The sequence below is a fragment of the Paralichthys olivaceus genome, chromosome 21, assembly GCF_024713975.1.
Source record: "Paralichthys olivaceus isolate ysfri-2021 chromosome 21, ASM2471397v2, whole genome shotgun sequence".
In the NCBI taxonomy this organism is placed as follows: domain Eukaryota; kingdom Metazoa; phylum Chordata; class Actinopteri; order Pleuronectiformes; family Paralichthyidae; genus Paralichthys; species Paralichthys olivaceus.
Genome location: NC_091113.1, coordinates 8608459 through 9101279, shown reverse-complemented (window position 1 = coordinate 9101279; position 492821 = coordinate 8608459). Strand labels below are relative to the sequence as shown.

At 41.5% G+C, this 492821-nt stretch overlaps 27 protein-coding genes, 2 long non-coding RNA genes and 1 other non-coding gene across 75 annotated transcripts; 11 read left to right on the top strand and 19 right to left on the bottom strand.

The window, feature by feature from the left end:
- Positions 1–5382: 5382 nt before the first annotated feature.
- LOC109626719 (GTPase IMAP family member 8-like) lies at positions 5383–9326 on the bottom strand. 2 transcript variants are annotated; one of them, XM_020082851.2, is made up of 5 exons: positions 9183–9326; positions 8405–9091; positions 7228–7965; positions 6747–6968; positions 5383–6659 (listed from the first exon to the last, which is right to left on the bottom strand). In XM_020082851.2, exons 1-5 carry the CDS (start codon positions 9205–9207, stop codon positions 6604–6606), a joined length of 1728 nt encoding a protein of 575 aa, XP_019938410.2. In that variant the 5' UTR covers positions 9208–9326; the 3' UTR covers positions 5383–6603. The 2 variants fall into 2 exon arrangements, with proteins under 2 accessions (XP_019938410.2, XP_069374055.1); XM_069517954.1 differs by lacking the exon at positions 5383–6659 and having other exon boundaries at positions 6951–7091.
- Positions 9327–16151: 6825 nt separating this feature from the next.
- Positions 16152–37325, top strand: LOC109626645 (melanopsin-A-like). Of its 3 annotated transcripts, XM_020082749.2 has the most exons (11): positions 16152–16427; positions 22354–22490; positions 22661–22794; positions 24821–25024; positions 26671–26842; positions 27243–27404; positions 28318–28425; positions 28876–29044; positions 29187–29378; positions 32833–32904; positions 35168–37325. In XM_020082749.2, the coding sequence occupies exons 1-11, from the start codon at positions 16305–16307 to the stop codon at positions 35366–35368; spliced, it is 1674 nt and encodes a 557-aa protein (XP_019938308.2). In that variant the 5' UTR covers positions 16152–16304; the 3' UTR covers positions 35369–37325. The 3 variants fall into 3 exon arrangements, with proteins under 3 accessions (XP_019938308.2, XP_069373979.1, XP_019938309.2); XM_069517878.1 differs by lacking the exon at positions 32833–32904 and having other exon boundaries at positions 29187–29291; XM_020082750.2 differs by lacking the exon at positions 32833–32904 and having other exon boundaries at positions 16157–16427.
- A 4140-nt stretch (positions 37326–41465) lies between these two features.
- Positions 41466–55016, top strand: ldb3b (LIM domain binding 3b). Of its 4 annotated transcripts, none has more exons than XM_069518191.1 (10): positions 41466–41605; positions 41872–42193; positions 45542–45693; positions 46238–46313; positions 49424–49446; positions 50685–50882; positions 51686–51709; positions 53342–53511; positions 53660–53696; positions 54316–55016. In XM_069518191.1, the coding sequence occupies exons 2-10, from the start codon at positions 42098–42100 to the stop codon at positions 54410–54412; spliced, it is 873 nt and encodes a 290-aa protein (XP_069374292.1). In that variant the 5' UTR covers positions 41466–41605; positions 41872–42097; the 3' UTR covers positions 54413–55016. The 4 variants fall into 4 exon arrangements, with proteins under 4 accessions (XP_069374292.1, XP_069374293.1, XP_019939121.1 ...); XM_020083562.2 differs by having other exon boundaries at positions 41470–41625; XM_020083564.2 differs by lacking the exon at positions 51686–51709 and having other exon boundaries at positions 41470–41625.
- Positions 55017–56836: 1820 nt separating this feature from the next.
- sncgb (synuclein, gamma b (breast cancer-specific protein 1)) lies at positions 56837–65832 on the top strand. Of its 2 annotated transcripts, XM_069518193.1 has the most exons (6): positions 56837–57244; positions 60790–60831; positions 61578–61705; positions 62299–62316; positions 63177–63218; positions 63695–65832. In XM_069518193.1, the coding sequence occupies exons 1-6, from the start codon at positions 57124–57126 to the stop codon at positions 63701–63703; spliced, it is 360 nt and encodes a 119-aa protein (XP_069374294.1). In that variant the 5' UTR covers positions 56837–57123; the 3' UTR covers positions 63704–65832. The 2 variants fall into 2 exon arrangements, with proteins under 2 accessions (XP_069374294.1, XP_069374295.1); XM_069518194.1 differs by lacking the exon at positions 62299–62316 and having other exon boundaries at positions 56841–57244.
- Positions 65833–66287: 455 nt separating this feature from the next.
- On the bottom strand, positions 66288–79878 carry glud1b (glutamate dehydrogenase 1b). The gene is made up of 13 exons (XM_020083143.2): positions 79272–79878; positions 75567–75647; positions 75191–75246; positions 74486–74549; positions 73320–73414; positions 71447–71626; positions 69751–69888; positions 69495–69632; positions 69305–69385; positions 68780–68903; positions 68558–68649; positions 67888–67950; positions 66288–67311 (listed from the first exon to the last, which is right to left on the bottom strand). Exons 1-13 carry the CDS (start codon positions 79666–79668, stop codon positions 67192–67194), a joined length of 1629 nt encoding a protein of 542 aa, XP_019938702.1. The 5' UTR covers positions 79669–79878; the 3' UTR covers positions 66288–67191.
- A 6338-nt stretch (positions 79879–86216) lies between these two features.
- Positions 86217–90365, bottom strand: epas1a (endothelial PAS domain protein 1a). The gene is made up of 9 exons (XM_069517524.1): positions 90085–90365; positions 89070–89236; positions 88436–88677; positions 88226–88310; positions 88038–88138; positions 87753–87916; positions 86748–86854; positions 86487–86655; positions 86217–86302 (listed from the first exon to the last, which is right to left on the bottom strand). The coding sequence occupies exons 1-9, from the start codon at positions 90108–90110 to the stop codon at positions 86230–86232; spliced, it is 1134 nt and encodes a 377-aa protein (XP_069373625.1). The 5' UTR covers positions 90111–90365; the 3' UTR covers positions 86217–86229.
- A 1845-nt stretch (positions 90366–92210) lies between these two features.
- On the bottom strand, positions 92211–117713 carry prkcea (protein kinase C, epsilon a). The gene is made up of 15 exons (XM_020083332.2): positions 116627–117713; positions 104209–104272; positions 100309–100474; positions 100174–100208; positions 99479–99567; positions 99115–99244; positions 98048–98190; positions 97586–97685; positions 96745–96944; positions 96113–96286; positions 95836–95990; positions 95409–95547; positions 94502–94690; positions 93280–93426; positions 92211–92470 (listed from the first exon to the last, which is right to left on the bottom strand). The coding sequence occupies exons 1-15, from the start codon at positions 116969–116971 to the stop codon at positions 92321–92323; spliced, it is 2226 nt and encodes a 741-aa protein (XP_019938891.1). The 5' UTR covers positions 116972–117713; the 3' UTR covers positions 92211–92320.
- Positions 117714–120720: 3007 nt separating this feature from the next.
- six3b (SIX homeobox 3b) lies at positions 120721–123066 on the bottom strand. The gene is made up of 2 exons (XM_020082752.2): positions 122247–123066; positions 120721–121480 (listed from the first exon to the last, which is right to left on the bottom strand). The coding sequence occupies exons 1-2, from the start codon at positions 122939–122941 to the stop codon at positions 121345–121347; spliced, it is 831 nt and encodes a 276-aa protein (XP_019938311.1). The 5' UTR covers positions 122942–123066; the 3' UTR covers positions 120721–121344.
- Positions 123067–132877: 9811 nt separating this feature from the next.
- ppm1bb (protein phosphatase, Mg2+/Mn2+ dependent, 1Bb) lies at positions 132878–150520 on the bottom strand. Of its 3 annotated transcripts, none has more exons than XM_020083176.2 (6): positions 150112–150520; positions 141504–142346; positions 140270–140387; positions 139914–140025; positions 139044–139101; positions 132878–134256 (listed from the first exon to the last, which is right to left on the bottom strand). In XM_020083176.2, exons 2-6 carry the CDS (start codon positions 142332–142334, stop codon positions 134227–134229), a joined length of 1149 nt encoding a protein of 382 aa, XP_019938735.1. In that variant the 5' UTR covers positions 142335–142346; positions 150112–150520; the 3' UTR covers positions 132878–134226. The 3 variants fall into 3 exon arrangements, with proteins under 3 accessions (XP_019938735.1, XP_019938734.1, XP_069373445.1); XM_020083175.2 differs by having other exon boundaries at positions 132878–137409; positions 150112–150517; XM_069517344.1 differs by lacking the exon at positions 150112–150520 and adding an exon at positions 149936–150077 and having other exon boundaries at positions 132878–137409.
- A 3358-nt stretch (positions 150521–153878) lies between these two features.
- Positions 153879–155218, bottom strand: LOC138406024 (uncharacterized). Its single transcript, XR_011239687.1, has 2 exons — positions 154917–155218; positions 153879–154021 (listed from the first exon to the last, which is right to left on the bottom strand). It is a non-coding gene; the product is annotated as an uncharacterized lncRNA (long non-coding RNA).
- Positions 154943–155036, bottom strand: trnai-uau (transfer RNA isoleucine (anticodon UAU)). The gene is made up of 2 exons: positions 154999–155036; positions 154943–154978 (listed from the first exon to the last, which is right to left on the bottom strand). It is a non-coding gene; the product is annotated as a tRNA-Ile (tRNA).
- Positions 155219–156646: 1428 nt separating the features above from the next.
- On the bottom strand, positions 156647–182656 carry mta3 (metastasis associated 1 family, member 3). Of its 4 annotated transcripts, XR_011239707.1 has the most exons (21): positions 182354–182656; positions 180314–180381; positions 178484–178577; positions 175728–175854; positions 175345–175408; positions 174865–174982; positions 174053–174155; positions 173385–173484; positions 172941–173129; positions 171190–171264; positions 170301–170359; positions 170043–170161; positions 169371–169528; positions 167296–167518; positions 165503–165595; positions 165173–165334; positions 164755–164862; positions 164565–164596; positions 164356–164474; positions 162411–162491; positions 157949–158087 (listed from the first exon to the last, which is right to left on the bottom strand). XR_011239707.1 is itself a non-coding variant. In XM_069517496.1 (19 exons), exons 1-18 carry the CDS (start codon positions 182379–182381, stop codon positions 164352–164354), a joined length of 1935 nt encoding a protein of 644 aa, XP_069373597.1. In that variant the 5' UTR covers positions 182382–182656; the 3' UTR covers positions 156647–158087; positions 164346–164351. The 4 variants fall into 4 exon arrangements, 3 of the variants coding, with proteins under 3 accessions (XP_069373597.1, XP_019939007.1, XP_069373598.1); XM_069517496.1 differs by lacking the exons at positions 162411–162491; positions 164755–164862 and having other exon boundaries at positions 156647–158087; positions 164346–164474; XM_020083448.2 differs by lacking the exons at positions 162411–162491; positions 164755–164862 and having other exon boundaries at positions 156647–158087.
- A 1540-nt stretch (positions 182657–184196) lies between these two features.
- On the top strand, positions 184197–188722 carry kcng3 (potassium voltage-gated channel, subfamily G, member 3). Its single transcript, XM_020112777.2, has 2 exons — positions 184197–185029; positions 186470–188722. The coding sequence occupies exons 1-2, from the start codon at positions 184404–184406 to the stop codon at positions 187113–187115; spliced, it is 1272 nt and encodes a 423-aa protein (XP_019968336.1). The 5' UTR covers positions 184197–184403; the 3' UTR covers positions 187116–188722.
- Positions 188723–190571: 1849 nt separating this feature from the next.
- Positions 190572–196256, top strand: cox7a2l (cytochrome c oxidase subunit 7A2 like). Its single transcript, XM_020108812.2, has 3 exons — positions 190572–190738; positions 194968–195102; positions 195879–196256. The coding sequence occupies exons 1-3, from the start codon at positions 190667–190669 to the stop codon at positions 196017–196019; spliced, it is 348 nt and encodes a 115-aa protein (XP_019964371.1). The 5' UTR covers positions 190572–190666; the 3' UTR covers positions 196020–196256.
- A 6195-nt stretch (positions 196257–202451) lies between these two features.
- Positions 202452–204742, bottom strand: pigf (phosphatidylinositol glycan anchor biosynthesis, class F). Its single transcript, XM_020108813.2, has 5 exons — positions 204367–204742; positions 203645–203736; positions 203306–203422; positions 203076–203184; positions 202452–202782 (listed from the first exon to the last, which is right to left on the bottom strand). Exons 1-5 carry the CDS (start codon positions 204592–204594, stop codon positions 202669–202671), a joined length of 660 nt encoding a protein of 219 aa, XP_019964372.1. The 5' UTR covers positions 204595–204742; the 3' UTR covers positions 202452–202668.
- A 638-nt stretch (positions 204743–205380) lies between these two features.
- cript (cysteine-rich PDZ-binding protein) lies at positions 205381–208067 on the top strand. Its single transcript, XM_020108811.2, has 5 exons — positions 205381–205540; positions 205740–205805; positions 206566–206620; positions 206709–206812; positions 207596–208067. Exons 1-5 carry the CDS (start codon positions 205525–205527, stop codon positions 207658–207660), a joined length of 306 nt encoding a protein of 101 aa, XP_019964370.1. The 5' UTR covers positions 205381–205524; the 3' UTR covers positions 207661–208067.
- A 1255-nt stretch (positions 208068–209322) lies between these two features.
- On the bottom strand, positions 209323–212347 carry gch2 (GTP cyclohydrolase 2). Its single transcript, XM_020108810.2, has 6 exons — positions 212010–212347; positions 211290–211399; positions 210985–211040; positions 210465–210496; positions 210244–210328; positions 209323–210084 (listed from the first exon to the last, which is right to left on the bottom strand). The coding sequence occupies exons 1-6, from the start codon at positions 212260–212262 to the stop codon at positions 209955–209957; spliced, it is 666 nt and encodes a 221-aa protein (XP_019964369.1). The 5' UTR covers positions 212263–212347; the 3' UTR covers positions 209323–209954.
- Positions 212348–213321: 974 nt separating this feature from the next.
- On the top strand, positions 213322–222451 carry msh2 (mutS homolog 2 (E. coli)). The gene is made up of 16 exons (XM_069517752.1): positions 213322–213575; positions 214503–214651; positions 214762–215046; positions 215736–215882; positions 216058–216207; positions 216492–216625; positions 216999–217198; positions 217747–217856; positions 217987–218110; positions 219288–219438; positions 219539–219636; positions 219919–220164; positions 220316–220520; positions 220597–220844; positions 221662–221837; positions 222194–222451. The coding sequence occupies exons 1-16, from the start codon at positions 213368–213370 to the stop codon at positions 222359–222361; spliced, it is 2799 nt and encodes a 932-aa protein (XP_069373853.1). The 5' UTR covers positions 213322–213367; the 3' UTR covers positions 222362–222451.
- A 1048-nt stretch (positions 222452–223499) lies between these two features.
- On the bottom strand, positions 223500–233744 carry fbxo11b (F-box protein 11b). 4 transcript variants are annotated; one of them, XM_020083190.2, is made up of 22 exons: positions 233399–233744; positions 232011–232174; positions 231719–231800; positions 231373–231517; positions 231152–231281; positions 230351–230434; positions 230085–230217; positions 229833–229939; positions 229341–229452; positions 228234–228340; positions 227986–228123; positions 227674–227891; positions 227276–227456; positions 227059–227181; positions 226647–226732; positions 226471–226547; positions 226248–226391; positions 225962–226072; positions 225741–225848; positions 225524–225632; positions 225168–225266; positions 223500–224958 (listed from the first exon to the last, which is right to left on the bottom strand). In XM_020083190.2, exons 1-22 carry the CDS (start codon positions 233484–233486, stop codon positions 224829–224831), a joined length of 2676 nt encoding a protein of 891 aa, XP_019938749.1. In that variant the 5' UTR covers positions 233487–233744; the 3' UTR covers positions 223500–224828. The 4 variants fall into 4 exon arrangements, with proteins under 4 accessions (XP_019938749.1, XP_019938750.1, XP_019938751.1 ...); XM_020083191.2 differs by having other exon boundaries at positions 231373–231514; XM_020083192.2 differs by having other exon boundaries at positions 231740–231800.
- Positions 233745–237317: 3573 nt separating this feature from the next.
- Positions 237318–250201, bottom strand: fshr (follicle stimulating hormone receptor). Its single transcript, XM_020083600.2, has 14 exons — positions 249804–250201; positions 247652–247723; positions 247059–247133; positions 246721–246795; positions 246571–246645; positions 245420–245494; positions 244667–244747; positions 242818–242886; positions 242635–242709; positions 241429–241611; positions 240602–240822; positions 240124–240305; positions 239843–240034; positions 237318–239047 (listed from the first exon to the last, which is right to left on the bottom strand). Exons 1-14 carry the CDS (start codon positions 249974–249976, stop codon positions 238598–238600), a joined length of 1998 nt encoding a protein of 665 aa, XP_019939159.1. The 5' UTR covers positions 249977–250201; the 3' UTR covers positions 237318–238597.
- A 3703-nt stretch (positions 250202–253904) lies between these two features.
- On the bottom strand, positions 253905–310091 carry nrxn1a (neurexin 1a). Of its 24 annotated transcripts, none has more exons than XM_069517728.1 (26): positions 309450–310089; positions 306988–308391; positions 301880–301897; positions 301077–301106; positions 289364–289665; positions 288237–288260; positions 286005–286166; positions 283704–283775; positions 283159–283383; positions 282879–283056; positions 281833–281963; positions 280386–280638; positions 275274–275477; positions 274040–274066; positions 271156–271278; positions 270386–270767; positions 269884–270074; positions 269113–269286; positions 268780–268806; positions 267765–267884; positions 266782–266963; positions 264709–264880; positions 263700–263789; positions 262317–262627; positions 257256–257334; positions 253905–256604 (listed from the first exon to the last, which is right to left on the bottom strand). In XM_069517728.1, exons 2-26 carry the CDS (start codon positions 307718–307720, stop codon positions 256303–256305), a joined length of 4512 nt encoding a protein of 1503 aa, XP_069373829.1. In that variant the 5' UTR covers positions 307721–308391; positions 309450–310089; the 3' UTR covers positions 253905–256302. The 24 variants fall into 24 exon arrangements, with proteins under 24 accessions (XP_069373829.1, XP_069373835.1, XP_069373830.1 ...); XM_069517734.1 differs by having other exon boundaries at positions 282879–283026; positions 309450–310088; XM_069517729.1 differs by lacking the exon at positions 309450–310089 and adding an exon at positions 308801–308963.
- A 16820-nt stretch (positions 310092–326911) lies between these two features.
- Positions 326912–329088, top strand: chac2 (ChaC, cation transport regulator homolog 2 (E. coli)). Its single transcript, XM_020082943.2, has 3 exons — positions 326912–327349; positions 327776–327811; positions 328187–329088. The coding sequence occupies exons 1-3, from the start codon at positions 327215–327217 to the stop codon at positions 328556–328558; spliced, it is 543 nt and encodes a 180-aa protein (XP_019938502.1). The 5' UTR covers positions 326912–327214; the 3' UTR covers positions 328559–329088.
- Positions 329089–331479: 2391 nt separating this feature from the next.
- On the bottom strand, positions 331480–366820 carry LOC109626950 (proteasome activator complex subunit 4B-like). Its single transcript, XM_020083219.2, has 47 exons — positions 366418–366820; positions 365253–365393; positions 361726–361842; positions 360221–360265; positions 359888–360037; positions 359111–359174; positions 358380–358454; positions 358138–358260; positions 357345–357437; positions 356816–356994; positions 355403–355489; positions 354703–354889; positions 354227–354316; positions 353427–353491; positions 353130–353280; positions 352729–352827; positions 352509–352578; positions 351639–351706; positions 350918–351121; positions 349794–349951; positions 348997–349092; positions 348782–348837; positions 348618–348674; positions 347931–347986; positions 347726–347824; positions 347581–347643; positions 347350–347445; positions 347046–347177; positions 345445–345654; positions 345228–345364; positions 345009–345062; positions 344752–344881; positions 343832–343913; positions 343207–343360; positions 342706–342772; positions 342484–342609; positions 342063–342215; positions 341776–341880; positions 340565–340656; positions 340235–340366; positions 339840–340042; positions 338301–338386; positions 337975–338103; positions 336104–336259; positions 335026–335164; positions 334568–334701; positions 331480–332346 (listed from the first exon to the last, which is right to left on the bottom strand). The coding sequence occupies exons 1-47, from the start codon at positions 366609–366611 to the stop codon at positions 332212–332214; spliced, it is 5439 nt and encodes a 1812-aa protein (XP_019938778.2). The 5' UTR covers positions 366612–366820; the 3' UTR covers positions 331480–332211.
- Positions 366821–368744: 1924 nt separating this feature from the next.
- On the top strand, positions 368745–378548 carry LOC109626951 (thrombospondin-2-like). Its single transcript, XM_069517220.1, has 21 exons — positions 368745–369113; positions 369238–369288; positions 369448–369584; positions 370093–370332; positions 371578–371671; positions 371770–371934; positions 372178–372354; positions 372448–372621; positions 372845–372975; positions 373474–373608; positions 373737–373955; positions 374051–374158; positions 374264–374423; positions 374953–375071; positions 375179–375413; positions 375629–375856; positions 375941–376071; positions 376212–376352; positions 376531–376628; positions 377868–378007; positions 378202–378548. Exons 2-21 carry the CDS (start codon positions 369240–369242, stop codon positions 378207–378209), a joined length of 2889 nt encoding a protein of 962 aa, XP_069373321.1. The 5' UTR covers positions 368745–369113; positions 369238–369239; the 3' UTR covers positions 378210–378548.
- On the bottom strand, positions 373806–385418 carry LOC138406004 (uncharacterized). Its single transcript, XR_011239674.1, has 5 exons — positions 384411–385418; positions 375197–375438; positions 374922–375075; positions 374030–374123; positions 373806–373921 (listed from the first exon to the last, which is right to left on the bottom strand). It is a non-coding gene; the product is annotated as an uncharacterized lncRNA (long non-coding RNA).
- On the top strand, positions 379320–386730 carry LOC109626953 (potassium channel subfamily K member 1-like). Its single transcript, XM_020083224.2, has 3 exons — positions 379320–379951; positions 383165–383569; positions 385426–386730. The coding sequence occupies exons 1-3, from the start codon at positions 379447–379449 to the stop codon at positions 385704–385706; spliced, it is 1191 nt and encodes a 396-aa protein (XP_019938783.1). The 5' UTR covers positions 379320–379446; the 3' UTR covers positions 385707–386730.
- On the bottom strand, positions 386731–403135 carry entpd1 (ectonucleoside triphosphate diphosphohydrolase 1). 3 transcript variants are annotated; one of them, XM_020083222.2, is made up of 10 exons: positions 402826–403135; positions 394066–394193; positions 393343–393460; positions 391586–391736; positions 391129–391288; positions 390770–390973; positions 389642–389899; positions 389105–389218; positions 388863–389000; positions 386731–387351 (listed from the first exon to the last, which is right to left on the bottom strand). In XM_020083222.2, the coding sequence occupies exons 1-10, from the start codon at positions 402839–402841 to the stop codon at positions 387145–387147; spliced, it is 1494 nt and encodes a 497-aa protein (XP_019938781.2). In that variant the 5' UTR covers positions 402842–403135; the 3' UTR covers positions 386731–387144. The 3 variants fall into 3 exon arrangements, with proteins under 3 accessions (XP_019938781.2, XP_019938780.2, XP_019938782.2); XM_020083221.2 differs by lacking the exon at positions 402826–403135 and adding an exon at positions 402706–402787; XM_020083223.2 differs by lacking the exon at positions 402826–403135 and adding an exon at positions 395449–400648.
- A 7235-nt stretch (positions 403136–410370) lies between these two features.
- On the bottom strand, positions 410371–457531 carry ptprea (protein tyrosine phosphatase receptor type Ea). 6 transcript variants are annotated; one of them, XM_020083479.2, is made up of 22 exons: positions 457412–457531; positions 434061–434344; positions 423100–423177; positions 422440–422536; positions 421885–421958; positions 420997–421041; positions 419654–419790; positions 418587–418677; positions 417852–417928; positions 417530–417566; positions 417337–417434; positions 416643–416762; positions 415611–415774; positions 415192–415327; positions 414878–415027; positions 414194–414287; positions 414000–414076; positions 413777–413911; positions 413396–413521; positions 412439–412590; positions 412196–412331; positions 410371–412060 (listed from the first exon to the last, which is right to left on the bottom strand). In XM_020083479.2, the coding sequence occupies exons 3-22, from the start codon at positions 423170–423172 to the stop codon at positions 411986–411988; spliced, it is 2094 nt and encodes a 697-aa protein (XP_019939038.1). In that variant the 5' UTR covers positions 423173–423177; positions 434061–434344; positions 457412–457531; the 3' UTR covers positions 410371–411985. The 6 variants fall into 6 exon arrangements, with proteins under 6 accessions (XP_019939038.1, XP_019939039.1, XP_019939040.1 ...); XM_020083480.2 differs by having other exon boundaries at positions 422440–422533; XM_020083481.2 differs by lacking the exon at positions 420997–421041.
- A 1249-nt stretch (positions 457532–458780) lies between these two features.
- Positions 458781–460574, top strand: LOC138406006 (clarin-3). The gene is made up of 3 exons (XM_069517224.1): positions 458781–459161; positions 459552–459740; positions 459853–460574. The coding sequence occupies exons 1-3, from the start codon at positions 458930–458932 to the stop codon at positions 460128–460130; spliced, it is 699 nt and encodes a 232-aa protein (XP_069373325.1). The 5' UTR covers positions 458781–458929; the 3' UTR covers positions 460131–460574.
- An 18799-nt stretch (positions 460575–479373) lies between these two features.
- foxi1 (forkhead box i1) lies at positions 479374–481523 on the bottom strand. The gene is made up of 2 exons (XM_020082930.2): positions 480646–481523; positions 479374–480419 (listed from the first exon to the last, which is right to left on the bottom strand). Exons 1-2 carry the CDS (start codon positions 481250–481252, stop codon positions 479866–479868), a joined length of 1161 nt encoding a protein of 386 aa, XP_019938489.2. The 5' UTR covers positions 481253–481523; the 3' UTR covers positions 479374–479865.
- Positions 481524–492821: the final 11298 nt, after the last annotated feature.

Genomic DNA, 492821 nt, shown 5'->3' with positions numbered 1-492821 from the left:
TCTGACTTTCTTCTTACACCTTATTTCCCACTCACCTTTCTTGTTCCATTCTGTCCAGCTCTCATATCGGCTCCACCGCGCCATCTGCCTGCATCCTGGCTTTCTATTGACGTCGATATTAATTGAAAACACTGTGGTGTCAGAGGTGACAGTAGTGATTGTGTGGCTATTAATCAATATTTCACCTTTGTGTGCTTTTTGCTTTATTCCAAGAATCCCTCTCTACATTTATTCCTCAGTTGTTTGTACAACACCCTTTGCTCTTAAATCATTCTTTCTCTCATTCCCTCAGACTAGTCCTATTTGTCTCCATCTCTCTCTCTCTGTTCATGCTCCCATACTATTATCCTCCCTGCCTCTTTCCTGCACCGTCTCATATCTCCGGGTTTCATCCCTCCGTATCTGGTGGCTTAACTGTTCCCTGTCAACCCATGTGTAGTCGCTCCATCCAGAGGAAACATTATTAAAAATAAACCTGAAACAATCGATTGAAATGTTACCTGAGGAGGGAAAAATATAAGAATGTCACACAAAATGAGCAAAGTGGTCACATGAGACTCACTTGCTAATCTCAAGTATGTGTTCCTACAATAGCTGTACAGTAAATGACAACAGAGGCAGTTTGCCCTCGTCCATCCTGTCGCCTCTAACCCAGCGTTCACCTGTGGGCACGGTATTATCAAGGTTAGAAGCCTTGAAGCCATTTACCTACAGTGTACATATTTTACATTTCACAAAAATCCATTCCCTGTGTGAACAGTTACCATACAACTTCCCCCAACCCCCCCTTCAAGGTCCCAGTTCATTTATTTGAACTCTGGCCTTCAGGCAGCCCGGTCGGCTTCCTGCTGTGATCCGAGGGAGGAATTTGCTGCTTCTCAGAGAAATCAGAGGGGGGTATTTTTGCTTCTATCTGGATGAACCCCATGTTTTCCACACTTTACACAAAAACCAAAACACTACTCATTACATTTGCAATGAATTCTAATGGTGCTAAATGCAAGTCGTCATCCAAAGTAACTGGAATTCCTTCAGAGGTCCTGGACAGATGTTTTTCCATCATCTGCTTTTTGAAGTTGTGACACACGCTTGAGTTTTGAGGCGTTGCGTTCAGCTTAGTGCTCTGTAAAAACGCTGTCTCTATATCAAGCAACTGACACTCTTTCTGTCCTCATAGCTTGGTTTGCATTTCCTATTCCTTGGGAGAGATTTATCTCTCCTCCTTAGTGCTACCATTCATCACTGCCGACCAGCTCAACCGTCCTCATCCCCCTTTGGCACAGTCATAACTGGATGAGCAGCAGGACACCATCCAGATTGTGTTTGTGTGTATGTGTTCGTCACAGACTGGGCCAATTTAATGTGGATTTTTTGCTTAAGAGCTTAAAAGGCATCTGTTTACATTAGAAAAATCAGTGAAGCATCCTGTGGTCCAGATTGTGAAGGACCAGGGTAGGCATAGCAGGGAGTTTTATTTTATTCACCCAAAGTATTTACAAAATTAAAGCAACAAAAACAAGCCAGCGTGATAGAAACTGTTTATTCATTCACAAAAGAAGAAGTGCACTCCAGCTTTAACCATAATTCAACTAAACAGAGTTTATCATACTTACGGCTCCTCTGACTGATATAGTCTGTACTGGCCACTCCATAGATTATTGCAGGGGAGAAGAGACAATCCTATTCTTAACAACTGTGGCACAGATGAAGGTGGCTCTTGAGAACACCCCTCTGTCTACAGCAGAATGGTGCAGTCCAATCATCCCTCCTCTACTTAAACTGTTGTGTTGCAGCAGTTTACTCTTTTGCAATCTTCTCCTCTCACCGTTGGTGAAATAGAGAATAAAAGTCCTTCCCCAGTGCTGATAAAGATGCTGATAAGCAATGAAGCAAATGTGAGGATTAGCTGCTTTTATCATGTTTTTCTCACAATGAATTGGATTTCTTTGTGTTTTGGACTCATCAATAACAGGTTCTGGGAACTTGTGATGGACTTTTATGTGTTTGCAATCATCTGGTATCACTCATGTTGTGGGGACCTAGTCTCAAGTCTCCATAATACATATCTGTGTGTGTGTGTGTGTGTGTGTGTGTGTGTGTGTGTGTGTGTGTGTGTGTGTGTGTGTGTGTGTGTGTTCGTTCATTAGATCTCATTTACATCATTTGCCTTTTTGTTAGATATTTTTGTGAACACCCTTTTTTTTCTTTGTCTAAAATAATCTTTGGATGTGCGGTCCATCCCCCTCTTGTTCCATCATCATGCTTCCTACCCATAATGCCTTGCCTGTGTTCTCTACCTCAAAAGTCTTCACTTCAGGGGTCAGTCAGGAGCAGGAAGGCTTATCTAGCACGGCCTCTTCTTGTAAAATCGATGTACCCTTTGACATGTTGTCATTATATTCTGTAATCTGCTGTCCTCCCTCCCACAGTCTTTACCCCTTACTCTTCCAAAACCTGATGATTAATTTTAGTTTCTCTCTCTCTCTCATTCAGTCCGTCTCACCTAATCTCTTTTTATACGCAGACACATGCAGGGAAATAGTCCCAAATTGCGATTTGTCAGTTTTCACATGCCCTTGTTCATCTCAGCTGTAGAAAATCACTCCCCCGCTGTGCTGTTTTAATCTATTGGATGCCATTTTAATCTAATCTGTGTGCCTTTTATGTGAAGAGTGCACAGGGCAGGCAGATGCTTTTTTTATGGTGACTGCATCAAATGAAGACATACCAGCCGTCATGTTGTGATTAAGTTGTGTCCGCTGTTTCATTCACTGCCGTCCCTTCTGTCAGCACCGTGTACCACTTACTTAGCATCTCCACAAAAGTGTGAAGACAGCCGTGCTGTAGGTCGTGCAGGCTTCTACTTTCCCCAACTGTTTCCAAAATGACTTGACACACAGGTCATCACCTCCTGCATCAGCAGTGCATCATATGTTTTAGTTTATGACCACGAGAAGGAGATGGACGGACTCACAACTGAGAGGACACACTGTTGACCTGTTATCTGACTGAGCCATAAAAAGAGGCCTTTCATCTTTGTCTTTGCCTCTTTCCTGTTTTGTTTACGCTCTTTCCTGCAGGGGACTGAAAACTTTAGACAAACTTTAGAGAAAATGTTAAAAAATCAGTTTTTTGAACCAGGAATTTACTTGATGTATTGATGGAAACAGGTTTTTTTGAAAAACCTTGTTGTTCTATCAGTCAGTGAATGGGTATTTGCTGTTTAAGGTATGCAGTGTGGGCCTGTGTACCACATTATCCTCCAAAATGTATACTTACACAAATAATGTAAATACTTTTGATACAATGTTTTTGAGAAAAACATTTTGTATCCGTCATAAAATGCTCATGTATATATATCTGTATATAAGAATGTGGCTTATCTTGGTTTCCCTACAATACTCTCTTTAAGAATAATCTATAACTGCCTGAGGCAAGTTAAGAATGAATAAACTTCTTTGAGGTTGTGTTTAAATACTCCTGGTTAAGGTCAGGAAGAGTTCATGGACTGGTTAAAAAGTCAGCAGTGACCTGAGGGATGACCCAGAATCGATCCATCCATCCATTGTCTGTACTGTTGTCCTGTAAGGGTCACATGGGGGTTGGAACCAATTTGAGTCAGGTGCTGGAGTATTGCAGGGTCAACATACATCATTTGAGATGAACTCTGGAAAATGGCTGGCGGGAATGGACTATTCTGCCTTTCACGTATGCGAAATGCAGCAGGAGATTCTTCTGCATCTTTTTTTCCCAGTTTTGCATCTATGTGAAATGTCAACACACACACAATCGCTCGCCGTGAATTATCTGGACATTGATAATGCCATTTTCTCACATGGGCTCACTCGGACATTCAGAGTTTTTAGGGTACTGGCAGGAACAAGTTTTGAGAGAGTCGTGACCGATTGATTTGGACATTTTCATTCTCACATACAAGGCTGGTGTATCATTGCATGTCTGTGTGCATTGACACTCACTATGAATGATTTAGAGACTCTAATTAACCCAATCTGCATGTGTTTGGACTGTCGCAGGAACTGGGATGAAACCCACAGGGATCAGGGAGAACGAACTCCACACAGATAAATAACAGCAAAAGTGTGCTTTTCTTCAAAATGTAGGAGTTTGATTCACAAATCAGTGTCAGTATGATATTCCAGAGAAGACTTCCTGCAAACCTCTTCTTTCTTCCTGTCTCTTTTAAAAACACACCTGTTGGTCTTTAAAGTGTTTGTTTAGGAGACAGATATTTAATTCAATTCAATTCAATTCAATTTTATTTATATAGCGCCAATTCATAATTTACATTATCTCAAGGCACTTTACATTTAAAGGTCAAGACCTTAAAACAATATTAACATAGAGAAACCCAACAGTTCCCACAATGAGCAAGCACAGGCGACTGTGGAGAGGAAAAACTCCCTCATATTTAAGGCCACAATTGAACTGTATATACCAGTAAGAGTATAAACATAAAACAGAGTAAGAGGTGTTAAACTGATGCCACTGTGCTATCTGACACTACATCACTTATGAGTGTGTGCATATTCATGTCACTGTCTGTGTCTCTGTGAATACACAGATGTGGAGGGTTTAGTTCAGGATTAACGTTCATTCTGATAAAACAGAGATCCTCTCGCCTCTCTGCTGGTAATCCCCCCCCCCCCAATCCCCTCTGCTGGTCCGGCTGATGCATTCAGGGGCTGCAGGAGGATTCAAGTACACATTTCCAGATCTTTATCACTCTGCTTCTGATGCTCCTCTGCTGTCAACTGTGATATTTATAACTGATGAATTCTTGAAACACAAACAGGAGCAAATGTGTGTGGATATCTTATCTGTGAAATTGATTCTTGACTGGTTGTCAGTGCTGCACTTTACTAAAGCTTCTAACACTGTCGGTCCAAAGATGTGTGGGATGAATTCTATTTCTTTTATATTTTATTCATATAGAGTATAAATAACAATTTCATTCTATTGCTGAATAGTATGATGCCAGCTGTGCAGAGGGGTGTGGTATTATTCCGCTCAACTGTCACATGTTTAGTGTTGTTAAAATGCTGTTAATTTGTGAGAGAAAATAAATAATTTGAGGTGAATGGTTTTATTCCTAACACATTCTTTGTAAACTTGTGACACAGGAGAAGATAAATGAGCACATAAGAAGCAGAAAGGTGCTTGTGTTTTTCAGGCTGCCTCAATCTGATTGTTTGGTCCACATCAGATTTCAATTAACAGCTTCGTCTTCAGCAGTAAAAAAACAGAGTTAATGGGAAACACAGCAAAGTTTGTTCAAACCAAAGCAGTCAGGAGTCAAATGTAGTTTTACCACACAGCTGAACTGCAGCTTCCAGTTTAAGTGAGAAAATGGGAAACACGGCACCAGAAAATTTGATCCAGCTTTATTCGTCTAATCACAGCAATTCAACATTGGACTTCAACATCCTGCTATACCATTTGTGCAATAAGTTTTATAAGGATTGGAAAAAGTATCTTAATTTCAGTAAATAAAATAAAACAGTACGCACACACGCACGCATTATGATGACAAAAAACCAAGTTGCAGGAAATATGGTCACAATCTCTCCTTCTGTTCCCGAGATATTGTGCTGAACAACTTCCAGAAAAGACATCAAGATATCAGTCAAGTTGGCCTTTGACCTTTTGGATATTAAATGTCATCTTCATTAATAATAATTAGCATATTAAATATTGCATTATGACGGATTACATGTTTATTACATCAGAGTAACCTTGACCTTTGACCAGAGTATCTTGATCGCCCGCTAGCTAGCTAGATAATGATAATACTAATATATTCATTCACACTTCCTTCATTAAACAATTAGATAGAAGTAAAGTAAAAATACTAAGAAATAACATATGAAACCAGGAATAAGATCATGTAAATATGTTTTAAGCTTTGATTTAAAAGAAGCTATAAGCCATAAATCTCACCTCCTCCATGTGAGCGAATGTGCAACTTGGGCCAAACCAAATAAATGTACCGATGCATTTTTTACACTTTCTTTCCCTCAAAGATAGTTTCATTTCATTTCTGGTAGTTCAGGCTGGTGTGTGGGGCGTGGCTCCACTCTGGTGCCAAATGACATCACTTGTTCAAAATGGCAGCTCCTATACACAGGAAACATGTAAATAATTACATTATTTAAGTATAATTAAAAAATAAATATGTTATGAATAACGCAATCCCTCTGCTGTCACTAAATCATTCTGGGACAAAGTGAATCTTGACACTTACCATTTGCGGTGTAATATACATTTTATAAATTATAAAACATTATAATAAAAATATGGTTCTATGATCTAGAACATTGCACTTTGAAGATAAATACTTACAGGTAAAAATAATCTATGTAGAGTAATTGCCACTTGTCTTACCTAGTGGTGTGATTACAGTTACCATGAGGGTGGGTTAATCAATTAATTACATTATACTTTTTAGATAATTTCTTCTTCCTTATTGCCGTCCCTCCAGTTTGTTTCTTGGGCTGAAGAACAGACTGCCTTTTCCCACGTTTGTTCTCTTTCTCTGGCTTATTCCCTGATTTTGTATGTTGGTTTTTCAGCCATGACAGCACTTTATCCTCTGGATTTCTGCAGCTGATCAGGATCCGGTTCAGAGATGTCTCTCTTCTCTATGGCGGTAAATAATATGTTAATGTCGTACACAACTGAACAAGATAGAAGATATATGCTGTTGGGCCGGTTTTTAATTCATTCACCTGCACAGAGATAGTGGTGAAACTCCATCGACGCCTCCCGTCTGCTCCACTCTCTCTCCAGCAGTCCCTTCATGTTCTTCAGAGAGCCAGAACATGCATCATCTTCACTCTCAACATCTAGACTAGCGCCGGATTCTTCTGGCAGATGGTCATCTTCATGTCGGTGCTCTGTCGCTCCTTCTTCTCTTGCTGGAGCCTCAGACGTCTCTGTGTCTTTTTTAACTGGTTAGAAAATCCAACAGTCGGGTTATGAGATAGAAATCATTTAAGATTCTGTTGGAATTTGCTGAATGTTGTTATCGTTTGATGCAGTTATTCCCGGACTGCATCGGACGCTGAAAAAAACTGACAGTACAAAGTTGAATTGAAAAAGTTAACTACCTGCTATTTTGGTATCCTATGCAAGGAGAATTCATTATATCAAATTCTGCAAATATAATAAATCATTTTTAATTACAAATAATGTTCTGTTAATGCTTACAGGTTAGTGGTAAATCCATGCTGTGGTTTCCTTTCAAGATGTGGTATCTTTCCCAGTTCCTGCGATTCCACTCGATGTTAAGATGCTCTGTGATCTCGTCTTTTTTCTCACTTAACCTGTCGCCTCCGTCTTTCTCAGCTTGTGGATCATGTGTCTCACTGAGGTAGAAAGAGCTGTTTCCCGCAACCATCTCCTCCATCTTCTCCAGCAGCTCTATAACCTGATCATCAGCACTGCTCCTGTTGTCCAGCACGTGATACCTCTTTCCACATTTCTCAATGAGCCAGTGGAGAGGCTTTCCTTCACTTTCAATATGTTGCTCGATTGTTTTTCTGCCCAAAACGTCCCCGAAAGTAAACAGCACGATTACGTGTCTCCACGCTCTGAGTCCGAGCATCATCATGTTGTCCTCAGTGACTCGCCTTTGTTCCTCGGTGAACGACGTGTCGAGTGGCACCGCCAGCACAATGACATTCGGTGCAGGCGAGCACAGCGACAGGCCGCTTAAGGTCTCAGACTTCATGGCATCCGGGGTGAAGATTGCTGGGAAGAATTTCCACCATCCGGGAGTGTCTACGATGATGACCTCTCTTCCAGCCACCTTGCCAATTTGCTTTAAGACTTTCATGGTCCTGTCACCAGACTGAAACACTTGAGCGTTCAGAATCCTGTTCCCAGTGGCACTCTTCCCGGAAAACACCCAGCCGACCATCAATATCCTCAGTTTGGGCTTTGGGTCTGTGTAAGAAGATAACTTTTAGAAATCGAGTGAATTGAAAGTACCATCCTTACCTCTGCCAAGGAGGTCATTGGACTGTAAGATCTTGGTGGAGGTATGTGCTCTACTGCAAGCCAAACTATTTTATTTTTTATTTTTTGGAATATAAAAGCTCAAAATATTTGCTTACTAGCAGTGAAATGTTTTTTTAAGCCCTGAAAACTTGACTTATCTGTAAAGCTTGTGCATATTTACATTAAACAGAGTAATAATTTACAGATTTGCTGACCTGAGGGCTTGTTAACGTGTAAGGTCATCTGCCTGTAAATGCTTGTTGCCATTACAAAACTGCTACATTGTTATTATTAACAACAGAGATTGTGGCCAAAACTAGAAAAAAAAAAAGAAGAATGGATTTTATCTTATGACATTTATGAAAGCAAAACAAGTCAAACTGACCTAACAGGAGATTTCTGAGTGTTTGCCTGTGTTGTTGGGACTGCTGACACAACTTCTCTGCTTTTTCGTCCACTTCCTTCCTCCGCTCCTTCACACTTTTCACCAGTGTGCTCTCAACTTCATAACAATGCTTCTCTGACACCATGGCGTCAATCTTCTCAAACAGCTCTTTGACCTCCACGCTGTTGTCTGCACCTTCGCCGCAAAGAACATGGTATCTGTTGCCACAGGTCTTCAGGAGGGACTTCAGCGGCGCCCCTTCTTCTCTGATGTAATGCTCAATATTCTTGTGGCCTAGTTGGTCTCTGTGGATGAACACCACAAAAGTGTGATCCCACACCTTCTCCCCGAAAAAGTGCTCCAAGTGCTGCTTGGTTGCCTTCTTGTGTACACTTCCGAATGGCTGCTCAGCATTAATCACCAGGATAAATCCATGCAACTCAGGTGGACAGAGCGTGACGCTGAGAATCGCCTCCGCCCGGACAATTTCTGGCGTATCACAGAGGTTATATCCTCGCAGCCACCCGGGGGCATTTACCAGCGTCACGCTTTGCCCAAATACCTCTGCCTCTCGCCTCTCAGCATCAAATGTCGCATCTGATGCATCAAACGCACTTGTTCCCAGAATGATGTTTCCAACGAGATATTTGTGGGAGCTTTTTGATCCCAAAATAACAGCGTTCAGCTCTGACACAAAAAGAGAGAGAGAGGGATGGTGTCAAAGATGGAAGTGTGACAAATTATCTCTCATTCATTTACTTTTTTACCTTTGACTCACCTTTGGCTGGTGTAGCTTTCTCCATGTTTTCTGAAGAAGGTAATTAATATGCCTACTGAGGGGTTTGATTTCCTTTGTACGAGCCAAGCCCTGACTGCTCCTCACAGTGTCTTCGACAACGGTTAAAAGCAAAATCATTTCCGTGCAGAAGATATCAGATGACACTATAAACCACGCCCTGTTTTTTTCTCTTTTTTTTCTTTTACCTGTGAGTTCTTTCTTTGCATCCTATAATTTAACTCTTGCTGTCCAAGTGAGAAAGAGTATCAACAGTTTGTGGCATGTAGTAGTTTCAGATCGTATAAATAAAATCCATGTATAATTGTCTGCATATACTCTACTAATAGTATCAATTATCTTTCATCAGATTTAATTAGATTAGATTGTGTTTGGGTTCCATTGTCACACTGCTGCATATTCTGTTGCACCACAACCATGAATAACTCATATTTCCATGTGAGTTTGAAATCGAGAGGGCATGCGTGTAGGAGATGAGATGATAATTTTAATGCCATCTGCTGTTTCCCAGAAACTATGACATTAGTGCTTGTATGTTGTTGGACTGGTTTGTTCTGGAGCCATTCCAGGTTCCAAAGCAGCTTTTGAGTGTCAGGCTCTATCCGCTCCCCCTGCCAAGTCGCTTGCATAACCAAATTAATAGCAACACACAAGCAAGAACACCTGTAGTTTGAATTCACTATTAACACTCTGCTGTTTGCCCTGATCGACAGTGTGTGAGCAGAAGGAGATCATTTTTCAATAGCTGTTGCATCTAATACCAGTGTGCCAGAGATAAAGCGGGCACACACATTAGATCCTTCCAACATGACCAGGAGGCCTTCTAAGTCCATTCCATCTGTCCTAATAATTATTCACATTAAGCCAGCACTGTGGAGTCAAACAACACCTTCTGATATTAGAAATCTAATCCTCCTCAATGGTGGTTGGAATTGAACAGTCACAAGAGGGCATACAGCATTTTTCATGTAATCAGATGGCAGTTGTTGACCTCTCAGAAGGAATGGTGATACTTGATAAGATAACATGTTTCATTTATCTCATGGGGGCTCAATGGTTCATACTTAATACACACACACACACACACACACACACACACACACACACACACACACACACACACACACACACACACACACACACACACAAACAGGTGTACGTGTGGGATGACTTTGCAAATTGTGACCTGCTGGACTAGTTTCTACATCGAAACATTGTTGGTGTTAGCTTGTAGCCTGTTGCTGCCTGTTGGCTCTGCTCATTAACTTTATATGTAACATATTATGGAATATGCAAAGATGCATCTCCACTTCCTCCCACTATCAGAAATGAGTGAGTCTGTGCTGTAGTGGTCGAGGGATGGAGCTGTGGGTGCGAGGTCTCATCAATACATGTGCTCAATAACTCCAGAGTCAGTCAAACCCTCATTCAGCCCAACGTCTATCCCACTACTCAATAAGGACACGTGTTGATTCGGTAAGGTATATCAATAACTTTTGCACTTTGTCCGGCATATTTTACACTTTGTTTTTTTAAGTTTCAATGCCAATTTCAGTTTTTCTTCTTGTTTATCTTGTTAATCCTTTTAGACTTTATAATTTTAAGTGTTTTTTGAGCAGATGCAATATTCAACTCACTTTAATTCTGCTTTATTATTCTTGGTCTTGCGTGATATGTCCTTTTTTGTTGTTGTTGATTGTTGTACATAGTACTCTTTGCAGTCATTTTGTCCATCCTAATATACATAGCTCTGAGCCTGTAGCAGCATTACAGCATAATACTAAATAGTTTTTACCAAGTCTAATTCAAGGATCTATAATATTGTGTAATGTTGTACAGATTTTTAAGCCCCCCCTGAAGCTAATTTCTTATATAAGAACATAATTTTATGTACAGTGGCATCCAAAGTTCTGAGACTACTTTCCCATGTGGTCTTGTGTTTATGAATGGATGATATTGTCTTTCATTAATCACAAATTCTCCTATAAAGTCACATTTTATGTTCTAATAGCTGAATTTAGCTTTTTCTTTTACATTGTACAAACCATTATTAAATGTTTGTACACTGCTTATCAACGCTAAATAGGGGGACTTAGTGTCACCCAGAACAGGGCAAGATTACAAAATATTTAAAATAAGCTTTTACTCTATTTCGATATTATTTTTGAATAAACCAGAGGTGCAAAAAATTAAACCACTTGGTATCTCCAGTGCCGAATAAGTACAACAAAGTTAAGCTCACCCGAGGGTATTATGAGACGCCATATGAGTCACTGACATCTTGATAGGTGTTTTGTTGACTTGTATAGAAGAGACAAAACGTCCACAGCTGAGAACAAATTGCGTTTGCCTGCTCAAAACTAACAAGAAAACCCCCTTTGGGAATTTCCTTTGTACTTCCTGAAGCCTTACAGGGGAAGTTCCTATTGTTTTGTCTTTGAAACAGAATCTGATGTTTTCACTTTGTTCGACTATTGTGGAAACTTTTTGCACACTGATGTTTGTGCACCTTCACATTTACATCACCCCTCATCCTGCCGTTGTTTTACCATGACTCCAGGTAGAGCAGAGATGCAGGGAAACCTCAAATGTCTCCACTTGCATGACTGTCTAAAAGAATGCGTGTCTCCAAAACTGATACTGCACGTCTTTATCTGCAGACGCCTTTCTGCATTGAACACATATTTTCAACATGATATGCACAGTCAGTATTTGTAAATACTGCAGTTCAGAGATTTTAGTGATGTAACACATTTGCCTATGCAGCGGAGGACTGAATTACAGCATCTTTTAAAATGTTCTAATAGTATAAAAGTAGTCTCAGCATGTAGAAGCATGCAAGTGTCCACTAGGGTTGGGTGACATACATTTTGTCATCAGAGCTCATTCTAGCCTTTCAGCTTGGTGGCCATGTCTTAATCCATTATTTGTCGTGACTTAACTGACCTCACGTGGTTTCTGGAAAATCTGTGATGCTATCATACTCCGGCCTGACCTCATGTCCCGCACCCAGACAGATTTTCAAAATGTCAGTTACAGCACTTATCTGATATGACACTAGCCTCAGCTGTCACATAAAATAAAATAAAGACTCAGTCCTGTGTTGGCATATGTGTTTTTCAGGATCTAAAAAAAAATTCTAATTAAAAGATCAAGTCATCTCAAAACTGTCCCCAAGCAGTTGTCCTATCCACAACACAGGATACTTAAAGAAAGAGCGTTCTGTCCTCTTCATCGGAGACCATTGCTCAAGGGATGATTTCAGGGAGAAAGGGTTGTTCTTGTTATTTCTTGGAAATGAATAAATAAATATATATATTCGTGAAGGAATTGCCTATATGTCCCTTTAGTGCACAAACTGAGAGAGCTACCATTACAGCAAGGCAGCTAGTTTACCATAACAGAATTAAACAACAACTGCTTTGGCCTCTGCAGTTTGCTTTTAGTACGTTAGTTTAAATATTTATACTGCGTCTGTTTATGTACAATTCACTGTGTTACAAGATTCCTTCCCTGAATGTTGCTTAATAGACTGATTTTAGTCTAATAGACTGTTTAGGTAAGCGCATTGTTTATTGACGTGTACAACAAACAAACATGTCTGCAATACTCTGGACACATCAGCTTGCCTGAGCTGAAATTGGGTCATTGGATTTTAGGCTAATGATCACAACTCTCAACTCTGAGCTGCAGTGCAGACGCCTTCAGACCCCGGGATGAAGAATAACCTTGTTTAATCTGAGCAGGAATCAGTAAGATGGAGGGAGGAAGTTTGAACAGGATCATACAACACAGAGTCGTATTGTTTTGGTATTTCTTTTAGTTATGCTGTTTTGTATAATGCTGCCATTGTGTAAGTCCAGACCCAGATTCTGAGCCTCTTAATATCACCCAGAATTCCCCATCACGGGACTAGGTATTTGGCGAGTCTTGCAGCTGCCAGACGACTCTGTTGCTTGCAACTGCACACACACACACACGCTGTAAACCAAAACACACAACATCCATGCAGGAAGGATGTGTTTGTTTGTTGGAGAGTTCTATGAGAAGGAAAGAGGATGGAAGTTAAACGTTAAAACATGTTGCAACCCTTAACTCAGAAAAGTGTGTGTCTGTGCTTGCATGTGCGTGTATCCGTGCACTCATTTTCGTTACCTCTTTAGGACCTTTTCCAGCATAAACATAAACATGTCAGGACCAAATAATTCTCCTAATAGGGAAAAATGTAATTCCTGAGGTTCTGGTTAGGGTTAAGTTAACATTTGATTTGTGACTAAGGTAAGGTCAGTGTGAGGCATGAATTGGTCATGGTTAAGGTTAGGGATAAGGTTTTGTTGAGGCTGTACACAATGAATGGAAGTCAATGCAAAGTTCTAATAAGGATGGCTGCAAGCGTGTGTTAAGTGTAAAGATAAGGTCATAACCAAGTTGGGAAGTTGGGAATGCATTCTGTCAACGAGAGTCCTCTCAAAGGTAGAAGTGTGTGTGTGTGTGTGTGTGTGTGTGTGTGTGTGTGTGTGTGTGTGTTGCTAAGGCTGTGGAAGTTTTCACTTTTACAGTTAAAGGGAATTATATAAAAATAATTAAAGCACAGAGCTGTCTTGAGAGTAAGATCTTTATGTTAATGTTAGAGTTAACGTTATAATCTAGGTTATAGTAAGTCTTTAGGGAATGAATGAAAGTCGATGTAATGTCCTCTATTGTGTTTGGAGTAAAGCAAACGATTTAGTACGGTGCTGACATGCAGAAAGCACTGGTAATCTCATGAGCTCTGGGGTCAAGCCTGGAAACAGCCTGGATACTTCTGGCACACAAGATTCTGTGACTCACCTTCCCATAACCAATCACATCCTTTCTCCAGGACAAAAATGTCAAATTCCCACCAGGTTTGCTAGTGTCGAGAGGAATTTCCTCATATCATCGCTTGGAATTCCACAAGTGGTTAAACCTATTTGGGTTTAAAGGAGCTGAGGAGTAGTTTATGCTGCAGCGTGTAGCATTAAACAGCATTAGATAGCATTAGGATCATATTATTGTTGAAAGTTCAGGACTTTAGTGTAGGGAGTTATATAAACAGTAGAATGGGGGCGTGAGTTGGTTTGCATTTGTGTGGAGAAAATAAAGGAGAGAAGTCTCAAGTAAAGAGAAAGAAAGATGTTATAAAAGAGAAAGGCATCACAAGACCTTGCTCCCAACATATAGAAGAAGGTCACGCTTAAATTCTTCAGCATCCGTCTTCTTGTTCTATGACAGTCAGCCATTATTCCTGATCTATCAGCCTCTTATGCCGTTCTGTCTGTCCTCAGAGAAGAGCGCTCTTGGGTAAATGCCATCCTGGATCAGGTGAGATTAAAGGCATGTTTTATTGCTCACCCAGGAGCAGTTAGCCATACATATAAACATGTTCCTGCATTGGGTCCTGGTACTCTCTCTCTTCCTCTGTATAACTCAGCTTACTCATTGAACCTTCTCTACAAAATCGTGAGAGGGCGAAAGAAGTTATGCACAAATGACATCATCTTTGATCGGTGCTGCTCTGTCCTGTGGCGTCACTGTTTTTCATTAAACCTTATTTTCAATTTAAGAAGTGAAACCTATTTATAAGGAATAAAACAAGTTATTATTCAACCTGTTTCTGTTTCTATCTGTCTGTCCTTCATTAGGTTTAATTAAAAACTACCAAATTGATTTCAATGACATTTTGTGGAGGGGTGGGGCCCAACCCAATGAAGAATCCATTACATTTTGGAGTGGATCCAGATAAACAGGCTGATCCTGGATTTTAATTTTTTCACTTTCTTCAAAATGGTGAAACATTAGTCTCGGTGGAGGTATGCACTCTCTGAGCATCCTTCTGTCTGCAGCAGGCAGCTGTTTTCAGTGAAAAATCTCTACCCGCCCACCAGCAGGATTCTTCTCTCAAGAGAGAGTTAGACCAAACAAAGAGGTGAAATGAGTGTGTGTAAGCTGCACTTACATTAAACTGGTGAACGCAAACTGCAGTGTGTAAGTGGAGCACACCTCTGCCAAGGCCAAACAGTCTCCTGATGAAACAATTCCCATTCATTAGATCCAGATTTTTATTTGGATCTGCACCAAAATGCACACACTCATAAATATCCATCTCTTTAACCTGGTTTATGTTTTCATACATTGAAAAGAATACAGAAAGCAATGAAGCTTGCTCCTGAGTCTGACACAGAAATCAGATTTGACTGAATGTAAAGTTTAACAATGTGTCTCCATCTTCTCCAATAATCCTGAAATGAAGCCAAAATATCCAGTATATGAAAGTATGTCACATCGTCCATTTCTATATAGTGAGTCAACGAGAAAAATATTGGCAAACCACTTTATCTGTGGTATAACAAACAATAACAAAGTTACCATCACCTTCAGATACCATGGTCATGACCATGAGAAGACAGGTTGACAAACACCAGAACTTCCCTTCAAGTCTTCATGTTTCTATTAATAGCTCCCTCCATTCTTTTGTCTATATTCTTACTTCCTTTTGCCCCCCCCCCCCATCCATTCCTCCCATTTCTCTTCAGTCTTTGCCGAGCAGAAGATTCTACTGGGACCTCGACCCTTCCCTGCAGATGCACCCAAATCCGAAGCTTCTCTATGCACTGATAAAACACTCCAGTTGTCAGAATCAGATCTCTGCAATACAATAGATATAGATTGTGTCTTTCATTGTGTAAACACAGAGGAAGTTAGCCTCTGACTTTAGGAAGGGAGCCCAGAAGAAGACACGCAGAATGGGCACTGATATGGGCACAAGCATTGCACCGTTGGTTTCCTAAAAGAATAATGGCCATTTTTATCCATGCATATCAGAAAGAGAGACCTACTGACACACTCAGAGGCACCCCCAGAGCAGGGATTGGACAGCAAAAGAGAGAGAGAGAGAGAGAGAGAGAAAGCCCTTCCTTCCCTCCCATCCATAGCTGCTTTACAACCAGTTGTTCCTTTCAGAGTGGGGTGTGAGCGCAGGGAGGTGGTAGCATCTGGGCACTTGGACTCCTCCACCATCTCACATAGACTCAACACCTCTCGCGCACCCGGCCCCCTTTTTTCATCAACCACCGTGGACTGGTGATGGATTCTAGGCTGCTGATTGTACCGGGGATCCCCACATCGGACCCGACCGTCCGGGCACCCTGGAACATCAGCTCCATCAGTCCGCACCGGCTCATGGAGCTGTCACCAGTCGCCACAACTGTGAGTGTATTGTTCACTTTTTTCCTCCCTTTCTTTTGTATTGTTGTTGTTGTTTGGTTTATTGTGGTGGCCGGGAGGAAAACCCATTACCGGAGGGTATCCGTGCGCCGCAGCGATGCGTAATCGCGGGAGGACCCGATCCAGAGGTGCCAACTCGCCACATCTGGCGAAAAGAAGGAGAATGCACCACGGCAATTCTTTTTTTATGTTGGTTGTTGTTTTGTTTTTCATACCCTCGTCACATCATTAATACAAACTGAATAATGCAGTGCGAGGGAGAGTGTGGAGGAGAAGTTAACTCCATGAATGAATGAGTCACAGCAGCATCCCCTGCGCTTCAGCGCTCCGTTCATTCATCACCGAATCGATCCTCTGGTGTTTCCTCAGCGCGTATTCGTGGAGAAAATGCTCCTAAAACACAGATGTGGTGGGTGATAATGCGCAACTGTGCAGGTCGTGGATGCTTGTTGATTTTTTGTTAATGATTATCCTTTTTAATGACTCCAGTCCACGTACCTGTCAGTCTTCCTGCAACATTTCAGATGACTTTCGAGAGTTGCACCAAATGACGTTGATTCCAATGTTATCACAGTTTCTGGCTCCTGGAAAGTCTAAGATCTGTGGTCTAATGCAAAATGTGTGTTTTCATTACCAAGTGTGATGGATGAATCAGACTCTATCTCTCTCCCTCTTTGTCTGAGTGTGGAATTAGTATACGCACAGCCTCCAGGGAAATCCTTTCGTACAGATGTGTGACAATGTATCTCTGCACCGCCAGTAAAAGAAAAAGTAAAAAATAAAATAGGCTGCTTTTTCTTCGCCCTCAGGAGTCCAGGGAGACACAGTGTGCATGAATTGAGAGAGAAACAGCTGTTTAAAGGCATACTGAGAAACACAAGGATGCACCACTATAGCAAATGTAGTTCAACAAGTGTGAATGGTTGAGTTTGGATGCTGACTTTGAAGTGCAGACCTCCAGGCTTCAGTCTCTCAAGGTTTTGTGGTCTGGACTTCTTGGTGGGAGTGCAGAGAAAGCTGATACTGAAGCGGTGCCTGAGGGCAGCTTCTGCTGAGACAGATGGGATCTTCTACTGCAGAACGAGCATGGTTTTCATTTACAAACTTTCCAGGTTCTTTCACTCCAGAGCTCTTGTTTCCCTCCACCACTGTTGTTACTCTGTCTCTCTTAATCCTCCTTCTCATCTACAATCCTGCATCAATTATTAAAAATATGGGTCTAATTAATGAATATATTTGCATATGTGTGAACACACATTTGTGCAGGGAAGCATCTGTGAATAAAAATCCTGTTTCTGTGATTGCTTGTGTCATTTTCTGTGTATTTATGGACATGTCAATAAGTTCTACAATGCATAGTGTAAAACAGAGACATAGTGTTTCTCTGCATGTGCTTGGGTGTGTGTGTGTGGCCCCTGTCCTGCTCAGCAGTTGATTAGATTGGGTTAGCTGATAAACAAAAGAGTTGGCCTCTGAAATTGCTGATAGTCTTTTGCTTGCCGGCTCAGACTGTTAACTACTTGCTCGTGTAGCAGACTCAGTGGGCGGATGTTCAGTTCAGTTGTGCCTGATGGTGCCTGTCTACTGTAGCGGCAACTTACCACAGAGGTGGTTTTGAGTAACTCCTGTGGCAGGTGTTTATCTCTCTGTTTGGGACACGTTTTGTCACCACAGGATAGTGTCGAAATAGACTGTAGACTATAAAGACGGCCGACGTGTCTCCTCTTCCATTTGTCCATCCTTCCATTATCTACACCACTTATCCTTGAGGGGTTGCGGAGGAGCTGGAGCTGATCCCCGCTGACTCTGGGCGAGAAGCCCACTAGCCAGAAATGAAGCCAAAATTTCCTGTAAAAAATACAAACTCTGCCATCTTGCACATTTGGAACCAGAGTCTGTGCAGTAGTGAACTGGGGATGGAGCCACACTATCAAGTTCCCACTGATAGACATGCTCGATCAATCATCTTTGAGGAAAAACGTGACTGTATTAAAGGGCAAAGAGCCATGAAATGACACATAGAACAGAAATACCTTTGTCAGAGGTGTCCAGTCAAACTGCCCGTGTGGTTACTAGAAATTCATGGACACCTGTCAACCTGAATAGATCTCCTGGTGCTCAATTATTACTGCTCAATCACTGAGTCTCATTAAGTCCCATGAAGCAACATGTGTTGTGAGTGGCTACTGATTCAGATAACAGACCTGTTTATAGTGAAAACACAAATCTTTACTGTAAATAAACCATTGCACTGATATTTAATGATGCTGTCACCACGTGTACTTTTCAAGGCTGCTGCAGACTCATGTAGTTTCTGTTTTGTACATGCAGGATAATTTGTCCATGTACACGTAGAGTATGTTGCCTATACACAAAGGCTCTTACAACTAGAAGGGGAACTCAGTGGAGCATGTACCTCCACCAAGGCCCAACCCTGTCCCAGTCCCCTAAAATTCAATACACACTCATTTATGTCACTTCTATAATTAGTCATATTTTTTCATGGAGATCCATAAATTACCCACAGGGACATTGGTGAAAATGACTAAAAATGTAATAACATTACTAGCATTATTAGTAATTACACTACATTACACTACACATAGAGGAGACTTCCACGCTGCTCACAGTTTCTCTTCTTCCACCTTGCCGTGGGATCACCAGTAATCTGGCCCAGGGCTGCTCAAGCTGGGAGACAGAAGAGATGAGAGGAAGCAGGAGGATGGAAAGGAGTCATCGAGAGAAGGAACAGATGTGAAGGAGGGAATAAACAGGGATCAGGGTTGAGTGAATGAAGAAAAGAATCAAACAAAGGAGGGAGGAAGAGTTTGATCCACCACCATCACAGATGACAGCGTCTGACTGGACCTTCATGTGTTTACATTCCACACACATTCCCCTCTTTCAGCAACACATCCCCACGACCTTTTCACTCATTTGCTTACATAACCACTCCATCACTTCTCACTGTACTATTGAAATAACCTCCTCACCGACAGGAGCTTGTGACTCCGCAGGAATAAAGTAGGACTGCTGAGACAGATGTCAGATTTGTACGCAGGGAGACGCAGAGAGACGCAGAGAGACACACATGCACACTTTGGATGTGAACGCCAGGATTAGTGAAAGGATATGTGTGTCATCTAGTTGAGCGCTGGGATGGTGGCTAAGGAAGATTGAGCAAAGAGAAAATAGTTAGTGGGTGTGAGTAGGTTTGTGTGTGCTAGTTTAGTATGCTTTGCATCGTGACGACCAGGTTGAGTTTGAAATCTTTAGAGGACGTTGTGAGAGAGTGACGATATGTTTGTGACACATATTCAAAGAGCTGTGTGAGGATTAAGACTTAGTTATAGGGTTAGAGTAAGGTGTGTGTGTGTGTGTGTGTGTGTGTGTGTGTGTGTGTTTCCTTGACAAAAAAAATATGTTCGTATCGATTCAGAAAGAATAACCTTGTTTTATATTGGATGTACGACTCTTCAATGGTTTTTTGTCCTTAAAGCCACACCAGTAAACTTTCATGACACACTTGCAAACACAATTCCCATTTAAAACCTGCACTGTTGACATCCATGTTAATAAGTCTTTTCTCCACCTCCTTAGTTAGCCCACTGCTCAGTATGAGTAGTGACACCTGGATGATCACACTGGAGCTTACGACAAACAAAATGTGTTCCCACTTATATTAAGCTAAGTCGCACAATTAGTGGTTCAAAATTCTACAATGTACCTTAAAGTACAACTTTGGGGTGCTGCAAAGTATTTTATACCTCTATTCCACATATAGTATATTTTAGATGAAAATATTTTCATTGCAATGGCTTTACAAAATAGTTCACAGCATATCAGTTTGCAGCTCTGATGAATCATTAATCCCTACACTCAGGGTCAAGACCTTACAATATAATAAAGAGAGAGAGAGAGACCGGGAGCTGTTGCATAACTGATGTATTTAAAGCACTGTCAGACCAGTTGTTATAAAGGCAATATAAATAGTGATACCGATATATGCAATACTATTATTAATAATAACAGCACCAATAATCATAGTAGTAAAGATAATAATGTTGATGATAAATTATAGGGTAATGATAACAATAGTTGACAAGTAATGTCAGATCTGGATCCTGCAGCTCTGCAGTTAGAGGAGAGAGAAAACACAAAGTTATTCACAGGTAGTGATATGATATAAATACATGGAGGGGAGAGGGGGGCAGAGATAGAGAGAAGTGCCCAGTGCATGATGGGAGTTCCCCCAGCAGTCTAGCAGTCCTCCTGAACCCAAACTGGGAGCTGGTTCCACAGGAGAGGGGCCTCATAGCTCAACACTCTATTTCTAATCGTACTCTGAGACTGTTCTCAGACATGTTCCTGTAGTGACCTCCTGTTCAGACATGAAAGGCAAAATCCAGAGACAGTCTGAACCAAATTGTCCCGGCGTTTTCTGCAGTTCCTGTCTGAAAACAGCAAGAAACGATAGGTGGCCCTTCACTTTGGGGGCAAATTGATCCATTAGGATAACAAAGAAGGCTACTCTGCACTCTTTAGGATGTACTTGCACTGTGAAATGATGTAGCTTATTCCTAACTTAGTAATTTTCCACTGCAGCATTTTATCAACTCTGTTAGTGAAGAATATAAATGTATCTTCAACCTCTGCTTTATGGTATAACTCTCCTTTTACTGTTCTATTAAATGAGACTTTTCAAGACCTTGTCAGTGCCAGATACTGTGAGGCAGTGAAAGCTGTGTCAGGGACCTTGTAGAACTTCTCAGTTGCTGACAGAGTTCGATAGATGATCTCTTGATGACCTTCAAAAAAGAAAGAGACGGGAGCACAAAGTATGGATAGAGTGTCTATCTTCTCTTAGCTCTTTTAATAGGATGAGCTGTTCAGAGTGAGTGTGAATGATCACCTGAAGTCATCTATAATCTTTAAAATCAAACTTCAAGTCGATTATTGTCACCCTGATTATTAATTAGTCATTAACTAATTAGTAAATCATAAAATTATTAGTTAAATTATTATTATAGTTAATTGTGTATTTGTGGTGTAAAAAGAACATTCAGGGTGGGCTCCAGACAAAGTGGATTTTCTCTCCTTTCAAGGCTTTAATGTTATACTTGCAGACAGTACAAATTTTGCCCACCCAATAATATGTCAACTGCAGCCCAGTTAATGGCAGAAGACATGCAGGGTGAATTATAAAATTTATTTGAAATATCTTTTCTTTTCTCTACATGGTTGCTTCACCCAGAGTTAAAATTAGAAGGTGATATGGGGAATTAAAAAAGGGTGCTGCCACAGAAACTATTATTTTATTATATTGCTTAGGATAATGTGCCCATAATGAAATGTAAAACAAGAAAAGGGAGCATGGAAAATACAAACTGATATCGTCAAACAGCAATTTGAGAGTAAAACGTTTATGTGTAGTTAAAAGTACAGAAATGGGAGAATAGAATAGCTTATATATAAATACTTGAACGCAAAAGCTTAAACTGGAATTGTTTAATTAAAATGGAAAATAGCCTGTATTATATTTTTTTGAAAAGGAAAAAATATTATTAACATATACATTATATGTCTTTTTTACATTTTCCTCCCATCCATTTTCCTTTGGCCTTTTCTATTTGGTGTTCATCATTTTAATTTTCACATTTCATATGTAAATGAGGGGTTGTGGCTTTTTTCAAGATTTCAAAATACAGTTCCTTTTTCTCCCTTTATGTTTTTCAATTTGTCCCTTTTATTTTCATCCAAACCAAAATCAATGACCTTTCCAATATAATTCAGGCTCCAAGTGATCAAATGATTATGGGATCTGTCTTTCTTTCTTTTGGATTAAAATGTTGTCAGTCCCTGACTTTCCTTGCGTCATGATTAATTGATCTTTGTTTTCTTTCACTAGAGCTCCATAGTTCCAAGCCACCCGTTTCCGACGGTCGACGTCCCAAACCATGCTCACTACACCATCGGTGTTGTCATTATGGCTGTGGGCATCACAGGCTTGCTGGGAAACTTCCTGGTCATATATGCTTTCTGCAGGTACTGTGGTTTTTAGGCTTTTGTATACTTTAGTACACTTTTTCTAAAGGTAATATTGAGATTTCAGTTTAAATCATAGTCCAACTTTGTGTGTGTGTGTGTGTGTGTGTGTGTGTGTGTGTGTGTGTGTGTACATCCGTGTGTACATCCGTGTGTACATCCACGCACAGGAGCCGGAGCTTGCGGACGCCATCCAATATCTTTATCATTAACCTGGCAATCACAGACTTCCTCATGTGTTTCACCCAGACGCCCATCTTCTTCCTCACCAGCATGCACAAGCGATGGATCTTTGGGAAGAAAGGTAACACGTGCACCCACTGTGACATTTTAGCTTCATTACATATCATTTTACACTTGTGTTTAATGAGCAAATGCTGCACATCTAATCTAATGCCCCATCCTAAAGAGAGTCGTGATATTAAAACACTCACATGTACCTGCACGCACAAATATCATTAACATTTATGCACATGCACTTTGAATTCTGCTGGTACCTGAATAGTTTCCCTTCCTTTATGAAGGTGACCTACAGTTCAATTAAGATTCTGCACGCATACACACACACACACACACACACGCACACAAACACACACACACACACGTTTGTACTTCTATCTCAATAAGGACACTCATTGGCATAATGCATTCCCTCGCCCCTTACCCAAACCATCCAAACTAACTGTCTTGCCCTAACCTAAACCTAAAACCAAGTTTTAACCATCAAACAACCCATTGTAGAAGTATTATTCACCTACTGGCCTGGTATTCTTGTATGATCATCTATAATTGTAGTGTTCTCGTCTGGATGGAGATCTTTTGTGAATTCTTTCTTTTCTTTTAAAAAAGACAGAGAGGTGTGTACATTATAAAAGAGGTCAAAGATACATGAGATAAATGGAAATCACAAAGCAAAAGCCAACTTAGCCTTTGTTTGTGTTTATCCATCCATTTTTAGAATTCAAAAAGTCATAACTCCCCTGCACTCTTTGATGACTGGGAGTCAGTTGTTCCTAGAGGATCAAGTACATGTACATCTTTTTTTCCAACTTGCATGAAACCAGGTGAACAGAAACACATCTGCACTCCTTACAATTTATTGCAGGACTTTATGAAACAACCTTTCCATGTTTGATATCATTTACATGTACTCACGATCTCGACCTGACTAAAAAAATGCCCCAGGACTTCACAATATTGTTCTTCAGCTCCAGAGAACATCTGCTGTTCCTTGGGAGCCAATCTGGACTTGATTAGTTTCGGTAACTTTAAAAAGGGGCTGCCAAACTCACGCAGCCAGTAAGGACAACACACACAAAGTCATTGTGATGCATATTTCATTGCCTGAGTGGTGTTTGTTTGAGTTTCTTCACACCGGTGACACTCTTAAAATTCTTTCAGTCTTGTGCTTGGATGTGACTTTCCGCTGTGGCTACATGATGTGTGACAGGTCCATGGTAATCATACACTCAGGGACCTGAGGGACACGGCACATAAAGTGAAGATTGAATGTTTGCATTTAGACAGTGTGTAGTGTGTCCGTGTCTGTGTGTATGGACTTGCACATATCTGTAAGCGTGCATGACTGTGTGTATCAGATTCTTTCATACATTATGGATACATTTAGCATAATAATAGACTATCGAGAGCAGCACTCTACATTATGGGTGAAAAGAAACATGTTAGAAGTCAACAAGCCCTCGGAATCAAAACCTTGCACTGCACGTAATAGCTTCATTACTGTATGTTCAACATGTATTAAATATTTATTAGGCATGAATACTGGATGCTGTTTGTGGATTCCATACTTTTCCCATCCTCACTCCTGTTAACACTCATAATTTTTTGCTCTCTACGATTTATCAATCTATCACTTTTTTATTTATTTTACAGAAAGCCCCAACTCATACTTCCCCTTAGTTTCCTTTCCTTCATTAATTACTTCATTTCCATTCCCTCCTATTCATTATTCCACCTTTTCCATTCCCTCTGTCCTTCTGCCTTTTGGCTAAACTCTCCTATTTCTTGCCTTTCCATTCTCCCTACACGTTTAAGCTTCCATTTCTTCTTTCTGTTTTTCCTTACCTACTTCAATTCAAATGGGCTTTTGTTAATGTCAACATACCAATCTAATGTTAGATTTTTAGCATCCAAATACAGCTGATGGCAACAGGAAGACACAAGTGCAAAATCTGACCCGTAAAGTGTCAACAGGATTCTTCTCATAGGATCTCAAATAGAGCAGGTGTAAGTTAAAATTGGATAATCTGTGTTTTTCAGCCCATAAGTAAAATGAAACACTACACTGCTTCTTCCTTCCTCCCCTACAGGTTGTGAGTTGTATGCCTTCTGCGGAGCGCTCTTTGGTATCTGCAGTATGATTACACTGATGGTGATTGCGGTGGACCGGTATGTGGTGATCACCAGGCCTCTGGCCTCTCTTGGGGTGATGTCTCGCAGGAAAGCCCTTAGCATCTTGGCTGTTGCCTGGGTCTACTCAATGGGCTGGAGCCTTCCCCCCTTCTTTGGCTGGAGTAAGTACAATTACACTCAAATATCTGGAGACCAAGTCTTTATTGATTAGTGTGAAACCTCTGAGGGATTTCATTTGTTCTGTCCTCATACTTACTGCACTGTTTTTATTCGTGTCACCATCTCAAATTCCTGCTGAAAGGTGTACTACTATCAATGTCACTTTGCCCTTTCTTAACATGCCAAATACATTTAATATAAAATCAGCTATCAGAACTCAGATCATCTCATGCTTACATGTAGCTGACCTTATAGCAGCCTTGCAGCATTTGAAGAGGCTATTGAGTCTAACTCCCCTACAAGCTTTTCAGGTTCCCTGTGTTGCTTGTGCTCCCAAATGGGAATTACCTGATGGGTTGAAACCCAGTAACAGGAACTCCTGTCTGGACGATTCAAATTACGAAGGGACCAACGAGTGCAGCAAAACACTGTCAGTATTTGAAACTGGGGAGAAAAATTCCATGCACATTAAAGTGTCAACTGCATAAAAGTTCATCACTGACAGCGTGTAGAATAGTAAAGGGCCAAGTATAGAGCCCTGGGGAACTCCAATAGCAATAACTTATTTATGAGTGTATTCCTTGCATATGTTTTGTACCATTATTTTCAGAATGAAATTACTATGATTTCCTTGTTCAGCCATTGGGAAGGCTATGTTTCTGCATTTAATTTAAATAATATAATAACTGTATGATGATATATTATATAAATACAGTCATATCCTTGTGCATAGTACATTTCATCACAGGTTTTCAGTTTTTCCATATTCACAAGTTTAGAAGGTTGAACATATTGTATTCAGTCAGAAACTACATGTGTTCGAAATTCTTCCACCCTGCAACCGCTTTGCTTGAGTGGATGTTTTCCACCAACAATTCCCCCGGGGTTCAGAGCTGTTACCTCCACAACAACTTAACACAACATGCAATAAAAGTGACATATGGTTTCCTTCCGTGTCTAGAAAAAAGAGAAATACTTGTGTTGTTGCTGCTATATGTTATTTCAAAATCATTGTTTGTACGTGTATGGCTAGTTGTGTTGTTTTGTGTTTTCATATGTGTGAGATGGTGGATGAGCTCCCATAAAGAAAAGACTTGTGGTGTGCATACCAAACACTACAAATGATTATTTCCAAAGCAGAAACAACCTGAGAGAGCTCCAGCCACTTCCTCAGATGGATTTTGCCACTTTGGTCCCATTTATTAAAGCCCAAGCTTGAATGGTGGTATTATGTAAGCTACAATACTGCATGAATTTGAATAACATCCTTTTTAGTTAAACAAGCTTTTGTAGGTACTTTAGGGACCTCAACCATCAGTAAAGATATATTTTCAAAATAGTTTTATCAAGACTACAAAATGTGTCATTTATTTTTATTTATATTAATTTACAGGGGATCATGTGTGGGACCACTTAACATTTGTACTGTTTATGAGGTACTATGTGCAATTCAGCTCTGTCAGGTCATTCTAAGGAGCCTCTACTATTGGAGGACAGCTGTTAAGACAGATGGGTCTATTTTACAAATGAAAACATTTCAATGTCTTTCAGATGGTGGGAAAGCAGGACATTGTAAAATAAAGAAACTGACATAAAATAGTAATTGTCAAACTTCACAACGTACTTAAGTACATTTGTTCTCTCACAGGTGCCTATGTCCCGGAGGGTCTGATGACGTCCTGCTCCTGGGACTACATGACGTTCACCCCTTCTGTCCGCTCCTACACCATGCTGCTCTTCACCTTCGTCTTCTTCATCCCTCTCTCCATCATCATCTTCTGTTACTGCTGCATCTTCAGGGCCATCCGACACACAACACGGTCAGCACCTGAACACACACCCGCTGCTTATGTAGGGTCATGCTCCTATACTACTTATGTGTTTACCCTTGCAATACACACACTCCCACATGCTGTGATGAAGACATGAGCGGGTGTGTGTGGATCCTGATGTCTTGTGGATTAACGATGTGTCTGGCCTTTTTTATTGATTTCAACGGATGTCTCTGTCCACCTGAACATGAATACTGCCTGGTGAGGTGATGCTGGCAATGTGAACTAGGCAATGATAAAATATACATTATATATCTAAATCAAATAATTCCATTTTAAAAATGAATAGTAAATGGTAATTAACAGTAAACTACTTTTTAGGTAAAATATATGAATGGCAAAATTAATTTAAACTTACAATTCATCTTGACATGTCTGTGTTTGATAGAGCCATAGCAAAGATCAACTGTGTGGGAAACCGAGACTCAGCAAAGAGGTTCCACAAGATGAAGAGTGAATGGAGGATGGCGAAGATTGCACTCATTGTCATCCTGCTGTTTGTCATCTCCTGGGCCCCTTACTCCTGTGTGGCCCTCACTGCATTCGCTGGGTAGGTGTGTATGTGGGCATATTTAATGAAAGAGACATTTATTAGAATGCAATGCTGTCCAATCCTATCTATACGGACAGAAGACTGGCAATCCACTCTATTGTGGAGGGGGTGTTCTTTTATGATACAGTAGTGCGGATACTCAAGGGTTATAAGCTGCAGGAAGGAATGACATGCGATATCTCTTCTCCAGACACGGATCCCAGTGATAGACTGATCCACCCTAAGTCTCTGAAGGAAAGGTGTCACAGGTTTTTCCTTCCTGCAGCAGAACAACCAGCTCTGCTCCCACTAGACCGCAAGCACCTATTATGGACTGCACTTTAACTCAGGTTTAACTCAATTAACTATGCAATATTCATTTCTGTCTGTGCAAGTCAATGGCTTATGTGCAATCCATTTGACTGTATGTATACCCACACCATATATATTTTTTATGTACTTACATTTATCTGTATTGCAATTTTACTAAATTAATTCACCAATGTCTATTTTGACTTAGTAATGACTGTCTTTTGGAAGCAGAGTGGTGCAGTCAGTAAAATCATTTGTAAACCAGTGAAAAGTCATTTTTAATTGATAGGATCATTGGTACATTTCAAACACTTTTATCGACTTTCTTCACACCCACACATCTTATTGAGCGTCTGACATTTTATACATTCTGCTGCAGCTTAAAGTCATCATTTTAGAATTCTGTTTTCCTGTATGTGCACATATGAAATCTTTAAAGAAAAACACAAACCCAATGTTGAATGTGGGTGTGACTGTGTGACCCACATCCCCTCTGCTAATCTCGCACAAGGCAACACACCGGCTGCCCTTGTCTCATGAATATGTTTCATTTCCTTCTCTCATTTTTCTTCCTCTCAACAACCTATGTCCCTGGCCCTCTCTCCCTTCTGTCTCTCAGGTACGCTGACATGTTGACTCCCTACATGAACTCTGTTCCTGCTGTGATCGCCAAAGCATCTGCCATCCACAACCCCATCATATACGCTATTACACATCCAAAATACAGGTATGATGCTCACACACATACCCGTGTTGAGTTTCATTAGCAGAAGATTAACCTAATGGTGTAAAACATCTCACATACTATTATTGGAGACTCAACCATGCCTCATTGTATTTTAAAATCAATTTCCCTTTATTTGCTAAACCATCATAAAGTAGAATATTATTTCTCTTTATTTATTTTACTTTTTTTACTATGTGATACTGAGTGACATTCTCAGTTAGCAGATGTAGCGTTGCCAGATATACATAAGCAGCCAAAAATGCCCAGTCACGCTTCTCGTGGTTCTTATGAAACGTTTTAGATATTTACCTGGTGGACAGTTTGCATCTGTGCTTCCAGAATTCAATTGCTCTCTTTTGGATTGAAAGTAAAAACTGGGCTAATATAGCTGAACATCACGCTCCACTGGGGTCTAATTGATTCGATCATCAGTGTGAATTCTTCTGTCAGGTCAGCTCTCAGCAGGTACATACCCTACCTCGGGGTGTTGCTGTGCATTACTGGCAGGGATCGTCTAAGCAGCAGCTTCCAGTCCACCCGCCGCTCAACCCTCACCAGCCAATCAGAGGGCAAAGGCCCCAACAAGGCCCGCCACTCCTCCCAGTCCGAGAGCGAATCAGTGAGTGTCCCTCATATCTAATATGGTATGTGTCTGTCATACACTTCCCTTGACATATGATTTGAAATATGAGTTGCTGATTTCAGTCTTGTGTGTGTGTCTGTGTATATATCATTTTTCTTCTGTGTGTGTGTTGTCTCAGGCCCATTTCTCAGACACGGAAGAAGACTGCTCCTCTCGGACGTCTGTCACTCGTCAGTTGTCCACTGATGTCAAACACGTGCGCCATGCGAGCCAGAGGTTAAAGGTGAGAGGTCATAGCGCAGGAGAATTTGAGAGAGCGGCCGCCCACAACCCCACTGACCCAGCCATATGTCACCTCTCACAGATCACTGTGAGTATATATCCACATATATATCTTTGATATAGACTCACATGTATTAAACTGAAGCTTTGTCAGAAAGTCATACATTTCCAACCTAGATGCTCTTTATGTCATCAGACTGAGAATTCAGGCTCGGTGTAAATTTTCTCACCATAGTTTTCCAATGTTTTTGATGGGGGGGTCCCGCTTCTGTTTTGTCATTACGTCAAGGCCAATCTAAATCCCCCCTCCTGAATACGAGAAGTGAGGTCATGTTGTTTTGGTGTCCTGTTAAAGCCAATAGACGTCGTGTTTATATACGGTATCTCATGGCGAGTAACTATGTGAGGTCACGTCGATTGGAGCCCTCGTAAAAATCCAGCCTTCTTAAGGTTATTAACAGGAAACTTCGGAGTGTAATCTGATGAGGTCACGCTGCTGAGGTCCCCTGTAAAAAGTCACTGATTGCACTGAGTTGTTGACTTTGTGATTCCAGTATTTTTGTATCGCTTTCCGTGTTTCCTCTAGAGTCATGACACACTGAACTGCACACATGTATCCTTTGAGCTTCGTTTCAATCGTTTAAATGTAGAAATACAGAAAAATGTACATACTTGCAAGGATCCAGTAGCTCCAGTCAAGCACGGGTTTGACTGAATTTGCTATAAACCAGATTTGCAGCCAACCAGCATTCCCTAGACTAGAATAGTTTCATCTCTCAAAATTTGGCTAAATGCTTTAAGTTATGGCCGCTAGAACTTTAAGTGAACACATCATCTATAAATATTCTGCTGTCATCAAAGTAATCCATAATAACACCCATTGAGACTGGCTTGAATCTAGTGGAGGGTATTAACTGCTCACATGTATGTTTTTGATTCTACAAATAACCAGTGTTGTAATGTTCATATCCCATCCTGCACATATGGGCTTTAATGGAACATTCTGCCTTTAACAACCTGGATTTTTAAGACTTTTTTTGTTACCAATCATCACTGAGATGCAGGGACATGGCATTAAATCAGTTGTAAAAGTTTTACTATGCCCTGTTTGGCTTAAATATAATGAACCACTTATGTGGAGGTGAAGGTGAACGCTCAGTCGGCCAGTTTCTCTCCTCGGCGCAGCCTATGTACGTGACGTGGATGTGAATGTTGCATCGTCACATAGTTTGATTTTCTCTGGGACAAGAGTGAATTTGAGGGACACGAACTTATCAATTTGCGATATTACAGATTACGATTCTATGTCATCTCTGTGTTTCGATTTGTTCTTTAGTAGTAATGGCGCCTGCAGAACTGCTTTGTTAGATGTTTGTCACTGAAGACATGATAACCTGGGTCTTTCTTGAACTTCCTTAATGTCGTCTACACTCTTGACAAATTCATCAGCCTTATGAGTCCCATGTGGTTCCTTTTTTATGGTGTAGCCCTATAATTACATTTTACACATCAACTATTCAGTAGCCGGAAACTGAGAGCCAATGCATCTGTCAGTACAGCACAGTCCCTTAATGGCTTTGAGGACAGTGATGCATGTGCATGTCTATGGACAGATACAAGTGGTTTCAAAGAGGACGGCAGGAAGCCATGTGTGTCATACATCTATGACACTCAATCAATAGCAAAAGTGGTCTGCAACACCACCAGAGTGTGGCTACGAGACCCGAGTGGGGCCAGATTTGGATAAAAATGTTTAATTTATATTTTTAGGTTTGGGTTGGTCGTGTTGGCTTAACATGTCTATGGTCAGGGAAAACAAGGAATAACTGTGAACAGAAACTCAATACAGCTTAGATCGAGTCAATCATCGGGTCAGTTTCCAACACAAAGACACAATTCCTGTCAGGTTTTGGGTTAGTTTTTTTTTGGGGGGGGCTTGACCAGGTTTGGACAGAGAAATGCATCCCGAGCTGCACTCAAGACACCACCTATACGTCACTTAAAATTCCATCTTTATATTCATTTACACCTTGACTCATGAAGTGTTGACCAGAGGAGCTGGTCCTCCTGTTCACGGTTATTTTATATTTCCAGTGCAAAGCTCTTTGCAATCCTTGCAGCATTGTTTGATAACCCTTTTCAAGCAAAAGCCATTCATAACTTAAGGCCTCAGTTATCCTACCTACCTCATAGCAACTTCAAGTGGCTGCTTTTTCAGCACAATAGGCAGCTTCATTACCAGTACACAAGTGGTAGTCTTAAATGCAGCCTCTAAAGGATGTAGGCCCAGAATTGGGACACAGTTACAGAGAGTCTTTTCCTTTTGTGTTCCAGGCAAATCAAATGACCCAAAAACGTTTGACTTGAATGATCACCTTTGTCTTCACTGCCAAATCAATGGTTTGAAATAATAAATTATAGTCTTGTTAAAACAGTGGCTGGTAAACAGGAAAAGGAAACGCTGGAGGCAATTTTCAACATGGTTTGTGTGGACAGCAATTCCTATAAAAAGCATCACGATGTTGAGCCAATGAAAAGTCAGAGGTCACCCCATTTGGAGCATCCAATATATGGAGCATTTCCGTTTCTCTGTAATCATCTTATCTCACATTCCACATGTACGCACATATGCAAACACACATATACAAGCGCATTGCCACGCAGGTCAGGTTCATTGAGGACTCCATTACAGAGGGTCCAAAAACTAATCCAGTAATCTGGGAGTTTCAGACTTAATCCAGAGATTGCATGGATTGAAACAACGTTTAGTGTACTGCACATGTTAGCAGACGAAGACGGCAGATTCTCTCGAAGGCTCTGACCTCCATCTGCTTCCATCTCTGCACAGAGCAGAGGATATATACATAATACACTTCAACTCTTATCTGTAATCATAGTTTACCTCCTTGTATTCGTGCGAACAATGTCACGTTCATCCAGAAATTACACAAAAGGTACTTTTACTTATGTATTTTCCATTTTAAATAGTTTACCTTTTACTTCACTACAAAGTTTCAGTCCATCTGGTATTAAACTCAACTGATTTTCTGCTTTTTTTAAGACAAAAATGATATTTTACTTTTCATATAAGCACTATGTTAGCTCTATTGCTTTGAGCAAAGCTACACATTAGTGAATATGGCACATTGGCTTCTTAAAGCTCAGTTTATTTTAGTTTATGGTTAGTTTTCTTATAGGGGCAAACAGTTGCCTCTGGCCCTGCCTCTGGATCCACCCATTATCCACCATTTTCACGCTTATAGCGTCTCGGCTCAATTTAAATATTTACCAGAGAGACCTTAGAGCAATATTGATCTTCTCTTGTAACTCTCAATAAATCAACTGAAACTAACTGTCTCCAAAACGATGGAAAAACAACATGACATGTATTTTTCAAGTGAGATATTCCTTTGTCCATGGTCACATCTCAATTTGAATCACTCTTTATATAGTGAGTGTGTGACCTAAAGGCCTGAATGCAACAAAAAATCTTTTGAGAACGACCAACACTAAATGGCTGTGTTTATGTGCATACTGTTCAGACTCTGACAGAGCCTGAGGACATCTCCATGTCGGACATCAGTCTGCAGCCAACCAGTCAACTGCCTGCTACTGTAAGGGTTCCCCGAATGTCTGCCTCCTGCTCTGTGCAGTAGATGTTGCATTTTTGTGCATCAAGAAAATGGACAAATCCCATGAAAAAAAAGCAAAAATTCACTACTAACAAAAGTATTACCTTTAAAAAATCTGATTTATTTTATACATCTAAGTCATAGAACTTAATCTTTATCCAAAAACTATTGAAACCTCCTTCTGTTATCACTTTGTATACCTCGCAGGTCATTGTTATTGTATTGGTGTCATAAAATAAATCGATTTTATTGACTAGTCAAAATAAATTATATCAATATTTTTATTTTGAATTCAGTCTTTGCAGTGTAGTGCAGTCATTTAGTGTATCTGCTTCAAGGTCAATCCTGTTGATAATTAACTTTTGTTATTGCAACATACATACAAATGATTTAATGTAAGTGAGAACCTTTTCCTGTAATGACAAATATATAAATATGTATTTGGTTAAGTGGCAAAAAATCATTGTATCTGATATAAAATGATATAACAAAATGAAATGTGTGTATTTAAATAGGAATAATTTGGTATATAACTAATAAAATATCTAATTATAAAATACAAAGGATCTCATTAAAACCAGATTGTGTCTGGTTAGCAAATTTTGTTGTTACAGTGCCAATAGCACTCTTATGTATTAACATTAAATGGATTCTTTGTTTTAGAAAATTGAGAAATGTAATTATCCTGACAAATTAATGAGGCAGCTTCTTTTTTTCATTCAGTCAGAGTCAATTTGAACCATACAGTCGTCTTATATGTGTCATTGGTATAAATTATTTTAGTTTTTTGTCTTTTCAAGGGATTTGTCGGCAATAATGAAGAAGAATTACTGCTGCAGCTTTATTCTTCAACTTATTAGTTTTTACCTTTCTTGCTCAGATGTTGTATTCCCTTGTGTGTTAGAGCAATGTGAAGAGGCTGATGTCACCTATTCAGCTTGGTGATTCCACTACAAAAAACATGAGGTTTGATAGCACTGCTGACAAATCAGTTTTACAGTACGTGTTAAGTACTTTAAAATGGTTGGCATGTCTCTTCAGTACTTCTGTTTCCCCCTGTTCATTCTAGTTGATCCAATCAACGGTGTTTTTCATCTTCTCCTGTTTCATTCTAGTGCTACTGCTCTGACATCAATATTAATCAAACCAGACAATCCAAAGCTTAGCAGCTTCGACCTGACATCCTCCGCTCATACTTTCACATCCAATCCTGTGACCATGTGATTGTGATACCTCCTCTGGAGTCATCTACCATCACTACAAAAGTGTGGTGTGAATGACACGACAACTTCCTTATGATAAAAGCCCCACAGACAGTTTAGAGAAAAGAAAATTGTTCTAATACCAATTTCAAATAAAGAAAAAAGTCTTATTTACACAAACTTCTAGATATCCTTAAAATGTGCATCACCAATTTTGAAAATTATGTTTTATAACTTGAGGCTTTTTACATAGTTCTTTCTATCTTTATGAAAACACTGTATTGATCAAAGTGATTACTGAGTGTGGCTGGCTAACTGTTCAGTCTTTATGCTAAGATGAGCTAATAAGTAGCTAACTTTGGCTTCATATTTAATGGACAGATATGAGGGGGGTATTGATTCTCTCATCATGCTCTCGGCAAGATTGCAAAAAAGTAAGGTGATGAATAAGACAACTATAACTCCATAGATCAAATACCCCTGCCACAGTCCCCTTAAAGTTAATCAAGCTGCACCAAATTCCAGCAACTCATAGATATCTTTTCATTCATCAAGATACATGAATTCTTCTCTGGGAAATTAATTATGTCAAAAATAATGCGCAAACTCGTAGTGTTAAAGAAAGTGATGAATTCACACCCTAATCCAAATCAACCAAAACTGAATGGGTGCTCCCCTGACCCACATCTTTTCACAAAGTTTAGTGGTGAGCCATTTTTGTGTAATTTTGCATAGAAAAAAAAATGGATGGGGATTAAAATAATCTTCTTGGCGTTTAAGGAGGTGGGAGGTGGGTGAGCAGTTCATCTGAGTAATAGAGTCTCGCTCCATCAAGATAACTGTGGAAAGGTTATTCATCAATCCAACCAAGCATTGCCTTTGTTCGGCTGCATCTATATCATGTCTTGCGCTGCACTGATCAAGCTCACAGCAACACTTAATAAAACTTCATTCACCTCCTCATGTCAAACCTCCAACCATCCAGTCATGTGTCAAGTCTCATCAATTTTACCTGAACACCACGCTCTCTCTCTTTCTCACAGCTGGATAACGTGATGGCGGCGCCGGGGCCAAGGAATGTGTGTAAAACAACACCATCTGTCATCGTCACCTCTATATCCAGCCCGTCTATACTGCACAGTCCGCCAGGTTTTCATGGCAACCAGAAATTGACCATAACTTACAGCCCGGCCGTCAAAGATCCCCTTGACGTGGCCCGACTGGAGACGACAGCATTGCAATGAACAGCTGGACAAAAGTGCAATGGGAGTGTGTAATTGTATGTGTGTGTGGGAGTGTTTGTGTAACATTATTTACCCCTCATGGGACTTTTTCTGCACTGGCATGCTGTTTGCTAGTTATGGCATAAAACCAGACCATGTTCTCTTTCATTTTTTTTGCAGAGTGTGCGAGAATGTGAGTGCAAACGCCTCGTAAATTTAAATGTGTGTCCGTATTTGCATAGATTTATACGTTTAGTTTTTTTCCGACATATCATGATGGTTGAAGTTGGTTTATCTCTGAGCTGGAGGCAACAAGTTAGCCTTAATGAACACTACGGGAAAGGTGTTTTTTTATGGATAATTTGAAAAAACAAAAATGTATTTATTCATAAAGGACAACGCACTGTCCAACATTTTCTCTTGAAAATAAAATAAAGGTCATCGTTATTTTCCCGTACATTAACTGAATATTTTTAAGGACAACGGACAACATCAGAAATTCTGAAATCCTTTTTATCCATTGCATTGCAACTAGCGATGCATAATTTTTTTTAAGCAACTGAATATTTGTGGAACAACCCAGTGAAAATAATTGTTAAAAAATTAACAGTTGATAGTGTCGTTACATTTTTTTTTTGTTAAGGCATCCCACTTTCTTTACTATGTGTATTTTTGTAAAATTTGTCTTGAAAATCTGCTGAAACCTCAGATTGATTGATATTTCTTTCAGGGGGGTTATGCACAGACCATAGACAAAATAAAAAATGGCACTCAGAGAACTCATACATCAGCCAAGACTCAACAGTCGACTGATGAAACCTCATTTAAATTCACTAGACTCAGATTATTATTTGGATCTGTAGAAAATTTCACACACATATAAATATCAGTCCACTAAATGTGTCCAGATCCATGAACTTTTCTCTTGGAAATCAACAAAATGTTGAAATGCACCCTACCTCACAATGTTAAAGGAAGTGAAAAAATATCCTGGATTTGCACCTTGGTTTATGTTACGCTCCTTCAAAAATGTTCATGTGAATAGCTTAAGTAGTTTTTATGTGATTGTGCTAACAAACAAATGTATGTGGCTCGGAGAGATGGAGCGCTCAGTCTTTCTGCCCTCTAGTGGTCAAACAACCCACTTAATGCCACTTTAATGTGAGATGTGCCACTTCCTAAATGAACCACATACACTCAACAGGTCACGAGAGGATGATTTTATTTTCCCTGTAGCTCTTTAGCAATGATTTTTCCAGTCCTGCATGGTGACACAAAGTTCTACAGATCAGGTCACAGATGTGTCGCGACACCACAGTCCATCAAGCCAGTACTGTGTGAGCATGCGAGCGTTAGAGTGAGAGTGTGTCCGCACTGGAGAACTGGACTCAATGCTGTAACTACACATTCCTCTTGATGCCATATAACATCTATTATTAGATCCGCAGGAGACAGTATGTGAAATGACTTTTTTGTTATATAGTTAAAAGGTGTGTTTCAGGGCTTTTATCTCATCGTTCACAGTTGTACAGAAACGCTTCACCGTCCTGTTCATTGAACATCGTGTCTGCAAAACTTTTTTTCTGCACTTCTGGGCACTGCACTTCCCTTCGAGGCTTCTTAAATTGCTGCATCATTGACTATGATTGTAACTTTTCACACGTGGAAACAAATCTGACACACACACTCATGTTTGTCAACTGACAATTTCATTAAAGATAGTACAAATCTTGATAGTAAGTGTTGTAACATCCAGTCTCCATCAGTGAATGTAAAAATGTTGGAATTATGACAAAATACAAATGAATATTATATATATGTATACAGTATATACATATATATATATGTATACAGTATATATATATATATATATATATATGAAGTGATGATTTAATGATGTGATGGTTTCCTGATTTTGTTTTTTTGGAACAAAACGTTTTGTGTTGTTTTTATTTATTTTTCTAAATAAAAGGGTTAAAATCTGCACAACTGGTGGTTATTTATCAGTCAAAAGGCTTTTTCTTTAAACTCTGTCTGCAACTAATGATGATTTTCAGTGGAAATAAACTGCTGATTATTTTCTCAATTGATCATTTGGTCTATAAAATGTCAACACAAAAGATAAAGAGTGTGATTGGTCGAGCTGGTACATGGGAGCTTGACAGGTTTTTAGAGGTGTGGTTGAGGTGTGGCCATGCTCCCAGACCCAAGTTAACTTGTCGATTTCTATCAATCAACTACTTGATTACACATCAGAAAATTCTGAAAAAAACTGTTTGTAACCTTTACTTGGCAAAAAACAAAATGTCATCTTGTCACTTATAAAGTATGGCCACATGCAGGCATTGATTGATGAGCGGCAACATAATGATGGTGATTGCAGCTCCTAATGCAGCATCTGTTCACAGATCATTGGCTCAGTTAACTGAATGGATAAGATCGTTCCAGACTCGTGCAGCACAGCAGATAACAGCTGAAACGTCTTGATGTCAGATACATGTCATCTGTCACATGTTATATATGATGGGAATTACCCTGCTCATGCTCTTTAGCTTTGGAAAGGCAGAACAGTGGCGCCCTGTAGAGGTGGGAAGTAGAACTCAATCTGAGAGAGTAGTGGGTGGGAGAGTAATTAAACATGTTGTCACGCACACTGGTGCTGGCAAGGGAGAACCCAAAAGCACGCCAACAGACAGTCTTAGTGTGGGCAACGTGGTTTATTCACCAACAGGCAGAGAAAAGACAGGCAGAGGTCAAAACCAGGATAATTCACCGACAGGCAGAGAAAAGACAGGCAGAGGTCAAAACCAGGATATCAGTCCGTGCAGCAAACAAATCCGAAGGGGCAGGCAAGAAGGGAATCCAAAAATCCAAGCAGGGTAGCAGTCAGGTCAGGAACAGGCAGGCAAGAACACAGAATATAACACAGGATAGCTAGGCAAGAACACACTAGACAATCTGGCAGGGAGCGAGTGAAAATGACTGGTATTTATACTGAGGAACTAATGAGCAAATGAACTGCAGGTGAGGAGGTGGGCGGGGAAAACCACGTGAGGGAAAAGACGTGATAGCAAGGCAGGAAGAAGGGCAGGCCCTGAAATGACAGGAGAGTTAGTGATGAGACATGGAACCAAACAAAAAAAACAAAACAAACTAAGTGTTAGTGTGACTACGTTACACATGTGCAGTTTCTATTTCAAGTTTGCTTTGGTGATAGGATTCAAGGTTATTATTATTTCCCAAAGTCGGTTGTGTTCACATATGTGCACAGTTCAAGTATAGTGATTCCACAATGTATGGTAAAGAATAGAAGTATTATTATTACTAAAAGTAGCAATACTGCAATATAAAAATATTCAACTACCAGCAAAGCCACTTTAAAATTTTAAATATCTTTTAAATTACAGTAAAAGAAACATTTACTGAAAACATCGAAGCCCTAAACTTAAAAAAATATTAATTCTGCAGGAAAATGCCCCCTTATCCTCATGTTGTATTTACATTAATATAATTATATTGTTATTTTTATTGATGTACTGCATTTACTACTACATGTTGTGTGGAAATATACAATATTGCAGAATGGAAATGCTCAAGTAAAGAATAAGTACACCAAATGTGTATTGAAGTACACACCGTGAGGAAAAAGACTTTATACGGTAAGGGAACAAAAAGAAATCATTGAAAAAACCAACACACTATGTGATGAAATGAGCAATAGTATATTTTAAGGGAATGTTGAGAGCCAGAGGGAAACATCGAGAAATCACATAAAAAGAGGGGGCAGGTTTTCTGGTTTTCATTCAATAATAATGTTTTTTTTTGTGTGTGTTTCTGTTTTTCCCTCGAACTAAATATTGAATTTCTTTGTGGTCTGGCAGAATTTTATTATCGCTACAGTGCAGTGTGTCCAATGTCTCTGAGACTTGTATGAGGTAATATTACATTAGTGAGGCTGCTGGCTCTTTGGCCATCCTTCACTGTGTGTGTGTGTGTGTGTGTGTGTGTGTGTGTGTGTGTGTGTGTGTGTGTGTGTGTGTGTGTGTGTGTGTGTGTGTGTGTGTGTGTGACATCTCTGGTGTTTAATCATGCTCGTGTGTCTTTGATGAGAGAAATGACTGTGATTGCGTCGTTCCGATTAATTTTATGTGTCCGTGGGGAATTGTGAGCTTCATTGTGCTGTAGATCAGCTCTTATTATACAGTAATACAGCTCAAGTAAAAACAATAAAAAGGTACATGGGCCAGTGACGTACAACACAACGTAATCTCCTTCAGTCCACTCGTCCTAAACACAAGTACATTCTCTAGCCCCATCGAGGACATATTGTAAAACGGCTGCAGCTCTTGGCTGTTTTATGAATAAATTCATATTGCACAGTTTACACTGAGCAACCCTCTACCTGAGGAAGTTGTGTATCTACATGTTCATAAAGGCAGCTACATCATCAGGCACTTGTTGATTTTGTGTGTGTTGGTATAAAGAATTTTATCTCACAATAAGTGTCTCAGTACTTTATTATTTACACCGCGATCCAAGATACAATCACTGAACAAACTCTGAGCTTTGAAACTGTTCCAGAGGACAAATACTCAGACATTATGGGTAAAAAAAAAAAACTTGATATACCATAGAAATAATCACTGTATCATATTTGCCAGATTATACCAGGTAGCTTGTAGACCAAGTAGCCACATTAAAAAGAAAAAAGTTATAGATTGTCGCTGCAAATAAGATTGTTTTATAACGGTCAATCTTTTTCAATCCTTGATGGTATGATTATTGGGGGGTTATACAGACTGGGTTTGATTTCCCTGTAAATTACGTCCTATTCCAACATTCATAATCTCTCTTGCATTATGTTTAAAATTCTCCACTTGTTAGCACAGTAAATTCAAAGAGCTGCACTATAGTACTCGTTGTTTAAACCTTAGTGTGGGTCGCCTCTTTGAGGGAAAAAACCCTTGAAAGTTTGACATTGCAAACTCAGTTCTATTGTCTTTACATTGTACATGTTGCTTTTGTTGCTGCAGCTCAGTGTTTTCATACTCATCACTTAACATGTCAGTACGTTTTTACATATTACTTTTCATGATGTGGATGATGTGGATGTGATGAATACAAACCTTTTAATCTGATGAATGTAAAAAGGTGCAGAAAAAACAGCTCCAGCACATTTTTAGCTCGTGTTGCCAAGATCTTTTTGTATGGAGTTTGCATGTTCTCCCTGTGTTTGTGTGGGTTTGCTCCATGTAGTTGGAGACTCTAAATTGTCCCCTGGTGTGAATGTGAGAGTGAATGGTTGTTTGTCTCTGCATGTCTGCCCTGGCAACCTGTCCAGAGTTGACTCTCGACCAATGGCTCCACCCACAACAAACCAGACTCTCCTTTATTCTCAGAGCCAGCGAGATACTGAATCTATGAAGCCTCAACAGATATGTAGTGATAAATCTCTGCTGCTCAGGCTGATCGAGACATTGCAGGTGTTGTAACAATAATGGTTGCAACACTAACTACATGCTGGGTTTGTGTGTGTGCAGTGAGTTGACATGGCTGAATGTTGTATTGAAGTGTTGTTAGTGTGCCACCGGGGGTACGCTTCCAGATGCTGCAAGAGAACACACTATTTATTCCAAACACAAAAAATAGGTCGAAGCCATTTCCACCAAATCTTCGTCTCTAACTCGTGACAAGAAAACAAATCCACATCCCAACATTTCAAAACCAGAAACAAAAACTATAACAGTGCCATCAATATGGAGCCATATGTATTAATAAGCATTGTCCAAAGTGATTAATTGATTGATAGATGGCTCAAACATTATCTCATGTGTCTTTTTCACAATTAAGGTTGGCTGCTAATGGAGTTCCCGGAATCACACACACACACACACACACTCACACACACACACACAGACAGACAACTTGAAAAAGTTTCGTGGGGGTGTTTCTCTGGAATCAGAGCTGGGTAATTTGTTGTTTCCTTCCTCGAGCCAAGCGAAGGACTGCAAGACTGAAAAGTGGATGACATCAGGACGCGGCACGGATAATAGGGTGTTGGCAAACGCACAGAGAGAGAGAGAGGGAGAGTGAGGGAGAATGTGTTGCAGTAAGAGGGGTCTATATTGGCGATGTGAATTGGCAGTGAAGCATTCTGGGGCTTCGTGTTACAGGCCTTATAAGGCCCAGGGCCCCTGTGCCTCTGCTCGCTCCAGCTATTCTTAGTCTGTCTGTCCCTCACCCTCAGCAACCCTGCAGGCAAGAAACTCTTCTCCATCGTAAGATTAACTTTTGTGTTGATTTTTGAGAGTTTGCACTTTCCCAGAGTTGAGGTTTGTAGAGAAAGTTATTGATTAGAGGAGACGGAGCTTCAGGAGTTTTTTTGGGGCGTGCCTGAGCTTGGTTCTCTGTACATGTGTGTCTGTCTACACATATGTGTACCCGTGTGTATTTGTGTGCATGAATGCATGCCTATGTGTGTGTCCCTGCGTTTATGTGTGTGTGTGTGTGTGTGTTTGTCACAGAGGTTCCACAGCACCTGACCCACCCACCTACCCACCAACCCCAGAGTGTTAGTCCTGAGAGCTGGGAGCAGACAGGGAGAGACAGTCTTGAAGCAGGGCTGACGGAGGATTTGCCGGTCGGGTCAAAAGGATACCAGGGGAGGACGGAGAGCAAGGGCACGGCAAGCAGGAGTAGAAACCACACGGCCACCGGGAGTCGTTGTCAGGGGGAGTGTTGACACCGAAGATGAGTACTTACACAGTGACTCTGAATGGCCCTGCTCCATGGGGCTTCAGACTACAGGGGGGGAAGGACTTCAACATGCCCCTCACCATCTCCAGGGTAAGGACGGAGTCAGATTTGTTGTGACAAAGCAACTAACAAACAAACAGAAAGCTATAAGCAGTGTGACATTGACAATATAGCTCACAATCAATGGTGCATTAATAATCTGCTGTGACAATGTAACCATTCGTGGGAAGTGTCACAAATGATAAACATGACAGAAATCAGGGATTCCAGCACAGACTATGCCACACTGATATCAGACTGATCCACTCAAAGAAAAGAAAAGAAAAATATGCACAATAATCCAAACCTCATACATAAATGACCCCTTTAACTATGATTTTGTATTATTTAATCATGTTTTTCTTCTAGAATATCAGCGTATAACCAGTTTTGGTGATTTGCAGGTGAAAAGATGTGTAGGTGTATCATAAAAAAAATGTATTATGTTGAAAAGTTCATGTTTTTATTTGACGTCCAGGTGATATCTAACAACTGTATTGGCATTTAAATTATTGAAGGTGCAGCCAGTTAATTAACGGACCCTTACACTGTAAAATATATTCACTCCAAACAATCATATGCAACTTAGATTAAACTTTTAAAAACAAAACTCTTTATCATATTTGCCTGTTTGGGCAACAATATTTTGCATGTTCTAACTTTCCTCAAGCTTGTGTCTGTGCATATGTGTGTAACATGTGTGTGTGTTCGTGTGTGTCTGAGCAGTGGTTGAGCAGAGGTTATGTAATGTTGCTTGACATGACGATGATGACAGGGAGCCTCAGATAATCTCCAGAGAGATATCTAGAATAGAGCAGTTGAAGACACGGGAATACTTTTTTCCTGGATCAGAGTTGCTGCCGCATTAATTAACTTTAGCTGTTGTTAGTTTTCATGAAAATTGTACATGAAAAATTGATCAAATACAACCAACACTTACTCACATATCTCCCCTCCACCCCCCACATTTAAGTTTAAATTGAAGATATGAAAGCTGAACGACTTTTTATTTCAGAGGAGTCAAATTATTCACAGTATTAAGACTGATTTGGTTATTTTAACTATCAAATCTTTTAAAAACTAAATGAAACAAAATTTCAGACTACAACCCAAAGAAACCAGATTTATTGTGACAGAAATGTATTAGTTCTATTTTCTGACCATAAAACATTCTCAAGCATAAGTTTAAATAAAGAATACACTGTTGCTCTACAAACAGAAGATTAGTTTAAGTTCTGCAGCAGAAAGACAGGGCCTCTCTCTCGCTCTCTGGCAGGACTGCTGGTGTATTTACAGCATTTCCTTTAAATAGCATTGCAGGAGAGGTGGATAGATGGAGAGGGGTGGGAATGGGACAGAAAGGCAGTGAGGGGAGTGAGGAAGCTAATGGCGACTTGTGTTACCTTTAGTAAGCTTTACTTTTCGCTTAAAGTCAGTTTCGGTTTCAGCCTCTGGATCCGCTCCTGAGGGGACATCAGGGTGTCACTGTGGCGGAACGGATGGACGGATTTAGGCAGAGGAGATAGATTGATGCTCGGCTGCTGATCAGTCGGTGTTGTATTGATTCACAGCTCCAGATGTATGTTGGTTTGTCATTGGTTCCAGTCTTTAGCCGACCAATGGGGTGGGAGCTTTGATCCATGTCTGGTGTGACACTGTAACGTTGGATTGTGAGGTCATGATCGGTTCCAGCAGGTTAACATAAAACACTGCAGCTTTACATGACAAGTCTGTGTGTCTTTACAGTTTGACGCCGCCACGGTTTGGATTTCAGCCTAGTTTTGCCAAGACCTAAGAAAGGAAAGTGGAATGAAGATCCTCAGATCTTGTTAGTCAAGTGGAGTCGTCAGCCGTTAAATATGTGAGGAGGCAAACTGGTTTGCTGCAGTACAGTCAGTTATAGTTTAAATTCGAAAAACCTGTCAATATACAGTAGTACCCCCAATCCTTACTTCCTTAACATGTGTTACCAATGTCATTCCAGTCCATTTACATTCTCCCATGAGAATAAAAGCAGCTCTCTGCTCTCTGCTCTCTGGTTGGCTTCCGTCCTGAGCGTGGAAAGAGTGAGAAAATAACCAGACTTAGTCTTTTTTTATCGACATAGCTAATGCATTTGATCAATCTAAAATTGCTTATATTATAAAACACGCAAGAAACAATTCACTGAAACTCCAAAACTCTCCAACATCTTCATTCTCTTTGTTCTCTGAAATATTTGTTATGTATGAAACATGCATGACAGAGTGGCTATCATGTGTCCACATATGTAACTAAATGTGTGTTTGATTACACTGAGGCGTGCAGAAATAGGTTTCCCCCACGCCTGCTGTCCACATGCCTTTCTACCATAACACATGGAAACACACACTCATAGACGCATGACGACTGGAATTCACATACGAAGATAGGACTGTACTTAATGTAAACAGAAAACAGAATCAAGGAAGTTGTGTATGAATGTCAGCAGCAAGTGTGTGTGTGTGTGTGTTTGGGGAGTGGGCTGGGGTCAATCATAGTGAAGCCGCAGGCATCAACAGCATTGCTTATTTTAACTCTTTAACAAGTCGACTGTAAGCCTAGACCCATCAGTGTACACCTCAAGGCCCCTGAGCTCAGTTAAACCTTTCTGTGGAGTTTAAACACTAAAGTCTGCTTTTGTAGCACAGCCAGAAAAATATGTATCAGCCTGAAGGTTAATGCGAGGTGAGGGTTCACATAAAATCCAAAATGTTTCTTGAATTTCACCATCACAGTTTGATGCAGTGACCCAGCTGTGCATTTATTTCTCCCCCTCTCCTCAGCCTGCTTTATCCTGCAGCTCTGGATTCCCACATTTTTGCATATGCATCATTGACGTTAGATTTAAGATAATTCTGTCCTGCACCTCTTACGTCTTATTTCATTAGAAATCCTGCTGATTCTCTGCTCGTTCGTGACCGTGATAAAGAGCCTCGTGTGTTGCTGTGGAGACTCGTTCCACTCTCAGATAAAATGCAGCTCCACTCTATCGCTCAGACTAACGAAGAGATTCTTATCCAGCCTCTTCATCTGCAAATCGGATGGATTCGTTTATTTTGCTTCATTAACTTTTCTCTTCTCTCCCTTTAAGCTTTATCTACTGAGCAGTTACATTCACAGCGTAAATGGGGGAAATCACACATTAGCTGAGCTGTAAAGCTGTTTAGATTCGAGGGTGTGAGGCAAAATACACAAAAAAAAAAGATTTTGATTTGCATTTTAATTTTCCCTGATTTACAGCAAAGCTCTTTCAGCATGTTGAAATTATCTGCTCACTCTGTAGCATGTATATTCGTGTAAACTTCACGTGGTTTTCACTTTAGCTTGTGTGGTTCCTGAGGTATCTGTGTCAGTGCTCCCTGTTGACCTCCTCCATAGATAACCCCAGGCAGCAAGGCGGCGGGTGGCAGCCTGGCCCAGGGCGACATCATCTCAGCCATTGATGGTGCGAGCACTGACGGGATGACGCACCTGGAGGCCCAGAACAAGATCAAGTCCGCCACCACCAAACTGGCCCTCACCATGCAGAAGTAAACAACAAGCACACGCTTACATTAAAAAACCTGACACACGCAGAATTAAGTAGATGATGCAGAAAGAACATCCAACATACCGGAATCATTTGTGTGAGCATTTTAAGAGAAAGTCAACGTGTTAAAAATAGACACACATGCTGCTTCAGACAGACATGAAATTACTCTGCATTGAATCATTTGTGCCTGTTTAGTAAAATTAAGTATATAATAGCAGATCTACTCCCTCATCAAGTGAATATGCAAATATATTTTCCTTTAAAAGTCTCACTGCTGGTCACACTTATTTTCGCTGTATGTCCAACGGGAGGCATCAAGTTTCCAGTCCACATACTGGTTCAGAATTGGCTCCCAAACTATTTGTGATGTCACAAAATCTTACTTATGAGGACAGACAAACTGATGAATGTGAAAATCAACATACTGCAACCATCTGAGAAAGACTGAGAATAAAAAGACATATGAGTAGAGGGAAACTTTTGAAATAATAGAAAATTTGAAGATATTTTTAAAGGCATATATTTTGCTGTCGAATCAACAGGTCAAGACGCCCTGCACCGGTTCCCACAGCAACTCCAAGAATGGACTCACCTATGCCAATCATCCCTCACCAGAAGGTATATAAACCCACATATCCTTAAAGATACACATGTATACACGTAAAATTCCAGTTATTCTCTGCACACATGTACATCATTGTACACTTGTCTGTCTGTTTTGTGCTCTTGTCCTTTGTGAGAATCTGTACACGGCTTTAATGAGGCCATCAGGCAGTACGCTGCTGCCCTCTAGTGTAAAGTATTCACAGTGCACCTGCAGGGAGTTCAGAGGTCACCGCTCCCTCGTTTTGATTTAAAGCCTTTTTTCTTGATGTCTAACTGGACGTGTTCCCATCTTTTTTTTAAAGAGTTGTAAAAGATGGAGGAAGAGATCAGGCCTAAACATTTTGGTGAAGTTCAAATTTAAATGTCAGTGTCCGATGGAATTTTCCAGGATAAAAATCCCTCAGAGTGGGATTACCCCAAAAAAGATCCCGACCTCCTCTCAACCCCGGTCAAAGCCCCTGCCTCCTCCACAACAGCTGCCGTGTCTACACCGAGCCAGCGGGGGCAGTACAATTGCCCAATTGGCCTCTACTCTCCGGAGACTGTCAAAGAAATGATGCGGATGCAGGGCAAGTTAGGAGATGGGCCGGCGGCCGCCCTGGGAATTCCATCGGTTGGGTAGGTTACCAAAGAGATGATTAACCTCCAGTCACGTCACACTGAGAGGAGACGATTTAACTCCTGCAGGAATCCCCCTAAAACCAACACACCCACAAACTAATCTGACAAAAGTGTTGTGCTTCACTCTAGAGGATGGCAGGAAGTCACACTTTCCTTGTTTAACCTCACATTAACAGTAACGTGATGACAAGAGCGTACTCAGAACTTTCCGTCGCCATCCCGGCCTTCATTCCTCTCACACATGGAACTATTTCGGGAGCGTACACACAAACATACCTGGCCTACATCCAGGTAATGGAATAGCAGGAGATCAGCCTACAGGGTCATCAGAGGATTTTTATCACAGGCAGATCTGAGACACTGAATTAAAGGTCATGTGTCCTCAGCAACCCCTTGAAATGTCACAGAAACTGTCCAAACCAGAGGTCAAGTGGTCAGTTTTGGTTTTGGTTTCTCCATTTCTTGAAGTTTTTTGCAGTTTCAACTCCCTGATATCCATTTTTGAAACTTTTTCTTCTTCTAGCAAATATATATGATGGGAATAAAAGGCCCAGAACAGAGTGCTTGTTTGCGTTTTGTCTGGAAATGCTTTTTTTGGTGGGTTGAAACTGCTGTTGAGGTCAAAGGAAGGTGATGATTTCTAATTATGACAAAGTCACCGTGAGGTAAAAGTAAACTGGTGGATACCTGGTGACCCGCAGCCAGTAGAACTTTTTTTTCTTTTTCTTTGGTACTTAAAAAAAATACTGGCGTGTGACTGGATGATCTCACCAGCGATCACATTTGGAAAAGAGCAATTTCATCTTTTCCGCTGAGAAAAGTCTGAACTTCTGTATAAACATAGACTGTACATAAAGGTGGACGACACATGTGCTCCCCAAAAGTAAAGATGGTTTCTGTTATTTCATGTAATTGGTCCAAAAACAAGTAGCTTGGAGCCTGAAAAGATGGTTTCTTGCTTACAAGGATTCCAGCTGCTTTGTGATATTAGATTTACTGACAAAATAATGAAATCCTCACCAAACTTCATTTAAGTTTAAATGTTTTGAAACTTTTACATTTTCACTTATTGCAAGACAGATACAGACAGAGCTCTGCCTTGTTTTACTGTATCTTTGCCTGGGCCTAGTGAGCATGACCTTTAACTGAGCTGTATGTTGCATTGTGGGGAGCGCAGAGGGCGTCAGATTGTGGCCACTGTTGAGGCAGTTCTCCTCAGTGCGATGGCGTGAGTTGAATACCTGCAGAGGTTAATTAAGGGTGTAATCTGCTCGGCCTCTGACATATCACATCCAGATATCAGTCTCCACTAATGGGTTTCCCCTCTGGAGCCGAGCTGCTTTACAGTAATGGCCAACGATAAGTCAGGTGTCAGGAAACGTGCTCCAGACTGACTGCAGGCCGATGACGAAAGTACCCTATCAGTAGCTCCACCTCACCGGGTATATAGAGACTTTGATTCCCCGTGGCACACACACACACACACACACACGAGAGAGCAGCTGTTGTATGTGGTCATGGAATGCTCGACTCCGGTTGCACACCATCATCCCGAATCCCCTGAATGCCTTTTTTCCATACTTAAGATACCCTGAGATGTGAGGTGCTGCTCAGCCTGACCCACTTTACCCACTGTACCCTGAACATGTCCCAACACTGTGTAGAGAATCATGCCGTCACATGAAGCTTATAGCCTCTGTTGCACCAGCCTATGTTATTCAATGCTGTAAAGTCTCTTTCAACATTTCTGTCATCGGCCAAGGGGGCGTTTGAATGGGTTCTTCTTGATTCTGGAACAGAACCTCGATGTTCTAATTTCACTTTGGCTGTTCCTGCAGTGACACTGTACATATTTAACTGAGAAAGCAGAGATGTTTTTATTTCATCTTAGTGAACGTTCCACAGTGTAACTGAAAAACTTTAGATAGGATAGGGTCGTCAAACTTTACGATTTCTTGCATTGTAATAAAAAGACATTTGTGATTTAATAGATGAAAACACATGTAAAAGTGTAATTTTTTACTTAAATAAAAACAACCTGAGCAGAAATCTTGACAACATTTGAAAATTGAAATCCGGTGCATACATTACAGTGTTACACGTGCTGCGTTAAAGGCCCCGCTTGTATTTCCACCTCCACCCGTGCTCGTCTGTTTTTAACGGCAGCAGTTCAGGTGGTTTGTGTTGTGTTTGTGCAGTTGTGTATATTCTTGGTCTGTTCTGTGCTAAATGTGTCTCCACGACCGTCATGTGCTTGAGGCACTTCTGCCCTTGTCACTCACTCCAGGGGAAGCTGGGAAATATCCCAGCGATGACAAACGGCTGCTATTCTGACCTGCACATGGGATTTACAGGATAGCGCTGTTGCTCAGACGGCTTCCCACAAACACACATGGTGCCATTGTTATCTCCAAAATGCCACTGGTGATTCATTACATGCTCTCTCTCTCTCTCTCTCTGTCTGTCTCTTTCTGTCTGTCCGTCTCTCCGGTGTGTTTCAGGTTATCGCAAACACAGCTGCAAAGTCAGTACTCTCATGTCTCTCCTGTGCATGAAGTATGCTGTGTTTAGAGAGACATCTGTGACTGTTGACTCTGGTGTGGAGTGAAGTTGTGTCCAACATGGATTCATGTGTGTGAAGCTTCAGTGCAACTTAAACAGCTTATTGAATGCACGGGTCATTTTTTTGTGGCAGGTAATATGATCTCGCAGCCTGAAAAGTGGAGAGTGTTATCAACAGCATCTGGTCCACAGAAGTGGAAAGTTATTTAAAAGTACATATACCCATATCTCATTTACTTTGCCATTACTTTACTTGAGTAAATGTGCGATACTTTATACTCCTTCACAATATTTAACTCATTTATTTGTAGCTGTAAATGGTAATTTACTTTTCCTTTCTTATCAACCAATCAAAGCTCTTTACAGTATAAGTCAGGTTCACACAGTGCTTCTACACGCAGTACTTTTCCATCACAAAGGATCAGGTTTAATATCAGGGATTGAAATCCCAACCTTCTGGTTAAGGGACACCCTGCTTAAGTGAGTCGTACAATTCTCTGTATCAAGTTTTTTAAATGACGCCAAACTATCGAAGATTACAGAGAAACAAACATTAACAGAAGTTTAAAAGAACCAAAAGAACTAGTTTTAGTTTTAATACTCGAGCTTAGTCTTTATTATTTACATTTATTGTCTCCTAAATATTTTAATGCTGAAATCTACTCCACCTCTGCTGGTCCTCAATCTTTCATATTCATTTCCGGGAACATGAACCAATTCACAGTTTATCACTGTGAATAAATGCATGAGATGAAGTGTGTAGCTGTAAAACATCATCTGCAGTGTGTGTGTGTGTGTGTGTGTGCGACAAATTTTAATACGTCTGTGGTCCTTTTCGTTGTTGTGATATATCAGCATGTATTTTCTTGGATTTTGAATTTGAATTCAGCCTTATCGTTACATTTGTACGTTTGTATATCATCATTAGTGACACAAAAAGTTGTTTAGTTGCCAGTTGATGGATTCAATCTTTGTCCCAGATCAGTAGCACTAACTGAACCCCCATAAACCCCCTCTTCAGTTTTTTATTACGACGACGCTCACCCAGTTTCCCGTCCTTACTTTGTTCCTTTCTGTCATTCCTTTCCTCTCAAATTCTCCTCTCCTCCACCCCGACTGTTAACCCCTTCACCCCCGCACCTGAAACCTCCTGTCCAACCCACTGACCTTTAACTCACCCCTCCACTCTGACACCAAAAGTGTGGAGTACACTCCCAGCTTCAACCCCATCGCTCTGAAAGACTCTGCCCTGTCCACCCACAAGCCCATTGAGGTGAGGGGTCCAGGCGGAAAAGCCACCATCGTGCACGCCCAGTACAACACACCTATCAGCATGTACTCACAGGACGCCATCATGGACGCCATCGCAGGGCAGTCGCAGGCCAAGGGACACGACAGGTGAGGTTGCACAACCCAACTAATTCCCTCTTTAATATGCTTACACACCTGACATCACGTCACACTGATCAAAAAAGCTCCAAGAAATTAAAAGATCGGTTCGCCCAAACTACAGATGCAGATAGTGTTTTTAAAAAAAATTTCAGGATTTTATCCTTCTCTGAGATATGCATCTTCTCTATAAATGTAATTATAAAAGAAAAGTATTTTGTGGAGACTCAATGTCATAAAATAGGAAACTGAGATGTATTTCCTGAATCCTAACCCTGATCCATCTATCTCTCTATAGCTAAGATAAGATAAGACCAGGTGAAAGTGTAGTATAAAATAAAAAGAGTATAAACATGAAAATACACAATTTAAATCATTTAACTTTCACGTGTGATAATTTTTTGTAAATTATATAAATCAGTTTTTAAGTTTTTATTTTCCCAAATAAACTGGCTAAACTAAAAAGCTTGTACATCCAAGGGTTTATGGGTATTATAGCCTTTGGAGTCATAGACTGTAAATAAAGATGGACAACGTGAGCACTAAAAGTAAACCCATTTTGCTTGAAAAGCCCAAACAGAAAGCAGTAGCTAAACGTCCACGCACATTTTCAGCCTACACTGCTAGAACCTGGATGTCCGCTGTACTGTACGTATGGCCGGGCTTCTCCTTGTTGTCCGTGTTTGTTCCACATACTCCTCTGTGCCTTTCACCCACTTTCCTCTGCTCATTCCATCCACAAACAAAACAACCACACCTGTGCTGTCGTCCACCCATCCTTCCCCATCTCTCCTCCCTGGTCACAACCTCAGTGAGGAGGCTGGCTCCCCCCTGGCGTAAGTACAGTAGTGTTCCTTCTCCATCCTGCCTCTCCTCATACATGTGTCCTCCTTGTCTCATGATTTCATAACAGCTTGTGCATTGCTCCATGTGGACTAATATCCCTCCGAACAGTCCAACAGCATCTATTTATCGATCCTAATGTGTTTATTCATATCCGTCACTGAGGTATTGTGTGTCAAAGCAAAACGTTTGATGGATGAACTCACTAACCACAGGCCTTCATGGACGCTTTGTGTATGTGCAAGTACTCAGAGGTACCTTGGTCAGAGTGTGAGAGTGTGAGTTCTGTTTGGGGTTATTTTTGAGTCCAGCTCTAAAAAAATAAAGCATCAAAGCCTAAAGATACCTGATGGGATTTTATGGCATGGGAATGTTCTGAGTATCAAATCACAGGTTTATAAACGACTACCGCCCGATCGGAAGTGACTGACTTTTCTAACACTCATTATTAAAGAATGCTGAAAAACACTGTCCATGTTGTTGTGTGAGTTGCTGTGTCAACTCACTCCAATTTTACAGGTGCCTTCAGAGTAAAACTCAGGGATAATACACAATGAAAAGACTGTTTTGTATATGAGTGAAGAAAAATGTAATAATTGTACAAAATGTAAACACTGCCTATGATTGAAATGAATGACATTGTTTTAGTTGATAACAAGATAAAATATTTTTTTATAGGTTTTGCTTTGTTGTGCAGTGTCACACGGTGTTGTTTCATTTTAACAATCTACACATCTTATGTGACAATAAAGCCACTAGAATTTCAAAATAAAGTAGGATTTGAAAATGCTTAATATTGCCACTCCCTTGTGCTTGTGCAAAAAGAGGCACCATGGTTGTCTGATTTAAAAATGCATAATCACACCATGAGATTAAAATGCAATTTAACAGCACCTGAAAGTTCTCCAGTGGTTACATTTCTCATCTTGCTGCAGGGACGTAAGAGTGCACTCCAGGATGTGTCTCAAACTGTAACATCACTGTTGGGTGTGATTATAGACGGTATATGAAGATGGACGACATGACCGCTCCCCAAAAGTGAAGCCAAAATGTCCCAATTGTCACCTGGTGGCTGGCTGCAGTATAGGTCATAAATCCTGCCTCAAAGGACCAACAAAAAAGTTCACATCAGAAGAATTCTTTCTCTGAGATTTCAGGCAGCTTTTATCACACTGAGGTTTGTGCAAGTGTTCAATTGTTCTGGTTTGTTGTCAAGTCATTGATTGACAGCTAAGACTGACTCTCAGCTGGCTCAACACAAGATGGCAGCATTCGTAACTGGAATATTTTGGCTTCATTTATAGATGGTGGGAGGATGTGCATCTATATATACAGTCTCTGGGTGTGATCCTTAATGTTTTGTCAGAGTTGCATCAGACATGAACCTTGACTACTGCTATATAAAGAGTTTGACTTACAATATGAAAAATATGTTTTTTGGTATCTTAGAAAATGTTTCATTTTCTATTATGATAGAGTTAAAGTTTTTAATTTTCACAATTTGAGTGTGAATAGAATATAATCCCTGTTTACACATAATATAGATGTAAAATATAGATTATAGATGATCGTGGGCATTTAATACATCTGTTTTACAAGCTCTAACGGTGCTCTCTGCCGTGCAGTGGGGTTCTGCCCGTCAAGGACCCTGTTGTAGACTGTGCATCTCCAGTGTACCAGGCAGTGATCCGGCCAGGAGAGATCAACCAGGACATGTCTGAATGGGCTCGTCGTGCTGCCAACTTGCAGTCCAAGAGCTTCAGAATGCTGGCCCACATCACTGGCACTGAATACCGTCAGTACTGACTGCCTTCTCTTTTTTTATCTCTCTTTACTTTCTCTAGTGACCTTCTCAATACTCACCTTGGCTATTCCTCAATTCTTCTTCAGACTCAGTTATCGTCTGGTTAGGTAGCACTCACCAACTTTCTCTCTCCATACAGTGCAAGACCCAGATGAGGAGGCCCTGCAGAGGTCGAGGTAAGGAGGAGTTATTATGGACTTTTACAGACAGCAGCACTTCAGCTCAACATGCATTTTGAAGTGGACACATAACCTGCTTCATGAATAGAAGAATTCTACATTTTGAGAAATATGCTTGTTTGCACTTCGTTAGATGAGAAGATTAATACCACTGTCTGTGCAGTAAATTTTAAATTAAAACAATTCCCCCTTATGTTTAAGTGCCATATGACAAGTGAAAAGGAGTCTGGTGACTCTGTTTATTGGTGAAATATTAGACTTAATCTCTGGAGGTTGCTTTTTAGTTACAGAAGACACAGCCAGGCTAGTCTTAATGCTAAACTAAGCTAAGCTATTAAGCTGTTGGCCTTTTTTTTGTACCATAGACTGTATAAAAAGATAGATGGCATGATGGCTCCCCAAAAGTGAAGCCAAAGCGTCTTTTCGATTACTAACTCTGAATAGTGGGAGGAAGTGGAGACACGTTGTCTATGTTTATAAAAATACTATTTTCTGTACGGACATGAGAGTGGTATCGATCTTCTTGTTTAATCGTACTCCATCCTTTAAAAAGTTAAATTTAAAAACAGCCCTGTCACCTCATGTAAGAGTCTTTTCCTGCCTTCCTTATCTTCAGAGAGAAGTTTGAGTCAGAGGTGAAAGGGCCTCGCTTTGCCAAGCTGAAGAACTGGCACAACGGACTATCTGCACAGATCCTCAACGTCCAGGAATAAAGAGGTGCAGGAGAGAAAAGAGAGAGAAAAAGAGAAAGAGAGAGAGACAGAGGGGAGGAGGACATGTAAAGGAGGACATGGACAACAGCACAGGAGTTAACAGGAAGAGGGGATAAATTACAGAGGGAAAAAAGAAGCAGGAGGAGGAGGAGGAGGAGGAGACTCCTCAGCGATGTGATATAGTGTATTGTAGACCAGATTAGTAGAATGTGAGATACTAACTGTTAGTGTGAGAATGCTATGTGTTCATAAGCCCAGTATTACCTGTCAAATGTATCTGTCCGCTGCTAAGACCTGATCTTGCATTTGGGTTTTTATTTTCTTTGTTTGTTTTGGGTTCTGTCTCTCTTACATGACACGGAAATTGTACAAAAAATAACAAGTATTCAAGTGAACACGCAGAACTGATGATGTTTCTTTTACGCCCCCAGTACATGAACTGCTTGTGAGTTTTAACACTTATCAGCATGCTTGTTGAGAAGCCACGAATACAGGATGAACACACACATAGACGTTTATCTATATGCACAAAATACAGTATGTAAAAAACGTGCACTCAAAAAATGTACTGATATCAATGTGAATAAATTTTTTCTTAAAACTATACAGCTGAGTGAACTGTTACAACCCCACAACTGGAATGATGGTGTCACTCTGGAAACATGGTATAATTTTGTGTTTTGACAATGCACCTAATTGCTTTTACCTGGATAATGTCAGTGTACATTGGCTGGTGGCAGTGACACAGTTATGGTGGCAGTACTGAAAAAGACTCAAACGGCATTGGCGTTAAATTCTCAAAGTTTGTTTTCACTTAATGAATGTATGACGATAGATAGAAATTCTTATTCTGGGGGTTTCATTCATTCTCACGACATCAAACCCAAAATCCACAAAACTATTATATTTTGCACTTTCAAACATAAAAACATCACAAATCTTTTAGTTCTGTTTTTGTTCTCCACCAACTCCTGAGAGAAATATCATTTATTTAGCTGTTTGACTTTGGTTAGCTTTAAGTAGGTTAGCCTCTACAGTTGCCTGCTGCAGCCAGGAATGAGGAGAGTATTGGGACCAAATATCAAATCAATGAGCAGAGAGATGCTCTGTAAAAGAGATGGAAACTGCAGAGTCAATGGAAAATTCTGCAAGGGTTTGCCACAACTAGCCCCAGTTTTCACTCTGTACACGCACACCTGGCCCAGTTAATATAAATATATGGATTAGTATTGATTTAAGTCATAAAACGAGGATATGAGACTGAACGAAGATTTCACTTTCATGGTATTTCACATCCTTGACTCCTGCCCCCTTGAAAACTACACTTAAAGCAATGACAGGACAATAATTATAAATGAAGAGCATTCAAATGCAGTCACATTTTGAGGGTTGTTCAAATACTTGCAATTGCAATCTCTTAGACTTGACATCCAAAAAGATTAAAAAGGCTGTTTTTAGATAAACGATCAATCAGATTTATCGTTTGTGTCATAAGGAACCCAGCCGTGCAGCCACAATGCTGCGTCATGATGTCACATTTCTTGTGACCGGGAGAGGGCAGTAGGTTTCTGCACACTTACCCACCCCAAAGACCAGACATCCTCCCTGCAACAGCACGGTTCAGTGTGCTCCAAATAAATCCCTTTACTCTCTGCACTTTGATTTTGTCAGGCACCAAAAACACGAGTTCCAAGACTATTATAACACAGCAGCACATTATATTTTAGAGTTATTTCTCCACATTTTATTTACAGAGCATTGTTTATAAAAAAAAAAAAAGGAGATGTGGGGCCATCAAAGGCATCAACATGATTGCTGTCCCGCTGAGTCGGCATATTTTGCAGGAATGGGACCATGAGGAGGAGGAGGAGGAGGAAGAAGAGGAGGGCGGTTGTGACTCATTCAGGTTGAGATGACAAAGCAATTTCTCTTCTCTTACAACACTAAAAATGGCAGCAGCTTCTTTCTTTGTCTCTCTTAACTCAGTGTGATGCAGTAGAGAGGGAGTTTACTGATATTATATCCAAAAATCTGCATAATGCATACACAAAGTAATGCATTGAATAAATAAATACAATTGATACCTATGCAAAATATACACAAACATATATAAGGTTAGCTGCAGCAATCACATCTTTTGGACAAGCTGTTCGAAGTGCAATCACAGATTTCATGTCAAAACCATATGATTTGAAAAAAAAAAAAAAAAGCTCCAGTGCTTAAGCTCTGACGGTTATGTAACAGTTCTCACAAGCTCAGCATCCAGAAAGGTGTGTCCAGAGCAACGTGCCAATCAAAAAATATGCAAACAGCGTAACTGAGGCTGAGTGAGAATCATCAGGAGAAAGATGGATGAGAGTGGAGGGATGGCTGAGGGGCGGGGCTGCAGCATGACTTGAAAATGCTGCAGCATCCGGCCATCCCTCCTCCTCCTCCTCCACCTCCTCCACCTCCTCTCTCCATCTCGTGCGTACCCGTCGTTTCCTCCACCCTCTCTCTCTCAGTCTGCGTGCTGTTGCCCTCCTGTGCAGTCCTCTCAAACCCTCTGTTGTGCAGCACCAAAGGGAGGAGGAGCCACCGGCACACGCACACGTACTCACTCACGAAGACCAACGCACTCCTGACATCCCCTCCTGCACACCCACTGTAAGCACCAGTCAGCCAGCCAGGCCCGTTTGGAGCAGGGGAGCCCAGCCGTCTCGTCACCCAAGATGGATGTACTGATGAAGGGGTTCTCCATGGCCAAGGAGGGAGTGGTGGCCGCCGCAGAGAAGACCAAAGCCGGCATGGAGGAGGCAGCAGCCAAGACCAAGGAAGGGGTGATGTATGTAGGTATGTAACACGACCTCTCTGTGTAAAGTTTGATCAGGAGATGCACTCATTTCTTTGTGTGTGGTTGCACCGTGTGTTTTTGAGGTGGGGTCCCATGGGTGCCCGTGTCTGGGACACTCGTGAGAGGTGACTGGAGAAGAGGGAGGAGCAGGTGGAACGGAGAAAAAAAGGAGCAAAGGAGTGAGCAGAGGCAGGACTGCTGCAGGACTGGTGCAGGGCAGAGGGTGGGGGTGCAAACGAGTGAGGGATGGACATAGTGATGGAGAGAGGGGTTTAGATGGAGAGAGAGATGATAATAAAAGTTGCAACCGGGCAGCAGGGACGTAACTAGTGGAGGACTAGATTTTCTTGGGATGAGAATAAAAGAGTAAAAGAGAGGGGGAAGGAGGGATGCTGCAGGATTTCAGGATGGCACTGCCTCAGGCTTCTATCACGGTCCTGGTTTATTCACACTCAATGGTTGGTGGATCAGTTTGCAGAGGATGAAGTCCCCAGAGACTCCATTTCTGTGCCTTTTTAAAATTTCAGAGCTGACCTACATGTACATTGCACAGGCTCCAGTACATTTTTGTGGTACATTTTACATTGATCTCAAAATGAATGTCTAAATTCACAATAAAAATGCAAGTATACGAGGACAGGACATTTTAAATCAAAGAATTTGAATTAGTACTTTTTTGACAATGCTTCAGACGCTGTGTGTTTCCGCTGCACGTCCCTGCACGTTTACATTAGCTGTAGCAGCAACTGCGTCACATTTCAAGGTTACCCCGAGAATCTGGCTTTTAGGCCGCCTGAGAGGGGAGGGGGGAGTGTGTGTGGGGGGGTGTAAAAGTAAGAAGGTGGGTGAGGAGTTTGTGGACGTCTACGTCAGTCCAGCTCTCCTGCACTCCCATCACCACTCATGCAGCAAAATCTTAATGGGGATGATGAAAATTGGAAAATGCATCCATGCAAGAGTCAATGTCACAAGCTCAAAGAGTGAAGAAGGAGGAGAGAGGGAGGTGAGGCAGACAGGGCAAGGATCACTTGAGCACTGCAGCATTTGCCCATGCAACCCCCCCCCCCCTCCAAAAGAAATATCCAAAGGATTCGCCTGTGCACGCTGCTCTGATGACTAACCACCTTCCTCCCCCAGAGCTCTTTAAACAAACCCCCATCTCCACCCACCCATCCCAGGGAAAGAGGGGAAGATGGAGAGATGCAGAAGGAAGAGACAGAGAGCGAAGATGGAGAGAGAGAGAGAAGGGAGGGGTGTTATGTCAGACAAGAAGATTTGTGCCTCTGGTCTCATGATGGCCCCCTGGATGAACAGATGGAGGGACAGACAGAGAGGGACAGGTGACGTGCAGTGATGGAGGGATGATGGAGAAGGTGGAATGAAACTGACAACTGGATGTTTCCAGGGAGTGCAGGGTGGTGCCGAGCTCAGGTAAAGGAGAGGATGGGTAGAGGAGACACAAGGGAGGAAAAAGAAAATGGAAATCACAGGAGGTGGGAAAACAGAAAAGAGGGATCGCTGATGTGATCACTGGAGGGAAGATGGTCGATAAGGCAGAGTATCTGCCTGCAGCAGACTGCAGACGTCAGCATGTGAATGTGGGAACACTGTAACGAGGTCGTCACGCTCGCTCTAACACGCAGGCCCACACCTGGACACCCAGCACAATGTACTAGTTTATTGGGTTATTTTATTAATGTTATTTTTAATAATTAATATGTATTTCTTATGATTTATTACTCAGTTGATCAAGATACACAAAAATGTTCATGTTTTATGAAATAATAAATTGCACCTTAAAGAACTGATTTTCCTTCCCAATAATATATAAGAAAAAGGTTCTTTTTTCCCTACGTGTTACCTCTTCCTTTTTATGTGCATATGTAGAAAATGTCGGTGCGTACACATATGAATGTCTCAGTGCATATATTGTATAGTCTATGTTGCTCCAAATACATAACACATATCACCACTGATAAGATTTTACATCAAACACAGGTCACGTTGAGCGTTCACCTCGCCAACACACATTACAAATCCTCCATACAAAAATAACCATATTTTTGTAAATTGAATACATTATTTCATCATAGGAAAAAGCATTCACACACTCTAATCCGTGCAATCTTCCTTTATCGAGGCAGCTTTTCATCTGGATTATAATTTATTTATCAGGATTATTTAAAAATGCTTTCTTGTACATACTCAGCAGGGTCCTGTAGTGGAATTATAGCCTCTCTTTTTTTTTGCACAGAAAAAATTTGTTTCCTTACAAACACTTAAAATCCACTCCCATAGCTCACAGTTTGCTCCGTGTGATGGTGGAAGACGGATCACCACAGGCTCTCATACACAAGTGCAAGTGACACTCACAGGGCTCCCTCTGTTGGCTGAGAGAAAGAAGCTGTGTCATTGCAGAGTGTGTGTGTGTGTGTGTGTGTGTGTGTGTGTGTGTGTGTGTGTGTGTGTGTGTGTGTGTGTGTGTGTGTGTGTGTGTGTGTGTGTGTGTGTGTGTCGGGGCTGTGCTGCAGTGCTGCTCAGTGCTCAGGCACGTGGCTCATGTACCACGGGGAGTGTGCAGAGAGATGGAGGGAAGCAGCAGACACAGGGAGGACAAATGGATGCGGGATACAGTAAATGGCAGCATGTGCATCCGTGTGAAAAGCATAAAGACACAACAGTGTGTGTGCGTTTGACGCTTCAGATTTTTCTTTTCTTTTCGTTCCTTCGTTTCTGCCCTCCAGCCGTTATTCCCTATCCCTCACACAGGCAGATTACATAACCACAATTTAATCTGCTCCAGATCATACTATAATCAGCATAGGATTTCTGAGCACGGAGGGAAACGCAGAGATGCTACTGTTCACACGTTTACAATTAAAATATCTCCATTAAAATATAAACTGATGTAGAATGTAAGACTCCAAGCAGACGAATAGAAAAAGAACAAGCTCACTTTTAACAAGCAGGAAAACACATCAGTAAAAGTAGGTCTTCAAATGTATTTTTAGAAAGAGTAATGGATACTGCTAACACGACACTCTCAGGACGGTTCTGCAGCCAACAGCAGCAGAGAAGTGTTTTTAAAGATACAAAAAATATATGGGTTATCACATGATTTAAAGTTCTGCGCTCATTTCTGATACTTTGTCCCAATCTAAAAATGTTCTTATCAAAATAAAAGAATAATAGATCTGTGAAAACGTTAAATAAAATCTGTTTACGTCATAGATATATCACTTTATTGCACAGACCCGATATCTAATATGGCCATTGTGATGTTCTGCATTCATGTGATGAGTTTTTATCTTATCAATACTACATCAATAATAATTAATTTATTCACAGTTTAATTTTGTAATTAATAAAAATCATGGAAATTTTATGCTTCACTGATTAAAAGATAAAAAATAAATGATCTTACATAAACAGTTGACAAAAACTATAGAATTAAGAAATATAGAATATGTTGTTTCCATCTTACGTGCCTATAATGAAGGTTGTGTACATGAATTTGATTGTAATTTCTCTCTTTCACCCTCAGGGAGTAAGACAAAGGAGGGAGTTGTGTCATCAGTAAATACAGGTAAGAAATGTTGGTGATATCCACCTGAACAGCATGAAAAGATCTTTGCTCAGGGTGAAACCAGTGTTTAGATTCCATGTTTCCTCAACTCCTAGTTAAGAGGGGGAACAGCAGTAGCATGTCATCGAGGCTTTTGCTGAAAAGCCGGAGACAGTCTGTGGAAATACTGGATGTACAGTACAGGAGCATCCACTGTGTTTATTATTTGAGACAGTCCCAGATGTTTCTGTAGAAAAGCTCAGGTAATCATACAGAGGTGGAAGTTAACCAAATATAGGATATGAATTTAAAATATAATTTAAAAATAGACTATAGAGATGAAACAAAAAATCACTATATATTTTTTTATTTTATAAGAGAAAATACTTTTATCCCCACTGTTCTCCTCGTCCTTTTAAGATGTACACTGCATCCACAGGTATAATATTTGAAGTTACTAGATGTTAATGCTGTTAATGCCTGAGATCTTTTGAGCAGATACTAAAAACATATGTCACCAAAATACATAAAGGGCACCAAGGTTACACACCTTAAGACTCACGTATGTGGTCTTTACATACGAAAAGAGACATCGTCCATTTTAAACTATATTAGATCACTGCCCACATACCTCAATGCATTCATTTTGCATTCAATTGCATTCAGTGTGTGTGTGTGTGTGTGTGTGTGTGTGTGTGTGTGGGTGTGTGTGTGTGTGTGTGTGTGTGTTTGTGTCACTACTAACCGTCCTCCGTTCTGCCCACCAGTGGCCAACAGGACCGTGGACCAGGCCAACATAGTGGGAGATGCAGCAGTTGCTGGGACCAATGAGGTGTCACAGGCGTCTGTGGAGGGCGTCGAGAACGTCGCCGCATCAACCGGGTTGATCAACCAGGTCGGTAACCATGGCAACAATGGGTCACACCAATGGCTTCCACAGATTTAAGTCATTAGCCACCAGTAGCGCCTAAAGAGAGCATATACATGAGAAAACAGTTGACTTCTTTTTTCAAATTATGATTATGATTTTGACATAATGATCTATTGTGAATAAATACATTATTGGTTATCTACTAGTATTTTTTTTTACCTTTGATTAATTGATTAATTAAAAGAATAGAGAAAAGTTTTTCAAAGTTCAGAATGGCATCTTTAAACTGCTCTTTTTATTTAAATCCTAAATATATTCTATATACAATGTCATTTATATGTAACTCATTATATATTTCCCCTTTATTCATAATTTTCTTTTGTTTTCAGGCATGATTCAATTTAGGATTGTAAAAATATTGGTCTAATTTAATTTGCATGATTATGATTTAAAGACTGTTGTTAAACATGTTAGATGTATGAACAGCTAACATGTTTGTGTGTGTGTGTTTTATGCACGTCTTTGTGGCAGTGTTTCTGTTTTTCACGTGTCTGTGTCACTGTCGTTCTCACGTTTTCTCGTCTATGCTGTGTGTCTCATCTGTGTTTTCCTGATAGGAGGAGCCTGTATACGAGGTGCCTATTGGACAGAGCAATGTGGGGGTCATAGGTTGTCCCCGGGGTGGGCTGGGGTGAAGGAGAGACAAAGAGGGGATACTCTGCATGCTTCACAAGTTATCAGTTTATTAGGCTCACCTGTACAATGTAATGAATCAGACCTCCAGTGCAGCGTCATCATGGTTTGAGGTGGGATTTGTTGCACTGGATTGCATTAAATTGTGCAGGTGGACTCAGTAAAAACTGGTAATTCAGTGTATATCTGATAATAACAGCCCACAACAGACTGGGTGAGCGTCAAGAGAGGAAAGTAGAAAGAGCTAAAACACAAATTCCTGCAGTGTTTTGGCTTCTGGTTTATAAAAGCATGAATATACAACTTACTTACGTTGCGATCGCTTTCTTCTGACCTCTCAGACGTTTGCTCACTCACGTGGTTTAGCCAACGATAAAAACTAAAATTTCTCATTTCTAACCATGTAGCTCCTTCATGTAGCCACAAGTGCAGTATTCATGTATCTTACTCATTCATTCAGTAGCTTCATGCACCGCTCAGGCTGAACCAGTCCTGTGTACCTATAGATCCTGGCAGGTGGAGGTTTCATTTCACTCTTACATGTTATAAATCTCTAATCAACTAACTGACGCCCCCTGGAAAGTGTTTTAAGCATGACAATAAAGAGTCATTGAGTCAACCGTACAGCATGGTCTGCTTTGTTATATCACAATCTGGTGAAAAACAAAAGGTAGATAGGTGGTCGATAGTGCTTTTGGCCCTCAGTCCTGCCCATCGCTTCATTCTTTTCATCGTCACAGAAAAGCCTCCATCTTTCTTTTGTGTCTAATCTATTATTCTCCAAATTGTTCCTCTCCTACAGGGAGAATATGGAGGGATGGAGCAGGGCGGCGAAGGAGGAGAGGTAAGGAAACAAGTCCGACTGCTGCTGGAACTAAAACAGAGCGGCTTATGAATACGCAGCAGCTCAGTCAGATCAAATTAAATGTGATGTGTGGCTAAGTGCAGCATTAATATTAATGTTTCTCAGAGGTACTAAGTAAATACATTTACTCAAGTACTGCACTTAACTTGTATGTGACTAATATTTCACTTCTACTACATTTCCAGGGAAAATATTTTTTTACATTAACTTCATATTAAATCAATTGCCACAGTTGAAAGTAAGAAAAAAGATAAATATCAGAATTGATGCAGTAGAGTTCTTCTTTGTCTAAACCTACCTGATGCCTACATTACCCATAATGCATCTTGACGTCCAACAGTTTGATTGCCAAGTACTCCAAAATTGTATATATTACTTTTCTTCTCTGCTCATGTCTAGTAAATGATCTTGTAAACTGTCCTAATCTTTTCCTTTCTTTCATTCTTTTCTTTCAGGGGTATTAGTTGTCTTCAGGACCCCCCACCCCCCTCCTGTGTTCTCCAGCAGCCTCCCGGCCCCCATCGCCTCGCAGAGTCCAGATGTTCAACATATTTTTTTGTGACTCTATGGAACCAAAATCAACTAAAACAGACTCTTCCAGATGCCGCACCTCAGCCACTGTATCCACACCCTCTCCCCACCCCCTCTGCCTCCTTACACACCCTTACCTCCCTACCCCTCCTCCACCCTCTGACCTCCTGCAGCCTGTAGCTTCTCCTCCACTGCCCGTCGTATCCCCCCCCAACTCACCTGTGTGTTAGTGTCGTCCTGATATGAGCCCTGATGTCGTTACTGCCCCCACGCCTACCAACCTATAGGGAAACCTCACACACAAACACACACACGTAACAACACATACACACACAAACAAAAAAGAGACACCCCTTCATTAAACACATGCATGAAACACACACACACACATACACAGTGCATACCGTCAGCGCCAGCACAGACGCACACACTGGTCAGTGTGTCAGAAATGAAATTGTGGTTGTGAAAATCCACTCAGGCCTCAGCACTGCAGTCCACAGCAGTAACTGATGACTGAGGCAGGGTGTGAGCTGCTGTTTGTGTGCCTGCGTGTCCAAAGCTTATATTCTATATATATAGTATATATACGTGTGTGTGCATGTGCAGCTGTGGCATATGAAATAAATACAATAAATCTCCAGACGCTTGTGCAGGGAATCGTGCGTTGATGGCGGATCTCGTTCTGTTGTGTGTGCGGTAGTTAGTTAGCCACGGTAGACTGCATGAACAGATTTGTGGAATGACTCGTCACGTGTTGAAACCGTAGAGTAGCAGCTGTTTCCGTGTGGCTTTGTATGGCTTAGTGTGTGTCTCGCCTCAACGTGTAGAAACAGGGTTATTAACAGTGTCGTTAACCTGAAAACAACGCACAGTGCTCATTCTTCTAATGGATAATATTACATTTTCACATAAAAGCTACAATCGATAACTGATGGCTTGATTCGATTTGACTGACGGGGGCATCTCTCTGCAAACAACCATATTTTAATTATAATTGGAAATCCTTAGTATCTTCCTATTTTCTGTCCCAATCCAGCCCAGTGTTTCCCATATTAACCAGTGTTGCTCTAACTTTGGCAAAAAAACTGATGTGCTCATATCTATATGTTGAAGCTGATTAGTGGATATCAAAGTTTCCAAATACACCAAAGTGAATTTGGGGGAAATGTGCAGGAAAATGCTGAAAAACCATTTAGAAGTGAGTCTTAGGTTTAAATGTTTCTCTTGTCGTAAACATCAAATAGAGTTCGGTCAGGATTAACTTGGATTTAGGGGGAAATTAAAAGGGAAATTTGTGGGTTTAAAGGTGTTTTCAGGGGAAAATGAGCAGTTGATTTCTTCTTATCATGTAGTTGCTTTTTGGTGTTTGTGAACCGGCTTGCATGTCATAGAGGAAAAGTGAGCAGCCTGAATATCATTCAGATTTCTGTGATGAAAACAATCACTCAATAAAAGGGAATCGGTCCAATGAGAGAACAGGATGAAGGTTTGTGTTCTCACTGTAGCTCAGCTTTATGTGTAGTTCTGTGTACAGCTTGAATTCTGGGATATGTAGTGGATTTTTAGGGGTAGATTTGATTTCACACTAACTAGTGTTCTGACCCGCTCGACTGTCTCAGCCAATCAGACGATTCCCTCCTCCCGTCACTCAGTGTAATGCCACCTTTCACTGCTCGTCTTTGTGTGCGCGTCAGTATGCACTGTGTGTGTGTGCGTGTATGTGTGTGTTAGCGTAGAACGGTTTCAGCCAGCAATGTGTGTGTATGTGTGCGTGTGTGTGTTTGTTTCTTGAGCAGGTGTGTTTTTACTTTGAGGCCAATGGAAACTGATGACTGCATGTTGCCTTATTAAGCAATCTGACATTCACACACACACAGACCATACACTACAACACACTTACATTAACATGTACACACAAACACACACACACACACACACTCTGTAAACAACACCCCCCTCACACACACACACAACCACACACCATGTTTAAGTTGGCATCAAAGCAGACTCGCTGATTTTATAAACAGTACCAGTGAAATTAAATATGTTTTGTTGAAATCCAGCTACAGTGTGGAGAGTTTATTGAAGAGGTGCCTGACTGAAAACACAAGGTTTTCTCACATTATTATTATCATCAGTCAGGGCCACATGAGCTCACTAAGGGGCCACAGATCAAAACTGAGCTACGAGTCCCAATCACGTTTGCTTTCTTATCAAAACTTAAAAATAGAAATAAGAGAATTATTTTGTCTGTGCTGGGAGTTGGTTAATTTAGCCTAGCATAAAAAACAGAGCTCAGACAACTCAGAGAGCATTTTGCCTGTTGTAATTCATTTGTTTTAAAAAACAAAAAGAGGAAAAATTATGGCGACTGATTTAAGAGCGAGCTACATGCTGGGACTATTTTGACAAAGAACTGTAGCTGCCGAGTAGGCTACTTCTACGCAGTGTCATTGCATGAGCTCCTCTGAAATTACAGCATCGCACACAGTAAAATAAACTCACGACACGCCCGTGTATCTTTTCTCAACATTTTATTGGTTTCCACAAAATGAATAAAAATAAAAATAATTTCCTCTAAAATGGTTTCTATGTTGAGGAACTGGACGGTTAAAATTGAGAAAAAAAAAAAAAAAAAATGAAATCAGGCATCAGGTGGTCACAGTGACACCTCGCCTCCCACTCAGCCCCCTTACTTGGCCACTGGAGGAATCAGGGAGAAGCTGCTTTTAAAGATTAGAGCAAGCTGCGGGGACATAAGGAAGAATAAGGAAGGGACAAGGAGAGGGTGAGAACATCTTTCCGATCTTGAAAGAGAACAATACTAAATCATTGTTGGGAATCCTGAACCTTGGGAACTTTACTTCTAACCTTTACACCTTAAACAGTAAGAAGACAACTCAAGGGTAATAAATTCTATTCTCTTATTCACATGAAGTTAAATCTGAATCCCTTTTTATTAAAGTGAAACTGCTCCTTTTCAGAGCAGACTTCTTTCTGAAATAAGGCATCTGTAGTGATGACAACTGCAACAGGAGGGTCACACGTGCATTCAGCAATCACAAAAAATAGAGGGCGCTTTGAACATGGCTGCCTTACAACAATACCATTAACATTGTATATGGGGTCTGAGGGAGGGATGGTTTTGGAGCTCTATCTGCTTTTTCCTCAACAGAAGCAAAACAGGAATTGACTATATTCAAGCAGAGAAACAGGCTCGGTATATTGGCGGCACAAAGATCACAGGGTAAATACCAGGCTAGCCAATGTGTCGCTGCGTATGTGTGTGAGAGAAAGAGCCAAAGAGCAGCCGTAAACAGCGATATGTTCTGAAGGCGGTGCGATGGATGGAAAATGGCAGGTGAGGCTGATCAATAGCAGGCGAGCAGAGGGAGCGGGTGTGGGGGTCGTGATTGGCCGTTTATGTGAAGGTAAGCCCGGCCTCGTTGTAGACTTTGAAGACCTTCTCGATGGCGTTGACGTAGGCGGCCGTTCGCAGGTCCAGACCCAGGTTGTACTTGCTTGCTGTGCGCATGATTTGCTGAAAAGGCAGGAGGGACATTTTTATTAAAAACAAAACTACAAACAAGAGTCACTGAATATCTCAAAGACAGAATCAATTATAATGACCGGATCACAGATAAGAGGAAACAATTATATAATAATAAAATGTAGTGTTTATTAATTAATTACAGTAAATCATTTAATGCCAAAACTAATCCTTAAACTTCAGATGAGATTTGATAACTTTACTTCATACAGTGAAATACTCAAAACAGTTTCCTCCTTCTATAAAATAATTATTTTGAGCAAAAGAAACACATCTTCAGTGTACATTTGTGTCTAAAAAGGTTTAATAAATTAGGCCAAGTTAAAATCGAGAATTGTATGTGCATAATAAAGAAATCATGTAAATTTGAAAGCAAACATGTATTATCGTGGAAATATCTAAAAACAACACTATTTGACTTTTTTATATTTTAAGTGGTTGATAGAAATGTTACTGTTTTGAGGGAGGATGCAGGTTGTGACAGAAAAAGCTTGAGAACAACAAAAAGAAGTCCAATGTTTCATCTCAGTTAACTAAACTAAATATGGCCCCTGCAGGATCACTTACCCGAGCAGATCTCTCCATGGTGTAGGCCAATCCAGAGTGAACTATGTCCTTCTCAGAGGCACCCTGCAAAGAAGAATGATCAAGCTCAGTTTCTATACAATGTCTATGCAAGGTCATCTTAAAATAAATAACTATTAACCTGGTTGAATGGATTAACATTGTTGTGCTTTTTGTTGTTTCATATAAATAATGTGAATCAAATATTTTCAGATAATTAGACACAACTTGGTTCTGGTAACGTGATGGGCGTTTGTCTTTTTTCATCGATACTTGTGTTGACAACCTTTAAGGGCTGACATCGTTTGACTCCTGTTTATAACTTAGATTTTTTAATCTCTTATGAGCCTTTGCGTAGCTTGAGATCCTCCTCTCAGAGGTCTCCCCACTGTCACTGTATAACTCAATGGGACAGAGCCTTTGCAGTCTGGACCTCGAAGCTCTTGAACAACTTGCGCAAGGATCTTTCAAGTCTCTTCTTAAAATTTGCTTCAATTGGAAAGCACTTGCTGATGCTATCAGAGCCGCTGATTGCTTAAATGATCTAACAGTTCAGTTTATTGATTTGTTATGCTATATAGATTATGTTTATGATTATAATTATTATAATGACAGACTGTGTTAGTGCAATGTCAAAAGCTTGGACATGTACATGTCAGTAGATTTTACTTACAGCTACTCTGGCCTGGAAGTCAGCAGTGGGCACGACGGGAATGGGTCCCCCCTGTTTGCCAAACTTCCTCTCCAAACTCTCCTGCACAGACACTGTGAGAGAGAACATGGGAGAGGTAAACAAGATATCAGAAGATTCTTTTGTTTCTTCGTACTTTTTTCTAAAAGCTTATTTCAGCTGTCGGACTGTGCAGGAATTACAAAGCAGTTGTCCGGTACTCACTGAGCAGGTGGTAGTTTGAGTCTCTCTCATATTTGAAGGTCAGTCTTCCATAGCTGACATGGTTGAGATTCTTCAGCCACTCGAAATAAGACACTGTCACACCACCAGCATTCAGGTACATGTCCTGAAGATTAAAGAAACAGACACTCATATTAATCTGCCTGTTTAAACTGAACTTACACTGAAATTAACACTTAATAGTATTAATTTTACAAGTAAATCAAAACAGATCAAGTTCAAAAACATGAAAAGAACCAAGCCTGGAGGTGGGGGAAGTGTAAAAATGTGTGTAAAAGTATATAAAGTAAATAAGTAAAAAGCTAATTATTATTTACATGACCAGTTAAAAACACTTGTTTTTAGAATAATTTATTCTTTATAAATGGTGTTACAGAAGTGCTGTATGAATGTATGTGAATGCTGTTTGTGCTGTACAGCGCTTGAGGCTTTGAGTAGTCCCCTGGAAAAGCACCATATAAAAATATAGTCCAAAATGTTCTACTTAGTGTGTGCGTGTGCACTTACAGGGATAACCATGACGTTTTTCTCCAGGAAGATCTTGTCGGCATCTGGGGTGGTGGGACCGTTGGCACCCTCAGCAATGATCTACAACAAACAAACAAACAGTACTTAAGATGACTGCGACAAAGTCATTCTGTTCTTACTCATATCAATCCACATAATGGTTTAAGGGTAGATCAAAATTATTATTTGCCTTGGCCTTGATTCTGGGGGCATTATTACGCGTGAGCTGCTTTTCTCCAGCAGCAGGGATCAGGATGTGGCAGTCAGCTTCCAAAATGTTCCCTTCATAGGGTTTGGCTCCTGGGAAGCCAACAATGGTGCCATGTTGCTGCAGAGATACACAGAGAAAAGAAGGATAAAAAAATGTTTATTTCCAGAAGCAGAAATGTCAGAAATACTGTTTCATGAGAATGAATCACAAAAAGACACAAAAACTGTGCTGGTACCAGTTTGTAGTCCTCCAGCTGCTTGGGGTCGATGCCGTCTGGGTTGTAGATGGCTCCATCGATCTCACCGATGCCCACACACTTCGCCCCAAACCTGTGCAGGTACCTCATGGAGTGGAGACCCACATTACCAAAGCCCTATGAAAAGTCACGGCAAGAAGATAATCATTAAATAATATCAATAGTAAAAAATATATATTATTATACCAATTTTATTCAACCATAAAGTATAGATCAGCTCCAAGTAACTATATCCTCTAGTGCCACCATGTGGCCCACTTAAGTTATAACACCCCCATAATCATCATGCTGTAATATGAGCTGAAAGGAGATGCCAGATGTTTTCTGGGTAATATAATTCAGTTAACTGGCTACAATCTAAAATGTGTCATCATTAAAGGTATATCACTGCTGGAGCCTGGTGATTAATTCAGATGGGATTAAGGGTAGGTGATATGGATAATCATATACATGTATATATGGACTCATTGTTATCAAATGTTTTGTACAGTGTCACAGGACAACAGTGAGTCAAAGGACTGACTTCATTGTTGGTTTAAAAAAAAAAAAGAAAATCAAGCGCAATAGTAAAAACAAGATCTGCTATCTCCTCTCTTAAGAATATATCTCTAAGCAAATCTAATCTCAGCACAACGTAATCCACATTAACACACACACACACACGCACGCACACACGGATTAGTTGAACTCTCGTCATGATCCAGCTGTTGTTGCCGCTTCTGCAGCTCCTCAGTGAAACCCTTTCTCCCCCATCATCACCCGAAAACCTCATCTCCTTTCAACATCTCAAATTGTTTTATTAGTGCTGAGAAAATGTGCCTGTTTGAAAATCTGTATAAAATGAAGAAACAATAATTGCCGGTGCAATATTCATCCTGTAAGGAAACAAGTTTAAGCACAATCTCTTAAATGTGAGAAAGTTACACCGGGTGGACCCCTCCTGACAAACACAGACACACAATATACAGAGTTGTTAATCAGGAATGTCAGATTATATTAACAGTAGTTTATAGTATTTGAGGAAAGCAGCGGAGGCCAATGTTGAGAGGTTGCCATGCGTCAGCGTTTCTTTGTGTCCATCACACATGAGGTGCTGCTATGTGACAAGTGGAAGTGAAACTGCTGCTTCTCTTCTTAAAGACTTACTGTTTAAATGATTGGTACACTTAGAGAAAGAAAGCCCTTCCCATGGTTTTTTCTATCTTACTTTTGTTTCTTTCTAACACCTCTAAGAATTTTCAATTTTGTTGCGTTGTGTGAAATTTATTTTCATAAACTGAGAATTCCACTGATTACATTTAATCCTTTACACAAAGACCAAAATAATTGAAAAACAAAACAATTATGCTCAACAAGCAGGAATTAGGGAAGCAGCGCAGGCTCATTTCTCCCATAAGACTATTTATTAGGGCCACTTTCTTCTTCTTCCTTTGAGTCACTTCTCATTAAAAAAAAAGAAGGGAAACTCCATCAATTCCCTGCCGCAGCTTGGTGTGAGGACATCAGGGCCAGACTAGAACAGATGGCACGGCTCTGATTGAGACGCTGCTCTAAGACCCCCTGATTGTAATTTCAAATGAAGTTTTAAATCCTGCAAGTATTGGCAGTGCCTTTCCTCTTGAGCAACATTTTTCCACTGTGATCAAACCAGGCATGCATTTGTTTGTGTGTGTACCTGGATGACGAAGGTCTTGTCCTGGAAGCCAGGGGTCAGACCAACCATGCTCATGTAGGACGCCTCATTAATGAAGTTCTCGATGCCATGGAAAACTCCACGACCAGTGGCTGAAATACGTCCATGGATTCCTCCCTGGCTGATTGGTTTTCCTGTCACACATGCATGGGCGTTGATGTCCTGTAAACACAGGGTAAGGAAGGTCAGAAGACAAACACCATGAAGTAGAAAATTATGTACACAGCATGAGTATCGTCACGTTTTTCTTAGGGCCTCATTTTGTGTTGCAGTCAGCCACAGCAACTTCTAAAGCTTCCACTCATACTTAAAATTGAATATGAATTCTTGAATCTAGTCAGATTTTTTTTAAAACACATGTGGTGGCTGTCAGTGGTAGCCTAGTGTTGGCATGCAGATACTAAGAGGTTTGAAGTGCCACAGTTCCAGGCAGTGCAGTGTCTGACAGAACATCAGCGCACACTACTCATTACCCATAATCCTCTGCACTCTGATACCCAGAGCAGGAATGTGTGACACACTCTTAAGTCCTGGATATCTGGGTATCTGGAACAGAGGTCATGTGACTGTATAAAGTGAAAGGAGGTTAAAGAACAAGAGCGGAAAGGGGAATCAATTGTCACTGAGAAATAAGTGGGATTGAATAATGCTTTAATGACATGGATATGTAGGTTGCTTGATGTATATGAATATAGATCATGAACCCTATATCTGATTGTGAGTTCATACCATTTTATAAAACCTGCTAAAAATATACACAGATTCTGGTAAAACCTTATTTCTTGATCGACTCAATGAAAAAGGCAAAACAAATGAAAGAGTGCAGGGGAAAAAATTGGCTCTTTTTTATTAAATTGACCAATGATATATCTGACTCTACATAAGGGAGGGACTAACTTTAGCTGTGCATGAAGGCTACCTCTGAAAGGCTTCAGCTGACAGAAATGTGTCTCCACACTGTTGTTGCAGCGTTGGGTAACAACAGTCAATAATAATTAGCATTCATTATTGATGACAGGTCAGAAGAATGAAGAGTAGTGGCCAGAAAGTCATCCCGGGATTTTTGTTTACCCTCCTTCAGAGTAAGACAGAGAGATCTGTGGAAAATTACCACCCCCTTTGCTGCAGTGGGATTTCCTGCTATGACTGTACACATATGGCCTCCACTTTCTCCTATAATTAAAATATCTACAACTGAACCTACATTCATTTATCTTTCATTGGTAGTCCCTATTTTTTCATTTTGTAAACTGGTTAACTTTCCTTCCAGATGGACATAGTGGTCAAATGTATAACTAGTCTTGTGCTCGTTAAACACATAAAAATAGAATTAGCCTACAAGTTAACAGTCTGATGGTTTGCATGAGGTTGACCTGGAGTCAAATTCCTCCCCTGAATTATTGTTTCAGTTCAGGCTCTGGTAGAGTCATTTGGATTCTCATAACACTGCAGCTGGCTTTTCCAAAAACTTTTCTTAATAGCCCAGGCCTAAGACCTGAGAATTATAATTTTTGTGAATTGGATGAAACTTTGAACAGTTGCTTTAAGCATAGGAACATTCTCATAATACACACAATCGTGGGTAAATATTTTCTATCTTTGATCAAATAATACCTGTTTGATAGGAAAAGGATTAACTGATAACACAAACACAAAGAATCATCCAGGCCTCGGCCTGTAAATTTCAAGAGAGCAGAAATGTCTCCCTGGTTTAATGGGAAGGGAGAGGCAGGAAACCACTGTTCATGGTTTGCATGTGAGTCATTCCTTGTTTTTCGTTTGGCCCATTTTCCGATGCATACCAAAAGAACCAGCCAAAGGACACAGATTTCTTTTTGTATGTCTGAGAACTCACAGTGTGTGCAATGGTGTTGGCGTATGTGTCGGCAATCCAGGACATTTCCCTCTCTCCTGTGCTCATGTCTGGGGCAGGGACATCGATGCCAGGTCCTGGGAAACAGAGATTGTGTAGGAGAGGAAAAGAGGGTGAAAGTGGGAAGAGTATTGTTAAGTAGGCCACAAACTTCATGTCACTGACAGCACAGTTTCAGATGACAGAAACGTGAAGCCCAAGACATTGTGTCATACTGTATATACATGTGCCCTCGAGGGGCTGGTATCCTGGAATGAGGTCCAAAAACAGAAGCAGGCATGCAGAGAGGTGGGGGAGGGGAGTCCTGAGAGGAAGAAAAGCATGACCCAATCTCTCAGTAGGGGCAGTTTGACCATGTTGCACTCCCAGTGGCAGAATAGAGTAGCGAATGTGCAGTGGGTACTGCTTCACCTCCAGGGTGTTTGTATGAATTTACCAGTGAAGGGCCTTCACTGTATGTTAACATGCATATAAAATATGAATATACACAATTAGACTGTTGTGTCACTCAGTGCTGTGTTTGCACAGAACACATTATAAACACTAACTTGCATCCAGGCAGGGGGGAAGAATGTGCCTGCATGGGGGCTGTTAACCTGCCGATCCGGCTGTGTGTGACCTTCCCCAACATAATTATTACTAATCCTGCAACTTCCTGCAGAAACTAAAATAATTCTATGATAGCATTTTGTTTACCACCAAATCAACAAACCACCAAATCAACAAAAAGCAATCATAATTCCCCATATTTACCAGCCACAACATAAAAGTTATACTCACTGGTAAATGCAAAGTTTTACTAGCACAGTAGTATTGCTACTTTTACTTAAGTAAAAGCTACATTTTCCACCGCTGCATATAGAAATTGCATGTTTTTATTCCTTATTATTATTCCATGATGGTTTCTCTCCTCAGTTAACACAGGCACACCATGAACTTCCCCAACCTGAATAAACAGCACTACACAGGACATGTTTGCTTCCCTCTGGTAATATCCATCACTGCACCTCTTTGAACAAACAGTGACAAGGACATTCATCTTTCAACGTAAAGAAATAAAAAGCAGTACGACAAATAACTCACAGAAAATGATAAAACTGTTTCTAATTTAGTACCAAGTTTTAAGATTATTGATTAAAGAATCTCACCAATGAAACCCTTCTTGGCCAGCTCAATGGTGAATCTCCTTGTAATCTTCTCCAGCTCATTATCCTATAAACAGACATACAGACAGTAGAGGTCAATAAAAACACAGTGGAACTTCCGGATAAAGTAATATGGCTATCAGATGTTTAGAAAGAGATATTATGAGAACAACAGCAAATTAACTTTAAATATGTTATTCACACAGAAGCCATCAATAGATGAACTAAAATCCCTATCTACAATCAAATTAGAAGTCAGTGATCCTAACTGAAAGAATGTGAACATTGAACTCAAACCACAAAATACTAAAGAGTTTATCTTGTCATGTAGTGGCACTGCAGTTCCTCCAGGTTTTAAATTAAAATTGAATTCTGAATGTAAACAACGACTCGTTCTCTCTCTATTTAATTATTATCTCTTCTCACTTCAAATCCCCTGACTGTGAGGATGAGCAAAAACAACATGAGGGGTGAGACTCTGCAGCTCTGGCTTATGCATTGTTGTTTGATTGAATCATCCTCTGGGGGTTTGTTTGGATGTGAGAAAGACACACAGGGAAACTGAAACCCTCATATGACTGCCAGCCTTGAGTTCTCATCTTGGACTGTCACACTTTCCTATAAGCATTACAGCACATGCTCAAAACATGTCTGTGCATCTCCATATGTGCGTGTTAAGTGTGGGGGAGGAGGGATCAGAAGGCTTACAGAGTAATTCTTTGGGTTGATCTTGACTCCAGCTTTGGCTCCCCCAAACGGCACATCTGGAGGAAAAAAAATAATGCATCTTAATAAACCACAGGAACGTACTGTTCGTATGCTTGTACCAACACACAAGACAATAACATACACATGCAGAGCTGCATTTTTAATGTGTAGTTAGATGACAACAAGGCAAAACAAAAGATTGATAACTATTTTCTGATAGCATTACATGACCGATACCCTAACATGCTGTCAAATGGCCCTGATTGCTTTTGAACATTAAACGTAAAAGAGAACGCAGAAAAATATGAAAAAAATTGCAGAGATCAGGGGATAAGAACAAAGAGGCTTTGTGAAAAGCTTAGACTTCAATACCTACCGACAACGGCACACTTATAGGTCATAAGAGAAGCCAGGGCTTTCACCTCATCCACAGACACCTCTGTACTGTAACGGATTCCTGTGGAAACACACACACACACACACAGAGGGAAGTTTAAAAAATGATAACCTTTCAAAGAAAAACTGGAAAAAAAGGAAAACGTACAAAAAGGGCTTAACGTGTAATCACATTCAAGTCATTCAAATAGAGTATTTTTACAGATTAATATTTAAAATAAATGGCCTACACTATAACTGTCTCCTTCACATGTGTATATCAACAACAGAATAATACTATAAAGGAATGGACCAATGATTGCTCGCAGTATGTTCTCCACAATTGCACAAGATCACATAAACAGGTCAGGGATCACTGATTGTGTTTGACAGCCACAGTAACTGAGGTGGGCGGGTGGAGACCGAGTGAGCCAATCCCAGCCCACCATTCTGACCCCAGCCCGCAAGCTGCAGTCATTTCTTCCTGCTGTCTTGAGTTTGCTGCCGTTTACAGCTTAACATGTGTGGGTCTACCCCAGCGCAGCGTAAAAATGAGATCAAATAGCCAGCTGCTGGCCAGGCCATACTGGCACAGTGTGCGTGTGTGTGCGCATGTGTGAGAGACTGACCAGCGATACCAAATATAGCGTGTCCAGCGTTAGCTTACGCAGAGAATTCCAAGGGCAAACACCACAAAGAAGGGACTGCAGAATTTCAATGGTAAAAAAAGCAGTGTGTGTTAACACGGTCAGAGCCTCTCATCTCAAGTCTGTTATTACTGACATTTTGGAATAAACGAGGAAACGATCAAACATCCTGAAAACAAAGATCTATCTTGTAGAGAGCCATTGTGGTTTCCCCTTCATCTTCATTTCCATTCAGGCACAGATCAGCTGAGTTTCCTCAGGCAGGCAGTGGAGGACAATCTCCAACACAGTAACCAAACTGCCAACCCTTCCCCCATCCAACCAAACATCTAACCATGTATCCACCCTACCAACAGCCGATCCCAGCAACAAGAAATCAAACATGTCTGTAAACACATTCCTCTGAATTAGGAGGGCAAGTTTTTTGGGTATAAACTGAGCCCACACGGAAATTCAGAGTTTCCACTGCAGTCAGAGGAGTTGGATTTTTTTCAAACGACCTCACAAAATGGAGCTTTGTGCATCAGAGCCTCATTGCTGCACTCCTTTTAAAACAGGTTTTGGCTAAGATAAAGGTGTGTTTGAGATATTCGTTTCATAAATACCTATTTAATCTTGTTGATTTTTATTTAGCAAGCACAAACACATTGTGTAAATATGTAAGTCTGCGTCAATTCAATGGTTTTTAACTTCTATTACATACCTATGCAACTTTCCCAAACTGCTGAAGTGGTGGTTTTCCATGTGACATGAATTTATGTAAAGAATTTATTCCACTTCTGCAAAGAAAAGAGAAGGATGTCGACTAAACAGAACTTGAGTGGCATGTACTTTAGAGCAAACTCTCCTCTGGAAGTGTGAGAACAACTGTGCATCACAGACACATCACAGACACACCACATTCATATGCACCACAATGGCTCACTATTAAAAAGTGACTAGATGGGCTGACCAAACTGGGGCTGGCAGGTTAGGATACTAACCTCAGGAGAAGGAAAGAAGTAACACAAAGAGACGTTAACAAAGACATTGCTTTCCACTCCTTTTGGTGAGTAATGAAATGAAATTTGATACTAAATTAACAATGCTTTTGTTAAACTGGTAATAGCTGTTATTGCTAAGGTTGGCTATGTGGCACAAGCAACAATCACATATAGCCCCAGACCCTCAGTAGAGAGCAGCTGTTGCTTTATGTGGGCCTCAAAAAGCCTTTGCACTTTGTAGTTTGATCTGACCACAACTGAGGGTCTGTGCACCATATCAATGATTAAACACAATGAATTTCTTTTTACTCCTCTATCACTATTCAACCTCTATTATCTCAGAATTTGGAAGGAACGGGCCTGTCAGACTTGTTTACTGAACCATTTGAATCAATAAGCTCTCAGTTAAATCAAATGTGTGTAAACTGCAAGTTTTTTTAAATGTAGAGCAATTTAAGATAGGAGAGAAAATGTGATTTCACAGTGATTCCTGCATGTGCATGTTTTATTGTGTAGCACTCCAGCAAATTGGGAAAAGATGCCACTAAATCAGTATGAATTAAAAGTTAACACTCAGTGATTTGTGTGGTCAATCTTTGTTGACTGTAAAGCTGTTCCCATGATCTAAGTTAAGCAATGTGAGACAGGAAGTAACACTTTTGAGTAACACTACCATTATAGATTACTGCTATTACCAAAGTGGGTTTGGATATAGCTTTGGACTGTGGCGATACTCTGCAGTTCCCCGGTCTCCATGAGAAGGTTATGCTCAGTTAATGTTGTTTTTACCTGTATTTCACATTGCTAACTGGCTGGAAAGTGTGTGGTACTGCAAATTCATGAATGGGTGCACTGATGCATCACTGATAAGTGGTTTAGGGATTTGTAATGGATACTTTATCTGGCTGACATAAATGAGGCCAATCTGACTCAGCCTGTCAGACTGCGTCCTTTAAAAAAATAAAATAAAATCACTGCGTACATCCCATTCAGGAAAGTGCCTTCAGTCTAAATCTGTCTCCCCCAGAATAGGCCTTCATTCACCACATTACACAGGGGCAGTAGAAGGTTTCGTGGTGTTAATACCAGGCCAATGTCCGCTCCATACCATTCAAACATGCCCTTTGACTGCACTGACTGAAAGGCATGCTTCTTTTCTACTTCCACAGCACCCTCCCCCACCTGTCACACCACTGACAAATAGGAGTGCCTGGAAAGACAACCACCCCCCTCCCCAAGGCTCACACCTCCTGTCTTCCAATACATCATACTGCCCCATTCACAATTTACCCAGAGTGCACTACAGCAGAAACCCATAATGCACTCGCTCTGAACCTTGAACTCTGCACCATTGAGCATATATCATGGAGCATAGAGGATATTATAACATATTCTGCTTGAGCCTGTCACACAGTATTGACAGCTCCTACATTAAGTAGATGGATATTTGACTATACGATGGGGATGATCATAAACAGTGTATCATCTTTTTTTTTTTTTACATTTTTCTCCATCTTTGATTCAAAGGACATGTTTAATAGGTCCAACCTTGTGTTCTGTACGACAGTCTGGGGTCTGCCCTCTCCATCACACCATACATTAGATTACAATAAGCATAGAGGACGTTGCTGATGGCAAGAATTAGATTATAGTGGCGCATCCATCCAGTCTGGAGATCAAACCAATGGATAATGAGAACAAGATGTCAAAACTGTTATATTAGGAAGCTAATACTTAGGACTGATAGATTTAGAAGTAGATAAACAGGGTTATGCTAGCTTGCTGGTGGCCCTGAAGCTAGCAAACAACAGCCACAGGTGAGCAGGAAGGTCAATGTAAACTACTCAGAAAGTCTTAGTTAAAGCAGCCACTATAAACACGGATGTGAGGTCGGTTAGCTTCGGATAAAACCAGAGTTGCTAAGGGCGTGTAACGGTGAGCTCCTGCTGCAGCTGTTGACTTCCTTGTGCTTTGTGCCTTTAAGTGGCTAACGTTGCTGCTAACTCATGCTAAGTAGCTGGCTGTAGCTAACTAGCAGAGGGGCCAGTTGGGGAAGGGGTCTGCCTCAGGTCTTACCTCCTTTGCAAGGGGTCCTGTGCTGGCTGTGCTGGGCGCGGTACGCCTCCACCACCTCCCACTCTCCGTTGTCCCTCTTGATGGGGAACGACACGCTGAGGACGTGATTGCAGGGCTTGATGATGCGCAGGATGCCCCGCACACGGTGCCTCTTCTGCTCGGGGGTCTCCCTGGTCCTCAGGTCCTCCACCAGCTTGTCCTCCACGATAGCGGCGCCGCGGTCGAAGAAGCCCTCGACCATGCGGAAGAAGTTGGGGTCGTCGGGCTTGTCGGCCGCGTCGGCATAGTGGCGGACCCGCATCAGGGACGCGGACACCGGGAGAGCGGAGTCCATGCACCCCGAGGCCAGGGCGCTACCCGCCGAGCGGCTCAGCAGCTCCCCGAAATAACGATACATGACTGGAGGTAGCTAACCGCGAAGAACTAAAGAAAAACAAGGCAGCAAAACAACCAGGACAATGGGGGTGACGACAGGAGAGAGGGGGGAAGAAAGAGCGACTCCTGACCGGGTCCAGTCCTCTGGTCGAGTGGGAGCGACCCGCTGCGCGTGTGTGCCTTAAAATGGTGCACGAGCCCAGCGTGGCAGCGCGAGAGGAGGGCCTTCGCGTGCGCGCGCCTGTGCGAGACAAGGCAACTGACAGCGCGCGCTCCCGAGGTGTCGCCAGTGATATATTGACTGCGCGTGCACGTGGGGGTTTGGGTTAAAAAATATTAAAACATAAACGAAATAGAATGAAAACAATAAAAAGAAGTTGTGATGAAGAGAGAAAGCAAGACAGGAAGTAATAGGAGGATTGGGATAAAAAATACAAATGAGAGAATAAAACCAATCACATTTTAGCTAGCCCCCCCCTCCCCAAGTGCCTCAAGGAATTTTTGACCATCCTCACACATTACATCTGCAAACCATTATAGTGCCTGATTCATTCCACACATACTCCTTTCTCTCCAAGAAATACTCGAGATCAGGTTATAGATAAAGGGCCAACTAGCTACATTGTAGAGTGTACGCTCATGGACTTCTACATTACAGAGAGGCACCAAACTCTTTTGCATATTACACCAGTGGCAAGATGTAAGGACACAACGTGATTTAGGAATGCATACTTTAGGCTTAACAATCCAATAGGATGCGAACACCTACACGTAACATAGAGAGTGACAACAATTCTAGCCTTTCGTGGATGTGCTGTTGGAATGGGTGGTGCAAAGTGAGGGAAATAAATTAGGATGCTGTGTGAGACATCTTCAGACTTGGGGGTCACCCTGGATACGACCCAGGTTTAAGATTACTGCATACTAATACAAGAGTGCAGTAAACAGATTGTACCTTCATGAAGGTAATTATTGAACTGCATTTGTAAACTGCACTTTACAAGTTTTCCTACAGATGTGTTCACCCCATTGAAACAACAAAAACTCCTCTTTGTATAATGAGGGCAGCACAGTTCACTTGTCGTTTTAATTTCAACAAGTAAGAAAATTAAGGTAGAATTACTGAAGCTCACACGGAAATTATATTATGTGCAAACAGACATGATGGGTTAGATGTGGAATTTAAGGGGATTGTTGGACTTTCTACTGTGCCATTCTAGATTATTACGTTTACGGGAACATGAGCAGGTAGAAAGGAAGTGCATCAGCCTGGTCATTCATTAGCCTTTGTACATCAACCACAGTGGTAGAGTTTTGTACTTTGTGGCTTTATGGAACAATTTCAGCAAGTCCTGCTGTCATCAGCACTTCCCTGATCAGTTGAGTGAGTGACACAGAAGTGAAGGAAGAGAGCGAGGGACGTGAGAGATGATGAAAAGGTCTGCTGTGTTTGCGGGATCAACCACCCTCATGAGCAACTATGATTAATGGTTGTAGTTGATCTGGAGATGTTTGTGATTGTTTGTGGCTGAAATCGGAAATAATAATTAACAGCTGCCAGTGAAAAAAACTTTCCAAGGCAACAATCCTATGTTGATAATGTGCAGATACCACATTTACCATTTAGTGTGTCAGCATGATAATATTTAGGTAAGGAACAAAGTTAAAGCTGAGGTTGAATAGAATGTCATACGTTCTGCAGGTATTTGGTCCAAAGTGTTGGACTAATTGAAATGTTAAGATATTTTAAGTGAAAAGTATGACTATGGGAAAAGTCAGAAGATCACCAAAGTTGGTGATACACAACCTCTGAGAACCATGAATGTCTGCACAAAATGTTCCAATGTTTCAGTCACAGATCACAGTGGTGGACTGACTGAAAGTCAGACACATTTCAATCCCTACACCCACCCACTAGCAAACTTTAAGCATGAAAAGCATTTTGACCATAAATACAATTACAATTATTTACATTTAGATAGTGATATTGCCAACATCATGATCTCCAACATCAACTTTAAACTTGAGCCAATTCTTCACATCAGTGGTTGAACTGGATTTCCTCCTTTCTGAGCTTAGTCTTAAATCCACGGCCTTAAGCAGCATAGTGTTCTCAGTGCTTTTTAGTTATTTTTGTGTACTGTCTAAATGTGTGACCAAGTGAGAGAGCATAATCCAGGGCAGCAGGTCACACATGGTGTGCATGTGTATGAATGGGGTGTTGCTGGAGAGCATTTCAGAGACAGCTGGAACAAGGCAGACGTGTGTGTGTAAGAGATTGTGGCGACTGCACTACCAGCTTGTTTGAGATAATATTTATAAGAGGCCTCTTGATTTAGAGTAGGGGCAATGTATCATGGGTACAACCTACTGATCAGCCAATCAGCAGAGCTGTTTTTATACTTTGCACCCATTGCATGCAGTACAGTGTTTTCCACAAGAGCCAAGACACTGTAGCATCAATAAATAAATGATGTAAATCTCTGCTTCCATCCACTTGCCAACATGTGGGAGCAATTTTACAAATCTGATTATACAATTTAACTCTTGATCATGAGCCTGCGAAACACTATTAACAAAAAATGCCCATTTTTGTGCTGGTTACATGTTTGTGTCTGTGCATTTGCTTCCACACTCTGTCCACAGCTGAGGCACTAAAGCAAGAAATTGCTCTTAAGTAAAACTTAATTCATGGCATGCTAACATTACTTCGCACATACAGTTAATGCAAACTTTGTCAACCCTTCTGCATGGCACAGAGAGAGGGGCTATTATTGCTGAGCTCCACTGAATGAAGGCCCTGACCTGGGCTTACACCCATGGACTCTGCACAGGAGATAAGATTAGATCCAGGTACAAATACACATTTATACTCTATGCTTAAACAGTGGTACAAACACTTGATTGCACAATGTGAAAAGTGAGTTATGGCTCATTGAGGTGTGATTTTAACATGCACAGTGTGTAAATGAAATGTAAGTACACCCAGGCCTGGTGCAGGTTAACATGGTCGGATTGTAAAGCTGTGTGTTTTGAACATCCTGTATGGTCTCTCTGATGTCAGGGGATAATAATCAATAGAAACCATGTTACCCATCACAACAGGAACAAAGCAATGTCTCAGTGGTTCTAATGCAATAAGAGAGAAAAGATATAATATCTGTACATTATTGTGCATGCTTGTTCTGTACTTTTTGGGAGATAACGAACAGTGGTAAAGATAATCTGAAGCTTTATATACAACTGAGGCCCCTGTCACACCTCACAAATGTATCCTGAGCACAACAGATACCAGCCATAGTGAAGAAGGTGGCTGCACAAAAACATCATGCAAAAGAAATGCAGAGATTGTCTGTACATAAAAACGGAAATTTGCATTGCAGTGCTTGGCTGTGTCACCAGCTGAGAATAAAAAGTATACAGACATTCAGCCTGAGTTTTGATCCGAGCATGATGCACTGTATGAATGTATGTGTGAATGTGTTAATGGAAGAAACTGTACTGTAAAGCGCTTTGAGTGATACAAAACATTTACCCTTCTCTCCTACTCCTTTATGTGCCTGAGCGGCTGTGGCTCAGGAAGTAGAGAGGGTCATACACTAGGTTAAGGGTTGACGGTGCACCTCCAGTCTGCATTCCACAAGTGTCCTTGGGCAAGATACTGAATCTAAAATTGACGGCTGTACTGACCGTGTGTTATAGAAAAAGCTGGGTAACGAAGCATTCTAGGGATGTGTGTGTGTAAATGTGTGACTGCGACTTGTACTATAAAGCACTTCAAGTGGTCAATAAGCCTGGAAAAGCACTAAATAGATATAAATTCATACTGATGTATAAAACATTCTTACTTACCTCATTTTATTCTATTTCATTTTCCCAAACTTTAATTTCTAATCTCATATATGTATAGAGCCTATATTTGAATTGTCGCAGTGCTATAAATACACTTTCTCTATAGTTATACAAAAATTCCATACAAAGTTCTTAAGGCTGGTTCTTGCATGTGCCTGTTTGTACAAGGACCCAACCTGTTTTCTCTTGTCATGTCAAACATCAGTCAAAGGACTTCGAACTCTGCACCACAGGTCAATTTCCACCAGCTCTGCTTTTTCCACCCACTCTTTATCCAGACACAACCTTCTATTAATTCCACAATAAAACAATGGCTGCATTAATAATTAAATTAAAATACACGGAGCATTTCATTAGACTTTGACTCATTTTATTGCCCACCAGTGTTTTCCTGCACGTTTATCTTTAATTACATCATTTGCACATTCACCACCCCTCTGTGTTTTACTGTCTTTAACGCTGCCACACACACTCAACATTTATCATGTTTGTGTTTCAATGGGTGAGAGCTGACATGTCATTGGCTCGTAGCCTGACAACACCCACCCAACCATAGGGGTGTGACTGGGGGAGGAGAGGAGTGAACAGAAGAGGGAACATGGGAGTCAGCACGGCCCTTATGAGTTAGGTCACATGTTGCTTTCACTGGAAATACTCTTGGAGGAACAGACTGTTGTCCTGTCTGTGTGTGAAGGTTGTGAAATATTTTGGGCAGCTGATAGTTAGAATGAAATTGAAAGAAAAGACAAAACACACCACCATGACCTCCTCCACCCGTCTCATACTGGGTCATACTGGAGTGATTTGGCTTCTGAAACAACTCAGTGACCCCCATTAGTTCAACAACACAACCACGCCAGGGTCACCTTGAAAAAGATTCAGTTTGGAAAAATAATCCAACAGGATGAAAAATCTTTCCTAGAGCTGAGTTAATGAAGAGGAACTTTGATCGCAGGGAAGAACAGTTTCATAAGTGTTTGTTTTATCCTTTTGGCCAAACTTGTGTTACTTTGCTTCACTAAGAACAGACACAAAATCAGCTGTGATGAAACGATTACTGTTAACAAGCATCTTTTATTCCCTTTCAACAGAGCAGCGAGTTCACATTATTAAAAGCAAATGATCAGTAGAGATTCAAGCTTAAAGAATAGACTCAGGGTTATTAAAGATTAAATTGTAAAATCAACCCATAAACCTAACTCAGACCATTGGGCCTATTTAAATCTAGAAAGACTTGACGATTGCTTTTTGATCATATAGAAACAAATATACATCTGCTAATCTGTCTGATTAAGTTAACCTTTAAGATCCAGAACCCTATCGTCCATTCATCTATTATCTAATACTTATCCTTTAAGGGTTGCAGCGGAGGCAAGGCCTAATCCCAACAGGAGGAAGGTTACACCCTGGACAGGTTCTATCGTCTAGTAAGACATATTTAATATCCTGGATTGACATGTTATAACTAGGATCACGTCTCTGATCAGGTTAGATTATTGTAATAATAACCACATGGATGTAAACTTTACTTTAAACTTTACCTATGCAAATGTTTTATTTTACTGCAGATTTTACCAGAAATTTGTTGGATTATATTGATTTTCACTTCTTTAAACCTTTGTTCTACTAATCAGTTCTAATCACTGATTTGCCTCTTAGCAAAACTGACTGGAGGAACATGGCCGCTATGTTTCACTGACAACAGTTCAACACTAGATGGAGCAAGTCCTTTTCTCTGCATGCTGTAAACCTGTCTGCATCAATGCGATGGTGAGATTAATCCAAAAATCCTTACACACAAACTATCATTAAAGCACATTTATGTAAGATAATAGAATTGACTGCATTATTTAATGCACATATATAATTTATGTTCCTATCAATGTAGTTAGATTATTAAACACAGGCACAGTTTAAGTTGGTTTAACTCTGTCGTTGTAAAGTATGTTAGTATATACATATATATAGAGTTGTTATGACTTCTTTTGTCATTCATCATTATCGTTGTAATGCATTTGAAATTTTCAGATTGCTTTTAATTTAGTTTCAAAGTTTGTGTTTGTGCTTACGTATGTGTGTGTGTGTTTGTGTGTGTGTGTGCGCGCGCGTGTGCGTGCGTGTGTGTGCGTGTGTGTGCGTGCATTCAGAGGCCAAAAGGTAAAAAGTTGAAACAGTTCCCACGAGAACTTTCCTCTTTAACGTCTAATCAGGAAGTTGTGGCTTTGACTTGTGTCTGCTTACATCTCACCATCAGCAAAATGCATATCCCTCTATAATACTATATCAGTGTGTGCTTGTCTGTGTCTCACAGTCAGATGTCACCCCAGTGTCAGGTGGCCCAGGAGGAAACCTCAAAGGAAGTATGGTCAGGCCCAGAGCGGTCAGTAAAAAGTCAAACTGCCTGTTTCGGCTCTCACTCCATGCACTTTAATCAAAGGCTGCACTTTTAACTTTAACTTTCTCTTTGTGAAAGACAGAAGCCCTGTCTCTGCAATGCCTATGCAAATCAGTTTGGCAGAAGTAAAAAAAACAGACAGCTTTTGGTAAATGTTATCCACAGCAATACTAAACTACAAACCACCTCGAATAAGTAATTTGTACCTCAGGTTTGGTTTAAGCGTCTTGTGGAAATCAACAGCTCAGATTGTGAAAGTTTTATATTCGATCAAAGTTAGCTTGATTGAAATCATTTCACAAAAGGAAGTAGAGGCGATTGTTGCCAGGATGACTTTTAATACATTTTCAGCTGAGATCTGTGGATAGTCTGGTCCAAAGAGAGCTGCAGGGACGGTTCCTCCACTCCACTGCAAGACACAAGAGAAATCACAATTCACATCTTACCCCTGACCTTAACCAGGACCTCAGAAATTATGTTTTGCCTCATTAGGACCGGACCCTTATCCCTATTAGGACACCAGTCCTGACATTATAAGTATTTACATTGGAGTAGGTCCTAAAGAGGAAACAAACTAGTGTACACACACTTACCTGAGGGTGTAGGTAACACAGAGGATGCAGAGCGGCTGGTGTGAGCTGAGTCTGGACTTGGAGGCTGGGCCACTGGGGATGACAGCGCTGTGACTCTCCACCCACATGTAACCTCCACCTCTCACCAGCATCCTATACTGACCGCTGACTGACTGACTCTTCAAACACACTGCAGAGAGACAGAGATACAAGTCAAATCATATGTGCAATGTGTTTGTGTTTTTTTCAGTTTTTTTTTAGCTTGTGTGCTTCACTCCTCACAGTTCAGATGATTCTTGGTCAAACAGTCTGTGTCCAGTGTGTGACAGATATCGTAAATGGAACGACCGAGCAGCTCGTCAGGACTGTAACCTAAAAGCAAAGTCACTCTGCACAAACACAAAAACACAAAGCTGTAACAAATATAAATCTATTCCACTAAATTTTCATAAACTAGTCTAATGATTCAATCTTAGTCTCTTTTACTTATCTAACAGCAGTCGTAGGTCTAATACTAAAAAATATGAAAGGTGAAAGAGAAACAAAGCAGCAGCCCTAGTTCTGAATGATGTGTGTTTGTTTGAATTACACTTTGTGCCAGGGTTAGGGTTAGGGTTAGTGATGTTTACAGTTTACTGAAATAAAATTCCACCTCAAAACTCATAAACATCAAATGGAAATATAATTTATTACCCAGGATTCAGTCTGACATATGTGATATTTTTCCTCTTTTCTAGACTTGGAATACTCTATACCTCTTTGAAGCTTTTGTGAGTTTTATGAGGTTTTATATGGTTGTAATGTATATAAAACATTTTCTTTCTCTGCAGCATCCTTACAGTAATAAGTTAATACTGTATGTAACTTGTAGTGATCAGTTATTAGTAATTCACAAGAACTGTGGCATATTTTTTCTCAGCTCCGGAGAGTCTGCTAAGGTTTGCATTAGCCTGTAAAACCAACAGAAACAATATCAGTGCAGCACAGATGCAAAATAAAATGTGACGAGCAGATTGTTTCTTCATAATTTCATTATGTGGGACATTGCAAAATGGAAACGCACCTCCTTCTCATTGCATAATATGTAAAACAAGTCATGCAGTGTTCCGATGCAACTTGACTCTCACTCTCACAAGAGCTCCTTCTTACTTTTAACATATTATTACACCAGTGTTCGATGTAATGTATTGTGCAATAATTTAGTGCAAAGACTGCCCATTTAAATAAATACTAACATGCTTGTAAATAGTGTAGACGTGTCCATCTATAAAGATTTGTGTGAATCACCTCTGGTCACAGTACGTGAACCTCATGTCCATGCTGTGCTGGCTGGTGAAGGTGTTTGTGCTGAGGAGTGTGTGTGACAGGGGCAGAGGTTGGCAGGTGAGCAGAAGAGAGGACCCTGTGGAGGGACCTGAACACACCATCACTCGACCCTTACAGTTCAGAACCTATAAGAACCACACAGTTCTATTCAGGGATTAGACGATAAACACCATCAGATACGATTTGTTATAAGTCTCAGGAAGAGGGAAATAAAGCGAGAGCTTTTTGTTGCAGTTTCTCACCAACCTTCCATGTCGCTGATTTGAGGTTGCTGCTTCTTCCTCTGTGGGTCAGAGTGCTTTTTATCCTAAGGACAAAGGCCTCCGTGGAACCACACCAAAGTCCCTCTAAAAAACAGGCAAATTTACAGAGGTATTACAATTTTATCACACACACACACGCACACACACACACACACACACACACACACACACCTGACATCAGCTGTAGATTATCTTGGATTTCTTTGTGGTCAGCGGGGTGAGTAAAGTCAAAAATATTGTGTCCCATCAACTCAGTCTGTCAGAAAACATGAAGTACACGTTAATCTTTAAATCCTGATTCCTAAATGTAAACCAGAAAAACATAAGAAATACATATAAATGTTATTATAGGTGTGTGTGTGTGTGTGTGTGTGTGTATACCTGTGTCAAGCCCATGTATGTGCTGACATTGTCAGACAGGTAGACCATGTCTCCCTCAATGGATAAAACCATCAGAAATCCCTCCAGGGTGCTCAGATACAGATGTGACTCCCCCAAGGCCTCGGCTTCCTCCGTCTCTTTCTCCCCATCGTCTCGTCCTCCATCACACATTTGCCATTTCTCTCCACCTTCCAACATGTCTCCATATTTTACACTGTGACTGGTCTCTGTTGCAGCATTCACTGAGGGTCAGGGTCAGAAGATAAAAGAAATGGAGGGTTTCTAATGATTTTGCAGTGAAAATGTGTTCATTTTATGGGAACCGTGAACAAAGGATGTGGTGGGGGTGGGTGTGTGTGTGTGTGTGTGTGTGTGTGTGTGTGTGGTCCAGGTGTTATGACACATTTTACACATCTACAGACAGTTTACATCAACAACCTAATTTTATTCATTCAGTGGAAAATGTCTGGTTTATCCAAAGCAGAAGTTCTGCATAGAAGCAATGTTACTCAAGAAGATATTCAGAATGTTATTTTGTTTATTTGCTAAACATTTTGTATGTATTATAAAAAGCACAATAGTTTTTGGTTGGTATTGGGATTAAATGTTAAATGTCAGAGATGCCTTGTGTTACCTTTGAGCAGTGCGTGCATGCGTATGTAGCTGAGGGTGAGGCGGATGACAGAGGGCTTGTCCAGGTTGGCTCGGACGGAGGGTTTGAGAGGCAGCAGCCGAGATAAATCTACAAACACTTCAGACTCCACTTGACGTCTCTTTCTGGCTGCCTCACGGCTGATCGCCCTGCACAAGAACAGCAATAATAGTAATAATAATAACAATAATAATAAACTATATCTAAATAGCAACTTTCAAAATACAGTTGCAAGGTGCTTTACATTAAAAATAAAAATTAAGTGAGCTACAATAAAATCACTACATGTTACAGGCTGCTTAATGAATTATTATGATCCCAGTTAGAATTATGAATTAACCTTTAATTGCATAGAGCACAACAAAAAAATACTAAATGTACTTTTATTATATTATATTAATTATAAAATCATTGAATGACCTTCCAGTGAAGAACTGGAGAAATGGCGGTAAACTAAATGTGTTTCCTTGATGACTGAATGAAGGTACTGTTTTTACAACATTTTGTTTCTCAGGTATATCTCCAAAATCTAAATTTTGCAGGAACATGGATGAATCTTATTTCAGTTTAATGACATACTGACCTTTTGAGAATTTCTCAACATAAAGGGAAGCATATTATGCTTCAGTTAGGAAACTTCCTGTTAAAGTTATTGTCATGCTTTAAAAAACTTTACACTGCTGATAGTTTTTACTTAATTCTAAGATTTTTATGTTGAGTTTTACTTTTTTCATTAAGGTGTTTTAATTGTTTAATCTATAAGGATTTGAGAAGTTCTTCCACTAAAGGTGAACTAATTGGGGAGACAAGCACCGCACTGTGGTCAACGTTCAAATCCAATTATATGCAATGTTACACCATCTTTGACCTCACCACATCAGTCACAGACCAAACCAGTAACAGGTCAATTAAACATGTTCATGAACATATTTTCAAAAACACACAAATGCATCGTGAAGATGATTTTAAAAAATATCTGTGCACACGCAGCTTTTACCTTCTCTTCTCCTTGTCGGCCGTCATCGTGTCCAACAACAGGTGCCTCTATCCAGTGTCATCGTGAACGTTGGCTCAGGAGAAAAAAAGATGGTGGCAGCAGGAGTTCACAGCACGGCAGGGAACCTCCCCACTCCAGTTTGCACCATCACAGGCAGTGTAATTAATCAGAGAGGCAATTAGTAGCGCCAAATGTCACAAGGCAAGTGGTCCCCCGCAGCAAAGATGACTTAATCCTACTCAGCAAGTGTCTCCTCTCCCTCCTCTGCATGTGCATCACCCAAAGGCCTCCAGAATCGAGCTCACTGATAGGTCAGCTGGCCAGGAAAAGCATCATCCTCCCCCACCACTTCCTCCACTCCACCCTTTCCTCTCTTCTTCTTTTCTTGCACAAACTTTCAAGCATCCCACAGACGACAGAGGATGGATAAAAATGAAAAAATACAACAAGAAGGCAGGAAGAGAAGACACATAGAGGTGTGAGGGTGATGTAGACAGCTCAGTGTTTTATTGGAATCAGACCAGACAGGACTAGCCCGGCTGTTGCACTACATTTTGGCACAGAGTAAGATAGAAGTGTGACCAGGAACAGCCCTACCCCTGGGTGCACGAAGCTTCACTACACACCGACTCTACTGCACACAGAGCAAATCCGCCTGCCTTTAGCCCAATGTACAGTACATGCCACTACAGTCCTTCTCTGTGTGCGCATGTGTGTGTTTGTGTTTGTAAGAAAGAGAGTGAGAAGAAGAGGGAGGAGGCAAAAGAGGGAGTCTGCATGTGGTGACTTGTGTCTTTGCGTGTTTGAAATGAGAGATAATTCAGCTGCTGGTTCTCCACATTTCTTTTTCACCCGGCTGTAACAGACTTATAATAGTATAGTTATAGTATTATACACAAATGTTTCCTCCAGATACACTTTACAATAATAATAATAATAATAATAATAATAATATAAAAGAGAGAGAGAGAGAGAGAGAGAGCGATGAGAAAGAAAAGCCATTCTTGAAAAAGCAAAAGTCCGAAAAGCATGTGGTTTAGGTTTGAGTGACAGCTGCTAGAGGTGGGAAAGAGGAATTGGTGCTTCTGAGGAGACGTGGAAGGAAAGTGGGGGGGCTGAAAACACTGATTGTAACTATAGAAACAGAAATGCTGAAGACAAAAAGTCATACATCGACAAAGAAAAAAAAAATCCACGCAGTCACCCACAAAAAAATTTACATTCACGAGAAAATAATAATAAAAACTGCCCACAGGCCAGCACATTCTCGCCGGCAGGAGGGGAGGTGGACTCTGAAACTAGCAGATGCATGAAACAGCTGAAAAAAACGAGGCTTTTTCACTGCTACACAGGCCACCTGTAACACTCTGCTCCACATAATTAGTTCAATAGCCTGTAACTCGTAAAGTTCGACATTCACTTTGTACACACAAGAGAGGATGAGAGCGATCGATCATACAACAAATCCGACAACAACAAAAAAAGAACATTTCAAGGAAAATAAAACAAAAAATAACACATGATCAAACAAAACCATAAAATATATAGATAGTCAGGGTATTGCACAAAGGGTATTTGGCCCTAACCGGTCCACATTAAGGACAATAATAACACAGGTAGGGTGCTTGTCCATGCGCCACAACTCTCCTTTACTAGCAGACGATACCAACACGATACAGCCACTCGACACAGGCTATATACAGGCCTCTGCACCCGGCACCTACAGTCCACATTTATACAGGTGCTGGGGAGAGAAGCAGTGTCAGTGTGTGTAGATTAGTGTGTGTGTGTGTGTGTGTGTGTGTGTGTGTGTTTGGTTGTCGAAGCTTATGCAGTGAGTCTGCAGGTATGTGCGAGCGTGTGTAAAAACCTGGGATTGTAGTGTTTATGTGTGATTATGTGCTAAACGTGTGCACGAGGGAATGTGTGTGAGAGCATGTGCAGGTGTGTGTGTGTAGTCATATTCATAATAAACCCAGGCAACAAGGACAACACAATGCAAGTGAAGAATATTCCAAAAGTAACAACAACCAATAGCTTTAAAATGAAGGAGTGGTCGCACGTGTTTGTGTGTTTTGTAAAGGGATCTGTGGATCAGTGTGCGCCTGTTTGCATGCATGTGTGTCTGTGTGTCTGTGTGTGTGTGTGTGTGTGTGTGTGTGTGTGTGTGTGTGTGTGTGTGTGTGTGTGTGTGTGTGTGTGTGTGTGTGTGTGTGTGTGTGTGTGTGTGTGTGTGTTAGGTCTGCGTCTCCTCTGGGGCGCAGTAGGAGAAGTCCTTGAACTCCTCCTGGTTAATCTGTCGGATGATGGCCTCGTCCGTGGGTGTCAACACAGGGTCTTCCTTTGTGAAGTCCTGGTCGAAGTTATTCACATCTCGCTTGGTCTTCTGCAGACACACACACACAAAGACAAAAAGGACGTCAGAGGAAGAAACGTCACTATAATCTAGTGCTATAAGAGTAATATTATAGCGACACCTTCTGGCCATTGAGACTTACTGCTTGTTTGTATGTGATGTGCATACAGTCAGTTCAGTGTGTGGTTAGTGAATACAGATTCTACAGCGGTGGTTCCAAACTAATCTAATATGTCGCAAGAGTTTCCTTTGGGCTCATATGATGATAAAAACTTTTTAATCATTGTATTTTTATACATTAGCTTATTTTGCTAAGCTTAACCATTGCATTTTCTGATTCAATTCTGGATTGTTTGAGCTCTTGGGTTTCAGCTGGGTGTCTTTTGAAACTTTCCAGCATTATACCAGTTATAAGTTTTAAGGCACATATCACGCTTTCTTTTTCTACTAAATTTAATAACACAAGCAAATCTGTTGTACTTTGCATAAACAAAATACAAAGTACGAACACAAACAATTTGATTTATCACTGTTTGTTTCTGAGAACCTTATTTTACAGTGAAGTGCAGAGCGAAATTATCTTTTAGCAGGAAACAACAACTGGAGTTTTCAGCAGGCTGCTCTATTTTTTTTAAAGTAAAACAAAATCTGTTAGAACCAAAAACAAATGCAGGGAACAATCATGCATATGGGAACTAAATTAAGACATTGAGTCACAGCAGATGTTCACAGTTACTATATTCTTTGAATGAATATAAGACGTTTGTCTGTCTGTCCGTCCGTCCGTCCGTCCGTCCGTGCATTCCGTGCGTGCGTGAGTAATAATATGTGTTTCTTACGATTCTGGGTTTGAAGGGCGGTTTGACTTTTCTCTGCTCCAGCAGCAGCCAGTCGATCTCTCTGAAGAAGGGGTGGGTCTTGATGGCCTCCTCGCAGCCCTGGCTCACAACACAGCCCAGACGCTTGGCTGGGTTCTTTGTCATGAACTACACAAAAACACACAACACACACTGTTGACTCTGAGATTTTCTGCCCCTTTAAAAAGGGAGGATTCCAGCTGATGTTTCATGCATAACACGAGGACAGAAACAGAAGGATAACGGTTGAGCAAAAAGCATTTCGGTGCTAATAATAGAGCGGAGGCATTAATGGCTCTGTGAATGCTATAAACAAAGAGGTGTAGTGGCAGAGTGATGAAACAGGTCAGCAGAGGGCTGCTGTTATTTAAAGCCACTGAAAGCTGCGTCGCAGTCGTTCTGCTGTCTGTTTACCGCCGTGAGAGCACTTTGTGATCTGCTGTGGTTTTGTGATAGCATTATAATTTTAACCTCTCTGACTGACTTTTATATTCTTCTCAGTATCACAGAGAAGTGCACGTCTGTGTTACGTGCACTTTGAATGAGTCTGATTTGAGCATGTGTGGGGAGAAACATGAATGACTGTGTGATGACAATGATCTAAAGAATATAATTGTAATCAACAGTTATGATGGAGAAACTTTGCATAGAGATGTTTTGGGTGATGCAAACATCTACTTCATAATGCAGCGTGGTGATATGCAGGTGAAACGCTGTTTAGGTTAAAACCTGGCTGAAAAACATGCTGGTAAAAGATCCAAGTCTACATACAGCTATCATATCATCAGCGTTTAAAATCATAATCTCAATTACACACATTTATCAGTAGCGAACCTTTGCCTCCTGGTTCACTTCCAATCAGCGTAAGCAAGGGGGTGAATAAAACATTTGGTGAACTTTGACCTGTTATATTCGCCTACATTGTGTGACCGTGCCATACCACATGGCAGGCAGATCTATTTGCAACTTAAACAAACTGCCAGTTTGCAATGACACTCAGCCCAGTTCAAACTTTTTCGAAACTCCTAATCACCACATGAATGATCACTGAAAGACCTCCTCACAGCAGATTTTATTTTTGTGTGCTTAGTAATGAGAAGTGTCAACAAACTAATATATGAAACTATACTTCAGTTTATTAGTGACTTTAACATTCCCAATGTTAAAAGAGGTGTGTCTGAGTTGGTGGAGAGATGACGCGTACCGCTCGGAGGATGGAGACGGCCTCTTTGCTGAGCCACACAGGGTACAGGACGTCATCGTGGAGAATCGACTCGAACAAGTCATCTTCATTATCTGCTTCGAACGGAGGCTGTCCGGCCATCATTTCATACATCAGCACGCCCAGGGCCCACCAGTCCACAGACGCTCCGTACTCCAGCTCCTGCAGGATCTGAATTCAATAACATGACACAGTTTAACATGAAGGATGGACGGGATTTGAACACCAACCTCCACCTTAATACAGGCTATAGGACTATCCTTGTCTGTTGCATTTTCACAGGATTCTGTCTGACAAGAGATGACTGGTTCCACGTTCCCTTTGAAAACATCATCTGTGACCCCAAAAATCCATATTGGTCAGGCTCTAATTGTTTCTGATGTCTACAGGGTCAATATTCATCTAGCACCAGCAACCGGAAGGCTTAGCTTAGCATGAAGACTGGAAACAGGGACGAACAGCTAACCTGCCTCTTTCTATAACCCATTTATCTTCCTGTCTCTGCTAGTTGCCTAATGGTGACAAAGACCAGCCAAGAAAAAGTTACTGTAAAACCTGAGACTTGTGTTTTTCACATTTTATTTTCTTATAAAGAGACAAAGGAGCTGCTACGTGTTCAGAAAAGAGTTTCGTAGATGTTGTTTGGCTGATTTAAATCTTTGGAGAGAGCATAGCTGGCTCTAAGAGCTTTTGTCAAGTCGAGGAAAATTACTCAAGGGTAGATGACAGGACTATAACTGCTTAGAGACAAAAGATTTTCATAATAAAACCTGAAGTACTTGAGTTTCTTAAATTAGCAACCATCCCCCATCACAGTACAGTTGAGACCATGATATATAAAACCCGCATCTTGACGACTGTCATGATCTGTGGGCTGACTTCAGCTCACCTCAGGTGCAATGTAGTCAGGCGTGCCACAGAAGGTGGTGGTGGTCACTCCATTCATGATGCCCTCTTTGCACATGCCGAAGTCTGCCAGCTTACAGTGTCCCTCTGCATCCAGCAGGATGTTATCCAGCTTCAGATCCCTACGAGAGAGGCCGACAGAGAGGGAGAGAATTAGCACCATCTGGTTTCCTCAGCAGTCAAAACTTGAGAATCACCCCTAATGCATTTAAAGTGTGAATCATGTTGTCACACACCTTCTGGTATGTTCCTTATAACTGAGCCATTTATGAAATTCCCATATACTCATCGGTTTTCTGGCTTTTTCTGGCTTTTAGACAGAATATGAAAATTCTAAAGAGACTTTTTTATCAGTTTTACAGAGTCTCTGATAGAAAAACATGAAAATAATAGGGGTTGGGGGTTTTTACCTGTAGATGACACCATTACGGTGCAGGAACATGAGGGCTGAGGTGACTTCAGCGGCGTAGAAACGAGAGCGAGGCTCATCAAACTTCCTGGATCGCTGAATCTGGAACATCAGGTCTCCTCCGTTCACGTATTCCATCACAAAGAACAAACGGTCCTGCAGACAGAGGAAGACAAACGGGTGTGAGACTGAGAAAACAGACATTGGCCATCAAATATGTGTGTGTGTGTGTGTGTGTGTGTGTGTGTGTGTGTGTGTTTGCTGCCTGGCCTTCCTACCCGTGTCTGGAAGCAGCAGTAGAGCTGGGTGAGGTAGGGGTGTCGGCGGGCGAGGGCTAGGATGCGCTTCTCGGTCATGGTGCAGTCTACGTCGTCGTCCTGCAGGATCACGTCCTTCTTCAAAACTTTGACAGCGTAGACCTCCTCCGTCCCCTTCAGCTCCGCCAACATCACCTGAGAGGGAGAGACCACAGTGAGGAGGAAGGAAGGAAATAGAAAAAGAGGAAGAAAGCAGATTACAGAAGTTAAATCTTTGTGCAAAGACAAAAACTTTCACCACTTTATTATAAATCTTATATCTCAGCTTTAAACCCTGAATAAACATTGAATGATTTATATATTATCCAAATGTAAATATTTCTATTCAAATCTCATTTAAATGCCAAAATCTCTTGTTTGTTATTATTTTTGTAATGAAAAAGTAGCAAAAAGTCAAAAAAAGGTATTTGTATCAGTGTGTTTGGAGAAACATTAATTTAAATGTAAATGTGAAAACAACCTCTGCCTGATAATATAATGTACATATGAATAATGTGTTGAGGTCCTAAAAGAATAATGGAAACATAATTATAAGGTAAGGAACAGTAGACGTATAAACATCCCCCTAAAACGCCTCCTCTGAGTCGTCGCACCTTGCCAAAACTGCCTTTGCCGAGAACCTTGATGAAGTTGAAGTCCTTGAGGGTCCTCCTCTGACTCTGTCCATTCTCCCTGCCTGCGGAGGACGAGGAGGAAGAGGAGTTGGTGGAGGAGGAGGATGAGGAGGAGGAGTGTTGGGGTCCCTGCTGGTCAAGCGACAGCGCGTCCTGCAGGCGCTCTAACTCTGCCAAGTCTGTGGGTGTCATCGGAAGAGAGGATCAGTGAAAACAGGCTGGCTGCCCTTTTTACTGTCGCTGTTCAGCTCGTTGTACAACAAGAGAGACGTTTCTCATTATGTGTAAACAATTAGTTTTCAATAACCTTTCAAATTAATGATCATATTCTGGGAGGATTCTTGTTTAAGTTTTTCTGACCAGGAGGATTAAATAGCAGCTGTAACCGGTGTCGTCGTAGTTCGGCTCAATAAATGGGAATCCTTCCACATAAAGTTAACTTTATTTCTCAGCTTACAAAGTGTGAGAGCAAGATGACTCAGTAACAAATGGTGGTGGGTGGCGGGGGATCATTCTTACCTAAGGTAAATCATGGGTAGTCTTATATCTAAAGGGACAATAATGCATTCAGGAACTTGTTTTTTGAAAAGAAGCAACAATATTATTACTGAAAATAAAAATGACTGGCTCTCACTGGTAAAATTAACACAGTAAAACCACATGCTGCTCAGAATGTATCTCAGAGGGCTTTGAAATGTCTTCATGTTTGTGTAAAAGTTTTTTTTGATGATGATGATGATGATGATGATGATGATGATGATGTGTGTGTGTGTGTGTGTGTGTGTGTGTGTGTGTGTGTTTGTGTTGTGTTCGGTGTTACCCTGCTGTGAGGGGGAGGTGGGGACAGCTGGCTGGCTGAAGCTGTTCTCGGTCTGAGAGAGCTCAGGAGGAGACTGGGGAGGGTCCTGCCCTGGAGTCAACTGGAGAGAGAAGGAGACAACATGGCCTTTGGTTTGGGGTTGACCTCTTAAAATCTGTATCATCATGCGCCACAGAGTTTAATCTCAGGTTTTCAGTTTAAGCATGGGACTTTGTTGTCACAAAAAGTGTGGGAGCACAACAGTTATACGCGTTGGATTGTTACTAGAAAGCGACTAGTTTTCTGATAAAAACATTTTTTTTAACTTCAAACTTTCAGTATGCTGGTATAGGCCAAAAAAACTTTTAGAGTACGACAAAGCAGAAAAGATGTTGATTTATCCAGTTTTATTTATATTTACTTAAAACAAAGTTTGATAAATGTGTTTGTATTTCTGTTATTTATAATTCAATGACTCATTACCTTCCTCCTGCGCTGAGCAGTATTCGAGATCTTGTCAGGCGTGACTCCCAGGTCAGACAGGACCTTAGCGATTCCTCTGGCGTCCACGCCGCAGTTAGGAGCTACATTTTTCTCACACCGCCTGTGCACGTTCATCTTACACACTGCGAAACAGCAAAAACACATGAAAAGGTTCAGGTGAAACTCAGGGAGTCATTCAGACTCAAACACAGGACTGAGCTGGAAGGTCTCAGGTGTGATCAACAGCAAACAGGTGTCCATCAATACGCAGACTGTAAAACCAACCCTGATTGCTCATGCTATTTTATTTTTACAAAAGGTGCATTTTTAAGAAGAGGAAAATGTATCCATGGTATTAAAGTACATTGTTAATGCAGAAGACATCATCATCGTCGTTATGCTGATGGAGTTACTATCATCCATGGACATATTGATTTTTCAAAGACAGGAATCAGCCTTTTCATCTGCAGTGACTGTATGAACACCTTCAATTTCCTGAGGTGCATCGTCTTGTTCGTATTTTGCTTCTTGTCTGTTTACTCGAGTTAAAAAAAATACAGTCGACCACCACAGAGAAATGACTCATCCTCATAACAGTGGCATAATCCAACATTGTATTTTAGCTTTTAGAATTTCCTCAGAAGACAGTGAATCTGCAGTGAAAGTTGGCCTCCCACATGTAAACAAACCGGTGTGTGTGAATGAATATCAAGCGGGGATTAGGTCAGCCGGCAAGTTGCCCTGGATGTAGATCCCTATAGATTGGCATAATGACTGTGTTGACTGTGAAATGATTCATGAACATTTTTATTCAGTAAGCTGTAGAAGGCTTCCACTATGTATGTATGATATATGTTGTTTTTTGTGAGTCCCTCCCTGAGTTCCTGAAGGATTCTGATAATCGATTTATCCTTTCATTATGCTAAAATGTACACAAACATATCTTCCTCTGCAAAGACATAATGTGTGGGTCATTGAAACAATTGTGTTTTTGAATTATCTGGACACATTAGCTTTGTTATCGTGCCTCCTTGCATTGCACAGTGTATATTCTCAGCTGAACTCACCTTTGCACTGCAGGCCCTGCCTCATGAGGCCCCAGAGCAGGGAGCCACAGTGGTCACAGAAAGTGGGGACTTTGTAGTTGTGGATACTGAACTTATGGGGCATGTTAACACTGAACCGCTGTGAACCCACCTACAGAGGGAGACACACAAATGCACACACACAGCCATAGTCAGAATTATTAAACACAAAAGACCTATATGAGTGTGTGTGTGATGTCTATATGTAGGTACGATATTTAATTATTAACAAATCATGTTCAAGAGAAACCCTTGTAAAACATCTTCATTTCTTTCCACTACTTTGTCTAATTACTCTATGTGTATGTGCATGTAAGTGTGTGTGTGTGTGTGTGTGTTGGTGTACCTCCTCTGGTGTGTCCTCCTGCTTCTTCATCCCAGCACACTTAGTGATGATGAGCTCATGGCAGCGCTTGTGAACGACACACGTGCACACTGGAAGTACAAGGTCAAGATTGTAATCAACACATAAACGCCAATTAGTAAAAATAAGTTTCATGTTTATGACACACCTGATATTTTAATAAAATGTTCACATGACTCTGATGTAATACTGTTACACCTATTGATGCACTGATCCAAAGCTGACCTTATTAAAAGTGTCGGGTATTTGCCAGATGTGACTCTGCTTTAAATGTCAATATGAAAATGTAACAATGGAATTTTTTATCATTTTATACTCCAGAGTTTAATTTCCTCAACTAGATAAGCAGCACAACTTCCTGCATCTGCAGTGAACAGTGAATAATTTGATTGCCCAGCAATACAGCACAGGTAAGTAACACTATGATTTCCTGCATGATTTTTATGATGGAGAAAACTGATGCATGGAAACTGAAGCTGTGCTCCTGAGAATTTTAATACCATTAATACATCATGTGGATGTTGGTGTGATGCAGGTCATAGACTCTATGGTGGGTTCTGACCAAATCACAGCTATCATTCAGCAACACGTAATCCCTCTTGTGTTCTCAGGATTAAATTATAAATGATGTGCAATACGTTCCTTGAGAAATTGGAGCCCGCCACAAAGGTACTCACCCTGACACTGGTATCCTTGCTTCCCCAGGACGCCCCTATCGGATCACACACACAGAGGAGTCAGAGTTTCACCCGAGGTGGTTAAAGAAAACACAACAGCAAGTACGTTTGTGTGAGTGCATGTGTGTTTCCTACCAGATAAAATCTCTGCAATGTGAGCAGTAGGTTGGCTGTCTCAGGTAGGTGGCCATGAACTTGTGTCCATTGACTTGATGGACACGTCTTCGGACGGCGCCCTGTCGTCGGCGAGGACCGATCCTCTCTCGGAAGACTCGCTCCTCATTTTCGTTGGTACCAGAGGCTGTCAAGTTAACAAACAGACATGAATAGATTATCAATAGAAAATTAAAAACATTTGTTGGTTTCAGATGAGACATCCACCTTCTACGGATGTTTTCTTATGGCCACCGTTTTTATTTCCTGAGACAGTTTGTACAAATAAGGTCCATTTGCATCATGTTGCTCAAGATGTTTGATCATTCGACTGCCTCTCATCTTCCTATTCCCCCTCCCTTCTTTTTTCTCACACCTACCAGGGGCCTATGCATACATAGATGTGAGTGCGTGCTATTTATACTTTCGTGTGTGGGCACTAAAACGAAGGACAGCATATTAAAATACTCCTCCTCAGCGAGCACCATCCATCCAGCCGTACCCTTCCCTTGCTCTCCGCATCTCCCCACAAAGATAAATGCTTTCCGAGGGTAACCTTAAGACAAGAGAACCACCTACACTCTCACTCCCACACACACTCCTTCTCTCTGCGCTCCTGTCCTAGTTTGCCGTTTTCTCACTCTCCCTCCATCTCTCTCCAGGGCGCGTTATAGATGTGGTTACCGCTGAGTCTTACCAGAGTTCGATTACAGACAGGCTGTCTAGGGACCCTCTGTGTGTGTGTGTGTGTGTGTGTGTGTGTGTGTGTGTGTGTGTGTGAGTGGGAGTGGATGTGAGTGGAAGTGTGTGTTTTTGTGTATCTGATGTTGGTGTTGGCGAGGGGGATGGGGTGGGGGCTAAACAGGCCATTACTGGGATCACTTTGTTTTACATAATACATCATCCATCTGTCCAGGACACACACGCACACGCACACACACACACACACAGGCATGCTGACAAGAAGGGGTGATGAGGCTTAACAACTGTTGAGAGTGATCGCCGTGGAGACAGACGTACTCTGGACCCACTGAATGACAACCTGGGAGTCCAGCAAACACACACACACACACATGCACACACACCATCAGACCGAGGATTCGATCCGACACAAACGTGTAAAGAACCAGACCAGTGGAGGAAATGCTGAACTACAGATGGTGGCAAAAACTAATGACATGAAAACTGTGGCTTCTAAAATAATTAATATAAATCTATTGAGTTTGAAGATAAACATAACAAATACATTATGAAAAAAAATGTTACTGTGCTCCTTTTATTAAGCTACAATGTGCAATCAGTCGTCCTCAAATTGAAAATATCTCTGTAGAATTCAATCCGGTTGAAACAGAGTAAGAAAGTTGTAGCAGCTGTTAAAGTATGACTGTAGACATATAAAATACATTTTTGAGACTGATCACAAATTACAAACAGAAAAGTGTGCTCACTTCACTTCCACTGAACATGTGCAATTAACACATTTGAAATGTTACCATGCTGTTTGGATCTATGACGTTGAAGCTGTAGTGGTTTCTTTAGTACTAAGTAAGATTATAGGTACATTTGTATTTCGTACAAAAATAATATGCCAATTTATAGACCAAACAATAAATTGAATCATCAATAAAAATAATCAGCAGGTTAATCAAACATGGTTGTTACTAATGGTTGTTTCAACCATTAGTTGCAGCTCTAAACACTACGGTTGCACTTAGTAGAGCGTGTACGTCTGCCAAGCCCCACAGTCCCTTAAATACAATCTAGCTGCACCACATTTCACACACTCAAAGATATCAGTCCCCTCAATGTGTCTGATAATTGTTTTACCAAGATCCATTTATTATTTCAGGGCAAATTGGTAGAAATGTCACAAAATGCCCTGCCTCATAATGTTAAGGAGAAAGCTAAAAACCTGGATCCACCCTTTTGACTAGATACGCGCCAATATTTATTGGGTTATTTCTTGTCCCATGCCCCCGTCCTTCCACCAAGTTTCAGTGCAGTAGTTTCTGCGTAATCCTGTTGACAACCAAAAATACAAACCAACGCACAAATAAACAGAAATGGCAAAAACAAAAACCTCCTTGGCAGAGGCCATAACAAGCCTTTTGTTCCTCCTCTCAAAAAAGCTTTTGCCAAAGATGTTATTCTGGTCATTTTGATGAAATGTGAGAAAAACACACAAGGAAGAGAAAAGGATGAAGAAAGAGTAGAAGAAAACAGAAACACAGGGGGTGAGGCTGCAGATGGTCAGATTAGGTCAGATTATTATTTGCTTCCTGAGAACAACAGATGTAAAAGGACAGAAGCGGAGAAGAAAATAAACGAGTGGAACACGTCCTTCCAATGTCTGAAGCTGCAGAGAACAGATTGCACCAGGGAAAAAAAAATAAATCTGCTAAAAATACCACATCTACTTCTAGTTCTCACCCTGTATCTCTGCATCCCCTACTTCTCTCCATCCGTCCTATCAGCACACACACACACGCATGCACGCACGCAGGCCATTTGTTTTTATCAACATACATTAACATGTCGAGCAGGAGTGGGCGGAGAGTGGGTCCAGAGGTCACAACAGAGAGTCCAATCATCGATGAGGAGGGCAAGACATGGATGCCTGAGTCTGTGTGTTAGTGTGTGTGTGCGCGTGTGTGTGCGTAATCCGTGGCTCACCTACTATTTTAAGAACCTACTCCCTCTCTCTTCACTCTCTATGGCTGCCTTTATCCTCCTTATGCAGAGGAACTCTTAACCTTTATACTGCAGCATCCTCTCCAACACAGTCACCACACACACACACACACACACATATAAATATGTACATAAGTGTAAATGCAAACTTTCACTGGAAAGCAGAGAGTTGCCTCTTTTTATAACCGAGTGTGAACGTACACAGGTGCAGGTGAAAATCACTCTTATCCAGCAGCAGGTGAGTGAGCGTAGGTGAGCGAGCGCATAGACTAATTGAGGAAGAGACTGTGGGCTTTTCAATGTTTAATCACTTGAAACAAATGGAGGAGATGAAAAAAAAGAAAAGAGCGAGAGAGAAGAGGGAGATGAATTCTGTTTAGTGACTTTCTAAGAAAACAGAACGGCCTCAGGCTTCATGTTTGGCCTCTTTTCACAGTAATTGTTCCATCACACCCCGTGACCTCGGGCTTCACTGCAGCAAAGTGGCAACAACAGCAGAGGATTTAAATGTAGGGTCACATTTTATATAAAAAATTCATTCAAACTTTAATGACTTGTTGGAATTTAAAATATACAGGCTAAAGGTACATCAGACCATTTTCAATTGTTCACTCGTGATCCAGCAGAGGGCGCTCACTATTAGCTTGACCTATTGCACGCACTCTTATAGTAACGTATCAGTAAACTTATAATGTAAGTTATATACACATAACTTATCAGTAACGTAAAGCCCCTTTTCCACTGATCAAAAAAAACACCCGCTATAATTTGACTTTTTTCTGCACTGGGAAATGGTTCCATCAGCACTCCCAGGACAAATGCCTCTGCTGCAGACACAGGTTTTTATCTGCTCCAGCTCTGATCGACAGTGATGGAAACGCAACACTCGGGTGAACGCACTAACTTGACAAGACAGCGAGGTGAGACAACGCCTCAGTTGTTGATGCGTTCCTGACGTCGAACATGACGCACCAGGGAAAAAACAGAGGCAGATTCATCTACTAAAGGTGTCATTCACTTCTTTTTAATGTTCACTCGCATTTATCTGCTAATTTTGGTGTAAAAGTCATCCCACCTCTTTACTAAACCACCATGAAACTAGATATTCTTTTCTGTGTGTAATTCCTTTCTTATTCCCTCTGTGTGTGTTTACACCAGGAGAGTAAGCGTAGTGTGTTGTGGTGGTCTCACCCTCTGTGGAGGATCCGGACAGATCTATGACCACATACACCTTCCCCTCGGGTTCCAAGTCAATCTGTGCAGACAGAGAAAGAGAAACACAAAGTGAACCAGTGAAAGATAACACAGCTGAACAGTGAGTGCAGCAGGGGAGGGAGGGGGGACTTTCCTTTCCAAAACAAACACACCCGTGCACATGGAAGAGGTCATCGTCTTCACCAGTATCACACACCTCCCCAACACTTATCAGCATCAAAATGGACGTCTTTATCACCATTTTCATTTCTGACCTCAACATCATCAACATAGTTAACATTTCCTCCAAGTACTAATGTGTTTAACTGTTCCTCCATGCATTATCTGCAGACGTTCTTATAATAGGAGTTAATTTACACCTCATGCCTATAAGCTTTCCAATAATCTTGGCTCTGCCCTTGTGACTCCATCTCAATGTGCAAATCAGGTGGGCGCGGCTGGTAGAAAGTGATGCTGCTGCATTGGCTCAACTTTTTCATAGAAATTTGCTCTCACAAATGGTTGTAACACTAAACATCAGCATTTAATATTGTCTTTATTATCCAGATCAACAAATACTCACTGAATGTTAATATCAGATGTAAATAAGCTCATTGACATCATTTCAACTTTTAAGTCATTTCTCATGCAAAACTGTCAAAAGCTTTTCCTTAAACATTTTCATACATTTTTAACCAGGAATGAATCTATGGATGCTGATGAAAAAAATCAGGCATATTTAGGAGAGGGGTATGAGTGTAGGAGATGTGGTGCAGCTTGATTGGATTAAGGGCCTGTTAGGCCTTGGCAGAGGGATGCCCTTTACTGAGTGCCATTCTAGTTTTAACTGTTTTCTGATGCTTCAAAGACCAAAAGAATCGAATGATTAAACAAGGGAAATAGCTGTAACCCTTAATACATAGGACTGGTCCATTTCAAGCACTGGTACAGAGTGATGGACCTGGTCTATTGGTCAGACGATTGCGCAGGATACATTGGCCTTGTAGTCAGACTTGCCCATTAAACGATGATAACAACAGAGATACCAAAAAAGGATAAATGCAGCTCAGAATTAATTTAGTATTACAATACAAGCACTAATCTTCTACGAATTCTGAATACAATTTTATTTTGATTTAACTGATTTTTTTCATGATTACGAATGAGAAATAATGAATTCATCCACCTATTCATTGCACACTGCAATTACTTAATCACTTAATTTACAAATGGTCCATTTCATTTTCTGGAGAACAAAATACTGACAACAGAGGGTGTTCCAGAGAAGCCAATTTTCATCCATTTAAAAAAGGTAGAACATTATTTTTGCATATTATCATAGTTAATATTATGTTACTTTCAACAGAGGTGACATTAAAGAGGTTCATAGCTGGAAAATATATTTTTAAAATAGTTTTTAAGTGCTGGTGGTAAATCACTCAAATCCCTCCTCAACAGAGTTAAAATCGTTTTCCTAGACAAAATGTACTGATGCTGTGAAGAGCTTGCAGCCAATATTACATGTTGGACATAGTAATGCTTGTGGAGTCTGATCCAAACCTCATATTTTTAGATCTGTGTCAACACACTGCAAAATGCTAAGAATTAATATCTTGTGCCGTACTCAGAGGGACATTCAGAGTTGCCAAAAACACAGACGAGTTGTTAGAGGAGGAAGACTGCATGGGAAGCAAAGCTTCTGAGAGAAGTACTGATGTTACTACAAGATATACACTATGTGTGTTATAATCCATTAATCCTCTACATACAGTAGACTACATAGTATGAATTATATACAAAACAACAGCTGATTAAACCTTTTTATTTATCTTTATTATTCACTATGTCATTCAGTTAGAGGATATTTATTAGCAAACATCTTGAATTACAAGTCAAACTGAGCGTCGCTTCAGTGTGCAGGCAGTTTGTGTGAGCAGGTGTCATCAAAAATTTCATATCAACAGAACAAAAAAGAAATGTTCCTGCTCAAACACTGCAAGACAAGCAAACATGCGACGTGCACACACAAAGTTATTCAACAAATAGTGACCTCACCCACCCCCCCACCCCACCTCCCGACATTATACATGCAATTACGGAGATTAGTGAGAGTGCAACAGAGAGCACCAGAGACGGCCGACAACAGGAAGAGAGAGACGGGAGAGAGCGAGTGCAAGAGAGAGTGAGAAAGAGAGGTTTAAATCCTTAGTTAAGCTCTGGGACAGCAGCAGATCCTCTTATGCAACAGTCAGACTCACACACAGGCAGCAACACACATACACACACTTATACGCTTCCATGCATTGCTGAACGACGAGACACAAAGACTGCACATGAGCAAGTATCTATAACATAGTTGTGTTCCACGAAAAATGAAGGAAAACACAGCACAGTGAAATAAACAATTACTATGTGCATATCATTTATATCTGATTTGTATTTTTCCTGTATGTATAAGTCAAATGTTACTTTATGCTTTTTTTCATTTGTGGTGCATTCAAACTAAACCCTACGGTTGGCAGCCAATGATAGGAAGGAGGAAGGTGTTGATTAAATTGGTTGCTCAGTAAAATCAGAAAGACCAATAATTTCCAACTAGTTTGATGAAGGAATTATTATTCGAATTGGTTCTAAGTCATTGAAAATGGTGAAAACTTCTCAAATGAGAGGTTCTGCTGCCTTATTTTTCACTATAAACTAAATATCTTTATCTTTCAGTCTTTTGACAAGTCGTTTGAACACGTATTTTGTTAGAATAGCAATTTTATTTCCACAGTCCTTTCATCTATCATTCACTGATAATCCAAAGCGCTTAATCAGAGAAACAAACAACCAATAATTGACTAACTCTGACGTCAAGGAATCTATCTCAAGGGAAAAGAGGTAGTGCATATATATTTATCAGTATGCAGAACTATCATCCTTTTGTTGTATGTCTATGACGTAACAACTGCATGGGATTTGTGACCAATAACCGCCATTAAATTCTTGATGTTTACCCTTGAAAATGTTGTGCTAATCCCCAAATGTCACCTCTTGCGTAACGGCGCATCTCAGTGAGGATTTCAGCTGAAAGATGGACTGAGAGTTTTGGAAACAGAGCGGAGCAAATGGACGGCACCGTCATTGATTTAGTGCTCGGCTCCTGAGGTGGCACGGCAGCCCAAAAAACCAGCAGCATTCTCACATCACCAGTCGCTGGCCATTAAGCTGTGAAGTGCCTTTAAGTTGATTTTTTAAAAATCAATACGAATAACTATGACATGGATATGGGTTTTCTGAAGATTAATTAAGACCAGTTAGTTACACCCCAATACCAAAGCTCTCAGAGTCACTCCAAAACGCTACACTACATTAAAGTCTTCACATGGCCAGTGTAGCATTAGCTGCTTTGACACATGGCCTGATGTCCCGACATTGACCTGTTCACAAGTTCTTACAGATTAAGTTAATACCAGAATTTTTAATATTAAAAAAAAACACAGTTTCAACGTCATATTCGTGTCAACCTGATGAATCAATCAATCATTTCAGCGCTACTAAAATGACCTATGTCCCTGTTAAGTGAATTAAAACGTGACTCGGCCTCCACCTGCCGTGTGCAGACACACACACGCACTGAGCACCCCCACCCTGACAACAAACGATGGGAGGAGAGAGAACTAGAGAATCTAGTTCCCCTCATTAATCTTGTTAGTCCAATTAGGACACTGATACAGCAGGGAGACGGATAACTTCACAAACCTTCTCGCACACACAGCCAGTTAGTGTGTGTGTGTAAGTGTGTGTGTATGTGTGAGTGTGTGTGTGTGTGTGTGTGTGTGTGTGTGTGTGTGTGTGTGTGTGTGTGTGTGTGTGTGTAAGCAAGGAGAGAGAGAGAATGTCTGGGGATTTTCGAATCGACTTCAGAGGGAGGTTAACGTTAAACACACATACAAGCTTAACTCTCTTGCATTCCCTCCTTTGCCACACATACAAACAGGCCCCAAACACCCTTAGACAAGTGCTAGAATTAAAAAAAAGACACACAGACACACACACACCATATGCAGCAGCACAGAGAAGCACTCAACCAAGCAGACAGGGCACTCAAAGCTTGCATTATATCAATACTGTGGCGCTAACCCCCTCCCACTCTCTGTCCATCTAGCTCGCTATCTCTGTCCAAGCAGACAGCTCTCTCCGTCTCTCTCAGGAGCGTTTAGTCTCAGTGACAGCCTCCCACATCCATCTGTCAAATAACAAATTTCGGCTTGGAGAGAGCTCGACCGCATTTCGCACAATAACAGGCGCGTGTGTTCTCCTTGCTAGCAGTCAGCAACTCGAGCTTGCCCGCTTGCACACACACACACACACACACACACACAGACGGGAGGCCCATGCTGAGTGAGACGGCGTGAGAGTCATGCATCTTTAATGTAACATCACAGACGGCTAATAATGTAAGAGAAGCTGAGCTGTGTGGGGGTGAAGGAGGAGGACAGTGAGGGGGGGGATTCAGCTAAGCCAGATCCCTACCACGAGTGACGGGTCAGACCGGCCAGTAGCGTCCACAAGACAGGAGGGATAATTTGATTTAGAGGAACGGACATTCCCACTCAGCTCATCCTGACTGCTCCATCATCTTGGAGACGAGTGTGTGACATCCAGATGGACTGACAGACGGCCTGATGAGCAGCCCCTTGTAGATCACGCTGCTGCTGGAGCTGGCTGAATGAAAGCACACTTCATGGTGACTGTAAGCAGGAGGAAGCCCTGCTCTAGGTGCTGAACGATTTCATGAAAATAACCCATCCATCCATTATCTACATCGTGGGCCATCCCTGGACATGTGGCCAACATATCGAAGGGCTGACAATTTAAATTGAATTAACCTAGCCCCAGTCTGCATGTTTTAGGAAGCTGGAGTCCAGTAGAGCATGCAAACTCCACACAGAGAGGCCACAAAGGGACCGAGACAATCACAGTTCTCTTATTTGTATGTTAATTACCAATGTTGGGATGTAAATTGCAGCTATTTTCTATAAATCAACAGTTTCTTTTAAACTGGTGCCAATAAAAACTGGAGATTTAGTGTTGAAAACCACAGCTCTCAAACTGTAAACAAAAAAGTCTGCAAGAATGTTTTCTAAATAAAACCTTGTCGAATGGCAATTTTTTCTCCTCCAAGGTCCAACAATTCATGAAGCTGCTACGAATTTCACGCTCTTATAGAAATCAGCTCACTAATCATGGCTGTTTTTTTTCATAAAGATCCATGAAACATTCCTGAAGTGGATAAACACCAAAATGTAATGGGTTCTTTGTCAGATGAACAAACAAACAGACAAAAACATAACCTCATTGGCAGAGGTAACTGTCACCCTTATCCCTGTGTCCTGTCCCTGGCTAAAGATAAAGGCAGATAGCATTGAAGTGTGTCAGTGAGAAAGTGTGTCTTTCTCGGCAGACACACAAAAATAGACACACTGCTGGGGTCACACAAAGAGAGAGGGGACAAACCGTGTGTATTTCACCTGCTGTCCCAGAGCTCTCAAATATCCTCCCATTTCTTCCCTTTCACTGAGAACATGAATTAAACACACTCCAGCTCACACACACACACACAACAAGCGTGCTGCTCTGCCCACCGATGCCAAATCAGGTCAAGCTTTGGTGTGTGTGTGTGTGTGTGTGTGTGTGTGTGTGTGTGTGTATTGTCACTGTGAAAACACTGCATCTTAAATCTGGTCTGTCCTATTTAACCAGGAGGCCGCCAAGGGGTGGAGCCCATGATGTCATTGTCCGGCAACTTGCTATGTTGAGAGAATGTAGTCTGTGGGTCAAGAATAAAGAAAGGGATGATGACAATATGGCTGTGACCTCCATGATTTCACGTCTTAACAAGCAGAGTGGGAGGCGGGGCTGAGGAGGTTAATGGAGATGTAAAGGTACAAGCTACGTGGTATTGCTGTTGCTCATGTTCTCAGGACTGTTTAGTGTCTGTTCGTAGAGACAATCTGACGTTGGTCCTCGGCACAAATTCATGGATTCAAGTTCAGCTTGATGCAAAAGATCATTTCTGATTCACCTTAACCAACAAATCTACTCGTGATGACTGTGTTGGATAAAATGATGTCAACTTGGGTGACCTTAATGCTCAGTATACTGAGGAAATTGATATCTTACATGATACGTTTGAGCAGACAAAAGCTGGGAAACAAGTGGTAATAGTCCTGCAAACCACTGTCGGCTCTAACGTCAGCCTCACGAAGCTACGTTTTTTGGTTCAAACCCATAAACTAGAATTTCAATTGAAAAGATTGTAACCCTTTAAAAAAAGACTGTCCTCTAAAAGAAGTCCATGACTCATTAATCCTGGCTGCTGTTAAGTTCAAGCATGTGAGTGTGTGAATGTGTGTGTGTTGATGCCAAGTGTCGAACCGAGGCCGGCTGACATCTGACGTGGCCCTGTGTCCCCGTGAGGAAACATTACACTGGTGTGGTCATCGCGTCTCTGACTTGTGCCTTGAAGCTTCTGGCAGCCTCACAGCTCTCAGCCTCCAGACCGATATATTTACATGTACACACGCTCACATCTACACCTCGTCTCCTGCTCCTCACGCTCCTTCATCACTTTATTTCTCTTCTCTACAGCCTCTTTCCTGTTTTTATTTCCTGTAAGTATTTTCATTTCCCTTTCACCTCCCCCCTAAACTCCCTCCTCCTTCTACCTCCTCTGCTCTCTCTCAGGACCTTTTGACGCCTATTAAAGTTACCTGACTCTGTTTATAGACTCATTTTAGTAGCAGAAATAAAAGTTGGTGACTCAAGTCTAAAAGCAGAAGGCAACAACATTAATTTATTATTTTTGTTAGACTGGCAACATGTCCGGAGTGTACCCCACCTCTCAGTCAATATCAGCTGGGACAAAGCTCTAACCAACCATCAAAGTATAAGCAGCATAGATAATTACTGAATGAATAAACACTCATCTTGGAAGTTGTGTCATAAAATCTAGCAAAGGTCCATGTTTTAAACTTTGACAGTCTTGCAAGAATAATTAAAGCATTTTTAATTGTTTTTAACTATAATAGTTGAAATAACTTTAAAGTGTATTCTCTTTTTGGAACCAATTTAAGCTTGGATGCAGTCTAAGGCCTAAATAGCATTTAAGCTGAGAAACAGATTCTAACTTTCTAGCTGACAAATTGAAGATGTAGCAGTAAATATTTCCTCAAGATGAATGCACCATACTTTATGTGACTTGGTCAGAAAGCCAGAATTACGTGTAGAGTGATAATATAGAGCTGATCACTATATATGTGATGGCAGCCAGATGCCATTCTTTATATGTGATTCTATTACAAATCTTTAAGAAAAAAGTTGTATTGTGGAGTTTTATGAATATGTTTAGGATTTATATAGTGATATATACAGACTGTTTAAATATAAACAGCAGATGATATGACTCCTGGAACTAGCCTTGATTCCACCGGCTTCAGTAACTCTGATTTAGCATTTCTTTTATCTGTCTTTATGGAAACATGTGGCGTGTTCTTGTGGATTACTTTGAATAATCTGAGACAAACTGCTACAAACCCAGTGAAGCCACAAAATAAACTGAAATCTTTGTGATATTAAAAGAGTTAAATAACGATTACTTTGTGAAGCACAGGAAAAACTAAGATTTGCAGGAAGACACTAAAAACATGGCAGGTTGGTTGTTTTTTGTCTGCATACATGAAACACACAGACGCTTTCGTTTTAAGTCATCTTACCACTTTTTAATAGTTTCTACTGTGTTCGGTCTTCCATGTCCTGTGTACAGTCATGTCTTAACTAGCTGCAACCCCTTGACTCATCTCTTCTGCTGTTTGTCCCTCAAGCATCTGGGGCTTATGGGAAATGTTTGTTAAAGGAAGTTAAAGAATGAATACTGAATAAAGAACGATAAAGAACGATATATTTAGACTGTTTTTACTTTGACTGTCAATTCCATTCCCTTTAACAAAGGCAGGTTTCATTCTGGCACATACATGACATGCTTAACGAAATATTATGTTCCATAATCATAGCTCCTACTTATTTCACAGGTAGTCATAACTTCAGACTGAATCTTTACATTAACATCGATGACAGCAGCCAAATAATCTCCATTTGGCTAAACAGCTTGTTTCAAATTTGTGACCCTGGACTTCAATCATAATCATCCTTTGCATTGCTGCAGACTAACATACCATAGCTGCCACAGGAATGTACAGACACAGTTCTGTTTACAGTGGCATGTGGCTCACCTCTATACAAAGGCGATGCAAGGCAGTTTTATTTATATAACACATCTCACTGCAAGTAAACTCAATGTGCTTTACATTTAAAAAGGCGTACAACACAATCGTATACATGATCTAAAGTGTGTGGCAGCAGCGTTTAGAGTCATATGATAGCTTACACGGAGGACAAACAGTGCCATGAACTGTTGTGTCGATGTTGATCTCAGATGAAGCTTGACACAGCAATAGACGATTATACTGGACATTTGGGATTGCAGCTTTGACTTTATAACTGACATGAACTGAAATTTGTAAGGAAAATGTGATATGGACGTTTTGCAGTTTGCAGCAGTAAGAGATTGTCCAAGTCAGACACGTCAGTCCACAACAACAGGAAAATGTCCGGAACATTCAGATGAGGGTTGGCGCCTGGGTACATCAGACAGGAGGCAGACATAATGTATGAATTCTGCTGCAGAAATCATGTGGTTATTTTTTTTTTCACTAAAAGCTCTCATATCTTGTTGTCTTTCCAAGTTGACATCTTCATTTGCAACTTCTACGTGTATGGCAACTCGTTTTCATCCTGGGATATTTGTATTCTTTTTGGAAGTTTTTTTAAATTTTGCATCTGTTGTGTGTTAGAAACATCATCAACGTGCTCGCTGTGAATTCTCCTGACATATTACTGCTGTCTCGACAATTCATCTGGTGAGTAAAATAGAATTTCCAGTGAAAAATGGCCTGGCTGTGGAGTGAACGCTCCATGTACGTAGGCTTGAGTCCTCCTGCGAGAGCCACAGGTTTTGGCTCTAACTCCGCCCATTGCTGCATGTCTTCCCCGCTCTCTCCCTTTTCGCACTTAAACTTTGACCTATCAATAAAAAAAAGGCTTAATGCACAAAAAATGGCCATGAAAAAAAGAAACTCTTAGTTTCTCCACCTATAAAGGCCTCAAGTTTAAATCATCCTGACTTCACAAAGAACAACCACTGTTCTACTTTGTTTTTCTCTCTTCTTAACCCCACTTCCTCCTCTAACTCCCCCCAATTCTCACCTACCCATCTCTCTCCCTGGTGTTTCTGTGGGTGAGAGGCTGTCACCAAGGGGACAGGCTGTCACTGTCACCATGGGGATGGGCTCCGCAGAGCATCTCAATTACTGAGTGGGACAATTAATAAGCATCAAAGCCTGGTTAATATTTCACCGGCAGCACGGAGTAGGAACCTGGCCCACAGCGCTTGGGTCCATGGGAGATGGATCGCAGAGAGGCGGAGGAGGACAATAGAGAACAGGAGGCAGAGAAGATGGGAATAACAGTGGAGAGACAGGAAGAGATGAAGAAGGCAGCAGAAGGACGGAGGAAGTGAGAAAGACTGAGCTAAAGTACACAGGCCTCTGTGTTCATCTGAACAGCAGGCAGCTTACCATTTGGTATAACTCGGGTCTGGGTCTCACTATGGGTCCTAGCATTTGTCTATGGCATCATATTAAGGAGACATGTTCCATTACTGATACCAGCATCAGAAATGCCGTCGATAACACTGGGTCAGGAGTCAGCAAGTAAGAAAATCTATGTATTGTTCCCAATCTACTAAGACTTCACCCAGAAAAAAAATAGCTGTTGCGGTGTATTGCCACTGGCAGGTACTGGTTTGAGAGCGGCAAAGAAGTAGTGATTTCCGGTAGAGATAGCCAGAGCTAGCTAAAATGTCAGCAAGTCTCAAGTGAAGTGGTGCAGAGTAACGTATGCAAGATTTCAGTTCTGAGGGGTTTCGATTGTATCATATTGGTTCTCCTATCGGCCGATACACACAGTCCAGGTATCTTAATCAGTATCCGGAAGGGAAAATGATATTGGAACATCATAATATCGATTGGTTTTTTTACCATTATGTTTTTTTTTTCCTGCTTTTCTGTCAAAGCACATTTAAAGTGACATTTTCATAATATGTGTCCTTTGTGGTGCACAAGAGCGGCAGGAAGAGGAAGATGATGTGTAAATGAGGGCGGGGGGATAAGTGTAAGCGCTATGACGAGGGGGGTATCACTGCTGGAGAGGGGGAGGATGAGGGAGGCAGCAGTGGTGAGTAATGGAGTAATGCAGGGAGGAGGACGCAGGGAAAGTGGGTGGGACTGTGTGGCTGTGAGGCTGATGTATTGACGAGCTGGCAGCGTGATCGATGGGATGTGGTCAATCAACAGAGTGATCCATATGCTGACCTTACTCTGGATGGCTGAGGGACGAGATGTGAGTGTGTGTGTGTTTGTGTGTGTGTGTGTGTCTATTTATATGCGAATGTATACCGATATAGTATTATGTTACATAACTATACATCAATTAAACCACCCCTGAGGACCCGCACCATGTGGGTTTGCATGCTTCAGTCTATTAAATCATATACATCGTATAAATATTAACAAAGCTTTCAGTTACCATTTTACTGAACCTCTGTATGAAAATAAGCTTCAGATTTTAGATTAATTCACCACAATGAACATTTTGTTGCCTCTCTTTTTTCTATTACATCATGGTCATATGTTAATCCAGCTGAAGGCAGGGTCTGTATTAAAACTCTTCAAAACAGTGTTACCACGCAACAAAAACGCCATTTTGACAGAGGAAATAGCACTAATACTTTAACTATGCTATGTGGTGGTTTATCATCATATTTCCAACAGGTTTAAAGTCGCTGTCAGTTAATTTTTGATTGTATGAGCATGAACTGAAACAAGTGGCTACGCTGAAAGGCAGGAAATTATTATACCCCAGAATATGCTTTGGAAAATAGCTGGCAGTGATTGAAAATATACGTTAGCCGTAGTTGATGGGCTAATTACAAAACAACACCTGTGGTCATTTAAAATCCTTGTCCTGAGCTCCCACAATGTCCTGACATCCCCTTCATCAGCCTCCTGTCTGACATAAAGACAAGATTAAACACAAGGAGCAGAAGTGGAACAAGATCACATGTCAGAACTGGAGACAAAACTCGCAGACCCAAAACAACTAGCTCTTTATCCCCCTCGAATACAGATCAACATGTGGCGCTCCGGCATCAGAGTCCCAGACGCAAATAAGATTACATAAAGAGAAACCGTAACAAATGAAAGGAACTTATGTCTTTTAATCCAGCTACTGAAGTAACAGTATGATTGTGTATATGACAACTCACAGGAACCAGACTGTGGGGAAGTCTCTGCTTAATAATTGTGATTCTAGAGCTTTCACTCCTAAAGGGCAGGAGGAACTTTAGAAGCTGAAGAGGGACGACTACAGGCTGGAGCTGAGACGTCCAAATCAGATCTAACGCAGCTTCAGCTCCCATGTCACAGGTGAGCTGCAGGATGTCAATACAGAAAGCTCTTCCATAGCTTTACACTGCAAGTCTGCATCACAGGATAAAACCCGCCTGAGGTGGACGACCACCCGAGAGAACATCTCCATTTGAAGGGAGACTTCTAGAACTGAATTTGCTGCTAAACTGCCAAAGAAAGGAAAAGAAGATCATCTTCTAAATGAAAAGAACAGCTCTTTAGGTTCATAAGCGTGTTTGCGATTGAAACACCCAAAGACCTGAGACGTGCTTCTTCTACATGTTGAACTTATTCTGTATTATATTGTCTTGTTTATCTCAATGAGTGAACAGGCTGATGTATTAGTTGATTCACCTTTGTGGCAAAGAGAGCAATGGTGGATCAGTTCAACCCTTCTCATGAGCAAGGCAGTGGGCTCACTGAAGCTCTAAGCCTTTGACGCAATAATGTTGTGAACCTCTGAGGAAGGGATGTGTGCCCATGTGTGTATGTTGTGAAGCAGCATATGAATAAATGAGTCTCCTTCCTGGAAGAATCTGTTATTAAAGAAACTTGGACTTGGCTGAAGGCTCATTAAAACATAATCAGCTGAGGAGCCACTGGGCAAGGTCATAGTATGGAACTGTTCCACTCTACAGTGCAGTTCCAGACTATAATGATCTCCAGTACTCAGGCCACAGTATGTACACAATCAAATGTGTTGTGAGGACAGTGCCACAGTGGACTAGCTGCAGACCCTTAATGTTGAATCTGCAGAAGCTGATTTAAAAGGAATCAGCTTCAGATGTATCAACAAGCAACCCTGTGATTTTCAGGCCCCTGGACCTCACATATCAAACACATACCCAGTCTTCATAGTGCCTGGTTCCGTTCTGCAGCAGGTCCTCCAGCTGGATGGTGCAGTTGGCCACAAAGTCATCATATCCGATGGGCGCGTCGTGGAAAACGGACAGCTCCAGGCTCCGTCCCTCGCGGACCTCGGTGCAGAACTCCTGGTGCCAGGCGGGGCTGTTGGTCTTGGTCCTGGTGGCGGTCTGGCCCAGCCGGGTCTGGTCCAGGTTCAGGGCCAGGTAGGGGTCCAGCAGGAAGGAGCCACTCTTGCCCACAGCGTGACGCAGGGCCCATGGGGTGGGTTTCAGGTCCACTGCCTCACACACTCGCACCTTCAACAGGCCACTGAACACAGGCATGGCTATAGGGATGTGTGTGTGTTGTGTGTGTTGTATGTGTGTGTGTGTGTGTGTGTGTGTGTGTTGGGACTAGTCAGCCTGTTCCTGCTCCTGTACACACAGTGTTTCCTTCCAATGAGAGGGGGTCACTGCACAGTCCTGCTACATCCCATAATGCCGCTGGCTCCTTAGACTCTCAGTCTAGTACAGCCATATCAGAACACTGTGTTATCCTCACACACTCACAGAGACACACACTGATGTGCAGTAACACGCAGCACTCACGCAGACTCACACCCTTCAGAGGTCGCTCTCTTGTTTGTTTATGCTCCAGACGAGATTCCAGAATATCTGCGGAAACAGGCCGGGATAGGGGACGCCTGGGCGGGGTGTGCAGGTTAACGGGCTCCGGTTGGGTTCTCTCGAAGCCCCTGAGCCTCCCCTCCGCGGGTCCGTGCGTGTGTCTGTCCCGGGTCAGGGTGGGAGAGAGCGGGAGCAGCCGCGCCTAGCCATCCGGGATTGGTGCTCGGTGTCCAGCACGTCGCAGGCTCGCTCTCCGCCGGGATAAGCTCCTCGACCTCACGGTGCCGCGGTGTTTCCGCGCGTCCTCTCGCGAAAGCAGCCCCCTTTTTCTGCTCGTCAACCCCGCTGCGGTGCTTTTGTCTTCACGACCACCCCGAGGACATCACGGCGGGGCTCCGCTCCCCAGCTCCGCTCCGCTTTTTTTTCTGCTTTCGTTCCTTGCGCGCGCCCCCCGCTTCCCGTCCCCTCGCTCCTGAATCCGCGAGTGAGCGCGAGCTGCAGGAAATGCGCAAAACGCGTCACACGCGCTGCCGAGCTCTCGCGCCGGATGAGCGAAAACAGAGAGAGAGTGTGTGTGTGGGTGCGTGTGTGTGTGTGTGCGTGTGTGCAGATGGAAGAGGTGTTTTCTGAGGGGTGGGGGGGTGGGGGTGGAATTCACCCGCAGGCATGGAGCGTGCGTGTGCGTGTTTGTCATGGCCCAGACAACCAATAATGCCAGTCAATCATTCAGTCCTTATGCATGGTCACACTCACACACACACACACACACACACACACACACACACACACACACACTCACACACAATCACACATACACACACTCACACTCACACACACACACACTCACACACACACTCACACACACACACACTCACACACACACACACACACTCACACATACACACACACACACCTAAGAAACGGAATAGATAACATACATGTCTATTAGTATCATTTGTCAAATAATGATAAAATCAAGTTTCAAGTTTTCTAGTTACTCTTATAACTAGTTTTGAAATGACATAGTTTTCTAGTTAAATGGTTTTCTAGTTAATCTGTTTTCTAGTTTTTTAGATACTTGGTTTTCTAGTTAATCTGTTTTCTAGTTACTCTGATTTGTAGATCTCTAGTTACTCTGTAATTTCCAGTTAATCCTTTTTGTAGTTACTCTGTTTTCTAGTTTTTTGTTTAGTTTGTAGTCACCTTCTTGACCTTTCGTTCACACACTGTGAGTGTCTGGATATAAAACAGCAGAGGTGTGATGGGGCTCTGAGCAGCAGTGAACATTGGGAGTTTGTCAGTAACTTCCTCAGGAACCTGTGTTTGTGTATATTATATTTACACCATGATATAACTCTCTGTATTAACATGCATCATAGGCCCCTTTAGTCTAACTCTATTATCACATACCTGCTAATTCCAGCACAAACATGTACAGCTACATGTTTGTGTAAATGAGTTTCATTTATAATCCCACATCACAAAGAGTTTAACAATCAGAACAGCATATGATATATTCTGACTGTAGACTCTGTATAGTGAAGTAAATACTTATATTAATCAGTTTATATCTATATATGATACTAATATATATAAATACTATTTACATATACTACACTTGAGGAAGTGATTGTAATGTGCATGCTACAGTAATGCAGAATGTAATGCACACTCATCAGTCTAATGAAATTTAAGACATTATTATTGTGACACCTCATGAATAAACATATTGTTAATTTAATTCCTCACTGACAGTGTCAATCAAAACTGAACATCATTGTCTGTATGAAGGTGGAAGTGTTGCATTAGATTTTACAGGTGTACCTAATAAAATGACCTGTCAGTTATTGTTGTGTTGTCGGCTTTACTTGGATTACAATCTATCTATCTATCTATTCGTCTGTCTGTCTATCTGTCTGTCTATCTATCTATCTATCTATCTATCTATCTATCTATCTATCTATCTATCTATCTATCTATCTATCTATCTATCTATCTGTCTGTGTATCTATCTATCTATCTATCTTTCTATCTATCTATCTATCTATCTATCTATCTGTCTGTCTGTCTGTCTGTCTATCTGTCTGTCTATCTATCTATCTATCTGTCTGTGTATCTATCTATCTATCTATCTATCTACCTATCTATCTATCTGTCTATCTATCTATCTGTCTGTCTATCTATCTGTCTGTCTGTCTGTCTGTCTATCTATCTATCTATCTGTCTGTCTATCTATCTATCTATCTATCTATCTATCTATCTATCTATCTATCTATCTATCTATCTATCAATCCATCTATCTGTCTGTCTGTCTATCTATCTATCTATCTATCTATCTATCTATCTATCTATCTATCTATCTGTCTGTCTGTCTGTCTGTCTGTCTGTCTGTCTATCTGTCTGTCTATCTATCTATCTATCTATCTATCTATCTATCTATCTATCTATCTATCTATCTATCTAGCTACATTACTACGACAAGCCTGGCTCAGCTGCGCCATCTGCTGGCTCTTAAGAGTTATGACAGATTTATGACGCACCCAGGATGTGACGTCGAGGGAGGCTGTGTTCAAGTGCTCCTCGTAAATTCATGTTTCACATCTGGTCAGTTGAAGAAGTATTCAGACCTGAGATTCAGACCCTATACTTGAATGAATATATCAATTCAACATCTTATAAAATACTCCATTGTATGTCAAAGTATTACATTTTTAAATAAAATAGAAGAATACATGTACATCGATATAATCAAGACTAAAAATAGCCTTTTCCTGCAGATTGCCCCCCCTTCCAAAGCTTATATTTTTATAGATAATATTTTACTGCATCGATATTATAGATGTATTAAAGTGATTATAGAATCATTAAATACATATTAATCTAGGATTATCTTGAATTAAGTTCTACACTGTTCCATAGAAATACGATAAATCATATTTTATACCTAACTAGTGACTTTCTATTGTATAAATGTAGTGGAGTAGAACTGTCAATACTAAACTCTACTCAAGGTTTGAGTAATAATCACAAAATCTAATTACTCAAGTAAAAACACATCAGACTCATTCTTAAGAATAGGACGAGTAAATGTACTTCATCCACCGCACTGTCTTTATTTTGCCCACTGGATGGCGCTGTTTTGACTTCTTTCTGAATGTGGGTGTTTCCAGAGATGCGTTTCCTCCACAAAAATCATCACTTACCACAAATCAGCAGAAGACTAACGAGTCTGTGTCCTCATGTGGCAAAAGGGGGGGTGGAGGATCAACGATGGAGGTGAATAGGTTTATTTTATTTGCAGGGACGAAAAAAAAAATACTATAGAAAATAAAACTGCTAAGTTAATTAAATTCCAGTTTCTTTAGTTGGATAATAAGGTGAATTTTCTAACAACAGACTGCATCATTATAAACTCTCACACACGATCATACACACACACACAAACACGCACAAAAGAATAGCCACAATAAGAGTCATAAATTAGATAATTTTATTTATGTACAGTATAAAATACCAAAACATATTCAGCATGAAACTGAACTTGAAGTCTGACATATCATCACACACAGACTGAACAGTGAAGCCTCTGAACTTTAAAATAAGTATAAGCAAAGGTAAAGAAAGAAAATAAAACTCATAAAGGTACAGACAGGCAGGAAGGCTGCAGTGTGAATTGATTGTCCAAAGCAGGGGACATCCAGGGGTCCTTCAGGGGCCTCTAAAGAAACAACTAGTTCCATTAAAAAGAAAAAAAGAGAATGACACATAATTAGTGAAAACAAGCGTGATTAGCTCCTCCTGTGTGGGGGTCCCTGAGTTGAAGTCCAGCAGGAGGTCTGTCATATTAAGTTGATGGTGTCAACAGATGCGCACTGCCCTCATCCAGTGATGTATTTAGAAAAACCTAATGTGGGTCTGATGTGCAGGAAACCAACAGCACGGACAGAAATCTTTTACATCATTCGTTTGATGTTCTGGAATAATAAAGTTTAGTGCAACTCCTCCTCCTCCTCCTCTTCCTCCTCCTCTCTCTGGTTTCCCTCCACAGACCATCACAGGCCTCCGAAGGTCCATTCCACAGATTTAAAGTCTCAGACATCCAAGTCAGAGTCACTGTCTGTTACTGACAGAAGAGTTTGTCCATCCGCGCGCTCTGCGCTCCCGTCCGGACTGCACTCTCCTCCACTGAGTGCACGCGCACCGTCTGGACACATATGGTGCTGCAACCTGAGGATGGAGAGAAGAAGAAGAAGAGGAGACGTTAAATCCAACTGTCAAAATGTATTTGAAAATTAAAAATGAAATAAACTATAGTGGAAATCTGAAACACAAAACTTCTCATATTATTTATATTTTGTTTTGTTGTTGTACAAATAAAACAAAAATACAACTCATAAATAATCATAAAATTATATTAAAATATAGCAATACAAAAGACATATAATTATATAAATACATAAATCTAAAGAAACAAATCAGCTCAGGCAAAACTTCTTGGAGTTCGTTCATGCATGGTGAGCAATTTGCACCCATTCATGCAAATTTTGCCTTAACCAACAGGGTGGTTGACCCAAACACTGACCCTGAAGCAAATTATAGCGAGAGAAAGGAGAAGAAGGATCAACCGGGACACGCTGACAGAGAGAAGACAAAAACCTACAAGCTGAATGGCCGTGCGCTTTTACGCGTGAATGGCCCTTTTACGCACAACCTTGGCTGCCCGCGGAGAGGAAATTGCTTCAACAAGTGAGTGCATGATGATAGAGAAGTGGTCAATTAAAAGAGTAATGAGATATTTTGGACTTGCACAAATTTGGACGGTATTTTTTATATATAGACCAAATATATAAGACCAAAAAGGCCACAATGTGTTTAGTGGTTGTAGAAGTTAATAAATACTTTATACTCTCCGGTGCAATAAGAGTAAGTTCCTCCTGCTCCCTGTAAGATGCCAAATGTCTCAACTGAAAACTTGTTTCAAAAAGTGACTGACCTGTTTTTGGCTGCTGCCGCTCGGTCTCTCTGTCTCCGGTTTTTGAACCAGTTCCCAACCTGAGTCGGTGTCAGTCCGGTGGCGTGCGCCAGCTCCCGCTTCTTCCCCGGGTTGGGGTAGGGGTCCTGCAGGTACCACTCTCTCAGCAGCCCCCTTGTGCGCTCCTTGAAACAGTGCGTCTTCTGCTCACCGTCCCAGATGGTCCTCGGTAACGGGAACTTCTTCCTGACACGGTACTTGTCCACGGGTCCGAGTGGCCGCCCCCGGAGCTTCTCTGCCTCCCGGTAGTGAGCTTCGAGCCACATCGCCTGCAGTTTGCCGTGCGACGCGCGCGTAAAGCGGTGCGTCTCCAGGATGTGGTACAGCTCGCGGAAGCTCCCGGTGTGGTACGCCACAACGGCGCGGGCCCGCTGCACGGACTCGTGCTCTGAGATGGAGTCGCGCCCGTCTGCGGTCACCGGGAGCGACCAGAGGAAGCGGGCCAGCCGCTCGATGTCCCCGGTCTCCTCCAGAGTCTCGCACACGCTGGCGATCTGCGCCGCGGAGAAGCACAGTCCAGGGAGGGCCATGGGAGGGCAGGCGGAGGGAGTATCCTCCGGGGACCGAGAGCGGGCCACGGAAGAGGGCCCATCCGCGAAGTGCGGCAGGAGGAGGCGGGAGGCTGAGAAGAAGTCGAGCGGAGATCTGAAAACCATCTGGTCCACTGAGTGAAGCCCGAGGGGAGACGGAGACAGTCTGACGGAAATGTGCTGAAGTCTGACTCTTTAGTTCACCTGGGAGTCAGGGAGGGACCCCGGACCTCACTCCTGATTGGTCACTGTGGAGCTGATGCGAGGTTGTCATGGCAGCACTGTCAGTCAAACACAGGGGGTTGATCTCCCTCGTTTTACGCACAAGTTGGAAACATGAAGTGTCTCTGATGTTAAAGATGGAACCCAACACGAAGGTAGAAAGTAATAATTAAAAATAAAAATTTGATAAATACAAAAAGAAATCTAAAGGCTACTTTATCACTTTTTTGCAGAGCTCTGGAACAGATGAAATGATTCAGATGAAATGATTCATGGAAGTGAACTGAAGTGATCAAGACATATTATAGAGAAAATTCAACTCAGGTTGCTCCTGCACGTCCTATTTGTTCAAAGAGCCAGAAATAAACTTAAAGAGAGAAAGAAAGTGGCTCATGATAAAAACTTTTTTTTTTGATTCAATTAATATTATTTCATTTAAATAAGTGGTCTGTTAAAACTCATACCTGGTTGTGTGTTTGTAAAACAAATTCAAATTGTCTTTATTGTCGAGGTGTATATTTCTTCATGTATCTAAAACATTTTGTTTCTGCTTTTTAAAACTTTATTGATTTCATCTCATGCCTTTATTTCTGCATCACAAGCACCATGGAAACGGCAACGTAACCCTGTGAACTGGAGCTGGGCAATATTAAAATGATCAATAATTATCATAGTATTTTCTATCTATAGCAATAAAAGAAAAGCCCATTGCTGTACAAGCAGAGTGAGGAGTTATAATACATAATTTACCTTTTTTTGCTTCACTCTAAAATATTCAGATGTGAACAAATATTCAGACCTATTAAAGGGGACAGAGCAGATTCAATTAATAATCAAACACAAGCAACACAAAGGCCATAAGCCTCATAACCAGGACAGATGCTGATTAAGACGATAAAATAAGGGAGAGTATTCAGAGAATGAAGGCCTGTCAAAAACTGGTCTAATAAACGGACACCTCTCTGCTCCTCTCTCTCCGCTAAGCTGCCTGCATCATTAATAGCAGTAATGTGTGTGGTAACCCGGTGTGATCGGAAATCTCATCCAGACCTGAAAGCGTATGTTTCTCTGAGTGTTCTCTCGCCACTCTAATCACTCTCCTGTTCTCTAATATCCATAAGTTCAGAGATACTAAGCCACAGTCCAGCTCCATTCAGTTACCTTGGATTATCAGCGCGCCCATACACCTCCTGCCAACATTAGTCTAATAGAGAAGCATATTCAATCAACATTAGCACACTGTGGTGGCCCCCCCAGGCCATATGCTTCGGAGTGTGGCACCCTTGGTGCAGCAGTAGTGTGTGTACATGTGCACATATTGAATATTATGTGTGAAATATGACTATAAACATGATATTTCAGCTCAAAATAAAATAAATAAACAAAAAATAACACATTTTTACCTTTATTGTGCATCTTTGCGTGATGTTTTGTCCCTCACACATATTAAACTCCTCCAAACACCCAAGTGCAGATGTGTTGGCCGTGAAAAAGGGGGTCACCCAGCTTTAAGGGGTTAATGCCAATTACCCAGAGAGACAGATGTCCCTACATGGTGGTGTGTGAGGAGACGTGTGCCAGTTTTCGCCCTGGATGATGCATATGGTCCGTGCTTGTCGGGGCAAACTGCTACTTGCTTTTTAAAATCAAATCCAATAAGCCTAAATAATAACAATAATAGTAATATTAACAGCAACAAAGATAATGAAAAAATATTAACAAAAATTAAAAATTAAAAAAAGGGATTAATAACAGAAATTTAGATGTGCTGTGCACTCACATATGCACATGCACACATTTGAGTTGATGTTTTTACAATTAGCAACGGGATATAACATTTACACCTATTCCTGGGTATATTCATCTACGTCCCAGATGCACAGAGGGAAGAAGAGCTGGAGTTTCTGCTTAGTTATAAAGAAATATTTGCAAACAACACTGAATGCAGGTGATTGATATCTGCAGCCAAGAAAGCTGTTTCAGTTTCAGTGTCGGTTCTGTTGAGAGGCTCCTCCTGCTCTTCTCAAGATGCCTGAGTCCCCAGAGAACTGCAGCATGTTTCTCTGTGTTGTAACAACCACAACAATGGACAAACACACACTAGAGTCTCTGAGCGACAGTCATGGCCAGGCCTCCTCCAAGTTGAAAAGACATTCTTCTCTAACCGAAGCAGGGAGGACACACCAGACATGGTCGAGGAAGCATACTCGAGGTGTGTGTGTGAGAGTGTGTGTGTTTGTGTGATGAGGGGAGGAGTTTGTTGTAACGGTGACAATTAAGTCAATTCAGCTACATCTCCTTTCAGCCAGAGGACAATTATTAGTGAGGAGGAGGGAGAGCGGAGCACGGCTAATAGAAGGTGGATGACACCACCATGGTGGCTGCAGGAGCACAGTAAAGGAAGTGAATCACTTCAGCGTCTCCTTATCCCATCCCGCAAACAAAAGCCCTGCTCCTAATTAACCCCTCCACAACTTAACACTGACCCCTTAAGCCCTGAAACTTTAACCCCTCACCCTGCCTCACGGAGGAGGCCGCACAGCCCCCTCCTCTGACTCCCCCCAAGGCCTCCCCCTCGTTAAGCCACTAATCACTTCCTGAGTCTTTGTTGTGCTTTTGTGCTCTCGCAGGGCTCCAGGAGAGTGTGGTGCACAATGGTACCCCGAAAAGAAAGGAGAGAGGAGGTGAATTGTAGCAGAGCGAGGAGGAAAATGAAGATGTGGAGAGAAGTGGGAGGACAGTGTTTTTTTAGCCTGATCCCAAACTGTCAGTGTGTTAGATAATCGATCAATTAGTTGGTTGAAAGTGTTTAATCTTGTTTTAATTTGATTGATTTTAATTTAAACAACAACAAGTGGGACATAGTTTGTCTTCCTCATCTACCAAAAGAAGGGAATGTGCATGTGTGTCTGTGAGTGTGTGTGTGTGTGTGTGTGTGTGTGTGTGTGTGTGTGTGTGTGTGTGTGATTGTGGGTGTGTACTCTTTTTTTGTTGCCACTCTCGGACCTTTTCAGGACCAGTGGACCTCATGGGGACCACAGTCCTGTTCTAATGAGGCAAAACAAATCTGTGCAAACCTGTGTGTGTGTGAAATCTGTTTACACATTATGAGGATGTGTCGTCCAAAACATAATTCATTCTAAGGTGAAGATATGTTTTAAGGTTACGTTGAGGTTTAGGTTTAAGGATTAGGGTGAGGCAAGTACAGGAACTATGGCTAAACTTAAAGTCTCCAGGAAATAAATGTAAGTCAAAGTCCTCTGAAGACATTAGACACCACTTTGTATGTGTGTGTGTGTGTGTGTGTGTGTGTGGTCACCATTTGACCCCATCTTGACTTCTGTCCCATAAGAACCAGAGGAGTTATGCAGGTATTGAAGTAACTGTACCTGAGCAACTGATCCTGCACTCTGATAGGTCTGTAAACCAACACGTCAGAGTTAATGCTGCTGTTTTTATTGGTGCCATGTCGCTCCAGCTGTGCGTGAGGGCTGAAACAGCTGGAGAAGAGAAGTTTCATCAGAAGATATGTCAACGTATAACTTGGTCTGTGCCACACAAACACACACAGACGCTGAGGACTAAGCGTCCACACACGACAGATGGGCGACACAAATGTTAAAGCACAAACACCTGAAAGAGACCAGACGAACAAAGTAATCAGATAATTTGACTAATAATTCCTCTGCTGCACGGCTGATTTAAACCTGTAGATTAGAGCAGCAGGGCCAGATGTAAATGCAGTAATTACATCGTTATCCTGTTGTCAGTGTCGTCTCACCACTCAGGGTGTTTTTGATTCATAGCTTTGGAGACAGAGAAAACACTGGCGGCCAAAAATACAAACAGCTGGAGTCTGAACAAACGTCAGACTGTTAGGTAGATGCACATAACCCCCCCACACACACACAGACACACAGACACAGACACACACACACACACACACACACACACACGGCATTCAAACACGCATCCCGTTACAGGTATCCATGCAAACTCACGCGGCAGAGGGCGAAACACTGTGTCTGAGAGAAGCGGCAGATTCAACGTCTTTATTTCCATGATTAAACTGAAGAAATCAAATTGATCTATTAACCTTTTGTAGAATCCAGATAGTTTGTTGAGGTGCTACCACAGCAAAAATAATGTAGTGTAATGTAATGTAATTTACAATCCATAAAATATAAAGAGAGAATAAAATGAGACCCATGAAGAATCAGCAGTTGTAAATATTAATTGTAAGTTTCCCAAACCAATGCTTTCTTTTAAAATGAAAACAAGGATAATAAAGAAAATGAAAAAATCCAAATAACTGAATCACTTATTAAGTGTCTCACAGGCAGTTCATAACAGAACATAACATTACACAAGAGGACTGTATACGTTTAATTGTAGATATATTAATTCAAATGTATTTACTGTTGTATATTGTAAAGTAATAATGTTTTGTTAATTTAATGAAGGTCTTAAAATCTTGGGAAAAATGTTCAAATTGGATGTTTAGATTTATTAATGTCCATATTATATGCAGGGCTGAATCTGAGTATGTTTTTAAAATCATTTCAAAACAACATGCCTGTATCAATCTGTCAGTAATTTATATTTTGTACTTTGAATATTTTTAATAATTTTTACAAGTGAAATGGATTTAAATTGTTTTTCCATATTTAACAAATATCAAGCTTGCATGTGTTTATTAATGTACCTGGTTAGCTCAAACCACATCTGTATATGGGAGTAAGACATATCTTAAATAATATAATAATATTACCTTAAATATATTTTACCAATGTGTTCAATTGATTTTAAACTACTACTACTTTACTCACTAATTTGTATATAGACATTATTGACAAACTAACAAATGCTGAAAAAAATTAAAGTGCACAGAGCTAACACGGGAACAGAAAACTAATAAATCACAATAACAGACAAGCAAAATTATAAGAATAGAAAATAAATCAGGGACTATGATCAAAATTGAAACCTGTTTTTCAAAAATATCCAAGAGGAAATGAAATTAAAATATGTCCATGGAATCTATGTAGCAGAGAGAAAAGATCTGATGAGACAAGACAAAACAAAGTGGGATGAGGGTATGGGAATTAAAAAAAGCCAAGAGAGGATGAAATGAAACAAGTGAAAAGAGGAGGATGGTTGAAATAAAGGGGGAGGGGGGAGGGAGGGAAGGAGGGGAGGCCGGCCCCTGTCCTGTCTGGTGTGGTTGGGGGTAATCTGCTCTAATCTGCTGCATGTTAACCTATCTGAGCAGCAAGAGCCAGATTATCCCTCTAACAATGGCCACCCGCTCATCTGCTAAATTACTCCACTCAAAATCATATGCTCACACACACACACACACACACACACACACACACACACACACACACACACACACACACACACACACACACACACACACACACACACACACAGAAGCATGCCCACACAGATTTCAGGGAGCCATCAGTATTTATATTTCACCGTGTATGAATATTGAACTCCCTCTGAGCTCTTCATTTGGAGCCTGTAAAAATCAAACCCAGAGGTGTGACGTTCGAGTCAATCCGGTCACCGCTCTCAAGGTCACAGCCACAGCCTTGGAGTGAAAAAATAAGAGTGGGCAGAAGAAGAGGACGAAGAACTTGAGTGAAAGCGCAGGAGCAGGGGAAAGAAGAAAGGAGACGAGGTAAACCAACGGCGAGGAGAAAGAGAAACAACTTCCTCCTCCCGGCGAACAAAGCAACCCGGCGGTTTGTTTTTCTTTGGGCGAACGTTCTTCAGCGTGTTGGGGTCACTAGGGTCAGCTGACCTTCAGATGTAGAGAGCACAACGCTGCCACTGAACACCTTCCCCGTCCTTTCAGGGGAGAAATGAATAGACACAAATATAGCACATAAATATTGTAAAACGGAGCAGGATCCGTGTGCCGAGCATAGGCGACCTGTAAATGGAGTTTCTCAGGCAGCTGGTGATTTGCTAACAGCTCCGGGTTGGAGGTTGTGGACCGAGAAGCTCTGAGGTTTTCAAAGAAGCTATCGTGAATTCAAATAAGAGGAGAAAGAGGGAAATGAGAAAGAGGCGTGTTGGAAGAATAGAGTCAACAGCCGTGTCAGCAGCTGTGTGAGGCTGCAAACATCTGGATGTTCATGCGTATAGGCGTATGTTTAGTGTTCATTACTAAAAAAGTGCATAGCTCCACCAAGGCCCAACAGTCCCGTAAATCCACAGCCCTTTAAATGTGCCAGATTTTTTTCATTAATATTATTCAATATTCCAAAACTCTCAAATCTTACAATGGTAAAGAAAGTTTAATAAAAATTCTGGATCCGCCCCCTGATCCGAATGGGTTCTTTTCTGAGGAAACCTTAGTTGAGCCTGCATGCACATAAGTGACAGATGAAAAATGAAGGGATAAACAAAGTTAGTGGATTCATCCTCTGGAGACAACACATGTGTGTAACAAACTTCATGGCAATCCATCCTATAGTTAAGACAGTAGTCGAGTCATCTGACTTAAAACCATGATAATCAATCTCATGCCGGTACTCGAAGTTCTTCCTATGGGGAACAAGAACACCTGAGCCGATCCAGCGTGAAGTTTTCAGTGATGTATTGTAACTAAGTACACATACTCAAGTTCTGTACTTAAACCTCTAGTCAGGAAGTTTTGTCTCCTGAGTGAGTAGATTTACACAAACACTGTTGCTGCATGGACACAGAGTAAGTCTCAGTTTTCGATCCCTTTCCTTTTAAGACTGTAGTCCTTCCTACAGTCACTGTATAGTGTAGTTTTCTTTATACATGTAATACAACGCACTTATGTTTGGAGATGTGGGGAAAGTCCACTGCCTACCATGAATAATTAATGGAGCAACTTGTCCAGCTAAGAAAAAAAGAAGAGAGCCCAAATGTTTTGAAAACTTTTTTAGTCTTGGGCAAAAAAAAATATTTTTACTTTTGATACTCTACATCTATTGTACTGATATTTGTTTACCCAGGTATAATTTAAATTTAGGTATTTTTCCATTGTTTTTATGTACTAAGTTCTTCCACCACAGGTATTTGCAGAGGTATCTCACTAGAAGAGTAAAAAATTGGCTGCATTAGAGGAGAAGTCAAAAAAATCTGTATTCATTAAGTAATGAAAACTTCCTTTCTGAGGATCATTTAAATCTGTAGCAACTTTCATGTAACAGCTGTTGAGGTATTTCACTAAAAATCCCAAAAAATCAACCTTGTGGTAGAACCACAGTAAAAACGTCAGGAGAGACTGAAGTCAGTTAGGATGCATCCTCTGGGGACCATGATCGTCTGTGCAACATTTAATGCTTTTACTTTTGCTGTTGAGATTTGTCAGTCTGGTGGTGGTGGATGAACTGACGTCACCTTACTACAAGCTCGGCTAAAAAGAAAAGTGCATGTCAGACAAGAGGAGGCGGAGGCGGCAGATTTGTTGTTTTACGTCGTGTAGTTCTGTGAAAACAAATTAAAGTGAAAGAGATTAAAGATGCAGCGAGCAGGGGCGCACAAACAGTTTTAACAGGTCACTATCTATTGTTTTGTAATATGAGGCTTAATGTGGATTCAGCGGGTGAATCAGTGAGAGGGCGCGTTCTGTACCCCGCCACTATCATCAAATTAAATTCACACACACACACACAGCCCCTCCTGCACATGCACACACGCCATCATCATACACACCACCACCGTAATAGATTTGGATCGCTCATTCACACTATAACGCACACACACGCTTCGCAATCCCATAATCCCACTCCAGATTGAGAACACCTTTAAGATACGAAGTGATTATGATTAGGGATTATGATCAAATTATGACAGAGTGACAGATTAGACAGGGGTTGTGTGTGTGTGTGTGTGTGTGTGTGTGTGTGTGTGTGTGTGTGTGTGTGTGTGTGTGGTGATGCCACAGCAGCACACACAATCATTTATGAAGACGTCTTTCTCTATACAGCGTTCTGCTTTAATTTGACATTTATACTGTATAGTGAAGTTTATAGTGAAGAGTAAAAAATATTATTTTGTCGCCCAGAGGATGGTTGTCGGACGGTAAGAAGGAGGAATGGATCACTTCCAAATTTGTAAAAATGATCCTTTAGCATAGAACATGTAGGGTTTAGAGAAATCCTTTCAAAAAACATGAGTCTGTCACTTTGTACATGTATGTACTGTGTGTATTTTATCTTGTGTGGTGAGATTAATTTGTCACTGACTGCTGTTTCCAATATGTAGATCATACTGGATCACTTCAGCCATTTACTCTACATCTTTTAAAGTCGTAATAATTTGTCAGTTTTACTACCCATGTTTAAACAATAATATGCAATAAAATAAAGAATTACATTTTTTTATTGTCATTTATTTTTAAGTTGTTCATGTTCATGTGATATTTTTATGGGTTCATATTATGTACACAAGGGTTTAAGTGTATTGTTGTGATTTTTAAACGTGTGTTTGGATTACACTGAAATGAAGGAAATAAACTAAACTCGACTAAAGTTAAACTTAAGTTTAAGCTTCCTGCTGCTACGAACTGGTTTGTATCGTGTGGTTTGTGAAAATGAATTTTGCAGATGTATTCAAACTTTACTGAAGTATCACAGGACCTTGTGCAATAATAAATCAGTGATTATTCATACTAGTTGTGTGTCTTTGTATGTATCTTACACAAGCGTCCTTGGGTCTCTTGAAAGGTGCTATATAAATTCAAGCTGTTATACATATTCTGTATTTTTCATTACATACCGTGTTGAAAACTGTTTTATGCACATTGGTTATCAACTATTGCAGTCTTCATGAGTGAAGAATATATTTTGTGGATTTCTGCAATGAAAAGGATATGAACACTGCAGCAAACAGACATTTAAAAATGAGTCTTCCTTCAAATATCAATGCATGACTTTTACTTTTCATTCCATGAACTTTAAAAAGGTAATATTTAGTCTGAATACTATTTCTTTGTTTCTTTATCTAATTTTCCTCCAACTCCTGCAATTTCAACCATTCAAGTATTTTATTTTTTTTTGGGATATTCAACTTTTTCTTGAAAAGTTCTCTAATTCAAATGAATGAGAAAGTATTCAAACCATTAAAATCCTTCAGCCCTTTTAAATGCATCTGTCATCATACTTTGTGCAAGAAACTTCATTCAAGAGTTTCAGCTTTTCAGGTGTTATTCAACCTTTTGATATCATGTAGCATTTTTGAATAATTGCAGTTTAGGTTTTATTAATGTTAAGATTTTACAGTGGGTGTGTATGTGAGGTTCTTGAGAATGGAGACTTTTATCTGTTCAGTTTTTCCAACACATTTTTGTGTTTCTTCTCGTGTCTCTCATATCAACACAATCTGAGGCTCTTGCACAGTGTGCCTCCACACTGACACCACGAACATCAAGATTTTATGATGTTCTGCTAATTCAACTAATATTCAACCTTTTACAGTTTGAAGATTTGACATTTTTTCTTTTCTTTCTTTCTACGCTGTTGAAGGTTCTCCTGGGGAATTAATAAAATACTTCCTCACCTGCAGGAAAGTCTCTGCTCATTCTCTACTTCAGGTCAAACATCAAGGTCGACTTGAACCGGGTCCCTGCAGCTCATAAGACCTTTGGAGTCTTAACATGGTGCTAATACAAACACACAACCCTCAGTGTAACACAATTCATCCTGTAAAGAAGGAATAACAAACATGTAAAAAAACAGTTAGAACCTTTAAATATGGACATTTTTGAAATGCTAGTTAACTAATATTTCACACACGTTAGCGGCCTCCATGAAGCTGCACAAGCATCCACAAATGACACAACTTGACTGATTGAAATACGCAGCCACCGCTGGGTCCTTGGCAGGTATTTTATTTCATATATAGACGCTTTCTGTAATCAAATGTGAGTGCAATCAAACAACAGCAATACAAACATTACCAATGCAGTCTGAGAACCAGGAACAGGGTTAAAACAGGGAGTTCACTCACTCTACACAGCGAGCAGCTAGTAACCTCATGGCCAACATTAAAAAAGAAAAAAAAAACGTTCCTTTGTCAGGACAGTCCGCCGTTATGTGTACCTCCGACTGCGATGGTGAGGAGGGCGGTGGGTAATCGTGTCCGATCCCCCACCCTCCTACCTTAACCCCTCCTCCTCTACAGGAAGTCCAACCAGTGATACAACAGCCTCCCCACCACCACCATGAGTCCAACTCGCCCTCAGCTCTTCAGTAAACTAAATAACCTCCCATTTCCCCATCATGATTATCATCGTCATCATCCTAATATTATGAGCAAAGAAGAAAAAAAAACAACTAAAAAACAACTCATTTCCACTTCTCACATGGCTGGAGCCAATCAGAGCCCAGAGGTCCTTTGGGTTCAGTCAGTCTCAACCAATGGCTGTCCGATCCGGGGTCGACAAGAAAACCACATAGCTGTACATGTGGAACCAAAGTCCTCATGCAGTGCCCTGCAGTGGCACATAACGTGCACAGGTGGAAGTGGGAGTTGGTGGGGGTGTTTATGGTTTTGGTGTCTGTGTGTTAGAGAGTGTGAGTGTGTGTGTGAGTGTGTGTTATTGTGTGTGTGTGTCTTTAACGAGGGGGAGAAGCGAGGGTGTTAGGCAATTATCAGACCCAGGAGCACGAAAAAATCGTCCAGAAGAAGAATTACAAAGTCTCTCTCCATCTGTCTTCTCTTGGCCCTCCACGAAACACAAACCCATCTCTCGCACATACAAACACACATACGCAGACACCAACACACACACACACACTATAGGTCCTCATGTCCTTGTGAAGTAAGGTGTTCATTGTCAACATTCAAGAAAAGAAAAGAAAAAAAAACACCTCAATGGTAAAAATCATTTCTACCATCACAATGCTTCAGTTCATAAAACCTTGACATGTCTGAAAAAGTGAATTTGTTTTGTTTTTTTAACCTCCAGGTTTAAAGCAGTATGCGTGTGTGTGTACTTGTCGTTTGTCATCTTTGTCCCACTGCTGCAAACACACACACACACATGCACAACCAAGATACGCACTCACGCACTCCAAGACACACCACATGTCCTCTTTTTTTAAGTGGAGAAAGACACGGCGCAATGGAGAGACACCTCCTCCTCTGGGCGGACGAGCCGGTCACCGGGAGGAGACGAAGGGGGATTATTGCCACGGCTACCAGGGGTCCTCCAGCTCACCGGTGCTCTAGGCAGGTAAAAAGCAAAAGGAGATGGAGAGTTGTGTGTTAGCTTTTTTTTGAAGCTGCATCTTCTTATGCACACAATATTTACCATACAGCTCCTGATGCCTTGAATAGAAGTAGATTTTTAACCTTACTGCCCTCTTATGAACTCAAAATGAATGGATAATGGTGAAAGACAGTGAGATCCCCCTGCCCGGCCAGCATGTTGAGACAACCAGAACCCAGACCTCTGATGACTCACCTTGCGGAGAATCACAAGGCCAACTGTCAAGACTGAAAAACATGGGGGAGAAATGGGAGAGAATGTCCCTATAAGACCACGCACCTTCCCGCTCGCTAATCACCACCGGCTCAAGCAGTGCAGTGGCAGGCATTTATTTTCTTTGACATGTTTCAAACCTGAGAGCTGATGTTTATTCTTAAAGGAGACGACAGATTAAAATGTCTTTAAGCAGCCAACGTAAAAATTACAAGTTCAGGGCGAGAGCTGAAAGCTGACAGAAGAGGGCGAGGAAGGTAAGGATTTATTTTCCGCTCAAGCTGCTCATAAAAACTTCACAGCCTAGGCCTGCACAGAAACATACACAACACATTTAATATTGTTAAGGATACAGAAGAAAACCTCTAAAACTTCTGAGGGAATGGTATATTATGCTACCAAATCATTTTCAGCTCCGTTTAGGATTTTTTGTGATTTGTTTGTGACATGCAAATGGTGAAATATGACTTTTTCAGCTTTTTTTAAATCCCTAATCACGACCCTGATTTGCACATCTGCAACGTGACTCACTTGGCATGGGACTAACAGACAGAGAGGAAACAGCTGTACAGCCAGTTTACAGAGAGACACTCACTTGACACAAAGCTGTAGCATGATACCTCAAATCATTTTTATTTGTTCATTTGTCATTTTATTAACGGTGTGGGACTGATTTGGCCCACGAAACCCCATACAAATACAATTCATACATACACACACGCGCAGACAGACACACAGTGTTTAGCAAAACCTTGCCTCCTGATAGCTAAGTGCTTTAGATATTGTAAAGGATAAGGGCAGTGCATGCATTACCAGAGTGACTGGGTACAGTGCATTATAGACTCCCTCTTCCTGCTTTCATAGAGGAAGAATAAACACTGTAGCTTCAGCAGCCTGTTTGAATCAAAACGTCTATAATGAGCTATGAGTTTCAGATTGTTTCTCTCTGAATAAAGTCATAAACTGTGGGGAATGAAATATGCTGGATGTGGGGGAAGGTTTTAATTAAGTCTTAATTAACTCTCTCTCAGAAAGCCACACTTAACAGCATCTGGCAGCATGAGCTGTTGGAAATGTATTAAAACACAGGTATAACAACATGTCAACATTACTGATTATAGATGCACAACTCTCTTGTTAAACACATTTCTTTGTTTACTCCAGGTGTGACTGAGGGTATAAGTGCTGCATCAGGCCTGGATTGGATATGCTCAGCCACGCTACATTAGCAGTGTGACCTTATGGATGTGATAGTGGTTGGCCAGGTCCAACATTTTGGTCAAAAGGTGCAGCATGAGATGTACTAAGAAACAATAGTGGTCTCAGTCACCTATCTAGTGCCATTATCAAGTCAAGTACTCCACTTGCTGTCTTCAGCTCCTTACAGAAAACCTGTCAGATTAATGACATGAATGCCAACATAGCCTGCTAGCATGCTAACATGAGAAATGTTACCATATTAGTAAGACACTACAAACTGAATTTTAGGATGCTAACAAGTGTAATGCTAAATTTTAGCATGCTTAAGTGTATGCCAACATGTCAGCTGTACGTAGGTTTGAGCACTCGTCCCTTAGAACGTACTTAAACCCACACTTCAATCTTTCCCTAAACCAACTGTGTTTTGCCCTCTCCAGTGTCACACCAAGAAGAAGCAGATTTTAACCTCTTTGTGCATGATTGTGAGGCAGCGTGACTTAACTGTGATGGTGAAGAATTAGGGATATGTGGTGAGAGAATGATTTCAATCAACTGTCGCTCAAACTACAAGTAAACAACAACCCCACGCATCCCTCTGTTGTTTAACTGCCCTGTGATTGTGCTGATAAATGGGTTTACACTCACGTATCATCCGTTATCAAAATCACAAAATGCGTGTAGAGGTGATTGGTCTCTCAAACTCTGGCGCACACAAACACACATACATACAAACAAACACACACACACATATACATAAAAGAGTGTGTTCTGAGTCTGTAGATGGAGTAGGCCTGGGGACACAGCAGTTCAGAGTGTCCCCTCTCCTTTTCTTTGTCCATTGTAAGCAGGTGTGAGGAGGGGAGGCTGGGGAGAGGAGGGGTTCAGGTAGGAAATCAGCCAGAAGCCAACACCAGGAATCGTGGAGTGCTATGTTAAATGTTTTTTTTCACAAGCCACGTTTAAACTCAACAATAATTCACCTTGATTCTATTGTAAACATGAGTGTGTGTGGTCAAGTTGTAAAAGTGGCTTGGTAAGTTTTGGGGAATCAAAGCCGAGGTGGTCAGGAGGAAAAGGGGGAAAGAAAATCAGGAAGCGAAAGAGTCTTCATTAGGTTAATGTAATAAATGTGGCTCGCAGACAGAACTTGAACAGACAGAGGGGCCATTTGTGTTTCCAATGAATTGTTAAAATATTGTTATGGGTATATGTATAGCAGCGAAGGCTGAAGGCAAAACCAGAAATGGCCGATGTGTCAATTCAAATTCTGTGCTGCAGGAAAGCAGAGAGATCATAGCTGTTGACTAGAGCACTGGAGTCTGAGGGAGAGATGGTTTGGTGGGTTGGTATGCAGGCGGGGTGCTCAGTCAGAGGAGGGATTAAACTCAGGGGTGGGCGCATCCTGGCTGGCCTCCGGTTCTGCAGTGGCAGGTGAGGGCGGGGGCGAGGGGGGAGAGGGAGGGGAGGCGGTCTGCTCCTGGCCGTCATTATCAACGTTGTCGTCCGAGGTCCTCCTGCTCGCCCCTGTTCCCTCAGCAGCGCTCTCCCCCCGCACATGGTAGGTGGCCAGGGACTCCTCCAGCACCGCACGGTACTGCCCCCGGTGGTGGAGGCGGAACTGCCGAAGAGCCTCCAGCAGATGTGCCGCCGTACTGCCACCTCCCTCCTCACTCTCCTCCTCTCCCCCCGCAAAGGCCTGAGGTGACACGCCAGGGGTCAGACTCTGCAGGCACGCTCCATGGTCAAACACACACACGTACATCTAACAAGCAGTGCCACAATACTCACATCATTTACACAAATATCTACCACACACTAGCATGACAACGTCAGAGACATTCTTGCTCCAGTCGGACAGCCCATGCAAAAGCTACCTCTGACCTTGTGGCCAACAACCCTTTGTGATTTTCGCTGTGTGGTGTAACAGAGAGAAGGGGGTTTGGTCAGGAGCCACACAGCCCAGAGAAAAGAGCCTGCAACTCAAGACTCCACTGACATTAATGTGACAAATAAGCTCATGTGCCCACTGCTGACACACACACACACACACACACACACACACACACACACACACACACACACACACACACACACACACACACACACACACACACACACACACACACACACACACACACACACACACACACACACACACACCTTAACTTTTAAAACCTGACAATCTTTTTTTTCTTCAGAAAAATGACTTTTAAAAAAGTTGGAAGAAGAGATTTCTTTGAGAAGCTGCTTATGAGATTTCATCTGACAAAGAAATGTGAATTTTCAACAATATAAACAGAATGTGTGTACTCAGATGTTTTTTTTTTTTGAAGTGGCCTGAAGTGGATATTTTACTTTGTAGTTTTTAAGCGTTTATAATTACACTAGAAATTGTACTCTTTAAGATTTAAGTTCTTATTTATTCTAATTCAGGCCTTAGCTGAATGATCGTGACACGATAGTGATGCACTCAGACCTGATTTGTCGTTTGTCCCCATTTTTGAGGACCTTATATAGAGGGAAAGGTTTGTACTTTAAATAAGATTAAATTAAATGAATTCAATTGAAAAATGGACTGAAATGTTTTAATGAATAATAGTAAACAACTTATAATGAATGTTGTTTGCTGTGTTGTGAAGTACGATCAATTAATTTACTTAAAGCTCTGAACAGTCTTTCAAAAAAAGTCAGTGTGAAGAGTCTTTTTTTGTTCTTGACAGTGGTGCTTGTATTTATGTACATATTTAGGTAATCAAAGTTTCTGACTTGACATCAGTCAATGACGATGATACCCTATCCTATACCTTAATTTTTCTGACGATACACCTAAGCTACTGCTTCAAGTGTCAACTATATATCCAGTTGTTATTTGTTTAGTTTTTTTAAAGGGGGTGCAAGTTGGTGTATTCAAACCATTTATATGTATCAGACTTCCAGTTATCAAATTCAGATGTATTTAATCCAGGTATGTGAAGCCTTCAATACTATGGGTCAGGTGGTTTAAAGAGTTCATTGCTGAGGAGTTCAGAAGGTTTGCCAAGGTCCTGCTATACATCCTGTTTCAATGATAAACACAAAATTGAAACTGACTGCAGAGGCCTTCGGTGCTTTTCAACATGAATGCAGTGAACTAAGATTACCAAGGCTATTCTGTGTAGTCTATCCTGCACCTTCTTTCACACTCTAACCACATTCATTTTCTCTCACTCTTAACACACACACGCACAAAAGAGTGTCCTTGTCTGGGCTGGTGTGTGTGTTTATGAGGTCATTAAGGGGCCAGGGTGAAAGGTTGAAGATGTGAGGGGGTTTAAAGAGAGATCAACTCACGCCTTCCTCTTCTCTGTGAGGGTTCAGCTTGTTGTACACCGCCTCGATCACACTGCGTCTGCAAACACACAAACAGCACACGCCTCGCTGCTTAGAGAAAAGAACAACTCCTTACATCATGAAAACACTCTCTGCTCATTCTACTCAAATGTATATTGATTGAGATTATAATGGAATCAAGAAAGCAACTGAGTCGATACTTGGGTCTCTGCTATTTGTTCATCAAGACACTCAAGAATATCTTAATTCATGTGCGCATTTAAGTGTTTTGATGAAAGTTAGTGTACGGTTGTTGCTCCTGCAGTGCTGCCAGATTGGTCAGTAAAAAGTGTTACCATCTGAGCAGTTTCCAGCAGTGACATGACAACCATGAGAATATATCTTTGATGGTAACTGTGGCATTGCTGGGAAGGTAAAAATGTACGGGCATTTTTTGACACCGATGAGAAGGGATTCCTCCCACTCCACACCACTCTGGAAAATCTCCTGATATAATATAAGTGAGAAGGCAAATGTCTGAGTGAGAGGCTCCGGACTTTTCGCCGAACCAGCTCCCTAGAAAGATAGTGTCCAAGTGAGCCCATTTGAGAACACAGCTGGAGATCCTCTGGAGGATTCGGCGTGAGCGTGTTGATGGCGTTTCTAACATACATGAAAATAACTGAATGAATATCAGGATGAAAAAGTAGTGCCCTACACATAGGCGACACCAACGCTGTCATCGGCCGTAGCTATGGGACATGGGGATCAAATTTATAGTTTATCCTTCAAACGAGTTACTAAAGCATAAGAAAATATGTATGGCTGCTACTAACCTCTGACTTTATTTAACAGTATGTTTCAAATGCAATAACATAGTTATATATTTACTTGCTGGCCAGGCCGCCACCAGGTGGAAGGTTGGGGATGCTCTCTGTGGCAATGCTCCTAAGGACAGACACCAGGTCAGGGACTCCTGCATCCCCAGAGTTTCCCAGTAGCTCTACACACAAACACAAAGAGGACAAAAGGTTTGTGAGAGGTTGTGTTGTGAACTGAAGTGAGGTTGTAGAGTATAAAAAAGCATGTTTCTCTGCAGAGGCTGAGAAATCACCCGAAGAAAAAAAAAAAAATCACATCCACTGCTCATTGCAATTTGCAGCACTACTGACTGTAGTGTACTGATTTTAAATATTTGTATATTCCAGTCTAAGATGCTGGTGTACACATGTGTCAAGTGTACTGACCCTCAACACGGGACTCCAGGAATTTATCCAATTCCTCTTCTTTCTTCACAGCCTCCTCTGAGATCTTGGGAGCTCCGGGTAAACACACCAACACCACACTCATATTGTCCCTGCTCCCCTGCAGGATGACAGAACAAATACAGAGTTAAATGAAAACAGGGAAAATATTATCCTAACAATTTCATTGTAACACAAATATCGTTTGAGACATCAACTTGATATTGGATTAACTGATCCTAAGTGTATCACACGGTTTTTTTTACCACTATTTTATGCTTGTTGATTATATTTTAAAAAGTCCTGTAGTGGCTCTTTTACAATTGCTGTGTCCATTTTCATCTTTTAGGGCTTCAAATGATGATTATATGTTGTTGCTAAATTGGCAGACAATAACTAAATTTCCTTGAGCCCAGTGTGACTTCCTCAAAAGCCTTAATCAGTATAATGCTACAAAAGGTGATTCATCTATTATGAAAACACTTGACAACTGTTTGTCAATTAAAATATTTAATTATTAACCTCTGACGACTTATTTTTATTTATTCCCTTGCAGTGTATGCATTATAGAAACAGAACAGCTTAACCTTTGGCTGGAAGCAGCTGTCTGAACATTAGATAATATATTAGGTGATATTTATAGGACACAGTCACTTACAGCTAAGGAGCACTGGCCTCAAATCAATGGATAGTCACCATTACCACTCAATAAAGTCACAGCAACTTTCTCTGAGTACAACCTCACATCCATCTTAAAGAGCAGTGGCAGCAGAGGAGATTTATGACGTGATACTTGCGACAATCCCTGAAGTGAAAATAACCAGGCTGTTGTGTGCTTTTCTTCTTAACTTCAGATACAAATATATGAGGGATACACGTAAAGCAAAAGTCTCAGATGAACACTGTTGGGGAGGTAAAAAGTGATATTTTACTTTATCTTGGATCGATAACAGGGAAGGTCAATGGACAGGGACTGATTTAAAAGCAGTAATGTATTATTCAACAACTGATTTATCTTATCTCTCGATATGAGATGTTAAGTTCTGTTAAACATTATGCATTTTTTCTTTCACTGTCTTCTTTCTTACTCAACATTTTTGGACAAATACTGATGTTTGTTTGTTAATGCTGTTAACTGAGCATATGAGAGTCTTCTGTGAAACATTCTTAGCTGGTAACTATGTGTGAACTTTCACCTTCAATGTGTGAGAATGTATGTGGAACAAAAGCAGCTTACCTTATGTAGACAGGTGTCCACCACAGAGTTACAGACCTTCTCCAGGTCGTCACACACCAGCAGTCGTGAGCGGACAAAGTCACACAGCTCCTCGTTGGACATGACGTCCCAGATTCCATCACACGCCAGCACCACAAACTCATCTCCTTCGGCCGCTCGTTCCAACACACACACCTCGGGCTCAGGGCTCACCAGCTGCTCCGTGGGGCCCTTACCATCCACACATTTGTAGTCATAGTCCCCCAGGGCCCGGGACACAGCCAGGGAGCCGTTCACCCTCTGGATCATGACTGAGCCGCCAGCGTTCTGGATGCGCTCCTTTTCCCGGGGGTTGCAGGGCTTGTGGTCCTGGGTGGAGAAGCCCACCTTGCTGTCTCGACTCAGCACAGCCCGCGAATCACCGCAGTTAATGAAGTAGAGGTGGGTCGGGCTGAGCAACACGCACACAGCTGTTGATCCGCTGCGGTCCATGCCCTGCCGCAGGTCAGTGAAGCTGCGCATGTATTCGTCAATGTTCAGGAAGCCTGAGCGGATGCCGTCCTTCACACCCTCCACAGAGCCGGATCCAGAACCAAAGTCGGCCCCTCCTGACAAGATGTGTTCCAGCAGGTGGCCAGAGCAGTAGTTGGCCACCCGGGACCCTGCATGGCCATCATAGACGGCAAAGAAGGACCAGTCGGTGAGTCCATGTGGAAGACCCACCACAGCTGTGTGGGCATCCTCCATCTCCACCCGCCATCCCTGCATGGAGCTCAGGCCATACTGCAGCCCATTGCCATCACCATGGGCACTGTGCTTCTCCGTTTTCGGCTTGTCCAGGAATGCACCCATTGTTGCCTATAGCTGGAGGTGAAAGGAGGAAAGAGAAGCAGGAAACAGGAATTGAACCATCATCAGCCAGAACAAAGAAGACAATCTATGTACTCATACTTTTTTTTTTTTTTTTATAAACGTGATTGTGACAGAAATGTGAAGGAAGCATTGCCTCAGTGCACAGGTAAAGTTTCAGTTCAATTTTTAAACAACTGTTAACATGATAGTCTCCAAACATATCGCCAGTCCAATAACATCCTCTGTAAATCACCCGTTTTTTGTGTCAGTAGTTCAGTAGGCTGCTTCTTACTATTATTACAGGCTGCTTTTAATTACTTAATGGATGGTGAGAGCCAGAGATACTGACAACAAGACAAAGATAGCACTGAAGGAACCACAGAGCCCAGGATTACACTGCAGCTGTTAAGCTTGTTTGAGCACAGAGAACCGCTTTCACACAGTAACTAATGCCATTACTCAACTTAGAAACAGAGTAACATCAGTGAATCAGCACAGGCTGAAATTGTCAACTGCCAAGAGCGGACGAGGAGAGAAATTTGACTCGAAGGGGTTAAGATCAGGTCTTTACTTGAGCTGTCTCCATACACTTGCTTAAATCATGAGCTGATCACAACCAACAGCTTAATTGTTGATGGTGATGTCGTCAGGCAGGTAGACATCTTCTCTGGTCCGTTAGCAGATTGTGTTGGTGGAATCGTGTTTTTTCAGACAACGAGACAAACAAAATTGAAGTCTAGATTAGGGCTGGGCGATGAAACAATAATCACCGCAATATAATTTTCATTAATAGTATTACTTACAATATTATTTATCAATATGTTTATGCACTGTGCAAAAACAGTGAGGATGTACAAGACATAATTGGTTTTAATAGTCTACCTCCAATTTCTAAAAGGTTTTTTGTTCGAAGTGTTTGTCAATCTCTGCTCATGAAGAAGAGTTGGAAATCACAAGATTCACTCAGGAGAAATAATACTGTGAGATTTATCATTATAATTACCAACATCGACTGATTTTGCATGAGAATGTTTTAAAGATTTTTTTTATCTTTAGAACATTGTTGGCCGTATAGCCTAGCCCTGGTCTAGACTGAGTAAGAATCAATGAATCTGGCATGAATTTAAAGGCAGAGTCAACCAAACACAGCACAGTAGTTTATATCAATACTGCTCCGTCATAATGGCAGCAATTACTGTATATTTAATTGCAATGATCACAAGCTGGATGAGCCTGCAGGACCCTGATGTGTCAATTGTGTGGTGTCATTAAAATCATGTTAGGGGCTACACCCCCCCCCACCTCAGGGCTATTGCCCATCTGAACACGGCCTTGGACCCTAACAGGCTCTGGGAATCTGTAACCACGATCTAACAAGCTAATAAAGGTGGTCAGACATTTGGTGAAAAGAATAAAAAACACATAAGAAATGGCTGTTTATGTGTGTACAAAACACTGATCAGCATCTGCATCATATCTCTCCCCCCCACCACACACAACATATTGATTTCTCACGTTGCGTTACCTCCCACATGAGCGCACTCACGGCATGACAGGCATGAGCCCAAAAAAGGCTGGTACATGCAAGAAGTGACTACTGCTGGTTTCACAGGAACGTGTGTGTGTGTGTGTGTGTGTGTGTGTGTGTGTGTGTAGTGTCATGGTCTATGTGCAAGAAAAAGGTGCTCTATAAATACGCCAGGCCGGTTTAGATTTCATGTCCAGGGTGGGGCAGTGGGCCAGTGCCATTGGCATTTCTATTGCTTTCCTGCTATTTGATTATATCAACAGAATTCCCTTCTTTAAGCTCTCACCTTCACCACCAGCTACTGAGATTCAGAGGCAGCCCAAATGTACATGTATGGTAAGAAAGAGGGATCACGTATGTGTGTGCGTGAAAGAAAGACAAATCTGTTATGTTCACCAGCAGTGATTCTCTCTAAAAATAAAACAAACACACTGCCATTGCCTAGCAACCACCCACCCTGCAGTGCAAACATCCAGGCTAAGCTTCATTCAACTACATCCCCCTCTCTGTCTCTCTCTCTCGCTCACTCACTCACACACAGCCGTGTGGTAAAGAGAGGAAAGGAGAGTTGCATCATCCATCCATTAAAGCAGTCGCAGCAGCTAGATCCTGAAAGGAGACTTGCAGACTGCAAGAACACATGCAGATACTATGAGGTTTCCTTTGGCTGACGATGCTTCAACTGACTACTGGCAAAAAAAAGAAACACATTCATCCACACAAGAAAAGCGCCAACAATATCCCTGGCGAGACGTCACATTGAAACACAACACCTCCCCACCAAAAAAAAAAAATAGCTGCCGTCACCCGTGCTGTTACCACAGATCACAACCAAGCACGCCCGATGCTCAGAGGCACGTCCACCATAAACCCCTGGCTACGACGAGGGAAGCGGAAGGTCACGGATTACGTAATGCTGCAGGGAGCCCCATCTTAACAACAAGTTTCACATGGAGGTTCAAGAACTAAACAAGTGTGCACATGAATATGTTGCAAAAACCCTAGGGCTGCAAGTTTATACATGATAGCAGAGTCCAAACACAGCATAGAGCAAACATTTCCACTTATTATTTCAAACTTCTCAAATAAAGCTTAACACCTTACATTAAGGAAACACCTTTCAACATCATTTCAATACATTTCAGGCTTTTTCCATAATCACCCGGATCTGAGAATGTGAGTTTTCACTTCAAATTCTGCAGAGCATCAAGAATTGTTTTGCTATGTCCACACTAACACTGAGAGTTCCAGAAACAATGAAACAACAACTGAAAACCACATGTTCTTTCGGATTTAATCATATCAGCCATGATTCAACTTACAGCAATAAATGTAAAGTGTCATGAACATTTACTGTTAGTAACATTATGCTTTGTCATCAGCCCAAGAAAATTAGTCAAATGTCATTATTTTTATCAATGCTGTTTTTCTGCAACTACGCAGCCAACTGCCAAGTGGAGAATCTGCTTCCTCTTTACATCTGCCTGCACACTCATGACCAGTTCAGCGAATGGTTAAGTGATATGTGTTTTTGGGTGTCTCAGTATGGACAGAGATTATTTCTGATGCAGAGCTATTCAGGTTATAAAAGGTTGTTTTAAATGAAAATGTACTAGAGAGAAGATATCCATAAATAACTTTCCCCGAGATAGATAAACAATGCAGCCAATAATAGGAATAGCTACAGTGGGTAACAATATCAAGCTGCTAGGATATTTTAACAAAAGGTTTCAGAGATACAATTCTTATGCAATATGAGCTAATAGGTTGTTTGCAAACGTTAGCCATGCCAGTGCCTTGCCACCACAATAATGGCCAGATTTATCTACAATGTCAAAGTGATCAACATGTCAGTCACTAGGGAATGAAATTCAAGTCGTTCCTCCACAGAAAGAGTTGACTGAATAATGGAGTGGTGATCAAATTGTTGCTCAGTCTGATTGTGAGTCTTTTACATCAAACCTCTTTCTTGAAGACTAAGTTGGTAGTTGTTGTCAACTTGTGAGCTCCATATTATTCAAATGTATTACATAGAAATGTACAGTTGACACACAATAAAGCAGCATATATTAGCAGAAACATTTCACCTCAACATATGAAAGACACCATCACACAATATACCAAGTTAATTTAAGTAACCATAACATTGAGCTGTCATATCCTGTGATTATTAAATTATCCAGCTTTAAAAAAGAATCCAAGGTCTCGTCTCACAGCATTTACATTCTGCTCTGGCTTTTTCATTGGTCCAGTCCCTCTGATGGATTTAGTGAGTGATGACTGAAGGAGAACACCTGATAAACATGACACGGTCATGTGATATTTCCTCATATTCGCAGAAAGTACCACGTGAATAGCACCATTAAACTAACCAGCCCAGAGTGGATTGTGGGACAGTGAGTGAGGACTGCAGAGGATACACCGGGTCACATTTCACAGCCGCATTTGGAGAAGTCTCTGGAATGGAACAGCCCTGTCGAACTGTTATGACGTATTCAGTCTTGAAATAAGGCCTGAATTGGAACACAGTCTATGTTGTGTAGATGATCCCCAGAGTTACAGTGATTACTTATAGAGCCACACCTTCCTATTAAATCGGCCGTCACATTTTTATATAGTTTTTTATTTATCTTATCCAACGTTTAAAAGATCCTGCTGAAACCATTTTTAACCTTTACTTTACACCAACTCTGACCTTGCCTGTGTTTCTATGTTCCTTTTAATACACACAGAAGAAAGGTGCACAGATCAAACATGCTGCACTTCTACATTCTTAATTGACTCCATTTCTTTCTCTCTCCTTGGTGCTCTGATCTGCAGCAGAGTGCTTCCAATGTCAGCCGTACAACTCCTGAATCACAGCTGTCAATGGAAATCGCCCTAGTAGCACTTCTCATGCAATTTTTTTCTTTGACAGTGTGATAGGCAACACGATTTTCACTTCATGACTGTGAGATGTTGACATAAGCAACAAAGCAGAAGCTTAAGGGATAAAAACGGACACATGACAGGTGTAAAGACTGTTTTTAAAGCTAGGCAGATGGTGACATTACTAAATCTTTGCGATCCTTAAAGAGACAAAAGCACTGACAAACAACAAACACACAAGTTATGACTTAGTGGTAGGCTAAAGTCCAAGCCAATTCAATGGAAAGGGAGAGGTTATTAGGGCTATGATTAATGATTATTCTGATTATCAATACATCTGCTGTTAATTCTTTGATTAACCAACTATTCATTTAGTTTATCATTTAATTAATACGTTTATAAAAAGTCCCCATCAAAAAACATCGGATTCCAATATACTGACACAACAAAGTGTAAATGATGGTAAGCCGACTGGCTATCTTGTAGCAAATCTAAAGATGGCATCCATAAAAGGGAATAACTGAAAGAACTTTGCACACTGATCTGATTGGTTTGTCTTTGTTGGGGAGATATTATCTCTAGCAGTGGCTATGAGTAATGAGACTGTAGGAGTTGACTGAACAGCGTGGGAATCATACTTTATCTAGTCTGTCCCTGTTGGGAAGTGAACACAGTTGTCAACAGATATTGGGCCAAAGTGTTGTTAACACAAGCAGTACAGAATGAACTGGCGAGCAGATTTTCAGTTTCTGTCCTGTCTGTGCTCTAAGTGACAACTAAAGTGGATGTCTGTACTCGGAGGAAGCATCTGTTACTGACAGTGCATGTGTCACCGTATGGGACAGTATTTATTGTATTTTAAAATATCCACAATGATGACATGGTGCAGAATGCAGCACCTTGAGATGCCTACAGATCCATCACTGCTTGGCCAAGGCCTTTTTCAGACCTGTCAAGCACTAAAATAAGCACGATGACTGTCTCAATCTATCACTGACCCTGTGTTTCATCTGCCCCTCAGTCTTTACACAGTGTCTGCTGACTCAGATAAGATTATCAGCTATTTAACTCCTCCTGTATCTGACTTGTCGGGCACCAGGCAAACACCAAGTGATGTCATATACTGGTCAACTGTGTCAACCTTATCGCAATCTGATAATAGGTGAGCAGGGTGGCTGCCTGGCTAATTTTCAACATGGCAAAATACATAATTGATAATAAACCATGAACTAAACACAGGCGTAACGTTGATGACATATGTTATACAGTGGGGCAATTTTAAATTGTTTTATCATCTGAGATCACATTAAATTCCTGGTCATAAAAAGAGACTGCAAAGTTTGGTCAGCTGCCAAACACATAAGAAGTCAAGAGCCTCACTTTAAAAGTATAAAAAAGTTTTTGCCATGGAAAGAGGAGACATGCATCAGAAGTTTCTCCTGTTAGGACAGAGTCAAACTAGCAATACACCGCAGCTGCATGAAAAGATTGAGACATTCCCTTCTTAAAAAAATAATAGGGATGATTGATGATTGAGTCCTTAAAGGAGGTAACATAGAACATGGCGTACAGTGACTCATCACATAATGTAATTTATTTAACTCTGTATCTGAAAGTAAGAAAAGTAATAGTAATCATCTTAAAGGGAGAGTTCACCAAAAAAATGAAAATGTAATCATTATCTACTCATGGACTCTTAAATATGCAATTTATTTTAATTTATGTTGGTTCTTCCCTGACCCATAATGCATCCTTCCATCAAGTTGAGGAAATCCATTGCATCGTTTTTGTGTAATGCAAATTAACAAGTAAACAAACAAATGCCAATGAATACATTCTTCTTAGTGAATGTAATATTGATTTACAATTACAACAAGAGTGCATACAACCCACACTCAATGGCCCTTTTTATTATTGTATCAGCAAAAACTCCAAACTCATACAAAGCTATACTGCAGCATATCTTAAGTACAGTTAGGAGTTCCCAACCAAGCCCATGTTTATGCTCAGGGCAAACCCTGTGCATTTTACATAACAGCGCTGCTGGACGCCTGGAATATATAAAATAAATGTTTCAATTTCATCTGTGTAGTTTATTAGCAGAATTCAACATAACTACTGGATGGTTATCTCCCCCCCCCCCCCCCCCCCCCCCACACACACACACACATTTTCATTGATTTCTCTGAGAACCATTCATGGATCTAGATGGGGGGGAAAACAAGCATGTTTAAAGTGTGTGCAATAAAAATGAATCTGGATCTAATGAACGTAGATGTGGTTTTGTGTGGGGACTGTTGGGCCTCGGCTGAGGTTTGCTGAAGTGCCATTCTTGTTTGTTTCTATGTTTACATCTCAGATACAATGTTTTGTTATAGTACTGACAGATTTCCATCTCTACAATACCAACTGAACCTCAGCAAACAAATGTCCTGCTACATACTGTTGTGGACATATGAATATAAAACCAATCTTACAAATCAAATGAGCAAATGAGAATGGGTGAAGTGTAGGGAGGAGCATTTCTGTTGCCGCAGTGAAACATGACTTCTGAAGAACATCTTTCTTGCTACATTAAACATAATCTGCTTTAACTTCATCTCACGTGTAGCGAACGACTTCCACAAAGATACCAGACGTAAAAATGGGCCCTTGCAGTTATATTTAACCTGTGAGGTCGCCGCATACACAACAGGACAAACAGCAGCCATGCAGCTCAATCAGTTTTAACCATGTCGATGTTATCTCTGGGTATTTATATCGCTGCATGGCTACTTACTGAAAGCAATCGGACCTATAGCTGCGTGAGGTCGTGTGCTGGTTTAAATAAATATATCAAATGCTTTGAAATATCATTAGCTAATCACTGACACTCATATGACAAAGTACGCTAACCTCTCATTAGCTAGATATAGCTATAGTGTAGTCTATACTATGCTAGATTAGCTTGCCTGGGACCCGACTAAGCACTGGAGACCAACGTGTTCACACCAGCGTTACTTTAAATGTGCTTCATTCAGAGGTGGCTCGCTAACGCTGGCGGAGCTACTTTGAAACTTCGGCTAAAGGCTCAGGTTTTATCCCGGCGACGCTCCGTTCCCACGCTAACATTCCCACAAACCACTAGTTTGTGTTGCATTCGTCGACTGGCCGCTGTTAGGAAACATGTTTCTGTGTAAAAACAAATAAATACCAATCCACTGACCACATGCTGAACTCCTCACAACACCGCTCCTCGCCACCGAGGGCCTAGTTCGCTCGTGTGTCGGTGCGAGCTAGCGCTAGCGGGCATGCTAACGTTAACCCAACGATAGGGAGCCAGCGCGAGTGCCCCCGGGTTGTCAAACGCTAGCTAACGACGTTAGCACACATGCTACTTACGTTTTCCTGCCGCTGGGCGAACGCAGATCCAATGTTGATCACCTGCCGGAGCCCGCTTTTGTGTGAAGATGTGTCGCTGCCCTAGCTATCTGCGGAGCTAACGTTAGCCGGCTAGCTACGTTATGTTTCCTTATTTGACAAAAAAAAATAAATAACCGAGATTGGCCTCAGATGAGCGGCGATAATTCCTTTCTCGGCGGTTCCCTGCTTGGACAGCGTTGATTTTTACGCATGTTTGACGCCAGTTCTTGTCGCTCACGTCAGCTGAAGATAATTTCGATCGCTCCAAAACAAATATGGACACTGAGAACTGTAGATATTATACAACACTGGCAAATCTCGCACTTTCTTCTTCCATTGAAAGGCCACACAGCTTTCCTTCCACTTTGGGTGCTGAACAAGAGGAGGTGTTATTTTTGGCACATGCCCGCTGATTGGTTACAACGACCAGGCGACACGTCGGTTAATTGGCCACTTCTCGCGTCAATTAGCTCTGCCCCTGTCCAGAGCGACAATCTCATTGGTCCATCACCAGAGCTCCGTGACGCGCTGGATCCCGAGGATACACTTGTTACCGCTACGAGCGTACGCCGAAGCTACTTTGTGTGGGCGGAGTCAGGCTTGAAATAAAAGCGTGTAGATCATTCGAGTCTGACGTGACGGCAACGGCTCGGAGTATAAGTACAACCAAAAACGAAGTAAGTTACATTGGTAGTACATCGTCCTTCCTCGATATACTCTTGAGTTACCACACAGAGGAGTGCCCCTGAATGGATAACAAGCGCCAACTACTTCAAGCGCAGCAGGAATAAATAAATAAACCTTAAGAGATGAACAGTGTGAACCAGACAGCAGGAAGTCATAATAATAATAATAATAATAATAATAAGACAAATGAAATATAATAATAATAATAGTAGTAATAATAATAATAAAAGTAGTATTAGGTTTCATTGACACCCCTATGTTTCATACTGTCTATACTATGTCAATGCCAACTTTATTTATACAGCACATTTAAAACTTCTTGGTTGACCAAAGTGCTTTACAAAGTAAAAGGTATAACAAGAAAACAGAAACACACAATATATCATAATACAAATGATAAGAGAATAAAATCTGCCGGGATAGTAACGTCCTCAACTGGAAAAGAAGGCCAAAGAGAAGAGATGTGTCTTTAACAATGATTTGAAGCGTGCGAGCGAGGGGGCAGATCTAATGTGGAGTGGCAATCAGCTCCACAAGTTTGCTACTGCAAAGGCTCGATGGCCTCTGGTTATGAGCCCAGTTTACGGCCGATCCAGGGGCAGCTGAGTGGCTGACCTTTGACCTCGGAGTGTGAACATGAAGAAGTTCGGGCCAGTGAGGCGGGGCCAGTCCATTAACCGATTTAAATATCGACAACAAAATTTAAAATCAATCCTGTGATGAACGGGAAGCCAATGGAGGGAAACACATAACCAAGCATGACATAAAGCTCCTGATAGGGATAAAAAAGACTGTGACATTAAAAACCTGAGTCTTCGTTAATGTTGACGCCCAATACTCAGCTGTCGTTTGCATTTTAACGTCCTCACGTGAGTTTAAATCACATTTCGGGATTTCAGTTCAGCTTTAAACTCAGGTTTGATGAAGTTTTCCCTTCACTTTTCCCTCTGGATGACTTCAAACATCTTGTGCTGCTCTCACATGTAGTCTCCATTGTGCTCCACCAAAATGTCTTAATTGTTGTATAATGTTTATTACTCATCTGGTCTATCCGTGTGCAGCTGAGGATAAACACACACTTGAACATTGACTGTTGTGTTATTGTACGAACGCATGTTTTTTATCTGCATACATCAAAATAAATGACCTATAGAATAGTCAAATCCCAAACTGAGTCAACACTCTGCAGAAACTCACGAGGTTCCCCACATGACATGAACAATGAGTAACATGTTCTGCCTGCACTCACAGGAAGACATATGACTCAGATACAATGAGCACAGCAAAAAAGAAATGGCTACAATAAACCTGAGCTAATGCTTGCTCAGACATATTTTCTAATTACTGGATCGTGGACTGTAGTGACTAGTTTTCAGGGAGAGGAGAGAAGTGTGGCGGCCTTTGCTCTGCAGTGTAAGGGCTTATGTGAACAGAGAAAAGGTTAAAACCATTCAAATAGAATAAGAGAACTTCCTATAGGTTGTTTTTTGAGACCCTTGGACCAGTTCTTGCACCAGCAGATTATAAACCAAAGATTTGTAAAACAAAGATGAGAGAAGCGATCAAATGTGGGCTGGGGTGAGTAGAGCAGCGGGATTGGGAGATTGAAGCATAAACTGGAAAATAAGTGCATGTATAAAGATGTTTAGTTAGACAGTGTATATCAGTGAATCAGTGTGTGTGATGGTAGGACAGGGGGGGGGAGCGGGGCTTATCCGTTGTCATTTTGTGTTTCTCCCTCAGGATTAGACTTGAGTCTTATTAATGAAAAACTCATCAGATATCAGAACAGCTCCCCGAGGAACCAAGCAGGGTTATGAGACACAGGTCAGATTAAGACCCTGGCGTGTGTGTGTGAGTGTGTGTTTTTGTGTGTGTGTGTCAGAGAAATACAGAGAGTGTGACTGGGCATGAAGAGAGCCAGAAGAGGGGTATTTAATTTTCCAAGATGAGGGATTATCACTGGCTGAATTTGATCATTCGGCTCTGATCTCAGGATGTTCAATCACAGCTTATCCCAAATATTAAACTCTCCGTCTTTTGTCCCCTCAATCCCTCACACTCTCTCTCTCTCACACACACACACACACACACACACACTCAGACTGCCAGGCTTCTCATTGAAGAAAGTGGCCCGCTGAGCCTACTGTCAGGGTGGTGTGTGCGTGTGCGTGTGATTGTTCCACCACCTGGTCACCTCAGGCGATGGGTGAGGATGGGTGAGATGGTGGACGGGGTCGATGGGGGGGGCATGTCGAGAGGGAGGAGGGGGTCTCGGGTGTGGCGAAGCTCAGCTTTAAGCGTCTTTTGGAGGCAGCTGAGGAGAGTAAATTAAAAAACTGTTACGTCTAATCCGGAGCACCAAGAACAAGTGGCACACGCTCCAAAATCTGATCCCTTGTGTTTACATGGATCTGCATGGGCTTAAACACACACACACACAACACACACACACACACACACACTACAGCATTCTCTCACAAATGATATACACATATTCACTGAACACTTTCAAGTACACACACACACACACACACACACACACACACACATTCCCTGCTGCTAAATACTCTCTGATTGTATCCCAGGGAGGGGTGGTTGGAGGGAGGAGGAGGGTGGTGGTGGTGTGTGTGTGTGTGTGTGTGTGTGTGTGTGTGTGTGTGAGGGGGGGTGACAGGATGTACGGCAGCCCTGATCTGCACTCTCATTTTCAGCCCGGAGATCTGCACCCGGGACATCTGGGTCACATCATTACTGCAATCTTCTGCTTGTTCATTCCCAGCTTTACAGGGCTTAGAGTGACAGACGTCCCGCAAACAAACATTCACGCATAGATCACAGACACACACAGAAATCCAGACGTACGATACAACATTTCAGGCACAAACTGACATGAATCACATCAGAAAAAGAATAAGATGATGGTTAAATCCCACAGATTGAAGAAACTGCACTGTGTTATTTAGAAATGTGTATAAACGGATGTGGACTGAGTCTAAATAGTTGAATTTATAATATAAGACATTGATTAATGATTATAACAGTAACCAGAGGCGGAGTAGAGAGAAACATTAAGAAGTTTAATGCACATTCTCTTAAAGTTACATGTTTCTGTTTGGCGCAGTCCCACCGCCCTCTAGTGGTGAAAATCTGGTTTTACAACAGGGATGTAGTTCCACCTTGTGGCCAGAGGGATGCGCTGCTGAAAAACAAAGCAGCAGGATCTAAGTTGCCAGCAGCACATCTGTCCTCAGAGTTTATGAATTAAATAAGAATATTGTTGCTTTTCTGAGGTTATTTTCTATATTTCTCTTAAGAGAAAAATAATGTGTTGCGATGACACAAAGCTAATGAGTGAAACGTTTAACTAACAGTTATTACCAGGCCAGGAAGAGTACATTTTAATTGTATACCAAAATAGTAGAAAATATCGCTCTTAAATCGAATGAAAGTTAATTTAAGAGCAAATTTACTTTTTTAATTTTTTTAAACTGGTGGATAGATAGTGGATGACTTACTACTACTGATAACAAAAATGAAAATAAAGATAAAAATGAAAGTAAAAATAAGAATTCAGTGTTGCATGTATATTTATTTAAAATTGCCTAAACAAAATAAAAGTGTGGTCAACTATAGTGTTAATACTGTTTTTTTTAAATATTATTATTTCCTATATTGTCTTGTGTTTTTTTTAAATGTATTTTTGTTATTGACAGGATCTAAACAAACTAAGTGTTTGTCTCAATAACTGAAATATTCCATTTCATAAGATATAACAGTTTTCAATGAAACGAGGTCCCTGCAGAAAAGAAAAGAAGATGTTACAGAACTGAATATATATATATATATATATATGTATATGTAAAAATGTAAAAATATAGATGTAATGTACGATCCTCTTGTGACAGATGTACTGACACAATAATCACAATTTAAAATGTAATTTCACAGTGGTGTGTTTACATGTGAGCAAATATTCAGGAGCAAAACAAAACTGAGGAGGTTTTGTGTATGTATGAGTATTTGAGAGGAGGGTATAAGTATACAGATAAAGGTATAAGTATGTAGAATACTGGGTGAGGTGCTGCAGGATTTACCAGAGAGACAGAAAAAAAAAAACACTTGCTCCAGGTGAGGCTCGAACTCACAACCTCGGCATTGCTCTGCTCAATACTGTCTTATAAGTACCGCGCGCTGACCGATTGCGCCACTGGAGCTTCGTCAGTACGAGGTTGGGAGAAGTCCTTAAGAATGAGTCGAATTTCGCCGCGGACCAAATCGTGATGGAATTTGTTGTCACCCATTGATCTCTGTTCTCGGTCAGTACACTGGTGGATGTGATGAAGACTGGAGGTGAAGCGACGATCGAACCGAGTCCGACAAACAAGCCCCCTCGTGTGATGCGTTCACGTGCCTCTCACTCAGCTCCGACCGCCAAGCACCGCCTCTTCATTGACGCTACACGCTTCAGCGGCGCTTTGCTGCCATCTACCGGTGCCCTCACATGTTCATATTGTCCACCACTCATTCTAGAGTCTGTGAAATAAATAAAACCCACCTCACACGCTGCTTTGTGACTTCATATAATGTTTGAAAAATAAACACCGGGTCTGGATTTTATTTATTTTGTTGTAGTTTAAGAGGCTGCCTCCAACAAACACATCTGTATAAAAATGGTTTGAAACCTCAGTTGAGACCGAGTCATGATTGGTGGAGTGCAGACTCCACATGCACAAGAGGGCAGTGTTGGTATGTGGGATATTTTGGTTTCTTTTCTGGATATCCACACAGCACACAGATGTGGCCAATTCAGGCACCTCTGGTCTTCTTGTGGCCCTGACAGATTGGATGTGAGCCTTTGTACACATGCAAATATGGATCAGTGGAGCTACAATCACTACGATAGAATGACCAGAGTTAACATTATCAATTTGCACATCTTTCTGAGTGGACTACAATCTTCAAAAAGACTTCATTCAACTTGTTCGGTTTGATGAGGGCAGATATTTGACTTAATTAAAGCTGCAACTAACAATTATATTCTTCATCTGATGTGACGATTGCCTTACATTTTTTTTTCTTCAAAATAAATGAATGCAAACAATTTTTTACCACAGTTCAAGTAGGTAGTTACCAAAGAAACACGTTGAGATTCAGTCCTTCATTATTATTCAGTTTGTGTTGTTTGTTTTTAGCACTGTGAAGGGAAGCCAGACACAATTTCTAAAACATGGGGACAGGCATTCCTGACATTTTGGTATTGTACATGGTGGCCTGATATGATGATGATTTAAAGATGATTCACGTTCATCATATGTAAACTGGTTTGTTCAGTTCATCATTCACAAAAAATGTGAATGTTCCTTCACAACACTGTCCGTCTCAACGTTGTTTCTGATTCTCACCTCCAGAGGAAGCCTCAGACTTTGTAGAAAACACCCAGCAGCTGCAGCACCTGATTGTACTGTGACGAGAGGGTAAGTGGCACATGTAAAACCTTCCTTCACACGGGGGCTGTGTCAACACATAAACACACAGTGAAGTACATCGAGGCGGCCTGTAAGCCTCCAGGATGGTGATTTATATTCTGAGAGCACTTCTCATTCCTCATCACTGTGTCAAATTGCCATATTTTGTGGGGGTATTTTACGGTATCCACGCTAGGGCCACAGCGTGTACGAGGCCCCATCTATCACCCACACACAACCCCTCAAGAGCAGCACAAAGGCAGATAGAGACAGAAAGATGGAGTGGGAGGCTGGGAGACAGGACAGGCTGTCAGTGTTTGACACCAGGAAATGACTCACTAAGACTGGACACCATAATCTAGCATTGTGTTGTTGTTTTTATTATTATTACAGCTCTCAGCATATTCATAATTCAACACAAGACATACAGGAAACACGAACATAAACATTCTGAATGAAAGAGAAGAAATCACGTGACCCGGTGGCCAACAGAGGCTCTCACCTTAAAGACATGCAGCGGCGAAGCCGGTTTCATAACTGAACACTCCCGTGAACCGGCAACTTTCTTGAGAGGCAACTTTGTCAACGAAGCAAGAGAGAAGGGAGGGATAAAGAGGTCTGGGAACAGGAAAAACTTGCGTAAAAGAACAATGAAGAAAATAGGCGTCGTCAGCAGATAGCAAACACCGGCTGGCAAAGTTGCTTATGTCCGCCTCAAAAATATTGCCAGTGCGTCACAGCCTCATGTGGAATATGACGGATCCATGCCCTTTTGATCTGCTGCAAAGGAAGTGCTTCAGTACCCAAGTTCGGGCTAGTAAGTTACAGTCGCCCATAGAAATAGAATGAGAAGATTTACAGTGCCGTCATGAGATATACAACATATTATACAGAGGGAGGTTCGCTAGCTCTACGCGCTATTTCTTTGCCCTGTTATGTTTCCAAACCTGCAAGATTGCTCATGAATAACTGATATACTTGTTAAGTAATGTCCGTGGTCCTGCAACAGTGGCTCCAGCGTTTTGATTTACATGTCAGGATGAGCGCGGGAAAAACTGCAGGTACAAATTTTAAGCAGCCATTTCTTTAAAAGGCTGCTGTTTGACTCACAGTGCAGTGCATTTTCTTTTTTTTTTAATGTCAGCATCAGACATTTGCCTCCAATGTTAAAAGAACCCCAGTCCCCATTAATGAAAACCAACCCCCTACCCATGACCCACCCCGGTCATTACCCTAATCCCCATGTCCCCAGCCCCAAAATAACTTTTCTACAAACTGATAAAACTTCACGACAATTACCCATCAACACAAAGGTCACACGAAGCTCTGTCGTTACGTCCATCCAGAAAAACTCAGAACAGCATCCCCCTCATTTCCTCACACACTCACTCACACATTAACACGCTACCTCTCTGTCTCACATTTCCAGGGGGATTAAAAGACAGGCAGCACTTGCATTCAGGTCAGGCGTACATCTCCATTGCATCACGGCTCACCAGCTTCCGGTGTTGTCGAGGATTATAAAGGACTAAAAGCAAAAGAGGAGGTTTAAACGAGAAGAGTATGAGGTGAGAGTTTGTCGGAGTGTACGCAGGTGGGGCAAGGAGTTTAGTGTGTTGCTGGTCTGCTCAGTCGTGGATGACGATGGGGCCTCGCATTCTCAGGCTGGGGTGAGGGTGTGGTGGCGCCAGGACGAGCCCCTGCGGGGGACCCTGGGAAGCCCTGCGCAGGGTGATCTGCTCGCATGGCTGTCGGCAGGCGTGCCTCAGCTGGGAGCGGGACAGCAGCCGCCTGGCCCTCCTGGAGATGTGGAGACGAGACGAGACATAAGTGCAGAAGAAGACACATGGAAAAAGCTAATATGAGAGAGAAAAGTGAATCGTTAGTCAGTATAGTTATAACAAAGTACTTTTATCTAGTTTGAAGTTATTTTCTATTTTATGCTACTTTATTTTACATATAGCATGTATATAGCATACATTTACCTGACAGCTGTAGTTACACTGGTGGTTACACTTGGCAATAAAACCTGATTCTGAATAAAGTTATTTAATATTAAACAATTTTCTTGAAGTCTCTGCATGTGTGATACATTAAGTTCTTTCCGAGGGAAGTTCTATGATTTAAAACACTTCAGATTCTTCATGAAACAAGTTTTAAATATGGCGTTTGATATTAAAAATAACACGGCTGCAAAGTTTGGTGGCAGCTGAAAAATTCATGATAACATCTTTATGTTTCTGTAAGCAGCCGTGGAAAAGCCTGCGGATAATGTTTGTGTGAATATATTATTTATACTCCGCTGTCCATAGGCTTGATTCATCTAATTCATCTGGCTACTTCTCATTACTGTGGCCACTCTGCAGTCTGGCTGCTAATTTGTCATGTATATAATTGCTCAACAACAGTGCATGAGAATGAACTGCTGCTAGTTACTCAATTGATTGCATAGCTCAAAAAAAATCTCTTTTACTCAACAATCGATTCTGTTTCAAATAATGTTTCCTTGGAGCAATGTTTGTTTTCTGTGTTCAGCTCACCTACAGGACTGTAACAAGCTTCACGTGAGGTGCGCGGCCTCGGCAGCAGAAACTGATGCATTTGACACGTATGATGGAAAAACTAATAAAGAGAGAAAACTGTAAACTTTAAGTTGGTTGGAGTGATTAAACTGAAAAGTTCAGTTTGAAGAGACCATATCGAGGTTCCAGGCAACTGAGGAAGTAATTAGAAACAAGCGCTTTTTCTCATTTCAGGAGGATTCACTGAAGCAGAGAGCGGCTTGTATCGAGCATCAGTATCTGTCTCAGTTATGAAGTAAGAGAGGGGATCATCTCTGCAGGATTGTCAGGCTTATAAATGGGCTCAGTGGTAATTTCCAGCCTGCAGTGGAGCAGTGTGCTAAAAGAGGAAGTGCTTTTTCAGCCACCGCAGCACTGAACCCAAGACTGCAGTGTATGCATGCTCACAAGCGTAGGACACAGCACTAATGTAATTCACAAGGGCAAGGCACATAACCACAATGCATACACGATTCTTCATTGCCTATAGGCGGCCATGTTAAGCCAACACATGTCCATTTTCTTCCTCTTTCTCTGCTCTCTCAGCAGCACCGAGGACACTTTCTCTTCTCTCTGAACCCTGCTGTGAATAAAATGAGCGCCAGAGCACTCACGGAGACTCCATGTACATTATGTGGCCGTTCAAGTGCGATTATAGCATCTGTAAGTGCATGCGACATAGAGGCCCCTTGAGAGATAATGACTTGGTTTTGTACATAACATCTGTATACTCTAAAATGTGCAATCACTCTTACTTTCATTTAATGTCATCTCTCTTTCACACACAGCACAGTTCTCTATGCATTACATTCTTACATGATAGTCTGAGCAATAGAGAATAATAACATGTATGTAATTATAGTGTGTGGTGGTTTGTTTGTTGAAATAATCTATTTTACAGTGTGTATGAGAAAAATAATCTTGTATATGAAACAAAATAATAGCAAGAGAAATTTATAGTTTGTGTGAATGCAATAGCTACATAATAATGTATTTAAAGATGGATGATGCGTCTCCACTTTCTCCAACTATCCAGAAATCAAGCTAAAATAACCCAGATACGAATGCCGCCATCTTGTATCGATCAATTGGAGCAAGAATCTGCAGAGTAACAATCAGTGGATGATGCCGCAGATAATGGAGATTAAAAAAAAGCCCAGGCTGTTAAACTGCGGCCATCCAAAGCCCGCTCAAACCTGATTGGTCACACTAGAAACAGAAACCAGAAGGTGTCCTGCTGCAAAATCTTGTCCCTCACCTACAGATTAGTCCATGTCCCATCTGCTAACATGGAGGATGCAGGGTTTAAGACCAATACTGCGATGAGATGATGATGCTGTGTGTATGAGAATGTGATTAGAGCAGTGTTTTTCTGAACTTACTCTCAACTTTAGGAGCCACTCGTATCAGCGGCTCAACCATGAATCTGCACACACATCTTTCAAGCTCAATACTCTGCACTGTGCTCGCACTTGTGACATATTTGGACGGAAGCGTCGCAGCAGAATATAAACCAGAGAGAGGAAAGGAACAGATTTAGGTCTGGTGGCTCATCGTCCAAAGCTCCGCTGTTTGTCTGTTCAGCTGGCCTTCGGGAGGAGGAGAGCAAACATGTAAATCCACTGTCAAACATATCAATCTGTCTCATTTGCATATCGGTTCCCTCCGTCTCTCGCTCTGTCCCCATTTCTGCTGCTCAGTCCAAATCCAACCTCTCCCTTTCTTTTATTGGACACAGTCATGACGGAATTACTTGGATCCTAAAATTATACCAATACTATGTAAAAATACACAGTTACAAGTAAATCCTTCATTCCTATTTAACAGTACTCTGATGTTATCAAGAAAATGTACTTTAAGTTTTTTAATTAAAGTACAAATTCTGCAGAAAAAATGTGGCCCTGTCCCTGATATATCATAAATTAACTCATTAGATTTACAGAATGTCACTCAGTGCTCATACATCCACCAAAGCCCAACAAGCCACTTAAATGCAATCAAGCTGCACCAAATTCCACATACTCACAGAAATCAGTCGCCTAAATGTGCCTGATTTTCATCAAGACTCATGAATAATTTCCTGAGAAGATGTTGAATGATGATGCAATGATCCTGATTCACACAAATATTCTTCCCTGACACGAATGGCATCCTGTTACCAAGTGCTGTGGAAGTTCAATCTGTAGTTTTTGTGTAATCTTGCTCAAAATAAAACAGGGGTGAAAACTTAATCTCCTTGGCCGAGGTAATAAAGAAGCATTAAGCCTAAGCAGCAATTCAGCGTTGTAACGATTCTACAGATAGTGTCGATAAATCACACAATGTGAATCTGACCTTTTGTGATAATAATTAGTGTGGCAGGAAAGAAGAAGTTAAGCTTAGCTTAACTAAGAAGTCTTAATTAACTATACTGTGAAAGTTCTTTTGTGTCTGTACTTCTGCTCTGCATGTTTCCCTTTGTGTCTAACGATGCAGCACAGTGTGATCTTTTTCTATTAACATTAATATCTCTCACTTTATTGATTTGCATGTCTGCTGTCATGCGACGCTGTGTTTCACGACCTGGTACCTGACAATGGAGCCCTGAATGAAGTGTTTATATACCTATATATCATTTTTTCTTTTTTCTTTGAAGCTTACATCTGCTCACATAGAAATAAAAAAGTAATCTCTCGATAACTTGGAGAATTCATAGAAACAGCAACTGTAATATGTGAAAAATGTGTTTTCTAGTGTGAACACTTTTTAATACACCCCCTTATTCTTTCGAGTTCTTTGAAGTCATTACACACAGAAAAGAGGGAATGAAGAAATAAATTATACTCATCTGCTGTGTCTTTAAAGACCAGCAAGACTGCAGCAGTATTTTATAAGATGGGGAAATTAAACCGTAAATCACAGGCAGTGTTACAAGGTGTTACCTAAATCTCAATCTGAAAGGTAACTTACACACTGGACCTGATATGTTGTGGACTTAAATTATCCCCTTTGGCATTTAGCAGAGTAAAAGTATGAAAAGGAACATGATTAAAATATTTAAGTATAGCACTAATGCATTGCGCATTAAAAGTGGACTTTTACACCACTTTCTACCAGACTGAAAAATCTCAATAACTATTGCATTTATTGCATTGATTTATTTTTTCATTTGAGATATTAATGCCCCCCAGAGGTTGACTCTCTCCCCTGAGTTTTCCTGCAGAGCCTCCATTGGAATAACATTTCAAAATGAACTAGAATGACACTCATCGGTCCCCTAAATGTGCCTGATTTCTTTCATCAGGATTCATGAATTATTCCCTGGGAAAATTAGGACAATATTACAAGGTAAAAGAAAGCAAAAAAAATCTTTAAAAACCTGGATCTGTACTAAATCCATAAATGCACAAAAATGTTATAGGTTCTTTGCATATAACGCTATAAACTCTGGCACAAATGTTAATTTCCCACAGAATTAACTTTAATGCTTTGTTGATTCCTTTGACTTTTCATATTGTTATTATCTTACTTTAGTCCAATTTAATGTTTAATGTTTTACACACTGCAAGAAAAGTGTTTTTGCCTCTATTTGTCTCTTTTGCCTCCTTGAATAAGAGGGAGTGATCTCCCACTCTCTCTCTCTCCTCTGTGGCTCTTCATCACACTGGGAGAGAAAGAAAGAAAGAAAGAGAGAAAGAGAGAAAGAGAGAGAGAGAGAGAGGAGCACAAAGAGATGGAGAAGGGAGGAGAAAATGAAACTTCCGATCATCTCTCATTAGCTGCAGCCTCTCATAGCAGATCTATTAATGTCTTTTACTCAGAAAACCATTCATGTCTTTACCAGGAGAGTAAATGAAAGCGTGATACAACAGCAAGGGTACAGTGTTCAGAGTGATGCTATCTCTCACACACACGCACACACACACACACACAGAGCCAATGTTGTCTTGGTGGTAAGTGAGTGATCCATGTGAGTACAGCGGTGGTTAATGTGGTAATGATATTTCCACTCAGGGACTAGCGCTGTCTGGCTCCTCGCTGGCCCATCTGCACCAGTTAGCTGCTCTAATTTTAGTCCCGGCAGTCTGAGGGCGGCTGTGAGGGCCGGGTGCTATGGCTCATTTAGACACAGGCTTAATGGGAGAACATCTTTCTCGCTCACATACAGACATGCAAACTTTCACTCATTATGTGCATGAGAGTCTGTGCCTGTGAAGACGTTTTGTTCCCAACCATCTTCAAGAGGAAAGGGACATGGAAAAATACGTGTATTTGAATTTATGCAGATTTTTATTAATATGTCATTGTGCTGTTGACTCTTTTAATTGGTCATATCATTTTCTGCATGTTATATATTGCATTTTCTAATTTTGGGAAATGTTAACATTAATTACCCAGAGGCTTTTAAATAGGCCAATGGGAATTGTTAATTTTTAAGTATTTTTAAGTTAAATTTACGATTAAAGCCTTTGAAAACTTGTATGGAACAAATCCCTGGCTGTTGGAAACTACACTTAAATAATCTTAAAACAAAACTGTCTTAAATCTTTGCAATATTAGACAAAACCAAAGATATGGTAAATCAAAGTACATTATATATATTATATGCATTGTTCCGTCATTGTTCCATAAATTCCCTATTGTGTGTAAGTATCAAGGAACACATATAAAACTACAGCACAAATAACACCAATTACATAGCACTAGCATATCATTAGTTACTCCCACACAGTCTTCAGATTATAGAGAAAACTTATATGAACTCAGGGGAAAAAATAAGTTTAAGAAAACAAAGTTAATGACCATATTCAAAATAATAATGTTTATCTGTTAAGGTGGTACATTTTCAGAATAACTGTGATGAGGGAATAAAAAACTATAGCTCACTTTTCAAGTTTAAATAAAAAATAAGAAAAAGTTTAAAAATAAGTAACAAAACTCAAAACGTTTCATCAGGTTAAAAAAAACTGTTGTTCTGTCTGTTTCAGTTTGTACTGACTAATCTAAGCTTTGGGCCGTATAGGGCAGCCAATAAGAATAATTATGTTAGTGAATGGAAGGTGTGATAACGGCTGTCACTTTTTGGGTTACATTTCTATATTTGTTTTGCTCTATTTATTTCTGACACCTGTTACTCTGTTGTTTTGAACCCCATTTCTTCAGGACATTTAATTAGTTGACTGAAGTGAATTGTAAAACCTTAAATCCTTGTGTCAGCTGGTTGTGTTTTGATGAAAATTCCCACTGCAATTGAATATCTTGATATCTTTAAGATGATGCACTGATGTTTTTTACATCTTTAAAAGATGCTAAATGAGAAAAAGACACTGTCGGCTTCCCAAATTGCCACACTGTGAACTCAGTGGGTCTGAGCTTGTATGAATTGTGTTGTATCTGTGTGTGCATGTGCACGACAGATCTGTGTTGCTTTTAATTTGCTCGACTCTCAGCATCACTTGCTTTCCCTTCACACTCACATCCACACACGTCAGTCAATCAGAGGTCGGAAAAGGGTCACCTTTGCTTACCTGGTCTCCCGGGTGACGAGGAAGAAGCTGTCATCGGGGGCATCGATCCAGTTGGGGCGCCTCTTGCGGATCATCATTCCTCCTCGGGTGTTGCCACTGCTGCTGGTGCGGCCGTTGTGCTGCGAAAACACAATTAAATGTTGCAATAAGAAGTGATTCAGTGGTGCAAGGCTGAAATATATATAAATAAAAGATAATAAGACACGTACCAGGGGGGGTCCACCTGTTGTACCTGGGTTCTCTGTGAAAACAAAGCCACAGCAATGAGAGAAAGATGCAAAGTATGCATGAGGGACTCTGCCAGCTTATGAATAGTATTGATTGGTTTATTGCTTTTCCTTGTTACAAGTGGTGCAACATATGACTGTGTTTCAATTTCAGTAAGAATAGTGAAGTTACCAATAAAAAACAAAGTGTCAGAATGAAGTTGAATCATCCAAATTATCCAAATGACCCCCATCTGCTGATTCGCTTTCAATAGAATTAGTTGTCATTCTCTCCAACGAGCTAGTTTAGATAAGAAATGGCAGAAAAGGTTATCAACTCCGGGCGTATCTCCTCTAACTGGATTTCATCAAGCATGAAACTGATGACAAGAACATTAGATATCAACACTGTACGCTCCCCAAGGTTCATTCACATCAGCACTAACTGAGTTAAAAGCAAGAAGGGAAGAATTTATCATTTTTTAAACACAACTACTAATGTCTTTTGCTTCAGGGCAGGAATAACTTAAGCAATAACAGGCTTATTGAAAAACAAGTCACAATTATTTTTTGTGTCATTGATTTAGTTGTGTGTGTGTTTGTGTGTCTACCTGAGCGCCTGTCCGGCTCAGCCCTGCTGTGGTGGTGGTAGCTGCGTTTTCCCAGCATGCCATGGGGGCCGTGCGGGAGAGAGGAGAGCAGGCGTCGAGGGGGGGGCGTCTGCAGGCCTGGGGTGCGGTGGGAGCGTGGGGCATGGGCTGCAGGACGGGACTCTGAAAGAGACGCCACACCAGGGCTGCATCAGCTAGTTTCTCAGGACCACCTGAATGTTGTCAGCTCATATTTGATTCTTTTGACAGTTATTCAGTACAATGGAGCAAAATTGTGGATAATCAAAGTCAAATTTATTGATTAAAATCTGATTATTTGCATTGATTTACCTAGAAACTGCACGACACTGGTCAGAGTGCTCCTTTGGGCGGCCCTGGTTTTGGGCAGGCGGGTCCCCTGTCCTTCTGACACCCTTAACATGTCTAAATTAAACACACACACACACATTTTACAAAGCAGTGCAGTGTTTCTCTCCCTCTACCCCATGTTGGCTGACCAAGAATAAAAAGTACCATTTTAACATTTTAACAGTTAATGTGGCAAATGTCATACAATCAAAACCAAGTGAGTGTTCATTGAAGTCTGTATATAAATCAGTTGATGGAAGGAGGAGCTTGTTTATGGTCGTCTAATGTAGATGATTAGAATGCATGGAGGCGCATGAGTCAATGCAAATCACGTTGAGGTAATAATAATGGTGAGATGCTTCCCGGTATGACATGACCACAAAAACAAATTGAAATCTCTCCCACATGCTTCCACATGCATTCACAACCACGAAGAGAACACTATTAACACACATACATCGATATATGAGGGCGTCACGGGAGCGGGCGCTGAGAGTTGAGTGCATGCTGGGGGTGGTGCGAGGTCAGGGTGACAGGGTGGGTTGTGGTTCCTCTGGAGTGTGGTGGAAGTTGATGGACAGATAACATGGACACATGAAGCACAAGGACTCGGAAGAGATGCTTTCAGGTGCGGCTTTATTGGAGGTCTACTCCCACGTTCACACAGTGATGAGAGAAAAGAGCAAAAAAAATAAAATTAAGAGAGAGGTAGAAGGTGAGATGAGAATATTGCAACACGTCAGTCAATAAAAATGAAGGACAAAGAGGAGGAGAGGGTAATGGCAAATCCAGCGTCACAGGATTCACAAAACAGAGGAAGCAACAGGATGGATTCAGAAGAGTGTTGAATGATTTGAAAATAGGCGAACAGCTGAAGTGGATGGTATGGTAAGACACTGCCGGCCAGGAGATAATGTCTTGAGCCTGATCTACAGTAATGGGGGAGGATGTAGCTAGCAGCGAATAGTGAATTCTCTCTCCTGTCATTATTCCTCATACCAGACAAAAAAATAAATTTTAAGCTTTAACCTCCCTTACTTCAAGTTTCATCAGTCCAAAGCTCATTTATCAATCATTCATTTTGTCCATAAACATGATTTACAGCATGAGGAGAAAATGTGTGCACAAAATATGGAATAAAAATCTTTTTAAATGATGATGGCAAACACAGTGAAGCTGAAGTTTAGTATTTACAATAAACATTTTGTGGCTGAGACAAAATAGAGCGTCTCTTAGTAAAATACATTCTCTCTACGTCTAACTTCAGCAAATATATAGCTCAGACTAGAATATGACTTCTACTGGATTCCATTACAGTCTAACTGTTAATGACAGGAGCTAAATCTGCTGTTATGTATATATTCAAAGTGTTAATGTAGAATAGTCCTGTTTAAACCGTCTTTGTGAAACAGTGGGTTTCAGTTCACAGTGAGTATAAGACAACACCACAACAGATCAAATTATAAAAAATAAATCTATGAATGAAAAGATGATCAAAACTCATAGTTATGAGGACAGGCAGTCTTTATTGGAAAAAGGGGGGGTGGGAGAATACAAAAACCAAAATAATAATAATAACAATAATAATAAAAACAGAAAGGGAGACAGACAGGGTGGGGGCGGAGATGGGCAGAGATGGGGGTTGATGGCGAGGCAGTCAGGGTGAGGCGGGGTGGTGTGGTGTGTGTCTGTGTGTTTCTATATGTCTGCATATGCTGTGTTTGTCTGTGTGTGTCCATGTGGCAGAAGTTAGGAGGAATTGAAAGAGCTCTTACACTCTGCCTTTATGGCCCCACAGTTAATGGGGACAAAGGGCCGGCGCGCAGCACGGCGCAGCCTGATGATGTCACGGCACATGTGCCGGGCCAGCTTGGTGAGGCGGGTGGCCTGCAGCAGGAAGGCCTGCTTGGTCTTCATGGAGGACTTGGGGCTGCCGCTGTTTCGCATCGGCACCATGTGGTTGGACTGGCGTGGAGCGTGACCTCGTGAGCGAGACTCCTGGGGAGGAATGAAGGAGACAGAGAAATGCAGGTGTAATGATGAAAATGACACATTGCTCTGAAAACCTGAACAGTATTTTCTTCAACAACTTGACAACATTTTCGGAACCAAGCTGAAACATTTTGCATATTTTGCACAAGATATTTCTGTATTTTTCATGTGTAAACTTTTTAATAAATACCCAAGGGAGTTGTTTCTCCAAACGTTATGTGCTACTGTTGTTTATTTAGTTATGATTATTTAATATCAGACACATTAGGCCATGTTAGAGTCCATTTCCTGGTTATTCTCTGTCCCATTTGCCTCCACACCACAAGATATTCTAATTTACAGTACTAACAGACTAGTTTTGATGGAATAGTGGCATCATCTCACTTTGTTTTGCAAATACTACTAAAATTTTACTGCCAAGCTGCTTGGTGATTAAAATTCAAACATCACAGTCCAGCTTTGAAATACCAATGAATTAAATAAAAAGCATCATCAGATGATCAGAAGTTGTTATCAATGCGTTTACATGAGCAGCAATATTCTAGTATGAACCTGATAAATATAAAAGTCTGAATAAGATGCTGCCATGTATCCAGCATTTTCTGATGTTAATCGGCATGAGGTCATACTCAGAATGAGCAATAATCAAATTAAGACATGTGGAATAGTCATTGCAATAATTAGATTTCTTGATCTTGTTTTTTTTAAGAGGTTGCAACATTAACATACAGCAGTTACCAACTGCTTAGCAACACATGCCCTAGGATACAGTTTACACAGGTGGTAGGATGTGATGTTGATGTGTCATAATCAGACTGTGCTCTAAGCGGTATATTATATTCGTAACTCATATAAACATCATAATCAGTGTTACGTCTTTTTCAAAATAAGGTCAATAGCCAGATTATTGGGGTCCATGTTAACACAGAGAGCAAAAGGTGGGAGTTTATGTGATTGCAGATTTCAAACTGGTCATTGAGTTAAATCAGCAGCTTCAGCAAAGATGACGAAAGAACAAATTCATCACAAGGCTATTCAATAAAAACGTCAAGTGAACTTATACTGTGGACTGGCAAGTGCACATGTGGAATTAACAATAATGGTTGCACTCCATCCATATCAGACGACTCCAGGACTCTGCCTTTGTGCACTGTGATAAGTGCCACTCCAATGAAACTGTGGCACCATTTATAATAATACTATTACGACTGTGCTTTTTCCTTTTTGAAGCATGTGCTGAGAAAATGGTTGTCGATTGCTTCAGGTCTCTACACTGCGTCATCTGCAATCTCTAACAAAGAAATCTGTACTCCACAAATGAAAACTGACATATTTATCCATCAGATTTTCTTTTACATTTCATGATATAAAATTATAAACTACAGTTAGTCAAAGAGTGACTGCACTTTCCTCGACTTTCTTTTTCAGTGCCAGTCATTAAAATGTGTAGTCATCGGTCTGCTGTGAATGTATAGAATTACATTTCTCTTGCCTGGTCAGTTTTCACAGTAGAAAATATAATCCAACAATAGAAACAGCAGATGTGTGAAATGAGGCTATTAACCGCTAATATATAGATACTGTATATGATGATTTCAGCTCAGTTTAAGTACTGTAGATATAACAGATTTTAAGAGGCAGCAATAGTATTTAAAATTAGGAACATGAACCAATTTGTTTTTGTGGAACCAAGAAAGCTCAACACTTTTGGACCTCTGAAAACAAAAAGAGGATTTAGAACTGCTGTTTTAACTGCAATCCTAAACATTAGAACAAGCAGAAAAACCTGATTCAGACACATTTTACGCCTCCACCATATCCCACGCGTTTCACATCTGTGCTTTCGGACTGAGCTTACATTGCTTGCAGGAACTGGTGAGGTCCTCTCCTCTGGGCCTTCCGCTCTGCTCGGCATCTTCAGGCCGCCGTACTTCTTCCAGTACATCCAGCAGGAAACGCACAGACGACACTGCATGTTCGGAGGCCCCCAAGAGTACCACTGGGCCGACTGCATGGCTGTTAATGTAAGCATTAAAGCTGGTTAGAGACATCTCCAGTCTCAAGACACTCAGCACTACAATCTCATCATCGCTGTCTCTAGCTCTGACATAATTTATGTTATCAATATCTACACACAAGGAGGAAGCACAGTAGATGCTTATTGGTGACTAATGAGATTAGTGCTTATATAAATGCACAGAAACTTCGAATATGAAGTCATCAACAGACTTGTTAGCTGCAGCTATAGTGGTACATTAGATCCAAACTTTGCTTTCAGGGATTGAACACATATTTTTTAAGAATCTCTGTTTCACATAAATCTGAAACCAGTTTAAATGCAGAAGCAGTTTTCATTATCCAACAAGATATTCATCACTGGATCAAAAACAGCTGTCAAGATAAAGAAGCAGTGATGGTAGAAATTAAAGGAGAACATCCCTTATAGATTCAGCTGAATTTGTCCTGTTCGTTTCTGAATTATCCATGTTCCCTTTTGTGTTTTAATGTTACACAAACAAACAAAACTCACTATAGCAGCTCTCGCAGGCTCGGCCCCCGCCTGATGCATGGTAGGCCCCGGGGCCCGCTCCATTCACTGTGGCCATCTTGCCATTGGTCACTGAGATCTGGTTGGGGTTGGGTTTGTTACTGTCAGATAAAAACAAGATGATGAGATTCAAGAAACACTTCTACAGCTTTTGGCAGCACTTTATATGTTAAAACTAATTGTCATCTTGCAGCAATGATGCCGATTGTGAGTATTGAAACGTGAAATGAAGTAACTTACTACGTGGGGATATAAACCTGCTTCAGTTTGCTCTCTGCTTCTGCTGCCTTCAGTCTCTTCTGCTCAGAGGAAAAACAGAAACAACGGACAATAGACTCATTTATACAGTTAGAAAAGAAACATACTGATGATAATGATCTTGATGATTTGAAACTTCAGTGCGAATAGGAAACATGAAAACAGGAGCCCACAGATACAAATATAATCGCTGAATTGAACATTCAGCGAATGTGTCAATGCATTTCAGAGGTGTTTCCTTTCTTTTTGATGTGATAGTTTGCAGACACCTTCCATTCCACTGTGTAAGATGAATTTTTTGAAGAAAATAATTGTGTGCTGGAATACCATCTTATGGGCTGACATTCATGTGCTATATTTGGCTGATGCCCTTGTTTGAAGTGACCTCTCCTCCAAAAGCTGTACCAACACCAACTCAATTTTAATTTGATCCTAACCTCTGACTGAACCAAAATTCACTTTAGTTCATAGTCACTTTAAAGGGGAACTTCAAACCATGATTTTTCTTTTGTGGAAAAAGACGGAACATTAACAAAATAAAGGCTTTTTTTTCTTCTTCAAATTAAAATTAAAACCTTTCCAGACCTTTTTAATTCTTTATTCAAGGAAACATTTATTAGAGAATGGTGAAAAATATATATTATTTTACTGACTAAATTGATTTTTGCCAGATTTCTGTTAGCACCGCAGCAATAAGAAAAAGTAAGGAAGTAAGGAATAAAAAAATTGAGGAAATTTGTAATACAGATTCAGGACTGAGGCAAAAACTGTTTTTCAAGACTAAGATGTTCCAATACAAAGTCAAAATTAAAAATCACAGCACTGAAACATTTGGAATGTCATTGTTTTGAAAATTAGGAATTAGTCTCACCTGTTGCACATATCTGTCTGTGGTCTTCCACATGTAGTAGTACTCTATGATACTGGTCAGAGACTTCCATGGCAGCTTCAGGAGAGGAAAGAATGAGGAGGGTGGGGGGAGAGTAAATTAATGGTATTAATATCTCATGTTCTTACCATCTGGGTGCGAAAGCCGTCATGTATATGCATGAGAGAGAGGCATCGTGACCACAGAGGCTGAAAGCTCCCAGTGTCGCTTGGTTCTGAGCCTCAGACAAAAAAAAAAAAAACACACACACACACTGTCTGTCTGTCTGTCTGTCTGTATCTCTCACACACACACACACACACACACACACACACACACACACACACACACACACACACACACACACACACACACACACACACACACACACACACACACACACACACACACACACACACACACACACAAAATAAGTATTCAGGAGCACCTGGTGTCACCCTATACACCCATACCATTCATTCTACAGTAAAGGTAGGTGGAGGGAAGGAAAAATTCAGCAGAATCACATTGTCACCCCCTGTAGGGAAAGGTGGCTGTTAAAATTGGCAATTTCGTCGTTCACAGAGCAGCAGCTGGGGTCAGCTTGAATTCATACCAATTACAATGGATTCCCATTGTGAAAGGCTTCCACTGAGTGGGGAAAGGACATATCAAAAGTCCCCTAAAACTTTTCAAGTAACTCCTGCAGCTTAATCAAACATGTACGGTGTCCAACAGTGTGTTCAATAAGTTTTAAAGTGTCAAATATTTCACTACAACACCTCTGATCACACAGCTACTATTTGTAGGCTTCACAGGACTTTGGTCCTTGGCATACATGAGCATAGGAGTGGACAGCAATGAGGCAGGAGCATTGAATTAAGGGGTGCAGAGAGTTCCCTTGGGGAGGTCATACAGTAGGTAGTAAAGGAATATTACAACGTGACTCAAGTTAACATGAGTCAGGACCATAGACTGTATATAAAGAGGTCAGGACCCTATTTTACTTGAGGCGCCAAGCACCAAGTGTAACGCATCAAGCGTGACACAAGTGTCTTTGATGGTTTCAGACACACAAATGTAATTTTCTGTCCTGCTTCTATTTGTTTAAAGGTTCAGTGTGTAGAATTTAGTGATATCTAAAGGTGAAGTTGCATTTTGCAGCTGAACACCCCTCACCTCACCCTCCCCTTCCAAACATGAAAGTGAATCTCTGGAAACCTTCAATTGTCATAAAAACTCAAAAGTTGTTTGGTTTGTCCAGTTTGGACTTCTGTAAAAAACATGGCGACTTCTGCAGAGAGGACCCGCTCCTGTAGTAATTATAAAGTATTTAAATATAAAAGGCGCATTGTAGGGTAAAGTAAACAACAATTTATACAATTTAAATGAAACACACTAGTGAAAACATCACAACGATTATTTCATAGTGAATATCTGGCAATAGATCCCTTTCACCCAAATCTTACACACTGAACCTTTAATTGGCAAATGCACTTTCACCCATCTGAGCGCCCATGGGTGTGTTGGTCTCAAAATGGTTAAGGTCCTCGTCATTGTGAATTTGGCCCAAAAACAATAACACTGTATTTCATTATTTAAAGAGTGCATTATACACTCAGTAATATACACAACACTTGCTTGTTAAAGACACAGATGATCTGTTTGACCATCTGTTTCAGAATCTGAACCACCCTCCTAGCACAGGATGTTACAAAGCCACAGTGTGACAGCAGATATAAACACTGACTTACAAAGTCTTGTCGAATGTCGTTGAAGTCTTTTCCGTATTTCTCTAGTGCCTCTTCAAACATGGCGGCTTCCGAGGCGCTCCACTCCTCCATCTCATCCCTGCAGAGCACGGGGCCGCCCGCTGGGACCAGCACACTCAATGCACTGGACAGGTCATAATTATGGCGATGCAGTGTGTCCATTGCGTGGAACTGCAACAAATAGATACAGGAAGGGAGTTAAAATCTTGAACGAATTACTGAAAGGAAAAAGGGCCAGATCAGATTTTCTTTTTTTCAAAATTAAAAAGACTGGCCTTCATAATGTGTTGTTACGCTGGCTCTGGTTCTACTTTCTCTCCACAACTGGATTGAGGTTTGGACTTTCAGAAGCCATGACCCATCATTTATCATAAATCACAATTGGCTCCTGCAGGGTGAGTATCGCTTTGTGTGCGTCCAACTCACCAATGTGATATCTCGTGAGGCTGCAGCTGCACTCATGTGTAAGCTTGGTTGTCTGACTGAGCTGCTGCAGTCCAATGCTCTAGCAAAGGTTCCAACCGCTCTGAAAAAAAAATGCATATGTGCAACGTTATAGAATATATACTATATATGAGTTGAAAGGAATCAAGAATTTGTATACCAGCACATTATATGTCATCATAAGTAGGGCTCATTGTTGCACAGAAGAATAACCACAGACAAATAGCTGAGAATATGTTTCTAGAGACAACAAACAAAATAATAAAAGGTTAAACTACAATATTTAAACCATCTTTGTATCATTCATCTTTACTGCAATAGTTAGCAATTAAAAGTGATTCATTCCACTTTTTTTTCAGGTGTAAAAGAGTAGTAATCAGCCCTACTTATGGTATAATCCAGAACTAAAACAACTGGAATGTGCATATATTATTTTTGCAGTCATGCTTAACATTATCATACACAAACAGAGCAAAATAATGGAGCTAATTAGTACGGTCTTCCAAGACAAAGAGTGATTTAATTTCTACGTAAAATGAGAATTTAAGCAGTTTTAGTTGCAGACTGAATGAATCGAGTTCACAACAGGTTACTATCTGAAACCTTTGAACAGGAAGTTGTGCAAATGTCTGAGATGAAATGTTATTTACCGTGCTACCACTAGGAATTGGTCTATCTGTTTGTTGGTAAGTGGACACTCCGGATCCCAGAGCTTTTCTTCTAGCTTTGACTGGTCCCTGTCATCTGCCTCACCTGCAGGACACAGAGACACCAACTAAGACACAGCTCAACAACATCACAAGAAAATAACAAAATAATCTACTTATAATCCAATGTCACATGATTATAAACCCAATGAAATTGCCCACAAAATGTCCACTTGCTGTGGAGAGAAATCCTACTTTTCATGATTGTACCTGAGTGAATGTTGTTTCTGTTTTTGATCAATAGCTGATGGGCACATCCTATTACCAGATCCAAGTTTAATCTGCTATAAACTGTACAATTTAACATGGTGTACAGTGCACCACACTCTCCACACAGATGGTTTGCAGCTCCAACTGCCTGGAACTGCAATATGCTCAAGATTTTAAGTAAACACACATACCAAGGATTTTGAGACTTTCACCTCTACAGCTTCTATGAAATATTAATACTTATAGAGATTCTACAACGTTTGTTTAAACTAGAAACTAATCAGGTTGTGACATGATTCATTGTCAAATCAAGTGGAATATGCAAGAAAAACATTCAGGCTGCGTGTTTGACAGTGGCTTGAATTCAGGAACACTTATTAGACCATTAAGTTACATAGTGTGTAGATTAATTCACAGATCGCTTTAACATAAACAAACAAGAAAAGCTGGTATTTTCTTCATGGTCAGAATGAAGCCTATATCTACTTACTTTGAGACCTATCACACTTATATTTTCACAAATCAAATGTGCAGTGAAGACTGACCCTCTTGTAGCATTTCAGGTACGTCTGCCTGAAAGCGAGGTCCCACTCTGATCTCTCCTTTGTCAGCCAGCAAGGTCTTCTGCGTTGGGTCATACACCAGTGAATAGAAGAAGGTATCCTGGTGGTAACAAGACAGCAATTAACAAAACAAAGAATCCGCTTCCACAGTTTTTCGCAGCATGGGTTTTCACACAAGCTCCAATGTCAGACTCATCTTCTTTCTTATACATTTAACCCTGAAACTTGAATCTATTTGAAAATCTGCTGGTACACTTGTAATCAACTCTTGTATAGTAGAACCAACCAAATCTACAAATAAGTGTATAAAGGTTTGAGGCAGCAAATGGAAAGAAAAATACCATTCAAATACTTTTTTTTTTTTAAACTTATTTAGGGACAATCATAACAATCTTCATATGAAAAAACATGACCTAGTATGACTAGAGAAAGCAAATCAAGTCTTTCCTTTCTCCAGCTCACCTCTTTGTCAAGGTATGAAAGAACGGCTTCAGTCTCATTCAGTAATGCGACACTGCACTTCCCCCTGACAGAGAAAGAGAGAGGGGACAGGCACCATGTAAAACACCCGACATGTGACATGATCAGTGTTTCAGTAAAACACACGGCATGTGACATGAGCAGTGTTTCATAGGCATGTTCACGCCTGGATGAGTGACTACCCATGAGCACTGCCTGGAAATGATGAGCAGTTGGGTGCAGTGTGTGTTCTAGGGATGTACATCATTAACCATTAGCCGACAATAAGACTTATGCAGACAATAAAAGGTCGGTTTATCTGTTAAGAAACTTCTTGGATATTGGTATCTTGAAGCAGGTATTCCCAAAAAGACTGTGTGCGGTACCTGATGTGTGTTGCAGGTAGACTCTCATACTGCCGGGAGAGGAAGAGCTCTCTGTGACGAAGCTGGTGTTTCTGTTTTTCTGATAGATCTGTCTCTGTTGGGTTCTCCTTCTCCTCTTCCAACTCCTCTGCAAAATAAACACACACATGACAAATTACTTCAGATTTCATATTCAAAGAGACACTGATAATAACTAGTAGCCATGTGTCACAGATGACACAGTGAAGAAAAGAATATGACAACAGCCTACCCGTGACAGATACATTACAGACAGATGATTAAAGTCACAAATAGTTTCAGCCAAATTCGTTCATTTATCTTTCAGATTTCATCCAAAGACAATTAATGATATATTATGTGTGAGCAGACTTCAGATACAAAACAATAGGCTGGTAAAAAATCTGCAGATGACACTCAATCACTAACTATTGCTGCCATAGCCAAAGACAAGTCATTATGCTCAGGACTATTACTAGATATCTAATTGTGAAACTATTTGACTAGCTGGTGTGTTGCAGCTGAGTCACCACACAATGAAGGCAGCAAATAAACATTTAAATAGTTCAGTCATGTACTTATATATACATATAAATAAAAAAGATCTGCTACATGTATTATTCCACCGGATGTTTTCATTATGGAGGGATGTCGGACTTTCCCTGAATTTTCATGCTTTACTAGTTTGTTCCGTCAGAACAGCTTATCGCATGGGCGAATAGCTTTGGAAACATAACACTGGAATTGAAAGGGCGAGGGTGTATCAGACCATTTCTGTAATTTTCTGAATCCAACATTTACACCCACTTTGTTCTTTGATTGGCCAGCTGTGCAGAGGGGAGAAATGATCCTCCCTACTCTTTGCTTTACATATTTGACAAATTTATTTCTGAAACTTTCCACGTGAACAACCTCTCCTCTAGATCTACTTCCTAGTGTAGCTGTTTGGAGAAACTACCTTTTAAACAACTTAAACTGACTAGTTTGTATGAAAAGGTATAGAAACAGTGGCGAGTGACAACTTTGCACATTTCTGGATCTTCTTTGCTTGCAGGCATTCAAGGAAATAGCACAAGTGGGAGTTACAAAGACATTCGAACACTATGACTCTAGTTTTAATATGGAATAATTCTGAGGGAAGTGGGTTTCAGACTTGGCTGTAGGACCCTCCATCGGGCACTTCAGCTGAAGCACATGCAACAAATCAGTGTCATTTGTTTCATTCACCATTTACAATGTTTATACATTTCTGGAGTAAAACAGTCCTTATTTCCTTATACGTTATGTTGGTGTTCTTACTTCAATCCGACAGCCTGTCTGCTTTACTTTGATACATCAGAGCTATAATCACAGTGGAAAAAAAAAAACAAACAAAGCAAAACTCGCTGGTGAACTACTCAAGGACAACTACAGGAAGTCTCGCTCTTCTCACCAAAGTAAGCGACTGGTCGCTTATTCACCTCATATTGCAAGCTAAGATGGAGAAAAGGGGAAGTCGCACAGACTTTGAGTGTCAGAAATTTAAACACAAACAACTCTATTGTGTTTGAGAGGCAGCAGCCATTACTGAAACTGATGCCTTTCAATCTTGGGAAATAAAATCTAAACTATCTGCATGAGAGTGAGGGTAGATGTGTATTATTTTAGACATCTTCTGTAGAGATTATATTTGACTCCTAGCTTTTGTTTCATCCTGAGGTGCAATAACTAATCAACACGAAAGACAAAACACATTTTCGCTGACGTAGCTCCAAAATAACTCCACTTAGAGCACTGGTGCACTAATCTGAGCCATAAATGTGAAATATTTTTTCAAAGTGTGTTTTGCAGTGTTAAATTTGATGGTTGCTTCAGTCTTTTCTACTGCCCAGCTGGTATTTCTTACTGGGTCTCCTTCTGCTGATCATTCTTACAGCCATAGTCTGATTCTCTCCCTCTTAGTAATAAGCAATTCAGCAATTACTATGATATATCAATATCACAGGGCCATATTTTCAAGTTTCAGTTGCACCACCTCCAAAACTGCCGTCGCTAATTGGCTGCACTCAGAGGCTGTGCTTGACATGATGGGGGGAAAAAACAGAACTTATTGATAGCGCAGGTTAAATTGTGCAAAGAAAACGCTAAGTGGAAAGGCTGCAGAAAATGTCTGCTTGACTGACGTGCAGATGAAAGCCCATTATGATGCCTTCCTTCACAATAGATGGCTAAAAATTCAACCATGGCTTAAAACCATTCAGTTTCGAAAGTGCCAAAATGTACATTAATCACCTTACTGTATCGTATATTGACAAATTCTAAATTCTAAAAATACACGGATTTTCTATCTTTATCTTTCTATCTATCCACCATCTCTCTCCACATTTACATGTCTATGAGCCCTTTGTTTGTGTGGGATTGTGTTTCAGGGTTAAAAAATACATGTAAAAAAATGAGTGTAAAAAGAATTTCCCCTTGAATAAAGTATCTCTTCTTCTTCTTTTAAATGCTAAATGTAAGCTGCAATTAACAATAATTTCATGATCTATTAATTAACTGAGTTCTCAATTAATCTATGGTCTTAATCGTCAAAATATAATCCACCAAATATTTTTTTAATTCATCAATTGTTTTCTCTACTGTTCAAACAAACGGTTCTAAATGCTAATATATACCCTTTATAAAGAAGATTTATCTTAAAGATACAAGGCTGAACCGCCTACATGGGAGTGTTTTGCACGTGGGAACCAAACAAAAGGTGTTTTTGAATGATGACTCACTTGCATGTTTGTCTGCAAGCTGGATGAGGCTGTGGGAGATGTCTCTCCTTCTGTAGAAACAAACCACCTTGGCCTCCACATTCCCACTGGCCGTCTGAAACAGAGAGAGATGACAGAGATGAAGATGGACTGGGCTGGCAGCAGCTCCCTGCACACATTGCTAATTTCCCATGAGACTTGTTTTTTTGTGTGCCTGTCAAGCTTCTTCGAGCAGCTATGACAGGTTGACCAGGGCATCAACAGCACTTATGATCAAATGATTGATTGTCTCGCTGTATAATTAAGCTGACAGGCTTAAAGACACTGGCCGGTATTAAATGCATGACTGATGGAGAGTGAGGGGATGTGAAGGTTTGAAAAAAGTGGCTCCGACTTCTACAGCTTTGTGGATTCAAGTACAGGAAGAGCATTTGTACTTGATGATGTTCCAATACAATTTTTCCTTTTCGATTCCTATTCCAATACCTGGACTTTGTGCTTTGGAAGATACCAAGTACTGATTACCGGTATTTAAACAGCTTTATACAACTATTCTTGTATGGAAGTGATGATTGATATCCCTCTTGTATGGCCAGGGTCAGGTTTAACCATTTAAAGAACACAAAATGACAGTCTTGCATATGGTACACGTCGCAGTTTTACTGGTGGGACTGTCCAGCATGAAATATTGCCAAACTGCTGATATTTCAGCTAGTTCTGGCTAACACTACACTACCTAAAATGACTTCTTTGCAACTCTGCAACAAGTACTTGCCAGTGGCAGTACTACGCAACTGTTGAAGCATTGAAGCAGCAAAGAAGAAGTGTTACTAATTCACTGGATAGTCATGGTTTTGGATGAGTATACATATTTGCGTAGTTTCCAATGCCCAATCCAGCATTTTAGGCAGTATTTGAGACATTTCAGATTTTCTGATATCAGTATCAGAAATCTGAAAGGTTTCTGATATCAGTATCAGAAAATCTCCATTTATGACAGTTTTCCCATGAGGCACGTGGGGGGGAAAACATCAAGCATAATGAGAATAATTACAGTGCAGCCCCAACATAAGTTACAGCTGCAAAAACCTCCATCACATCTAATCAACCACTCTGTCAGTCTCAACACAAAGTGAAGATTATTAGCTTTGTAAAGGCAGAAACTATCACACTGACTCTGCAGGGAGTTCCCGTTATTGCAGCCACATTTTGGCCTATGTAATTACATTGTATCCTGTCTATACGATATTCCATTTATCTTTAGTATGTTTTCTTTCATGCTGACACTGATGTTAGCTGACATTTCCCACCCACACCACCTGCTTATGGCATGTATATATCTGTCACCAGGGGATCAGATAGAAACAACATTTCAACCCGGCCCTGACAATAAAGTTGACTGACTTTGATCTGTGCAACATGGGAAAAGCTTTTCTGACAAGCCTGGTAAAGATGATAGTGTGGTATTTTATTGAATTAAATAGATTATGAATCAGGGTACTCTACAACTTATTAAACATTTATAAAGCTAGTATCACCAGTTACTCAGCCTGGAGATAAATGTTAGTCTAGACTTATCTGAGCTAAAATAATCCTTACAGTGGTTTCTCCCACCTACAAACATAATTTCTTCAGATGTGTCCCACGATATAAATGGCATTTAGAAGAAAGGGGAAGATCTGTCTCTCTTTTTATGATATTACAATCATTTAGTCAAGAAATGACCACACATGCCTACACCATTACAAAGTAGGGTGGGTGCAGGAACAGAAAGGAATCCTTGTTATTTACCCTCAGGCATAAAGAGGCATAAACACACACACAAAAAAACTGACATGACCACTTCATTACCTTGTTAAGTTCTTCTATCCGGCGGATCAGATATGGGTTACTGGAGGAGTTCTCAAAGAATACATAATCTGCAACAAAACACACACACACATATTACTTCACTGTATCAGAAAACTGTGATGCTGAACAATCATGTGTGTTGAAATGAAAATAATATAAGATCCAAACTAGAAACATGAATGTGTGTTTATGTGCAATTTTAACATGCTAGCACCACTGAGAATATACGAGTTCCACGTTTAACAGGTCAACACAAGCAATATAGATGTGTGCAGTAAGTTTTCCACAACCTGTGAGATAGTTTCTGTTCTGCCATAACTTTTGTAAGGTAAATAATTTGGGAATAAGGACAAAGCAAAAACCCTACTACGCCTTGAGTTTCCTCTGCTCTTCAACCAACTGAGTAAACTTGATTTCACCTAACCTAAGAACACTGAAATCCAGCCTGATTCAATTGCACCTGGGAGATTATAGGGTAACTTTGGAAAAGTTCAGTCCATAGCAAATGCTGCCTTTAAACGCTGCCTGAAATTTCGAAATTACAATGGTCCAGGGACATAAACAACCCAGCCAAGAGGCTAATATATCACAGCTGTCAAAGTGAGACTTTCAGTTGTATTCAGTGCACACATAACACTGTTGTCTGCCTCTGGATTCAGAAAAGGTTTGTCCTCATAGCTGTAAAATGATGAATTACAGCTCTGGCAGATATATTCATCTTTTTATTTTGCGCTAACAGTGGCATTAACAGAACTAGAGCTGAAAAGACTGGTCCTTTAGATCAATGTAAAAAGTATTTGTGTCTGTCATTTTTCACAAAGTACAAGCAAAATGATGCCAAATGTGCAGACTCCCTGCTTTTCTTTGTCATACATCATTGCAAACACAACATTTTGGGTATTAGGAGTTTTAGCTAAACAAATTTAAAGGAGTGTGACGTTCACAAATATATAAATAAATGATCAGTAGCTGCAGCCATGTATGGCATCACCTATGGATTAGGAAGTAACATTCTTTTTTTTAAACGTGTTGCATCACATATGTGTCCCAAACTGACAGAAAACCCAGATGCCCGCAGAAGCTAAAGTTGAGGTAGTTTCCAGAGAGCACTTGAAGGCAGCAGCTCTGCACTAGAGTTGAGCAAACTGATGTAGTGAAACAAACCCGATCCTCCTGAGACTAAAGTGATGCCAATAACATCACCTGAGCCGAGATACTTGTTAGTGTGACATGTCAAGCACCGAGACCATTCCAGCGTGATCATAACAATAATACGCACGTGAGGTGACTGGGAATAAAAGGCTTTGACCCTCCAGACGCAACGACGCCACCAACCCAGACAATAATTTGATGTTGAATTCCACCTCGGGTGCTAACAAGCTAGCTAACCACTGAAGCCAATTTGCTAATTACTGCCACTTGCGGTGGATGTAGGTGAACAGTGGGGGAACACGAAGCATGTAACGTGGCTGATATCGTAAGATGCGAGGCTGAAAACAGGGTAAAAACCAGCGCCCGGGCTGCGATCATGGTAATCAGTGGAGCCATAGCTGGTGCTAACGTTAGCTAAATTAGGTATCGTACTAATGGCTGCATGCCAGAGGAGGCAAATACAAAGGCAGCCTCAGACTCTCCGGGGTAACATTCAAACCACTGCTTTAAAACACATGTCCGGCGGAGAAGCCACGCTGAGGCTCGGGTTCCACTCTCCCCGGTGTAAATACGCAGAAAACCGAAACGCAAAGGAAGGTGCCGACCAGTGAAAAATGTTTACATTGTGAGCTAGCCCATGTAGCAAGCTGGCGGCTAGCTGCTGTGGCCACGACAGACGCGAGGCCTGACCCATTTTGGATCCCAAATATTTTGAAATTATCGCCCTCCTGCTCCACGTTAACGCGCCCGTGTTACCGAAACCACGTCCGCGCATCGCCATCAAACCCAACCGAGCAGAAATATCTCCACAGCGAACCCCCCGCGGGGAGTTAAAACCCCGGGACGGGTCGCTGCTGGGAGGAAAAAGGTCCACATTGACATACATACCTCCGACCCGGTACATGTTGGCCGCCATTTCTGCCCTCCCGGAGTGTAAACCATAAACCAACGAGGGAAAAAAAAAAGAATAAATTAACAATAACAACAACAATAAAAAAAAAACAAAGAATAAAAAATAGACTTCTTAAAAAAAGGTAAAGGGTGCGATGAGACTCCGGATGTGCACCTCAATTGGGAGATTTTTTTTTTTTTGGGCAATTCAGCCCCCCCTCCCCTCCTGATACGATACACAGCACCCTTTACACTACAGTGAAGTCAGAGCAGCAGCTCAACCAGAAAAACCACTGGCTGCTGCTGATGACGTCAGAGAGGGGGGGGGCGCGCACACACACACACACACACACACACACACACACAGGCACCCACACACACACACAGACCAAGTGCACTCACAAACTCTGCAATGCATTTTTGCAAGTGGCCATGTTGACTTGAGGGAAAGACTTTTTGACCCCAGCAATTTACTGTTGCACAAGTTTATGTTTCGGGTTCTTTATATTTTTTCACATCAAACATAATCCTCCCATGCCCTTTATACATAGAATATGTAATCCACCATTGTGGTGCAAGCTTTTGCTGTTCCTCTAACAAGGGATGTCCTCCTCCCCATGTCTGAGGACCCATGGTTCTTGCACTACTAAAGGTATGGTTAGGTAGATGAGGGCCCTATAGCAGGAGAGAAGTTGTTTAAAGATTATACAATGATATTGTCCTAAACAACAAAACAAATGTCTGTAAGATATTGATTGAAGTGAAGTGTTTGCACAACATATAATCATGTAAATCGTATAACCCCATTAAATAAGGAGATGTCATCAAATAGGAGTATGACAAATGTAATCATAGAGTCACATACAATCAGAGGAATCATCTACAAGCAAACTACATGAGTAAATAGAAAAGGACAACATAAAGAAACACAATATAAAGCAACTAAAACCTTAAACATATTATTTACATTAATAGTTTTTACTACTTTTTGTTTTGTGTAGCCATTAAATGAATATTTAAGGAATACTGGGAAAAGAAATGAAACATTCCTAATTTCCATAACATATTATATACATCTATCAGATATAATAAAATCCCAGATGTTCAATATAGGAAAACTATTGTGCAACATCGTCCTAACAGTTATCATCATTTTCTTGTTTTGTTTCTTGTTTGTAACAGATTAATCATTGCCAAAAATAAATTAACAGAGGACAGCTTAAACATAAACATAAAAAAAATTTAAATAAAAAAATATAAACATGTAAGAGTACAGGAAACCAGAGATTTTGCATACATTATAGTATTTACTGTTTTTATGTGGATATTACATGAATATTACAGAAAAATGCTGGAAGACGAGATTAATCTCATAATTGTCATAAACTATGATACAATCCTCTTTTATTAGTCACACTATGGGGTAAAATTTACTATGTTACAGCAGCTAAGAGGGAATAGTGAAATACACTCTCTTTAAAGGTAATAAATACATAAAAAGTACAATATAAACTAGATATATACAATGTAAGATTGTTGCACATATTGCACAGATAGAACATTTTTTTTGCATTCATATATAATTTAAATGTATCAAATATAATTAGATTCCTGGCATTGAGGTTTATACAACAACCATCAACAAAAATCTGTAGAGTGTTATTAGTGTTATGGAGTTGGTTCTTATTTGTTGAAGGGAATATGTATATAAATGCACGGTTCAACTTCCAGTTTCCTGTAGTTACTTTATCCTGTTCCGTGCGCGCACATGTGACATCACTGCTGGGATTGGCTCGCCCTGACTGACTGGGTTGGAGAGAGAGACTCCTCCACAGGCTGCACATTCAGAGGAGAGGAGAGTGAGGGACGGAGGGAATAGTTCATCAGCCACGGAGCTGCGCGCATGCAGGGCCACCTCCACTCCGTGCCAACCACGCCCGCCCTGGGGGGACATGGGAGACTGTGACCCCTTCTGCCCTCCAAACTCTTCTTTGGAAGGGGGGTGGACTGTGAAGAGGACTTTTAGTTAAGGTGACACATTGACGAGATGAAGTTTGGGAAGAGTATCTGCGTGCTCAACGTAGGGGGAACCCGCTACGCCTTCACCCGTGAGGTGATCAAGGATTTCCCTCTCCGGCGCGTCAGTCGCCTGCATGCATGCGCAACTGAGAAAGAGGTGTTGGAGCTGTGCGACGACTACGACCGGGACCGAAATGAGTTCTTCTTCGACCGCCACGCTCAAGCTTTCGTGTTCATTATGCTTTACGTGCGATCCGGCAAACTCCGCTTCGTCCCTGGAGTGTGTGAGCTCTCCTTCTACACGGAGATGCTCTACTGGGGGCTGGAGAGCGCGCACCTGGACTCCTGCTGCCAGAAGCGCCTGGACGACAGGATGTCCGAGATCGGACTGGACACTCTGTCCGAGGAGGACATCGGAGTGTCCGGGGACGAGTCGCAGAGCCCGGGCGAGTCGGTGCAGCGGCCGGCGCTCACGGGTCGCGCTCGGTGGCTGGAGAAGATGCGCATGGCTTTCGAGGAGCCCAACTCGTCGCTTGCGGCGCAGCTGTTGGCTTCGGTGTCCGTGATCTTTGTGATTGTTTCTATGATCATGCTGTGTGCCAGCACCCTGCCGGACTGGGATACAGCCAAGAGGAACACTGTGGATGAGCACAGGTAGGCGTTAGTCAAGAGTCAGTTAAGTTTAGAGCAGGATATGGGACCCTGAGTGAAGTGAGACTGGTGCGTAAAGCGGTTAAATCATGTCAAAGATGCGTGCCCACCATGATAAAATACCTTATATATAAATGAACACACTCAGAATTACTTGAGAATCTCATGCCACCGCCTGCATGCATTAAGGCAGCGGTCAAACTCGCTCTCTCTTTATTTATTTCCCAGATGATTGGCACATGCATGGAGGCGTTTGCTTTTTGAATCGTACTATGATGTGGTCGTTTTCATACACAGCAAAGCCATCAACTACTTCATGCAGTGTATTTAGTAAACATGCATTAGTTAGATGCAGCAAATGTGTCCTTGTGGTTAGTGAACAGATGCTTCTTAAATCAATACAGCCTGATGACAAGTGGGAGACTGGGGGATCCTCACATGTCAGACAAGTTCCCAAAGAAGCAAATCAATTACAGATCCATATTATCTACAAAAGTCCAGTGTTAATAACTAAACAGAAAGCCCTGCTTTACTCTTATTTCAGAGTCTCCCCACCCTCCACCGCAAAATCACTTTAGATTACAATGCACAGGAAACAAGGAAGACAAACATGTCAGATAAATGCCAGATTCATAATATTCTAGTGGATAATGAGAGAGATAGGACAGGTGGAGGGAATATTAAAGTAAGCAAACAAAAAAGGCATCAAGCCACTTACAGTAGTCACCTTCTATCTAAGTCAGTGTTTGGATACTTATTTCAGCTTTTTTTATGCACCTCTGTTTCCACATGATTTTGGCCTGTTCTCAGCCGCTGTTCTGCCTGAGGTGGCCTCTCTCTATATAAGGCTGGGTTATGTTCACTCAGGGTGTACATAGTTTTGAGTTTTGGATCCATTACAGTGGTTAGGTAATCGACTAAAAGTGCAGTTTGTGCTCAGGGGTCAAAATGATTTCTATGTAGTTTCATGCCAGTAGATGATGCAATTCTCTCAGTCGCTGAATAATTTGGTTTTGGTCTAAATGCTCTGATGGAGTTATCCTCATCGATGGCTGTGTGGTGTTTGCTAGGCCTGGCTGCTTAAATACACACAGCATCTCACTCTAATTCCCTCTGATTGCCCTAATCAATGGGGTATTCGTGTGCTTGTTTGTGTCACACTCTCTGCATGAGGGTTTATGATTTCTCCCTCTGTGCAGTCTCCGGGCAATTTCATCTCCTTCCTTACTGTGTGTTTGTCCTCTTGGCCTTGTTTACTTAAGTCATCCCTGAATTGCATCTGATATCGTCCCTTGTTACCATAATTTATGTGACCCCTGCGTTTCTTCCTTCTTCCTCATATTTATTGTTTGTCAAACAGTGTGTCATATCATCCATATCTCTTAGTAGCGCCTCTGCCATTTCCTGTTTACCCATTTTTCTCTTCTGCTCTCTCCCCTGTAGGATAGTGGAGGCCGTGTGTATTGGCTGGTTTACAGCGGAATGCATAGTGCGTTTTCTTGTAGCCAAGGACAAGTGGGACTTTCTCCGCCGGCCACTGAACCTCATCGATGTGATTGCGATCAGCCCCTACTATGTCACCATGGCAATGGCACGAGCAGGGATGCCTGGTGCTGGGCTTGGGGTTGCTGGGGTGATACTGCGGGTTCTGAGGATGATGCGAGTGTTTTGGCTCATGAAGCTGGCCAGACACTTCCTGGGCCTGCAGACACTGGGGCTGACACTCAGGCGCTGCTACCGAGAGATGGTCATGCTGATGGTGTTTGTTTTCGTTGCCATGGCGATATACAGCGCCCTGGCTCAGCTGCTGGAGCACGGCTTGGACTTGGGCATGCGGAATCCTGACTACGAGAGCATCCCAGCTGCTGCCTGGTGGGTTATCATCTCTATGACGACGGTGGGGTACGGGGACGTGTACCCTGTGACAGTTGGAGGACGGGTGCTTGGGGGAATGTGCGTCGTCAGTGGTATCGTACTCCTGGCGCTGCCCATCACGTTCATCTACCACAGTTTTGTACAGTGCTACCATGAACTCAAACTTCGATCTGCCAGATATGCACGAAGCCTGTCAGTGGAAATGCTGCGATAATTTTTTGCCAAACATCCACAGCTCTGCCTTTATCAGAAGGAAACTCGACAAAGACTGCTGATCCCATCATGAAATATTGATAAACTCTGGTCCCTGCTCCAGTCACATGTGATTTTATTTGGCTTGTCTAGCTCCTGCATGTTTTGTTGATGATCTCCAGTCATCACCTTCAACCAGAAAGCTCTGTGCCCCTTATTAACAATACAGTTTGAACAGCTGAATAAGAATACACAAATAATTATTTATTGAACGCACAGAGGCAAGGTCAGTCCAGTTTTGACAGTGTCTGCTGTTTACACTGTATTCCCATGGTTACAGCATTCGCAGAGACGGCTGCTGCTTTGTGCTGCACAGAGGGCCCTGTGTATGCATGCAATGTGTGTGTGTGTTTGTCTGCCCATCAGCCTTTCACTTTTGTTTTAGCTTAGCACCCAGATGGTACATGTTACACAGGATTGATGTGCGACCTAGATGCATTCTGCTAAACCTGGGAAATACTGTTAAAGAGCAAACAAGTGAGAGCAAAGTGGGGACGGGGAAGGGATATACAGAGGGCTTAGGGTGTAGGAGTAGCTTAAGCCATGGATAATTAAATATGGAGACAGGTCAGCAAGCACTACAAGGTGGCAGACAAATTCAGGGGTGACAGATATCACAGGGCAGATGGAGCGTGAAATGCACGATAAGGATCATGGGACAAAAATGACAGAGATGACAGAATGTGGAGCGGGCCCGAGCACACGCTGAAGAGCCCGTGTGTTGCTTCTCAATTATGAGTGAATGTAAGGCATTTAGTATTTCTGTGTCTCCAAGGCAACCTCATCCTCCAGCGTGTCAATCATAATGGTGGGTGATTTGTGTGCACACAGATTGGCCACATCATGCAACCCCGCTGGCTGCAGCATATTTCTCCTGCGATTATTGGGAAAAACTCACATTTCTAAAATTTTAAAAAAGGAGAAAGAAAGAGAGGAGCGTGGAAAAAAGAAAAGTATAGGCTGTCACAAACAATGGTTTTGACGTTTGCGATTCAGACATGTTTGCAATGGCCTTGGTTTGCCAAGATGATATGATTTGTTGAAGAGACACATGATCCAAACAAACAAGTCAACACCTCTCCCACACAACAGTCTCTCTCTGAAGCTCCTCTCCTTTTCACCATGATGCCATCAACCATCCTCCACATGGACATACACATGCATGCACGCACACATGCACACACACTAAGTCAGTGTGAGTCTATTGATTCAATTCCATGTTTACATTTGTTATTTCCACAAGAACCTTGTATAAGTTTACAATGTATTTTGAACAGTACATATCTCAGTATCCTTGTTGTGTAGTGAATGTATTTTTTAATAATATTGCAGTCAAAAAAATGAAAGATGATCAATATTTTATTACCCAGCTGTGGCATAGTTAATAGCCCAGTGGATTTTGGCCAAGCTAGATTAAAACAAATCAATCAAAACTTTTTCATCAGTAGGTTATGTAACTTTAATTAAAGTGATCAATGTATGAGGTTTTATAATAAAATGACTCAGTGTGAAATGTCTCTAAATGTGTAATCGCCTATTTCAAATAAAATATTACTATAAAAATTGTAATATTTAAGCGTCTTAAAGTCTTGTAATATTGCATCTGGGCAGAGACGGTTTCAACCCCCAGGCCATAAGACTTTTAAACTCCCCCTATCTACTATAATTTGTCTTCTCTGCACCTTAAAATATTTGCACTACTTTTTTAGGTGTATATTTATTATATTTTATTTGAATACTTTAGGTGTATTGTTATTTTATATATTCTAGGGGAGCCTGGGACTCAAGCATTGCATTGCCAGCAACTGCTAAATATAATTGTTGTGCATATGACAACAAACCCTTGAATCTTGAATCTATTGATCTATCTATTCTGGTTAAATTCCTTTTCGCTCACGTCATCGGCCGCGTCCCATACGCGGGAAAAACTCAAGTAATTTGTGCTCTACGTAAAAACCCTGTGACCATCCTGCACCTGTGAATGTAAATGCTTGATAAGTGCTTCATGATTTCACCTGACAGGCCTCCTCCTCTTCACACGTGTATTACAGTAACTTACATGTGATTGTGCTCTGCTCCCACGGAGACCAGGTATTCACATATCAACTCAGTTCTCTGTGTGGACTCGTCTACGTAGTTTCCGGTTGACACGTTAGACGACGCTGGGTCGCGAGTAAAACTTCAATTACGAAACTAATACATCAACAAACAAAACACAAACGTCAATGTTCTTGTCTCTGTCTTCTTGTCTTCTATGGTTGACTATCACGGCTCTGCAGACACATATACTTCCTCGTTCCTTTCAGCTCATTGTAGAAACCAGCAGCTTTGGATTTCGTATAAACGCCATTTACTTACATTGATTCACTTTATCTAAACTATCCATTTCTTATTTTTGTAAACCTTAGCTGTCTTCTGCTTCTACATCGTCGTCGTCGTCTTCTACTATTTCTTCTTCTACAGTTTCTTTCCTCCACTCCCTACTATACATTCAACTGTGTTTTCTATCTACATGGAAACTGTGGCTGTTGACGGAACACTTTAGTTTTGTTTGCACCCATGGTTTTATTTTATTTATTTATAGAGAACACTGGTTGCAAATACAAACCTGAACACATATATCACGTAACAAAGTTAACAGTGGTGTTCATACAGTATTAGGGGAACAGGAAACACTAACAACAGTAGAGCAAAAGTCAAATAAAAGTTACAAACAGGTAACCTGAGGGCCCTTATTCAATCCCTATAAACAAGTCCAGCCATTTAAAAAGCTCCAGGACATGTTTGTGTGTCATAGTTGTTTTTTCCCCAAATGTCTTTAGTTTATTCTTCCATCCGTTCAAGACTGTGGATAAAAGAGTCAGAGATGATTAAGGTAAATCTGTGGGTTTATCTATGGTGTGACGGTTTATCTATAGGGGTGAGTGTATATCTATAGGGGTGAGGGTTTATCTATGGGGTGAGTGTATATCTATAGGGGTGAGTGTATATCTATAGAGGTGAGGGTTTATCTATAGGGGTGAGTGTTTAACTATAGAGGTGACGGTTTATCTATAGGGGTGAGGGTTTGTCTATGGTGTGACGGTTTATCTATAGGGGTGAGTGTATATCTATAGGGGTGAGGGTTTATCTATGGGGTGAGTGTATATCTATAGGGGTGAGTGTATATCTATAGAGGTGAGGGTTTATCTATAGGGGTGAGTGTTTAACTATAGAGGTGACGGTTTATCTATAGGGGTGAGGGTTTGTCTATGGGGTGAGGGTTTATCTATATGGGTGAGAGTTTATCTATAGGGGTGAGGGTTTATCTATATGGGTGAGGGTTTATCTATAGGGGTGAGGGTTTATCCATGATTCAACTGTCCACCACATGAATTTTGAACGGGCAAGGGGACGGCCACCTCATGTACTACGTCATTTTCCGTCGACGGCTGCAGCAGGAAGACCCTTTCACTGGAGCTCTTGTAACATCGAACCCGCGGACGAAAGATCTTCACGTCCTTCAGCAGTAAAATGTACTACAAGTTCAGCGGTTTCACCCAGAAACTGACGGGATCCCCTCCCACGGCCGCCTACAGCCCCCAGGTAAGACCGGGAAGACGAGACTGAACGAGCCGGTAACCGCAAAGCGATGACCTTCATATCACCGTGTTGGATTATTTTCCTTCGAGTTCCCACCAGGCTTTAAAATGAACTTGAAGACATTTCAAGGTCCTTCAAAAGAAGTTAAATTGATAATTTAGCATCTTGACAACCACATGTGGTGAAAAAGTAATGGGTATTTACATTGTTCTGTAGCATATTACATGGTACTGTGAGTTAACTTCCTCTCAACTTCATTTTAATTAATTCAGCCATTTTGTTCTGTGAGTGTGCCATATAAAGTCACCTGTAGATTTTATGAAGCAATGTAGCGTTTTATTACTTATGAAAAACCACAAAGATGGAGGCTGTGGCCTTTTCTTGTCTCGTCCTTTCTTTCCATGTAAGATTGTAAACTCCCCATCCTCCATCACTGCCTCAACAGAAAGCCTTTATTTAACCTTTATCCTGAGAGATGACTTCCTACATGTGAATGTGGCCTTTTTGTGACCTAACAGCCAATTTTCGAAATTCAATGGCCTGTCAGAGCTTCAGCCAGATGTGACCTTTATTATCTCTCTCCTGTTCTTTACGCTGCTTGTTATTTTATGGCAGTGGTTCAAGCCGCCTTCAAGCCCTTCTGTTTTGTAGGAAGACAATTGAAACTCATCAAATTGTCGAATGAGTTTATCGGCCAGTTCAACCTAGAGGTGCCGTGTATTTATACAGCTGCAACCAACACCTGTTTCTCTGTCTTTATTCTGGTTATTTTCTCATTAAGTGTAGTTAATTAATAACATCCATCCCATCTCTTCCAAGTCCAAGACGGTTAAATAAATAGATCAATTGTTGCAGCTCATGCTTTTTAATCTACTAGTGCTGGGTGATAAACCAATAACAACAATCATCACAGTGTTATTTTCATATATAACAACATTTCAGTGTATTGATATATTGCATATCGATTGTACAAGCACAGTAAGGAGATTTAACACAAAAGTAATAAACCTTAGATTTGAAAATGTTTTGCTGTTTGTCAAGAGATTGATTTTAAAACCACAACCCTCCCCCAGGAGCAACAATCACAAAATGATAATAAGACATTTATCATGATAATTATCCATTTTGACTTTGATGCTACATTTAGTTTTGTCTTGATTAGCCATGATGGCCATATCACTCAGCAACTCTTTATATTTTTTTCTCCACAGTGATGGAAAACTGTCTTTTACTCCCCTACATTTATTTAACAACTTGATTTACTTTTCAGATTAAGGTTTTACACACAAACGAGAGCAAACTTGCTGTTGAGATTGAACTATACTACAGTAAATAATTTCACAGTTCAGTTCAAAATTTGTTTTATTTATACTGAAAACTATCATCAGATCAAGACAGTTGGGTTACACGAAGCAGTGTTCTTTGTTAACCTGCTATATATTGCTCCTGAAGGTGTGGAAACCTGGTTAAAAATAGATCAGGTGCCATATGAGTCAACTCATATAGTCTCTGATCAGTTGATAATAACACAGCAACGGGGTGAGATAGATAATGTGATGCACTTAAATGCAACCCCTTTGCAGCTCATCATTGGAAAAATATTTTCCAATTGTATGCAGCCACGACAAGTTATGTGTTTATTGATCTATATTGTTTACAATGCTCTGTAAAGTTTTCACTCTGAGCCATCCTTTGAGCTCCTCACAGATATTGTGAGTCTGTAGACTCAGGCTACATCGACATTTTCATGTTTAAGCTAAAATTATGTCCATCAACACAAGCATTTTAGCTCTGTCTCCGTAAAGTTTTCAAACTTATCCATTTTAGGTGATTAAGGCTTACTATATAAATAAACTAGCCCTACTTTAACCCGAGATCTGTTCTCTTGTTGACAATTTGAGTAAAACACTTACATGGCACATGCAGGCAGAAAAAAACGTGTAATATTTACAAAATACTCTGAAGAACTGTCCTTACAGAAATTATAGAGGTAACTGAAATTGAAAAATGACTTTGTTACATTTCACCATGGATTGGTGGCGTTTGTATCACAGTTTAAGTCTCACTTTAATAATTGTAACACCCCTTTGATAATCAGGATTCTGCAGTTCAGAGCTGTAATAATATTCATATTAAGCCATCCTGTTATTAGGTGTCGTGGTTGTTAAATCTGACCTTAACTTAAGATGTTAAATAGATTCACAACCCCCCTCCCCCCAATAAATAAATAAATAAACACAGGTAGATTGATGCCCAGTGATGGATATCCAAGCATTATAAACTGAGTGGTGAGATTTCATAGCTGTCTTAAATCTAACTGCACTTTAGCCCTCCTTGACCAGCCACAAATTTAAAATGGTGCACTTTTAGTTCAGTCCTTTCTGAAATGGCATATAAAAATAATCTGCTGCCAGTGCTTCTGTGTTTTCAAATGTCAGATTTAATTTCCCTCCTCCCACAGGAGCTTCCTCCACACAGTCTAACAAGCATAATGGGTCTCCTAGCAATTTTAAAAATGATTGGTGGGTGAGAGGCTTACTCCAAGCCCAAGAATATGAAGGTGTCACACTTCTACTTAATTAAGACCACGGTGTACCCCCGAAAATACTCTCAGTATTTACTGTCTGAATAGTAGAAAAGCAGTATGTTATTAAATTATAATTCACGACAATCGTGCAGATAAATAGCTAAGGAACATGTCTATATCACAGCGGCTGAAAAGTAATTAGGGCTGCATGATTCTGTCTTTTACTTAAACTTTCCTCCACTTTTCTCTCACCAAGGATCCACTGCTGGTTTTCTGCTACTCTGCATTGTGTAGGGTATTGTCACCTTTAAAATTGAGGGAGAAAAGTGAAGATAACGTAGCATTACTTTTATTTGGTAGAATTAAGGAACACTTGTTTGAATGCAGCTGATGTTGCAGAGTCGTTTTCTCGTGCTTTTTTCCTTTCCTCAATGCAAGATTTTGTCTTAAAATCTACAGGTATGAAATGTGTAAGAAAGATCTAGCTACGTTCGCATGATGCTGTGTTGAAGTGCTACTTGATAATCTAAATGGGCACTTGAATTGTCTCACAGAGACATAATTTTAATGACGAGCTCAACCAAGTGCTTGTGTAATCACTTGTACTTATGCAGCAGATTTGAGACCTTTCCTACAGACACTAAATGGGCTTTAAGATTTAGCCAATGCACAGCAGATCAATATAAAGACAATAAAAAAAAAAATCCTTTTGATTATTATGAGAACGTTAGCATCTACATTTCCGATACCTTCCACAGAGTTCCACAAGTTTGACACTTCTACAGATGTGAGGTCTCATTGGCATGTCTCTTGGGATGTCTTGTCTTGTCTCTTGGGATAACATGCTCGGGACCTCACAGTTATTTGGGTATTGAACAAAAATATTTGAAACACTGAAAAGTGCTTGGCATTCCCAATTGCAATCAACTTGATGTGACATCCATAAAGGTCTTGACTTTCACTGCTTTGCTGGCTAGGGGGCCTTCTTATTCTTAAATGGAAGCATGGAGGCAGTAAACTCTATCAAGCTTGAGAAAATAAGTCTAAAGTCCCATTCAGAGACCACGTCCTCAAATGGAGGCTCACAGTAGACTGTACAGCCCGAAACGAAATGAGTTGGTCTGGTCAATGAAGAATTTCCGTGATTTGCCTCAGCAGTTTTTCCTGCCTTTACCACTGTCGCCTAGCAACAGAGCTGCAGTTGGACACGAAGAGAGCGTATTAATTTCCAATGGTTTTTCAACATGTGTACTGTTAGCTGTTGGATTGAGATGAAGCCTGATATTTGCATTTTAAAGTCTTATAATTGGATGTTTTGGTCTTGTCATCTGCCGGTGCCTTTATCTCTTTAGAAAATCTGTTTATCACCAAAGCACAATGAATCCTGGGAAGAAATTTTAGAGCCTTTGCTCGGCGATAATAGGATGCAATTGAATTAGCCTCAGAAATGGGACAGCCTAGTGACGCTGCTGTGATGCAGTAAACCTTCAAATGTAGCCTCCGAAGGATGCAGACTATAACTTTAGTCAGAACTGAGACTATTAGTTGAACGACAGAAAAATATATTCTCATCATTGTTTCTATCTTTTTTCCATTAGCGATAACAAACATTATTGATATACTATGACAGCTACTTGGGAAAAACAAGACATTTGAAGACAATTTCATAAATCTATATAACCATGATTATGCATTTTTTGTGCAGGGGCTTAAACCAGGTGTGCCAGCGGAGTCCCCAACCATGATATTCGCCACACCCACCAAGGTGGTATCAGAGGCCGGGTCCACGGTTGAGTACTTGGGAGCCAGCAAGGTTCATGAGTTCCAGAGGTTATTCCAGGTAATGAAATACACAGACCAGAAAAAAGCTGAGACATGCACAAGATTCACAGTGAATCAGTTTTTGTTAATTTAAAAAAGTCCCTAGAAGGGGTAGGGTGTGTTTGGGGTTTAACTTTATGATTCAAAGCCATGAAAACTCATCAGCATTAGGCAATGAATGATATTCATTTCACCCTGTCTTTAATGGCCGTCTGCTTCCCTCTCCTCTCTATTCATCACACAACAGGCACCGAGGGAAATAATAAGAGATTCAGAAGTTGGGCAGAGCGATCACTCAGACAAATTGAAATCAGTGTATTGACTGCTGCAGTTTTATAACTTTTTTAAAAGTATTTATAGTAAAGGAAGAAGTCAGAGCTTCCACAATACACACCAGAGAAAACTAATTAATTCCATATTTCAGTTTTTCCAGACAGCATCTCGGGACATAAATCATTTGTTGGTGGTCCTGTGTCTTGACTGGATCGTCAAGCATGTGCATTCTCTTGCCGAAAAGATAAAAAAATAATTTTCATTTGTAGTTATGTCTGTCGTCACCAGCATTTTAAAAATAAATTCGAAAATATTGTGTCTGCAGAAGGTCTAAAACCATCAGGTCTTGGTCTGAAACTGGGTGTAACTAAGCTGTAAAAAAATGTTGATGCCTATCTGAAAACATGTAGTAGACTCTGTTCTGTACTCTGTCTCTTAACAACTTCATTAATTTATTCTCCATTTTCTTTTCTCCCTCAATCCTCCCCTGCTTTCCCGTCTGCTGCCCTGCTCGTCTCCCAGTCGCAAGAAAGTGTTCCCATTCATCTGAAGCGCGGACTTCCTGACAGGCTGCTGTACCGCACCACCATGGCTCTCACCGTAGGAGGAGCTCTGTACTGTCTGGTGGCTCTTTACATGGCCTCCCAGCCCTCAAATAAATGACCAACTCAAACCCCGGATCGTTGTGTGACATCTCCCAACGAGCCTCTGCTATGATCCACCGACCGGACTTTCCATCTGACCTCGTCATGCCACCTCTTGGGACTTTTAGATGAGAATTTATCACTTTTAAAAGCCACACCAGTGCTAACGATAATAATGTCTGTCTTCTTTGTAAAAAAAAAAAAAAGTCTAAGTTAATACATTTTATGGGGAAATAAAAGTGAAAGATGTTCTGAAGCATGTCTTTTTGTTTGTCTTTAACTTTATACCATCTGTATGAAGTACTGAAATAGCAATGACTGTAGCAGAGGTGTCATTATTGCCAATCAAGCGACACATGCACGGGTCATGTATAAGCATGTTGGAAACTCTATAGGGTTTTGAGCTGCTGCGTCTCTATCGGCTCTTACGGATGCGAGAATAGAAGCAAACATGTAAAGATAGTTTTTTTTCTTGTGCTCACAGCTTTCAAACGGCTTTGCCGTCGTGAAGCAACAAGCATGTGTGTGCAAGAGAGAGCAAGCATGTTGGAGACACCCGTCTGGAACATAGCTGCTGCTCACTTGGCGTAAGTACTGTCTCATACAGTATTTATATGTGTGGGCCTTGGTGTGATGTCAGATGCTCCTCGCTGAGCTTCAGAGGGAGGGAGGCGGTCTCAGAAATGTTGGCAGTCTCACATCAAGCTGCTGAGACACTCGTCATCTCAGTCTGGTTTAGTGGGGGTTTTTTTCTGAGTGGCTTGAAATTGTAGACTGTATATAAAGATGGACGTTTCTCAACTTTAACGTGCACTAAAATATCCTGGAACCCTTTTGATCAAATTTGGAGACCTAGTGCAATAGTGATCTGAATGTGGAACCAAGATATGGGAATCAAACATGCACTCGACCAACGGTGGGTCGGTCTCATCCATCAATTATGACGGTTCACCTTGTTTTTATAGCATCAAATAACTAAATATTACCAAACCTAACAGAAACAAATACTTGGACATACATCAGTGTGGTATGAACTACCTAAAATGACAAAAAAATAAATATTTGACTTGTCCTATGACTTTAAATTTGGCCCACCCACAACTACTGTTCGGCAATTCTCTGTAAGAACCTGTACGAGGGAGAAATGAAACTAACCAAGCACGTCAGGAATTCTGTGCAAACTTGACCTGAGCCTGATGCAGTTAATTTAAGCTGCACTGAGTTTTTCACACAAAAATGTTGAATATTATTACTTTATTGAAAAGGGAACTCCCTTCATGGCTTCCGTAAAAGCTTTCCAAAATCTTGGTGATGGATGAGGCTGAAGTTAGAAACTATAGTGAGTGTGGAGTGAGAAGTGAAAGAGGCTTGAACAAAATTCTCTGCCCAAACTGTTGCCGGTCAAGTTGCATTATGGGTATTGTTTTGACAGGTTTTGAAAATGAAAATGATTTTAATTTAAAGTAGCGGAGCGTGATGCTGAATCAGTGAAGTCTTTATCTGTCACATAACTTTTGTCTCACTTGAGGCTCGATGACACTGTATTTAGTTATGGTTTTGAGTTTAATGCATTTAAAACATGGTTAATCTGCTATTTACATAAACACACTCAATATCACATGGAACATTAACTTCACAATGGATAAAGAAAGGATTCAAATTCAGGAATTTTTCTTTCAAAAGGCTTCTCTGGCTCTCAAAAACACTTGAAAACAAGAGGTGTTAAAGTGAATTTATTTGAATGGATATCCACAAGAGTATAAAATATAGCACCTTCATTTGTTGGTATGAGTCAGACCTGGACCTCCCTTTGTCACAGCATCAATACTTCACACACAGAGCAAATCCTCATGATGGATAATTAATGGTAGCATTGGAAATAAATAATTTCACATTCTGAAGGAAATATTGCAGATTTTTGTGCAATCTGGGAAAATGAATACTAATCTCAAGGAGGAGACTTCTGTTAAGAAATAAGCAAAATGTATTGCCTTCATTAGATCTGAATGTGATGAGTGGACACTGGATATGGAGGCTATAGAGATTGTTGGGGAAGAGGAGGGTTGCAGCAAATCACTGAAATGACAGAGAGAGAGGGTGATTATGGACTTTATGTTCATACAACTGAATAGTATTTTCAGTGTCAAACTAAGACTCTGTATTTTAGTCTAACACGCATGGTTTCCAGCCAAAGCTGAATTTACTTGTGGCCCTTGTCTCACAGGTCATGTAAGTTATATGAATTTAAAAACTTCAACAGGAGATTGATGATCAAGTCGAGTCAGGGACCTTTCGTTACATTTTCTCATTAATTGCAGGTAAAAATTTGATCCATCTGTACCTGACAAAGAGTCAATCTGCTCTCTCCAGTTTATTAAAATGGACATTTTATGAAGTTGTTAAAGGTTTTTCTACAACATTGCAGAAGATTCCAGACAAATGCATCCAAATTTGACCAAAAGTCAGAAATCAGCTAGATTTAATGCAAATAAATTCATGTTTTCATCCAACTGCTGTGATATGAATATTAGTTAGTTTGGCTCATCGAGATAATAATAGTTTTTAATTTTGTAAATGCATATATATTTATAAGAAATAAGGAGAAAGCAAATTTCAAATAAAGAAAATGTCATTAGGTAGAAATAGGACAGTGTGGCTGTGGTTTGCCTGCCTCCTCCAAACCGAGGTGAAGAACAAAGAAAAGCACAGACCGGAAATTGTTTTCATCAATCTAATTGAGATAAAATATTCTCAGGGCCATCATGTTGTTATTCCTTTGCATGTTGCAGTTCTTGGACTCACCGTCTGGATATGAAATATATAGATGTTTGTTTTTAAGACTTCACATTGGAAACCAGTGGTTAAACACCTGACAAATTATCTTCTGAAAGCCAAAGTGATATCCGTGCAAATAAGAGTGTGAAACCTGTTTTTGAAGTGTTCACTTAATTCAGGAATGGATCACCTGCTCAGTATCAGTCTTTTTCAATTACTTTTCTGAGCGGCCTCCCACTGTGGCTTTTCTTAGAAGAAAAACGAATCATGATGTGCACATATTAAACTTTCAAGAGAGGCACCTAATCTAATACCTTGTTTATGTAGTAATAAACCCTGTACCAGCTTTTCATTCAAGAATCCTTTAGCATCACCTTAATTTTACCTCTCTGTCTCGCCCCATCCCTCTTGCATCACGACGGCCCACTTGAGCAACAATGGATCCTTTTGTCGTCGCTCTTCTTCCCCCGACAAAGGAGACATGAGAACTCAGCAATAACATGTTTACCACTTAATGGCAACTGTTAATGAGGCACACACCTGGGGGAGCGTGAACACAGGAAACTGGGGCATAGGGAGACAAAAACATAGGAAGTGAGTGGGGTGTGAGGAACAGGGGGAGGGTGAGAGTGTGAGATGGTTATTCATGGACAGACGTGTGACTTAGTGGAAGAAAAACTGAAAATTTAATCCTTTTTTTTTGCAGCAAGGAATCCCTTCCTTGTAATGTAAGTCCTGTGACACCTTCTCCCCCACTCTAATCCTGGCTTGAAACAGATCATTGTAAAACCAGTACATTCAGAATTCTGGGATTATTATGTTTGAATATATATTATTAAGATGACATGTTTTAAAGTAGAAAAATGACACAACCCTGGTGGAAATAGGTGAAGTTCAGATTTTCTGTCTGCAAAAATAGTAAAAGCTATTTTACTCCAGGCTTAATATTTTCACTTGTTTTACACTGTGATGTACATATTTCCTATTTCTCCTTTAGTTCAAAGTTAAGGCCATTTGGGAGAACATGAGAAAAAATTCTGTAAAAGTTAGAAAAGTCAAATTCATTGGTACATTGTGAACAGTTTGTTTTCAGAGATTGAAACTAAATCTAGTTCCATAGAGTTCATATAAAGATGGACATCACGTCCCCACTTCCTTCCACTATCCAGAAAAGAAGCCAAAATATTTTAGATACGAACGCTGCCATCTTGCACATTTCGTCTCACTCTGGTTTTATAACATTAAATAACAAATGAAAGCCCAACTTACACTGAAAATGAGGCATACGAAAATGATAGAGCCCATCTTTAAGAATCTTCATCTTTGAAACATTACTATTTGTTGCGTACTGTGACTATCTATTACAGTGGCCAGTGTCCCATCCACACAGAGTCATGGTCAACTTCTGCCATATGTACGAGATATAGACGGGATTGAAACGTTCCTTTAGACCTCTGGTGTAAACATACAAGGACACAAGCAACACAATAGACAATGGGTGACAGTGTTGGTAAAAGTTAATAGGAATGAAAATTGATTCCTTACGTGTGGCATGTATTTCTTCAACAAATGTGAAAACAAAGGGTTGGAGGCACATTAATGACATTGATTTCTATGTGTGAGCTTTTCTTTTGTTCTGTGTCACAATAGTCATACTATTTCACACAATTGCCTCGTTTCTTGCTTCTCTTTCTGTTTTATTTGTTACAAAACCTTTTTAGTTTCCTCATCTTAGTCCTTTGTTTTGGTGGGATGAGGTTAGAGTCTAAATGCCATATTTCAAATTTAAAACGAGGGCTCTAGATGAAAACTCATTTATTCGGTGTCAGATTCTGGCTGCTACAGGCAAAACTAAATCTATTACAATGCTTTGTCGGTGTGGTTTGTTTACCATGAAGCACAGAGATTAAATACACAGCTCTTCATCTTGTTTTGTTTTATTCTCTTGTCTTCTCGCTGGGGTAGTCGTTCTACTGCATGTGCTGACGTGATAGAATACAGTGTACCATGCTGCAGCTGAAAACATGAATCCTGTATTCAATTTGCAGGCTGCCAAACCAAAGTAACCTAAAGGAGGCTAAAAGGCTGCACACAACTGCAGCGTTTCAGTCTTAATTCACTGTTCTCCACAGCCACAGCAATTTTTTCACATGGTACAGATAATGGGTGACGCCATCGACCGCAGAGTGGGCCTCTTAATTGAGTGTATATCTACGTCTGTTTGTCCCTCCTCGTAGGAACAATGCAGAAACATGACAGCTCTGCAAATAGCAAATACAAAATGCTCTTATAACCGCCTTGCAGGAAAGACTGAGGGGGGTGGGCAGAGAGGAGGGGAGGGGGAGTGACAAATCACCTTGGCTTACAATGGCCCTGCCACAAGAGCACAGCCTGAGAACAAATAATGAATAAATAAAGTTCTCTGAGATTGAATGAGGGGAACCATTCGTGAGGCAGGAGCTTTTGTGTGTGAACAAATGGCCACTGTGCTCGTCTCGCAGATTAAACGACCCCAAGTGGGCCCGGGCACGAACAAAGCATCGAAAAACCACATGGCGAGGACAAAAGGAGACACTCGAGAATCACCAGGCGTGGCGCGTACGTGCACCATATGAATCATCACGCCTCGGCTAAAAATACGCACTCAAATTTCACAAGAGGCCTCAAGTGAAATCAGGGTGTGATTTGAGCTGGGATCAGGGTGAAATCGACTCACAGCCCTTCGCTCAGTGAGGGTCGCTGCTCGCCACTTACTCCACTCTCAACATGTAATAACCAATCGGAAATAAAAAAAAGGGGTCATGGAGAGCCTTAGGTAAGGTGAGTTTGAGGCGTGAGGGGTGTGCTGATTGGTGTTATAAGTGCAAGCTACTTTAAGGGCTTCTCTTTTCTATGTGTTTTCAAAGAAATGGCTTTTTTCCTTCACACTATTTTTCTCTTTCGGTCTCCTTTCCCTGGCAACAACCTTACGTAAGAGTTCAAACACACACTCTGCCCCTTTGCTGTGTGATGAAACTACCTGGCAAATCCCACCAATACCCAACAGAAAATTTCACACATTGCAGAAGGGAAGTATTTGGACAGGTATACAGTTGTCGTGTCTCACAAGTGTCCACGCCGCCCACAAAACAACATCCCTCATTAAAGAAAGATCATTTGAAGAGGAAGGAGGAAAAAGACTTAATCAATATGGCTGCCTAAGGAGGTGAACAAGGTGGAATGAGAATGAGAGAGGGAGGAGGGCTTTGGAATAGAGTCGGAGCAAGATTAATGGCCGTTTAAAAAGGAACAGTATTCATCAGTAGTAAGCTTCAGGTGCAGAACAGTGTGTACGTGTGTGTGTGTGTGTGTGTGTGTGTGTGTGTGTGTGTGTGTGTGTGTGTGTGTGTGTGTGTGGTGTGTGTGTGTGTGTGTGTGCGGTACACTTTGCAGCAAGTTTAAACTTTGTCGAACTTCCATTCATGCCTCCTACATTGATACTGATTACTTTGTATTACTTTGCAAATGAGAGTGAGACTCAATTTCTTCTCTGTCGTGCCGTCAAATAAAACACACACACACTCACACACACAATTCTACAGGCAGTAATTCAACAGCACCACCTACAGGTTTAAGCATGTTTAGATTCAAATCCCTGCAACTGAGGGAATTTCAACTAAGACGCTTCACACTGTGAAAGGATTAACATTTTATTTCTTGTCAAAAATGTTCAGGGGCAGATTCAACCTTCACGAGTACAAATAATCATGTCCCCATGTTGCTAGAAAAACCATCTTTCTCACAGGCCGCAAACAGAGTGAGCGTTCCCAATAAATAAGTAAAAAGTTCAAGGACTTCAGCTGGAACACATAAAACATCCTCGTCGTCACATTTAAACATGTGTCCGTTCTAAATCACTTGCACTTGTACGTGAGCTGTTTGCGGTGATAGTGGATCCACGCAGGGGCAGCGATGAGCCCGGTCAGGAAACCAATCGTGGCGCCCAGACTGCAGGAAACGGGCCAGACCTGCAGGAAGCAGAGGAAGAAGGTGAGTCTGATCGTTCACAGCCATTAATAGTGACCAAATGCTGAATCATCGCTTGACTTATTCTCCAAATATCTGACTCTAATTTGCAATTTCCTCCGGTCATTTTGCAGACAACTTTCGTATTTTTGGTAAAATAATGAAATCCACAATAGAACATTTGAAACCCTTGACAAACTAAATCCAAAAAATGTTCTTGCATGATGCCTAACACAAGGACAAAGATCCCACTGTGTTCATTTTGTTTATGAGAGGATTTCTGACATGAGCTGACCTGCCACGGCCGGTCCCAGTCCAGAGGTATAGGGAACGCTCCCACCCAGGCTCCTACCACCGTGCAGACGACTGTAATCTGTAGACAGGTGTCCCACACTGACAACGCACTGGAGACGGAGACAGAGCAAAGCAAGGTCAGTTACATTCAATTCAGTTACATGAGATAAATACATGAAACATATGACAGAGGGAACAGGGAGAAACGAAAAACAAGATTTAGACGCTTACCCATGGCGACTGAAAACACGGATCCAGGCCTGCACATTGGGCCCAAGGACACAGAGACACCTTAATGTGGTTAGAGAGGTCAGCAGCACAGCGAGGGAGAACGTCTCCAAGGCGGATCTGGAAAACATGAATTAGAGGTTCAGAGCACCAATCAAATCCCTGTTTAAACCCATAGAGTTTTAAACATGCAAACATGTAGAGGTGGCTAAACAAGTGTCCATAGAACAAAAAAATAGACAACAGCAATTATTAAAATGTGTGAATATGTAGTTTGCAAAAAGTAAGTGAACCAAACATTAACAGCTGTAGTGTGGTGCACGAATGTCACCGTGTACTCACTCAATCAGCGGAGCTCCGTAAAGAACCACCACCGCGTGAAAGAACAGGCACGACAGGAAGAAGTAAACACAGGAACGAAACAACCTCGAGAGCTGCAGAGAAGGAGGCGAAGAAAGTTCAACAAAACAAAAGTTAGTCACTTTTACACAAATAAATTATGAATGAAAGACATTTGGCGCAAGCAGTAATTCAAATCTTTCAATATTACTCTTTACCACTAACCCTAACCCTAAAATATGAAGAATTCTCAGCAGAGTTTGGTGTATGTGTTATGGCAGGAGCTCTTTCTGGTTTGGGAAGCAGGGGATCATGGGTGATATCCACCATTCAGTTGTGAATCAGTTCATTAAGTGGGACATTGATTTTGTTTTTTCTCTACTCTAAACTACTTTATTTCTCAGACCGTCGGCTGCAGGGGGCGCTGTCACTCAGTAAAGGTTACATATTGTTGCTTTAAAGGATCACATTATTAATCATGACATTAATGGTTTATTGCAAATGACTGCTACAACTATGTAGAGTTGACTTTTGATTATAGTCCAACTGTAACAGGTGAGTATCAAAAGCATCAAACTAGTTGAAAACGATCACTCGATCTGTTTTAATCGTTCACTCGACTGTCAAAAACAGCGAATATCAACTTTAACCCATCTAATTGATCAATACACGATAATAAATGATCACTTCTACCAGCTCCACACACCCAGCGGTCAGTCAGTCACCTTGTATCCCAGCGTGTGCCTCTTGGTGGGCGGTGAGATACCGAGCAGCCAGAAGACGGCGACATTGACCGCGGTCACCGCAGCGGACACCGAGTAGATCCACAGCAGGTGGGTCCCGTACACCGAGAAGCCCTGCACCAGCACCGCAGGGAGCACGGTGGCCATGAACACCGCGGCGGCGATGATGGCGTGAGCGGACGCCATGGATCTGATTTCATGGTCCCACATGACGGTGACTTTGCCAGTCAGTGATCAGACTACTACAAATATCTACATACAATGTTTTTAAAATGTTCGTTTAGCGGCGGACGCGAGGAGGAAGTTGAGTGCATGGATTAAAGGACGTAACTTCCGTAAACACGGAACAACAGTGACTTCCGCGTAGACTTCAGAATAAGAGTTCAATGTTAGGTTGAAATTCTCTCGAGAAAAATAATTTTGAATAGTTTTGAATTAATTGCATTATTTAGCGAGCTATTAACTAATCTTTTTTTTAAATGAAGGAAAGTTTGTAACCGATTCACTATATGTTTTTTTTAATCAACAGTCCAAAACAGAAAAGCTGTTTAATTCACGATTACATGATTCTAAAAAAAACAGCAACAAATCCACAAAAACAAATTGAATATGAGAAAAAATCTAATCAAAGTATTTGCTGATAAATTCTGTTGATCAACTCATTAATAAAACACAACAGGTTAAAGCTCAAGTGTCTGCCTGCTATGAGATTGTATTGACCTCGTTTAGTCTTTTGGAAAGACAATATGGTTTGGTGTCAATTTGATTATTGAATAAATAGAATTCATGAAGTCCAAGTATGAGACATGTACAAGAATATAATCACCATCAGGGTACTTGTATTTTGAAGAAATAAAATACTAGTCTACAGCAAACAGGAAGTAGTATTTTGTAGCTGACCAATCACAGAAGGCCTGTGACGTTTTACCATGACCCTCTGTGACGGACAGCACAGCCAGCGAATGAAATTTGACGTCGTCATAGTATTGACCAATCAATGTGCTGCGAATCCGAGCGAGGACGAAATGCAGACCGGAAGTTTACAAACAGCCACCAAACAAGCTAATAGTTAGCTAACACTTTGGTTTCATTTGACCGACCGTCGAAAAAACCCTCCGTTATAACGAACAAAGGCAAAAGATGGTTTGTGAAAAGTGTACGTATGAAAACATCGAGATAGTCTCTACCTCAAATCTGAACCTATTTACTGCTGTTGACGAAGGCTTGAGGTTATTCGTTAGCTAACGTTGTGGGACTTCACCTGCTCGTAAACGTTATTCCTTTAATACGTTTGTTTATGTTGTTCAACTGTGTGTGATATTCATCTGTTGTCTGTGTGTTCCCTGTTGTTTCAGGCGAGAAGAAGCTTGGTAAGGTCATCACCCCTGACACCTGGAAGGATGGAGCTCGGAATACAACAGGTGATCTTAAATCCTTCATCTATGTGAAATGACTTGTGAATAACTCTGGTTCGCTGAACTGTGGCGTAAAGCTGTTACATAAAGGGAAAGCCCCTATTGTTATTGTTGTCGTGCATAAGAAAGAAATGTACCTTTATGTACCTTTTCTAAACAGATAGTTTAAAGGTACAGTGTGTGGAATTTTGTGATATCTAGTGTTGAAGTTTCATGTTGCAGCTGAAAAAACAAAACTGTGGTAGCCTTCAGTCATCATAAAAACTCAAAATGTGTTCAGTTTATCCAGTCTGGACTAATGTAAAAAACATGGCAGTCTCCGTAGATAGGACCCCCTCGATGTAAATATAAAGTATTTAAATATAAAGGGCCTTTTCTAGGGTAAAGAAAAACAACAATTCATACAATTTAGATGAAACAAACTAGTGAAAACATCACGAGGATTATTCTACATTAAATTTCTGCCAATAGTTCCCTTTCACCTAAATCTTACACACTGGACCTTTAAGTTTCAGTGTTGTTCATCTTATTACCTAAGGTATACAAATAAAGGACAAAAGGTCATCTTGTACTACATCTTGCTCGACTGACAATGACTTTATGCACACATTCAGTATTCAATGATATCACCGATCAACATCAATATTTGCTTCCTTCAGAACTTCTAATGATGACACAAAAATAAACCCAAGTTTGACCCTCTCTTTTAATTATTATAATTTAGTTGATATTGTTTAATGGGGTTCTTTCTGCTTTCTTCACTCAGAGAGTGGTGGGCGTAAGCTCAATGAAAACAAGATGCTGACTTCTAAGAAGGCCAGGTAAGGCTTGATAAAGACTGACTTTATTCAAACAAAAGTAGGATGAGAGCTGTGCTGCTAACAGGGTGAAAATGTATCTCCCTCTCAGGTTTGATCCTTACAGCAAGGGAGGCTTCACTACCTGCAGGATCTGCAAGAGCTCAGTTCATCAGTCTGGATCACACTACTGCCAGGGCTGTGCGTACAAGAAAGGTATAAACTCACTCTCACTGGACTCCTTACTGAGCTGAAATCCTGATGAGTTTTTTGTTCCACTTGTGTATTTTCCTGTTGAGAGGTTTCTTTTTGTCCTCCTCTAACACAGAATGATAGACTGATGGAGTTGAATAAAAAACAAGATGCTATTGTTCCATATAGTTGTAGAGGCCAGGTTAATGAAGAAAGTGGAGAGGAAACCTTTCTAATATGTTTGGGATTTTTTAGCTTTGGAACGCAATTAGATCTAACTTAGGCTAGTGGAGCAGAGACAAGCTGATTGACTGACACTTTAGAATCTGAAAATATTCTTGTCTTCCCCTCAGGAAAACTGAGCATTAAGGGTTGGTTAAACTTAAAATAACACGTCTTCTTAATTACCCTCTTTATGCAGATATGCAGAGAGTTTTTATTTATATTCACATTATTCAATATTATTTATTTGACTAATCTAAAACACTGGGATGCAATTTGAACTCAATCATGTTTGTAGAAGTAGAATTTGACCATAATGCACTGCACTTGGACCCCAAAACTAACCCCATGTAAATGTTGCTGTTCCTTTGTGTCTGTTGGATATGTAAACACGTTATTGTTGTCATGGCTTGTTTCCACTGCCCCCAAGTGACCAAAACAGATACGGCAGGTTAAACATATTACTAAAAGGGACTTCATTCTTACATACATATAGTTTTTATTTCCATGTCATGATATCAATGCATCTTTCTGGGTATATATTATATACTTCTTTAATCTCTATTTGCTCCCTTTTCTCTCCAGGAATCTGCGCGATGTGCGGAAAAAAGGTTTTGGACACCAAGAACTACAAACAGACGTCTGTGTGACAGCGTGCTGAGAAGAGAAGTGTTCTACAAGTGAACAACGGATGTGAGGATGAGATGGAGGTGTTTGTCATCTTGATTCATTTTCATTATTTTTCCATAGATCCCTGTCATAAATCTTTACTGTTATTCTCCCCACCTCAGTGAAAGAGAATCATTTGGATTTTGTATCCTCTTATTGTATAATACTCAATCAAGCTACTGGAACTAATTCAGTGGCCATACACAGGGTAGCCCTGTCTTCTCCAAACACATCACCATTTATTACCTGTTTCTTGAGCCACGGCTTCTTATTTGTTTTTTTGTGTATTTTAAGTGAAATAATTTTTTTTTTTTTTAACAATTCATTTTTTATGTAATTTGTTCTGTGTTGCACTTTTTTGAGTGAATTAAAGCATTCAGTATGAGGACGTCATCTGTCAGGGATATTTTGTATCTTTGCCTGAAGCAATCAAGGGATTAATTTTAGCCTCTTACGCACAACATATCCATATCTGTCCTGTACGCTTGTAATAATCAGTTTATTCTGACATAATCACATTTAGAAACTGCATGCTGCACTATCAGGTGTGACCCCCCTCCTACTCTCCACATCTGTCAGAGGTTATAGTTCATAGGCTGTCTTATGACAAGCCCCGCATTTGACATTTAAAGGCCCTGCTCACCCTCAGGCCTTCAACCATGTGTGTACACACTTGTTTTTATAGTCTATATTATATTGATTCATGCTGTTGTTCCACAGCACAAAAAAGCAACAGGCTTCAGCTAGTTTAGCTTATTGAAAGTAACGTTTGGATCTAATAAATGTACTTAACGAAAAAAGCTGTTGTGATCTAAAATAAAATAGCTCCTTTGTTCACAATTGACTATAACTATATCTGGTTATATAAAGTATTTCTAGAATATAACTCTATTACCCGCACCAAGGAGGTTGTCTTTTCATCTTTGTTTGTTTAATAGCAGGATTACACACAAACAAATCAAATTATTCCCATGAAATTTTACTGAGTATTGGAAGATGAGCCCATTAAATCTTGAATCAGATCCAGATCAGGCATTTTTTTTACATTTTCATAGATTTCTCCGATAATTGTGCATGGTTGTTGATGAAAGACATCTAGTGATCGGCGGAATTTGAATGTGGTTTTATGGGAGATTATTGGGCCTTTATTGTTTATTAGTTAGCAGGATTCTGCAAAAACTGCTGCAAAGCTTTGCATAAAATTGTGTGAAGGGGTGGAACATGACCCAAGGTAGATCATTAGTTTTAATTCAGATAAAACTCATGCAGTCCGAGGATGAGACATGTACCAGAATATAATCACCATCAGGGTTTTTTGACTTCCTTTAATTTTGTGTGTAAAAAAATCATGTTTAATAGACTTATATTTATGAGTGTGGAAGTTTGTGCAGCCCGATTTAATTTTAGGGGACTGTTGGGCCTTGGTGGAGATATGTGCTCTACTGAGCGCTATTCTTGTTAGCAATTGTTTATGGTAAAATGCCAGATGAGGTGGTGAACATGGTTTAACGTTAGCTTGTTAGCATTGAACTCAAATCCTATGTGCAGCCCATAATAACCATTAGCATGTAACTGTAGAATCTTAATCTTGTTGAAGTTCACACACTTGATGCTCAAAATCGGCAGGGGAACAATTTTCATGATGATGTTTCTATCATTTTATTACAGCAAAGAATCTTCCAAATCCCTGCTACAGTCGTCATGAATAACAGCAAAATTTACTCAGTACATCATTTAATCACTCGGATTACAGATGTCTAAAAGAAATTGTCATAAATTACAAAGACTTCATAATTTTGTGAAGAATGGACACAGATTGTTAAATATTCAAATATTTGGTTGATTTTAAATACAATAATAAAGAATGGAAATGTATCTCTTTGCAAAAGCACCAAAGAATTTCCCATCTGGAAATAAAAATATGAAGTATTGTCACATTACAACATTTCACTCAAGAGTTATAAAAACAATTGCCATGTAAGACTCAAATATCTAGCAAAGGCACCAAGACTGCAGAACTTCATTTACTGTTCACAGTGATTTTCAAATTGTAAATTTCCGCAGTTGGAAGTGAAATCATTCAGGCTTTAGTGTTGAGTGGTTGAGATCCAGAGTTAGCTCGAATCCTGCATCGAAAAAGCAGCGCTACGTTTCCTGCTTTTGGTTTTGGTCATTTTATCAAAATAGAGTCAGATGCGGATTCGGTGTCGCTCCGGAGGTTTTTCCGTGTGATGCTATCTACCAGGGCGTGAGAGTCAGTGGTGTGTGACATCTGTTAGGTCTGCTGTGAAAGGGTCAAGAACTCTTCCCGGGTTTTGGGGTCGTCGAGGTAAACTCCCAGCATGGTGCTCGTCACTGTGCGGCTGTTCATCTTCTGGACGCCTCGCATGACCATACACATGTGCCTGTTAAAAACACACACATGCACACATGGCTCAGGTTAGGGTTAGGGTTCAGGTAAGAACTCCTAAATGTTGCTGCTGATCCAGATCAGACATCGATGGGGTTTTAATAGGGGCAATGTGTGTGTGTGTGTGTGTGTGTGTGTGTGTATAAGTACTTACGATGCTTCAATAACCACAGCTACGCCTTTTGGCTGCAGAGCCTCAGATATTCCCATGGCTATCTGCTTGGTCAAACGCTCTTGAACTGAAAGAAACAAAATAAAAGGACTCGTGTTAATATGATGATACCAGATTACTCTCAAATTATACAGTAGAGAGAGAAGTGCTTCTGTCAAATGCTGAGACTATTGAAGTATAGCACAATTTCTTTCATTGCTTACCCTGAAGCCTGCGACTAAAGATCTCCACAATCCTGCAGAAATCAAAGCAAAGACAAGATTGATTGCACATTAGGTGAAATAAATATGAAGCTGTTGATTAACTCTGGCATCAGTCCCTGACCCCTTCATCTATGAAAGTTTCATCTGATTGAATTGTCTGAATCTGTCGAGCGAGATTCAACAGTTTATCCAGAACAAACAGTGTCTCTGTTACTGTTATTCTGGGTTTGTGTGTTCAGAGAGGTGCGATATTTTAGGGAAGACAGAGATGGAGACAGGCTGTGATAATAACGGGTGATTCCCACAGGTCTGCAGCGATTTTCTCATGGCTCGAGAGAGGAGAGTTTAGACTTGTGTCTGTGAGTGTGCTCGGTGAGGGGACTAGATTACGGCCAGTGGGCTTAGACCCTAAGCCTCCAGGTCAATGCATTGAGATAACAGAAGAACGCAGCCACTTGGCACTAACACCAGAATCAAATGTGTGTGTGTGTGTGTGTGTGTGTGTGTTGTGCTGTGTTACCTTGCCAGTTTGCTCAGTCCCACCACTTTTTTGTTGGGGATATACCCAATGTGAACCTGGAGGGAAATACAGCAAGAGTTACACACAGACTAACTCAGACACACACTACACAGCACAGATACACAGACAGACACACACTACAAACTTACACGCAGAAACAGAGTACACAGATGTACAGACAGTACACAGACCTACACACACTGCACAGATGCATAGACACACACTCTACTTACACAGTCGCACAGACTTAGAGACATACACACACTCCACATACTTACACACACTGCCCAGGTGCACACACTTACCTTTCCGAAGAAGGGCACCAGGTGATGCTCACACAGTGAAAACACGTCTATGTCCTTCACTATCACCATCTCATCGTGGTCTTCATCGAATATGGCGTTATTCAAGATGTCTGGGGAAACAAATACACAAATATTTACTCATGTTGGGCTTCAGCTTCAGTTTAAAACCTCATAGTCTAATATTGACATTCTCAATAGTTAAGATGATTGCTGATTGGTTGCTCATCATTAGTTGCTGACCATCTAATGAATTAATCAACTAATTGTTTCGGCTCTGAACTCAGCAGCAGATTGAAGAATCTAATTACAGACAGTAGCTCTGACAAACATGCAGCTCACCCAATAAACATTTACACCCCAGTACAAAGTCAATGCAGCATCATTACTTGAAACTACAGTCTTTAAAAGTGGACTTAATTAAAACCCTAACTTATCTCCATTCGTTGAAGTTTTTAAAACCAGATTGACGAGGTTTTTTAATTATATATTTATTTTAATCATTTTACGCAGTACCATATAGGTTTCAGTTTTACCACTTTTGAATCACTTTTGTTTTGCTTGAAAACTGTTTAAAACTGCTCCTGACTTGAATTCTCTCGATCTTCTCTCTGTGTTTGAGGATCCCTCTCTGTGCTGTAATTCTCTCCCACAGTGGGTTTTATTTCGTCTTGTTATTAGTGATCGTTTCACATCATAATGAACATGGGAAAGTGCTCTCACCGTCGATGGTCTCATGGTAGCCCTTGGTGAGGAACTGCATGGCCTTGGCGGCGCGCAGCGGCGTGCGCAGCAGCCCCTGACGGTCCGTGTCCTCGCCGAGCTCCTGCAGGATGCTGGTGTAGGCGGCCTCCAGCGCCGGTAACCGGGACTTGTCCTCGGAGTCCTTGCGGGACGTCTCGTGCTTGCAGAGCACGATGGAGGACTTCATGCGCTCCATGGCATCGATGACGTTGCCGTTGCAGTGTCCGTTCATTGTAGCGCTTGGATGAGAAGTGGAGGATGGAGGAATGAGTGCAGGTTCCCCTGGGGTTGAGTGATCCCGTCTCCGGTGCTCCCTGTCTTTATAAAGCCTCAAACCGGCTGAGGCGTGCGCATCCGTTTCCCATTTGCCAGAGTGCCACCTACGTCAAGAGCCCGGGTTTCGTCAGCGGAGTTAAATGTCAACACGGAGCACCTCCACCGAAACCAGGCGCACCGTGCAACCGATTCTCTCCGCGTCCCTCTCATCTCTCATCCATTCGTTCTGACTCCTCCACTGGAAACCAGACAAAACTCTCTCTCATCATCCCAACATCAGCAGACTCCACGTGGGACAGGAACTGTGTCCGTGCAGTCAGGCCCATTAGACTCATGATCTGTTGATCCACTGAACCCCCATGTACAGTGGTGCATAGATTAGATTAGATTAGATAGATAGAAATGCACATCTGTGTGTGTATTGCTGTTGTGTTATCTTATTGGCCTTTGTTTTTCGTAAAGGTCAAATGCAGCTCAGCTGTTTAAAGCGAGCCCTCCAGGTTGGCGTGTCATTGTTTTTATCCTCATATGAACAAAACAAGCAAATTACTTTCTCCTCAGAACAAAGTATGACAAACGTGAAACTCCCAGATCTGTCTGTACCTGAGGTTTATCATATCAAAGACACAGGTTGCTGAATCCCCCTGAAACACATGCGAGGGGCTCTTTGGGTCCCCTGAGTGAATGTGTTGATACTTGTGTATTGTGTGAGTCACCAGGGTCACTGGAGTTTGGGTTGGACAGACGGACAGACAGACAGACAGACAGATAGATAGATAGACCGAGAGACAGACAGACAGACAAACAGACAGACAGACAGACAGACAGACAGACAGACAGATAGATAGATAGAAAGATAGATAGATAGATAGATAGATAGATAGATAGATAGATAGATAGATAGATAGATAGATAGTGTTTCTGTTTTGAAATTGTGTCATTCATGAATGAAGGATGTGTAACTACAGCTTGGTTAGACCTTGTTTCCACGGAAACGTGCTACGGTGACGATCGCGTGACGTACTTCCGGCCTGTTCCCGGCGGTGGCGGGAGATTCCAGCATGGCGGTGCAGCCGAAGCATAACTTGTCCATGGACAGTGCGGCCGAACATGGCTTCCTCAACTTCGTCTTCTCCATGCCGGAGAAACCGGACACCACGTTCAGGATATTCGACCGCAACGACTACTACACCGTGCACGGGAAAGACGCCATATTCGCGGCGAAGGAGGTTTTCAAGACTAACGGGGTCATCAAGTATCTGGGCTCAGGTACTCCTTAGCTTCAGTAGCTAACGTGTAGCTAGCTGGGGTTTGCAAACTACAGGTGTTTTGATGCTTAAAGTCAAGCTAAGCTAACTGCTAATGCATCCACTGCTCAAGGTGCAGCCCCGAGCTTTGCAGGAAACCTCTTTCAGCACATAATAATAATTATAAAATCAATAGTTTGTATAATAATGTAGCTCTCCAGAAGGATCTTGGTTTTGTTAAAGCACCTTTTCAACATTTGATCTAACCTGCAGCTTAATATTTATTCGACAGTTTTACTTGTTATTACTATTATCATTATTAGTATTCAGTTCTGTCTAATGTTATTTTGAGGAGACAGATGTCAGGTTTTATTTGTTCTTGATTTATCATTTTAGTGCTGACTTCAGAATCCAGGATTCAGATTTAAATACATTTGGATTAAAAAACTCCACCCATCTCTGTTTTGTGTAATGTCTAAAATTAATTTGTTTTATTTTGTTCAAACTTTGTGCTGTTTGAGACCACAGTGCATTTTAGTTTGTCTCTGTCACACTACATGAATACATGAATGAAATGCAAAGATACATGTGGGATGTGGTAGAAACCAGCAACACCCAAATATACATACAAGATCTTCAATACAGGTTATATGCACTAGTATAAAATAAGAAATTGGACATATTTCGTAGATTCAGAGCTGAGTACATCACACTTACATACAATCGTAAATTGACACATAATAATTTTAGCTGAATCTCTGTTGGGCCCCAAATGTCGAATGTCAACCGTCCAATCCCAATTCTTTTTGTTGAAGTGTGTTGTGTGTGTCTTTACTTTTGACGCTGCTGCCTATGCATCCTGTATTTGAAATGTTCTAAAGAGAGATGCATGATCAATATTAATTTTGTGCACCACATGACACTCATGACAGAGTATGTCGGTTGACAGGGAGTCGGAAGCTGGAGAGCGTTGTCCTGAGCAAGCTGAACTTCGAGGCCTTCGCGAAAGACTTGCTGCTGGTGCGGCAGTACAGAGTGGAGGTGTACAGGAACTACAGCAAGAGCAGCAAGGAGCACGACTGGAAGATTGAGTACAAGGTGTTGTTTGTAATGCTTATTAAAGTGTACTGTGGCTGTGAGATAAACCAAAGCAATAGCTGTTCTCACAACCATAGATTCTCCATCCTGTCCTTTTCCTCCACACTCAGGCCTCTCCCGGAAACTTGACTCAGTTCGAGGAGATTCTGTTCGGTGGTGGAACCGGAGCAGTGGGCTGTGCAGGAGTTGTAGCTGTGCGTATCTCCACAGGAGCTGATGGACAGCGTGTGGTGGGTGTCGGCTATGTGGATGCAGCACAGAGGACGATGGGAGTGTGCGAATTTGCAGACAACGAGATCTTCTCCAACCTGGAGTCCCTGCTCGTCCAGCTCAGCCCCAAAGAGTGTCTCCTAGCTCAGGGTGACAGCAATGCTGACAGCAGTAAACTACGACAGGTATGATGAAGTCAGTTGAGCTCAGCATGGCTTTATTTATTACTGCAAGGGAAGTGAAGGCATCATCTCGCAAATAAATTGGAGGAGAAAGAAAAAATATTCCACTTGTAATTATTCCACTATAGTAATAATACAATTTATTAATATAAGACTTATAACAATGCTCAGACACAGAGAAAGCAAATAAAGCATATTGCTGAAAATATAAAATGCACATCATAATCACACATTATAAAATAAAATGCATATAATCTCACATTAATAAGGTTAAAAACTTTGTGTTGGTCAAAGATGTAGTAAAAATATAATAAAATAATTTGTAAGATTCACAAACAAAAGTTAATCTCTGTGAAACACCCAAACTGTCAGCAGAGCAGGAAACAAAATGAATTACTTAGCTTGATGTCACATGTCATGCACGCATGCACACGTGGACTGTTGTTGTTGTTACAAACTGTGGTGGTCCAAAAACTTAATTAGGCTACATTATTCTTATTTGTCTTGAAACATATCTAGAGCAGGTTATTAAACTTTAATAAACCATCACAGTGGGTCTCAAGTCTTTAATTCTATGTAGTTTTTGTACTTTTCTGTATGTACTTGTTGTGACTTCTTTGTTATGGAACTCAGTTATTGTAATGACAAATTAAGTAAACGTAATTACTGTGTGTGTGTGTGTGTGTGTGTAGGTGGTGGAGCGTGGCGGCGTGCTGGTCTCTGACAGGAAGAGGGCAGAGTTCAGTAGTAAGGACATGGTACAGGATCTCAACAGGCTGCTTCGAGCCAAGAGAGGAGAGACCACTGCCAGCAGCACGCTGCCTGAGCTGGAGAAACAGGTGAACAAATCAAACGATGTTTCCTAAGCTGACATGAGGTTCTAAGTGTCATAATGGTCAAACCCCTTGAGGCACACTTTTAATTTTTGATACTTGGTAAATAAAAATGATTTGAATAGCTCTGTATCAGAAACATGTGACCAGAGTGTGTGTGCGCGTGCGTTGTCATTCTCAGGTGGCGATGTCCTGCTTGGCTGCAGTAGTGCGTTTCCTGGAACTGCTCTCCGATGAGTCCAACTTCAACTCCTTCAGTCTGACCACTCTGGACCTGGGTCAGTACATGAGGCTGGACAATGCTGCAGTGAAGGCTCTCAACCTCTTCCAGGTCAGTGCCAGGAACCAGGACAAAATGCCACAGAGGCAGTTGTTTTACAAAGGAAGTTTATTTGTTCATAATACAAAAAAAAGTAAAAGTACTTAAGTTGAGTTTAAGACTTGTGTCCTGTGAGAGTTGTGGAAAATGAGTAACTTGTGAAATGCCACAGCTTATGCCCTGAATTGGTCAGGATTTTAAAAGTGATCCTCTTGTTTTGTTGGTGCTCACGCTTTTGCCTCTGATATAACAAAACACTTGATGTGGATGAGTGATATAACATCTGTATTATCCAGGCTTCACCCGACGACACCAGCAGAAGTCATTCGCTGGCCGGTCTCTTGAACAAGTGCCGCACACCGCAGGGTCAGCGGCTCGTCAACCAGTGGATCAAACAACCTCTTATGGACAGAACCAAAATAGAGGAGAGGTAAATGACATGTCCACAGCCAATCAGGGTGTGGTTTAGAAGAACAAAATAAAGCAGATGGAAGTCAAACTCTTTCTTTTCCTCCGTTCATTCTCCCATTCAACTTAATAAATTCAGCTTCAGTATTTAGGTCACATGAAAAAATCAATCACTGTCATCAGCTTCCTAACATTGAAGAATAAGGACATTAACAGTGTGACATGTTATGACTCGTGTTTCTGTCACTATTGCTTGTTGTTATTGATTAATCTGATCATTTCCTCGATTAATTGTTAATTTGTTTGTTCGGAAAACCGTCAGGAAATAAAGTTTTCAAATGTCTCTTGACGTGTCTCCCTCTATCTCGCTCTGTGTGTGTGTGTGTGTACATGAGGTTGGACTTGGTGGAGAGTTTCGTGTGTGACTCTGAGCTCAGGCACACCTGCCAGGAGGACTTGCTGCGGCGGTTTCCCGATCTCCACCGTCTGGCCAAGAAGTTCCATCGTCACACTGCAACGCTGCAGGACTGTTACCGCGTCTACCAGGCTGTGACCCAGATCCCCGCCCTCACCGCGGCCGTCGAGAGATACTCAGGTACATCACGCAAACCTGCAGCAACTGAGTCAGTCAGCAAATCATCGAATGACACGACGACTTCTAGAATGACATTTTGCACAACATTGCTTCATTCGAATGATTTTCCTTATCACAGCCTCTTAAGTCTTAAATATGTTGTACCTCCTAGGTCTTAAACACATTTAGGGAGGTTTTAAGTATGTTAATCTGCATTTAATGCTGATTCTGTTGTGCTTGAGTTTCTGGGGGCATGCAGAGACCAACTTTCTCTGCCTGTAGTTTGAGATAACTTGGTGTTTCAAGGGTTTTTCTCTTCTTGTCTACTTCATCTTCAATTATGGGAAAGTAGATTATGGTTTCAAAAAGTGTTATTATTATCTGGCAGAATCCCTGTGATCATACTGGGACATTTGAAGAACATAGCATGACTCAGATTTGTTGTGATCAGTGAAAATAATAATGATGATTCATTAGCTATAGATGCTATCATACCTGATTACACGCAGTCCAACGTTCCGACTTAATACAATATATAATCAATCATTTCTGATGTGGGTGTGTTGCAGGCAGCTACCAGGTTCTGTTGGAGGCCGTGTTCCTCTCCCCTCTCAGAGACCTGCACTCTGACTTCATCAAATATCAGGAGATGATCGAAACCACCCTGGACATGAACCAGGTCTGATCTTTCACGCTTTCTAACACGAGGAGATAAGGAAGGCTGATGTTCTGTGCTTTGTGTTTGTGTGTCATCGATTCTGCATATTGTTTACACGGCTCCTTTCTCAAATGTTGCGTGCACCGTGCAGATCGACCACCATGAATTTCTGGTGAAGGCGTCGTTTGATCCGGTGTTGAGTGAGCTGAGAGAAAAGATGGACACGCTAGATAAGAGCATGCAGGCAGTGCTGAACAGCGCAGCCAGAGAACTAGGTGATTACACACACACACATGCACACACACACACACACGCACACGGAGACCAAGTTTATCCATGAATCAAACAGAAATGTATTTGTTCCTTGCAACAAAGTTTGATACTGTATTTTTTGGGAGTGACTTCACGCGCACATCTGCTGATGAGTTTTTTTTAAAAGGTTTTGTGTGATTACAAATGTCAGAGCGAGTCCTTTTCACCCTGGACTCATCATGTGATTAAATTATCTTTCTCTTTGTGACGAACTCTTCACTTCCCTCTGAATGAATGAACGCCTGGCATGTTGCGTAAAAAATTGTTTCTTCAAAATCAAAACTAAAACATTAATGATCTCTATGCATTCCTCAGGGAGTCGAAGGTTGGTATCATAGGTCATAAACCCTGCCTCCTCCATGTAAGTTGAAAGGATCAACGTTAAAGTACACGTCAAATTAATAAGTAAACAAAGGTAGTTTCTGTCATCTTAGGTAGTTCTTATCACGTTCGAGTGCTCATTTTTCCTTTTTTTTTTGGATTATGATAAATGGAAAACATTTAACAGAGTATATATCCAATTTAAATTGTCATAACAATTTCCTCTCTGTTAACTAATGTGTAGTATTTGATTTACATGAAAATGAAGATGGTGACCTCCATGTTTCTTTGTTTGCTGGATTACTAAAAAACTACTTAACTGATTCCCATTAAATTTTGTGAAGAGTTGGGACATGACCCAAGGTAGAACCCATTCAAATATGGGTTCACTTTCTTTAACGTTACAAGGGCGTTTTCAACATTTTCTCAGAGGATAATTCATGGATCTTGATTAAATCAGTTATTTATAGGGGGCTGATATTTATGTGTGCAGATCCAATTAAAAATCCAGATCTAGTTTCATGAGGGGAGTTGGGCCTTGGTGGATGTTTGTGCTCTGAGCGCTATTCTTGTTGGTTTTACAACCATGTGACATTTTTACATCAGAAATATCACTCCGCCGTAGGTGAGGGTTGGAACTTGCTGACAATCATAGGAAGTCAATTGAGGTTTCTTTTCCAGAGTAGACTCAGAGGTGAAGGGAATATGTATCCCTGCCAGAGCGTAAAACTGACGGCTATTTGGCAAATATTTGTGTGCAAATCAAGTGTTTCGATATGTGGATGTGGTTCGACTTATAACAGTAACTTTGTGTTTCAGGTCTAGACGCCGGTAAGACGGTGAAGCTGGAGTCGAACGCCGTGCTGGGCTTTTACCTGAGAGTCACCTGCAAGGTGGAGAAGACTCTGAGGAACAACAAGAAATTCACCACGCTGGACGTCCAGAAGAACGGAGTGCGTTTCACCAACAGGTCTGTTTCACTGTGTCACACACTTTAGCCACGGATTAAGCTGCTCTTGCTGTCAGCTGATGCTCTGTGCTCTCGCATGCACACTTTCACATGTCCACAGCAAGCTGAGCTCTCTGAATGAGGAGTACACCAAGAGCAGGGAGGAGTACGAGGAGGCGCAGAACGCCATTGTCAAAGAGATCATCAGCATTGCCTCAGGTAAAGGAGGTCATCACTTGTTTCTAACTCTGTCTTGTTAGCGTGACATCGATTTGGAAAATGGAAAAGAATGACTTTCAGCTTCATGGAATTAATCAGTTACACAGAATTAGTCTATGTGAATCTTTCAGTAATTGATTTCATTCACATCCTCCACAAATGCCAGGAAACTACAGCGCTAATGACGAGCCTGTGGTCAGATGTTATTCTTTAATCATATATCGCTTGCCATGCTGAAGTTTTCCTCTCTCTCATGATTCCTCGAATGCTTTCAATCACCAGGCTACGTGGATCCCCTCCAGACGCTGAGCGACGTGATAGCGCAGCTGGACGCAGTGGCGAGTTTCGCCGTGGCGTCCGTCTCCGCTCCTGTGCAGTACGTGCGGCCTCGCATCTTGGTTGACGGCTGCAGGCGCATGGAGCTGCTACAGGCCAGACACCCCTGCATGGAGACAGACCCGGACACGGCCTTCATACCCAACGATATCACCTTCGTCCACGGACAGAAGAACTTCTACATTATAACAGGTAAAAAAGAGGCGTGGAGATTTTAGGATAATTTCAATGCATCTTCTCAGTATGATCTCAGACTTTATATAAAAATGGACGTAGACACTCTGGACCTGGGATACGCTCTCTTCCTCCTCTTCGCTTGATATTCCTCTCTTCTTGTCTGCAGGACCAAACATGGGAGGCAAATCGACATTTATCCGGCAGGTGGGTGTGATCGCTCTGATGGCTCAGATTGGCTGCTTTGTGCCATGTGAGAAGGCAGAGCTGAGCGTGGTTGACAGCGTCCTGGCCAGGGTGGGAGCGGGGGACTGCCAGGTGAAAGGCGTGTCCACCTTCATGTCCGAGATGTTGGAAATCGCCGCCATTCTCCGGTACGAACACGCTCATTTAAAGCTTCATCACAAGTGACACTAGCCTGGTCTCACACGTCGGCTCTGTTCCCTCCAGCTCGGCCACTGAGAACTCGCTGATCATAATCGACGAGCTCGGCAGAGGCACGTCCACGTACGACGGCTTCGGTCTGGCCTGGGCCATCAGCGAACACATTGCCTCCAAAATCAGCGGCTTCTGCCTGTTTGCCACGCACTTCCACGAGCTGACGGCGCTCGCAGCCCATGAGCCCACCGTTCACAACCTGCACGTCACGGCCCTGACCTCTCATGACACCCTCACCATGTTGTACAGGGTGAAACTAGGTCAGACATGTGGTTTCACGCATGCATTTGTTTTTATTCCTCAAGGGACTTTTCAGCATTTTCACACAAAGACAGATGGAAAGTGAAATAGAGGAACATATCGATTCAGCTACATGAATTGATTTAAGCTTTTTTCACTCATGAAATTTGCCTCATCTGTCTGTTTAAGTTATGCTTTTAGTTATTCTGACATAGTTTACTTTTAATTCATCTTTCACAGATTTATCCAGACGCAACATTTCTGCAAAAAGTCACAATGCTCTCAAAATATTTGCCACTGGTTGTCAAATAACTTAATGACTTCACACCAGAAATTTGTTATATCACTTCAGAAAACTTAGATAAGTTTATTTTCAGGCTTCAGGCTGAAATAAAGACTTCAGGGTTTATGATTATTTCCAATTCGTTCAAACATTGTAACATGAATGAGAGTTAATTTGAGAGAGACAGCTGCTCTGACTGTGATTGTGGTTATACAGATTTATTTTTATTTAATCTTTCTGTGATTAAACACATGACTTTTATATAAAATGAACTGGTGCTTTTTCAAGCATGAGATCATCATCTTAAAATATCCTCATCTAATGAGTTATTTATTATTTCTTTGGGAAAATGTCTTATGTAAATTGATAGACGTAAATGTTTGAGCTTTACTTAAAAGTATTTGTTACTCAGAAGTAAAATACTTTTTATTTGTTGATGATTAATTGTTCAGAATTAAGTATTTTATTTCTTAATCATTTCAACCTTGGTAAGATGAGTTGGCTATAAGATGCTTCTAACTGATTATTTTCCGCGACTGTACGTGTGTGTCCAGGTGTGTGCGACCAGAGTTTTGGTATCCATGTCGCTGAGATGGCCTCTTTCCCGCCGGCTGTGGTTGCCATGGCGAAAGAGAAGGCCGAGGAGCTGGAGGAGTTCCAGGAACCTGCGGGCGAAACATTGACACAAGAGGAAGAGCCCGAGGCCAAGAGACGACTGACAGACAAACAAGTACTTAACTTTTTCTCAGAACCCTGCTGTCATCACAACATGGATATATAATCATTCCTAACCACATTATATACACTAGTGAATGGTCTATAATATAGGTTTTAGAAAATATATGTTCATTAATATATATGTCAACTAAATACTATCTTGTTTACGTCAACAAGACGGTTTACAAAGATGTACGAGACATCTTCATTTCCTCCTGTTGTACAAAATATCCTGGATATGAAAGCTGCCATCTTGCTGCAGTTTCAACAATTTGCTTTGTAGTACAGGTCAGAAAATGACCTTATTATCTCTCGAACAGTTTAAATGTAAATCTTTTGTAAAATTGATGCCCTTCCTCTTTCCGCCAGGTGGGGGAAAGCCTGATCCTTAACTTCCTGGAGAGGGCGAAGTCACTTCCTGCCACCATGAGCGAGGCGGAGGTGAAGAAGGAGCTGAGGAAAATGAAGCAAGAGATGGCAGCTAAGAACAATAAATACATCACAGACATCCTTTCCCGATGCGGTAAAACCGTTTGATCAACACAGATTAATTTCATGTACTCACGTAACACAAACACATCACCACACTAACATTTTGTTTTTCAATAAAGAATTATTCGTGAATGAGCAGCCGTGACCGTATGTTGTTTACACACTGTTTGTTAGAAACACCACACTGAAACTAACTGGGTTTAATGCTGAGCTGTTATAATTCCTCCATGAATGCGTCGTCACTGAAACTGATTCAACAGTAGAGGATGTGGTTTGGACTCTGATTTAAATGGGGTGGACAAATTAATAGAAACAAATGTCCAAACAATGCATTATGATTAACAGCCGCCTCCAAAATCACTATGGAGCCAGTTATAGTTAGTTCAAATAAGCTTGAAAACATCAAGCTGTCGTTCAGTGTTTATAGCTGCTCTGTGAATTCAAACCCAGATGTTGGACAGATGTTACATTTTTGGCCAAAACAGCCTGATATTTTCTGTGGTTTTCATTTTTAACTTAACCTTTTCTGAGGAGGTCTCTCATCTGTTTGTGTGTCAGCAGGATTACATTAAAACTACTCAATGTGAAATGACACAAGGAAGAACCCATTAAATTTTGGCGCAGATCTAGGATTTTTTTCCCCACTAACATTTGCTAGAGTGTTATCTTGATTTAAAATATAAGGCACATTTAGGAGACTGATATTTATGAGTGTGTGCAGATCCAAATAAAGTGTGTAGTGAATTTTAAATGTTTCTTTAAGTGACTGTTGGGCCGTGTGAGGTATGCGCTCTACCATCTAGTTTTCTTTGCAGTTAATGTCTTCTGTAAACCTCCTTTATTTGCAGCCACCTGATATAATAAATCACATTTTGATGATCCAATAATCGTTCCTTAACAATAATATATTTTTTAAGCCCCCCTCAAAACAGCAACTGTGCAATGAAAAGATTCTGTTACTTAAGTCTGAGCATCACATCATTAATAGCAAGTTTCCAAACTCCTGAGGAGCTGCAGCACCTGACACTCTGATCAGCTGCAAATGAGAAAGGTTTGTTTTGTGGACATTATTCAACATGTTCACTTTTGTTACCTAAACAGCTTTAACAACACCATAGCTTTTAGTGGCAATTCTGCAGAAAGTCAATTTCGATCATAGCGAGTGAATTTACGAGACGGACACTTCTGATCTAATAAAGTTTTATTTTCTTAGAAATGGTCAGTTTCCTGTTTTCTTTTTTTGTCTTTCTAAGAAAGTATACCCCTTTTTGAATTCCAACTAGCATCTACATAATGGTTATTGAATACTTCACAATATATTAAGTCTAGATGTTATGGTACATGCATACGATTCAGGCTGCATGAGGAGCCACAGTCACCACGATACACAGGGGAGGGGGTGATGTAGGGGGATCGGGGTACTGCAGATTGACCCATCAGTTCCAGTTAACAGGAGCTCTGGCACCTCCTATTGGAACCCTCTCCACAAAACACTGACTGCATCAACTTATAAACATATACACACGCACACACACTTTCACTGTACACAACACACATTTACACACGCGCATACACACCTTTATACAAGTGTGGAGTCCCTCCACCTGCCATTGAAGCTAATATACTGGAGAGGGTCATTAGTGTTAAACGAGATTCTCTTTCACAGAAAGAACTTCACCACTGGGACGTCAGAGTTTCTGCAGTTTCTCTGGGTGTCGGGGGAGGAGGGACGCTAACCAAAGAAAAATAATAATTATAATAATATATAATAAAATAAAAGACATTCAAATACAGTCAGCTTTTTGCTTGAAAATACAAAACTACATGAGAAAGCATTGAAATAAAATCCATTGATCAGAACCTTTTCTTTTTTTTAAAAAAAAGCCCAAGTGCTCCACCTCACACACACACACACACAATCTTTCTCCACACACAACAGAACATCCTCCCATCTGTTGCCTAGTTACAACCGCATGGGCAGCCAATGGGGATGGCAGCTGCGAGGAAGCAGGAAGTCTCTTTGACAGCAGTTCTTGTGAAGAAGAAGAAGAACAAGAAGAAGAAGTGGGCCGGGAACTGAGGATTTACATCAGGGGTGGGGGGAGGGGGGGGGATTTCGTGTGCTGCCAAAGCAGCACAGGTTTCCATCGGCAGCCCCTCTGCATAGCCCTTCTCCTCCCTGCCTACAGACTGCAATAAGAAATACTCGAGTGAAGAATCTCTTGTGGCCGTCAGTCTACCCTCAGCTCCACTGCTCCCTCTAGTGGAGTCTTGACTCTGCTGCAGCGAGTCAGTCTGCAGTGGGCAGGAAGCTGCTTCCTCTGCAGCCTTTCACCTTGATCCCATCTGAGAGCGCCACAATCATAGAGTCTCTCTGGGTACTTATGGCTGCACGTGGATGTGTGTATGTGACTGTGTGTTTTAAGTGTGTATGTGTGTGCCTGTGTACGGCTGTGTGCAATGTAATGTGTTTGTATGCTTATGTGAGAGAGTGTAACTCGACCGGATGCTTTCAGTTATGTTGCAGAGTGTTGGACTCGATGGGCGGCGCTGAATCATACAGAGTGTCCGTGTCATGTGTGGGCTCGCCGGCCAGCGTGCATGGGTTGGACAAAGTTCCTGCTCCGCAGTCACAAAAAAACCTGAGAGGATCAGAAACCAAGGATTAACAATCAGAGTATTACTGAAATAAGTGAAAGAAAATGGCAAAAAAAAGTATATGAAATAATGACACTAAAACATTTGCTTTTTCAGGTAGAAGAATATTATTATTCACCCCATTGCTCCGCTTCTGTTCCCAAAATAATTATTTGTCAGAAAATAAATGCCAATAAGGAAAGAAAAGACTTACCGGTCGTGCCGTATAAACTCTACATCATGCCCTTGGTGGCACTTTTTAATGCAGTTAACACAGATGGCGTTCCTATCTGTTGTGTTACAGGTGTGACATCTGCAGAGAAAATAGATTATAAACATAAATAGAAGAAAATCAGGAACAATAAAACTGGTAACAAAAAGGAAGATGCCCATGGTGAGATCTTAAAACTTCTAATGAAAAAGATAAAATGATAAAAGGCTTAAGTCTGATTCTGAGTGAAACAAAGTAATGTTTGGCATTTTTAGTTACAAATAAATTTGAGAATAGCTGTAGATTTATCTAATTATTAGTTGCAGCAAAAAACCTTTTTTTTTCCTGTTGTCATTTACCTGTAGAAGTCGTGCATGGGGTAACTGGTGTAGCTGGAGATCTTGTACAGACACTGTCCTCTGCTCACCGCCTTCTCAATGGCATCCTGGTTATTCAGAATCTTATTATCTGATATAAGAGGAGCAGAAAATAAAGGTTGAGAATAATGGTTGTTATAAAACGGCAAAGCTTATGACCAGCATGAGCTTAACTTTAATTACACAAAGCTGATTTTACCTTTCATGGTGACGTTGACTCCAGAGGCGAGAAACAAGCCTCCGAAGCGGTTGTTGAAGATCTGGTTTCCCTCCAGTGTGGCTGTGGCATGGTTGGTGATTTCGATACCTGAATAAGGAAGAAGATTAAATCTGCCATAATTAAATCTGTCACAAAAATTGATATTAAAAAGAATTTGCAGCCACATGGAAGTGATTTTGAAAAAATTAAAAAAAGCTAACCGGCAGCAAAGCCGTCAAAGATGCGATTCTTGCGGAGGATTGGATGGCTGTTCGTGCTGATCAGCACGCCAGCCTGAGCGTTCCTGAAGATGTCGTTCTCTTCCAGCAGGCCTACGGAGAAAAAGGTTACACACACCAAACTATAAATATGCTGGAGTAAAATCACAAGGAGTTCCAATATATTAACCTCATCATATCTACCAAACAGAGAGAACATTTCAGAAGCTATGTGATGTTTTCTTAATAATTGGACGATTGTTAACGTTGACAGATCGCACTGCAGTACCTCTGCCTCCATTGAAAATGCAGATGCCTCCATCTCGACCGTCATGTATTTTGTTTCTTCTCAGTGTGGGGTTGCTGTCTGTCTTGATCCACACTCCTGCCATGGCATTGTCAAAGATCTCATTGTCTTCGATGAAGCCCAGACCTGATACATTAACAGCTGGATTAGACACAAAAGTACACACACATACTACATATGAGACTGAAGGTGGTAAAATACAGACCTGAGTTGTAGACTAAGATCCCCCCGTTCTGGCCTCCCCATATCTTGTTGCGCCGGATCTTTGGGTTGCTCCCCGTCCTGTCAAGATTCAACAAAACATTTAAATCACAAAATTCACAAAACTGTGTGCTTGAGCTCATATATTGTATCCTCACTACTGAAGGGGGTAATCATTACCTTATTTGTACACCAGAGTACATGTGATTGTAGATGTCATTATCTTCCAACACACCGTGCCCATTGTCATAGAAATATACACCGACCTAAATAGGGGTAAATGGAAATAATCAAAACACAGAAAGACCTTAAAAAGAAAAGGTACAGCAATGACAAACACATAACTTTACATAAGCAGTAATGTAAAATACCTATAGGACTGGATGAAGCAAAGAAAAGAGAACACCCCAATCATTGCAGCATTTCTGAGTATTAGACCCCAGCTAACAGCTAATCTTATATCAATAATAATCCAATAAACAGAACAGAACAGTTGAAACACATGTACATAATCCAGTACACCTGTCACTGAACCACAAGTCAATTACAAACCCGAACAATCTAATTACAACTACAAATGTAAATATTTGACCTGTTTGCCGCTATGGATGCGGTTCTTGCGGAGGACCGGAGTGCTGCCTGTTGTCACCCAGACTCCAGCCAGTGTGTTGCTGTAAACCTCATTCTCCTCAATCACCCCCTGGCCTTTCTCATGCTGAAACGCAAACATAGAAAAAAGCTGTTAAAAAAATGGTCTGATGGAGTTAAATATCTGACGGAAGTAATTTCACACTGATGAGTGTATTTACCACATAGATGCCTCCGTGCTGTCCATCGTGGATCTTGTTGTGCCTTACAATGGGGCAGCTGTTGGTTCGAATCTGGATTCCCGCCAAGGCATTACCATAGATATCGTTGCTCTCTATCAAACCCCGTCCATCTCCAAATATGTACACCCCTCCTTGGTTACCATTGAATATAGCATTTCCCCTGAATACAAAGGAAATAAAGAGTCACAATCTTGGAGTGGATATGCAGATGAATAAAAAATAAAAAAATGTTAACAAGGTGCAAGATTTGTTGTTTTACATCAATATCATATTTCACTCTTTGCAATAAAATGTTATCTTGTGACCAACCAATACCTAGATAGCACGAGCCTATGTTTAATCAAGATGCTGTTCCTGTGTGAAGTGCGTGTTCTCACCGTATCGTCGGGTCACTATTGGACGTGATCCACACTCCGGCAAAGTTATTAGCATAGATTTTGTTCTCTATAAATTGTCCCCGCCCCTTCTCGTGGACATAGATGCCTCCTGTTTGTCCATGATGGATCTCACAGCGCACCACCGTGGGGTTGGCGTATGCCTTCACCTCAAAGCCTGCTATACGGTTCCTATGGATGTTACAGTTCTCAAAGTAACCCTGAAACACAGAGAAGAAGGCATATATAATAAATGGTCATGTGGTCCTTAAAGTAAAATGTATGGCATGACATATTGAGCTATTGAGTATTTACCATGCCGTGGTCAAAGGTGAACACTCCAACATCTCGTCCATGGTGGATGTGGTTGCGTCTAATGATGGGATTACCGTGGTTTTTCACCCAAATTCCTGCTAGCGCATTGTTACTGATTTCGTTGTCTTCGTAAATCCCCTGCAATAAAAAAACAAATCTTTATGTGAGAATCAAAGCTGTGTATGTATGTGTCAGAGCATTCGTGGTGAACCATTTGAGCTATTAAAGGGGAGGAATGTTCTCTTCACCTGTGCATGGTCTGTGATGTACAGTCCTACGTTCTCACAGTCGCTGATGTTGCAGTGTTTGATGGTCGGACACGCTCCTTGGCCACTCACACATACAGCTGAACCCACTACACACAAGGGAAAACAGAAGGGTCGTAAAAGAGTAGGGCAAAAATAATGATCACTTTCAAATGATGTATCAATTGATTAACAAACAATAAAAATAGGCGTTCAATTCACAATGTTACAAACTAATGCTGCTGTGGTTGACTGTTCCCCATCAGGTCCATTCATTATTTTACATCTGAACCCTGCATGATTCATTTCGTGCATCAGTGTTAGCGCCCACATTTATCTAATTAAACTCATATTTGTAAAATAGTCTACCTTGGTTCTAAAGCGATCGTGGTACAGTTCAAATTTAACCTGCATACCAAAAGGTAACCTGAAGGTGACAGCATGTGGAGCTAATCTACACACATGTAACTCCAAGGTGGTACAGCCTGCAGCAGAATATTTTTGTGAAATGCCTTATATAGGAGGAAATGGCAGGGAAAGAATTTCCACACTGTGACAGCTCTCACATTGACAGATTAAAAACAAGTTGCAACAAACATTTGGGGTATTTATAAAAAAGAATGGTAAATCTATTCATGCATACTGTCTCAGAGTTTGTCAGACATGTGGGTAACTATCAGGGAAAGACTTTTCTGGAATCCACGGATAAATAAAACAACAACTAGCATAACAAAAATCGCTTGCAAGACATAAAATGTATTGTTTCCATATGGTTAATGTTGGTGACATTTTAAGTTACATGGTTTAATCACTTTCCAACTAAATTAAATTGAGGAAAAACTAACCATCAATACATAAGACTGTTACAGTGTGCTATATTGGCACAGATATTCTCAATCCCCTTATTTGGCAACTACTTTAGAAAAGTAGTCGCTCCAGGGCTTCTTTATTCCCGTCCAAGACCCAAATAACTAATTTACTCTTTCATCGAAGGAAACAGACTCATAAGGAACCACACTGATCATTTAGTGATACATACAGGGTGCTACACATACTTACAATCATTTTTAAGGCTGCATTTTGTGTGCAAGTAAACGCGATAACTGTTACCTGTGCAGGTGGAGCGGATGATGCAGTGGTCAATGTTCGGGCTGCAGTTGACTGTGATCTCCAGACAGTGGTGGGCGTTGTGGTGCTGCGCCGACTTATCATCGGGATTAAACTGCGGAGAGGAAAGCAGCTGAGGTCAGACAGGCTGAGTTTACCATCACGTCAAACTTCTGTCCACCCATCACATTCACATTGGAGACATCAGTTTGACAGATAACTGAAGACAATTACAGAATATAGTCAGAAAATATCTCACAGCAGAAGACGGAAAATAATTTGACTTACAGAAAGTATTATTTTCTATGCCACTGTAAAATCATCAGTCAAAAATCTTCATCTTAGAATGTGTTACTAGCGTCATATTACATTGAGATAAAAGCGAATCAGATTTATTCTCACTACATCCACATGGTTAACTTTCTCCGGTGTAACTGTGTATAATATCGAGGTATTCTTCAAGTTTGATTGGTAAAGAGTGATGCATATGTTTACCTTTATGGTCATGTATCCCACATAGGCGTCCTCCGAGCCCTCCATGAAGACAAACGTAGAGTCTCGCGTATTCTCTATCACCACCTTGTCAGCTACTTTACCAGGAGCTGAGAGGAAGGCAGAAAAAAAACTTCTCAACACCCTCATACATATGGACATAAACACCACTGAATGTGAGAGATATTGATTGCACAAAGCAGAAGCATCTAGGTTTTTGCCTAGCGTAGATTTCACTAAAGGGAACATGCTCACCTGCACCGATCATGGTGATGGGGGACTCTATGTAAATCCACTCGTCTGTGTAGATGCCAGAGTGAACAAAGATTAGGCCATCAAAGTGGGCCTCTTGGACCCCACCCAGTGCATCCTCAATGGTGTCATAATACTGCGGGTGAAAGAAACAAACTCTTTCAGGCAGAATATGCACATTATTTATAAGAGTGCAGTCTGGAAAAGCAAGCAAGTGTTTACATTAGCTGTGGTTAAGATTTCTCTTCAACTCTGAGGTTTAAACTTACCAGCATGTTCTCTCTGCCTTTGTATCTGCCAGGGTTACTGTAGAAATGCTCAGCAAAGCCTGGTTTTACGTGGGCACCCTTGTACTGCAACACAGAAAACACCAAGGTCCATATACAGAGCTACTCATTTCTCAAGGAAAACACCAAATAAAGATATCTTTATAGCCAAGAAAGTGTCATACAGGATTTAATCAGAGCGATTTTTCTGCATTACATTTTAACCGACCTGAAGAGCTAATTATTGAATAGTTTACAGGAAAAAGTCTGTTGGGTGCAGGTGTACAAATGATGAGATGAACTTAACTATAATCCACATATTATTTTTGATATAACCTCAGAAGAACAATGTGAGCACATCAACATATATCCTACTGATGTGTCTGTGGATGAACGGAAATAATTCACTGTGCGTATGCAATCAATTAATAGAAGTAGAAGAAGTTACTTGTAAACATTTGACCAAAATTTCCCTGAGACAAAAGAGCTTAGCTAAGGAAATGCTTGTTAGCAGTTGTGATATTGTGGTGTGTGGTTGTTGCGAGAAAACAATAACATATTAGACCCAAGCATGAAAGCAAAAGCTCTAAAAGAAGCATTTTAACTTTACAGACTCATTTCCCCCTGGTCAGACATTATTCCTCTGGTGAGCGGCATGGACTTTATTGCAAAGCCAAATATGACTTTGCAGAACACCACCCTGTATATTTTTAGTATATAGACTATGCAGAGATTGGAAGCTCCTCTGAAAGCTCTTTCATCATGAAAAGACAACACATCGAAAAACTTAAAGGACTAACTCACCAGCTGTTGGAAGCTTTCCTTCCATGGGTTTGGGTGTTCATGCTCCTCTGGGCTGACCTGGTAGAATCTGCCTGGTTCAGGGTGCATCATGGGACGTGTGTATTCAAACACCTCCATATACAGACGCTTCCTGCAAGATTAAAACCACACACACAGAACTTCAGTTGTCTTCTCTTTTCATGACTGACATTCACAACAGTAATAGGATCATTTCCACTGACCATAGAATGGGGTCATTGGCTAGTTGGCTGAACCTCTTGCAGACACAAGCTGCCTGACAGAGATCCTGTTCCAGTAAGTAGGAGAAGATCTTCAAAACGACCTCATCTGGAAGCTTCTGCTGCAGATATTGCTCTGCTGGGGCTGCTAAAGACACACAAATAAACACACACACTCCCAAGATAAGCTTTCAGGAAAAATCTTTCATTCCAAGCACATTAAACTATGGAGTCAGGTTATTTAATGGATTGCAAAATAACAAGATTCACCAGAACACAAAGGGGGGAAAAAATCAATAAAATAGAAGCTAACTCTATCCTTGCCCAGCTGCAGAGATTTAACACACACCTGGCAGGTCGTGGCTCTTACCGGACACTCGTGCCCGCTTGGCTCGATGGCCAAAGGCCTCTGTCGATGATGTGGAAGCTCCCTGTAAAAGAGGGCAAATAGATATTAACTTCACGCCAAGATTCAAGCACTCAGTAATAAACTGGGAAATGTACTGCTGTGTCAGAAAATCATTGTTCCTCCAGAGAAGGACACACTCAATCAGCAGGTCGCTTCTTTCACACTCAAGCCTGGAGACATGCAATGTGCAGTGAAAATCATGACAAAATCCACTCAAATGTTTCAGTCTTACGTCCATTGGGCTCTTGCTGGGGCAGGCGGAGGCGGTGGCAGAGGCAGCAGCGGTTCTCTTGGGGAGCAGGGTCTTGCGTCGAAGCTGGTAGGGACTGTTCTGAGCTCCTGGACCAGATTCCTCGATGGCCATTTCTGCTGCAGCAGCTGCAGGAGCCTCCTCATCTAGACACAAAAGGCAAACACAAGTTCCCTTTGCATCAACTACTTTGTCAACTGACACTTTAGAAATGCACAGACCTGCAAGACGTACAATTTAAAAAAATCTGTGTATTTAAAAATCTGTATTTCTTCATGAAGCCAGTTCACCTCTCATTAACCACCTAAAATGTCTTCATTTAATTGCTAACGTCTACTGTTTCCACTGACATTCTAATTCTCCTTAGCATTACTAAACAATGGTGTGCATTCAACTCACATGCTGTGTGCATACTGCGCAGGCTAACAGGCAGGGTAGTAGTTGGTATGGCAGACAAAGGTTACTGATTGATAATGGCAGATGCACCCCCTGCAGCCACATAACAAGTCTCTCATATGCGGTCATGCCCAGCTGATATCGGCCAGTGTGCATTTGTCTTGTGGGTCTTACAGGAGCAGAACCAGGCTCGTCTTTAAAGGGGGTGCTGTCAAAATTAAGGCCCGCAGAAGAAGTCGATCGGACGTGCGGCTAATGGCTACAAACTCAACTGCGTAGCTGGCAAATCCGCGGTGTAAACAAATCGAGCTACGGCTAGCAGGCACCAAGAACAAGGAAGGGGATGTGGGTTCAAATCCGCTGGTTGCGCTAGCTTCTCGCCCCAAGCACACAAAATGGACACAGCGAAATCGTCCCAAAAAAACCCTCCACCGTATCATCTATCACAGCTGATCCTCTGTAGGCTCTTGTAGCCGGGGCAGCTAGTTAGCATTGCCCCCCGGTCGCCTGCTAATGTTTTTGTTAACGTTACACCCCAAAAATGGCAGTCCACAAGACGCCGCAGATTTACACCCTCGGAATTGTTAGTGACAGCTGGGAATGCAATGGCCGAGCGCACACGGGGGGCTGCGGTTAAAAGCTATGTTGTCGACCCCTTCGCCTCCAGCGGAAGATGCCTGAATATGAGCGTTAATGTTAACCGTGCGGCTACATGCGCATTACGTTAGGGCGAAGACAACCCCCAACCTCCACCTAACCGAAGCTAAGCTAGCGGCGTTAGCTAGCCCCAATCACTCAAGCCAAACAAAGCGCGGCCTGGCCTAAGCCACAGAGCGAGAAGCCTCGGGTTTTCCTGCTGCAGCCGCCGCCGCAGGAGAGCAGCGAACGCGGCCTGTTGAGTACAGACGTGGGTAATACGGAGGACCGGGACACCGCTTCGTCTCGAACCACTAGCTCACCGCGGCCTAGCTTACCTCTATCCCCGTTGTTCCGCTCGGGCTGCACCGGGCGCGGCCTCGACACTCGCCTGGGTCTCCTGTTGGTGGCTCTGACGGAGTTCATCTGGGGAGTTGGTTGTTGAAAAATGGGACAGCTTTCCTCGACCCGCCCGCTGCTGAATGTCGCACTCGGCCCGGTCTACCGCCCGGACGGCCCTTTTCCCAGACGCACCCGAACGACTGCGACCGAAAACCCGTTGGTATTTGGGGTGTAATCGCCTGTTTTTTCCTCCGTGGTGCTGCAGCTCCCCCCGTATCGCCGCTCGGTGCCAGCTCCGTCTCAGTCTGTAGCAGGAGGAGCCATTAACCCACACGGGAAAGAATCGCGAGAAAAAAAGAGCAAGAGTGCCAGCTCGGCCAATCACGTGCGGTGTTTTATGAGCTCCTCCTGTAACAACCAATCAGGAGGCTCGTCTCATGGTGATTTGACAAACCCTTCTGTTGGGGTTTGGAATCGGTCAAGCGGCGATTTGATCATCGATGAGACTCATCGATGAACCGATGATGATCATAAAGTGAAGTCATCTGTGTTCATGGAGCCCAAACACTTTACAGACTACTTCCTGTTTGTGCTGTTTGTTACCAGGGTCACACTTTCACTGTTTCTAAATTATTGAGAAGAAGCAAAGGACTCTAATGTAATGACTAATTGTCTAATTATTTCCCCCCATCAAATAAGCATGGACGTATTATTACAAAATGGGCCCCTGGGCACACAGAAGTCAAAGCCCCCCACCATCCACCCTTCCTTAAAGGGCTAGTTCACTGAAAAATAAAAATCCACTCATTATGTACTCACCACTGTGCCGATGGAGGGGTGGGCGAAGCGTTTGAGTCCACAAAACACTTTTGGAATTTCAGGGGTAAACAGCATTGCAGCCAAACCCAATACAGTGGCGGAAACTTCTTCAAACTTAAAAAAAACAACAGAAAACTCCATACTGCTCCTGTGGGGTCATCCAAGTGTGACATTCAAACATGACTGGAAACAGCTTCATTTCCATCATGATTTTTAGCGTAAATGTCCGCTGATGTCCTTCTCCTATTTGCTGCTGCAGTTCTCGTGAGTATCGCATGTTCTCGCTGGTCTCACTGTTTTGAGTCAAATTTGAAGGTTGGGGCTAACAGACACTTGGATGACACCACAGGAGCAGTGTGGAGGTATTTTCTGTTTTTTTCTGTTAATGATAATGAGTGCATTTTCATTTTCCCGGTAAACTGTCCCTTTAATGAATAAGAGACAAAATGAGTAGTTTCTAGTTTTTTGTGAATCTCATTTTTGTTTGGTGACATTCTGTATCTCTTTGTGATCATTTTGCATCCCTGTGGAGTCATCTAACATATCTTTGTGGTCATTTTGTAGCTCTTTACAGTCATTTTGTGTCTCTTTGTAGCCTTTTTGAGTTTCTGTGTAGTCATCTTATGTGTCTTGGTAGTCCTTTTGTATTTCTGTGTAGTCATTTTATACCTCTCTGTAATCATTTTATGTTTCTTTGTGGTCAGTTTGTGTCTCATTGTGTCTTTGTGGTTGTTCTGAGCCCATTAACTGTGCTCTTTGACTTTTAAACCAGAAATTAAATTAACAACAATTTCATACTGTGCTGGTTAGGCCTATTCATGAATCCATCCATGCAAATAAAGGATCAATATTTATTATTTTCCATCATTTGTTGAAAATATGAGTTGAGTTGAGAAATATGCTTGTTAGATGTTCTGACACTTCAATATAGACTTTAGACACACCCATCAGTAGGAGAACAGAGTAAAATTTTACTGCATTTGAAAGTTAATCATGCAATTTTACCTTGAAAAATCAATTTATGAGTGAGAGTTTAAACTATCATAAGGAAATAACTCTTAATCACTTTTTATAATTTTAGAGGTTTATCCCCACATTTTAAAATCTTCTTTTAATGAATGAATGAATTTGCTTTTTTAAAATAAACTGAGCCGGAATGAGGAACATGATAGTCATACACATTACTAAATGGAATGACAAAACAAAAAAATTAAAAGCCTATTAAATTTAATCATGCAATTCCATTTGAAGAGTCAATTATGAATTTCTAGTCCAAACCAAATGAGAAAATATTTTTTCATCAGTGCGTCACTTATAGCCAAAGTGAATCAGATTATATCTGCATGCAAACAATGCATTAGTTCATTGATTGATGACAAATTAAAAAGACCTTCATTTATACCAGTGTTACACACATTCCCTATTTGCATCCAAACATGAATTCAAGCTGACTACAGTTTCAATTCGCTGTGGAAAACCAAATCACAATAATTCTTTCCACGTTTTAAACCTACAGGAGGTGAGTGTGAGAGTGTGTGAGTCCCGAAAAATAGAATTTGTGTAGAATTTCATTTTGTCAATTAATATGATTTTAATCACTAGAGGGCATTGTTTAGCTGCAAACAATCAAATGATAAGACTATGAACTTGTGGTACTTGAGGAAACAGCAGAGGCTTACACACACACAGGATGCTTTGTTACTCTGTTACGCAATAAATACAATTTTTTTCTGTATGGAAAAGATCTGCGAACAGTATCTGCACCTTCCACACCTTCTGATATTCATCAAAAGGAAAAAAACATAGTTTGTTTTTCATACGTTTTAGAATCATTGCAGTACAGAGTAATGGCATGAATCATTTTTATTGCTTGTAAAAAAAAAATGATAAAAATGAAGATATTGTGTGTTTTTCTGTATATGAGAAAATATTCAGTATACAGGGAAATCGCTATCATCCTAATTCTGAATTCTTCCCAAATGCTATGAAATATTTTTTCTATGTGGATATTATAACCTTTTTATAGATTTTGAGTCTTTAAAATGTGATAGTTTTCATGTAAGCAGGAAACATGGTGACGGAAAGGAGCAATCTGTGGGTGTTGAGGTAATATTTTGCTTGTCTTAAGGTCAACAGGAAGCCCTGAATGTTATAAGTGAAGGTAGTTCCTGGATAAATATTCTCTCAGAGGTAGTGAGTATTTTGAAATCTGTACAATATAGCTCTTTTTGTGGGACCTATATTCATTATTTTACAGCAGTCAGAATTATAATACTGTCAATGCTGTGTGGATTATATTCTGGGTGTTTTCTTCTGTCTTTCTCAGAAAACCATGATTCCCATTTGTAAACATTGATGTAACCTTGTGTGCAACACATTGTCTGTGTTTAATCAGTTTTTTCACATAATAGTTTTAGTTTTGATGCAATATTGTTACAAAATCCTCTTTTATAAAGAGTTGCAAGGACAGAACACCACCAGCTGTGAACACAGAGAATAGTACATGCTATTGTCATCGTTCTGTTAAAACTCCACAGTGATGTTGTGCCTTTGTAACTGTGCTGCCTACAGTATCAGTTATTTGAGCTTGTAAGACTGACTTATATTCTTATATTGTTACTCACATCAGACAGAGCAGAGATCCCAATGCACCCTGCACCAGTAGCATCACCTGGTGGTTAAAGACCACAAATGCACTCACACATTCAGTGTTGGCATGTAGGAGGCAGCGTATCCATATCAATGAGATTGACTCCTTCTTGCAGCTGTAGCCTTGAAACCCTGGCTTGTGTGTGTGTGTCTCTGTGTGTGTGTATTATCGAGCTGCCATATCCCTCCTCCTGTAATAAGCAGTATGAGCAGCTGCATAGTCTCCCCTCTCACAACCACCCACCCTGGCACACAGAGCAGAGGTTGGTAGGGTCACTTTGTCCTTGAAAGCTTTGGATGCTCCGAAGGACAGAATTTAGATAAAGACAGCTCAATTCAGTGTGTGTGTGTGTGTGTGTGTGTGTGTGTGTGTGTGTGTGTGTGTGTGTGTTATCTTTTATTCCTGCTCGTCATACACTGACACAGCACGAAATCTACTCATGCAGAGAATGTGCAATAGAAAACTTTATAAAATTATACAAAAAAGACACAAACACATATATAAAAAGGTGAGGTCATTTACAAGCAATGAACAAAATGACATCACAACAATGACACGTATAGAGAAACTGAGGGGTTAAAGGGGAGGTGTGTGGGCTGCAGGAGATGGAATGTACGAGGAGATTATTAATCAGTACAGGCCCCTGCGGTGTGCCTCTTAATGAATATCATTCAATTATAATGCTTGATGTTAAATGAATGTTGATTTCTTGATGAGCATACACTGACGTCCCAAGCTACAACATCTTTGTTTAACAGTTTCCAAGTGCTCTAGCATGTTTCAATAACCTTGGGACACTAGATGGACAGTGTTGGTTACATAAGACCTTACACGAGAGCAAAGTCAGTTTAGGTCTTTCTGCTTTTTACCTGTAATCTAAATGATTCTGATGCAGCAGATTCCACCCACATCTAGGACAGTAACTTGACCTAGATTTAGATCAAAGTACACCGATGTTTTTGTCTGTGCTAGGATTGCCATTGTGCCCATGTGTTATGGAGCCAATATTATATTTGTGTTTGGAGAGTTGTGTAACTGTGTGTGTCTATAATCAAATTGGTGAAGACTCTGCAAATGTGTGCTGAGATTTGTGAGTGCATACGGGAATCTGTTAATGTGTAATGAGAACTGTACATGTGTAGATAAATCTGTAAATGCGTATATAGATATTAATGGATGAAAATGTGTTTTGCCCCAAGAGCTGTAAATACAGAAAAGTGATCAGTTATAACTCAAGCTTGCAATTGGCCGTCATTTTAAACAGGATTTTACATTTCAGCCATGGAAGATCTGCAAATGTGTGTGGGTACAAACAAACTTCTACTACAGATTTGCAGGCATTTGCAGATTTGTCTACATATGTACAAAAATCAATACGCTTGAAAATCTCATTACACATTCACAATTTTCAATGTTTACAAACCTGCTTTTGCACACACATTCTTAAAAGCACATTAGCAGATCCCTGTAGGCATTCACAAAACCATCCATCTATGCCGCTAAAGCTTTGAGGGTTGTAGGGGGAGCTGGAGCCAATCCCAGCTGACATTGGGCGAGACGCAGTACATCCTGGACAGGTTGCCAGTGTATCACAGGGCCCTCATATAGCACCAACATACAGAGACATAACAACTATTCATTTTCACATCTATGGCCAATTTAGAGTGTCCAATCAACCTAGTTCCCAATCTGAATGTCTTTGGATTGTGAGAGACCTATGGAGAGGTCACTGACAGGACGAACTCTCTGTCCGGTAAATCTGCGCCCGGGTCTTAAACAGGCCGAAGTGAGCTGCTAGGAGAAAGAAATCCCGCCTGAAGGTGCGGTTGTAGAAGGCGTACAGGAAGGGGTTGGAGCATGAGTTGATCGGGTAGAAGAGGACCAGCAGGATCTTGGACTCTGAGACCGTGATGAGCGGGCGCTTCAGTGCAGCTGAGATGGCGAAAAAGGAGATGGGGGCCATGCAGATGAAGTCGGTGAAGATGAGCACGGCCATGCGTTGTGCCACACGGGTGTCGGCGTGGGCCGGCATGGACGAGGGGTTGCGGACGGTCAGGTAAATGCTCATGTAACAGCCACATACGCAGAAGAAGGCTAGGATGTTGAGGAGGAGGAGGGACACGACATAGACCTGAGACACCGGTGACTTCACGTCCATGGGGAGACAGATACTCACCTGCACCATAAACACATAAAGTGTTCAGGGCTTCATTTATTCATCATAACCTGAGTTAAAAACCTCACAGAAGGGTTATAAGACGTGTGTGTGAGTGGGTTCATATTCGGATGGACTTATAAACTAAGACATTAGCTAAACTGGATGAACATAGTATTAAGGTAAATTGTTTGCATTCATTCAGTTAGTCTAGTTCTTTACAGTACAGTTTTGTTATTCACCCATTTGGACAAACTCATACAGTAATTTACAAGTTGGACACTGGCATGTAGTATTAGAGGCAGCAAACAACATACTATATGTAATTGTGCTAAAAGCAATAGCTCAAAAAGTAATAAAAAGTCAAATTTAAGGAACCTAATTTTAGAAATGCTTTGCATTTGCTGATTTTTATCATATGTGAGAATCTATTGCTTTTCCTTATCTTTCTTTTGATTATCATTTAACAATGTCACGTTGGGCTCTACATAGTTGTGAGAGCCATTTCCCCCTTTTTATGGTGTTTTATGGTCCATGCAATTAATTGATCAATTAGTTGCTAATGCAGATAACCATTAATTGCAGTGCTACAACATATCTGTTCATCATAATCTCAGACACACTACATTTGTTGTTTTGCATTATTTCGTTTTTAAAAAAAATATGTTCAGGCATGCAAAGCATATTCTAACTCATTTTGTGGAGAATGAGTTTATGCACCATTTTGCTTCCCTAAAATGAACACACATTGAATTGGTGTTTCAAACTGGACAGCACAGAGGAGTTGAATGGAAAATGTGGGATCTGTACACCAACCTCGCTGTAGCTGCTGACCCCAACTGTGGGCAGCAAGGCGGCCAGAGAGGAGAAGATCCAACCTGCTGTCATGACGATGCATGCGTGTCTCAGGCGGATTTTGCGGTCCAGCCGCAGAGCGTATGTGATGGTGTGCCAGCGCTCCAGGGTGATCGCTGTTAACGTGAACACTGACAACTCACTGGCGAACACCTGCGAAGCACACATGCACTGTTTTTATATTCAAACCTGCGCGTTGATGAGTGTTGAAGACGCGAAGGACTCAAGATGACTGTACCCACCGTGATGAAACCTGTGGCCCTGCAGCCCAGGCCCATCTGCCAGTCTATGGCGTGGTTGTAATACTCGCCGCGTGTGAGCATGTCGACAGTCGCTATGACAGCCAGGTAGACGCCCATGCAGAGGTCAGCGAAGGCCAAGTGGCACATGAGGAAACGAGGAACTGTCAGTTTGGAGAAGCTGCCTGAAAACACAGAGGGGGAAACAGAAAGGTGAGAAAAATAGCTTGATTAAGTAAACAGGCATTTAACAGCTTATTGTGGTATAAAGATGAAATGAAAGTAAATATGAGGAAGTTTCTCAAAATAGAGATACTTGAGAAAAGTACAACTACCTTAAATTTGAAATATATTTGTACGATACACCTCTGGAAGTAGGACCTCACATGTGACATGAGCAGGCAGATGAAGACAAAGGAATCACTGTTTAAAATATAATAAGCAAACTAGAAACTTAGAAATAATTTTTTCTATTAAATACCTATCAGCACAAGGAGGACGACTCCGTTCCCCAGCAGTGCCAGGACAGAAATGATCCAGATGAGGACCCGCAGGGGGATGGAGGACATGATGTCCTCACAGGGGTTAAACTCATTGGGCATCGGGCTGCAGGTTACGGATGTGGAGTTAGAGCAGTGGTCTCTGAAGAAATTAAAGTTGTCCTGAGCCTTAGGGAGTGAGCACAGGGGGTTCCACCTCGATCTAACACACAACAATACACAAAGTGCACACGTAAACAAAAGTATTGTCTTTCTTTGAGATTTCATGACTTCTCTGACACATGTTCTATGAGTCAAAAACTCAAGATTATGACCCTGTGGTTGATACTACAGCAATATTTGATGGTAATTCACCGATTATGGAGTGAGAATAAGACATAACAACACAAAGTAGGGTGCATTCCTCCCAAAAGCCCCCTTCTGAAACCACATCTGAATTCACAAGATATGGATTTTTATATGGATCTGTGACAAATTGCAAACACTATGATATCAGTCCCCTAAATATGCCAGATTTATTTAACCAAGAACCATGAATTATTCCCTGGGAAACTGGTGAAAAATACAAAAATACCCATAATGTTCAAGAAAGTGATAAAAACATTCCTTTCACCAAGTTTAAGTGAAATCAGTTTAGTAGTTTTGCATAATCCTGCAAACAGACCTTGATTTTGAACAAACAGTAATGAAAACATTACCTGAACATCGATGTAATACATAGAATATATTTCTGTTAGCCATTACAGTTGAAATGTATTAATTTGATTACAAATAACTTTGAAATATTTCCCAGGTCCAGAAAGTTCACCTGTTCCTGTGAATGTTCTGGAAGGCGCAGCAGTGTGATGGGTACGTCAGTCTGGCCTGGTGCAGTTTGGTGAAAAGCTGAGAGGGAAGTTTCTTCAAGCGTTTGGTGGACTCTGCGATCAGCCACTGCAGTCCTCCGGGGATTGAGTCCGGCAGGGAGCTGAGGGCAGTGTGACAGATGTCCCTGAAGGAACAAACTAAATATGAGTGCCTTTAAGATAAGATAAGATAAGATAAGATAAAATAAGATAAAATAAGATGCATATGAGTAAAGTGCAGTGGATTTACGAGGATTTATACTGTATTGTGCATTGTGTATCGCATATACATAAACAAGTATATAGACAGGTATGTTTACAATATGAGTATATAAAACGGTATATGCTTTATATATGTATAAATTGTATTTCACCACACTATACACACACACACATAGGTATGAGTTCACAATAGTATACAAGGTATGAATATAAAAATTGTATGTAACATTTGAGGATTTCACATATAATGTTTGTTGTTATTTTACTGTTTTTCACCTTCTTCAGTTTAAAGCTGACAAGAATGCTGATCAATGTTTGAGATTATAAAAATATGAATAATTCAGTTTTGAAAAAGTTTTATAGACATAAACATGTCTGTCACGACAACACATTTGTTTGGGTTTCTCAGCCTGTCTCCACATGATCTATAAATAAAGTTATGTTAATGCTAATAAAACATGCTCAGAGTATTCGCTGAAGAATACACAGACTCCAGAGGCTTTAAGATGTGATGCATGAATATTTATGCTGGCAAAATTCCAGTTTTGCTAAGAATAAAACCACGAAACCCAAATATCCTGACTCAAAATTCACAGAGAGAGCTACGGTTTGATTGCCAAGCGATTGCTGGGACGTGGTGTGAAAAACCTCCAACATATCCCAGCACTGACAGCTCAAAAGAAAAAAAATCTAATAGGGTTTTTTTCCCGGAAACTTCAATGGTAAAAAAAAAAAGTGTCATTTGGTTTGGAGGATAAACAGGTCTCTCTCTGGAATTAAAATTAACCTGCTCTGAGTTTATTTTTTCTTTGAACCAGTCATGTTTCTGTTCCACACACGTCATGCTGTTTCTTGTTCGTCTCCTACATCCTGACTTTAACAAGTGATGATGATGATGATGAGGGTGAATCATGCAGGCGTGAGTTACTGTTAGATGTCATGCTTACAGTACCACCAACCCACTGGAACCCACAAAGGCATTGGGATTGATGTGAGTAAGCTGCTGGTTGCCTCTCAGGGACCTGGGAGAGAAGACGCGAAGAACGAGAGAAATTAAACAAATGCGACAACTATTTGTCTATTTTTTCCTAAATCCTCTATTTGTAATTGTGTCTCTGCCTGTGACTCACAATCTGTGCATCTTTGTGCCGTTGAAGGCGTCACTTGCCACCTCCTTGATGCCATTTCTGGTGAGCCGTCTGTCAACAGAGAGAGAAGCCAAATTACAGTCATGTGGCTCCAACACAGAACATTTCCAACTGTAAAACTGAACTACGAAAGCTAATTTTAATGTGGGTGCTTCTTTTGTTCTCTGTGACTAAAGCTGTTTGAAATTCATTATGTGAGATTTATTTTCCTCTGAGAATTTAGAGAAGTTAAACTCACACGAACAGTGAAACTCACTGACACTAGTTAAATTGCGACAACAACGTTATACATCAACAAAACGATGGCAGAGCAGTGAGGCATGAGAAGAATACATAAGATTATACAATATGTATATAGTATACAATATAAATAATAAATAATATACATATACATGCATGTATGTACATATGCATGACAATATTTTTGATTGGTGCAATTTACATCTGCTTTTTAAAGTTGCAACTTCCGATTCGAAATGTGTTTTTATATTCTGTTGGGTATGAATGATATTTTATAAGATGATGACATGGTTCATATGTAAAATATAAATTTATTAAATTGCAAAAATCACATATAAACAAAATATTACCTCTCAAATAAACGGTAACTACAACTGTCAGAAAGGTTTCGTGGAGCAAAAAGTGCAACATTTAGAATGTAATGAAAAGTGAGAAAGACAAATAAAGGAAACATTTTCTTTGTGCAAATGTCCCTTGTTGTTGATTGACATTTGCTCTTGGCCAATCAGTTGCAATATTGGCAAATGTAACAGTAGCAGCTGTAGCTGTATTTGCACTTCCAATTGAGTGAAATGACAAAAATATGAAATATTTCAGCGGCCGCCATAATAAGAGCTGTTTGAATTCTCTTCAGGATCAGGAAAGGAGAGTCGGTGCTTCCTAACTTATCTCGGTTAGAATAGGAAACATCGGACCGTCTTTATGAAAGAGACGGAGAAAACCTTGTAGTTGTACCTGGACACACCCACCTAAATATATAAAGAACAGAAGCTGTTTTATTGTCACGACATGACTCAGAACTGAATCCTCACAGGATCGTCTGAGCTCCTGATTTCTCTGTCACTCTATCCAACAACAACCATACTGAACCAATATGTTCAGTTCAAAATATCAACATCATAACTAAAGACAAATATTAAAGTCATTTTAATTCCCAGATTATGGAATGTACACACAAAAAATATCTTTCTCCACTTATATAAGGTTTTCTCCACATCTGTTCCTCATATTATGATATTATTTCAATGTTTCAGTCCTGTTTGTTTCATTTTCATTTAAATCTGTTTAATTGTTATTTCCTGGGAGTAGGTAATGATTAAATGTTCCCTTTGTATGAAATGAAAACAACTTTTCTAAGGACGTGTCATCGTGGTTCTCTTTTCCTAACTGCTCACAGCTTCTCCTTCACATCTTTCCTTGACCCCGTGACGTATTCAATCGGGGTCAAGGAAAAGTGGTTAGGAAAGGAGGTTATTTCAACTTTCCTAACACAGCCTCAGTGCAATGTCAGCAGCATTTAGGTTTTATTTTTTCAAAAATATATCTCTCAATTTTATATTGTGTTTACAAAGGAGAATCAATTAAAAACAAAAGAGCAGGATTAGAATATAGGTGATGGATTTACTGAGCCTGGATCAAACTACGATTTGTCAGCAGCTTGAAATGGAGGATGTTATAAATAAAGAGTTGATCTCTGCAGTGGGAGAAGAGGAGGGGAGAAGACAGAGCTCAGTGAAGAGGGCACAGAGCATTTGAGGCAACATTCATCACTGTGATGCGCTTCTAAAAAGAAAAAAGACAAATGCCTCACATCTCCGTGATAGTTTGGGTGCAGAGGCCTCTGAAAGCATTGGCGGGGACTCTGGCTATGTGGCTGTTCTCCTGCAGGTCACTGAGCAGGAAAGACAAAAAAAAAAACACATTAGAAAGAGCAAAACAACAGATTTATGTGTGCTCTTCAGGTGCAAAATAATAGGAACGCTTGCGACACTCTCCCTCAAAATCACCTCCTATAAGAAGCTGGTAGATGTCATATGGGAGAGAGTTGGAAGATCATTTTTCTAGTAGGATGGAGAAGGAACAGATTGTTTAAATCCGTCCCACGTAGCAAATAGTTTTGGCCCAGATTTAGTCCACACTGTCATCTGGCCCACGTACCGTGTGTAATTATGGCACTTGGGCGTTCTGCTCCTGTTTGCATGATCTGGGCCACAAGTGAGCCGAAGCAATATCCACATTTGTTTTTGGATACTTGGGCCACATTTTCTATTTTACAAGTGGGCCACTTTAGGCTCACGTTCATTTTGTCAGGGCCACAAGAAGGCCAGAGGCACCACATCATTGTCTGAAGTGGCCCTCATCTGTATGCGGTCTGGGCCTGAGACTCAGTGTGCAGAAAGGTCTTAACTACAGTTCTGTATTCCTCATGTTTCCTTCTGTGTGCATAAAATAGCCTGTGCTGTCAGGTGCATGTGGGACATGTGGTGTGTGTGTGTGTGTCTGTGTGTGTGTTTGTGAGCCTGCATGCATCTGCACTTCATTTCTAAATTGCGTTGAGACTTACAACAGAAAGTCAGGGGCGGCCGAGTGGATCTTGGTGAAGTCTGGAAAAAAGGCGAGCCCGGTGTTGGAGATGGTCCTGTGATGTGCAGATTAAAATGTTACTACACTTGCACAGTGACCTCAAAACAACAGAAGGTCTGTGAAACCAGACGATGTAGCATTCATTGTAATAACTTAGATTTTTTTTAAAGATTCAACTCGTGAAAAAGTTTCCATGATGCCAGAGAGATTAATTTAAAAGCGGCCTGTTCCAAACAGATGTCTGGCAAAAACATCTGACAGGTTCAGCCTCGTTCAGCCTCAATGTGAGAACAAGCAACGATTTTAAGTCATTAAAAAGCCTGAAAGCTTTTTTTCCCGCTGCCTATTGGGAGCTTTTGTTTTTGTCTCTCTGTTAATTAGTCAGAAGGATTTCACAAAAACTACAGAATGGATTTCCACAAAACTTGGTGGAAGGTATGGGTCAGGGAAGAACCCATGTTTTCACCCTTTCTTTTACAGTGTTTTTCAACATTTTTGTTGAATTCCAAAAAATCATATTTCACTGACTGATATTAATGAGTTTGTGCAATTTGGTTGGTTCAGCATTATCCATTCACATGAGATGACCAATTTATTTTTTTGTCATTTTTATCCAGCCCTAGCTTTATTTCAATTCTTATATTGAACCTCCATGATACATGAACTTTTAACATTTTTTAAAGACATTTACATAAAATCATAAAACCAGGTTCACATAAAGTTATTAAAGTAGATACAAATGCTGTGCTTCTGTGTAGAGGTAATTTAAGAAATGCTCTTTTTTCACTCTACGCTCTATTTATGTGGCCCAGTTCTTACAAATCAGGACAAACAAAAAAGTAATCACTGAGAGAGTTCACCTTTAGACACGACGAGTCCCTAATAAACAGCTGCTTTGACGTGTTTTTAAAAGATATAAACAATACAATTTAATATATTTTAGAAATAAATACATTCAAATCTGTGTCTTTTACTCATAAGTATCCCTGATTTTTTTTCCAAAGGAACCAAACTCATTAAAAAATCATGTGTCTGGTCGTGTGGGAGCTCATCAGAATTAGACCTGTCACCCTTGACCCATTTTGGGCTCATGATCTGTTTGTAAAATGCACGTTCCCGGTGAGTCCTCACAGATACTGTAGTTTCATGATGTCCCTGAATGCGTCTGGGTGGATGGACGTCAGGTGTTTTGACTTTGTTATGGTTCTGAAAGAAACAGACACGTGCGCTCATCAGTGATATAAATGACAGGACTTACAGTTACAGACGGGGGACACTTACATCTCAGTGAGTTCTGGGAGGTTGTAAAAAGCAAAAGCTCCAATACTCTCCAGAGCAATGTTTCCAGAGATGAAGCTGCAGGGAAACACAACAATATGACATATATCTAAAAAAATAAAATAAAATCCATCCATTAAATTTCATTCAAACTTATTCTTTGATTTATTTTGTCTGCACCGCCCTGACGAGCCTACAATCCTCGACTGTTTGGGTGATCAGCTTTCTCACAGTTTGCAGCTCTCCTTGTTCCAACAGCAGAGACTAAACACGCGAGCACGTTGGATAAAATACGTCATGTCCAATGTTTTGTTTTGTTTTTCCAAAAACTATATGCTCACATATCAGAGAGTCGGGGGAGGTTGGCGAAAGCAAACGTGCCGATGCTCTCCAGCTTTTCGTTCTCCAATATGGTTCTGAGGTGGAGAGAAGAGGAGAGAAGAGGAAAAGAAAATGATATAAACTATTATACAGAGGAAGTTTCTTAGTTTCATTTAAGCTTTCATCAAAAACTCCAAATCAGGGACAATGGATTTCATTTCATTCATTCATCATTTGTGCGTATTTAGAATAAGCAACATTTTGTGCTCAGAAAAGTATGCATGGACTGCATTGTTATTTTGTAGATAAATTATCATTTATAATTCATCTACATGTTTATTATTATCTCAAAAACAAAACAAATATAATTTATATATAATTATATATCTTGGTTCATTCAGTTTAAATTTATAAGATCAAATATTCATAGAGAGATTTGCTGGTGAGACTCGATCATAGTCTCAGCTCAACCTCTTTACGTTTCCTCTGTCTGGATAATCCATATCTTGATTGTTTTGACCTCGGTTTAATATTTTCCAGATCAAAGTGACACACACACGCAGGCATACACACACTCACACACTCACACACACACACACACACACACACTTACAGTTTCTTGAGGAGCTGCAGGCTGGTGACAGCACCCTGGGGTAACACTGTGATCAACGTCTGCTTAACTTCCCTGTTGAAGCAGAAACAGACGCCCACATCAGCACTGACACAATCACTGCAAAGAAATAACATTATTACAGTGGCCAGTGTTTGTGAGTGTCAGGGATGTGGGTCACTATCTCAATCCTGTATTTTCAGAGATTTATGGAGAAGGTCAACAGTTCCATGACTTTCTTTTCATGTGAGAAGCATGAACAGAAAGTCTGTATGCAAACTCCAAAGCTTCCTTTGCAACTGGTTGCTTTGGATCAGATTTAAAACATCCCTCATTGCTGCGTGCTTGAAAATATCCCCACTGTTCCTGAGCCTTGACCTTGGAGCGGAACAGAACAGATGGGAACACACACGTCGCCTCCTGGAAGTTCACAGTCGGTCTTTTGGGAATCGTCGCTACTTTTTGCCACAAAGCGTGTCCTCCTCTTTGTGTGGGTGTGTATCTGCTGTGTCTGTTTGTGTGTGTCTGATTATGCATATCTGCACTCTGTTCTTGTATATGTCTATAGGTGCGTGTTTGTGCAGGAGCTTCGGGCAATCCTCATCTTTAACGCTGTCTCACCCCCTCCCCAACGTGGCCTTGAGATTTGTTCAAAATGTTTCAACGGCCAAAAGAACAGGGCAGTGTTTACGCTGGGCGGCGGTCACCCTCGCTTGCCTCGCTTTGGCTCAGTGTCCCTGTATCACTATGTCACAAACACCCTAAAACACATGCACCACCTCAGGTCAACATCTTTGGAGATTAACGCTGCGCTATGTAGCTCCTCAAAGAAGAAATGAAACTGTATTCCTCTGAAAGGTTCAGAGGAAATGCAGAGTGAGGGGAGCTGTTTCCCTGTGGGAATAAGTTAGCTAAAGGCTGGTGGCAGCTTCATATTTACGATACAGACACCAGTCGCATCACTCTTTTAAATTAAAGGCCACTAAAGAAAGCACAAGGCCCACACCACATTTAAATTCACATAGACATCAGTCCCCTAAACGTATCAAGATCCATGAGAAATCAACACAACTGATGAAAGATGCCGCAATGATCTTGCAATGTTAAAGATAGTAAAAAAAAATTCCTGGATTCACCCACTAATCCAGATCCACACCAATATTCAATAGCTTTTGTTTTATCCTGCTAACTAACATCAAACAAACACAGATCCCCTCCCTGTTGGAGGGGATTTATTTTATAACTGCTGCTTATGGACGATGGTGCAGGCTTCAGTGTTTCGTTCTTTCAAAAACCTGGAGTAACTTCCTTGACCTCTAGGAGCGCTATGGAGCAATGTTTTTAAGAGACAGTCCTGATTGCACGATGATGCAATCCACAGCCCAGTTTGGCGATATTCTGTCGATCAACAGTTGGTAGCAGTAACACGCTAAGTAGGAATGTGCTCACACAGAAGAAGACAACAAGCTACCGGATAAATGTTGCATACATCCCATGAATAAATAAAAGTTTCTTAAATCCAGCATTGGCAGGTTCAGTGTGAAACTCAGCTAGAGGACGATGAGCACAAGGATTAGAGAAGAAAGACCAAATGACTATTCAACGTCACCAGAATGGATTTTAAATGCTGTATCCTGAATCTGTCTTGGTGTAGTTGTAGATACTCAACACAGCTTGTTTCAAAAGATGCTACTATGTTGCATTATGGGAAATGTAGGATCCATATTTTTTTTACATACAAGCACCTTAAGGCCTCTGTTGCTTCACTTTCAGCCATTCTACATTTGTCTCAAAACTTTATGAAAGTACTAACTAAATATTAAAATACAATAATTAAAATAGGAAATAAAAGGTCACAAATATGTGCGTTGATGTTATTGTCACTGTGAAAAGCAATAAGAAGAGAGTGAGGGGACAGTTGCCATCATGTTCACAGCATGTTTCAGGCCAAGTTAGTCAATGAGTCCAGGGATTCGTACACGTGGGAAGCGAGAGTAGGCTAGAGGAAGAATTGGCCAGAATGTGGTGTTGTCAGAAAGAATGGCACCAAACGCTCCATAAAAGCTCATGTAGTTGTTTCTTAGAGCAGATGCCAAACAGGAGGAATTAATAAAAAGCTCATCTGAAATGGCTGCATCAGCTCACGTGTACTCACAGACATCGGGTGTTGCTGGAGATGTTGGACGGAATCTCTGTGACCCCGAGTCTCAGCCGCTCGCAGAGGCGCACGGTTCGTATGGTCAAGCTGGTCTCAGCCGCTGATGTGTTGTTCACCACAATCATCATCAACACTGTCACATTTATCATCATCATCATCATCATCATCATCTTCGCAGTCCAGGTAGTTTATATTAGTTGTATCTTCTTTTTTCCCCGATCTCCTCGTTTTCCTCCTCACTTTGTTTTATTCTCTGTTTTCTTTTCCCACCTGGTGTTTACAGGCAGGCAGGCCTTCCATCAAAGCCCACGCTCCACATGTGATCCGAGCGTTCGTCCGTCTATCCACTCTGGGTTCACTGCCAGGTCGACGGGAGAAGAAGTGTGAGGTGCTTTCTACCATGCAGTGGTGAACGGTGGGGGCGTGTGAAAAGCTTGTGTGTGTATGAGGATGTAGGAGGTCTCTGCTGGGCTCTGTGTGTGTGTGTGTGTGTGTGTGTGTGTGTGTGTTTCGGATATTACAAATTACACGCTCTAGTCTGTCCAAAAATCTGTTTTCACTTATTATGTCTTTCATTTTAAATTAAATCACTAATGCAAATACGCTCTCAGTCGATGAAAATAGAAAAGCTTAAGGAAAGGAAAACACAACATTTGGAGTGGTGTCTGAAAGTTTTTTGAACTCTATATTATTTTAACCTTTTTACCATTGTTTCCCACAACCACTTACCGAGCAATATGTACCATCATGCATTGCGCTCACGGCTGTTAGACTAGTTCAGCGAGGGCAGCAGGAACATCCCGACCTGTGGTGCACATGTAAAGAGAAGCAGAGCATCACAGCACAAAATGTGGGAACAAGTTTGTTTTTACATTTAAAGATGTAAAGTCCAAGTTTTCACTGAATCAACAAACAAGGAACTGGTAGGAGCCAAAGAAAAGTTTTTAAGTTATAATTTACCTTCAATTCACATTTTCATCACATATTTATCAATTCAATTTTGTTTGAATTAAGTTTTTTAATGATTGATGAATAAAACTTTTCAGGCCACATGTCTGTGTTTGTGTTGACGGATGAGCAGAGTTTAAAAGTGACGGACAAATTAATCGTCTTTCTATTCCACTCCCCACACCCCAGCAGATAGCCAGCTTCCAAGGACACTTATCATTCTCACACACATGCACGCACATGCACACACACGCACGGACACACACATACACACACATACACACACATACAAACACCTAAGTGAAAAGCAATCTTTCTTTGTTACATTTCAGTCTTTACGTTTCTTCATCTCCTGCTCTTCACACGTTGCTGTCTCTTGAGCTGATAAAAAGTATTTGTGTGTGTGTGTGTGTGTTGCAGTGGGAACTTCATGTGGAGGCTCCTTGTGATTTATTCTGAAGCAGGAAGAAAAACACAACCTTGACCCACACACACGCACACTCTCCCACAGCTTTTCTTACACATGTGGAGAGAGAGTGTAAATCAGAAAGATAAATTCAATGAGACAAATGCAGGCGCACGAAGGAGTGGAGATGAAGGACAGAGGAAGATCCATGACATATCTGTGTGTGTGTGTGTGTTTGTGTGTGTCTGTTGATACATGACTGATACGATGTGGCTGATAGTTCAGCACCTGTGCAGTGGAAGCATGGATGAAAATATGAAGTCTTTTTTGAGCCTGTAGAACATCACCTATACTGACACTCTTCTTGTGTCTTCTATAAATGCATTCAATTAAAATGACAATACATCATTTTCACAGCAGTTACTTCCACACATCATCAACAGGATACTGGTGGTCCAATTTATCAGAGTTAGTCGGACACATTCATGAACCACAGCCATCGTTACAATGTTTGGCTCCACCTGGATATGATACTCATGTCTGCTGTGGTGTACCTTCCCTCACCTCGATCCATTTCTTTTTCACTTTCACCGCTCGGCTCTCAGAGGCAGCCGGTCGTTCTGTTGAGCCGACACTGACGTATCTTTCCATGGAGAGCTTTGAAATTTGATATGGAAAACTGTGCCTTTGGTGATGCTCTGACACTTCCAGACTTTTTCCAGCCGCAAACAACAGTTCACTGTTTCCTGTTGTCAAGATTGACCTAAATTTGGCATCAGATTTCTATTACTTTGTCCGACTTGCAAAGCATATTATCAGAATTCAACCCATCGTGAGTTAAAGGTTCAGTGTTTGAGATTCAGGTGGAAGCGATCTATTGGAAGAAATTGATGATAAAATAATTCTAATAATGTTTTCACTAATGTGTGATAATCTAAATTGTACGAATTGTTGTTTTCTTTACCATAGAATGGGCCCTTTATATTTAAAAACTATTGACATCAGGAGCGGGTACTGTGTACGGAGGCCGCCATGTTTTTTATTTATTTTTTTTCCAGTCGTTCAAACTGGACATACTAAACACTTTTTTAGTTTTTATGACAACTGAACTCTACCACAGGTTCTCTATCATGTTTGAAAGGAGAGGGTGAGGTGAGGGGGTGTTCAGCTGCAACCTGCAACTTCACCACTAGATGTCCCTAAATTCTACACACTGAACCTTTAACCATTCTTCACCTCTGGGTTGGGTGTCGACACTGACGTCATCTAACTTATGTGAAAATGAAGCGGTTAAAATACCACCATGGTAACACAAGGTCACTATTTATGAGGTGCAAGTGGAGCCAAATACCTCAACATTCAGGAGTGTCACTCTGAAGAGAAACATCAGCTGAGACTTATTCTGCTTGGTGTGTAGCCTCAAACAAAGCTGCTTTTCTTTTGGCCTCATCCCCAGAACAAACTTTCTTTTTGACCATACAAGTCGTTCAAATATATTACTCCAATCTCCATCCACCCAACAGTTTGACTTCTTTAATGGCTGTTCTAGCTGTCTCTGACCACTGCAGTGAGCACTGTTCTTATCCACCCCACAAATAGAGCAGGGCTGTGTCTTTATCGCTGCACTAACCAGCTGTGGTCAAGGGCAGGTGGCCACAGGATTCAGTCTGTTGTTGGGCACAAACTGTTCAGCAGAAGACAAAAAGTAACAGAAAGTGAGAGAGACAGCGAGAGAACACGATAACGAGACAGGGGAGGTGTTTGTTGAAATAGCAGGTCCTTGTAGCTGCACACACCTGAGGACACAAACTCAGCTCTGCAGTCTCAGTGATCTTTCATCCGGCAAACAGCAACCCTGCAGAGACTTATGGCGTTTACTGCATCGAGTACTTCAAAGCTCCCACTCTGTATGTGCGCCGAGGTAGTCATGTGTGTCTGCTGTCCCAGATAGATGGAGCGGGACGGAGTGTGCTGCTTTTCCTTAGTTTGATGATGTGAGAGGTCAAAGGAAATAGGGGGAATGTGAGGGGACTCTGCAACATATAGATATGGAATACTGACAGTTTTGGGAAATATGCTTAACCTATATACTTTCTTGTGGCGATTAGATAAGAAGATCAGTACAACTCTCATCATCTGTTCCATATAGGGTACAGCTATGGCTGGTGAGAGTGGAAGGAAAGAGTTCGGCTCTGTCAAATACAGGGCTACAATTAACAGTCATTTCATGATTTATTAATCTACCCGTTATTTCAATGTTTGGCCTGTAAAATTTCGTAAAGTACAAGTATAGAAAAACACACTAATCACAAGCCCCCCAAACCAAAGGTGACATCATCAAATGTTATATTTCACCTGGTCAACAATCAAAAACCCAAAGACATTCACTTCACAACCAGAGAAGACAAAGAAAGGAGTTTTGTAATTTTTAGTTTAAAAACATCTTATGCAGTTAATAAACAAACTGGTTACTGATTATTTTTAAAATTGAATTGTGGCAGCTTAAGTACAAACTATTTCAGGAATTTCATAATTTTAGTCTGAGAAAGAGTTAAGACATCAAACTGACATTTAAACAAGTGTTTGTATGGATGAAAACATACAAACACTCAATATAAATATGAACAACATAAAGGCTTCTCAAAGGTGAAAATAAATTTTAAAAAAAAGGTTTGGTTTTAACTCCCCCCCAATCGCTACATCGACATGGCCGACAAAAACGAACGCACAAATGCACTCCAGGCTCACTTGGGTAATATTTTATTTACTCATTAATCTTCAAAACTATTTTTCATAATAAATTTCCACTTTATGTTCATCAAAGAACCGTAACAATAAAAATAAAAGTAAATACTGTAGAAAAATTGTACATATAGAAAATAAACATGGTTAATGAACACCTAGATGTAGAGACACCTCCTTTGTTTCAGATGGCAACACAACAGAGATAGAGGGAAAAGAAAGCGACAGACGTGGAGGGAGCGGAGGGGTGGCTCGGGGAAACATACCAAACGAGGGGGAAAGGAGAGAAGGGAAGAAAATGAGGTCAAAAGGCCAGTTAAGGATGGAGAGAATAAGGGAATATGTTAAGTTCATTTTGACTTTATATTTTGAAATCTCACACAGTCCTTTTCAATGTTTACTCTCTCGCCGTTGTCCGTCGTGCATGCATGTGACTGGTTGGTTGTGTTGCTCGGAGGAACTGGAGGGGCTGGTTCATGTCATGGCACTGTTTGTATTGATATATCATGGAGCTACAGTTCTTGAGCTGCAGAGGGCTCAGACACCGCAAGAGCACACGGGACAGATAATTATAGTGTTCAGCCCATCGGAAACCCATCTGTCTGTCGTGTATTGATCATGTTGATAAGTCAGTCGACCAATAGCATGAAGACAAAGAAAGAGAGAAAAGGAAGAGCCAATGAAATCGAAACAACTCAAGTTGTCATATAGCCAATGGCGTCATGAACTGGATTTTCTATCTATCAGCAACACATGGTAACATTTACTTTGTTCTGTTTTTGATTTTTTTTTTTTTTCTTCTTCGGCTGGTTTTTGCTATAAAAGGTGGTTTGTCAGAGCAGGTATAGTGGGCGTGGCCTGTAAGATGTCAGGCTTGAAAACAGGATGTGGCCTGTGGTAGACGCGCACATCCGGGTGCTGCGTTGGAGTTACATTGCAACCCGCAACACCACCACCACCCCCCTCCCCCCTTACCACCTCTGGACTCAGTGGGACACACCACCACTCCACAGCACAGCTCAGAGACTCAGGCATGCAGCACACTCGAGATGGTCACACTTTGTCGATGAGGATGTGAACGGAGAATCAATTTGGAGATTAAATCATTGCTGAATCCCACACACACGGAAAAAACATTTTGAAGTGCGTATTCAGAAATACGTCAAGCCAAGGTGGTAAGTTAATGATGGTGGTGCTTCACGGTGTAACCTCGTAAGTTTCAACGCGGTATAAATCACACGGAGTAAGATAATTCACGTGCAATAAGACCCCCCCTCCCTTCCCCAAAGAGTCTATACTGCCCAAATGTTCTTCATATTCATTGTCATCATTGCCATACCAATTATCATAATGTCATTTTCACCATTGTCTTCTTGTATAGTCTTCAGAATCAGTTATGAAGAAATGGTGGGTCTGGCATTGCAGGTTTGTCTGCAAGTGTTAATATTTCTGTGTGTGTGCATGTGTGTTGTATGCATATGTGTGTGTGTGACACCGCAGCCGTGCACGACTGGTGTCTGTAGGTAGCATCTGAACTCTCTCTCAAGTATCCTGTCCAGGAAAATACCTCTCAGTTTTCCACTGATTCCACCTTCGACATTTACAGGCCGCTGTAAAACATCATATCTGCAGCGAAACAACCACAGCTCGTCCATCATGTTAACGGAACCAGCCCACCTCTGCCTATTCACTTGTAATTCATTGGCCGGTGTGGCTACACCCTGATTCCCTGTCCTTTTGTGTGGGATTAGACTTGGACCATTGGTGTGCTTGTTTCTTCAGCATCCTCAGTGCTTCATTGAGTCCTGTCTGTGAACAGGGAGGAAGGCCAAGATGCTTGGAAGAGACACTTAGTGCTTGTCTTGGTGCTTTTATATCATCTTTGTTCTTGTACTCACTCAACATACTCAGTCAGCCATTGGCTTAAAGTCTTCCTTGACCCCTCTGAGTCCAACTGGAGAGGTCCTGCTGTGGCAGGGAAGCGATTGGTCTTTTTTTATCTGGCTGGCCCCGAAAATGGTTCTTAACTGGGAAGCTTCCTAAATCATTTGGAATGGTGTATATGATCATAAAACGAGACTCTTGCAGAGGCTCTGCTCATTGGTAAATACTGTACATAAGGGTCCATGCCCTCGGGCCAGTCTGTATGTGTGTGTGTTTGTGCTTCAGTGTTAGTGTTTGTGCTTGAATGCATGTACTGTATGTTTGTGCTTGAATGCATGTATGTTTGTGCTTGCCAGCATGTGTGCAGGTGTGATTATTGGAGAGTAAACATTAACATCAGCATGTCTATGTCAGTGTGCATGTGTGTATTTTTTTGAGAATATATCTATTTATGTACATATACCGTTATATATAAAGGTGTATGCGTATATGTCTGTGTGTTGGACATCTTCTGCCTCAGACGTAGTACTCCTTGTCTTTGTTCTTCTTGTTCTTGGAGATCTTGGCGATACCCAGAGGCTTGTCCTTGGTGCTGCCGTTGGGCTGCGTGGCCGAGTTGCTGATGTAGTTGCGGCTCTCGTCCACGTGGTAGGAGCCTTCGTCGCGGTTGCGGTACTTGTACATGGCGTAGAGGAGGATGAGGATGCAGAGGGCGGCGGCCGCCACGATGCCCACCACCATGCCCGTGGTGCTGCTGCTCTCCCGCACCACCTCGGATGGACCCGTGAACACCTTCACCTCCGGCAGGGGAGGACGGGCTGTCAGAGGAGAGTGCAGGCATGTGAAGTTACATCATAGTTTATGGGATACATTATTAATTTGGGTTACATGTCAAGGTGGTGGGTGGAGAGCTGGAGCAAGAAGAAACAATGCATCATCACGATGAATTATTTAACATGTATTTTGCATAATGCTACATGCTGGAAAGGGAGGGCTGCAGCTTAGAGCCAGAGTTGTTTCCATATTATCAAATAATGTGTAAACAGATTACATTACAGCGTGTTGAAGAGGAGGGCTAGAGCATGGGTGAACATTATATCAAGTTTTATTACACACTTCTGACACTCACGGGCAATGAGGGCTGCAGCATGGTGATATATGACACAGAATTAAATGTCTGTGTCAACAAAATTTGCATAGACTTATTTCAGCTGCATAAAGATGAGGTAGAGGAAAAAGAGAAGGAAAAAAGAAACTACATAAAAATAGAAGATGAATAAGAAGGCGATAATAAGCAGAGGTGAAGAGAGGAAATAAGGACAAAGAAAAGCATGGAGACAAAGAGTGGGGAGGGTGTTAGGGAATGCCTGAGAGTAAAAATCTAAATGGAAATGAAAAATTAATTCCAGCGAGCTTCAAAATGGTGGAAAGAAAACGGTGGGAATAGAGGACGCCTGTAAAAAACTCACCTGAACTGGGGTCACAGGGATCAATGTCTTCATCATCGCTGGGACACTCGGCCGATGCCACCAGTAGGTCATCTGCTGACTGTAGAGAGAGAGAGAGGACCCCCCCCCAAAAAAATTAGGAACACATACACACACATATATAGAAACAAACATTTATCAACAAAATCTCCAAGAAGAAGAAAAAAAAACAGCCTTTTCTTCACACTGCTTCTTTTTATTTTCTAAATGTGTGAGCACACAGCACCAATCCATCGCCCACTCATTTTCCAGACTGCCCATAGCAATGGCAGGCGACCAAAGCTAGAGTACCAAGTAGAGAAGAAGAAATGATGGGGCAGAGGAGAAAAGAAATAAATTCTGTTTAAAACCACAAAGGGACGAGTAGTTATCTGCTCCTACTCTCTTGGCCCTCCCCTTCTTGTTTCTCCTTTGGCCATTCTATCTTCCTCATGTCCTTGCTTTGCTCTCTCTTTATCTGATATTGGCAAGTGCTCATGCTGTACGTGTCGAGGGGATGTGCGGCGTAAAGCTAAAAAGAAGAATAAAATCAGATTTCGTTTAACATTCCAGCAAAGCGTTCAGTGGATTCATTTAAATCTCCTTTATTCAACACCTCTTCACAAGCAGCATGTCAATAACCCACTTATATATAACCCCTAACCCACATCAACCAACTAATATCTCAACAACCGCCCTGTCTCTGTGTCTCGCTCCCTCTACATGCAAAGCCCCCCCTTATTCTCTCCATCCCTGCTCCTCTTGTTGCCATGGCAACTCTAAGTTCAGGCTGTTAAAAATGATAGGGAATAAAAAAAACAGGGGGGAGTGTGCACCCACTGTGGGGACCTGTGCATTGATTTGCCATTCCAGCCAGTGTGTGGAGACGGGGAGAAAGAGGAAGGGAGAGAGGGGAGAAGTGAGAGATAGATGGATGGATTAAAATTAATTTGTGAAGGAGGCATTTGAGGAGAAATAGAGAGAAAAGGAGATGGGATAGGAGGAGGGGGAGGGCTTCAAAGTGCTGCGGTCTTTACTTAACACCGTGCTAATGTGCTCCGCATATTCATGAACTACTGTTAAAACATTGCCCGCCTTGATGCCTTGGCATGTGAGATATGAGTGTGTGAGCGTGTGTGTGTGTGTGTGTGTGTGTGAGTGTGTGCTTTATCCACAATGGGCACTCAGTGCCAGCACTAAATTAAAGTTGGATTGTGATGCATTGCAGTAGATGTTAGTAACCCACAAAGGAGAGGGAGCAGAGCTATAAAAGAGCAGAGCTCAGGAGGCAGATTAGAATCAGACCGTAACATAATCTGAACCAAATCAAAGTACAGAATGGTTGATGAAGTCTCAGCTGAAACCCACAGACAATATTTCAAACTGAAATGTATTTAACGGCTTCTCCATCTTTGCTTCCTTTGCATATTTGCTTTGTATCTTTGTGAAATCACATTAGATTAGAGAAGCAACCATTTAGTTTATTCATCTGAAAAATGCCTGTGCTGGCCTTGTGTGGTGAGGTCCTGGGTCCCGACAAGCCGACTGTGGCTTTGTTTGGCCTAAAACATATATTAGGTTATTGACGCTTGACTCTGTCTCTTTCCTCCACTGCCTTTCCAATCAGTTCTGCCCACTGAGCTGTCAAATGCTGCTCGGGTGAGCTTAGCCTCTGGAATACAGCCAGTCAATAAACCTCTGTGCCTTTGCCAGGACTCAAATAGCACAAGAACCAATCGGCCGGTGGGAAACACATAACCCCTGACATCTGTCACCTATCAACGTCAAGCCACCGTGCTTGGTTATCGATCCAAAGACACCTATATGTGCCCTCCAGAGGCGCCTGTTTTGAATCACGATTTACGCTAAAACAAAAGCAGAGAGGTAATATTTAATGAGACCCCTCCTTCTGATCTGTGACATCACCCCATCAGCTGACCGCCCCGTTCAAACTGGAAGGCGTCAATTGGAGTATTGATCCACCTATCACATGGGAGACAATGAGCAGGAGGAACACTAAAGACAACTTAAATAACATCAATAAGTCACAGAAGTTTATAGAGGATGTGCTAAAACCATGTCCGAGAAACCTACGCCCCTCCAACCACCCTCCCTTTGTCCCCATCTTATCAATAGAGACTTCTGACATGATGATGCACAACAATAGGAGGAGGGAAAAAAGATACAGAATAGAGGAGAAAGGAAGAGAAAAAGATATCTGCATGCTGAAAGAGCAAAATCTCTACCTGTGCAGCCGAACAGTGCCAACGACCGTCCACGCCTCCCTGACTGCCTAGTTCACACATGGTAGCTGCACTATGTCCTCACACACTCCGCAGAAGATTCAACAGCTTGTCTGCAACTTTCACAACTGGAAATCACTCACACAGGTACACACACACGCTCTACGATAACCAAACATGCTCCATTGGTCTATTTCCACTTTCTGCACAGACACACAAGCGCACACCAGATCAGGCTGAAGTTGGCAGGCTGATGAAGAGATCCTGACGAGGGAGGATAGAAGCTAGCTCCACTACTGCAGATGGTGAGATAGACTCATACACTGCCTGCATTAACAGCCTATCACTGGAGCTCAACCACAGAGAGAGGGAGGGAGGGGAGGGAGAGAAGAGAGAGAGAGAGAGGGGGGGTGATGGGTAAATATGGAAAGATAAGGAGGGAGAGAGAGCAAAGGAGAGGAAAGGAAAAGCGAAAAGTGAGCAAAGGGAGGAGGGAGAAAGTCTCTCCAGAAGATGGATAGAAGAAGAGGAGCAAGAGGGAGAAAAAGGATTTGAAAGATATGGAGACAGCAAAAAAGATGGCAAGAAAAAAACAGACAGGGAGGGGGGTGTGGGAGTGAATGAGAGGTAGGTGTTCAGGGCTTGGGTCAGCTGATTCCCGATAGCCAATCGGGCGCCGCTCTGAGCCTCAGGTTTCTTCTATCTGTCTTCCCATCAAACACAGGTAGACTCGCACACATGAGCACAAACACACATGCACGCACAAAAACAAGGAACCAAACATCAAACCCCAACTTTAAGCTCTGTGACTCAAAGCAGCCTCTGGCATAAACACTCGTAGACTCTCACACAATCTCTCCTTCTCTTCTCCTTGCTGGTGCTCAGCTATCATGCATTATTAATCCACTTTTCAACACACACACGCACACACACGCACAAAAAAATCAATAAACTGTGGACTCCAGAAGGAGGCACATAACACATTCTTACTGCACAAAGCACTGACGGTAGCTGTAAACCCATGAGGCGTCTGAGGCAGACCCACATCAACATGCACACTAACCTGCATGTGTGTGTGTGTGTGTGTGTGTGTGTGTGTGTGTGTGTGTGTGTTTGCATGAAATCGATACATTGCTTGGACCCACAGCACCTTTGGAAGACATTGCCTCCCCTCCTCTGATGCAATATTCTGCAATACAAACCTATTTTTCACAATACACCTGAGTGCTTTGTGTGAGTGTGTTTGTGTGTGTGTGCATTCAGTGTTCGTCTCCAGACTGAATGTGTGCACTGGTTAAGGCCAGGTTGGTTGCTAGGCAACACTAGGCACCCTCAATGGAGAAGCTGTAGATTCTTCTTAAACAAGACAAAGAGTTCTGGGGCCAGCAGCAGTTATTCGACTCACACTGACGGACAAACAAACAAACAAACAAACAAACACACACACACATAAAGACGCAGTATGTCGAGCATGTAGTGGCTCTGACCTAGTTCTCATACAGTGATATCGACTCCGGTGCTCAACTCCCATCCCATATTTAGCACTGACATCAGCATATCATAGGAGCAGGAATAGTCCCGTTTAAAACCACATAGCATGTACATACACAGGGGGAGATTGTGAGCTGAGGTGTGAAAACAAGCCCAAGTGACAACGCTGTCACTCTGCAGTGCTATCCATCAAGCCCTCATATCCATTATTGATGCCTGAGGCTTAGCTCACAGCTCTGCGCTCTATTATTTATGTCTGAAACAGCTGGCGGTTTATACCCAGAGGAGTCATTCTCTATGGGAGTCTGGATGGGCGAGAGAAAGCAAGCAGCGGGTAGTGGGGCTCACTATCTCCATGGCAACTTGTATCACTGGGAAAAAAAATCTTCAGTGCGGCAGGCAGGCAGTTTTATAACACAGAAGAAGAACTGCAGTACACACAGACGCCCACAGAGAGCCTGACAACATCTCAGTAGTGATCTGAATAATAGAGCAAAAGAGTCTGTGGTGTACCTGCTGGTAATGTATCCTCTGACATTACCATCGACTCTGCAGCTACATCCACTTTAAATATTTCTCAATAACAGTTATTTGTTTCTATCGTAGATTCCCATTTGCATCAGTTTACTAGATGCATATTATGGGAAAAGCTATTACAGCCTCCATTAACACAAACATTTCTCCTCCTGTAATTTAGTGGGTAGAGACCACTTAGCCAGGACTCTGCCATCTACTTTATTCACGTGGATGTGCTGCAGCAGATCTTGTAGGTCTACAAAGGTCTTGTATTGTATATATTGTATTTTTTCTGTTTGACAGACAGTAGACAGAGACAAGTTAATATTGACCAGCCAAAACTTGATTAGGGCAAATAAGCGCTGCTCTTTTGACAAACAGATTTGATTAACAAATTTATCCCTCAGGAGAAAGCCCCAAAACAGATAATACAGTAATAAAACCAAAACATCAGAAAAAGGTTAAATGCATTTTACATCAGATTTTTTACAAAATGTAATTATTTTTATATATACATATGTATATATTTGTATAATGTAATATAATCATAATTCACTTTCCTTAAGTTTAAAACAATCCTGACATGCAGTATCTTGCCAGCCTCTTGTCTGATTTGTTGGCTGTGTTCCAGCTAATCCTCTTACTGAGTTTAAAAAGAAACTTGTCAAAGCAAATTAGCGCGTTCCAATTACCCATTGTCTCACCGAGGGATGATAGGAGAGGTTTGATATATGCGTTCAAGATATCTGAGCAATATCATTTGTGATAAGCAGCCACAGAAAAGTTTTTAAAATGGTTGTGATGATTCTCTGACCTGCTGTGTGGCGCCCTGTTTGCGGTTGGTGGCCGTGGTCGTTGTGATGTCGCTTATGGAGGGGGCGGAGTCCGATCGGTTTCCCCCAGCTGCAGCGCTGGATTGCGGGGTGATAGAGGAGGATGGCATGTCGCCAACCAATCGGGCGCTGCCCTCCACTCTGATGTGCGGGTGCCCCTCTGCAGCCAGGTTGAGGATGCGGAGGCCGTTGTAGTAGAGGCCGGACAACTGCCCCTGGAACATGCCTGCACTTCGCTCACCTCCACCAACACGCACCGTCGTCTGGCTGTTGAAGATGGTCAGCTGGCGACCTACATGCCCGCACACAAGCACACCAGGAAGAGAGGTGGACAGACACATGCAAATACAGTCACACACACATACATACCAGTGGTCACATTCGTGCATACATACACACACAAGAGTGTTTGAGTGTTACACAATCCACCAACCCCAAGCCATGGTAAGAGGATGGGATAAATTAAGCATGACAGAGCAAATCTAAGCCATGGAGAACCGTGAAGAGGTTTGAGACTGGGACAAAAAAAAGAGGAAAAAAAGAGTGACAACAGAAAACAAGAGAAGAGGGAGAAGGAGAGGAGGAGGAAGGGCGAGGAGACTGAGAAGTCGAGGAGGAGGAGGATGAAATGGCAAAGAACAGAAGGAGGAAGAGGCAGCAGATGAGAGAAGTCACAGGGCCCAGAGAAGATGGGGCTGGCAGATGGTTGCTATGGTGATGGTTGTACGGCACGACATTGTATTTGAAGGAGCAACAGACAGGCAGACAGAGATAGAGATCTAGAGAACTGTTGTAACAGCCCTATGAAGCATGCACAGGTTATAAGCTCTAGCACTGCTCACTGTTAAAGGGACTAGAGGCTAATTTAAGCTCTGCTGAAGTTTAGGAGGAAAACATTTACATTTTTTTTCAAAATAAAAGCATTGCTCTATTAGTCTTTCAAATTTACATAATTCTTACATGTCACAATACTTTGCATTTACTTTAATTTGATTACAATTTTTTTCAACACATAATCTTTAGTAAATGCTTTATTGTTTACAATTTGATAATAAACAGAATTATTTACAAGTCTTAATAAAGCATCTTTTATCAGTACTTCTTTTCTATTTTCTGATTTATTCACATTTAAATCTCTCCATCGTCCCTTTAACCTGATATTATCAGATACACACTAACAAGATATGTTCACAGGCACTACAGTTTACACAGTATTACACACTACAGCTGTCCAACTTTTAAATACTTAGTTATGGATTTAGATTTTTAGATGTTAGTTGATGGTGCACAATAAAGTATATTCAACTGTCTTCATATTATATTTTAAGCTCAAAGTTTTAAGGAATTTTAATCAGGGTTTTTACCTTTGTCGAGTAGCCAATCGTCAACTACTCGACCGAGCCGATAGGGGATTCGCTGTCTGGCGATGGCCAGGCGCTCGTTATCAATGTTGCCTTTAATTTAGAGATGAAAACACAGTAGTAATTACGCACATCCAAACGTGGTACAGGAGCTGGATACAAAAAGAACAGCAATGAAAAGAAAGTAATGGTCTGCTCATCATTAGTATGTCACTGCATTAAGTTAAGCTTGGTGTGCTAAGAGAAGAGGAGCTGAATTCACTATGGTTCCAGTGAGCGGACTCTTACTCTCTGTTCATTGGGTTTAATTTAAAGAGACATTTCAGGGGTTAACATCTGCAAGAGCACAGGTAAATAAAGTTACAGCTGCCACATACTGCCTATATGACTGACTGAGTTTAGAGTTACATACAGGAAGAACCCTCACACACACCTTACAACAACTGGCATTTAGCATTTTAACTATCAGCTACCTAAAGCCTGGACCTCGTTGTGTTAAAGACTACTACCTACGATTACCACTTTAAATATAAAAACCAACAAATATAAAAACAATGTCTATGTTCAACAAAATACACTTTTTTCATTTTCTTATTTTTTCTCTCTAGTTAAACATTTAACTCAAAATATGACATGATTTTAAATTATTATTTGTCCAGAATGCACCAACTGTTATTATTTTCTTTTATGGTGAGAAAAACAACTGACACCTTAATTGAATATTTTCATAAATTACCTTTAACACTATTTAACAGGCCTAACATGACATAGCTGGCTAGTGTACAGGCTATCTTAATAAAAATTCATTTTATGGTTTAAAAAGTCATGTTTCATATCAGATGACACATATTTCATTTCAAACACAATAACATAAAACAAAACTGCAGTTATATTTCTCATCAATCAGGAGTTGGGTTGATGTGGACTAAGGTGTAGTCAGCTCTGCCCCAGGACAGGCACGTCTTTAGTGGGTCTGTGGATCGGGCTTCTGTGTGGGGGGGGCAGGGCCTACCTGATGGATAGCGCTCTATCACCGGCAGGTCATCGAGCTGGAGGGTTGCATTGCCTCCGCTGCGGGTGAAGCGGATTATGTGGTACTTCCCATCGTTGACGAACTTGGAGCTCTCCTCGATGTTGATGTCGTCAGTGCCGACATTAAACACTACTCTAATGTTGCCCTTGTCCTGAGAAGGAGGAAAATTCTTCATGAGGGATGTGATCATGTTTTAATAGGCGACGACAGCATGTGTTTCCCCGTTGGTGGTTTTGCATTAACTACTTTATGCTCTTAGATCTCTCTTGTAAAGGAGATAATGGGTCTGTCTCACACTTGCAAGACGTCAAATGAGCTCAGGGATAACTTAAAAATGTATCCAAGCAGACATGAAGATTTATTTAATACGGTGGGTGCATCTATAAAATTAATTGTTAATTATTTTTTCACATTTTGTCATGTTGCAGCCTGATGATTGAAAAAAGATTTTCTCTCAGGTTCTTGCTCACGTCTAAGCCTCAGACTTGTACTCAGAAGAGACATTACCTCCATTTAAGAATTATGGAGGCCACTGTGCTCTTTGGCAGTTTCAGCAGCAGAGAGTTTTCTTGTGCCTTGACACAATCCTGTCTTTGAGTTCTGCAGTTCCTTAACCTCATTGCTTGGTTTTTTGTTTTACCTCAGACAGGTACAGATGAGTATGTGCTTTTCCAAATCTAGATCGATTGAATTCTCCAAAGTGGACTCTGATCAAGGTGTAGAAACATTTTAAAGATGATCAAAAGAAATGGGAGACACCTGAGCCAAATTTCATGTCTCACAGCAAAGGGAAAGTATACTGATGTCAATGTGATACTGGGTTTTTACTTTGTCATTATGGGAAAGAGAGTGTAGATTTATCGAAAAGAAAAAATATGTTTTTATTTTAGCATAAGGCTATAACTTAAAAGAATGTAAAAAAAAAGTGGAGCGGTTTCAACATTTTGTAAATTGGCACTCTTTCACCAGCAGCAGTAAGAGAAACAAAACAGTGGCATAATGTTGCAGAAATGCAGCTGGGGGCGGTAGCAGATGAGAAAGAGCTTGTGCAAAAAGAAGGTTAGCCTCATTAGCTGCAACTTATGGTACTTAACAACTTCACCCTGGAGCAGGAAATGATGCGACAGTCTATCACACACAGCGCTTGTTAAAATAATCTCAGTCCATAACCTAAAAAACACTGGTAGCATGAAGTGAGAGAAGTCATTTAAGTGTTATACAGTTCTCTTTATGATATTGTTCATTTTGATTGTGCAATGATCTATTCATTGATCAGGATGGAAAATCTTGAACAAATGTCTATTGAATAAAATCTCATTAGATGGCACCTTTAAACAAAAATAACCCCAAACGTATTCCCCTTAATAACTTGTCATTCCTGACATCCCAGAGAATTTGTGTGTGCAGGTGAGCATTCTTAGTTAGTGTTGATAACTAAATCACAGGAAGTGCAGTTTATTTTAAAAAGTTGAAAACTGGAGGCATCGAAAAGAGCAGGACGGTGCTCTTTGCCTCCCTTTCTCTCCCACACCATGTCAGTGGCCGTTAAAACATCCATAAATGTGTTTTATAGTTCTCTACAGGCAGGATTCAGCAGAAACTTGGTAGATACCTCTTCTGCAGTGCACATTCATTCTGGAGATACACTCCCAAGTAATATTCCTAAATTTGGAAAAAATCTGTCCATGCATTTTTTTCTTTACCATCCTCCCTGGTGAAAATGAACATCTACCTACAGGAAAGATAAATAAATATAGATAATAAATAAATCATGAAACTGATTTTAGGCTGTCTGTGGGGAACTGTTGAATATCACTCACCCGGAAGTGGGATCAGGATGTTCAATTAGTGTGAATTTATTGTACTGTTAGCATTTTTCAGTGTGCCTTTACCACATGAGTATTTATGGGGACAGACCCAGTGTATCTCAAGATACTTCCTGATTGAAAAAGGGAATAAATGAAGCACATTCAGTGTATCGACGTTTTGCAGAAATTAATTCCTCAAGGAAGACCAATATGTACTAAAATGAAAAAAATCACTTGCACTTACTATCTGCAGCTGAAGGTAGTCTCCGAGGCCGGATGCGCTGTCCACCCTGAGCAGAATGGCGTGTTTCTGCTGGGTACTAAAGCCGAGGGCGAGTCGGTCTGCCCTGGTGCTGGGACGTTCATTCGGGGGCCATGTGTAAACCACCACGCCTCCATCGCGCCCAAAGATGTAAGTGGTCCCAGCTGGTCCACACAGATAAAAATATTTTATAGCAAGCACGACTATATGCCATAAACAGTGCTATCTATCATCAGAGGTTCCATACTGCAGATGGTACCTCTGCATATTTTTTTCTAAATGTTAAATACACAAGGGGCATATTGAAAAATAATCATAAAAACTCTAAAATGTCAGAGATGACTGGTCCTCCGCATTCTGCTCATTCCTCCTACGGAAAAAAATTTCCCAAAGTGCTTCTCTACATTACCGCAGGCTGCAATAATTGACTCATACAAATAACAACTCATACAATTATTTGACTCATTGGGTGACTACATTATGTATCTCGCTTGTGCGGCTGCTGAGGAGTATTTAGTGTCTAAAGCAGGAAGATAAATTTATTAAACATTACACAAAAAGAGACAAGAGGAGAAAACACAAACTAGACATTGCACAGGTATTGTAGTATTTTTTTTTGCCACTTGAGAATCAACAGTTGAGAGTGCCCTCACGTGGTGGCTCTGATAAAATGCACAAAAATGCTTCAGTTCAAATCATGAAATTGCAGCAGTTTTAGACCTTTACTTCTACACCAGGGTTAATGTCAGATTGTGTGTGTTTTATAAGTGACTTTAAAGGTGAGCATTATGGTTTGACAGAGAGTGTTGGGCAAAGGAAATTGTGCACATAACTCACAAAGATGTGAACCGTTACACATGAAAATGCAGATCTTGTACTTTCAGCTGTCTACAGCATGAACATCTGAAACGACCTGTTATCCACCCTAGTGCGAGACAGAAAACAGAGACATAGCAAGGACTCACCATCATTGCATAGTGGCCCAGCATACGAAGTCATGCTGCAGTCACAGGAGAAGCCCTCCCACTGCTGCAAACAAACTCCCTGATTTGAGCAAGAGTCTTCCTGACAGGTAGTGCTGGGACCTGCAGTGAGAGACGTGGTGGGGTTGGAGGGTGCACAAGTTAGGAGAAGATAAACACATACTTTTTTGTTTTGTCAGGAGCCCAGTGTGTTCACAATAGTTTGACAGTACAGTTTAGTTATTTTTGCAGTTTGAAATGGTTGTTGTGCTGCAATAGCGTTTTGATTTAGTAGCATTAGTAGAAATTATTGGAGACTGAAGGATAACGTAGATAGGCTCCCATTCTTACATTTACAGGGGGATACTACAAGATTGACTAAAACTGAACTGGGGTCTGTGTTACTGGGTGAAAATAGCCAAATGTTGACAGCATGCATGTGGTGAGGCTAGATGAGTGGGGTGAGGACAGGAGGAGGAGTTAAACATAAGAGGGCAGTTATGTTTAAAGGCGTTCATCTCAATACTCTTTCTTCAGCCGTCCGGCACTGTTCTCTCCCTGCCTCGTGCCAAAAACACAACAGGCGAGAATGTCAAAGCTCTAAACTTAGTTCTCCTTCAATGCACTTCCAACACGAGGCACGGAGGGGAGGGTGTGAAATGATTCACAAATAAGAGTATTGAAGTTTAGGTGCGGAGTTAGTAGGAGTGGGTTAGACAGCATGCTGCTAGGCAACCCGGGTAGTGGAGCTGTGGTCAACTCAAGTCAAGCGGTGGTGATGTTACTACAGTGATGAAATCACTAGGAGAGGACAGGTCACCTCTGACCTTTGACTCTGGATCACTGGGATCCGCACAACACTGGACACCACTGGGTAGTTTCAAAGCACGCACACACCCACACATACCAACATACCAACACCCACACGCACGCGCACACGCACACACACACACACACACACATTTTCTCACTCGCACACACACACACACGTCTCACATGCTCAGACAAAGCAATATACCTTGCAAGTCAGCTTTCATCAATGTAACTTTTGTCAGCCAAACAAAAAAGCAAACAAGCAAATTAAGTTAGATGGTTAGTCAATGCACACAGATGCTTGTGAACTGCTGAAAGAGTGGAGCAGAGAGAGAAAGTTCAATGTGCAGGAACAGAGAGGAGGAGATGAAAAGAAAGAGTCAAATTTACATTTAACAGAGCAAGAGCTGGGTTAGTGGGTTATCTTGATCACAGAGAGCGAATGAGTTCAATGAAAAGTGACAGACAGAAAAAGCAATAAAGGAGGTGGGACCTGGACACAACTACTGGTGTGTTGGTATGTGTGTTTGCACCTCACCTTCACAGCCTCTCTCCACTTGTCCCATGGTTGCTAAGGCATCAGCCAAGAGGTCAGGGAGCCGGCCGTTTAGATCAACTGTTGCTAGGCAACCCTGGAAACCCTCACGAGAGTGGACCAGCTTGGGCAGGTCCCGGTACATTTCTTTGGAGACGCCCCCAATGTACAGGTCACCTGTGGAGGTGCAACACGATGGATGGCAGCCTTGTTAACCAATCATAATGCTTTTTTTCAGCCGTCAGCATCAGTAAGACAATTCTAAAAGTTGAGTTGGTACATATTATTCTGAACATATTTTCCCACATGAATAAATGGAAAATATTTACTGTCTGCTAAAACTTTCAGTTCTTTTTAATCAAGGTTATTGTGCTTGCTGCTAAGTCTATTCAGTCACATCTGAGGCTTTTAATTCATTTCTTTGAATATAACACGCTACTCTCTCTGCTCTCATCTGTCGGTTATTTTCTTTCATTCAGAGAGCAGTGTTGTTCACTACTTTTCACAATGCATTGTGAATATAATGAGTCCACTGAATAGGGTATAAAGAGTTTCACGTTTTAAATAAAATCCATCTACCAGCATCTCTAAAGCTCACTAACCAAGACACCTCCAAAACCAGAATTTTTTTAATTTAATCAGTCGCTACAGCTGCCTATACCAGTTTACAGTAATTGTATGCTGTGAGCAGAATGTATTATCAACTATGTTTATCCCAACCTTTCACATAAGCTACCTTGATTGAGGTATCACTGCTTGTGTGTTTGTGCATACCCTTTAGGTCGAGGTTCTTGGCACCCATGGTGGTCTGCGTGGTGACTTTTGTGTCAATCTTGACCGTGTGGAGATTGTTAGTGTCTCTGGATATGTGCACATTGTGCCAGTGGTTGTCATTTAGAGGACTGTTGGAGTTCCCCTTAATCAGGTGTGCCCCATTGCCCAGATCAGAAATGTAATGTAGGTAGCTAGAGAGTAAACAAGGAAAAGTGAAAAGGCAGATTAATGAAGAGCAACACAGGGTCATACACTTCAGGGCATTATCATCTGTTATGTAAAAGCATAACTGTAAGAATAGAAAAAGAGTTGCCTGACTTGTGCATTTTTCATATTTGAAATTTCAGCCTTATAATTGTGTTAATTAGGGGGAATGTTGACATAAACTTAATCAAAAATAGCATAATTGGAAGGTAGACCTTAAATTGTTTAAAAATGCACATACATTGCACTGACTAGTGTGAAAGACTGACTCATGTGATGGAAACACTGTTCAGCTCACCCTTTAACCAGCTCTATCACTATGAAGTCATTGCCATCTCCTCTGTTGAAGAGAATAAGGCCGTCGGGTGACGTGGTCTTGAACTGCATGAAGAGATGCATAGAGTAGTAGGCCTGCAGTGTGGGCAGTGTGACGAAACTGGAGCGCGAGCGGAAGGTGACAGGATCGGCCACAATGCTCTTGTAGCCGATAACGGCATTGAGTTCACAGTAGTCGATGTCGCCATTCTTGCACAGGTCGATGTAGGGCATGCCGTTCAGCGTCAGGCCCTGAAGATGGCCGATGAAATTGGAGGGCACGGCAGGTATGAAGCGCTTCTCTGTCACAATGCCCGTCTCCACATTGTGGAACTCCAGCTGGGTGTGGTCGCCGGCCATCTGACCTGGTTTTAGGGATAAACTTCAAAGGTGAGGTGCAACGGAAAGTTGGGCTTCAAGTGGAACTGTTCAATAATAAAACTAATACTAATCCTAATTCTTATTTCAACACCATAACTAGCAGTGACAGATTGATACTAAGAGATGCAACACACACTAATACAATTACTAATGTAAATACTGGGGCTTTCATGTACAATCATAATTCAGAATGATTTTCACTTACACACGTACAGATGCTCTCTAAAAAAGAAATAAAACCCTTAATTTTGTTGTCACAGCAATTTTTCTCATATAAAACAATACACAGAATTCATGCAGGAGTCTAAGACCTACAAAGAGTGTAGAGAGTAATTTATGGTGAGAAGCTTTAAATTAAGCGGTTGTGATTACCTTCAACAGGCTGCAGGTCATCTACGGTGAGTTTGAGGCTCTTGCCACGCCGGACTACCCTCACCGTGTGCCACTCATTATCATTGAGGCCCGACCCCGCAAAGATGGTCTCTGGGCCTTTACCTACACATAGCCCAGAGCACCATTAACATATGCACAGAGCGGTGGAGAGAGAATAAGAGAGAGGAGAGATAGAAATGTAGAGAGACAGAGATAGAAAGAGATGAGAAGAAGGAGGAGAAGCAGAGAACCAGGCAAGCGGAATTCAAATTCAAGGACAGGAAGTAAGGAAATGGAGGGAAATAGGAGTAAAGGGAACCATACATATTCCGGGGGAGACATACACCTACATGTCAACATACTCTCTCCACAGATATACAGGTCTGTTTGCAGATATGCCAGCGATACAAATGATGTGACAGACAGACAGACAGATTTACATAAATGGATACCACGGGTGCATAACCTAACGAGTCACAACAAACCCATGCTGAGCTAATCCATCTGTGGACAGATCACACCGCCTTGATGACCACCTCCTACCCACAAGAGCACAGATGTCAAACTGCACCACAATCCTCCGGCACCCAGTCTGCATGCATCACTTTAGTTTCTACAAGGGCGCAGTACGGCAAAGAGCCTCATGGTGGCACTAGACACAAAGAGGAACACCACAGAGCTCTCCAAGGTGCTGATGTGCAGCAGAATGAAAAAGGCTGAGCTGTCCTCTCATGATGTCTCTCTCTCTCTGCCCATCAACCAGCTCATATCTTCACATAGGTGACTGCACACATTTGACAGACTGACTGTTCCCAAAACCTCCGTGTCTCCCTTCTCCAATTCTCGACAAGCACCCCACCAACCTTGAGCACAACACCCACTGCTTTCCAACACACACTGTCACCCACACGTGTACACGCACACATTCCCCTTCCTCCTCCAAGCCTTGTTGGTTTGAATAGTGTGAGTGAGTCTGCTTACAGTGACCTATAGGAGGTAATGACGGGGGAGGTGAAAAGTAAACTGACCCGAACAGTTTCTGCCGCAGAAAATGTCAAGCATGCCTATATTACTCATGGAGGCACGCAAGCGGCACACACACACACACACACACGCACACACACACACACACACACACAGTCAGGTAGAGTGGTAGATAAAGAGGGAGACACACAGGCAGACAGACACGCATATAGAATTAGTCATGAAAAGTCAATCAAAATGGATATGGCAGCGTGAAATGCATATGTGTGCATGTGTGTGTTTTCAAAGCTAAAATAGTGTGTTGTGCATTCAGAGAGGACACAGGGTTCCCCTGAGGAGACTCAGCTGTGCTCTGGGCATGAGCATCTCATCCTGTTACCATGGATCACTGCCTAGCACTGAGTGAAGGAGAGAATATGTGTACATATGTGTGAGCTTATGAGTGTATGTGTGTGTGTGTTTTTGCATATTTGACCGAATATTCAAAGAATGGACAGACTGATGTGAGAGTGAGGCAGTGATCTGTGTCAACCTGGGAACTGGGCGAGGCAAACAAACACTCACATGCACACAGCTATTTTAGGTCAAAGCTAAAGGTGCAGACAGCAGCATTGAGGTGAGGTTTAGTGCTGAGCTGCTTGTGGTCAGCAGACAGACACAGTTCTGTGCTAAGACAAAAGGAAAGGCAAGACCGTTTGTTGCAAAGGAAATACAATTCAAATCAAAGGACATAAGCTACTGGAGGTGATAAAAGCAGGATAATGAAAACAAAATGACAAAAAGCATTTCATATTTCATTAGCTCGAAATAACAAATGGCTTTTCTGCTGGATAAGCCTCAAATCTCTCCCCTGCCGAGGCTTTTTATTTGACTGCTGAGTGGACTATTTCAGTAATTTCTTTTCCTCTCCCTCGAATATCAGATGTATAATTTATTGTATGCACACGGTGTGCCAGAAAAGTGGCTGCCTACTGAAATGTTCATTGAGACAACTGGTCTAAAATTGGCCAACAACCATGCGGGATAGCAACGGCGCTTTGTGGCTAGTAGGGTTTCTATGGCAACTGCAGTCATCCATTTCACCACCTCTTTGCCGTCACATAGCATTTCTCTCTCTCTCCTGCTCGCTCACTCTCTTGCTTTCTCAGTGGTCGTGACAGAGAGAAACTCCACGTGAGGGAATTAAACTTCATCAGGGATTCAGCTCGTCACACACACACACACACACACACACACACACACACACACACACACACACCGACTAAACACACCAAATGTACCTCCATGTACAGTTTACCGAAAAACAAGCAAACAAAGAAAACGAACAGACAGACACTGAAAATAAGGTGCGGCAGATAAAAACAGAGGGATAACGTGTCTTTGTCTCCAGCATGAAGGAGAAGTAATTAGCCTGCAGGTCCGTGTTGCATTCATCCACCAGCTACTCCTCCTCCACCTCTTCAGTTCATGCTTCTCAACAAACCTAATTTACATGAAGACCTCATACTCAGGTTTATCTTATTTCCCTTCTTCTTCTTTCTCTTTTTTTTTTTTTTACGTCCACCCCCACCATCCTCTCTTCCGTCTATCCTTCTTTGCTAAAATGGCCGACGTGGAAAACCCTGGCCCTCAGCAAAAATCACACCACTCCTGTGGTGCAGCTAAACAAGTAGACTCTAAACACGCATATGTGCACCTCCCCCCCTCACACACACATAAATGCACACAGAAACATGGTACAAAGATATGTTGAATGAGATCAGATGGACTGACAAGACTGAGAGAGTGAAAAATAGTCAGAAACAGATAAATACATAAAATAAACACACACACTCACACACTCACATACTGAGGAGGAGGAGGAAAGGGGAAGGGTTAGGTGAGATGGAGGATCACTTACTGGCTGTACAGTTTATCCTGATACAGTCTGGAGGGAGAGCAGAGCAGAGGGTTAATGCTGCACACATACTCAAACTCTCCACGCCCTGGGGACGCACACATCGACACACCCTGCACATATATATACAAACATGCACACGCACACACTGCTGAGAAAACACACACTCTCCTTTGTCACAGGACCTAAAGTCAGACGGTGTATTTTCTTACATCAGTGTGAATTTTTGTGATTTGAATTTTTAGCCAATAAAGAGCAAAATCGGACAAAGGTCGGTTTGGAGGATCTCCACATCGACCAGTCACGTGTGTCAAGGAGAGCGGTGTGTCCCCAGCATGAGCAGTGTGCTCACTGGCTGCTCTGGCCTGAGCGACAGTTTCAGTCACCAATGAAAAAGCACCAGGAGACTGAGATGGGTCGTGCGTTTCAGTTTGTCTGATGACATCCAACACATCCCATAGTTTTTGTCGCCCATCCAGAGCAGAAATCTCCGCAAATTGTTGGAAGATTCAGTCCCTGTATTAATATTATTATCATCATCATCATTAATATTATTATTTGACCCATGATGACTTGGTGTGTCGTGTGGCGTCAACCACAGAAAAGACGTGGCTGCAGACAACCAGAGACCAACACATGCACCCCTCTGTAAGTCTGTGTGTGTGTGTTAGCATGTGAGTGTATGCAACTTTAAGTCAAAGTGTGACTGTGAAAACTGGAAAAAAATGTTTTAATAGAGAAGAGGAAGTGTACAAAACATAGAGGGATAGTGTTTTTTCCTGCAGTTATGTGTGTATACTAATTGTGTGTATCTGTACAGTTTGTGAGTCTTTGTGTTGATTGTTGGAGGTGTTAGGGATGCACAGGTCCACTGGGAGTGAGCAGAGAATGCAGCTTGAGGCTTAAACCCTCTGTTCAACACAAAAACAACACCACTAACCTTCTGTGTGTATGCATTCAAAGGCAAGTTGTATATACACTACAAAGTCAATTCCAATACTTAAAATTGTCATGTCTTGAATATATTGAGTATGAACAGTGCAGCAGAATTATCAAGAATAATTATTATCAAGATTAATCTAGGAAAAGTTTATTTTCCTGGGACAACACATTATTAATCAACATTTCATGACATTCCACTGAAAGAAATAGCCAAGAGGCTGATGTCAGCTACATTCCCTCGACATATAATTAAAATAGCGTTGGAGAATCTACATGTTTGTGTGCATGTGTGTACCTAGGTTGACAGTGAGTCGGACACGGCCCCCATCCATCTCCAGACGAAGGGTATCTGCAGAGTTACGGGATGTAGTTGCCATGAGAACGCCATACGCCCGCTGGGAACGAAAGCGTAGCGAGACGTCCTCCGCCTCAGTATGCATCGCCACGGGCAACTGCACCTTCATAAACTTGCTGCCGTCGTAGGACAGGATAGTTGCATCTGTACAGAGATGAACAGAGATGGACAGGAGTGAGTGATAGAGAGGGAAGGGGAAGAAGTGAAAGACAAGCGGAGGAAGATAAAGATGATGTTGGGGGCGAGTGAGGTGGGTAGAAAGAGGGAAAAAGAGACAGAAGATGATTGGCAAGGAGAAAACACAAGAGGAGGGAGAAGACAAAGGCGATTTGACGTTGAGTGAACTAGATTTATACATGATAGAGTACGTTGCAGCGCGACAATACTCCCCTATTCCCCCGCCATGTCATGTTGAAGCTCAAACCTGCTTCCAACAAATTCATCCCATCACTTTCCACCCTTAATTCATCATCACTCCCTCCGCCTTACAAAAGAGGATGTAAAAATAGCTGCAGCTGGTTGGCTGGCCCTATTATCCGGTTAAATCAGAATGCATGGCGATGAGTGTGTTAGCCACTGTCGCTGACATCTCAGACCCTGGAGTCATAATGTAACAAGCTCAGGTGATCCCGCTTTAATGTCTTTTGCATACTCATTTACATATTCATAATCTCCTCTCCCTGCTACCTGCTGAGGCCAATCCCCGGCCGCTAAACTGTTTACCTCTGAGGACCCTGTTTTTTATTGGCCAATTACATACACAGCTAAACACTCTCTCCGTGTCCCTGCGTCTTTATCTCCCCCTTCCCTTCGTTCTTTGCTCCATCTTATATCTCTCCACTCCATTCCTCCTTCGCTTTCTCTACCTTTCGCTCTCCCTGTTTCCGTGGGAGACGTTTGGAGCCAAGGCAAAAACAAGAGAACAGGAAGAGAGTGAGGCCTCATGAATACTGATGAGCTGAGAATGAGGGGAGGAGAGAGAGATAGTGTGCATATGTGTGTGTGTGTGTGTGTGTGTGCATGTCAAAATAAGTGAGTGAATTTAAGTGTGAACAGAGGAGGGTTTAGTAAAGTGAGAGCAGGGGGAGAGAAAATAGGGACAGAGCGAGACAGAGAGAAAGGAGGGGGAAAGGGAGAAAAGCTCTTGGCTAAAATGCAAATGAACCCTCATTAACTTGAGGAAAAAAGAAGGTGGCTGGCCTGTTATATCACAGATAACATACCTAACAGCCACACACACACCTAAACACACTTGAACACATTTTGGAAAAAGGCAGACAGCTGACAACATTTTGCACGCCACGCCACCTGACTCACCACCAGCAACTAGAGGGGAGAGGTTTAGATAGGAGGAAAAATATGGAAGTCCCGTTGTGCCGAAAAAAAAATCTGAAATGTAACACACTGGAATCACTGAAAGCCTGTAAGTAGTTAAAGGATGTTAGTTCATTTCTCAGCACTTCTTAAAGTCTGGCTGTGGCACTCATACCCAAACCCATTGTTTCATCCTGAAGACATAAATCTTAAAAAATGGGTCACGCAAATATAGTTACATTTAAAAAAAAAAAAGGTCTTCCAAAAAACAGCCGAGCTCTGTTACTTTTACCGAACATTACTCAACCTGATAGAGCATTTGTTGGGGACTTTGTGCACTAATGAGTATTTATGGCAGCAGGACAGTGTATGTGGGATTGACTCAAAATAAACTACGTGCTTATTGTAACGAAGGAACCTGTCAGCCCAGGCAACAGTGTGACTCACTCAATGTGTTTTTTAAATAGTTTTCACAACAATGGAGGTCTGTGGCAGAGAGGGGGGAAAGAAAAAACGATATCAGGTTTTGGCTTCACACTAAAGTTGTTATGTGGGATTTGCTGGAAAGAAAAATATACAAAATCACCAAACTGTTGCGCTTACCAGGGATTTACCATCCACAGAGACATGATAAAATCTTTAGACGACAGACACTGATGATGGGAATGATTATAGCATGTTTCCATATGTTGACACCTGAGTCACTGTCAGTCTGTGTACTAACATAAGAAATGATTGATGTGTTACTAGTCACTCTTTCATTATTTCTAGTTGTTACGTTGCAGTTTTCATGTATCATCGATATTGATATGTCATATTTTGAGGAATTTGACTTTTTGAATAAAACCAATAATTTTGACTTCCTATCTCAGACATTTTGACTTAACATTTTATTTTTGACATTTCTCAAATAATTGGATTTCTTATACGAACTGTGAGAACTGTCGATTTAAAAATAATTTAAGGTTATTAATATTTGTATTAAGTGATGAAAGACATTTGAACATACAACCAATAGTGGCTGCGGACCTGCAGAAGGTAACAGGCCTTTATTTGAGGCAGTATATTACATAGTTGAATTTATTAAATTAAAAAGACAATATAATTCAATATGTTTTAGATAATAAACCCGGTTAAACAATGGGTTGGTAACCTTAATACTCACAAATGCAACAAAGTACAAACAGTTTGGATGAATTAAATCTGAATACTGTGCCATCAATTTGTTTTTCACACAGGTTCTAGCAGTAGCTGCTCTCACATGTTATACACAAATAATAATAAAAATGTTAAAAGTAGAGCTTCATTTCAAATCAAGGAATCTTCAGAAGAGGACATTTTCTCCTCAACACTTAGGAAGAGGTTTTTGGTCAAAGACTAGACTGTATTGTGAAACCACAGCTCAGAGTAATCCTGCGTCTCTCATATGAGAAAATGAGAAAATAATCATACTAATGAAAGCACAGAGCAGCTGGACGAGAGGAGAGATCATTACACAGAGCGATGCATCCTCATACTTGAAAATAATTCCATCTCAGGTCTAGAACTGTAACTACAACAAAGTCGTCTGTAAAAGTTTAAATGAGTCACCTTCCACCGCTGAACATTACCGTTGTGTTAATTTGACTTTTGTGAAATTGTAAATTCAGACCATTGCAGCTGCTCTGATCGATCAGCGATGGCTTGGACTGAGCTAACTCTGAGGGTGTCAGTTGCTGAAAACAGTAAAATTATCATTCATATAGATTCCCAAAATATAAAACCTGATTACGGTATGATGAGTTTTTTCCAAAAGACAATAAGTCGGAGTAGCAAACCCACAACTTTGCTCCAAATAACTAAATGATGGGGGTGCATTTGCTCCACTTGCTCTATTGCTCAGGCACCAGGAGTTTATCCACTCGTTTATTTCCCCGGCTAGCCTATTTGTTCAAGTCCACCACGCTCCCGGCCATTATCAGAGACCCAGCTTTAATTGACTCCCTGTTTTTTATTTGGGGCAATAAAGTTGGCTTTTCCAAGCTACTAGAAAAATAAAATTACTGTTGAATCTGCTCTTCTGAAATTGGAAATTTGACCCAAAGATGAACCCTTTGTCATCTATTTTCTGTTCCTGACAGCAACGAACTTCCATAGAGAAAGCAAAGACAGCGAAAAAAGAATGTCTTAGGACGTGTGCAAATGTGTTGCTATGTGTGTAGCTGCTCATTACAAAACAAAAATTAATCTTTGGAGCCAGAGCGTGGCGAGTGGGAACAAAGAAGAGAGTGAGCGAGTGAGGAAGGGAAAAAAGGGAGGGAGAAACCGCAGGTAGAAGGCGTAAACACGGCCAATCACTCTCTCCATCTGCTTCTCCATCTGTGCTTCCTTTAATCCACCGAACCACCAGTTAGTGACCCCTCAATGCACACAGAGAGGGATGAAGAAAGATAGAGTGACGAAGACAGAGCTAAGAGAAGGCAAGGAGGAGGGCACATTGCTATGATAAACATACACTGCGGATGTTTGTCCCCGAAATAAAACATCTTCGTATCAACACCTTTCAGAAAGTGTGTGTGTGTGTATCTCCTGTTAGATGATAGTACAATCATCACTTGAGACGCATCAGCAGTTGTGGCACAAACAACATTTCTTCTCTTCCCCTTGTCTGACTTCATCTCGCTTCTTTCAACAGGCCTGTATCACTCTCGCTCAATCTTCCCCCACTTTCAATTTTTCTCTCGGCATGAATTCATACCTTTTCTCATAACTCTCTCTCTCTCTCTCTCGCTCTCTCTCTCTCTCTCTCTGTCTCTGTCAGGTTTTCAACTCCCGTCTCCCATTCCTCCTCATCTCCTCACCTGCTGTCACATGGCGGTTCCAGCCTGGTGGTTCCACCCGCCTCTGTCACAGCTTCTGCTCCCAGCTTTCTTCACACTTCCTCTCCCAACGTTTTCCCAGTCTTCCAACATCAAGAGCAGTCCAATAGCTCTGTCTGCAGCTCTGCATCTTCCCACCTCCTCTCTTTCTATCTTTGTTGCTCCCTTCTATTCCCTCTCCTCCATCTTACTACCCTCACTTACACACAAAGAATGTGTGATTTTGAATAATGAAAAAATCCAACCAAAGATAAAACACCTGCACTATTATTGCTTTTTGTTCTTGAGCAAGCAGACTGATTTTCTTTCATTGTCTCCTGCCACTGTCTACCTGTTATTCATTCTCACTTTCCTACACTCCATCACCACATCATCCCTAAACTCAATTTGCAAGATTTGATATTTGACTAATAGTTTAGTCACATTTTTTATTTGCCATAAATCTTTATGAGGGTACGTTTTTAGCAGAGCACTATCAAATGTTAATCTGTAAGGACGGGCCTTTTAAAGCAAAAATAAGGCATATCTTAAAGGTATAATGAATAAAAAATTTATGACCCAATATAACTGATGATCATAACATATTTTCAGAGTTATTTCTGACTTTAAACTTTAGACTTTCCACTGCATACCATCTGTCTTCTGCCACTCGTCCCTTTGGCATTGCTCAATCTTCTCAAGCCAAAAAGCAAATGACAAAGCTGTCATTATGACTGTATTTTGCATCTTGGCATATTATTACATTTGCACAAGATGCTCCTGTTTAGTGACCGTAATTAGCCGGCTCACTCTTCTCGTTTGGGAATCCGTGGCTTCGGCTCTTATGTGAAACATTATACAAGCTTGTCCTCTTCCCAACATCACACCCCAACATTCTTACCTCTCTCGCAGGAGCGTCCCAGGTAGCCCGTTCCGGAGCAGTCACAGACGTAGCGGTTCCAGCCCTCCCTGCAGATGCCGTTGTGCTGGCAGGGGTTGGACAGGCACTGCTTGGGCGGTTCTCTCGAGCATGAGGGCTTCACGCCGACTGCTCTCTGGGCCTCGGCCAGTCGTCGGATGTCTTTGCTCTGCCCGTCCACAAACAGGTCTCTGATGCAGCCCACGTAGCCATAGTTCAACAGAGCTGTCCACACCTGAGGAAAACATTTACCAGAGTTGAAAAGTTTCACTGAATTTATTAATTCTAAATCTTCAACATTTAAAATTTGAGATCCATCAAAAGATTGACAATGGTTCTAAACAATTCAGAGAATAGAAAATATATGAATCATTGCAGCTATACTCTTGATAAGTGGACTCCACATTGGTAATCAATAATTACTATTGTAAAATCAAATCAGAAAGAAGAAATAGAGCAAAGAGAAATTGGACAATGTCTCAATGACAACAAAGCACAACATGGTGGGACAAATATTTAATCTATTTTTTATTGAATTCTGATTAAATTCTAATAAATCTGATTTGAAAAAATCTTCTCATTTTTTCTTGATTAATCTTTAGGTCTATGAAGACAGTTCTAAAAAACGGTGCCTCATTGTAGTTCAGATAGGCACAAGTCATTCATCCTCTGATCATTGCTAAGACCTCATTCTAACAAGACAGTCCATATAAACATGTGGTACATATTCAGTCTGCAAGCTCACTGTTACACAGCTGCCTGTTGTCAGAAATCTGACACCCCCCACTCCCAGCTTCCTCCTGCATTAGCAGCTAGTCGTATGTGAATTTTGATATGTTTGTTAACATTTGTTCACGTTGATATAATGGGATCTATCTCTGGCTCTGCCAGCACGAGTTTGTAAGCACAGGCACTGTCTGTGTCAATCTTTCTCAGATTAGTCCTGAAGCTTTACAAGAGCCAAGGCCCACTTCCAAACTAAAATGTAGATTGCTGCAAAAACCTAAAACCTTGACATGGGGCCATCCAGTGACCTGATGGTTAAGGCATATGCTATATAACCAAAACACCTATGCTTCAACTCTTGGCTATGGGACCACTGCCGCATGTCTTACCCTCTCTCTGCCCTTGTTTCCTGTCTCTAATTGGACTGTCAACTTTCTAATGAAAATGCCACATAATAATCTTGAGAAAAACACTCTGACGTGAATGTTTGTGACTGAACTAGTCTAGCGAGTCTCATTTGTAGGACTAACAATCCAAAACACAAACATACTTAATTGGCTGCAATGTAATTCAACTTTTGTAATGTGAGACAATGGAAATCTGTTTTTGTTTAATTTTCTGTTTATCGATTTATGGACTGATTGTTGCAGTGCTAAAATCAACCTAAGTATGTCACACTGTTGACAGAAACATCAACACAAACCTCTGTAGGGAAGATGAGACCGGCTCGATCTTCAGGTAGGCCTCCGAGGTACAAGGTGTCATCCAGGTCTAGGATCTCACTGTCTCCTGGAGCTGTGTACGCTGTTCTTACACTGTTCACAGAGATTGTTCCTGAGTAGAGAAACCAGACACATCGAAACAACTTCAGTAATCATTGTGTCCTTAGATGTGAAAATTGTGACTGTCACTGTCATCACCACTCCCACCTTTATGACCACCACCATCATCATCATCATCATCATCTTTGTCATCATCACTCCCCCACTCTTTGTACTCCTCACTGCCACTCATCACGAATCAGACGCCATGGAAATCCCAAACCACCCAGGCCTTAGTCATCACTTAGCACTTAAAAGTCCAAAATCCAATACTTTATCGCCAATAAATCATTAATACGTGTATTTTTAGACATAATACAGTCACAGTAAACAAGAAGACCCCCGCTGCTACAGGCATCCTCCACTGTGGGTTAGCAAAACAAAACTACATTATGCTGACAAACATTTGAAACCATGCCTGTTGTGTATACATGTTTTCAATTATTTGATTCACTTCATTTGGTTAGTGTTCAAAGAGGACCAAATATAGACAAGAAAAACTACCACAAAACAGCATTGTTTTAAGAGTGTTCAACGAATCTATCGACAGTATTTGTGGCAGGAAATACTGGTTTATGGCAAAATGTGCCCATGACTACCAGATAGATAAGCAACAAGCCATGACTGCTTTAATTATAGCCTCAGAGTTATGATAATTATATCAATATACAATAAACGAGACAGTGCTACTGTATATTGATTCTTCTCTGTTGTGTAATGGTGTATGCAGCACCCTTAAAATCAAGTTCAATAACCCCAGTTTAAATGAAATGGAGACATCCGACAGATGGCAGCCAAATGGCTGGTGCTCACTATCAAATACTACTATCTTGCCTACATACTATCTTGCCTATACTCATTATTCCGCCTCCTTCTTATCAACCTCTGCCGATATGGTTGGTGTCAGAGTTGATGGCTGTGAGCGAACCTGAGCGTCCGTCCCTCTGAAAGTCCACGTGATACCATTCTCCATCATTGACTTTCCTGTCGATAGCTTTGGTCTTGGTGGTTCCTGAGCCCATGTCCAGCAGCAGGTACAGGTGTCCGTCCAGCATTTCAATCGCAAAGAAGTCCACCTGTACGGCAAACACTTTATCATCAGTAATCTGTAAAAAGCAAGGACATTAATGGCTGGCAATAGAGTAGTAATTATAACAAGATTTCTTTTAGTTTAAAGCTTTTTTAAAGATATAAAATACATTATTCACCTTGATTGTGGGAGGTGTGCGAGGGTCCTTGCGTTGCATCTGTCGTGGTTTGCCGTGGCTGAAAAGCATCAACCCGTTTGGCTCTGTGGTTCTGAAGTCGAACGAGATGGACCCCGCCTTCTTCGCTGTCCACTTACTCAGCGCCACGAAAGACTCAGGTGTGTCAAAGGTCACTGGGTCCAGCGTGGCCACACTCTCGCACTTGAAGGACACCACCCCACTTACCTGGAGGAAAAACAGAAATGTTTAGGGGATTTCTAGGGATTGTTATACACATGTCCAATGAATATCGAGACCAAAATGATTCCCTTTGTTGTCTGGGACTGAAATAAAGCCAGCTGCTTCCAGCTGTTAAATGACTAGAAGACAAAAGCTCATGGTTACCTCTGAAAAATATAATCCCACTTACTTAAAATCCCTACAGTATAAATTTCACAGTGCCTGACGGGAGGTTGAGATACAAAAAGATGTCTGTGTTCTACAAGGGGGTACAAGGGGATAATGTGTTGTCTGGCTCAAGTTTTACTGGCTGTTGAAGAGCATACCTTCATCTTTGGGTCTCCTTGTTTAGCCAGTCTAGACAGCTCCAACCGTACATCATTATTCTTGTACACCACCTTCAGGGGAGGGAATTGAGGGGGAAAGAATAAAACATGAATTCACTATTAGATTAAAGACAAAGAAGCCCTTCTCTGTGGATTCATTTCAAATGCTTCTGCTGAGGCACAGGATTGGACTAGTGTCATCATTTATTTAACCATAAGCAAAAACAAGCAAAAGGAATGAGGTTGTTTAACCTTATCAGAAGTAACAAAAGAAGAGATTATTGAAGGGGACAAAACATCTTAAATATGACCAGAAAACCATTCATCTTTCAACCAAGTAAAACATTTTTTATTCAGGTGTTCTAGTATTTGTATTTAAAAGTGATAACCTCCGCAAGCCACTGCAACCTCATCTTTTGAAAACTCCCATTTGTCCCCGCCACTTGCATGATCGCTTTTACTCTTTCTCTCCTTCCCTTTTTCTGTTTCTCTTCACTTTTCCTGACACAGTACGCTCTCTGACTGAGCGGTGTGAGTGTAAAGACTGTGCTTGTGCTGAGCATTTTGATGTCGAGAGAGACGAGCACACACAGGCTCTGCTTCATTAATCCTTTCTATGACCTGTGAGCAACTCAGCAACATCACAAAATATTTCTCCTCTGCATTGGATTTTCACCTGGGATTTGTACGTCATGTGCTTGTGTGTGTGTGTGTGTGTGTGTGTGTGTGTACGGCACTGAGGGTGATTATTGAATATAATAAGAGCTGCAAGTGTGCAAAGTGGTGTAGGCGTGTGTGTGCATGGACGAGTGTGCCTGCACTGCATAAAATGCACAAAATTGCTACAGCTGTGATCGCCCATGCGCGTGATTCACTGCATACATCTTAATTTGCTCACATGGATTATCATATCATCGTATTAAATATGTAAATGTGGCAGCGGAGGGTTCACTTTGACAGAGGCAGCCTCATTTAAACACCATCAGTCTTAATGAAGCAACACAGAGCGCATTCACCACTGATACAGATAGCTCTCTGTTTGGCACATCATCTGTCGACTTCTTTGGTTGTTTGTTTATGCCTCTGTGTGAGTCTGTGAGAACTAGAGGGAGACTCAGACTGGGTGTGTGCAGAATGGGTTGTATTTGGGAGTCTCGTTGCGTCAAGTGTTGTGTGTGCATATGTACATTTATATTTGTCAGTGTGTCGTAGCGGGTTTATTTGTGCGTTCCTGCAGTGTATACATACAAAGATTGTGTTTCTGTGTATTTGCATCACTGTGCCATGTGAGTTTTTGTTGTTGCAGCGTGGTGGCCCATTTCAAGCACAGCGGATGGATGGAGCGCCTCTGTGGCGTAGCTAATTAGCATGTTAGTGCTTAGTGCTGTATCTACTCCCTCAACGACACTCATCACTGATTCTCTCTGATGCTGGGGAGGGTGTGTGTATGTGTGTGTGTGTGTGTGTGTGTGTGTGTGTGTGTATGTCTGTATGTGTGTGTGTGTGTGTGTGTATGTCTGTGTGTGTGTGTGTGTGTGTGTGTGTGTGTGTGTGTGTGTGTGTGTGTGTGTGTGTGTGTGTGTATGTGTGTGTGTATGTGTGTGTGTCTGGGACTATTTATGCGAGTCTGCCAAATGGAAGTATTTGTGTGTATGTGTGCGTTTTACAAGACAATGTGTGTTAAATGTGTGCGTGACAGAGAGGGACAAATAAGAAGGGTGGAAGAGAGAAATTAAGAGAGAAAGTGAGAGATTGGTGTTTCTTAAAAATAGTTTATGAGAATCAGGCTGAGCAATTATTTTATATTATCATTCTTTCACTCAGTAGAATCATGTGGCATAGAAATGATCAGATTTTCCCATTGTAATACTTGTCTGCAGACAAACTATCTTAACTACAGAAGTAGCATTTTCAACCTGTCTGCTCAATCCCAATATCTTTCCATGTGCAATCCTGTTTACATTGTATACCTTATTGCTATTTTTACATTTCTTTATGTCTGCATTGCATATTTACTCATTGATAAATTCTCACTGATGTTTCTTATTTTTATCCCTTTGCTGCTGTAACACAGCAAATATCCATGATATTATTTTATCCTTATTTTGTTGAGTGATTTCCTGTGTGACTTTGTGTACATTTCTCATATTACAATATACTGCATATTGATAAAGGAAAAAATGCTAATAAAATGGTATTTTTCTCATATTCACCTAGCACAAGTTTGAGTTAATATCAAGGTGTTTTTCTACATGCAGGCATATATCCCCTGTGCTTATACAAACCATCCATGCATCTCACCTCTTTGAGACAGCCCATGAAGTTATTGCTGACTGGAGAGCCGGGCAGGTCAGCTGTGCTGGGGCTCCCTCCCACATAGAAGAAGTCATCAGAGCCCAACATGGTGTAGTCCTCCTGTGTGTAGCCTGTGGTGGTCAGGATGCCGTCCACAGAGATGGTCACCTACACAACAAAGCACAGGGAAAGGACACGCTATATACTCACACCAAAGGTAGCGCTAAGCGCTAGCTAGGCGCTGACCAGCCAAATTAGCCCCCGTTACTCTGGTAACTAATGTGTATGCAATCTGGTGGGAAGAAGGCCTGATTGGTTAAGGGAATTGGTAAATTGTGCTGTTGGGATTTTGATTGGAGTGATTGAATTAGTGCTTACTGTGTAGTGTGAGTGTTTGTCAGTATCCTTGACATTTGGAATATGTGGCTCTGCACTGCTAAATGCCACTCACTCACTCGGCCTACAGTTGATGATAAACATTGTAGCTCCATCTACCATTTGCTGTCAACAGCAACTGTACAGAATAACAACTAGATCTTGTGTGTGATTAATAAAGATTTACTGACACCCAAAGCTTTAGGGCCACTACTGCTTGATTTTGACTCTCCACACCAAAACTTCAAATTCAATTATTCTATCACTGCATTGTTCTGACTACAACATGTCTGCACACCAATTGATGCTCGGGAGCCTGAACAATGACATATGCCCGAAATTACTACCTGGGGAGTAAATCAAAAGTTTGTGGGAGCATTAATTGGTGAGCGGACTTTTCTTCTGTCTAGCATCTACTGCTTATCAAGTTGTCCGCTTATATTTGCTTTCTACAAAACAGACTAAACATACACAATATGGGCAGAGTTGCATTAAAAGGCTAACACCATCTTCAACGTACCACAGTTCGACCTTTACATTACAGTTTTCCTCTTTATGTCTCTGCAGCTCTGAGTTGCTTTACATTTAAGGTAGAAAACGCAGTTTGATTTATACTTAACATACTAACAACAACTTTCCTTAATGCTCAGCCTATAGTGACACTGATAATTTATCCAGCCCATTCTGCTGCATAATATATTGTACAAAGCCTTTTAGCTAGCACACATAGCCAACTCTGTCACACGTAAATCACAGTTAGTGGTATGTGATCACCTTGATATTCTACAGAACATTAATGTCCATGTTTGACTGCCCATAAAGGTTGAGGGCTCTTTATTTTCCCACTACAGTACCTTCCCTCGCACTGACGGTGTTTATCATTGCCAGGCAAACTTGCCCAGCCAGGCAGGTGTTAGTAAGATATCCACAGGCTTCATCGTGCTGCACAATTAGTGTTAGTACTATTTACTTGTTAGTAGTTGTTAGTTGTTGCACTGCTGGCAGCCACAGTTGTGTTACTGATGTCAGGCCAAGCTGTGTAGGGTTACTGAGGTTAGGGTTAATGATTTCAATGTCGTTAGTAGTTGTGATGAGGTTATGTTATTGTGTTGTTAGGGTGATTGGTGTGATGATGGTGTTAGTTTGTTAGTATGTGGTCTGGGGGGTTTGTTAGATCAGCGAATCTGAATGATATGACACACAGACGAACACACACAAACTAATGTTACACACACACACAGGTGTTATATGGGTTATGGCTCATTCCACACACACGCACTCACACGGCCATACGCATACATACACATAGAAAATAAAACATGCAGCCTGTTCCTCTCTCTGCATGCAACCATTTGCAAAGAGGACACAGTAGATTAAAAATCGACAACAGAGCACAGAGTGAATCATAGGCACAATGGAGAACATGCGGTGGCAGAATGAAGGACGAAAAAAATCAAAAGAGAAAAAGAAAAGAGGGGAAGAAGGGACCTCTCCAGCCATTTTACGGACCAATCAGAGAGGGGAAGGGTTTCTGAATCACGCCATGCAGGAAAGGGGGAAGGGGCTCGCCATTTGCGTGCAGGTGAGGCATGAGCCAATCAGTACACGCCTACATGTCAGTTACATTGTGATGAAGTGAAAAAAAACAGTAGAGAAGGGGGTGGGGAGTAAAGGATTTAACAAAAAAAAGTGGTTGGCAAGGAGGGGAGACGGGGGCTTTTTAAGCGTAAAAGATTACCAACCGCATTTATCCTTTTATTGGTTTAGTTTTGATGTCTATGGTTCAAAAGGAAATAGACACGGGGCAAACCCAAACTAAGAAACAATTAGAATGATATCTACCGAACAATGGAGTTTGTTTACCATAGCGTGTCCAATGCCTGAGTGCTTTGTAGAAGAGGGGGAGAAAGGAAAGCAAAAAACTGTGAACAGAACAACTTTGGGAACAAAAAAAGGAAAGCTAGAAGGCCTCTGGTGAGGTTAAGAGGTTGGTTGGAGTGGTTTCACTAGGAGAAGGGCACAGGTTAGGTTAGTAGAATGAATCATTCCATGGATGGTGGTTAGTTTCAGTAGCAGGTTAGTAAAGTTAGTTGTCAAGTTAGTAGTACAAACAGGCAAACAGTAGAGGCAGGTTGGGTTACAAGCACCTGAGTGCATGTGACCCTCAGTGTTCTCCATTTCACACTCTCTCATTCGCTCGCACACTCAAACACACACACACACACAATTGAAAAAGCACTCACCTAGAGCTGAAAGCAGTGCTGGTCTGGTGGTTAACCCACTGTAAACTAAGACCAAAACCCCAGGTACTTTCTTCCTACCACAGCATCACTGCAGTCGGACAACAGACCACTGATCATAGCTTTAGCATTGATTAGTTTCTTGCTGTGGACTATTGTGTTTTCTGCCCCTGAAACATCTGCAGCAGTCACTGTGTTTCACCATATGACTCACATACACATTTAAGCATTTTAACACGTAACAATCATTGTAAAATGTTAAGTGTTTGTCGACAATCTCTCTAACGAATCAATTAATCATTAAATCTGTCAGAAGACAGACAAAAATGGTAATCAGAATTACCCAGAGTTCAAGGTGAAATTTTGCTGTTTGGTTTGATCGATATTCCAAAACCAAAAGATATTCAGTTTACAGTCATATAAAACAGACAAAAAGGAACATATCCTTATATTTGAGAGGCTGAAACAGGCAAATATTTGCCAGTGTTGCTTAAAGAATAACTTCATCAAAATGGTCAAAATTAATGTTCTGATTTTCCATTTTTTGCTTACTCATTTATCACTAATATTAAAAACAAACATGCGTACATCCATTGATTAATCTACCTCCTGTCTCTTACTATGACCCCTGAAATATTACTTCTTCAGTATTTATCAATATTAATTAATCTCTCCTCTTTTCTTCTCTCCTGTGTTCTCCTCTCCTCTCTGCTCAGCTGCTCACTCGCCCGTCTCTCATTGTTTGGTTACCTGTCTCAGGTTGCGGGTGACCTTGACATCGTGCCAGCCGTTGTCGTTGAACTTGCCGTTGACGGGCTCCACCAAGGCCTCGAAGGCCCCGGAGCCGAGGTTGATGACAAGTGACACGGCACCGTTCTTCAGTGCCAGGTTGACATAGTCAGCGGACTTGCCGGTGTGCAGCATCAGGCCGTTGCGCTGCAGTGTCTTGAAAGAAAGCGTGATTTCGTCGCTGCTCGACTGGATGGGGTTGGGCGACAGGTCATAGCAGAAGTACTCAGAGCCCTTGAAGGTGGCGACATATTCCTCACGAGCTGGATGGAAAGGAAAGGTGAAGAGGAAGTGAACAAGGAGGAAGAAAAAAGATGTGTGAAACTTTTGTTTAACATTATCATGATTAGTACAATACACAGGCTCTTCTGCTCCTTCCCACACTACTCTTCCCAATATGTTTAAAGATGATAAAATGGTGGGTGTTCATCAGAGCCTGCCGAGTAAAACAAAGCTTCGCTGGGCCTGGTTAAATTTGATTTGAATGTGCAGTACAAAACATAATGTTGAAGATGCTGAAAATGTTGTTATTGTCAAGCAAAGCCTCACTAATGCCAGCACTTGGAAGAAACAGTTCCTTCCATACCTCTAATCGTACCATGGAGTGGTATGTAAACAAGCTTTGATCACTCATGTGGGTTGGAGATTAAACAGAACAGTGTGGAAGCAAGAGAGACAGTTGTGAGTCTGTAGCATTCCAAACTCGTTATGAAACCTGCCATCCTCTCTTTTGAGAGAACAGCTGTGCTGGCAGTCTGAAGTGATGTGGTCTTGTTTGACAACGTGGCTCATTTCGTGATGTTCGTCAAAAGCCAGAGAGTGTGTGTCTGCGTATGTACATGTGGTAGCAGTAGAGGTTAGACAGATTTTGAGAAGCATGGCAAAACCTGTTAATGAAGATGGGGAACAGCGGGTCTATAAGCATTATGGCAGCCAAGGCAGGCAGGATTGGCCAATTAGAATTCAGAAGATCAGGCAGACAGCCAATAGAAACTTACCTTGCACACCCGTCGTGACCCCCAAGGACATAAGACCAAGGTTTTGCAATCTATCATCCTTAAGCTCACACTCTGTTATCTACTCTTTCGCACGTACTGACATACATGTGCACAGCCTTAAATGCAAGCCAGCAGAGGAACAAATATGCACACCTACACACACATCTGCGTGCAAAATGATCATACTATTGTGCAGGGGCGACATTATCTGTCTCCTTCACACCCATCCCCCCAGAGCTTCAACCTTCCTCCGCATCCACTCTAGCGTTCTCCTCACCACCATCCCTGCATCTCTCACACCTCCACCACTCCTCTCCGCACATCTCGTTGGCCTCTTTTTTTCCCCCCCTGCTCTGTGCAGCCTGTGGCATAACCACCATCTTGTAGTTCACAGTAATGAGGAGAACGGAGAGGGAATTTAACACTCGCTAGGTCAGGCTGAAGCAAGACAGACACTTGGCAAGGAACCGCCATAGTGGGGGCGGGGATGGGGGAGCTGGATGAGTTGCCACGTAATGAACAGACTGAAGTGTAATAGGTTATTAAGGTAGCGAGAGGCAAAAGAGAAGAGCGTTGAAATGGAATCGGCTGCACTTGAGTGACTATAACTCAGAGAGAATAATGAGGACGAGAAAAAAGTTAGCATATATCACAATTCAAAGAGCAATTGTGGCAAATAATGTTTCCTTGCTCCTGTTGCATGAAAAAAAACAACAAAGTGTGATGCCCAATATATGAGCGAGAAACAACGCGTTGGATGCCAGCACGTATGAATTCCCCATGGTGTGTGATGCCTTCCCTCATGTTAATTGAGAGTGTGTGTGTATGTGTGTGCACATAAGCCTCAAAAGGATGAGAATCAAATGTTTGCAAATTTGTGTCCCAGCATATGATTATGTACATGTGCACAGACAACTATATGCTTTTTTTTTTTATGTTTGCATGAAATGTGTGGGGGTGTGGGTGGGTGCTGGTCTCTGTAAATATTGGTGTATTGCTGTCAGAAAAGCTATTACCAACTCCGGGCCTCGGGCTAGTCTTTACTGAGAGGAGCGAGAGCAAGGAGGAGGAGGGACACACACACACACACACACACACACACACACACACACACACACACACACACACACACACAGAAAGAACAGTCACAAATGCTAACACAATCACGCATACACACTGACACACACACTTGCAGACTCGTAGACAAATGTAGATGAGGTGGCAGAGTGGTGGAGGGTGGGGTTGTGGGAGCCAAGTTGTTCACAATGAGAACACACACAGCCGTCCAGCAGCATTCTAGCAGTAATTTACAGAGGTGCCATTAGATTTCAGTGTGGCGCTCCACCATTCTGTTGCTAATTTACAGACATGTCATTAGAGCAGACAGGAGCACATAAAGCATCTCTGCATCAATGTGGAAGCTCTGGCTCGCTCCTTTTTGTATTACATCACACACGCACAGACACACACGCCCAAATACATATCGAATTGACGGAAACACGATGACGAGCTCGCGCAAGCTGCATGGGCCCACGTAAAACACACAAACACGCGCTCTCGAGTGGGCAGGTTGGAGTGGATCTGTTGTAGCTCAGATAAATGGAGTGAGTCAGTATTAGCTCAGAGTAAACAGTGAGACAGACACTGACATACACACCACATGTCACACTTCATCCTTTGGAGAGCACTGTCGATCAACGCGAGTAAGCGGGAGAGTGAAGGACTGTGGCGAAGGAGGGAAGAAAACAAATTGAAGGAATAAAAAAGGAAAGGAAGGAGAGAGAATGGAAATTGCTCATGGTAGACTGTTTAATATCCTCTTAGATACTTTTAAGCATCATTATCTCGTGTTTTATATGAATCTGGGTAGCAGTGGTTATTCTTGTGTGTTTCTAGCCTTACTATTTTACTTGATCTTCCCTGCTGAAATAAAGGGGAGGCAAAGAAAGGAAAATAAATCTCTCAATGTTATATGTTATTTTCTGTGCTGTGGAATTTTTAAAGCTTTATTATCTGATGTGTTTATGACTGTTGTAGTTTGTCTGATTGTTAGTTGTCTGACTTTTTATAGGGCTAACCAAAACGTCTCCAAGTTTAGAAGTAAATCCGCTTTCTAATGCTGTTTTTATTATCATTAACATTATATGTGTATTACAACAAAAAATACCAATAGCCTGTGAATGTAGCATTTTTTAATTCTACTTGTACAAAACACTTGGGCAAAAGATTTATCTGTCACTGCTCTCAGACAGTATGTCTTTTTATAAAACCAAACAATTTATCGACTATACTCAAAAAAACTATGAACAGTTTAATTGATGCTAAGATAATAATCTTGAGCTGCATAATAATCTGTAGTTTGCTGCTTTATCTGACTGAAAACGTTTTTTAATTTCCTCAGCTCTCCTTTGAAAAACAGATGTTGATCTCGCTAAGGCTGATTAAATTAAGTTACCAACGGAAAGGAAAGGAATGGTAAGGGAAAAGGAAAGGAGAATAAAGGAAAGACATGGACAGATAAGAAAAGGAAAGGAGCTGAAAGAAAAGGACAGAAAAGGAAAGGAAGGAAATGAAAGTAAAGTAAAGGAAGAGACGGAAAGGTAGGTAAGATAAGGAAAGGAGAGGAGGAGGGAGGGTATGTCAAAATAAAAACAGGAAAATAGGAAAATGAACTGGTGAAGCAGTGATGCAAGGAATTTACCATGCAGGCTATAGGAGGAGTAAAGATGGAGGGTGATTAGACTTGACCATTAGACTTTGAAGGCTATCGTTAAACTACTACCCTAATGAATAAAGCATTCTGTTGGGAGGCAAGAGAGAGAGAGAGTGAATAACTGATCTGATGGTTGCTGCTGGGACCAGCTGCAACTGTACCACCCCTCCAATGATCAAACACACATCAGTTGGATTTCACTGTGTTTGTTTGTATATGGCGAGTGCGCGAGTGTTTGTGTGCGAGTGCATGTGTGTCTCATATGGCTTTGTCTCTTCTCATTGGTCTCCTCATCGTTTTGTGCATTTCCATGGCAACCTCATGTTGCAGGGGCTACAGCAAATATGAATGTGCTTGTGCATGCTTGTTTCTGGGAGAGGAGGAGACAGGAAGAGGAATGGAAAAGGAGGGCAAGAGAGAGAAAGAGTGATTGAGTGAACAGTACATTATCATGGACAGCTGTACTGAATCAAAATGGCGGATGGAGGCTGGGAGCACATCAGGGGAGCCTACATTATACAGCACCTGATAAAGGGAGCAGGGTGGAGAAAGAGAAGGAAGATCTATTGGAGGGGATTTAAAGGAGGAATAAAAAAAGGGGGAGATGGAGAGTCTCACTGAGATATGGAACACAAAATGGAAGAGTGGGAAGAGAGAAAGAGGTAGATGGTTAGAAAGAGAGACAAGGGAAGGGAGTGGCAGAGAGCGAGGGATGGCGAGAAAGAACGAAAGACAGGAAAAATGCTGGTGTATCTAAATCCTAGTGTAGCAAGTCTCAATCATGGCAGCCCTGTCATTCTGGAGATAGCACACTGCAATTCCCCTGCAACTCGTTTTTAGCCCACCATGCAGTTCTGCTATCAGCCTCTCTCAGACTGTGCACACATGCAAATAAACACGCACGCACGCACACACGCACACACACACACACACACACACACACACATAATAATAAACTCAAACATCTTGCATGAAGGCATCCACCTCCTTAATAACAGACAGGTGGATTAACTTTATACTCATACATACAGATAGATGACCAGCATGGGAAATGTATGTAAATGCATGCTAATATATGCATAGTCTCCATATTCAGTTAAAGTGTGAAGATCCATACAGTCAAGTACACTACAGGATACGACTGCCGTTTCCATCTCGATTCAGTGATAGACAGCATCTGGCTCTGCAACTGATTGGGCTATCACATCGCAGCCAAGGGAGCAATACTGTAGAGGAGGATATTAGTGTCAGGATACAAGTGACGGATTGGTTGTATTCGACGCTAAGCTCTTATTCCTCTTTTTGTTGTTGTTGTTGATCTTAAATTGAAAGCATTCAATCCCAACGTGAGATATACGAGGGAGTTTAAAAAAAGGAAGGGAACACCTGCTCCAACAAGGGTGGGGCTGTCCCGAAATTGAAATGATTGATAAGTTGATCCACGAGTGATGAGTGGGCAATTTGGATAACTGATTAATCAATTATAAATGCAATTTTTGTTCATCTTTTCTATCATTGTGAACTGAATATACTTTTTGAAGTTTTGAAGATGCCACTGTGGAATTGTGATGGGAAGTTTTGCTATTTTATATCACTTTATGTATTAACCAGTTTCTTGCTTACAGGGCATGAACAGTTGTGTTTAAATACTCAATTATTCCACAGAATTTGTTTCCCGACAATAATATCAATAATCATCATAACTGATGTCATCAGGGAAAAAACCCCAGAGATGTTCAAGAAAAACAAATGATAATATTAAAATAACCAAAAGCAGAAGATTATCACCTATGAGATGAACTTTGGGCATTTTTTAATAATAAATATAAATTGATAATAGAAATATGTATTATGCAATGATTAATATGTAATGAGGAGGGGGGACTAGAGCCAATACGTATGTATGTAGTAATATGAAATATTTACGAACATATTATCTCCAATTGATTAATTGAAAAAAAATATCACCTCAACATCAGTGCTGAAAGAAGAGACCGTTGATAAACCTGAAAACTGCCAATCAAAATTCATAAACCGAATATATTGATAAATTGATGTACTGATAAAAACCAGAGCATTTTTGATAAACGGTTAAACCTATTACAATTTTTTTTGTGAGTATTTCATAGTAAAGTTTGAATTTCTTTGAAGCACAAATACTATCAAATATCTTAAATTGTTAATCCGTATGAATTTAATTTAAAGAAAGGACACTTCCTGCCATTATGTTTGATCTTTTCTTTCTTGTCCTCTTTTGTTTCTTTTATCTATGCTCATCTCTCTCGGTCTCCCTCCCTCCCTCCCTCCCACCCTCTCTCGGTAGCTTGAATTTGGCCGCTCTGGTACCCAGGGAAACCAGCTTGTTTCCATGACAATGTCTGCAGGCAGAACAGCGTATTTGTCTTAAGCTTGATAAGATCAGAGTCAGTTTCATCCCTCTTAGACACACACACACACACCTACACTCGTTATGGCACATATGCACATTGGAGAGCGGAGAACACTGAAAAGCATACAGGCTGCAAAAATGTGCATTAGTGCATTGAGATAGCTGAACATGAAGTTAAATGTACTCACTCAGACAATGATGGTGCTCAGACTTGCATACATGCAGATCCACCCACATCCTGTGCTGTCACACAACCACACACATTTCCTTTTCTATCTTTGTGGAGACATTCATTGAAATAATGCATTTCCCAGCCCCTGATTCCAGCATAAACCTCAATCTAACCATGACCCTAAACACATTGAAGATATGTCAGAATGTGAGGAGCAGCCAAATGTCCTGATTGAGCCAAAATGTCCCTCCATCATACAAGTGCACACACACACACACACACACACATATACACACACACCCCTAATGAACCTGAACCATCGTCATCTTCAATAAAAAACAGCATGAAGACCTCCTTCATAAAGGTAATGTAATGGGTTTTTAATGGAAGCTGTGGCTATTTCAGTTGTTGTAGTTATGCTAAACAACTACCACAATCAAATGAGTGATTATGTGTGTGTGTGTGCCGGCCTGTGAGTGTGCGTATGTGTGTTTGTCCGTGTCTTGGCAACGAGCAAAGAAATGAACTTCAAATGCCAGATGGGTTACTGGAGTGAATCGCCAATTGGGCCACTAGCCTCAGCACCCACTCAGACACAATAGAAATGCTACAACAGGTAATAGACGACTGGAGCCTCGACTAGCCTGGAGCGTGAGTGTTTGTGTGTGTATGTTTGCCGGTGTTTGATGAGGTATGTGCTTCGCTGATGAATACCATCCTGGCTGATGTGAGACTGTGTCAAGTCTGGGAGCCAGCACAGAGAGATGCAGCGCTCCTGCTGAGAAACACTGCAGTCTTATCTCCCTTCCTGTCTTCCCTTACGTGTCCGACCTTCTCTTTCAACCTCTCTTTTCGCACTTTCAGAATACGCCCCTATCTTTCCTCACCATCACTTTTCTACACTCCCTTACCCTATCCCTTCCCGCCCACCCCTCCTCCCTCCCTCCCCTGTGCACTCGCAGCCGTCCTCCGCTCTATCTTCCCCCTTCATCATCTGTAAATGGGAAGTCCGTTTGATGTCTTTATTTTTAGGCGATTACAGGGAGCATCGGCTTTGTGCTTTGCTCCCTATTAGCATTGCAGTGAACGCGAAGTTAATGTGTACACTTGCTAACTGGATGGTAATTGCATACAATTACTCGCAAATGTATACATTTACCAGTGGGATTGGAACACATTTCCCATGGCGAATACGGTAACTGTGTATCTCCTTGATAATGTGGGGGTAGAGCTCTGTATGTAGTACTGTGCCTTTCATTACAAGAACTGCATGGGTGTTAAGCATTAATGAGCGTTGTAGTACAGTAATGTAATGGGTGTTAGTTGCAGAGAGTAGAGGCAGAATTAGTTCCATTAATGGAGAGGGTATATCTAGAACAATTGTACACTTTGAAATAAAAACTTGGTTGCGATTGCTTCCCCCACTGCCGAAGGCCGGAGGGGGCGCAGCTGAACTTTTAACAGTTTTTTTCTCACAGCTCAGGATGTGGCTATCAGGAATCAAATTCCTGCCACTCACTCAGGCAGGCAGCCAATCACAAGACGCTTGCCTCTTAACACCAAGTGGCTCTCTCTCACCTCATGTTGGGTGCTGCTCACTTGCCCGTCGTGCTAAATTATGTCAGCTTCGCAAACCACAGTGGCTGGAAAACCTCTCTTGGCACGGACACTATTGAATTACATGTGTTTATTTCAGTGACAGTTTATGCAGTACACCTACACAAACAAACTAATTCAACTTCTGCCTAGCATTCCAATAAGGTCGCAAGTAACAATTATTCTTACTGTTGATTCATCTATTTACAATTTTTAGTAAATGACTGAATAAAATGTTTAGTTTTTAAAAGTTACAGGGTTAATTTCTTCAAACAACCAACAACATTCCAATGTGGCAAAACCAAAAGATATTTATTTGAAAAACTATTGGACTTGCAATGATTCTACAAATATATAATTTATGAAAAAGAAATATGTTTTTTAATCAACTTTCAGTACCTGTATTTTATTGAATAATAACCAATCCTTGTGTGATATATTATTAGGTCTGTAAGATGGTGATGAGTAAGAGGTATGAGACATGCTGTACTTTGCTGATACCGACTGGTTCCTCTTGTCTTGGCATCTGCTACTGCTCCCACATATGGTGGAGTCAGCACGGGGCTCGTCCGCTGTGTGTGTATGTACAAGAGAAAACTGCGTATATGAGTATGTCCAGGACAATACCAGCGAGGTGGAGGGGCAAAAATAAAGAGACAATTTGAAGTGAAATCTAATGAGTGTGACACTGAACGTGTCTGTGTGTGTGTGAGTGGACTGTGCATCCACCTGCGTGTTATTGCCATGAGACAATGTGTTAAAATGAGCCGCTTTGCCGACGCTTTATGAGTCACAAGTGATGACTCACAATCCACCTCCCTTGAACACACACTCATGCAACGTACGCATATACACACACACATACATATACACACACACACACATGCGCAAACATACCTCGTTCTCTCTTCATCCACTGACCGTGAAGAATATATGCAGGCAGTCTTACTCATGCATATTTACACTGAACACACATTCACTCACCTACTCAGCGGGCACTCTCTAAAGGTTACTGTTTGTGAGTGTGTCTGTTTGTCCGCCCGTTCACGTACGTGCATGTGTAAAGGTCACTTCAAGCGCAGGCTGACCACTTGTCTATGCCGTGCACAGATTGCTGGATTGATATCGAGAACCCTCGGACATGCAAACAGACTGTTATTAACTGGACAATCCTCCTCAAAGCTACAATAAATACTTAAATATCATAAACAAGCATTGCCTGCCACAAGAGTGATTCCTCGATCCTATTCGAACCTACAATCACTAATTCACCCAGAACCCTGAACAGTCTATTCTTAGCCAGAGAAGAGAAGAAGCAAAATCTGCTGCTTGGCTTTAAGCACATTTTCTATCCAGATTATTGCTGCTCAATACTTTTCATAAAAATCCATTTCCATCTCTTCCTTTGGCTGCTCAATACTTATGAAAATCCAATTTGGCTTCTTCTTTTCTTCCTCCCCTCCACAATTCCTGCATTTTCGCCCACTCAAAGTGATTAGTGATCTGTGGGTATCGTTTCCAGAGAGAATGATAGCTGTGTTTTATGGAGGAGGGGAAAGGTCCTTGGTTCCCCATCAGGGCTGATGTCCCTTGGAGAATCACTGGGCTGGAGTGTGGAGGGGGGGGCAGACAGGAGCACCGCTGTCCCTTTGCAGATACAGGCAGTTGCTCTACATCACAAGAGAGAAGACGACTCACTTTATCTGCCCTCGCTTCCTCTTTCCCTCTCCACTCCCTCTATCATTCATTCCTTTAGCTCTTCTCTTGCAGGCACAGTCTCTCTTTCTCAATTTCTCCAGCGCGAGCACACACACAGAAGCAGACACACATGCTATATATCTTTCTAAGACACCCCTCCCCGCACCCATTCCGCCCCCTCAAAGAAACTCATTTCAGCTTTGTGGGCTCCTCAAAAAGCCTCTTTACGCCGAGCTAACCTAAGCTAGACTTCGTCTGCACCATTTGACAGCCTTTACATCTCAGTATACTGAGCAAAAACACACACAAACACACACATTTTTCATGTGTGGAGTTTCTGAAAGAGACTTCAAAGGGGAAAAATTTATAAAAAATTATACAAATAAAGAAAGAGAGAGAAAAGAGCCTATCACAATCCAAACATCTGTATTAGTGAGGACTGTACACAAATACACTGAATAAATTGTGTAATAATGCTGGGAACATATGTTAATACATGTCGGCCCCTTAAGTAGGTGATTTAAAATGCTCAGCGGAAGCCAGATGAAGCAATTAAAATTTCACTGCCACCTGGATGATTCATGGCAGACATTTTGGGACAGAAACTCCAGCACTATCCACCAGCACGGATGAATGTTTCATTACACGGCAAAGTTCCCTGAGTGCACGGCGACCCTGTCACAATGGGAAACAGCAGTCATCTCGTCCTCTCATCCAGTCACAGAGCACAATAGAAGCAGATCAGCCTGTCACAGTCTGGGCCTGTCTTCATGTGGGCCAATCAGTGTGTTCATCAGCGTCATGCAGAGCCGACCAGTAGAGTGGCACCTACCTTTGGATTTTTCAAGAGCATCAGAGGCCAGAGCAACGATTCATTGGCACGCATGCACACACGTTAAATTAACATTACGCTTGAACACACATGCATTAGCAGCTTACCTTACCAAAAATGAAACATTTAATGGCATCCGCAAATAAGAACTTCAAGCTCTAAAGGTCGTCATTAGCATACATACAAGAGCCAGTCAATACCTTTAACTTCAGAGCTAACCAGAACAGCCCATTAGCCATACAAATGAATTTTTAAAAAATGGGGAAGGGGGAACCTCTGAGTTTTCCCAAATTCACAGAGGCTGGTGTTCCAAACAGTGAGAAAGAGGGAAGGAAACGAAACAAAGAAAGAAAAACAAGTAGAAAAAGGGCAGGAAGACATGCGTGGCATTGTAAGTTTTGTTTATAAGTGAACACTTTTCAAAAGGCAGAGCACGGGCACTTGTTTTTGGGCAGTGTTCAAAAAATGCTGGACAGCTTGAGGGGTTGAGGTATAACAGCATTGCTTTCATACTATGCAGGAACATCTGCTCAGAATCACGCGCACTCGCCAAAGTGTGAGCAGGAGCCAATGCGAGGACAGCAGAGCAAGACATGCTGGATGCCAATGATAAGCCATAGATGAATGTTCCTTTCAAAACTGCCACAGTCAATGATTCAAACTCTGATGTAAAAGCACACATGTGGATATTGTGTGCACATGCATACACACAAACACACATACTCTCTACTCAAACTTTTACATACAGATGAGAGAAAATGAGATGAGGTGGAAGAGTAAAGACCAAATCAAACCATCCATGGAGTCAGTCGCTCAGTCAGCCCGTAGCTCCATTTCCATGATGTGGAGCCCTGCCAAGTCTAACCCAGCCAAGCAACGCCAAGCTACAGCCGCCTACTCCCTCCCGTTTACCCCACCCAGATCAGCAGCCATGATGATGGTATCTATTCCAGCAGAAGTTGCTCTCAGGCTCATCACTTACTTCAAAAATTTCCAAAAACTAAAGTTCTTTAAAGCCACATTTCATATTAAATTGATCCAATGCAAATGTTCAGGTCGAATTAGAAATTAAATTTCTGATGAGACCAGATGGGACCAAGGAACTCAGAAAAAAAAACTGACCTTAGTTCAATGCCTAGAGAGACAACTTCCTCCCGCGCCAGGTGGTGATGAAGTGGGGGAAGGGATAAAGGGAGTTGTGAGTGTATGGGGGTGAGGAGGTATAGGGGATGAAGGTATAGCAGAGGACAACAGGAAGTGAGGTAAGAGGCCATACCTTGGTCGCCAATCATCAGGTGTGCCAGACCTTAAAGGAAGACAAGAGCACAGTCAGCACAGCAAAGGATCATGAGGTGTGAAGTGTGTGTATGTGTGTGTACATATGTGTTTTTTGTGATACAGGGTATTTCATACTACTGAAGGTTAATGTTCTCTGTGTTTGTTTGTTTCTGTGTGTGTGAGTGCTCTAAATTAATGCTTTGAAAAAAACTCACTCTGTGGACACTTACTCATCCTAGGCAGCGATCCTACGCACACAGGTACGCACAGACGCTCGCACACAGCCATGAACTAGGTCGTGTGCAGTGCAGTATTTGAATATGCCTTTGTCTACGTAACCTTGAGAGCCACTTCAGATGACACAGATGGGGATGTAGTACTTACCAGATGTCAGCAACCAACCCCTTCATACCCACACTGACCAACCCACATTCATGCTGGCTACCTTGTACTGTATTCATTTGCAATGAGAACATGAAGGCCAGAGAGAAGAACAAAAAGGGAGAGACTGGCATGGAAAATACATAAATGGCTAAAGAAAGAAAGGGGAGGAATTCTGAATAAATGTGTACTAGAGAATTTAGGTAAGAAAATGGACAAGAGGGAATTAAAAAGAGCAAATCAGGAATATCGGGGCAGGGAGAGAAACTGAAATAAAGACAAAATTTACAGATGGATTGATGATAAGGATAGATAGATAGATAGATAGATGGATAAATAGATAGATAGATCGATAGAAAGATAGATAGATAGTGGATAGATAGATTGATAGATAGATAGACAGACAGATAGCCAACCTACCTGGAGTGTAGATGTACTCTGGGAAGGTGTCGCAGCCGGGCGAGGAGAGAGAGAGACAGACATTCATTAACATGCATGCTCAGCCCTTGGGTTACCATGGCTACTTACTGTACATGCACACCCGTCCAGGGTTACCGTGGTAATATACATGCAAAGTCAACGCCACAATGGATACCATGCTGCACTGGTAGCCAAAACTGAGGTTTGTCTCTCTCTATATTTATAAAGCAGCATTAAAAAAAATTCACAGTCTCTCTATGTCTCCACATGTATACAAATACACAAACGTAACATGAGCACCGGCACACCCACCCACACGTAGATATATTGAGGGTGGGGGTGGGGTGTGCAAATATACATTTACCTTCCTACCTGTACGTTTGGATTCGAGAGCCGTTTACCCCAAAACTTACCTTGCAGCTCCTTCCTCTCCCCAGAGCCGCCCAACACATAGCATGCAGCACACACAAACATACACACACACACACACACACACAAACACACGCACACGGTATCATAATCTCTCTTTCACTCACTCTCTCTGTCTTTCGCACATACCGACACACACACCACACACACTAACATTTACTATGGCAATAATAATGATATGAAATAGCAGGATAAACATGTAGGGATGGATTAGCAGTGCAGGAAGACAAGGGGCATGCATGGTTCAATACTGGGACAGAGTGTGTGTATAGTGTGTGTGGTTATATGTGTGTGTGTGTGTGTGCTCATTTGAGTGTTTCCTTCCCTCTGCCCTTGTGCTAGTAGCATGGCAGAAACAGGTGGACCCATTAGCATGCTAACAGCGATTTGCCCTCAAGGACAATGCAAGCCAGGCCAGGCCTAACAAGCTAGGTTCACTCTGCCTTCACTGGAGGGCAGAATGGTTTAGACAGTAATTACATTTCTGCATAACCCTGCCAAATAACTCTTCATTTACTACATATATATTTCGAATATCTGCATTTGTTTGTTTTATCTGTCTCCAAAGGCAACATATTGATATGCTTTAAAATAAAATGTCATAAACTGCATTTCCCTCACACTTGTATGAAAGCTGTAACATACTGTTTTTCGGGCCAGACAAAATGCTTACAGCAAATAACAATATTGTATAGCCTGTCACAATAGATAATAAAAGAGGATCATTACTGAGAATTGAAGATATTGTGCAGTTTTAACGATGTAAGGAAAATAGCGCTGCCACAGCCAAACTGCTCATTCCTGGCTTTAAACACAGTTCTAAGGATTCACATTTTCTTCTGCAAGAGCATATTCATTTTGTGTTAAAGACTCATAGCAGATTTGCTCTGTTATTTTTAGAGGGATATCATTTTCCTCAAAGCTTTATTGTGCAGATTTAGGGAGGTTGCTGGGTTTAAAATACCATAATAGTTTCAAGGTAGAATATAACAGATACACCTTTCTATCCAACTCCTCCTGACGCAACACAACTACACAGCCTGGACTCATATCCTTGCAAAAATGATCATTTTCAAAGAGCCGACTATGGTTTCACTGCATATAATCACAATTTCTTCAATCCTTAGATGCTGGTGATATTGTCTTTTTTCTTTCGTCAGAGAGGAGATTTAGACCTGAGCTATTCTTTCCATATACTCTCCTTGCCATCCATTTAATTTCTATTGGATGCAACCTTTATAATCTTCTTCTCCAGCTGTGCACCTGAGGGATTTTTTTTTTTTGACATACTAGAAGTTCGTATGAGGTATTCACTAGTAGTGATGTTGATGCATGGATATTAGCTCAGCCCCAGGATCCTGTGGTCGGAGAAATCCCACTGAGCCAGCATCTTGTCAGACCAAAATGAACCACAGAACATTGGGCCAATTTTTAAAAAAGCAAAGCATTTTATATCACAACACAGCAATACAAAAAAGCATTTCATCTGCTCAGTTCTCATCTCAGACCTCTCTGTATCTGATCTATTTTCAGAGAATGAGCAACATAAAGTAGAGAGGTGTAAGAGAAAAACTGAGCTTCGGAAATACTAATAACATGTTGTCTGTGATTTGCGCTTTTGTTAACTATCCCCATTTTTATTTTTGTCTGAAAAGCTGCCAGTCACTGGCTCCATAAGTTCCATTCCTTAAATATGTTAGCAGTGAGCAACCTAAGAAAAGACACAGAGTAACCTTTAAGTCATTTAGCTGCTCTCACTTTCCATTTTCATCGTAGATCTTACTTTAAATCCTGCAACAATTTCTACATAAATTTAAATCTGAGAAGCTCAAGAAAACACTAGTAGAACACCAGTCAACAACACTTACATGCTAACACTTAAATAAGGAGTCAAAGGGAAGAACACGGTTGTTTTTAATTTCCTGCAGAATATAAGCATTATTTATTCTGGCAATGCTTTAAGATCTCACATGAAAGCAAATCTACCACGACACAGTGCTGCCCACCCCTTGTGCATCCACCCAAGCCGACCTCCTAACTGGAACCATTTTATGAGCCTACCATTACCATTACTAACTCTGGTCACCACTGCCAAGAGAAAAAAACAACTGTAGCACTTGTTCTCCACATCAACACTTGGCATTACTCACAGCTGAAATGTGAGTCCATCTCCAGGAATATAAAACAGCTCCTCTAAAGGCAGAAGTAGCCTCTTGTTGAGCGACAAAGTACCGGTCCAAAGCAGGTATTGTTGTCTGATGAGAGCTTTTATGTAAAATGTCTGCACCTTCCATTTAGCATGTAGTAATACACCACTGCTCAGCGGTGATGTTGATGGTACTAGAGTCTGCACTCTGAATGAATGTGTTTCTCCATGTGTTTGCTACATGCGTGCAGGTATGTGTGAGTGTGTTAGTGTACTCCGTCTCAAGCTGTGTCCTTACCATCAGCAAAACAGCACAGTGGATTAAACTGGCTTGAATCACACATAATGCAAATCTGATTGTTATTTTGGCTTATCAATCATTAAGTCTATAAAATGTCCAAAAAGAGAGTAAAATCTGTAACACTATTTCGCAGAGCACAGGGTAAGATCATTACAGTTTTGTCTGAACAACATTACAAAAACTAACCAAAATTAATATAATAATGTTTGGTATTTTTGCTTGGATGTCACTTGAATGTAAGGTTCCAAACTGAAATTAATTTTCATGGTAATTAATCTGCTGATTATTTACTCAATTCATTCTATTTTCTATAAAAAGTGAAAATTAAATCATGAAATTTTTAGTGCGGATCCAGATCAGGGGGCCAGATCCCTGATTTTGTAACAGGGTGCTTCTCAACATTTTCATTGATTTCTCACAGAATAATTCATGGATCTTGATGAAATAAAATGTTTAGGGGACCAAAATTCTGTGAGGAATTTGGTGAAAATCCAAAATAAAAATCTAGATCTAAGTTAATTTTAAATGTGGTTTCATAATTCATTTTTGTAGCTGTACTTAACTACTTCTCTGTGAGTCGACAAATCATTTCAGCGTGAGTGTAATGCACTAACTACCTCCCCCACCATGGAAACACCAGTGGTCAGCCTTAAGGATGCCTGTCATACATAAACACACACACATCACCACCACAAACATGTAATTGCGGCAGACACGATGCCTTAAGTCACTTAGAGGTGAGGCAGAGCTGGAGGCTGTAGCTGTAGAATAGGAGCAGGGGGGAAGGCAGGAAGAGGCGAGAACGGAGAAAAACTCCTGGCATGAGGTCTCTCTATTAGTCCTGTCTCCATGGTTACCTAGGTCATCCCACTGTCCACTAATTGCTAAGAGCGTGATATGGTGGGTGGCTAAAGGGAGGTGTGATGCTGACAGCGGTGCTGGGTGGGGTGTGAGCTCAGGTCAGTGACAAACGGTGGCCACGCAGCAAGGCCACTCTGCCATTTTTGGCAGATGCATTTGTGTCGTTAAAAGCAATCGATTGCTGAGGTGAAGATGAACGGTATCTTTGGCACCCGAAAAAAAAAAACCAACACACGGTAGTTTAGAGAGCTATTGATTAAGGATGCAGATTTGCTCTGTGAATGAACTGAAGCAAATCTGGCGACACACGGCTAAGCAGAGGGAAATGATAGCATTTGCAATAGTGGCCATAACAAGGTAGCTGAGTTCATTAAGCAGCTGTTTCGTTTTTGTAATGGCCATCATTACACCGCCCTGTATATTGGCACTTGTGTTGACCAAAGGCGAGTTCGACAATATTGCAATGAAAAAAACATTTCCATTTGCTTCGCCCAATAAGATACATTAAAGTTTGATTTTGACATTCTTTATTCTCACACTTCTTCATATCTATAAAGCTCTGTTGACAAGACACTATTCACTCTTTTATAATGCAGAAGAACATGGACACAAAAGCACACACTTTACACACATACACAGAGCATCTTAACGGGCTGCAAGCTGTTCAGATTAATGGCAGGCAATTGATTGTACACGCTTCATTTCAACATCCTATGTATGGTACCTGTGAAGGCCATATAGAATCAATGCAAATCCATTAACACAGGCAGCCAGGTGTCAGCTATGTAACAACCACTGATTTCCAGCCTCTTAGCTTAGTTCCAATTAAAGTCTCTCAACAAGAGCCAACAGCCACATCCATAATGGATCTATATGGTTATTGTGTTTTGCCAAGCACACCAGCTGAGCCTCTCAGAGTTTAAACACTGCCAGCCAGGATTCTCAGAGAGTTTCTGGAATTTGTCTCAAATCTCCAGACTCCCAAGCTTCACGGTTTGAATGCAGCAAGAAACAGCTGTCCTCAAGCTCACAGCTCCGGTTCCACTAAACTGACTGCACTTCCTGGGAGGGGGCTTAGCTCTGAGTTCTAAAGGTACATACCAAATTGGCAGCCATCAAAAATCAATACAGAATCAGTATGCACGTCTTGCACTGTTTGTGAAGGCTGCTGGTCCATACACACCAACTGAAGGCAGCTGTGAAGGTGTGAATGAAAAATAGATGTCTAGACCAAAAGAACCGGGTGTTTGGAAATTGAGGGTCTGCATCCACAAAGGTAACTGTATGTGCATGTGTGTGTTCGAGTGTACTTTGTATGTTTATGTAAAGGATGGGATGTATATGATGGGTAAGCATGATTCTGGGCCTTACCTTCGCTGCAGTCATTGCCTTGGTAACCGGTGTCGGAGCAGTCGCACACGGCCTGGTCGTTGACCACACTGCACACCCCTCCATTCTGGCACTTGTGGTCTGGTCCGCAGCCAGCCATGACTGTGATGCCCTCTGAGCCGTCCCGTGTTACCAACGTGCCGTTGATGCTCACAGCCGTGATCCAGCCACGGAAGGCAGGGTGTTGCCGCACAGAAGGGGAGGTGAGGCGTAAGGGCGAGGAGTGAAGCTCTGGCGTCACCCCACCCATGAAGGTGTGACTGAATACTGTCATGTCTCTTCTCTTGCTCTTCACTTCCGCCCATCCCTCCAGCCGCCCATCCACCTCCAACGAGGTGTTCCTCCAGTCCCGCTTGACACGCACTGCGTGCCAACGGCCGTCACTCACCGCCACACCTGACTGCAGCTCGGCTGGCTCAGCACAGAAGATAGAGAAACGCAGATGGAGGTGGCCGTGGAGAAGCAGCAGCTCCAGGAAGTCACAGAAGCCCTCATCATCCAGGTAGAGCAACAGGCCCTCCTGGCTGTGAGTCCGCAGGCTGAAGCTCAGCACGCTCTCACAGCAGGCGTTCCACACTGGGAACCGTCCCCACTGACTGGACACACCTCCGAACTCCAGGACCTCCCCTTGGGCCTGGCCCCCCACACTGCACAGGCACAGCCCCAGGAAGAGCAGTGGGGCTGCCGCCCAAACACACACCGCCATCACACTCATACACACACTCGGCTCTCACACCCACACACACACTGGAGGAAATAGAGGCTAGAGCTGGGTTGGTTCCTCTAGCCTACAGCTCATGGTGACAACTGTAGGTAGCTTCGTAGAACACTTTCTAGGTTTCACAGGTGCACCCCGCTATCTTGGTAGAGTGGCTAGTATGTGATACAGCTCCAGTGGGTGAGGGGGTCAAACAGCAGCTCCCTCTGTCTTTTCAGCACACTTCAGGCATCTTCTTTGGCCTCGGCCTCGCGTTTGTGTCTTCTCTGAGATGCTTAATGTCTTCTCTCCATTCACGCTTTCATTCGTCACCTCTGACATACGAGATTCCACGTGTGTGTAGTTGCGCGAGCATCTGTGTGAGTGTTAGAAACATGTCGAATAGGATGTGAACTTCTTTGTGCCCTAGATAGGGCTTTATCCTCTGTGCAGACAACTCCCTACGGAGTGTGAGTACGAGTGTGTGGCTCACACACTGGTAATGGAGAGAAATGACGCCGTCATAGCAGAATTTTCTCCCCCTCCTCCCCGTCTTAGTAGGACAAGACTTAAAGTGTGTGTGTGGGCAAATATATGTGTGTGTGTGTGAGTGTGTGTGTGTGTGTGTGTGAGAGAGAGAGTGAGGTATGTGCGTTCCTCACTGCCGCGTCATCACTCTGTCCAGCGACCTACAGAGGGAACAGAGACGGCACCATCAAAAAGGGTCACACACACAAAACACATACGTAAACATGCACAAACTCACACACAGCACACACACACCCAGGCTGCTATACTCTCAAATTACTCCCGTCATGCATTTTGTGCACACACACACACAAACACACACACACACACACACACACACACACACACACACACACACACACACACACACACACCATATTTAACAGGCCAAAAACCATTGTCTGTCTATGAACACAGTGAACAATAAAGCTGTTTCACCTCCACACAGAAACGACTTCAGCTAAACACACATATACAGTGCAGGCACGCGCACACACACACGCGCGCGCACACGATCAGTACCTCCTCGAGCTCCCATCATGCCGCAGATTTGTGTAAGGTGCTGTATACCTGCCACTGTCTTCAACCACTTCTGACACCTGACGCTGAACCAGATCCTCTGAACCAACAACGTCCATAGAAGTGTTCTAGTTTTTTTAAATTCATATTTGTAAACGGGATTAGTGACGGTGGGCACCTCGCGCCGCCGTTAGCTCCACCACAAAGAGCGGCAGCAGCTCCGCGCGCGCTGCGGCGAATGACTCAAACCGCCTCGCGCTTTATCGAATTCACGGCTCCACACACACACACACACACACACACACAGACACACACACACATACATATATATATAGACAACAACAATAACACACACACACAAAAACTGAGCAACACAATTTCTCATCGCGAGGCGGAAAGCGGCGGCATCACAGTTATCGATGGACGGGGTGAATGAATGCGGTTGAAATATCGATTCTCGATTTGCGGCCACATACCTCCTCTCCATTTTTTCTCTCTCTCCCGCTGCTCGGCTACACCGGAGCTTCAGACCTGCCACCCGCCACTTTTAACTACCGCTTAGCTAACCCGGTAATTGGTCATTTCAATTAACAACCTGTGACGGTAACTGCCTCACGGTGAATAAATACATAAAAAAAAAAAAAAATAGCCTAACCGTGAACACAGACACGCGCCGGCAGGAAAACAAAAACCAACCTACCCCAAGCGCGTCCTGTGGTCCTGTGGCACCAGCGCCGCCCGCGTCTCATCGATTTCCCTTCCCATCTAGGAGGAGGTGAAAGCCGCGAGGCAGCAGCGGCGCGCCCCGGTGGAATGGAGCCGGTATACCGGACAGAAACAAAATAATCACACGTTCCCCTCCAGGCGCCTATAGGTGCTCTCCCTCTCTCTATCTCTCCTTCCCTCCCTGTGTGACTCTATGTCTCTCTCTCTCTCGCTTCTCGATCTCCTGAGGAGGGAAAGGTGCAGTCTGATGCTCTCCGCGAGACTCGGCAGTGGCAGCGTCACGTGGTCAAAGGGAGAGAAAGTGTGCGCGCGTGCAAGTGTGTGTGTGTGTGAGAGTGAGAGAGTGAGAGAGAGAGAGAGAGGAGGGGGCGAGTTCGAGAGGATGGGCGGGGCCGCGCGCTGCTGCAGCACCTTGGACAGCGCGCACTCACCGCTCCGTGCACGAAACACAAACGCAATTACCGGACGCGGGGAAAAAAAAGAAAAGAAATAATAAAGCGAGAATCGCATGGAGGAAGATTCGAGTGATTAAATCCGTGAGTGACAGAGACGACGGCCCCCTTTACCTCCGCCGTGCACCGGGAGCAGAGTGTGAGGAAGACCAGGGACTCAAGGAAGTGAGGATGAGAAGAAGGACAGAAGAGAAAAAATATTCTGTTTCTCTTCAGTTCTCTCCCCCACAGTCACATGTGAGAGGACACACACACACACACACACACACACACACACACACACACACACACACACACACACACACACACACACACACACACACACGTTGTGTAGTGAAGTAAATCATTTTACCTCAAACACCGTGTGGCAAGAAGTATGTGGACACCCTCCACTCCTTTGCAATTGTTGAACGTCTCATTCCAAAACAACAGGCATTCAAAAGCTGCTATGACAGCCCTCTTTCTAAAGGGGTTTCTGATGGATTTAGTCCCGTTAAAGTACAAGGACAGAAATGATGTTGGTTAACGTTGGTCGGTAAGTACCAGCTCCCCCCAACCCTGTTGATGGGCTTGGCGTTGGGTGAAGGCCTTCTTCAAACTGTTGCGTCTAAATTAGAAGCAAAACATTGTCTGAAACATCAAATTACATCATAAAATAAGATTTCCCAACTAAGATGCTTATAGCTTAAATTACAGAGGCCCCCTGACATAGCAAAATTATTTTGGCACGGATCCGGCCCACATACTGCAATGAGTGATGGGACTTAGATGGTCCACTCCTGTTTGCCAGATCTGAGCCACAAGTAAGCCGTAGCAACACTGCATGTCAACCAAACGTGGCTCAAATTAGTTTTGCGCTATTAGGGCCATATTCAGCATTTACCACATGGGCCACTTTAGGTTCACATCCAGATCACACTGTGCCTGGAGCACTGCATGTTTGCCAAAAAAGGGCTACATTTGTTTTGGGATATTTGGGCCACATTTGCTATTTTACAAGTAGGCAACTTTAGGCTCACATCCATTTTGTGCGGGCCACAAGAGGCCAGAAGTGATGCATCATTGCCCACATCCATATGCTATCTGGGCCTGGAGCTCCAGGCAGCGTAGTTTAAGAAATCTAATGCAAAGAGACAATGCATAATACATGCATAATCAAGCATTTATGGACAAAAGTATGTGGACTCTATTTGTGTAGACTGCCACTTTTCATGCTTAACTGTGGCCCTGCACCTCTACAAAATTGCAAATCAAAAGAAAATGGGGAAAGGCACATTCTCTAATACAGCAACACATGCAATCCATTTATGAATAAAACAATGCAATGTGAAAGTAAATACAGAAATACTTTATGTATAGAACACAATGCAAAATAACAGCAGATACACACCAATCTTATTTTCTTTTCTATTGAGTCTCTGTTCAAACTATGAGCTTCTTAGTTCCAATTATGGAACATAAAGTGGTGTTTCAGATATTGTTTTGTGTCTAATAATGTCTGAAGAAGGTGCTCTCCTTTTGAAATAAAAGCCTGATGCCAGGATGATGTTATTGTAGCATTGTAGCATTTTAATGTCTGCTGTATTAGAATAAGATCATTTAACAATTGTATGAGAGTGGAATGATTTGGTGTCCATACACTTATGGCCAGGTAGTGTTAGTGATACTACAGAGAATTACGTGTGTGTGTACTGAATATGTGATCAGGCATGTGCGAGTGTATCAGCAATATTTGATTCTCATGAGGTACATGTAGCTTCAGGCAGTTGGACAATCATAGGTGTCCAGATAACTGCATGTAGCATCTTTACATTCATGCTACGTGTACAATATTCTGAAACATACATAAAATCCCATGCCAGAGCATTTGCTATCACACACAGGTTTTTTTTCATCCAGTCCCAGGACAGGACTCCAGCTGTTTTGAACCCAGCTCAGAGGTGCTCTCCCTGGGCTCCCTGGGCCAGCTGCTGCTCTTTTTCTCTCTCCCTCTTCCTCTGTGGATCTGTGTATGTCTGTCTGTGACTAGCTGACACATCTGCTTTACTCTTTTTTACTCTGCTTTGCCACTCACCTTCATCGAGTGCTGGAGCTGAAGGAGGAGGCGTAGTGGAGCTGTAAATTGGCAACCAAAGGCTGGGGCCTCTTGTAAAAAGAACAACCCTGACCTGATCGGTAGATGCCAATTCACGATCCCCACTAAAGAAACGATGAATGGAGTAGGGCTTGTGCAGCCATCTACTGCACACACATGCATTATTCCCATTTGTAGATGTCATCTTTATATGTGTGTGTTTGTAGAGTTTTGTACAGTCTGTCCTGGCTTTGAGAGATTTACTTGTGTACATATTTACTCCAGCAAGGCAGACGACTGAGAGAGGCAGCTTATAGGCACAGTATATCGTATGACCACACAGCTGGAGCATGAAATCTAAAATTGATTTGAGCAGCAGATATTAAAGTAAAAGGGGGTTTACCACAGAGACCAGTGCTGGGATAAAGATGGGAGGTATGTGCTTGTCGTGGCACACATGTTTTTGTGTGCATTCATGTGTGTGAGGGGAGTGTTGGAGAGGGAGGGTGCGATAACGAGACAGGGAGAAGGAGGAGGAGTTACTATGGAAACTATCTCAACATCAGCACCTGGTTTGGACTGACCACCATTGCCACCACTCTTTAAAGTCTACTCCTCCCTTCCCTCCTCCCCTTCCTCCCCCTCCTCTCTCTGTGTCTCTGTCTCTCTGTCTCTCTGTCTCTGTCTGTCTCTGTCTGTCTCTGTCTCTCTCTCTCTCTCTCTCTCTCTGTCTCTCTCTCTCTCTCTCTCTCTCTCTCTCTGTCTCTGTCTCTCTCTCTCTCTCTCTCTCTCTCTCTGTCTCTCTCTCTCTCTCTCTCTCTCTCTGTCTCCCCCATCTCTGGGCAAGGCTGACCTTTTGGACAAAATGGCATTATAAAATAATAACGTTCTACCATCTCTTCACTGCATGGTGAAAAAACACGATGGGAAATGCTGGGGCAAACATGTTTTTTAGTGTAGAGACAAAAGGTAAAATCAACATGCAAATATTAATGATTGTACTTACAAAACTATATTTGATCTGACAGAAGATTCACCTTTAACAAAGAAAGATGCAGAGTTTAAGTTAAAAAAAACACTTATCTATTGCGAATAAAATGTGTTGTTTTTGTGAAAAAAGGCCACTACAGTCAAATAATCCTTCTTCCAAATAGAAAAAAACTTAAATTTGAATCAATGTATGTCAGGAAACAGAATGATGCACATAATTACAGATCACTGCACTAGAATCAGTTTACTTGAAAAATATCTCAGCTGTGCGGGTTCACCCTGCACAGGTTGCAAATGCATCAGAGGGCCAACATACAGAGACAAACAAGTATTCAAACCTACGGACAATTTAGATTCTCCAATTAACCCCAATCAGTTTTTGAACTGTGGGAGGAAGCCAGAGTCCCTGCAAAAATCTCACACAAGTACGGAGAGAACATGCAAACTCACACGAAAAGACCCCGGCCAAACTGGACAGCACTAACCACCACACCATCAAGCCACAAAGTTCAGGAAACGTCCTTGTGAACGGTAAAGATAAAAACGGAGTTGTTGGACATACTGGGGCTTGATGAAACCTCATGCTGCAGACCAGGTTATCATTTTCTACAATAGCCATCAAGGCCTGATGTGATGCATCATCAGTCTGTAAGAGGCACAGGGAAATGCATTACACCATGAGCATTTTAAAACTGCTGCAACTCTATCAGCCGACATTAACCGTGACAGATATGGGCCGCCTCTGATTGCATTAGTCCTTATTGAAAGATGAGGCGGAGGAGCTCCATTCTGTACATTCCTCCAACCACATTTGCTCCTCCTCTGCCTCTTCTCACTTCCCCACTCCCTTCCTCTCTCTGACAGGCTGACAGCAGGCACTGACCCCTGACTCTTTGCCTACTCAGCAGAGAGAAGGTCACTGTATATGTGTGTGTCTGAGTGTGTATACATATAGCATATTTCTTTATATGTGCGTGTGTGTGTGTGTGTTGGTGCGTGTGTGCAGGAGTGTTTGTGCACGGGTAATATGTGTCTGAACTGCCAGCAGAGAGAATATACAGCCAAAAATAAAAACTCATCTGTCAGCATCCAGTGTGTGTGTGTGTGCCCATATTTTGTGCCTGCAGTCAGTTTGTGCTCCAGTCTTCGGAGCCGAGCTTGAGACGGTGAGGTTTACCTAGTTTGTGCTGTGAACGGTGACAAACAGCGCAGAGGGAGGCGAGGAAGGGAGGAGCTGAAGTGTCACGTTGAAATCTCAGCTTTTTAACGAGGATTATATACATGAAGGAGACTTCCTGTGTCGTTTAAAACACTGTACTTACACAGTGGTGAGAGCGCATGATTATAAGGGTATCATTTCATGAGTCACACTTCCCATCATTCACACAGAGAGGGGGGTCTTTCTGCAAGAACAAATATGTGTGCCTTTGTGCATGTGCATAAATGAGTTAGTGTGTGTGTGAGAGTGTGTTTGACAGGCAACCACCCTTTTCTAAATGAGATTAAATGGGAGGTTTGTCTCTAATCGTGTTGTAATGAGTTTCTGTGTAGCTCATACATTTACTAATTCTACTTGCCAATAGTGCAAACAGCCCCGTGTGCATATGTGTATATGTGTGTGCGTGTGTGTGTGTCGCTGTGTGTGAGGTAGGAGAGGTCACCTCCCTGCAATCTTTTGCTCATTTATAACAATAGCGCTGACCTGTCCTCATCAAAAGGATTGCAATTTCTAAACACAAACAACATTAGCTCGTGTGCCCAAACCTGCACACATGGACGCCCACACACGTGCACAGATGCACCCACATGCAACAAACAGGACCAAATACACAGTCCATCTGAGTATGGATCTGTATGTCACTGGAACTCTCAGCAGGCATTAGCATTGATCATCTGACTAGCAGATGAAGAGTGACCGACAAGGTCCAAACAAAGCCTGTCTGATGTGAGTGTGGGTGCATGTTGGTGTGTCTGTGAACTCTAGTGGTTGAAGAGATTGAATGAAAGGAGGAGAGGTGTGTGTGTGTGTGTGTGTGTGTGTGTGTGTGTGTGTGTGTGTGTGTGTGTGTGTGTGTGTGTGTGGTGACGAATAGCAGAAAAAACTCCAAGATCTATTGTTCATTAGCCCTTGCAGAACTGCCTGTGTGTGCGCACAGCATCGTGTGTGGCTGTGTGCATCCAAGTGACCATAAATCTTGACCTATGAGCTCCTATTGGTTGCCATGGCAATGCAGCCACTCTCAGCCCGAGGCACTCCATGTCCTACAGTTAGGGGTCAAGGGTCGGAGCCATTTCGTGCAGTGGAACAGACTTTCAGCGCTGACAATGAACAGGGAAATCGGTAATAAGGAACAGATCGTCGTCTTTTACCTTCCACCCATGACCTTTTACCTTGTGGCGTCAGAAATGTCATGACGGCTGCACGGCACACATGGAGAACACTCCAGTGCCATACTGCCTGAAGCTACATGCACCTCACAGAGCAGAGGAAGCCATCAAATAAAGTGGACGCACAAGCATAGCTCACCACACACGCAGTTCAATGCTGTATAGTACACACCCACAAATCATGAGTAAAGCACAACAGGATTCCATGACAAAAATATGTGTCTAAATGTATATAGACAGCATACAGAAAGAACCCAGACAATTATTGCTTTTTGAGACACCTCAACAGAATGTAGTTGTCATTGATGTGATTGATGCAATCTAAGAATGTTTGCTGTGAAAAGCCAGTTGTTGAACCTCTAGTTGCAGGACCAATCAGCTGTTATGACGGCCCCCACTCTTCTGGGAGTGCTTTCCTTTCCCAGATTGTGAAACCTGGCTGACTGGATTTACTCCGATTCAGTCACAGCGAGGATGAAAGGAGATGTTGTCCAGGGCCTGGCTTACAAGTGGCTGGATGGGGTCAGAACTATGAAGTGTGCAATGAAGTTGAAATATGACTGTAAAGTGTTTCCCCAAAGTTAGAAGCACAATCTTTTCTATAATGTTGGACCATTAAGATTTCCCATAATAGAAAACAGCCCCGGATGAGGAGCCACACAAAATATATAGTTTGCATTCATGATACACATGAAGTGGCCCATTTGTGTGTGTGTGTGTGTTTGCAGGCAGGTGCAAGTAGGAGCGGAGAGGGGTAGCACGAATTAGGAAGTGTGAACGGGGAGAGTAGGGTTACTATGACAACGGGCGAGAATGTTCCAGGTGACAGTGAAATCGTTGAGATGCTAATTGTCCATTTTCAATCCTCCATAAAGTTTAACAGCCACTCTGCCTCCACATGTTATTCTAACTCAGTAACAGAGTATACCTCTGGGATGTACAGCTACCCCCCCATCCCTTTTTTTTTTTTCATTTGTAATGACACCCCATCCTCCGTTCACCCCCCCCTCCTCACTGGCAGGGGAGAGGGGGACTGTGTAAATATCATAGACGATCTGGAGCATATGTGTGCATCTCTCATGAGGCCAACCACCACCTGATCATCAGACTCATCTTTTCATCCTTCTCTCTTTTTATTCCCCTCGTCCTTGCTCTCCCCACCCCCCTCCCACCTCTCCTTCTTTACACCCGTCTCCCCTCTCCTCATTTCCTCCTGTCCAAATTCATCTCCCTCCAAGTTGTCTCTCCATTTTTTTCCCTCTCCCCTCCTCCTCCCGCTCGTTCCCCTGCTGTTTATCTCCACTGCCGCTCCGTCCCGATGCAGTGCGTTTAACCACTTTGTTCCCCTTTAAGATAAAGATAATTAAATCAGCAGCTAAATGAGTGAGAGTGTGCTGCTGGCCTCACCATGCTACTGCTTTGATGTTCTATTTCAGCGCGATAGTATCAACACCAACTCATCAGTTCCAAACTACTGTGTGCACACGCTCGCACACATACCTGTATGCATTCATGCATTCACACGCCACGTTCCACCTACCACCTCCTCAGCCAACACACAAAGACAGATTTGACATGCTAAGCTCTAGTGTCTCAAGCTTTATTTCCTGTGATCCAACCACAGCATTCTTTACTGTTGCTCTCACCCACTTCTCTTTCCTCTTCCCTCTCCAGACCTCTCCATCTCTCTCTTTTCTAATCTCAAACCGCTCTCTCTCTTTTCTCTCTCCCCCGCCCCCTTCCTCCTGATCAGCAGGTTGCTAGGCAACTGTGCTCCATTGATCTAGAGGAGCATGATGACAAGCTCACATAACTGTCATGAGCGTGCACACACGTGCACACACACACACATGTATGGGCACAGATATGAACACACACATTGTTATCGGTGATATCTAGTAGCACCTTTAGAATGAAGGCGTCCTTACTTATCTGATAAGGATGAGGAATGGGAGGAGAGAGGGAGGAGGGACAGAGTGATACAAATGACAGAAGAGGAGGTGGTGGAGGAGGAGAGAATGGTTCTTTATGTTGCTTACCTACTTATACCCTCCTTCCGCCGTCTCCATCCTTCTTCCCTGTTCCTTCCTCTAGTTTTCCCTCTAACCCTTTGCCTTCCATGGAAAACAATTACCTTCCAGGGTGGCCCCGGCTAGATTTCCAATCTGACCCATCCCACAGTCATGGCCACAGGCCACCTCATCATCACGAGCCACAAACTGGTTCCATTCCATTTGCGCCTCCACTTCAGCGCTTATTACACACACTATCACAATAAAATGAAACAAGAAGAGGAGATGGTGAAAGAGAGGGAGGCAGAGTCTATATGTCAGGTCCAAGGCTGTGTTGTGAAATGGACGACTTTTCATTTAACGATAATGCAAATGTCAATATGAGTACTAATACTAAGAGTGGGAAATCACATCTGTGTTGCCAGGTTAAGTGATGCGTTCATTCATCCTACAGTCTTGAAGGTTTTACATCAAGGAACCCTGCCAAGGACTTACCACCATTTTCTAGTTTCAAAAGATAAAGATTTTCGTCGAAGAAATATGCTTATTTGCTTTTTTGCCAAGACGGAAGGATAGAAATAATCAAAGACAAAAGTTACAACCTTAGAATAGACACTATCTATCTATCTAAAAGAAATCATAGAAATCATGGAACAGTGACATAATTACTGAAAACACAGGCAATTTATTTTAAGATGAGAAAACATGATCACAGGGAATAGATATTTAAAGGTAACTTTACAATCCGAAATAGAATTAAGGTGCCACAGTCAGCAGCTGAGCTTAGCTAAGCATAAAGATTGCTAACAGAGGGAAACAGCTAGCCCCCCTCTGTCCAAAAGTAGAACAATCCATATACAGGAACTTCATAAGCTAACTAACTGACATATTGTTTTATCTGTACAAACACATAGGGTGATGAACAGTTGTGGGGCAGCGGTGGCTCAGGAGGTAGAGGTGGTCGACCACTACTCAAACAGTTGGTGGTTCAATCTCTTGCATGCCAAAGTGTACTCGGGCAAGAAACTGAAGCCCGGCTGTGGTGTGAGTGAATGATGTAAACAGAAGCTATCAATAAATACAATCCATTTTATGAGGGGCGAGGTATTATTTCCCATTGCTGGTTTTACACTATGGTTTTTGTATAGATTAAACAAACTATGCATCAGTTAATGAGCTTTATAGAGGCTAGTCGGCTGAGCAGCTCCCCTCTTCTAGACTTTAAGCGAACTAATCAGCTCCTGGCAGTAGCTCAAAATTTGACATGCAAACATAAAATATTTTTGATCTTCTCATCCCTAGCAAATAATCTTTCTTTTCCTAACGCGCTGCTGTGTCTCATGCAGCAAACATCTTGTTTTCGCAGGATGGCCCTTTAATCAATGGCCCTTTGTAAGTGATGTGAAATTCTGTAATCAACAAAGAGTAGAGCATATAATCGACATTCAAAACCACTGAAATGATATTCAGTCACTCCATCAGGGAAGAATAAAATGAGCCTGTTTCATCTGAGCAGTCGCTGATTATTAATCTTAAAAGTCAAATATAAAATTCATATATAAGATACAACATGTATGTTTTCCACCAACAGAACAAACAACCATTATATGAAATGTATGGAAATGATACAAAGAAAACACCACAAACAACTGACTTCACTTCCTTTTGGCATTTCATCAATGTTTTCCTTTTGTGTTTGATGATGTGTGTGCTCTACGGTAGTCAGATGCTCACTACTTTTCCCCTTGCTATCACGAGTCCTGTAAAGCACGCAACTAAATATGTTGTTTATCTGTGCCCTTTAGAACAACATGTAGAAGTGTTACCTAATTGAGAAAAAGGAGTAGACAAAAAATTATTAATGACATAATAATTCCTCTCTGGACTTTCTGTGAGCACTTTATCATAAACTGCTTCGATCTCACAGATGGGAACGATAAACATGGCTGCGGTTGAGGTTTACACGCAAAGACTTGTATCTGTAAAGATCCCTGCAACAACAGAACACTATAAATAATAATGGATCTGCAAAATTTAGGATTTTTAATATTAATCGATTGAATGTTTTCACAAATTTACATTTTTTCTCCAGTAATGTAAGATTATTCATCTTTATTAAACTGAACACACAGTGCAGCTTGTCATGCAGCAGACAATCATTTGGCTCCTGCAGCCTCATGCTGTGCACATGCAAAACATACTAAATCTACAGTTTGAATACAAACAGGGAGGAGTGAGAATGAGGCTCTTCACAAGGCTGAGACAGAGAAAGAAAAATGAGTCATTCAGCCATGGGCCTTGAGGTGCATTAGTAAAAAGACTACAAGACAAAATCTAAGGATAAAAAGACTTTCTCGATATGAAATTAACTGAAGTCAGAAGCAAATATGGTGTGTGAGTATCTGTGAAGCGCTTAAAGATGTTCAGCTCAGTGAGATCAAGTTGGAAAATAGATTCTGTAAGATGTAATGTGATGTGAACCTTCAAGAGGCTATCAGGATGCTCCTATGGGCCACAAACTGCCCCAATGACTCATTTGATTCAGATGATCTCAGGTAAACAGTCACATATAAAAGAGATGAATCACAGATTTGATCTGAAATAGTTGGTACAGCAAGAGAAGTAAATGTTATTTTTTTCAACTCCTCTGTCAAGTGTCCGGAGCAAAATGTTCTGTCTCCATCCACAGAGACACACTCGCTTTCATCATATCAAATCAGTCCTCTTCACCTGCCAAGCTCAGCATATTCACTGACAGCACAATTCTTGTTCATCAGCGTCACACTCCTCTCTGCTTCTAGATCCAACACACTGGTAAAGCTCCAGATAAGATTCAGGGCGGTCTCTTGGCAGAAATGGAATATAATGTCCAGAATTAAGATTTCACCGACAGACACTAGGAATTGTTGTGTTTTCATTATATGTACATAAAGTCCAACATGCTCCGACAGCATCCCAGAATAAAAAACAAACACTGACTCTATAGAAGGCCTTTCGTGTCTTAATGTTACCTGTTGGCCACTGTAGATTCCACGTAAATGCTTTGCAGGGGCGGGAGAGGCGATATTTGCTCAGCTATAACATCAACCAATCCCACTGAAGCTTTAGGATGATAAAAGGAATACAATGGAAAGAGAAAGAACATTTTAATGAATCCCCACTCTCTAACACCTCCTCATCTCAGTTCTCCTCCCCCACTACACTTCTCTATCTGACTTCAGTACAGACTCCGGCAGCTTTTTGCTGGCTCTTCTCCAGCAATTATCTGGTTGGTTCCACTCTGACGCAACTCAGACTCCACTCATCGTCCTCCTCGTCATCAGCTCCTGCTTCCTAAGTGGAAAGCCAGGCTCTTGCTCTCTCCGTTTCTCCGACTTCGACTCCTACTCATCTCCAGAGTAGGCTTCAGCTCCAGCTTTGCTCAAATTTGTCTCTGGCATCCGCTCAATCTCCGTTCAATCTCTTCAGCGGCTCTTCAGCCAGATTGGCACCAGCACCGACTTTGTGCTGATATGGCCATGACTCCACTTTGGCCCTGATCCCATTTTGACTCCATGCCAGCTTTCCACCAACTCTGGCTCTGACTCATCTCTGCCCTTAAACCTAAGACCCAAGCGAATGCCATCTTCCATCCAGAAGCTCTGACTGTACAATACTTAGACTTTAACTTCTTACCAAAGTTCTGCCTGAATAGTTACCAGTGATGCAGCCTTTTCAGGGTGAGTTCTCAGATAGCAATGTTGGTCGGTCCACCACTTTAGTCCAGACTAAATTATATCGACAACTATTACATTTACTTAATGTGGACGAACCTTACAACTCGGAGGGTTCCCCAACTTTTCCTCCAGTGCCACCATGAAGGTGACAATCGTCGCTTTAAGTTAAATGTTTCAACAACTACTGAATGGCTTCCAATGAAATTTGAATGGAGGCATGTAATGTTTTTTTATATTCATTTTTTTGTGAACTATCCCTTTAAGTCCAGTCATATATATATATTGTTTTCATTCTGTTGTTGTTTCACTCAGAGCTGGATCATAACCTCTGCTGTTTCATTAAAAATAAGATTTACATTCTTCCATTTCATATGTCCCACAAGTCCCTGTGCAATTTGTACTGCAGAGTCTGTCACATAGTCAGCTGATCCCAACTTCCATGACATGACTATTTTAAATTGGGCAATCCTGCAGCCAGGAAACTTAAAGGGGGTCCCTTCTGATCAGTCGCCTCTAATACTTCATGGTTCTCACTCAAACATGCTGATACAGTTATACACTTTGGATAAGCTTGAGGAGGCTTTAGTGTATTTGATTCCATTGCTGTGACTGGACTTAAGCCTTATTTATGGGGGAAATATCTTAAATCCCCTCAGTGATGTTGGTTACAAGTGCAGGAACATGCATCTGTGTATATTTACCGACTCATCTTATGGAGGAAGAAAGAAAATATATTTTGGATGATTTGACAGTGAAAAAAAACAATTTAGACATTTAATTCATAAAACTTGAAAAATAAATTGGCATTCTTATTGTTTGATATTAGCCAATTATTAAAAGCAGCATGTGGTTCCTCTTATCATGTAGTATAAAACAAATTAAAATTATCAGAAATAAAATTTGTGTATTAAAACTTATTTTTTCTCCATACATCCGTTTAAATGTCACAGTTAAAAGACCTCTCACAAATTATGTTTGGGTTTTTTTCAGAAATAATCAAATTGTGAAAATGTGTTTTAACAGAAGCTCCTATCATCCCATTGCTAAAAAATGTTTGGCTTCTGTAGCTGATAAGAAAAAAGCGAACACAGCGTTAATCATCTATGGAACTTTGATCATAATTTCTATTATTACACCAACAATGTTTGAAGACCGAGGAAGAATATCAGTCATGGCAAAGTGAACATGATTCCCCACTCATCCTATTATTCTAATTTTTCAGTGCTTGTGCTGCTGGGACATTTAGTTTTGCAGTCTCAGTGTTTAAACTTGGTCAAAACAGATAATACTGACCTGCTAATAATGTTCTTTTTTATCTTACAGCCCTGCATTATTATCATTCTGAGTTTTTTTATTTTACACCAGAATACAATCACATTTCTGGGCCAGAGCAACAGTGGTGATATATGTGGCAGCTTTCACAAAGCCTGTGTGTGAGTCTCCTGGGAGAAATCTCCAGAGTCATATGAGCAGTTCAGGATCAAGCAGTCTGAGCCCAAAATGGCCCACTCTGCTCTGCTCTCTACACATGGTGGACCTTTATGGCTCAGCTGGACAATTCCTCACCGTGGCTGAGATTGAGTCAGAGGTTCAAGAGCTGTTTTTGCCCGTGTGTGTGTGAAACCACTGCTGCAGGAACGAGTCAATACGGAGGAGACCTTTAGATGGGTTTTGTGGACCTCAGTCCCTGCAAGAGAACAACTACATATTGGAGGTTAGTCAGATGATGCAGGTGGATGGTGGGAGAAAAAAACAAGTTCCACCATCTGAAGAAATCTCTTTTCAAAGCTCGACCAGAGGGAGGCAGAGAGGTGAGGGAGGTAGAGATGATGTCAACATGTTTGTAAGGATGGGCTGAAAGAGAAGCAGCAGCAGGGTGTCGCTCACTCCGAGCAATAACAAGGACTGAATTGACTGAAGTTGGCCCGAGTTCAACATAACCTCTCACATACACTTCAGTCTGAAAGAAAATCCTGGGTGTTGAAGGCTCCATTCAGTGAAGCACCATGTAACTGACTTATAGAGAATAAGGTCCTGGCACTAACTATTTGAAAAATCTCCAACATATTTGATATTATCAAGAAAATCCACTCAGAGCAGCGAGAACAAATATGACACTGTGTCACTCAACTTAAAGGGACACTGCAGCAATTTGGTATCACTAAGTAAGGGGACTTGCTTAAAAAAGATCAAGGTAGCAGAGGATGGATTACCTGATTTTGAATCAATCTTAAACATAAAATATATATATTCTGCCACCACAGGTCTTGCAATTAAAACCATAACTAGACAATAGTTTGATAAAGTTGTGAAGCAATGTGGGATCCTGGGATTTGTTGTCTTCACCACCATTGCCCATTGAAAATCTTCCTGACATGACTCAGAATGAGGTAATGTATTAAAGTTTTATTTACGTTACCCAGCAAACATGGCTGTGAATTATCAAGACCCATTATGAGTGACCAATATAAACAGTGGAAGGAAAAACTAGCCAACTGGTTAGCACCGTGTTTTCCATTTATCGTACGTTGTTTGCCCCGGAAGTTATTGCAGAGATTAAAAAAAAGCCACAGGTAAAGCGAATATGACAACATGTGTGAAAAAAGTGAAACATCTTATTACTTGGAGTAAATTATAGATTTCTCTGGATTTGTACATTTTAGATAATCTACATGAGGCAACAAAATAGACATAGGACTGGTTGTTTTTAGAAATTGAATAAAGAACTTAACTTAATGTTGTCAGCTCTCAAGCTGACTGAGTGGATCAGTAAAACGTTCTTTGAAAATACAGTTAAAACAAAATACCAAATCTTGCAATGCAACTACATTACACTCTTGTGTTTATGTAACAGAACATGATCTGTATTTTATAATTAACAGTACAAAGTGAAACCACAAACCTTAAACAAGGTTTGATGTGTGAAATCGGTGGAAGAGACACCAAATGAGATGCTGTTGGGACTTTCATAAATGAAAGGGAGCAGGTACAAATGGAAAAATGAAACAAACTATAGAGGAAAGTGGTGGAGTAAAGCTCTATCTTGGTCACCTCCCTAATGAATAAACAGAAGAGCTCTGCAGGAGGAGAAAAATAAGGTTTAGGAACGGCTCTGGAGTTGGAGAAGGAACATAAAAAGAGGTGGAGCGCAGGGAAAAGAGAGCGAAAATGAAAGGATGTGCTTGTCAGGGAGGAAGAGGGCCTGAGAGAATAAAGTGAATCTAATGGAACACGTATAGAGAAAAACAGATGGAGACAGACACGAGAGCAGAGCCACCTGTGCATAACAGCATTAATGATGTGTTAGTAGAGCAACTCTTTTGATTACATCAACAATAAACGGTGAATTACAGTAGATTTAACTAATGTATGAAATTTTTTCATGACTTTATGATCAATTATTTATATATATATAATGCTGTATATATTATAGCATCTGATTATTTGTATTTCTTACACAGTCATGAACTCCGTCATGAACCCAGGTCTAAAGATTGTATCGATTGCTTTACACACCTCTGAAATAGCCAACATGTATGAAATAAAAAACAACATTAAGTCAATCTTTCATACTTATATATAATATGTGTGAACTGTAATGGAGGAAATTCAGTTTAATTTTATAAAAACATTGATCTTCACTGCAGATAAACCAGATAGAATGAACACAATGTTTTTTAAACTTCACTCTGCACCATTGACTGTTGATAAAAAGCTCTGTACACAACGTTCAACACACAAACTATAACAAAGTGACAGTATATTGTGGAACTGTTTGAGAAGTTCTCACTAATGACAAGGAATGATTCTGAAGTAGCTCCGGAGCATTAACACAAGAGAACAGGCAGGTTTAGAAGGAGCACTGCACTACTTTGTACAAATGCAGATAGAAGAACAGAACGTTTGCCTCGAAATTCTATTCACATTCAACCCCCTGGAGTTTTCTTCATATTTACTGTAAGATGTTTGTCTCCCACCTTCCAGACAAGAGTTAACAAATACACATAGACGCAAACATCCTGCACGTTTTCCTCAGAGCAGAGCAAATAAAACATATCACTCATCGAAAAAAACAAACAGGCAGTTTACATTTTCATTACATTTCTATGCTGTTCGTCTCTATAATGAACTATATGTCAGAAAGCAACACAATAAAGTATTGCTAGGGTAATGTGTACCAGTCGGGGACAAATACTGCACAAAAATATAAGCCTGTGGTACAGCTTGTACAACGTTTTGTGGTGTTTGTTCACATATGAATGAAATAACAATTATAATAGATTTAGGGTATTTGGGGAAAGATTTGTTGTCCACATCAGTAAGTGCTTCTCTGAGCCACTCTAGAAGGTTATACTTGATATAAATAGCTCATTATTTTCACCATAGGGAACATAAAGTAGTTGAAACTGCTGCTTTAAATAACCCTAACAACCTGCTTTAAATTACAGGAAGTGTTGTAACAGTAATTTAAGCAAAGCACAAGAGGGTAAATAAGTAAGGACATGTTTTTACGTTGGTGGCCTATGATTTCAAGAGCATTGAAAGTGAATGTTTTTCTATTTTTATTTTTACTTCACACCTAAGACGTGATACTCTGCAGATGGCCAGTGACGACTCCACCACAGCAGGTGAGGTTTGGATGTGTTTTAATGATGGCGCCTTTATGGCAGATGTGTCCCTCAGTCAAGCTGTGGATGTTAACCACAGATCTGCCTCTTCACACTTGAGGTTGGTTAAATTACATGAAAATGTTTCTTGGCTTCTCTCAGAGGCAGAGGAATGAGTAGTTGGCTGATGTCGTCCACTTGATTTGGATCCGTATCAGTGCTCACGTTGCATTAATGAAGAGCTCGTTATTTGGGAGGGAGAGACACAATGATGTACTGCAGGGGAAACAGAAACTCAGCACCCCCTGGTGTCAAGATGGAAAACCCATATTCCCTCTGTTATCTGTCCCAGTTCATTCCGACAAACAAAAACACACAATTAGACGTTCATTGAAAGTCAATTAATGGCTGCATTTCAAAGGTGGCCTTCAGGAAGATATAGGGGCTTAGTTTAATTAAGACATCATTTAGCTCATTAGAATGAGAATTAAACCATTTCTGAGACCTAAATGAGGCTTCTAGTGAATGGAACTTCAAGAGGCTGGAGAGAGCAGTCAAAGCGTTTCTGCTTTACATAGAAACATCAGAGGTAAAAGATATTTTGGCAAAATATTCTTCATACATGTCTGTGGGTTTATAAGGATTTCAAGGTCTGCTGCAAACTAAAACAAAAATGTTAAAACCTAAAAGTATAAAAGACAATAAAACCAACCATAGTGATATATGTGTTATTATTATGATAATACTGTGTTATTACCATCATCATCATCATTATAAAATGTGATGTGGTGTATTATGAGGACCATAATTTTCCTTATGGTTAATATTGTAAATATGATAATTGGCATCATGTTTTACTGTTATTATTAACAGTGTTGTTGTTACTAACAATATTATTATTATTAATATCATCGTTATATTACTGTGGCAAAAAAGCATTTTATTATTGTTATAATTATCATTTTTAGCTTCATAATTTCCCCTATTGTCATTATTGTTAACATCATTATTGGCATCATGTTTTACTGTTATTAATAATGTATTTTTTACATTATTATTATCATATTATAGTTTTTTAAATCATATTTCATTGTTGCTACAAATACAATGTGCTGTAAAGAAGTAACATTTTTACAAGTTTTATTTTGGAGAACAACCCTCCTAGTTAAAATGTACTTATTTGTCCGGAAGTAGAGTATATTCTGAAAGTCATGGAGCGGAAGTGCTGACGCAGTGCACGTGTCTTGACAGTGTTGTATGTTGTAAACGTATAATAGCTCCGTTAGCATCATGTTAGCATCATGTTAGCACCATGTTGAAGCGGTCACACATTCATCCAGTGATCACCTGCTCTCGTTACATGTTAAACACGTCCCCGGCGGAGATGCTGTGACCCGCGGTGTGAAGTGAACTCACCTCCGGGCTGAAGACGTCTCCTCCCGCCCTCCTACCCGCCTCCGGCTATCCTCTACCGGGTCGTCTCCGGCTCCAGGTCCCGTCATGTGGGTGTTCGGTTACGGCTCCCTGATCTGGAAGGTGGACTTCCCCTATGAAGAGAAGAAGATCGGCTTCATTCGAGGCTTCAGCCGCCGGTTCTGGCAGGGAAGCACCGACCACCGGGGAGTACCGGGAAAGGTAAGCGAACTCACCTCGTTGATCTGTGGACGTTGTGAATTTGGGACTCGAACATGTACGAAAGAGCTCAGTTACACATTTACTGTACGTACCACCGACCGGTACTGAATAACACAAGAAATGACTCAAAGGTCGTTGAGTGTGTAAATATTAAGGGAGTATAATCAATGAACAGAATTTGAATTAAAAGTGTCAGTGTCAGCACCATTCGAATATTTGAGTAATATTGTGATGTTATTACTATTGTGAGGATTTATATAGGTTAAACATTACAGTACACATCTTGTGTTATTCCCTCCTGTCACCCCCATTGTCTATTAACAGTTATAAAGTTTTCCTCTTTTCTTTGTCACTTGTTTTTTCTACATTTATTAATTATTTTAATTAAATTTTGCTTCAGTATTAATATGTGTTTGTGTTTTACAGCCTGGCCGCGTCGTAACACTGGTGGAGGACCCTGAGGTAAACCTTAATAGTACCATTGTTATAGAGCTTCAATTATCAGTTGTTCATTAATTAAGCAGACGTTACTTGTTGAAGTCCTCGTCATGTCCCGATTATTAAGGCCACCCCCTTCATCGGACACGCACTACCCAGCCCACAAAGGAGGTGGTCTTCCTGGGCCGTGTAGACTGAAATGAGGTCTACAGAGTCTTTCCATGTCTTTCTTACTGCTGAGAAACTTTAAATGCCCATTGGTTTTTACCATGTACACCGTTATCTGTTCGGTTGAGTTCAGTTATTATCATTATTGAATACAAATTCTATCAATCGAACAGTCATCACTTTTTTCCGATGTTAAACCGGTTTTCATTCTTTACTCTTTTCTCCCCTCAGGGTTGTGTGTGGGGCGTCGCCTACAAGCTGCCGACGGGCCAAGAGGAAGAAGTGAAGCGCTACCTCGACTACCGAGAAAAAGGTGGCTACCAGGTCATCACAGTGACCTTTCACCCCCGTCCACCCCTCACTCCCCCTCCCAACCAGACGCTGCTCTACATCGGCTCTCAGGACAATCCCGATTACCTCGGCCCCGCCCCTCTGGAGGTTATAGCCAACCAGATCGTCAGCTCCACGGGTCCGAGCGGGCAAAACTCTGAGTACCTTTTTAAGCTTGCCAACGCTGTGAGGACAATTCTGCCTGAGGATTCAGATGAGCACCTGTTTTCTCTGGAAACCCTAGTGAGAGAGAGAATACAAAACGGGAAGTAACACACACTCACGCAGGTTAATTTAGATTAATAATTAGATTAAAAACATGTCCTGCTCAGTTGTGAATTTAAAGATGGATTTAGCAAATAAACTCAGGGTTTATGATGCACTTGGGGCCAATCAGGATGTTTGTGGGGTTCAGAAAACATGTTGACAAAGTCTTGTTCTTATTCCTTTCAATGTCACACTGCAAAGAAATGTCACATTATTATTGTATTTTCTCTCTGTAAAGCGCCTTGGGTACCCTGAAAGGCGCTATACAAACCCAAGTTATTATTATTATTATTACATGCATTAAAAACTCTACACTAACTCTGAGTTACACGCTCTCCACACTCTACGCAAAAAATGTATTAATGTTTGTTGACAGTAGTTTCAAAGTTCGACAAATGTCAAAACAAAGCATTTGATTGTTGATTGATCACAAATATGCTTCGTATAAACGTGTCTGTTTACTCAATGTTCAATATTCAACAACACAAAGCAGGAATGTTTTAATGGAATAAATAATAAATATTCCGAAAACTGAATTCAGATACTTTTGTTCTGGTTTTATGCATTTTAAAGTATAATCACGTGAAGTGTGTCTGCATTGCTGTCACATAATTCCCAATAGGTGCATTTAAAGATTTAAAAAACCCTTTTCCCTCAGTTGTTGATTATTTGTCTATAACACCAGAGAGCCACTGTGAAAAAAACAATACACATGAGTGTTTTAAAGCTAATCGCTTCACCAGGGCTGTGTGGGGGCAACTCCATCAGTTGATTTGTCACACATGTACGTCACCGCAGCTTTTTTTCTCCCTGTCCAACTGAGTCATGTAGTCAAACCAGCAAGAAGATCTCAAGAGGAAAACTGCAGAGAAAAACACAACTGCTGCCAACTTTGGGTGAAGATCATTTCACTTTATAATAGTTTGTCACTTAAATGTAGTTTTGAGAGCATCTAACAAGAAAAGTCAAATGGCTTTGATGATGGCGACGTTAGCTGCAGGCTGGAGGTCATAATTAACATAAACGGGACAATCCAGTTTTTGTTTATAATCTCTCTTCCTCGTGGAAAGCAAACTTCAGGGAAGGTGTCATTAACATAAACGTGACAGTTCAGGACTTAAATGGAAACCTACAAATGTTGACCTGTGATGATATTTAAATTGACATGTGGCCGATGGAAGGAAAAAATACTGGAGGGGACAGGAAGTAAAACAACCATACACACAAAAGACAGGCTACTTCAAAATAAAACAGGAACTAAAAAGAGTCGTTCGAAGAGACCGGCTGTAAAAATAGCGCTTTAATCACATCAAGTGCCCAAGTGCACCTTGTTTATTCCAGACTGTACTTACCTTGTCTCAGTATCTGTACCTATCGGTGTTGCAGCATCAGCTATCAGCTACTTCTCATTCTGCCAGTGCACGTCTCAGCACAGTGAACACATCAGCGTCTCGGCACAGTGAACATATCAAAGTCAACAGCACTGCGTCAGAGAGAGAAATCAACATGCAGAATGAAATACGGTGACAGGTCTATCTGTGATCCCGTTCCTCACTCACTCACTCACTCACTCACTCACACAGTCACCAGTGTTTATTGTCTGGAGCAGCAAATGTTTGGCACAAAACTAAAAACCATCACTACAGAAAGAAACAACTCTCTCTCAGTTACAGTTGTCATGTGGACATGGATGAACCTCAGGTATTTTTTATCAGTTACCCACAGCGAACATATAACATGCCACACTCGTTCATCCTCTCAAATGAAACACGTAACTTTACAAATGATGCAGTACAATACAACACAATGGCTTGTATTGCTTTGGTAATATTATATGATAGCATAATATGAACTATTATTCTTACTGTTGCTGTATATGTACTTAAAAATGTTATTTTAAAAGTATTATGTAGTATTATAAACAGTGTATGTTACAGTTATTAAGCACTTAATGTAATTTTTCTGGTTAATTCTACATATTATTGTCATTATATATGTTTTTCTTCAAATTATTATAATTATATTTTTCTCGTATTATAACCATCGTCTCATGTATTATTGTCAGAAACAGTGATATGAAAAGATGTGGGCCAATCCGTGGCTGAACGTCTATTATCCACAACAATAGCAGTTGTCCTTGTTTTAAATGTTGTGCTGCTGTGATGGTGAAGATTGGCCTCTTGTCATCACTGCAATCACACATTGTGCATTGTGTTCATGAATTGTCTGCATGACGTGCGACAAAGGCGTGTGCAGAACAAGGTCAGCGAGAGTGTGTGCTGCTCCAGGACAAGAGAAGAAGGCTTTGTATCGCGTACGTCTGAGACAAAGAGGAAGCTGAAACGCTGATAAGCATCACAGTTGCTTATCACCGTTTTCTAAAGTCACAGATGACATCCTTTCATTTTTCTTTTTTTTTTGTCCAACCAACAGTAGAAGAATCCAAAGATATTCAGTTTGGAGTAATGCTAAACTTTAATACTGAATACACAGATATTCAGAATTAATAGTGTAGTGTAGTAATAACTGTAATAGTAAAAGTCACTGAGCACTTATTACAAGTAGAGCTTTTTTAAGACTAAGAAAATCCGCTACTACTCCCTAGAAGCTAAATGCTGTTTTGGCAATGACTTAAATTATTGACCTATTATCAGAACTGTTGCCGAACAGTAGAAGTTACAAAGGATAAAATGAACTTTACTCTGCAGCTCTGTGTAAATGTCATCGCTCGCCATTCTAACCTCCGTCTGTTTAATCCTGAATTTATCACGTCGGAGAGAAACATCTTCCTCTCTCTGTGTGCAGAAAACAATCAGCAACTGTTTGTGACATGAAAGTACGCAGATAAACGGCAGATGTTTCACATGATCGGTCGACCCCGGCCAACACGCCACACTCGTTCTTCCTCTCGAATGAAACACACGTCACTTTACAAATGATGCAGTTCATTTATTCAACTGGAAACAACAGTCAATTCTCAGTGTTGAGCTACTGTATAATAAAACACAGTGGGTTGTATTTCTTTGGTAAAATGATATTATAGCACATTATATATTTAAATAGTTATTATAGTTGTTTTTATGCTTATATATGTTGCATACATTCATATCAATTACATAGTTTATATTTAAATTAAGTCTTATATTATTAAATGAGATCAGTGCATTAACACCATTATAGTTTTTAATATTTTAAAATACATTTTTATAGATTTACTCTACATACTTAGATGATCGTTTAGTGTATGATTTAAAAAAGACTTGGAAGTAGGAACAGTAATGTGAAATGCTGTTATCAGAGATACGATAACATGAAGAATATATTCTATCATAGAATAATAAAATACACCTAAATATGGTGGTTATAGCTAAAGTAAAGTGGCCACCTTTGGGGCTGTTGAGCTGCTTGGTGAGATAAAGTAAACACCAAATAAAGTCAATGTTTGGATCCATTTTTTCCTGCTGGGTTTACTAAAGGCCAACAGTGACACGTGATGTTTCTTAGGCAGGGGCTCTCAGCCGCTGCAAGATTATCATACATTATCCTAACAGGCTGCACTGAGGACTGCAGGAGTTCCCAACAGTGTTGAAAGGTGTAATTACTTCCCTACAGCACTGGTCGGTCAGTCTGTGGAGGAAGTGGCGAGGCAGCCGGCCGCCTCATGCGTAGTAACAGGGTGACACCAGCAGGTCTGTGAGCACCAGCAGCTGATCGTCAGTGAAGCACTGTCGATGCTCCTGCCAGTTGTCGTGATGCGTGCGCCTGAACTCTGACAGCGTCTTCTTCACCGTCATCTGGAGGCAGACAACATGGTCATCGCTTAGAATGACGTAATGACTCACTGTATAACCGTGGCCAGCTCGCACAGGAGTCCAAGACACCATGAAGTCATGAAAGGCACATCCAGAATGCAACACGTTTGAATGATACGATGAAAAAACAGTGGTGCAATTTAAATAACTACATCACTCAAGCACTGTAGCGAAGTGTAATTTTAGATACTTCATTCAAGTCATTTCATATCAAGATTTTACTCAACGAGATAAACGTATTATTTATTTAAACTCCTTTTTACATTTGTTGTGAAAAGGCAAAAATAAGTGCATCTGATTTAAGGCGCTGTTTACTGAAGGTGTGATACACAAAAAATGGGAATAAACCAAAACATTCCTGATGTTGAAAAATGAGCTTTAAGCTTTTCTCAGTGTGGTTAATACATGGCAAAGATTAAAAAAAGCATTGACGCGCTGCGGCACACTGACCTTCATCATTATTTGTTGTGTTTGGTTTTTGATTAAAGTAGAAAACAGTCAATAAACCAGCTGAAATATTAAAATCTTACTCGCTCATGAATGCATCAGTAGTAACAATCCAATAATCTGATTAAACCACTAACTAATGCATAGCTTCACTGACTAGTTTTAAATAATAGATCCCAAATTAAAATAAACCGAATGATTTTCACAAACAGTTTTTCTGACTTTCTCTGTGCCAAACAAAACTAATAAATCACTGACAAAAACAGTTACGATTTAATGCTGAATAAATCAGAGTGAAAACTAATTTAATAATCCATTTTGCCTCTTTTCCTGGTTTTGGTCACAAAGTCAGAAAACTTCAACGGATCAAAATTAAAGAGCAACAAACGTGTTTTTGTTGAGTCATGAATCAATCCTTGAATGTTAAAGTAAATCCTTCAACTTGTAAACAACAACTGATGGTCAAGCAGGATATAACATATTTAATATGTATTTTTATCATAAATGATGGTTTTGATAAGATATGAACTGGTCTTTCTTCTAACTTGAATTAAAAAATGATTGAATAGAGTTAAAACAACACAAATAGAAAACAAGATTCACTCAAGCTGTTTTTCTCATGAAAATATTCTAATATTGCATCTTGGGGAGAAAATGTACATTTATAAGCAACTTGTTTGTTTATCACAATTAGGGCATTTCCATTAAACTCTGCAGTAAAACTCGTGCAATAAGGACGGCGTTGATAGTTTTTATCGCTTCATTTGTTTTGAGGAGCAAAAAAAAGTAGAATAAAGTTAAGAGCAAATAACAGCTCTTGGTAACAGCCACTATCTATTCTTAGAATGACTTGCAAAGTAAATGGTTCCTGTTTTAAAGTGCAAAAACAAATACGCCGCCACTCGCCGCTCTGGAGACACATGATGTAATAGCAGCAAAGAATCCAACAGTCTCCCCAGCAATGGTGTCATTTGTTTGCATTAATTAAAAACTAATGAGGTTATAATAACTTATTGATGTTAAAATGCCAGATGTAACTATTTAAAGGAATTATTTAGAGTGGAACAAGTTTGGAGTGTAAAGTTAGTGTGGTTCAACGAGGACACGAAAACAGGGAGTTAAACTGATGATCACCACAACTGAGGATGTTATCATGACTTAAACATGGAGGACATTCATTTTACATTATGGCCTTCAAACATAACAATTAAATCAGACTGGGAGAGAGGAGGGACAAGGTAACTCCAGCTTAACAATGCAAACTGATTCAGAGAAGATTAGTGAGTATCATTTATTATTCTGGTAGTATAGTATTTAAAGAACTATCCTTTGCAGGAGCCTTTGTAATGGAGCATAAGTCATTTACTTGCAAATATATTTATTCAACTAGATTCAAGTATATTTTTTTTATCATCTCTTTGACTTTGCAACAGGAGAAGCACTGAATTATCATCATCATTGGCTCCACCACCACAGTAATGTATTATTCAAACTCTGCACTACAGATTACATTGTATGTCTTCTTCATGCCTCAAGTAAAGCCAAAGGCACAATTTTCTCCTCAGTTGGACAATGAAATTATATTCTTTCAGCTCACACTGTGTTGAGCGAGATGTTTGTATAAGAGTGAGTGTGTGTGTCTGTGCACGTGTGTGTGTACTAATGTGTGTGTGTGTACAAGTGTGTGTGTGTGTGTGTCTGTGTGTGTCTGTGCACGTGTGTGTACAAGTGTGTGTGTGTGTGTGTGTGTGTGTACCTCTATAGGCTGCGGGTCGTTGAGATGGTCGCTCAGGTCCATCAGGACCTGAGGCATCCAGTCTGGGACGTCGTAGGGGCTCGAAAGGATGCACGCACTGAGGCCGAGCACTCCAGCATGGCGCCGCACCAAGTCTGCGCACGCACACACACACGCACGCACGCACGCACACACACACACACAAACACATTTATGTGCCTGTCACAATCAAACAGCGAGGCAATCACAGTAATACTTGCCCTATTACCCTTTCTTATCCCAGGGGAATTGTGAACCTTGAAATGATTAGGCCAATTTGAACTCTCCAATTGTGTGTGTGTGTGTGTGTGTGTGTGTGTGTGTGTGTGTGTGTGTGTGTGTGTGTGTGTGTGTGTGTGTGTGTGTGTGTGTGTGTGTGTGCGTGTGTGTGTGTGTGTGTGTGTGTGTGTGTGCGTGTGTGTGTGTGCGTGTGTGTGTACCTGTGGAGGCCAGCTCTCCTCTGGCCTTGGGGAGGCGAGTCTGACTCAGCGTCTGGAGCTGTGTCTGCAGACTGAGGTCCAGAGGGAAGAACTGGCACTGCAGTAAACCACTGAGGGTGGTGGCTGCCATGTCCCTCACCTACGGGGAGGAGGAGGGGTGAGGGAGGGACAGCGAGAAAGAGACTGAATTTTCAGGAAAAAAAAGAGACCTGTGAAGATCAGAGCTGACAAATAAAGGATGTGGTGGAAAGCGAGAGGCAGTTTTAGGGCAAGAAACGCATACACAATTTATTAAAAGAGGTGAGTGCAAGGAGATTGGGGGAGAAGTGAGGTACATGGGACAGAGATGAGCAGACGAGGAGGAGGCAGAGGAGGCGGTGGAGGAGGGGTGGATGGATGCTGGGTTGAGCTGAGGTAAAATTCACTTGCAGAACATCGCTGCCTTCCTGCATCACTCTGCATAAATTATGAATAAGCTCTGAGTGACGGCTGACGCATCAAAACAGACAAAGATACACAGACAACGCATTCGCCAGCTGTTCACTTACACAGTTTACCTAATATTACTAAATATTAAGCAAATCTTCGTCATTTAGAGCTTTTTATTCCAACATATAGTGCTTATTGATTTTCATCTGTGCATACAAATCAATGGGAGGAGGCCGGATAAAGAGGGCTTTAAAGGCACACATACACATTGCCTTAGTTGGCCAAGATTGACAATCACATATATGCTTTGCCAATTTATATTATGTAGATTTTATTGATATAATATAAAGTATATATATATATATATGATTTTTAGATTGGTTAAATTACAACCAGCTACAAAGCAGTGGCTGCGCACTAACCCTGTAACCACAGAAGAAGAGAAATGCACAAAAAACAGGGAAATAAATTATGAGCCGAGCAGTGAAGGCAGAGGGTTAGTTTTAAGCAATAACACTGAATCGAGGAGAAAGATTAAGATTTAGTGAGGAGAGGCTGGAGGACAATAAGTGGCCATTTATAATCCTGGTGACAATTACACCTCACAGAGGGGGGGGGGGGTGTTTGCTGCCTCTTGTGCGTGCGCTACCTCGAGCTGCTCGTCCAGCAACAGCTGCATCACCAGCTTTTGGATGCGGAGCACCTCAGCAGGCACGCTGAGCAGGGTAAACAAGTTGTAGAAAACCATGATCTGGAGGTAGGTCAGCACTGAGAAGCGAGCGTGCCACGACCTGCTGCCTGCCATCTACAGAGAGAATAGGGAGTGAGATAAAGAAGGAGACAAAGATGGGTTGAGGTTTGCACAGAATCCCTGAAGCCCCAAAACATGTTTCTGTGTATCCTGACACAAACAAAATAATCTATAGTGGACATATGGTGTTATGTTGTATACACAGGATTCATACATTGTGTGTCCAAGTTATTATCTTGTCAGTAGACGATAATTACCTTCGACCAAGTATGTTTTTTTAATTCTGCGTTTATTTGTTTGTTAGCAGCACTGCGCTAAAACTACTGGACATGTTATTGCTAGACTTGGTTGACTGATTCAATATGGGTCATGAAAGACCCTGTTACATTTTTGGTGCAGATCCAGATCAGGGGGCGGATCCAGGAACCTTTGTTTAACTTTTCTTTTTCTTTTCTTTCAGACAGGGCGTTTCTCTACATTTTTTAATGTCTGAGTTCTGTTTAGGGGAGTGATCTTTACGAGTATCTGAAATATGTTGCAAATCCAAATAGAAATAAGCGTCATCCTTTGCGGACCATGAGTGTCTGCACAACCTCTCACAGCTGTTGTGATATCTCAGTCTGGACCGACTTGACCGACAGTACCATCAACGGAGCTGTGCCTCTAGGGTCATGCTGCTGCATATTTAATAGACAAGAGACTGCAGTGATGGAAGGGGCTATGTAGATCCAGACCTCATCACTGACTTCATCCCTGATCCGTCACGGTGCATAGTCTCGGGAACATGCACAGGTGTAGACGGATATTAGTTAAGTGCGTTGAAAATGGTCTCACACATAAAGAAAAAAGAATTAAGAGCCGTATTAGCTTAGCTGCACGGAGATCCCAGGTGGTCTATCACACAGATGGCAATGACTTCACAGAAGATGGGATTTCTCAGAAGCATCAAATTAATCTGGCAACTCAGTGCATACATTAATGAGGCGGATTGATGGCTTCTCACGAAAAATCCTTTGGCTCAGTGCCGGCTAAACGAACAGTCATCAGAAAGTTACTGGAGGCGACAGAAGCATTAGAAGAACATGCATTAACACAATTTTAAAAAAAAGGCTGTTCCCTCGGTTTCCAGTCTACATGCTTAGCTAAATGATCTGTGTCTTAGCAGTAGCTTCACATTCAGCATGCAGATGTGAGTTCTGTTGATATTTTTATTTCACATCACAGAAAGAAGTAGTGCAAGCATATTTCCCAAAATGTCAACCTTTATATAGAGCAACACGCGGGCTCTTCTTCCTACAAGATAAAAAGGATTAGTTCGACAATATGAAAACAGCGCATGCTTCATTTCTTGCTGTGAGTTAAATGACAACACAACACACAACTTTTCACATCTGCAGACTGAATATGAAGAAAAGGATGATTTAGCTCACAGGAAGAAATAAAGAATCTCCTCTAATGTCAACCTTTTTCTTTTAATGGTAAACATGGCAATGCTTTCTAATCCTGGCCGCCATCTAATGCGGAGCTGTATCCGCGATGGTGAGATATTCTGACAGCATTGGAGAGAAGAAAATTTCTCCGCAGGGTTCCTGCTCACTTACAAAACTCGCAGCAGAAATATACTGTAAGCATCACAAAGTAAGCAAATTAAAATAGCACAGGTTGTTTTTAGTCGAACAACACCTTGGGCACCATTTGGCTCTGAACGCTGACAGCAGGCAGGTGGGCAAGTGTGTGTGTGTGTGTGTGTGTGTGTGTGTGCGTATTACCTCTTCCAGTGCTGCCAGAACCAGAGGGATGTGCTCGGGATACAGCAGGCCCTGGGACATGAGAGAGAGACACGTGCGCGCATCCTGCTTCATCTCATCATAGCTCTCATCAATCTCCACCGGGGCAATCTGCAGGGAGAGAGAAACAGTGAGAGAGATGGAGAGAGGTAGGAAAGACACAGCTACGCACTTTGAGTAAATGAAGAGAGAAATTGAGTTTAATGGGCAAGTAAGATTGAGTGGGTATTAATGCTGTGCTGGGACCTGTGTGTGTGTACTGTGTGTTTGTGTACGTGTTAATACTGTGTGTGTGTGTGTGTTGTTACCTTGAAGAGCAGGGGCAGGAGCTGCAGTTGCTGCTGAACAGGAGTGGTAAAAGTTCGCCCTGCGCTCGCCATCAACCATTTCAACACTGCAAATAGCGCACATACACACACATACATAGACAGACACACACACAACATACACAGGAGATTTGGGATTGCTGCCAAGTAATAAAAACAGACTTGGTGCTGTGACCTTTCTGAGTTGATCTGATAATATAACACAATCTATCATGATTTAGCGTCTAATGATTTGGATAATTTCATAACTAGATATTTATCTGTATCAAGGAGATTAGAGTAATAACAGAAGCTGAAAGAGCAACAATGCACAAATGTTAATATGAGCACTGAGATCTAAATTCCCTCTTTGGTATCGCACCACGGGAAGTCTTGATCTAATATGAAATATCTTTAAATATATTTTATATTTTCAGTCTTAAATAATTCCACACACCTACTGCTTGCTCAGTCTTGTAATTAGTACACATTTTAACATTTTCACAGATTTTCTCCTTGGCAGAGATATGTGCCATTCTAGTTTTTATTTCATTTTTCTGCATGAGGCTCCAAAGACAGATCCTCCCTGAGAGTGATATCAATCTGGTGGAAAATATTTAATCCTTTATTTATTTTTGAAAAGCTACAATTAACTTCAATTTAAATGTACTAAGGTCGTATTTTTTTGTTTTGTTTGTTTGAGTCCCAGCAGGTCACTAACAACTAATTCCCAAAATTGTATTCTCAAATTGAAGCTATGGCTTAAGTGAACACCTCTATTATATTATAATTTATTTGACTCCAACAGGATTTAATTAAATCGTTCTGCAAGGTTCTTTTTTCAAATATTCAAATATTAAAGGGTCAGATCATATTGCAAAAATAAGTATTTTTCTTTAGACAAATCCAGGTGCATTCAGTCACGCAGATAACTTCGGCTCCATTCAAATATATGAACATTTTTTTATTTCTTCCACCACTTTTGAAAATGATGGAAATGAAATTCTTCCAATACTGTGAGCACAAACTATGAATGTCCACCAAGAAATCATCATGTGCACGTCTACAGACCACTGGAGAGGAGTAATATGTTTAAAATATGTTTTAATAAGAACTAACCCTTTGATTTGAACATTTGAAAAACACTGAACTAATAGTTTATTTAACTCTATTTGTGCTGAGCCTGTCATTTACTTGAAAACTAAACAGTGATTAAATCTACTACAAATCACTGCACGATGTGAAAAAAACTGAATTTGACTCCTTTCCTTAACTAAGACTGAGTGTCCTGAAAGCCCCCCCCCCACCTTGAAATTCCCTGTGACCCACGCCTCGCTTCCTTCAAAGTAGAATTCAATGGTAGAATCAATAAGGGATCACAGCTTTTAAATTGTTTCATCTGGCTTCAGTGTGTCTGTCGGTTTCATGAGGAGAACAAGCTGTCCTGATATAACTTTCTTTTCCTCCTCTGTCACCCTCTGTCCCTGTCCTACATCATGTTCACCCTCCACACACTTTACATGCTCGCTTCCACATTCTGACCCGTCTTAAGCAGCTTGACAGCCTGGGTGCGCTCGTCCGTCTCCTGGGTGTTCTCCTCGTGGACGTGGTTGCGGATCTCCAGCTCCGATGTGAGGGGCTTGAGCCGCTCGAGGACCCGGGTGACAAACTCTGCCACATGGGGGGAGGAGGTGGAGAGGGTGTGGGGCAGGGCCACGTCGATCATGAAGATATAGGTCAGGACACTGGAGAGGGAAAGAGGGGAACAAAGGGGGTAAGGAAGGAGAGGAAAGAAACAAAGAAGAGGGGGGCAGTGGAGGAAGACATGCAGACAAATAAAGAGGCTTAACATTGAACAGCCCAAACAGTACACACTAGATAATAAGATTGTCATGATTATATAAACCAGAGGAAGTAACGCAGAGGTTATTTGGTACCTGCCGATACGTTCCCTGACATTCTTGTACACCTGGGTGAGTTTGGGCTCCAGGTAAGCCAGGAGCCGGTGTAGCAGCTCAGCAACTCTCCACTGCTGCTGGGCCAGACCTCCCTGAAGCACATACAGCAAACTGACAGAGAGAAACGGGGAGAGAGGGGGGTACTGTGTTACTGCGGCACTTCAGCTCGCCATACGTCAGCTCGGGTTACAACAGCAGCCAGAAATAAGAAACCTCTGAAATACTGTAGATGACATAAACACAGACTTGTGCATGTACAGCACTTATTCATTCTCGCTGACACACACACATAAACACGAACGTGTGTACCTGGCATCCCGGAACGAGCCGCCCTCTCCACTGAGGGGGCTCTCCATCAGCAGCTCAAACAGCCAGTGGAGTTTCCTGGGGTCCCGGCCCTCCTATTGGACGACGGCCAAAACAAAATAAAAGCTTACTTGTGGAAACATTGGGAGCATGCATTTGCACACTTGAGTTGCTGTGTGCACATAGTCCCCGTACATTTACTTCCAACTGAAACAAAGAGTAGTCCCTGGTTCAAAATGGTGGATGTATTATTAAATCGTAGAAAGAATTACCTCACCTTCCCACACAAAAACTAAGGAACAGATTCCCATAAAACTTGGTTGAAGGATGTGATATGGGTCAGGGAAGATCCAATTTAATTCTGGTGCAGATCCAGATAAAGGGGAATTGATCTTTTTTATTTTCTTGACCATTGTGCAATTGGGGGTTTTCCACCATTTTCTCAGAGAAAAATTAATGGATCTTGATGAAAAAAAAAAACCTGGCACATTTAGGGAACAGATTACTATGAATTCGTAAAACAGTCTCAAGTCTCATTTATAGTTACTATGGTTAATTACTGACATTACTGACTTCTAGGGCCAATCAGATTTCAGCTGGAGCCAATGCCCCCCGGCCCCTGCCCCTAGATCCGCCCCTGAGAGGCACTAACAGTTTACAGCCATGTTTGTTGGCTGCAGTGCTGCTTTCAGCTAGATGCCAACTTGGCAACAGGCTGACAGTGACAATATTGACATGCTGACGTTTAGTAGGCGTAATGTTTATCATTGTTACCATCTTAATTTAGCATGTTAGCATTCTAACATGTGCTAATTAGCGCTAAACACAAAATATGATTGACGCTGGTGGGAAAGCCGTTAGGTATTAGATCATATGCAAATTGAACAAATTGCCAGAGCCATTAAGATAAAGCATGGCCCATAATGCTTGAAGATAATTTCGTTGGCAATCCCTTAGTGTTTGGCATATTTCAGTGGTGGACAAACTGACACAGCATTACCATCCCTGGATCTATGCCACTACATGGTTAAAAAATATGTTTGTGCTGTAAATTGTCTTTTTTTTTAAATCTCATCTTCCCTTGAATGTTTGTTTTGATTGATTTTCAATCTTCTTAATCTTTTACATGAAAAATAAACAGATCAATTCCCTGATTCTTCAATGAGCTCTGTTGCATGGGGAGCTGTTAAGTACGCATGTGAGCATATACTCACACAGGCGGTGGCGATGCAGGTGCCCCAGTCTGTGTAGGTTTCCACTGTGATGTTGGTTAATGCAGTTCTGATCAAAGGGCACAAAAGCTGCCATAACCCGTCCACCTGAGCATGTGCACGCGCGCGCGCGCACACGCACACACACACACACACACACACACACACAATAATGAAAGTTTTTATTAATATTGACTTTTCTTATCAAAAACCGCAGTTTGTATTTGTCGTGTGTGTGTGTGTGTGTGTGTGTGTGTGTGTGTGTGTGTGTGTGTGTGTGTCTCCAGTACCTTGCTGAAACTCCAGAGTTTGCTGCCTCTGATTAGTCCTGCAGTAATCTCACACACACAGCGCTGCGAGCTCTCATGGGGGTCGCTGGCGAGCTGCTCGAGGTGAGGCCATAGTAACGGCAGGAACACGTCACCATAGTTACGAAACAGCCCCTGTCAATCAAATGTGAGCATGAGAGTTCGTTCTGTGTGGAGAGACCAAGGCCTTTTTTTTTCTAACCAAAGAAAGATAAATTACAGCCATTTGTTTGACGCAAGAGAAGTGTCAGCTGACTGACGGAGCACGATGAATCACAGCAGCTGATGACACACATTCCAGATCTGCGGAGTTCAATTCAGCCTTGGCTGATTGCGGGTGTGCTGTGTCACTTCTCTGTAAAAGGTTTGCCAGATCGATTGGGGACGAGAATTTAAATTGCACCTTGAAGAGACAGAAGCGTCGAGGGTTGAAGCTGTCTTTTCCTTTCCGATCCTCCAGAGACAGAAACTCTATAAGCTGGTCAATAAACTCTGGGTCTGAGAAATATTCAAAGATGATCTTTTCCCCCTGAGTGACACAAAGAATCACACACAGATGTAATAATAGTAGAACAGAGGCACCAGTGAGGGGTTTTATGTGTGCAACAACAGAACGAGCACGCACCTCACTCATCTCCTCATACGGCAGGTCATCTTTTGGCTTTTCAGAAGCTGCATAGATCATCATTTCTCTGAAAGGAGCGGGAGACAAAGAATGGGCTGCTGTGATTTATAGATAACAATGCACAGGAAAAAAATATGGATAGACACATACTGTCTTCACATAAGCAGCAAGGATAAATGAATGATTAAAAAGTCAGTTAGTCAGCAAACCATCCGCATACCAAGACAGGCAGCCGGCCCTCCACCTATACATCAATGCCTCTATCTAGGCCAGGCAGTAAGTCGTTCAGTCAACCTTATCTAGGCCAGGCTGTGACAGGAAGTCAGTTCAACATCCTGCTAGTTATCCTGCTCGAAGTTCGACGTGAATTTAGCCACAAAGATAAGTATCAAATCAAGCAGACAGTTAAGTCAATCAGCTGTTTAGCTCCATCCAACTTAGCAGTTAATCAGCCTTCCAGTTTCTAAATCCACCGGCTCAACCGTCGGTCATTCTCTTTACCTCGGCCACAAGTAGTATCCCCAGTGTGTTTTCTCCACATACAGCTGAGAGTCCCACTGTTCCTGACTGAGGGGTAGATTGTTGCCATTGTACTGCAGCCAGCGATTGGCCTCGCGGTCCCCTACACACAAACCCTCGGGATCCTCTACACCACCTAGAAACATATTACAAAGACACATACAGACACATACAGTAACAATGTGTGATGAGTAACAGCAGAAAAGACATTGTATTTCAAGTTATTCATCTTTTAATGGAAAGCAAATGTAAACATATATTCTAGTCACACTAATAACTTGTGTGACCAATGAAATCGTTCTCCCTTCTGGTGCAGCTACGGGTCAGGGGCAAATTCAGAATTTATTTTCCCTCTTTCTTTAACTTTGCAAGACAGGGTCATGCTTATAGATGGATTTTTTAGAGAATAAATAATAGCTCTTGATGAACAAAATCAGGCACGGTCAAAATGTTCTGTGTTCCTGTCTCACCCCTCTACAAAATTAATGTTTTCTTTGCAGAATCCTCTAATAAACAAACAAAAGGACTCATAAACATAACCTCCTTTTGTGGAGGTAATAAACAAAAACTAGAAATAACACTGTTTATCGTGTGTGCGCATACTCACTGATATCTGCCGGCTTCACTGTCTCTTTCTTTCGTGGTCGTTTCAGTTGTTTCAGGATCCCGGCCATTGCTGAGATCGCCACCTGAAAGAGAAAGAACGAAAGAGAAAGAGAAAGTGAACGAGACAGAAAAAATAGAAAGATTGGATATACAGGAGTAAAGCCACATATTTTGAGAGAAGTTTGCCATCGTCTCCCAGAGTTGAGGCCACAAAGTGACCCTGAGATACAATTTGATCCAGATCTACAGGTAGCACACTTTAATTGGAGCCCCACATAAACACAGTGGCTGCTCGGGGTCCAGTCGAAAAGTGCTTCAGGCATTTAAAGTGCTGTCTGTACATTTTTCCTAATCACGTTAGTGGGTAGGGATATGCACTGGTCTGACTTTATTCGCTTTACTTTTTAACTAACATAACTTCTGATAAATACTAAATATGAATTTATGTTAAGTATTATAACCAATATAACCCTATAATTCCACAATTTATTATAGGAAAAATGATTTATTTTCTTGGGAGGGTTAACAGAACCTCAAATATGTTGCTGATTAGCAACAAAATTGACTATATTTTCACTATTATTTTTGTTTTATTTGTCCTAGCACCTTTAGGACAAAAATGTTTGCAAGTGGCGTGACATTGAGAAGAACCATCTGCCTTCCAACCATGTAACTCCAGTCCCAATCATCAATAACATCTGTGGTCAAACAGAATGTTAATATTTTTGCATATCTTTCCAGCATGACATTTGTGTCTATGACGTTTGATATAAACTTCTTGTTGCAAGCAATCAACCATAAAAAAAAGCTTTTAGTAATGCTCGTCTCTGCCCTTGTAACCCAGTGAAAAATAAAATACTTAGACCGTTCAACTTTTGTCCACACAAACACAACATCAGATTGACACACACAGCTGCAGACCTTGCGTATGCTGATGGAGTCATGTATGAGGCTTTGTGTGAAGAAGAGGACAGCGTCAGGGGGCAGCGGGTGATCATCTCTCAGCAGGAGAGACAGAAGGTCTGTGGCCATGTGCTCGAACTTCCAAGGCCTGAAACAACAAGCACACACACACACATTAGGAACATTAGTTATCTTTGTCATTTAAATCCTGAAATATTAATAACAATAAATTGGCATATAGTGTTAATGCATTTGCAGGTGGAGAGAAAACCTACAGGTCTCTGTCTTCAAGGCAATCCAAGAGGTCATTGACCAGCTTCTCGTACTTCCTGTAAAAAGGAAAGAAAAAAAGTCGTACTACCAACACACTTATGGTTAAAAGAAATGAATAAATGCAAAAATGGTTTCCAGCTATTATGCAACCTTGAGAAAAGCTAAGCGTATTGAAACTGAATGAGTAATAGCAACTACAGTGATGCAGTTAATACTCATACCTAGCAGCCACCACGTTTCTGATTCGCTGACGCTGGAGCCCCTCTTTCAGCTCCTCTAAGGACGGTGCCTCGAAGCAAGGCACAGGATTTTCAGACTGTGCGATTTCATTGGCTATTTCTACACATCTCTCGGATACCTAGAAGAGGAGGTGGGCAAATTAGAAAAAAATAGCGAGATGAGGGTCATGTTTTGACTGCAATCGGACACGTTGCTCACTGTAAAATAGATCCCGATAGTGTCCTGCTGGCGGTTGATCCGGTCAATGATTTCATCCAGCAGTGCACCGATGGAGGGCTTCTCCAGGGTCATGGTGGGCGACAGGCCACAGCGGACCAGAGCAGGCCACACCTCCCCGACACAGGTCCAGTCTCTCACACTGGCCAGAAACACACCACTATGAACCCCCAGCAGGCAGTACAGAGCCCCCTGAGAGACACACACACACACACACACACACACACACACACACACACACACACACACACACACACACACACACACACACACACACACACACACACACACACAGGCAAATTTAATATGATCGATGATGAAAAACAGGAGTTAGGACTGGATAACTCTAGACCACATATGTCCGAAGGGTCTGATCATGGTGAATCCCATTTTAAATTCATCACAAAAATCGTTGTTGATGTTGATGTGTCATCTGTAAAAGAAAATAAAGTTCACACAATTTAAAGGTAATTTCCTAGGTCTAAACTAAAAACACAGTTTTCTTGGATTGGACTCCCCTGACAAACTATCAATTTTGGGGGGGAATTCTTCAGGTTTTACAAAATCAATCCCACTTGAGGCCACATCTCTTTTAAAGTAAACATACTGTTTTAAGATAAAACCAGTACATTGTAAATCCCATGTATGTGAGCAACCAAACCGCCAACACTGAAATAGCAGAGTGCTCTCATGTATATTTTAATATTAGATATTTCTTTGGGACTGGCAATAGTCTACCACACACAGTGGTGTTTTGAAGAGAACTTGTCAGTGCTCGTCTAAAGTGAGAATTCCGTGGACTTTGCTCCTGGCTAGTAGCACCCTCAAGGAACTCAGGAGATTAAATATGAAAACAAACAGTAAAGCCTGGTCTTCCTTTTGTAATACAAGAATAATGATGCTCCTTTCCTTATGAATGAGGGTTTTTTTGTCTGAAACCTGTAAGATTTTGCATTAGCATTTGTGACCATCAATGTGTTATGGCATTAGAATGACATTATGTATAATAACAATAATAAATTGTATTTTTATTTTCAAAATAGAGTTAACAATGTGCTTCACAGAACAGGTAAAACAATGAACGCAATCGGAAAAAAAAGACAGTCGGTATAAATCTTAAATATGTAATTTGTAAAAGTAAAATTAAATGAATAAAACTCAAGCATCACACTAGATCAAAGAAAATGAGTAATAGATGGGTAAGTCTTTGGAAGAGTGTTAAAAGACACTGTTGTTTGTTCCCTGATTTCACCCTCTGTCGCCAGTCTGCGAGAAAGTCAACAGGAAGTGGCCTGCAGCCCTCAGGCTACCGGCAGAAATGTAAGCAGAGAAAAGGGAAGCGATGTATGTTGGGGCCAGTCATACGTCCACCTCAAAACAAGCAGTAAAACTTTAAAATCAATACTGAGGGCCACAGGTAACCAGGGCAGCAAGGGCACACAGTCATAAGCCAACTTCAAATTTCAGCACCATGGACAGTGACCAGTGTGAACAACTGTATTTGCGTGCACGTGTGTGTGTGTGTGTGTGTGTGTGTGTGTGTGTGTGTGTGTGTGTGTGTGTGTGTGTGTGTGTGCATGTACCTTGAACTGCTGTTGCGTGGTGGTGGTGTGCTGTGGTGAAAGCAGTTGAAGGATTCTGGGAATAAGGTCTCTGTAGGAGAAGCTATAGATTCCCAGCGCAGCTATCAGCACATTCTGGGCCCTGCTACGTACCTGCAAGGACACACACACACACAGATATACATACATACATTCTCAATTAATTTCTTTCCTACGAGATATTTACATTCATGCCACCAGGAAAATGGAAAGCAGAAGATGCTCTGATTGTATTTTTTTCTACTAAAATAAATGAACAAATTAATGAATGTGTGTTTTGTCGTACCTGACTGTAAGTGCTTGTAGAAAGCAGCAGCAGATCGCAGAGCAGCTCCTGATGAACCACTTTATATTCACTGCCCTCCACCACCAGCTTCCTCATCTATTTACACAGAAACACACATTCTTTAAAAATTCAGAAAACAGCAGGTTCTGACTAAGAATGACAGAATTTACTTTATGTGCATGTGATCACAGCTGCATCTGTGATCCTGCAGAGAGTGCGTGTGTTGTTAACCTCATGCTGGAGTAACACCCGGTCAATGAGCAGGGCTCTAATGTGCTGTTTTTTTCCATGGAGCTGCAAAAGGAAAAGGCAACGTACTTAAATCTCCATTGAAACTGAAAAGAAATCAGTGACCTTGTGCACTTTTCCAGCTCACCTTGTTTTCCATGGACTTCTTGACGAGGGTGAAGCTTTTCCAGCGTGAATCAAACTCCTTCTTGTGGGTGCCTCGGAAAAACATGAGGTCGTTGATGATCTGCAGTCAGAGAGATGGATAAAGGATGCTGTGAGACCTGACTTGGGCCAAACGGAGGCTGGAATAATAACATCTTCATAGATGGAAAAACACATGGAGTTAACACCTTAATGATGACAAACAGGGACTTTATGTCATCCTCCGAGTGCTCCAAGATGTGATCTGGATGAGGACAAGGGGATAAAGTAATGAAGTTAGTTAACTTAGATGTGGGAGCAGGGCCACACCACACCTCGAATCACATGTCAAGCTCACATACACCAGATTAATCCATCAAGCTCTGTTTATCTCAGATTCTTTGACCCATTCTTACATTTTCTTGATTAAGGAGAAAAGAAGAGAACAAGGAAAAAGCCCTGCCCATATCTATTCAGTCACTTTAATTTATCACTACCCACACCCCTTCATCCTTTCTTCCCTCATCCCTTCATCCACCTTCACTGATCCCAACCCTCATTCCTTCATCCTCCTTCCTTCATCCTTACTCTTGTCCCTTCATCCTCCTTCCTGCAGCCCGACCTGAATACGTTCACCATTTCTTACCTTATCCCTACCCGCATCTCTTCATCCTCCTTCTCTCATCGCTACCATCATCTCTTCCCTACCTCCCTCATCCCTTCTCATTTATTTGGTGCATACCTCTTGCATGTCACATATTTCAATCTCCATTCAAACCATTAAATCACACATTGTTGGGGCGTGGTCCTTGCTAGTGAATGTGAATTACAATTACATTCAGCGCATAGAGAGGAGTTAAGAGCCGGAGTCTAGTGGAGTTAAATTCTTCACTCACGTAGAAGAAGTCTCATGGTTTGGTAGATGGACACTCTGTAATTCTCCCGTGAATCATCTGGAGGGGAGGACATGCACAGACATAGAATAGAGGATGATCCACGTTATCACGCACTAAAACTGCTGGTTTGTGTGTTATGTCTCCAATTGATTGCATTTTCTTACTGTAGTCGACACCTATGTGCAGTCTGATCTCTCCCAGATTCACCATCGAGGGAACTCTGGTAGGAAACAAAATAAAGGGAGCAAAACGTGACAAGACTGCAGAACTGTGTACACACATACGATATATATATATATATATATATATATATATATATTTATATATATATATATGTATGTTCTATATATATATATATGTTTGTAGCTGCAAGTCTCACAGGTCAGATACGTGTGGTCCATCCAGAGGGGGCAACATGCTTCCAGCTCCAAGAAGGCAGTGCTGCACAATAGCAAGACTCTGCAACAGCTCCTCCCTGTGAATCAAGCCAAACATTGCGTGAGTTCTAGGTATTACTCATGTTGTGGGGCAATAAACTTGTTGTCCTAATGGAATAAAAATCAAGTTCCCATCACGTAAATCCAGAACTTTTCGATTGAAGCCATGTTTTAAGGTTAAGTGAAGGTAGGGTATGTTTAGATTAAGGTTTAGGTTAAGGGTTAGGGTTAAATCAGAAGTAACTATGGTTAAGGTTAGATTAGGTCTCAGAGAAATCAATGTAATGTGATCTGAAGTCATGGAGACACGACGGTGAGTAAGTGTGTGTGTGTTTGTTTGTGTGTGTTTGTGTGTGTTTGTGTGTGAGTGTGTGTGAGTGAGTGTGAGTGAGTGTGTGTCTTTGTGTTTGTTTGTTTGTGTGTGTTTGTGTGTGAGTGTGTGTGAGTGTGTGTCTTTGTGTTTGTTTGTGTGTGTTTTTGTGTGTTTGTGTGTGTTTGTGTGTGAGTGTGTGATGCATTCAATTGAATCTGTTTTCCCTGTTTGTGCTCCTGATTAGACTTTGAAGCGTCAGGATTAAAAACAGATGTTAAACTTCAGGTTTCATTTTTCTTTTTATCCTGACAGATGCCATTTATCATTAACGAAAGACTATGGGTTGCCTTTGTTCAGTTTGAGTGTGTGCCTGATTACAACTAATAGAGAAAATGGGGAATAAAATGAAAAAAAACGACAGTGCACCTGCTCATTGGCTGATCTCCGGAAATGTGGCCCTTGATTCGCTCCAGCTCGGGGTGCAGGAGGCGGGACAACAGCTGGAAAACAAAGTTCTCCTCCTCTGTGCTCGGCACATGCCAACACACACCCAAGGCTGCCACATCTCCGGCTCTGCCCCAGTCCTGGAGGGAGAGAGAGGGAGAGGGAGAGAGAGAGAGAGAGAGAGAGAATTTCTCAGAAGGAAGAAAGAGAGAGAGATGCCAGTTTTTCCACTGGAACAACTGGCATATACAAACCAGCACAATCAATCCCCCTCAAACCCACAGGCCTGTTCATCTCCTGGTGTTGGATTATTTGAAACACATGTCAACTTTGAGGCCAACAGAGAAAGAAAACATGTGATGACAGATCAACACATCAAAAAAAGAAAATCACAAACAAAATACAGAATCAGCAGCCGTGAACTGCAGATAAAAAAGAGGTTGACATATTTGAAAACAGCTGAAAGCAGCAGTGTAATGTAGTAATTACTCTCACATAGAAGTTTGAACAGAAACACACAATGTGCATCAAGCTTTTTAAGCCTACTGCTTACAATCTCAGGTCCTGTCACACATTTAGCTCTTTGCCTGTTGGCATAAAGGCAGACCATCAATTCGTCCTAAATCAATGTTCATACCTTTTACACAGAGATACAAAGCAGAATAAAAGGTACAACAGTGACTTTGATCAGCCTGTGTTAAAGGGGCTATAGATAGGGACTACAATTACCTTATGTGCAGTTCGGTCCAGCAGTGATTTTGATAAACACTTTTTAATTTTCTTCATCGAAGTTGAAATTGCAAGGCAATTACCATCCTATTTAATTTAACTGCAACAAATAGCAGTTTTAATTATTCTAATTTTACTTTTTACATTTCCAAGAAGACTTAAGTGTTTCCTGTCACTGACTTGATACTGTGATAACTGTAATGATGCTTGAGGAGGTTAGAAAATAAGCAGGCGTTGAAACTGTGCAGTTAGAAACACAGAACAAGATTTAACTTAAATTTGTGGGATTAAACAATGGTGATCGTTGTTTTGTGTCTTAAAGCAACAGCATTTTGTGCAGTTAAGCCTTGCAATAATTATAGTGTGTGTGTGTGTACCCGTATAGTGAGGTCAGTGTCAAAGCCTCCAGCGGTGCTGCGGTACTCGGTGGGATAGATGAGGGACAGCGACCGGAGTGTGTGCTCCAGCAGACTGCAGGCGAGAGTGTAAGCCCGTTTACAGCGCAGACGCACGCATACACCAAGGATCCGCTCCAGGTCCCCCTGGTATTTTAACAGCTGTTCGCCATCCACACGGGTAACCTAAACACAACACACACACACACAAACACATGAGACACAGGCAATTCAGTGGAGAGCTGTGTCTTAAATATTGAAGTTCTCCAGTAAATCACAGCATCTGGCTCACTCCCACTCGCGTGAAGCTCCCAGGAGTAATAAAACAAAACAGAGAGGGTATCAATATGTTCTGGTTAACGACAAAGCTCTTTGATATTTATGACCGTGCAGGGGGCACGCTGCAAAAAATGTCTTTGAGTCATCTTTTTTTTTTTCTCACACAGCATCACAATTGTATTCTGAAAAAAAAGAGCAGAGGTGTCTGTTGACACCTTCAGCTAAGGGAGGAGGTAAATCTCTCCAGCTCTAATACCTGATTGCACAATATTCTTAAAGTTAATTGATCCGTAAAGGAATCAGGTAAATATGTCGACCCCACTATTCTAGATTAAATAACATTTGAATTATAAAACCTAAGTTATTAGGAGGAATATTTCTTGGAGTGTTGAGGCTCTTGGGATGTGATAGATCCTTGTCTCACCTCAGAGAGCAACTGGAGATTCCACAACAGCTCCTTATCCAGCTCATCTTCACTCTGCAAGTCCTCATCTACAGACACACACAGACACACAGACACACAGACACATATACACACACACACACACACACACACACACACACACACACACACACACACACACACACACACAGGTGTTTCAACAAATAATGGATGGACTTGGATGAAATGTAATAACTTTGGTGATTCAATTTTATTGTTTTTATTAAAAAAGGCTACATGACCAAAAACCTGCAAAATAAAATTCCCATCAGCCTCAGCTGAGTTAGGCTTATTGACATGTTCGCATTGTTCTACAAGCATGTTAGCATGATAACGTTAGCACTGTGCTCACATAGTCTCTAACTACTGGATAGCTTCACACAGTTTAATCATATTGGATTGTTGGATTGATCTTTGGTGTACATGACTACATAAATTATATTTCTTAGTACAGTACCTCAATAATTGTGTGACACTTATTTTTGTTCAGTCTTGCCTCACTCTTGCTAAAAAGCTACTTCAGCACCAGAAAATGTACACAGACTAAAAAAAGGCATGATTTTTTTGATCTGATTTTTCGCTCCTGTTGACTTCACACTGCATCTAATAAGGCTCTTAATTGTTCTGAGATCGCTGTGATCTGATAATGTGCAAAATCCCAAGAATGAAGATCTATCTTGACTTTAAAACATTTGGTTTCATTTAGCAGGGAATGAACTTTTGAATGAACTCATTCAAAGCTCATTATGACTTTGTGCAATGTCTATTACACTACACACTACACACACACACACACACACACACACACACACACACACACACACACACACACACACACAATGTGGTACTGACTGTCAGTAATCTGGAAAATGACGCTGCAGCAGTGAGGGACGAACAGACTGAGAGACTCAGCGGGATGACACTGCAAGTACAGACACAAACCCATTATTTAGATACCCAAGCAAAAACAGCAGAAAGTTACATCATTAAGGACTAATTCCTCTAAAATATATAAATTACAAGTTCCTCCAACAACTGTCAATTAAAATCTTCAGTGATCACACATTCATACCTTTGCTGCAGCTCGACACATGTCGGCCACCATCCTGCCGGACACACATGTCTCAAAGATGTTGGAGGTGGCAAAGTTATAAACCTTCTTCAGCGCCACCTAACATGAGGAAAAAGTTTGAGACATTCAGATGAGGTATAAGTAGTGGCTCATTTGCATGTATTGTATGTTGTGATCATGTTGGCGCCCATTTCTTAATGAAAGAAGCTGACAGAGAAAAGTTAGTTTTCAGAGCCTTTAAGTTTAGTCGTCCGTATCAGGAGCAAGAAGTTCAGTTCAAGTCAGATTACAGTGAGGCTTAAAGTTAGAGTTTCAGGTTATTATTGAATTAATGAACTTAAGTAAAGACAATGATTTTACCTTTAAGGCAGAGACGTGGTCGAGAGGAGGGTGTGTCCTACCTTGTATACTTCTGTGGAGCACTGTGTTAGGACGGTGCTAACAGTGGAGGACAGGCCCAGCTCCACCAGGCTCTCCAGATGAGTCTGGGTATCCGTCTCCGTCTCATCTCTGGTCTGTTCCAGGGTACTGCTGTCTATCAGAGCAAAACACCTGCACGAGCACAGATACACACACATACTGTACTTAAGCACACACTTATAAACCTGTCGGCAATGTCAACAGCCTTAAGGTGAGGAAAAAGCGTGTGACTGTGAAGCTTCACTAAGTGACAGTTTGACTGGTTAATTTGTCTCTACCTGTCCAGGAACTGGAGAACAAAGTCTTCGAACTCGGCTGAAGCAAAACAAAGATCTTTCTCCATCTGAGAATGAGAAGCAGAGTTTATTACTTGTACGTGCGTTTGTATGATACAAGAAGTCTTTATTTCACGTCTCTGTATATGTGAACTGCTTTTATTCCAAAAAGTGATTCACCCTCGGGAGTCGTCGTTCACGCCGACGTATTCATATCAAATGGTTGTATGTTGCTTGATGTTGTTTCAGCTTTACAAATATATCTTCACTTCTACAACCTGCATTTGCATGTTTGTGATTATGTATGAAAAAAAAAAACGACTTAATTTTCCAGATCGAATTCAATGTTTTTTTTATTTTTGGGTGCATATGTTAAGTACTGAAAAATATAAAAAGAAGATAAAAAACAATGCCATGGGGATGAGCATGTACAGTAATAACACAAATTAAAAATTATGAATATGAGCAGAATATGGCTCCTTTAAAAATGAACCAGGAGCAAGGACATGTTACCTTAGCCAAATTTAGCACAATGACTAGAAACAGCTTTTTATGCTTTGGCAAACTCACAGCAATGAAAAGACTCCAGGAAAACCCACACCATATTGTTTTTGTGCTTTTAGTACAAATGAAACAAACATGTTAAATAATGAGCATGAGAGCGGCTGGTAGACAGATGTGATATCGATGTGGTGATGGAACTCTTCCTTCAGTAAACACATTTTGAAACATTAATACCAGTTGCTTATCATTGTATTCATGCTTATTTATCTCTTTTGTGATAAAATGGATAATGTGTGTACCTCTGTGAGATCACTGTGTCGAGAAGGAGCGGAAGAACAATCCACTAAAGGCACCAGAGTGGTGAAGGTGGCAATGAACTGGAACGTTATCTGGACAGAGCGAAACAGTGGGAAAACAGATCAATCGACATCATCTGACGAGAAGACGGCCAAAGTTAAATACCAGAGCTGATGTCGGCCAAGGAACTTAAAAAAAAAAAAGCATTAATTCAGCCTGGTGTGATGGATTAATGTAATCTGGAGACAATGAGCACACCAAAAGAGAAAACCAATCAGTTTTACAATCCAAGCAGAAACTGAAGACTGGGCCACATTAATTGTAAGTTCCTCAAACTGAGATATTCATACCACTTTCAAGGATTATTAATAGGCTAGAGCAAAGTACGCTAGAGAGGAATTTAATCAACAGGAGCTGTATTGTCTACTCACTGTCTAACAATTCTTCTTCATTACTAATCAACACCTCCATTACTCACCATGCACTTGCTGAAGTCGTTGGGGTCCACCCCTGGCAGACAGCCCATGAGCAGTGGGAGCACGTGTGCACGGCCCTCTGGGTAATGGTTGTTGGGGGAAACCAGGCTGCGGGCCATGCCGATCATGCAGCTGAGAGTGGCGGTGAGGGTGTGCGGCTCTGTCAAGGTCTCCATCGCCGCATAAGTTCTGTTATATGCGAGACACAAGGAGGTAAATAATTAAGATACTAAATGAGGTGAAAGTTGCAGGTGTCTATTACTGTTCTGAGAGCGAGGTGGGGTAATTACGACAATTTGGTTGGTGCTTATCAACATTTGCAGCAGTTGTGTGACCCAGAGCTCATAGAGGAAACAAAAGCTCTCTAAAGAAAAGTTGTGGACGGCTGTGGCTGCGGAGGTAGAGTGTGCTCTTTACAAATTGAAGAAAGTTTCTCTTTAAAATCTGATGTTGTCTTTCTCATATCAAAGTAATCCAGTGATACTTGTCTTCACATCCATGGATACGCTACAAACAGGTCCTGCTAATGGCTATTTAGTTCCTGTCAACATCCATGTTTTATATTATCAACCCCAAATTCTAAGTAAGACAAAGAATGATAATTGGAATTTGATTGATATTCATTAACCCATATAAATATTAACTTATGTTTGATAGTGCATCAGGTCCTGTTGACATGGTTCATACAAGACAAATACTTACTTCTCAAGTACGGGTGGTATGGCAAGTTCTGGTGTAAGGAGGGCCAGGTTCTGCAGAGCGAAGGCTGCGTCCGTACTGCCGGTTTTACTGCACATCACCAGAGGGGGACACACACATACACACACACAGATAATCACAGATGACCTGTCTTTGTGCAGATTAGGCTTCTTGTGTGGCTGCAATCAGTAGTGACACACAGCAGGATTTGGACTTCCTCGATAAAAGGTTGGCAGTGATTCAAATGACATGATGACCCTTCAACAGCTATATTATAAACACCAGGTAGACACAGGTTTTTAATTTAGAGGTCAAAGACTACATGTTGGAATAATCATTGAATTGCTGTAGAAAATGTGTGTATTAGATTTTCCCAATTTAACTACTAACTAACTGGACAGGGCTTTGTTAGCAGAGAAAAGAAAATGAGTGAAAACTGAGTGAACAAACAGTGAACAAAAGCTCTGGATGAAAACTTGGACACCTCGAGGAGTTTTGGTCATTAAATGCAGATTACAGTGACAGTGCTGCAGAAAGTTAACACTGACTCCCACAGTGGCACCTATAGTTTCTAATTCTGCCTGAGTAGAAACAGTCTTATCTTCCCACGTAGCATGAGGTCGTCTGGAACTTTCTTTGTTTTTAAATGTCATCGTACAACTTCTTTCAGAGAACTGCTCTATTGAACAACCAATATTATCCTTGTGTACTTTTTCTTGCATCTCATAATCTCTTGTTGAGTTTACTTTATCACAAACATTGTATCTGTTGCTCAATTTCCGCTATGCTCTTAATTTAAGGCCTTGTTTTTATGCACTGCTATTTATACTGTGTTGCTATTGTAGTGATCCACCTGTTGAGAAAGTGCAGAGACTGTGCATATCATAGACTTTATATAAAGATGGATGCTGTGTCTCCATTTCTTTCCACTATCCAGAAAGGAGGCCTAAATATTCTGTGTACGACTCTCGCCATCTTGCACATTTGGAGCCACCCGCTCGACCAATCATGAGTCAACCTTAGCTGTCCATCATGACATTTCAACCTGTTCTCTAGCATCATATAACTAATTAAACACACACAGGGTTGATCTATGTCCCATTTGCTAACATGGAGGCGGTAGGATTTATGAATTACACTGCAGCTAGCCACTAGGTGGCGATCAAGCTGCTTTGGCTTCACTATTGGGAAGCTGTCATTTCAACCATCTTTATATACAGTCTATGGTCCATACTATCAATATTTAAACTCACCACATCATGTCAATTTTGGTTCAGTAATTATATTATCTTATGCATGTGTATATGAAGAGATATTGTCACAGTGTCTCATCTCTTCATGCTCACATAAAGAAAGAAAGAGAGGTTGTTTTTCTGTATTGTCGTTGTCACTATGGCAGTCATCAAAGTGTAGTACCTGAACATAGCCAACAGGGTGGCGCCAATGAGACTGCGGGTGAACTCCTGCAAGTCTGCATCAGTCAGCTGCTGACACTCAGGAACCACTGTGATCCAGTTGGGTTCAGTGTGCCGTTCCCGGTGCACTCGGCGCACAACGCTTGCCGGGAGCCGCTGAAGCAGCCGCATGAGTCGAGACTGCAAGCAAACACACGCACACACACACACACACACACACACACACACACACACACACACGTATGGTGTATGCACTTACACATTCAATATTACATTTATCGTCTGGAGACACATTTACACAGTCGGTCATAAACAGATCGCTGATATCGTTCTTTTCTCGAGCACTTGTGCATGTCGTTATTGTGATGTTATTGTGAAGAGAGCCACACAGGTCCTGAAGGACAGGTTCTAAATCAGAGGCGTGTGACAGCAAGCAGCTGAAAACACATTGGGAAAATGTGTTTGCCATATGTGTGTGTGTGCAGGTATGTGTGAATGAGAGAGAAAGAGAGAGGGAGAGAGAGACTTACCTGCCAGCGACCATGATTGGAGGGATGGTAGAACGAGGCAATGCTGTTGAAGAGACAGGTCAACTCTTTCTGTGCAGGGTTTCCTGGGCCACCCTGCAGGAATATAAAGTCAGTATGCAACTAAGAAGCTACAATGATTTATTTATTTTTTTTCAATAATGAAAATGTTTACACCCAAGTCTGAATGGCAAACTGAAATTATTTTCCAGCAATGTAACTGTTTTTAGTTTTTTTTTTAAGAATAATCCAAAGAGAGTATATGTGTGTATTTAAAGAAGAAACCATAATCGGGTTCTATCTTGGGAGAAGTGGCACAATCTGCAAAACACAGTGGAGGGAATTCTGTTGGTTCCATTCTTCATTACCTCTCAGAAGCAACAAAGAGCTACTCATTTGGATCGTCAGTATTGATAATCACAGTCATATATTTTGTTCCTGCCCTGAGACATGAAATGTGTGTATAACTTGCAGATTACTTTTCCTTACAGCAGTTATCTTGTTGTACATAGTTGTGTTTTCTGGAAAAAGAAATGATACGAGCAAAATATGGGCAATGGGGAAGGAATCTAATAAATTTCCATCTGGAAATTTATTGTGTTTTCTTATGGCTGTTCCCCCCCTTACTGTACAATAAGATATTCATGTGGAGTACCTAGATAATCTTAAAGGTGAATGTAATGGAAAGTGACTTTTTTCTTTCCTTTAAGCACTTGATGTGATATATAATAAACAAAACATGCATATATCTGCTGTATATCTTTATCATGAATCTTCAGGAGGGAAAAGTCAGTACCAGAAGTGCTGTGATCCACAACACCAAGTGTCCAATGTCGTAGGAGTTGGTAAGATAACGCGGCGCCACCATCTGACTGACCCCAACTGGAAGGTTTAGACTGCGCAGGATCCTGGTGAAAATCTATACACATACACACAAAAACAAACACATATGATGGAGAGTTTCACCTAACACAGATGGCAAAGCTGTTGCCAATACAAAGACTCCAATGCATCTCAAAATATCTGTAAATGACTCACTGTGGGAATATAAGCGTTCCAGTCCACGTAGCCGATGTTATCATTGGCAAGTCGAGCAAACAGGTTCACAAGGTGCTGCGAGACAACATCGAAACAAACAATCACTGTGAATACAAAGAACATTCCCACAAGTCAAGGCTGTCATTCCGAGAATTAAATATAGCCCCTTTAAAGGAGAAAAAGCGAGACAGGCACGGTGGGCCGCTTTGGGCCAAGAGGCTTCGGCGAAAAACAGGGCTTAGACACAAGTGGAAAATCTATTCCTGTAAGTCAAGTGGAGACCAATACTCGGATACAACACTTCAATCATCCTCGTCAGGAAATGTAGAGAAGTGTGTGAACTGCAAATTAGTCTTTCCATTCAGAGGAAACAGGAAAGCTACATCATGAGTCATTGCTCAATAAGTTCAAAAATATATTTTTAAATCCTCCATTTGGCATCGTAGATTTATGAGGAAATGTGAGAGGCGGAATCTTCATACATTTTTAACGTGTGACTTTTATTTTTGCATAAAGACGTTAATTTTAATACAAGTGGACAGTTTATGAATGTAGGTGTCACTATTTAAAAAGACTGAGAAATACCTGAGATACTATGTGTGGATGTTTGTGTCTGTGTGCATGTGTGTCTCATTATAAAGACTTGTGCTCCTTGTAGAGGGAAGAAAGCAAGTCCACATAATGCAAATCATCAACACCATTGTGTGTGTGTGTGTGTGTGTGTGTCTCACCCCTTCCCAGCTTGGCTGATTTTGCACTGCCACCCAAAGGTTCATTAATTCATCAAACCACAATCTGAAAACACACACAGAAAAAAAACCTTTATATTCATATCCGCTGACCCATACACACGGCCACAGACGCACGCACACACAAACACACACACACCTGAGGCTGAATTCCCCTCATCTATCTCTAATTCCCCAAAATATGAACTCACTCGCTCCCTCCCACACACATTCTGGGAGAGCAAGCGTGAGAGAGAGAAACACTGGGAAAAAAAAGAAGAGTATTAAAGATGATGTATTGTGGAAACTGCAGAAACTGCTGATGAAACCAAGAGTAAATCCAGACAAATAGCTTGCGAAAGAGTGAATATAAAGAATTCACTGAACACTATGAAGAGGCTCGCTAGCCACAACTATGAAGGGTGTGCAGGTTTTCCAGGAAAGAAAAATATCAGCAAAACAAAGGAAAGGGAAAACACTGCTAACGCCAGAAGAATGCTATTTATTGAAGCTCCCAGGTGCAAGGATGTAAACGCTTGCACAGACGGCAAATGTGGGTATGGACATGAAATGTACTCTCATGGTTATGCAGTTTGATGCAACCAAATCCTAAAAATGCAAAACATATGACCTAATTCTGTTGGTAGATTGCTCTTTAAATAAACAAAGGGTGCTTTTGCTAAAACTTTATAAAGCCGTTGTGTTCACTCTGGCTCTGACAAGTTGCACTTTGGGTCCAAACCTGTTCCTAGGCAGAGCCATTCAACTTGGCCCACTTACTTGAAGCCCTGGCCGTGTTCCTCCGGGGGCATAATGGTGGGCAGGAACAGCTCCATGTTGCTGATGGCCTTCTGCATGACCACGTCGAACACGCACAGCAGGGGGCGCCACTCATCTAGCATCTCCTTGGTGGAGGATGCGGGGAAATACCTGGGAAACACACACACACACACACACACACACACACAGCACATAAGTGAGTAAAAACAGATGCAGACAATTTAAGTCAGAGTGGAGATGCAAATACACAAACTACAGCAGCAGCTCAACTGCAGATCAAAGCTATACATTATCCGCAGCACAAATTACATGATCACAGAGAATGAGACTTACAGCCTGCAGCTTTTGATCAAAGCCTTCAGGATGTGATCCACTGAGCTGCAAACAAGCACAGAGAGGAGGTGTGTGAGTGAGTGTTTGTGAAGGAATTCTGCTTTGGCTGTCTTTGCAAGATCCACAAGTTCCCACTGGGGATGAAACTAAACTTCAGCATTCAGGCTGCAACTTAAAATTATTTTCATCATCACTGAATCTGTTATTTTTATTTAATCTATGATTCTCAAGCTGTCAGTGAATTGCAAGTTGCAGTACCATAGTAGGCCACTGGGGTAAGTCATCTGGCAGTGTTGATCTGTTGGCCACAGCAGTTGGGGGTTAATGGCCTTAAGGGAACTTTATTGGCAGGGAATGTGCCATTTAGGTCTTTGAACAGGCAACGTCTCAGTGTAAATCCCTCAATAAATCATGATTATAAAAATAGATCTGTCGATTTACTAATCCATTAATTAACTGACCACTTTCTGCACTATTCAACATATTTTACAATCTAAAGTCTTGAGGACAAGATGATTATTTTCAGGTTTAAGGTTTGGAATAGATTTGTAGAAGAGGTAATGCATGCATTTACTCTCTAAGAGTTAGATGTGAACATACTGTTGTGTCTGTACTGCAAATACAAAGCATCAGTCTAATACTATTTTCTAAGTCAGATGTTAGGCTTACATCTGTTTCCCTGTTATTCAGTAGAGGGTCCAGGAATTACTTGGTGCAGAACAGGAAAAACTGCATTCACGTGGTGTCGGCACAATTGGAAAAATATGTTCAGTAATGGGAAAATTCACTTGAAGGCCACCTCAAGTCGAAACAAGAGAGGGTGAAAATTTTTGGTGCACGAGTTCCCAAGTTGCTAAAGTCATCACTTATAAACAAGTTAACATCATTTTTACAATCAGCTCTAAATAGTAGCTTTTAATGCTTGTAATAACTAAGTATGCATAAGTTTAATTGATTTATATTCCTGTCACACCTGATCCTTTTTCTTTGTCGACGTTTGTTATAGTGCAAATATTGGTTAAATGCTCTTGACACAAATACAATCAGTATGTTTACAGGGTCCATGTTTTTTTCCCTATATTCCAACGTCAAAGCACATGAACACACTGAAGATTGTCTTGACAACTTGGGAAATGGCCCCTTGTGAGGAGAATGCGAATGCACAATTAGTCCAGCAGCTAAACATGTTAAAATGGTGATTTGTTACATAACAAACAAGCTGTATCTTGTTAATGATTAGTGAGCTTTGAGGTGTTTCGTTGCCTTTGAAAGGATCGAGGCTATAGCTGTTCCGACTTTATTCCAATCTTTATTTTCAGCTAAGCTAACCAGCTCTGGGTGGTATCCTAATATTGAGAGCATACAGATTAGGGTGAAATTCTAAGAAAGCAAATGAGCGTATTTCTCAAAATGCAGATCGGTATTTAGGATAATTTTTCATGTAAGCAGTAACATTACACAATAAAACACAGCAGCAGGTTAATATAAAGGTAAAAACGACATACTTGGGGAGCCAGATGAGTCCAAGGTGCTCAGTTTTGGAATAGACGATCCTCTCGTACAGATCATAGAGTGGTCGCCATGGCAACTGTAGGTCATCTCTGGACAGTAATTCCTTTTTCCTGTTTAACAGACGCAGTCAGTCATTATCATCCATCCTGCCAAGCTATACAGTGTTTTTGCAGAAATTCTTGTCAGGGAGCTCAAGTCAAAGTCTCGGTAGTAAAGTTATATTGATGTGAGAAACAACAGGGTGTCTGACAGAGTCGGTAATTGTGAGAAAGTGAGTCACTGCCTCACCGGCTGCTCTCGACACGACGACTGCCAACATCCCGACATGTCTGCAAACACAACACCGTGTCTCTTTGTTTTCAACAAAGCGGAACTGCACTGACAGCTGCAGACATTTGTAATTTGTAGGTGTAGACTCAGATGGCATAAAAAAGTCACAACACAACAGGTTACATAAGGCGCTCTATTGAGAAAAATTAAAAGGTTTTTTTTACACAAAGTGAAGTAGCCTTTTTCTGGAATTCTGTTAAGATTTAAAATTGCTTGGTAACTGTTGTGCCCCTGATGAAAACCATCTAAGCTTTAAGGCTGAATTTTTTTAATCCTCCTAAGGAACTTTCACATCCCTGCCTCTGTGCTTTCTTTGAATTACTTGTTTCTTTGTTAAAATCATAATTTTTATTGCAACTAACTGCACAGAAAAGGTTGAGCACAGGAGAAGATGCACAGTTTCCACAGCCTCAGTTCCCTCTTTGCTCCTCGTTGTCTCATTCGTCTCACAGCTGTGGAACAGACTCTCATTGGGTAGATTTGAAATATGAAGGGAAGAAGAAGCGACGGTGATAGAAGGGAGGAGGGATTAAAAAAAATAGGAAAGCCTTTTGAGACACGATGCGTTAAGTAGAGTATCAAATTCATCTCTAAGCTGCGAGACCTGGCACTTAATATACAGTTAACCCAGATCGCTCTCTTTTCATCTGATGGAAAACACTCAGACAAATGACATCTACATCAAGATGTTGTTTCGAGATGGATGTGAGAATCGTGGAAACAACTGCAGAAGACTGGGAAGTGATGAATGTGTCTGTCTTGGATAATATCGAGTAGTCAGAGGAGAAGTGACAGAGCTGATTTGAAAAAAAAAGAGAAGCAATGAGTTAAGAAATAGGCTTCCGAAGTAATAAATGCACATACAGATGGGGTAAGATACTTTAGTCTGTCGGCACAGATGTGTACAGGTGTGCAACAATGTGCATTTACTTGTACAATGAGGTTATTGCATTTCAGTTGAGTCTTCTAACATTTTGCTCCACATTAAACATTTACTAAAGCACATTTCTGAGAGCAAAGCATTTATTTTGATCTAGCTGATGGTCCTCATGTGGTTTCAATTGGCAAAGAAAATAAAAGTCCCTGTTGTTCAACCAAAAAGTACAAAAAACACAATACCGAATTGTTTTTCTTTCCCTTCCCATTAATCATCTAATAATGGACGAGATCTCTTGTGTGTTGACGCTTGAAACTGGATTTAACTACAGAACAGTATCTCAAATAGGTTAAATCTGTTAACACCTTAACCAGCTCTAACGCTAAAATTCTGCTTACGCACTAATGCCAATCTAGTAACCCATCAACCAAAACGGCCATAATCTTTGCATAAAAGAGTTATTTTACTTTTGATGTTTTAAGACTTTGAATATGACATACGTTCGATAATCACTATATGTAAGCCATGGGCAGCTGTTCAGAGGTCTTAAACTCATCTAGAAATACAATAAAATACCACATGTATTTTAAACACCGTTGTGGAAACAATAGCTAACAATGGGGGCCGGTATAACTTTTGCTAAACAGCAAAACTGCATTTTAATGTCCACATTTGACAATTATAGGGAAATAGTACATGCTACAATATGCTGTAGTCAAACAATAGTGCGAGAGTAATTTAGAAGGTGAACTTATGAGTTATGAGTTATCTTATCTATCCAAGATGAACTTATATATTATCCACCATCAGCTAATGGTTAAGCCAGAGTATAAGGTGATGCTGTGTCAACAAAACCCCCTGAGTGCAGTGACTACTAATGAGTTTTAGTTTATATTTCTAAAAGGTAGATTGTGTAATGTCTTTTTGTTGGTTTGTGAGTTTGTCGGTGTGATCGTCGTATTATGTAAATTCAATTTAGGCTCACATCAGTTTCACAGGTGTTGTTATTTTCTTTGCGGTCACATTGGTGAACAAACACAATCTGTCACTTTTGGTTAAATTCCTGTTCATTGCTATATTTTTGACACTATTCTTAATGAGGCGTGCACATTGGAAAAGACATGGTGCATGGTGGGAGGGTATCTAGTTTTATTTGTTGTCTATTTTGTTTTTCCCCCTATAGTTTGTAAACGGTCTGATCAGCCAGCTTATACGTCTCCCCTTTATCTCATTTGTGAGGTCAGTTGTTTGAGTTAATTTTGTTACCAGTACTTTGGGCCGAGTTGTTTACTTAATTTATTTTCCATTCCTTTGTATTTTCATATTTTTGGGTGAAATAAATCCCATCTTTTAAAAAGTAATCCTGTGCTTGTTTGTCCTTTGCCTGCTTGGTCTCAAACAGTCAGTCTGTTTATCTATTAAACTTCTATTTAGATTTAAGTGGTCTCTGGAAAATGGACATTTTGTTATGCATTTGGATTCGTGTTGAGAATCGGCCTATTTTTTTCTTATTAATTTTCTATTTTCTTATAGAAAAGTCCAAGAAAGTGTTGCACTTTCATGGATGAAAAACAACCACTATTAATTTTGACGCAGACAAAGATCTAGATTCAGGCTTACATTTCCTCAATTTAAAATGAAAGATTTAGCAGATTGCATCGACTTGCTTGAGATCACCCTCTGAATACTGCAGATTGTTTTGTGTTCCAAACCATGGTGAGTGAGATGCAAGTGAAAAATCCACTTTAACACATCATGTTACTGCACATCAGTATACTGCTTGTATAGCACAGTGATGTTTACCACCAATGCTGCTCTGTGATCTTATAATACTGAAGCATACAAAGGGCCAGGAGAGGCTGATGCTGTGATATTCAGTTTTCTCAAGTTAAAAGTCTGTGTGTCAATGCATGTCGGACTGAATATTAGCTTTTCTGTCATGTTTTATTAGTTGTGTGGTTATTCACTGTGCTGTGTATTCCATCCAGCAGCAGGCAACCCAGACATCCTTCTCCCCTGCCACATTCTCTAGCTATTCCTGGGGGATCCAGAGGTATACCCAGGCTGGATGGGATATATAATCCCTCCAGCGTGATCTGGGCCTGCCCTGGGGTCCACAAGGAGGCACGTGGGCTGCATCCAGATCTGATGCCAGAACCGCCTCAACTTTTTTTATTCAATGCGTATAGATGCTGTGCTTCTAACCCAGATCCATCCAGATGTCTGCACTCCTTTTACTCTGTCCCTGAGGGTGAGGAACTCAGATATCACTTACACCATGTGTGTATGTGCGTGTGTTTAATTAAAACCCACTTGAGTAGGTGGATGAGCAACCGGGCGTAGCTCTGCATCATGTGGGGCTCCAGGTTGGGCAGCGTGACCAACTCGTAGAGCAGCTTGATGAAGAGGATGTGGTCCTCTTTGCTGAACCTGCAGCCGTACAGCTTCAGAAACCTGGAAGTGAGAAGTGACCGTCAGTAAACAGACAGCATCAGTGTCTCAACATGAAGCCTCAACTAAACTCATTGAATCTGAGCTGATGCCAAGTGGACAAAGTGAATTAAAAGTTTAGACTTTATTTAAAGAACATGATGAATTGACGTCATAACCTGATGCCCTACTTGAGGCAAACACAAAAGCTCTGGGAAACATCCCATCTCCTCTTGAAACTGTTTGCTGAGAGATGGATGAGGATATAGAAAACAGATATTGTAGAAATAAAAAGGAAAATAAAATAGCATACTCTCTACTTTATGATAGCCCCGAGCCAAATCTAACACTCATGTATCCAATTATTCACCTTTTTTTCCATTTTTATATCCCTCTTTTGTTTCATTCTCTACTGTTTCATTTTGGTTACTTACTGTTATTATTTGTATTATTTCAAAGGATTTTATATGTAACCTGTAAATCTATCAAAGTCATGATTACTTATATATTATGATTATCATTTATTATCAATCTGGGGTGTTGAGACTGTGAGTGGGGTGGAATCTTTTTCTCTTGGAGAAGTAACTACTTGCAGGGATCAGACTCAAAGGCCGTAAAAAATAAACACTAAGTGATATTGATAGTATCTGCTTTTCTTCCCCATTTGCTTCAACGCAACAGACCTAAAGATCTAGTACTGAGTATTACTTAATATTTATCATAGCTATTGCCACCTATACAAGATTCTTGGACACGCTGTATTACAATACAATTTCCCTGCAACTTATATGACAGCCTATTTGTGAAGCTCTTTAATGTTGTTTTAGATGATACTGCAGTACATAGGTATTGATCTAAATACAATGTATAATATAGATATCCTTATATTACAGACAATCAAAAACACTGTCTAAAAATGATCCTGGAGTAACACAGCCTAAATGAACCACTCTGCAAACTATTATTAAGAATCCCAGATGTCTAATTGCGGGGTTTGACTTGTCATTACACACATGTATCCACAGCACAATGTTTCTTTATCACTTACGAGAAGAGTTTCCTGCACCAGAAGGCAACCCCAGGCCACAGCTCTCTGAGGAGGACAGCCCGGGACAGATTGGCTTTAATATCTGCCAAAAGCTCCGTAGCTTCCTGGTCCAAGCGGCCTGAGTAAGGCAGCAGGCCGTTGTACACAATCTCCTTCTGGGGGATGAACCCAGCCGTATCCCCGTCCTCTGCCATATTCCAGTCAGGCAGGTCGCTTTTCTGCAGCTGTTGTAATGATAATAATAATTTTAAACCAGAGTACAAATAAGAGGGTACTGGCCCTTCGGGCTTGAACCCTGAAAAATGCTCTCCTCTTGATTTAATGAATGTTGTGTCTTCTGGGAAGTGTGCCGCTGAAGTTAGTGGCCATAATCCGCTGTGTGCAAGCGGAAGGAGGGTGATCACAGGGGGAAAGTGTGTCACGCTAATTGAGCCGCAAAGCCCTGAGCGCACAGAGACAGGCCAGTTCCGCTTTGACCTGCAGTGTCAGGGCGCTGCGTCACCTCCTCCCTCCACATCTCAGTCATTCACACCTGCACCGGGCCACAGGGGTCGGGGACCGGTTGTAACGCACGGTGGGAGGTCGAGGAGGGAGAAATGAGCAGCCCACAGGTTGGGGGTGTGTTTATACTTTGATTTCACCTCAAGTGAGTTTAATAAGTGAAGGCTTTGATATATGAAGGCTTTCATGTGTGGTGGAAACCTGGAAGGCATCAATGCTGGACTACATATCCCAGAGGCGCTGTAAGAGTGCGTGCTGCGAGCTAATCTGCAGAATATTAGAATGATCTGATAACTGGATTAATGCTTCTCTCCTGTTCTACTGACTCACAGTGACTGTAACTGGAATCAACAAATAGGTCTATTTATCTGTCTATTTATCTATGGATCTATCTATGGATCTATCTATTTACCGGTCTATTTATCTACCTACCTACCTACCTACCTACTTTCCTACCTACCTATTAACAAAAATTAACCAGTATATAGTCTAATTAAATTAGAGTCCCTAATAAAAACTCCTGGTCATACTGTCTTGACGCCTTTGTCCTCTAAGTCCAGCACTTTGCATTACTGTGCACCCTTCCATGTAAATCCTTTTACTTTAAGCCCATGTAAGTCTCTGACCACTACATACTTAGAGTGGTGCAGGATAACGTCAGGCCTGCCTTTAGCAGCACTGACGCTTCTGCTAACCCAGTGAGGGCTTAGACAGCATAAAGCCATTTGACTTTGTTGCTCTGGTTGCTTGAGGAGAAATGGGGGCAATTGTGACTGCGACTCCACCTCAGCCTCTTTCATTAAGTGCCTTCATGGTTGCTTTGGCAGGTTAGACTTTACAACCCATGATGGCACCCTGCACCCTTTAGTCAGTCAGTTTCAAATTTCTGAGCAGAGTGCCCTGCATAAAATGATTTGCTCTCTATAAACACAGGGAATGACAGAACAGAACGGAACAGAATGTGCCTTCCACAAGACATCAGTCCAAAAGTGTCACATCGGACTTTGCCGAGAAATCTCGGCCAACTCTTAACCTGTTATATCCCCTCAGGCCTTTTGCGCCTTTTCTGACTCTCAAAGTAGAGACTACACCTGCCATCACTGTCCTCAATGGTAAACCAGGTACATGATGGTGTAAAGGTTTCTGTTTGTTCTTTGTAGTGGTGTTTAGAAAGAGAATCTGTGTGTTTGTGTGTGTTCAAGTGATTGAGGGTGTTTATATGGGCACATGCGCTTGCATGTGTGTGCATGCATGTGTGCACACATCTGTGAGAATCATTATTCCAAAAGTGGAGTCCACAGATGGAAAATGTGATTCAAGACGATGATGCCTCTTTGACACAGCAGGGAGAAGACCAAACAGAGAGAGACAGAGAGAGGGAATAAAGTGATGGAGGAGAGAGAGAGAAATGATGATCCCAATGGAAGTTGATGTTTTTGTATTCCATCAGCTTGCTCATCTTTAGCTCACAGTTTTCGGACGAAATCAACAGAGTCGGAAAAACACACACACAAACACACACATCAAGCCTCTCGTTTCACCAGTGATTTACAATGGTGCCAGTTTTCTTTCTGCTAAAATATTGGAAAACTCCTGTCGCCAATAAGTGTGAGGTTGTGTGTGATTAAGTTTGGAGGGTGAAGAGTGTAAATGATTTGTCTGGGAAACCTGTATTGAGATGTTAGCGCACACACACACCGAACAAGCACACACACACACACACACACACACACACACACACACACGTTTCCTTCCATCCAGCTGGGTTTCTCGCTGGGAGATATGCAATCCAGTTCCAGACAGACGGGTAATATATGGCCCCCGCTCCTGCCTCACACAGACACACACTCACACTTATACACATGCAGGCACACACTCTCAAACAAATACTTAACCACATTAGACTTTTCTACAGAACTAAGAGGACAGAGGACGGCTCTGCAGATTCTCCACTCAGATTCCTCTCTCACCAGCCTCTCCCTTGTTTCTTTTGGAGGCTTCAACGACAGATTGATGAGGAAGATGCGCTGGTGAATCTCGGCCCTGATGCCAAGGTAAGAAGGAAACAAGGAGACAGGGTAGAAAGGAAGAGGAAAAGAGTTTCCATCACAGCCCCTGTGGAGCTGCAGAAGGGACGACTTGACCAGCTGTGATTTCTAGTCGTGAGGAAAGGCAGAGCTGTGAGAAGAACCCAGGTATGCAGGGTTGACTCCCTGCTTATCTTCTTTTATCTCTTTTAGTCCTGCTTGTACTGCAGCTATACTATAGCTGTATGTTTGCTATATTTCATGACTACATATATGATTTATGTATGAACAGGAATGAGTCCACTGAGAGGTTTCTCCTGGCTTTTGATGTTCTTCTATGCAGGTACCACAAACTGCTTTCACATGTGAATTTTGCTCATATGTGCACAACATCTACCTGCATTGTGATTTATGCACAGATGCAGTTTCTGTCTATATCATCAATGCATACTCAAGTTTAAAACCTACCACAGACACACACACACTCCTACCTTCTGTACAGGTGTAGGTGGTGCAAAGGTCGACAATGTGTCGTCGCATATCTGTCGGCATCCATGTGACGAGCTGGTGGGCGTGCTGACTGAGATCCATGGCCTGCGCATCGTGACCAGCAACCTGCTCGAAGACCTGGAGAGAGTAGTGAGACACTCAAACATATTTAAATTAAGCTACATTTAGTTCTGATGTTGCAAGAGCCAGAAACCAGATGTTAAAAGCATAAGAAAAAAAAAGTGGAGAATTTCAGAAAACTGGTTTAGATGTATCTAATCTTGCTGTTTGTATGCATGTTGAAAATGTAAAGAGTAAAAGTTGGTAAGATTAACATTTTTGTCTACGTACAAGCATTTTTCAATGCTCTTTTCATTGTATGCAACAGGGTTGAGTCTTGTGGGAAACATTTGTGCGACAGACCAACAGGGAGTAGCTTCCAGTAAAAATGGAACAAGCAGCATTTTTTTCTGGCAGGAAGCACCGTGGTTTGTGGTGGTTTTTGGATGCAGGGAGAATACAACCAGTGTGAAAATGTTGGCTACTTATCACACCACCTTTCTAACCTACATCAGCAGGTTCCTGTGCATGAATACAGAATAAGACTAGATACAAACACAGATAAACACATTCTATCTTGTGTTTTTTGTGTTCTCAGACTAAAGAAAATGAAGAGATGCGTATAACTTTGGCTGAGCTGAGCAACAGCAGCAGCATCAGCAGTAACATCAGCAAGAGTGACATCAGCAGCAGCATCAGTGGAGGCGTCGGCGGTGGTGATGATAACAGTGATTTTGACAGGGACAGAGACAGCGATCTCTGGTGTGTGCAGGACGGACGAGTGTACGAGCAGGGAGAGGACTGGGATGTTGACAGCTGCACCTCCTGTACCTGTTGGGTCCGTGTTGAACACATTTGATACAACTATGACATATTAGCAGTGAGATGTACCCATGAGAGAGCACCAAGTCTAAGATCTGTCATCTGAGAGCAGACTGTAACATCATTTAACTTTTTGTGTGTGGCCCAGAGTCAAGTCTCACGTCATTCTACATTTTGATTTCCCGTCTCACAACAGTCAAGTCAAAGTCTTCCTCATTTTTTGAGTCTCAATCTTGTTTTCTTTTCAGTCAGACAACTTGCAGCAGCAGAAATCTCCAATTTAAGCATTTAAACAAGTCTCTTATATACGATTCAAAACTTGACATCTAGAGGTCCTTGCAAGACACCTACACTCAGACAGATTGCAGATCGCTTTTTCCCCACCTGTTACAACCTCCTTGCTCGCTGGGTTCATTTGAGTCCTTCCAAGTCTGAGCTGTCACACCACAGGTAGGGGACCATTAACTTAACTTAGCATAAAGTCTGCAAAGAGGGGGGAAACAGCTGGCCTGGCTCTGTTCAGGGGTAAAAAACAAACTACCACATCCAGGAAATCAGTGCTCCGGCCAAGAGATATTCTGGCTTATAGTCTTTAATGTGCATGAGCTTTAGAGGTGGTGAGAAGGACATGTTTGTTTAACTTAGCATTAAGACTAAAACCAATGGAGAAACACCTTGTCTGTCTTGTGAAAAAAAAAAAACCTATCTTGTTTTATCCATACAAAAACCTTGAAAAACAACTTGTGTGTTTATGGCCCATTGTGTGCCAGACTATTTCACAGCTGAGAGCCATGAGCTCAGTTGGACAGAGTCAGTCTAGTTATTTTCCCCTGATTTGTAAAGCTAAGCTAATGGTTTCTTGGCTCTAGCTCAAATTTAACTAACATACTGGCATCAATCTTCTGGTCTAATTCTCAACAAGACAGGGAATAAACTTAATTTCCCAACATGACAAATTATTCAAATTAACACACATTCACCAGTTGGGGAAGTTTCACCTTTATCCAAAGTGGTTTTTCATTTATTTCCAGAGCTGCTTGTGTTGGCCTCTATTTATATGTTACGCTTGATTTCTGTTTATCTTTATTAGTTCATTAGGTTTTTTGTAGATGGATTGGTGGAGTAACCAAACCTATGAGTCATACCTTTCCTCTGCAAAGACTGGCATCTAGCAAACACATCTGGTTCAGATATCATGGTAGAGCTATATCGACTATATTGTTACAACTAATTGGTCATGACTCTTCATTTCCTTATTAAGGATGGAAAGGTGGTGTGTCAGCAGGTGTCATGCCCTCCTGTATCCTGCATCTATCCATCCTTTATTGATGGAGATTGCTGCCCTGTCTGTGTCAGTAAGTTTGGTTTGCCAGCGACTATTGTTGAAGCGTGATAAGATCACTAAGTGAGATGGAAGTCTAGCAACAGCGCATGTGTGTCCATGTTTATAAAGATAACGAAGACGGCTGGTCCCCATGGTCTGAGTGGACTCACTGTTCTGTCACCTGTGGACGTGGAGGGCAGCAAAGAGGCCGATCATGCAACGGCATCATGCCGTCCTGTGCCGGCCCATCAGTTCAAACCCGCAGCTGCATGCTGATGAAGTGCGACCGCAAGGGTAGGACATGCGTTGACTTAATTTTTCGGGTTGTTTTGAAATATTGGTCACAACCAATCCAAGGTTGAGAGCAGAAATATGAAAAAAAAATTAGATTTTAGATGTAATTATAATTGGAAACATGTTGTTTTAGTTGCATGTGCACACAGTGTAGGTGGCCTGTAATTATTTTTTAGATTTTCCAGGCAGCTGCACTGTAAGAATCTACTTGTTATAATCTTTATGTGCATGTTTCATGTCTAGTGCGTGCTGAAGGGAACTGGGGCATTTGGTCTCCTTGGTCTCCTTGTACAACCACATGTGGAGAGGGAAGCATTAAAAGGGTACGTCTCTGCAACAACCCTCTGCCACACAAGGGGGGCAGAGGGTGCTCAGGCAGGGCCATGGAGACACAAGCTTGCAACAACTCACTCTGCCCCAGTAAGAACAGGAGTGCCTATGCACACAAAACCTCTGTACTTGAGCACTGTGGTTCTTTACTTCCTTGAAACTAAATCATGTGTTTACGTGTAGTTGCTGGAGGCTGGACAACTTGGTCTGAATGGTCATCGTGCTCAGAGTCTTGTGGAGGAGGTCTTTCAAGTCGCCAGAGAGCGTGCTTGAACCCTGCCCCTCAGAATGGTGGGAAGCCTTGTGCTGGAGAAGCTGTGGACTATGACGCTTGTAACAAACAACCATGTCCTATAGGTAAACTTAACCATGCCCACAAATATCAGGGTATAATTGTGATAGCAGATATTATTCTATAAATAAGCTTTACATCTATGGAAACATATTTTTAAGCAAAATCTTGCAGTGTTTATTCTGCTTTAATTCAATTATTGAAGCTTAGGGAAAATTAATTAGTCAAAAGTAAATTTCCATTGTCCCAATCTGATTAATGTGCACACGCTTGCATGTATGCTTTCAGACATGTGTTTGCTGTCGAGTCCATGTTTTCCTGGTGTGGCGTGCACATCACATACTGATGGATCATGGGAGTGCGGTCGCTGTCCATTGGGTTTAAATGGCAATGGTACTCACTGTGAAGATGAAAATGAGGTAATTAACACATATCTTAGACAGGTTGTAACTCAGAAGTAAGAATCTTGGGCAGGGACATGATCAGAGCACAGGACAATGCTGCAAATGGGAGGCATTAGAGACAACATGTTTGAAGTTAATTTGTATCCAGAAAACCTGTAGAAAAACCACGCAGACACTGGGAGAACATGTTAACTCCATACAGAATGAGAACCTACTTGCTGTGAGGCAATAGTGCTAACCACCACCTACATAAAGATCATTATGTCAGAATTATTTCAAGGGTTGACTGGTTGACATTTCAGGTTTTCAGCAAAATGTCTCAACAGTTATTCGATGAATTGTCACAACATTTTTATCATTTTGGCACTTCATGCACATTATATATACTATGTTTGACAAATAAAACCTCTTATCTATGACTCTGTAGTCTGATCCCGGCAGGAACTTCCTTCTGTACACAACCCCTGTCACAGATTTGTACATATTCTGACCATGTTTTATCCATCTCTTCAGTGTGAAGTGGAGGGTGTGTGTGTTACAGAGTGTGTAAATACAGACCCAGGGTTTTACTGCCTGCCCTGTCCTCCTCGTTATAAAGGCACGCAGCCATATGGCCTCGGACTGCAGGAAGCCCAGAAAACCAGACAGGCATGTTTTTACTCTTTGAGCCTTATTTTTTAAATTATTTTATATATAGTTTTGTATGAGCTACTTTCATTGCTTTGACCACAATCATGAACTACTTGTGAATTCTGGGATGCTTGCTTTTGTTGTAGGTGTGTGAACCGTACAATCCTTGCAAAGACAACACACACACCTGCCACAAGTATGCTGAATGTGTGTACCTGGGCCTGGCATCTGAGGTCTTGTACAAGTGTATGTGCGCGACTGGGTTTGCAGGCGACGGCTTTTTGTGTGGCGAAGACTCTGACCTGGATGGGTGGCCCAATAACAGATTGACCTGCAAGCAAAACGCAACCTATCACTGTCAAAAGGTAAAACAAATACACCAAAATTAAAATATCAGAGGTTCTGAAGCTGTGTTCTGGTTGGATTTGCTTCCGCTTACTTGAATTGTGATTGGCTGCAGGACAACTGCCCCATGTTACCAAACTCTGGACAGGAAGACCTGGACAAGGACGGACAGGGAGACGCCTGTGATCCTGATGATGACAATGATGACATCATAGATGAGAGGGTGGGGTTACCGTTGAGCTTTACTTTCAGGATACCATGTCTGGTGTATATTGATATCTCTGTGTATGAATGCATGGATGAATGACTGTGATACTGTTTGAAATAGGACAATTGCCCACTGGTGTTCAACCCTCGGCAGTATGATTCTGACAGAGACGGGGTCGGGGACAGCTGTGACAACTGTGCGTTTGATAGCAACCCACTGCAGGCAGACACTGACGGCAACGGAGAGGGAGATGCCTGCAGCATTGACATAGATGGAGATGGTAGGAGCTACTCACCGAACCATGGAACATATTACTTACTTTTAGATACTTATCCAATGTTTTGTTGCACCCTTTCCTCTATTTAACAAAAGAACATTACATTACCCAAAACTTAAGCTTATTTCTTCTTTCTTCTGAAAAACCAATTCGTTCCCTGCAGTCTTGTTTTTTAATCTAGTGTATCCACCTTTGAATATCAGTTGGAGCCAGTTAACTACTTTAAATAACTAACTCAATAAAAGTGCCTTTAGATTGATGGAGAGAGAAGGGGAGAGCAGTAGGGGAAAAGAATAAAGTTCCTATATGTAAACAATAACTAATGAATGTCCAAATAATAATAAAGATGTGTATTTTAAAAAGTGTCTTTAGCCTACTGTTAAATCATTCTTTGTATATGGATTCAATTACATTTACCCAAACACAGCTTAGATTTATATAGGTTGCTGTGTTTTATTTATGTGGGATAAAATGGTAAAAGCCACATGAAATGCATCTTACCTGCAGTGTGTGCATGTATGTCTTTCTTCAGAGGTTCTGAATGACCGCGACAACTGTCCCTTAATCTACAACACTGACCAGAGGGACACAGACCTGGACGGTGTCGGAGACCAGTGTGACAACTGTCCCCTTCTACACAACCCTCTGCAGGTCCCTGAAAACCCACACAAATAAAAACATACAATATTCAGAAGCATTTACAATATATTTACAATATGTTTGTGTGTGTGTGTGTGTGTGTGTGTGTGTATGAGCAGCTTGACTCTGACAATGACCTGGTGGGGGACATGTGCGACAACAACGAGGACATTGATGAGGATGGCATCCAAAACTCTCTAGACAACTGTCCTTACATCGCCAATAGCAATCAGGCCGACCATGATAATGATGGGAGGGGAGATGCCTGCGACCATGACGATGACAACGATGGTATCCCTGACGACCGGGACAACTGCCGACTTGTGCCCAACACGGATCAGCTGGACTCGGATGGTCAGTGTTGTTTTGGGTCTTCAAACTGGAAATCAAACAAATAAAAGGGCATCACTTGCAGAAAGTCGAACCTAATCTACTGAAAATCCATCAACAGGACTGAGACCGCCTCTAATTTCATAATACAAATGATTATTATTGCATTATTTCGTCCAGTTCTTTTCGACCACAACACTCAAACTCTCTATTCCTCTTTCTCTCTCTTTCTCGCTCAGGTGATGGCAGTGGTGAAGCATGTTTTGACGACTTTGACAATGACAGTATTCCAGATTCGCTGGATCCGTGTCCACTGAACCAAGACATTGGTTCTACAGACTTCAGGAGGTTTCAGGTTGTTTTGTTGGACCCGAAAGGCACAACGCAGTCTGACCCCTTCTGGGTGATCCGCAGCCAGGGCACAGAGTTGCTGCAGACAGCAAACTCTGACCCTGGCATCGCTTTAGGTCAGATTGCTCATGATTGCAGAAAAATCGAAACCCATTCCAAGAATAATGATGGAGTGTAAAAAAATGTCCCCTTGGTTACAGGATATGACAAGTTCAGTGCTGTGGACTTCAGCGTAACGTTTTATGTGAACACCAACCGAGACGATGACTACGCAGGCATTGTGTTCGCCTACCAGTCCAGTCAACGCTTCTATGTTGTCATGTGGAAACAGGTGAGGCTTGAATGCCGACCTCTCCTGTCCCTTCAATCTACACTTGTAATATCACACTTTGCTCTGTCTACTTCTGTATATACATCAACTTAACCGTCACACTCCTTTATCCTCCACGTTCTCTCTTTCTATGGGAGCAGGTTTCTCAGGCCTACTGGGAGAAAAAGCCATCCAAAGCTTTCGGCACAGCAGGAGTCTCCATTAAACTGGTCAATTCCACCACAGGACCAGGGGAGTATCTCCGCAATGCCCTCTGGCACACCAGAAATACCAGAAACCAGGCAATTCTGTCCCTTTTTCTACTGCATTCTGTTCGTCATAAACCACATAAAGTTAATTTAAGAAGAGGCAGGCCCTTCCTTAAATGACCCCGAACACATCATCCTTTGTTAGACTGACACATCAGATACTTAAGACAATATTCTTGCCCCCTCTGACATCTGCATTGGTCTGTTTCAGGTCAGAACACTGTGGCATGACCCAAATAAAACTGGCTGGAAGGACTTCACGGCCTACCGCATGCACCTTATCCACAGACCCAAGACTGGGTTCATCAGGTACAAAGACACAATAACATCATCATATGGTAGAAGGTGTCATTTCTATCACTGGATGATCAGCAGCTTGATTAGCATTAGCAGTATTAAGGTAAATTAACTTAATTGAGTGACTAGATAAATTAATCTTGCTTTTATTAAATTAATTGTGCCGACAACACAGGTTTAACTGCAGGTAGATTTTCATTATTTAATGAAGTAAACAAAACAAATTGCTGAATGAAAGGTAAAATGAGATTTGTACCAAATAGGGGGGGAAAAAAACATACAAAAAAGTGTCCTTTTTCTCTTAATAACACATTTGGGGCTCAGTCAATACCAGCTCAGGCTATGTGGGTTTTCATGGGGCAACAATCTGCTGAGTAACCTCTTAAATCTGTGAAAATCACATTCAGTATCACCCTTGAAGGAATAATTCATCCTCAGATGTCCTTATGCCCAGGGATATCATCAATCTCCCAGAGTTATTTTATGATAACCGTGTGATTCACTCTCTTTGTTGTACACAGTTCTCCTCAACCTGTCACATCTACTTCTGCTTAGTTGCACCTCCCACTAATGGACTTTGAAAAAAAAGGCCTCCAAGCAATAAGTTTTCTGTGCTCTATGCTGTTTATGTGTGTGTGGATTTAGAGAACAACACCATGGCTGAAGCTCTGTTTTCAAGCTGAGAAAAAGTGAAGGGGGGTGATAACAACACTGTTGTGTGCCAAGTGCAGTTGTTCCGGTACCTTTAAAGAAGGCCATCTTTGAAGACGCAAGCATTAGCTATGCTGCATTCTGGGAACTGAACAGTTGCTCTGTATGACTGCATGATTCTTGAATGTGAGACTGAAAAGAAGCTCTTTGATTGTGAAGGACGCGCACACATCAATATTTCTGATAGGTGCTACAAAGATCCATTATGAGTGCTTTAATTGTATCTCCATTTGACGTCATGTCCTCACAAACCTTTATGGAGCTCGAAGTAGAATTTTATTTGAGGGTCCCCACAGCCTCAGTGCTGTTGAATACTGTCAGCGCTGGATCATTCCCACAGTTACTGTGAATTTAATACATCCATTATAAGCTTTATTAGCTGTAGCTGTGTTGAGACAGAGACAGCAGGAGTTAATTAAACCAGCAGTATTGGCTGTGAAAAAAATGGAAAACAATGTTTAACACTTTCAGGGGTCTGAAAAAGATTCTAACTTGCCACGTGCACTTGTCTTGCTGACTGTGTTGTGTCCCCTAATGCAGGGTGGTGGTGTATGAGGGCAGGGAGATTTTGACCGACTCGGGGGCAGTGTATGACCACACCCTGGCTGGAGGCAGACTGGGACTGTTCGTCTTCTCACAGGAACACGTCCTTTTCTCGGACCTCAGATACGAGTGCAGAGGTGAGACATTTAACATTTCTCCTGTGGACTGATCAGTGGTGGAGGAAAAGTACTCAGATCTTTTACTTGAATACCTTTTAATCAGTGTGGACAGTCACTATTAATAATAGTGACTGTCCACACTGATTTGTCGTCCATTCCTATCATATAAGATGACTTCTGATGCCCTTATGTTGTCTCTTTTTTTCCCTCAGATAACTGAAATATATTTGCTGGGATATTCGGGGAAACTCTGCAACAACCCACATTAATTTCAGAAAATCTTATTTCAACTGAGAATGGGAGGATGCACCAAACCCAGCCAAGCCTATCAGCTAATGACATCATCTATCAGCTTTTTATGCAACGGCCATTATTTCAGACTGTCTCATTCAGCGGCTAATAATGACAGTAACTTCTTATTGCTTTTAATTTGTGCTTTCCTTAAGGTTGTAAATAATTATTTATTGCCAGATACTCAATATGAAAAGGAGATATGTGAGGATAAACTGGTGAAGTAAATAGAGCTGATGTCTGGTAATTTATCAATAAAATATTTTTAATCCAATTGTTTCTTTTCTGAAGACACCAGTACAGTGTGATTGTGTAACTGTGGTCTCTAGCGGCTTCTAGTGGTGGAGGCAATCATGACAAGTGATGTATGGGAAACAAAGCATTTGAGGTGTCCTCATAAGTGTACTTAAAGGTGAAGCTCATTTTCACTACTTAATAGGCTACTTCGGTACAGTACAGTATTTGAGAAAATGCCCCTAGTTACTGCACACCTTTGGATAGAGCAACTGAGGTAACTGTTGTATTTAAGCTTTGACAGACTAATTGTTATACCAACAACAATAATGTTCATACCTATAAATGTAATATTATTATTAATGATAGCAGAACCAATTAATAACAGCAGAAATGGTCATAATAATGATGACACAATGCAACAGGCTAATATATCAGCAACAATAAATTAGATAACTCATTTTCCTACCACTACAACTATTATTAATATTAATCATTTCCATACTAACAGAAGGGTCAACATTACTTTAAAAGCCATGCTTGTGTTTACTTTTTGTGGTTTTTCTGTATTATCATTACTTATTTATGGTTTAGATTTTAAAGGGATAAATCTGTGTCTCCCAAGAAATCCGACCCTGAAACTCCAGCAGAGTAAATAGCTTTCTTTGTTGTGACTCAAAACACCAAACCTGTTGAACCTGTTGGAAACTGCAGCTCGCGCACACAGCTACATTTATACACACTAATACACACACGTGTTGCAATAGTCACATTGTGGGACTATATATCGTCTCGCATCTATTTCCAGGGACTGTGATCAACATCAGAACCAGGTGTTCTATCCCAAACAGCTTCTGTCCAAATCACGGGTTTTCAGCCAAAGGCACATTCACACGCACATACACATACACACACACTACCTGGCGCAGTGAATGACCGACGTCACCACCCGTTTCCAATGGCACATGAAGAATGAGGAAGAGGAGTCCATCCATGGGACAGAGAGAGAACAGCCATCACTAAAGAGAAAGTTGTGTGAGAGTAAGTCATTGATACTTCAGGTGTCAACCATCACTGGAGACATGGTGTTGCCCTCCAATGTTGGAGGCTGGTGCTCCAGGTTCTTGGAGCGACACCGCTCTGCGCTGAATTTTGCGCTGCTGGTTACCGGCTACACTTTCTATCTGATCGTCGGCGCCGGGATCTTCTCCACCATCGAGCTGCCCTACGAGCAGGAGCTCCGGGAGCAGCTGCAGGAGGCCCGCAAGGACTTCCTCCGCAACAACACCTGCGTGTCCGACGCGCGCCTGGAGGAGCTGCTGACCCGAGCGCTGGAAGCCAGCAACTATGGCGTCTCGGTGCTGGGTAACGACAGCGACCGCAACTGGGACTTCGTATCCTCGCTGTTCTTCACCAGCACCGTGCTGACCACAACAGGTGAGGCCGGGACACAGGTGAGGGGCTCCAACACTTAGAAACTGCAGTGTGATGACTGTGGGCTGGAAGCTGTAGTTTAACCAGTTCTTTTAGTAGCTCGTTATGAAGGCAACCTTTGTAAAGCGTTTTTATTTTTCATTGTAACAAAAGGCTCAAGGACAAGATCCCCTCCCCACACTTTATTTTATATCCCAGCAATGTTTTCTTTTCGACAAAAAAGTTCAATAAACATCTTTCAGTTAATTCTCTAGAATCCACTCTTTTTGGTTTGAAAAGTTTAACCTTGAAAAAAGTTTTCTCCTCACTGAAAGTATGTGCAATAGGAGTTTCAACCGTCTAACTTTCTGTCTCCAAACAAGGTGTGATGTCACTTACTTTTCATTTCCTCTCTATATAAAACATCGATATGTCTTAAACTTGAATTTAATGTGAGCACATCAATGAGAAATCATTCGCCACAGTGAAGGTCAAACGCCAAAATAACATTTCTGAGTTGATTTATACTTCATGGATCATTTACAGCTCATTAGCCGTTTAAGTAGCAATGTGTAAGATATCTGAGGTTTTCTAAGGCTCTCTTTGCAAAAAAACATGATATAATCCTCATATCTAAGTTGTATTAACTCTATAGTGAGCCTAAAATAAAAACTGTAGCATTTGTATTTCAATAGAATAAGCCTGTCGCAGCAGCACCATGTTGGATCGTCATATTGCTACAGATCGCCTAAAAGGACAAAGTGGTCTGAGGCTAAGTTTCGCATGTGTTTACTGCCTCTTCTGGCTTTTTTGGCGCTCGGTTTGGTGCATTACCGCCACAAGCTGGTCTGGAGTTGGGATGAATCGACTGTGAGTGTGCGTTTGTTTACTGAAGAAGCTGCATGAGGAACTGCGCCCGTAAAAATACGTAGAAGAAGAAGTGGGAACAGGAGGTTGTTGTCTGTAGAAATTTTGCGAACAGAAAAGACGTTGAATGGAGGAAAATACTTCTAAATTGACCATCGACAAACCAAATGAACGACAGACTTCATCTGAGATAAACACCGTGTTGTCTCCAGGATGGAAAACTACTAAGACAGAGACTTTCTGACGCTGAAGTCTGTTGAACAGGTAATTTACCACATCAATATAAATTAAATCTGTTGTTCAATAGATTAGTTTATTTGTATCTTCAAACTGATGCTGTTATAGTAACATTTACATTGTTACAGATAGATTCATATTGTGAATTACTCCTGCCTAAGATCATTGTAGTACTTGTTGAGTCGTATTCATTTGGTTTGGTGAACTTCCCACCACCTCAGGATGTAAAATCATTTATTACAGGAGGAGACCACTTAGTCATGTATCACTTATTTTCTTACTGTTCTTTTACAGCTTTCTGACCCTGACACATCAACTTCAATGAAAGAACAAAAAAATTCAGATCCGGCTGTATTTAACAATGGAGTTTGCACTGGAACACAGGCAAGTCTATGCACTGAATTTTTGATTCTCTAATGGTTTATTAACAAAAGTTATTTCCTCTCCTTTCTGACTGTCATTTTACCATATCCATTAAAACAAAGTTTGAAATGCTTTAGTATTATAATATTATTTGTTTGTTTTCACAGCTTGCATCTGAAATTAATCACTCACATGCAGTCAATGTTCAAAGTTGTTTACATGTATATCAGATATTGAATGATTGAAAACTGGGATTTCAGCTTATATTAAAAAATGCATTTTTATAAATACACATAAAACCTTTATTAGATTTGACATCATGCTTGTGGAATACAAACCCTCTAAGTCATACTCATATAACTAAATGTTAAATATTATATTAATAAGTATTGTGACTGTTTTCAACAGGACTGATCCAGACGGGAGGTCGCCATTTGTCCTTGAAAAGCAAAGCTGAATCATGGTGCCTTCAGGCACACCAACCTGTGTAAAAAAATCTGTTTATTTACATAATATATATTAAAAATAATTATAGTAAATCTGTTTAATGTCCTTTCATTATTGTACTTTTCATTACAGTGTAAACTCAACTGAACACATATTTATAGTGGGTTACAGTATATTAGTACACATATTTGAATAACTGTGTGAATTACTGTCCAAAGTCTACTTATGTCATTGTTTTTTTAAGTCTACATAAAGGCAATATACATTTTCCTATGACCACTGAAACAGCTTTTAATTGCTGTAATCATTCCTCCTTTTCAAAGTGACTATCAAAAGTTTGCTTTAGTGCTTTCAATGAAAGTGATAGGGGACAGTCCTCATTTTGTGCAAAATGTCCTTAAAAGTGTATTTGAGACTCGATCTAATAAGAGACTTTGCTGTCTGAGTTAGTCAAATAAGTATGTTGTTGGAACTCTGTTTCCATCAACAGTGTCCTCCTGCAGTGAAAGGACAAATGAATAAGTAGTAAAAACAAATGGTAAAAGCAACAAATTACAATCATAAAGAAGTACATAAAATAAATTGTACTAAGATAGTAAAAGGTCACTAAAGTTAAATAAATTAATATTAAAATGTATTAAATATTAATAAAAATAAATAATAACGATCAACACTAACATTTTATAAAGAATTACTAAACTATTTGTTTTCCATAAATGAACAATTTGATATGAAGACTGAGGTTACACTATTATGTTGCTGTACTATTTTCTATCATGGAAAGCAGTCAGCGAGAATACAATTATTTGTGGGTCACCAGTCAAGGACAGAAAGTGCATTGTTTACATAGTTATCTTTTAGGGTGTTTAAAAGTTTATATTTACTTTAAGAACATCTTGTGAGGCTTAAGTTGTTGCTGCAACTCGTATTCAGTAAATAGATGCAGGTTTGGAAATGTTGGGTGGGGGGATGATTGTGGGTTTAATGAGAATTAAAATCCCTGGAGCTCCATTAACCCATGTGGTTGTGTAACTGTTAGTTCTACGGAGAGAAACTCATTTAAATCCACATAGACCCCACTCACCATTCAGCACCCTGTTGTGTAAACATACATAGGTTAACTTCATAAAAAATTTAGATTAAAACTCAATGAATAATTCACTTATTTATTTAGCATGTTATCTACAGGTCTATTCTTGGAGAGAAAAGACGTTCTGCTCTTTCTTTCTTTCTCGTTGTAAAGATTCACAGAGTCTAAATGGCCCCTGCAAGAATCTCACCGCTATAATTAAGTATGTTCTGCATTTTTGTTTCCGTTTTCAGGTTATGGCCACAATGTTCCTCTCTCAGATGAAGGGAAGGCCTTCTGTATCTTCTACTCCGTCTTTGGCATCCCCTTCACCCTCTTCTTCCTCTCTGCCTTGGTGCAGAGGATCATGGCCGTGGTGACGCGACGTCCGGTGTCCTATTTCCACCGCCGATGGGCCATGTCTAAATCGAAGCTTGCCTTCATCCACGCCACCTGCCTCACTATCTTCATGACTCTGCTGTTCCTCATCATCCCGGCGTGGATCTTCATCGGCCTGGAGGAAGACTGGAACTTTCTGGAGGCTCTGTATTTCTGTTTCATCTCTCTGACTACCATTGGCCTTGGAGATTATGTCCCTGGAGAGACTCACAGTAAAGAAGCCAACCCACACCCACAGCTCTACAGGCTGACTATTACAGGTGAGTCCATGGCTGAATATACTGCCACTGCTGTCAGGCGGAAGACTTTTATCTCCAAAAGTAAAAATATTGAGCAATTACGGACAACTGGCTATTGCTGCAGTTTTATTGTAGCCCTGGTCTAGAACAGGTTTCATGAGGCAGAGCATTGGTGAATTGTCCCATTCTGTAGAAAAGTGAATCCAAACCATAGACTATAAATCAAATTGGATGGGAGCGTCTCCACTTACTCCTAACATCCAGAAAGCAAGCAAAAAAAAAACACCCACTGCCATCTTGCAATTTTGACTTAATGGTGGTGCTGGAGGAAAAGTCAGAGGATCCTTTAAATGACATAAAATAAAAACCATACGTATATAAAAATCTTTTAAAAGTATCCCGATTTTAGTCAGGGAAGGGCCCTGAGTTCTTTAATCTATTTAGCCTAATCTCTAATAATTAATGTTGAAGGTGTGGTTACCTTGTTTCTCTTTGACCAACACGCTTTCACTGTCCTGAGATCCTGTTTTCACCTTTAATGAACTGTACCTTCACTGTTAATGGTATATGACTCTTAAATATCATAGCAAACACTTACTGAACCAAATCTGTCAGGAGAGAAATGTGTCACTATGTCAACAAACACCTTGTTTCCTTGAGTGACTGATAATCCCCTTGAATGGAAATAAGACATGAACCTGAATCAGGCTCCCAGTATGATTGACTTTCATTTGATCCCTCCCTTATATAAACACACAGACACACATGATGTCATTAAAAACAAAAACCTGATTTGACCTTCGGTGCAGCGAGGCCGCAAAACTAGTTCCACTCTCAGAGCAGTCAAATAAAAGTGAGGTACCTTGGTCCAGTTGCGTGTTCGATGTCTGTCGGCGACAAGAGGGCGAGATGACGTTTCCTCTCCCGCCTGCTGGTCAAGGAAGCCCTGGGTGTTAGCTGTTAGCATTGTAGCTTCTCAGTCTGTTAAATCCTCACGGTTTCTCTCCTTGCGTTAGCTATGCAATGGCTAAGAGTCCACTGGCTTTGCTAACTGATGCTAACAAAATAAACACTGTGCTAATGAGCTAACACGCACCTGAAGCTAAAAACATTAGCTACAAACGCGACTTTACGACAAGTGCGGGTAGAAACTTTCTCCAGTTTCTCACAGATGATGTGCAGGAAAATGTTTTACCACTAAAAACATGACCTCACATCTGTTTGCTCAAACTTGACCCGGACTAATTAGTGAGTCAAGCGTCCAAATTGCGCTCTAACTCTACTTCCTGTCTCTGCGCGCCTCTGATTTTCTGCCAGCCAATGAGAGAGCAGTATTACGCTGAAACCCTCACACTACTTCCTGTTCCTGCAACGAACCCTTCACAATAAAACAAAGATATTTCGGGGCGTACATCAATTTCTTTTTATATTTATTTAATACACTGCACCCATTTGATTGTTTAAGAAATTACTTATTTATAAATACCTCAGGTTGGGATCGAACTGTCAACCCTGTGGTTAGTGGAAAACCCGCTCTTCCTCCTGAGCTCCAGCTGCCCAACTTAGTCACATCATTTTATCTCAACAGTATTTTTCTTACAATGTATGACTTTTTGAAAAGGTTAGGTACATATTTTCATATTAGTTCATGCTATTTTACCATTTTGACTTCCCTGATTGACACGTTTAAACAAAGCCATGACTGTTTGCCACCGCACCCATTAGTAATAGACCAAACCTTAAGATCTTATCAGTCACATGCTGCCATTGTGTTTGTGTGTGTGTGTGTGTGTGTGTGTGTGTGTGTGTGTGTGTGTGTGTGTGTGTGTGTGTGTGTGTGTGTGTGTGTGTGTGTGTGTGTGTGTGCGCCCCCCCAGTCTACTTGCTGCTGGGCTTGGTGTGTGCCCTAGTGGTGCTGGAGACGTGCTGTGAGCTCCCCCAGATGAGACGCCTCCGACAGAAGTTCTACCAAGAGAGTGTTCGGGAGCTGGACTCAGAGACGACCAACATCATCGAGCGGGACCAGCTAAGTGACGTCTTGGATCATGCGACAGATAGCCTACCGGCCATCTCATCTGTGTCCGAGCAGGCTGCATCTTTACGGCAACACAGCAAGTCTTACACCACAGGATCGCCTGATAACAGAAAACTGAGATGACAGACTGTTTTTAAGGAACTTGTGTATGAACTATTGCCACATATTCAGCTACTCAGGATATTCTGGCAATGACCTCTATCTTTATGGGCACTCTGGCCATGCTTGTGTCATTTAATTGCTTAAAAAGCGATTGCTTTCTGCTGTTGCCAACATCAACACGCATTTGGGTAGCAGCAAGAACCACCCACAGATAATCAGGATGGCGTTGTTTTCTTGTTCTCCCCTGTAGCTCCCATTCCCTGCAGATAAGAGCTGGATCTGTGACACAGAGGAAGGGCTGGGCCCCTGAACGGAGGGAAACCCCACAAGTTTCCACTTCCTGCCAAAGTCTTAAATCTTGAAGCCATAATTCCAGCACAGCACAGGATTTCACACTCCCTTTTTGCACATTGTATAATCTATAATCTATTTGCATAGGAAATTTGACTTCTTAACAGTCTTGCAGTTCAGGCAGAACGAGGCACACCATCACTTTGGGTATTGTACATTATATGGAAGAATTCAGAGTAAATGATTAAATAAGGGCAAGGAGGAATACATTTATTTTTTCTGGTTGAAAGCTCCAGATGGCATGTTTACAAAGTTCATTGTGGTGTTTATACTGCAACATGTTCCCTGTGGCCACTAGAGAGCAGCACTTTCATGTTATATACAAAACTGTGTTATTGAAAAATACAATTAAGGTGCAAGAATATGTCATTGTGACAACTAAGGCTGAGAAAACATGGAGTAGAACAAAGTAGTTTTTGATACAGCTTGTCTTGATGCTAAACTGAATGTAAATAATATGGTGGCGGATGTTTTTATGCCTTTAGTATTTATTTATTGGCACAACAGCCAAAATAAGGATATGACTTGTCTTTCATTATTTTGCTGCTGTTTTAGTTATAAGTTATGTTTATGGGTTGTAATGATTAGCAGAACTGTGTCAGTGTAGTTTTCATAGAAATCCAAATTACCCTTCTGGATGAGGTATAGATAAATCAAGCAACAATAAACATGATATAATATCCCAAACAAACAATTTATATAAACTTGGGTTGTTTTATTTATACAGTATCATATTCACATTAAAATTAAAAGACACAGACTGTACATGCAGACTGATGTGGGTGCACACATTCAAACGCACACATACAACCGCATTCACGCAGAAACACAGTAAACGTCCTTCAACCAGAGAAGCAGAGCTTACCCCCCCACCGTGAGAGAAAACATTTGTCCTCCTGAAATGTCCTTGAGTCCGTGTGAAGCTGCAGGACAAACAGTCCTGCAGCAGTAGTCGACCTTCGAAATCCTCATAAAGGCTGCAAAGTGTAAAGTTGACAATCTTTTTTTTCACAAATTGGTAAATAAGCTCACTCACAAACCCTCACATGTTCCCTTCACCACCTTTACTCAAACATACATCATATATGTTTGTGTGTGTGTGTATATTTTATATGATCTGTGGTTGTTTGGAGCACCGGGGCCAGAGGGGACGCAGGCTGAGGATGAAGAGGACGAAGAGCAGTATTGCGATGACAGTGACAATGGAGACGTAGCCAGCGTGGGGCAGAGGCGGGGAGTCAGGGGCCTCGGCTGGAATCATGTTGGTCAGGTTCAACATGTAGCCCAGCGTCCAGCCTGCGTCACTGCCTTTTATCTGAACAGAACACAAGGAGAGGGATCTTAAAAAACTGGTCGCTCTGATAAACAGGAAAATTGTCTTGTAAATCATATGCTATGGCCTTTACAGTCACTAGATGTCCACCTTACGGAAAACTTATGGGTGGTTTTTGGACCGTATATTTTGACGAATGACATTCATTCCTCCAGTAGAGTTCGGAGAAGCTGTTGTGAAGAGTTTATGTAGTTTTTATAGTTTTTATTTTCATTTTTCAAGATGTTTTTACTCATATGGCATTTCAACCACAATATAGTTTGTTTTTAATCTGCTGCCTTCATCTATATGAATCTAATGTTGGGGACACACTTATAATTAAATACATACTGATGTTTTACCATATTTGACACAACCATTTACTGTTTTTCTGACGATCAACTGGCATGTAATCCAGGCCTGAATTATATTTAAACAATTCAATCACAAGTTTAATTTTCCATTGTGCAGGGGCAGGCATCACTGCTACCAGGATGAAAATGAAGACTTCACTGCGAGGTGAGATGTAGGTTGAAAATTTCTCATAGGTATATCTAAATGCCATGTCACTCTCACAGCTACATGGCATTGTTCTACTGGATGAGTCTTATGCAGGACTTCTTCCATGTACTATCTTTACAGAGGCAATGAAATAGCCTTTGAATGTTTAACCTATGTGTTTAAACCCACCCTTATTTACATCCAATAAATCCTTTCCTTAGTAATCGGCCCCTCTATCCGGTGATGCTTCTTTTTCATGAAAGAATGAGACATTTTGACACGTCACTGTAGGAAAAGTACTGATGTAAATAATAAAATACACAAAAGCTGAGTTACATGTAGCTGCTTAAGTTTTAGGGTCATGGGACTCCTGAATACCAGCAGCAATAACAAATGGTAAATGGACAGGATTCATTCAATTCAATATAGCACTTTTTTTATGTACACCTTCATAGAGTTTTCTATAGCACTTGTTCATGTATAGCACTTTATTCTGTCACACACCATTCATACACTACAATTAGAGTTTTAGTATCTTGCCCTAGGACGCTTCAGAATGCAGACTATAGGAGCCGGGGATCAAACCATCGGTCTTCTGTTTGGTACATTTCTTTTCACTTTTTCTAACATTGCGAGAAAGGGCCTTTTTGATATTTTCACAAATATTGCAGGGATTAGTTCTTGATGAAAAAGAATATTACATTGAAGATGGCCCTCGATGGAGGTATGTTCTCTACTGGTATCTATAGTTTTGTGTTTTTTTGCTGTTATTATTTAGCTTGAAACACCTATAATATAACTTGAACAATTTGGATCTGTTGGTCCAGTATGGCCATTAGCGATATTACTTATACCTAAGATTCTTGAAATAGGCCTTAAGTAGAAATCACTGACTGCTCTAGACTGTACTCAGACACACACACAAACACACTGGTCAGTAGGATATGACCTCAGGTGGTGTCACGACTCCGTGCTTTGAGACACAGGAAAGGAGTGGACTCTGATCTACTGACCTTCTTGATGAATTTTATGTTGGGGTAGTTCTGTGATGTGAAGTTGTATCCTTCTGTCAGCAGGGTGATGATGTACGTGCCAGAGAAACAATACTCGGCCAGATATTTTAGTTTCACTCCTGGATGCTGCTGCTTTATCTGTTCACGTAGGTCAAAAGGTCACAGTCAGTCAGGAAACAGAAAAGGTGTGAAAACAGAGAAACTTGGCCTTTTCCTCTATTTGTGCATAAATATTTCCCAACCTGGTTCCAAGGGGTAGCACAGTAGTGTGATAGCTTCTCAGTGACAGCTTCAAGAGGGATGGATGTGTCTGTCAGATTGAGGAAGTTCATCACAAAGTAGTATGCAGAGAAGGCCTAGAGTGAGACAGCAAGGGAGAAGGAAAATGAAGGAAGAAATCAATCTTTGGTAAATAAAATAAGCAGTTTAGATTTTGGTGAAAAAGCATCTCTCACTACTTTCACAATCAGAAAGAGAAGTCATGGTGAAGATGACAACAGGAATCACTTGAGTCAATTGGGGGGGTGGACTTTCTCTGGCCTTTTTCCTGATGTATTCCCATGGGCTTACTCAGATATTCTCCAGAGCTTTTACCAGGGGGCTGGCAGGAAAAACTCTGACATTTCTCAAATACATCTGATAATTTCAGGAGAATATTCACAGTTCAGTGCATGGGGTTTCACAACATACAGATCTGTGCCCACAGACAGCACCCGGGCCAGCGCCTCATCGCTCACTGATATATGAATAAATAGACACTGACAGCCGTGTTACCCTACCCCAAATGGCCCCTGCAACCGTGGCTGGAAGACCCCATTGAAAGAGCACTGGCTGTATTTGCACTGTTTGAAGTTGAAGTTGCGTTTGACGACTTCTTGGCACTGAGAGAAGTTTCCTTTCCCTGTGTGAGTGAAGGTGGCAGGAGCTCCCTGGGGTTTCATGTTGGACACGCAGGGGCTGTCATAGACGATGGAGTAGTTCTTTGTCTCGATGTAACCAGGGTTGAAACAGGGATCTGATATGGATACTGGACCTGACTAGGGGAGAGAGTGAGATACAGAGCAGACGCTAATTGAATTTAATGTCTGTGTTGGGTCATTTTGTGTCAAATCATCTCTGGGTTATCACATCACAGATCTTAATGAAATTTGTTATGCTGATCACGTAAGAACCAATGGAACCCAAGTTGTATTTGTCCCAATTCCAATTAAGGGAGACATGGGCTAATGAAATTTGTGACTTTGACTGGTCATATCTTTTAGAGAAATTGTTATCATATCTTAATAAAGCTGTGCTCCATATTTATGCAAACAGTATGCAATCTCCAATATCACAGCATTATGAGTGATTACTGTATATCAGTTGATGTAAAAAATACACATTCCAAAACGGCGGCCAACTCGAGCTGCGCTGTTCTAATCATGTCACATGCCTCACTCTCCACAATCCTCTATCCTGCACGCCCTCCCAATGTGGTGCTCTATTTGAGCTGCAAAGATTTCCCATGCCTCCCTTTGCTAGTCAATGCTTCTGCTTCCCTACGTCAGTATTGCTTCCTGCAGATTCAGCCCCTCCACCACCCCAGCAACTACCTATTGGCTCCGGTAGGAGGAAGTGAGGAAGCTGAAGCCTAAAGCCAAACTCTAACTATGTTCTCCTGCTCCATTTTGTTTTGTTCTGTGTATGTTTGTCATGAATGTTTTGAGTCAGCCCATAAAGGTTAAACTTGGTTAGCCCATAAATTGGGATCCAAGACACCTGAAATTTCAATTCCATTGGTTTCTGTGACGTGTCATGATTTTATGCAGAATTACTCTATTCTTGTATATGTAATACTGAATAAAAAAAAATAAATAAAAAATAAAAAAAATCAGATTTAATTGGAGAAATGTATGTCTGAAGTTTACCTGAGTCTGTTTTGCCAGCGTCATCCGTAATGCTTGGTCTTTCCCGTAACACAGGAAGCTGTGAGTGTACAGGTTGTAGTCATTACCGTAGAGTCGGAAGGCGACACCGTTGTCGGGGGACTCGGAGCCGTGAAAATCGTCTGACACAAAGCTAATTTGAGTGGAGGCCCCACCAAGGTCGAGGGCGCCTCTGGTTTCCAAGCTCTGCAGCAGAAACAAAAAGTCAGTGCATGGCAGACAAAGCACATCTAAAGTGGTCAGAATTGCATGAGACATACATCCTGTGTGTGTGTGTGTGTGTGTGTGTGTGTGTGTGTGTGTGTGTGTGTGTGTGTGTGTGTGTGTGTGTGTGTGCAAACCTGTTTGAGGCGATCATCCAAGTAGTTGACCGTAACCCATCCGAAGGCACCCTCTTCCTGGCCGCTGAGGATTCTCGCTCCCTGAAAGGAAAAGGGGAACTTTTGCAGCGCTTCCTCCACAGCCTGAAAGACCTTGTCTGACGCCAAGCTGTTCTCTAAACTGCATGGACCCACAACAAAAATGTATTAGATTGATTCACATCCACAAGTCAATCAATACAGCAGCACATTAATAATAAATAGACTGCATCGTATATAATTCACATGACAGCAACACATTCAGCGCTCAGGCAGTAAAGTTCACGTGGGGATAAATCACAGAACAGGGGTGGAAAATACTCTGGGTAGCAGCACATTACAGAGGTGAGGCTAAGGATGCTGTTGCACTAGTGTCACATGAAAAGGCCGATTGTGGCCCTTGTTTGATTATGTGGATGACTGCAGTTGTGAACCGTACTTAAGTAATCTCATCCCCGCAGTAGCACCCAGGTAAAGAGGGGTCTCGCTGTGTCTCTTTTCAGGGACTCGCTGCCTGGCCTCCTGCATGCACTCACTCAGAGACTCCCCGGCTTTCCTAGGAACAGACGCGTAGCTGGAAATACCTGGGCCTGCATGAAGAACAAAAACAGGAAGGTGTCTTTCATTCATTTTTGATTTAGATACCATGAAATATAATGAGGCCCTTAGAGGTCAGAGACGCTAGCCTTGCATGGACTGGCAACTAAAGAGAGGTTAGTGAAAACGTTATCATGATATTATTTTCCTTTGTTTAAGAAGGCACTGGATCCTAATATTATCCTACTTTGTGTTTTGGATCTAACCTGTGTGAGTCTATGATTTCTGAAAACAAGTGTTGATCCTACTGCCTGCAGAAATCAATCAATCAATTGCATGAGAAGGTTCCTCTTCGGCTGAGGCACAAACTATGATGTCATGTTATCTATATTAATGATTAATAAGTATGGTAATGTTATTGTTCTGAAGAACACACAAGGTGAAACCCAATTATTCTCCTGGGTTTGATTAGCCAGCGAGTGATTGGCTTGGCTCAGCAAACATTGGCTATAGAATCACCCTGCATCGTTTGCTTTTATACTGATATTAATATTGTTGTTTTTATTGTACACATTATTATTAATTTGCCAACTCTCTTGGGTAGTCATATCATTTTCTGCATGTTTATTTTGTATTCTCATCTACCAGCACCGTAAAAGCAAAAATAATTAGCAGCACAAACTGCATAACAACATCTGGACCATAAAATCTTTTTATTTAGTTTGAGTTTATTTAGAGACAAGATGATTTATTTGATAAAAAAGTGTTTTTTAATTCAGCTTTGAATTGGTAGTTGGTAAATCATTTGTCAAGTGTCATGAATTTATAATTGAGCCAAAACAAATTCTAAGGAAATCATTAATAAAGAGATTATTTCACTTTCTAATACAATAATCCATCAGGTTTAGATTTTGAGATGCTAATGAGTTTTTAATAAATAGACTGTGGCTGCAAATGGCCTTTAAGACTTACAGCTAAACAGATTAGAGCTGAAATGATTATGTATCTATTATTTAATTTATTCATCTGCAATGATTTTAATAATCAGTTGTACATAATTCTTTAAGCTGAACTACTAATCATCATCCAGCTCCACCAATGTGAGGATTGTCTGCTTTTTCAGAACTGAAAGTTCCAGGGTGCTGAACTAAATAAAGACATTTGAGGACGTCACCTTGAGCTTTAGGAAGTTGTGATGCAATTATTTCATCGTAAATCCAGAAAATTTGTCGCACTGTCCGGAAATAATTTGTCTGTGATAACCATAGAGTGTATACACAGATGGAGTACATGACAGCTCCCAAAAACTGAAGCCAAAGTGTCTCCATCACCCCTGGTGGCTGGCTGCAGTTCAGGTCATAAACCTTGCCTCCTCCATGTAAGTGGATGGGAAAAGGATCAAAGTATCCTTTTATATAGTCAAAGTATTGTTCTTTCTCAAAGTGCGATTTAATGCTGAAACTTGACGGGACCACACAACCATTGCTTCAAATGACAATCACCACTGCACAAATGACATTAGAAGATGCTATGAACACATTTACTACAAAATATTTGTGATAAATGTTAGCTCACTTGAATATTTGCATCAGTGAGCTTAAGGGGCTGTACACCTGAATGTGTGTGTCTGTGTAACACATTGTGTGCAGCAGATTTTACCTTTGACTTTGCAGGAATGCGTCTGTTCAACTCTGCCAGTGTTGTTATCTTTCTCTGCCGGCCACTCGTAGATATACAGAGCTGTGTGGGAGGATCCAGCGTCCAGCACGATTCCATACTGAGAGAGAGACAGACAGTCAGGAAACCAAGCTCAGAGCTGGGGCTTTAGGTATAAATATCAAACGTTAAGCGTAAAGACGTGATGGAGATGATCCTCCGCGTTATGGTGTACATCGTGCCAGCTGTGTTTTAAAGTTTGTGCCTGTGCAACATGGGAGGATTCATTGGCCTGTAGCCCTGCTGATGATATCCATCAGAGTGATGACTAGGATTGGGTAGTATTGGGGATTTTCTGTGATAAATCTGTACTTTTAAAAACGGTTCCGGTGCCTAAATGGTACCAAAACTGATACTTTTTGAAATTTAACATATTAACAGTTGAGAGTTTGGCATTACTACATTACAAAACAGCAGCAGCACAGAGACTATATAACTGTCAAAGAGATTCAAACTGGACCTGCATGTTGGACCACAATTAATTTTGATTCAATATCCTTATCATTATTCACTGGCCTTATTTGCTGATGGGTTTATAGAACCAGTGCTACAGTATGAGGTCACGGTGACAAAGAGACCATATTAGGCTTGTGGAGTCCGATCTCCCTGTAATGCACACACAGAGAGCAGGCTACAGCCGCTTGGTTCTTTTCCTCCATACCATACCTTGTACTTTTGGGGGAGAGGCCTGTTCTGCAAAACTGCTACCGTCACCAAGGCAACAATCGCTATGACACCAATCACAGTGAAGATGATGGTCACTGGCGTGTGCCAGGGGTTCTTCTCTTTCATCTCTGAGAGCGGGGGCGTAAAGACAGCCAGACAGGAAGTAGAGGCAAGGGGGTTTATCGGGGGTAGACGTGTGAGGACCAGGGAGGGGAGGACACATTGGAAAGAGAGACAGAGGAAGAGGAGCGTGTGTTAGGCAAGTCTTGCATCCAGATGTTGAGTGATGTCACAGCATGTGTGTCTGAGAGAGAGGCTGTCGTGGGGGCTGCAGAGTGTGTTTAACCGTATTATTTTGTAACCAAGGACTACAGATGGATTTCTAGTTTGGACTTTCTGAACTCACGCCAAGCTGCTCATTGATTCTGAGGTGGGCTGCATTGATTTCAGCCACAGTATGTTTTGAAAGGGTCTTCCCTTCCAACAGCATCCAAGTATTTCTCTAACGCTGAAAGATCAACAGAGATTCCCACCTTTTTTTAATAGGACCCCAGCTGGGCTGTTCACACAAAACATGAGTAGTTTGGGCTTCAATCTAAAAGACAACTTGTGTATTGTGGTGGGAACATTGGGCTACTGTACTTAAAGGTAGAGAAATGATCGGTGATTAATCATTTCAACATCCTGTTAAAGGGATTATTTTAATCTTAATTATATTAGTCTGCTGAGGCTGACCCTACTTTGTTTGGTTTTCCATTCCTTCCTAAGTACTCATTGACTTTCCACTGTTGACTAATGGGATTTGACACACACACACACACACACACACACACACACACACACACAGACACACACACAAAATATATATATTTACGGTGTTCTTAAGGGACAAATAAGGGTGTTGCAAGCTTCTGAATTCAGGTTATTGTGAAAAAAGACAGATGAACAAGATACAACCCTGAACTGCTACACCCATACACACACACACACACACACACACACACACACACACACACACACACACACACACACACACACACACACACACACACACACACACACGCACACTGTCTTCTTCGCACACACACACACAGCTGCTCGATCATTACCAAGGTAGGTATACTGGCAGACACTGTCCAGGTGCACATGACTCCAAAGTAAACACAAACTGAGCTGTATGTTGTAAAGTACAGTACACACACACACACACACACACACACACACACACACACACACACACACACACACACACACACACACACACACACACACAAACACACACACACACACTGACTTTGTCTATTGCGGTAAAACACATGAAAACCGAAGCATACATTACGTCAAAGCACCCACAGTGAGCAGAGCAGAGCGATGAGCACTTACCTCTGTCGTCTACTTCAATGAACTTAGCACTGGCAGGGGAGGGAGAGAGAGTGAGAGAGAAAGAGAGAGATGGTGTGAGAGAGGGAGGGGGGGTGAGAAAGAGAGTGAGAGTGGAAGTAGAAGGGATAGGAAAATATGGGAGAGCAGGAAGAACAGAGAATGAACAGAGGGGAGGTAGCAGTGTGATAAGAGGAGGAAAGATATTTTTTTTGTTTTTCCATCGTGGCCGGACAGAGGATTAGAATGAAGCTGTGTGTTTGTGTATTTCTGGCGGAGCAGCACTGAAGCACTGAGTTTGGCATTTCCTCCCCAAGCCGGGGCAATGCAGCCGGTCACTATGGAGACACAGCTTAAAGTGTGTTTCTGCGTGTGTCAGTGCACTCTCATGTGTTTTTGAATCCCTTAAAAGGGTCTCTCTCTGTCTCCCTCTCTCTTTCTGTGAACGAATGAGAGCACTACTCCCTCCCTCTCCTTCTTTTCATTCTGTGTAGGAGGGAGGGGAAGTGGGGGACTCCCTTGTTCAGCTGTTTTTTTATTACTGGCAGGCTGTGATGTCATCTCTGTGACGGATTGGGATCCCCTACTTTTCTCTGAAGCTCCCTGTGTGTGTGTGTGTGTGTGTGTGTGTGTGTGTGTGTGCCTATGTGAGTGAGAAGAAAGGGGTTGCTGGAGAGCCAGTGTGTGTGCAGACCCGAAACATGACCAGCCTGCAGATGTGTTGATCCATTCACAGATTCATTCCTTTTTCCACGTCTCACTGAACACACAAACACTGTTAAAACATGCACCATGTTACAGTATGTAACACTAATTACTGGTGTTCGACTTAAGGAAACACACACACACACAAACACACATGAATTCAGTGTTTATGCTGGAAAGAGTCCACAAGTGGAAACAAAAACAAATACTCACAAACACAGCCACATAGATAGTATTCTATAATTGTTTGACCGTCTCCAAGTAAACAGAACAAAGTTCATAGCTTTTCTTTAACATGGCCCCAGGACTGTCTAGACCAGATAAAACTGTTTATTTATCCACTTTGTATTCTCTGTGTAAACATAACTTTGTCCCAATTTGAAATCTTCTATCTTTTTCATAGTTTCCAGTGTAATATTCTATCTGTCTCATATGAAAGTTACAGTCAAAATAATTTATCTCTTAGCTTTAAATGACTAAATTTGGGGTAAACATTTCAAAGCAACATCAGACCTACATTTTCAAAAGAAAAAGAAAGACACGTTTGTGACCTCTAACTGCTTTACGACCCTCCATAAGACTGACCCTCTGAAACTTGAACCCCTTCTGACACGAGCCATAAAAAAACAGGTATGTGTTGCAGGGTCAGGCTTAGGCTTCTAAGTGGATGTTTCCTGATTGGATTTAGGCTCAATGATTGTCTCTAGTGTTGCCACATAATGGAATTAAATCTGAACAAAGCAGACGTCAAACAAGAGGCAATAACAAGAACTGACTGGTTTCAGGCTCAGACACCTGCCAATTAAATCAAACGTAGTAAAGAGAAGTTTGATATTTTGATATCTCCCCTAATTAATATTTTTATTTGAAAACAGTGAGATGTGTTTCAAAGGTCTAAAATATGTTGAAAGTGGCTTTTGAGTTGACATTATTTTGTCAAACATGAAAACGTTTTGCCAACTAATGATCTTTTGTTCAGATAATTTGCTCGTCTTCTTTCAAAGGAGTTTTGCAGAATTTTAAGCAAATGCATGTGTTAAAAAAACTGTTGATTCAACTCAGACAAGTACTCTCAACGAAAAGAGAACATTATCTTAAATAAATATGAATAGTTGACAAAACTGATTTTAAGGAAGTTAAAAATATAAAAAAATATTGGGAAAAATGTCAAAACAATTAAACATAAAAAACATGTGGAACTCAGTGGCTTGAAAATGGAAAATCAATAAATCCATTGACACAAAAACCAAGATCATCAAACATTTCTTTAAGGCTTTCAGCCACAACGCAGCGAAATGGAAACCATAAAAATTGTGATCGCCAAACACTGTGTAATGCAACATCATGTGCTGTTTGTTGAGTGCATGTATAATTTATGAGAACAGTATAAGTGATTACACAAGAACATCTGCGATATATCTGTTGGTTGAGGTAAACAACAAGCCTTGAACAATGGACGACTCCATTAATGACGGCTGAATGCAGCTACAAGAAACACATGGTTTTTACAGCCCAAATCAAACTCTACGAGGGATGTGGTTACAGTAGAGCTATAAAGATTCCATAAGTTGACCTGAGCCTCACCCATCCCCCCACTTGCTGTTAAATCTCAGTTAAGTGGCAGATGGAACATTTGATTTCCAAAGTCTTTCCTTTGTTTCTGTTGAGACAGCTCACTCTCTTGTGTAATCACTTATCCTATTGCAATGTTGTTGGCAGCCGACTAAACAGATACAGACACCCAGCCACAAACGCATGTCGAGACAGAAACAGGGCTTACCTGAGCACCAAATTAAGAGCATGAAATCATCGGGTGACTCTCTTGGAACAACAACACAGACTGCAGCACCGGGCTCACAGGCCACACAAACACACATCTGTACTTGAGGAAATTTAATGACATAATGCATTCCTTAATGATCACAACTTTGTCCTAACCCCAGGCCTTAGCGTATCCTCAATCTACTCGAGTCCTAACCCCAAAAAACAAGATTTCCCCTCAAAGAGCCACATGGAGGAGGAAGGACCGAGCCAGATGTTCTCCCACTCCCAAAGATGTCCTCAGCCGACACATGCAGACACACAAATACAATGTTTTGTTCACAGGCACGCAGATTTTGCATATATACACAAGTCCACACCAACAACAGCAAAAGGTTAAACCACGGATGGATGATATGTCAGCTATCAAATATAATTTTTTGTACAACGAATGGAAGTGGAGAAGCGTTGTCCATCTTTTAAATACAGTCTATTGTTTAAACCAGTGAAGTATTTGCATTGTTTTATAAAGTAATAGGATTCTGAAGTGAATACACTTGAACCTGAAATTGGATGAGTGATAGAGCTGCGCTTTATGGGTGAGTGTGACTCGTAGTTTCAAGTGCTTTGAGAGACTGTTAGGACTTAAGAAGTGCTATAAAACATGACATCTATTTACTATATCCAACAACCCGCCCACCCCTTCTCCTGCTGGAGCCGCCTATGGTCAACACAGACGAATGATTCCACTCATGTGTGCCACAGTCTTTCCATCCCTGAGCTTTCTGTAAACAAAAATGTATTGTTAAGGTGAGGACTGGATCGTTCCGACTGCGATACAAGGGAAGACGAAGCGGTGGGAAAGCGAGCACAGAGGAACAGAAGTGGAAAACACAATAGCATCTGCAATCAATCAGATTGACACCTTAGGTGTGACGAAAATAACTAAAGACTTTAAAATATTTTTTAGCAAGCAATGTAAATAAAGAAAAGCCTTAGTATGTGCTTCATCAAAGCAAATAGTTTACAAAAGGTAATAGGTCTTGAGATTCACGTCAAGCCTGAAGAGGGATGTTTAGTTGAAGAGCATAAAGAGCGTTCACATACAAAAACTACGTTCAACAACTCTGACACATAAAATAACATTCACAGCATGAAACTATTTTTATTTGACACACACAAACACACACACATACACATACACGCACACACACACACACATACACACAGGCAGACACAGTCACACACATTTGTGCAGCTATCCTTATTAGGACTTTGAGTTGACTTCCTAACTTCTAAACCAGGACCTCAGAAATCACATTTTGGGTGACTTGGCTTTGGTCCCCACAAGGTGAACTGGTCCTGAACAGGTTGCTGTTTCTCCGGCAGAAGGTCCCTAAGAAGGCTATAAAAACAAGTACTCACTGACACACACACATTCTTCCTGCCTCATGTTGACCATTAACAATATTCATCCCGTAATCTTTAGACTTTAATCTTCACAGAGTGTAATGTTTACCACAACCTAACCCTGTATTTGTGGAGTCTGTATGCAATATTTTGTTTAAGGGAACTAACTAAAAATAATTTTGATTGCACACAGACATGTTAATGGTTCATCATTGTTTTCCACTATGTTCCCTGAATGCCTGTTTTTGTGCTCTGTAACTTGGATTAAGTAGGTACAATCTTGCATGGGAAGTGTGTAATGCTTTACAGACCAACTTCACGCACAACCAACTATGAGCCTTCAGCTGTAAGAAGCTAACTGGGTACTTTCAGTGCAAAGATCATGGCAGAGAGACTTGCTTCTAGCATATCTGCTCCTCTGTTTATAACTGCTGTGGCTTCAGATGTTGCCAGTCAGGAGTCATGTACTGGTCTATTTCTGCAAACCTGCACCTGAGAAGCTCCGTTCCAGAACTGACCAGTTACCCACAACTCTCTGCAAGTCAAAACTTGACCTGCCTGATCCATTAACATATGACCTGCGACCTAACACAGTCTCTCAAATCAGCTCAGTTATGGCCTCCATGTTTTCCCATGTTGGTGGTTGAGTTGTGTTCTTGGAAACTTATCTATTGGGAAACTTAACTGTCTATTTTGGCAACACCAGTGCTCCTGCAGATGTCAATGTGTTTCATCAGCAGTGACGTGCCGAGCCTGTGGCAATCAAAAGCTGATACTTCACACTTTTTACAAGTAGCAAAGTCCCTGAAAACGTATCACTGGCAACCTGTGGGTACCCAACCCAGTGCAGGACTCTAAATCAGATTAGCAGTATCAATTGCTTTACTCTTGCTGGTTTGACCTAAGATTATGATTTTATTTTTATTGTAAGAGCAATTACAGTCTTTTATTTTTAATTACCATTTGTGGCTGTAGAGGCCACTGTTGCCACTGCTCAGCACTTGTTGTTTTAAGTCCTGATTATAAAGCTTCGACTGTATAAAAAGATAGACGACATGACAGCTCCCCGAATGTGAGGCCAAAGTGTCTTCATCGGCAACTGGTGGTTGGCTACAGTATAAGTTATAAATCAGTACCTCATCCATGGGTTCTGTCGGTAGTTAGTTTTTATCGCACTAATGTATGTTAAAGTGTTAATTTTTCCGGTTAGTTTGGTTTTAATTAATTATTCAATGCTATTAAAATGGGGTGAAATGTCACGATTGACCGATAGTGTTTTGAGACCTAGTCAGGTCATTTGTCAATGTTTTACGATGTATGACATTAAGGAGACGCCATGTCTGCTGATCTGAAACTTTGGGCTCCTCACAATTCTCCTGTGACACAGCAGTGACATATATTGTTTTGATGCAAGTCAAACCACTTATTGTTCCACATCTGGATTTTGTGCAAGGGGCCAAATTAGAAACAATTGGAGAATGAATTGATGAAAGTTGAATTATGAATTAAATGTCATATTTTTGATAAGATACCGTCTTTGGATGTAAATCTGATATGACAAATCACAGCCATCAAACAATTGCAGTGGAGTGAACATCAAAAGTCTGACGAGACAGATTATTTATTGTACTTAATTATTTCCGACAAGGAGGTTTTGTTTTCACTGGCATTTGTTTGTATTTTAGCAGGATTACTCAAAAACAAGTGGGCGAATTACAACAAACCTTTGTGGAAGAATGCGGTACAGGTCAAGGAAGAATGCAGTACAGGTCAGGGAAGAATGCTTTTAATTTTGGTGCAGATCAAGGTCCCAGGCTGGATCCAGGAATTTCTTTTCTATTTTTGCATCAATTCTCAACATGATTTCTCAGAGAATAAATTATGGACCTTGATTAGAAAGGGGGACTGTTGGGCCTTGTCAGAGGTATGTGCTCTACTGAAGAGAATTCTATTTATGTCTATGTAGTGTTGCTTACATGCTCAAACCTGTTGGTATAATCTAATAATGAAGACTTTTAATAAAACAATTATTAAATCAGAAAGGACTTTACAGTATTGCTTTAAAAAATTACAGAGTTCTATGTAATTCCCACCCATTCTAACAAACACACAATGCTGTGCCTCAGAACTCATTGTCCTCGAACTGTCAGTGAGCCCCTTTCTTCAACCTTTTCCTATTAATCAGACAAGCTTTTGTTTGTCTGATGACTGACCATGCAGCTTTAAAAATACCCCTGTTCAGGCTGTTGCGAAACCGCACAGTGAAAAAGCTTCTTCCTGTAAAAGGGGAACCTCTGGACGGCATCATGTGATAAGAAAGAAAGTCCTCAGTGGTGTTCAGTGCAGTTTGAACTCACCCACAGGACAGACTGACACTGACCCTAAGCTTCAGCAGAGAGGAAAAATAATGACATTTACTGTCTCTCCAAAGGTTGCTGCTGAACATCCTTCCCTGGGATGAAATAATAGCCCCACATCTAATTCAAATCCCACAATGGTGTTTACTTTCACAGAGAAGCAGTGGCTTTATCTTGACAGGACAGAGAATGTCATCAGTCCGATAATATAAGCAAATTTGACTTTAGCATACACTTTTCAGATTGTCCAAACATCCTTGAATTCACAGATATCTACGTTATCTAAAACAAACCTTTTTAGGTGGGTTCAGATGGTGTTCAGGGGTCAAAATTGAAAAAGCAAAACCAGAAAAGTGGTGTGTAGCCTTTTTTCATTTAGAGTTTTGAGATTTGCTTCCTCAGCACTAGTGGAGTTGAATGGACTTTAATTTTAGTTGGGTAACCCTAACCCTAACTCTAACCCTAACCCTATTGAAAAAGTTCACCTTTATTGCACCGGGTGAACACAGATATGTTAAATATCTAAATTTGCGATTTAAAAACCCTATTGAATGAACAAATAATACTTATCTCTCATATTGTATTTTTTACACTGATTGACAAATGCTGCACAGTCTGGTTCATACTGAGCATGAAGTCTGCAACTATAATTAGTTAATTGCTTCATGGAGCAGTTAATGGTTCAGATATATTGACATAAAAACTGTAACCCTCCCCCCACAGCATTGAATCAATCAGATCATCATCATCAGTCACATGCACTTTACCTGATAAACCACCATAAACCCAGATGCTCTGTGTGAGTGTGCTGCTGTGTTGAGTAAAATAATAACACAGACCATCAACTGCCCCTGCTAAATCCCACGTGTACACACACACACACACACACACACACACACACACACACACACACACAAACACTATACACAAAAAGACACACACAGGCACCTGCCTGTCTCAAACGTGCACATGCAATGGAAAAGTCACACACCTGCCCCGCACTGCTGCTACAAGAACACACACTCACCTGATACATGACTGCTGATACATCCTACTCCTGAATACATTTTCTGCTGCTGCGTGTGTGTGTGTGTGTGCGCGTGTGTGTGTGTGTGTGTGTGCGTATGCCAGTCAGCAGTACACCTACCTCTTTGTGCGGACATGGGTTCTTTCTCAGCAGCAACACAATGCTCTTTCTATTCTTTGCCCCCCCTCTCTCTCGCTCTCTCTCTTTCTGTCTCCCCCTCTTTCACTCTCTCACTCTTCCACTCTCTTTCTCTCTGGTAACCTAGCTCTCTCTCTCCCCAGTGTAACGTTTTTCACCACCTCCTTTCGCATACACTCGCTTTAATAAGGGAACCAGCTTCCCTCCTCCCTCCTGCTCAGCCCACTCCCCTCCTACTCGAGCGCCTTTCCCTGTGCCTTCTGTTTACCCCCTCTCTCTCTTTCCCTCTACACCTTTGTCATCCTGTCACTTTTTTACTCATGCCCCTGCATTTTCTCTTCCTCCCTACTTACTTTCTGCATCTCTCTCATCATCCATAGTCTTTTTAATCATTCTCCTTCTCACTCATTGTCTCTGTCTTGTAAAGTGGGTCAAACATGAAAGCAGTGTTAGATCTGAATGGGAGCTGTAGACGGAGCTGGAGGGATATTGGAGAAAAAGCAGTGGGCGAACTAAAGTCTCCTTGCTTGAATTTTTGATACCCAGCACCCTCATTTTTTATAGATCTAATCTTAACTTTGGAAAAGAATTTGCCTCTTAATGGCTCTCATGAAGTCTTTAAGATCAAATGCAAAGTTAACTTTCAAGTTTTGTGAGGTTTCTGGAGCAGCAGGAAGCTTTCAGTGCAGGATGATAAAGAAGCCCTCCAGGTACGCGGCATGGACACTGCCACCTGCAGTGTGTGCATGTGCTTGTTACACATATTTACAAGGCTGAACAACAAAGTGTTGTTTCTAAGTCGTGGTCACAGGGGAGTCCCATTCCAATTCATACAACAGGGAACATTTCAGTAATAAAACTCCACTCCTCAGCACTGGCTGTATGAGAATAATCTGCCACCATCAGCAGAATACGGTTAATATATGGGTGTGATCAGTATGCATTCTAATGTGCAGAGAGCAATCAGTACAAGTGGTGTTGGGGAATGCTTTGTGGGGCTCTTCCAATGTTTTGTGCGTTGCTGGACGAGGAAACACACATTATTATGACAACGCTAATCCCAGCTGATTGATATTCTGAAGGACATGCAGAATATCTCCTGCAAGACGGCAGCAATGTCCTATTGTTCTGCTTGAATCTGCAAACGCTCCATCAGTCTGTCACAAAATATGAAAATCATCATTAGCCATGGTAAATAACTATCTCTCCAGTGGTGTGCTCAGCAGGCAATGGATGTTTCTGCTTCTTCTACTTTCTCTTTGAGGGCCTGAGTCTGAACACCCCATACATAACCCTCTAGTTAGCCCTTGTGTCCCTCTTTGTGGGACAAATAACATCTTTGGTTCGTGCAAGTTTCTGCCAGGTGCAGACTGGATGGTCCAAGTGCAGCCCTGTTGATTCTAAGAGTCATCTGGTCTCCACAGTTGTACATCTATTTCATCTAGAGCCATTTAATTGATTCAACTAGCTCCTAGCGCATTTTTACTTAATAATTAAAATAATGAAAAAAGTTGTTAGGTTTCAATTTGGATCATAAAATAAAATAAAAACGGACGTGGACTCCAGGTACTGAAAGTGAAGCCAAGGTGAAATGACTGAAACTTGCATTCTCTTGGATTACAGGCAGAGGGCGACTCCACTGGTTGCAAGAATAAGTCTGTATCTATAGAAGTCTGAGAAAATGACCCTAACCTAATTGATTTTTAAAGTCAGTAAAGATTTTCCCAAGGTGTTTATCATCTCAAATGTAAGTTTCAAATCTTCAATACAGCATGATGTTCATTTTGTAAATGATGGTCTCATTTAGAGTCAAATTGATCATGTGACTGACATCTAATAATATCAGATGGAAACAGGTTGCAGGTGTAGGTTGGAGGGTGTGGTCGATGTCATGGTGGTTTGCCGCTTGATTCTGATACTACCGCTTTGATACTTGGGTTCCCCTCCTTGCAAAATGTATCAGTGCACAGGCACCATACTGTTACACAATGACACATAGACACAAGCATATAATAACATGGAAGTGAATTGAATAGGTCAGCCTCATACCTCACATCTATTGTAACCAGTCCCTGATTTAGCTATGTGACTCATCCGAAGCAGAACAATGAAGAACTAAACTAGAATTTGATAATTTTTATCCTGAATGTTACTGATACATCATCAGGGTACAACAGTCACCGGTTTCATTGTAAAACCACGATAACATTCCAAACAGTTAGCATAAGTTTTAGCTCAACAGAGGATGTAGGAACATTTTTAACTATTGCCGCTCATCACTTATTGTCCGCAGAGAAAACCACACCCTTAAACAAGTAAAAACATAGTCTGACAAATATTTGATTTGAATAAAACATCGTTGGTGTTTACCTCACTGGACCCACCCTTTCTGGTAAAACACCAAATGTTTGTTCAGCATTTAAGAGAAAGTAATTCCCAGTCATACCAGCAAAATAAGATGTGTTGTGATTTCCATATCGATACCATGAAAAGTAATAATATCGAAAATAATGAGTTTTACAAAATAGTGAATTACTGAACTCATTGTGACTAAGATGTGCAAGAAATGTAACTGTTTTTGAGGCCTTTCACAATGCTCATTGTTTCCTCTTTCTATGAATGGCGAACAAATGCAACATCCTCAAATACACAGACACAGACTCACAAATACAGAAGCACAAACAGAGATGGACAGACAGCTCAACGGTTGTCAGGCCACCCTTGTGAGGTTTATTGGACTGCATACACAACTCAATCAGCAGTCACTGAAACATGAGAATCATAAATCAAACTTTTAATTCCACGGCCATCTCTCCCTGAATGTTTACCCAGATGGCTTTTAGTCAGAGAGTTGTTCTTTAATGAAATGCAACCATAACTACATTTCATGTTTAGTGTCGTCTGTTACTCTCTGCCTGCTGATCCCCTCAAAACAAACCCCCCTACATTACTCAGGTCGTATATATCGTCACTCTAATGACAAGATGTCAACAAGCTGCAGAGTCGCTGAATGTTTCCCACTTGGTTTGCTTTGGTTCTAAAATACAAATATATTTAAAATATAATCCAAATAATAACAATAGTAAAATGGAGAATTAGAAATGTAGCAATTTTTCAAATTTGTAAAGTGTTAACTCTTCCAAACGATTATTCTCAAGCAAATGTACCCATATTCATGTAACCTACCTAACCAATATATCTCTTTATAGCGATTGTTTAGGCCAAAGCAAGATATGCATGCACATGTGAATTAGGTTTTCTCACCTCTGACAGACCACCGTGGTGATGGTGTGCAGGCGTTCAGATTGAATCCGCTTTCTTTTGAAATTTTTACACCATAATCTCTTGCTGTTTTCTCCGGCAGATGATTTAAATGTCGGAACGAGTTACATGGCAGCCATAAATCAGTGACATTTTAACACCCTGGCAGAGTATAGCATGGATGAATTGTGTGAATTTTCTTTATTATTCCACAACACAGTGGCTGGTGTTCAAGGCATATGAATCCCATTATCTTGGCTGACATTTCTTTTGTTTTTCTTGCTGTCCTTGCTGGAGGGTCACTGCTATTGTGGAACATTACTGACAGATGAGGGAGTGATGATTGAAGTGTGAAATGGGTCTGTTCTCACGGCGCTATCTATCCTATCCTTTTCCTGAAGAACACCGTCTTGATGATGAATGTTTGCAAAATTGTCTTCTTTAGACGTCTTGTTGAACTACCGGCCTGGTGACGGCAGGTTTTAGGTGTGTATAGAGAAATTGACGCAAGTTACGAATCCTCTATTGGCTTCTGTGATAGGCCTTCACAGAGACCCATGATCAAACTTGAATAGAATAGTTGTGGATAACCTTTGGTGGCTGACTCTCATATTATAAATCTGTCACTTTGAAATTAAAAATGTAAAAAAATGGGTGCCAGTCTTCTCAGGTGGCTTTGGTGAAATGATACTATCATCAAGCAATTTATGGCAAAAAAAATGGTGGTGGATTTTTACAAGACTGGGTCTTTTCGGTCACGGCACACCCAGCTCTGATTTTGCCTTAAGGCTTCCTCTTGCGTCACCATGTGTATAACTATATAAGCTGGATTTCTCATAAACTTTGGAGTCATTCATATTACCCCTCAGGAGGGGATCAATGATCCGCTATTCCAGGAAATTACGTTATTTTAAAAATAAAATATATTTGACATATTTTAAAGATTTATTTCTACAGCAGGAATCAATGGGATTGTGGCTAAGAGCCATCATTGGGGCAGGGCAAAGAGATTGACTAATGCAATGTTGGCTTTGGTCTTATATATCGTCAGGCATATCAGCACCATAAAACTAAGCAGCTTCACAGCATTTTCCATGAATGACCAGCTGCAATTTGGCGGTATTTTCTTTTAAATCGTTCCCCTTTAAATCTCCGCTTAATTTACATTTTGGTCCAAACCAAGCACTTGCTTCAGAGCACCTGCTGGATTCCCTGAGAGAGAAGCTTGACAATTGTATTAATGTTACATGAGAGGAATAGGATAACACTTCTAATGCATTTTGCGGGCATCTTGTCATCTTAACATCCCGGTAAGAGTTGTGTTATTGGATTACGATAAGACATAAAGTGTCTGTTGAGAATGTTAGCAGAGGAGCAAGTTGCTGCACGGTGAAAGAGAGACAGGAAGAGAGTGGGGGAGCAGATCTAACAATAAGTCATTATCAAGCCAATGAGGACTCACAGAGATGTGAAGAAGAGAACATGGGGCTGATAGAGACACTACGCTGTGTCTGTCTCTCTTCATCAGCCACAACCACAATGAGGCAGGAGACGAGAGTGGACTCACACGGTTGATATCTTAGAGACCACACTTTTGTAGCTTTACAGGATTTTAAAAAATCTAGGGGCAGATAGGGGGCATCAAGAGGTAAGAGCAGGTCTTCCACTAACCAGAGGGTCAGTGGTTCGATCCCTAGCTCCTTCAGTCTGCAGGCCAAAGTGTCCTTAGGCAAGACAGCAAAACCCTAAATTGCCCCATTAAGAATGGAGTGTGATAGAAAATGTGCTTTGTATTGAAGCACTGTATGAATATACGTGGATGAACAGGATTTGTACTTTATAAATATATAAATGCATTCCATTTGCCATTAAGGGAGTCTTTAGGTTTTGCAGCTGCATGACAATATGGCCTCTCAGTCGGTCAATCAGTCCACCAAAATGAAATGTCCGAATGCATGAACATCATGTTGACATTTGTGATTTTCTGTTGGATGGACTGCAATGTGATTTTGTTATACATTGTTTACATGCATAAACCTTCATGTTGCCCAAACTGCGACTCGATTTGCTCAAATTGTTTATTGTAACTTTGTAAATAATTATAAATGAACAGACTTTGGGAATATGAGGTAGGCCTATATTTGTCAGTAAACAATTTAAAGGATGGATTCTGTGTGTTATTATGTGTGTAGTTGCCGACACATTGGTGGTTTTGAATTCTTATTGCGATTGTGTTTGTGATAGAGTCACAGGCCGAACATGTGACAAGACTTTGACATTCACAGTGTAATCAGGGAATAGTTTCCAAGACACACATGAAAGCATTTCATCAAAAGGGTCACAGCTCGGGCCAAGCTGCCAATAAATGGCTCATGTTCCATAATATATTATAAAGAAAATGGGATGCATTGTGTATGACAAAGTAGAATTAGTTAGGGTGAGTCGAGTCGGTTCGGGTTAATACATAATTCATATGACCTCCTCACTCCTGCCAACCTTTTTTGGGCCACAGCCCCTCCCACTGAGGAGTGTTACCATGGGACCAGGTCCCTGCGGAAGTGGAAATTGTCCACAAAGAGGCTTTTTGTCAATGAGGTTTTTCTGCAAGATGAGAAACATGATTGTTTGGCAAGAAATAGCCCAGATGTCCCCCTCCCTGTTATTGACTGGTGATGGTCACACGGATGAAGGCTTTAAAAACACATTTATGTTTAGAAGCAGGAGATCACTTTTTCATGTCCTCCTCACGAATCATGTGTCAATCCCAAGGAGAACGTTTCTTTCAGAACAGAAGCGCTGGTGTGAAATTTGATTTCAGTTTAACTTGATTGTTGCTCATAAAACCATGAGCTATTATTGAGCAATGACAATTGAACTGAAAGGGTTTCCCCACCAACAGACGCCCAATGACAGTAGAGATGAAATTAAAAATGATGCTTAAAATAATACTGACGAAATAAAGACAGATAATTAATAAAAACAAAAATGATTTCAACACTTTTTCCTGTGGCTTCATTTCTCCATCCAGCAGTGATTCCTGCTCACTGTGGTCATGATGCGCCATTATTGCAAAGGTCAAAGGTGACACAGCTTATTTTTTTATGCCATTGAATATTTATGTGACTGTTTTCAATAAGAGACAAGTTGTTTACCCTCTGTGTTTCTTGTTGCTTCTGCTTTTTCAGCTCTGTGGAATCGTCCTGTTGCATTATTCACTATCACTAACATTACCTAATTTCCCTTTGGGGATGAATAAAGTAATCTATCTATCTATCTGTTATCACGGTCAGCTAAAGGACACTGATATTTGAATTGATATTACAGATATGAATTGATTGTTATTAGTTTAATTTTCTCTTTTAATTAACAATATTTCTAATTTACATATAGACATCGCCCCCTGTTGGCTAAAACATTTTCATACACAGGTTGAGAAATTTGCCTTTTCATCTCAAATTGTGTCACTGATAAGTAAATGTACGTATTCATGGTGATGATACTGAAGTGTTTGTTTTCACTGAACAGATAGAAATGTGTTGGGGTAAAGAAAAGCTGAGCCTCTTTACAACTGTGCATGTTTTTAATGTGTGTCTTCTGCATGGTTCACAGTTGTATCTTTTCAAACCGAATATAAATATACCTTATTTTCTCTTTCATTGCTGGTATTTAATCCCATGTTTTGTATCGTTGGGGGTTGATGTGTGGATACTTTGGCTCCACTATTGATCAACAGAGAAAATATATCAGAGGAAAACAGCAGAGAAACATTGAGACATTTTGAGTCTTAAACTTATTGATTAAATTAACGATAAAATGCTCATTCTGCATTTCTTGATTTTTAAGTGTGAACCCCTCTCCAAATTGCATGTGATCTTAAACTGAATAGATTTAGGTTTTTAAGATTTGGGGACATTAAAGAAAGACAAAATTTAGTGAAATCATCTTTAGTTTAATGGACATATTGCAATATTTTGAAAAGTTTTTAAATCAAGAACAAATGTTGCTAGTTGCAGCTTGACAGTAATGAATAGACTCAGACGTTAATCTTTAAAACCATGATTCTGATGTTAATTATTATTCAGCTTATGGTCTCATCCAAACTACCTTTTAACATATTCAGTTATAAATGACTGGTCTCGATGTTAGAAGGTTTAGGTAGAGTGTATGCAATGTATCATTCACAGGAATCACATGAGTATAAGCAGCTGCAGTGGCTCTATGACTGCAGCGAGGACATCCGGAGAAAAAAATGGCTGCACAACAAAGCATTTTCAGATGAATTTAATATTGCAACTTGCATTTCAAAGACATTGAAAATCCAAAAAGAGGGATAGAACACCCACAGAGAGCGAGAGAGCAAAGGCAAAGGGCTGTCGCGTAAACAGACCCTCTTTAATATTCTCAAAAGACCGAGTAGAAGCCGAGGGAAATCAGACTCGGGTTGTTTTAAGTCTCACTTTCTTCTCCTGCTTCTCCTCAGATCTCCCACAGACGGGAACGGCACAGACAACATGACCGATCGCTCGACATTTCCTCGCCGCTCAGCCACTTCTAAACAACGTTAGCACTTTGTCATGTATAATTTACACACAGCATCAACAAATTCACGCAGCTCATTGAGGATTAAAGCAAAGCAGGGTCAGGTCATTGCAGATGTTTGGTTTCATGTCGGAGTACCAGATGGATGTGACTGCAAAGACGTTTCACATTCAGATACCGGAACCTGTTCAATCCAAAACAAGAACTGAAACATTGTCAGTCTACGGCGTGTTTCTTTAGGGTTTCTGCCATCACAAGACTCATCTATACGTTCCTGTGCATTATCTTAACATCTGCCACAGCTCATCAGTTTGGTGTATCGTCTCTTGTGCATATAGCGACCTCACTTATCTCTTCCTAAATCACCTATCAGCGCTCAGCTTTCAATTGAGAGTAGTTCTACTCTTCCATGTCTTTAAAAAGGTACACTGGTGATGGTGCTGTGAAAAAGCTCTAATCTATCATAGAAATAAAGCAATAAATATTGCATGTTCTTGGCAAAAAGGCTTTAGTTATGTGCTTTTTGATGTGCAGTCACTTTAGCAAAATACTTTTCTTGTTGTCTACAGACAAAAGGCAGACTGTAGTAACATTACACCCACATTAAATGCAGTTGCATACCACATATCCAGGTACAAAAACCAGTTTCATGACCCTGTGATGCGTCTTAACTGTGAAACCTCTGCTCGAACGTATTTTGAAAATTGACCCCGGTATTGTCACCTCAGCCCAAGTTGCATAACTTTGTTTTTTCTGCATTATGGCTCAAGTGAATCATTCGTTTTCTGACAACAGTTCCACTAGAAAAGTATCACATTCTTGATGCGCATGGAGTTTGAAGACGATGAAAAACACTTTCACCTCTAATCTCAAATAGAAGTCATCAGTTAATCGATGTATTTAAAAACGACAACAAAAAAAGACAAACTCAAATTTTAACATTCCTCTTCTGTTCTCCAAACAAGAAAGACTGGAATGTCATTGTCAATACATAAATACATTTACAATAACTACAGCTTTTAAGAATATGGCATGGTCAGTTGAAAATAACACTTAGATAAACATTTTAGGTACAATATTATACAACGAAACTGAAATGAGAGACCTTGTCTGACACAATTCATGACAAAATAATTATCATACAAGATGTGAAATATACATATTTATCTTTTTTTTTTCCATGTACAATTTTCATTCACTGACATACACTATATTACAGCGAGGATGGAGTTAATTTTGGGACAAGTGCATAGCAAAATAGAAGATCATTTGACCGAGTTCAAAGAAACACAAAACCGGCTTTAGAAAACAACATTAAAAACTGTGTTTAAGGCAAATCTCGTCATTTAAAATTGGCATAGTCTGAGAAAATGTCGACAAAGTCTTGTACCACCCTGTAGCAGAAGTCATATTGTTCCTGTGGAGAAAAAAAAAAGAGACGGAAACACATGGGTTGTGCTGTAAATGTAGCTTTAGTTGAGATGAAGCAATATACTGGGGAAGATAAATTGTATTTTTGACATTTCTTTGGATCTTAAGATAATTTACTCACCACAGTCTGGACCATATGAGGCCTCTGCATGCGTAAACTCTTCACAGTCTGGAACACGTCCAGCAGACCCTCTGCCTTGACTCGCTCCAAGATATTGCTCAGTGCAATGAACGTACCTGTTCGCCCTGCACCAGCACTGCAGCACAAAAACACACAGAGTTTATTTCAAAGCATTGCAGTTTTAATTTGTCATATGCAAAACTCTGCAGGTGAAAACACAGGGGTATTTATTTGTCTCTATACCTGCAGTGCACGACGATGGGATGGTTCCCAGACTGCTGCTGCTGTCTCTGCACCGAGGCGATGATGTCGATCATGCCCTTCCCCTCGGCCGGGATGCCGATCTCCGGCCAGCCGTGGAAGTGAAAGTGCCTGATCGCCCTCGTCTGCTTCTCCTTTGAGAGGAAATGCACCGACAGACAAAAGATCATAATACCTCTCAAATCAGATTTGTAAGCAGCGAAATGGCAGGTGCAGTGTCAGTGTGGGTTAAGTGGGCGGTAGATAAGTGGCAAGCTGATAAGTGCTGCTCCGGGAGGCGGGGATGTACTGCCGAGCTTCTGAGAGGTGATGTGGGTCGAATTTAATGAAATATATGACATGGTAGGCTCCCACTTGAAAATCCTAAACGCTTCCTGCCCACCATATTTCCCTGGAGCAGCAAAAGAGTTGTATGCACTCACTTGTTTTTTTATGTTAGATGCTGTGCAGCTTCAAAATACAAGAAATGTGCATTTTTAATATGTTCAGAAGTTAAGTGTATATTCCAAACGTTCTAGTGGATTAAATAATGAATTTATTCGGTTTTGGAGGTCAAAGGTCAAAGTCACTATTTAGGTTTAACGACTGACTCTTCCTCCTGACAGAAGGTTGTTGTTTTAAACTCTTCTCTCTGGACCGAGAATCACATGCATTTAATAAACAGCGAAACAGATCAATCAGTTATGTGTTGCACCTCCTCACTGTGCTTACACAATGCACAAGTATTATATAGATGTATGTTAAACCCTTGTTTTATTGCTATAGATGAAAATTATATTGAGATAATTATTGTTTTATCACCCAGCCCTAGTTGCGCAGTACTCTGAAATTGTTTTATTACACTTGAGAGAAAGTGCAGAATAGAATTACATCAAGCCAATAAATGCTGTTTTTGTTTTTTATCTCGACAGGCAAATGTAATGTGGTTTATTTGCTTACCGGGACAAAGGTGAGTACCAAGTCTCGTAGACTGAAGGTGTCACACAAAGTGTCTCCCTTCAGCTCCACTGTGTAATCTCCGTATGTGACCGAGTCCTCTGCGGGCCAGTACTGGCAACACTTGTCCTGAGAGACAACATAAATAAAGGGTTTGTTTACCAGCGGTGATGAGTGACGCATAAACTGCAATTTAGAATATTTACATGCTCATATATTAAAAAGTCGTTTTGCTCAGAATGAAATACTGCAGAAACATTAACTGAGCTGTGTTGTGACAGAGGCAGGAAATCAGCACAGAGATTGTTTATGTTGCGCTGCTGCGGTCGTTACTGAAGATATCAGTCATGTCCGGCACTGTGCTGATCTGCTATCACAGCTCACCTGCTCCCTCTCCTGGAGCTCAGTGAGCATGACAATGGAGTGACACTTCCACTCCCACACCATTCTCCAGAAATCCTCCACTGTGTGTGGGACTGGGCCCTGTGTGGCGATGAAGTAGTCCTTCTGTCTGTAGCCCTGTGTGGGGAAGAAACACACCTCTTCAGCTTAATAGGTCCAATCACGCACATCAGCAGAAACACAAGTGGAAGTAAAATCTTCTTACATCTATGAACGATGCGTTGATGTAATCGGTGAACTCCTGACCTCTTCTCATGGAGAGGATGACCCTGTTGAAGTCGTCTGAAATGGGAACAGAACAGAAAACGCTTCATCATCAAAGCCTGAGTGGCTCGCAGTTATTAAATGCTTCAGTCGAGGACGGGGAATAAACAGACTGTTCTTTTCCTTCTTTCTTACACGGAATAATTTGCAGGACTCTGTTCTTCTTCATGTTTGCAGGAAGGTTCCCTGTTCTCATGTTCTCCTTCATTATTCTCATGTTGGTCAGTTTCTGGGCAGAAAAAAAAGCTTAAAACGTTATAATGCAAATGTTCATTCCTGTGCTTACACATCCAAATGAGGAAATGAAAGACGTGGCACTGTTGATAAGTGTCTCACGTTTAATATTTATAAATATATGAAACTAAACTCTGTTCCTTATATTAGTGAGATGAAGCGTTTTGTCTGCATTAGTTTTTTTTAATAGATTAATCGTATAACTATTATCAGCATATATACACAACAGTTGTATCACCTCCACTACCACCTTTTAAAACTTAACTAACATTTACCTAAAATAATGGTTGAATTATGTTGAAGGCGTGAGATTCTGAAAATTTGATGGTGAAAATCACTGAAACTGGTTCTTTGTATTTGAAAACTTCACCGTGACTCATATCAGTTTTTTTTGTCATAAACAAATTATCTTTTTTTTAATTTGGCAATTATGTCATAAGGAAGAAAATACTGTTACTATTATATTTAGCTTTAATCAAGTTTGATCTTTAACAGAACTAAATAATTAATTCCTAAGTTTTCAGCAGTGCAGCAGGATTGATATTTTTTATTTAAAGGCCCAGAATGTGAAAGAACTTATCTAACCTTAAACTCCTCCTCTAGGCCGACCCGGTCACCGTTTGCAAAGGTGTTGTGGAGTTTGTGCAGATGTCCTTCCAGAGACGACACGTCCAGCTCCGTGTCTCCGTAGAGGTAGTATTCAAGCAGGGCCTGGTAGATGAATGAGTACTGCATCTGGTGGGAGAAGACGCGTAAATGGATTAATTAAAGATGACTGGGGGGGTTGTAATTCACTGGTAAATGGCCCATTATCAGCGTGTTTCACATTAAGTGTCAAGTGATAATGTGATGTATCCAAAGCCATAGACAGGGAGGAACTTGTTCCATTTCAGACTCACATCTGTCTGGATGAGCTGCGAGCGTTGTTCCCGTATCTTGGAGACGAACCCAAACACATCAACTTTCTGCTCGGCATACATCATGTCGATCATGGCATCTATTAGGATGAAGGTTCCCGTCCTCCCGACACCAGCGCTGCAGAGACACCGAGCAAACCACAGACTGAATGAGCCACAGTCCTCAGCTGACACTCGCATGTTAATGGACAACAGGACAGACAAATAAGGGGAACTATGCTTGTAAACAATGCAGACACACAAAGAGGATTATTTTAAGCCCTAAATACATTTATCTCCATAGAAACAATTTGGTTAATGACAAGCACTAAAAGTAATATTCAATCTGAAGGAATGAAAAGTCTGGATCCACTTAAACAAGGAAAACAAACAAGGAGTCCTTTGTGTCTCCACTCCACTACCTGCAGTGAATCACAATCGGCCCAGAGAAGGGCGGATTCACGGCCTTGACCTTTTTGAGGAACTTGAGCATGCCGATGGGGGAGAAGGGAACTCCGAAGTCAGGCCAGCTGGTGAAGTGGAGTTGGGTCACCAGCCGCGGCGTCTTTGCGGCATCGCTGGCTTGCTGCACAGAAACGCAAACACGAGCAGACGTTAATACACTTAACACAGCAGCAGTTCGTCTGAATGCACCCCGGGCAATGTTTTTTTTATAAATCTGTTTGAACAGCAACCACCATCAAAGCAGCAGTAACAGATTGGATGCATTTTCTGTGCCCTCAAGCAAGATCCTTTCCCGAAAATCTCTCTTTTAAAATGTAGAAACTGTCTTGTGAAGTCACTGTGAAAAGGGAAGTGAATTACGCCATGGTGTCTGCAAGCTCAACAAGTTAAACTGAAGACGTCTGCGAATTTAATTTAAGACCAATGTAAAGTACGACAGATATGATGGAATATAAGAGTCCCAGAAATGTTAAAGTATGACAACAGTAGCATTACATAAATGTTAACATAATTAAGACCTACCTAAGTGTAATTAAGACCCAGTATGTCATATTTTAACATTTTTAAAACTCCAGTTATCCAGACTCGGGTCACGGAGGAAGCTGTTCCTTTCCCTAGCCACATTTTCCAGCTCTTACTGGGGGATCCCGAGGCCTTCCCAGGCCTGATGGGATATGTAGTCCCCTCAGCGAGTTCTGGGTCTCCTGGTCTCTATCAACACTCCTCTCGGTTGGACGTGCCCCGTAAACCTCTAACAGCAGGGAACTGTCTCATTTCAACATAAAGGAGCAGAGGTTCTCCTCGGGATGTCACAACCCCTCACCCCATCTCTGAGAACTCACATGACTGCTTCTGTGATTCTGATCTCACCTCCCAGAGCTTGTGAATCATGACCACAAGTGAGGGTGGATGCTTGAACTACTCCAATCGGGGCAGCAACTCCCCCCTCACACATGACACAACATGTTTTCTAGGGATTGCTAACTTACGTATTGTACACAGAACTTGCGGATGGTGTAATCCACCAGGACAGTGAAGTCTTCTACTGCCACCCTCACGTTCCCATAGGTCCAACAGCCCTGATCCGGCCAGTACTGGCAACACTTGTCCTGAGGAGAAATAACAACCATGAATCAACGAAATGAAACCCTTTAAAAAAATGAGGCACCCTCCGGAACGTATTCAAGGGCTTTTTTCTTTCAAGAGACAAAGAAGTTCACATGCACGACACACATGCTTCAATTTCACAGCCAGTCAGTCCAGATTAATAAGTAAGACGGGTGAAACCACTCAATATGAGACTGTGCTGGGCGATTATGATACTGCAGTAGGGGACTTTATTACACATTATGTTGCCATTGATTTTAAACCCATCCACACACTGATTTAAATCTTCTCCAATTCCGTCCTCATTGATCTGTTTGAGCCTCTCTCCCTTTGTCTCTTTCAGGTTCACCATGCACACTGTGCAACGACAGCAGAAGTAAACAGATGTGAAAGGGGAGGTTACAGGTGTGAAATTGAGTTTAAAATTGACCATAAGCAGTGAAATCTGCCTCCTTCACAGTGAAGTCAGAGCAGAGACGTCCGGAGAAGAACCCCTGGAGCTTGTAGGAATATTTTTTTCATGGACACTTCAAATGTAAGAAGTATTTAAGAAAAACAAGGTTGAAAATCACTCACCTCTTTCCTTTCTTTCAGATTCGTCAGCATGACAACGGTCGCCACCTTCTGCTCCCATATCATCCTCCAGAAATCTGCCACTGTGTCTTCTTTGGGACCTGGAATATTCAGATTTGGTCGTTTATTTAAATGTGAAATGAAAAAATCAAAGTATGAACACCTTATGTCTTTCCCGAAAACATTATATCTTTACCTTGTGCTGCTATGAATTTTTTCTTTTCCGTGTAACCCTGTTGGGAAAAGATGATATATTTAGTTGAGAATATACATTGGTCTCTTGACTTGAATTTGAGGTGAGTTTGTTGAGTTAACAGATGTTTCCATAATCTCAAATTTTCTTTGAATCTAAAATTTAAAACCTACATGAATTTGAACATCTGTAATTCCACTCTAACATTAAAAACTCCACCCGCTGAGAAATTATTTTATGAAAATAAATGATGAAGTGTTTCCATTTTACTAATTATTGAACAGTGATCACTGAAATTATGAAACAAAAAAAAGACATAACTCACATCGATGTAAGAGGCATTCACATAGTCTGAGCAGAGGTTTCCATCCAGCGGAGTCAGTACCACTCTGGAATGATCATCTGCGGAGGTTGGAAGGGTTAAATAAGTCGGTCAATGGTGCATGATTAAATAATTATACAATGCAGGTAGACTAAAGAGTAATATGATTGAATAGTTGGACATTTTAGTGAAAGATGTTATTTAAACATTTATTCTTACACTTAGTTTACAGAATAATCAAATAAGATATAGTTAGGACATTCCCCATGTGCCCTGGCTTCCTGAACCAGAGGAGCTGCCACTGTAACAAATACACCAAACTCTGTTTCGAATTATTGATATTTTAAAAGTTTTACATAAACACTGGTTAATGACTCTTAACTTTTTTCTAAAAGTTTTACATAAACACTGGTTAATGACTCTTAACTTTTTTCTAAAAGTTTTACATAAACACTGGTTAATGACTCTTAACTTTTTTCTAAAAGTTTTCAAAATACTGGCCAATGGAGTTTTTTTTCGTTTCCCCAACTTAGTGTTTAAAAGAATATATGAATGTGCTATTTGGGAGGATCTAGTATATTTGAATTCTAAAAGACTCAGAGGCATGCGCGTGCGCACACACACACACCCACACACCACACACACACACACACACACACACACACACACACACACACACACACACAGGAAACCGTGGTGTGACTAATTGTCAGTTACTAGAAGCGACAGTGCACTCACAGGGGAGGATGTTGGGGTATCTGTTCTTCTCCTTGTTGTCGTCCTTGTTGGCCTCCTCGTATGTGCCATGGGCATTACCGCCGGGCAATGACTGCAAAACAAAATGAATTTTTTTTTCACATACTGAAAAATACTCTCCACTTTCAGCAGAGCATTGTGTTCTGCAGCGTGAGGGGCTTTGTTTGGCCGCCATGTAGGCACTTCCTCTGATACTGTACCTACAGTCAACAGTTCTCTATTAAATTCAAAGACCTTCAACTTCCTCTGTCTGTGCTGACAAACAGTCTGAATAAAATCATACTTTTATATGTTACATGAGCCACACATGAGCCACACATGTACATTCATTTGACTCAGATCCTCCATCATGGTAACAAATAGGCACAAGGGTATTTTTCTTGCGTGTGAGTGAGTATGTGTGTACAGCATGGGTCACTGTCAATGTGACACACAGCTATAAGAATTTTTCCCCAATTATTTATATATGAATGAGTCATGGAGTTTTTTGCCTTCTCATATACACACAGCACATTGTGGGAAATCCCTTAAATTATAGCATTATATTCACCCATATAAAAATAGATTGTCGAAGACGTCGTTATCCAACCGTTAAGACAAAGAAATGTAATTGAGGCTTGATATTACACAGTTTAACTATAAACTTTATTATAAACAACTTTCAATAAAAGAACCAAATGTATAGCTATTGTAAAGCATAAAAAATTTACGCCTTTTCTGTATTGTTTATTCATGTCTACAAACACATTCTGATATTTCTCTCTGATGTGTGTCTAATTCGGTTTATGTGCATTTTTTAAATTAAATTGCTTTTAATTTCCTTTTCTTTTAAATATCATTTTAAAATGTTCTGGTGTTACTTAAAGTCTTGCATGAATTACATTTCAACATGTTATTATTTTCATTAACATGTTTTTATTTTTATCTATGTTGTACGTAAAGCACTCTGAGCTGCATTTCTTATATGAAAGGTGCTATACAATAAAGTTTAGCAGCACTTGTCTGTTGCTCTAACCTCCACGAGGAGGAGAGGAGAGGGGGGTACTTACATTGAACTCCTCCCTGAAGAGCTTGCCGTCGTCAGCAGAGCGTAGCCGGTACTCATCCTCGAGGTGGTCCACCAGGATGGGGAAGAAGGTCTTGGAGGATGAGGGGGATTGAGGCAGAAGGACCACCGTCTGTTGCTCTGTTGAGGGAGAACAACCAGTGAGTTTATCATCCCTGATCATGCTCAATGTGTTGATGCCGAATTACTTGTTACGTTAGAAATCAGCTCAGTATTGGTAACAATTGTAATAATAAATGAAGTTAAAGTTATAGTGATGACAGGCATTGGGTTTAATTAGACCAGTATCCCAACCTTTTTATCAGACACAGCCCTGTTAGATGAACTCATCCCCCGTCACGTTACTGCCCATCATGCAGATATGTCCAGAAAGTGGATATTGTTGCACAAAAATGTTCAGGATCTTTCATCATTTATTACTATTTCAACGATACATCCATTACTTTTAGAGAACTAAAATTAGTGGTTAGTTGTATTTGCTATTTCAACCATTTATCCATTTACTGTAGCTCTATTATAAACAACAAGCCAAATATTTCAACTGCCCATTCATTAGCTTTTTATTTCAAGCTTTTTATTTCAAGCCATTCCTCCAATTACTGTTCTTTGAATTAGCTATTTCAACCATTTAAGCTTTTTTGTAGATTATAGTTAACTGTACAAAACGTATCCTTTATACTATTTGAACTGCTAGCTATTCATTTTAACCATTCATCATTTAGTCATTAATGTTAGCACCCAGCTAACGTTTGCAATCATTTATCCAAATTTGAGCCAACCATTTCAACTATTTAGCCATGAAGCCATGTTTTGTTAACTGAGGACTCTCTGTTCACATGCTAATAAGTTTTAATGCACTCTCATTTCCAAGTGTTAAGGTAACTCGATATACATGTGCTAATCAAATTGTAATTTCTGCATTATTTTCCACATGTCCTCTGGGAACGCACCATGACGTACAAGTAGCTCTGGTTGAGAAAAGGTCAGTTAGACAATCGGGGTATTGAACTACTCTGCAAGGATTATTAAAAACTGCTTATCAGAAACCAAAATGATTATCAAAACTGACTTCAAATTCTGTCATGTTGGTGTGAGTTTTCTAATACCTAATTGATTCATTTAAAAAATGAGTACAATGATCATCAATGGACATCAACAGGTGTTAGAGAACCAAAGGACCCCAGGGAAAAGCCAAGGAAACTTCTCTTACACACCCGACAAAGCATTCTGTTAGCGTTCACAATTTGGAAAATTCGAGGTTGACAAAGAACCGAGAGAGTGTTAGTAACATGAGGGTTCCTGATACCGACACCCTGGATACCTGACCTGGGGGTACAATGGTGTATAACGACTCAGAACTGTATCCGAAGTCTAAAACACAACACATACAGCAAACATACACATGTACAAAGTCAGAGAGCAGAACAATACCATCAGTGAAAATAGCAAATTCATTCTTTTTGACACAATGTGACTTGATTTTATCAACTACACATGTCACTAGAACCATAAATAGGACTTCACTCTCAACAAAACCTTTTTTTTGTAGATTTAATAGAAATAAACTTCTGATTTAAAAATGTATTTGAATATACTGCGATGTTGCCCGACTCTAACAAACCAGTAAAAATCAAATACAGAAATCATTTATACGATAATGTCTCATATTTACAATTACAAGGTTATCAGCAGCTCGTCCAATATCTTTTTCATGTTTGGATGTTACTTGTGGGTGTGCTGGGTTTTTCCAGTTAAATCTTCTGGTTATATTTTCCTCGCCACAAGAGAACAACCTGCTCTGTACATTCCTCGGTATTATCAGATAAGAAAATACTTCCTAAAGAACATTCATAGGTCCTCGAGACATGTTGCTTCCTGTAGATGTCCAACAGCTGCTATCATGCTTCACACATATCACCCATACCTGAATAATGAAGCTAATAGCTCGGTGAAAACTGCAACAGTTCACTCATTTTACATGCAGTGTCAAAAAACAAAGTTGGTGACGATGATGTCAAATAACCACAGGAAGTCTAAGACGGCTACAGAGTGATGGTGACAAACCCTGCAAATGCAGCCTCGCTCTCAGCTTCTACTTTCTTTCTTTCTCTTTGCCTCGTGTTTCTGTCTTTCAGATGACACTTTGCTTCTGCCAACCTGTCGCTCTCACAATCTACAGTCTGTACAACACGGTTCCACTCACAACAACGTTACCTTGTTCCTCCAGGATGCCATTTGGTATCTTCTTGTCAACTGTCGTGACAACTGGTTTCTTCTGGTTTTTTAACCTGCCAGGGAATGAAATATATAATGAAATTCATTTTAGAGAACAATGGCAAAAAGAAATGCACGATCAGATTGTCCTGGTGAAATAACTTTTTCTTTTTTTTATTGCAGAGAATGATCAAGGTACCAGAGAACAAAAATCTGTCCATCCTACCATCTGAAACTTGAGAATCTATTCTTTCTCATTAGCTGATGTCTTGGAAACACAGAACTCTAGTCCGAATGTGGTTCTGAATTTGTTTTTCACCCTCTTCTGTTGCCAAGTCCACTGTCACAGCCTGTTCTGTTCTTACTGAGCATGACAGGGAGTGGACTAGCAGCACTTCCTGATGGGGGCTCCGCCTCAATGACTAAAGGGGAGGAAGTGTTTGTCACCCTGAGCACTGCCTCCCCCCTGAGTCTGGCTGTTGGCCAGACTCAGGGGGGAGGCAGGTGAATCCTTACCGGGGTGGGGTGGGATTTTTCATATATTGTTTTCTTTACCTGAGGAGGTACCAGGCTAGTAGTGCGACGATGAGCAGCAGCAGGGACAGGACCAGTACGGTGGGGAGGATGTGGTGGCTGGGGGATGTAACGTCTTCTGAGGAAGAAGGAGAGGCAGAGTCGGGGGGTCAGGGAGCAGCGTCAACACAGAAGCAGGAAGCGGGGTTGGCATATATTTGTGTGTGCAAATGCTTGGCTGCGTTCTTGAGTGTGTGTTGCACGAGGAGATAAAACTAAATTAATACTTAGCACAGCGTCACACCTTCCATTTTCTCTCTTCTGGTCACGGGACAGATTTAATAACTGACTTCAGCTGTATTTTGTCTACAGAGATAAGTATCAGCTCATTTTGTCCTGTCTAACAGAAAATGAGAGGCTCTAAGAAAGGAGGCTCAGCCAAGAGTCACAGTCACGCAGGCAGCTATTAGCTGTGTTTATAAAGACACAGTAAGCCGCAGATGACTGTCCGGGGCTGCAGAGGTTCATTGTGATCCAGTAATAACAAGGCTGCACAAAAAGGCTATTATCAAGCATGTGCAGCAGAAGATACATAATAATCATATCTTCAGGAAAAGTGATGACTGTGGTGGGTGGCAGAGAGATGTCGTTGTTCAGTGTTACTCAGCCTCACATGTCGAGGTGCATCGCTGATGTTCTTACCTTGTGTATGGTTGCCATTGCCGGTGGAATTGGAAGTTGTTGTGGTCGCCACCAAGAACAGAAGTGGGACCATTGTGACTGCAGAAAAACAAAATGAAGACGGATATTAAATTTTGCGCCAGGCATGTCTGCAACGTCCAGATTCATGAGAACTCGGACTGCGAGACAATAATCACCATTCAGGGGAACACAAAAGCTATTGACAGATCTGAGGCATATTACTTTATTCATGACGGCCGCTTTCAGGAATGTGCTCATCGGTGCAAAGTTCACCGAGACACAATGGAACAACACACTCATATCCTGGTCATTCATTACTCCTGTCATAAAACCCTTGGTGCAATGCCTGACACGTCCACTTGGAGGCACAATACTCCAAGTCAATGAACATGTTGCTTCCTCAGACTCATTGAGAAAAAATTGCAAAGATAACATCCAGGCCAGGAAAGAAAAATGCTATTTTTAAAATGTCTGATTTAAATTTGTATAAAATTGCAAAGGAGGTTTCATGTGTGTGCGAGCGTGTCCACAAACGTAATTATTGCAGAACCGCAACTCAATGCAATGTTTTACCACCCTTAAAAACCACATACTCAAGCTTTTATCTGTCTTTTATCCGATTTTTGTAAATGCCACTCAGAGCTGATAGCAGCTGTTTTCCTTTCGCTGTTCTGCCGCAGGGAAATGTGTGATTTCCAGGATATAGCATGTGCAGGGTGTTGGCGTGCTACATGTCAAGAAATCACAACACACGCGGTCACACATACAACACGCATGCCAGGGCCTGATCTGCAAATGAGTGCTGCTTAAGCCGTGCTCAACTGGACGCACCAGATCATGGAGAGTAGGGCAGCAAGAGGCTTAACACACCCCCGTACTCCGCTCTTTGATAACATCACCCCATCAAACATGCACATGAAGAGCTGTAGGTTCACACCCACAAGCATCCGTCCAGAGCCCCTACACACACACACACACACACGCACACGGCGACATCCAGGAGTGTGAGCTGAATGACTCTATAATAAATCATCCCCTCATTTTCTCCTTGTAGAAGAACAGAGGTGGGAGGATAAAGGAGCATCTTCTATTGATTCTTACGTGTGAGCATTCAAAATGGCTCTCACGTCACTCCAATTGAAGCATCTCTATTTTCCTTTTCAAGCTCCTGGTTGGACATGAAACCCAATTGGCCTCAAGATGCAGTTATGAAAGGTGTTTCTTTTATATTCGCCGAAAGACCTCTGAAAGTTGGAATCTATGCAGAGTGCGCATACAAGAAGCAGAGCTGTGTGCTTTGTCTCACCAAGGCTGCAGGTGTGTGTGTGTGTGTGTGTGTGTGTGTGTGTGTGTGTGTGTGTGTGTGTGTGTGTGTGTGTGTGTGTGTGTGTGTGTGTGTGTGTGTGTGTTGCTTTGCAGCTGCAGTGAGAAGGACAGCCCAGGCCAAGCATAGTCAATGAAGACACTGTGTGTTGAAGCCTCCACGCTGTGCCGCAGTGTCCTGTAATGTGTCCAGCCAGGACACCGGAGGAATGTGTAGGCAGCTGAGCAGAGAGAGGGAGAGAGAGAGAGAGAGGGGGGGACACTGACTGCAGAGGGGGAGCAGAAGGTCCAGGTCAATAATATTTCCTGGAGCGATTAATAAACCCTGACGTGTCAAGCCTCCACTCCGTGGGGAAGACTGATGAGAGAATTCTAATGAGAGAGGAGAGGAGCACCCCCCGCCCTCCTCCGCTCCGTTCTCTGACCGTCCTCCCTCTTTATCCTCCCTCTTTAAGGCTCTTGCTGCAAATGTCACAAGCTCGAGTGAGGGGGAGGAAATTGAGCCGAGTTAGTACAGTGTGAGTGAATCCTCAGAGTCGGACTCTGTGAGCGAGGCCCGAGGATTTCTTTTTTGATGTGGAAATACACTCAAGAAAGACCCATTGGGGACTTTCCCCTACACAAGCTGCATTGAATTTCATCTATGCTTTGTTTTTGAGTGAGTGTGTGTGTGCAGCAGAGTGCTCACAGCCAGCCCCACGGCTGTCTTGTGCTTCTAAGCATTGCTTGCTTCTTCTAAGCATCCCTTTATACCCTCTCAATCATCACTGAAGATGTCCCCCTGTCACAGTTCGACCTCTGACCTCTGCTCAAATACTCCTGGAGGACCGCAGCCCGTTCATCCCATCTTCTCCAGCCTGACCTCTACAGCATCTCGTCGGAGAGATCACCCACTTCCTCTCTTCTATCGTTGTGGGGAAATGTCCCCTGCATAACTATAAATAACACTGCTTCCTACTCCTCTGGGTATCTAATCTCGTTTTTCCCCACATTTCTCCGCACTCAGCAGAAACCAGCCCTGGACCACAGGTCTCAAATTAGACTTTTAGTGTTGGACATCATTTAGCCAGGGTCAGACTCTGGGCAAATGATTATCATCACATTGTTTCGTGCCCTCATCTGTGTATTGTATTCTCCATTTAGCACTCCAGAGCTAGTCACAAACCGTCAGCCATAATGAAAATAGGTCACAGGAGATGTCAGCTTGCGGGGAGTTCCAAAGCGTCCTTATTTTCCGATAGGAGACATTTGCAAGCCGCCTCGGGGAAAGTTATTGTCTTGGCCAGCCAGTTACTGTGTTTCAGCGGTATGTGTGTCCCCAGTTACGCAGGCAGAGACATAGAGCTGTCTCATGGTCCTGGACTTGATGAACACTATATCGGGATTGTAATTTTCCGTCAGTCTTAATACAACACTCATCGCCTTAACTCTATATTGGCTTGGATGCAATCTTTTCTCAATGTGATTCCAAAAACCTATTCATTCTGAACTAACTGCTCTAATCTCTGATATTTTACATCACTTCAGAGGAAATTATTACACCGAGTAAAAAACATTTTTAAAGAAGATAACATTAGATGACTGATAGTGGAGGCATGATCAGTGGAATGGGGCATGAAGGTTCATAGCTGGCTGGCCCTTGGTTGACAGCAAAGCCCCGACCCTCAGACCACCAGGACACCTCACAAAAAATCTGAAAAATCTGACCCCATCAAACATTGTACCTGAAAATATAATCTGCATTTTCTGTATCGAGGAAAACTTTCGACCGGGTGTTATATGATCCTTATCTGTTATTTTCGGGGCATATGCATTTTAATGCCAGTTGTAAGAATGGATGTTACCAGGTCTGAACAGGGACCATGTGCATGTATGGAAAACTTGTTTTCACACAACAGATGAAGTTGTTTCAATAAAGTGTACTTGCATTAAGTGACATTACATTTTGCAATTTGTGAATGCTAAGTGCCAGATGAACAGCAGCCTTCCACCAGCACAAGAAGAAGAACAACAACATCTCATATGACACTGCGGCAAACAGCAGTGAGACCTGCAGACACAACAGAACGGGTGTGAAAGCAAGAAAGCCACCGAACATTTCTCCAAGAATACACATAGAAACACAAACACCGATCACAACCACACCACCTTCTAACCTACACACAGTGCTGCGTGTCTGTTGGACAACATTTAAACACAGTTATGTGTGATGTTAGACCTCCAGCACCTGGTATGCACTGTGTGACTCACAGCTCTGTCTCCACCGATTACAACCTGTCACCTCTGAATACCTCGTGCACAAAAACACATGTTTACGTACGTGTGCTGATATGGTTACGTCACATGACCCAGAGAACACAAGGCCTCTTTTTGCTTCTTTATTAAAGCACAAACATGAAAAAGAGCCATGTGGGAATTCTGTAGTTTATATTCCCCAAAACAGGAAGCTGATACATATTTTTCCCTGACAGTGTTTTGTTTTTCGAGAATGAACCATTCCTCTCTGTGGGCTTGTGTTGTCCTTGTGGCGTGCTTCGCCGCTCTGTCATTCTTTCACTCTGGGTTTAAAAAAACCCCCAGTGACATAATGATACCCCTGCATTGTCTCCCTAATTAGCCACAGACACCTCCCTGTCAGACAGGACAAACCTTCTGGACGGTGACACAGAGGCATTGGTTTGTCTCTGCCTCGACAGGAAATGCACTGTTCCCCGTAGCATCACGCCTTCACATCGACAGAGCGTTGTCAGATCCACTGCGCACGGCCTCTCTGGGCACAGAGTCTCTCTGTCTCTTCAAATACATCAGCTGGGGAATTTGGAAAATGGGATGTGGGTGTAGGGGCGATGTGACAGGGTGAGCGGGCAGTAGGTACATTGTGTCCTCTGAGCAAAAAATCTGCCAGACTGTTTACCCTTTAGGCCGCACGTTTTTATTAAATATATAACTAAAAACCTGCAAGACAGCTGATTTGAGGAAAAACAACCAGTGGTATGAAGCCTTCTGTGAATTTTCTCACTGCTGTGGCACAAACGTAAAATGTATCAACCTGAAAAAAGAGACACATTATTCACATATTCATGTCCTTCTGAAACACTTTGTTTCAGCTCCTGTGTCTTTAAGACCCCCCCTCCCGCCGTGAAGAAGGCGCTCTGATTGGCCAGCTGGCCCACTCTGTTGTGATTGGTCAATCACTTCTAGCACTTGAAGGAAATGCCTCCTCTCTTTCTTTACCTGGCTTCTGTTAGCTGCTAGTTGTGCATTTTGCAAATGTCAGGCTCTCTCAATCTAAGGCCTCTAGTACTAGAGGCTTATTAATATTTTCTGTGGTTGGTCATAGAGTCTGCAACTAATGTGCAGAACTTCAATAAATTACCAAAAATCAATAAAGGTCTGAGTAAGATGCATTTATGGGAATTGTAGCAGCCAATGTTTTTTGTGAAATATCCTGGTTTTATGGACTTGAGTTCAGCACACCTACACCTCCACATTGATTTTAAACATCATTTTGTGATGTGTCTCTTCTGAGTCCCACAACTTTGCTGAAATCCAATACAGAGTCGCTGGGTTACTCGTCTTTCTCCGTGCTTGAGTATCTTATGGATTTTATTAAGCCCCTCTAAAAAAAAAAAAAGGATTGCAGCAATACGTTTTAAATCAGTCAGTTTTGACCTGATCGCTGCGGGACATTGAATAAGTTCACGCTCTCTATTTGAGTAGGTCGTCCTCGTATCACCGCGTCTCCGACTCGCTGCTCTCTGCCTTTGGGGAGCTGCAGTGTGTAAACCTGGGCTGGGTTAGCTATTTAAAGGACAGTGCACTACACTCACAGCAGCGACTGAGGAAATGAAGCTGCGGTGTCCATCTGCTCACACAGATGTGCGACTGTTTCCCATGCAGCATAACCTAGATGGACAAGGTGCTCAGTGTTGCTCTTTCTAAACTCATCCCCTAAATTCCTGCTGATATCATCTCCAATCTGACTGTATCACAGTTTAGCCCGTGTATACATTTCTAATATTTAAAATAAAACCACAAAGTACAGCTTCCTACTTGTGACACATTATTCTTTAGATCTGATGAACATCAAGTTTTAAAGAAATACACAATGAATAGAACATTTTTGTTTAAATGTGTATAGTATACTACTGTTCCTCTCCATGTGTTACCTTGGTAACCTAGTTACCAATGTGGCACCTGTGGGATATTGAACAAGAAAAGAAAAAGAAAACCTATGATACAGACTCACTTCAAACCTGGTATGACTCCAGCTTTTGCCATGCTGGTATTATATATATTATATATACTATACAATATACTATACTGTAATCAGTAGTAGTTGTAGTATAGTGTGTCACACTGCAGTGTTTTGCACTAACTCCATCTATAGTCCAATTTTACAGTAACACATCTACCTCTGCCGCAGAGTTTCTACTTTCTCGACACTCTGGGTTCCTCCCCTCCCGCACTCCGAGCATTGTCATTAATCAATTCCTGCCTCTGTCCCAAGCGCCCAGACGCTGTGGCAGTGGTAATGACCTTGGAGACCCACTGGCTCCGCTCTGCAGCATCAGCCCTCCACCTCTATGGGAACAAGTGTAGCATCTCCCGCAGAGATCGTGGCTGAATGTGCGAGAGAGATGCATATGTGATTCGTTTTGCATGCATAAGAGAAATATTTACGGAATATAAGAACAAAGAAAAGCAGGAAAAAATAACTAGTTGCCAGTTGTTGGCCACAGCATCCTGTTGACTAAGATATGACGGCAGTTGGTCTGACCCTGAAAGCTCTGCCATTAGCGGCAGTCCTCATTGGAAATTAGAGCTTTTAGCTGCATATTAGTAAAAAAAAATAACATGCTACTAGATGAGAGGTGATTAATGATAATCCTCTTAAAAACATTCCAGCCATAACTGTAGTATTTGAGAGCAGCTCTGATTTAGCAAGTAACTTCATGTGTTCAGCGTTTATAGCATTTATAAGCAACCATCACATTCCAGTAAGGCATGGAAACCAACAGTCTCAAATAGTGGCAGTAAATATTTACAACGGTCTGGTCTGCACGAGCAAACACCACATCTGATCTAACACATGGTCGGCTTGTTGTGTCATTAAGTCTGTGTTTGCATGGTTGTGTATGTGTAAGACAGTTGTACTTTTAATCACCTCTGATCAATGCACAGACACACTACATGCACATGTCACTACACCAAATCTGCCAACAATTGAAAATACCAACAAACCCACATATGCAACAGCAGGGATACAGAGGAAATACATGAACCAGAGCCTGTTTGAGGGCCACCAAGGCAGAAATCATTCCGCCAGTAGTCCATCATCTGCAACACGTGTGTGTGTGTGTGTTTGTGTGTGTGTGTGTGTGTGTGTGTGTGTGTGTGTGTGTGTGTGTGTGTGAGACAATCTCCCCAGTCAGGGTCTCATCATGTCCTCTCTGCCCCTTACACCTCCCAACCCGACAGAGCTGAATCCCGACGCATCCATCTTTCTCTCCCGCCCCCGACACCTCTGGGATTTACCACCGTCCCCTCTTTCAATTATTCAGAGGCAAAGCAATTATGGCCCGGAATCGGAGCCATCGACGGCCATCGTAATGAGCGGCAGCTGGGCTGAAAATGACGAAACCGGTGTTGTGACACTTCTCATTATCACCCAGCGCTCTGTGATTACCGGCAGCCAGAGCAGGTACTGGTGTGTGTGAGGGAGACGTGTAGAGAGAAGGAGAGAGAAGAAGAAGAAAGGATTGTGAATAAAACTGACATGAAATTTATTGCTGGGTTTTATATATCGTGATTTAAAGGAAGATGAATTATAGTGATAGACTAATAGACTAAATAGTTCTTAGTCGCACATAAATGGGTCTTAAAGGACAGTTTGTGAGTTTGTCAACAATGGAATTTTGTCAATGTCACAAATCGATTCTATTGGAGTGAATTTTGTATGTGTGGTTGCTTTTCAGTGCATTTACTAACCAATCCATTCAGAAACACACTACTAGCCTTTTAGTAACCACAATACTTCTGAACATAAGCCTCTGGAATTGCATAAACTCAGTTAATACATCAGGACAAACCTGGAACAATAAATAAAAGGATGACTGGTTGTCACATTATGGGTAAATCACTCCTTAAACTGATTACATTAGGTTTATTTTGAAGTTTTATGGTCACTAAAAAGGATTAGACGGATTAAAATGCAGTTCCATGCAGAATCATAACAGCTGAGTCAGATGCTGTCTGGAGACTTGATCTTAGAGTATTACAACCAACCAGACTGTCTCCCCTGAGAATGAATGGCTCATTTATACAGTATGTCATGTTATTCAGGCGGAGAAATAACAGGCCATTGAGAAATCCTGCGGGAAAAATAAACGCACTTCACTCAAATTAAATCACTCAAAATAAATCGCAGTGTCTTTGCCTGTAATGATGACAATCCACAAAGTTTTTCTACTGGCATTAGATTTATTTAACTTCAGCGCTGACACAAGCTGAATAGACTCACCCAAAAAAACAGGGGGATCTTGTTTAACCCCCCCCCCCCCCCCCATTTTGTTTTCGAACATAGATAACTACACTCTGCACAAGACAGATAAGATCTATACCCCAAAATATCCCTTTATTCCCTGAGAGGAGGGCGGAGGGGGCCAGCGGTGGAGAAGCGAGTGATAAGCACCGCTGCGGGAGAACAAAAAGCCACTTCACTCTGAGGGAGGAAAAAAGAGAGGGAAGAGGAGATGTGGGACCACGAGGGATGAGTGAGCAGGCCCACGCTGCAAGGATGAGGGGGCCTGCCTGTGCTGCTCTGCAGAGATACAGCGTCTGTCTGCCCGGAGCTGACGCAAACTATAAAAACCCACCTGTGCCTCTTTAAATGAAAAAGGGATATGAGGACTCTGTCTCCAGGTTCTTGAAACGGCCCCACTTCTGCATGGGAACAAGACTTGCCGCCTGGCTACAGTTGCCATAGCAAAACCTGGCGCTATCACACTTCACTTTCCAGAATAACGGTGCCTTTATGCTCCGATATCACACAGCCGCCAACAACAGGTTTGACGAGCAAGTAAATCAAGAACTGATATTTCCAAACTGGAAGCGGAACCAGGAACTCCGTTGCCCCTAACCCATTTTTTACAATCCTTCCTCAGGCCCTGCAGAGCACATTATGAGCAATACTTTTTTAAGCTTAAGTGTGACCTTGGTGTTTGCTCTTTGCTTGAATTCTATAGGAGTATGAGTCATTCAGAGAGGCCTTGGGCACCATGGTGAGCCCCATTGTCCGTCCTCCGAAGCAGCCTTACTGCAAGAATGAGAAAACACACACATACACAGACCATACGGAGAGCAAATTACTAAAGTCTCGGAGAACTCGCTGCCCTCTTGGAAGAGGGAAGTACAACATCCAGTCTTCACACACACACACACACACACACACACACACACACACACACACACACACACACACACACACACACACACTACAGCCAAACGCTCTGCAAGAAAGGCCTCCATGCTGGGGGAGACCTATCCCATCGCTAATAGCTCCTGACAGAGGCAGAGGCCTGAAAGGGCATGAGAAATCCTGGACATACACACCAGGCAGGAGGAGGAGAAGGTGATGACATATTGGGTGTCACAAAATTTCAGCAAAAGACAAATCTGATCTGCGAGCTGAAGAGGTAACACAAGGGTCAAGATCTCAGTTCTGCTAACGTCTTTATCCAGAACCACTTTCAGACATGAACTCTGGAAAATAGAAATATAGGCTTTATACATTTTCTAGAGTTTCCCATATGAAGAACGCAGCACAAGATTTCGCGGATTAGTGTTTGAGACAACAGGAAACATTCAGGCGACTAATGGCTTCTGGGTATAGCATGCAGGAGGCAGGACATGACGTACAAACTGCAAAAGGAAAACGTCCTGACTTCAGTGCAAGTCTGAAAGCAGCTTATGAGCTGAAACAGTGGAGCGAATTTCATAATATTTGCCTGTTTTACACCAAGGAGCTGACAGATTGGGGTCACTGGATCAGGGTTTCTAGTGTGTGAAGGTCATACCTTACATAATCAGATTTTTTTTTCAATTTCTAAAACCCTGACAGCACCAAGTGAAAACAAGAGCTTGTGTGCAAATACTTTAAGACCCAGGTTGGGTTTTCATTGGTAAATAGAAATCTGATGGTTGAGGAGCTACAAGGGACTGCAGCAATAAGTAAAGTATAAATACAATGAATGCAAACAACTTCCAAGCAAGAAAAATAATTGCTTGTTATTGTGCAAATACTAAAAAGTTAATTCAAAACATGAACGTGTCCTTGACCCTTCTCCTCTAACTAGAATTCTGTGAAAACCTCACGTTCTTCAGAGCTGACTTTTGTGACATGCAATCTGGGTCGCACTTCTAATAAAAGCTAGTGTACTTGCACATAGTTCCTTGTGTGTGTGTCTAAGGCTGTGACTGCATGCCTCTGTGTATGTGTGTGTTAGTGTGTGTGTGTTTCTGCAGTGTAAGCACATGCTGTCCTCCATCTGCTCTTAGATAGAGACTGTTTCCTTTCCTGTGCAGCCAGCCAACCAGCTTCCTGTGCCGCTCTGCTCTGGAGGGGAAATGGGAGCAAGACTTGCCACACACTCCTGACAAAATCCCTGGATAAGATAGGTTCCACACGTAGACACAGACTTGGCAAAGACAAACAACCATTTCAGTCCCACATTTTTAACACAAACAGTCTCCTCTCCTTTCTCTTTCCTTCCGTGTTAGGATCTAGGCTCCACCGTCTACAGTACGATGCCTTTGTCCTCGCTTTATCGTGATCACACACCTCCGCAAGTCATTTAACAGCTTGGTGGGGACTAAAATATTTGAATTACACAACAATGAAGGTGGTTGTTAAATGGAGGAAGTCAAAAACAGGGTGTTGAGGGGGTTTTGCAGCTGTAAAACCAGTAAACATGACTAAACATTTCTATTAGCCACGCAATTTTAATTTTTTTGGTCAATTCAAATGTCACAACATCTTGTTTAGAGCTGAAATCTCTGTAATGCCAACAAATGTATCCTGGGGGATGACGACGGCACTTAAGTCTCGAGTTGAAGCTAAAGAGAGAAAATGCTAATTCTTTTTATAGGGCACGACAATAAAATTTAACCAACTAATCAACACAAGGTCTCTCAGGATCCAAATATCTGCACAAACTACAGCACAAACTCCAAATCACACCCACACACAAACCATTTTATATTCCAAACATCACCTCTACTTTAAATAAGCTGCAGCATGCACAACCAAATTAATGTTGTTTCTTCTACTCTACACTTTGTTGTGCAGTTTTCGGTTCTTACTGTTAACTGTTACCGTTTACACCATAGTCACACTTCCTGTTTCTTAGTCCTCTCTATCAGATGACAGAGACGACAAACTGGGGCGTCAAATCAGATTGAGGAAGTGAATTGCTGAAGAAAATGTGCTGGGAACTAGAGATAAAAAGGTTAATCGATGTATGAAGAAACCAAAAAAGTTGTCTCCACCTGAAATGCTGAAGACTAATGAGACTAATTGAACACAGTGAATAGATTCCTGCTGTGTTATGTATGCATGCCGCAGTGTGCTGGATTACCTGGATGAGCGTTGATTCAATGTGTGCTGATTCTCAGATCCATAACAGCAGGTCACATGGTGCTGACCGGGTCCAGCGGTCACATCGTCGCCATCGTCTTCGGTGAGAAGTTGAGGGCGGAGGTGGTGGGGAGGAGGACGAGGTCTGCCTCTGAGCCCAGGGAGGAGAGACGATCCCTGGGATCCGGGCAGCGGTGAACTATGGGCCTCGGCGTTTCACTTCTAGCAGTCGGCCTGAATTTTTGCAGAGCAGCGCTGCGACTCTCGAGGGACGCTGCTCACCACCTTTAGGTTTAACAGAGTGAGAAAGATGCTCGATTAATAACACAGCAAAGAAAAAGAGACGGACAATGAGGGAAAGCTGGAAGTAGGGTAAGGTGTAATTCCTGTCTTAAAAAGGGAACAGAAAAAGAAAGGCAGTGAAGTTTAATGTGTGTACTCTTCATACATGATGATGCTGTTAAGCTTCAAATTCAGAATAAAAGTATTTTTCTTCAGTGTCGGGATGGTGGAGATGGCACAAAGTCTGAGAGGGTGCCCAAGGGTGTTATGCAGATGGTCGCAAAATGTAACCATGGTGAAGAAAAAGACTTCTAAATTAGTTGAACATTTCAGTGGGTTCATTTTTTGGGGGTGACACTTTATAAAGCGCCTGCAATGCAAATTAGTCCTCCAAATCCAGCAGCCACTAAATCAGAGTACAAGTCACTTTGAATCCAGGCTAACCTCATTTACAAACTAAAAAATATGTACATCAGCTCCGATTCACTGCAGATTTTTACATCAAACCTATTTTTGTCTCATTATTTAACATATTCATTTTGATCCCTGCGAAATTTAAGTCTGTTTACATGAGAAAATACTGGTGCATGTGCTGTGCATAAGCTGCAGTAGAGATTGCAGGTTGGTGCCATCTAATATATAATCCCTGCTATTACCCAGGGGAGGCCTGAAAGGCGGATGGGGGGGGGGAGTGAGGGGTGTGAGAAGGAGCACAATTTATCTACCTGGGAAGGCTGAGCAGCCAAAGAGTCTGGAAACCTCGTATGTACGTTTTTTTATCTTTGACTGAAGGATTCTGGGTGAAAACTCTCACAGGCAAATTCACTTCTCGTTGATCTAACACCGTGTCCAAACCCAGAAATTCACAAGTCTCACAAGTTGTCTCCTCTCTGCTCTTACTACTTTGACATTTTTAAAGGAACAAGGTTTTTTTCGCCTGACCACAGCAGGGAGCATGCCGACCGGTTGCTATGGCGACACTTTCGTCTAGCCGAGCAGAGGGAAAGGTGGGGAGGGGGCCTCACCCTGCTTATTTCTCTCTCCCTGGGCTTCAGCGATGAATGAACGGACACATCCTCCATGGAGCCCTCCCTGTCCCTTTCCCACTGGCGCTCAGTGAAAACAGGGAGTCAGCGTTTGCTCTGTGACATCCCAGAAAATGAGGCGTCATGCATGAGGATTTCCATGACACTCAAAATAACAGCATGAGCATCAGAGTCCGTGCTCAGAAAGCAGGATAAAGTGGAATGACCATTGATACTATATTTTAAAAAAAAAGATAATTTTGTTTAACCTGCAAACAGTTTCAGATCTAATTTCCTGGAAAGCACTGCGAGGGAGCTCACATGCAGTATCATCTCAACTTCATAAATTATAGAAGGTCTGACAGTGTGGAATCAGATCAAGCAAACTATTGAATAATAGAAGAACCTCCCTGTAATGCAATCGAAGGCAGAGCATCGAGAACATGAGAAGAAAGCACAGGGACACATCAAAGCTGCTAAATGTGGAATCCAATTTGTGTGTGTGTGTATAATCTAGTTCTGTGAGGAACAAGCTGCCGTCCATCTTCACAGGGTCACCGTACGTGCCCTCTCACAGTACTGGACTGGACCGTGAAGCCAACTGCTGCTATAGTGACAGCTCCACCCTGCCATCGTACTGCAGACATTGAAAAGATTAGAAAAGATGGATGTGGGAGCTAAGAACATTTTTACAGGCTTTTACTCGTTGAACAAGCACATACTTAGAATGACTGTATTCGACTTGGCAGCCAAATGTTTTGTTGAGATTCACCATTTTAATTTATTACTTGAAAGAGTTTGCATTCTGTCAAGTTGAGAAAATGTATCTCCTCTGTGCTGTCCATTGCTGCAGCTCCTCTTTTAAGCCTATGACTGAAACTCTTGGTTTTCAGCAATAAAATATATAATATACTACAGGAAAGAAAATCAGGCATACTGGTAGATCTATATGTGCTTGTCCTTAAGAATAAACAAGAAAAGGGGAGTTTTAAGATCCATTAAGTCTGTGACAGCTTCAGTCAAACCTGAAGAGTTTGCATGGGGTAATAACAAACAGTCACATACACACACAAAAATGCCAAATCATCTCTGGCACTGTGTGCAATTTCTGTTCTCTGGTGAATCAGATGCTACATCTGTGCTTTGGTGTCTGTGTTGCAACTTCACAGAAGTTACCTTGCATCTGTGCAGCCTCTCAGTGTCTCATCCGAAGGTCTGAAAAACTGTCTTCGTACAACGTGTGGACTTTTGCAGGTGAAATAGTCCAAAAAACAAACAAAACATGCTTGCTCCAAAAGTCTCACACAGCTGTTATTTCCCTGACAAGCCCCTAAATTCAGCTGGAAATACATAATACCAAGGTGACAAATACCCCCTCAAAGACAAGACACATACAGTATATATGCACACACACACACACACGGCTCTTTGACTCGTCCACCTTTCTAGGGTTGTGGTCAATTGGATTAGAGGATCATACTGAGATCTCCAAGTCCAGCAACACAAATCCATTTAAAGAGATAAGCTGCCGTACACACACACACACACACACACACACACACACACACAGTAAGAGAGAGAGAGATGTTGCTTCAGCCACTGAGTTGCTATCAAGCCCTGACATCTGGACAACACTGTGTATACAGATGTCCTCTCTGACCTGCCAGTGTGTGTCACTTCCAACAACACAATGCCTCCATAAAGAAGTTATCTGGATCTCTCCAGGGGGTTATGTGACACTGATAATCTAAAATGATGATTAATGATTAATTTAAAGAAAAGTTAAGGAACAATACAGTTGTAGAAATAAGTCAAAACTGGTTCATTTCACTAACAAAATGCAGTTTTGTAGATATAGTGCAATGTGTGATGAAGGGGGTGCGTTCAATTTAACATTCTTCAGTTTTCACACGCTGCTGAGAGATACTCACTCAAGCTATAAAGGAAATGTGAGTGCATGACTATTTTCTAAATGCTGCATGATGAAAAATAATAGCACACACAGTAATGAGGCGATGCTTCCTTTTTTACAAATAGGCTTTAATTAGAGCAGAGCAGCAGTGACAGTCAGTGTCACAAGTAAAAGTGAGAAAAGAGGAAAGGCTCAGTGTGACAGAGATCTATTGGCTACATTCATATCAATACGTTTTAGCTCTGTATCAAAATTATTCTCCATCGCCCCCTGGTGGCTGGCTACAGTATAAATCATGCCTTCTCCATGTCAGTGGATAGGACATGGTGCATCTTCAGTAAATGGTTTCTGTCATTTAAGATAGTTCTGATCACACTGATGTTTGTTATTTAAGAGTTATTTTCCCAGTAAGTCTGATTTTATTTAGTTATTTGATGCGTCATGATTGACAGCTGAGACTGACTTGTGATTGGTCGCGTGCTACTATCGGTGGGACTCTGGCTCCAAATGCCCAAGATGGCATCGCTCATTTCTGGGATATTTTGGTTTAATTTCCGAATAGTGGGAGGAAGTGGAGACACATCGTCCATCTTCATATACATGGTGAATACAGGCAAACCTGAAAGTGACAGAAACCAGCCCCTCTATCAAAACTATAGCTGCTCAAATTAGAAAGGATAGAAATGCTAGGACACAAATGCATGCATGTGGACTTTATGATTTTACGATCAGATGTGGAAAGAGCCGTGTCCCTGAGGAGCTGCGTGCACATTGTGAGTTTAATGTTCCAGAGCGAGAGGACAGCCGGCAACAAGGAGCATGATTTTGTTTATCTGAGACTCCCTCGCCTGTAAGCCTCACTTCCAAACACACCGGTGTATCTTTGTATCCACGACTGAGTGAGTGACTGGACCTTAGCCAAAGCAAGCAGGACGTGAATGTGATAATATCACATAGCAGCTCTTCCAAACTTGGCAATCGCTGTGATAATCAAATATCAGGAAATTTCCTAAAGGGCCTGGGCAGCAGGACTGGATCATTTATTGACAGACTGGGACTGTGACAGACTACATCAATAGTGCTGCTTATTTAGTTTTCAGCTAAATGAGAAGACTGATTTAATACTCACCTGTGGCTCTGTCGGATCAATAACTAATAGAGTGATGGAATAAGCCTCTGCAATGAAAGAAATGTCCTAAATCCAACAATGATGACAAACTGCTGCTGAGACCAGGTGAAAAATGAAAAATGTTCAGAAAACACATCACTTTCCTCAAACTATCCATTGCTGCAGCTCCTCTTTTCAGCCTCTGTCTGAAACACTTGATTTTAGCTCCTGTCTCTTGAAGACCTCCCCTTCATTATGTCGCCCAGGCTGCTCTGATTGGCCAGCTGCCCCATTCTGTTGTGATTGGTCAAAATGTCCATCAAATGCTGGAAGCAGTTGACCTCTGCTCACGCTTTACACTGGGTTTGTAAGTAGGCGGGACAGACAAGTTGTGCATTATGCAAAAGTTTGGAATCATGATGTCACGTGACATCACAACGGTGTGAGAGTATCGGCCAGTCTGACGAGGTGTTCCAGGAGCAACAGGAACAGACCTTTTACATACACAGAAACACACCAGAGGCAGAGGGAAAAACTGGCAAAGCATAATGTCTCCTTTAATCAATAATGTGGTGGAAGTGTGTGGGAGTCCACTCCTGTTTTCCATCGTCCTATGGAACATGTATTAGCTCAAGCCTGTATACTACTTCAGAACAATAACAGAGAAGATGATCAGTCTGGATAGCTCGTCAAACCACTTCTAAGTCTCAGTCCCATGATTTACAGTTGGCCAGGGGCCTTAACAAAATCCCTGGTTCCTTATGACAGCAGCATGTAAAAACAGACATTCTTCAGCCTTCAATCCCAAAATCCCAAACACATCCCCTCTGTGGTGGTTTCTCTTTTCCCTTCCTCCTCTCACATCCTCTCCCAGAGCTTATTCTCCCAGTTCAGACAGAATGGGGTTAGGATTAAACGAGTCCCGAGCCGAGGATTCCCCTGCAACACTTAAACTCCATGAACCCCACCTGGTAAATATTTATGATGGTGAAATAGTGGCATTCCAGGACAAGTGGTGAGAAACAAACATCTCCTCCTCTCGTTGGCAGGTACAAACTCTTCTCTAATACATACACAAAGACAAACCCACACTCAGAGACTGACATTAATGGCCATGTAAAAAACATGTACACCCACACAAAAGGGAAAAAACTGAAAAAGCCCAGTGGATTTCTTAAGCTACGTGTGTGTGTGTGTATATCTGGCTTCAGCCCAAGGCTACTTGTCTTGTCTGTCTGCGCAACCTTGTCTGGGAATGGAGATGTTTCACATGTCACAAAGAGAGAGCCGTGTACGCCTCCGATTCTTTCTTTTACAAGAAGTGTTAGCCAGAGTGAGAAATCAAACACAAAGTAAGGTTGTGAAGTAATACGTAACAATGCTTTGTACACATAAACCTTACCCCTTCTGGCTACTGATGGCAGCTGACTCAGAAGCCTGGCCGCAAGCAGGAAGAGAAACAGTTTACATCATATCCTGCGTGTGAGCTGCGGTCTACAGCCAAACATGAGGGGTATAAAATTAGCTGGACTGTGAGAACAAGAAAGAGATATAGAGCGCAGGGGCCACTCTAGCCCCCAACACATAAAAAATAATAGACAAAAGGATACAGGAGAGCTGGAGCCATAAATTCAACTGCTCCAGAGGCACCGTCTCACTGTCGCATGTGACAACGGCCTGGACTCACACACATGCCACAGTTTGCTCAGCCTTGGCTCAGTTGTGTGGCACATTAAGCCAGATTAGAAAAGGAAATTGCTCACCAAAAACTGCATATGTGCGAGCTATGACCTAGAATATTTATTGTGGGTGTGTCTCACACTCATAATCCATACAAAGTATCCGTTTTTTTTCTAAAATTGCTCGTTCTGTAATAAACATTGAGAAATAGCAGAGCACAGCTGACACACACATGTGGCTCTGTCCAAAATAAATAATACATTTGTCTTAAAAATATAATTTGTTTGGCTTCACAATTTAAAGTCATTAGTATGATCATCCATTGTTTTATATCCTTATAACTTCTGTATAATAAATACCACAAAACATTGTTTCTAATTTAATGAATCCAGAATTTACATTTTTTGTAGTAGAATATGATTTTCGTCATCATCCATCCTTAACATATTGTTTTGAATCCCCTGCTGAGGAAATAGTCAACATACATTGCTGATAAGAAATGATCATATCATGGTGACTAAATGACTAAGTTACAGCCGCAAAAACAAGCACTGTAAATAAAATAACGACCTATACATTTCATATTGACATGACACAGTACACATCGAGCAAACACGGAGCAGCATTAGTATTCAACAAGTGCTCACCCTCTTAGTCTCCTGAGGGAAATATGTGGCTCTTCAGCTGTTAAACGCTTCACTATGTCCACCAGCAATAACTTTATCTCCGCTGTTTTAGGCTGGGCAGGTGTTTTATCAGACTATTTTGTATGTCAGAAAACACCTGCGAATGAAAACGATGCTTTAAGAGCAGTGAGAGAGAAGCAAAAGAGTGAAGTTGAAGGCTGGACAGTGGGATGCTGAAGATTGGTCAATACAAGTGCGGTGCAGGTGGCCATAAAGAGACAGGAGCTAAAACCAAGAGTTTCAGACAGAGGCTGAACAGAGGAGCTGCAGTGATGGACAGTATCAGGAGAGTGATATTAGAGCACGTAAACCTTTTCGTGCAATAACCCCAAGTGAAATATTGAACCTGAATATCAGCAAAACATGTCTCCTTTGACATCAATTCCCTTTTGAATACTAATAGCTCCAATATGTCCTGCTGGAGCTTTAATCATGTAAATTAATCTTAGAGTCATCACAGTCACTGAACTGTGATCTTTCTACTACAGCTCCCAAATACTGCCCTGAAGCAAACACGCCCAGGCTGATCTACAGGCACATAACGTAGATACTGTAATCTCATCATCAGACAGAAGGGAACTGGAACCCCACACCCTGCCCTCCTTCCAGGAAGCACTCATGTAAATAATCTGTAAATACTGTAAATAACAATGCTGCTTGAGCAACTGACATGTAACGTGAAACAAACCGAAGTACGCAGCTTGGAGGGCAAACGGATCACATTTGCAGGGCTGGTGGCTGATGCACCGACCGCAGTTTTTCGATATTTATAAAAATGTGAGTTAAGATGGAATTTCATCTCTCACTGTAGACGAAAGAGACCGAGAGACTAGAGTCTGGTTCTCCGGGGGAAAGCATTACTGTCCGCCGCATTTCAAACAATGTCAAAAAATGGGATTTCTACATGGATTGCTAGTTATCCAGGGGCTGCGATTACAGACGCAAATACCATGGTGTGTTGTTTCAATCTATTTCCTCGCAGTGTTGCAGCAAGCCTGAGGGAAATCACTACTCCAACAGCTGAGAAAGAGGCCCTGCTGTTGCACTCCATCTTTAACAGGTAACAGGAAATTGGCCATTCAGCACATCATCTACAGTAGCTGCTCCAGTCAGCCACTGGACTGATGGATGGCACGTCGCACTCGAGCCGCGACACCATTGATTTTCTTCTTACACAACCCAAGACTGCTGATCCAAGATAATGTCACTTTTTTGTAAGGCTTCACTGTGATGTTGTGGTGATACATGTAGCCCATGAAGCAGATAAATGAGATCAGGCAGCATCGACAGGTGGGATTTATTTCCAGGGCATTGATTCATTTGTCGGGTCGTGCACATTATTCATAGCTTATCAATGAATGTGTACTTTTATTTCTGGGGTATAGTATCTAGCTTTTAAATATATGAACAAAAGGTACTCCAACCTTTGTCCGCTCTCTTGTAATAAAACATATCCAGAACTGCCATTTAATGACATTTCTCAGTATTTACCACATCACAGTTTATCATGAAAATATAAACTGTGATTTTATTATTAGCCTCTACAGATCCAAAATGTCAGTGCTCTTCCTAGTCTTGTCTGTAAATCTTGTCAGGAGCCACTGTAAATATCACAGTGCTCAGTTCAAGTAATATTCTGTAACCATCCATATTATCACTGTCAACAGCAGTGTCCAAGGTTTACATCAAGCTCACACCAAGTCAGATAAAGTCACAACTTTTTCTTAACTATAATCGCTCAATCATTTGAAAAAATGCTGACTTGGTACAGATGGGGAAACAAGGTACATCTGCTCACATGATCGTTGCGGTGTAATGGTAGACTTGAAATAAACATGTAAGTGCGCTTTGTGCAATTCACGAAGACGATAACTGAGAGGAAGTTGTGTGAAGAATGATAAAACAGAATGTTTAAGAGAGAAGTTAAAAAAGTACATACTTTGTCCCCTAAACACACACACACACACTCACACACACACACACACACACACACACACACACACACACACACACAGGCATATTCATTTATCTCTTATTACATTCTGAAAACCTGCTTTCAAAAAGTCCTTTGAGTTTTTCGCAAGTTATTTTTTCCTATAATGTATGCTATCAAACATTGGAGCAAATCCCAGCTGACACTTGCGAAAGGTGGGGTACACCCTAGACAAGTTGCCAGCATAGCTTACGACCAACATATAGAGAAAGCCAACCATTAACACTGATGGACAATTTAAAGTCTCCAATAACATAGCCCCAATCTGCATGTCTTTGGATGGTGGGAGGAAGCCACAGTACCTGGAGGAACCCATGTAGACATGTGCCCCAGACAAAACGGGATTCAAACCGTCTTGCTGCGAGGCGACAGTAACCACTGCCAGCCACAATAGAACAAATCCTTCATGCTCATTAAGTTCTGTGCACAAAAACAAACAAATAATTTGTTGTAAAGCAAGCAAGACTTCCTGATCCCCTTCTTAACATTGTCTGTGACTGTCAGTGTTTTCACTTTCAGTTGGCTTAGCTTCCACAGAGTCCCATCCAGCTAGTATCAGTCTTGGCCATCACCTCAAGGGACGACAGATTGGGGGGGTCGTCAGAGTCGTGCTACCTGTCACTGGGATTGCTGGTGTGGATCATTGGATGGAGCCGTAAACAGAAGGCCCACATGTACAGCTCTGAGCAGCGGAGATAAGAAGATGTAGGAGGGGGTTTTGATGGAGAGGAGGGGGTTTACTGATCGTTGTGCCAAGCTGGCAGCTGTGTGATGGATTTCACACACACATCTTGTCGTCCATCTCTGCATCCCTTTGTGTCAAACAAAGAGCAAGAGAGCCCCCCCTGAGTGCACACAGTAGAGGACCACCATTCATGTAATTTGCCCTCGCTCCATATCGTGCATGGGTGAGCAAGCACACCCCCATAGTCCTTTGAAATGCTCTGCGCAGACATGCAATTATAGTGTGTCACACACGCTGGTCTCAGACCAGAATATTTTCAGGAATTATGCATTTGAGAAAGAAAAAAACAATTCCCTATCAGAAAAGTTGAATTCAGAGTGAATCAATGCATATATTTGACAAATCCATCAACATGACAGCCCTGACTGTCTGCGCTGGTATCAGTCAAGTGCAGCATCTTGGCATCTGTGGCTTCACAGCACAGGATATTGCATCCCCTTGTGACACAAGCCGTAAACAGCCCCCTTCATTCTTAGAATCAGAGACATCATACAAGCAAGCAACAACACGAGATGCCATGTCAACCTCTCCAGAGGGTCAGAAATGTGCGGATTAGGCTGTCATTAATACTGAATCTGGATTATAGCAATCCTGAGGCGGCTCTACAGCGACAGATTACTTGTGTCCCAGCCATGGCGACGTAAGACAATGGCACTTTTTGTTCCCCCAGAACTGACAGTACCGCTCAGTAACAAAGGAGGACTCATTTCTAACAGGGTCAGGAGTGATTAGACAAGCAGTGGCGCTGGCGGCCCAAAGAGGGGCCCGAGATCCCCCAGAATCCCCCAGATTCAGACTGGATTTGTCAGATTACAGCTCCGCCAACTCTTATTAGCCTTTTAGTGTAGTCAGCTGTGGGAATGGGAATAATATCTGTAGTCTGCCACTTTTGAAGATGTTTCATCATAATGTGGGCGTTAAACAGCCTAACTATTAATGTATGTATATTTACAGGCAACAATTAGCACTGATAAAAAATGGAGCCCAACTGTCTAGACATCTTCACATATCTGATGACGGCAGCCGATCCATGGCTGTTGTGAGCAGTGTTGCGTCTTTCATGCGCAATTTATTTGCCCCAAGAAAAAAAGGTCTTAGATTTTACACAGGGACCATTAAAACTGTTCCAGATGTAAGAACTGAAGCAGAACAAGGTGTTGTGTAAGCATCAGTGTTTCTATTAAAACTGGAATGCTTCATCAAAGCTTACTTATATGTACTTTACTAAGTGACAATGATGGTCTCCTGCTATCTGACCTAGTTTTTGAATATTTCAGTTTTCAGCTTTGTGTTGTTTTTATTTCTTTAGAGATTAAGAGACGGTGTAATACCTGGGGTTTTGCTAACATCCTTTCATTCAGATGTTACTTTTATTTTGAAAGGATGGAATTCCAAAGAAAAGACACAGGAGTCAAGAGAGAGAGGATCAGTGGGAGTTAAACAAGAAGTGAAGACAGGAAAATCTGAAGACGGGGAGGGAGGAGAAACTAAGCAGGAGGGAGAGGGAAAGAGAGAGGGTACACAGATCAGCCCCAGGCGTGACCTGCCCTAGCCCCACAAAAACAAATGACATCAGAGTAGCTGCCAATCAGCTGACGTGAATCGGAAAGAGGCTCTTATACAATACACCCAGCTTTCCTTCTTTTTTTTCCTTCCTGACATTTTGCCTCTATGAGAAATCTTTGAAATCTAGGAATCTCGCATAACTTCCTCAAGGTTTTTCAGATAATGTCATTCTTCACTATAACCTGCAGTGGTACAGATGTTTTTGAGCAAGTAAACAAGCACAAGCACAAAATCTCTTTGCTGTAAAGTGACTCTGCAAAGACAATTACAGCAGTTGAAATGAGTGACTCTAATGAACATTAATTAGATGCTGCTCTGGTGATGAGGCTTAAACCGTCTCAAACGGCAGTGCTACAGGCGATCTGCCGTTTCCAACAGTCTCCCCATGCCCTTATTATACTGGTATCACTTTTATTACTGGTATCATTGCCTGTGGTTATCAAACAATGTTATGATTCTTTGGACAATACATTTATACTTTAAATATCAGATTCCAGTTGACAGATCCCTCAACAACGATCATCCAATCATACTTGTGTATCTGTACACGTCGGGCATGAGATGATGTAGATTTGACCACATGTTGAAGCTCTGCTAATAAATCTGTAGTCAAAGTGTCGTCTCTGAGAGTTTCAAATGTCACTTATGAGACCGCATACCTCCGCAGAGGCCCGGCAGTCCGCTTAAACTCAATCGAGCTGCACCAAATTGCACACACCCATGGATATCAGTTCCTTTAATGTCTGCTTCTTTAAAATCAAGATCCTCAAATCTCACCATGTCAAAGAGGGTTTAAAAATATTCCTTGAGGTTTGGCCACATTGAGCCACCGAGCAGCTTCTGTGCAGCTTGACACAAGTATCTGTAACTCCACAGGAAGTGTGGACACCATGGTGATGGAAAGTCCAAAGGTTTGAAATTACTCAATAGGTTAAATGGTGACAGCAAAAAACATGGCATGTGATCCACATACATTTCATCATCATCACACCGTTCACTGGCTCATTGCACCCGTGGGACGGAGGAGTCAACATCATTTTACTTTTGATTTGTGATCTGTCTGTAGATACGGTTGTTTTAAAATGACCCGCTACAGAGATCTGTGCCAGACAAAATATTTGAAGCAACGTTTTCTAATGAGGGTGGATGAAGTAAAATGCTGAGCTGCATATTAACCAGGAAAGAAAAACATGAAAAAGTGGAACATTATAATTCACTGGATCACTTCAGAGAATTCCAGGTCTATCTGGGGGGGGGGCACGATAAAAGAAAAGGGCTCAACAAAGCAAAAAGGTTTGGATTCTTCCTCAGACGACAACAAAGTGTTTTATTCCCCTTAAACCTCATTGTCATCCTTTTAATGAAGGAGTGCAACTAACATATTCTTCCTCTTTTATATTCTTATTTGTCCTACTAATCAATTATTTGTTTAGTCTGTAATGTCTTAGAAATTGTCCTAAAAAGGCTTTTGTTTGTACGACCGATAGACCATCATTTCATTTGTGCGATTTGATTTGGGCAAATATTGCAAATAAAAATCAGGAAAAGCAGCTGATCTTCTACATAACGGAAGAATTCACTTCCTCTTTTACCAAAATAAATGAGTTCTGAACTCAAATACAAAGATGCTGGCACACCCTCCATGACAAACGCTACGTGCTTCAAGAGAAAGGATCCCAGACGCAGGCGCCCCCTGCCACCATCACACCCAGCAGGATCTGAAGGAAGCCTAATTGGACACATGCAAATGAAAGATGTGTTAAAAATTCCTCTTCATCGTGGGGGGATGTATTTTGGCACCAGCGAGCAACCACACCTCCCTGTGTTTCAAGTCTTCCAGTTGTGCTTGTGGTTTGGACTGAAACACACCCACCCACCCCCTTCTCATATCCCCGTTTATTCTCCATCGCTTACACCCAACCCCCCCAACACAAAACGTATTTCAACAATAACCAATTACAGGCGCAGGGATGCAACGCTTGGCCTGGAGCATGTTAGCTTCATATATCACACACCACACAGATATGATAGTAACAACATGGGTGGGGAAGCTATAAAGCAAACCCTCTGATTCACCTCTACCATATTTTTTGGAACTTGTGGAAAAATGACACCCGTGGTGGCAGCTAGTAATATCAAGCTACCGCCGACAGACTAATGAAAACAATCATGCAGAGCCGTGGGAGTTCTGGCTGTGTGTGAGACGAGAGTGCACGGAGCTGAAGGACCGGCTGCTCCTTCACTGCAGACACACCAGAGCAACACAGAGCAGCTCAGAGTGAAGATGACTTTAAGTTGTCTACACTAATCAGTTGTTTTTATCATGAGACTAAAGTCATCTCCCTGGTTAATTAAGCGGCGAAGTAGTCCCCCTGCTGTGGAGCAGCTGCTGGATATGATCGCACATGAATTGTTAGCAGTGCAGATCCTTTTTATTTATATATCATCAGCCTATTTGGACAGGGTACACTGATGGCTCAGAGCGTTCTGTCCACGTGTCGGATTTACAGTTAAATGTCGCCTCAAATCATATACAACACCACAGCAACACAAAACAGGTCCCTGACTGGAGACGAAATCCCTCTAACAGAGCCATCAGTCGTATAGCGTCCACTATCTGCCTCCTCATCTTCCACTGGCTCATCCCCGGCAGTCATAAAAGACTGCAAATGAGGAAGTGTCTCCGTGTGTTCGCAGAGCAAGGCGTTTTCCCCCTCCAGGGAGCACAGATCTGATGATCAAACCCTTTCCTGTCTCCTTGTTGAGCCCCTCAGCGAAGCAAGCAGAGGGCGATTTTTCAGTCAGGTCAGTTGTGTGTCACACTCCACTGCCCACCAGCTTTGATAAAAAACGGCCTAAATACACAGCTCAGGGAGGCTGAACTCACAAAGGTAAACAAGGAAATGTGCGACAAAATTACAGACATATTCCATAAGAACGACCCCCAACGCAAATTTTAGGAAATCCAATTCTGTGCAGCACAACCAGGTGATGGTAAATACAATGCATCACACTTGTTTGATGTCCTAAAAACCACATAGACATTTACGCACAGCAGGAAAGTGTTGTGATTTATAAATGAGAACAACACAGATACACAAATGAGGCCAATCCAGTGTGGTTGTCTTCTGAAGCGCCAGACTAATTTCCGGCAGAATAACAAATCAGTTATTGTGCAACACTGCACATGGAGGAGCCCCACAGGGGACGCACACTCCCAGAGTTAAAAATACATATCCCATAATGCATATATGTTTTCTTGTCTGAGCTCCAGATGCAGAGAGAGTGAAAGCGCGGAGGAAGAGGGGTTTGAACAATTCATAGTTCACCAGGGGTAGAATAGACGTTTGTGTGAAGAGCCACCCACTGACTGGGCTGGGCCTACAAAGAGAAACTGTGATACTCAGCCACGGGACACATTATTATTATGATCACACTGATCTCTAAACGTGTTTGCCTCCCTGTCTTGGTTCTCTGAGAGCAGCAGAGGAAACATTCTGGTTTTTGCGATGGCTGCTTGTGATCTCAGCTCCTTGTTATCCAGCACAAAACTGTCTCTCTGTGCGAGGCACAGTGACACAAGGAGGCTGAGGACGAGTGGGCAGATAAAGGACAAAAAGGGCTGTTAACACATGTTGCTTGTTTTTTGGAGATATCATATCATTTTATCATAGACAGCATTATATTCCCCCAAAGCTCCAGAGTGAAATCACATCTACATCTTACACCACTTATGGTTGAAAGAATTTTACATCAACAGGTCATAAAAGTTTTAAGTAGAGCTAAATTATGACTCAATTAACTGACTGAGAAAACTGATCAGCCACTATTGTCGATAACAGTCATCTAAAGGGTGAAGTGGGATTTTTTTAATAATTTCTGGCATTTTCCTTAACAAAGCATCTAATCTGTTATTAGAGAAAACAATCAGGCTAATTAATAATAATCATAATTTACAATAAATTATGTAATTTTGCCCTAAAGTGGAAAAAGAAGTGAAGGAGAGGGATACTCCACCCTCTAATGAATGGTAAATGGTGTTTAGTTATCCAGTAACAAATAACAAAAAAGAGCCGTTTATGTCTGAGTCTGTGCCGGCTTCATAGCAGACTCTAATTATTATAAACAAATGTCCCATCATTGTAAGCGAATGGTGTGGATCTGGCATTGTCTCCGGCTGAGCACGACAAAAAGGCTTTGGCAGTGTTGAGACTAGTGTTACAGTCAACACTGCGCTTTCCCAGTGAGAAACATATTGTACGACCACATGCTGCAATGATGAGCAACATACACAATCCCACTGCAACATACACTGCAGTGGGATTGTGCTAATATGCATGAAAACCTTGCACATTCAGAAAAAAGTATGTATAGAGTTATGAGCTCCAAAGTGGAAATGTTTCACAGCACTTCTGATTTAAATCTCCACAGCTGGAGGTCAGAGTGACAAAGTCACACGTAGTGATATGAATTTCTTATTAAATACCAGGATTATAATTTTTATGATGAGCGTTTACATAAGCATAAACACAGATGAAGATATCTCTGAAAAACACGGACATCACTCATTTTATCAGCCAACAGTTAAATCGGTCAGGCTCTACTGGTGATTTATTTTCTTGTTGAAAATGTGTTGCACGATTTTGTGCGCAGGTGCATTTACCGTGATGAACCATATTAGTTGAGCGTGCTAGAAAGAAGAATTCAACACAAAACAAAACACAGCTGAGGTTATGATAATGTTTCCTGGAGGATAAAGCTGTGCAGATAAAAATGTGTTAAATTGAAATAATGATGGCAAGATTAAAAGCAAAGTCGACCCATGAAAAGTCAGAGTTGTTCATATTCATCCTCTGTGGACCATGAATGTCTGAACATATAATATATATATATATATATATATATATGATAAAACAGCCCTTTGTACTCAACCTGTATTTATTTCTATTGGCCTTTTACCATCACTATTTCTTGTCTCAGTGTGTGGTTAGCAGTAATGCAGAAGTTGTACCTCACCGGTGTGGTGAAGCTGAGCTGCAAGGGAGGACTTTCGATCGACCTGTCAATCTACATTGTGTCATGTCATCTACTCATTTGGTTAGTGACCGAAAGAACGAGAACGCAAATAATAAAAATAAGGGGGGGGGGGTTCTCTGACGGGTGGTTCAGCTGGGCCTTACAGATAGGTTGAGGAGTTTGGATGCAGTAGAGCCGCTGCTCCAAACGCTATGAGTGTTGAATTTTATTTAAAGCGTATCATCTCTCGGGTTTACCACAGTGATGAAAAACCCTCTCATAGCAGCTCAATTTACATCTTTACACGGTGACAGGAATTCAATAGCATGAAGCATGTTCAAGGTTCCTCCCCTCATCTGATTTCCAACATGCTGAATGATCCACGCCGCCTTTAACCTTGGTCGCTTATATCACCCGGGACAGCTCTGATTATCATCCCATACATTAGTGCTTTGTGGTGCTTGCCTGAGCCTTACATGGCTGCCATCAGCAGGCAGAGCATGTCAGCCGAGCTCCGACTGTGGGATCAGTCCAACTGCACTCGTTTAGACACAGCTCATCACGGAGGGAAAAACACTGTGAGGCTTCCCAAAGAAGTTAAAAGGATCTTTTAATGTAAGATCTGACCACTAACACAACACCACATCCTTTACAGCTCAACACAATAAAAGTGCCAACCCAGACACTGAATTAATTCTTGTACCTCTTAGTGCTCCATAGTTTCACGATTCAAACTGATTCAAATACGTATAATGATAATGATAATAAAAGTAACGCATCCTTCTGAATTGCCCTATTGTACTAATGTGAAAATGTTTACTGCAGCTTGTCTAACATCTTCAAACTGCATCATATTATTGAAGACACTGAGAAATAAATATCGGACGACTGACGTGATCATCACAAACAACTCCCAGTGTTCCAGCCTAGAAAGAATGAATAGGAAATGTGGCTGCTTTAGTCAGCATCCATTATTCATTAAGCACTGTACTCGTCCATGTCAACAACCTCAGTAGTGAAACAGTCAAACATTATGGTCTCTTTCGCACACACGCACACACGTACACACGCACACACACTTTCATCAGCTTTCATCTCGTCTCTATATGATTGACCTTTTAAAGTCAGACTTGTAAAAGAATATGATCCAACATTAACATTTCAGTAAATATAGGAGCATTTCATGACGTGAAAGAGAGAAAATACTGCATGCACATAACAATCCAAATAATCCCAGAGGCTAATGACAGAAGCCCGACTGCATGAGACCTGTAAGCATCTGAAGCCTCGCTTCAGTGTCTATAGCCCCTTTCCCTTTGGAAATCCTATTGAGTCCTGTTCAACGGCACAAATGCGGCAGAAGCTGAAAAGATCTATCACCTTGCTGTCTTGCCAGTGTTGCATCTGGCACAATAAAAAAAAGATTGAAATCGCTGTTGTTGTTCCAAAAATGTAAAAAAAAAGGACAAGTGTAAAAATGGCCAGATGCTTGTTAGTGGGGTTTTGACCAGTAGAAAAGGTTTTTATCGTCTCTGGCTCCGATCGGCAGCGATGGAAAAGTGACACGCGGGTGGAGGCTTCTTTACTTTGTAGATGCTGGCTGACTTCTGCACCTTTCCTGGCACAACGTTGCAGCGCGCATCAAGCTTTGTGGCGTAGGTGCATAAATAGCCAGAAACATTTGTGTACTTCAGAAGAATCAAGTGTCTTTATAACGTACTTGTGTTTAAATAACTTGCATATACAAGTATTTATATATATACACATGAGAGGACATAATTGCTTTTCTTTCGACATGCACCATCACCACGTGAGACGCAGCCTGCTGCTTTTGGAATCAATCAAAAGCCACTTTACATGTTTGTGTGCAAGCGAGAACATTTCAATGGATCAGTGAAGTTTAAGAAGCAAAACACAGTTCAGAAACATCCGTTTCAAACTGTATGCGTCATCTTGAAACTCCAGAGACATTAAGCTTTATAATACATCAAGCTATCGAGGAATGTGTTGGTGTGATGTGTAAGGTGCATATAAAAAGGAAGCTGCCTCTCAGATCCACACTCCGATCAAACAGCGAGCCCTCAAAGAAATCCACAGCAGCAGAACTCTTTTCACTTCCTGGCTGTCAAACACACATTAACCACATTCCCAGCCACTGGCTTCCCCTTTGTTTCCTGCAGCAAACCCTAATATTTGTTTTTCCAGAGTCATTCATTGAGATTAAATTTAAAAAAGTGGACTGAAACTGGTTTTGAAGCCATGAGCTGGATTTGTTTGCTTTTACTTCAGCTAAAAATCAGGCCACGTCGCGAGGGGAGTTAAGCTTTCCTGGGCTCCACCCCTGCTGTCCCCGAGCAGGTCACCAAATTAGGTTGCCATATTTCAGCCTGAAAATAAAAACTGACAGCTCAATTCGATAAAGCTTTTTATGCTCAAAATCACATCTGTCAACAGCCAACAGCAGCTGATGCTGGATGTCAAGTATGAAATTGTGATTACAAAACAAGTTCTGGCTGTTCTGTTCTGTTGCATGGTTTTTCTCTTGCTACAACGCAGACAATAACGTATCTGCTTTCTTTTCCTCCTCGGACACTCGTAAAACAAATGCGAGGTCACCAGCTCAATTTCCAGAAACTTGTCTTCTAAGAGCTTTGTGGTGTACTTTGTAATGTGCTCATGTAGCGAGTGACAGAAACACAATAGAGAAACTATGTGTTGCCCGGAGGCAGGGAATACACCCATATTACCACTGGGAAGCCGTTGCCTTGGATATATTATCTTATTCAAACCAGGAGGGCTTAACCTCGTGGTTCCCAGCCTGGAGACAGGGAACTCCTGAAAGGTCCTACAATAACTCTGGTGATTAAAGTGACACAAATATTTCCGTTGCACAAAATCATTTGTATAAGCTACAGTATTCCTTGACAGTTAAAGAAATGCAAATGTTTTTCAGAGGTATTAAATTATCAACATGGAAATCCCACCATTGGCCGCTCCTATGTTTAAATACCTGACATTTGGAGCGAACTCCCAGTGCACCTCCACCTGAGCTCAACCTGAGCAGGAATCTAATCAGCCAGAATAATTGTCGATACATGTGTGGGTGTGCAGCACAGCCTTGACTTTTCTTTTGCTCTGCATTTGTCTAGCAAAGTAATGGACACGTTTACCTCTTCATTCGTCTGACACAGCCCACGTTTGGGTCAGTATCCCGAGCCAGATCAAGATCTGTGGATTACTCCCTTGGAAATTTGTGAAAATGTATAAAAACATCTCGCAATGTCAAAGTGATAAAAAATCCTCCTCGAGCCGCCTGTTTGTCTGGATCTGCACTAAAGATGTTATGGGTCCTTTCTCGGATCATGTCCCATCCTTCCAAAACGTTTAGATGAAGTTTGCTCTGACAAACAAGCAGACGGTGTGAAAAAACAATACCTCTGGAGTTAATGAATGATAAATGCTCCTGTCTAAATTCCCAAATATTCAATTTACTATGTGACAGCAAGAAAAACGACTGATTAAAATGTCAAAGTAATCGGTGCAGATCTGTTTGATTACTCCGTGGCTATAACAAATATTAGGACAGACAGGTCAGGTGTTCCTTGAAGGATTTTAATGATAGCACTATTAAGGAGTGACAGGAACGAAAGATTTAATTTGGACATCTCCCACAAAAGATTATCTCTCTCTCTCTCTCTCATGTCTCACGTGCTCGGCCTCGCCTTACAATGCCTCCATTGAACAGATGGTGGATGAGTTCTGACGCATCTGGAAAGAGGGAGAACCTTGATCTCCGTCCAGCTGTTTCAGTGCCGCAGTGGTCCGGCCGAGTCTTAAACACAGCTCCATAGTAAACAAACACAAATCTGCACAGTTTCAGCTTGCACATGTTTCAATCACAAGAGCGGTGACTCCCTCAGCAGTAGCAGCACAGTGTTGGCTCTGAGCGTAACGCAGATCAGATGGTGAGAGGGCGATGTGTGTGGAGAATTACAGGCAGGGCCGCAGGTAGCAGTTTGCACAGCTGCACGCAATCCTCAAAGCAGCCATGTGTTTTACGGGGCCTCCCTTGATGGGAGACACACCCGCTCCGTGTCACAGAGGTACCACCTCTGGCGAAGCACGGGTGAGGCTTCCTGCTCTCACTTCACTCCTCCAGGCAGGAAGCAATACCAGGTTCACATGATCCTTTTCTGCTTTCCACGGTTTCGCTGTCACCGTTGCAGCTCTGGCACAGTTTTAAAACACGGCACACACTATCCCCCCCCACCACAACCCCTCCGCCTCCTCGTTACTTTGTTTTACTTTGAGTTTCTTATCTAATTTCCTGGTAAATTCGCATCTACTCACTTTTTATCATGACTAAATCATTTAAGCACGATGCCAAAATTCAAGGGCAGACTGCAGGGTTTGCATTCTGTAGCACTAGCCGCAAGCACAAACAAGCCTATGGTTGCAACACAGTGCAGCTAAATATGCTGCTGCAAGCAGTGACGAGGGCAAACAGAAAAATAAAAGGCTGAATACATGTGCTGTTTGCATCAAAAGGAGGATGTAAGTATTCCCAGGCCTAATTCATGAGCCCCCCTTCAGGAATGTCTACACCCGTTTCTGTCGGCAAATACCTGACAAGTTCTGGATCAAGTCTGGCTCATCCCTGATAGTTTTCACTTTAGAGCAATTAGTTCCTTCTCCGCCTGTTTGAGGAATAAAGCGTACCTAGAAGCAGAGTGCAATTAATGTGGTCGCAGCCTCAGAGACAGCGCGGCACAGCTTGGAGTCTCAAAGTTAAGAGACGGAGAGCGTTTCCGAGGCTCAGAGAGAGAGAGATAGAGAGAAAGAGAGGTGGCACATGGACAGAGTGTGGGCAAACTGTGGGGATTAAATCCGCGGCTGGCAATTTGAGGTTAACTCAGCCCTCTCCACCTCACTGTGGATTCCATTAATCACCGCATCTGCTCATTTTGCACAGCACACCCACGCTCACATAGCACGCGCTTCACACACATTCCATTTCGCCAGTTTTAACTGTCCTAAAAAACCGGAGGAGAACATCTTGGCAGTGTGTTAAACAGCAATTTAATGTAGGTTTAAAGCAGCCACTGCAACTAGGGACCTGTTTCCTAAGAGAATTACACACCAGTACAATCGACCTGTCTGTTTGGAATGGGCTGTTCACTTGGCCTGTGGTGAGGCTGGTTGCAGCTTTATTTCTAAAACCGTTAAAGTGACCCGCAGTAGTTGAGCTGCAGCGAGTAAAGACCGACTGCAGGACTCAGTCCACGGAACCCTGAAGCTGCACAAAGAGCTGTTCACCTGTTTATTCAAAGTTCAGTGAAATTAGACACACCGCAGAACCGTGAACTGGAGAAGCAGGTGTCTCTGCCGTTGTCGTGAACGCACTGTTGTCACGATTACGCTTTTGTCATGTGCGACAACATCACTCGGGTTGATGAGTCCCAGCCGTCGCTTCTACAGAGCGTCGAACACCTGTTTATTCAAATTGTATTCATATTAAACGTATCACACGTCAAAATCACATGAAATTAAACACTGCACTTCCTTGGACCGTTAACAACACACATGCCAAGTTGTGAAGTAGATAAGATTAACGGTTCTCCAGGTATGTGAGCCACAAACAGACAGATGGAGACAGAGATTTCTGGAATAAGAAATGTGTTATTGTCAGTTTGATTATTGCGGAGATTAAATTTACACTAGTGCAGATTACTTCCTTTTGTCAGCGAGCACACACAACAGAATTCAGACAGGAATAGTAAAGAGATAAAAACACAAATCAATCAGCAGTTTAATGTAATTGCTTCCTGTGACTCATCCTGGAGAACTCTGACTGTTTATTTCATTGCATCCTCATTAGCTTCTGACAAGAATCATCCTTCGAATCAGAACCCAGAATGAAACATCAACAACAGACACAGACTCGAAATGTCAAAGACAATACAGACAAAAACTCAGGTAAAGTAGAATCACAGGGAAGGATAAAGCACGTGGCTGCTAAATAAATCCCACTGTGTTAAATGAAGCCACATGTAAGAAAATGGAGGAGTTAGAGTTGATAACTTTGTTGCTTAGGTCTTGTGAATAAAAAGAGAAAGTTACCTTTTCAATGAAAGGAAGTCACACCAACTTATTATAAACACATTAAGTAATTATGGCACCAAACAGACAATGACGTTCTTATATCACAGCCCTGTTTTATTACAGATTTCCCACATAATAATTCATGAATCTTGATTAAAAATGTTAAGGGAACTGAGCAATTTGGTGAAGCTTGATTTAAAGGGACTGTATGGACTCTACTGAGAGCCATTTTAGTTTCTTACTTTGCCGGAGGGACACAGGTTGATCTTTCCACGTTTAAAACAACCTCATTTTCTGATTCATTCATTCATTCATTCATTCAGTGCTCTCTTGTCAGCGTGACTACAAGATTTATTCAAAGTTTACTGCTGTTTCTCTGACGTCTTTCTCCAGCCCAAAGTACAGTGACAGCAGAGCGTTTAAAACCCAGAGACAAGTCCCAGTAGAGCAAAGCAATGAAAGGGAAGGGGACCGCAGAGTCCATTCTTTGGTGAATGGTCAGCGGAGCATGGTGGCCAGTGGTGTCCTGGCTCATTTAACTTTTCATGTCCATGGTCAGACTTCATCTTCCCATAACCCAGCACCTTGCAGTAAAGACAATCTGCTCCTGGGATACGGATCTGTTGCTGACCCTGACCTCTGACCTTTCCTGGGAGACACCGTCCCCATGTTGTATTACTCTCATGTATGGTGATCACTCCATTTCAAACAAGTCAAAACTCAAGACCCAACTCAGGAACCTGGAAAGGAATTCTGCTGCCAGCCTCAGCAGATCCAACCCTGACATCTGGAGAAGAACACCCCCTGCTCACCGACATGTTGAAACCGGCTCAACCACAACGAACCAGCATCCAGAATATGAAGAACATGATCGACGATCGTGTGGGGATGAAATAGACAGAGATGATAGAGGAGGAGATGAGCACTGAAACTCCAAAACGCGTGTTCCATTAACCCACATTTGACACACAGGGGTCGACTCCAGTCAGGCTGTCAGAAAAATTCAAACGCAACAACGTTTCCACGCAGATCGTGGATCGGTGCCACGTGAGAGCGGGACGCGCACCTGAAATGGACGTCTCCACCGGAGACAAACGACCGTGACGCACAGGTAACACGGCGTCAGGCTGCATGTGGCTGCGAAGAAACCCTGAGATTTCAAATAAACCCTTTTTCCACTCGTGAAATAAGTGTCAACAGGAGAAACGCGTCACGGTGAGATAAAGTAATCACTCACCTCGGAGGCGTCGACGCTTGAGTCCAGAGCGCAGATGGTGTTGGAGAAGGCGAGGCGATGCTCCAGCGCTGCCGCCTGTCACCGGAGAGGAGGAGTCAGTGTTTACTCCAAACACATCAGCTGCTGCCTGACAGCTCACAGGCGAGGAGAGGGCGCCACCGCCTGGACACAAAGCTCATCACAACGTATCGTCCATTAAACTAAAGCGCTTGTGTCTGAGCACGATTCAAGGAAAATGACAATTACGCGTTTCCTTGACTGTTTGTGTGAGTTTTTTTATTTTGGATTGGATAAAGGTAGATATAGTCAAATCCACGAAAACTTGAAGAAACTATAACTAAAAAAAATATATAGTTTTCATTGATCATTGTTTCTCTCCATCCCAGGAAAAATGTTATTGGTCAAAAACACCACACTGATGATTATGATGGTCCAAATGGGTAGATTTCATGATATTTCAAAAAAATATTTCAATTTAATACAATGATATGTGATTTGATATAAACATACTATACTTCTGTAGTGTAGGGCTCTGAGGAAGGATCTAATGTGAACCAATGGTTTGTTTTTATTCCACTTTTATAAGTGGGTACCTTCGACAGGATTATATAACTATCAATTCGATATCAAAGTTATGATTAGGATGAAATTAGAAAAAATAAATTACTCATTAGAATTGTATAAGAAAATTCAATATCAGCCTGTTGCTGACATTTTAAATTTTTTTTCAACTACTCTTAATTTGGAAAATTAATAATTACTGATTTTTTTATCACCTCCCATTACCGGGAACTCCTGAATCTTTACTGGAGCTGGATGAATCATAGATCCTTCCTTTCACACAGTTATAGTGATCAGCTCTCTATTTATTTATGCTATTATTTGTATTTAAGGAACAATTATTTGTCTTATTGCACCGACACAATTGTCTTTAGTATAATCATACTGACCCCTGTCAAGGCTTTAGTACATGTCATTATTCCTCTTCCCATTACTTTTTGCTTGTGAAACAGGTAAATAATTAATCTTAATTATGTTTTATGACCATACAATTTCCAGAACTGGACTTTGAATCCAAGGCTGTGAAAGAAAGGTGCAGACATTGAAAGACGGGAATTACCGGTCAATTGTCTCCCACGTGTCCTGAAATTATTTAGTTCTGTTGAACACTGCTATCTCTTCCTCTTCAGACAAAGATTTCACAACAATCTCAACACAACCAGATGTCAGAGGCGAGTTTCTTTGGCACGGCACAGACCTCATGTTTAATCTGCGGGGGAGGGGGGGACTGGTGTCCTAACCATGACAACCAGTCCTGTCTGTTCCTCTTAAACCAAAGGTCACAGCCATAATCAAGACATTTTATGACTACCAGTCTACATGTCACTCCACCCTCCAACTTACCTCATGCACAGAATCCTCAGGGGACGAGAGGCTCCTATAATCTGCTTCTGAGGCTTCATCAGAGACCAGACACAAAGATTTTGATTTAATAGGTGCAACTGGAATACAGCGATAATGCCTTCCTTGACCAAGATCGTACATTTCATGCTCAGTGCGACGGTTACTTCCATAGCTGTTGGGGTGATGGGGTACAGCATGTCGACAGGGTGGGCTCAGACGACCATGGAGTGTAAAGGTGGTGGAGTTAGCATCTTTAATGGAACCGCTATAATCACTTTGAAGCTTTTTGCCGGGAATTTGAACAGGTCCTTCTGCCCTTTGTTTGGAAGCATTGAAGATTTTCAAGGTAACTTCCTGAGGCTCTGAAAGGGCAAGTCCAATGAGACACTTTCTAATTCACATATTGTGTTTACTCTGGGAAAAATGAAAACTATGCATCCCTGAGATTTTCTGCCTTAAAAAAACAGCACTCACTAAAATTAGATGGATGTATATTCTATATTTTTAATATTTGCTTTTATTTTTATTTTCATGTTTGACCTATGTAGTATCTTTGAGCATTGTTAAAAGCACTGTCAAAATGAATGTATAATGATAATATAATAACTTGACAACCCATTCAAATATTCTTCTATTTAAACTGTAATATCGTTCTTCTATCTGTGTGTGTGTGTGTGTGTGTGTGTGTGTGTGTGTGTGTGTGTGTGTGTGTGTGTGTGTGTGTGTGTGTCTGTAGTGATTCCTAAGCTGGTAGAAATAGATAGCGATGTCCCGGTGGTGCTGCACGGTCTGGTCTTGTGCCTGTTGGTCCTGTGTTTGCTGCTTTCTGCCGGTAGCATCCTCATCAGCCTCTACAACTGTGTCAGCAACCCTTACGAGACCTACATGGGGCCCATTGGAATTTATGTCTGCAGCTCGCTCAGCAGTAAGACACTCAAATGTTACACATAAGCTAATTGGTCTTGCATTTGCACCAATGACGACAACTTAAATGGAGTTTGTGATACAGTTCACCAATGGTTTCCCTTTCCTTGCAGCATTCCTGTCAGTTGTCGTCCTCATCCTATTTGTGGTAAACGTCAACGTGACCAACTTGGCAGAGGGTTTGGTGGAAAACTTCTCCGAGGACATTCCGGTAGACCTGAGGAACAAGAAGTCAGTGATGCTGCTGGGATACTACCTGGTCATCCCATACACGGGGCTCTCTCTCTGGGCCATCTTAATGATATACATGTACGAGCACGCGGCCTACAAACAAAGGAAAGAACAGCAGAGGCCCACTGAGGACGCACCCAAGGAGATAATGATGTATTAACAGCAATGGAATCAGTGACATCAATAAATTGCTCATCAGGACTTTCTGGAGAATCTTTACTGTCGTAGGAAATTACAGAGGTGCATAGCACAATATGGATGTACAGCATTTACAGATAAGCTGGAGAAATGTCTGATCATCGCAATGTTATATTTTTGTCATATTAGAGTAGTGGTTTCTTTTAAAAGCATATTTGTATGTAAAATGATTCAGGTTTACATATTTTGGGCTTTGAAATAATGTTTATTTATTCTTTGCATGATCTATTTGATGCTTGTTGGTTTTCTGTATCAAAAACGTTATTTTTTTATAGTGAAATGATATTTAAATCAAAACGTGTCCTACAAATCAACAGCTATTCATAAATACAATGACTCCTGTATGTGTCCATTATATGTTTGAATGAATGCGTGAATGTAAATAAACAAGTTTTAAATTTTCAAATGATGGATTTAATCTGTATTTTTGTCATTTATTGTTAAAGATATGACTTTTTGATAGAAGCAAAAATATGTAAATATATACGTGACAATGTTACTAAATCCCGTTGATATAAAAAAATCTATAGATTATTTACTATAGGAGTTTTTGTAAAAGATAAGAGAAGTCAGTGAAGTGGCAGAAGGAATTCATTGTTGTCTGCTGCCCTCTATGTCTGAGAGGATGGAAATGTAAAAAGAGAGAGATCCCAAATCAACACCAATCCTCAAGTAAGAGAAAACTATTTGCTTCTCTTTAATCAGCTTTTCGGTTTTAGATTACTTGAAGCATCATTTTAGTTGTGGTAATTCTTGGTAATTGTTACTGCCATTTCTTTTTAACATTTCCTTTTGCACCAGACTCTCTTTGAGCAGCAGGAGATTAAAACCCCCAAAAATTAATTTTTCTCAAGGATAGTTGATCTGTCATTTCAGGTTCAAGAGTTCATTTGTCTGTTTTAATTAGTTATTTTTACGTCAACCATTGTGTTTAAATCTGGGATATTTTGCCTTCACCTCTGGATGGTTTTAGCAAGTAGAGACACGTCGTCCTATTCATGGTCAATGTTTGAACTCCATTATCTCACAATTATTATAATATAGTTCTAATAATACTGAGGGACTATTTCAACAACAAAAAAATGTTTTAAAAATGTCAATCTGGTTGTTCAGTTGATGAATTGCTCCATTCTACAATATGTCCATATGCTGCACCCCTTGACAACTGCAGAAGTATCCTCCTCTGAAGGACTGAGATGGATTTCTTTACCTTTCATCAATTCATGGCTCATGATAGAGAGCTCTTTAAACATCAGTATCCACTTCCATGTGGGATAAACAGCCCTGATGACGGATAAAGATTTTTTCTACTTAATCATTTTCAAAGGATTTCAAGAAAAGAAAACTAACATGCAATGCTGACAAATACAGTGTTTGAGACAAAGCTTGTGATTCTGTCGAAAGTCAGTGTCCATTGTCTCCTGGATCTTCAGACGCTCTCACCGTTGTGATTCACATGACTGTGTTGACATGAGAGCAGGGAAGAGGTGTCCTGTTTCCGTTTCCCGTGTCCCATCACTCAGGGCCTAAAGTCTGTTTGGACATGCCCTTTCCAGCACCTCTCAGCCCCGTAACGCCTTCTACTCGCCTTCAAAAGAACCACTCTTCCTTCAAGTCTTGCACTTCAAGGGACCCGTGGAAGGATGCAGCAATCAGCTCTGTGGTCGTCAGCGTGAATATGGATTGAATTTCCGAGAATGCGCGTTTTCTACCATGAATCCAAAGCATTTCAGAAACTGTCAGAATTGTTCTAGCAAAATAAAAAAATGCACCGTGTCTTCTGAAGTTTCACGTGAAATCAGAATCAAGTGTTATTCATTGTTCCATTCATCTATTAAAGGCAACAAGTTAAAAGTGACATTTATACATTGCTAATGCAGGATGATGCAGCCTGGTTCAACCCTGAAGCTGGGACCAGGACCCTTTGTGTTGTGGAGCAGAGGCAGGTCGGTCGTGTCAAAGCCTGTTTCAGCATAAAAATCACCTGCATGTGAAATTGATAAGCTCCTCACAACGTTGAACAGATCTATCAGCTGTTACACATCCTGTAATTTTATTTTTCACCTTTCGAAATTCATCCTTGACCCTTTGACAGACTGCAGCTGGTCAGTAAACTATAAAAATGACACTCATCTTGACTTGATTTTTTTAATTTTATTCTTTCCAGTCAGTTGGCACATAAATGCTCTGTGTATCTTTACTTTTGGAAAGATAACAAATAACTCCTTATAGACAGATATACAGGTCTTTTAAATGGTTGTATGATCCCTTGACTCTGAACATCCACCTGTTTAACAGCTGCCAGAGGAGACATTTAACTGTATCTTTTACTGATCTTCTCCTGTGTGCGCTGAGGTGTGGAATAGCTGAATTGCTATTGAGAGATCCCTCTCACCGTTTGCTGTGCAAACAATGATTGAATAAAATCAGAGACGGGCAGTATAATCTCTTCCTCTCTGCATACTCTCTGTCTCACGGCCTCACCGGAATGATTGAACCCGGGATTATGCTGAAGCCTTGAGCCCTGACCACTCACTCTGTGTGATAGGATTAAAGCTGAAACTTTTGTACCTGTGAAACCATATCCTCCCAGGTCCCGCATATCAGAGGCCCGTGAAACAGACACCTCCAGCTGCAGGGCAGGGGGGGCACACATTCAGCCTTGTAGAGTCCACTCCAGTGGGGCAGAGTGGGCTGGGGGGAAGGGGGTCTCGTCTCCTTCAACCTTCGGAAGGTAGTTTCACGTTGAGGGGCCCAACACCTCAAGAGGCTTCTTACCTATAAATTCATAAATGCATCAACTACAACAAAATATGCAGAGTGCAAAGAGGCAACAGAAGCAACAGAAGCACTAAGACAAATCCTCAGACAGAAATTTCAAAATAAACTTGATTTTTAATAATTGTAATTATCTTACGTACTTCACTTTATAATAATAAAAAAAGTATTAACTTTCATTATAGCATCTTTAAAAAAACAGAATTGCAGGGGGCTTAACAGAATAATGAGTGCAAAGTTAGAAAATCATAGAAGGGCCAGATCATACTCAGCAATGCAATCAAATAAAACCATAAAAGAAAAACATTAAAACAATTAAAGAAAATTCTATAGAAAAGTGAATATAAAGTAATAACTAGGTTACTTTTTAATCATATTTTCAGTTGTCATTTGTGACTTTTTGTTGGTTTTCACACCATTTTTATGTCATTTCTTGTTACAGATAAAATAAAAAAATAAGTATAAATGTTTATTGTTGATGAATTAGTTTGAGCCTAATATAATGCACTTCATTCATTTGCAGCACCACGTTTGACTGATTTTAAACCATAATCTACTTCAATAAAGTTTTGTGAAGAACAGGACAAGAGAATAATAACAAGTGACGAACCGCCCCGCCTCACTGCAGTCCCACACTCACCCTGACCATGTGATACTGAGAGGGAGGCAGGTTCCTTATTTATCTCCGTCATTAATCTTAATTTGTCAGTGAAGGCTGAGGTGAAGGTGGAGGGAAGGAGAGAAGAAGGAGGAGGGGGAGGAGGAGGAGGGCTAAAAGGTAATTGCACCCCTGCTGCTCCATTATGGTGTCATTCCTCTGTTAACAGAAGATAAGATCTTCTCCAAATCACCTGAAGCCAATTCTCCACTTTACCTGGGACAGAGAGAGAGAAAAAAAAGATGAGACAGAGAGGGTCTGGTCTCACGGCCTCGACGGGGACAAACTGAGCTGATCGGTCTGTGCAGAATTTTCCTGACCGATCTGTCTGTGTGGTATAAAGGAAAAGAATTGCTCATCTGATGCTGGATGACAGTGTACAGTCAGAGTGATGGATGTGAGGGAGGGCCGAGCACTTTCTCTGCCCCATGCCGCTTGACACCAGTGTTGATGGATGTGCCCCTGATTGGCAGGTGTGATAGATATCAGTGGCTGCAACACGTAGGGACACAGTTAACCTACTGACACAGCACACGGTTTAACTGAATTGGCGCCATTTGACCCGGACACCAAGAGAAACGGTTAACATCATCAACAGTAAATCTTAGGAGGGCCGGGGGGGGGGGGGGATTTAGTGTTTTATGTTAATTCAGATTGGGCCTATATTTCGGAGAGACTGTCCATTAAGGAAAATGAAGTATTATATAAAAGACACAAAGATGAAGACAGTAATAATAAAAATAATAATGTATTTATAAAGCACCTTTCAAAACAAAGTTAAGTGCTTTTCAAGTTAAGAATGAAAAATGCAAACAATAAAAAATATTAAAAGCAAAAAGACTTAAGATTACGCAAGTAAAAAATGTGACTGATGAGAAAAAAGTTAAAATGATAAAGATAAAATGCAGATAAAATAAGATAAAATAAGATAACCATAGATAAGTTGAAATAAAACTTAATAAAATGATTGAAAGAACCTCCGCACATTCTCTTGAATGTCCAAGTGAGAGTCTCTGGACCTTCAGTGGACTTTCAGCGACCAGTCCCCTAGTAAAGAGTTTGCAGAATGTCCGAAGGAGCCGGCATGAGAACAAAGCAGGAGATTCTACATGATGTTGATAACATTTCTAACACACAACTGACACAAAACTGAAAAAAGAAAAAAAATATCTCAAGATAAAAACCGGAGCCCTGAAAGAAAAGGCCCGGTCACCCCTGGTCCTCAGCCGGAACTGTGCACATGGCCAGCTGTGAAAAAGCATAATCCTAAGTGTGGAAGTGAAACACTGAATATGCAGGAACTCTGCTGACAACATGAGCCTGACTCAGTGAAATTCTCTGTTGTTCTTGTTTGTCACTGTGACCTGTTTATATCAAGACAGGCGGCCTGTGAGTCCTCATCATCATTTCTTCATTTCAGATAAAGGGCGCGCAGACGTCGCATTCACTCTCCTGAACACTCACAAATCAGCGATGGGAAAAAGAACATGATGAATAAATCATTGTTGTACTATATGCCTTATATAACAGTATATAACCACTGAGACTTGTGAATGAACGTAACAACTGAATCATGAAATGATTTACTGAGGATAGTTTTAGGCAGACACGGACTTCACAGCCTCCAGGGTCCCAGACTGGGGCAGATTTTGGCGGTTTGCACAGCAGGAGGGGGTTTTAAAGACAGCAGGACTGTGCAGGAACATGTGTATTAAACCACCTGTTCAAACTCGGCCTGTTTTACATGGTTCATTATACCTGCCTAGAGATTTTTTAGTTTTTTAAATCATCGTATAACAACCCACAAGTTTGCATTGTATCATCAACATGTGTGAGCTTCTTTTTTTATTTTTTTGGTCAATTTGTTTGTTAGTAAGCAAGATAACACAAAAACAGCTGAACAGATTTCCATGAAACTTCGCTGAAGGGACGAACCCAATCAATTTCCGTGCAGATCCAGATCAGGGGGCAGATGTTTTTTATTGTATATTATTTATTACTTTTCATTATATTATTTTATATTCAGGAATTTTTGGTAAACATTTTCTTTGGTTTCAATTGTGAGATCAGGTATTTTTCAACATTTTCATATTTTCACCAATTTCTTATGGATCATGATGAAAGGAACCAGATATATTTATGGGACTCGTATCTATGAGTGTGAACTTTGGTGCAGCGTGATAGAAATGCATACGCTCTACTGAGTAGAATTCTTGGGGGAGGAAGTTGCTCAAACTCTGCACCAGGGGGCAGCATTCAATAGCTCAATCAAAGAAACCTCCTGAAACTTGCACTGGTTGAGTCATTGTCAACCATTAACTAAATTAACATAACTGCACTTTATATAACTAATCTGGACTCATATGCTTTAAATATGAGCATCAAGCTTCTTGGCTGAATGTCTCATGAGCTAGTAATGTTTAAGAAAACATCAGAAATGAACAGACTCTCCTCTTTAAAGTACTTTATCTGGCGTTTTCAAGGTTCGTCTGCGTCTCTCCTTAAGATAAAAAAAGGTTTCTGTGCAGAGGAGGATCTGCGGCCGTCACTGGAGCGGGACACGAATCCATAGATCACAGACACTCCACTGTAACTGAGATAGTCACAGACTGCAAGCTGCTCTCCAATCCATATGGCCATAAAACTACACAGATTCCAGCAGTCTGCATCCATGGACAGCACATATAAATTCTAGTCTGCTTTGGACAGTATTTCCTCTCCCTTGTTTGGGAAAAAAACAACACTTTTCTTGGCCTGTTCAGCTCAATTAGGCAATAATTCAAATTTCATCATTAGGAATGAATGTAGAGGTTAAAGAGAGCTGCTTAAACTGTGCTAGTATTTGGATGCCACTAAAATTGAGTGGTTTTTTTAGATGATGTTGCATTAAATCTCTCAGCGTTACATGTCATCAGCTCCTGACAAGGCTCTGAGAGCATCTGACAGCACTGAGTGTCTTTTATAGAAGCCAGATGGGAAGAGGTGCTGGAATAAAGTACATCAAGTGCCCCCTATTGAGCTTTATGAACGGATTAAAGGATTTGCAAAGCTCTGTCACAAGGCCGTCAATCACTGTCATGACCGTCTGAGATTTACGGCACTGACCGCAGGAAGAAAAGCAGAGACACCTCTGAGCTGTTGTCATAAAGAATACAGCTTCATCTGTCAGGCTGTTCGCCTCAACATCAACACCTCGAGTGATGAGAATACAAAACAGAGATTGAACCCTGACATAAGACACTACGAATTACCACAGCACTCACAATATACCTGAAGTTTACCTCCAGGAATGTTGTTGCAATTCAATACTTCTCGGTCCTCAGCTCCATTCACTGTCAGGTTTTCCACCTTTTCCTCTGTCGCTGTGACATTTTGCTCTATGATGCTTTAAGAGCTGTGATCACCTGCTCTGATAAAACAGAGGTTCTTTGAATGGGGCAGAATTTGATATCAGCTTTCTTACAGGCTGCATTAGAAACAATGCAGCTTCACAACAGGAGGCAATGTTCAGTGTCATTCAGCAGAGACGTGGAGACGCGGTGTCTGACTTGAGGAGGGAACTGAGGAGCTTCAGGCCTGTTTGCATGTGTATGGAACAATTTGTCCATAAAACCCCAAACTCACCACAGCCCCAACCTACAACCACTAAAGTATGAATTTGGGTTTTGATTTTCCAGCTTTTCATGACATCGCCTACAGCAGAGTCAGAGAGGGCAAGAAACACAATCACAAGAGAATCAGGCCGGACTATAAAAAACATTTCATTTTATTTTGTATAACCCCTAAAGTGATGGGAACTGTGAGGGAATTATATTTATATATATACACTTTTATAAAATATAAATATATGCATAATGCTTTCATGATGACTTTACATGAACTAAATAAATGATCAGTTACACCATTGCCTAAAAAAACTGCATCAGATCACCACACCAAAAAGTGTTGATCACAGCCTTGTCTTCACCCTCTGTGTCAACTCATCACCTCCTGGTCGGGTGTCAGTGAAGGGAGGAAGAGGAGAGAGGGGTGAGATGGGACGGAGGGAGAAGGGGAGCGGCTGGCAGGAGATAGATGGGGGGGGGTGAAGGGATCACCTTGCCAAATCCGCTGTGTGAAGGCCTCTGCTCGGTGCACTTAGTGCATAGTGGCTGGAGCCAACATGTAGCTGGGTGTAGGTCTCCCCGGGGCGACACTCAGGCCCCGGCCTCTCCGCCATTGTCATCTGTCCGTCTCTCAGCCTCTTCATCCAGCAATCTGCCTGGAGGAAACTCACTTCCTCCATCTACATTCTTCCTCCCTCCATTACCCCCAGGAGGAGCAGGGGAAGTTGTGCCGAAGGGGGCTCCCAGGCAGGGTCAGCGAAGTATCGATGTCGTAGCCTAAATGTTGGGCTTTTGTACTAATTAGATCATCTGTCAGAAACTATAAGTCATCAAGACATAATATATCATGGAATAAATCGGACATAGATATGAGAGTTGAATCAGTGAATCTGCGACAGTGATAAGACGCCGGCACACCTCACTGAGTGGAATGGCAAATATGTCATCATCTTGAGACGGGGTCTGGCCGGGACCGTTTCAATGAGTGCACCCATGTCAGGGTGATGTATGGACGCAGTAACACAACCTCTGAGGAGGCATAGGGGGGGAAAGCTGCGCCGCCAACCTGCCTCTCAGATCCTCAGCAGGAGAATAGGGGCCGCATGTAAACATTTGAGATGTGTCACTCATTTCTCCTCTGGTGATTTACAACAAAACCCGGACACCGCCTGCCAGCACCGATGTGTTATTTAACAGGAGGTGAATTCTTCGTTTAGACATCAGATATTTCACACTAAAGGTCAGCCGCTCTGTTTTTAACGCTGTGGATTACACCTTCACAGGTTCGTCTGACGAAAAAAAGCTGCCCTTTGGCTTTTTATACTTTTTTGTGAAGCTCACCGAAAGCCTGCTCCGAGTCTCCTAATGGAAGTGGTTCGGGAATTTGTTTGTGAGGACCAGAGAGAAAAACATTAAGTCTTGGAGGAATTTCTTCCCCTGGGGATCCCTGAGTGTTGTCCATCTCCTCTCAGTCAGTCAGAGCTGAAACTGGAGAACGCTGCAGACACTTCTCTCACTTACAATCTTTTTAACAATCTGTGCATAAGAATTCAGCTTGACTGCTTGAACATGCAGATAGTTTTGGTTTAATTTGCCAAGACTTTGTAATATCCAATTCTGTGAGAGCGAAAAAATATATATTCAAATGATGTTATTTCCATTTAGTTTTAGTACAGTTTCCCTGACTTCTTTATATTTAAAAAATAGAAATTAAACTGTTTATTGTGACCTGCAGATGATAAACTATATAAAAATCGTTTGAAACTACTTAACCATTTTATCAAAATGCATCAAATAATAGCAATTATGTTCAATATTGGGCATGAGCCCTTACAAATATATCAAAATAATAAAAATTGATCATAGAGCTATGGACAAATTGTCTGAATTGAAAGTAGTGCCGATGATAATTGACACTGATGTCTCTGGGTCACACGCAGTAATGATAATAATACTTCCATCGTACTGTTTTTCTAAAATGATCCTCACAGTAAAATATCTCCAGAGTTAAGTGAGAAAATATGTCATGTAGTTTTGTGAACTGATCCATAACATTGACATTACATTGTGATTTTTCATTTTATTCTCAGCATGAAACAGTCTTATTGTCTGAAGTGGTTATGAGCACCATCAGAAGTTAGAAAGTGGAGAAAACAGTGAATTTCTGTATGAAAACATGTTGATAAAATATTATGTTATATTATATTACTACTACAGTAATCAGTGGCACGACCTGCCCAGCAGAGGCCTCTCTCCTCCAACCTCCTACCTCCACCCAGAAACCAAAAACCTCTGTCTCCACACCACAGTCATATCAAGACAGAGGATCCTGAGACACAATAAAATCGGAGATGTATGGGAACCATCGAGGCCGAAACGTCTACAGTGATTTATCCCAGCATGCCTTTCCCCGCTTTCAGACATGCCTACATGTGAAGATTTAAATGTAAGATACAGGTGAGGGGATTTGAAATGACCCTGACAGAAACTATGAAATATGGGAACATAAATGTACATTCTGTCAAATGGGTAAAATATCATATGGGTAACACATACTCTTCCATACAGGGAACCCCTGCCAGCTCCTGGAACGGTGCCCAAACTCTGAAGTCTGGGACCACTTGCTCGCTGTGTTCTGGCGAAGTTGCTAATTTCCCCCCATAAATGAATTTGCGGTTCATCGCCTGGATAACCTCAGCAGTAAAACTATTCAGTGGGCGATTCCAAACATTATTCCTTGTGCTTTTCAAATACTTTCTAATCCTTTAAGTGTGACACAAACACTTAACAGAGGAATGCTTCTTTGCTGTGCTGAGGCACAACCCGCTGAGAGGAGACTTCTACTTGCCATAAGATGTCAAAATAATCAGGTCAGGAGTTGGCACGGCCTCAAAGAGCTCGACATCACGTATGACAAAAGGTCTGCACCCGGGACACAACAACACTGTGTGTGTGAGTGCAGTGCACGAGCAGTGACACAACACACACCCAGTGGCTTGAAATGTAAAGGATATACTTATATACAATATATATATTTATGTACTAGTCATGAAGACCTGTTATCTGTAAAAGGAATGTCAATACACCAAACCACAAGCTGAGAAAACTTGGGTTTATTACCTCGACCAAGGAGGATGTGATTTTGCCCCTGCTGTCGGTCTGTTTGTATGTTTGTCTGTTTGTTAGTTTTTTTGCAGGGTTACATAAAAAGCTACTGAACAGATTCGATGAAACTTGGTAGAATGATGGGACTTGGGCCTAGAGAGAATCCATTTAATAGATCCAGGAAATTCTTTTTTCTTTTCTTTGATTGCAAGATGTTTGTTTTTTTATTATTGTTATTTTCACAGATTTCCCAGGGAATATTCAACAGACTTTTAATTTAAAATAATCTGGCATGTTTAGGGAACGGATATCTATGAATATGTGAAATTGTGCATCTGTGTGTGTAAAATTAATCTATCTATCTATCTGTCTATTTATCTATCTATATAAGTTTTTATCCATCCCACATGTGCACCTCCAGTGTTGTTGACAGTAAATAAGAGCCCAGTCTAACCTGCAGGTGTGTTCCTCTCTTCCCTCCAACACTTGTGAGTCAAGTCAGAAAAGTGAGTCAAGAACAACTTGAAAGACAATGTGACGTCTTTAAACTAAACCTGAGAACAAAAGAGTTGTTTCAGGTGAAATATCAGCTAATGAACATTTTGTCAAGCTGCTGCCAACACTTCAATTGATCCTCTGAATCAAGCATTTATTCCCTTATTCGTGCCGCTTTATTACACAGGCCCTTCCCTTCAGAATCAGTGAGTAGTTTGTTGGAAAATGTTGAGTTACATGATACAGACTTTGGCAGAGTGCTCTGATGAAGGATGCATTGTCTGTGAGAGCAGGCTCTCCTCTGTCGAACAGAAACGCTGACAGCTTCCCCCGGCTCTGGAATGAGCTCGGCTTTTAATCAGACACACTCGACGGGTGCGTTCACACCAGAGCCTGAGCTCCTGATACAATGACGCCATTATCCCAGAAACACCTCGTTCATGAAACACATCACATGACTTTACTTTTGTTTTGACATTTTGATTTGACATGCAGTGCTGTCATGCATCTGCAGTCGAAAGCACATTCGATTAACGTCAAGCATGAGTAGCGTGATTCATCCGAGGATCGTTTTAAACGCTCGCTCGTCTCTGAGGTCCGATTGTGCACTTAAGCAGGTGGCTCTTTTCATTAAAGCTAAATGCCTGATGATTGTGCTCTTCATTAAAGGCCGTCCAGTAATATGGGCCTGAGATAATTGCCCATGTGCTGGTTAAATATAGTGGTTGGACATGTCGTCCGCCACTGTGTGATGAGAAAAGTCAATAGACCCCGGGCTATTACGCTGTCAGCACTAGTACCATTACGCGCCATTAAAAACGGCACAACTCTGTGATTCATCCTCATTATATTTATTGGATAGACGACCTGATCTAATTGTAGAAGCCGACCAGCCCCTGCATAGTTCAACATGTGTCATCGCTGTGTGGACTCTCTGCAGGCACTCTCCCTTATTGAATAATAAATACTGTGTTTGATACAGAGGCTTGTGATTGTGAGGTTTTTTTGTAGAGGACGATGAATTCTACTTGTTCATTAGTGACGACGAGAACACCAAGCTGCAGACTCAGTCATTAGTTTGTGATCCGTACAAGCTCCCAGTGTTGACATGTACGCAGAGAGCAGCAAGCCTGGCTTATTTAACAGGATGGAAACGAACCCGTTGTCTTTCCCTTCTTTATCAAATGCTCTCTCTGCAGGTACACATATGACACATGTTGAACGCTTGCTGCAAAGCCGACCTTCACTCAGGTAGAAGAATAAAAAAAGGGGCCTTTACAAGATCCCACCACACGTCCCCAGACAGCAGAGGAGTCCTGAGGTCGACCCACACAAAGCATCTTCTGTCAGCTCATTTGTGAAGGTCATTAATGTCTAACCGTATTCAAATGGCTCCAGTGGAGGCGTCTGAGCTGGTCACCACCAGTATGCAGATGAGGGTCAGGGGGTTCTTGCCCAAGGCGGCTCTCCCTCTTGGTCTGAATCCCCTGTGGGCCTGCGGACATGTCACGGCCCATCACCCTGCAGACAGACAGTTCACTGACTGGGGTCTTCCACTACAGACCGGCAGACTAGCTCTGGAGCTCTACTGCTCACCCCCCACCCCCTCCCCATTGTGATTTAACCGCTGGTCACAAGCCCCATTAACATAATGATAAGAGATAGCGACACCTCCCTTTGAATTCTATCAGGTAGCCTGAAAGCTGGAGTGTAATGAAAGGGATAATTACACAATTTATAAAGGGAGGGGCACTGACAGCACCACAAAGCTATCTGGCTGAGGCCTGACCCACCTAATTAAGATGGAGTCCCATCCATCTTGATGTCCCCGTCAGTGAGTTGGTCCCCGGCAGTTTAACGTAAATAAAAAAGTGTGTCTCCACACAATTCTCTTCACGGCTCATTTAAGCTCTATAGAGGAGATGAATATGAAGAGGTTTGGTAACAATTTTTTTTCTGGCTGCGACACAGAAACCTAAAGAAAAACTCGACTGTGCCTCCATGGACCTTCACACAGAAGCCATTCACCACATTCTTGTCGTAGTGACAAGGGTTTAAAAAGCTGCTCCATGCTGAGAACAGTAGGGGTTAGAAAAACAAAGCTCTTTAAAGCGCAGCAGAAGACGACTGAGAGGGACATCATGAAGAAACTCCATATTTCTACATGTCCACATTTTTCTTAAACTAACAATTTGGTTGAGAAAGCATGATGTGGAATGGGCTGATCTGTTTCTGGGTCCAAGCTCTGGTATTTTTAAGATGCTGATGTGTCCCTGGCTGTAACTGTGGATGTTAGATGGTGGAACAGACACAGAACAAAGTTTTATCCCCTTCAATGAATTCAATCTCTTTTAAAATATAAATGGATGCCTCACAAAAAAAAGAGGTGATGGTAAATAAATTCTCAAACTGAAGGTTTGGACCCGGACGTGGATTTTACCTCACATGCAATTTCACACTTCTATGATGCATCCACATTCAAATGGCAGGTTGCAGGTCACATCCTAAATGAGACTCAATTTGAAGGATGTAAACTGTCCTTCTTCTGTTTCTCCTGTATTTAACTATTAAGTCAACACAGGGGCATGAGACTGACCCAGTGATGCTCACAGTCATCAGCACACCATCTCTATTTCATTGGGCAAAACACAGTCCTTCCCTCTCACTGTCTAATTATGCCTTTGTGTGCCTGTGATTATCCGAGGCTTGTAAAAACCTATTTTCCCTCATGGTGAATAAAAAAGGCCCCTTTGTCAAGTGGGGGCATGTCAACACACTTCTGTGGATGAGCAGTGCTGTCAGCATCGGTGCGGAGTGGATACACACACACACACACACACACACACACACACACACACACACACACACACACACACATATATGAGAACATGCATGGGCGCACGTGTGCATCCTGGATTATGTCACGGCACTGGAATGCCATTTCATGACAAAGGGGAACGGGCCGTGTTAAATGAGGGTGACACGCCACTCGCTTGTTTTTATCGAGGAACACGGCGCGGGCCACAATGGCAGAGCGAGCCGGGCCCAGAGTTAACGGGGGAGCCTCAGCAGCAGCAGTGAGCATGGAGGCCTGTTTCCCCAGACAAGGGTGCATGTCTTGTGTTTATAGTTGACACACACGCACTGTTTGGGGTTGATCAACTCCGATACCAGAGTCAACACATCGCACTTGCTGCGCGCTGATGTGTGTTTGAACACTTGTCTGGTAAATAAGCAGGTCCCCTTTGGTTTCCTGAGCTGCTGCTGCACATGAAGCCTGATTTGCATTTATTGAGTGTCTCACTGTTTTAAAAGAAGTTCCACAAGGAGATGAATCCAACCGTTTTATTGAAACAAGGGGGGAATGTCACCAAAGAATAAAAGCCATAATATTAACAGCTGATTGTGGTATAATCACATGCTTAAAGAGTGATCAGCTTATCACAGTATTACATCTTCTTGATTAAAGCTGTTTTAAACCTTCTTTTTCTAGCCCCTGATAGCAGCTGCTTCAGAAGTGAGACAAGGCCTTGAAGTGCAGGTTGGGATTAGTGGCCGACACAAAAGGAGCCTTTGCAGGGGAGGCATGCCCGTCCCCTTTGAGAGGCTATCATTTAGAGCCTTCAGCCACAGATCATCTGCAGCTTACATGGGGAAAACTTGGTTAAATGTTGATCAGGCCCATTATGTGGCTCTCCGCAAGGGGTGCGTTTGATGGTTTAGGCCAGTGAGGGCTCCAGAGGTCTCAGTCTGCCTCCGCTCTCTTGTCTCTATATTGGTATGCATCCCTCATAATAGAGGCAGGAGGTAGGGGGTCTCATTAGGGGCCGGGGGAGTGTTGTTTTGGTGGGGGAGGAGGAGGAGGAGGGGGGTTGTCGATGAATTCCTCAGGGCAGATGCACCATCATGTCGGAGCTGAAGCTGAAAATTTCATCACGGGAGCAGGTGAAACATAAACAACACATAAGGCCCGTTCTTGTTTGCTCCTACGGCTCAAAATGCAGCAACTGTGCCTGAACAACATGCTCTGAGATCCGCTTCAGAGCACGAGAGGGGCTCCAGGTGGGCCGCGTCTCTTCACAACAGGATCCTCGTCCGACGTTACCCTCTCACTGAGAGATAGCTTCCTCTGGAACTGCTCTCAGTGACGGACGAGCGGTGCAGACGTGGCTATTTCCAGGCTCCTGAATGATCTCCTCACTTCCGTCTCGCCACCAAAAGTCTGGGGCCGCGGCGAGTGAAAATGGATTCCCCCTGGGCGGCTACTTCCTCTGTCATCTGTCACCGCTTCCTGCGTGTGAAGAGCAGGTAATGACAGCACGCAGGTGTTGCGAGCCGGGTGGTATCACTGCAGCACAGAAACACATTTCCTCCACAAAATGTATACTGTTTGTTTAAATTCATTTTTATTTAAAAATGTCGGATTTAAATATTTATTTTGCTGTATCTCTTCAACTTCACACACTGCTGCAATCGCCGCACTGAGTTGTAGTTTTCGCCGACAGGTCACATGCACCGTAATCATGTGCAAAGTGGTCCCTGAACCGAGCTAAAATGATTACATATTGGCCGTTACTCAGATATTTGTTCTGCTGCACTGCACATAGAAATTGATGTTCCATGAACCTTGGATATTGTTCTCATAGGGTCATGGTTTGGAATTTCATGTAGGTGATGAATGGCTCCAGATTTATTGAAGACTTTATGAGAACGCCTGTCGCTGCGTTGAGATAATCAGAGAATTTACAGAGGCTACAAAAACATAATAAGAATTTGGATGAAAGTTTTCTAAAGTGGTGATTTCCTTTGCATGTTTGATTTTTATTTGGCTTGAAGTAACTCACAATGACCCAGAACTTGTTAGAAACATCAGCCCGGCTGATGTGAACCGGCCTGGCTTCTCAGCGGTGTGTAAAACCACCGCCATGGTTTGTTATGACAAAGGTCATGGATAACGGATGATCTGCCTTACAGTTGCCTAATGTGAGAACAAAGACTTTGTCAAAATATATTCCGGGGACGGAGCGAGCGGTGGGATAAGTTACATTGTTGTGGGGATAGGTTTTCCAGACGGAGCGATGTGAAGACAGGCCCTGGCTGTGGATTTACTGGAACTTGTTCTAGTCCGTTAATCCTTGTATCTCTTTGACTCTTTCCGCAGGTTCCTCCGTTGGCAAGCTTCACGTGCTCTGAAGTGGCTGCCCTTCCTGTGCTCGCTAATAATTTCTAGTCCTGGCGTCCAAACCAATCTGTTTTCACCGGTTAGATGGAGGAATAATCAAACTTAATGTGATTAAAGAAAATTAAATGAACCACAAAAAGAATAAATTGTATGTTGGAATACTTTGATATGTAAGAATCCAATTTTCTTACATATTTTGGCATTTAGCAGGAAGATACATACTCTGCACAAATCTCAGGTTTTATTTAAAAAAGAAATAAAATATGATAAAAAAAATGTGGTGCAGGAACATGTGCACATTTTTCACTTGTTCTGTCTAAAATAATCCATATGGCTGCTCGTCCTGATGGAGGATCCCACGCCGTTACACCGGCCCATGCATTAGGCTTTTTATGGGCCCCGGGTGGGGAATGATGAAACCGAATCAGGTCATGCCAACTGATAGACATTCGCCTCAGCTATCATTTGCACACACCATCCTTTTAAAGTGTGGAGGAGAACAGAGGCCCCCTCCTCCATGTGGCTGCGTAGTGGCTTCCCCAGAAGCTGTCATCATATTGTTCACTTAAATATTTAACTTCCTCAAGAGATTGAGCTGTAATATAAGAAATCATCCCTATAATTCCCACTGACTGCTACAAACAGATGTGAAATTTCAGGGTAGGGCTCGGACTGTAATCGGCCCCCCTATGGCCAAGATATCATGTTCTTCACTGGGGTCAGACACACAGTCTCCCTTTTCATATTACCCCTCAGATTTGTCTGTAAGACAGTGTTATATGGGCTGTGGAGAATTATTAGGCTGTGGACACGAGATTCTGTTTGAAATCCTGAACACTTCACAAACCAACATTGTGGCACAGAGCCTCCGACTGGTACGTCTCTTCATGATCAGAAACCAGTCGTCACAAATAAGACGCCACACAAATACACACACCGGACATTTTAAAAGCAGTTTGGAGTATGTGTGTGGACGGGGGGGAGGGGGGGTGTTGACATCTAGTTGTATTCTCTTATTTATCAGCCCAGATCTCGCTGAACAGCGAACGGGAGTAAAGTTACTCACTTTGCCGAGTGCAACTCTATCCAGGAGCGATACATCATCATGTCACTCACTGACCTGGACGGAGCTCCAGGTCTGAGACGACTTCACTTCACGACTTTCCCCATGTTCCATCTAAGCTCTCCCCAACTGAAAGTAAATCAAACAGAGAAATTTGTGTTTAGGAATCCTCTCTGTGCCCGTTTAGATTTGCTCTCTGTCTGTACATCTCACACCAATCATTGGCCTCTGATGATTTGCCGGTGTAGTCATGTAAAAGAGAAAGAGGATTCAAATAATCCAGCTCCCAAACATCGGCTCCTTCAATCATGAGCGAGCCTCCTCTTTAGAGGGATGACCCTTTGAGGCTGAAACCCATCATTATAGGTTTAGCCCACTGGGCATGTATGGGGACCGGGCCACCCTTATGCCGAGGCCTTCTGCAGGGCCCGGGCCTTCAGCCCTGGAGGCAGGGGCCCTCGAGCACGTAAAGAGCAGAGACATGGTGGCCTGACTGATATTCATGTGGACCAGCTAAATGTGCCTTTCAGGCACGGGGCACTGGAGCGTTACATTTCTGAGAACGGAGAGTGAAGCTTGGAGAGCTTGGTGAATGTGCTGGATGTGTAGATGCAGGCCTGCGACTGTACATTGATAAGAGAGGTGGATTATTGCATCAGTAGAAGTAGCAAAGCCACAGAGTGAAAATAAGAAGTATAAATACATTCAAAACTTGACTTAATGAATTAGCATTAAGATTTTATTCCAGTACAAAAGTAAAAGTACTTATTATGCCATTCAAGGTTATAATTATTGATACAATAATATGCAATCTGTAGTAATAAATCCTAATGTATTGGTTGATAATAAACCTGAATCTGCAGCTAAAGAAGCAGAAACAGAGACGAGGAATTAAAAAAAGTTCCTCACAACTGAGGCACAGCACTTGAGTAAATGAACTTTTTTCTGAATTAATATATCCTGACAATTCCACACTGAGGGAGAAATGTACAAACTGAACCGAGAGATCAAGAGACGACAGTAATAAGAACTAAAAGGCCTCTGAATGTGCTTTCTGCTCCGCTCACTGGACGTGATGAGGATTTCAAGAGAAAACTTGTTAGCTACTGTGAGAACCTGCTCCTGTATGACAAAAATCCTCTTTGTCTGATCCGTGGCCCTGCTCCACAGATAATGGAGCAAAATGTGGCCTGAGGGAGATAATTTGTTCCCAGATCTTCAGATCGCAATATTTTCATTTGAGCCCAGGAGGGGATCTCTTGAATTGCCAGCTTCCATTGTGTTCCAACAAGGGGCACGAATGTCTTGTCAATTAATTTTTCTTTTATTCCAGACCACAGAGCGCCTGAGTGAATTCAATTACCAACCAATTAAGAGGTGTTTCCTTTTATTTACAGGCTTTGATTCCGTGCGTATCCATATTGTTTGAAAATAAGACAGGAGCGGGGTGTTAAATCACTTGAAACATTCTCTCTGCGTGGGCTGTTTAATATTTTCTCCCCAATAGCATGCTCTCTGCTGTGTCCCCGGGTCACGAGCACAACAAAAGCACATTTCATGTCGCTGAACTCTGTCCACAATTGTTCTGCAGATGCTCCTCCACTGTGGTTCCCCAAAACCCACCCCCCCCACACAAATCCAAATCCCACTAACAGGATTCACATTGACACACTAACACACACGAGACGGGCATGGTTGTGCGTGACAGGACTTTGGGAATAGATGGGGACAGGTGGAATAAGCAGCAAACAGGTTCACATCAAACAGACCCAGGCATGAGTCAAGTCCAGCTCAGACAAAAAGCTGAACTCCTGAACCTCATGGAAATAAGTTAAAGGTCTGATTGCTTGTGGAAATGGGGATATTGGAAGTGACAAGCGGAAAATGTCTCTGTCTTACACACTTTACTGCTTAAAGCCACTTGACTTCAGATTTCCTGACAGGCTCGGAGGCCTTAATAGGCAACATGGTTTATTTTCTTACAACACAGACACATTTGAGGACTTCATCTAAATAGAAGGAATTGGAAGGACTTTTAAAAAAAAAGTATTTTAGTGACCTGGCAGGAGCTGGAAGAGAGACAGAAAACAAAGGGGGTCACTCTAAAATAATTCAAACAAACACCAAAAGAGGGTTGAGGTGGCCTGTTGTACTTTATCATGAATTATACAGCAGGAAATAAATTATGGCCTCATACAGGCTCTTTTTCAATCTTGGTTTTAAAAGTAGAACACAGTATTTTAATCTCCTATAGTGAATCTCAGCATGTGGCCTATTATAGTTTTTAGTTGTTGGGAAAATGACACACAAGTCTCAACGCTGGGACTTAAAATAAATGACTTTTATTCAAACATCGACACGAGTTTAAATAAAACACAAAAATACAGTTCAGTCTAAAAAATACACATCAAGTTTACGCTTATGAAAATAATTTCTGTACACGTGTTTTCTTCTTCTTTTTCTGGAGTCAGCCGAAGCGAGCAGCTACATTACGGATCATACAAAAATAAGTGGGCGTCCATCAGTTCAAGGATCGGTCTCTGTGGAGTGAATGATTTCATACAAATAAACATGTTTGTTGTGCTGTGTGAACAAACCATGATGGAGCAGAGGCACTTTACATTCCTTCTCTAACACACTGAGATATATTGGTTCCCAGTGCAGGAGGATTATTGTGGGAAAACACCAGTTTAGGTCCAGTGGTACAGTGAGGCCTATCAAACCAGTGAGTGAGTGATAACAGTGGACTAGATTAGAAAAGTGAATTCTAACAAACAGAGATAAATTAGTTTATTTTTCTTCTGGACAGTCTTACACCTCAGTTCCTTCCCGGCTGTATATGAGGTTGTTAACACTGAAGTGGTTGGAGAGGCTCTGTACTGATGTGTAGTAGTTGATTCTGTTGTTGTCAGAGTTCAGGGGAGAGATTAACGTGGGCGAGTAGGAGCCCAGTCCGGACATGCCCTCTCTGCTCTGGGACAATCCCCCGAGGTGCGAGGTGCCGTAGTCCCGCTCCCCGCCCCTGGAGCCCTCGGTGCCGGCGGGGGTGGTGGTGGCGGTGCTGCCCGCCAGCAGCGAGTTCACGCTGGACACGAAGTTGCTGTAGCACGGGCTGTGCTCCGAAGAAGGGGACGGCGACGACTTGGGCTCCGTGGAGGCCGGGGACCCGTGCAGGCTGGGCGGGGACGAGCTCAGCAGACTGGCGGTGTCGGAGAGCTTGAGCGAGCCGCCGTCCTCGGACTTGACGGGGGGAGAGGTGCTGTCCGCTCCGGTCAGGTCGGATCTCCTCTTTCTCTTCCGCCTGAAGTTGCCGTTGTCGAACATCTTCTCACAGTTCGGGTCCAGGGTCCAGTAGTTTCCTTTTCCTGCAGAGAGAGAAGCGACACCAGGGTTAAAATATGCGTAAATTTCAACATTTAAAATGATCCATGCGCAAAACTTCATCCAACATTTAAAAAGTGAAAATATTGAAAAATGCATTTTAAGATTTATCATTAATTTATCAAAACAGTAACTAAAGGCCCAAAGCGAATTTCTGCAGGAACTTGAATAAAATCATCTCCATTATTTTCTAATCCTCCTGAGACTCACCGGGGTCATCCTCATCCCGGGCCACCTTTTTGAAGCAGTCATTCAGTGACAGGTTGTGTCGGATCGAGTTCTGCCATCCAGCCTTGCTCTTCTTGTAGAAGGGGAAGTTTTCAGCCACGTACTGGTAGATCTGACTCAGGGTCAGCTTCTTGTCCTGTGCGTTCTGGATGGCCATGGCTATGAGCGCCGAGTAGGAGTAAGGTGGCCTGACCATCTTGAAGAGCTCCTGCTGGCTGGATATGGACAACCAGCCCAGGTCTGCTCCACCGAACCCGGTGGGAGGCGGCAAGAACTGCCGCTGGTTCGAGCCGTATCCAGACTGGATGTAGGACGTGCCGTTGTTCCCGGGAAGATAAGGCGAGGAGTTGATGCCGGGTCCGTTCAGCCACAGGTACGGGTTCGCGGACGGGGACGTGTACTCCCCGAGGCCGTAACCGGAGGGATGCGTGGGCGGCCTCTGAGGGTGGTGGTGGTGGAGGTTCTGCTGGTACACACCGTAGTTGTCGCAGTACACGGCCATGTCCAGGATCTCCTGCGCGCTGTGGTGTTGAATCGGGCTGGTCTGCTGGCTGGATGGTTGGTGTCCAAAAGCGTTCATAATCCACATTGACCAGATTTCCACCCCAAAAAAAGCTGATCTCGTCTCAGTGACTCTCCCTCAGGACTGAGCTCGACCTCAGAGGGAGGAGTATTTATGCGCAGCGCCCGGAGCCTCCAGGTAGCCCATTGAAGAAAAGTTTTGGGATGGTCACACCTCTCTTCTCTGTCCCGTAACAGCCCACTCGTATTGACCCAATCTCCGTATCAATGAGCATCGATACTGCTTCTCACTGCGGCGCAGAGGTTCAACTTATTCCTCAGGTATATTCACATTAAACGAACAATTGAGGGTTCAATCCATGATATTACCCGTGCGTAATTACGCACAGCAGTTTGTTTTGTTTTTGGCAAATTCAGGATTTTTTTTTAAATAATCCAACAAAGACCTGAGCGAAAAGCAACGTTGAATTATGTCACATTTTGATTTCATGAATTTGTAAATCGGCAGAAGAATTAATATTTGTCCTGATCGCGCGTAGATTCCATATTTTGAAACTTTTTTTTTGCTTGATTTTTTTTTGTTTTTGAGAAATAGTGATCGAAACTTGAATGGATAGCAAATGTGTTTTTAAAGCAAACTTAAATCTGTCACCAGGCTTCCTCACTTATCTGAGTGACAGAGGTTTATCAACTGCATTCTGAATATAACCAACCTTTCTGGGGAACAGTGAATAAGGGGAAACAGACTGAACTATAATTCACATGCTGCTGCGCACTGATCGTCCCCGTGTCTGAACTCGCTGAACTCTGTGAGGGAAAGTGTCAAACCCAAACAAGAGGCAGCTTCTCTTAAAAAGAAATTCGTTTGCAATAAACACTTCACAAGTGCCACAGGTTTAGTGTCAACAAGTGACTCGTGGAAGAAATCGTCCCCCTGCAGCAGGAGAACATATCTAAACTGTAAAAATAAAACTAGGCCATTTGTGTCATTCTAATAACCTTTAGAAATTCAGAATCCACAGGTTTTCCTCCTCTTGGACCTCAGAATGATTTAATTCAAATGTGACTTTAAGTATAATCAGAGATAAAGTGAAGAAAAAAATCTAAATAATCAGCAGGACATTGTTTAATATACAATATGGAAGGAAGTGTTATGGGCTGCTAAGGTTTAACACATACATATAATATAATAATCAGCTGCAGAAGAGATGCACTATTTCCTGTGGTGAGAGGAGCAGTGCCAGAACTGGAGGAAACGTCTGGAAGGTAAATGGAGTTTCGACTGAGAGGAAAGAGGGAGAGAGGACGACAGCTCAGCGATACTTTCACTGGGGTTTGGGTTACCAAGCCAATCCAACACGTAGGTATAGACCTACATTTTGAATGTGGATCCATGCGTCCCCTGGCTATGGTGATGAAGAGGAGGAGGAGGAGTGAGGCTCTGCAGGCTGCAGCTGGACTCCTGCACTAATCGCCGGCGCATTCCTCCTCTCCATGACCTTGATGTAATTGTTTGGCTCCAAGGTGTTGTCCCAACCACGGGCCGTGCAGCGGTGGCGAGCAGCGGACTCCGCGGGAGAGCAGTGGCATTTAACCCCCACATGAAAACAGCGCAACCTGTGAGGTGTCTGACAGCCGCTGCAGCTAATTACTGGTGACTGTTGTACTGCTGCTGACTGACTGCACATCTGAATCCAAAAGAGCCAGGCAGGCAGAGAGCTGCATGATCCTGCAGCCACTGACACCCTGCATGTGCACGACCTGAAACACTGCACATTTAGGCTGTAAACTAAATAATATGACATAAACATTAATGCTGGTTTTATTGTTACATTAGTTTAACAATTAGTTTAACTATTTTTATTTTTTTAATTCGTGTTTCTCTTTTAAATTCGATGTTTTATTTATTCATATTTTCTATTTTTTAAAAATAGTGATTCAGTCACTGTTAGTTATATTTGCTTTGGGCTTCATAAAAAAATAATAAGAAAAATGCAAATATCAGAAACCAGGAGCACGAACATCCATCAATCTCATTCCCTATGTTTTCCTCTGGGATTAAGTTCAGAGATGTCAAATGTGGCTCAACCTCAAACCCCCATGTCATTGTAAATTAATGATTGAAACATGCTCACTGTGTGTGTGTGTGTGTGTGTGTGTGTGTGTGTGAGTGAGAAGGTTGGTGGGGGGGTGTCTATTGTTACCCTGCCATGTCCGTCCTCATCCCCCTGTTTCCTGGAGCTTTTTTGAGGTCATGGGAGCTTTTCTTTGGGAGATCAAGTCAATCATGGTGAGGTCAGAGCCTCTGCAGGCGCCTTCAGACTGAGTGCAGGGAAGCAACACTGCTGCAGGTGATGGGGGGGGGGGTTCCTCTGTGCTGCTGATGCTTAGTATCAGCACATTTTACGGCCGTAGACTTGAACACCTGCTGGAATCAACACAGAGCCCGAGGGTTGAGAATAATGAGGCCTGTTCCCTGCACAGCCTCGGCTTCATGTGGCCGCGTCACTTACAGTTCTGCAGGTTTATTGCTTTGGAGTAATTGTCACACTGTTAGACAAATGTAAAGCCAATAAAACCATTAAAAGCCCAGTTAGACTCATTCACTTTGACTGTGTAAACAAAACTATCCCTTCAGCCAGAGGGCCTGTCCCTCTCAGAGTCTCCCCCCAGTGGAGGAACAAAGCAAAACAGGCAATACATCCATCATTTATCTGCCCATCTGGCGTCAGAGCATCCTTCCATCCTACACTCAGTCTTTACTCATGGAAGTGGTGAAGGCATATCCACAGAAACAGCTGCTCTCAGACATGATATCTGGAAAAGGTCCGCACATTATCTGGAGTTTCTCTTTCACTTATAAAGAACGCAGCAGGTGATTGTTTGGGTAATTATTTATATTCTTTCACTCTCACGTCCGTTACGAGTTAGAAAACATCAACGAGTCCACATACTCGCCATTAATTCTGCTGCTAGATTCTCACATGGGCTCACTCGGAGATTCTCCGGAGTTTAAATGAGGGCGCTGGCAGGAAAAACTCCAGAGAATGTCCGGAGTATCGGAACCAGACATTTGCATTCTCACATGCTGCACCCTGCGGATAATGTCAGGAGAATATCCAGAGTTCAGTGCATGTCTGTAAGCAGCTTTATGAGAGTACAGTCATTTTGAGAACTCATTTCATTCTGCAGAGCAAAGCATTCAGGTGAAGCCAAACTTATTTCTGTGTGGACGGGCAGTTGAAGTTTGCTGTAAAGCAGCTTCAATTCCAAACTCCACATATTGTCAGCACATAAACATCTCCTGGTATTCGTCTACCTGCGAGGCCCCGGGGGGGGAAATGTGTTTCTTAGTAATTAGACCTTCCTCTCTGTGTCGTCCCGTCTGACCAATTACTGTTTGGCCCTGACAGTCTGTCTTGTCTCCATGAGCTAAGGAGACAGCCCTGCAGACAACACTCTGACCAGGAGGGAAGAAATACAACCAGCCCGGCCTTCTGCTTCCCCGCTGCCGTAGCTGCATTAGCTTAATTCTCTCCTCCGCTGGGCAGATTTACACCTCTGCTCCTGATTACATCCTTGGAGAGATCAGATGTCGCTGGTCTGCTGGAGCGTGGTTGGCTGAGCATCATCGACAGAGAGGTTAAATATACTCTGTTACTGCTGTTTTCTAGTCTAGTCTTTAAATACAGAAACGTGGAGAGTCATGGAATTAGATTTTTTTTGGAAGCAGATATATTTCAGTTCTAAAATTCCATTACCCGTTAAATAACTGCTGCTTAAATTCACTGGTCTGAAAACCGTGTGGACATGAGTTGAGGCAGCAGGATGCTGCTGGTGTCAAGACTATTAACATGCCCCTTAAAATGAGATATACTCAAGTCAAAGGTTTATGTCACTGGTCATTACTCATGTAGGCAGAGTGATGCACTAAGAGGATCATCCAGATGAGGGCAGCATTGCTTCAAACATGATGCTCCCAAGCATTCCTCAATAACACCATAAATAAATCGTCTGTGTGCAGCTTCCTGGGAGGCAGAATAGATCAAAATCCAGAATCTTATAAGAGTATCGATTTTAAACACACAATATTTAAGAAATACAGAGACGTCAGAATCCGGAGTAAAAGTGATGAGAAGAGTCTGGACCCAGAGAATCTCTCGACAGCCTCTGCAGCTCCTCTGATACTAATCCCACTCACTGCTGCAGGAGAATTATACGTCGCATAACAATAATAACAAAGATCTTGTGCTTCACATGATGCCACAGTATTATAATCAGACCTGAGCTTTGTTATGTTTGATAACTAATGAAATATTCTTATTTAATAGTCAGAAAACAGCTCTCACAGGATTCTTAGTCATCATATTAGCAGGAGTCAATGAAAAACATGCATCTATTTTATTTTTAATCAGGGAGATAAAAAAATATAGAGATGAGATCACAAGATTTAATAATAAAGATTGAGTTAACTTAAATAATTCAATATTCTACTAGTGGGACAACAGGACTCAGTTATATGCATGTGAAGCAGAAACTAGCAGGGAACTCTGCTTCCTCATCAAACCAGTTCTCCACCCCCGATCTCGAGGTATGTTTCCTAGCAACACGACTCACACCGACTGCCTGGGAAAACCCAGAGCTTCATAATGGCCCGAGCTAATATGAGATCTAGATAATAAGGCACAGAGAGGGTACGTGGGTTTTTTTTATGCTGCACGTGGCACAAAAAACAACAACACCCACACAGGTTTAAAAACAGTTATACTGAGCTTTATAGTCCGATGTCGACAAGTCCCCTGTGAGACGGTCGCTCGTGTTAGGGCGGTGATGGAGAGTCTGTCTGACAGTGTGTTAAGTTGGAGGCAGAACAGAGGAACAGAGTTAAAGTGTTCAATCAAAGGTCTGGCTCACAGCGACCAGTGCAGGTGTTTACTGTGAAGACGACGAACCTGCTCAGACGACGATCAGCAACACGTCAAACTTTAAACAGAGAAGAAACGTTTGAAACTTCACTCACAACAACTCTAAATCAGATCATATCAGTTACACAAGAGCATTCAGAGCACGGCTTCATCTACTGCTTCCAAAGGTCCATTCACATTTCATCGAGCTTGTGGTGATGTCACCCAATGCAACTGTGGGAAACTAGATCATTTGAGTTATTGAAAAGGTGTTTATGAATTCACTTGAGAGCGACATCAGATAAGATGGGCCCTTCATTATTTGACCTTGTGGCCCCGCACTTGTAGGAGTCCTGTGTTAAATCACATTATATTGTTGGACCAACTAAAAACAATACTTCTATGTTGTTTCAAATCAAAGTTAGGAGTTGTAGAACTTGTTGACGTCACATGTGTTACCCATTGAAATATCAGAAAAGTGTAGATAATGCACAATTTCCAAAAGCTAAAGTCAATATTATGAATTGCATCTTTTGTCCAACTTACAGTCTAACACCAAATATATCGAGTTTAGTTTCCTGTCAATCAACTGATCATTCATTTCCTAATCACTCTCATCTAGATCTCATGACAGAGACATGCAGCTGAAACTGCAGCGTCACATTAAGAACCTCTTTCTTTTACAAGTCATTCCACATCATCACCTCCTCAGTGATTCAGCATCTATTAACTTTCCAAGAAATCTAATCAGAGAATTCTCATCAGTCCACAGCAGAGACTTGTTGAGCGACTCAGTGAAAATATTTCCAGAGAGAGAGAGAGAGAGAATGCAGAGGCTCTCACATAAACGAACCCGAGCCTCGTTCTCTCCACGCGACTGATGTTTGCTCTGTGATTGAACACGACTCATTCCGTCGGTTTACTGAACCTCTCAGCGTCGACTCTGCCGAGAAAGACAATGCGACACGATCTGTGACAGCGACACACAACACTCCGCTGTCACTTCGTCTATTGACACGTTTGTTTACAAGACTCTGCGACAGGCGGCTCCACATTCAGGACGGATGGATGTAAAATGTTCTTCATCCCCATCCAGGCTGACATTTAGAATGACAACCTACACGTTGATTCATTTTACAGCATGCCCTTGTTTATGAGACACTCAACTGTAAATAGCATAGACCAATACAAGGACAGAGTGAGGGGGGGGGGCATGTAAAAAGGTTTTGTAGCTGACTGAGGACACAGACAGGAGTGTTTTGAGGGACCTGGGGGGCCTTACATCGAACCACCCGGGGAAATATACCACCACACCAACCTTCAAACAAATCTTTTAGTATCAAACCGATGAACAAAGCTCATACTGTGCGTACTGTGGTGGCAGAGACTTCACACAAAAATACCTTTATGGAAAACACGAATGCAAGAACACAAACCACAAAACTTATCTTCATCTGGTTTATGGCTTTGGATGCTCAGTCTTGTTTCAGAATGTTTGCTGCCACGATAACTTAAGGTCCAGTTCACACACACACACACAGACACACACAACTGTGAAGAGAAACTTGCAGTTTGAAGTTGAACTCCACATGAAGCCATGCTGCATAGCAAAATTGTTTTGGCCCAGATTTGGCCCCCATCAGACCACATACAGCGTGGAAGGATAACACTTCAGCAGTTCAATCCTTTGACAGATCTGGGCCACAAGTAATCCTTAGCAGTACCACATGTCAACCAAAGATGCTAAAGGTGGCCCAAATTTGTTTTGGGGATATTTGGGCCATTTACTATTTTACGAGTGGGCAACTTTAGACTTGTGTGATTTGCCTCGTGACAGGAAGTAACTCGTTTTATTTGCCCCTTGCACACAGATTGGATTGAGAACGAGAGGCAAAGATTGGCCACTGACACGTTTATGTACGTGTGACCAGGCCCTTACTCTTTCTAGTTTTGTTCTTATATTCCTGAGAAAAACACTGAAAAAACAAATCTGTACCTTAGAGTTCTTAACGTAATTCTTGAAAAATCCTGTATTCTCTGAGTGTCGGCCATATTAACTGTATATTACCACGTCCATTACTGTGCTGGGGCTGAAAAAAAGACACAAAACCCCCCACAGGCAGTTGTGGATATATGCACCGCTGTTGATTTATGGAAATAATGTCCTGCTTCATTATGCCGGGGAGACATTTAAAGAGAGGTATGCACATTCGCGGCCTCCCAGCAAATGAAAGTGTGTCAAGAGGGAGGGAAAATAATACACATTATCCCAGGCTGAAATGACAAATGCGATGGGGATAGAGTACGTTGTAAATACAATTCTCCTGGAGAGAGGAAGCTAGCTCACAGCTCTCCCCTCCACAAAGCCCCTGGAAATCCTCAATTAAGCGATGCATTTCCCTCTGCTTTGAGGGGAGAGAGGCTGGAGCATAATGCCTGAGCACAAATCACCAAGAGCCTATTGAAATAGCTGCCAGTTAACTATGTAATATTACCACTGCCGAAACGCTTCAGCCCTTTATCCCCTTTCAATTGTGAGGGCGAGATATTGAGTGTGCACTGGGTATTCTTGATAAGTGAATTATGCCACTGATGAAACTTTTTGTTCCCATCTCACAGTTTGGAGAGAACTTATCACTGCAAAGCAATAAACAGGTTACAGCGACTATAATCATTTATATATCAAAGAATAAGTACCGCCCCCCCCCCCCCTGGACTTCTTGAAGTTTTATTGTTTCACAACTTTGAAGAAGTGTGGATTTAAAAAAAGCTCCAGCAGTCATCACTTTTAAACTCCAGAGTGAAATCAAATGTGTGAAAAGGATCCAGATGAATTAGCAATTGATGATACGTAAGTCAATATTTGGTGGAGGAACCTTTTGGCAGCAACCGCAGCCTCGAGTCTGTATGGATACGACTGAATCAGCTTTTTACAGCTACAGTGAAACTTTCCCTCAAAATAAAACAAATGTGCAAGACTGAATTAACATTTAATATGTAACAATTAATTGATATTTAATCTTGATATTTATTATTCTGTTTTTTAAAAAGTTATTATGTCATTGCTGCAGCGAGACCTCGTGTTTTCAATGGTTTGTTTTCGAGCAAAAACTACTGGACACAAAGTTTGGTGGAATCGATGCAGTTTGTTTAAGGGAAAACCTTTTTCATTCTGTGGGGATCCAGGAATTTTCCCTTTCACTGATTTCTAAGGGAACATTCATGGATCTTGATGGGGACCGATATCTATGAGTGTGTGCAGCTTGGTTGACTGTTGGGCCTTGACGGAGACGTTCGCTCTACCGAGTCTGACTTAGCATATTTTGCCGTTTATCCCTGCTTTACTGCAACTCCAGTGCTTAACTGGAAAGAGCAACAAGGCTAAACTTTAGTCAAACATCATTGACACAGGATTGAATGAGGTGTGTGGACGACATAGCAGAGAAAAATAAATCCTCTGCAAGATGCAGAAGAAATGATTCCTCTGACACTCCTTTAATGTATTTGCTGGATTTATGTTCCCTGCACCCTCACAAAACAACGAGGTGGCAGAGAGACATCACAGCATCACGGTGCGTGATGTCAGCTTAACTTTTTCATTTTAAATGGCGGCTTTCTCTCGATGAAGCTGAATCACAGGGGCGAGATCGTTACGTCTTCCACCTTAATGTTAGAACCTCATTGCTCCTTCAGAGCGTCCACAGGTCTCCTCCGGGCAGATTTACAGCCGGGACGTTTTTATGTTCACAACTGAATCCTGGCTAACTGAGAGTCGGTGGCTTGGAAATGTTCTTCTGTCCCTCCTCCTTGTCTGATCATCACTTCTCAGGAGCCTCGTTGCAGATTTTACTGATGTAGTTTGAGCCTGGACGTCGACTGAGCAGCTGTTGGACTCCAGATTCAGGTGGATTTTAATCTACAGTCACTTTAACGACACACAAACCTTCATTAAACTAACTGTGGGATGTCTGGCTGCAACAGCCAAGGGATTTGTAATATTCTGAAATTACTCTTTCATTTAACGGTACAATGTGTAAGCTCGGCGCCTGGGGGTTTCTCAAAAGACCTTATTTGATGATGTCGTGAAGCAGCAAGGGATCATGGGAGCTGTTGTTTTCACAACAATTGCCATGAATGAACACAGGTGCAACTCATGTTCACAGATGATTTCATGTATTAAAGTTTCACTCAGGTTGCTCAGCGGACGACGATGAATAATTGTGATCATTAAGAGTGACCAGTGCAAACAATGGAAGAGGAACACAGCCAACAAAACACACAACATAGGTCAAGTTGTCTTTTTTAAAGAAGAAGTGCTACAAGATATCTTTAATGGCTGAAGTTGAATAAGAAATGTTTTTAAATCATCAGTGTGTAAACCCTGACCACCATCGTGTTGTTAAGCGTTATATTTATTCATGTTGCCACTGATTGGCAATTAGGAGTAGTTGTGAAGTTCACGGTCTTTACAGGTCCTTCATTTTTCTCTCAAGCCTTTAATGAACACCATGTTTTTTCTGTTATTTTAAGCAGAGTGCGATGTTGCAGGGGAGCAAGGGTAATGGTCCTTACGGAGAGCCCAGCCTTGAGAGGAAAGAAGTCAAAAAGAACGAGGGAAGAGGAGAAAAACACTAGTATGATTGTAAAACTTGCATTTTTATTGAATATTACCTGCTCCATTCTTTCTGTTTGCAGAGCAATTTATCACCCTGACAGAGAGCGCACGGTCAAACTAAGGTCCTACACTGCACATGGAATCATCAGTGGTAACATTTACACAACGATGTTCTCTCCAGGATCAAATTGATTTTACTGTTTAATGATCTACACACAGGAGAGAGAGAGGGAGCAGCGCAGGAAATGGAAAACGCTGCAGATCGACTTTTACAAAGCTTTACAGACTATTCCTCTTATTTTCAATCCACAACACGATTTTAATTCACAGAAAATAGCACACGGACGGCAAAAACCATAACATTTATATTGTTTTTATAGTTGGTGAACTAATGAGACGTTTCATTATTCGACAAAAATGTGTCAAAACATCCCATGAGCTACAGAATCACAAGTGGTCTCTTCAGAGAGCTTTTCCCAAATGAAACTCCCGAGAGAAAACGTGTCAGTCATCGTTCCTAATTAGGACGACAGAGAGTTTTGTAAACTTGCAAAAAAAAAAAGAAAAAAAGATGCTCAGACAACAGATGCTGCAGTTCTCAGGTGAACAGGCGCTCAGAACGTGTCGGCAGAGTGGGAGAGCTGGTTTTTATGGTGCGAGCAACACGGCCTGTAAATACATTCAACAGATTTATCAAATGGGCAGGCTGCAATTAGATGATGGTTTATAAAAACTGAGGTTCAACAGCACGATTTTATAGCAGATCTGAGCCACTGGAGCAGAAAGAACAGCTGGAAACCTAATGTTTGTTAGACTGATGATCATAAACCACACGATGGAATGAGATGCAGAGCAAGAGTTGTCTTCATGTGGAAGGAAGATGACTAATGAAGCCACGCAGAGGAAGTCACAACATTTCCTCTAATTAAAGGACACATACGTTGTTTCAGTTTAGATTCTTTCTTGTGTGTCAAAGTTTATTTTGTGAACGTAAAAAGTCTTAGGGGGGGTTTCAGACTGAGGAGCTACAACAAGAAATAAAACGAATTTAAATTATGAACCTGAAAATGAGTATATTGTGTTTCCTTTAATAAAACTGGTTTAAAAGGCTGAACGCCTCAAGGTCTGTCTGCGCCGGAATGATTCAAAATGTCCTCATTGTCAAGTTATTCCACCGACACCCGAAGTGATGCAAATATTACTCAACTAATTAAAGAGTAATTGAGTTTAAAGCTGCTGTTCAACAGATAATTATAATGTGACAAACTTTAATCATTCATTTGAATTCAAAATACATTAAACCCATCAAGCTGAGAGTAAAACCCGTCAGCCTGTGTGTCTCAGAATCCGACGACACCTCATCTATAATTTTCAAATAAATAAAAAATGTATTCGCATGACATTTTGATACGCCACAGCAACGAGAGGAAACTAAAGTTTTTAAAAGTATGAGAAGTCGAGGAGTTTGTAAAAAAGCAGAATTCAAAGTGCGAGAAGCAGGAAGAAGGTGACAGGTTCATCTAAGCTGCTCCAGCAAATATGGGCCAGGTTCCAGATTCCCACTCTCAGCTTTGAACAACGATCACCAGGCGAGCAGGCACATTACATGAATGAGATCGCATCACTCGATATAAAGAAGTCGTTCCGTGGCGTAACGCGTCCCACTACAATGCGCCTTTCTGCCGATGATGAAGTGGTGGTTGCGATGGCTGTCAATCAAGCAGACGGGAAGCTCGGAGTGGAAGTGAAGACATTTTTCAGGTTTGTTTTCTTAGTTGAAAAATAAGAAGGCCAAGATTTTTTTAAAATACATACATTTTAAAGTTTATTCAGAAGTGATGTCAGTAGTGAGCCGGGAACAGTCAATATTATTGGAATCCAAGGTTACAGCATCGAGGACAAGGTCTGAACAACGATAATGCGATGTGAGTTAGTCGTATGTGCACTCCACAAATTTAACCAATGAAAATCCTTGATAGGTTCTCACATACCAACTCGGTCCAGTCCCCGTCAATTGAAAACCTACAGGCCCTTTTTTTGTTTCAGATAAATGCCACTTAATCTAACGTTAATACAAAAAAGAGTCATGATCAAATCACAGACAAAAAAAAAAAGAA

Bases quoted from the DNA above. Each gene is read 5' to 3' on its own strand.
- LOC109626719 (XM_020082851.2), bottom strand. From the start codon at position 9,207: ATGGAGAAAGCTACACCAGCCAAAG. The intron at 6,969-7,227 runs GTAAGCATTAAC...TTTTCTAACCAG, and splicing joins CATGGATTTACCACTAACCT to TTAAAAAAGACACAGAGACG. The intron at 6,660-6,746 runs GTGAATGAATTA...TTACCGCCATAG, and splicing joins TCACCACTATCTCTGTGCAG to AGAAGAGAGACATCTCTGAA.
- LOC109626645 (XM_020082749.2), top strand. From the start codon at position 16,305: ATGGATTCTAGGCTGCTGATTGTACCGGGGATCCCCACATCGGACCCG. The intron at 16,428-22,353 runs GTGAGTGTATTG...TTCTTTCACTAG, and splicing joins TGTCACCAGTCGCCACAACT to AGCTCCATAGTTCCAAGCCA. The intron at 29,045-29,186 runs GTGAGTGTCCCT...GTGTTGTCTCAG, and splicing joins CCCAGTCCGAGAGCGAATCA to GCCCATTTCTCAGACACGGA.
- ldb3b (XM_069518191.1), top strand. From the start codon at position 42,098: ATGAGTACTTACACAGTGACTCTGAATGGCCCTGCTCCATGGGGCTTC. The intron at 45,694-46,237 runs GTAAACAACAAG...TCGAATCAACAG, and splicing joins CTGGCCCTCACCATGCAGAA to GTCAAGACGCCCTGCACCGG. The intron at 53,697-54,315 runs GTAAGGAGGAGT...CCTTATCTTCAG, and splicing joins GAGGCCCTGCAGAGGTCGAG to AGAGAAGTTTGAGTCAGAGG.
- sncgb (XM_069518193.1), top strand. From the start codon at position 57,124: ATGGATGTACTGATGAAGGGGTTCTCCATGGCCAAGGAGGGAGTGGTG. The intron at 57,245-60,789 runs GTATGTAACACG...TTTCACCCTCAG, and splicing joins GGAAGGGGTGATGTATGTAG to GGAGTAAGACAAAGGAGGGA. The intron at 60,832-61,577 runs GTAAGAAATGTT...TCTGCCCACCAG, and splicing joins TGTGTCATCAGTAAATACAG to TGGCCAACAGGACCGTGGAC.
- glud1b (XM_020083143.2), bottom strand. From the start codon at position 79,668: ATGTATCGTTATTTCGGGGAGCTGCTGAGCCGCTCGGCGGGTAGCGCC. The intron at 69,633-69,750 runs GTACCAGCACAG...GTATCTCTGCAG, and splicing joins AGCTGGAGGACTACAAACTG to CAACATGGCACCATTGTTGG. The intron at 67,951-68,557 runs GTAAGTAAAATC...TCTTCTTTGCAG, and splicing joins ACTTCCAGGCCAGAGTAGCT to GGTGCCTCTGAGAAGGACAT.
- epas1a (XM_069517524.1), bottom strand. From the start codon at position 90,110: ATGACGGCCGACAAGGAGAAGAGAAG. The intron at 88,311-88,435 runs GTATACACACAC...GTTTTCTGACAG, and splicing joins CATACATGGGCTTGACACAG to ACTGAGTTGATGGGACACAA. The intron at 86,303-86,486 runs GTAAGTGTGTGT...TGTGTCTTGCAG, and splicing joins TGTGTTACCTACACCCTCAG to TGGAGTGGAGGAACCGTCCC.
- prkcea (XM_020083332.2), bottom strand. From the start codon at position 116,971: ATGCCTGTGTTCAGTGGCCTGTTGAAGGTGCGAGTGTGTGAGGCAGTG. The intron at 100,209-100,308 runs GTAGGAAACACA...GTGATCCGATAG, and splicing joins CATTGCAGAGATTTTATCTG to GGGCGTCCTGGGGAAGCAAG. The intron at 95,991-96,112 runs GTAGGAAGGCCA...CTCTGTCTGCAG, and splicing joins ACTGCTGCTTCCAGACACGG to GACCGTTTGTTCTTTGTGAT.
- six3b (XM_020082752.2), bottom strand. From the start codon at position 122,941: ATGGTTTTCAGATCTCCGCTCGACTTCTTCTCAGCCTCCCGCCTCCTC. The intron at 121,481-122,246 runs GTCAGTCACTTT...CTCCATCCTCAG, and splicing joins GCGGCAGCAGCCAAAAACAG to GTTGCAGCACCATATGTGTC.
- ppm1bb (XM_020083175.2), bottom strand. From the start codon at position 142,334: ATGGGTGCATTCCTGGACAAGCCGAAAACGGAGAAGCACAGTGCCCAT. The intron at 140,388-141,503 runs GTAAGCTGCTTT...GTCATCCTGCAG, and splicing joins TGGACACCTGTCTACATAAG to GGGAGCAGGGACAATATGAG. The intron at 137,410-139,043 runs GTGAGTTGATCT...GTGTCACCTCAG, and splicing joins CTCACAGAGAAGAGGAAGGC to GCCTTTGCGGGGGGAGAGGA.
- mta3 (XM_020083448.2), bottom strand. From the start codon at position 182,381: ATGGCGGCCAACATGTACCGGGTCGGAG. The intron at 173,130-173,384 runs GTGAGTTGGACG...TATTTGTTGCAG, and splicing joins CCTCACGAGATATCACATTG to TTCCACGCAATGGACACACT. The intron at 165,596-167,295 runs GTAAGAGCTCTT...TGTTTAATTTAG, and splicing joins TGGGGCCATAAAGGCAGAGT to ACATGTTAAGGGTGTCAGAA.
- kcng3 (XM_020112777.2), top strand. From the start codon at position 184,404: ATGAAGTTTGGGAAGAGTATCTGCGTGCTCAACGTAGGGGGAACCCGC. The intron at 185,030-186,469 runs GTAGGCGTTAGT...TCTCCCCTGTAG, and splicing joins AACACTGTGGATGAGCACAG to GATAGTGGAGGCCGTGTGTA.
- cox7a2l (XM_020108812.2), top strand. From the start codon at position 190,667: ATGTACTACAAGTTCAGCGGTTTCACCCAGAAACTGACGGGATCCCCT. The intron at 190,739-194,967 runs GTAAGACCGGGA...TTTTTTGTGCAG, and splicing joins CGGCCGCCTACAGCCCCCAG to GGGCTTAAACCAGGTGTGCC. The intron at 195,103-195,878 runs GTAATGAAATAC...CTCGTCTCCCAG, and splicing joins AGTTCCAGAGGTTATTCCAG to TCGCAAGAAAGTGTTCCCAT.
- pigf (XM_020108813.2), bottom strand. From the start codon at position 204,594: ATGTGGGACCATGAAATCAGATCCATGGCGTCCGCTCACGCCATCATC. The intron at 203,423-203,644 runs GTGAGTACACGG...CATGTTTTCCAG, and splicing joins TACGGAGCTCCGCTGATTGA to ATCCGCCTTGGAGACGTTCT. The intron at 202,783-203,075 runs GTCAGCTCATGT...TGCTTCCTGCAG, and splicing joins ACTGGGACCGGCCGTGGCAG to GTCTGGCCCGTTTCCTGCAG.
- cript (XM_020108811.2), top strand. The intron at 205,806-206,565 runs GTGATCTTAAAT...TTCTTCACTCAG, and splicing joins TGGAGCTCGGAATACAACAG to AGAGTGGTGGGCGTAAGCTC. The intron at 206,813-207,595 runs GTATAAACTCAC...TTTTCTCTCCAG, and splicing joins GGGCTGTGCGTACAAGAAAG to GAATCTGCGCGATGTGCGGA.
- gch2 (XM_020108810.2), bottom strand. From the start codon at position 212,262: ATGAACGGACACTGCAACGGCAACGTCATCGATGCCATGGAGCGCATG. The intron at 211,400-212,009 runs GTGAGAGCACTT...TTGTTTCCCCAG, and splicing joins CTACCATGAGACCATCGACG to ACATCTTGAATAACGCCATA. The intron at 210,085-210,243 runs GTAAGTACTTAT...TGTTTTTAACAG, and splicing joins GCTGTGGTTATTGAAGCATC to GCACATGTGTATGGTCATGC.
- msh2 (XM_069517752.1), top strand. From the start codon at position 213,368: ATGGCGGTGCAGCCGAAGCATAACTTGTCCATGGACAGTGCGGCCGAA. The intron at 217,857-217,986 runs GTCTGATCTTTC...TGCACCGTGCAG, and splicing joins CCACCCTGGACATGAACCAG to ATCGACCACCATGAATTTCT. The intron at 219,637-219,918 runs GTAAAGGAGGTC...TTCAATCACCAG, and splicing joins GATCATCAGCATTGCCTCAG to GCTACGTGGATCCCCTCCAG.
- fbxo11b (XM_020083190.2), bottom strand. From the start codon at position 233,486: ATGAACTCCGTCAGAGCCACCAACAGGAGACCCAGGCGAGTGTCGAGG. The intron at 229,453-229,832 runs GTAAACATATGC...TCCTCTCCGCAG, and splicing joins TGGGATACATGACCATAAAG to TTTAATCCCGATGATAAGTC. The intron at 226,392-226,470 runs GTCTGTATTTTA...TTAATGTATCAG, and splicing joins GATCTTAGTCTACAACTCAG to GTCTGGGCTTCATCGAAGAC.
- fshr (XM_020083600.2), bottom strand. From the start codon at position 249,976: ATGATGATGATGATGATGATGATGATAAATGTGACAGTGTTGATGATG. The intron at 240,035-240,123 runs GTGGGTACAGTC...TGTGCTTCGCAG, and splicing joins GGGCCACAGGTTTCATCACG to GTGTTCGCCAGTGAGTTGTC. The intron at 239,048-239,842 runs GTTGGTGTACAG...TTTATGGTGCAG, and splicing joins GGGTCAGCAGCTACAGCGAG to GTGAGTATCTGTCTCCCCAT.
- nrxn1a (XM_069517728.1), bottom strand. From the start codon at position 307,720: ATGAGTGTGATGGCGGTGTGTGTTTGGGCGGCAGCCCCACTGCTCTTC. The intron at 288,261-289,363 runs GTAACCAAACAA...TCTTCTACAAAG, and splicing joins TCACCCGCAACCTGAGACAG to CACTCAGGCATTGGACACGC. The intron at 263,790-264,708 runs GTAGGCCCTGCC...TCTAAATTAAAG, and splicing joins GATAGAGCGCTATCCATCAG to GCAACATTGATAACGAGCGC.
- chac2 (XM_020082943.2), top strand. From the start codon at position 327,215: ATGTGGGTGTTCGGTTACGGCTCCCTGATCTGGAAGGTGGACTTCCCC. The intron at 327,350-327,775 runs GTAAGCGAACTC...TGTGTTTTACAG, and splicing joins ACCGGGGAGTACCGGGAAAG to CCTGGCCGCGTCGTAACACT. The intron at 327,812-328,186 runs GTAAACCTTAAT...TTCTCCCCTCAG, and splicing joins CACTGGTGGAGGACCCTGAG to GGTTGTGTGTGGGGCGTCGC.
- LOC109626950 (XM_020083219.2), bottom strand. From the start codon at position 366,611: ATGGCAGAGGACGGGGATACGGCTGGGTTCATCCCCCAGAAGGAGATT. The intron at 356,995-357,344 runs GTAAGTCTCTCT...GTTTGCTTGCAG, and splicing joins CCAATCATGGTCGCTGGCAG to TCTCGACTCATGCGGCTGCT. The intron at 347,825-347,930 runs GTGTTAACTCCA...CTCTGACTGCAG, and splicing joins CCCTGTTTGTCATCATTAAG to ATCATCAACGACCTCATGTT.
- LOC109626951 (XM_069517220.1), top strand. From the start codon at position 369,240: ATGAGTCCACTGAGAGGTTTCTCCTGGCTTTTGATGTTCTTCTATGCA. The intron at 375,072-375,178 runs GTCCCTGAAAAC...GTGTATGAGCAG, and splicing joins TTCTACACAACCCTCTGCAG to CTTGACTCTGACAATGACCT. The intron at 375,857-375,940 runs GTCAGATTGCTC...CCTTGGTTACAG, and splicing joins TGACCCTGGCATCGCTTTAG to GATATGACAAGTTCAGTGCT.
- LOC109626953 (XM_020083224.2), top strand. From the start codon at position 379,447: ATGACCGACGTCACCACCCGTTTCCAATGGCACATGAAGAATGAGGAA. The intron at 379,952-383,164 runs GTGAGGCCGGGA...TTCCGTTTTCAG, and splicing joins CACCGTGCTGACCACAACAG to GTTATGGCCACAATGTTCCT. The intron at 383,570-385,425 runs GTGAGTCCATGG...GCGCCCCCCCAG, and splicing joins CTACAGGCTGACTATTACAG to TCTACTTGCTGCTGGGCTTG.
- entpd1 (XM_020083221.2), bottom strand. From the start codon at position 402,745: ATGTATTCAGGAGTAGGATGTATCAGCAGTCATGTATCAG. The intron at 393,461-394,065 runs GTATGGTATGGA...TCTCTCTCTCAG, and splicing joins CTCTCCCCCAAAAGTACAAG to TATGGAATCGTGCTGGACGC. The intron at 389,001-389,104 runs GTTGGGAAATAT...CTACGTGAACAG, and splicing joins GTGCTACCCCTTGGAACCAG to ATAAAGCAGCAGCATCCAGG.
- ptprea (XM_020083479.2), bottom strand. From the start codon at position 423,172: ATGGTCCCACTTCTGTTCTTGGTGGCGACCACAACAACTTCCAATTCC. The intron at 417,929-418,586 runs GTGAGTGCACTG...CAACCTCCGCAG, and splicing joins ATACCCCAACATCCTCCCCT to ATGATCATTCCAGAGTGGTA. The intron at 412,591-413,395 runs GTAAGCAAATAA...TTCCTCTCAAAG, and splicing joins TGGTACTCACCTTTGTCCCG to GAGAAGCAGACGAGGGCGAT.
- LOC138406006 (XM_069517224.1), top strand. From the start codon at position 458,930: ATGCCTTCCTTGACCAAGATCGTACATTTCATGCTCAGTGCGACGGTT. The intron at 459,162-459,551 runs GTAACTTCCTGA...GTGTGTCTGTAG, and splicing joins AAGCATTGAAGATTTTCAAG to TGATTCCTAAGCTGGTAGAA. The intron at 459,741-459,852 runs GTAAGACACTCA...CTTTCCTTGCAG, and splicing joins TGTCTGCAGCTCGCTCAGCA to CATTCCTGTCAGTTGTCGTC.
- foxi1 (XM_020082930.2), bottom strand. From the start codon at position 481,252: ATGTGGATTATGAACGCTTTTGGACACCAACCATCCAGCCAGCAGACC. The intron at 480,420-480,645 runs GTGAGTCTCAGG...CTCTCTCTGCAG, and splicing joins CCGGGATGAGGATGACCCCG to GAAAAGGAAACTACTGGACC.